A 463,568-nucleotide genomic window follows, 5' to 3' on the forward strand; every position below is an offset into this window, starting at 1 on the left:
ATAATAGAAGTATAAATATTTTGATGCATCTAGAAAGATCTACATAATAGTTGTTCTTATTCCCCAAAGAAGGCCCAGGGGCCGAAAGCTCGGACTGTATTCAACAACTGTTATGTAGATCTTTGTAGATGCATCAAAATATTTATACTTCTATTTTCAATAAGTTAAGCGTTGAATCCGAATTGAATCCCAATACCAATTTAATCCCGATTTCAGATGTCGGGTGCAGTTAGCCTCTGCAAGTCTAGGATCTTGGTTAATCGTTTTTCATGGATTTGATACAGATCATACAATATTATAAAACGTATAAGTGTGCTGTGTATGTTGGCCTGGACACACAGACGATGTTTTTTTAAATTCAAATTATGCGGTAAAAGATTTTGCATGAAATCTAAAAATCACCCTTCACTCACTGTGCACTCTCAGGCTTAATATAACGACAAGCTGCCCTCACTCTAGGGGGCTAGGAGGAGATACTCGTAGCAGAAATTACAGACGCGCGTAGGCCTACTCGTGATCACGAACGCGCGGACCGGAGGGGATAACATGACCCCGACCTTTGTCACAAAAGTGCAGGGATAAATACATAAAGCCAACCTTCTCGCACATGATCAAAATGTTAATGAGCCAAATTGCATGCCAGTTGGCTTTTATGCTAGACAGGTAAGCCATTAAATGTACATGAACACTGACACTAACTTGGCAATGGTCTGTTAAAACTTACAAAATGTACAAAATGTATTATTAATTACTCTCTCTCTCCCCCTCTCTCTCTCTCTCTCTCTCTTCTCTCTCTCTCTCTGCGTTGACATTCCCCACACCAAGCTTTTCTACTCTTTCCTTGGAACATTACCTATACGCAAGACCATTCCTTATTGTGTTCGTTTGTTCTAGTGTTAATCTTTTAAGATTTATTAAAACTGTATATAATGCTTGTGTGCGTTTTGCCTCCATTTTTCGAGAATAAGCTTTGTATAAAAAAGTTAAAACTATACGGAATTGAAAACTGTATCAATTATTCTTACATCTTCACCTCACATGTCACGTTGCTATATGTACTACATGTACAGGTATGTATTTTACCTCTTCTCAGTCACGCAACGACGATAAAACGATGCGACACGAAATAAAGCTTTTATTTTCTTACCAGTGACTGAAAACATGCAATCATGTTTTAGTCCAATTTCTTTGCCATTTTATCTATGGCAGTAAGTTGCCTCGGGGTAAAGTGATAATACAAATCAAAACAAAAGGATTGCAGGCACCGATACATTGAATGAGACGGAGTGACTGCCACGCGCGGAAGATAGGCAGGAAATCAGCCAACTACTCACAGAAAACCACTGACCCATGTCTCTGTCAATACACACGCAAACTACAAACCGTTCACGCAAATGAAAATGATTGGCAGTAAACACGGGGAAAGTCCATTCATTGATATCACCCTATGTGCGGTGATATCAGCGTGTTCTATTCAAAGTTAGGGGGATTGGGTGGGGAACATTCCCCTCACTGTTCATTGCTGTCGCTCGGCATGCTATCGTGTATATCGGCCTCATGAACAGTGCATTATTTAGTACTTACATATTATTATCAATATTATCCTAAACAATATTTAGAGTCATTAAAGACGAAGTATAACGCTTTTTTAACCTGTCTCTGATGGGTCTTTATAACCGAGGACAAACAGTGATAACAGGTGTCTTTGCTGTATGGCAAACATCACTTATATTTAATACGCCCCTTTACTTTCTCAAAAGACCAAGCTCATCCGTCCGTGTGACCATTTTGTTACGCATGTGCTTACCCGCGACAAAATGTGCGGAGTAAAATTTCATATAAGTCCCACAACCTGAGATATCTCCGTCTCATAGCCTTACCAGCTTGCGGCCATCTTTTCTGCAGCTATCCAGACACCCGGATATGTAATTCTCCAGGGTGTTGGATACACGTAGTAGACATATACTATAGAAAGACGAAAGGATGCACCATTGCTGTGTGTTTAAGGCTATATCCACCACGGTGTGCAAACCAATCACTCTTCATCCTTAGCCGGGCGTAATTAACTTATACACTGCATGGTACCAACTATGGAAAAGGAGAGAATGACCAAGCGTCCAAGCCCAATGCTGAGTGCCAACATTTTGTCGAAAATGTTGTTTTGGTATGTATGATCAGTACAGTATTTGAGACTTCAACTGAATGAACAAATATTGATAAACAATGCATTGGCATGGTATTTAACTCACAAACAGATAAATGGTGGTGGATTCAAATAGGTACCAAGGAAGAGGTTTCGGTCGAACTTTCCCCTATTAAACTACCAACCGACCCCTCTTTTCCGAACCTCCTTGCAGAGAGAGAGAGAGGGGGGGGGGAGAAAAAACAGACAGGCGATTCAATTTATTTTATTGTAAAACCAACTCGATCAAAATATGTTTTGATGTATAAATAAGAAGAAAGAGGTCAAATTTACAATACACTGCACCAGCATTATCCTTATGTTACACATACTGCGTGTTGAAACAAACGCACAAACTAGCCCTTAAGTGAACAAGAGTCTTACAATCTCCTGCAGGTAGAGGATTTCAAAAAGTTGAGGAGAAAGCAATATTTCATCGTGATATGAAGAACTGATTAATTTTCCAAAGATGAAGAGAAGCTGTGGTTGGAAAATACTGTTTGCCAGTTCCTGTTCCTCACTATGAACAGATTACCTCTGTATACATGAACGTTATTATCAATGACAGTAGTCATCTGCAGCTCCTGCATACGGGTACATCTCCCCTTTGGCAACTTGACCACTATGTCTACAGCTTTCAGACCCCTCATTATTGATATTGAATAAGTGATTCAATGTCCATTACTAAGCACTAGCGACCATTAAACAAGATAGGTATAAAATACTTGTTAGATCTGTTGTATTGAATTTTGTATCTTTTAATTTTGGATGTAATCTCATTTTAAGGCCCGGACTATGGATAGGCAATAACTCACGTGGGAGCATATCATACTAATAGCATAAGAGTAGGGGGGATTCTCCATCCATGCACCCCCCCCCCCAAAAAAAAAAAAAAAAAAAAAAAAATTCCCGGTTCCCTTATTTCAAGGTTGTATAATGTCACAATATATATATTGCAAGTCCATGCTCTATTGAGCAATTTTATTTATTCGTAGCCAATATTTTGTTTCACGATACAGGCCACCATTCTAGAGATTCTTCCTTGAAAAAAATTTGTAGATTGCTTAGAAGTATAAGATGAACCCTTCTGATTTTCATTAGTGTCATGTTTAAGGTTTATTTATAAAAAATCCTGAAGTTTTGACATATTAACATATGTTAGAGAGGCTGGAAGAGTGCCTCAGAGACAGGTGAAGTATATCAACTTTCAACAAGCTGCCACACTGGACAATAATCAAGACCCACTTTAAGGGATAACATTTCCTTTGTACTGTTTGTGTGACACAAAAGGTTGTCTGTTGTTCAAAATAGCTTCTCCTGCAATATAGTAGTCTATTCAGTCAAGGACAATCAGAATTATATTTCCTGGTTTATCTTGTGTTGATGCCTAGGTGACACACACACACACACACACACACACACACACACACACACATATATATATATATATATATATATATATATATATATATATCATGGAAATTTTAATACACCTACTATGAAGTGGTGTCAAAATCATATATTTATATATTTATAATATTCTATGGCCCGCTCTTTGAATGCGAATATATTTTGTTCCAAAAAAAAAAATAATAATAATAATAAGAAGAAGAAGAAGAAGAATTATTTTGTAGTATGAGTCCTCTTTGCTTATATAAAGCATTAATCATTATTGGCTTTTAGGTGGTTAAACCCATTGCTGACTAAAGGTAAAGAGAACAAGTTAGTAGTGGAGGACATGTTCAACATCTTGCCGGAGGATGGCAGCGCTCACTTATCCATTGCGTTAGAAAGGTGGGTACCATTATAATAGTAATAGTATACGTATGTACACCACTCGGTGAAAAGGTGTAGGCCTACTTAGCATCCATTTATCCCAGTGAAAATCTTCATGTAAGAGTTACTTTAAACACCACTGCCACCAACTGCTTGCCTAACAACGATCATGCAGTAAACGGAGACATTCTATTAACTGATGTTTGAAGAAACTATAATTATTTAGACCCAATGTCTCATTTATTAATTTATGTTCTGTCACACGTGACTTCAAAACTTTTCTGTAAGGAGTAATTTAGGTATTATCAGAGAAACCTGTCAGATTGTTTATCTCCTTTAATTTCTTCCAAGTGTGGCCTGTTGAGATACAAATATGACCCTTTGCAAAAACGTGCCTTAACATATGTATATAGACCTCTTTTTTACCAAGCTTTCCCCCTTGGGTCTTCATCTATCACAATACCGATTATTTATTCTTTGAAAAAAAAAAGCCCGAAAAAATTAATCCACATTAACTTATTAGGAAAATGGCCTTCAGTCACCAAATATTACGAAAGAGATGAAAATCTAAATGCTGCAGGGTTTCAGCTAAAAAAGTTTTCACATCAGGAGGGCCTCATACTCGAGTTGTTTTTGCGCAGCTTCTCTTAACTATCCTGCTTCATGAACGTTTTTATCCTGTTGAACGCGCACAACCTGGTGTAGATGGTAGCTTCTAAAAGGATCGTTTATACATAATATATTGAAAGAATAAAGAAAACCCAAACATCCTAACATGATTTATTAAACCCGCAATATTGTAGCCCATTTTTATGTCAAAGTGTACCCTCTGTTACATTCTAAAATCGGATATCAGCTGGGCATCGTCTTCGTCAGTCATTTTCTGGGAAAGGCTGTTTTCTGTTATCTTTGTATAATTTGCAATATCTAGGTGAATTGTAAGTCTAAAGACTTTAGATAACATTTTTGACGTAACGGACGCGTTAATAGAATGAAATATATATGAGATTGTTTGTGGAATATAGAGTGCCCGTTTGTTCATATTTTGCCTGATTTGTTCTCAACTCTTCACATTATGCCTGAGAAATCTAATGTCCAATTAATATTTGGATGCTACAAGCATTGGTAATTTCTTTCATTCCATGTGTGTTAATTCACCCAGAGCCTGGAACAAGGAACTTAAAATGGCGGAGCTTCGAGGTAGTAAACCTAGCTTCATGAAGGCACTCTTTAGGGCTTTTCCTTTATCATTCGCCACCGTGGGCTGTATAGCATTTTTGGAGGTACACTATGCGTACACTATGTGTCATTATATACAGTATATATAATAGCAAAAAAAGTGTCACCCCCTTATGCAATGCATAAAGCGATACGGAAAATCATATCAAAAGCCAATGTTTTTATTCAACCTCTAAAAGGAGCTAGGAGCTTTTTAACATAATTTTACTGATTATACAAACAAAGAATAAGATAATGCTAGCCCTCCCCCACCAAAAAATAAATTAAAGCCACATTTTAGTAATTTGTACATTATGCACCTGACGCGTCTTGAGTGGAGACTTGTCAAGAAGTTTTATGATGTTGTGAAATGATCGCGTTCCACTTCGGTGCAAAGATAACATGAGCATAGCAGTATCGTTTTCGTTTTTCCTCAGTTATCCATTACCGAAAATATTCTACAAACTCTCATTGAGGTTCTGATCTAGGGATTGAGCTGGGGGGAGGGGGGGCCTGGGACTAGTTTGCGTATAACCAGTCTACTGTTGTTAACGTTTTCGCAGTTCGCCTGCAAAAACTCCTTCCTTTGCAGCCGCTTGGTAAAATGTATCCCTGATACTTAGGAGCTGCATAATTAAGTATCATTGGTGTTGGGGCATTTTAATGGTCACGTTTGGTAGGTCAATGTTTTATTTCTCACATCCCCAATTTACACGATGATCAGTTGTCCAGTTGCTATGTATGCTATAGTAAAATTAAATCTCTAGGTGCCCTTGAAACAGTGTACATAAATGTCGTAGGGGTGACACTTTTTGCTAGAGGACTATATGTAACGGTTAGCCATGAAGTAATGTTTTGACAAGATGCTTGGGAACCATATGTGTTGGGTCCTAGGTTTTAATAATTTTTCTTTCATTTAAAAATCACTAATAGTATTGTTTGGTACATATCCTTTCTTCTTCTTGTTCCAACAGCAAGTTTCCATTGTAACTCAGACCATTTTGCTTAGAGGTCTGATCAGATACTTTTCTCCTGAATCCAATATGGCGCAATGGGAAGGCTACGTGTACGCAACTGGAGTCAGTCTTATGTACCTTTTATCGGTAGTTTTCCATCACCTATCCTTCTTTAAGGCAGGGAAACTTGGAATGCAAGTGCGGATAGCTTGCTGTTCAATGGTGTACAAAAAGGTTAGTAAAATGGGAAGGTCAAGCAAAACAAAGACAACGGGTTTTTCTTGTGGCTACTATTTCTTTTTACAACGCACGGCTCGTGTGAAATCACTGTTGTTAATTGTCTCAACAAAAAAAATCTACATTTGAAGAGTAATTAGAGTAACTTGAACGAAAATAATAATATCCGTCTATGAAATCATTGATATCCAACACCATTATCATGAGTTACAAGGTAAAATCGCTCAATACCTGCCCTGTGTAGTTGCTGGGCTGTATTTTTTGTATTAAATGTAATTGATAATTATTATATGAATTATTAGACTTTAAGGTTAAGCCAAGCAGGATTGAGTGAAACTACACCTGGCCATATTGTGAATCTGATATCAAACGACGTCAACAAATTTGACAAGGTAACATAATAAGAACCTTTCTGCTTAGATCAGTACATCACTGACATTTGTTACAACATTCTTGGTACATTGTGACATAGCCGCTTTAACCAATTTATCCATTTCAATGTAGTTGACATTAAATATGAATTTTTTTCTAAGCATTTTCTGTAAAGTTTTCCTATTCTAAAAGAAATTAGTGAGTACAAAAGATTTAACTTTATCTGGATTTCAAGTTATAAAGCAACTATTAAATGCATTGTTTGATTTAAGAGTGGCACGCCTCAATCATATCAATGTGTAGTGACAGAAACGGTCAGTATTAGATCTCCTTTTGCCTCTACCAAAGCTCCCATGCGGTAAGCCATTCCTTCTGACAGGTTTGCTGAGTTTGTACTTCTCTGAGCTAGTTCAGATAAGCCGTAGGACCAGTAGACCTTTGATTCGGCAAAAAAATTATTTCAACAGATTCTGTAAAGGATTCATATTTGGCAATCTTGAGAGGCACGGTAACTGCTCAGCTGCTTAATAGCCTCCACAAGCGCCCTGAAAGGCCGGAAACTGCCACCTGCATATTACAATTGTTTCCGATCTGCCCTATAGACAATGGGAGCAAGAGTTATCCAGATTAGTCCTGTATTTGACGTGGTTCAGGTATCCATTACTGACCACAATGGGTTTTTGGAACCCACGTAGATTTCGACCCACGCATGCACACACGATGATGCTTTTAAAACGTATATAAATTGCCTATCGTCTAATAACTCTCAACGACCAAAACCACTTCATCTCCAAACTTCAAAATCAATTTTGCAAGGCGTCGATGTGCCTCTGCCTGTGTACAGACAGTACAATATCACATAAAAAGCCTTTGCTCCATCACCGGTCATTAGATAAAGAGTTCCCGCGTAGCCCAATTCCAATTCCAATGTTGGCACAGTTCTTACTTTTATAAATCTGATAATTTTACAACACATAAGATGACCAATATCTTAATATAATTGTCTTTATACAAAAAAAGTTTGATGACTTATTTTATTTATCAAAAAGCTTAAATATGTGTGCCCCTATACTTATCTCTTACATATAAACTAGATTTAATTTTTACCCTGAAAAAAAAAAAAGTACAATCTACACTAATTATACAAACCAAGCTACGTCTACAAATTGTGAGGCTTATAAAAAACCTTATCTTTCGTTAAGATAGAACTTTTACATTTACAAATTCTTCTCTTCTAGATTTGTTCTTTCATCCCCGTATTTTGCATATCTACATTTATATGTGCCTAGATACCGAAATTACGACATTCTGTATACTATGAGCACGGTGCTAATGTTGTATCACAGTATGTTTATGTTGCATAGTATATGTATCACTTATGGGTCTATTTTAGGCTTTGCTCTATATCAACTTCGCGTGGATTTTCCCCATTGTCATCATCATTGTGTTTGTGATACTGTGGAATATCATTGGTCCATCTTGCCTTGCCGGATTCGCATTACTTCTTCTTCTGGCACCGACAAATATTGGATTGGGGACTTTATATGGAAAGCTGAGGTTTGTATGATTTTGCTGATAATGAGCCGAATTAAAGTAATAATTGAAAAGAGAGCAATTAAGGCAAAGAAAATGTGAAAGAAGTTTCTATATTGCAAGAAATATTAATTAGACACTCCTATCTTGGACATATATTTCTACAATTTAAACTCCTATGTAAATCAGTTTATCAATGCCCTAGAATTACTTACAGTAGATACTATAGTATATTGCCAATTTATATGCGAAAACAAATGAACAATCAGTTAACAACTACGTATCTCATAGTAATTTATGTCCTTTTGGGATATCACTACTGGTATATGGGTGCATGCGCCAAAGCTAAAACACTGGTTCAACATATCATAAAAACAGAACAAAAACCGCCGTGAGAACAGACAAGCGTATTCGAATCATGAGTGAGCTGATCTCCGGGATGCGAGCAGTAAAGATGTACTGCTGGGAGAAACCATTCGCTGCAATAATAAGTCAGCTAAGAAGGTTTGTTAATAAGAGATATTCTCATAGTAAACTTTGTTCAGCAGAGCCAAAATAAATATATGATCTCAGATGATACTATTGTTCTCTGCCATGTGGTCTGGTACCGGTTTCACAAACTAGCCAATAGCAGTCAAGTTAAATAAAATTGGTATTGGTCTGATCCGTGTCTTCCCAGTCTTTTAAAAAACAATCACTTTCGTTTTTACATACATTGTTTTGAGCATATTTGTTTTCAATATAAATGCATTAAGTAAGCAATCTTTTGTTGCGAAAATATTCCTTTTGACATTATATGACATAAAAAAAGATTTTTCTAAAATGTTTGGGAAGCATTGTTCACACAAATTAATGGATTAAAGCATCTTGATCACGCTGGCACTCAAATTTTAAAAAAATGATAACAATGCATAAATAATGCCTTTACTATTTTTCTCCTTATACAAATTATCACCATCTTTATGGCCTAATTATTTAATTGGTAACTTGTTATGAATTTTTACTAATTTGAACTGCTATTGATTAAGCTAGGACCAAAGTGGACTGTTAAAACAAGTTTTCGAGCTATGGCAGTTTTCTGGAACAGGTTCCAGATAAGTGTGTGTTATTCTTTAAGGCCACTCTCGTTCACAACATTAAAACTCAGGATCTTCTTGTATAAGTTGTCATATCACACTAGAATAATTGTTTGATAACGTTTTTCTACAGTAGTTTTATTTCCACCGAGACAGATAGCATAACCGTAAATAGCGCACTAATACTGGCTCTACCGGATAACGTATTCACGAAAAGTACACTGCTCTTTTTGTGAAGATGTTTGGAATTTAAAATCATTTCTACGCACACTAGAACAACGAAAAAAAAATATTCATGCCTGTATATTGTTTATAGAGAGGAAATCAAGTACATCAGATTCACAAGTTACGCACGAGGAATAAGTGCTTCGCCAACTCTTTTTACCACCAATATCATGATGCTCAGTAATATCGTTGCCTATATAATGGGTGGCAATACCCTGACACCTGAGAGCGTTTTTACCATGCTGGCTTTGTATAATTCCACGTGGTTCTTAACCAATTCTGCCCTGCCGTTAGCCATTCAACACGGGTCGGAAGCCAAAGTTATTATTAGACGAATTCAGGTAATATGTGAAAATATTACGCCGTTTTGTATCTGTATTGTATTTGTTTAGTTCACTGATGTAGCCTAAGTGACAGGACTTTGTACAAACGCACAACGTGCGCCAAGAACAATAAACGTGTTTGGGTGAATTTGCTTTGATTAACATAAATTAATTTTCTTTGAATACATCAAAAAGTTGAAAATGAAAATGTTCTCAAAGTCGACACGGCAAATTTCAGTACCTTGGAAATCGATAAATGATAGAATTTTGTACTTGTGATCATTCTAGAACTTCCTGCTGTTAGACGAGTTGGATAGAGTTGACACAGGCGCGCCAAGCTCTGCAGCTGTCGGCATACGTGTCAACAACATAACAGCTTACTGGAATATGGTTTAGTATATATTTGTTTAATGTTGGACGTAATAAAAGTGATAGCAAACTCTTATTTAAAACATTCATCAGTGATAAAACATTAGTAATTAGGTAAGCATATTGAGCTCCTTTGATTGTTTTTGATACAATTATGTGTCATTCTGACTAATGCAATCCTTTCTAGCGGTTAGGTCCAACACTCAAGGACATTAAGTTTGAATTGTTAGGAAACGAACTTGTTGCAGTCATAGGACCTGTTGGGGCCGGAAAAGTAAGTACTTCTGGATTTATAATAATAATAATAATAATAATAATAATATAAAGAGCTATGTAAAACCGAGCTCCACATTCGTCTCAGCGCTGGGTACAATGTAAAAGATTCAAAATCAGAATTATAAAATGTGTCATCTAAAATTACCGATTGCACAATCCATAATTTTGTGGACATTTTGTTGAAATAGGAAAAGTCTTTTATAGATATATTAAAATATTGAAATAGAACGATAATTCACTACATTATTTTTCCCAATAGACATTGCAACCGAAAGCTCATTAGGGGTACCAATGATTTCAAATAACAACGTCGAAAAAAAAACGGAACATAAATATAGGCCTATGCAATAAATTTATCTTTTTACTCTTTTACGTAGTCATCGTTACTTATGGCTATTCTCAAAGAGCTGCCGGTGACCAGTGGCAGGATACACATAAGTGGCTCCATTGCTTACGTACCTCAGCAGCCCTGGGTCTACTCCGCATCATTGAGACAGAATGTGCTGTTTGGGAAAGAATTCAATCAGAAGAGATATTGGGACGTCATACAGGCTTGCGCCCTGAACAAGGCATGCAATTCATAGTGTGTGTGTGTGTGTGTGTGTGTGAGAGAGAGAGAGAGAGAGAGAGAGAGAATAGTTCTGAACAGACAAAATTATACAGTATTGATTTTTATTTGCTTGCTATTTATTATTTATTGTGAAATAGTGTTCAGACAATCTTACGACTGCTGACCATTAGCATCGTTTCTTTAATTTCTAAGGATATAGAAGATCTTCCCCATGGAGACCACACTCTGGTTGGGGAGAGAGGCGTCAACCTCAGCGGAGGTCAAAAAGCAAGGGTCTGCTTGGCAAGAGCTCTTTATTTTGACGCAGATGTATACCTTTTGGACGACCCTTTAAATGCCGTCGACACTGTTGTCGGGAAACACATATTTGAAAGGTATAACGTTACGTCTAAAATCTTGACAAAACTTTTATTTGCAGACACTGTTTGCTATTGTGTCTGTATACATTCTGGTCACAGTGCCTGTCCGTGTCGTCGCCGTCACTGACCAACCCTTATAAAACTTCATTTTGTTTTACTTAAAATTCACAGACCGATTTTGTTTAAAAATTAATGTTTCTTTCAAATTCAGCATGATCAGATGCTTTTACGAAAGTCGTTGTTTTTATTTTTGTTTGTTTGTTTGTTTAATGTATTCGGCGAGGTTCACCGCATTAGTGCGCAAGCGTATTTTTGTTATACAGTGTAGGCTTACTTAAGATTTACTAAGGCTAGTTCAAAGGTTTCGGATTGTGCGTTTTATCGTCTTTTGCATGACGACCTTCCTTGAGACAGAGATGGCCTCTCTCAAGGTGATAGTTTTGTTTTGTAACCTTTTTTCACAATAATTCAAAATTTGTTCGTTCAATTTTTGCAGGTGCATTAATGGTTTTTTAAAAGGAAAACCGAGAATTCTCGTCACACATCAACTCCAGTATATACAGGCAGCAGACAAAATCCTTGTCTTGAAGAAGGTGAAAAGGAGTACCTTAAAAGAAAAAGAGTCAACTGTGTAACTGCTGAAGGATTTGGATTTGTGATGCGTTCAACTAAACGGGTCCTTAATATATGCCACAATCTGCACACGTTTTATCTTCCAATCAGTGGGACCGAGAGAAAATATAATGCACTATGGCCCTGATTGGTATCAAAATCCTTTATAGCTCTAGAAGCCATATTTCTTATGGCTCGGGTTAACTGTGTTAGTCACAACTACAAAACTGTAATAAAGCATGCCTTCCTGAAACACGACAAGTGTCAATGACAAATTCAATCAAACTGTCCAACAGAATGTTATTTGTATTTTCAGGGGGAAGCAGTTGGCTTAGGAACATATCCAGAGCTTACAGCTGCAGGGATCGACTTTGTATGGCTAGTTACTCATTATAATAAACACGCTGAGGAAGATGACACCCCTGTGCTCCCTGCACTGAATTCACCTCGTATAGAAAGTTCTCCAAAACATTTTAGAAAAAAGCCTAGTAGTGCCATGGGTAAACCAACGGGTGAAACGACTGGCCGCAGTCTGGACCTAACGGAAAAGGTCATTTTTATCTTCGACTAACTAAACTAATAGTACCCTGTAAAGTCAGTACTATTCATAAAGTTTTTAAGATGTGGGTTAATTTCCCGATTTCTGGGTCATATCTAAATTTATTGCCATAATTGTACCTGTTGCCGTCTCGCTAAGGGCACAGCACGTGCAGGTTGAAGCAGGGGTAAAGCTGTGGTCATGGTAACGCTAGTGAAAAAATATCAGGTCATAGATTAAAGGGATAATAACTCTTCGTTTTGGCCAAAAAATGAATTTTCCCGGAGCAAACAACAATTTTCCCATGCTTACCACTGGTTAATGAATCCATTTTTACATTCAAAGTTAGTCCCTGGCTTTTTTCTAAAAAGTTTGGTTATTTGTTAAAATCTCTTAAGAGATTTTAACAGAGTATAGCCATCAATGGAGGTCACGTGGTTTGAAGACAAGCTCAGATATCAGAATAATAGCTATAACTGCTATTTTTGTTGTAAAACAGAATATATTATATTTCTATGAGTTATTCACAATGTTTTTATTGTGAAATATAGACCTCATACGAAGAGTTATTATCCCTTTAAAATACTATCTGTAGATTTTACACTTACACACTATATTTTGAATAAATGAAATGAATCTTTGTTGACTGATTTCAGAAGGTAGATCAACCCGAAGAAATGAGGTCAGAAGGAACGATTGGCTGGAGAGTATACATGGCATTTTTAAGCGCATGTGGGGGGCCTCCAGCTATTATTTCAATCGCACTTTTCAATATCAGCTGTGCTGTAGTGCTTGCGTCGTCTGATTGGTGGTTGGCACACTGGTAAGCGATGCTGGGATTGCCTGTGAATATACTAAAAAGCAATATCAGAACACCTCACGTGGACTTGCTGAGATCGCCTGATCTTTTTGTGGTTGGCATACCGATGTACTGATGAATAAGGCGACATCGCATCATATATGTTGAATCTGTGCGGCATTCTGCACTGGAAATTTATATTGCACTATTGCAAAATTTGAGTTTAATAGCAAGTACAGAGGATGCTGTACAGGCGTTGGGTGATATACGGTCGGAGTACTGGTTTTAAAGATATTGGTATATTTCACATTGGCTTATAGAGATTTACTTTATCTACTTTAGATGTGGTAAGATACTAGAAATTAAGTTGCTCACATTTTTTTTTTGTTTTATGGTCAACGCTCTTGTAAATTCATGTAAATGATGCACTTTAACTTGACTGCATGTTCTATATGTTTACGTATTAATATTCCTGTTTAAGTTGTCATATTGAAGTTTTTGGCGGCAATTAATAGAAAACTAAATATTCACGGTGTATTCAAGGGTTCTTGGCGATATAAGCCAAAGCAAACATTCATTATTCAGGCATTCATTATTCGTAAAGTATTGCTACATCGTTTGAACAATTTTGTTAATGAGAGACCTACGACACAAATCTTATTAACTAATGTCTTCGGCAACAAGAAATTTAAATCACTTGATTTAGGATTCCTTTCTTTGTTTTTTTTTTTAAGGTCAAACCAAGAAGAAAAAAGAATGAATTTTATATCACAAACAGCAGTAGATGGTACAAATGAAGCTACCAAAGGCAACATAGCATCACAGAACATAAGCCATGGCATTTACATATACTGCGGGCTAGTCAGCGGACTTGTTGTCCTGAGTATTGGCCGACACATGTCTTTCTATGCCCTCTGCGTCAATGCCTCTCAGAAGCTACACGACAAGATGTTTGACAGTGTCGTTCGAGCTCCGATTTATCTGTTTGACAACAACCCTGTCGGTAATACAATAATTAACAAGCAGATGCTAGCCGTGACTTAAATAAACGTCTCAATTACGCTTTTTGGCTTTGATGTGTTTTATGTAAACACCATGAAAGCACCAAAACTCCGATCGTACTGATAATAAACAAATGTTTCATAATATTTGGACTCTATCAATAATCATTACGACATGTAGTATTTACAGTTTTGATTTGCTCATGTAAGATTTTAAAATATTTACAGTATTGATGAATTGATTTTTGTGTACAAAATGAGAATCATCCGACATAGCTCAAACCCTCGCAGGTTAGCGTAAAATCAGTTGAGATTGGATAGGTAAATATAATGGCAAACTAGCAAGTGCGGTGCAGCAACGAACAAGAGCTGACAGAGTTTACCCACTGATTTTTTTCCTAATCATTTTCCTGCAAGATCTGTAGAATAACACTCTATTACGATTTCACCTTGTTTTGGGCGTCACTTTTGTATTGCTTTCTAAGAATACATTTCCGTCGCATAGCGTTTCACCCTTCTCACCTTAGATTCTAGTCATGCAATGCCCAAAGCTTCGTTTTAGGCTCTTTTGCACGATTCCCATTATGTATAACAAATTTTATTCATTTTTATCTATTTATTCACGCCTGCACATTTATGATCACTGTTTCCTCAGGGAGGATTTTAAATCGCTTTTCAAAGGACGTAGGCCAGATAGATGATTTTCTCCCTGCAATATTTGATGACGTTTTGCGGGTATGTTATACAATTATTGACCAGCTTTGGCTGGGTTCATATTCGCCTCGGTCGATAATTCTTTTGTGAGATTTGCAAAATTATAACTATATGATAAGCATTAAATGCGTTTTATTAGAGATCTGATAAAACTCAATACATTACCAAAACATAATGAATTCCCGATGACATAATTGCTGTTTTTTACCAATCTGTGAATATTATGAATTTCAAGTAGTAGGGATAACCGAATTTTTTTTCAAAATACAAATACCCAAGTACATAATTGGTATAATCAGAATCTAACATTAAATACTATTTTACTTTTTCAGAACCTGTTCATTAAAATATTAGGAGTGATTGTCATAGTAGTTATTGTAATTCCGTGGATCCTAATCCCTACTGTACTTCTACTGGCGCTGTTTATTTACATCAACCATTTTTATCTGGCGACATCAAGGGACATAAAACGCCTTGAAGGCACAAGTCAGTAATTTTTAAGCATATGCAATGTTATGTTTTGTTCCTAAGTGTTAACTGCTTTTTTCATCAATTATTCACAGAGACTTAGTAAAAGAAAATGTTTAAAAAAAGATTTAAAATGGCTCATGCTTATTTTTCAGCTGTTTGTTGTACTGTACTTTTATAAATAGGTATTGAGGTATCTACAAAAAGCACTAAGCAAGTCTGTGCATCATTCTTCAGGTTTCTGCTGAAATTGCATTGCATCATTTCATTCTTTATCTTAACAGCCAGAAGTCCAGTAATTTCTCACCTGAGCGCAACTTTGCAAGGCCTCTCGACCGTGAGAGCGTTCAACGCCGGGGACGAGTTTTCCTCAGAATTTGACAACCACCAAGATACGCACACAAGAGCTTGGTTCCTGTTCCTTTCTCTGTCACGATGGCTTGGAACAAGATTAGATCTGATTAGTGCCGCCTTTACCATTTCGGTGTGCTTTATTTGCGTAATTGCCAAAGAAAGTAAGTTATATGCAGTTCACATAGAAATTTTGATATCTGGTATCAGGACCCCCCCCCCCCCGCCCAAAAAAAATCTGCCTGCACAATTACCCTCCAGAACTTTAACGACCAAAGTAAATATGCTTTACAGAGAGAACATTGTGATATTGAGAAAAATTATAATGTCTTTAATCATAATGTATCTCCTAGAGAGGGGGTAAAAATGGCTTTTCAACTGTTTTATCTCTGACAGCATCATTGATTGACCTGCAGTTGAATGATGGTATATGTTCTGATTATAGACCTCTCTCTCACTGCCGGGTTGGCTGGACTGGTGGTTACATATTCCATCTCCCTTTTGTTTTCATTTCAATGGGGCGTTCGACAAAGTGCGGAGCTTGAGAATCAGGTAAACTTAACTACCAAACCATCTGTATTAAACAGATTAAATGTCACTAAGAGTATGTCTGTACAATTATATTTTTGTTAGTATATTATATTTTTGTTAGTATGTATGCAATGTGTATACACTTGTGTATATTACTTCGCTCATATTCGATCGCAATTTATTAGCTGGCAGTATGAGTAGAAAAATATGTGATGGTCTAATCTTTATTATTTCTTTTTTAACATCTCAGATGACATCTGTGGAGAGAGTTATGGAATACTCACAACTAGAGCCAGAGGCAGCATTGGAAACAGACGCCAAACCACCTTCAGATTGGCCTCAGCATGGCGCCATAACCGGAAAACAAGTATCGTTCCATTACGGCGATTTTGGTCCTCTTGTCTTGAGACATCTTGATTTCGACATTAAACCAAAAGAAAAGGTTATTCAAGTTTTATTGAATCAATAAATTGCAACTAATTTATCGGGTGGAAGGGTACTCTCAGTGTCAGTCGCGTTTTTATTTATTATGTTGAAAACGGGTTCACTGTGTGCACATACAGAGTGTAGGCATCTATTTTTCAGGTTGGAATAGTTGGTAGGACTGGAGCAGGGAAAAGCTCATTTGTCAACATGTTGTTCCGAATGGTAGAACTGGGAGGAACCGTGACGATAGATGGCGTAGACATCAGTAAAATTGGGTTGCATGAACTAAGGGGAAATATTTCCATCATTCCACAGGTATTATTTAAGTTCTCAATTTATTCTATAAGTTTATCATATATGCACGATGTTCCAATTAGGTAAATGACAGACCATACAGTGTATGCAGCTGTCCGTTACATTTATTCGTTGTTTAACTTTTCATGTTATTTATTTTCAGGATCCAATTTTATTCTCTGGTCCAATCAGAAGAAACCTTGATCCATTCAATACATTCTCCGATGTTCACATTTGGGGTGCTTTGGAACAGGTGAATTAGAATTAGAATTTGCTTCAAAGTTCAAATTTCGATCCGAAAAGGTCCCCATTTCTACCAAATAACAAGGTTATATTAGTGCCCAATAAGATCTCTTAAAAAGTTGCATTATCGAAAACGAATGAGCTTTGAATATTTTGAACCCGGTTGGGATGCTTTGGAACAGGTTCTGGTAATTTACGCCACTTACAATACTTCAATATCTTGCCACGTTAGTTTTTAGGAACCTCGATGATGCATGAAGCAGTCTTCAAAAATTGAATTTTTGTGTACTGTTTCACAGGTTCAGCTGAAAACGATGATAAGTAGCCTACCTGGACAACTGCAGTATGTCCTTTCGGAAGACGGTTCAAATTTGAGTGTTGGACAACGTCAGCTACTTTGTCTTGCGAGAGCTATTTTAAAGAAAAATAAGATATTGGTTTTAGACGAGGCAACAGCCAATGTAGACACAAGGCAAGTGAACAGTGAATAAAATTTGTTACCACAACTTTCTTTTGTCGTTATCCATGTCGCTCTTCTTATGAATCCGTACAACGCTTCTGTAAGAGACCTTAGTTAGGATTAGATCATTCTACTTAAGTCATATGTTTGGGCTTCAGTATTCTTCTTCTAAATGACAAATCATCCTTTCCATAAGTCGTTCTACTGATACACTTCTTTGTTGGAAATGTTTTGTGTAGGGTGGTTTAAATAGGCTCTTTGGATGTTCTTTTTAAGAATAGTTGGATTTTTGATGTGGATTTTCACCTAAATTGTGTAGCTTCTTGGGTTTTGATGTTGTCTTGATGTTGTCTTGATCTCAAAGCAAGGCAGCACACACATTATTTTTACCATTTCTGTCCAGTCCAATCGACACAAGCATAATCCTGGTGTTTCTTACAAACATCTGTGATTTTATTTCAGGACGGACCGTTTGATTCAGCAGACGATCAGGGAGAAGTTCAAAGAGTGCACTGTTGTCACAATCGCCCATCGCCTGCACACCATCATGGATTCTGACAGGGTCATGGTAAGCGCAAGGAGGTGGTAATTTGGGTTAGTTGAGGCAGACTTTAGTCGAAGGCATATAATATACAGTTCACTGCGTTACTTTGTACGAAGTCTGACAACTGTGTCCCGGTAAAATTTGATTTGGTGTGTTGCTTGTTTGCTTCCCCCTCCCCCATGTTGCGCCCCAACGGCATCTTTGAATCAAAACTACCAACTCTATCAGTTTAAACCCGCTTAGAATAGAATGTATATGCTGCTAATTTTGGTTTCTGGTAGTTTCTGGCAGTTATGTTTAAGAGATTCATAATTGCTTTTATGTAGGTTTTTGGTGAGGGAAAAATCCAAGAATTTGACGAGCCATTTATTTTACTACAAGAAAAGAACAGTGCCTTATGCGAACTAGTGGACCAGACAGGAAGATATAATGCTGATATGTTACGTAAAATGGCACAGCAGGCTCATATGTCAAAGAAGAAATCGTGGACTCAGTTGTTGTAATGCTCCTTGTATAATGCGTATGTTTTGACAATAATTAGATCATACGAGAGAAAAGAAACGGAACGTACTCCAGTAGTCGGGAATTTGGTGTAAACTCTTTATTTCTTCTTTGTCGTTTAGATAAGCATGTAATTTATTTTACAAAAAAGTGTTCGATTTTGAATTTTGAATATTTCAATATATTTATTAGACAAAGTTGAAACTTATATCTCTTTTAATTCAGATTTAGTATATGAAAAACAGTTGGTATTTGCTACCATACCACAATCCATAAGCTACAGATTGAGGTCTTAAAGAGACGCTTAAACAGCATAGATTTGGAAAATAGGGTTCGATGCGACGCGGTGAGCTTCTGGCAAATAGGGACTATGTGTCTTGCACTACTGGCATATTTTGTTCGGGATTGGAGGACACTAGTAATGGTGACATCATTATTCCCGGGGTTACTGTTCAAAGTCATGTTTCAAAGTCATGATATATATATATATATATATATATATATATATATATATATATATGGGCCATTCCGTGGTATTTGGTCCGCAGACCTCAAAATTTGAAAAAGGAATCCTACTTATAAAACTTATAATTTCTGAAACCAGACACCATAAGACACCAGAATCCAAAAGAAATTTTAGGTTTTGATGATTAATTATGATTTTATTGACACTTTTATCTGGAAAACTTATAAAATAGTGTCACGGAAGGACATTTGTATTTTTGATATATTTTTCATAATAGAGATCATTTTAAACAATAAAGGCTTAATACATTAAATATAACTTATTTCTTACATTTAGTCATGTGCATTAGATTAAAAAATATTTGATTATAAAATAATGGATTAATTAATATCAATTTGTCCTTCCGTGACGATTTTGGTACCTATTTTTTAAGTTTTCTCAGTAACTACAAAAGCCAAAAACTTATAACTTCATATTCTCCTCAACCATGATAGGGGCCAACAAAATATTAAAACATTTTTGCTTAGAACCACTTCAATAAGAAATTAAATCCAAATATATAAGCATTAAACATGACACCTAGTACAGTGGAAGCACGTATGAGGCATTTTGATTGGACCATAACAGGTCATGTGACCAACGAGCCCTAAACCCTTATGTCTTTCAAGATAATCTTGTTCTTAAAATTCACAATTTTTATATATATAAACATTTTTAAACTGAGAAACATTTCATTTGAATGAATAATTTTGAAGTACATGTTTACCTTTGATATTATTCATCAAACTTATGCTGGTATGTATTCATAAAATATTATTATTAGCCTTATTTTGCATTTTATTTAGCAATGGACAAAACGTCCTTCCGAGACGCGTCCTTCCATGACGCCTACTTGATTTTTTTATATGCAAAATTTTCAAATTTCTTTTTTTTTCCAAAAAAAAAAATTTATACACTTAGAAAGTGAAATAATCAAATATTCTTATTTTGATTTGACTTTTAAAATATCTACACAGACAGAGCAGAATTTTAGTGTTGAAGTTGAAAGTTAAAATTCCATGTCCATTTCACGTCCTTCCGAGATGCTAACTATTTATTATAATTTTTTCGCAACTATAATTTTTTTAACCTAATTTTTTGCCTAATTATAACTTACATATAGAAGAATAAACATACAAAAAATGGACCTTGTAACTTTTTTACTTTTGAAAATATTTTCATTTGAAGTGTCAAATGTCCTTCCATAACAGCAAAAAAAAAAAGATACCACGGAATGGCCCATATATACATATATATATATATATATATATATATATATATATATATATATATATATATATATATATATATATATATATTATCCTTAAGATATAGTTGTGAAGTACAACTGATAAACCTTGATGGTCTTAAGTTAAGTAAACTATACTATACAAAATTTAAAAAAGAAAAAAAAACATGGACGGAATACACTGATTGAATGAAAGAAGCCCATGACTCGTTTCGTATAAATTTTGATGTAATTGATATGGTTTTGTTTGCCGAAGACTGAGTTGACCACCTCTATTAAAAGATGTTGTGCCTAGCAACAAGAGCACACACTTCTAGTACAGACAGAAAACAGGCGAAGTACCAACGACTCGCACTGTCCAACGGCATTGAATTAAAAGATATACGTTGAACGTGCACACTGAACGTCCTCTCTTGACCAGTGAAGTAGTAAACAGGCACATAAATTAGACCTACCTACATGTATGTTAACCTTAGACGAGCGTTGATGGGGACTGTGATAAGGAGTGTAATACACAGCTCTATATATGCACGTCAGTTTTCAATCATGAAGAGGAAATAAAACATGAAATCCACTCACGTTTTCTGTTGCAAAATATCATTTATCCTGCCAGTTAGCAAACTGACTGGGATTGTAAGTTGCTGCTGTCATTTACCATGAAATTTAGTATTGAAATACCCTAGGCTTGTGCATTTAAATGTATGACATCAAAAGTTATCAATTAGAACTGGGAAGAACAATGAAACAATCTTGTCAGGTGTAGAACGTGATAAGGTTGGCCTTTTCGCGTGATTCAGGAGTAATGACACGTATGTAATGTATTTGCAACAATTTAGAAAAAAATGTGTATTATAGCTGATTATATCTTTGTGGTCAAGGATATGGATATGTAGGTGAAGAACAATTTTACTAGAGAGAGAGAAAAAAAAAAACAGACTACCACTGAAAGATTTCAAGGAGAGAGGAAGGAAATCGATCTCCCCCCCCCCCATCCCCTTGACCATTCCTCAACCTGGCTAAACTACGTGACTAGTTGCACATATACATATATAAAGAATTGGCTGAGCACACTGTGATGGCACATATTGAGCTAACAATAACATCATTTCATTGTGCAGCAAATTGATATAACTTTCTGACAAGCGCTGCATGACAGTCCTTGTGCAAATGTGCAAATAATATTGGTGAGAAAACAAAGTCATTCACACTTACATAACAAAGTGTCTCTTTTTCATGAGTCCAGTGTACGACCTTATATGACAATGTATGTCTAACTTCAATCATAGAAAGGAAACGGAAAAAAATTATCTCACACTTCTGTAAAGAAGTATCATTTATATCACCAAGGCGGAAATCAACAGGGATTGGATAACTTGTTGTTGTCATTTAGTAGAAATCCGCCTATAGAATACATTTCAAAAATAGATGGCACTATCCTGTGACAGCCAAAGAAAAACAAAAAAAACATTGCACCACTGCTTTTTAATGATATCAAGGAAATACAATAAGAAAAATGGACTCAAAATGTTTTTCGACAAACAATTTTAGAAGTAATTAGATTTTTCAGTTATCATGAAATGCGCAACGTCCATAATGATCAAAAATCGGTGAAAAACATTGAAATGGATCGAAATGCATTACCCATGTGTATTAATATATTTTTGTTTTTCTGTTTTGTTTACTAGAACGTGAAGATGTGTAGAATTATGTGAAGAAGGTATTGGCCATTCGCGCTAGCGGATGAAGAATATAGGATAGAGAGAAATACCAGATATAATTGGCCTGGAACCTCCCCTTAATCTGTGCATGAGGCAGGACAAATTTACACAATGATCACTCAATGAAAATTTAAATTTTAAAGCTACATTTGACCATGGAAGTAGACATACTGACTAATGCCGAGTGTCGTTGTGCACAGAGTTCAGTACCCAACCTAAGAAATTAAGATTTTTATACTTCTAAGTATGAATTTTCAATTAAAACATTATAGGTCTTAAAAGAAGTTCAAATTCCGCCAAGCGTTTGTTTACAAAGATTACCTCACAATATACCATTTATCTCAACTTTGAGGAAATCAATTGTAATTGGTTAAGCCGATGCTATTATTTACAGCGAAAACTAATTTTAGGGAAAAATCATGCAGAGGTGCAGTCTAAATATAAATGACACCATCTCGTGCAAGGTCAAAAATCAAGGTTGCGTATACCTGCACTGGTATAAATATAGCGGCAAGTTTGAAATAAGGAACGTTGCAACTAATAATTCGCTGCACCTTCTAGAGTGAATAAGTCTCTGACTATGAATTTCAACGCAGTGCTGGCATTACTTCTTACTGTTGGTCCATTATGCGTCCTTGGACAGGCACTAGGTAAGTGTCATTCTATTCTAATCATTCGGTAAAAGGACAGAATGAAGTTTAAAAGCCATGCTTAATTTGGCAAGGAATTTTCATTCTGTCCAAAATTTACTTTTGAATTGAAGAGATTGCATATGCTCTTGTTCTCCCTTATTTGCAGTTCCCCTCAACAGTGGTAGAGACGCTGGAGCTTCAATTTATGACACCCTAGATGCAATATTGAGCGGATCGCAATACCATAATGTCATGTTCCTAATGGACAGCAGTGGAAGCATATCAGCCTCTGATTTCGCCGTATCAAAGGAAGCGACACAGGTTTGTTTCAAGTTACAATAAAAAGATCCTCTGTAGCAAAACAATTTTTTTTTTAATATCGTAAGACATTAAAGATTCGAATCAAGGAACTGGAGACGGACGTGTAATTGATAAAGTAATGCATTTTTTCTGGTGTTTTCATTTTATAAACTACCATATTAAGCTTTTTTCTTTGATATACCCCTCTGAATAGATGTATATTATACAAAATTATTAATTTTTACTTGCTGAACATTTTAATATAATGAATGGCAGACCTTGACTTCTTTAAAGACTGATTTATTTAATAAATGTACAAATTCCTTTTATATAAAACCATCATCCATTTTGCATTTTTACTAGCTGAAGAAAACAAACTGATGGATTAGCAACAGTACTAAGAGAATCGGTGGACAGATCACGATCATAAACTGTCTTATGACAGATTCCGATTGGAAACTGTCCTAAATGCACTGAATCGCAACCTCCCATATATATATATATATATATATATATATATATATATATATATATATATCCTTTTATGTATTTTTGTGTGTACAGGCAATTCTTAGCGTCGTTGATTTCATCCCCTCATCCAACGCTATAGCATCAGATAAACATAAGATAGGACTGGTGCGGTTCTCTTCTGATGCAAACACAAAGGTCATAATCACATTGGGGGAGCATGCTAGCTTCAGTAAGAACAACGAGGAAATTGGCAAGGTGGTAAAAGAAGGTAAATTGGAACGATCACATGAATACAGTGTGTCAGCATTTGGAACATTGGTCGAGTGTTTTTTAATGTTTCTTCGTATTGTACTAAAGGCTTGAACGGTTTCCTCTAAAATGCATGATTTTTCTTTAATTGTAACACATTTTCAAATAACCTTGGTTGATATTTAAATTAAGTCGAACCAACAGACATGTAGATCTCTGCTAAGCACCGCTGCCACTACCGTTCAAGGCTAGCGCCTTTGCAATACTTTTCTTGTGTTGGCTTCTTATTCTGTATGTAGGCCTACTTATAGCTCAGAATTGGTCTGTAAAGTTTCTGAAATCGTCACGTAAACGACATATATAACAGTTTCATAGCAAGTAAATATTGTTTGTAATAAGCAATGACAATTCTTTTGCTGAAATCAAAGCACCCACTTTAAAAATAAAATCCATACGTGTATTTACTCAACTTTTTTTTAGGCGGTTTGACTAACACCAAAAAAGGCTTACTACTCGCTCAACTAGAGTTGGGATTTCGAGGAGGATCTGCTAGAAAGCAACTTATCTGGATGTCAACTGATGGCAAGTCCAATGAAGGAGGAGATCCCATTGCTACAGCAAATAGTTTGAAGGGACGGGGTGAGTAATGTCATGCCGTTAGAAGAGTAAGCGCAACATTTCAACCGATTTGCACAGCCGATGTGTGGGTGCTCAAATTCGTAACTTAGCTGAAATGCTTTTTTCAAAATTGAATGAATCGCTGCATTGGCGTGATTGGTTCATGCATTTTCTCTTTCCCTGTGTAAAGCCACTTTTGCCAACTAATTTTAAGCCATGCTAAGAAAAAATAGCTTCATCAGATGACGAATTTGCAACATATTAACGCCAACGTTAGAAAGACAAAATTATACAATCTTCTTTTTGCAATTCCCTGTGGTTTTACGGGACACAATTTCCGATGCATGAACATGTTAAAATAATAATAATAATAATAATAATAATAATAATTATTATTATATTTAGAAACCAAGTATGGTCTTACATTTATTTAGATATGTAGCTACGTGTATTACTTTCAGTAAAACGATGCCTGAAAATTCTTTTTGAGAATTAAATTAAGGTTAAGTGAAATTTTGTTAATTGCCAATAAACTCCAATAAAATATGAAAATCACCTTTAGTTCACATATTTGCTTAAAATATTTGCAGATATATCAATATAGGTTATTCAATGAAAATTTCCTGCGATATCATGTCAGTCACCATCATGTATTTCTGTATCTTATCAACAATGAGTCTGATCTGCTTTATTTGTGAATTGATATCAGTCATGAACAGATATGCAAAACTTCGCTTTAGGTGTCACCATTTGCGTCACTGCCATTGGAAACAACGTAAACGTTCAAGAAATTTATGGTTTGGCTTCGTCTGTAGTGGTCCAAGGAGAGTCGAGGAAATGTGTCTTCCAGGTGGCCTCGTACAGTGCGTATAGTTCTGCAGCCAGAGTCGCGAGTGGCATAGCCAGTGCCAGGGGAAAATAAGCCCGTTTTGAATGCCAAAAAAGGCCCAGACCGGTCACAGTGTTTAGTGTTTCCATAATGACTGACCATCGCGGCCATTGTCAGTTTTTAAACAATTCTTATTGCTTTTCATCAAATTATTTCACTATCGATAATCTACTTACCGATGTCCAAATTACATTATGGAAATAAAAAGTTTTAGTGCAAAGTTTATATATGTGTGTGGTTTCTTAAAAAAAAAAAAAAAAAAGAAAGAAAATGTTATGGTTGTTTCTCAGGCGTTAAGGCCCCTACATTTTGTAACAGTAGTTACTGGCAATGATATCATCTTTCCTTTCAAGAACAAAAAGTATTCATGTTAAAGCAAAATATGCATGAGGGTACGGGAGTCTAAAATATACACCCGAGAGGCTTCTTATTTTCAAATGGTCTACAACCAAGGCAATATGTTAACAAAATAAGATATAAAAGATATAAAATGATACACCAGTCGCAGGTGTAAGTTATGTGAACCGACCCATGTGCCATTACAAATCGTTGGTAGGGCATGTATATTTTTATTTTTTTTCTCTAAGAGCATAAAAGCAACGCACAAAATTATAAGCCTTGCTGAGAACCATGACTCGTTGGATAGCTTTTTTCACAGGTTTTAAATCCCCACTACTGAGCGTTTAAAATCGAGAATACTTCAACAGGTAGCTATACTAGTCTGATTCAAGTTAATGAGCAAATAACTAAAATAAGCAACATGGTTAACAATTCATTCGCTCACCCCCTTCATGTGATTTAGTACACAACGTACGTATATTTATCTTGAAAAATCCTATACGTAGGCCTACTAGTACTTAACCAGTGGCTCCGAGATATGTTGCTTAGACCTTGCCTCATAAACAAATTACAGAAGAAACTATCGCCTCTTATTTCTTCAATATTGTAGGTAATAAAAGATGGTCATTCGTATATCCCTTTCAAAGAAACATTAGCTTTAAAAAAGGACCGATTACCGGTCGAGCAAAATACACTATCCATCTCCAGTAAAACATTCACTACGCCATTACAGTTAGGAACATGAAACCTTCCGAGCAGCTGATAAGCTTACCATTGAGGATATGCATAGGTTTCCGGGAATGTTGGTATGATATTTCAGGTGTGGCTATCCCGGGGGTGGTTGATTCTATTTTTCACATCGTTATTTCTGCCATCTATACCCTTAAATTCTAAGGAACATGAAACAGAGATTGATGAACCAGTCATTTTTAATGAATGTGCATGGGTCCAGTAGAATGTAGAGAACAGCAGAAACACATACAGAACTTAATGGACTTCCAGCCATATGCATAAATATAGGTCAGGGAATCCAATTAAAAACTAATTCAAGGCCCCACACACTCAGGAACCCTAGCGTTCAACTGCTGTTTTGTCTTAACACAAAACAAAAATGTTTATTACCCAAGAACAGTAATTAACATGTGTGTTTTATTTTAAAGAACAACGGGACTTGGACCCTAGGATTCCTGAGAGTATGGGGTCTTGAATGGGTTTTAATTAACTTGACCTATATTCAAGAATACGACTGAAGGTCTGTTATTAATACTGCCTGCTGCTTTCTCTGCATTTCCCCTTCCTTCCTAACTCGAAGACCGCCTTCAGATTCACACATCGTACTAGCTGGGTCGGTCCAACTCTGCGGGGAATCTGACTTTTGTGCAATCTATGGAATCAGCTTCATTGTCTGACACGTGCACATCTTTAATGGCAAGTTTAAATATCCCCAACGTCTCATGTTCCTCACTTTAATGCATAGGGGATAACTGTAACAACGATATAAAAATATATATATACCTCCCCCCCCCCCCCCCCCAAAGGACTGCAAAGTCACACTACTATATATCTACGGGTAGATAGCAGAAATTACGATGTAAAAATTACAATCAACCGCCCTATGGGACAACCACACCCCGTACTTCAAACCGTTTCAGGGACTTACAAAAAATCCTGGTTGCAAAATGCATTGCAGTTGCAAAACTCGTTTTCACGATTTTCTTTGTGTGCAAATCTGCAAAATACGTGGCAGTTGCAAAATGCGGCTCTACAACTGACTCATTATGATTGTGAAGAAGAAAAGGACAGCACACAGCACTGGACAGCTGAGTGCTTGAATGTAGGTCAAGGAATCCAATAAAAAACTGTTGTGTGCTTGGGGGAGATGACAGAAATTGTGATATATATAAAATATATTTCATCCACCACGGGTGCAGGCACCAGATTCAGCCTATTGTGTCAAGGCAACCCCGTTCTCACCCCGATTCTATCTCTACATCATTTAAAATTGTTCCGGTTACTATAAAGAAATTGGTTGCTAAATGTGTTACAGTCGCAGATTGCGTTTTCACGTATTTCTTTGGTTGCAAAATGCGGCTTTACAACTATCTTATGGAATGACTCCCCAGACTGTAGTGTGCTGTAGTTAATTTACGCCCTTATCTTTCACATTAAAACCAAGTAACAGGGTATCATTTACAAGTGCTCAGGTGAGGTGGAAGCACAAAAGAAATAAGCAATCATAAGCAATATACTTGAGACACAAGGTTTCTTTGCAACTTAACTTTTTCAGTTCAATTTATTCTGAATAAATATCAATCTACAAGCCTGTTGATCTCGCAGATCAACCACGTTAATTAGGCTGCTAAACAACAAGCCCCCCCCCCCCCCCCTCCGAACGCCTTATTAACAACAGGTTTCCAAATGCAGACTGTGCCGCAGATAATACTTTCGGGTCAAAAGAGAACCAGCCAAGGGCACACTTCAGGAACACGTTTGATCACGCCATGATGGACATTCACAGGTGTAGGACCAGAACAGAGCCTCTTGGAAACCAAGGGACAGACGTTAAGCATTATACCTACGCGTGTCTTTCCTCATGGAAAAATTAGTCTTTTCAGAGTGGGAGGCGACTTGATCAAGACGATTGTAGTGCACAATTATATACATGTACCTTCTCTGCTTCTTTTTCAACACTATTATCTATTTATTTATGTTTAATAATTGATTCCTATTTGTTTATTTAACCATCTTATAATCCAGTTACCTACGCGTAAATTATGTTTTCATAGCCTGGTTTACCTGATCCAGTAGTTTTATGTATCAAGCGGATGTGGGAAGGGAGGGCCTAGGGGGTCTGGACCCCCTTTTTCCAACGCTGACCATTATCTCCCATAATGTACTGATTTTTCAGAAATCCTGGACCCTCACCTACATGTACATATGCCTGTGTATTTTAAAATTGCTCAAAACATAGGCCTACATCCAATATCACTAAAGAAACCCTATTCATTCATACAAGTAAATTAAAACGTACAGTTTACCTATTTTGGATAATATTTACAGTAAAAAAACATTATATTTCAAAAACGTTATCTTTCATAACGTAGGACCAACAACAGGTGCTTTTTCACCATTATCCCATGAAGTCGCAGGCAATATCTTATGTGGAGATGAAGTCGCATTTTATCCTATGAAGTCGATTTGTCAGTAAATTCAGAGCATTTATCCCATGAAGTGGTAATATACCATGAAGTATCTTAACACACGTCTGTTTTCAATCACGAAGAGGAAATAAAACATGAAATCCACTCACGTTTTCTGTTGCAAAATATCATTTATCCTTAGCAAACTGACAGGGATTGTAAGTTGCTGCTGTCATTTACCATGAAATTTAGTATTAAAATACCTTAGGCTTGTGCATTTAAATGTATGACATCAAAAGTTATCAATTAGAACTGCGAAGAACAATGAAACAACCTTGTCAATTGTAGATTGCGATAAGGTTGGCCTTTTCGAGTGGTTCAGGAGTAATGACACGTTCAATGTATTTGGAACAATTTAGATAAAAATGTGTATTATAGCTGGTTATATCTGTGGCCAAGGATATGGATATGTAGGTAAAGAACAATTTTACTAGAGAGAGAAAAAAACAGACTACTACTGAAAGATTTCAAGGAGAGAGGAAAGAAATCGATCTCCCCCCCCAATCCCCTTGACCATCCCTAAACATGGCCAAGGGCGCATTCCCATAGATTTTAGATCGATCTATCCCCGTGGGGAGTCTCACTAGATTACTGTCAGATATTCCGGCTTAAATGTCCGTCCCGCCTACTACAAGCTGTAAGGGGGTAATTAACTTTCGTGCCCGCTCGGCTGACAGCTATTTAGCGCGAACCCCCAGGGAGTTAGTTCGATCTAGTTGGATCGATCTAATCTCTGGGAATGGGGTCTAAGCTACGTGACTAGTTGCACATATACATATATATAAAGAAATGGCCGAGCCCGGTGTGAAGGCACATTGAGCTAGCAATAACATCATTTCATTGTGCAGCAAATTGATATAACTTTCTGACAAGCGCTGCATGACAGTCCTTGTGCAAATGTGCAAATAATATTGGTGAGAAAACAGTCCTTCACACTTACATAACAAAGTGTCTCTCTTTCATGAGTCCAGTGTACGACCTTATATGACAATGTATGTGTAACTTCAATTATAGCAAAGAAACGGAAAAAAATTATCTCACATTTCTGTAAAGAAGTATCATTTATATCACCAATGCGGAAATCAATAGGGATTGGATAACTTGCTGTTGTCATTTAGTAGAAATCCGCCTAGAAAAAGAGACTACATTTCAAAAATAATTTCCCATGACAGCCAAAGAAAAAGAAAAACAAACAAACAAAAGAAAAAAAAAAAACATTGCACATCCATTCTTTTTAATGATATCAAAGAAATACAATAAGAAATAAGGACTCAAAATGTTATTCGACCAACAATTTTAGAAGTAATTAGATTTTTCAGTTATCATGAAATGCGCAACGTCCATAATGATCAAAAATCGGTGAAAAGCATTGAAATAGATGGGAATGCATTACTCATGTGTATTAATTTTTTTCTGTTTTGTTTACTACATTGTAGAACGTGAAGATGTGTAGAATTATGTGAAGGTATTGGCCATTCGCGCTAGCGGATGAAGAATATAGGATAGAGAGAAATACCAGATATAATTGGCCTGGAACCTCCCCTTAATCTGTGCATAGGGCAGGACAAATTTACACAATGATCACTTAATGAAAATTTAAATTTTAAAGCTACATTTGACCATGGAAGTAGACATACTGACTAATGCCGAGTGTCGTTGTGCACAGAGTTCAGTACCCAACCTAAGAAATTAATATTCTTTATATTTCTAAGTATGAATTTTCAATTAAAACATTATAGGTCTTAAAAAAGTTCAAATTCCGCCAAGCCTCTGTTACAAAGATAACCTCACAACATACCATTTACCTCAACTTTGAGGAAATCAATTGTAATTGGTTAAGCCGATGCTATTATTTAAAGCGAAAACTAATTTTAGGGAAAAATCATGCAGAGGTGCAGTCTGAATATAAATGACACCATCTCATGCAAGGTCAAAAAACAAGGTTGCGTATACCTGCACTGGTATAAATATAGCGGCAAGTCTGAAATAAGGAACACTGCAACTAATAATTCGCTGCACCTTCTAGAGAGAATAAGTCTCCGACTATGCATTTCAACGCAGTGCTGGCATTACTTCTTACTGTTGGTCCATTATGCGTCCTAGGACAGGCTCTAGGTAAGTGTCATTCTATTCTAATCATTCGGTAAAAGGACGGTATGAAGCTGTTTTAAAAGCCGTGCTCAATTTGGCAAGGAATTTTCATTCTGTCCAAAAATTCACTTTTGAATTGAAGAGATTGCATATGCTCTTGTTCTCCCTTATTTCCAGTTCCCCTCAACAGGGGTAGAGACGCTGGAGCTTCAATTTTTGACACCCTAGATGCAATATTGAGCGGATCGCAATACCATAATGTCATGTTCCTAATGGACAGCAGTGGAAGCATATCAGACTCTGAGTTCGCCGTATCAAAGGAAGCGACACAGGTTTGTTTCAAGTTACAATAAAAAGATCCTCTGTAGCAAAACCATTTTTTTAATATCGTAAGACATTTAAGATTCGGATCAAGGAACTGGAGACGGATGTGGAATTAATAACCACAGGCAGTAATTCGATTGCTTCAAAATTTTACAACGAATGATATTAGGTCACAGAGGAGATTGCGATTCGCTGCAGTCGCCGATTCACCTAAGACAGTTTCCGAATCAGAATCTGTCCAGGTGACGGTTTCCGCTTGTGATCTGTCCTAGGAGAAAGACCGATTCTCCTAGGTCAGATTGTTACTTCTGGCAGTTCTAACAAACACTGACAGTGTGCCAACTGATAAGTGTCAATCAAGTGCAATCAGTACAAGATTCTCATAAGGTATCAGTACAGCAATTCGGGTAATTGTCTGTCCTTCAAAACTGCTAGCTGCTTTCGGATAACTTCTAACAGGCTTTCGGATATAACCTATATGTTATCAAATGTCGTAAAAACTTAAGTATTTCTTTTGTATGTAACACAGCTACAAAAGATTTAGATAAGCTATGAAAAAGATGGGGTAATACCCAAATAAAACAAAAATATTTATTGATTGTACAAACAACTTTGATATATCAATATAAAATGAAATAAACTCATTTTGGTGTAAAATCAGATGATTTTAGTTTCGGTGTGAGATTAGATAATGTAAAATTTATTGTTTAAGTCGAGAAAAATAGTAATTCCTAGAGTTTTATACTAATTTGGTAGTTTTAAGCTTTTTTCTTTGATATACCTCTCTGAATAGATGTATACTATACAAAATTATTAATTTTGACTTGCTGAACATTTTGAATATAATGAATGGCAGACCTTGACTTCTTTAAAGACTGATTTATTTAATAACTGTACAAATTCCTTTTATATGAAACCATCATCCATTTTGCATTTTTACTAGCTGAAGAAAGCAAACTGATGGATTAGCAACAGTACTAAGAGAATCGGTGGACAGATCACGCTCATAAACTGTTTTATGACAGGCAATTGTACTGAATCGCAACCTCCCATATATATATATATATATATATATATATATATATATATCATCTTTTTATGTATTTTTTGTGTGTACAGGCAATTCTTAGCGTCGTTGATTTCATCCCTTCATCCAACGCTATAGCATCAGATAAACATAAGATAGGTCTGGTGCGGTTCTCTTCTGATGCAAACACAAAGGTCATAATCAAATTGGGGGAGCATGCTAGCTTCAGTAAGAACAACGAGGAAATTGGCAAGGTGGTAAAAGAAGGTAAATTGGAACGATCACATGAATACAGTGTGTCAGCATTTGGAACATTGGTCGAGTGTTTTTTAAAGTTTCTTCGTATTGTACTAAAAGGCTTGAACGGTTTCCTCTAAAATGCATGATTTTTCTTTAATTGTAACACATTTTCAAATAACCATGGTTGATATTTAAATTAAGTCGAACCAACAGACATGTAGATCTCTGCTAAGCACTGCTGCCACTACCGTTCAAGGCTAGCGCCTTTGCAATACTTTTCTTGTGTTGGCTTCTTATTCTGTATGTAGGCCTACTTATAGCTCAGAATTGGTCTGTAAAGTTTCTGAAATCGTCACGTAAACGACATATATTACAGTTTCATAGCAAGTAAATATTGTTTGTAATAAGCAAATAACCATTTTTTTTGCTGAAAAAAAACACCCACTTTAAAAATACAATTCATACGTGTATTTACACAACTTTTTTTTTTTATTTTAGGCGGTTTGACTAACACCAAAAAAGGCTTACTACTCGCTCAACTACAGTTGGGATTTCGAGGAGGATCTGCTAGAAAGCAACTTATCTGGATGTCAACTGATGGCATGTCCAATGAAGGAGGGGATCCCATTGATACAGCAAATAGTTTGAAGGGACGGGGTGAGTATTGTCATGCCGTTAGAAGAGTAAGCGCAACATTTCAACCGATTTGCACAGCCGATGTGTGGGTGCTCAGATTCGTTACTTAGCTGAAATGCTTATTTCAAAATTGAATGAATCGCTGCATTGGCTTGATTGGTTCACACATTTTCTCTTTTCCCTGTGTAAAGCCACTTTTGCCAACTAATTTTAAGCCATGCTAAGAAAAAATAGCTTCAACAGATGACGAATTAGCAACATATTAACGCCAACGTATAGAAAGACAATTATACAATCTTCTCTTTGCAATTCCCTGTGGTTTTACGGACCCAATTTTCGATGCATGAACATGTTAAAATAATAATCATCATTATTATTATTATTATATTTAGAAACCAAGTATGGTCTTACATTTATTTAGATATGTAGCTACGTGTATTACTTTCAGTAAAACGATGCCTGAAAATTCATTTTGAGAATTAAATTAAGGTTAAGTGAAATTTTGTTAATTGCATATAAACTCCAATAATATAGGAAAATCACCCTTAGTTCACATATTTGCTTAAAATATTTGCCGATACATCAATGTAGGCTATTCAATGAAAATTTCCTGCGATACCATGTCAGTCACTATCAAGTTTTTCTATCTTATCATCAATGAGTCTGATCTGCTTTATTTGTGAAATTGATATCGGTCATGAAGAGATATGCAAAATTTCGCTTTAGGTGTCACCATTTGCGTCACTGCCATTGGAAACAGCGTAAACCATGCCGAAATTTATGGTATGGCTTCGTCTGTAACGGTCCAAGGAGAGTCGAGGAAATGTGTCTTCGAGGTGGCCTCGTACAGTGCGTATGATGCTGCAGCCCAATCTGCGAGAGCCAGAGCCAGTGCCAGGGGAAAATAAGCCCGTTTTGAAGGCCAGAAAGGCCCAGACCGGTCACAGTGTTTAGTGTTTCCATTATGACAGATCAACGTGGCTGTTGTCAGTTTTTATACAATTATTTTTGCTTTTCATCAAATTATTTCACTTTCGATAATCTACTTACGAATGTCCAAATTACATTATGGAAATAAAAGGTTTTAGTGCAGTTTATATATATATGTGTGTGGTTTGTTTAAAAAAAAAAAGAAAGAACTTTTTATGGTTGTTTCTCTGGCGTTAAGGCCCCTACATGTTGTTACAGAAGTTACTGGCAATGATATCATCTTTCCTTTCAAGAACAAAAAGTATTCATGTTAAAGCAAAATATGCATGAGGGTACGGGGGTCTAAAATATACACCCGAGAAGCTTCTTATTTTCAAATGGTCTAAAACCAAGACAATATGTTAACAAAATAAGATATAAAAGACATAAAATGATACACCAGTCGCAGGTGTAAGTTATATGAACTGATCCATGTGCCATTACAAATCGTTGGTACATGTATATTTTCATTTTTTTCTCTAAGAGCATAAAAGCAGCGCACAAAATTATAAGCCTTGCTGAGAACCATGACTCGTTGGATAGCTTTTTTCACAGGTTTTAAATCCCCACTATTGATCGTTTAAAATCGAGAATACTTCAACAGGTAGCTATACTAGTCTGATTTAAAGGACAATGGTCATATAAAAATCCATTTCTCGAATTTTGAAGATTCAGCACTCAATCTATACACTAGAGGTATGTTTCAATCGATCCCCGCCATTTAAAAATTATAAAAACAATCTATTAGTAGTAAAAAAGCGTTTTAGTAAACCTCACCTCAATATGCATAAATGAAGCAACAGATCTGGGTCACGCGGTACTGTGACGACAATGAGGATAAAAGTCAATGAGACTTAACTGAGCTGCATGATGCAAACAGACAGAATAATTTTGGAAAGTTGTGTTGAACGGCGTTGAGCAATTTTCTTTATGCCTCAGTGTGTTGCCGTGGGATTCACCAAAATTGAAGCACTCCTTGACTATCTTTCTTTGTCTGTGACGGTCTTCCGTGACTAACTTACTAACTTCGGTGACAATAGTTGCCATGCTCGCGATCTCGGTCACCTCAGGTGTTTTAGATCATATCAAAAGCTGACAGTCTTTTAGATACTGTGATCAGTTGGCAAGCTTACTAATTGCTGATGCATTTTTAAATGCATTGTAGTTGACCAAGAGCTCGTTAACAATAAAACCTGTTAATTATGCACCGCTGCACTTCCCAAGCCAGGTAATAACAGGTAACAGGTATGAAACTCGTCTTGATGGGCTTTCAGATTTTTCAATATACAGTATATCATTTATTTTATGGAGTTATTTTATTGGTATTTGTAAATGACGTTAAATATCAATATTTAAACAATTAAGTTCAAATACGGTCGCGAACATTAATAAAAGAAATTGCTCTCCGGTTATCTTGAAGCATGCGTATGCCCAGGCTATACTTCCGTGGAAGAAAACGTGTTGAGGAAAAACAGGAAAAAGAGCGTTATATTATTATAAAAGAAAAAAATGGGAACTGCTGTAATAAAATGGTTCGTAATCCTAATTCGTGTACGCTTTGAGGATTTGTTTTTGAAGATTATTTCATCTGAAATATTAAATAATTTTAAAGATTAATCATTTTATAACTTGAAACGCAAATTCTGCGTCTGTACGCAAAACTTTTTGCAAATTTGTAAGCTTATAACACCGTGCTATAAAGATCTACTCAAGAAAAAAATTTGCTTGGGTAAAATTGAGTACGGAATGAACTGGAGACACTTGGCTTGTCATTAAGTTTACACGAAAATATGTCAGATAACTTTATACTGTCTTTGAAAGAGTAAAGACTGAAAGATAATTTTAGACAAACTTTGACGGGGAAATATCTACAAAGAGTAAAGGGCTATTTCGCCAACATCTTGTTGAAAATTTTATACTGCAATTCTTATTTAAATAAGCTAAGGAACTAATTGCCAAATTTAGACTCTCATCACATAACAGGGGCGTAACCAGACCTGCAAAAATTGTACGCACAGATTTAAAAAAATTACAGGCACGTACAGCAAAATGTAGACTTACGAAAAAAAACACGAAGGACAGCGTAATCACAGCAAATGTACCTCATATAGTAGCTTGATTTCCATTAATAATAAAATCATCATTTAATTAAGTCAAAAATATTCTCGCGATTTAATAAATATTCTAATTTACCCAGAACGGTATATTTATTTTAAAGGCGGCTAACTGATATATAGTTTTATGATTTGTTTGTGAAAATTGCCCATGTCACCCTGTTAGTTTGGAGGTCTAAGCTGGATTACCCTCTACCAGGGCGACTGATAGATTTTTACAGATATTCACAGATATGTCTCTAGCTAGATAGATGGTTATTTTGAGCTGAAGTCACTCTGTTGAGGAATCTCAAGGCTGATTACATGGCTGGTAATATTTTGCATAACTGCTCAGGCACTGCCACTTAGCAGGTCCAGTCTAAGTCTGCGTGACAGCAATCAAGACAGTTAATTGCTCTGACTTCACTTGCTCTTCTGTGACAGATAAAAAAGCCTTAGACTGGTTGCGTAACGAGCAGTTATCATATCATTGTGAAGCTCAGCTCATGCAGAGCAAGAGCAGAGCCTTTGGTGCGCGCGCAGAGATAATTGTTTCCACATGGGATTCCTCAACAGGGTGACTTCAGCCCAAAATGACCATCTATCATAGAGACATCTGTGAATATCTGTAAAAATCTATCAGTCGCCCTGGTAGAGGGTAAAGCTAGATCAAGTCCGTGTTAAAATTCCTATGAAGCTGTGCAAGAAAAATTCTTCCTTTCTTTCTCTAGCTCCTCGATAAACCTGGTGTTCAGATCTTATTTAGTACCCACAGGTCTACGGGAGCTGTTCTTTGAAACTAACGCACAGGTAGATTTTTACCTGAGATAACTGGAGTAAAGCTTAGAGAGTGCGTTCGATACAAGCAAGATAAATTGAATGCCAATTAACCCTCTAATTAAGAGGTAAAGTAAGTTCCAGTTAGATGGATCATTAAGATAGGACTTGTAAAGGTAACGGGCATTGTTTACCTCAGTTTAATAAAAGTATGCAAGACGGGGTGTCATCGGTTTAATAAAATAAATTGAATTTCACAAATAACATTGACCTCATATGCAATAATCAACAGTACCCTTAACTCATTCAAATGCAGTGTTTTATACAACTTGGGATAACCATAATTAAATGCTCGTTAAAGAATTGACTAGACGGGAAATGGTTTTACACAGCTTCACCAGGATTTAGACCCCTAGGGTAAGAGATTTGAATGAGTATAAACTTTTATCAGAAGCCAGAAAAGTCATCTTACAGGTAGACAATGCAGCTCAGTTTGACAGCTAAGAACGCTCTGTTCTCCGGTGGCACGATTGTCGTCATCGGACCACGTGCCCACATAGCTCATTAACTCCCAGGCCGAGCAAAAAGGACGCTTTTTAAAGGCAAAAATTTACAAAATGAGCTTTTAATTTGTGTATATGGATAAAGGTATCGTTAGTTGGGCATGTTTTCTGAAGAATATGTTCCGTTCAGGCCATTCTAACGGCATGACCATTGTCCTTTAAGTTAATGAGCAAATAATTAAAGTAAGCACATGGTTGACAATCCATTTGCTCGCCCCCTTCATGTGTTTTAGTACACAACGTACGTAGGCCCTATATTTATCTTGAAAAATCCCATACGTACTAGTACTTAACCAGTGGCGCGGAGATACTTTGTTTAGACCATGCCTCATACACAAATTACAGAAGAAACTATCGCCTCTTATTTCTTCTTCAGTATTGTAGGTAATAAAAGATGGTCATTCGCATCTCCCTTTCAAAGAAACATTTGCTTTAAAAAAGGACCGATTACCGGTCGAGCGAAATACACTATCCATCTCCAGTAAAGCATTCACTAAATGTCAAAAATCTTCTTAAAGTTCACTTGCTTTATCTGCTTAGAAAAGGAGGACCCCACTCTCACACACTTGACAAAAGACAGCAAATTTGAGTGTACAAGTATGCTGTTGTAAACAACAGTACGAACAATGAAATGGAATTTGTGAAGTTAAGGAAATAAATACTTATACTAATATCTTGATAGAACCCGAAAGATTACATGACCCACCTGGCCGTTATTGGCTACAGGTAAACAATAGCAAGTAAACAGTATGCGCAGTTCAACTTCGCGCAGACGTAGTTAATGACACCAACAAGATGGCGAAGAGAGTATTATGTTATACCTGTACGCCAAAGAACTGTACGCCTAACTGACACTTATTTTGGGGATTTATTTTGTACTGGGAATCGTCGCCAAACTTTAGTAACTATAATGGTGGCATGTAACAATAATGGTGGCGAGATGAAAGTTTTCCACAAGAGTCAGATGTTTGAAATGGGAGTAATGCAATTAGTTATAATCAGCATGTGTCTTGTCAGCATAGTTTACGTCGTGAACGGAACAGACTCGTATAAAGTTATGAAAACAAAGCTAGGTGCTGGTAAGTTAATTTAGGAAGCTAGTAGTACAGCGTAAAATAATAGAATGCTATGACTACGAAATGGTAATCGGGGTGTCCACTTTACACACGCACGCGCGCGCACACACACACACACACACACACACACAGAGAGAGGGAGGGAATAAGCCGTTTGCTGTAGTAGCTAGTTTGAGATCAACTTCATATTATCCTTAATTATCAGATTCCAGTAATCAATAAGCACATTTATTAAACCTCCCCGTGGTATAACATTTTCGCATTTGTATTTATAGGTTTATTTATTGAACTCATTCCAATTAAGTAAAAGGCGTTTAATTGTTTGCATGATAAAGTTTTCTAAAAAAAAAAAAAAAAGGCATTTGCAATGATTTTAACTATACTCTGATCAAGAATTGTTTTTTCTAGGAGAAGGCTGTATTGACATCGATGGGAATCCCCGAACACACCTGGAATACTGGAACACTACTGATACCTGTGACAAAATCATCTGCTGGAATGGAAGATTAGCCAATTTTACGATAACACAACAGTATGATCGCTCACTAAAGAGATTAAATATAATGATAAATTATTAATTAAATAAAAATTTAAAAAACTAAAAATTCGAAGTTTTCCCCGTTAAATCACTTCGATATTTTATCTTCAAGTTTTAAAATATTATGTCAAAGTACGGTGGCATGATATGAATTTGCATTCTGCCACTAAATCGAGCTTATATAAAGAATAATTGTGAGTGATCTTGTTGTGTATCTCACCAAAATTTGTTGAACTAATTTTACTACAACTGACTTTTTTCCAGATGCCACAGTTTTGATGCAGGGGAAAATCCTGACAGTACGAATTGTTTCGAAGTGGCAGACATGGCTCAGCCGTTTCCTTCCTGCTGTCCCTCGCTCGTATGCAATGCTACAGATTTTGTTGCCCCGACAGTAGCCAGTGAGTTATTGTTAATTAACTGCGTGGGATTGTCTGTTGATATTCTACTACAGTTGCATTTTAGCTCTTTAATCAAACCATGGTGTTAAAGACTAAGGAATGTTTTCTTTACTCTTGCAAAAATAATATATAGATGGAATTCCATAGCCTAGTAACCCATATACTGAGTACAACATGGATGGATCGGGGATGCGAGGAAGGAACACCTAATTCCTCTTGTCGAATATCCTTGGCTCTTTTTTTGAAACAGAAATATTATCCCGTGTGACTTCTGTATTACAACATTGATTTGTGATACAAACTGAGTAGTCATGATATTATTTTTCCAGCATGCGGCGACTTGGCTACCGCGTACTCCTGCGACCTCTGGAAGAACCACTTTAGCGCGTGCGTCTTAAGTAGTGCAACATTTTCAGAATTGTTTAACTACACGCAACAATTCTGCCAACAAACCTGCGGGTAAGGCTTTTTTATTGTTCAATTTCAAGTTACATACATCTTATTTGTATCACCGTCTTTTAATCGCCAGTACTACTGCTGTTTTAACTTATGAATATGACATGACATCGTCCTGCTTGTAGATAAAATAAAAAACTTACTTTACTTTGAAATACTTTTCTTCTCCCTTTTTTACCATATCAAAATCAATGTACCTAAAGTAAATGTAACACACACTAAGAATGTGTTAGATTATTTTTATCTTTCTTCCATTGCAGACTTTGCTAATCGATACAGTTTTATATAATGAATGCAGAAACAAGAAAGCAATACCATGTCCAGGATCCAATTAGTCATTTATGGTTTGATACCTGTGGTACACACAAACTGGTGATGATATTCCATCCAAAGAAAGAACTGTTTCATGAAGTGGCTGGCCACTCTTAGTTTTATAAATATAACTGTTATCAAAACATTGTTTAGTATTATGAATTTAACACCGACAATACAGGATTAAATACAACTGACTTTTCTTTGTTATTATACATCAATAAATATAGTATTTAACAAGGCAAAATCGTAAGTTGTAATTTTTTTTTAAATTTAGTTGATTTTGACTGTGTTAAAATCACCAATAAATAATATCATTGTATTATTGAAAACTGCAGTTTTATCATTAATCAATGCTTCCTTTTCTTTTTTGTTTTCACACCCTGCTCTTCATCATTATCAGTTTTCTTTGAATAATTCCTGTTCTTAACATTGGCATATGAATAGAAATGAACTCCAATCTTCTTCGACTTCTCTGCTCTTTCTAGTTTTCTTCTCTGAAATCAAATCGTAGTCCCATTAGCCAAATACTTCGGATGTATAAATGCACTCCTATGCCTTCCCATCCATAGACAAAAACCTTTCTATCCAAGAGGGAATGGTTTCCAAACATTAAAATTTTTCAAGATCTTTAAATTCTTAATTAAAGTCTGGTCTTTGGGTTTTCATATAATTACCTCTTTTCCTGACATTTTCACCTCCATATCCTCTTCTTCAGAATCTGCGCAGTTTATTCTCTTTCTCTTCCTCCCTGCAGTTTTACTGGTTGGCTTTGTTGCTGCAGAGGGGGTCATCTCTACGCAAGTCACAGCATCTTTTTCTGTCATGACATATTCCACAAATCCTGAACAGGAAGTGAATAAATAAAAAATTGTAAAATATGGATGGAACGAAAAATATTTTTAAAAATTAGGCCCCTCCTTCCACCCCAATTCCCCTGTTCTTTAATATCTCATGTTGATACCGAAAAGCTTGCTATTACACATTAACAAATTCCTTTCCCTGATCAACAGCATTCTAATTATTTTTTTCTGCAATATTTACCATAACCATATGGCACTTCTCAAATATAATTGCTTTAATTTGTCATCACCTCATTTCTGAACATTTTCCATGTTGGATGAACGTCACTGTTATTTGTTCATTAACATCAACTTTGACTAGCTTGGTTTAAAACAGAAAATAATCGGGTATTCTTTATAAAATTTGGTTTGATTTGCTGCTTCTAAGATTTGATTATGTATAAAAAAAGGTACCTTTTGCATTAGTAGTACTTTTCTTTTTGGAAAATCCAGAATCCTGAGGAGTTACAACAAATGTCCCACTCTTGCTCTTGTATTTAGAGGCAGTTTTCACTGAACTGCTTTTTTCCTTTATAGGGACAACTTTCTGTTCCAGTTTTATGACCTTATGTTTGACAGTACTTTTCTTTCCTCTTTTGGTCTTGGCACCCAATTTCACATTTGAATCAGTGTCTAATTCAGTCAAACTTTCCTTTAATTTATCATTCACATTCTCGATATCTTTCTTTGCCTTCTTTTCAACTGAAGCAGTATCATCAGTTTTAGACGTGGTCATCTTCTCTGATAAAACATCACTTGTACTACTTGGGAGTTCATTATGGGTCATTTCTGCATCTGATTCACTGTCATCATATTCTGTATTCTCTTCATTAAAGGTTTCATCTTGTTCTAGAGGTTGGACATCTTCTCCCTCAAACTCTGGTTCTACATTTATCTTACTGAAATCTTGCCTCACTTGAACGTGTACTTTTACTTTGGCAGGTTGTGCCATATCTTCACCATTAGGGATAGGAGCTTTAGTAGACAATGCAGCATCTTGAGCATTTGCTTCCTGTGCCTCTGTAGCTGCTTCTGGGACTTCCAATTTATCATTCATATTTCTTGGTTCCTATTTGGAAAAAAAAAATATATATATATATATTATATATTACACGTTTTCATCTACAAGCATTCTTGCTGTTCAATTTTCAGTTTAAGTAACTGTTTATTACACCATGCAAATTCACTTTCATAAGAACATCTCACAAGATAACAGACAAATGATATAAAAGAATATGGAGATGAAACTCTTTAAATCATCAGAAGAAAAAAGACTTACATCTGATTCTGGGGGTCTTACATAGTAAGGAAGTTTTCCTCTCTGCCAGTCATTCAGGACCATTTTAGCTACGGTACAATAATCTGGCTCTCCACCCTAAAAGGGAATACTTACACTATTTAACTGTTAAAAATGATTGGAGCTGCAACAATACTGACATCAACAACAAACTGGTATTTCATCAAGTTTAAAACCCAAGTAAATGTTTTTCTGGCATGAAATAACTTTTCAGATTATTGAATTATGATTTTATCTTTTTTAAAAACAACAAAGACACAAGAAAAAAAAAACAAAAAACACAGCATGAGCTATCCAAAGAAGAAATCGTTCTCACATAACAATATCTGTCTGATGAAGTCCTTCAGTGAGAATGAAAGCTCAAAAGTTATTAGAGTTTTTACGTTCAAAAATAAAAAATGGTTCATTTTTTCACATTTACAAGATATTGTGAACCACACCACATATATACTTAATTGTTTATACCAAACTTATTCACCATTACAGTTAAGTTTTCCCCCCATTTATCAAGTACCTTGAGCAGTTTGCCTGATCTTTGGGCTAATTTTTCCAGGAACTCTTCTGCAGTAGTCCAGGTGTCAATCTTGTATGTTTTAGCCACATACTCTTTTCTCACTCTTTCCAAAACTGCTGGGATGTAATCTTCTGGGCTTTTTATATTCTCTACACGAACCTAGAGGTTTGGTTTAACAATCTGGTATCACTAACTTCTCTTCGCAGTCTTAGTGGCCACTTATTACTTTATCCAATAGGAACTGATCCACAAATACTTAATGTTGGGCAGTTACATCAACCAGTAAAGTAAATTATGTAATTGACCATAAGTTATGAGCTGGATTTAGTAACTCTTTAATCTTAATTATGCTTATTGCCATTTTACATTTTATTCATATAAAGGACATTCTTAATGTCACAGATACATAGCCATACCAAATAAGGGTGGAAATTTAATCTCTTACCACTCCCTTCAGCACTATCTCTGTCTCAGTGTCCCCCTGTGGGTATACCACACCTGGGCAGTCAATGAGGAAGATCCTTCTCATCAGTGTCACATACTGCCACACCTGGAAATGTTTTGCACAACCTTGAAGCCACTTTAAAATTAAAGGCCCTTGTTCACTGTCAGTTTAATCCAGGCATTCTTTTATTTGGTTTTATAACAGGTTGGTTTATAAAACATTAAACCTCATAATTACCAACTAGCAAGAATCCCAATTTTAACTTCATTTAAATCATACTGAAACCCATTGCTGCTGTAAATAAGTATCTATTGTCTTTAATAAAACCTTGTTAAACTTTGTATCATAACTGTACACACAACTTTGTAATTCATGTGTAAACGATACTCATATTTCAAGTAATTCTGTAGGAGCAAAGTTCCACTTGTAAAAAGCAAATTATTAGAAAATCACAAAAAACACTAATAATCATTTTTTCAAATGAAAATGTTTACATTAAAAACAATTTTCTGACCTTTGTTTCTCCAGCAATGGGAGCCACATTACAAACTTTCTTGGCACGCAAGGTGTTAATGATTGAGCTCTTTCCCACATTTGGGTAGCCAATAAATCCAACACTAATCTGCTGGCGGTCACTGTGTAACTAGAAAGATATCAAATAATTTAATTGTTATTTCCTACTGAAACTATGGCATTTAAATACATTAATGAAGATTCAAATCTCAATATTCTACAACATAAAATATAATAAAGGTTACAAGTTATCAACCCTCTTCAGATAAAACGAGTAATTCAAAACTTGTCCCGACTCCGTCTACTGGTTACTTGATGGGTGTAAAAATTAACTTACTTTTCCAAACTGTCTTAGCAAATTAATCATAGCTCCTTTGCCGAATGAATTTGTGATGCTAGCATGGAAAGCTAACGTGGGGTATTCAGATGACAAAATAGCAACCCATTTTTTCTGAAGAACAAAAAATCATTATCAGTACAATTTATTTTTTAAAAAGAGCAATGTTTCAATTAAATTAAATCTGCTGACTGTAGCCTGCATATATATTGTTTCATAATTCAACAATTATCAATAACTCCCAAAAACATTACTGCAAAAATCAAAAAGAACTTCTGTACTTTTGTCAAAGATGACAAAGGGCTACCTTAAGAATATGTCATTTCAAACAATGAAATACATTTTATTAACTTTACCGTAACCCATGTTGGCACAAGATCACACTTGTTCAACACAAAAATGAGGTGTTTGTGTGGCTTCTCTTTTTTAAGGTAGGCCTCCACCTGGCGACACCTGGTGCCGAGAGGATCCCTAGCATCCAAAACCTGGAGTATCACATCAGCTGAATCTATAACCTGAAAAGTTCCATTCAAATTTTGATAATACATTAAAAGACATTTCTTGAGGTAAGGGTGAGAACATATGACATATCATTAATTAAAACCATCAGCCAGCTTTGCGCCATTACAGCAAAGTGGTCTTCAAATAATTAAAATCAAACATCAGTGGGCGATCGTTTGATGGACATAATGAACAACATATATTATGCAATTATGCCAAAAGTCAAACATCACTTTCTCACAAAAATAACTAGTAAGCAGACTTATTATACCACTACAATTGTCATTATATTCATCTCCTTACTTTGTACAGTTCACTCCAAATCCTCCTGGAAGTCCCTGCTCTGAAGACCAGTTCCTTGGCCTCTTCTTTCACACCAGTGTCCTCTACATCCAAGTCTCTGTCCTTTTCTGCATCATACTTGTCTGTGGAAGACTGGGCAGCAGCAAGGAGACTCTGAGGATGAAATGAGCCTTTTTTTAAAATCTAAAATGACTTTTTTGCAATTTTTCAATAGAAAATGGGGATAATCTTACAGAAATTTAAACAAGTAAGGCAAAATCAATGTTGCAGTGCTAGGAATATGATCACACTTTATTCAGTAAATAATGTTATCTGGCTTCATATTAATGTTTGTTAAATGTTCTGCTAATCTATCATTTAAAGTGCATCCTTAAGTAATATAAAATAAATAGAAACGACACAATGAAAGACAACTTATTCTTAGGCATACACATGTACATACCTGTACATCCACTGCTTTAATGTTAGGTTTTTTTCTCAGAGATTTTGGCCCAAATGTAGACTGAAATGGTTCTGTATCCAGGAGATGAACTCTAGCATGCTATTTTGTCAAATGAAGACATTTATATAAAATTAGACAGTACTAAATAAGTAAAATATGTAGTTATTAAAAACTGATTATTTTAGTGAAATGTTCAAAAATAAATATTCCTTTTCATTATGTTTGTCACTCTCCCTGTAGTTCAAACTGTTAAATCCAAAACCATTAGACTATCTTTGACTATCAATTTACTAGTAACAAAATATTTTATTATAATTATAATATAATAAAATATGTAAGATAAACATTTTATAATCAAGACTCGTCTTAATGGCGAACACCCTTGCTGTAGATGAAATTTGCTGTACGAATACCTTAAATTAAGCAAAAGTTTGATTGATCTTCCCCAAAGGAAGCAATTTAGTTACCTTAGCAGTTTCATTCAGGAGGGTGATGGGTAACTTAGTCTGTTTCATGACAACTTTATATGGGTCTTTCATAACTTTACCCATTTCTTCTTGAAAAGACTGTAAAGCTTTCTGAGTTATTACTCTAGTATTGCCTGCAAAGATTAATGCGAGGGTTAATTATATGTGTAAGCACAATGAATGTTTCCATTTAAAAGGCTATTACATTAACAGCACCATTGCAAACAAACAACAAATAAGAAGTACAATCTATCAACAAAGCAATAATATCTGTTATAATCATAAGACCACATACAAAAAGGAATACATAAAAATCACCAGAAATGATTGAAGATAATATTCAAATTTAAAATCTCCAAACAGAAAATTGTTTAAAGAAATAGTCAAGTTCTCACCAAACCATCTTCTATTTGGTTCAACCCTGGCCACAGTACCAGATGCAAGGGTGGATTGATATGGTGCTGGCTTGGTTATTTTTCCATGTTTGTCTCTGCAAACAATTTTCAGATAGTTTATGATATATTTCAATGACGTTTTAAATATAAAATTGCCCTTAGCATGAACTACAAAATTCATAAAGTATGTGACCTTTATGTGGAATCTTTTAAAAATGCATTACCTTTAAAAAAATTAGTTAAGAGTACACATACCTTTTGGGTTTAAAATTTCTGTACATCTGTAACCTCTTTATAGTAGCTCTGTCCCTCATGTTTTGACCTCCTGCACCTTTGGCTCGATCTATCAGAATAAAAGCAATAATGTAAATGAATTTCAGTGGCCCATGCATTTTCAAATGCACTTCCTTTGTTTGTTTTTAAAAGAGAAACAAAACCTGATCTACATGGAGACAAGATGATCAACATTACAAAATTCACAGTACTTGGTTCAGCATGATGCAGCTTGAGGAGGCAAGAAGTAAGAAAACATTTTGAGAGCTTCAATATCTGGTGGATGCTCTAGCTAGCAGTTGTCTAAGGCAATAATGTTCAGGTGTGAGTATAAATACTAAATATCAAAAATGTAAACATTAGTGCTAACACAAGGATTTTTATTCTATATAAAGTATTGTCAAAACTTCTTTGGTAAATTCATCAATAATACAGTACATGGGGCGGTTTCATTTTTTTTTTTTTTTTCATTTATAATCAAACTCATGTTCTTGAAATATCCTTACAACGTTGGCACATCCCAACATCCAAATTTAAGACACTAAAAAAGTGTTCACATAACAGCAAATTATGACAAACTACATCATATATAAGAAGCAGAACTAATGTTCTAGTGTTGTAGTAGTCCAGCTTTTAATTAAAAAATATTTAGCACGAAATTACCTGGATTCATGCTGTGGTTGGCCCTGTTTATTCCATCTCCCTTTTTGGGAGCTTTCCCTGCTTTTTTCGCTTTACCCATTTTGATGATTCTCCTATAACTATGATATAACTATGTAATTTTATGTTATTTCTATTACTTATACTATTAGTAAGTGCTTTCTGTTAGCGGAAAACGTGGAATATATGATACGGACTAACGTCCTTGGAAGTTTGCATTGGCTAAAATTTCTTGGTGCGGAATCAGTGTGACGTCAGAACCGGGGAATTCGACGAGTTTTGAAAGAAAGTTATGCATATTTCCCGCACAATTTATAATGAAACGCAAATTCCCAAGAGCCACAGTCAAATCTTTAGCAAGGAGAGGAAATAAGAAAATAAGGTTAAAAGGGAAGAAAGTAGACGTACTGGTGAGGTTCAGAATAAGTTGTTCGTTTTTTAAAATACTGGGCATTACATTTCTAGCTGGATAACATCAACAGTCATCATTCACAAAAGTGAATACAATAAATTCAGTTTCAAATCTGCTACAATTGGATTTTAACACTAGCTTTGCAGCTGTTCACTGATAGTTATAGAATAATCTAATGGTGTGTGATATCGCCTGCAATAATTTGACTAAGTTTTAAAACAAAGATTGGAAGCCGCTTTCCATTGTTTTATGATAGAAATATTATTTCATAAACATAGAAACAAGCACTTCACTTGGCCGTATAATTTGACTTTTAATGACTCTTTCTGGTAGAAGTTCCATGCTTTCTGACCAAAATAAATTTAACCATTTAAAATACTTACATAAGTTAACACAAAAAAATGCGATCCAAAAAACTGCTAGCAACTCGACCACAACAGTTAATATGTGAAAAAATAAAATACGAGTGCTCATTATTGAGATAACTTAATGACTCATGTTATCAAAGCTTGGAAGGGAAAAATTAATGGAATTTGTTTTCTTTACTGCAATAGCTCTTCTTGGACTACATGCTTTTCTTGAAGAGGCTGGCCAACAAGGCAGATGCATTGGCTCAGGAAGAAAAACAGAGGATCCTTAATGCTGGACACATCAGAGCTGTTAAATCTGTAAGCAGGTGTCATACTCTTTATGTTTATTTGGTCAGGAGTATCATGGGGTTTTGCTGCCTTCAATGATTCATTGCTTCAGTGTAAAAATTGTGTTTATATAATAATAATAATAATAATTTATTCGAGCATTAAATGTGGCAGTTACATTTGTTAGCCCTCTATACTACAAATATATAAATAAATAAATAGTTATACATCACTATGGATTACTACTAATACTAATACAGTGTTTAAGATTATTAATTACAGTGTATACGTTGTTTAAAATACTTATTACAACTGGCTCACATTCCTGTTTTGCCTTGCTTTGATAAGAATTCCCCAGTCAAAATGTAATTGATGGCATTTCATCTCACTCTTGGGACTTGGATGGCTTGACTACTGAAAGTACAGTTTAAATTGTTCAGTCTTGTTTTAAAGTCATTTGCAGAGGAGATGTTGTGATACATAAAACTCCACTTATTAATTTTTGGGGTACAAACATATCATGAATTTTTTTCATAATTAATTAAGAGGTGCATTATGGCTTATTTTTAAGTTACTTTTTTTACAGCAAGTTCTCACTGCATCAAGAGGGTGAAGGAATACATCAAGCATATGTCAGGTTGAGAAATGTTGGCCTTGGATTCGTCTAGATCAGAAGAGATCGACTTCAAATTAACTATCAGCGTTGGATTAGGATGACTTTTTCATATTATGTGGCAGTTCATTGGATACCAGACATTATTAGATAATGGAATTAAATATTCTTAGCGAATATTTCTGTAGATACTGTCAACTCAACCTGAAATGCCATTTGCAAACAAAAAGTTTTTTATTAAACAGAGCTTGGTGTAATATTAATAAAAGTAGTATATATGTGTGTGTGTATATGATACTGTACATAATTTGATTTAATATTTTAATAAATTGATTGAAAAGCTGTTCCATAGTTGGGTTTTGAGGTTATAAACAGTAAAGGTTGTTATTGAGAATGTAAGATAAAACTTTTAACTACCATCAAGCAAACAATTAGTATTCAGAAAGTTGGCATTTTGTCATACATAATATTTCTTTTGCAAATGTTATATAAATTATTAATAAAGCTGTAAGCTTGAGAAACAAATTTTGCCCCCCCCCCCCCCAAAAAAAAAAAAAAAGTTGAAGGTGGGCAGTTGCGAGTTTAATGCTACTAAGGCTTAAGCATTAAAGATGAAGACCAATCGTCACTTAGGATCAATAAAGTTTATTTTGAGTATTAAAAACCAATGTTATGGCTCTAATTTAACAAAATACATTTCTTTGAAAAAGTGATTTTCCCTCCCTCAATGTAGCGCCATAAGAAATGTGTCAGTGATCTCTAAAATTCACTCACTAAAAACATTGATGCATCAGTTTAAATGTATGAATGAAAAAACTCCATATTTCAATTTAAACTAAAATTCTTTACAATAAAAATATACCAAATGCAGACATAATTACTTGATCAAAACCTTCAGATAAAACCATACACAAGAGTGACAAGACTTAAATGCAAAATCCCACTTTAAACATCTGGCTTAAGCTTGAGGAAACTGTTATATGCAGTCCTTGCATTTTGTTATAATTTTTGGAGCACAGGTTTTAGTTTCACTCTTAAATTACCATGCTTTTGGGATACAAGAACACCATGGCTGTCTAAAAGGAAACGAAGCAACACATGCTGTCAAATGGACAACATATATATTTCATGAGAATCCAAGACAAAAAAAAAAAAAAAAATGCAAAATAGACTAAACGTGGGAAAAAAGGGGGAGAGGGCAGGCTAGCTCTAAAACATCCAATCTAGCTGATTTTCAAACTGGTGTACATAAGTTCTTTAAATCGTTTCTGTAAGTTTAACAATTATGCATTCCCCGATTTTACATTTACTTGGTATTAAGGTAAAAATTGCAAAAAGACTGGAAAACATACTAGTACTGAAGTCAAACAGTCTGATTAGGGGCAAAAATCCTGTACAACTTTTACTTTACAGATATGGATTTTATAAACATTTTTTTAAAAATCAAAATTTCACAAAAAACACTATAATGCATGCATTTGTTCCTATTTTTTAACATGAAATAAAGGTATGTTCTACACAAACAGCTGACGTTTGTTAACTTAAGACTAGTACTAAAGCTTACTATAATGGAAGTTTTCAGAAAGTCAAAGTAAAAAGGTAAACCAAATGCAAAAAAATTGTGCCAGGTGGGAATGCTTATGTCCTGTGAAATATATCCTCAAGTACCCTAATTTTAATGCACAATCCCATACCCTGAAAAAATTCTTGCTGCTTAGCCCCCCTAAATAAATAAGGTTATATATATATATATATATATATATATATATATATATATATATATATATATATATTATAGTTCTTCGTGTAAGTGTTCACCATAATCTGTAGCTTGACTTCCAACCCACAATTCATGCTGTGCAACTATTTCATCTTTTGTTACTTTGCCATCCTTATCAACATCACTTTCTGAAATCAAGTGTTCAGCCTCTCTCTGTGCAGCCTCTTCATTATCTGGGGATACCCAAGCTTTTAATTCCTCATTATCTAAAACTCCATCCTTGTTTTTGTCTAATTCAGCAAAGTTGTCTTTTTCTACTATCTCTGATTCCTTGCTGATTTCCTCTGCAAAGTAAAATAATATTGTTAATAATAATAAAGATAAATAGAAGTAATATGTACAAGGAATAAATATTTAATTGTTCTACAAATGCTCTGAAAGCTGGGAAAGTTTTTCTTCAGTATACCGATCTTGATAAAATGCTTGAAAGATCAAACTTAAGGGCGAAATTTCTGGCAATTATAATAACCTCTTCCCATTATAGTACAGTGTGGTGTGTTCTGTAGCATATATGATGTTTTTGTCTAATACATTTCATTTAAGTTATAATACTTCTTTTAAACAGAGTTTTAACATATACTCTAACTTGCATGGTAATCTACATACATACTTACCATCTCCTAAGAACTCCTGGAAAGACAGTTCCCCATTTTTGTCTTTATCCAAAGATAATAAAGTGACTGCAACCTCAGCATCTGTCATATGCTTATAGTCATAAGGGTGGAGAAATGCAGCATACTCATTCTCATCCAATAAATTGTTTTTGTCTTGATCAGCAGCAGCGAATTTTATTTCATCAATCTGTAAGCTCTGAAAAAAAACAACCACATGAAAGTTTGGTTGTTTTCTCTTGCTTAAACTGGGAAAAATTGGTACATGTATTAATAATTCATAATTCAAAGAAAAAGAGCAAACATATTTTCAAAGCAATTCTTTTTACCCTTATAACATATGGATTTCCTCATTAATTATAAAATATGAATGCCCTAAAATTACTTTATAATGACTTGAAATGACTTAAAAGGTATAGTTTAAAGATCATACAAATTTTTTTATGATACCTCTAAAATGTGTTCATTGTCTTCATTTGGATCTTTCTTTAAATCTTCAATTTCTTTTGGTGCATAATTGTATGACCCTCTTATGTATTCCTCCCAGCTAACATATTTATCCTCATTACTGTCATGTTCTAAGAATTTGCTTTCTGCATCTTCTTCATCTAAAGTTCTAGAATAAATAACATGTTAAATCCACAGATCAATCATTTACATAGGAAACTTCCATTTATTATGAGTTACACACCTCTGAGTGACCGTAAATAATTTATAATAAATAAGTAAATGTACACAGCTTGAAATGTTTTATCATCTCTCTTCAATTATACCAGAAGCAATGCTTTTCTATCATCCATATTTGCTACACTTGGCTCATAAAAATGGGATTTGGTGGATATTTTAACTAATGTCTTTTTTTTTCATCAAGATCTTACAAGCTGAGAAAAATAAGGTTTTCTAAATGTTACTTTTTTTGTTCTTCCGTTGCTCATCTCACCTAAAAGAATTTACTATCCAAAGTATAAGTTCTTCCTTAGTTACAAAACCATCTTTGTCCTGGTCCATCTTATCAACCAGCTTGCCCAGGCGTTCTTTGGCCTCTTCTGGTGGAAGCTGGTCAAACTCTTCTTCTAAATTTTTCCTTCCTGAAATATGATTATTATCAACATTAGCAATATTTATGTATAACTTCTTAAGTATATATGGTTTCTTGAATGCCAAAATGGCTGCAATAAATATTTTACGTCAAATTCATACTATTTATTGTAGTTATTAATATGTAAAATTACTAGTAAGCATCACTGCTCAAGCTACCCTATAAACATGCAGTCTGGAAACTACAGTACTTATTAATTATTCTGCTAAATTTACCAATTACTGCTTCATGGTCAAAATCTGCATTGTGTATTCCTTCTGTGTAGTGATCATCATTTGATCTAGGAAGATGCCCTCCATGCTCAGTATGCTCTCTACAAATACCCCAGTCAGACATCAAAAGCAGCAGAAAACTAAGACACATGCTTGGACTGATATCTGACTTTGCCATGTTGTACTCTGGAAAAAATATATACCCCTTGTCAATTTAAATGCTTTATTGAAAAAGAATCAGTGATGTAGGGATGCATTCAATGTAGGTTCAGAGTCAGGGTGCATCAGGGGCAGATCCAGAGATATTTTCTGATAGTCTTCCCAATTGTCTTTTTTGATCCAGCAGCAATGACAATGGGAATTCGAAGTCGCCCCTCCCCCTTCCCATCTGAAATTCTTCGTCTCATGTTAAACCCCATTATCAGTTGTAAACTAATAAGTTACTAACATCAAATTGTTTATTTACCAAAACATGGGGCTCATATAAAATAGACATATCTACACCTGTATACTAGTATTTATGAACTTGGAAATTTGAAGCAAACACTACTGTAAGTCTACACATACACAACTGCACACACCAAGTGACGCGAAAAATCATGCATTAGCACTTTTTTCATGTGTTAAAAAAGAGAGTACATATTTAGAAAATAAATAAAACCGTTAACACATAATTACAGAACATATAAAAATGTAAATAAAAGTTAAAACGTATAAATTAAGTGCTAATGTGTGGTTTTGCCTGCTACACGTACATTGTACGTTTGCTTTTTTCCGTAATCTGACATTTAGCAAACGTTTCGCACGTCTCAACACAAATCCTTTAAATGGTACCGATAACTGAGATAGGTCAAATGTAATTAAGAGGTGATGAAATGTGGATTTTATTTACCTTGCTCAACCCAAACAACAGAATCCCAGCCAACACTAGCAGTAGGCAAAGTAGACTAAAACGTACGTATAGATATTTTGAATTGTTCTGGTTATTTTTTATTTGATTTCCATAAATATTGATAATGCTGACATACAGTTGTATTTTTTATTATAAATTTGCAATAAATTAAGTTTTATTTGATTTTAATATTAACAAACGTGAAAAAAATGTTTTTTAATAATGTATATTATGCGCGCTATTACCCCTATTTGGAGCAGCCATTAGACGTTATCAGGTAAGCGATCTAATTTGTTTAATTATGTTAGTTGGGTTGTTTTAATAGTTTTATAACAGAAATTTCAAATCAAAACTTCATTAATTTAACTTAAGTTATAAAATGCTTATTTGCAATATGTAGAATTGCTGAGCGCGGACACCTGTTAATTGCGCATGCTCATTTTGAAAGGAGGGGCTGCGTTTCCGGTATGCGACCTGTTTGATATCGGTAAGTTTAGCATCACTCCTTCCTAATTTTACGTTTCTGTTTGAAATGTTGTCTGTATAACAATCAGTTAGAAGTTTTTAAACATTGAATATCTTGTTGAGATGTTTTACAGCGTTGCAAAAAGTTTGAATAAAGTAACTGAAATGCAGTCCAGTGCCAGTGGTACAGATTTGAGATTTGCATTTGGACGATTGAACATGCTTGTTGACACAACCTCAAAATTTCCTTAAAGTTTTTCTTTCATTAATTTTTTTTTCATTAGTATTGCGTGAAAAATTTCATTACCATCTTAAAGATTGATATCCACATATAGAAATGTTTTAAGATGATGGGTCCTTCACTGTATTGTTGGACATTGTAATGAGTCATGTGCAATAACATTTTCCTTATATGGAAGAAAATCACACATGGTTACTCCAGAGGCATTTTGGCAGGTTTATCGTTTTAATTGCAGAAATGTGATTGTCATTATATACTGATGCAAGATTAGACTTTAAAAGAAAATACATTTTTGTTCGCTTAACGGGGTTGGTTACAGCTCATGATATGATGATAAAATTTGTTTGGCATGAAACAATTGATACACAATATTAATTTGAGAACTATTCTCCAAATTCAGAATTTTATCAGACATGGTCTTTTGTTGGAATGGCGTATGATTTTAGCAAAATACCTATTTTGCATTGAGCATATTTGTCATTTAACATAAAATTTTATGTCGATCTGTTATATATTTGGACCTTTTATTTCATCACACACACACACACACACACACATTTTGATAAAAGGGGTATACTAGATTCCATTTTTCCCATTTATCTGTTCATCTGCATGTGCTTTCTTCCTCGTTCATTTTCACTAGTAAATATAGTTTTTAATTTTCACAAATGAACACCTGAAGATTAACAAACTTAAGAAAAATTAATTGGTACTAAAGCATTGTTTGGATATCTGGTCATCACTTATCAAATTTTTAAAATTTAAAGAAACCTAGGTCTAAAAGTCTAACCTTGCATCAGTTGCATGTATTTTAGACTTTGATTTGCTGTAGTATACCTAGGTATGTAAAATACAACAAGGGAATAAATTGAAAAGGTCTTAGTTCATCTATGTCAAAACCTAGCCAGGAACCTGTCTTGATGCGTGCTTCCACTTGCCATATCTTTGTCTTTGCATCAAGAGATCACTTTGGGGAATTTATTTTATCCCCTTTTCTCCATTTCTTCAATTGAGCAAAATACAGAGAAGTGGGATGCTGTGAGTGATAGTTAAATTTTCATTAAAAAAATCAAATATTAGTAAATACTATTCCTCTGTGTAAAAGTTTCAACAGATGTGTTTCTGCACTATTTGGTTTGAATGGCATCTGCAATGTGAGTGTTTAAGTTGTTTTGGCCAATTTATATTATTATATTCTGACTTTAGCTGCCATTACCACTTTATGTTATGAAGAGAATAATTTACCTCACAAGGATTTTAAATGTAGTCTTTGTGTTTGGGGCAATCTCAGTCTTAGATTTATAGTTATTGAATTTAATGATGCATAAAGAGACAATTTCAATTTCATTTGATGAAGCAGTCTCTACTTTGCTTCAGAATTTTTTTTCAAAGAAAAGATTTCTATTTAAAGATATAATATCAAGTAAGTCTTACTGTTTATTTGATTTAGACATTACACCTGGTAATGGATATATATATATATATATATATATATATATATATATATATATACTTCCCACAGATATGAAGAAACAAATCTGCAGGCACTGACAACTTGGATTATTCTTAGTTTTCAAACATCTCCTAGCCATGTTTTTTTACAGCCAGCTGGTGATGCATGCCCTCCAGGATTTACTTGTATTTATACATGCATGCAATATGATTTGAAAATCATTTGACAGAATAGCCCATATGTAGTTGTATTCTTTGACTGGGTGTCACATAACGTCACCCTGAGCTTCAGAGCTAACTTGACACTAACCTTTTCACTGTAGCCTATCTCCATCGTGTCAAGTAACCTCTGACCAGATTCGATTGCCTCCGCCGCCCGCCAATCAAATTTAAAAGCCCGCACTCAATGACTCATTAAACGATCTAGCCAATGAACGCGAACGAGTCAAAGCGCGCTTTGTTCAAATCCGGACCAATCAAAGATAAGGCTGAATATCAGGGTCTTGCCGTAACCTGTGGGCAGCACGCAAATAACATCGTCTCTCAGTAGATAATGATGCAGGGCATCATACTGCTCTGGTTTCAATTCCGATATACTCCATGCTTTCTTTGTGTACGGTTATGCACTCGGAACCACTCGGAACTACTCGGATGTCTCCGCACTCGACAATAACTATGTTGTTAGTATGGAGCTTGCGGAATCAGCCGAGGATTGCCGATTGACGATCAACCAATCAGCGTTTTCACCAAACTTTGGTGAAAAATTTTGAAACATGGATTCGATTGGCTTATATAAAATAGGTCAAACTATTTTCGTCAGAGGTTACTTGACACGATGGAGATAGGCTACAGTGAAAAGGTTAGTGTCAAGTTAGCTCTGAAGCTCAGGGTGCATAACGTTGGACAATTCAATGAATTTTGATAAGTGTCTGGATTTACTTATTCATACTGTCATGAATGTTAACCAAGGGGTTATGAACCCAGATCCCATTTAGAACCATACAGGTAGAAGCTGTTGACTGTATTCATAACACATTCTTGACCAAATTTACCTGTTTTCACAAACAACTTAAGACCACCTTGGCTGTTCAGTTTGGAATGAAGTTCATATTTGCTGACTGGGAGTAAGTCTGTTATTAGAAGTCAGCATGGCATGGAGTTGAGATGTTATTTAGCTAATGAATAGGTAGGTGCTGCATGAACTCTGAGAGAAATGCCAAAGTTTTGAATGATTGCATGCTTATAAACATACTTACTAATTTTCAGGGTGCAGTCAACAGGAAATTTACCTAAAGGTTATGTTTATTTTGTATGGACATAACTGCCCATGAAAAGCTTTTTAAGGAAACAATTTATAGAATCTTTTTTCTTTCAAATGAAGTAGGAAAGCCACTTTTCAGATTCAGTGATTGTAAAAGTGATCCATGTGGATATTCCCTGTTTAGAAGATTTGAATTGGTCATGCTGGTCAAATACGTCAATTATATACAGTGGTCATAGTACTTACCTCTTGTCTGTTTGCATAATTCTGTACTATATCAAAATATTTCTGCCACTGTTTACTAACCCAAAGGCACTTACAACCTTTATAATACATATTGCTCAGGCATATTTCTTTTAATGATGAGGGAAATACCTGTACTAGTGCAGTAGTCATACAGTAATAAATCATCCATTTGGCATTCCCACTTCTGTTCCAATTCTGTCTGAGCAAGCATATTTGCCTTATATTTCAGCTTTATAGAGAATAAGTTGTGATATTATAATATGAAATATATGTTAAGAAGCTGAATATGTTAGTTTTTGAGGATATTGTTAACAGTTAGTTTGCACAAATCATGTACTAGTACAGTTTGAATTTATTAACAGTGGGGTTTGCTTTAGATTTCCTTGATGGTATTTTTGAGTTAGCACATGTTTCATCATATGGTTTCCGGACTTTCTTTTTACCAACCCAAGTCAGTCTGATTCATGCAGCTAATCCCAGATGTTCAATAAATGAGATACAAACCGAGGCTGATTTGCTTAGTTATTTGAAGCATGTTAGATATATAGGCCTCAGAGTTTCTGCATATAAATCTTTTGACTGCGTACAGGAAACTGGGCATTTTTTGTCGTGTAAATAGCAGGGTGGATCAGATTCACCTGTGAATGTACATTTTTAGAGTAGGTAGTTGGCCAATGTTATCCATATGATTGGATCTATGTCAGTGAGAAGAGTGACTGAGTGGTGAATACTAATATTATTGGCCCTGGTTCTTCAGTCAGACGGCAGCGTTAGTGGCATATGCTGTACAACTAGTATTGTTCATAGAAAAAATAGGCCTAGTGATTGTTTCGAGAAGGTTGGGAGGAAGAGTTCATCAGTATGTCAAATGATACACCTTGGAAAAAACCAATACCTACTCCAGGGAAGCTCAAAATTCCTGGAAAACTGCAGAGTTTACAGGAGAAGCAGGAGAAATTGAAACCGCCCATACCAGGTACTTGAGACACTGCTCGGATGAAATTGTTTTATGCACATCATTTTGTGATCAAGGCAGCACGGGTGATGTTATTTACTTTGAATAGCTTTGTCTGTTCAGGATTATTTGACATGTGCCTGCATGTATGTGTCATATTAGAAAAAATGAAGATATAATAGCTCAGGTAGTCTCATGAATACCATTAGGTTATCAGTGGGAGTGGTTCTGTCATAGATATTTGCAGTAAGGTCATGGTGAGAGGATTAGTATGTTAATGAGATACAATCAGGAAGTGCAGTTTTCCTCTTTGTCTATATAGGTTGTGTTTCACTTCAAAAGAATTTGGAATTTGGGATAGCTCTCATATGAGGTAACAAGGTGTAATTTCAATTATTATTTTTTTTTTCATATTAAGAATTCGTATTTAATAATCTTTTATATTTATATATATATAAAGAACTTTTCTTTTTCAGTTAAAAGAAAAGAAGTTAAACCACAATCTCCATCTGCCCCAGCAAAGGAAGAGACAAATAGTACCCCAGCTAAGCCCAGTGTTGAGGCAAAGAAAGAGACTAAACTAGTATCTGCATTGAAGCAGCCAAAGCCTGTAGAGCAGAAGGCCAAAACTGCAGAAGCTGTTGTGAAGAAGGAACCTTTGGTTGAAAAGAAGGACGCTGCCGTCATAAAGAAAGAACCTTCAATCTTAAAGAAAGAATCGAAGGTTGAAAAGAAAGAACCTGCTCCTATAAAAAAGGAACCTACTGTTGCAAAGAGGGAACCTTCAGCTGTAAAGAAAGAACCGAAGGTTGGGAAAAAAGAGACTGTTGTTGAAAAAGAAGAACCAACAGTTGAGAAAAAAGAGATTGTTGCTGAAAAACAAGAGCCTCCTGTGGAGAAAAAAGAGACTGTTGTTGAAAAGAAAGAGCCTACAGTTGTAAAGGAAGAACCAATTGTTGAAAAGAAAGAAGGACCTACGCCAGTAGATTCTACGCCTTCAGAAAAAAGGAGACCTTTAAAACCCATAAAACCCAAAGAAGATAAAAAAGATACCCGAGACCTAGGCAAGATGTCATCCCGTAAGACAAAAGGAAAGACCACCAAGAAGAGGGCCCAGCGTGCCACTTCCAATGTCTTTGCTATGTTTGATCAGGCCCAGATTCAAGAATTTAAGGAGGCCTTCAATATGATCGATCAGAACAGAGATGGTTTCATTGACAAGGAGGATTTGGGTGATATGCTGGCTTCATTAGGTATGGTGCATTCTTCATAATTAGTGCATAATAACATGACTATTCATAAGTTTACAATAGGAAAGATATAAAAAATAATTTCTTTTTTGTTGTTGTTTTCTTAAAGCAATTAAAGTTTGTTTGAAAATCTTGATTAATTTGCTCAAATGAAACAATCTCAGAACCAGCCCCGTATGTTGGTCTGTTTATGTAATTCAGTTAATGAATTACTCCTTGAAATGTTCTTTATTACTTTGAAATTTCCTTTGTTTGAGAAGAAATACAAGTAGCTAGTAGAATAAATCATGCATTGTAAGACTACTGGTAACATTAGCACACATTAGGGAATGAGTAATGCGGTTAGCATATGAGTCATATATGGAGGTATGTACCTCCACAAAGACGACATGACCTAATTGTATTATTTAACATAGGAGACTGATAAACAAGACTTACTTGTAGAAATATGTTGTTATAAAAGATAACAATTATTATGCAAATCTAGGTTTTGTTTTGCTGATAACAGGAGAGGGCACACTACATCTTGCAAAATTTGCACTGGGGCTGTGTAAATAAACGGCAGCCTTTGACCATATTTTCTTAATATTGGATAGCAAAATTAATGGCACTTCATAGGTATTGCATTGTGATAACAGTATTGGCAGTAGAGATTTATATGAAAAGGCACCTTTTTATTGGTCTTGACCACTGGTCTGGCTAGAACATTGACCACCAGGTTCAGGCTGTCTACACAATGCTTAAACCAAATTACAACTAAGTAATACTGGACTTGTCAGGGATTTTTTTGCCCTGAATAAATTAACTAATGTCAGTGCTTATTGTGGAGCATCATCTTTTTTATTTCTAAACAACGTTGCTCTTAAACTATGGATAGCATCCATACTTTCTGGAACCATTTGATTTGAGTCAATGATTCTTGCATTAGCAGAGACTGGTTCAAAGCATTTCTTGCCCTGAGGATAACTTGGGGGGAAAGTCTACCTTAATGCTTTATTTAGATTATGTATGTTTACTGGTTCCTTCCTTTAGAACCTACATAATTAGTTTTAAGGACTATCAGTAAATAATGAAATGCATATATGGAACCTGTTGTATTGAATTTGGAAGGTGATATAGACATACTGATACATACTATGTATTTACATTGATTTTTTTTCTTTTTGCACCTTTACTAGGTAAGAACCCCACTGATGATTACCTTGAAGCGATGATGAATGAAGCACCAGGGCCAATTAATTTCACTATGTTTCTCACCATGTTTGGGGAGAAACTGAATGGCACAGACCCAGAAGATGTCATCAAAAATGCATTTGGTTGTTTTGATGAAGAAGGGACTGGTAAGAAATAAAATAGTGAAATTGTTTGGTAATGATGTAGATGAAAAGTTTAACTTCAGCAAATGATATCTAAGATCTCTTTTCTGAATGCCTTGATATCGTGCTGTACTGTACCATCAAGTCCTGAATGGGATATGGATTCATTTTTTTTTTAAACCTTGGGTATAAAAAAAGTCATTGTTGTGTAGACTCCACTCAAAATTTGTTCTGCAGTTTGAAAATTACATTTCATATCAGCTTGTGCTTTGCATTCCAACCTGATTTGGAGGTACATTTCAATGCGAGTGTCTGTCTTTACATATCATGATTTTTAACCAAAATATTTCAAAACTTAATTGAGATTTTTATGTACAGACACAGATGTGTCTGTACATATTGCCATCACCTGCGTCTGTCGTCGCCGTCGCCGATCATGTCGCCGTCGCCGTCGCCGTGCACTTTCAGCGTTAACACCATAAGTGGAAGACAGTTTTACTTTTTGGCTTTATATTTACAGAGCTAATGAATATTCATAAAACACAGGTCAAGTTCGAAAATCAGCATGATCGGGCCATTATTGTAGAATTTATGCTGTTTTTTTCACTTTTCAGCATATATGCAACACTGTTAACACATTTCAAGGAAAACTGATAGGCCTGTTGTCATGAAACTCACAGGAGTAATCAATCTTACTAAAACGCAGATCAAGTTCGAAAATCGGCATGATCGGGCCACTATTTTAGTAGTTATGCTGTTTTTTCACTTTTCAGCATATATGCAACACTGTTAACACATTTCAAGGAAAACCCATAGGCCTGTTGTCATGAAACTCACAGGAGTAATCAATCTTACTAAAACGCAGGTCAAGTTCGAAAATCAGCATAATCGGACCATTATTTTATAAGTTATGCTGTTTTTTCACATTTCCTCAGATTCAATTCTTAGGCATGTTAACAGTCTCATTATTTAATTAATAAGATACGTAAAAGTGTTTGTTTGACATTTCCTGCATCTTTACAACATTGTTAGTTGATTTTGTAAAAATGATGGTAAACTTGTAATCGTGTATTGTGTAATAAGGTGTCAAAAATGGAAATAAACTCATATCATTGCAGTTTGTAAGATTCAATCATTCACTATGTTCAGAAACTCAGAATGGAGGAAATTGGACATTTGACACTGTTCTATTGATATTTTTCACATCTCATCAATTTTCTTAGTTGATCATATAAAAATGGCAGTAAACTGTTAATTTTGTTTTATGTTAAAAAAGTGTTAAAAATGGAAATAAACCCATTTCAGAATAGTGCTGTCTTGTTTCACATTTCCTCAGATTCAATTTTTAGGCATGTTAACAGTTTCATTATTTAATTAATAAGATAAGTAAAAGTGTTTGTTTGACATTTCCTGCATCTTTACAACATTGTTAGTTGATTTTGTAAAAATGATGGTAAACTTGTTATCGTGTATTGTGTAATAAAGTTTCAAAAATGGAAATAAACTCATATCACTGCAGTTTGTAAGATTCAATCATTCACTATGTTCATAAACTCAGAATGGAGGAAATTGGACATTTGACACCGTTTTATTGATATTTTTCACATCTCATCAATTTTCTTAGTTGATCATATAAAAATGGCAGTAAACTGCTAATTTTGTTTTATGTTAAAAAAGTGTTAAAAATGGAAAAAAAAAAACATTTCAGAACAGTGCTGTCTTGTTTACATTTTGGCATTTTCAAGTTGTGACTTTGAAGTTCCATGGGCCTGAAGACCTTTGCTAGTCACATTTTCTGAATATCCATAATACTAATATTTTATTATTAAAAATTGATGGTCATTATGCTGTTAAACGTTATGTAATATTGCATCAAAATTTGGAAAAAAATATTTTGGGCACTGCTCCCATGATGACCATTTAAGAAAAATCATGTCACTTACTGTTCTCAAACTTACAGGAAAGAAACATGGGACTAAAATACAGCTTCAGTAGGCAATGCAGTCTGTTTGGTAATGCTTTCTGCTAGTTAAACAGTTTTTTTTTTGTGAAAATTTAATTTTTCACATATTGGCATTTTCAAGGTGTGACTTTGAAGTTCCATGGGCTTGAAGACACATGCTGGTCACATTTTCTGAAAATCCATGATACGCATATTTTATTATTAAAAATTGACGGTCATTATGCTGTTAACCACTATGTAATATTGCATCAGAATAGAAGAAAACACAATTTTGGGTGCTGCTGCCATGATGACCATTATGGGAAAACCATGTAACTGATGATTGCCAAACGTTCAGAAAAGAAATACAGGACTAAAATGCAGCCTGAGTTGGAAAAGCAGTCTAATTGGCTTCTTTTTCTGGAAGTTATACATTTTCAAAGTGTGAACTTGAACTGCCATGGGCCTGAAGCCTTATGCTTGTTACACATTTTACTTACATTGGTATTACCTGTTGAGCATAATTAAAATTTGATGTTGAATTTGCAGTTTAACATAATGTACTTTTGCATCAGAATTGACAGTAGCCTATTTTGTGCATAGTTATTTCCTGCTTTTTGTCTGTACATTTGACAGCTTTGCTGCCTTGTTCAACATATGGACCTTGAAACATTTATATTTCTCTCAGATATCATGGTCAGTAATTTGAAGCTAAATAATATTTGATGTGGATGGGAGAGATGCTTTTTATAAGCTTCTATTGTCTTCAGGTCAAATATTGACCAGTTTTTGAACATTGCGCAAATTGCATTCATTTGGGAATAAAAATGGTACCCTATGACCTCCACCATTAAATTAATGATATTTGATTTTGTATGCCAAAAGACTACTGTTCAGAAAAAAAGGACTGCCTGGAGTTTTTATTGATCAGTCTATGCTAAAATCACAAGGGAATGCTCAAAACTGCTAGACTGATCAAAACAATAGTGGTTCATCATCATGAAATTGGCAAGTGTTTCCCAAAGCTTTAGTTTTATTACTTTTAACAAATATTTTGTGCTAATGTATTATGTTCAAAAAGCTTTGCTATGAAAGGCAATATATTTAGAATTTGTCAGTTTTGTGAATTAACCCCAGTGTTTAAACAACTTGCATGCATGTGTTTTGGTTCACAGCTTACATAAAATATAAAAAGCTCATATTACATATTGGCTCCTTGCTCCTTGATTTATAGGATACTCACACAATGACTGCAATGCCTGAATCAAACAAATAATTAATTTTCTGAAAAGTTTCAACACAGTTGTCATACTCAAAACCATTGACAAAATTACAATCTGTACATCAGTTTTTGCTTTGTTTCTGATTTATTTAGCAACTTCATAGTGGATTGCTGGACTGGTTCCACAAGAGCAAAAATTAGATATTAAGAGTTCAAAAACGGGTTTATAGAATGGATTTTCTTGGCAGTTTTTGATGGTACTGGGTATATACTTTAGTGATAAAGGGAAGATTGCTAAATTAAAAAGAAATTTGCTTTGTTTAATTAAGGTCCAGTGATGTTGAAATCTAGTCTAAAAGTGATCTTACATCTTTTTGATTGTGCTCCAGGTTACATTCCAGAGGAGAGACTGAGAGAACTATTGACAACTATGGGGGACAGATTTTCTGAGGATGATGTAAGTCGTGAGAAAAAAAAAGATAGCTTTATGTATGTCACTGACAGTGATAGTGTTGGATTTGCGTATGTATGTGCAAATGCTGTTGTAGCAGATGAAACTCTTGCTCTGTTACAATATTCATGTCTGGTAGTAGTGGTAAAGGCCAGTGTGCTTGTGTGGGGCATTGAGCCGATAAGCTTTTTTTCTCATTATGACTTGTTTTAGATAAATTGATTGATGTCATGAAGAAGATTCATTAATATTTTTTAGGTTGATGAGATGTTCAGAGAAGCTCCTATCAAGAATGGTAACTTCTATTACATAGATTTCACAAAAATCCTCAAGCATGGCAAGAAGGATGAAGATGACCAGTAGACCACATGCAAATAGACTTTTACTATTTTTCTAGCTGAGAAATATTGCCATACTTATAAATACATATAATGGCTACATTGGCTGAAGTATGATTGCTATGCTGTCAATGAAACCATTTATGAGTTGCCAATATGTTAGCTTGCCCAAGTGGTGTATATTATCCTCATGGTGATTTGTAGAAGACTTCCATTATTATGATATAGTATAACTAAATTTAAACTAGTAAAGTGGGTTTTAACTTTGTAAATTTATCAGCTTGAAACTTTGAACAACTTATCATTTCCACTTCGATACTTAGAGTTTATTACTGAATGTAGAAATCTGTTTTTTTCCTCTTAATTTTTTGAAGATTTAGCATCACGTGTTGGTGTATTCAAATTGGCTTCAGTTGTTAGCTATTTTGTTTACATTATCACATCGTCTTCTGAACTACCTTACAGGTGGTGGAATTGTTGGATTGTAAATATGAAATTTAACAGGAAAGAGATTCATAGATGTTAACTTTAATATTTATGTCCTTGTTGTTTAAAAATGTTGCAGCTTCATAACATATTTAGTGACTGCATACAAGATAAGAAAAGACATTTGTTAGAAAGTGTGTGACTAAAATGAATCTGTAATGGAAAGGCAATACTCTTCTTTTATATATAGCTTAAAAGGCCAGGTTTGTGGTGACATAATAGGTAGAGATGGATGTTGCTTACAGTGTGGACTGTAGAATGTGTACCTCAAAGTATGTGATGTCATTTAGATAACAAGAAAAGAGATGATATCATTTATGATTGTTAGCCTAACATCATCAAGGCAATTGAATAATTTGAACGTGAAAGAACCAAAATCACATTTTTTTTTTCATTTGTCAAAATGTAACTACATGCAACTCCATTCAATGACTATGCAACAAAAGCAGTCTTGGGTCAGTGCTATTTCAGTATGATATAATTTGTTAACCTGTCAACTTAAAACAGCTGAACATTAAAGGTTTAAAAAAATGTTTGACTTTACTTACTGCATGGTTTTAGATATCTATGAAATTTTTAATCTACATACATTGTGTTCACAACTAAAATAATTGAATATCAGTATACGTCCTTAGAGTGTACAATTTTAATGTATGTTGTTGATGGGAACCTGCTTCCTCCACCCCTCCCGCCCCCTTTAATATTCAGAGAAGTTCAGGGTGTATCTTAAAGGCCTATTATCTGCAGTTGAAAACGTCCCAAAGTCATTTTCTATGTCTTCATATCCTTGTAAGCTTGAAATCTTTCCCTGTTCAGAGCACTAAAACAATAAAACCCCTCAAATATCCTGATGTTGATATTTCTTCATTGATGTACAGTAAGATATGGAGGTCTTACTAATGGTCAGTTATTTAGAACCAAATGATTTATAAAAAGTCTTAAAGCGTAGAATCCAAGTGCAGGGACTGTCATGCGTATAAAAAAGTCCTCTTGAAGTTTCTGTTCAAAGGGAAAATTACGAACTGGATACCTTTTACTTTTTTGTGGACCATTTTTCAAAACTAACTTTACATATTCCACACAGTTTCAAACACATAAATTTCGATAAATTGGTTCTGATTAGTTAATAATTTATTACCGACTGAAGCTACCGATTGATTATTGAAAGTTTCGAGTTGTGCTTGTCTTGATCTCCCTGCCACCTATATATCTTGTGTGTTGACAAAATGTCAGTGCGGTTTATTTTGTGCCAGCATGCGTGATCAGCATGAAGTTAGACTGGTGTGACCAGGTCAAAACGTTTAAAATGCCATAGATCTGTTTTTGCCGGTGGTTTAGATGTCCTTTGTCTGGAAGCATGGAAAAATACCAAAGAATACGAGTCGTAGGAAGAGGTGCATATGGGTAATGATATGGGATATACTCCACTTGATCATTTTCCTTTCATATTATTATGAATACTTTTCTTGGTGACATACATTTGTATCTGTCCATATACGTCTAAAGAAACCACTACTGGTGTATATACGTTTGAGAATGAGGGTTTTTTAAAACCAATCTTTTAGGTTTCTCATAATTTACTTGAAAATGAGCTTTTATAGAAGAAAATTGAATGCTTCTTACAGTTTTTATTAATCTATTGGAATACTAATACTTTGAAAACATCACTGGCAAATTAAGTTGCTGGTACATGTAATACCAATAGTTAGCGGAATTCTGCATTTTTTAATTCAATTCTGATGGTTTCTGAGATTCGTCAAGGTTAGGTGTTGGGTACCATGATAAATGTTCAGAGTTTTTTTTTTTTTTTAAACCTAGGCTCATGTCTGATAGTACTAGTGTAAAGATCACAAAAGCAGTATTTTCTAAATAATCATATGTTGTTTCACACTGCATAATTTTTAAGCTGTTGATCAGTTTTATTGTACAACATTTAAGCAAAAACTAGTCTATTTAAATTTTGACCAAGCAACACTAATTTAATGCGCTTTAATTTTGTTTCTAGTACAGTGCATCTTTGCAAAAGAATTAGCGACAGGAAATTGATCATCATCAAAGAGATCCCTGTTGAACAAATGACTAAAGATGAGCGTCAGTCTGCACTGAATGAAGTGAAAGTTCTCTCCATGCTAGACCACCCTAATATCATAGAATATTACGAGAACTTTCTGGAAGATAAGGCTTTGATGATTGTAATGGAATATGCACAAGGTAAATGAGACCGTAATAAGTTGGGTTAACAAACAACAACTAAGGGCACAGGAATTAGATTTCTTACTTACAGTACTTGTATGCTGAGCTTATCATCTCCAGACAGCTAGCCTGCTTAGGCCGCATTCACATCGAGTTGAGCCATGGCTCTACAAAGCCACGACCTAAATATGGCGGACGTACATGAAAGGAAAACCACCTAATCTTTTAATAGTCTCTCCGCCTCTCACACGCCTCCCCATGCGTCATCCCTGCGGGGGTATAGTCATTAAATCTCGGCTCCATTGGGAGCAGAGGGTAGGTCAACCCAACCTGACTATAATCATGGTTTAGGAGATATTCTCATTATAAACTGTATAGCCTGTTTTTAATTAGGGTTTTCATATTGATTATACTGAATTTTGTGATCGTGAGTCAAGTTTTTTAAATTCAGCTATCATATTCATGCTATTAATATCTTATTGAATTAGTGAAAAGTAGGAATTTAATCGTTTTAGCTGTTTATTTATCATTTTTAGGTGGGACTTTGTATGACTATTTACAACAAAAGGGGGACAATTTGCTGGAAGAGGAGGTAACTGTGAAATGAGCAAATGTGAATGAAATAGTTACCTCTATTGATTAGCTAAATGTATACCCAGGAAGCAATAAGATTCATTTACATATACTAAAAATATGGTCTTATTCTTTAGAACCATATCAATAAGACAGCATATTACTTTAGTGGTTTGTCACACCAAAATTTAATAGTTCCTGGCTTATTTTTATCTTTTCAGCAAATACTGCACTATTTTGCCCAAATGCTGCTGTCCCTACAACATGTACATTCCAAACAGATTTTACACAGGGATCTCAAGACCCAAAATATTCTGCTGGACAAAAAGAAAGAAGTGGTGAAAATTGGTGATTTTGGGATTTCAAAAGTACTAAGCAGTAAAAGTAAAGCATACAGTGTAAGTAAAGAAGGAAGCAGTAGCATGTTACACTGATTGCATTCAGTGAGAGTCCTCACATGGGTGGATCGATCTATGTAGACTGATAGTTTCAGTGGGAATGAGCCCTTAGATTTATGTCAATGATATATCAGGTTGTAAGCACATTAATAATTATTATCTTCAAACAAGCTCCATTTCATGTAGTTCTTGTTTGATACTGATAGACCTATAGCAGCACATACTGAACACTGTATGATGCACTGTAATGACCACAGAGCTAATGGTGTTATAAATAATATATTTGGAAATACTGTGCAGCTTCAAAGCACACTAACAGAAAAAAACTCAATGAAAACTTTACTGCTGGTATGTAGAATTTTAGGAGAAACATGATTTGTCTCTTTTAGAATCATGCTCCATATTTTTCAGGTGGTAGGAACACCATGTTACATATCTCCAGAGCTATGTGAAGGAAAACCATATCCTTTATAAATTACGATTTTTATATGGTTCTTACATGTTATGGAATTAAGAGTTTACCTTTCCCAGACTTTTTGATTTTTGATAATTGAAGATATTTTTAGAAAGAGGAAAAAATTTGATTTTGTTTCTCTGCATAATACAGACAGTGACTTTAACATTGATTACATACAACCAGAAGAGCGACATCTGGGCATTGGGATGTGTTCTGTATGAACTTGCCAGTCTGAAGAGAGCATTTGAAGCGCAGGTTAGACACATTGAAAAAAAATTAATTATGAAAGTGATTTCATTAATAGCAACAATTCATTGAGCACAAAAATGTTTGACATTAACAGAATTAATGACTACTGTAGTATTATACTGGTAGTATACAATGAATGCTATGCATGGTAGATAAGATCCCTTCTGAATGTTCTGGTCCATAATTTTTAGTTTAATATTTGTGAGAACTAAACTTGATGATTGTTTAGTTTGAAGATAATCAATTATGTACCCTGTTTGCATCATTGCAGTCACAATTTCATTGATGTCAAAGTGCTATATTTTACAATGACTATAAAATTTGATTTTTTGTAAAAGACATGAATTTAGTTTCTCATGTTGTTTCTATAAATGGATTATTGTTATTTTTTTCTGTTTATTATAGAACCTGCCAGCATTAATACTGAAGATAATGAGGGGAACATTTTCTCCCATATCCGATAAATACAGCAAAGAACTTCAGTCCCTGATCCTTAGTATGCTCCATTTGGATCCTAACAAAAGACCGCATATCAACCAAATAATGGTGCAGCCTATACTCATCAATTCACTGATGAACCTGTATACTGACATTGGAATGCTACCATGCACTAGGTATTATTATTTGTCCAAAGAACTTCTTTTTAGCCTGGTACATGGCATGGGTTTCACCTTATGTATGGGTGAGTTTGTGTACTTATTTTAGCAAAGTCGTGTCACTGTGTGAAAGTTTTTATTTCGACTTATATACAGTTTGGAGATTTTATGAAAGGATATTTTTAAGTGAAGAAACATAACCCAAATATGATGTCTTTAAAATGTTCTAGTAGCCAGACAGATGGCAAAACCTTATCACCACACTGACATTTTTTTAGGGTCCAAAGTCCCCTGTCCAGTCTCCCAGGTCAGGCTAGGGGAGCTACAGGAGGTGGGGGAGGTGGGAAACTCTCGCCAAGACCTGGCAGTGCTACTAGAGGTAATGTGCTATTCAAACTTGATGTATTCTGTTTGCCTTATCGTCTAGGTGAACTTTCATTAACTACAATTAACTTTTCATATAATATTGTTGTTGATAATAGTTTAGACTCTTAACGCCATATGAAGATTATATGAACACGTCAGGTTCATTTTGTGTACATGGTTATTTGGTAAACTTACTTCACCGACTCAGAGATGCTTGTAAAACAACTGATGGTTACACAAGTGAATGTTGTCAGAATCAATCTCTGTCAGATGTTTACAAAAATTTAAAAAAATAGTGTTGCCCAAGAAAATTATACTGTAGTTCAGTCCATAAAATATTCATCCTAAGTAAAAAAAAACAATTGTTTACTAACAAAATTCTCCTTGATATAATTTTTTCTCTTTCAGAATCCCTGGCCAGTCTTGTAATGGACTCCAGTGGGGGTCTTCCCAAGCCCCCAGTCCTGTGTTCAGTGTATTACTGGGGTAGTGGAATATCTTCTCCTATGTTACTCCCCCTGCCAAGCAGTGACACACAAGTGGAAGAAGTTTCTATTGGGAGAACACAAAAAGCTGCTGTGACGAAAAATGGGAGGCTGTTTGTGTGGGAGGTAAGGGAAAAGGCAATGTGCATCTAGGCATGCCAGAAGTTGAATTAAGGCTGACATGGAATTATAAGAAACATTGTCTTTTGTATTCAATAGTTTTCTGAGATTTTTTATTTGCCCTGTGTGTGCACTTTGTAATTTTCATAGCTCACTTTTAACTGATAGTGCACTATTGCCACATTTATGTCCACTTAAGGTCATTTTCTCCCTTTGCAGGCTCCCACAGTAGGCACGGACAGCATGCTGCCAGGTGCCACAGAGGGCCAGGTGCCAGCATTTGTCCCCAGGTATCTGGAGGGACAGTCAGCTGTCACAATACAGCATGTTGCATGTGGGGACCTCTTTACAGCTTGTCTCACTGGTGAGTTGTCCAGTCTGTGTCAATATAAAAAATGACTGCTAACATTTCAGTTCTCTGAATGACTTAGTGTTTTGTTTGATTCAGTATTATTTACAACAGTATATATCCCATATCAAATATAGATAGAAGAGCACATGAATTATACATAAATGTGTAGAGCTGGCTAACTTGTATAAAATTCTGTGAAATTTTAATTCCTGACTTTCAACTGGAAGAAATTTTATAAAAATTCTGTATTATTAAATGCTGCCAATAATTAAAATCTACCAATTTCAAATAACTTATATCAGGAATATTGCAGCTCTTTAGGGTATAATATGAATATCCTTGTTGAGATTTCGCACTATTCTTGACCATTTCAGATCGAGGCATTTTGATGACATTTGGAAGTGGGGCCAATGGCTGCTTGGGTCATGGCAATTTCAATGATGTATCACAGGTAAAACGTGAAAAATTTTTTTTCCAGAAAAATTTGTTATTACTGAATGCCATTAATCAGAATTTACCTTTTGCTGTCCATGAAATTAGTCGGAGTAGTTTTGTTAATTTAAGTAACAGTAATTGAATTTAATAAAAGTGGACATTGCTTTTCAATTTTACATCAATTACATTGTCTGTTTGTGTACTGTTGTGTTCATAATGTCATGAGTAATGCAGTTGGTACTCAAAATTGCAGTGTATGTTATCACCCACGTGGTCAGCACATTTAAATTTCTTTTAATTCTAACAGGCTAAAATTGTGGAGGCACTGCTTGGTTATGAGGTGGTCCAGGTATCCTGTGGGGCCTGCCACGTGTTAGCAGTGACTAATGACCACGAGGTGTTTGCCTGGGGAAGAGGAGACAATGGTGAGCAGGAATATCATGAATTAAAATTTTCTTCCTACGAGATTTTTTCTTGGTTTTTGTTAAAGAGAATTTAGAACAATTTTGAATTTCTATGCCATACTCAGAAACTGGTAAAATTCAGAGATGGTTTCCCCTTGTTTATTTTTCTATGTTTCCTTGACTGAATATTTTCAACATGAAACAAAAGCCTTAAGGTGGGAATGTAGGTCTGAGATTTTCTCTTAAAATAAAAGTCTTGGTTTTTTTATTCCTGTCACATTCACTTAATGTATCTTCAAAATATCTAATTATGCTTGGAACACAGCTCTAACTTCATCGTGTGACGTAATATTGGGATTTTGGGGACAAAAACACCATTTTTATACACCTGATTTTTTCAGGCACCTGGACAGCTATAAACTTGCTTTTGATGGCATTTTAACACTTGAACAAAGTACTACAGCATGGAGTCAGGGATCTTTCTTCAGACACTTATTGTTGATTTTATCTATAAAAACGTGAAATTACATCAAAATATTAGGGAATTTTCACTTTCAAAGTCTATAAATTAGAAAAGAGAGGATCAATCAAAATTTCTTAAAAAGCACTTTTAGTGCATACTTTTCATAATTAGCATGGTGAATTTGGTCTCCCTCAGGTGTACAGGTAGACAGTTATAGCTTGCTAAGATAACGCTATCTCGTCAATATTGAAAGCAAAGAAAACGAGCAAAAACCCTTTCAGGGAGGTTAATTGTCCAAATTAGCAAATTAAATTGTTGACAGCTTTACCTGTTATCGTTCTGACGATCGCGAAGATGGGTACTCTATTGCCGGTTGAAATTAGCTTGTTTGCATGCATTTGGATGTCAAAAAATCTTATTTTTGTATCAATCTCACCTCCTGTTAGTAACTTCAAGGGGTTACTGCTAGCACTGCCAGAATGATTGACAGGCAATCAAGTAAGCCCTAATGACTCAAGCAATCAGTGGCCACGTCAATTGCCGTCGGGGAAAGTGTTAGGGATGCGCTCTAGGATGTGCACACAATAGCAGCATCGCAGGCAGTCTTGTTCACATTCGCCAAGCGAAAAATGGTTCGAAAACAGGGTCGTGTTACAGGACGCCGATCGGACAATCAACAACAAGAAATAGACACAACCAAAAAGCTTTTGTTAGAGGAAATGTCTAAAAATGGGTGAGCCAGGAAAAATTCTGCGATAATTGTTGAAGAAAAAAGCTGGGTCAACTCCGTTTCAAAATACTTTGACGCTTTGCAGGAAAAATCCTTCCTTTGTTTCTCTAGCTCCTTATAAAACCTGGTGTCCAGATTTTATCTAGTGCCCTCAGGGTTGCGGGAGCTGCTCTTTGAAAATAACACTCGAGTAGATATTTACCTGAGCTAAATATCGCCAGCGAGGCTTCAGGAGAGTTGTGGGCCACTGAGCCCTCCAATTAAGAGGTAAAGGAAGTTCCAGTTAGATGGACGATAAAGATAAAACTTGTTAAGGTTTCAGGCAAGACCGGGGGGTGGGGGGGGGGGGGGGGGCAGAACATTTGTGCCTATACAATTGATACAAAGGATTTGTTCATACAGGTGACTTTAATAAGCAGAGGATTTCTTTATATTCCGTGAAAAATACACTAAATTTATATGAAATAATATCATGGTTGGCCAAAAATTGTACGCACAGTGCATCTGTGCGTATGCCTAGTTACGCCCATGTTAAGATTTTAAAAATCTAACAACTGCATCGAGCTGTTGTCGAAAATGGATAGAAAGTGTGACGATTGTTGTCACGGGTAGCAAGCAACGGACTTTTCTTCTTTTTTTTGCGTATCTCAAAAAGTTAACAAGAAAATCGAAAGAGCGCGTGTAACAATAAGCAATATTCAAGGGAGAACACGTATTTCGAGCAAATCCAATGTGTCGGAAAAGATTCATCTTAGCGCTGATCACAATCAAGAGTGACTATCAAAACAGCTTAAGCGGAACAATAGGCACTGCTTTGCCGATCGCTGTTTATGACAAAGGGGACATGGCGCATCCCTGTTCTATTGTTTCCCTAGACGTACTGATGCTGCTAAGGTCCGCCCACCGAGTTAACCCATGCCAACGGCCCTTGACAACGAAGGCGGGGCATAGACCAGGCCACCGGTGCCGATGTGTGCAGCATCAGAATCCTCAGAAAAAACATATTTTTTGTTCAAAATGTAAAAATTTTATTCTGTTAAACGTTAGATACACATTTAACCAATAATTAGACATAAAAAACCAAAAATGACGATTTTTAGCTATATTTGGGTACATCCGTACCTTAAGTTATATAATGTTGGAGTTAACTTTGATTGGTGATATTAGGAAGTGAATATTTAGTATCATGAAATACATTTAATATTTTTCAGTTATAAACAAGCATATGCATGCACACAAGCTGTTTTAATGGCACACATTTTTCAATTCTAAAACTTCTTTTTGTTGAAATGTGCCGAAATTGTGAACTTTCAATATGAAAAAAATTATGAATGTATAAATTTTTGCAAATGTCTACAACTCTTCTTTGTACAAGGTCGCCTTGGACTGGGTACACAAGAATCTCATTCCTTGCCTCAGCAAGTTGGCTTTGAAGAGACTGAGCAGCCCTGCTCTGTACAATGTGGGGTGGATTGTTCCATGCTGCTGACAGTGGAAAACAAGTTGTTGTGCTGTGGTAATAACAGGTATTAAAGCAGCAGCCTGATCAGGGAAAAGTTCTTAAATAAAAAAAAATCATTTTGCATGGCAAAAAGAGAGACTGGTACAAGGAATTAATAGCAGCATTATGTATATAATTGCCACTTTCAGTGAAGCAAGTACTTACAACCACTTCTGATTTTTCTCATCATCGCCACATAATATTATGTAATTCATCATGTATTCTGTTGAGATTTACGAATACAGTATTATATGACATTCTTACAAATGAGCAAAATAAGTATGTCTGGAACTTATTTCAGATATAACAAGCTAGCCTTGGACACTGCTGGCAGTGGAGGGTCACTGAGACACATAGAAGAAGTCCACACATTTACCCCAGTGTCCACACCACCTCTGGTCAATACCCCTATCAAACAGGTGGCCATGGGGACCTCACATACTATTGTCATTACAGGTAAGGAATAGAAGTCTTGCTAGATTTAGTTTGATACTGTCTGGTGTTATGTAAAAGTTTTGATAGTATTTTTTGTGTGCTTATAATGCAGCATTTGTGTAAAACAGATTTTCTCGAAATCACTGTAACTTGATCTTTTTCTTTCTTTATTACTTCTTGACTTTTAAAGCTTTGTTGGAATATAAATTATAGATTTTCATAAAAACATACATTTAATCCATCTCCATGGTCATTGTAGAACAAGGAGAGTGCTACAGCTTTGGTAGTAACCAATTTGGCCAGTTAGGATATAACAAAAGACCCACTGATGGTTATCCAGAGAAAATCCCTGCTCTTCAAGGGGTCCCAGTTACTATGGTAGCAGGCGGAGACACATTTTCAGTGGCTGTTGCAGAAGGTTTGTATAGTTTTAGAATGGCAGCCAAATGCTATTATGTACTGTATGCTTGCAACTAATTAGTTTAATAAAAACAATAGTGAATATAAAAAGAGATCACTAAAAATCTAAAAGAAATGAAAAGATATGGAATGGCAATTTCTAAGAACAAAAGCATGTGTGAAGAGCTAAGTGTCTTGCGTGTTTCCACTCATGGGATAAGGTAAATGTAACCTTTTGTCAACAGACAGGTGGTATATTTCCAGAATCTGGGTAAAAACACCATTTAAATAAACAAAAGCTACATATTTTAAATTTCCGCGTAAATTAACAATAAATGTGGGTACACAGAAACACAGCACCAGTTAAGACTCAAATATGATTATACTATGCAATGGCAGAAATGTGAGGACATCTGTGGTGGCTAAAATTCTTTAAAATATTAGAGCCCCCACTGCAGTAGGTACATGTATCAATATTGGCATATTTTTCAGGTGGTATTGTGTACTCCTGGGGCAAGGCAGCCCGTGGACGTCTGGGGAGATCTGGGGACATCACTGATATCCCACAACCCATTACTTTTACTGATCAAGACAGATTTAATGTCACATCTGTGTCATGTTGCCATGGAAATACTTTGCTAGCTACATGCCGTGAGTGATATTATAATCATCTTGATTTCAAAAGTAGCCGCACTATCTTCTGTTTGCTTGTCGCAACTCTGCTTTGTTATGAGATTACAGGGTTTGCTTTGTTTGTTGAGCTTTAAAAAAACAGTTGAAATTCAGTACAGTGAAGAAAATTTCATAAAAGTAAGATACATAATAATTCTTATGGACTCTTTTGCACACTATGATAAAATTGGTTTTCTTTACAGCTGTGCAGCAGCCTGGCACTCCCAGAGAATAATTATGTACTCAAAGCTGCCTCTTTCACTGGGAAGTTTTTTGTTGTAGAGATGCGCCAGAGCATGAAGAATCCCATGCAAGTACCACTTGGGCAATTCCACAAAAGGGTTGCTGCAGCTATTTTAGTTCCCATGCCCCAATGCCAAATAAATAATAAAACTGCCCAGCTGCTATTGTGCAGTTATCTTTATCACAGTTCATATCTCACATTGCTGTAAATTTAGAATTTTTTAGTAGAATTGTTAGAATACCAATATTTGTCATGTGTTGCACTTTTTGCAATATGGTCAGTGCAATGCTGTTAGACAATCTACAATTTCTTACATTACTAATGGATGAGAATGTATTGTTTACACTTAGTTCAGTGCTGCAAAGCAGTGCTTTGAAGTTATTAAGTATTCATTTAAGATGTTTATTTTAATTCTACATATTTAATTTTTTTTGTAATAAATTTATTTCTTTTTTGAAGTGGAGTTTTTAGAAGTCTATTTTTTTTGCAAATCATGGATTAACAAGCACTCATTATTAATACACAAGTTTTAGTCCAAGATTTCAAAGGAGACATGCTGATAGTAGATAGAGTTTGTCTGCAAGAATTGGAAGCTGTCAAAATTCTCTGCAAACATTAACCATTAAGTGCACATGTGGCATACTCCATAAACTGGGATCTCTGAGGAATGGTTAACCTTGTTGGAAATGTGCTTTCATTGCAGCAAGACTGGGTTGCCACAAGTTTACTGCCAGTGTACACAAATGATACCTTTTCTGGCCTATCATATATATATATATATATATATACACATATACACACATACACACACAGCACAGAAAACGGTGTTAAGTATGTGAAACAGTGTTAAGCATGGAGCCTAATAGCCTCGGCAAAGGAATTTAAAATTGCGCTGTACAATGGGCACGGTTTTGTGTAGATCACCGAAACTCGATATAGAGGTCAGGACAGTTATCTATACTTACAGCTGTGCACATTGGCAGAGATCAACACTGATCAGCTAATGCTACATCTTTGTTGGGCATATCGTACAAAATAATAAATTTGTTAGTCATGCATCGGCCAATATCAATCGCAGTTTTGGGCATGGGTAGAACATAGCAATACAATACATACAAGGCCCCTGGTGTATGTTTAAGGGTAGGCAATTTTAGACCCCATTCCCAGAGATTAGATCGATTCAACTAGATCGACCTAACTCCCTGGGGGTTCACGCTAAATAGCTGTCAGCCAAGCAGGCACGAAAGTTAATTACCCCCTTACAGCTTATAGTAAGCAAGACGGACATTTAAGCCGGATTATCTGACAGTAATATAGTGAGACTCCCCACGGGGATAGATCGATCTAAAATCTATGGGAATGCGCCCCAAGTTTCTGACTATGAAGAAAAACAAAAGGTTACAGTATAATGTACAAAATTAATATTTTATTCACAATATCTGCCTCTCAAACCTATTGTTACAGACAAAATCTGTTCTTTCTTTTCTATAATGCACACAGATTTAACAAGTTTAGCTTAACCAAGATGATCCAATTTTTATAACTCAATACTTGTAGCACTATTGTTCTTATCAGCCAATAACTGAAATGTATGAAAAAATGGTTAATACAGTTGTAAAGCATTAACAACCACTTAGCCAAGACCAGCATAGTGGAAATCTGTTCTTATCATGTGCAGAAGAGTATCTGATATAAATTGGACTTAATGGTAGTTCATTAACCAAGGAAAGTCAGACATAATAACATTGCTACTTAATGTAACACCACCACAAGCCATAAGGCTAGACCCAGTAGTATTCAGTTCTTATCATTTGTATTTCAATTTTTTTTTTCAAATCCAGTTGGGATGGGTTGACCTGGCGTACCTAAAGTTGGTTAAAACAGAAAAATGTTCATTAAAACCCAATTTGTATGCAGTAAAATAGCAAGCTAGAGATGCTTTAGGTCTCCACTATGTTGTAAATACTTACCTGTGGAGTTGAAATAGTGCCAGGAACATTTAATTTACTTTTTTTTTACCAAAAGCTGGCACTAATAATTTTAAATATACACATCTAAAGAAAAAATATTTAATCTACTGCATGTCAATAAATGTATAATTTTAACATAGCCGTCCAAAATTCATCTGCCATTGTTTTATGTTCAATTCTTCTTTCAATTTCCATTCATTTCTGTTTCCATTTCCTCTTCCCCAAAATCTGCAAAATAAGTTTATATGCTTATAACAAGGAATCCTAAAAATAATAAGTCATCATTTAATGTATTTCTAAAAAGCTTATGACAAACAACATTTAAAATCGTACATTTCATCAACATCAACCAGTACTATTTTAACAAACCAGACTTACCTCTCCTGAATTCTCTCCCTGGTATTTGTCCCGTTCTTAGCATTTGATTTAATCTCTCCACCTCTTCCAATGTTGAAGCTCTGGCAATGGCAGCCTGGCCAAAATTGACAAGTATTTATTTTTTAATGTCATATACTAAATAGTTACTCTAGGACACCATCAGTATGTGTGTTCTTCTGCTGGTAATATTTGTGTACTTTAGAGCCTATCTAATTGAATACAAAGCCTGACAATGCAGTACATAATGCTGTTCAGTTGCTTCTATTTTATAAAGTGCAGACATGTGAAGCAGTGATCTTGATAAAAAGAAACCAACTGTTTTATTGTACTGACCTTAATTGCATCCACGTCTTCTTTTGAAGGACCTGTGGGTTTCTTGGTCACTTCAGGTAGCTGACCACCAGGCACAAAGGTCTTGCTCCTCTTGCCAATCTCCTTGGCTAATGCCTGACCACGCTTGCCTTTGAACATGCGGCCTGCTGCTTCTCTTTCCTGAGTAAAAAAATGTACCCTACCATTATATAATTCCCCATGTGTACACAACTACGTAACTGTTCTAGAAGGGCAGTAACAATCACCCATGGTCACTTTAAAACCATACAAACTATGATTGGGTTCTACTTTTTGTGATCAACTGTATTTCTAGATAGTTTAACAGGAGAATAAAATGGAATCTGTCACAACAATAGCATAGTGTCTCCAGAAAACACATCCCTAAGTTTTACATAACATGCATACTACCATTCAGACCATTTTACATATATAACAATCTTTGATTTAATATCTCACAATTTTTTTTCATAAAATGTACTTAAAAAACTTTAAACCATAACATAACCATAACATTTTCTTTCAAATCTGTTGTGCACCTTGTTGTACCACAAAATTCTTACCCTTAGACGCACTTTCTGGAAATCTAGTAATCTGATCTGTGGTAACTTGTGAATAACATATAATCTGTAGTGTTTCTTGGTTGTTACTGGATTCCTCATGAGGCTGCAAATAAATCGGACAGTGGTGCAAATAAACCAACATCCATCAAAAATTTTTTTTCGAAAGATTTTTCTAAAATCGTTAACTTGCAGATTTTCTATCAAGACATAAATGTTTTTCTCCTTAGATAAATCTTGAAAGCAGATAAAACAAAAAAAAAAAGAAAAACTGGCCTAACTGTCACACACATTTACATAGTAGTAACAAATGTGAGTCTACTATTCAATTACCTTAGTGTCCTGAGTGTTTTAACAGATGCCAGAGTATCCAGATCACCCAGTTCCTGGATGCTATTATTGGTCAATATCAGACTTTCTAGACTGGGTAAACATTCTTCTAAATCTTCAGCTATCCTCCTACATCAAAAAGTAAACATGAAAAGTTTGCATCTATTTCTTTCAATGAAAATTAATTTTGGGAATGCAAGCAAATATCTTGACAAAGTTTTCTGTAGAGTATAGCAACTGCATAATATGTTTTGTAAAAATTGTATGGATATCAACAACATAAACATCTATTATAAATTATGAAAAACAAATGTTCAAAAATCATGCTACTCACGCCACTCTATTGTTATTCACCAAAAGAGATTTCAGTCTTTTGAGAAGTGGAAATCCATCTAGTTTGCGGATTTCATTGTCTGACAGATCTATGGTATCAAATTGATCCTGTAAGTAAAAAAAAAAAAAAAAAACATAGAAAAAGCTAATATCTTTATGTAACACTTGAAAAAATTTGACCAATCTGTTACATAGCAATAAAAGTCAGATGCCTCAGTGTTATATTTCATTTATGTTGCAAAAAAAAAAAAAAAAAAAAAAAAAAAAAAAAAAAAAAACCAGGTAAATTCTGGGCAGATGCTATTCACTTCTGGTAAGAATAGTTAGCTTAGGTACACAAATGCAAAGTAACCACTTAGCAACTAAAAATGGTCAAAACCATGGGCATTTTTAGGGTATGTACACGCAGACAGAAAACAGAAAATTGTGGAAAAGTTACTAATGAAGTCACAGGGGTAGATGACACCTTGAATGGCATTATATCCCGTATTTTTGCAATTCATTTGAAACTTAAATTTTCATATTTGCTTACCAAGGAAGCACCAAGATTTTCAATGACTGGAATTTTGTATCCTGGAAGAAAAACAGACAAAGAAAAGAGTGATAAACATGCAGATCTGTCTGACAGACTCACCTGAACAATCGAATACTACTTCATGTCTGGTGCAAACATTTAAAAGATGACAACTTAAGTACTTATTGCATGAGTTTCCTTTAAAAGCCGTTAAAATATTCTAGTCAACAGTACTGTAAAGTTAAATACCCAACCGTCATCTTTACACTGTCGAGTGTCTTAACCCCCCCCCCCCCCCCCACACACACACACACTAAATGCCTCCACTTCATGAAATAATTTATTACGTATACAAATCCATTATTGAGTAAACTATCACTTCCAATGCTTTACATGTTTCATTATTAATCACGAAAATGTTAAATGTCTACCTCTTAAATCTAGTTCTCTGTCTCTCACTGGGTTCGTGTACTGTGCTGCTTGCTCGATCAGATCTGCCGTCAATTTTACCATATTTTAGACGTGTTTGGCGTTCTTTTAGACAAAATAAAACGGCGCTACTTTTTAAGTTTGTTCAACAATTACTTAGATAGTATTAAGATAATCTAGACATTTTTAACTATAGAATTTTACCAAAGAAACAGCAAGCTACCAGCAAACAGAGCAGAGTACAAAAGCGTGGTGCGCGGTGGAAACGTCTGCACATGCGCAGTGCTTGAACCTTGTTCATTTAAAAAAACCAAAGATGGCGCTTTACAAGAAACGCCAAGATCAAATACAAAAAACCGTACATAGGCCTAGATCTCAGAGACATCCTGTCTTAAGTGATCTTACTAATACTCCTGTTCAAATATTGAATATTACATAAAGGGTACATTTGCAAGAAATAACATTCCATAGCAACGCACTCGGCTTTAGACTAGTCAAAAGGGAGGGGGGGCTAGATCAGAAATTAAAAGTCATCTCTGGGTTTGAAATATGAGAAAACCAATTGATGGTAATTTTTTATTGGTGAATTATATGGCACTAACCCCGAAATTCAGCTTATTTAATATTTAACAATAAATGTAAAAGTTTATTTTTCCTTCTCATAAGTACAGTATTTTTTTTTTTTTTTTTTTTTTTTTTTTTTTTTTTTTTTTGTACAAATATTCTTCACATAGTCCCCAAACCAGTGTACCCAAGGTAAAATAAATTGATAAAAATGGTTGTTGTTTTGATTTTTGATTATTTGTAAAAGCATACTGGAAATTTGCAGAATTGGGGGTTGTGGTTGGAAGGTGTGTTAAGCTAATATAATGCCAAAAGCATGAAAAATATAAGTAAGTGAATTTTTGTTTAAAAAACTGGTTGTAAAGTGCAACAAACACAGCTTTAGAGTGGCATCACATAGGCCTTTATGGAAATCGCCTAATATTATAATGGCTGGAGTTTTTGTATTTTAATAGTAACCAATACTTCTAATTAAATACGCGAATTTAAAGGTCTATATGCGAGTTAGCATTTGCAAATGTTAAAATGCTGTGCTCTGATCGGTAAAGCTTAATTGTTACTGGGGAACTCTACGAAAAAATGTATAATGATATGAATTATCTGAATTCAACATGTTGCGTCTCATATTCTCGACAAACAGAACAGGCTTTTTTACCCTGAGCCCCTTGTGCTTCAGAGCGGTTTTGAAATTCTAATTCAAAAAAATCTTTACTTTCGATCCCTGTTCTATATTCCTTTTTCTGGGAGAGGAAGTTACATGAGGTTAAAACCATAAAGCGTACATTACTTGAATCTTTTCTCAATCCAGTTTCGTTGAGTCCAATAGGCCTACATGGTGCACAACAGAAAGCTCAAATAATATGGTAGGTTTTAACCTAAAATAAAATATGATAGTACATTAAATTATTAATTAGGCAATTTAACCTTTTTACAAAACACCCAGGAGAAACAAATAAAAAAGAGAGAGAGAGAGAGAGAGAAATGTAAGAATTAAGTCAAGTCATATGCTTTCAACTATTAGGAAATACTATAAGTAGGCTACTTCGCAATGGCAGCAGTTTTAGCTCGATGTGGCGTGCGACATCATAACGACGCGCGTGCTTCATAAAACGTCACCTGGTCATGACTGGCGTTTCCAGGGTAAGCTTATTGCTCTATGCAAAAGCGTGCTGAATTATTCATTTGAGCTATTTTTATTGCATAGAAAGAAGTAGGCCACTCGCATATAAGTGCAACGCGTGGCATTCATCGTAAACCCAATGTCAAACTGGGGTTACTTGGTTTTCGGCCTTGTGTCTCTTCCAGCTCAGCCGTCTGTTGTCTGTTGTGCATTGAGCAAGGTCGTTTTGAGCAGGTACGTGTGCAGGCCTACATTGCTTTGCCAAGATATGCAATGTATTAAGAGCGGATCAATATTAGCGTGACATCATGTTTGGCCGTTTTTGTTAGACAAACAAAGGAGTGATATTATATTTGAGATAAGCCTTTCGTTTAGCCGTTTTGTACTTTGTGAAACATCAGTCTTACGCATAGATCCTCTGACGTGATGAATAATATCTATTCTTCGACTTCCTTCCCCGTGAGTTTCAGAGGAAAGCCAAAATAGTGGAAACCCATCTTTCTGCCATCAGCATGTCTCTGATGTCTCTTTCGGTATCGATAGCGGCATGCTGATATTGGCGAGGCGAGTTTCCACTGTCCTCAGACTTCCCGTAAATGCCACTACCCCAAAACGTGCTGTTTACATAGGCCTACCCTGAGTTGAAGTAAAAATGGGACCTACATGTAGGCTACATGTAGTCTACAAGTACAACACCAAATTTAGGCAAACAACGCCCTACCACGCACACAAGCATTTGGGTTGATTTTTCTTTTATTTTATTTTAATTCTTTTAAAAAGAATCATAACGCATGTACGTGTGTTTTAATTATGTCACGGCTGCCTTCCAACGATTCTCTCCACTGCGCATTTTCTAGGATAAACGAATGTGCTGCATATAGATAATACGACAGAAAAATGAAAGATGGGTGACGAAGAAAAGACCAATGATGCTCGTGATACAAATAGACACGGCAACTCCTGTTGTGGTAGCCACAGAACCTTTAAGACACTGTTACTTTGCTCGGCGGCTGTAGGCTTAGTAAGTATATATTAAAACCCTGAAGCTGAGAACTATATTGATTTGCTTCGAATCCCATGCAAGTGCTCCAAAATCTTTATTGGTGTGTTATCAGCAGATAATTCAAAAGTGCAAGGAATAAGCGGGGTAGTGACCTAAGACCAGACGAGCTGACTGGGTGATTTCCTGCAATTTTGTCTACTATTTTAGAGGCTCCTGATATCAGAGGGTACTTCCACAGTAATTTGTTTGAAATTTTGTAATTTGTCTTGCATGACTTCAGTGTATGGAATATGCTTTTTAACTCTAAGAGTGAGTCTTTTCCCCTTTTCACTGCCTTTTCAGGGGCCCCACATATGCTCACCGCTCGAGGGCTCTTGCGAAAATGCTGCAGGGGAGATTTTAGTATTGTCAAACATTTTTCTGTGGGTACAAGAGTGATTTTTATGCCCCAATTTGATACCTCAAACTCTACTCAGAGCTGTAAAATTTAGACACGTAGAGAGGTTGGGAAGCAAGCACCCCCTGTAATATTGTGGAGAACACAGTAAATTTTTTTTTGGACTTTGATATATGAGTATATCTTTCCCCCTTGCCTTTTAGGGATACTGAAGTGGCGAGTGTTCCGCAGTTTTGTTTGGGACTTTTGTATGGCAAACGCTTAAATCTATCTAGGCCGAACGTTTCTATACAAGGTTTTTGATGAATATTGAGGTCCACGAAGATCTATTTGTTTTACTGCTATCAGCTGTCATGAACCACACATTGAATAAACATGTATAACAGGACTCAACATAATTCAACTTCTTAAATGCAAATGATTGAACAAATATGGATGTTCAAGTAGCTCACGGTGTGATATGAATAAAAGCGTTTTATCCACAGGTGAACAGAAATCTAACCGTGTTCTAGAAAAATTATGCTGGTAAATTAGAAAGAAGACTCTGACAATGAAGGTCGGGTACAGAAAACCAGTAAAAACACAACACACACATAAGCTAGAATACCTCAAAGCGGTATTTTCAATTACAGTATGAGTGTTTTTTTCCTGCTTTTTGCCACTATCGTAAAATTAAATGGATAACAACTGTTCGTATGGGATTAATATTTCACAGTAATAAACTCAATTTTACCATTAAAAGAGCGGTTATCTGAAATCTGTGCCTGCCCCGCGGAGTTAGTTAGAACTGCGATAGTTTCATTGTGAACGCATTCTTAAACTCTTTCCTTAAATGTCATCCACTATTGACCGTCGTTTTAGGAATCTTTGAGATTTCAATATTAGGATTTTCTGGTAAAGGGCCTATTAGCGCGAAGAAGAATTTTTCATTTTACAATTTTTTTCAGTCATTGGCTCTCTGCTAGAGGCCGACTAGTTATTTTGCAAAAAAAAAAAAAAAAAAAAAAAAAAAAAAAAAAAAAAAACTTTTATCTCAATAAAGGGAGACAAGGGTGGAAATAAGATTATTGGACTCGAGCCTCCCATTTATGTAAAAAATAATTGTTTTAAAAATATTTCAATTCATTAAACTAATTATTTGATTATCATATTATTTTTAACAGGGTTTATGCGTATCTGTCCCCGGTCCAACATTAATCGACCTGAGAAAACAAGTCCATGCCTCCCTAGAAACCGTCTCCTACATCTTCAGCGGTCGTTCCGCGGGTTATCTACTTGGATCTCTAGTTGGCGGCGTACTGTTTGACCATACGAACCACCAGTTGTTCCTCGGATTGGTTATGGCTGCGGCAGGGGTTGCGACTTTGCTGATACCTTTTGCGACAGAGATATCTCTACTTGCGACATCCCTTGCTGTCCATGGAATAGCAATGGGATGCTTAGACACAGGTTGTTTAAATATGAACTTACTCAAGAGTTAAAGACTGTCAAATAAACTTGTTCCATTTATTGAAAGCAATGTATCAAAACAGCACAATTCCTTGGAATATATTCCGTTCAGTTAAATACGTCTCAACGAAAATCAATTCAATATTGCCATTATGAGCCAAAAGCTGCGCACTCGATTTATTTATTTATTTATTTATTTATTTATTTATATTTATTTATTTATTTATTTTTGTATCTGCAGTACTTCGACCAAATATTATAATGACGATCACAGACTAGTTATCATATAATCATGAACAATATTATATCATGTGTTCCACGCCTTACAAAATTTTTTAAGACTGACTGTTTATTTTTGTTTTTAGGCGGGAACGCCCTTTGCCTCAGTCTATGGGGAAAGAAGAGCGGGCCATACATGCAAAGTCTACATTTTGCATTTGGAATTGGTGCCGTTTTAGCCCCTGCTATGGTCGATCCCTTGCTATCAGGAAGAAAATCTAGTTTACCACAAAATGGAACACGCTACAATACAACGTTCATTGACGTCGTTTCTCTGGCACGGTGGCATCCTGAGGGTAATGAGACTGATACAGCCCATGTAGTACCCTATGTGTCTGGGAGGACTTATAACATTTCGTTTGATAATATGGGCGATGATGGTAATGAGGAAGACATGTGGACGGAATCCAGAATCCAGTATGCTTTCTTCGCAATAACCACGTACTTGTTCATATGCTCGATCTTCTTTTTTGTTTCGTGTTTTCAGGACAGCGATAGCTCCACGTACAAACGGCAAGATCAGAAACGGCAATCAGATTGTTCTGATACTGCTCTGAAAACACGGTCGCATTCTCTGCGCTTCAAGATTCCCTTCCTTTGTTTATTAATATTTTTTTATCTTTTAATAGCTGGGTTGGATATAGCCTTTGGAGCTTTTATCACAACTTTCGCCTTTGATGTTCTTCACTGGCCTAAAGAAAAAGCGGCCAATTTATCGACAGTTTATTGGGGCTCTCTTGCCGCTGTGCGAGGTGTGTCAATAATTGTCTCGAAATTCTTAAATTCTTCCGTAATGATTATCTCTGATCTTTTACTATTAATCACATCTCTCTTCGCTATGGTTTTTCTAATTGAAAAGTTTGAATTTGCTATGTGGATCGGTACAGCAATGTCTGGGATCGGTCTGGCATCATTATATGCTGCTGGAATATCATGGGCAGAACGGTACATACACATCTCTGGGAAAATATCTGCTCTATTTAGTATTGGTGGCGGTGCTGGTAAATTTGTCTTCCCACCCTTAATTGGACACTTTTTTCATGTTAATGGGATGTCCTTTATTTATATATGTTTAAGCTCTTCTGTCGTTAACAGTGTCCTTTATTTGGCTCTGTATTTAGCAGCGCGCTGGCGCGGCGAACGATATTTACCCGTGTCTCAGGCAGCGAAGGCGACTGTACCGGAATCTACGACGACGGCGGCGGCCTTAATATAGAGTTATGTAAAAGTATTCTCGCACGCACAAAGAAGGTCAAGAATTGTAAAGCAAAATCTCTTTTTTTTTAAACTTTAGCCTGTTGTGTCCGATTTAAGAGACAAAACTAGATAAGGTCATTCAGCAGTTCCAACAGGAGAATATGAATTGAATTTACTGACATGTACTGCAAAGTTATAACTAAGCAGCAATTATATTGAAGACTATTTATGAATTCTTTCAGTCTGTTACTGCGATTGTTAACTTATTGTTTCAAGTCATACATTGCTGCTTTTTATAACCGCAATGCAATTATTGCCAATTCTTTTACAATCGTCTCATATAGTTTGAATGAAAGACGCTTGGTAAATTTCGTAAATAGGTTCACTTTTTGCATACTTGTGCTATTTGTGTCCTTAAATGGAGAAAAAATCTTAATGACTAGTCATATTCATCGTCATCTTAAAAACAGCATCAGAAGCAAAGGAATAATCAACTCTACACTCGAGGGAATAAAAGCTTTAAACATGTATGGCAAATAATTTTTGTAGTCCAAATGTAATATTTAAAAAGATCAATTGTGACAGAGAAGAACAATCTGATCCAAACACAATGTAACTAAGAACTAACGCATTAAAAATGCTGTGTATTATCACAAATAATCAAACTTTTTCCTAATGGACAAAAAGAATAAACGGAATATAATAGTGAAACTAATGATTCTTTCGTTACTTAAAACCATGTTATCACTATTTTTACTAACGTTTTAAACCACTTCTTGTTACCCCTGCTGCTGTATTATTCACCTGGGGTATCTGTCCATTTGTGCTTTTGATTTTTTTCTTAATAAATAAAACAATAAAAGTTGATATGCAGATATCCCCGGATATAAGATCGTATTATATATGCCAAATATACATGTAAAATAATCAGTAATATTGGTAAAAGTTTAACAGAATTGGGTTTGAAGCCTAAAACTAGGATGTTTCCATTATAGGCTACCACTATTTGTGGCCTACTTCATTGTAATTTGTAATTTAAATCATTTATGTCATAGTGACAAGCCTTTAATTAATACAGTACTCTATATAATTTACACAGGTTGGCAATGGATACGAAATGAAATCTCATATGTGGGAACGCATTTTTCCAATAAAGGTAATTGATTGGAAATTTACTATATAACTATGAATGGGTGTACGGAATTGTCTACAGCGTCACCTTATTTACATCTGGTCACTAGCACCGAGTTACCTGTTCAAATATAAGGCGAGGCAATCAGAGAGAAACGAGGCGTCAAAAATTATCTAATTTGGTTGAGGATGGTTAAGAAAACTGTCCACGAATCCTTACAGGCTTAGAGCTGTTGTAATGAACTCTGCTCCCTGGCTAAGTGAAAAGGAAGGTAAGACCCACAATTTTAATGGGAAATATTCTCATTTTTGTGTAATTCAAAGACGTGGATTTTGGGCAAATCCAATAACCTATCCTGATAACTGATTTATCTGACATATCTTCAACCGCTGTGCGTATGTGAGCAGGACGCAATTTAGGATAGAAAACATCATAGTGGAAAAAGTAGGCAGGACAGATCAATGTATCGAAATTTATAATGGAATGAGGTTAAGTATTATAAAGTCAGTACAAAATCCTGATACACAATTCCAATAATTGATATTCAAAGTACACTTTCATCATATATTCACCTGATAAGTTCCAGTATTGGTTGCTCTGGCTAAGAACTCTGGCTAAGAACTGCTGGTTGTATGCTGTTAGATTTGTTAAATTGAGTTTGGAATCATTTTTTCTCAGCTCCGGGCTTTTCACACGTTAAATTACAAATAACTGTATATTATCATACCTTGATTCACATATATTGCAATTTTATTCCAGCATATGTATAGCTTGATTGAGTCGACTTACAGCTGCTGTAAATGAACTCTGCTCTGTGAGTGAAAAGGAGAGTAAGGGCTGCAATTTTAACGGAAAATGGGACTGAGTGCGTTATTGTGTAAATCAAAGACGTGGATATGGGGCATATTCATCCTGACAAGCTCCGTGCTTTATCTGACATATCTTCAAGAGCTGCGTGTAGGTGAGCAGAAAACAATTCATGAGAGAAAACATCTGAATGGAAGAAGTAAGCAATCCAAACCGATATATCGACCTGACGATACCACTCAATTTATCGACACAAAAAACCAAACAAAGATCATAACTTTATTTAATGATGAATGGGGATTTTTTGCCAAAGGAACTGACCGTTTGTTTGAAAAGCTACGCTGTCCGGTTTCAAATTGTATCCTCACTCTCGAGAGGGAGAAATTTTTCCATGGAAGTGATGCAGTTGTCTTTAACATCCCCCCTCTGGTAAGGTCCAATCAATTTCAACGATATTTGCTTGATTTGCATTCTTTAAGGCGCAACACAAAACAGCGTTGGGTATTCTACACCCACGAGAGCCCTTGTTTTAGGGGATTTGCGGAAAGATGGCAAGAGATGTATTCATTTTGGCAAATGGGATTCAACTGGACGATGACATATAGGCAGGATTCTGACATCCCGATCCAGTATGGCAGTATTATGAGGAGAGAAAAACCTATGAAAAGAGATTTTGTAGATGTTGCAAAAAGAAAAAGTAAACTTGTCGCTTGGTTTACTTCTCATTGCCAGACATTCAGTCGACGAGAAGATTATGTGAAAGAACTTCAGAAATATATACCGGTGGATATATATGGCACGTGCGGAAAATTGAAATGTAATACTGGTTTGCCAAAAACCAGTTATTATGGACCGCTAAATAGTGAATATCTGCAGATTGTAAATAACACATATAAATTTTATTTGTCATTTGAAAATGCGTTTGCAACGGATTACATCACCGAAAAATATTTTAACACTGTGCCATTGGACGTCATTGCAATAGTGAGAGGTGGTGCCAACTACAGTCGACTCGGTATTTCAGCGTTCATGTATATCGACACCCGTAATTTTAACAGCCCACAATCCCTGGCATCTTATATACTGTCATTAGACAACAACGTGACTGAATATGCAAAACTCTTGAATTGGAAGAATTATTATACTGGTACATCGTATTTACCAAGCACGAGAAAACACTGGTGTGAGCTGTGCCGCAAACTCCACGAGGACAAATCACTTAGTATGCGTAACGATATACAAAACTGGTATAATGAAGACGAATGCCGCAAACCAACAGATATAGGTTTGTGATGTCTTCCAGACAAGAATTTAGAAGAGATTGTGAACAATGAAGACTGTGAATAGTGTGTACTTTTATTCAGACAGATCATACCGTTTGCCAAGTTGAAGAATTGCTTGAAAGAAAATCTCTTGCTATCCGTCTTGTTCTACCTAAGATTGAGTACTTTTTTTTTTACTCTTTCATCATTGTTATCAAGACAATGTTTTTATTTTCCTGTTTATGTCTATGTGTGCCACCTTAGTGTCTAACTGATCTCCAAATTTCCAGCTACAGTCTTGGAGACTGGTGAATTCCACGTGTTACAGTAAAAATTAAAACTCGAGATCGCGATTTTCACGAAAACGAGTTTTCAACGCCGCATTAAGAACACCATAGAGGTAAAGGCAAAATTGTTGAAAATCAAAAGGTATACCAAAAACCCAAAGTTCAAGGATGTTAATTGCCTAATTAAAAATACGATTGATAAAAGGCAATTCTGCTTTTTTCTTTTCAAACCAGATCTCTTCCCTTATTTGAACTTCTTCATAATTTATACCCCATAAAAATTGCACCTCATCCGAACTCTTCCACGAATTGGTGCGAAGAGGATATGCGAAAATGTTTATGCGCATTTGCAAAATATAGTGGAGGAAAAAAGACTGTGGTTGCAAACCAACCAATAAATATTCATCAAAGAATGAGAAATTACATTATTCGTGTCCAAGATCCGCCTTAATCTGCCCGACGAGTGGTATTTCTTCCACAGCCAACTTTGGTTTTAAAAAACGCATAAACTTGTTGAAGTGTAAAGCATATATTTACCATCGATTATTCTTTATCTAAATTACAGACATGCTGCTCACATAGTGACCACACATGACAGCATAAATAAGCTAAACTTTGTAAATAATATAATCAAAAGAAATCACAGAAACAGCAAAAAATGACATGTTGGATGGACTTTGAGTGAATGAGGTAAAACTCAATAACAAGTAAAATTACAGCACATAGAAAAATGGATATTTGTAAGTAAATAAACTAGGAAGTTAAAACATTATAAAGTTGGTATTTCTGTTTGAAGCCTATACACGATTGCCTTTTAAGTTATAAACTGAAATAGTTCTATTCACAGAAAGTATGTATACCACAACATTAAAATGTACAAGTGTATACCATAAAGGTAGACTATACAGTGCAAACTCATCCACGTAAGCATCACAAGATTTATGTACACTGAATTCAATGTAAGAATTTCTCAAGTCACAACAATTTTCTGCCTGTACATGTATATACAAGGATAAAGTCAATATGACAAAGCCGTCCTAAACAAGATGTTCTCTTTACATTATTTGTCCCAATACATAATTCACCTTTCATAATTCATGGAGCAGACAGTCCAAATCATAAAATGTCACCCATACTCAAGTCGGCATCCTTTCAAAGTTTACCTTTTATGCCCATGCATTATTCAGGTTCATAAATTTAAATGCAAGTCCCATAAAAGTCTGCATTCTTATGAATAATTTGCTCTTAACTTGGCAAAATTTATATCAACAATTCTGACCAAAAGAACAATCACGCCCAGATAAGACAATAGACTAGTAGTAATATATTACCAGATATTTGAATGACAACAAAAGCAGCTCACACCATCAAATGTCTGGCTTAAAAATTTCCTGAACATCACTATCTGAAGCATTAATGTTTTCTCCCCATGTAAATATTCCTTTATATTTGTAAACATGCAGGATGCTACATTTTCTTCTCACTTCAATTCTCTACGGTATTTCCAATATTTTACTAGAGACAAAGAATGATTTTAGAAATCACACACTAACAGGAAAATGGAGATCCTTTGACACTGATATGTACAATTTCTTTAAATGTAAATGTAAAAAAGAAAATAAAGCACTGTAAGCACCAGGCTTTACAGTGTCCTAATATAAAGCAACTCATCAAATTTGACAAAGCTTGTTCACTTGAACCCTAATGAAAAAAATGCCATCCTAAATAAGGTAAATAAAAAAAATTGTGACAATTATTTTTTCTTATACTGGGTAGCAATACTTGTCCAAAGAAGACTAACCATACTCTTCAACAGTTAATAAATGTTTAATTCCCATTTCAAGGATTTACATGCAGCCAACATGGATATTCCATTTTTCATATGCTTATACAACCACCAATGAGTTGTTATTCTTTCTTAAATGCTATCTTAATACAGACTTTCTAAGTCAGACAAGTTACCAATTAAGGGTACATATATGTAATATCCCAATTTTACTTTGGTACAAGTCCTCTTGATGTTGGGAACATTTCTTTGGCATTCTGTGACTGGTTCCGTTTACTAGCTGTTTTAGGTCTGAAATATTTTATAACCATTTCTTAATCCTATATGAGAAATTTTGATAACTTATCATGTACTATTTTAAAACATAAAAAATGTTTTTTTAATGAGGGTCTTTTTTATATCTACTTATCATGTTTTACTAAAGAAGCACACACTATAAGATCATGCCTTCAGCAAATGCTATGAAAGGAAACATTCAAATCAGCTAATAAATATACTAATAATGTTCAAATAGACTTTTTAACTGCTCTTGCTCTTACCTGTCCTTTGCAGATTTTTCTCTTTTCTTAGCTTTGGGCTTACTCTTGCCACCAAAAATAGCATTGCTAAAAATAAAATGAAACAGGAACTAAAACAAGGTCAGGTTCAAACTTTAAGAAACAAAACCATTTCTATATAAACTTATTATATTCCAATAAAATAACCAGACTCTGTGTATTCCTATTTTTGCCTAACAAACCAAACCAAACATTTTGTTTACTATTCCCAAAGGAGAAATTAGTTGTTGGTGGATCTTATCTCTAAATATCTAATCCAACAGGTCATAATATCTCTCTCTCTCTCTCACACACACACACACGCACACACTTTTCCAGAGAAAGAGATTTTAGTCCTGAACAAGAACTTATTAACTGCATACTGCCAGCTTGTGGACTGATAAACCTCACTTGAATAACATGTATACTAACTTGCCTTATTTCACAAAAAAATGTAAATACAAGATTTCCACAGATCCCCAAAAAAATGACTGACTTACCTTCCATCAATATCAATATCCTCCTCATCCTGAAGAGCAGCATCCAGGGCAGCCTGGACACGTGGCGCCACACAGGGGCCCTCGTAATCCCGTGTTGTTCTGTTTGGCATGTCCAACTCCAAACAGAGAATATTTTCACCCTTCAAGTACACATATGAAAAAAAATTATTTCAAGCTATAGTCAAAATAGCACTTAATATCAATTTCAAATATAATTTTCAACTACATGCAAGTGGATCAATTTACAGGCTCAAGCTGGCAAGAATCATTTTTGCAATTGAAATTTCTTTCTTTTGTTTAAATGACTGAAACAAAATAGATGAATGATTTTAATGATACAGATATAATGTGTACTTCAGAAAAGTGTTTGAAGAACAGCAATTTGTTCTTACAAAATGATCCATCCTTACTGTACTTCGGAGACAAATAGAAGAATAAAATCAGAGGAAAAGTAAAGAAACAGAGACGAGGTTCCACTTTCAAAACTTAAAATTGAAGAGGGCATAGAACACAGCCAACAAGCTGTGTTAATGTCAATTAATAAACACATACCTTATATCTGAATGGGTTTCCTCCCATAGCTGCTGCCATTTTGGCATATTCTGAAATAGGCCTCCTGTTCCCAGCAGCTGAGATGGGACGTTTGGCCATTTGTGCTGGACTACAAGTACAATGTGAGTTTTTATGTCAGTATAATAAGAGACACACACAGGTTGCAAACAATGATGTACAAAAATGTGAAACTTAAGTTTTTTTAAACTAATCATTCACCCATTTGGTCTAAGATATTATACTCTTGTGTTGCATTCAAATGTGAGGCAATGTTATGTTAACTAATATTTTCTAACTCTGTCTGATTGAGTGTTGAAATACAAAACTAACATTCTTTCCATACTGCTGCATAAGTGAAGAGATGACTTACTTCATTTTGCTGTGAGGCTGCAACCTCCAACTGTCCTCTTCTTCATCATACATTGCCCTGTTAAGGATCTTGTTCTTTTCTTCAGGAGGAATGAAGTTTTCAATAATCAGCATTCTGGAGAGAGGAAAGGAATAACTTTCATTGACTTCCTGAGATCTTATTTCCAATAACAGTAAAAAAAAAAAAAAACATAATAAAAACCTAAAATAATCAACAATTTATAAATATTGTCCATTTACTGGTTTCTACATATACAATGAGAAAACAATTCATTTGAAACACATCTCTAAATACACATCCCCACACATAGGAACCCTTCAAGGAAAAAAGGAAATATCTGTTAAAACCTACTTGAGCTTCAGGTCTCTTGTAAGTTCATTTTGCGTCTGCTCCATTTCTTGCCTCTCCTGGACGTGTTCCTCCTGCAAGTCTTGGATTTCTTGCTTGGTTTGTTGTAGTTTAGCGAAAAGTTTTTTCAATTTCTTGGTTTTCACTTCCACTTCCTGCTCCAGTGAAACATACGTGTCCTGTAACTCTGTGGCTTTTTCTTCATTGGCTGCCAATGCTTGCTGCATTTCACGCTCTTTTCTCTGTTGAACAGAAGAAAAAAAGATGGACTTGAGTTCAGTTGTATTTAAACTACCTTCCATTGTATATCATAAGTGGCTGATAGGTTTAAGATTACCATCAAACTACAGATTTTCTGTTTCAATCCCTTCATTTTGATAAGAATAGACAGGAGAGAGAAAACTTAAACTATAAGAAACCAAAATCAAGTGCGATTTTAATATAAGCACCTCTATCATAATTTGTTTTTACCTTTTGTTCAGCTATCTCTTGCCTCCTCTGCTCTAGCGCCCTCTGCTGCTCGTTTGTGTGATCAACAATGTTTTTACCACCTCTCAAAAGCTTGCTTTCCATCAACTGCAGGGTAACAGAAATGCATATCAACTTCATTATCACTTAGGTAAAGATAAGATTCTAAATGAAAAGCTGGCAAAATGCATAAAAATTGTCATCATATTAATATAAAATTTGATAAATACTTCACAACTTTTCTATTTTTTTTAAATACACATCATGAACAGTTCTCAAATAACATTTAAATTCTGACTGCATGTTAAAAATTTAAACTTCTTTAAATTTATAAATATCATCTGAGCAACATATAAATAATACCTTGAGCTCCTCTGCAAGTTTGTTCTTTGCTTCCTTTTCCTTCCTTAGTGCCTCTTCTTTACCTTGAGCCTCTTTCAAAAGGCGTTCTTTTTCCTGAAAAGGATGAGAATTAAAAAAATGCTTGTAATTCAAATAAATCATAATAATTTAGAGATGCTGTGTTTATTTCTCTGCAAACATATCATGTGTATTAAGAACTAGCAAAAAAAAAAACAAAATATTTTTATAAAAAGTTTGTCCTGTTCATTAGAAAATGGCTAAGGCTTAAAAAATAACATTCAAAAAGATCAGAAGCTTTTTCATTATGAAGATGACAGTGGCTCCCCCTTTACCTCTGCAATAAGAGAAGCATTGTTGAGGATGGCATTCTTCTCCTCCTCTAGCTTACTCTGTTGCTGTTTGATATACTCCTCCTCATCAACTTCATCCCCTTCATCATCTTCTTCTGTTTCATCCTCAATTTCCTCCTCTATAGTTTCCCCTAAGAAAAGACATAAATAATAATGTAAAAAGATGTATTACAAGTGCATTAAAAGAGGATGAAAATACTGAAAGAGGTCAACAATGAATCCCAGTTTATTCATTTCTCTTTTGTTGTGACATTTAAATATCTTATGGTAAAATATCAGATGTATCACCTATGTAATTAACTGTTGTTGATGCTGCTAAATACCCCTTAAAACACCTTTCAAATTAAAGATTTGATTCTAATTTCTCTTTTTTCTTTATCATTCTCTTATTACTTTTTTCAAAATTATATAATTGGAAAAAGAAGAACAATTTTTGAAATGGAAGACTACCATCAGGACCAATCCTTTGTCTCTTCTTCTTCTTCCTCTTCTTTCTTGGACCTCCCTTACTTTGCAGCTGTTCTTTTAACCTACAAAATGTAAATCCTATTTACAACTGTTGAAATGACTTGCAGCTTTATTTGTTAAATTTTCAGTTTTCATGTGAGTTTTTGATGAAAATTGCATTTCCATCTCACCTATTTATCTTCTCCTGGAATTCTCTGAGCAATGCGTCCTTGGGATCTTCATTAATCTTGGGTTTGTTCTTGATATTCTTGGCTCTGTTAGCATATCTGAAAAAAAATCAAGAATTCTTTAGTCCAAGTAAATGAAAACAGCCCAAAAACTGTCTTATAACCTTGAAAATAAAGGTTTTACCACAATTTATTTTTGATATGTAAAAACTGATTGAGATTTTGGAGCTTTGAGGTTAAATCCCCTTTGATGAGTATAATAAGTGCATGTGCTAGGTATTTGTAATGATGTTTCCTTGCAATTACCTCAATGTGGTGATAGTTTCATCATAATTATAACTGGCAGGGCCTATATTTGCTACCATCACAGTCTTTGCGTTTCCTCCTAGGGAGTCTGCAAGAAACAACAACATCTAATATGCAATACAAAAGTCCATTTTTATTTCTAGTAGCTGTACAGATAATAGATAAACTTATATAACTAAACAAGTTGAACAAGTAGTCAGAAGTCATAAATACAGGAAAAGAAAATTCTCCAACGGTGGGAAAAAAGCACTGCATCACAAGTCCAGTGCTAGAGTCATCTTTTCCTCTTCTGTTATATCATGCTACTGAATGAATCAGAAAATATTCACTAAATATATGAAAAACATATGGCTAACATCTCAATAACTAAACACAGAAATCGGATGCTCAGTGCTGCCTACCTTGTAACAACCTTGTAAGTTTAGAGTCTCTGTAAGGAATGTGTGAACTCTTGCCATCCACCAAGGCAGAGATAACATTACCCAGTGCTGACAAAGATAAGTTAATCTTGGTGGCCTCTTTCAGGCGATCACCCTGGAATAACAAACAGATTGCAGGGAATGCCTTAAATATCTATGAGAGAGAAACAATCTTTATTTACAATATAATTGCAACTGAGATCCAGCATTTTCACTGGGGACATTTCAATGAGTCATTGTGGTAGGAAATTGTGTCAATGATCATACCAAAAAATCACACATGACACTTACAGTAGCTCCTGTCTTTGTCTGCCTCTCACTGCCAGCCAAATCCACCATGTTTAGCTTGCCTACTCTGATGTGGTTCTCTCCATCATTTGTATCCTACAATAAGGAAGACAATATGTCACCAAGACCATGCTTTGTGATGCTGTCACATTTGCAAACTATTTATATAACTATAAACAGAGACAACTGATTCATCTCTATTATCTCTTAGCTTACATGCAACATATGAGAAATAAATCTGTAACTTGCATCAATTACCTTCTCAAGTTACTGGCCTAATAGGCACTGTATTAACAATAGGGATTGACTTGCATTGCCTATTCCTATTAAAACACCCACCTCACTGCATTCTATTGTCACCACCATGATAGCATGAGACCTTGAACTGTGCTCATTCATGTTAGTAGCCCTATTTTAAAGAAACTGACATAATTAGAACAAATATCAAATACATGTTTCTCTTTCTAGAATTCAAACCAAATTATTGAAATGAAACTTCAATAGGAAAAGTCACATTCTGCATTCTTTAATACATGAAATATTAAAAATAAGAAAGGAATTAGAAAAAAAGATACTCATACATTTGCATGATTCATTAATACACGCTACACTTTAAAAGTTTATACAAATGAAAAATGTTCTTACCCAACTGCTCTGTTAGCATTCCCTGTATCCATGGCACGTTCTAATTCTTTAATACTTTTTGCCACACAAGCAGTGACTCCCTGCAATGAACCAGAAAATATAATTGAAGCATTCATTACATAAACAGAAACGATCCATAATTTCCTCAATGTTGTATAAAATAAACATAATCAAAACATTCACTCTCTCAAAATGAGAAATGAGAAAATCATCAATATACTTTCTGCTAACCTTTTACTTTACTTAAAAATTACAGATAAAAAAATTTCAATTATGGAGGAAACACGATATTCAAGTTTTTATTCGCCAAAAGAGGGCACACCTACAATCAAATTATGGACTTAAAACCCATTAGAATGTTTTTACACTATGGTATCAGCTGCAGCTATTTTTTCTTCTAAAAACACATAACTGCTACTACTAATCTAAAGAATAAAGTAAAGGTCTTTGCCATACAACATTATCAGCTTGTATCTGGCCTTGTAGACGTATGTATCTTTAGGACAGTATAGAAATATAGGAGAGCATGCTTATCATTTATCTTGGGATACCCACTTTAACATATACTCCAGTGTCTGGACTCTCCTTCAGTTCAAATTTCTTATTCTGGTCTTTATTTAAGAGATCTCGAATTTCTTCCTAAAATGGCAACAAATGTCAAAAATAAAATCAGAACTCTTCAAAACCATAAAATATTGGAAACATCCCATTTCTAGTTATTATTTGAATAAGACACAGACTCTGTATCTACTATGTTTCATTTCAATGCAAAGAGTAAACACACTTGAACCAGTCAGTGAACAAATTTTCTATAATTACAATAATCAAAAACCCTGGTTCCCTTACACAAATAGAAAAAAAAATCATCATTACTAGGAAGGTAAATACAAAAACTGACTTAAAGGTACATACGAACCGAGCATCGGTGGAGCGTGGATTCCCAGTAACACATGTAAACCACTTCTACTAGATTCTTATATGACTCAAATAAATTCGACATGCCAAGGGATAAACTGAATAGATCACTCGATCAGCCATAAAAGACCTTTAGACTGCTCCTTTCTTTAAATTTGTGGTTGTAAATTTAACCTACTTTCGTGACCTACTTTCCTGCCCCATTGACATACAGCTTAGAATGCCAGCAGAAAAATCCGTTCAAACATCATTTTCGGGTAAAATTAAACAATGCCTTTTGGTAATTCTCTTAGTTATACTACTTGAAACTATATGCTGGCATGTGGTTGGTTTTTGTGACAAAAAATAAATAAAATATTTGCTGCTTTTTTTTAAACTAGAAATGTATACAGTCAGTTAATCAGAAAAAAAATATCATAATAGACATTCAGCTACACTACAGGCATATTCACCTGATAAATTTCAATATAGGATGCTCTGACTAAGTACTGCTGGTTTTGAGCTCGGGCTATATGCTGGTAGATATGTTCAAATGAGTTTGGTATTACTCCTCTGAGATCAGGGTCTGTCTTCACACCTAAATGTACAAATAACTATATATAATCATACCCTGATTCATATATTGCAAATCCATTTCAGCATAGCTCGATTGGGTTGACCTAAACTAGGCAGTTATATCACAAGTACCAATGTTGAATGTTATGATCATTATATAAATAAATGAACAAGTGAAATATTGTAGTTGCACCAGATATAAAATTACGCCGAAGATTTCTACCTACCCTGCATTGTAAATGTCTTTCCTGTCCCAGTTTGTCCATAAGCAAAGATGGTGCCGTTGAAACCATTCAGTACAGACTCTACCAAATCTCTGAATGTCTCATCATACAAGTCACACTGTTTTGAACTGAAACAAACATCAAAGGTAATATCACCAAACAAACACACAAAAATAAAAGGATTTGAATAAAACAAATTCAATCTTATGTAATCAAATTAAAACAATCATGAAGTTGCAATGAGTATGAAGCTTAAAGCAGGAATAAATTTGATACTAATATGAAAACAATCATAATTCATTTTTAATATGTTTTTTAAAGTACCACTGTCTTCCTTAAAGAGGCCAAAAAGTTCAAACTTCATCAAGAGAAACCTTTTTTTGTAAATCTTTTCGAGAATAAGTGTTTAGTTACTATATCTAAAACTTACTCCCAATCATAGACAGAATCAAATGTGAATTTTTTGGGCAACTCTCCAGGCTTGGGGCTCTTGACTTCTACAACACCCCCTTTGACATCCATTTCCACAATCCTGAAAAAATCAGAAAAATTAATCATCCAAATTAGCTATAAAGAAATCCCATTAGCTATGATGAAATATGAAAAATGGCACATCTTATGGTCTTAGTAGTACCTTGCCAGGCATTAGGTAAAATAGCATCAATATACATTAGACATTAAGCATATGGCATACATCTACATGCAAATAATTCTGAGTTCATAATTACTTTTTAGCAAAAAAACAATATGGAAAGGGTATGTTAATTTCATTTCAGTATTTCCAATTACTGAATCAAATTCCATGGGTTAAAACAATATCAAATATTTCCTTTGGTTCTCAATATCATTTATTTTCTCCTTGGTTCTCAATATTATCTTTCACCATACCACCTGCAGTGTCACTGCTTTTACTGACAAAATACAGCAATGCGAGGACGTCAAAATAACTGTTTGCAGATAATTCAACATATAATGTACTTACAAAGTTCTACATTTAATGATGATCCAAACAGGTATATTTTGAATGTTCCTTTCAGTAAATATATGTGGCATTAAGCCACTGCTAACTGTAATCATCACTTATGAACAGCTTGGGTAATGTTGCTATCAAGTTAGTAATGTCACTGAGATTTTGATTGCAGTAAAGTATACAAACCTTTGATGTCCTTGTTCTTTTTCCTTTGAATTTAAAGGCCGGCATCTTATCACCACTTTGACACACTCTGCACCTTTGCTAGAACCTTTAGATTTCGACTGGAATTACAACGTATAAAATACAACATTAAATGTATTCTGACAATATAATAGAGATTTTTTTCTTGCAGAAAGCCACTGCAATGAAAGAAATAAACAATACTAGTAATGTCACTCATAAAGTTTGACTGGAGCCCGATACAAAATGACAGAAATTACAGATTACATTGGAATAAGTCATAGCTCCATGCAAGACCATTCATAAGACAAAAAACATCAAAACACCTTCATTAAAAAACTAAAACCTGCATTTGAGTATCTTCAACTAAGCAAATACCTGCTTTTTAAATCTCCTTGTGAGGGCACTCGAAGATCTATAACTTACTTTACTACTGGTTGCCATAGCCAACTGAGCAGATACTACTGGTTCTACACAGAGTTAACATATATGTACACCTCTCAAATTACTTCTTACAAGTTCCGACTTAATGCAATTTAGTGATCCCAGTATGGGGATGATTTGCCATCCACATTCAAACCATCCAAAGATCAAAACTGATGGTGAATTGTGGCTATAAGTAAGATCCTATTTTCTACACATGTTCAAGGCTAATAGTTTTATCATATCTTAATAGCTGCAGTATGACAAGAACACCATCCAAAAACGTGTTGACCAAATGATGCCCTTCTTCCTGCTGTGCATGTTGCATAATGAAAATATACAAAAATATCTGATCCAATATGCCTTCCTTCTGATAAAAATATTTATAGAGATGTACATGCCTCAGAAAGGTCATTTAAATGGGAAATGAAGCTGGAACAAAATTCAATGTATTAACCCTCATGTGGAGACTGCTTGACTAAAAGAAATCCATATGATGTGATGCGACCAATAACCCACCTTTATTAACTGACATAAACAATGGATATTTAATCTACGGTGTAAAGGAGGAAATAGAAATGTCCGGTAGAAAAAAGAGAATATCATCTGCACCATTATTTTATCTGATTAAACAAGTAAATTAATGAATGAGTGAATAAGTGAATAAATAAACAAATGAACAAACCAGTTTTGTCAATGTGCTGAACTTCGAAAACAAAATGACTAGATATATTGAAAATATCTTTTTCAAAATACAGTTATATAATACAAAACTTCATAAAAAGAAATGGCAGGGCTCCGGGGTGTTAAATGTGGACTAGATGGTTAATTGCTGCTCCAAACTTAAGCACTTAAAATTTAGACAATTTCCAATCATTTGGAATGGTTAAACTATTATCCTTGTTTAGATATTTACAAAGAACAGATCTACCAAATCTACAGAAACTGAATTATCCATGGGTTCTGAATTCTGAATCCTTTTTATTATTAATCATGCTTTTCATACCATGGAAGGGCCTATGAACCAGGTTTACTGATATCCAACTGCGAAGATGGCTGTAGGAGATTCAGGGATCTCATGTCCTTATGACTTTATATAAATCATGGCTTGAACTTCAACACACACACAAAAGTTTCAACCTGTACTTGGACCACTGAAAAAACAAGTCGGCAATAGCCCATATTTTTAGTCAATTCAGCCATTAGCTAAGTTGTTCCTGATACTGCAAAACAGCAATCAATACAAGGCTACTTCAGAGCAATGGTACTTGGTCTTATTATTCACACTTACCCACTATTCAAAATCAATACATTAAAATAGGAAGAGAAATGTTTGGTAGAGAAAACAAGACTTATAATATCAAAATTAAAAAGCATTATTTGGTTTCTCGTTCCATTGGGAAATAAAAACAAGGCAGCAAAGCTGTCAAATGTACAGACAAAGAACAGAAAATAAAGATGCAAATAAGTGAAAAATTAATTTTTCACAAAAAACTGTTAAATTGCCAGAAAAATTTACCAAACAGACTGCATTGCCTATTGAAGCTGTACTTTAGTGCCATGTTTCTTTCCTATAAGTTTGAGAACAGTAAGTGACATGATTTCCCTTAAATGGTCATCATAGGAGCAGTGCCCAAAATAGGGGTTTCTTCAAATTTTGATACAACATTAAATAATGTTTAACAGCATAATGATAATCAAATGTTATTAATAAAATATTAGTAACATGGACATTCAGAAAATGTGACAAGCAAGTCTTCAAGATCATGGAACTTTAAAGTCACACCTTGAAAATGCCAATATGTGAAAAATTAAATTTTCACAAAAAACTGTTTAACTGCCAAAAAAAATAAATAAATAAATAAAATTTAAAAAAAAAAAAAAAAAAATACCAAACAGACTGCATTGCCTACTGAAGCTGTATTTTAGTCCCATGTTTCTTTCCTGTAAGTTTGAGAACAGTAAGTGACATGATTTTCCTTAAATGGTCATCATGGAAGCAGTGCCCAAAATCGGGGTTTCTTCAAATTTTGATGCAATATTACATAATGTTTAACAGCTTAATGACCATCAATTTTTAATTATAAAATATTTGTATCACAGATATTCAGAAAATGTGACTAGCAAAGGTCTTCAGGCCCATGGAACTTCAAAGTCACGCCTTGAAAATGCCAAAATGTAAACAAGACAGCACTGTTCTGAAATGGGTTTATTTCCATTTTTAACACTTTTTTAACATAAAACAAAATAAACATTTTACTGCCATTTTTATATGACCAACTAAAAAAATTGATGAGATGGGAAAAGTATCAATAGAACAGTGTTAAATGTCCAATTTCCTCCATTCTGAGATTCTGAACATAGTGGATGATTGAATCTGACAAACTGCAATGATATGAGTTTATTTCCATTTTTGACACTTTATTACACAATACATGATAACAAGTTTACCATGTTTTTTACATAATCAACTAACAATGTTGTAAAGATGCAGGAAATATCAAACAAACACTTTTAGGCATCTTATTAGTTAAGTAATGAGACTGTTAACATGCTTAAGAACTGAATCTGAGGAAATGTGAAAAAAACAGTATAACTTCTAAAATAATGGCCCGATTATGCTGATTTTCGAACTTAACCTGCGTTTTAGTAAGATTGACCACTCCTGTGAGTATAATTACAATTGGCCAATCCGTTTTTCTTATATTGTGTTATCAGTGTTGCATTTATATTGAAAAAAGTGAAAAAACAGCATAAATTCCCTCAAAATAGCCCAATCATGCTGATTTTCGAACTTGACCTGCGTATTATGAATATTCATTAGTTCTGTAAGTTTCAAGTCAAAAGGTAAAATGGTTTTCCACTTATGGTGTTATCGGTGCTGCATATATGCTGAAAAAAGTGAAAAAACAGCATAAATTACCTAAAAGTGACCCGATCACGCTGATTTTCGAACTTGACCTGCGTATTATGAATATTCATCAGTTCTGTAAGTTTCAAGTCAAAAGGTAAAATGGTTTTCCACTTATTGTGTTATCGGTGCTGCATATATGCTGAAAAAAGTGAAAAAACAGCATAAATTCCCTAAAAGTGACCCGATCATGCTGATTTTCGAACTTGACCTGCGTATTATGAATATTCATCAGTTCTGTAAATTTCAAGTCAAAAGGTAAAATGGTTTTCCACTTATCGTGTTATCGGTGCTGCATATATGCTGAAAAAAGTGAAAAAACTGCATAAATTCCCTAAAAGTGACCCGATCATGCTGATTTTCGAACTTGACCTGCGTATTATGAATATTTATCAGTTCTGCAAGTTTCAAGTCAAAAGGTAAAATGGTTTTCCACTTATCGTGTTATCGGTAAAAGTGCACGGCGACGGCGACGACGGCGACGACAGACGCAGATGATGGCTATATGTACAGACACATCTGTGTCTGTACATAAAAACAGCATAACTTCTATAAAAGTGGCTCTATCATGCTGTTTTTCAAACTTGACCTGCGTATTATGAATATTCATCAGTTCTGTAAGTTTCAAGCCAAAAGGTAAAATGGTATTTCACATATCGTGTTATCGGTGCTGCATATATGCTGAGAAAAGTGAAATAAAGATGCAAATAAGTGAAAAATTAAATTTTCACAAAAAACTGTTAAATTGCCAGAAAATTTTACCAAACAGACTGCGTTGCCTATTGAAGCTGTATGTTAGACCCATGTTTCTTTCCTGTAAGTTTGAGAACAGTAAGTGACATGATTTCCCTTAAATGGTCATCATAGGAGCAGTGCCCAAAATAGGGGTTTCTTCAAATTTTGATGCAACATTACATAATGTTTAATAGCATAATGACAATCAAATGTTATTAATAAAATATTAGTAACATAGACATTCAGAAAATGTGACAAGCAAAAGTCTTCAGTATCATGGAACTTTAAAGTCACACCTTGAAAATGCCAATATGTGAAAAATTAAATTTTCACAAAAAACTGTTTAACTGCCAAAAAAAAAAAAAAAAAAAAAAAAAAAAAAAAAAAAAAAAAAAAAAAAAATACCAAACAGACTGCATTGCCTACTGAAGCTGTATTTTAGTCCCATGTTTCTATCCTGTAAGTTTGAGAACAGTAAGTGACATGATTTTCCTTAAATGGTCATCATGGAAGCAGTGCCCGAAATGGGGGTTTCTTCAAATTTTGATGCAATATTACATAATGTTTAACAGCTAAATGACCATCAATTTTTAATTATAAAATATTTGTATCACAGATATTCAGAAAATGTGACTAGCAAAGGTCTTCAGGCCCATGGAACTTCAAAGTCACGCCTTGATAATGCCAAAATGTAAACAAGACAGCACTGTTCTGAAATGGGTTTATTTCCATTTTTAACACTTTTTTAACATAAAACAAAATAAACATTTTACTGCCATTTTTATATGTCCAACTAAGAAAATTGATGAGATGGGAAAAGTATCAATAGAACAGTGTTAAATGTCCAATTTCCTCCATTCTGAGTTTCTGAACATAGTGGATGATTGAATCTGACAAACTGCAATGATATGAGTTTATTTCCATTTTTGACACTTTATTACACAATACATGATAACAAGTTTACCATGTTTTTTACATAATCAACTAACAATGTTGTAAAGATGCAGGAAATATCAAACAAACACTTTTAGGCATCTTATTAGTTAAATAATGAGACTGTTAACATGCCTAATAATTGAATCTGAGGAAATGTGAAAAAACAGTATAACTTCTTAAGTAATGGCCCGATTATGCTTATTTTCGAACTCAACCTGCGTTTTAGTAAGATTGACCACTCCTGTGAGTATAATTACAATTGGCCAATCCGTTTTTCTTATATTGTGTTATCAGTGTTGCATTTATATTGAAAATAGTGAAAAAAACAGCATAAATTACCTAAAAGTGACCCGATCATGCTGATTTTCGAACTTGACCTGCGTATTATGAATATTCATCAGTTCTGTAAGTTTCAAGTCAAAAGGTAAAATGGTTTTCCACTTATCGTGTTATCGGTGCTGCATATATGCTGAAAAAAGTGAAAAAACAGCATAAATTCCCTAAAAGTGACCCGATCATGCTGATTTTCTAACTTGACCTGCGTATTATGAATATTCATCAGTTCTGCAAGTTTCAAGTCAAAAGGTAAAATGGTTTTCCACTTATCGTGTTATCGGTAAAAGTGCACGGCGACGGCGACGACGGCGACAGCGACGACGGCGACGGCGACGACAGACGCAGATGATGGCTATATGTACAGACACATCTCTGTCTGTACATAAAAAACGATTCACCATGAGATGGCTATCATATAAAAAGAATCAGAATCTTTGTGACCTACAAAAATTTGTAAAAATTACATGAGTGAATAAAAGATGTAACACTTGACATTTTCTTTCCTGTCTCTTCATCAACTTCAAGAAGCAACCACATTTATATCAAAGATCAATAAGCTCATCAGAATGATGTGACCAACAACTATCCTCCACACAAATCAGGAATCAAATTACTTTGATCAGTTTTAGTGTTTGTAACAGTTTCAGTAAAAAATAGTTCTCTTTTTTAAGTTAAGTTCAAGAATCAATGAGTTCTGAGCAAAAGAAAAACAAAATCTTGGCAACCATGCTTATACAGTTTTACAATCACTGCATTGACCTTTACAGATTTCCATTCCATTATATGATTCCCTATCTCTCTGATATGTGTTAAGCTGTATACTAAGACTATTGGCATAATCCCAGTATTGTTGCTTGCTTTACCAGACAAGCAGCACTGTAACAAATGAGAATGAAAAGTTGTGCCATATGCTTGTGCATTTATTCCCTGGTTAATTGCCTAAACTGAAAATCCCAAAGGAAAAGAGAATATTGTAACTGCATATTTATGAATTGAACTAAACCCTATGGAAAGATGTGGAGCCAGGGTTTCTAAAGCATATTGAACTTGGAGATTGCTTTGGAACCTATTTGAAAAATAAGGACCATTTCTAAGTTGTAAAGAGGAGGGTAATATGCAGAAAGTGTGTCATGGATCCCTGACACTGAACCAGTGGCAACCCTGTAAACATTTTAAAGGAATTCCATTTGGGGCATATGCTAAGTTTTCGACTTTTAGATAACATTTTAAAACACCTTTGATCAAATGTCATACCCCAAGTTACAAATGTTCTGCAAATATTCTAACGTTTTCAATGCAAAAATAATAAGGGGGAGGGGGGCTTTTTAATAGCCTTGCATTTTTTAAAAAATATATTCTGACAGAAAGGTTCCTTTACTTTGTTTTCACCTCTATCCAACCTTTACACTTTGACACTCCCATATCTTATAACAAAAACTATACTTGCCACTATGTATATTGAATAGTAGTAATTTGCTCTGACTCACCATTTTGTATCAGTTCTGCTAGTGTTCCACTTCTTTATTTGCATGCAGTAGAAGTTCTAATTACCTTAAATCAGGTCATTATTCAGTCTGAAAAGAAAAAAATCTAACACTGTATAAAGGAGACCCTTTTCCTTTTTAGGTATAAATTTTTCAACACAGAAGATATGATGGTGCCTGTTGGCGATAGAGCAGATAATATAAAATCTGGATTTTTCTGTGTATGAACATCATCAAGGTTTTTTTAAAAATTCCCAATTCATATAAATTATTAATTTTATTGAGCAGTTAGAGTAAGAGGCACACCTATTAGGACAAGATGAAACCTATGCATGCTTCAAGCTCAATGGAGATTGATGGATGTAAGTCAACTAAACAGGAAATGTTACCATAAAGATGTATATTTTTTTCATAAATCTTATCTCAATTAGTAGCAAAATCTCCCTCTAAAACAGTCTGTAGGTTATCAAGCTAATAGGTTATGCAGAACATTACAAGTTTCTGGCCTCTGACTAACTTCACTTATTTCTTACAGGCAAGCACAACAGTGAATGTACTGTAACAAAACATGAAGACGGGGATGCTTCAGCTAAGAGACAAATTTCTGTAAGTGTGGACTTTAATTAAGTAACATTAGTATGCTGCAAATGTCATTAAGTTTGTTACATCTCACGGCAAACCCAGTAACTTTCAGGGTGTAACAACACTTCTATCAACTTTAGTAATTATAAGCATGACAAAGAATATTTTCAACCATTATTGGCATTAAACACCGATTCTATTAATTTGTACAATCTGTCAACAGCACTTGTTTTGTGTTCTTTTGTTGAAAGTACAAAATATATCGTACATTCGACAAAATAGTGCGTCGCGTAAATCTTCAAATTTAGTAAATAAACATTAAGAAATAGCATAATGACAACTGACTCAACATTTGACCGATGCTAAAAAGTCACAAAATGAATTTCAGTGTTAGAAATGATTGCGTTGCCACTGCGCTTTCGTTTTGGCAGTAAAGGTTACTAATAATCTCCAGCTATATTGTACTTTGAATCCACTTACCATTTCATTAAGGAAACGTAGAAAATATGTCGTGTATTTCCCTAGTGATATTTCAATCAGATTTTTCACCAAAAATTTCACGCATGCTCAGTTATCTCATTTACGGAAAAGGAAAGAAACTAGCATTAATATTAGCGCTTAAACTCAAGATAATCCAAATCCAAAGAATCTTCAATTTTCAATCTTCAATTTTATTAATGAATAAACATTGAGTAAGATCTTTTCAAAACTAAGGTACATATTTGCTTAAGTATCATCAAATTCAACGAAATTGATTTATGAATTAGTAACATTTTTAGCATATATACAATTAATTTCGTTCGTTCATTAACTTAATAAGACCTGTTGTGCAAGTGTGTTGTCAGTGCAACAGGTGAAACGGCAGGGCAATGTTTTTAAAAGTTCACAAGACCAATATTGCGCCCAAGGTAAGTTTGTTAACAGCCCGTTTGGCTGATATGGGCATATTTGAAAGGAAGATTAAGATTAATTCGTGGAATAAATTGATAGATATTGGTTTCTTGCAGACTTGTGTAAATCACAGAGCTGGCAAAGATCCCTTCGATTTTCAAAGTTCGTGTCCGCCTTCCTTTTCCAACTCGCTCTTCACTTCATTACTAAATTGCTTTGGTTGTTTGTATTGTATTGTTTAAATCGGGTATTCGAGGTCACTGTCACGAGGTAAAAACACGTAAAAGCAACACGACGGTGGTCAAAGTGAAGTTGTTGAAATTATATTTGAACATCACATTACTGTACATGTATGCTTGCTTTTAAGAAGTTAACCGGCATTTATAAACTTATAGACTTTATATTCATCTGAATTAGGAGTTTCTTAGTTTGAATATTTACGTCAAGACAATCGTTTTTTTTTTATAATGAAATAAAATATACATGTATAAATGTTCATTTTGGCAGAATTCAGATTTAGGACGGGGGGGGGGGGGGGAGGGGGTTGATATCTCTTTCATAGGAATCAGATGCAAGGGTAAAAATGCTGTTACTTATGCCAAAAAGTATTAAAATATTAGACATTAAATATTAAACGTAATTTGGGTTTAGATATATATCTGTAACAGCTTTCAAAGATTTGCTATGTACCCACCTGCAGTGTTGTCAAAAGACATGTTGGGTTTCATCTCTTAAGTTGTTAATTAAGAGCAGTGCTTGTTAAACCAATCATATTCTAGCCCTTCTTTTATTTTTGATTAACTATCAAATAAATAGATTCATCCCAGCGATTTAAGTTATGAGAAAGAAAAAATGTGAGAAATCCATAATTTAGATAAACAATATAACCACTTATTCTAAGCATATATAAAGCAGAAAATCAGTACAATTATATCCACTATAAGTGCAGTTCATCTAAATACTTTATTGACACACCTTAATATTAGCTTTTTATTTATCTGAAAATCATGATTATTTTAATTATTTTTAAACACAAGTTTGAACAGGGTCTGAGATCCTTGTTTTATAAAAGTTAAATATAGTTCAAATACATGTAACAGACATCGTCTTATGATAGTTGGCGTAATGTCACAAAATTAAAATTTCCATTCCAAACGCAAGCGATTTAGTCTGAAATATTAAAATATCATACCTTGGTAGGTTGAAACTCAAAGGGAAAGTTCATGACAACAGTACAAAAGTGGTTGTAAGGATGTCACTTGCAGCTTAGATCAGGATTCACTACTAGATAGTTAGATGTGCAGTTCATGCACTATTTTAGAATAGTGTTTTTTATGAGAGAACAGTTTCATTAGCTCTGTATGTATCAATTTAAATTATTGTTTTTCTTTTTATCAAGAGCTTATAAAATATGTTATTAAATAATATACCCTAGTCATTTACTCCCTGATTATGGTGACTGACAGTCACAGAAATATTGGAGGTAATACCCACATATTTTATAAGCTCTTGATAAAAAGAAAAACAATAATTTAAAGTGTTTTTTAACTTTCAATTCCAACCTTTTAAATGTCAAGTATTTTTTTTTTTTAGTTTTTTATTTTTATCTGTTGATGTGTTGTTGCATGAAATAGTGGTGAAATGGCAATTTAACTCCCCTTTCCTTTAGGATTGAATGTTTTTTTCAACACCTGGGTTCTTTTTGCATGGGGCCATACACCACACCCCCTCATTATTAAAATTTCAGCTCGTTTTCCTTTGACAGTTTAGTGGGTAATTTGTGTGACCAGGTGAGCATTGATTGATAAGTGTACAGAGTTGTCAGGTCCAGTTTATTTTTGAGAGAAAAATTGTTGGCATGTTCATTAACAGCTCTGTTAGATGGCAGCTGAATAATGTAAGAAAATACCATGTATTTACATAAAGACAGATGCTCAATGAATACAGTTTACTGTTATACTGTACCAAGTGTGTACATTTATTTGTTAATGTGACTTATCTCGATGTACTGCGAACAACTACAAACTTAGAGCAGCTGATATTGATGCAAATGATGAATAAAATATGCTTTCTGTAGGTGTGTGTATATGCCCTCATGTAATTAACTTAGACTAACTGTATTTTTAGACATAGACAGCACTTGCTAGCAATCAGGTGTTTAGAATCAGACCATATTTAACTTTAAGCTGAGGCAGAAAATCCTGTGTGTTCTTATTTTGGAAAAGCTGTCATTTAGGTAAAGTATATGTCAGAGGGAAGAGATATTAATTACCATGTAGTAGATTGTGGGTTGTTTTTATGATAGTATTTATAATCATTTACTGATTTTAAAGATATGATTGACATGTTTACAAGTAGCTAATCAGTGAACCAATCAGTATAAGTCTTAGAGGACATTCAGAACAAGTTAATCTGCGGACTAAATATGGCCCACTAATTTAAAAGCAGCACCAACTAATTCCCTGATGGCCTCTCTGCCTCCGTTAGTGCAGTTGTTGCAGGGGCCTTGCAATTAAACCTCCGAGCTTTGTAGAGGGGAAAGACCATTAGGGGATTAAGTGGTGCTGCTTTAAGTGGGGTCAGCCATGTTTTTTGACCAATCTGTAAGTATGCGAATCATCTGTTCTGAATGCGCTCTTAGGGCGTATTCCCAGAGCTTTTAGATCGATCTATCCCCGCGGGGAGTCTCACTAGATTACTGTCAGATAATCCAGTTTAAATGTCCGTCCCGCCTACTTCAAGCTTTAAGGGGGTAATAAACTTTCGTGCCCGCTCGGCTGACAGCTATTTAGCGTGAACCCCCAGGGAGTTGGGTCGATCTAAAGTAGATCGATCTAATCTCTGGGAATGGGGTCTTAATCAACACCTTAAATTAAAAAGACAATTGGGGCCAGTATATTTTTCTTTGGACCAGTGCATTTTTTAGAATGTGTGAATTGAGTGGTTCAGTATGGACATTTTTTCTCAAAGTTTTCAAAAGAGATTTTTAATTTGATTATTTCTTTCTGAAATGTAACTGTTACAAGCTGATTCTATGTTTAAAAAGCATTTGACAAAATCAAGGTCTTGCTATTATTAATATTATCTGGTCTTATTGAAATTTTATGCAGACCAATGAATCCTGATTCAAACCAGTAAATTTTAGGAAAGTTGTGGTCTGAATAGCCAGTAAGCAGAAAAACTTATGACACAGACTGTGAATTTAGAAAGAGAAGAAGAAAAACAGCTAACTAAAGAACAATTCTGGTATAAATTGAAGGCACCATCTTGGCTATTGAGTTTGATTGAAAAAAGCATTTAATATATACTAAACATATATTTATTAAAAGATCTATGTATTTGTATCCCCTACGTTTAATAATTGCTCATTTTCTTCTCTTTATACGAAGTACTAACGTGAATATTTGTAGTTGCTAGTTGATTAGAATGACATTTGATCTTTAAACAATATCCTTAAATGTTAACTGGGCTTAGTTTTACAATCTGCATTTTTTGTATTCAAGGCATGCCTGGGGTCAGACCTTCAGGGGGAAAATAAAGTAGATCTGTATGTTTTTCATTTATGCATACTAAATAAATCTGTAAAATAATGCCCATTTATATGTAGTCAGCGACTAAACTAAAAACATTTCATGCAGGTTCAGAATTTGCATTATATGCTGATAAGCTCATGTTTTTTTTTTTCAGTCTCAAAATATTTACTACTATCAAAGACTGAAAAATAAGATTGATAAATGTCCTTTTTTGACAATATATTCATTGTTTTAAACATGAACAATCAAGCATGCATGTGCCAGATGAAGTCTAAATAACCTTGTGTCTAGACTATGATATTGGAGAACAAATAATGTAAATAATGAGTATGTTGTGGAACTTTGTACATTATATTATATTATATTATATTATATTATATTATATTATATTATATTATATTATATTATATTATATTATATTATATTATATTATATTATATTATATTATATTATATTATATTATATTATATTATATTATATTATATTATATTATATTATATTATATTATATTATATTATGAACAAAAGAATATCAGCATTATCACAGATATTTTGGAGTGCCTTATGACAATGCAAATCTGTCCAGCACTGCTTTATTGCCATTGTGTTCTTCATACAGTAGTGTGTATTCAGATCAGAATGGGTAAATATGGAGGTGAATTATGCTGACAGTGTTATTGTTAAGCTGTATTTGTGTAGTAAAAAATACCTAGGCATACCATATTTGCAAGCCTGGTGTAAGAGGAGACAGACTTATTTTTGTGTCTCGGTAAGTTGAGCTTAGGGTCTTGGAGATAAAAAAAGTTGCTGGAAATACATATAATGAGGTAATTTTAAATATACTTTGTTGTCTCATAGACTGTGAAATGATGATTAATCTTTTAATCATTAGTTAACAGATATTTATTATACTGCTTGATTTTAATGTCAAATATTCATCTTGTGAACAATTCTGTGACTCTTATCTATGAGAACGCTCAAATAAACAAATAAACCCATCCTACAAGCTAGATCGATCCAACTCTGCGGGGATTCTCGCTTAAGTGTAGCCAATGTCTGACGCAATCTAAATAGAATGATAGTTTATTGGGAATGGGCCCAAGGTGTATGGGATAGGGTAATAAACTTTCCGCTAGAATTACTAACATTATGTTGAAACCTGAGATTTATGATTTATTGCTTGGGTAAGTGTCTTTTAGATCTTTTCTCATAGATCTTTGCCAGATAATATACAATCAGAAGAACATATCAGATTATGTGGATGTTATAATAAGTGCAGTGGGCAATGAAAGTGAGCTGCTTGCAAAAGATGTCGATATTTTAGTCTGTGTATGGCAATACTATATGGCCGTATTTAGTACAGTGGACTAAGTAGTCCACGGTCAAATATGGCGACCAACTAAATAGCTTGCAGTCTAATATGCTAATAAACACTGAATAGATACCCCGTGGGGAAGTATTCAAGTGGGTCAGCCATATTTGACCCTCGGACTATTTAGTCCACTGTTCTGAACATGGCCTATGTGAAGAAAAATAGCACTTTAGTCTGCTTAACATAACTTGGGACCCATTGGTAGTATACATTATTATAGTCTATAATGGATCCAAAACATAATTAAATTATATTGATGCAATTAAATTCTGAATAATTGCCACATAGTGATGAGATTTGCTCTAATTAAAGCAGGTTTTTATGAGAGAGTAATTAACAGTGTTGGTTATAATGAGTAGTTTAAGTTATTTATAACGAGTAGTAAGTCGCTCATAGAAAATAAAATTTGTGCTAAATGAAACTACACTTAACATTTAAATTACAGGCAGTAGGCAGCATGGATGGATAATTAAGTCACATGTGACAAGGTCTCATTACTCCAATGTGTTGGTCATAACAAGATGCATAATTAGTGACTTTATGGTCAGTTGACAGCTGTCTTTTCTAATGGGAATCATCCAAGAAAGTACTAAGTTTTGCTACTCGGCATAAATCAAGGGAGGTTTCATAATTAGGAGGAGAGAGGGTCAGAAATAATGGCAGACTAGCGATTGCAGTGCAGCACCCACAACAAGTAAAAGCTGAAAGAATTTATCTGTAGATATTTTTTGGTTGTTTCTCTTAAGCACTGTTGTTTTTTTTATGCAAAAGTAAATTTACTGTATATGTTTTACATGTCACTTTTCTATTGCTTTCTTTTTTATATTTTTGAAACGTTTTCACTACACCTGCATGGAACTTGTACTGGAACTTGAATGGAGCTTCCTGCAGGGCCTAAGAATAGGCACACAGGTTTTCCAAATTTTCCTCTTTTCGTATGACATCATGTTGTGCCAGATGACTGCCATCATGATGCGTCTTTTAGACAAAGATAGTATAATTAAAGGTCTGTTTGTCAAAATCCGTTGAGTAACAGCTTTGATCAGTTGGCTGTTCATAAGTGTTGATAAAATCAGTTTACGCTTCTTTTTATGCCTTCTGCATATTACTAACTACATCAGTCATGAAGACTCAAGTGACCGGGTAGGTACTTGTCGTGTGGGTAAGTGGATATTTGTGTGTATTTTAGGTGATTTAATGCTGCATATTTGGTGATAGTTCATTTGGAAGGAAAATGACTGCCACTACAACCTGGGCACAAAATACGTTTTGTACATGTGTCCATATATATATATATGCAGGTGAGATGATACATACATGCCACCTGTGCCATGCGGTGACAGAACCCCAAGGGGATATATGTGTAGTAGGTGTAAATTATAGTGCCTATGTACTAGCTAAATCTAATGTACCGTTAATTAGATCTTAGTAACTAGTTAAGACGTACTGATAATGAATTGGTGAAAAAGTCAAATATCCAGTGTAAAAATGTTAACTATTCAATTTGGCCATAAATTAATATACTTATTAGAGCTAAGAATGTGTGATTTGAACATATATCCTCGTATACCTGGTAAATACCTACAAACATGCATGTGAAAGAAAATGTTTTTAAGTTGTGACATACATTGTCATACCCCAGTTGACATGGCCATGGGGTACTACAGTATGATAGTCTTACAGTCTACCAGTACCAGTATAGTGCACTTTATTGAAATGTGTTTTATTTATTATTTACTGAAATGACAAAAAGTGTACAATGTATAGAGGCAGTTGTGACAAATGTGAGTTGTTTAAACATTCAATGTAGCATGACCCTGATAATGGGGTAAAAGTTGCCCTTAATGTCAAAGTGATGTCAATGTCAACTAGTAAATGGCTCTGCGTTTCTCAGTCTCATGGTGCAGCTGACCACATGCTGAGAGGGACGTTGTGAAGATATGCACTGTTGCATGGTGTGGCATCATTGCTATAATACATATAACACATAAAGGAGGGGTGGAATGTACACTTATCTTTTTAATGGGCTGATATACAAGAAATGTGTAAACTCACGTGATGAACAAATACTTTGGACATTAAGGAGTTAAGGGGCATTTTAATAGTCTTTTTATCAAATGTGCAAAATGTAAGATATATGTGCCTATTTGGCAATCTTATTGAAATAGATAAATGTATTCATAAGTATCATAAGTAAAATTGGCTTCCTTATTGACTACAGTTTTTGTATGGGAGAGAGAGAGAGAGAGAGAGAGAGAGAGAGAGAGAGAGAGAGAGAGATCTTTTTGTGCACTTTTTGTCCCCAGCAGTCAGTTTCATATTCTAGAACAGACAACATATAAGGTGCTCATCGGTTTGCATAAAGATATGTCTGGTACTGTCGCCAGCTCTTTGTTATAGTCAATACTGTCTGTTATGAAAATTATAACACCTTGAAGGTATTCTTAAATAAGCATGGGTTAGGTCTTTCTGTGTTAGTTATGCAATATGTTGGGAAAGTCTTCCCTGTCTGATTTAGACTGAATATATGAAGGAAGTCAGCATTGGATGTACGGGCATTGTCAAGAGGCATGTGGCGTGTCCTTTATAGCAACACGGTTGTTATGTTGTGGAAATGTTCTTTATGTTGTTTGGGGGGAAAAGTTTTTCATAGCCCAGCTTATCTTGTGGCTTAAAGAGATAACAACTGTTCATTTTGGCCAAAAAATTAATTTTCCTGGGGTAAAAAACAATTTTCCCATACTTACCAATAGTTAATGAATTCATTTCTACATTCAAAGTTAGTTCCTGGTTTTTTTCTAAAAAGGATGCTTTTTAGTAATAATCTCTTAAGAGATTATATTACAGAGTATAGCCGTGTATAGAGGTCACATGATCCGATGACAAGCACAAATGTCAGAATAATTGCTTTGACTGCCCTCTTTGTGGTAAAATAAAATATGTTATATTTCTATGAGTTGTTTACAATGTTTTTATTGTGAAATATAGATCTCATACGAAGAGTTCTTATCCCTTTATATTCATTGACCATTTACTGTATACAAGTTAATGATTCCTTCTAGACCTACCTGTGAAACAAATTTGTTTTCCAAATTGTATATATTAAGATATATTTGATTTTTAATTTTTGTTTGTTTGTTTGTTTGCTTGTTTGTTTTTCTATATTTGTGTGTGAAATATAATTCCTATATTTATGTTATTTAAACCTATGATTGTTATGTTCATCAATCTTCTATCAGTATAGCTGATACTGGTAGCTAGCAGTCTGAAGCAGAATAAATCATGCATTCAGATATTATTCTATCTGTGATATAGATAAGGCCATGAGTAAATTGATTCCAAGCATAGAATGCGGGTAGATAGTACGTAGGATTATTTTAATTTGGTTTTTCAAGAACAAGTTCTACTTCAGAAAGTTTGGTATGTACAGTACTAGAACATGTGGCTGTGGTGCACCATAGGCCAAATGATATTTGCTAGTTTTATTGATGTGCACTGCCTCTCTACCTGATACTGACAGGAAGAAGGAATAGTATGTATTTATTATCATTGGATTGAGTTACCTAGAACAACTGTTGTAAGTGGAAAACAGCAATTTGCTAATTGCTTTTACAGTAATTAGATATTCCAAGTGTTTTTATTTCTAGGAAGCATGGTCAATGGAAAAATGTTATTCTAGATTTTTTATCAATATTTCAATTATCTTCAGACATTCTGCTGGAATGCTATAAATGAGTTGATTTTATGCATTAATTTTTTATTCAGAAATATGAGGTCTGACATGTTATCAGAGTAATTTTAGAAAGGAAAGTCTGATAGTTGTCAATTTCCAGCTTGAAAACTTCAAGAGTATTTTAAGTCTTTGTTGATTTGGAACTTTGTAGCAATGCAACTGTGGCAAAATATTTCTGTATATCAATATTTACTGTCCCTGTTTATATATTCGAGTCAGTGAAATTTGTCTAGCAACATTATATCAATGCAGGTGGAACCAACCATAAAATGTGGGATTTGATTGAGTTTAGTGCATATCCAGCCTATGCATCATGCAGTATATATGTATGTATGTAATGTGAAGGACTAGATCTCAGTAGATGTGGGTGAGAGCATTTTCATCAATTTTATATGCTATATTATATGTTAGCACTAGTTATGCTTATTTCAGTTGGTATATAGTGTAATATGTGCTGCTTAGAAATGACAAGTATGCTTTAACATTTCAATCAACAAATTTAATTTGGTATATATTTTTCAACTTTTTCACTACACCTGCATGGCCTGGACTTGTACTGGAACTTGACTGGAGCTTCCTGCAGGGCCTAAGAATGAGCACAGTCAGTGTGATTAAGATCTTATTTTTAACTTGGATAATTTACATCCTCAAATTAAGTTGTCGGCTCACCCAGGTAGCTGATAAGATTGTCTGGACATACCTGTTTCACTGATTCCATGTGCTACTTCAAGAGTGTTTTGTGGGAAATTACTAGAGATTGGGGGTTTGTTGAATGAAGTCTTACATAAGGAGGTACATGTACATGGTGGATGTTTAAGTACTAGTAAGTGATTAGAAACAAAGGAAAGTACATTTTTTGAGGGATATTGCTGATCAAACAGTTAACAGATTCTTTTTCAAAGTTTGTTTCATATATTTGTGAAAGGTAATTTCTTATCTGAACTGGCTGATGCATAAGCATGTATATTTCAGGTAAAATGTATGACATATTAATGGAAGGCTAAGATTTTAAAGTGGATAGCACTGCTGTCACATTGACTGTTTTGCTGTCTTCTTTAAATGATGCTTTTATGAGGCAGGTACGAAGCAGAACTTTTGTTGTTTAACTATTTTGCAAATCAGAAAAAGAGACATCACTTTAATACTATTTAGTTTACTTAAACAGTTGCTTGATAGTTTTTATTATTGGGTTAGGTTCGTTAAGTCATATAAAATATATTCAAGTGTAACCTGATAAGATTTAGTTTGCAGCAGGTTCAAATGTAAGGAAGATAATCCAGCAGTTCAGGTAATGGTAAGGTACACTGTAGATTGGACTGACTGATACACATCAGGTATTGATATATCATGTTTTTTTATGAGAACAAATTTGGCATGACAGGTAAAGTGCACATCATACTGTTTTGTATATACATTATAAAATTATTGAATAGATGAGGAGTTTGAAAGAAACCCTCATTTTCTGTATTTGAACATATGAGAAATATGATTTTTATGTGGTAAGTATCTGAATATTTCTGTAAATAATGCTTCATTGCTACCATATGGCACTTGACTTGTTAAGCATGATAAATCACACTTAGATAAATAAATGGTCCCAAGGAATGCTCATGCTTGGACATAACATAGATATTAAAATATACTCTGTAGATCAAACAATATACAATTAAGCGCTGGTTTTCTCACATACAACAGGGAGATGTATAATGTTGCCAGCTGTGAAACAATACAAATTATCTGGTACCACCATGATTTTACCTGAGATATTATGCTTCATAGATTGCCCAATGCATCACAGTGGCATTTATGCTCTGTAGTTATTAGAACACACCTTTGACTACATTATTAAAGTATTTATATCAATAACTGAAGTAATTTCTACTTTTCATTCAGGCAGAACTTTTGCTTCCATGTGCAATAAGCAACTTAGAATGAGGAAGGCAGTTGACTTTGATCTATGGAGAATCCTCAGTTCAACTGGAATATGGGCATAGCACCCTGTTATTAAAAATGAAGCATGGAGAAATGATAACAACATAAATAAAAATCTTGCCTGCCAAAACTGTGACTCACAATAATATGTGAATAATGGCTACTACTACCAACGCACAAGAGGAGTTAGATGCTGTTAGTTCTCCTCCATCAGCCGGGGACATTCATGTCATCATGGCAGAAAAGGCACACGAGTTATTTGCTATTTGCGATAAAGAAGAAAAAGGATTTATTACTAAAAGAGACATGCAGAGGCTTCAGTCTGAACTTCCTCTCTCACCAGATCAACTGGAAGCAGTTTTTGACTCGCTAGATCAGGATGGAAATGGATTCCTGACCTTGGATGAGTTCACAGAAGGCTTTGGTAAGTGACCCATGACTGCAAAATTGATTAATTATTTTTCTTTTAAAGTTAGGTTATGTTATCAGTTTAGGTTATTTATAGTTACATTTCATAACCAATTCTCTATGGCATATATATTAAAAGATTCAGTTTTGTGAGGAGAATATATGTGAGGATGTCAAACACCCTATTCATCTTTTCTTTTTGAAATTATTTGTCATTTCAAGTGTGCTCTGATTTGCATAACAAGCCATAATAACATATTGCATCTGACTTTTTTGTCAGTGCATTATCAATTGAAATAAGGTCTACTTTGCATGAGTAGTGCACCATATCAGTTGTGGCGAGACTGGATTTCGCGACGAGAATATATGATAACCTTTAATAGCAGGAGGTAATGACTTTAGCCACTGTATGCTGGTGGATTTCACTGGATTTCACTGTAAATATCAAACCGTCTGCTGCATTTTGAGAATTTTTGTGTTAAATGTTACTGTGTCAACTCCATAATAGATTGACAGATGTTTGATGACAACTGTGTCATAATTATTTCCTTGGCTGCAGCTGTTTTTATAGAAAGTTTCTCTTATTTCTAAGAAGATCCTCAAAGGAAATGGGAGAGGAGAGGGGTAGGTGGCTTCCATAAGCATGACACACTAGGCACAATTTGACTTAATGTTTTCTATTATGTTTCGTGTCCTTCCTATTCATAGTTTTAATTTTCCTTGTATAGTAAGTACTAGTATGTGCATGTCAAAATTGCAAGTTTTTATCATGTAATTATGTGCATTTGAAGAAGTTTTCAATGTACTCTTTTTCATATCTTTTGTGTGTTTTGTTGTTTGAGAGAAATGTGCATTTCTTTGTTAAATGACATTCACACATTCCTTCAGAAGGTTTAAGCATTAGTATGCATGGCTTCAGACAGGCTGACACAGATCACTCACTGTTGCATGTAAACCCCTTTTTAAAGATTACCATTGAATAATGATATAAAATGTCCAAGTAGATTTAATATATGATTGAAGTATTTCAATATACCCTCACGGCAAAAAATGTTTTATTGTTTTTATCTATTTGTATGGGACAAGGATAAACATTATGGCTGAGTGTATTTTCCATGAATTTCTTATTACAGCTATATGGTCAAGATTTCCAACTTTAAATATCAATTCATCAAAAATTTAACAGCACTACAGACCTCTCTGCTGCACTTAAATTCATTACACTGTTTGTAAATTTATGCTCATCTGAAGACTGAAGACTGCTCATTTGAAGACTAGCTGTTCCTCTTCCTCATAAGGGTTTTACTCTGAGGCGTAGGTGCTGTCATGTGACTGGATCATGTTATGACAGGGTTGGTGGGGGGGGGGGGATTACCCTTAACTGGGTTTAGGATGCTGACGTCATTGTGATCGGGTAGCTCCTGTTCACTCTTTTTGGTATTTACTCCAACACCTGCATAGAAATTCACCTGTATGTTGACATGAATCAAATGACTCATCCTGTCACCTGTCCCAGCAATAGAGGCTAGGTGAACATCCTCTGTGATGTAATAGATAGAGAAAATTAATAAATCAGGTGATGACAGGAAACAAATGCAGTTTAAGGGACATGTTAGTACTTACTAAGTGTTTTACCACTAGAGATGACCAAGTTATTTCAGGTGACCATCATACTAACAATTAAGATACAACATTTCACACATGGGATGAAATTTGATTGTGAAGTACTCTCTAAAAGATACGTAGGTTTTGAATGTATTTTATTTACTTTTCCCCCAATGTCCAAGGTGCACTTTACCTCTTCTTTAAAATTTGTATCAAAAAATTTCTAGATAAGTTTTGATTTCTGTTTATGCTGAAAATAGTTAGTTGGCATCTTTTTTTCACCATAAGTTCCTTCGTAATTTTAAATTAAAATTTTTTTTCATTAAACTAATGCAGTCCAAATTATGTAAGTATGGGTTCATTTTCTTCTATAAAAAATATTATGCTTGTAACTTGATAAAAGATGTCTCCTCTTATTTTTTGTCTTGTTTTGTAAGGGTGATTCATTAAATGGTAACCTTTTTGGTCATGTAAATATACATTATTGTCACTTTACTGTAAGCTATTGCAATAGGGAATGCAGTTGTTAAAATTTTTTCAAACTTCATTCATGCATATGTAGACAGATATATTTAATTTACAATACACTTTATAAGAAACATGTATCAGCTATCTCTACAGATTAAAGGCACACGCCATGAAATTTACCTGCTGAGATGGATTTGCTTGGGAAAATGAGCAATTTTCTTGTACTTATGAATTATTTATCTATCCCTCTCTGCACTTGTGTTCAACCTTTGATAAAATTTATAAAGGTTGATTTTAGCTTAAAATGACTGGCCAGTTATTATAACAGTCACCACTTTCCTATAAGCATCAATGGATATTTACCAACATCAGGTATGCTTCCACCCCCCCCTCCCCCCCCAAAAAAAATACTTAAGGGGTTAAATCGTTTTAAGGTGTTGAAACTCCTTGCTATAACTTTCACATGTAATTACCTTTCACCCAACTTCCTGTTCCATGCTATCAGAGTAGTCATTTGTGATACATGGTGTACCTTATCTATATTACTTCTTATCATTATGAATTACAACTGTGTCACATATGGTTGCAGCCCATGCAAATGACTGCAAACAGTGACTGAAGTGTTCTGCATTTTACAATATTTACATCTGCTACTGGTTACACTATTATAAAAGTCCATTTAATATGTGATATCAGACAAAATAACTACTTGCCAATATTAATAATCTTTATGTTGCAAACTTCCCTCAAGTTTTCATGCATGTAATGATATATTTAACAGGTAGATTATCTGTTGTATTTAATTAAAAGTAGAAGTCTGTAAATGCATATTGTTTCCCAACTAAATTAACTCTTACCAGCATCATTAGCCTGTGTTAAAGAAATGACTCACAATTTTATGGTTTACAGTAGAATTAACACCTCTGCAAGTCCATACTCATACCTTATGCAATTCTCTTGCTGAATTGTGTTTGTCCGTCTTCTGATTCCTTTTGTGAAATTTTCAGCCTGTGATGTATTTTTAGCAAGCTCAAATGAAGACATGGTATCTGAAATAATGAAATTTTATTTTGTTTATTGTAAAATTTCTTCATTAAAAACAAGTTGTGTTTAGAATGTTTTTGCACATTTTTTTCTTTTCTTCAATATTTGTTTATTGATTTTTATGTGTATGTGTGTGTGAGAGAGAGAGATAAGAATTCTTTTTCTGAAAAAGCAGGAAGCGGTCTGTGGTTGCAGTCAAGGGCCTGCTATCCAACTCTGTGTTATGTGAGCTCCATTGTTTAGTAAGAAAACAGTCCTCATAAGTCATAACATATTGAAATTTCACTATAACATATACTATTTAATCACATACAGGTAGTTTCCTGGGTTTAGCCACCTCCATGCAACCAGAGAGTAATAGTGGGGAAGCAGTATATGGGGACGACCTTGTTGACCCTAATGAGGAGACTGAACTTTTTCTGGACATGATGAAGAATGTGGGTGCCTATGACATGTTTGAAGAGTAAGTCTTATTGAGTTACTTTCTTTGATGACTGTATTAAGTCAATGTTCAGTGAGGACCATGCTGTTGTGCTTGGATGTGTCACAACACAATCGTGTTGTCATGTCTCAACTACTGCACTTTTACTGTGAATTGAACATTATGCTTCACAGAAAAGAAAAATGATTTTTGTTGTTGTGCTTTTACAATACATTACACATAACAGTCTTGTCATGAATTACATCTCAAATTAGATGTCTTTTATGGCATTACAATGTGCTGAATTGTTAATGTTTTCAATCAAAAGTTGGTAGTTACCTCAAGTGAAGTTTTTTTTTTTTTTTTTTTAATTTTAAACTTTCTTGTGTTAAGGTTTATTTTGCTGCAGCAGTTTCTAGCATTTATTGATTTTTCAGCCAAACAACTATCAAAAACATGTGGTGTAGATTGCGTAAAGATGAGCCAGAAGTACTGTCTTCCTTTGAACAATTCCTTTCCAAAGTGTCAGGTGAAATAAAAAGATCTCAAGCAGATTTTGACACCCTTGAATCAGCATTGAAAAGGTATGTAGGCTCTTTTTTCCTTATATGATTTAGAATAGTGTAAATATTCTTTGGCAGCTGATATGATATTTAAAAGCAAGTTCAGAAAGTTCATACAATGATTTACCCATCAGGGAATTGATGTCATCACTTGGAAATTGAACTGACTGAAAATTTTAATTATCATCTCTGAAAAAGGTCATGTCAATATTTTCCCTATCAGTTGAATATGATGATAACATCATTGACAGATTGCAAATATTTTATAACAGCCATGGCATATAAAGCAAGTTATGACTGGCATGTACAAAAAACTAAAGCTGCTGCAGATACATGTTGGCTTTTTGTTAGACATCAGTTCTCTTTGCCAGAGAAATTGATGCCCTATTTCTATAAGAGATATGAGATACAAATGCTGTAGTTTACATCAGAAGTTAAATGAAACTTATTATGTCTAGGGGTAAAATTTTAACACCATTTTATATGCTGCTTTTCTTGTCACTATATAATTTTTATTTATCAATAAACCAATGATTAAATCCCTTAAATCTTTCCATAAGTATTGAAGTGCATATTCATATATATAATACTTGACTTCTTTAGAATGAAAGTCAAAAAGAGGCCATGACTTTTTTGTTGAATGTTTCATGTCTTCATCATATTCTTGCTCCTGGGTTTTTCTAAGAACCGTTTTCTTCTATGGTGGCATGTGTCTTCAAGCTGAACAAAGTATGTTGAGTATTAAGCATTTGGCTTTTCTCTTAAATGCCCCTTTAAAAGCTCAAATACCCAGAGGCATTGTAACCATAGTATGTTTAGTGACACATACAAAATCAATATTCCTCAGAGTCTGGAATGAAGTTCTCCAATGATTACTCTTTACTTGCAAACCGTCTTGATCCAGTTGATTTATTTTCACTTGGTGCTCAGTGTGGATGACTGATGAGCTAAAATGCCTTTGTTTTTGAGTTCTTTATTGATTTTGTCAACTTTTTTTAATTGAGAGGCTAGATGATTCATCATTCCTAAAAGTTGTTCATCACCGTTATTAACAATATTATGGTGAATTCCATGAATTATATGCCACACACTTTGTTCCTGAGGTCATATGATGATAAATCATTCTCATTTCACATTCATCTGATGTCAGTGAATAATGAAATAGATATCATCTACGCAAATTAAAGTATTGTATGGACCTTGACTGCATCAATTTGAAAGTGATAAGTGATTGCAACAGTGAGTTGACAGTATAACTGCATCCATGAATAAAGATGAGAAATCTGGCAAAAAATACACATATGCATATTTGTGATATTGATTTTTTTAAAAACAGAATTGTAAACTATACTCAACATTGTTGGTGGTCCAGTTGGACGGATGAATTTAGGATCGAAATGATTATGCTATGTCCTCACACGCACGATCTGTGTGCATTCATTTACTCCCTTATACCTTGTTACCTCTTATCTACTCATTGATATTGACTTTCCAATTGATGCATGCTGAAATAAGTGTCATCTGCTGCTTTTCAGCAAAAGCTCTGCGCATGATCAAGAAGTCAGAAAACTATATGAGGAGATGGAGCACCAGATTAAGCAAGAGAAAGAGCGGATACTGTCTGAGGTACACACCGGATATTTAATTATTTCATTGCATTAGGAGTGTGGAAATTAGCCTCACATCTGCTAAATTTACAGCAGGGAAATTGACTTTGGCTTCCTTCATCACTGATAATTGCCCAATTTCTTGTCTCACGCTGTCATCTGTTGTCTGTTATAATTGATATATTTGGTGGTGGAAGGAACAATGTTGCACAAAAACATTGTTTGTGAGGAGAACCTGCATGCTCTTGACGATGAATTGAGGAGACTCATTTTTGCAAGGGTGGTTTACCATTGTGTTTGGCTGGAAAGGGTAAGAGTACATATTGTATTTTTATATGTGATTGAGTTAGATTTCACTCTTACATACTTATATGTTATTGACCAATTTTATCAGCACATATATTTTGAAAGAAGGCATGCTGTTATTGTAGGGTATATTTACACATAATTGTACTTACACATAATTGATATATGTTCTGGTTTAGTATTTCAAATGCCTTTAAATGTTACAGTACATATTTGAGTGATTAACTTCTGTTTGAAAAAGGAAAAATGTCATTCTTACTTCGCTCTTTGTACGTTATGAGTCTTTCAAAATATTAGAATTCCTTAGAAATTTTGTATAAAGAAAAATATTCAAATTTATCCATGAAATGGGGAGTGTTAATCTTGCAAAAGAACTGAAGATGTAATGATATGAATTGAAATGAATAAAAAGAAGTGATAACTGTTCATACATTCCTGCAAAACAATCTTTACTTGGAAAATCCTTACTAAAGACATTCATTTTGACTAAGAAAATCTATTTTGATCAGATTACCAAGTCTGATTATGAGGCATAGAAAGCTTGTTAAGCAATGCCATTGTTGTCAGACACTCCTTAGTTTGACCTTGGATGTGGCTAAAAAGAGTCAAAGCTGCATCTTATCCAAGATATATATCCATATTTTATCAAAGGGGGATCTACCATGTCTGCTTTAGCTAAGTGAAGCCCAGCATTCCTTCAGGGTGAATGTAACAGATACAATAATGCAATAGTAAGAATACATTAGAGACTTGCTGCCATCTTGTGTTACAGTGATGAACTGGTTATATTCTGGGTTTCATTTAGTTAGCTTAATGGAAACAGTCCATTTTGGGAGGGAGGAGGATATAGCTTAAGTGCTAGCATAAATAAAGAGATGAGCAGAGGATAGTGGTCAGTGGGTCCTTTTTTATGAACTGGGTAGGTTGTGGAGATTCTGGTATTTTCTTCAGTTGTTTTATAAGGTTTGTGGTCATTTAAGTGTCAGTATTTTTATGACAATATTGGGTGATATGGAGAGATACATATATTTACATGTCCTGCTATGTGTATTTTTTTTTATGTTGCACGTTCTTGATAGCATTACTCATTAAACTTAAATTACTATTATTCAGGTAGCTTTTTCAGTATGAACTGCAATTGCTTTGGTCTATGATTTATCTCTGTCAGTAAATCTTTATTATTCCTCATGGTGCAATAAGTATGATCAAAGTACATTTGGAGTGTCATTAACTAAGTAATTGACTCTTATTTTGACTCATTCATGATTGATTGAAAAATATGATTTCCATTTAATAGTTAACAGTTGTATTTTGTTAAGATAACATTGTTCTTTATGGTATATGAACAGAGTGCAATTACTCTGGGTTTGTTAATAAGACCATTGTTGGAATGGTATTATGAATTATTTATTTGGCTCTAGGCTTGTTTTATAATACATTAAGAGTAAATATTGTTTGCTTGGTTTTAGTACCTCTTATCGATATACAAACTCACACATTGTATATATATTTTTGTCTACAATTTTTGCCTTAATTGTTGTTGGTTTGGTTTACAATTTAGTTTTTTACCTAACACAAACAAAGCAGAAAAAAATGCTGGAGTAACCCATCTAGATCTAGAATAGAGTGCAATCAGCATGAATACAAAAAATATATTAAAAAGGTGAACTGTGTGAAAATCAGAGCAGTTGTACATGTGTTTTCTGCCAACTGTATTTCTTATCTCTGTATTCCATTCCCTAATGATTCTAGATCTATATTTTCTTCAACTATTTTTTTTACAGGAAAAAGCAAAAGAGAAGCAGCTTCGTGAGGAAATGGAAAGAGAGATGAAGGAAAAGGACAGACAATTGCAAGAGCTCCTTACACGGCATGCTGAGGTACATGTAGTTACTTGTGATGTAACTATTTTTCAAACACAGCCTAGTTCATGACTACTACACATTTTGTCTAACTTGGGTGAAAAACGTTTTAAAGTGGTTTATGCAGACAGTATGTGATGAAGTCTAATGACTGTATTTGTCTGTCAAATTGCCCCCTGTTCCTTGTTCTATTAAATTAACTCTTCAAAATGGGGCAGTGATAATGAATTTACATTGTTCAGTATGCACTTCAAATTTCAAGTTTTGTTCTCATAACAATAACTGTCTTTTTTCTTATCTCAGGCAAATGTGTCTGTAAATGTGTTAAATATGGTAATAAGATAAGGTTATTTGTCCCTGAGATAGTCATCTGACGTCATGCACTGTTGCTTCCTTCAGATGGAACAGAGGCTGGCAGAATTAAATTTTTCTGAAGTCGAGACCAAGCAAGAGAATGAGAAATTACTAAAGGTAAAACTGATTAACATATCAAATGAGATCTGTACTGTACTGTACTGTCTTTAGGAAAGTGGCATATTGCTGTATGTTTGACTGTTAGCATGTAGTCATATTGACAGTGCACATGAAAAATGATATGTTTGAGTTTGAAAGATGTTGAGCCTGAAAAAGTTGCAACTGTGGAGGTGAGTGGAATACAATTTTGCACATAATGAATTTGCATTTTTTTTTTTTTTTTTTTTTTTTTTTTTGAAGCTAGGACTACTAATTTTGTTTGATGCAGAAATTGCTGCACGTGTTTTAATTTTGTTTCACCATAAGACTCTTGAGTTAAACATATTTCCTTGAGCTTAGCTTGGCTAAGCTTTTTTTTTTTTTCATGACTCAGATTTTTCATTTTTTATAAGCTTAGCTGTATCAGTCAGAACAGATTGTTTTAATTGAAAAAATATGGTAAGATCAAAATCATGCCCTTAATTATCATAGAATTTTGTGAAAACAATTTTTTTGGAAAAAACTATTTTATCTTTTCTTTAAACATTACATCAGTTTTTTGACACATCCTTTTCTCTCTAGGAGAGAGAAATGTTGCAAGAAATGTTAGATAACTCCCAACGTTCCCTGGAAGAGTCAAAAACATACATAGGACAGCTGAGACAACAGACAAAACAAGAGAGGAGGGAGAGGGCAATGTAAGTAGACTAATATTGTAAAAGATCTGAAGATTAGATATGGTAGAATGCTACGGTGTCATTCCCCATTCTCATTGTAAGTGTATTTTTCTCCATGTATTACGGATATGCCTCAATGCCATCTTACAGTAATAAGAATTGTTTGTATTGTTAGACTGTGTTAATTACATGTACCACAACAGGCCCGTAGCCAGCAATTTCAAAAGGGGGGTTCTTTTTCTGAAAAAGTGGACCTTTTCCCATAAAAACTTCATGCACCTTGTTCAAATTTTACCCAGAGTGGACCTTTTCCCAGCAAAAGGGGCGGTTCTTTCGAACCCCCCCCCCCCCCCCCCCCCCCCCGGCTATGGGCCTGCACAAGAAAGATATTAACTGTAAACCCACAGTTTGATCACCTGGCCCACAAAGGAATGTCTGTTTGAGAAACTTCAAGGGTAGTTTTCATATTGAATTTAAGCATACCAGAGTAATGCAGGTACAGTTGCTTTGTGAAACTAGAAATTATGTCACAGCTGTCAGAGAGTAATATATATGTTCATTGTTTATGGTAGGCTTGGTGTGGACTTGGATAGCACTGTAGGGATATATAATATAGAATACCTGACAGCAGTGTGCGTGTCTCTCTCACATCACAAAGATTGTGAAGATAAAAATGGACACCCTAGACTAGATGGCATAAAGCTCAAACATGTGGACTGCATAATGATGGTTTAAAATTCTTTTGATTTATTTTTGCACTGTTGCATCCATTAGAATGAATTTTGCATTATAATGAGACTGGTACCCTGAGACGCAGCTTAATCAAATGGAAAATTTAAAAACTTGAGGTGCCTTTACCTGTTAGCTACTACATATCTTAAAATCTACATTACTGTGTTTGTGGTATGTACCTGGTATGCTGTATATGGACATGCTGCATGCATCTGTGCATACTGCTATATGCTTGTTAGTACAGCAAACATTCTGATTATAAAGCAAATTAAGATAAACCATTTCTAATGTAGTTTAATGCTCTTTTAATGCTTAATTAGTTGTGAGGAAAATATATGTTATTGTCTGTATTATTTTCTCACATATACCAGTCCTGTGGTTTCCGTTCCAGTCTCTTGTAAATAAACTTAAAATTTTGGTTAATGATGAATAGGTTCAGATAACTTGTCTGGTAGTTTCATCTTCAAAAACTGCACTTATTATCAAGATTTGAGATAGACATGACAAAAATGCATAATAATAAAGGCAAATGTCTTAGAGATGTCCAAGTTCCTGATCAATAAGGGTAGTTTATCCTTTATATTTATTCATAAGTCTTTTTTATGTATTCTGGTGGGAGATCATTCAACTGATCTCTACCCTTCTTTTTTGCACATGTCATGAAAATTCATAGCTCAGTATTTTCTGCTTAAGAAGGATTTTATTCATATGCCTCGATTATATAATTAGTGCTAACAAATTGCTAGAATTATTGAGATAAGATATTATGAAAAAATGATTAGTAAGACCATTAGTATCTATCATGCCATGAAAGCACTTCCCACCATAGAATTGCTGTAATTCTTTTAGATAAATGTTAATTTTAGTGCTATGGTTAAATATTGGTATATTCCTGTCATAAAATGAGGAAAAGAAAAAAAGTCGCTGTTCAGGGTTCAAACAAGCCACATCAGTATATTATTGGGGATAAAGATAATTGGAATATGTGCATGTACTTAATGTGTATGTGTTAACAAAAATAATTTGTCATTTCAGTCTAATGTACAGATATACAACTGAATTAATCAAGAATTGATATGAAAGTTTTCATCTTCAGTTCAACTGATCTAACAAGTTACAACTTTTATGGAACATGCACCAAACACATTCATTCCAATATTGGTTGATGATTTGGTCACATGATGATTTGTAAAATGTTCTAGATTTTACCTTTCATTAAAGAAGTGGCATACAGTTGTTAAAAAAACATAACTGTCAGAAAATTTGTTTCATATGGTCATTAGCTTCTATCTGGGCATAGCCAAAGTGCAGGCATTTTGTTAAATACATGGGGGAACTGCACGTAAATGAAGTGTTTTTGTTCTGTAGGTTAAGATAACAGCTCTGTCTGTGTTGATTACTGAACAGTCATGGTTAATTCAACTCTCGGGACATTGTCGGCCATGGTGAAGACACGTGAAGATAACGTGCCAGCTCTCACTTAATGGATAGTTTTCCTTATTTGCTATATAAATAAAAATTATTTCAATACCCTTTCTGTTATTTACATGGTTGCTTCCGTTCATTATGTATCTTTCTCTCAAATACAAAGGAATTTACTTAACAATCATCCTGCTCTCTTGTTGAATCCCATGTTGTGTTTCATCAAGCAAATATAAAAATATCAAAGACTGATGTTTCTGTTATTCCTTTCAATAAAATTTTCAATATTTGTCCTTCAGTTAGCAAAAATGCTGTGTTATTGCTTCCCTTGCTTTGATCACCATTCATTTGTTAATCAAATTATATTCATGAATCCCTAATATAGTAGCTCTAAACTGACACATCAGCATTCAGAGAGTATATACAATTACATTTAGGTCTATGTGGAACAGGATGTGGGGTTACAAGATTTCAGTAATGATGTACTGATACATTGTGCCATGGTCTTGAATTATTGAATGCATAGTGTTTTTCCGTATTTTATGCTTACATCTTTATATAATTTTAAGCAAGATATTGTTGTATGTTTTGAAAAAGCATTGTCACTTCTTATTTTCTGTGAGGTAGGAAATTTTGACTTATGCTGACAGGGTGATTTTTCATCATTTCCCTAGGCACCATAGCAGCAAGAGTTTTCTTTATATATTTCATGCTTATGGCTCTCTTGTGCCTCTCCAGCTGTATGTTTTCACTAATATAGACCATACCAGTCTGTGCATTAGGCTGGCACCCATCAGGAAAACTAATTCTGTGCACAGAATGTGCGTAGGATATGATGTTTTGTGTTTTATATTGCATGACTTTACTTTGATTTGCAGGGCTGCGTTGCAGATAACAGAGGGCATAGCATTAGAAAGGGAGACTTTAGTGAAGCAATTAGATTTACTGAGGTAAGTGAATGAAAGCCTATATGTAGATATTGTAAAATATCCTTGTTGGAGAAATATGAATCTTCAAAAGCCAAGGGTTAATGACCATGACGGTGTCTCATTGTATAACCCTTGGCCAAATATATACTGTAGTATTGTTCTCTTTATTATAGACATATTGCATTTGCAAGTGGATTTCATTTTTTCTAAAATATGACCATATTAATTTTGAAGCAACCAGTCAGATGTGCATCTGCTAAAGGCATACAATTTGCAGTAGACCTTTATAGAAAATATAATTGATTTTCATGGAAATTTTAGCAATTTCCCCTTTTTCACCATTATAAACGCTATTGGATACTGTTGAGAAAGCTAAACCCTTTTCTAAATTTTTACCATTGTGGGTGAAATTTACCTATCTCTATCTTCATTAAAAGGGTAACTCAAAAATTTGAAAAAATATTAAAACTCCAAAATGGGATTTCTGTATTGGAATTTTTAAATGGTTTTGGATATGGATAACCTTGGTGGTGCAGGAAAGGTTGAAATTTCCAGGAAACTCTAAAGAGTATCACCAGAGGGTCTGGACCACTTGGCACTCATGCTTATGGTGATCTCAGTCTCTGTCCCACTCGGTTACACAGGAGGTAGTAAAGCATCAATTTGAATAGACTTATCAAGGAAAGAATATCAGTGATGTACAGGAACACTATGTATTATCAATGCTAAAGTGTTTTCCTGCTTGAGAGCCCCACTCCCCATAGGGGCTGTTTTGTGGTCTCTTAAAAAAATATTAGAGGCACACACTCAGCCAATGTTTTATCTACATGAACAAGAAATTGCACTGCATGCAATGTTGCCTAATATGCACAGTTTGCTACCAGGCTTTCAAAGGATAAAGAAACCCAAGAAGTACGGAACCTAATTCCCAGAACTCTTATGTCATGTGTTTGTTTTCTGTGGGTAATGATGATCATAACAGCTGAATGGTTTTCATTTTAGAGACATGAACAAAAAGTTGAGAGATGACAAAGATGAAGCCGAGGCCAGAAGGGTAGGTATGATAGATAATTTTCTTCTTATGTAGTCACTATCCCACTTTTATTAGAATAATGAATACTGTGCACAGTAATTATACTCCACAGAAAGTTGTAGAGAGTTAAACACATTAAAAAACAATGCCTTTTAAATTTCAGTATTTACTCTGAACTTAACATTTTTGGTGATTTAATTAGTTTCATTACTCTTTTTCCTCCAAAAAGGAGAGTAAGTAATGTTACATATAAATGTCTAAAATAGCTTTGTAAGCTACCTAAAAAAACCCTAAACTTTCTGACAGATATATGCTTCATAAACCTGACATGTATTTACATACAGATGCTGTTTGTGTCTGTGTATATTCAGCTGCCATCATCATTGGATACCTTCAGTCAACTTATAACTGCCAAATTCCTGTTTTAGTTTTTGATTAAATGGTCGTATATATCAAAATGGCTGTATATATCAAAATCCACATCAAGGGTATAAATCAGATTATTATTTTTTTACAAGAGTAGTGATAATTTTTTAGGTACTTTGCATAAATTATTGTTCTTTTTCGCATTATAATAGCCATTTTAAGTTTTTTTCTTGTTTAATGTCTGTATCTGTGTCAGCTTTGCTGTCTAGTATACTAACTAATGTATCAGTAAATTAACCCAAGTGGCTCTGGGTTCCAGTGACTAACATTTGAGATTTGATTGCCTATTTGTGATTTTCTGGAAATGTTTGGTTTGTTGGGGTGTATTGAATATGAATTTATAAATACCTCTGTAAAACAATAATACCATAAATCCAGTGTCATATTTGATAAGATATTTGCTTGAAATTTGTATGTTTTGCTGTGAATTTGAACATTTTGTCCCCTTCTTTGTGCTACACTCAGGCTGCACAAGATCCAAGTACTCTACACCAAGAACTGTCGGAGGTAGTAGACATTTGCATGGCCTTGCCTTTTATTATTACTTATTATTTTACTGTTTGGATTACTACCTGTCACCTGTTTGATGTGTATTGCAGTTTAGTGTTGTTTGATCATGCATGTTTTATTTTCCTCTTTATCTGGTTCTGATTGGTTCTGGTTTTGCTTCTTTTCTGTCAGTACTGCTAGAAAATTTTCAAAATATTTGATACTGTGAAAAATTGATCATAGAATTGTTGTTTTGATTTAGATTGTATATAATCTCTTATGAAAACTGTACAAGAAAATTGCCAGTCTAACAAAACATTAGTTATAAACAAGATATCGTTGTTCTATATGTGTGTGTGTGTGTGTCCTCATAATCTGTTTTCTGACCAGAACATTGGCAATTTAAGAAAATGTTTTATTCTGATAATTCTTCTGGTAAATGGCCTGTAAGCTAGGGCTCACCAATAAAGGATTTCCTGCCGCAGCTGTTTTCCTGATATGCAAAACATTTTGAAAATGGTTTTCCAGTTAAACCAATAAAGTTGAAACCAATACACTGAACATTGCTATAAACATCTTTTTCTTTTTCTTGTTTTTTTCATGTTATGGGTCTTTTTTTCTGTTAAAATTCACTGATAATTATGAAAAAAATATCCATAAAAGAATCCAAATTTAATGTATTGTTGCACACAGTGCTCTTTACCAATCATTACAGTAATGTTGGTTGTGGTAACTGTATGCATGCAATAATCACTTAAATGTATTATCCTCTTTTAGTTTCCCAGTATTGGTGCATGTTCTTCACTGCTGGAATTAACAGATGCCTGTAGTTGTAATATCTGTAGGTGATGGACTTGTCCAAATGGTGTAGGACATGTATATTGACTGTCTGAAATATGGATAATAACATGATTACCCACTGCATTACATTTGAAGATTGTCTAATTTAATATATGGATGAACTTCAGATGAAATACGTATTGTAAAATTTGAAATACAATTTAATATGGTGATGACTTAATTTTTTCAATGTGGAAAATTGTGAATTTTACGGATACTGTATTTTTTTTCATAAATTCATAAAATTATAACATTCCTATTGTGCTGTAAAAGCACCATGATTGCTAGATCTAAGTATAATTTTTTTGTTTATAAAATTATGTATGTAAAAGATTGATAATTTTGGCCCATTGAAAAGTCATTACCATAGATGCTTATCATTCTTTGTGAGGCAGCCAATGTACACCTTATTACACTTATAGCTTTAACATATAGTTTAGTTTATTGCTTGGTGGTTTATAATAGCTTTTCCTGTATGTTTCACTAATTGTAGTATTAATTGCAGATAGATTGCATACTAAAATTTATTTACGAACTTAACATAATAACTTTGTTTTGAATAAAGTTGCACTGTTGGGAGATTTAAAGGATTTCACAAAAGATCCCATGTAACTTTGAAAGGGAATAAAATTTATATATAAGTTTGTTATTTTTGTTTGTTTGTAAAGTGCTATAGTTTCGTTGTTGTTTGTGCTTTATGTTAACTATCCTATACCTTTTTGTTGGGTGGGTTACTCTGAGAAATAAACCTGCTGCAGTGCAAAGACTTGTGCTTACACGAAAAACTGTAAATAATAATGATTATTATAAGGAAAACATGATCATAAGTGCAGCTGTCTCTGGATCTTTAAAAGACAAATGCCAAATTGTTTATTTGTTAAATTTTGGATCTGTTGTGTATTAAGAATAAAATGGTATGACACTCATTGTTTTAATATTGCTTTATACTCTTGCATGCTGCCTGTGTTGTACTGTGTTGTACACACAAGACAGACTCTTGAAATGTCATGTAAGTCATTAAGTCTGCATTGTGGCTAGTTCTTCTCTGCACTGTATGATAGTGATTTTTGAAAAGTGTTATTGATCAAGATAAAGAGTAAAATTCAGTTTCTGTGCATTCCAGGCAGAGGCAGAAGGGGTACTTTTCAAAACAGCAAAGAAAAAGAAAATCACTAAACAAGGATCTATAATGTCAAACTATTTTCAGTCTGATAAAAGGTAATGATATGTGTTGTAAATGCAAAGTTACAACATCAATCATGAAAAAGCCATTTTATTGCTATTTAGGCTGTAGTAGTTTTGTGCTTTGTTATCCAGGCTCTCCAGAGTTGCCATTTGACCTGGTTTGTTGCCATCTGCATTTTGATTATTGATTTGGTACAGTTTCTGTTTACAGCAGTGTCTGTTGTACTTTAAGTAGTTTTGTTCAAGAATATACATTCTCCTTTTTTGTAATGGTGATATTTTCATATGATCACAGGTTAAATGAGGGTAAGGTGGAAGAAGAAGGTTATGAAGAGGAGGATGAAGAAGCAGAGGGTGATAATTTCATGGGAGAAGAAGAGGAAGAAGTTACAAGTGGCTATCATAGTAATCATCACAAACATCATTATCATCAGCATGATCCATCTCATCATCATGTGAACAGTATTCAGAACCAAGCAAATTTACATTCAGCTCTCTTACAAGAAAAATCAGACTTCGAGGCAGATGCAGAAATTTCCAGATACTCACAAAATGAACCAAATGGATTTGAAAATCTCAGATCGGAAGATTACGAGGTTGATGAAGTGAACAATGTTGTTAAAAATGGAATTTTGAAAGAAGAGTCTGAGTTGAATTTAAAAAACAATGGCACAGTAGGTCAAGAAAAATCTCCATATATAGCAGATCTTACTAGCAGTGAAAATGAGGGGAAGAAGAAGATGAAGAAAGACAGGTATGATTTTTGGTCTGTTCAAAAGTTTTTTGTTTTTGATAATAATGATTCCATTATTTATTTATTTTTTTTTTATTAATTGATTTTTGAATGATGTTCATGATACTTTTGGCATAAAATAAAACTGAAGAAAATTGGAGTCATAATTTTCATTCATGTATCTTCTTCATGAAAATTTATCGACTCCATCTATACATGTAGTTAAGAGCTGAAAAAAACTTTTTAAGAAGAGAAACCTTTTGCAACTTAACAGAAAAGTTATATCCATTTATAACTGATAACCACGAAAAAGTCTTGGTTATGTCATTCTTTAGGACTGAATGGTATTGTACATACGTACTACTTGAAATAGAGGAGATATAAAAAATTGAATAGGAGTAGCCAAGTTATGTCCATGATGTTCACAAAATATAAACACACTTCTGATAATGTTTCTTTTAGAAAGAGTAGGACATATCGCAGTCATCTCCAGCAGATAGTAGACCAACATTCCAGTGACTCCAGTGATAGGGATAAACCTATAGAGACAACAAGTAGGCGAACCAGAAAGTATAAAAGGTAAGAAATTATACATATTTTTTTGCTATATTATGAAAGGTTTGAGTAAGTTGATGATTACATGTGAACCTTACCTTTATATTTTATTCATTAAACATCTGCTTTTGCTGTACAACCTACATGTAGTTGAGTTCTAAAAACCTAGCCAGTGCTTGTAAAGTAGTTATTTTAAGTATTATTTTACTTTAAGAGTAAAACTGCATGTTCTTGTCACTAAAGAGTGTATTCCAAGGCTACAGGTGTGGGTATGTGTATGCGGGGTATCCCACTAACTTCCTCATCCAACTTCAATGAAATTTTCAAGGAAATGAATGTTTTGGTTTATACTAAGATTACAAAACAGCAGATCATTATAATTAAGCTTTAGGGTACTGGTGTGACAGTTACTTATTTTTATTATGAATAAAATGCATCATTATGAGCGTCTGGATATGCACAGGCTGGTTTTCTCTTAGGCTTATAATAATAGTAATATGTTTTCCTGTCAGTCATTCATTAGAATGTAGCTACACTGTATCTTTTGAAGAAAAACTGACAACTTTTAAAATTTAGAAAATGGAAAATGTTTTTCAAGGAACTTTTGTATACTATTTGTTGCGCTAATTTAATCATTCTCATTTTATGAATTTGTATGTATTATATCAAAAAGTGGGCATCATTGAATTGTATTGTCCGAACACAATTTTGTTGCAGGTCATAGTCTGTATATATGTCAGCATTAGCTGCTTCTTTACTAGTTACATTTTGAAACAAAGAATGTTTCCATTTGTAAAAAAAAGTGCAAACACATATCATGATTTCCTTATCAGACATGTATTTCTAATAATGCTTGTTTTCTTTGTTTTCCCTCCCCCCACCCAGCAGTTCACTGTCAGGCAGTGATATAGAGGAGGTCAATGAGAACATTGACAACATGATTGCCTCTGGAATTGAGGAGATTAATCTCACAAGGTGGTTATGTCGTGGTTGAGGGTTGAAGTAACACTCTGAATTCTTTTACCCTAGTGTCAGAGTACTTGCAGAAATACTTCAAAGCACATGATAGTGGTTCTGTACAAAGTTTATCTGTGGTATCCACTGAATAGGGGTATGGCAAATGTTAGTATGTACTCTGGCACTCTGGGTCAGCTTTTTGATCGTCTAGCAAAATTATCCTGTCATCAATTTGACAGAAAGACATGCCTTTATAATAAAATAATAAAGATAATTAAATGATTTTTCTTTAACTTATGTGCCTCTGATTGCTCTTGATCAGTGGCTATATATCACATTCAGGTTTATCAACTTGAAACTAATCATAATATCAGATGAACATATTAATATCACGCAGAGACTGATTTGCAACACCATATTGACAATTCAAATTATATGACACCAAAAATGAAATAACAACAGCACATTAAATTAATTATATTGAACTTATTGTAGTTTAAGTTGATTAACAGTGTGTTACTGTACATTCACATTAGTGTGAAGTATTGTGAACAAAATGAGATAATATTTTATAGTGCTTACATATGATACAATTAGCAATCATGTTTAGTAAATGTAGTTTGAAAGTTAGGGTCCTCTACAATTATTAAATCATATTTTTTCATATTATTGCAAGTTAGCCTGATTAACAGTATGTGCACTCACATCAATAATTCTAAAATAAAAAGAATTTTATTCAGGTTGCTTAATTTCATATGTGTAACTATATAAAGTTATATGTCTTCAGACAGGAGTGCAAAAAGCCTTCAAATTTTAGAACAATACATTCAGCTGATATTGTACTAACTAAAAAGAAATGTTGGTGGAGGTAAATTTCATCTCTCCTAATCTAACACTAACCCACATTGTAGTTCTAGAACTATGCAACGCTCTTATGCCAACATGACATTGGTCAGTGAAAAGAATCCAGAAATTCAGGATGCTAGAAGGAAATTTAGCTGGGGCATCATTGTGAAAAAGGCTCTGGAGACAGCCAATAGCCTAAAATCTGTAGATGAGGAAACTGTCGATGAGGCCCCTACAATGTAATAATGTAGATTTGATCATTTTCAGAGTCTACTTAAGGTGATGGTCTTGGATTTCATGCCATTATTATTGGGTTATTTTGCCTTTCCATCCATTTGCATGGGAACCATTCACTTTGGCAAGGACCCACTCATGTTAGTTATTCTCAATACTTACTAAGTTGACAATGTACTGATTTGGTATCAGTTTGGTTGACAGGTGTTTGGGCTAACTTACATGAAATAATGCTTGCTTGGAATGCTGACCTACGTAGTATCTGGGACTTCCCCCGGTGGCTTTCTGCTTTCAAAGCTATTTGCAGAGCTAAATGAAAGTCATTCTAACCATTCAATGTGTCATATATATTATAATAAGATTTATTCTTTATGTACCCATTTAACAAACTTACATAAAAATTGGCATCTTTAATGTTTTTTCTTCATGGCAAGGAAGGTAAGAATTAATTGATATTCTTTGCTTTATTTTATGAGTCAAATAGTCAGGTTGTAAAAGTTGAATCAGATTACATGATAAAACTGGTTGGGTTTCATTTCACTTTATGTTGTTCTTCTATTTGTAGAAATGGAGGAAGTGGTTCCTCTGAGAAGAATGGTAAGCAAAGTTTAAGGCGCTCTCCTGTCTCTGGTCATGGCCCCCTTGCTCTCAGATCTCAGCCCATTGGAGCAAGTGATGTCAGAGAAATGGGGGTTGGCGAGCAGGTAAGGACTAGGGGAATTGAAAGATGGGGATAGAAATTGTAGAAGTTTACTGTATAAGTTACAGTAAGAGTTTTTGTAGTGTAATAACAAGAGACCATCTAAAGAAATTAAAGGCTTTAGACAAAACACACTTCAAAAAGGAATAGGGCATTTGGATGTGAGAAAATATTAATGAGAAAAAAAAAGGTCAGCTGTTGAAATGATTGGATTGAAAGTGATTTTGGTTGGAATTTTAATGCATTATAGTCTCACACAAAGTAGACATTTTCTGAACATCCCAAAGAAAAAAGTTCAGAAATATTTCATTGCTTAAAGAAATTCTTCTTTGTGATGTTTTTGAATGTACTTCATTTTTCTTTTATAGGACCCTGGGCTTCCTTCCACCCCAGAACGACTGTTTAAGGTCATATTTGTTGGGGACTCTGGTGTTGGTAAAAGTAGCTTTATCCACAGGTTTTGTACCAATCAGTTCAGGCCTTCCTTTAGTGCAACTATAGGTAAGATTACTTCACTTTGTTGCATCTTATGTATGTCAAAATTCAATCTGGAAGGTTACATTTTACATGTTAAAATACATAGAGGATAAAGTATTATAATTTCACATCATAAATAATAATCATTATAATTTAAGTAAAAAAAACTTACATTCAAGAGCTTTTTGGTACTTGGAATGTAATTAGAGTCACAGCAGACTGTATGGATGAGAGAAAAACTGATGACCAGTCCCTGTAATATTTAAGGAGAGATTGAAGACAAATAAGCAGTGCTAAAAAATCAATTTTTCTTTCAGGAGTGGATTTCCAGGTGCAGACTATGCTGGTGGACAGTCAAGTCATTGCTCTGCAGCTCTGGGACACAGCAGGACAGGAAAGGTAAATAATATATGACCTTGAGATTGATGAGTCTGTGTTTGCAGGCATTTTTATTGAACCTAGCTGTGCACTTATTATGTCTTTTGTGCCTTCTCTGCATTTTAGTTATTGAAGTGCAGAGGTGCAATATGAAGGTCCTCCAGATTTTTCTTTTCTGTTATTTTCTATGATATTTTTCTATTTTATAATGTCCCTTAAGTGTCTGAAAATACCAAAAGGTTTTTTACTGAGTGGCAAGGAAAGCTTTCTTTTTTATGCTCAATTCAATTAACATTTTAATGTCATATATCACATTTGATCATGATTTTCCAGGTTCCGTAGTATTACCAAACAGTACTTCCGTAAAGCTGATGGGGTGCTGATTATGTATGATGTCACCTCAGAAAGTTCCTTTAAAAGTGTTAGAAACTGGATTGCCAGTGTACAGGTACATGCAACTCTTAAAACTGATTCTTTATCTCGATACGCGTATATAATTTTTGATGGCCAGTGATCCATGGATTGGTATTTTGTCATTTTGTTTTTTCAGACAACTGAATTTTGTAAGTTCAAATTGTCACATGTTTATATCTCATATGTTCTGCTACAATATACAAAGTACAATATTAGTTTATCAAATTGTAGTAGGAAATGTTATGGATGTTGATTTATTTAATATATACAGGAGGGAACAGATGATGGCACAGTGCTGATGCTGGTTGGTAACAAAGTGGACCTGATTGAGTGTAATTACCGCAGAGTGATCAAAACTAAGGATGGGGAACACCTGGCAGATGTAAGGGTTCCTTTTATGGAGATTTTATTTATCCTTAACCACTGTATGTAGAGTGGATTGCTATAAGTGTTTTTTTTAAACCAGTTTAAAGTTGTTGTCATCTTTTTCCAACATTAAAGGGATGTTATATCATCTCTAAAACTTGGTTCACTGCAAATCCAATATTTTTTTTTAATTGGCACTTAATAAAATTACTTTAAAAAATGAACCATTTACTAAAAAAATGAACCACTTACAATTCTGTTTTAAAATGTTAAAGCATAAATTATTAAAAACATCTTTTATTCACAATATTTTCCTTAACATATTTTCCAGGAAAATGGTGCATTATTTTATGAGGCCAGTGCTAAGTCAGGAATAAATGTTAAGGAATCACTTCAAGCAATGGCAGCGTAAGTTGCTATTTTTCTCTTTAAAATGTGCCATATTTATCATTACCTAGTTAAATAATTCCACATCTTCGAAGTGTCATTGTCCGTCATTAGTGTCAGATAAATTTCACCTGATGATTATTTCAACCATAAGACTACATGTGCCATATCATTACATTTGTTGTACCAACTTTTTCCTTTGCTACTTTGAAAGAATCAGGATTGTCTGTCAAATGTACCTTTGAAAAAAATATGAAATTAAAATAAAATTTTTAATACTAAAGTAATTGTGAGCTTTGAAATGGAGTATTTGTTCTTAAAACAGGTTTTGAACATTAATTTATAATATAACACAATTTGTTATATTTTTGATAGTGTGCTAAAAGATAAGGAAGACAAAGCCATTGAGAAATCCCTTCACTTAGAGGAGGCAAAGAAAAAGAAGATGTGCTGCTAACAAAGAAAAAGAAACTGTAAACAGGCAGATAACATTGGATTTCATCTAGAATCAGGAAAATTATTGCGATGTAAGCTTAAAGTGTTTTTAAAGGAGATGTATTTCTTCACATGATACTTCAGGATGTGTTTGTTAGGAAGTAGCTCATAATGACCAAAATTAATTTAAGAAATGGAAATAGCTGTACGCCATTAGCAGTGCAAGGGAAAAGTACCAAAACATTTTTACATAAAATGTTTTACTTTTTCAAATAAGCATGACAGGGAATTCTACTAAGAAAACTGAACAATTTATGGAGAGTATCAGACCTAAGCTTACAGACTTATGTTGATTGGGAAATAAGTCTAGTGATATAATATGACTGACATAGATTTGTAGGAAGTACAAGATTGTATATTGAAAAATGTAATTTTTAGTGGAGGGCACTTTATTTAACATGGGGGAAAAACACCTCTGAGTGCAGCATTTAAATCATTTCTATTTTGAAAAGCTCAGTTAATGCAAATCTCTGATTAAAATTAGGTATTTTAAAAATTCATTAAGAGAACCTATAGATTGTTTCTATTTTATTCTAACTTGGATCTCTATGTACATTTAAGAAGAGGAGTATGTGCAATATGTTTCTCATACCATTGATATATTTTATTCATTCTTACATTTATATCATCTAAGCATTTTTTTCATTTTTCTCGCATGTAAATTGTTAATGTACCTTACTTCTTCAAAACTGGTTGTGTAAAAGTTCCACAATTGTCTTGACATTTTAGGTATTGTGGTGAATCTCTATTTACACCAGTCTAATTTAATTCTTGTATCTCTTTTGTGGTAGGTTTTTTGACCATATGAATGTTCCTGGTCCTGGTATAAGCCTGTGGAGACAAATACCAACTACATGTTATGTTTTTGGTGCTTTATGAAAGTTTTGTTCTAAAAGAAGTCCATTAAAATGATGACATTATAAAAACAGTCAAAGGTTGAAATTATCCTTTAATTGGCTGGAAGTTGACAGTATTAGTGATTGTATAAAAGTTTGGTACTGAAATAAATTCTGTAAAAAGAATTAGATAAAAATTAAGAGATGGGATTTTTAAAGCAAAAATGCAGTTCCATTTTTGGTCTTCCATATTCCAATATGTTCAAATTTTTACCAATGTTTTTCAGTTTTTATGGGAATTATTAAAGTATTTTACACGACAGTGGTGCACTTTGGTAGTAAATCTACTTCATTTTATATTTAATATGAAAAACATTGTACAACTTGCACTGTCAAAGTTTGATAGTATGTAGAAAGTTTGTACTTAGCATGGATTGCATAAAAACTTTATTTGTTCATTACCAGATTTTATGGTGCACTGGAAGTCATTACAATATGACATAATGGATTTATGCCACAGAATGTTTTTACTGGTTTCTGGTTTGCAATTAATGGTCAAATTGGAATAACTGGTTTTTGCTTGACATGCTGTATAGTATAAAGAGTCTCATAAATAGCCTAACAACTGCCCCTTGTTTCATATTTTGTATTTATTTGGGATCTCACATGTTGATGGCTACCTGGAGTCACATCTCAAGTCTTGTCATTTTAAAAAAATATTTTTAATATTAGTTATGGCCTTGGCAAAGAATTATGAAAATTAATATAAAATCATTTAATCAACATTTAATTTTAATTGGTTATATAAGTATCAGCTCTAAAGTAGTGATATCTATGTATAAACATCTTGAATAATAGTGTAAGGGTTAAATATATCAAAACCATTGCAAAATTTTCTTTAAACCAAGAACCAATCCTTTATCAAACATTCACTGGTAAAGTACACTTACAAAAAGTACACAGTTACTGTTGTGGACATTGTAAACTCTGGAGAATACACAGGAATAAAAAAAGGAGAAAGAATTGTAATAAAATGCTTTTTGCTCATTCTTAAAAAATAATTCCTCAATTTGTATTATTTCTTAATTGAATAATGTTTCAGTTTCTAGATAAAACATCTAGATTCTACTTATTTTTATAATTTGTAAAATCTTGAAATACTTCATGTTTCAAAGCTACATATTTGCCAGCAAGTCATCAGCATCAAGATTATCAGATGAGCGATTTGAGAGTCCAGTGTTTCCTCTTTTTAGACTTGGGCGGCGACTGCTGACTGGACTGAAATGCAAACAGAAAAATATCATCTTTGTCAAATTAGTTGTTTAACAACTTAACATAATTACACCATTTTCCCCGAGAACATCACCATCAAAAATGTTCAATATAAATCCATAGTCACACTGGAAGAGAATATTTATTACAGAAACCTACGTGGTAGTTCGAGAAAAACAAATAGGTTCGGAAAGAAAAGCAAATCATAATTTATTTGCACTTATACATTTTCACATAATCAAATAGTAACATCCTCAGGGAACAGATAACCTATCAAAGCTTCATCATTACCTTTCCATTCTGCCCTGTTGATTCATAGAAGTACCCTTGGGTAGTGTGGGTTTGGCAGGGGTCTGTTTCTTCTCACCACGTCTAGGAAGTCTGTGTGATAAAAATATCTTTTAAACATAATGAACACTGGTTCTGTTTGAATGTTGATAAACTAAGTACTTTAAACAATTGGAACAGGTTTTAGTTTTATAATTCAACAGTTTTACTTTCTTAAAGCAAGAAGTTCAATTTAAATAATATAAAAAAAGGAAAAACCCATATCTCATTAAATTTAACCCCATGACAATAATACAGTTTGTTTCTGCCAGAAGTCTCTTATTTTTTCACCTACCTCTACTAGGCTAATCTAACCCCAATGTTTAAATCACTTGCCTCTTTTTTCTTCCAATAGGTTCCTTTGGAATTGTGTCTTCATCATCATCTAAGACCAGACTTTCATCAAGTTCTGCACTCGGGGAATAGATTTTCTTAGCACTTTTTCCTTTTCCCTTTCCCTTTCCTTTGTATGTTGGAGTGGAAGCTCTCTTGAAGGAGAATAAAAAATGGAATTTTGCACAGTCAGGTTAATATGTACTAAGCAGAATTCTGCAGATATAAAATAAAATAAAACATGCTCAATGCAATGCAAGCATTAACAATGTTATTAATTAACCAAAACAAACTGTATCTTTCGTGTTCCTATTGTATATTTTACTTATCTTCTTGACTTAGAAATGATCATGAACCCTTACCTCCTCATCTTTGGTCACACTTTCATCACTAAAAACCAAAAAAAAAAAAAACTTCAGTTTTATCAACCATGCTCAACTCACTCTGTTCATAATTTACAACAATTATTATATGCAAATTCTCTATAAAATTAAGGAACTACAGTTTACACAAATCCCACTTATAACTTGGAACTTTTGTCTTTCAATCACAAAATAATAAGCATGGTCAACCAACCTCTCCAACCTTGGCTGTTTGCTGTTCAGTTTTCTCTCAGGTATATCTTGATCAGAGTCATTATTATCATCAGTATCAGAATCCCTTCCCCTGCCATGATCTCCACCTAAGATACAAGCAATGAAGTTCCACACTGACTAAAATGTGCACTTTCTATCTATATTTCCAAAAGGTGTTTGTTTTTATTGTTTGATGCTTATTATGAATTAGACGTGTATTGACGTAACCATGGACTCTTCACTGTTAATACTGGTACAATATATGAATAACTGTGTGACTCATAATTTGTTATTATCATATAAATCTACCAACCTTCTAATCCATCTTGCTGGCCTGTAGCAACATTTTCCACTGCAACAACAAGGTACTTATATGTTTCTTTAAAACAAACTAAAATTGTTCTGAATACTTAAGAAAAACTGAATGTTCAGTTACTTTTTTCCAATAAAATGATAAAACAAAAACTCAAGGGGAATCACAAATTTATCAAATAACAAATTTAATAGAAAACATGAAATGTTAGTGTATCATTAATAAAGGTATTTTAACTCACATTTTTCATTAGTTTCCCTTATCTTTGCTTTCTTGCTATTCAAAATGGTTTGAAACTGAAAATGAAAGAAATTTTGTCTCCAGTATTATTTAAAAATATACAATAAAGCACCAATTAGATTATTTAACTATTCATTTTTTTACTTTAACCGTTGTTTAAAGCATTACCTTTGCATAGAGGTCTTTCTCCATTTCTTCTTTAGCAGAAACAACTTTGTCTAATCTCTAAAACATATGAATAAACAACAAATAAAGAATACATATTGAAGTAATAAGTTAGGAAGAATTTTAACTTTCATTGTAAGTCTAAAATCCTCTTACGTAAATAATATGCAAATTAACTGTACATAAAATGTGCATTTAAGAAATGAAGAACAATAAATATATGATTTATGCTATGGGTTGCACCTTTAGTGCTTGTGCTCTTTCTCCAGACAGCCTTTCATTGTCTATCTTCAAAGAAGAAATTGTATCCAGTAGTTCCACTCTGCCTTCTATACAATAATTAAATATTTCTTGTATTGCGTGGGATGGGTCTTCCTTTTCCATAAGGGCAACTTCACCTATTTGGAACTGTTTACAAGACAGAAATACAAGTTTTTTATACAAGGAGAGCATCAAATATTAAAATGATAAAAATTTATACCTCATACTGAGAAGGGCCATGATACAGTGGAAATAAACTTATTTAACTGGATTATAGGATGCATTTAAATTGACATGAATTAAAACAGGCAAATACTTTTATTAAACTTTCATGAAACAAACTGAAACCAGCTGATACACTGAAAACTTAACATGAAATTGTATGAGGATTAAAAAGTGATTCACTGCTGTCCATTTTTCAACAAAAACAAACAGAAAACACTTACTTTAATTTTTGACGAAGGTATATATTTCTTCCAAATAAAATTTATAATCCCTTCCTCTTCTTTTTTGACTTCATAGATAAAGTTAAAGGTGCCAACCTCCTCTCTTGTGAGAGCTTTCTTAGTCTGAGACACATAGTCATGGAAAGGAATTTTCTTTTCAGAACTTTGTTCATCCAGACTGTTTTCTGTTACTGTGTAGAAAAAATAGAAATAACAAACAAATTGTCTTCTGTTACTGCATGTGTAGAAAAAATAGAAAATAAAAGAAATGCAAATTGAGTTACCAACTACAGGATTCATGAATCTTGATCTGACATGCCCATACATATGAACTAAATGTTCTTCAAGATCAATGACATTGTATGACCTGACCAAAACTTGATTGAAAATAGCACAAAGTCAACTGTACATAAGGTAATTTAAGATATATATTTTTGAAAATGCTAACATGTATCTGTATGATGTACTTACACTCTCCACCCCATGCTTGCTTGCCATTTGACAGTAACAAATGATATCCCTCTTTGCCTTCATCATGAACTGTGCTCAGTAAAAAGTAAGTTTTTTTGTCAGTGGTGGTGATTTTGGTAAAAGTCTTCCTTGTTCTGGACATTGTCATTTATTGCTGGTCTGACAGTCAAGTTGTAAAAACCTTGATGATATCAGCTGTAGAAAGGCCTAGAAAGACAATTTAGTTTTGTTAAAGTTGACTTGTGTATTTGTCAAAATAGATTCATTTTGCACAAGGCAGCTGAAAAAAATCCACTTTGAAGATAATAAATAGCTCAAGACAATCTTCACTTTCAAATATTCATAAGATTAGGATTTACAAATAAAAGTGGCAAATGGTTTAGTACATGTCTATGTACCCAGTATGTGTAGCTGTAACTACAGTGTACACCCACATGTTAAACATACAGTACTAGTACAATGTTCTTTACCTTGGTACAAGGTCATACTCTGATCCTTACTAACCGCACGTAATACTCTGATCCTTACTAACCGCAGGTAAGTATGGATCGCTGGAGCACGCCATTGCATAAGCTACAGATATAAATTTTGTATTTGCTTATTAGGTTTTTTAGTTTTTAAGTCTGAGACTGAGAGAAACTAACCTGTTAGTGTTACCCATGGGTTCTTCTGTACAGTTCTAGATGCTTTTATCTGTCTTAGATTAAATCAACACTGGGTAAGATATTTCAAATGCTCGCTCAGAAAAAAAATCTGCATATCACACATAATATATTTGACGAAAAAACTGTCTGCTCTCTTTCCGCATTCATTCACTTCACTTGTGTTTATTACCAACAACCGGTACTCGGGTATTCCTTTGCCAACAACCGGTACTTGGGGTAGCAGGTAGCAGACAAGGACGATCATCGATCATGGTAGACAAAAGTTTTTAGTTATTTATTTTACATTTTGGGGAAATATTCAGTTAACATGGTGTCTTATGCGCAACTGTATAGTATAGACTGTGTAGTAACTATTTCAATATAACCGTTCCATGGATAATAAAGTCAAACGACTGCGCTAAGTAGTACTTCTCCTGTTCTAGTGACACGTTGGCAAATTGTTTCACTAACTAGGGTTTAACTTAATGTCGTATTCCAGTGCGGACTACTTTTACCTAATATTGTAATTAATGAAGAATTCTCTTAGCTAAACTCTTGATAATCTGTAACACTCTCGGTTAGTTTCACATCCATTTTGTAGTCCTGTAAGCATGATCAGACAGTATCCATCTCGTAGCATCCTAAATGTTACAGCTTGATGAGTTACAAAGCAGCTTGTTACTTGTTGATACCACGCTCGGCTGTCACCTTGAATGGATAGTAAACAGTTGTTGTAAAATCACTAAATGATATTAAAACCCGGTGCATAAACTTGAAAACCGCCTAGGACTACCTTAGACTGCCACATTAATCCAATACAATGCAAAAATAAACTATAACAAGTGGTTAAAGCCTTCAAACTGAATGTCGTAAAGCCCCCATATACCTCCATAGAGACAATTAAATAGAGTAAGCTTGTGAACGAGAATTTACAATTTTAAACAGAATAATCGAAATAAAATACTGCCGGGCATCGGAGCGGCCTAAAACTTGGCACGCTTACCGCAAATACTGCAGGCTACATCATCCCGTCGCTCGTTTGTAAATTCCGTGCATGGCATACGCACAATCAAACCGTATATCCAAATTCCACCTCTGATGTTTAAGTCGGTCCACTCCACAATCCAAATCAGGAAATGATGTAACCGCAGAGGTCGCATTGTCCAATGGCATGGCTTCTTTTTCGTAATGGGAGGTTAGAGTGGACCGACTTAAACATCAAAGGTGGAATTTGGATATACGGTTTGATTGTGCGTATGCCATGCATGGAATTTACAAACGAGCGGCGGGATGATGTAGCCTGCAGTATTTGCGGTAAGCGTGCCAAGTTTTAGGCCGCTCCGATGCCCGGCAGTATTTTATTTCGATTATTCTGTTTAAAATTGTAAATTCTTGTTTCACAAGCTTACTCTATTTTATTGTCTCTATGGAGGTATATGGGGACTTTACGACATTCGGTTTGAAGGCTTTAACCACTTGTTATAGTTTATTTTTGCATTGTATTGGATTAATGTGGCAGTCTAAGGTAGTCCTAGGCGGTTTTCAAGTTTATGCACCGGGTTTTAATATCATTTAGCGATTTTACGACAACCGTTTACTATCCAATCAAGGTGACAGCCGAGCGTGGTTGATACTACTTCCTTATTTCATTTTTAAAGTCTTCCAACCTTTTTAAATGTTACAATTCGGTAATATGTGGTTTTAAAGTCAAGTTGAAGGGCAGTTCACTTCAACATTGCTACTGCCAATGTTACCAAATAAAGAATAATCTATGGTGTTTTTTAGTTTTAATAAAAAAATTGTGATTGATTTTTTTCCAGTCGGCCCTGTTTAATTTTCAAAGTCTACTGACCGTGATTCTCCTTATGATCTGCACTTGTGCCTATGTGAGGTCAATGGCTCCCAGGCTGCTGGACAAAAACAAGGAAGGGTAAGGTTATTGGCCTTACCACTGAGCTACATGTTCAAATACTACGTCTTTAATATTGTATTGTGCACTGATTACTGTCACCTTCTGTTAGCCTAGTATATTATCATTAATTATGAAGTTGCATTTTAATGAATATAAGTTTGATTAATATACATGTATTTTAGTTAAAGCATTTTTTCAGTATCTGAACGTACATCCAAGCTATTTATGTACAGTATTGCATATAATATGTATAATTCTAATTCTTATGTTTCAGATTACTAGGTATATTTTGGAAATGTGCAAGGATTGGTAAGTAATCACAAACTTGAGTTGATGGAGATTTAACTTTTTTATTTGGAGCACATTTAACATTGCGATATATAAAAAACAGCAAGTAGAATCTGGAGTAGTTTTGGAAATGTGGAATTTTATTCAATTTTTAATACAAATATTTTTTGCACTTCATTTTAGGTGAAAGAAAGAGTCCGTGGGTAGCAGTATGCTGTGTGGCCATGGCTTTCAGCATCTTGTTCTGGTCATAATCTAACTTGAAAAGCTGGAATTTAACTCCCAGTTCCTTGTGCCAAGATGGATGCAATGAAGTACAGCAAAGCAAACATTTGAAGGATGCAGTGACAGACTTATCTGACAAAGTAGATGGGATATCTGGGCACACATGCACAGAGAGAGAGAGAAAGGAATGAAAAACTTCAGATTTGTGTTCAAGTTATTTATTAACAAACTGTATAAATATGTACAGCAATTACATTAACATTCATGAAAGAATAATAGTGTAATACTTTCTAAAAGGGAATGAAATTGGAGATATTTGCTGAAAGATGGATATTTTAGTGAAAAATCAATTTGATTATCTGCATATTGTAAAATCGAACAAAGGCGCAATCAAGAACTGTTTAGAAGAAACAAAAGAATAACAGTTACAAAAAAATATATATAACACTTTCAGCAAGAGCAAAATAAGCCAGGAGAAAAAGCTAATAAGACTCTTGCACAGTAAATCATTTTCACAATTTTTTGACATCTGTAAATTTAGTCATTACACAATTTGAAGAACTTTAACTGAACTCCATATTGACTTTATACACTAGATCATGTTTAAAAAATCAATTTTATTTTATATGAAAAATACATTTTTAAAATATCAGAGATTCTTTGTTTTTTAAGATTGTCTCAGCACTGATGTAGCTTTGTGGGTCATTAGATTGCAACATGGAAACTGTGACCAACTAATCCTTGATGATACACAAATATCAGCTCTACAATATTTAACAGTTTAGCACCGGTATCTTGGTGGAAATATTTCATATTCCAAAATCTGTCTAAAATAGACTATTTAGCAACCCTCAGAAATTACTACAATAAATATAGCAAAAAATACCAATTTAAAATATTAAACTTTCTTAATCTATCTTCATCTTTCTTCCATGCATTAATCTCATAAAAATAAGCCCCACTATTACACAAACATTATCTAAAATAAGTCTTATGTGAACCCAGTAAGGTACTCTGCGTCTTTTAGTCCAAAAGTCTATGTCACCTTCAATAAATACACTGTATAATGTTATTAGGCCTATTGTAAGGTAACAGGCATCCCTCAAGTACATCCCAGAAAACAAAGCAACACTGCATGCTCCTAACATGCCAACTATGACATACAATGCCCAGTCTCCTCCTGGCAAATGAGCTTTTAGTCCATTTTTGTCATCAGAACTGTTCAATAGCAGGTATGATATGCAGACCAAGTAGGTCCCAAGGATTGCCTCTGAAGATTTTCTAAGCTGTTTGGATGATGTTTTGTTCAGCAAGTCAGCAAAGTAAAGGTAAACCCCAACTGGACCAAGAAGACGGCTGGCAATTTTGACCTGTAAAAGATGAATTGGCCTTTTAGAGAACATACATTTAAAGATAAATTGCATAGTTCATTTACTAAGAGACTTGATGAGTGGTTTAGCAGCATTACAAACTTTGTGTGCACAAGTGGCCTCAAAATTTAGCTCTTAATTAACTTTTCTTAAATTTATAGGTCCCTGCATTTGAATATTGTTTCACTCATTATCACCCATTCTTATATGTATCATAAATAAAACACTTCTAGGATAAGGTGAGATTTTCAAATGTACATCCCTTTTAACAGTGAGAGCTACACATTCTATTAATAATTAATAACTAAAACATAGATGATCTATGATACAAAAATCCTGCACATACCCTGAGCCAATCACTATACTGAAGTTTTGGATATGTGAGTGCTACATAAGCAAGATGTAGCATCTGTCCACACAAAATCAGAGAGACTTCCTTTCTTTTCCATTTTAATTGGTATGCCATTCCACAGACCACTTGCACGATTACATGACCATATACCAGTTTAGGTGGCAACGGGGAGTCTCTGGAAAAGAATGTGCATGAAAATGATTTAAGAAAATGATTCATGCAAAAAGAAGAATCATCAATACTATTATTAACATATAGCAAATTCCCCTGGATTAAGTGTTACATTATTTGGGAGAAATGCTACAGTAGTACTAAAGCTAATGCCATGTACCTCCTGTTTAGCACAAAATTTTGTGTGTTAGCATATGTATTTCTACTAGATAATAGATGTGCACAAATAGCACATATCTGACATATCAATACGATTACCAGTACTATTATAATTATTAAGAGTGCTAACGCGTGAATCTTGGGCGGTCAATCTTGGATGCTACTCTGGCATGTACAGTGCTGTACAATCGAATCTAATCAAATTTCAAGTTCTACTGGGCCAGCTTTATCAGAATAATGAAACAAATTTGCGAATAGAATATTACACGCTATTAATCACTGTGATGTATAAATGCTGAACAGGTGTATTGGGCCGGGTGTATTTCAACTAAGGTAAGGCAACGCAGGGAGGCACACCTGTCACTTACACCGCTACAATGTACTAAACCCCTGCGTATACTGATCGATATTGTATCATATAAAAAACTTACTCCTCTCTGATTGCTGTCGCACCTATCACCATAAGCAACGTCACTGCGTTTACTAAAGGGAAACGAGAAAGGAAAAATAGGCAGGTCTTCAGCGCCCAGTCTCGCCAGTCAGCCATTCCGGATATGACGTCAAATTCAGGCACTTAGAGTTCAAGGACGGCTTTTGAGGAAGAGGAGGCAGAATGAGCTCGGGGAGATAAATATCGGAGCTTTGACTTATTTTGTGCTTTGTTTGTGGGTAGACGTTTATTTATTTTTTGCACAGTGTCATTTTGCATATATTTTACTGAGTATATATTAACATAAAATATGCTCGCTTCCTAAAAGTTGCAGTAGGCTTTGACTTCTACCAGGTATACATTTGTACTGTACAAGTACTGTACTGAGTACAGTAAGAGAATGCATAAAGTGCGAACTCCTGAATTCCTTTCCCCAGGCAATTAATATTTTTCGTTAACTTGAAGTCTCAGTGAAAAGGAATAGGTATTTGGAATGGCACATTTAAGTGCTGTATACGATTCATTTTAGCGCCATGTTACCTCCAAATTTATAACTTTTTTCTCCATGGGGAATGGCATTTTTATCCCAACACCTTAGCCTTTTTCATGTCTAGATGAGCTTATAGTAGACTACATGTCCTTGGGGGAAGTCATTTGTGCAAACTCATGCTGGTGATTTGCCTTTCTTGTACCTTAACTAGACAATACATCTTCACCTTTTGCCTTGCTGCTCAATTTAAATGTCACGGTGAATGATTCTTCTGTTATTGGAACTAGATTTTATAAATCTCCTGATTTTTAATTTTCAGTTTAAAGCTGACAAGAACAAAAATGGCCAGTCTTTTTGACCAGTATGAGCAAGCTTCATCTAAAAGCTACAGCACCTATAAGCCAGCAGAAGCTGTGTTAGAACCAGTGAGTATTCCTGAGCAAGGTTCATACTGTCTTTAGCATGTTTTGATAGGCATTAAATATTATTTTAGCATTAGGAAAAGATATTATGATAAAACTTTGAGTGATAAAATTGTCAGTAAATACAGTGTATTCAAAAATGTGTGACATACTAAACATTTCTAGAAAATTTATTTATATATTTCCTTACTTCATTTCTGAGCGTGTGTGTGAAATATTAGACTAAAATTGTTTTTTAACACCAACATTACATAAACTAAAATAATCAATGCTGTAACATTAAGAGGTGATGAGAAAAAATGCAGGATAAGACAATATTTCGTTTACAGATCCAGACATCAGGGTTTATCTCTGCAAGCCTAGATGATGAAACTCCAATCTTCAGCAAACAGAGAATTAACTTCAGGTGACATTTTGTTGATAAGCAGTGAGACAGAATAATGAACAAAATGAAAGAAAAAAAACATATTCAAAATATTTTGTAATGTTTTTCTTTTTTAAGAAGTGCTACTGAATGTTAGATATTTACTGTTACTTAAGCAATTGGTGTGATATGCATATGTTGTTGAATTTTTCTTTTTCTGTTGCAGTCCACCAGGCAGAGTAACCCACACTGTAGTATGTAACAACTTTCTGGTCATGGCATTGACTAATAATATGCTGCTAAGGATTGACTTAGAAAACCCTGGAGCACCTGATGGTAATAGCCATTTAGAAATGATACAATTATAAAACTAAAACCTCTAGTGTTTGGGTTTTTTTTTTCAAAACTATTAAGTCTCAAACCCCTGTCACTGTTGTAAAGTTAACATGATTTTCTTTTTCCTAACCCAGATGCTCCACTATTTACAAAATATCTAGGGTATCATTTCTGAGATTTTTACCCAGTATTTCAAATTGCTAGAACTATTACTGAACTAGTTTGAATTGTTTGTAAGATGATTTTCAATATTTATATTTCATATATATATATATATATATATATATATATATCCTCAGAGGTGGAAGTAACAAAACCAGGGACAGACAAAATACACGAAATCTTCTTGGATCCCACTGGCAGACATCTTTTAGTCAGCATGTCATCACAAGAGAACTACTATTTATCAAGAAATTCAAAGAAACCTAAACTGCTGGGCAGAATGAAGGTTTGTCCAGTTGCATACCCATCATTTGAATTAAGAGATATGAAAGTTCCAATGACTTCACAGTCCGATGCTGAATGCTTTGGTGCATTTTGTATGTTGGATGCATATAGTGTAGTGTCTATTCGGCTAGAAGAGTACTTGATAAATGTGGAACATTTTAACAACAGTTCAGCCTGTTCTTCGTAGTATTACTTACACTCACCTAAGCAGTTGTGCTAAATGAAGATTCACAGATGATATGTGATAGCTTGTCATCCGAGTTTATTTAGGCGAGTTATTGTTAATAGAAACAGGATTTTAGGAATACTTGATTATGAAAAGAACATTTCTTCCACATGAGAATGCAAGATGTTATGTTGGAAAGAAATTTTAAATAGACAGTACATTTTGTAGATAAGCAGTTCATTTATTCTTATAAAAATAATTTTCTAAGAAGTTTAGGAACAAAAGAAAAAAGATTAATTGATGTAATTCGAATTCATGTCTCTAGTTTCATATTTATTTTGAATAGGGTCACCAGATAGATTCAGTTGGCTGGAACCTCCAGAATACATCGGAAACCACCACTGGATCCATACTTTTGGGGACCAGCAAAGGTAAGTTTTACAATTTGTCTTCAAATTGTTAACAGTTCTTATTTACCTCCAGTGAAAAGCCCTTATATTTGCTAGCTCAGAACTATGGAATGGCTATTTATTTATTTATTTATTTATTTATTTATTTATTTATTTATTTATTTATTTACACTTTTCACTTTACCTTTTTGGCAATTGAAAGAAATATTTATCATATCTTATGTCATTTTTATACACAGTCTGACTGTTTGTCTAATGTGTTCTTCAGGTCTGATATTTGAGACTGAGATCCAGTCTGGAGAGGACAGCAGGTTCTTCCAAGCCACTCTGGAGCAGTATTGGAAACAGGTAATGAATATTGTCTGCACCCATGACAGGCTCATTATTGACTTGATGCTTTTCAAAGATAGAAGAGTGATAACAGATGGAAACTAATAATTTTTCACTTCCTTATAGACAAAATTTAATTTTACTCACTCATTTTTCATTAAAATACAAAGGATATAGTATTTATGATATTGCAGAGAAGTGAATAGTAATACAAGTCTTTTTATGCCAAACTCCAGGAGGAATTTTTTTGACAAAAATCAATGACTCTTTCTTTTATGCTTCTATAACATTTTTGCATGTTCAGGTCAGTGGAAATTCACTTTAATGACTTGAAGATTATATGGTGCATATTATGCTTAGGCAAAATATTTAGATTTGCCACTATTTCTTATCAGTTATATGCTGTTCTTTAGATAACTCATTCAGATGGTGATCAGGAGGTAATTATTATTTGATTATGGCACCTAATTTGATATGAATGGGTGAAGCTGGTGTTGTAAGTCTGTGCCATATTGTAGGATGTATTTTTTTGTAAGCCACTAGTACCCAATGTGTTACACAATGCTTAAAAAATAAAGAGAGAGAAGAAGAGCTGATCATGCTGTACCTCTGACCTTCCACATATGAAACATGCATCATACCTGTTCCTTTTAGATATATTTGTAAAAATGTAGTCTTGTTTTCTATTGTTTTGTTATTTTACTTTTTTTATGAATTGGGGATCTTGATTTGAATTGTTTTATTTAATTCTTAGTTTTGTATTTGATTTATTTGTCATATTTTTATGATTTGTAAGTATAATTGGAGCATGTGATGATGGTGGAAAGTAATTTTACTTATCTTCCACATGAAATTGAAATTACCTTTAATGTTTGAGATTTTTTCTTGTTTGATTTTATCAGATATATACATGAGTAATTCAGAATTAATTGAAGCCATGAAACACATATCAATTCATAGTACATAGTAGATTTTGTATTGATTGACAGTTAATCATTAATTCTTTAAAAAATTTAAAGCATGTTCATTTATTATGTACAAAAGAAAGGTTAGTAGCTGAGGTAGTAATAGTTTGAGGTATCAATAAAACTCATTTGGCATTAAAGGCTAAACATAAATATTAAGTTTGGTGACTGAAATGATTTAAAAAAAAACAATTATACTATTTCATTGAAGAAGATCGTATGGCTGGCATTTCATGTTCTTTCTGCCATTATGTTGATTCTTTACACATGAAAAGAATGCTATGCCTTAAAGTATTTTTTTTTTCATTCTAGTTGTTTAACCTTGGCAGGGACAGACCTGCCCATGTCACAGGTCTGGCATTTGAGAAGATTCCCAGTGGGTCTATGAATGAGTACAAATATTTTGTACTTGCAACCACACCAGGGTGTGTATTTAAAGAGGAATCATTTTCTCCATGTGACTGATTTCTAAACCTTTGTTGTGGTGTTGATGAATTACTATATTTGTCAGCTTTAGCAAAATCCATCTGGTAATTTTTAAGTATAGATTTAAACAGCTGTTATTTGCAACCTTAACACATTCATTCTGTTAAGTCTGATTTTTAATAAGAGAATATGTTATTAAGATAAGTCATTTTTTGACAGAGGCTAACTATAATTGTTTATGGAGGCTGATGGTCTTTTTTCAGACGGCTCTACCAGTTCCTAGGTAACATCCCAAGCTCCACTGAGCCTCCAATGTTTCAGCATGTATTTGAATCCTATCTTGATATGCCAGGTAGAAATGATTTACATCTCCAAGCATGTTATGTGTTATAATTACCATTTTGTGTCAGTCAGTATTTACATTCGTTATTATCATTATTTGCTGGTAAATGATTAGCTAACTTAATTTTATTAAATACAGTAAACCTTTGTTTAAAGTTGAGTTCTTTTTACTCTTATTATTTTTAGTAGTAGTTGACAGTTTTTTCAGCTTGTTTTGCCAAAATGTGTCCTTTACCATTTTGACACATTTTGTGTGGTTAATTTCAGAGAGTTTTCTGGAGTTGCCTGGCAATTTTGGCTACAGCAAACTTCAGCTGTATTACCCAAAATACAGAGGTCTTCCTACTTCATTTGCTTGGATGACAGGTGAGTTAACATTGAAGTTGCTGAGTATATACATTGCTAAAGAGATATAAGGTCATATATAGAAAAGCTTGTTACATATTGGATTTATAACATGAAAAATAGTTTGTAAATACAAGTTTCAAAACATACTTTTTAAAAAAAAAGTTCATTAGCTTACAATGTAAATCAGTGGTCAGTCATTTCCAATCTTTAAATAATGGACTATAATGTTTCTGTTTAAATATGACACAATGCTTTGCCTTCTGGTTCCAGGACCTGGTATTTACTATGGCAAGATAAACCCAAATGCAACCAAAGATTCTGTCACAACAGACACAAAGCTTATGCCGTATCCTGCATTGATGGTGATATATGCATATGAAATTAATGATGAACAGATTCAGTTGTGCTATACAAGGCATTTGCAAAGACAGCATACCTGGATAAAGTTTTTTTTTATTATATAACTATATTAGTGACTATTATATTTAAAGAAAAAATATTGTCCAACAACAAATAAGATATGTATTTAAGACTTACTGAACATTCTTTTCATTTCACTTAATTTGTCCTTAATTTCTGAAAGATATCCCAAAGATGATGAGAACAAGTCGAAACCTATTGATATTGTGCTTACAGAGTTCCATGTTCTGATACTCTTCCCAGATAGGTGAGATTAGAAAAAAATTTGTGGTTGTGACATGAATAGGTTTCTAGATATGTTGAAACATGGTTATATAATGTTGTTTATCTGATCAATTTGTTCTTTGGTTAGCCTACTGAAGGGAAATGATAATTGTTTTATTAATTGATATGCCTAGGAAAGAATTAGTGGACTGTGTGACAAGAGTACTGATATTTCTTCAAGTACCCTTTCATGCTCCTTGATATCTCTCGTGCATAATCTGTGTGTCATGATGTTTGCTTTGAGTATGAAGCCATTAATAAATATCACAGCTCTTAGATCTCAATAACAAGCATTTGATCTCTGTTTTTAGGTTAAAAGCCATCTGTGTGCTCAATGAACAGCTGATATTTGATGATGTCTATGCTGAAGTGAGTAGCACCATTAGTCATATTAGGCAGTAGTTTTATTGCTCAGACTTCTAGGACAGCGATCAATTAATAGATGGTGGATATATGCTCTATCACTGAAGTAATACAAAAAGGAAAATTGGATGTTATTCTTCTTAATTTTAATTTTTCCAAATTCATCCATAGTAATTGCAAGCATGGTTTCATGGTTAGTCTTTATTAACTTCAAACTTTAATTGTCATTCCAGAGACATGGGGTTCTTCAAGGTTTGTGCAAAGACCCTGTTCGAGGAACTATTTGGGCTTATACCGACCAGTCCATTTTCAAATACAAGATAACAAGGGAAACTAGGTTTGTACTAGTAACTATTCTAGACAAACAACTGAGGCTTATCCTTTTAACTAACATATGTTGTTAAGTTTGTAAGTTGCAAAATTAAACACTCATGGTCTTAATTTTTTCAGGGATGTTTGGCAGATGTTTCTTGACCGTGGGGAATTTGAATTGGCTATGAAGTATTGTGAGGTGAATTTAAGTTATTTAACTTATATACTATGATCACATAGGCTTAATTTGGCAAATACTGAAAATTGTAGGCTATATCCTAATACTCATACAACCTACCTGGTTTTTAGATATGAGTATGTTCTTAAAAGTCCCATATGATTTCTTTTTAGAAGACAAAGTTAGTAATAATTGCTAGAAGATGAATGATATCTCTGTTGTAGTTGTCTAGATTGGAACTTGTTATTTGATAGATGTTATTATCACTCCTTTTCCAGGATAACCCAGCTAACAAGGACAAGGTGCTGACAAGACAGGCAGAGCAGTTTTACAAAGATGGACAGTAAGTTTGCAATCATGATTTATATGCTACATGATATGAAATGGAACTTAAAATGCTATAGACACTATCACATAGTGGAGCATTTCAATAAAAAAAAGATGGAAATTTGTCTTTAATTAACAAAGCAATTTCATTAATTTGTGTAAAATTGTTAATTATTTAAATTATAATTGTATATTGCTGTCTTGCAAAATTTGCTAAATATAGATTTTTTGTTTTTAGTGAATTGAAAAAGAAATTATCCAAGTTCAATAATTTATGGAAATGGTTTATTATTATTATTATTTATTTTATTTATTTATTCATTCATTCATTCATTCATTCATTCTGCAGCTCTGTAAACCTTGGTTCACATTCCAGATATGAAAAGAGTGCCAAGCTGTTTGCTCTGACTCTCAACAACTCTTTGGAAGAAGTGGCACTTAAGTTCATTCAGACAGAACAGAAAGATGCACTCAAAGTTTATCTCATAAGAAAACTGAAAGGACTTAAGGACGAGGTACTTAGAGTTTCATATTAATATACATTGACATCTGAGGTGGAACAAAAGAGACCTTCAAGAACCAGGAAGTAGATTTCATATTCTTATCCTAGATGTTGGGGCAGAAATATCATGCTTGATGAGACATCTCATGAAAAAAAGATATTTAGTGTATGATATTGATGGTTACTGAATTTCTATATTATGAAATTGTTATTCTAAGGATACGTATATATCATATGTGTGTTTATTATCTTCAAACATCTTCAGCAGTTTAAGGACACCCTTGAGTTGATCTAATCATCATTCAACAATTCTGTTTCAGGACAAAACTCAGATCACAATGTTGGTAACATGGTTGACAGAGATTTATTTAAACCAGCTTGGTGAGCTAAAAGAGCAAGGACAAGATATGAATGAGGACTATGATGCTTTGCAAGATGAATTCAGAAAGTTTCTTGCTTTTAAGCGTGTGAAGGTACATTGTTTGGAAATGATGCTTTTTATTTCAATGAAAGGTTTAACATTGAAGCTACTTTACTTGGTCAGTTCATTATGTTATATTCTACAGAAGGCTGTATGTTTCATAAAAAAAGAGAAAAAGAAGTATCCCAAAGAATTGCTATGGTCAATCTGACATTATTTTTTCAGGATTGTGTTACACACAACCGTAATACTATCTATGACCTGATAGCTAGTCATGGGGATGTTGAGGATCTGATTTATTTTGCTACTTTAATGGAAGGTGAGGAAAAGAACACATAGGCTACTTTTTTAAAATCACTATTAAAAAAATTATTGGAAAAGATGAATTAAAAGTTAAAAAACTAAACCTAAACAATATTGTTTTTTTGCAAACTTATGTCATTGATAACATGACATATAAAATCTGCCCAGGATTTTTTATTTTATAAATGTGGGTTTGTGTTTGTCAAATTGTCAGTTTGATTTTTTTTTCTACATACCATTACATGATTATTTACTTATTCTTTGCTTGTTTGTTTTGCAGATTTTGAAAGAGTAATTACACATTATGTTCAGCATGACAACTACAGGGAAGCTTTGGAGACGCTAGCAAAACATTGCACGGTAATGTTGTGGTTTCTGTCAGTGGACAGTTATAACATTTATTTGCATTTATGAAGCAGCAATAATGTATTATTATTTATTTGGATTTATACATCATCACTGGCAACCTTAATTGACAAAATATTATGTCTTCATGTTTAAGTGATCACCCATGAACAAGTAACAGGGTAAATATATATATATTTTTTATCTTTTGCAGAATGACACAGAATTGGTCTACAAGTTTTCACCATTGCTGATGCAGCATGTTCCTAAAGAAACTGTTGATGTTTGGATTCACCTTGGCAGACAGCTAGACCCCAAGAAGTTAATACCTGCTCTGGTGCAATATGACCATGAAAAGAGAAGGGAACAGGTATGTATACAGTGCTTGCCAACTCTGCTGGCACCTAATGGTAATCAAAATGTTGTGATTTATGACTATGTTCTGCTTGCATTGGCTCTGGTAACTATGCTTCTAATAGACAATCAAGGAGTTAATGGTTATTAGAACTGTAAAATCACACGTATTCACTCAGTAATTAATTGAAAATAGACCACTATGTAACTTCATATTATATTATCAGGTGTATTGCTGACAGAAATTATAGGTTTAAATGTCCTGATTAAAGTTGTATTTGATGTAAAGATAGTACTTTCAAAAGCAAAAAATGTTGGAAAGTATTTTCAGGGTGTTGTTCTGTTTTCAGGACAATGAAGCTATCAGGTATCTAGAATTCAGCATCACAACACTGGACAATAAAGATGAGGCGATTCATAACTATCTCCTGTCACTCTATGCCAAGTTGCAACCTGATAAACTCATGGCATATCTTAAACTAGAAGGAGAAGTGAGTTCCTGTTTCTTTTATCTCTCTTAGCCCTAGTCGTTTGCTTTCAAATCATCAAAAATATGTTAAAATACTGAAGTTTGATGTTTTATGCATGAGATAAATAGAAATAGTTCTCAGGCTAATCTGTACATTATTGCTATTGGCTTTCTTCTTCTTCTGTTGTTAGGACCAGGAAGAAGTGAGCTATGATGTGAAGTATGCACTGCGGCTGTGTGCTGAGCATGATCAGAAGAGAGCCTGTGTCCACATCTACAGCACTATGGGCTTGTATGAGGAGGCAGTGGATTTAGCACTACAGGTCAGCAGTATTTCAAAGCATGTCAGATTGTGTGTGTGTGCTTAATTAATTATTTTAGTAATTTTATCACAAACCCACATGCACTATAACAAGAAATTGCTAATGGAACTCTTCAATTTTTCCTCTTAGGTGGATGTGGATTTGGCCAAGCACAATGCAGACAAGCCAGAGGATGATTTGGAGTTGAAGAAAAAGTTATGGTTGAGAATAGGTACTTTGCATGCCCGTAGTTTTTGTATGTGGTAAAGATTAAGCTTGACTTTTGAAAACATACAAGCATTTATATAAGCACAGATATGTATCACAAACTATGTGCAATGTTGAATATGTTCTGCAGATAATGATAGTGGAATGAAAACTGGTTCTGCTTGGTTTTAAAAAAAGAAACCTTTCTTTAACTTTTTCACTTTAGCTCGACATGTTGTAGAAGAAGAGAAAGACATTAAAAGAGCCATGGCATTCCTCCATGAATGTGATTTGTTGAAGATAGAAGATATTCTACCTTTCTTTCCGGATTTTGTAACAATTGATCATTTCAAGGTATGACTGGGATAATCATACTAATTAAGTGGAAAATGAGACTGCAAACCAAAAATTTGAAAGTTTGCCCTTTGTACTTATTATATATTTGAAGTTATCATATTTAAATGCAAAATGCTGTTAAATGTTGAACAGTTGACTTGACTTTTGGGAGCGGTGAAATAAAGGTCCAAGCTACATGCCCAAGAATATAAACAAGATTAAAGTGACCTACGTTATACTTTGACTACATACTTTATGTTGTAGGATGCCATTTGCACCTCCCTGCAGGAATACAATCAGCACATTGAGAAACTGAAGGAGGAGATGGAAGAGGCCACACAAAGTGCCAAGGACATCAGAGGAGACATACAGAGCTTCAGAAACAAGTAAGGATTTATTTAAGTAAACATAATGTATAATAAATGTCTGTGAATTGTTTGCAGGTGTGATTTCCTTGTATAATGGGGCCATTGTAAATTGTTTAAATCTAAAAAAAATATAATTGAAGACAATTTTTCATTACAGATTTGCATTTGTAAAGGGCCAGGATAAGTGTTCTTCCTGTGGGTTTCCACTGATGACCAGAACATTCCATGTGTTTCCTTGCATGCATAAGTTCCACACAGATTGTCTTACTACTGAGGTAACGTACCAGGCGTGTCATACTATTACTGGAGTTGTTTTCTCTAAAAGTATTTGCATTCCAGTGACTTGAACACTGTACTTGAGTTTACTGTGCTTACTACAGTTATGCTAGATCATTGAATAAAGGCTTTCCTTCTAATTTGAAGCATTGGAGTTGTGATGGAAACACATAATTTACTTAATTTTTTAAAACTCCATTTTAATTTGTTTTGTCATTCTTTCAATTCCATTAAATGAATGAGTGAATTAAAACATTAATCCTGGGGAAACTTTTCAATGTTATGCAGCAATATTGAAGACATTTTATCTACAAGAACGGCATTGTCCTCCTTGAAATACTTAACATGTTATCAAATTCAAAGTACTTCTTCTAAATTACACTTGTGTATGTAAAACAGAACTGGCCTTTTAGAAGAAAGTGTTGTATATTTTCTTACAGTTAAACATTTTAAAGTGAGTCGTAGCAATAAATTCTTAAAACCAAAGTTGTTTTTGTTATGACATTCAGGTATTGCCCCATCTGAGTACTACTAAAAGAACACAAGTTGAAGACTTGCAGAGAAAGTTGGCATCTTCCAAAGAAGATCCCACCATGGCCATTCCAGAGTTAAAACAAAATTTAACAGGTACACAGGCAGATCTTAGGGTGAGTGCAAAATTGCCTTTTATTAATTTTTTTAAAAACAAAATCGAAGATTCACAATTTCTTATCTGAATTGGAAATAATCTGTATGGCGTGGAATGAAGAGGTTGGTATTAGAATAAAGAGTGGGAATGGTGATATACCCACTTAACTTAATGGCAAGAGCACTTTAGGTTGAGTAACACTTCATTATAAGAAGGCTGGTAAGCATAATTTTGTCATGCAAGCAGCTCTTAATTGGATTATTATTGCTAGTGACAGTTATGTAAATACAATACAAATATGAAAACACTCCACACTGCAACTGTGTATTGTATAAAAGTTTTTGTATTATGTTAATGTGCCTGTATTGGTCTTCTGCCAAAAAAGAAAAGAGTAACCGTCTTGCGATTTCTTAGTGGTTTGGATGACAAATTTCTAATATCACCTAGCATTGTTGATTAATAATTTACATGTGTATGATTTTTTTTTATTAAGTTGTTCTTTTCAGTCTGTGAGAAGACCATGTTTGTTTCATACGCATACCAAGTTAACAATTAAGCACAGTGATATATTTTATGTCCACCTTTTTTCCAAAAAAAAAAGTCGGCCACTAAAGATTGCTTAAACTTTTCCGTAGCTTAGTTGCAGACTGTATTGTCAGATAGCTTCCATATCTATGTAGTCTTACCTCTGACCTTCGCAATACAATATGAGCATCCATAAATAAACCAATTGGTGTCATAGCTATAAGGCAATCCACTTGTTTTCCACATTTTTTACACAAACTCTTTCAGTCATGTATATATGTATGGATTATCTTTAATTTTTAAACTTTGTCTTCATACTATTTAATTATTAATGACTAATGATTAATAATTAAAATAATACAGCACTCTACTTTTCTAAATTGTGCCATATAGATTATACTTTTTTCAATTTCCCATAAGACAACAGAAAATGTGCTAAAATAAGAAGTTTCTTTTAAACACCTAGAGTTAACTGATTGTGAACTAAAGCTTATTAAGGCTAGGCATATGTATTTGCATTTTGTGTGGACTTTTAGACTGTTGATTTTTGGCTATGTTACACAACATGTATAGAAGATGCCTAACTAGAAGATAGAGTGAACAAGTGCATTTAGCTCATTGTCTTAAATGTAAACCACTTGAAGTCAGGGGATCAAAGCAGAGTAGTTTAAAAGATTGTCTGCAGCAATGTGAAACTTAGGGTACAGCGAAAAACTTGAATATGGTGGTCTTGAAATTTTTTAACAGAAGATGATTTTCTGCGTATGTCAATTTTTTTTCATATTGGAAAATTTGTCACAGTTCAAAATAGGCTTGTGTCAGATTTGACAATTTTGTTGTCATGCAATATCTCGTTGCACTCCAAATTCAAAGTTGGTATACAAGTGGATAAGAGATTACTCTAATACATATGTGAGGTATACCTAATACAGTAAAATAACATAAGTAAGTATTAGTCATAATTATGTCAAGAACACAGTGCATTGCATTAAATATGCCTGCTATCATGATAGATGGGTAATTAATATTGCTGTTCATGAATTATTTATGGCTGGCTTTATTGATCATACAGTGTTGACTGCTCTTTATTTCTCATGCTAGGCATCCCTGGATGAAATAGTGGCGACAGAGTGTGTATTTTGTGGTGAATACATGATCAAGTAAGTAGTCTCTTTTAATTGTCTCATCATGCAAATAGACATCACACATTTATTGACCAAAAAATTAATATTTTGGAAATAAATGTTTCCTAATCTAGATGCAGGCTATCGAGATGTGGAAATATTTGATCCACATTTTTGTGATAATATGCTATCCTCCATTCTTAAGAAAAAAGAGAAAGAAAGAAAAAATAGAAAGAAAATGAAAAGTTTTTTTTTTCATTATGCACTCACTTACCAAAAAAATATATATATTTTGAAAAAAGAGGTTTTCTGTTTCTGGTCTAAACTATATCATGTGAATGTGCTTTAACATCAGTATACATACTAAAAATGATTCAGGCCATCCTTAAAAATATTTAATCCATATTTTTGCGGTAATAAAATAAAAGGAAGAAAGAAAAGAAAAAATATAGAAATTTAAACTTTTTTAATCTTGCAGTTTAAGGCATTTTAAAATAAATTATGAGTCTTGTTTGCATGTTTGCTCCCTTTGGAGAATGGATGAAAGTTTGAATTCTGTGAAATAGCTCTGTGTCTCAAAGTATTGCTTAATGAAAACAATCGAAATTAAAATTAGAATAACAATTATCTTTTTGAAGGGTATTTCCTCTCCTCACCCCGACCCTCCCTTTCTTGTGACCTATACTGAATATTAATGAAAAGAGGCTAGTGAGTGCTATGAATGTCCTAGAAAGAGAGCCCTATTAAATATGCTTTTCAGTTGCAGTCGCTACCATTCATACTTGCATGGACTTGCAAATATGTCACTGGCTTGTGATTTTAATCTTATGTCTTAAACCAGAATTTTCCATTTGAATTTGTCTACATACAGGTATCATGATTCTTCCTATTTGAAATTTTGATTTAATTTAAAAGCTCTCCCTTCTGAAATTATTATAGATGTCACATATGAATGAGAAGTAAAATTGTTTTATTTTGTTCATTTTGTCTTTGTAGGAGCATAGACTTGCCTTTCATCAAAACAGAGGAGTATGATGATGTCATGAAGACATGGTTATAGCTTATAGGACAGAAGATTATTTATATTTAGAGATGGATGGACTGAATAATGCTGATACGATTTGTGAAATGAAAATAAACATTGTACTTTAAGATTAAGATTAAAGAGACAAATAGAACCTAAGATTTGAAAATAGGACTCATGTGGACTTTAAATTTTAATTTATATTTCATATTGCCATAAAATTACTGACAAAAAATGAATTCTTCCAGTTATATGTGACAGCTGCTATTATAATAGTCAAAGACTAATTTAGACCAGTGCGCTTATCAGCATACTTTTTATTGTTGCATGGTAGCCAATTATCATTGTTGACAGATTTGGTGCAAGTCATTTCAAATAGAACTTTATTACTGTATTTGTTTGACTTTTACAATAAGCCAACCTTCTAGCCGGTAAAGATAACACGAGAACCTCATAAATAATAGTTTGCCTAATTTATTCCATGCACAGAGAAAAAAAGAAAGTGAATGGACTCCTGTTATCTCTGACTGTCCATTTGTCAATGGGCGTTATCTTCTTTTTGCAACGCTTGCAGCATTCTGTCAATTGCAACATCCCCCTAAGTGAATATGTTTGCTACACAATCTCCTTTCTTCCATTTATTATTATTTTTTTATTTATTTATTTTTGTGAACTGTTTAAAAATTAATAATCAAACATTTCCTGGCTGTACCCTTTCTATCAAATTCAAATTAACCTTTAGCAGGTGAAGACCTCAAAACTGTAGATCTACAGCTTTATTTGCAATTATTGAAACGATCGTTTTTTTTTTAATAAATCAAGTTGAGAAGGGTGAATAAAATTATTTGATAATGATTGTTTTCGGAAGTCGTTTTACCTTTTCAAAATTTGATTATTTTAAATCCTTTTTGCTCCGCTACTTCTGCGCACGAAGTGTCCAGTGTAAGTGCTGAGAAGTCGCTTTTGTATTAAGAAATGTAAAAAAATAATCAAAATTTAACGCACTAATCCATGGAGTCAAAATGTGTCCAGTCCTTTTAAGAACAAAGAACTTAATTCTTGATGAGAAAGACATTCGTATTTATAATTTTTATCGTTTGTTAACTTTATATTGATGCTTCAAAGAGGGTCTAAGTGCATTCAACGCTGCAAAAAAAATAAAATCCTCTTTTACTGGCGTTCAAACAGAAACTACTTTAATTTTATTTTAAAAAAATGTTGCCCACTCGATTCCTCGCAATCACGCGTAACTGTTTTGTTCATGTAACACCATGACGTTCAACGTACAGATACGCGTGCATTTCAGTAATAACTACGTCAGACGTTCTTGACGCTGCTCGCGCACATTCCCTTGGACGTGCCAGCAAATATAGTCTGCCAGATCTACGTTCAAGATGGCGACAACCAACTTCACAACGAAATCTGAACTGCCACCTCAGCCTAAAAAGACATCTTTCCAAACGGTAACTTGGTTATGCTTATTCGATTCTTTGCGTTACTGATCTATCCAAAATAGAATCTGTTTAGCTACAGTGGTAGACCACATCAACTAACGTTTGTGAATCTAGCTATAATCTTAGTGATTCCATAAGACTAAGAGTTGTGAATTTATGCAGTTTACATTTCAAGCAATGATTGATATATATATGGCGTGCATAAAAATTCTTGATTCTCTTTCAATAAAGGCTGCGAATAAATTCCGGTTGCTTAGTCGTCTTGGTAAATCAGATGGAACTAAGAATCAAAATGAAGACGAGTAAGTTAACTTCGGTATTCCCCATCGAACTTCTTATTCTATTTTTTCATCATTAAACGTAGGCCTATATTGATTATAAATAATGTAGAGTTTGCTTATTCCAAATCAGATTTTACGTAACTGTCCCATAATCATTGAGACTTAAAATATATTCACTTATGTCTTTTTTTAATCGAAGTCCTCCCAAATGATGTTTTTATCATATCTACAGAGTCCAAGATGTGCAGAGAAGATTTCTTTTCGACGATGCAGCAGTAAGTCTCTTAATAGTCCAGTTTGAGCAAAATTTGCCACTTTGGGCGTTTTTTTTTTTTTTTTTTTTTTTTTTTTTTTTTTTTTTTTTTTTTTGTTTCACTGTTTAAAATACGTCTAGAATAAGGCACATTTAATGTCAAATCATGCAGCGTCACAATAAAAGGGAGAGAAAAAAATTGACAGCTGAGAAAATGCATTTACTACTAGGCCTACCACTACTTATACTCTCCCTTAAGCATAACAGTGGAACGACTTACTCGAGCGTGTCCGTTTTTTTTTTTTTTTCTCAAATAGTATCGTGTACGATTCTTAAGCAAATTTCAGATATTTCTGCTCAAGTAGAATACATCAGTAATGTATGACAATCATTCAAAATTTTCAAATGTTTTGCACTTACTTACACAGTTACGACCAGGTGCATCCATCAAAGAACTGTTCAAGTCCGAGGAACCTCCAGAGATTGACTTTAATGATATTGTTGACCTAGATGATGGCACTGTAGAAAACTTTGTCTCCACTCAACTTGTTGGTACAATGTTGGAAAGTTTTGCCTTCCGTATGATGATATTTGGTTTAATTGTAGTCAATTCGGCACTTATTGGAATCCAAACTGACGAAGTTCTGGTAAGAGCCTTGTATTGAAGCCTATATTGAAAACGTTTATAAGCAACTGGTTTGGTTTCATAATTTGCTGTTCCAGAACTCTAAGACAAACATGAAATATTTAAGATTTTCAGAAAGTTGCAAACTTTCGAAGTTTTAAGTCAAAAATACACATTTATTAACTATCAGTACATGCTCATTTGTTTAGTGCGTGTTTATACAATTTCTTGCAGTCTGAAAGATACACATTTCTGTTCTCCATCTTCGACCAAGTGGTGCTTACAATTTTTGCAATGGAGATCCTACTTAAATGGTACAACGGGTTTTGGATATTTTGGAGGGCTGGCTGGAACCTGCTGGATTTCACTATCATATTGGCTTTGTTACTCGGTCCGAGTAAGTGAATATACTTCTATACTACTATATATTAACAGCTAATCCATACAGTAGTCTTAGTTTGTTTAAGATATAACTTTTTGGCCATTATTTGATGTCATTATCTTAAATCAAGAGGATACGAAAAAATCTATCACACCTGTCTTTATATTTTATTTAAAACAAACCGAAAAACGTAATACGCGTATTTAAATTCATTAATATATCTCATTAAGCTTTGACGTTCCTAAGTAGCAGTCGAATTCTTCGGATACTGAGGGTGTTGAGGGCCTTTAGGAGCTTACGAAGTGTGAGCGCCCTATCTGGCTTGTCTCTGGTGGTCCAAACTATTCTGCAGTCCATACCAGGTAACGACATATGCCTATGAACATGTATGGTTGAAATAAAAATACCTGGTCTCTTTTTAAAATTTTATAATGGGTATCTTCGCTTTTATGCAATTTCGAAATTCAAATACATTTGTCATTATCTTTATTCCTGTTATATTTCAAAACCTACAGTCATCAAAATCTATCCATAAGTGGCCAACAGGAGTCTTCATTTAGTAACATAAAATCATTTATTCATTTTATCACAGACATGATGAACATAGTCCTACTCCTTTGCATATTGTTGACCATGCTCGGTGTCGCAGGGGTGATGTTATTTGGGAAGACGTTTCCTGAATATTTTGGCGACTTACCTTCAGGTAAATACCATCTGTGGTGCGATGCACTTGCTTCAGAACGCTGTTTCCTTGTAGAAATAGTTATAATTTTATAAGTGTTGCAATAGTTTCTGTCATCGCTCACTCGTGTACAAACATTTATAAAGGCATGTCGTATGTTATTATGTATTTACCCGTTCTATTATTTTACTAATTGAAATACATGGACCTTTTTCCAGCTATATTTACTCTCTTCATCTGCGTAACTCAAGACGGTTGGGTGGGGATCTTTGAAAAATTCAAGGTGAGAATGGAATGTCGATTTCTATTTCAATTTCAATTTCATTTTTCAATTACAATGAATGCATTAAAACAATTTTCGTTGTACTTTTTTTGCTTTAATTTTTGAAATCTAGAAAACTTAAGAATGTCAAGAACAAAAACTAGGCAAATGTTTTTCTTTAATATTTAAGCAAATGGGAGGAAGTGTGCACATCGGTGGTGCAATCTACTTCTTTGTGTCTATTATGGTGGGCGCCTTCGTGTTCGCCAACTTGGTCGTTGCCGTGGTTGTGACAAATCTGGTAGGTATTATTTACTTAGTATTTTTTCACGTTTTAGGTTAATGTGACAAAACGCAAGTATTCCCGGAAACAATTTTGATACAGATTTGCAACAGATAAAGAACAAAAAATTGTAGAATTGCTTAGACTGAAATAGTATTTTTTTGCTTTGCAAGAAGCAAGTGAGCGACAAAGAAGGGGAGGGGCGCTTATTCACAAAACAGACTTACATAGACATGGCTCTACTCTTTGTGAATAAAACATGTTCCCTGCTTTCAGGAAATGGCCATGCGTGAGTTTCGCGAAGAGTTTGCCGCCATGGAGGACACATTGGCTTCGAGTGTTTATTCCGATGATGACCGTAAATGAATGTTTTTTTTACTTTCCTTTAAGAAACAACACTTTGCTATTTGTGGCAAAATTTTGCCTTTAAATCTTCACCAATATCTTCGACACAAGTGTACGTTATCTATGCTACATTTTTCGTTTTTCTCTAATTTAGAGGCCTCTGAAGAAGTACCGTTGGTGCGTGTGGAAGAAGCACACAGGAAAATGAATTTGTCATCACAAAGGCCTCTCCTAGTATCAGTGAGTATCCAACTGTTAGTTTTTAATTTCTCATATTTTTTTACTGCTCATATGATCAGTCAGTTGAGAAGTAGGCATAATTTGTATTTCAATATCAACACTCAGAATTTCTTAAGCTCATCTTGTCACGAATTAGCATATACGTAAAATACCGTGATACATGTACTGATTTTTCACAATCTCGACATTTATCATTGTTATTTTAAAGACGATGCCAGGTTTGTACAACAAAAGAATGGAGCAATACATAATGGTTTTGATGGCGCTAGAGAAGAACTTAGTGGAATATAAACAACTCCGTGAAAAAATAGACGAGGTTGGTATCACTGAAGTATAAACTTGTGGTATGACAATCAGCTATCGCTCTCTCTCTCTGAAATACACGCTTACATATTTTATTAATTACTCAGTGGAAAACACACTTGGTTACTCTGATTTAATTTCTATTGTAATTCTACATGTACCGATCATTTACATCTGTCGTAGATGTATCACAAATAAAAAAAATCTCACCAACATGAAAATCTGTCCTGCCTAGATTTGATAAAACTGCATCTTTATTTATTGGTCGATATTTTTTTTAGCTATTTTCATTGTTTTGCTACTTTTTGTATATTCAAAGCTTTGTATAGAGAATGCATCCACGTACCTGTGAGTGTTATTACATACATTACATCGTCTGTTGTCACTAGATATTCGATGAAGTTTGCGAGGTCAATTCTCGTGACGAAATTTTAGACAACCCTGACCTGCACCACACAGCCCCTATAGACCTAAGAGTTGTCGGAGTAGGTATAACTCCATTTCTCAAGTGTCAAATCAAAAACAAGACCTAAGTAGCAATCGCATCTTCCCTGCGAATGTTACGCATGCCATGGCTACATCATTGACATGAGAAGATATGTAGTTCTCTGTTATTAGGTCTAGTTAGGTACTAGTGTTTTTATTCTCAGACACCAGTTTTAATGTTAAGATAAGACGTCAAATTTTAAACCAATTCAATACATAAAATGACCCATTTTGTGGCATTTATAAAATGTAATTGTAATTTCATAATGGACAGCAATCTAATAAGCATATTTTTATATTGTAGACAAAAGGTGACATCTTGTCCAATATTATGTCCCTGGATAAAGGCCCTGCCAGTAAAGCGGGACAAACAATTCATGATGTGATACGACAGACGGCCTTAACGATTGTCGGGACGGACAACGCACACCTACGTGCTCCCAGTATAAACACTATGCTGACCGCTAGAGGAAAGCATCATGATTCAGTCGATAAAAAGAACGCCTGAAAGCCTACACGTACACAGACGATACAATATGGCATAATAAAGATAAAACGGTGACATATATTTTTATTCTGCAGTTAATATGAGTATCAGGTACCAAAATTAAAGAGACCCCCCCCCAAAAAAAAAAAAAAAAAAAAAAAAAATGACGAGAAAGAGACTGCTCTTTTCACTGCTGATTACTGTGTGTACGTTGTGTTAACCATAGCGAGGTCTTCTCGGCATTATAAGCATTTGGTTGGATATTATTCTGTATTAGTAATATGTTTCCAAGATTACTATATCCAGGTTAGAAAGCAGACATGATATTTATTTTATGCACCTACCCAGAAAAATTATGCATCATAACTGGACCACTAATACTTTGCACAGTGTAGTTTCCTTTGATTGACAGATTTATGTGTATTATGTTTTACGTCAGCTTTTTCGTTGACGTTAAAGAGTTGCAAGTGATGTGAAAAAAGTCCACTGAAGGGGTATGCACTGTGCGGAAAGAGTTGATTATTGTTACATACAGATATTGTTCACATCCCAGTATCAGAAATTCTGTCTCTGTAATAAACGGTTTGATTTATTTCAAAATGTCGTACAAAATGCAAAACTTTTTAATAAATCTCTCATTAATAAAATGTTACGTTTAAATATCTCCTAGTATTTCTATTTAGTTTCTTTTTAAGAACTGTTTAGAATTAGCCGATCTCTTCATCTTCTCTAAAAATAACACACACCTTTTCACATACTTTGGATATTTTATAGTGATGGAGTGCAGTGTGTTAATTAATCGCATAATGATAGCAATTATCATGACAAACGCCCACTTGAAATTTTTGGATTCATAGCAATACAAAGTCAACTATTAGAATCTCGTTTCGAAACGGTATTATATGAACTTGTGTGGATTAACTCATTTTCTTTGTATGTGCGTGTGTTTGTGTCTTCTTTTCGATCCGTGGAAAGAGTTGCACGGATTGTAGTTTCTCTAAAAGAAGGGAATCTTTTTTGGACAGATGAAAATGAAACCACGGAGTCTATATAAGTTTTATTTAAGTGTGGTACGCTGAAAAGGATGAATTGGCGAATGGTGAGTACTTAAATTCGAGACCATTCAACTCAGATGCACATTGAACGCGGCCATTATGGTCCGGATGAATAATTTTCCAAAAGCTTCGAGTTTATTTTCGAATAATATTTTTATTCAATTTTTTTCTTCTTAGGGGTACATTAAAACCAAAGTTTGAGAAGAAAATACTTAGAAAATGCTATTTTCTACATTTCTTTGTCATGAAATTATCCGTCAACATTCTAAAGTTGCAGTTGAACGGGGGAGAGGGGTTTTCTTATCTTTTTTATCCTTGTGAGATATGTATTATATTGATATAATTGTGATAATTAAAAGATTCTAGGCTCCAGGGTATTTGGCAGATTTCAAGTTCTGGGGCACCATACCGCAACATGTTATATTGTCATGTTCAGTGTTTTCGAATTCTGTTACCACACTTGGTTTTAAAGTAGTTTGATTATAAATGTCAGTTACTAGAGCTGTGGTAGTAGAATTCTAGGCTCTGTGATTTTAATTAAAATCAGTTACAAAGTCTTGTTCAAATACTGATTGTCATTGAAGATGCCCATTTCTAGATGTACATATCAAAGTTATCTCACTGTGAATATATTTTCAACACATTTGATAAAATTTTATTAGATATTTTTAATTGTTAAAATGGCTGAATACATGACCAATGTCATGTAGGTTTGCCATAAAAAAACGCAGTTTAATCAGCAAAACCGAAAATTGTCTTTCCGTCATACAATGTACCTTGGCGGGCAATTGGTGAAAATTAATATAAATACGGCACAGTCCCGAGTAAATATAGGACCCACTGAAAGGAAATAGAACCAATCAACACCGTGAAACAAGAACTAGTATTGTTATTAACTGGATGCAAAATGTCCATTGCCGCTCAGGATAAATATATCCAATGCAGTTCAATATGTTCAAGTTATTCTTTTTATTCGGGATAAAACTTTTGAAAACTTTCTGGTTCTTTCTTTTTCCCTAGTGCTTATCTCATCACCAACTAATGTATCACCATTTTTAAAATTGAAATATATATTTTTTCAAATTATCCTTAAAATTGCCTGCACTAATATATCTGATCAGATTGACGTCGGTGTACTGCAAACATGCCTTAATGTAATGATATTACACATGAAGCAATTGCGAAAATACATTACCTGAATAATACCTGAGTAATTTTTTTATTTAGTTTTATAGATTAAACCTTTCTGGAATTAGATTCATGCTTTCATTCTTCAGTGTTTAAAGTTTCAACCCCCAGTTAACTTTTAATAAGTGCATATATATATATATATATATATATATATATATATATATATATATATATATATATATATATATATATAAGAACAATTTTGTTCTCTTAATACCTATTGCAAAAAGGGTGTATAGTATGTGTGAACACACACGCTGACTGCAAATAATAAAGCAAACCCCCCCCCCCCCAAAAAAAAAAAAAATAGACATAGAAATTTAATAAAGTGTTATATAATCTAAAAATCAATTGGATGGAATGGCCTCATCGATTTTATCACATTCAATTATAATTTATTCATTACTTCCTATGCGGTATAGACATTCGTAAAACATATTTTGGATAACTGTCTTAACTTTATCCCAAGGCGTCAAGGCGTTTGATTTAGCATTCCTCTTCATTGATTACCCCAAGTGCTTTTGAATGGATTAACCTGCTCTCGTCACTGCGGTCATTTTAGCACCTTGGAAACCGTTTGTTCTGACCGACCGCAACATTCAATACGTTATTGTAATTTACATGTAAATTATTCAAGTAAGATTATCGTTCTTGAATTCTGGATGGATTTATGTAGAAATGAATGGATCACTTCACTTTATAGTCAATTTTAACTGTACATGAAGGCAGGAACTAACAATTACAGCTTTTCAGAAACACCACTTAATGAATAATCTAATGGGCCGTTTGTCTGACTGTTCACCTGTTTTCATGCTCTACAATATGTTTCTACCTCACCAACTCACATGTGCAAATGAATTTTCGAAGTATTTGAATGCCTTATTATCGAACTCTTGTTTCTTACTGTAATCACTAATATGTGTTAAAGACACAGGTTTTAATGAAAATTTTGTGATAAGCAATGATAAGTTACCATCAGACCTAAATACGTTTAAAACATTTAAATTACATATGTTTATAATATGTAAACTAAATTATTTATAAAAACAGCATCGATATTCAAGATCAAGTACAAGGGTCAGATTGGTGAGATTCTCTGTAACTAATTAATTCTCAAAAAAAAAAAAAAAAAAAAAAAAAAACGAAATACTTTTGCATACAGCCTATTGCATTATGAATAAACTGAGGTTAACGCGATCAAAATCCGTTCCATTGAGTATTTGGCACCAAAACTTGCCTCCTATGGCTTCAAGGGATATTGTTTTCCTTATTTCAGTTATTTGGCATTGAAATAAGTGGCGTTTCAACCAACTGCACTATAAACTAATGCTTTATGTACGTACACTGTAGGCCATAACTTAAACGTTGGTCATTAGTTATGTAAATCATTTTGTAAGGGCCATGTCAGAAGTACTCTTGTCATTTTTCTTAGCGCGCACTTAAATTTGGAGTCATATCATCGCCCTACCACCATATGTTAAATGACATCAGGGTCTTCTGTTATGGCTGCAGGGCTGTAGAGATGCGATTTTCTTACTTATTCATGAGGCCACGCTCATCCAGCACATCACTGCGGCCAGCTGATAATCTTCAAAGTGTATAGTATGAAGTACTTTAATGTTAAGAAAATATGAAGTTTTGAGATGCCCCTCCCCCTGGTAGAGAATGAATGAACAACTACTTCTGTACTTGGTGTTAAGGGTTCCATTTCCTGCTCTTGCAAAAATTAATACATGTCTTATGTTGTCTATAGCATCGATGATTTATTCACTCGCTGACACTATTAACAGAAATTATTATATGTAATTTATCCTGAAAGAGAACTGAGTTAGGTGCTTCTACTCTGTGTCCTTATACTACTTCATCCATTCATATTTTCACTTTGTAAAATATTCAAATGAGCTCGAAACGAAACCTTAAAAAGCGTGCTACTTTCGAAATTACACATCACTAAGGCACCTTTAGAGAGAGAGAGAGAGAGAGAGAGAGAGAGAGAAATCATTTCATTTATCAGTTCTATACATTCCAGGCGATGTTGAAAGCACTCATCTTCTGCATCGTTCTAATAGCTCTGGCAGCTGGAGGACCAGCCAGGCCTGCCAAGACTCGTGCCGGTCGTTTTCGGGGATTGGGACGTGCACGCAAAAATTTTAAAGAAGCTATTCTCAACACTAGAAGAAAAATTTTCAATTGGAGAACATTAGAAAATCCACAGCTAGATCTGACACAAGATGTCAATTGTTCAGAGTGCATCTTTGGAATGTGCAGAAGTGATCCTGCCTTGCAAGAACGCGAGCTTGACACAATTTATCCCGGAACATTCATGAGAATTGAAGATATCCATGAACGCTCATTGATAACCTACGGTTACCCCTTACCACTTGTGTTCAGTGACACAATAGGTCAAGAAGGAATAATAACTAGCGCTACAGTGGGGAATTATTCAAAGAATAGTTCAGCTACATCTTTACCTCCTGTTGTGTTTCTTAGCGATGCAATTGCTTCCAGTGGGTTATGTGATAACATCAATAACATTGCGACACCCGATGGAGATTTATGTTGTCCAACGTAAGTAATGAATGTTATATAAAATACAAAATCCTTCGTTTCTGCATATTCCAAAATATGGATGAAAATTTAGAGATAGAATCACGCGTGAGCACAATTTCAGGATGTTGACTTTAAATCTTGACCAAAGTTTTACTGTTTCTCAGAATATATCGTATTTTCGTGGGAACAATTCTGTGCATAACAATTATAACGGTTTGATTTTCTATTGGGTATTTTAAATCTTGCACAAGATCTTATGTGCGTGTCATTGGACGCTTTTAAACACATTAATGTGACAAAATGCATTTGAATAATTTTTGCATTTGTATGCATTTAGGTTGCAATAATTACATGCATATACAAACATGGCACTTAAGGTTATTGAAAAATTTTGCAACACGTATATAACAGCATGTTCTTCCACGTATTATGTTTCACATATAAATTTGATTTTGTTATTATTTCAGAAATTTATATTCCTATATACCCGACACCCTTGTAGATATTGATAACGTCACACATAAAATCCCCCATCTGGTGTCGGAGGAGAAATACCAAGTGCTTCAGATTGGCTGTTGTGGGTCAGTGTTCATTATAATTGATTGTACTTTTTGTATTTTTTCGGAGATGACAGTATAGAAGTTCGTAATTTAATGAATGTACGGATATGGTTGTTTTTGTGAAAGACAAATTGGACAAAGTGTGTGCCAAAAATATTCCCTAAAACCGATTTTAGTCGTGTATCCGTTGAATTTCTACTTATAAAATGCTTGTATATTTGGGCGTACATTCAAAGCATTATTCATTAACACGGTTTTTTAGATTTACAGTTGGTTAAAACATGGAATTTTACAAACATGTAAGAATAAATCATTATATTACACTTGGTTTACCAGGTGTAACTTAAATGTTTTGTTGATCATGTTTAAGCATGACGAATGACGTCCTTTTTTTGCAAGGCTCAAACGCTTGTCAATCAATATGACAGTACCATGAAACTTTTTTGTTAATTCGATGAATTATTTTCTGTTCCAGAACAGCAGGATCTTGCACTGGTGTGTGCAAGGTACAAAATACACTGCACACACTGTTTGTGTGGACTAATACCACTGAAGGGGTTGTTCCAGACTTCAAAACGTTTTTAACTCCAGGATACTGTTCATGTAGGAGCATAACCCGTTAGCAGCGCCAGGGAAACGAGGATATTTATATGTATGCAGCGAGTATTTATGGGTGTATTCATGAGAGCAAGGGAAATTATTCGGCGTCGCCCTGTTTTTCAGACCATATAGTAACCAAGGGGATGTTCAACACAATATGTCAGATAGGGGATTCACAAAAAAATATGGTTGGAGGCTTAGGAGGGGGTGAGGTTCCACAGCAAGCAGGGTCGTATTCCCTCACTCACTTCCGCCTGATTACTTTACGACCAGTGTAAAATGAGAATTCCGTATCCAAGAACACTCAGTGGTAGGGGGCATTGTCCAAGATAGTGTCACAGTTCTCAGTTTGAAGAATAGAATGGAGTAGTAGAACGGTGCCTTCTTTTATTTACCAGCATACATACACTGTCCCCAACCCCTTTCATTCAACAGTAATCTATAAATAGACAATTCCCAGTGTAGTTCTATAACTCTTACCCTCATTACATTTTGTCTATAAATCTAACGGTGTATAATGCTGTATGAATCACACTAGAAAGAGGACATAAACAATGCACCGGTATTGAGGAATAAAATAGGTTTTTGTGTCTGTCATGTTGCTGAAGATGAAAATTGTTATTTATGAAAACAGGCATCACTAACAAAATTTTTAAAAAGAGTTATGGTAATGCCGTTGATGTTCAGGTGAATTTTCTTATTGAAATTCCATGACGTACTATGGTATATTGTCAGGTGTAGGCCTAAATACAGTATATGTATCTTAAATTGTACATCGAGATGAAAGGTTCAGTTCATTTTTAACGGCAGGGCACATACAGGGAACGTATTAAATCGTCGTATTTGACTAAAACCAAGTTTTCGGGGTTTCTTTTGAATGAAAAAGGACACTGGGGAATATAGTCAGTAGGGTGATAGATAATAAATAATGAAAAACTGATGTAGTCCCCAAGCACAGTGATTTTTATACACAATGTTAAATAGTGTGTTTACATGGATCTAACGATGTCGCTACTTAAATTCGTTCATGATTTAACTGTATTAATTTTTATTATAGCTATTAGTTAACTGTCTGATTTACAGAAAGCTAGAAAAGCAATAGAAATTTATAATTTCAAAAACACGACCATTCTAATACGTTTCTTACCGTTTGAGGGGAATTTTAGGGGACAACCTAAACAGCAAACGCATATTTATTCTTTTCAATAGGAAAGACGAAGGAGAAAAGGTCTCGAATTTTAAATTTTAATGAGTGAGTGAACGAAAATTGAATTGTCGTCATCTTTAAAATAATGTGAAAATACATGAGGTTATGGGGGGTTTATCGGATATCCTGTCTTCCGGGTGATTTAATTTATTTTAAGCAAATCTAAGATACGTAGTTAAGGAAATCGAATCGTTAATATGAGCTGTCAAAATTATGTACACGCCCATTTCCTTTATCTTTTCGTCTGATGGGGGCGTATTTCGACAGCCTACGCCTGAATTAACGAAGTACATTCGCTCTACAAAGTTTAGATTAAGGTAAATGATTTTAATCTAGTTATGACTAGAGGTTACGCCTGTTATAATTACTATCATTATTATTTCAATATGTACTGTCTTTGATATTGATAATATTGAATGTCTCAATTCAGTGTTACATAATTATATGCACAGTTTAGCCAGTTTTTTAAAGTTTTGCTTACACAGTATATAAAGAAAAATAAGAACTAAAAGAAATTTGGTTAAAAAGCAAATGTTTTCTAAAGAGGCCTGGCGGTTTTTTAACCTACAAAACATCACGTGTCGATCTTTTATCAAAGGGCCTTGGTCACAAAACTAACTTGTCGATGTAATCTCCGTAAGTTGATTCTCTTTATAATAGACTTACTTTAAACCGTCATTGTTAAAACCAAAAAACTATTTCGCCACATTTGAGATCTGTTCACTTAATGTGCATTTATTCATATAACATGAAGTATTTCACCTTTTATGTAGCCAGCTGTAAGTAGCCTACCTCGTCTTGGTTTTTCAAACTTTCGGAAAGCCAAGCTTTAAAATACCTCGATAATGCCAACACGTTATTTAGGTAGGCCTATGTTATCAATTCTAGTATAATAAATTATCTTTGTGAATCTGTTTTGTTTTTGCCTTGTTATAAAAGATCTGCACTCTGGGTAGGCCTACAGCTAAAGGTAGGCCTATGAAAGAGATAAACCAATAGGCCTACTTCTCGACGTTTACATTTTTAACCATTACACTGTATTTGAAAAAGGGATAATCATTGAATTGCTCGACTTTTAGACCTTTCCACTATCAGTAGGCCTATGGGTTTTTCCTGCTGCATAGCCTTGGTATCGTTATCCCATTTACTGCATTCCCTTAAACCGTGCACCACTGGTTTAAGATTAAATTTTTGTATTATATATGGAAAAAAATACATATTCATGTTTAGTAGAACATTATTGTTTACACAATATCATGTGTGGATAAAATTCGTTCATTTGTACTTTTAACGACAAGCAACGTACCCATTTACGATAGAAAGCATGGCTTCGGAAGAAAGCGAAGTAGACAGTGTGGACTCAGATACAGAGGTAAAACTGAATAGTGTTATGCTATGAAATCGATTTTTTGTCGTGTATTATTATGACCACTGTGCTGCCTATCGGTATATGAAATTTAAGACGCTCAATCGCTTAGGAAAATCCAAATACAAATTGAAAACTAGAGTGTTATGAACTCCTTTGGCAATCCTTGCAAAGTTGCAATGCAAAGTTGAATGTTGTACTTGTGGTTTGTCTTGTAAGGTTCATCTGTGATATAAAGCTTAAATTTAGGCAGTGGCATTCCCATCGTCGAACCAGAGTTTTTTATGAATTATGGAGTGTATAAAAGCAGTGATTGAAAGACTCCTCACAATCTGCTTACAACAAAGGGGTAATATGTAATTTGTACTGGTAATTTTATTGCACTTGATTAATTGAGCTCAATTTGCAACAGATTCTGTCTTGGATGAAATACCACATTATGCCACCAGTTCTTTTTCTAGCTCCAAGAAGCTTTCCGGAGAGGGGAATTGAAACCAGGCTTAAATATAGAAGCAAGAGCACCCAAGGTGCATATAAATAATGTGGTAAGTACTGAATGGGCATTATTCTTAGCAAAATAGCATAACATCTTTGCAATATAACCTGCAGCACTCCTGTTAACATTTAGATATATCTGCCATGTGTTAATCATACTGGAAACGGTGAAAAAGTGGTCTGAAAATTCGACAAGCATGTGTTTTAGAATAAGGCATGTAGGCTATATTCTCCAAAGATATATATGTACAGGCTATTATTTTGGTAGTTGTACAAGTATGTCTGTTTTACAGGCTGGAATGAAATCAAAACTTCAAGAGATATCTCAGGCTATCCCATGGGTCGAGAGACTGGACAGCACCTGTGACCCTGCTGCAGATGTATTGGGAACAGAAAAGGAATCTGGGGAAGATGTTGTACATGATGACTTCAAAAGGGAGATGAGATTGTAAGTATTGTTATGACTATAAATAGGAAGAACCAGAATATAACAGAGAAGAATGGACAGTTTAAGAGCAGAAAAAATGGGGTGGGTTGGACCAATAAAAATAATTGATTCCTTGCTTTATATTTTCCCTGCTAACTAATGGGTACCTATTTCAAATTATACAGAATTATACAGAATTTCCTCTTCTTAAATATTTGAAACCAATTCTTAATGATTGTTTGGAAGCATGCGTATTAGAAGAAGAAAATCCTAATGTGATACATATTTCCTTCGCCACCCACTGCATATCATTCTATAAAACCAAAAAGATAAAAGTTCTTAATAATGCATTAAGTATGTCACATAAAGTAGGAGATTGTTTCTTATTTTGGAATGTTATTTATAGTTATAGACAAGCACAAGCCACAGTTTTAGAATCAATTCCAAGGTTACATTCACTTGGTATTCCCACAAGTAGACCTGAAGACTATTTTGCACAGATGGCCAAAGCAGATGAACATATGACAAAAGTGAGTACTATGCAAAACCCTAGACGTTTTTACCATTAGGTTTGTCCAACTTTTGCATAAATTATTATGTTTATTTTGCTGTTTAAGAGACCAAGTACATATAAAGGAACAGTGCCAGGGTTTTGGCCCCAAAGTTGCTGGTGAATTTTCCTGACCATCGCTGTATAAAGTTTTGAATTTGAATATTTTCATAAATACAAATCCTTTCCTTTCAGGTTAGAGAGAAACTCCTTGCTAAACAAGTGTCAATGGATAGATCTGAAAAAGCAAAGAAACTGAGAGAACTTAGAAAGTTTGGAAAAAAGGTAACAAGCAGTTACATCTTATTTGTTTAAAGTCATTTCTTTGTAGTCTGATGTAAGGTTTTTAAACTCAGTAGATTTTATATTTCTTAAACAAAAATATTTATCTAAAGCAAATGATTCATGTAAAATGTGTTCACGTTTTTTGTCTAGGTTCAACATGAGGTGCTTCAGAAAAGACAAAAAGAGAAACGTGAAATGCTTGATGCTGTAAAAAAATACAGAAAAGGTCAGTTATGGTTGTAAGTTGTTTGATATGAAATAAATAAATGTGATGTCATTAAGAAGTGATGGGTATTGTTGTGATTGATTATCAGATATAGTAGCATTGCATGCACGCACCCACACTGAGGTGAATTCTAAGTGACTATTTGTCACATTTTTTTTTTCTTAAAAAAAAAAAAATGTATCATTTATATTTTTAGGACAAGATAATAAACTGGATTTTTTGGAATCTGGCAAACAAAAGATGGATGGGAACAAAAAGCAAATTCATCAGTAAGTAATTAGTGGAATTATCGCTTCCTTTTAACATGTTAAGTGATTTTTGACTGGTTAAAATATCTGACAGTTTAAGATGTTTGTTTGAATTCCATATTGATTTTGAATTAATTTTGAATTAAAAATTACTATTTTTAAAAGCACCTTATATAATATTATGTTTCAGTGTTATGTAATCTCTATCAAATCCTGAAATGTTTTATTTTATTGATAAAGCTACTAAAAGCAATATTGATTTTTCAGACCAGGGAAAAAGAGGCAATTTAAAAATAAGAAATTTGGGTTTGGTGGACAAAAGAAAAGGTCTAAATATAACACATCCAAGAGTGCTAAAGATATGTCAGACTTCAGTGTCAAGAAACATGCCACAAGACCAGGAGGTGTCAAGAAGGCTAAGGTACAACCATTATATTTCAACATCCTTATTCAAGAACACAATTTAATTGGAGACAAAAGTTATATTTGAAATTTGATTTCAGGAAAAGGGTTGGTTTTGCAAATTGTTGTTACATTGCCCTTGTGGCTCTGTCACTTTAAAACGATTAATTTTTAATGTATTAGTCACCTCACTATTATCAGCCATGTATATCCCATATGTCAAAGCTTAAAACGTTAGATGTATTGTAGAAAATGAGGTCTTGTTTTATTGTAAACTTTTATGTTATCATATAGATAACAGTATATAAGTTTTGGCTAATGCCTTTCAGGCTGCAAGTAAAAACAGACCAGGGAAAAGAAGAAGACAGAAAGCAAAAAACAAATAACTAGGCCACTGAGAAGAAGGACATATGTAACTTTACAAGTACAAATTTGGTCCAAAAAATGTTCAGTTGGAGGTTATTTCTGCAAAAATGTAGTAATTCAGAGAAAACAAGTTCTTTAAACTGTGTTGGTACATTGTGGACCATGGGTACTATGGAAATGCCTCTTAATATCTAGTATATCTCTTAAAGAGAAATGAAGCTGACATTCTTAACATAACTGGGCATGTGAAGGACTTCATATAAATTTGGGTTTCATTCTCTTCACCTTGAATGATTGTATTTATATTTACAAAGAAAGGATACCATGAAAGATTGTAGTAAGGAGAAAAATTAACATTAATGAGGGTTTTTGTACATATATAATTAAACAAATGAAAATAAAATAAAATAATATATTTATGTCACTATGCCTTCAGTTCACAATCAACAGTGGTTTATTAATTTAAACATACAGTATAAATAAAAGCAATGCTGTTTTAGCATTGTATTGCTTGGTTGTATCATGCTTTCCTTTTTCAACATAATCCCAATCTTACAAGGAGTACCACTAGACACCACAGGATTTATCAGGCTGTATCTAAAACTTCCAAGTTATTCCTTGTACAGAGGGTCAATACACTCCAGGGTTACAAAATGAATCATTAAGTTTTTCGGAGTGCCATTTAATCCTGGATATCCCATAGTGGAAGAAGTTGTTACCTGGGAGGTAACCATAAATTTGTCTTATTTAACTGTTTTGATACATGTTCAGTCTCTTGTGCATCAGTCCAAATGATTGTCCTTTATGCATTTCAGTTCAGATTTTCTGTTTGTTCTTTGTACCTCCAAAGAGCGTCCATATATTTTGTTATTTCAGAATTTTGTCTTGGAAAATATAGTCTCCTATCGCTTCTGTCTGTGTCGATCTGAAGAAAATGCATAGAAAATTTGGTTAGGTTTTTTTTCTGATTGCACTGAACCAAGGACATTTTTTGCAAGGTTATATATTTATTAAGTGAATTGTAAACTACCCTGGTGTCATCAATCACATTGTGATGAATTGTGTACTTCCCATGCTATTAAAAAAGAAAGAAAAAAGACCTGCAGGGTTATTTTGTACAGAGCATATTACCTACCATAGGTTTTGTTATCCATCCTATTTCTTCTGCTTCTGTTTGTGGGAATGTATTTTTTCTAACTGGCTCCATATGTGCTCTTTTTATGACTTTAAGAAAATGTTCTGTAAAACAAATTTCCGTGTAAGTCAATTATGTGATTGGTCCAAGTGAAAGTAAAACTATAACTGTATAAAACATAAATTGAATGAAGTAAACAAACATTTTGTGGTTTGACAATATTGTATTTAAATTTATCCAGATTGTCTGCATTTTCTAAGTAATGGCAAGTTCACTCAACAGATTTCGGTGCAGTTTAACATCATGCACACAGCTTCATAATTTCTGCTAATAGCTTAGACTAGATTAATATTGTGGGGTTATTTGGATTTATAATTATGTACTGATGACACTCACCGTCTTCTTCTCCCTCGTCTGTGTCATGCATGGAATTTGGTTTTCCAGTAATTGCATGCACTGCAAAAATTAATGTTCCAATTATTAAATGACCAATGAACCCTTTTGTTTTGAATGAATGTCTACAAAGATAATATAGTATACATGAATAAATAAGAAATACGAGGAAGATCTATATCAATATAGTGTATCTCAAATTACCTATGTAGGATAATTTGAAATAATATAACAAATGATATTAACGTAAGTCCAGATGATTCAGTCTAACTTACTTTTGTTGTATGGATTGATGCTGTAATTTGTATATAATTTCTGGTGCTTTGTTTCCTTTAAAATTGTCTCTCTGTGAATAGCATTCTGGTGCACAAAATTGGTTGGATCCTTTTGAGGTGGTGCTTTCGACATCTTTCTTCTTCTGTGTATCCAAGTAAATTATCAAAGTGCTTCCTACTCAAATGTATGCTCAATGGTGTACCAGCTTTGTATATATATAGACTATGCCAAGCAGGTGCCAAATGTTTACAAGGCTCGTTGTCAAGACTGTTGCTATGCAGAAAAATCCTCCTTTACGAAAGATTTTGTAAAAAAAAAAATTAAGACATTATTTCTTTTTTAATTTAGATAAGTTAATTTATTTTCTCTTAGTAATGTTTGTCAAGTATTTGGCAAAAAGTGCGATTATTTGAATTACAACAAAAAGATTATAAATATCCCATCATGCCTAGCGTGACGCATTTCCTTCCCAAGATGCGCCCCATCGGTAGCTGATTTTAAAATTTGTCAGAAATGTTGTTATTGTTGTGCGGTTTTAAGGTAAGCATTTCGCTTTTAGACCAAACTTAAGTAACTTCGATTATTTAGTGGAAGTTTGTTTGATGTTTATATCTTTAATAGGAACCCAAAACGAAGATACGGAGGTAGATAACCTTAATTAACGTTAATCTTAATCTGTGTCATTATGTGGAAACAAACATAAAAATATGTCACCCTGCTGTTATTCCACGTATTTCGTTTAATGCTAAGTTCAAGTGTTTCTGGGACCTATGTTTTAAAGGCGCGACACTGAAGCTTATATAAACTAGCGATTGCAGGCATTGTAAAGCAGCAAATTGCCCTTGTCTACCCAGGAAGTGTGGTTGTCACTCATTTGTCAGTCTTAATTTTCATAATTAGAAGAGAGTGAAGACGTTCATTTTACACGTTTTTTTTTTTTTTTTTTGCACTTATATTGCATATTTGGCCAATCTTTACACTAGCAAACAAATGGCAAATACTGGGACTTATGTGCAGTATGGCCCCAAACTTGTATACTGTATGTATAAGTTTCCAATGTTTTTGTGGTTCACTTATATGATGACCTTTGATCTATGTTTCTGCTACTCATATAAATTACTTTTACAATTTAAGCACTGATTTTGTATTGTCCAGTGACATTGCTGTCATTTTATTTAAATGGATTAGAAGTTTCTTGTAAAAACATTTAAAAAACCCAAATCAAGTGTGAAACTGATTTATTTGAATAGCATTGATTAAATACATTACGTAAAGGTATGAACTGAATTTAGAAAAACATTGAACAGCAAAGACTTGAATTTTCTTTTTTGGGGGCGCATTGCATAAGTGTCTAGATATTTAACTGGTGGTTAGTCTCATCCATCAATCACAGCATTTTTGCTCAGCTAAAAGTAACAACTGCAGTACACAAGTTTAGATAAAATATATCAAGCTTTGGCTCTAGTTTCAGTAAACTGTCTCAAACTCCACTAATTTACATATATATACTCACTCTTATACAGGCACATAGAACTTTCTAAAACCATTGGATGTATGTGCTACAATATGAAGCTTAGAATACATTGCTCTTTAGGCCTGCTATGGTTTGGTTTACTTTCAGGTCTGTGTAAAATAATAAAATGTTCATATTGGGGTGAGAAATAGGTGGATTGTATATTAAGAAACACTTCAGGTATAATTATTTCATGTTTTGAATTAATGTTCTCTCTGTTTTGAAACTCTTTTAAAGAATTGAGGAAACACCCAAGTATTTGACTGTTATCTGGCTCTGAAGCTGATGCTGACCCATGTCAGAAGTTGGATTTTACTATAGCAGATATGGATCCTGATTATGAAAAGAGATTATTTAGGCAACAAAATGGACAATCACCATATGGATCTGTGAGTACTTAAAATCTGGAGACACTGCTGCTTGTCATCTCATTGAGGCTTATCTCATTGTTGTAATTGAATATAATTGACCTACATAGAGGTATGCATATCATTAAGTGTTAGTGATAAGCTGGCATCAATTCATGCATAAGCTTATGTGTTATTATTTTCTTCAATTCTAAATTTTTAATTTACTTTTTCTTATGGTATAGCATTGAGATGCCTTTGAATTGAATGGTACATTACTCATTTTTCTAGCCCATGCAAAGTCCTGTTGCTTCCCCAGTAAAAGATAAATATGGGGACCGTTTTATCCCAAGCAGAGCAGGTGCGAACTGGCACATTTCATTCAATATGCCACAGGTAAGTTGAGATAAAATGGAAATGGAACCTATTATACATGCACCATCATGTAGCAGACTATTTGAATATATTTCAACCTCATTGGTGCCATGGTGGTAAGGAAGTAATGATTACTCTAGAAGTATATGTCAACTTATTCCTGATTTTTGAATTACAATAGACTACCCCTTATGGCAAATGAAGAAATCAAGCATCTAAGATTTTTTGATAACTATTGAAATGAGAATTGTATAGGTATGATTTGTAAAAAGTATTTTTGAGAAATTTTCTGCAACATCTTGTTTCCATCGTAAAAGTTTTAAAAAAATCTTTGTCTCATGAAAGAGTGAAAAAAAAATTGTCTTGACTCTCATGAACTTAAAATGGTAGGAACAGATTAAATATAAATATTATGTATTGCTCACTGAAAAATTGACCCATTCAGCTGATTGTTGACATAAGATGTTCATGTATTGTTTATTGTGTAGGACACAGGAAAGACACAGTCACCGGGACAGACCAGGAAAGCCAAGGAAGCAAATGATAATCAAAAGGACATGACGTATAGTTGCTTGCTCAGAAACGAACTTTTGGGTGCTGGAATAGAAGATTTGAAGGTTAGCACTGTTTTCCAGGTAAAATCAGTGCTAAACTTATTTTGACAAACTAGAAACTGGTGTTTTTGAAGCGGCAAGTTAAACTACAGGGCATAGGTGATGGAAATGGGAGTTTATGAAGAATGTGTGGATTTTGAATTGAACCATTTTTTAAGTCTAAATGATCATTGAAGAACACATTTATATACAAGTGGGTGTTAATGACTACTAACAGGCTATTCCTTGTTTTATTATTTTAAGTGTTCTCCTATCAATGCATGAAATATAAGTTTATTGTCATTTTCTTTAGGAACAGCAACCTGATGAAAGGAAAATACTTGCACCAAAAGATACCAAAAATTTATTCCAAGTAAGACAGCATTAAATTACAAGAATACCAGTAATACTGCCTGCATATTTAACATATAAAACTCAACAAAATCTGAATAATTGTTTTCCTATAGAAATAAGTTATTTTTTAACTGGATGTGTATTCCTTGGACAATGATGACATTGTTTTCTATATAAGCAAAATTATAAGAAAAAAAAGTAAAGATCCAAAATGTACATGTTATTGCAATACAGTTTTATTTTTCATGTTTTTTTCCTAGTATCGAGTGTCTAGAAAAGATGTAGATAGCAGTGACTCCTCTCCATATTCCTTATCTCCAGTGGGAACAAAAAGTCAAAAACTACTAAGATCACCAAGAAAGGTATGCTTATGTTTTAAGTCAACAAGAGATAGGGAAGGTTGGAATATGATTCAATAGCATAATTATCAGAGATAACATTATACAATTTTAAGATGTTGTGGGAAATATGTTCTATTGTCATATATATATATATATATATATATATATATATATATATATATATATATATATATATATATATATATTTTTTTTTTTTTTTTGAAAGCTGGAATAATGTAAATTGATATATTTTTTTCATATTTGTAATTTCTCTCTTTTCAGACAGTAAGAAAAATCTCAAAAATTCCGTTCAAAGTTCTTGATGCGCCTGAACTTCAAGATGACTTTTACCTGAACCTGGTGGACTGGTCGTCCACTAATATCCTCAGTGTAGGGCTTGGGACATGTGTATACCTCTGGAGTGCATGTACTAGTCAGGTAAGGGATTCTGTATTGTTGCATTCATGTTTTTCTCATAACGAATCCAGGGTAACTTTTTCTGGTCGGTTCATGAACATATGCTATTTAATGATGATTCTTGTACCAATTTTGATTGTTTGCAGAAACTATTAAAATGCACATTGTCATAAACTCTGTCTATCAGATCTGATCTATTGTCTATCAGATCTGTTCTATTTATATCATTAAGAAGCCATTAATTGATTCTTAATACTCTTTCATACAAGACTCTGCATTTGTTTTTTGTGCACCGTGAACATATTAAGGAAATTTAAAATGAATGGTAAAAATGAAACATCTTTCAGGTGACCAGGCTGTGTGACTTAGCAGTAGATCAGGATTCAGTAACGTCTGTAGCTTGGTCAGAAAGGGTATGTTATAAGTCTGTCTCTTAGATCTCATTTAAATTTGATCTGTAGTTTATTGGTCTTAATCGCACTGTATTCACTCCATCCTCTATGGACTATGATGTTTTGGCAAGGGGTCATACTCCCAGTTTAGAGCAAGTCTCCCCTCATCTTTACTTGTTGACCCACTTTAGGTATGACAGCACAACCCTTAGTCCATCATTCACATCTTTGTCTTCAGAATCAAAATTTATGCACCGTTCTTATTCAGATTTTATTGCAAAGTATTGTTTTTATAGGGGAACTCTGTAGCCGTTGGTACACATAAAGGTTTTGTGCAGATCTGGGATGTCTCTGCTAACAAAAAAATTTCAACACTAGAAGGTCATTCAGCAAGAGTAGGTGAGTCATTACAAACATAAAACTTCACAACATTCATCCAGATCTTTGCATTAAACGAAGACCTTAGTAGGTAAAGAAAGAGGGAATTTCTTATAAGTCACATTAAACTTCATTGTTGAAAAAACTACAAAGTAAAACTAATAGCAGTAAAGAAGAAAATGTCAGAATGCGTCTATTCAAATATTTTTATCATTGATTAACTTCTTGTTTCATCAAAATGATAGCCTGAATTATAATAGTTCTATTTTACAAATATCCAATATATCATCATATAACAGAAACAAGCATTAAAAAAGGTTTTCTTCTTCAAGCCATTGTGTTTAACCTTTTCCTATGCCATATTCCAGGTGCTTTAGCATGGAATGCTGACATGCTGTCTTCAGGAAGTCGGGACAGGCTTATTTTACAACGAGACGTCAGGACACCTCCAAGTATAACAGAAAGAAGATTGGCAGGGCACAGGCAAGAGGTGAGACATGTGAACTGTTTAGAGATATTTAACTGCTACTTGCATGGTAAAAAAGGTAATTTATAGATGATAATTCATTGAGTAAAGATACTATCAATTTAAAACTTAAACTTGTGTTCATATATTTTACTCAGGAAATGGAGTAGTTTTTCTTTTTATTGGTGAGTTTGTTTTTCCATTGTTACCGTTTTATGTGTCAAATAACAATAAAAATTATTTTCCACAATCTTATTGTAAATGAATATTAAGACGAAACTGGCCATCATGATTTCAGGTGTGTGGCCTAAAGTGGTCACCAGATCACCAGCACTTGGCCTCGGGAGGCAACGACAATAAACTGTTTGTGTGGAACATGAACAGCACATCCCCAGTACAGACTTACACTGAACATCTGGCCGCAGTAAAGGCCATAGCCTGGTCTCCACACCAGCACGGCCTGCTGGCCAGTGGCGGAGGGACGGCTGACAGGTGTATCAGGTTCTGGAATACTCTCACAGGACAGCCACTGCAGTGTGTGGACACGGGATCACAAGTTTGTAACTTGGCGTGGTCCAAGCATGCTAATGAACTGGTGAGTTAGCATCAGAGTAATTTGACTGTTCTCACATTAGTTTTTAAGTGGGGCTAGATTTTGTTGTTATGGGAAGTTTCATGTGGTATCTCCAATTTTTAATTGAAGTATTAAATCAAATTAGATTTTAAAAACAAACAAAAAAAAAACGTCATTATTTTGATATATATTATTCATTTATGTCTTTGTGTTCTAGGTCAGCACTCACGGTTATTCTCAAAACCAGATCTTAGTGTGGAAGTATCCCTCTCTGGTGCAGATAGCCAAGTTGACAGGACACACTTATAGAGTGCTGTACTTGGTAAGCCATTCATTCCATATGTACCAACTGCTGATAAGAATATTTACCTGTAGTTTTATAAGAAAATATCTTCTAGTTAATTTAAATTAGATTTTGAATTAAAAGAGAGTAAATCAGTTGTATGATTGACACCTGGTGAATGCTTTTGCTAAAGTGTTAAATGTTATTTGAGAAAAAGTTGCATTTTGCTGCAAGGATATTGTTGCTGTTACTGACTGATTCTCTTCTTGATCAGTTAATTTATGTATGAATAAGTAGAAATAAACAGAAATGCCTCCTTTCATATCTTTTTAACATATTTATTGACAATCTTTATTATAAACCATTATTTCAGGCCATCTCACCAGACGGAGAGGCTATCGTCACTGGAGCAGGTGATGAGACTCTACGGTTTTGGAATGTATTCAGCAAGACGCGGTCACCAAAGGAATCCAAATCTGAACTTAATTTATTTACCAAAATTAGATAAACTTATGTAGAGCCATACTAGACAAGAGATATTTATTTTGGTGATTCAAGTTGAATGGCCAACCATAAAACCTTTGTCAGACACAGTTTTAAAGAGGATTGCTGTCTAATATCTTTTTTTTACTTGAACATATTCTTAACTTTCAACCAGAAAAAATGAAAAACGCGAATTCTTTTACTTTTAGTTGATCATAGGTTTTCAGGTTCGTTTTGGCCATTTTAAGATCTGCACCAACTTTTACTTTCTGTTTTCATGTTTGTTTCTTAACTTGATTAGTGTTTCTGACCTATATCACATACCGCCATTGCTCATGTCGTAGCAATAATTTGCGGATTTATCTTAATGTTTAACGCGGCTTCCCAATGTTGTGGCTGACTCAAGAAGTGCAATGTGTAAAATTTAGTTTTAGTAAAATGGACTTTGTACATATAGATCATAGTGTGAAATTTATGCTGGTTGCATATAAGTCAGATCTACGGTGCATTATGTTGCGTTTGATATGATAAGTGTATGCATGTACAGTGCTATGGTATAGTAAAAACAATAAAATGTATCATATTTAGGAATAGTGTAATAATCTGGTTATTATTTATGCAGTATCAACAAAATAAATAAAGAAATACAACTATAATTGATGTAAGCTTGGAATGTAGAACAAAACCTTTATAGAGAGAAGCGCAAAGAAGAACATCGAATAAACCCTAACTTTGAAACACCTTATTTGTGCCTTATTGAATTTTAATACATTTTTGTTGCTTTAACTTTGGTCGAGTAAGAGTTTTCGTGCATTTTTTACCATTTCGTCTTTTGTAAAAATGCAGCATGCGCCGAGAGATTGTAATTCATTCTAAAGAGGTACATATGTACAGGTTGCCTGAAACAAGTGAGTACGTACAAAAACGCCACTGGCGGTCCTTAAAAATCTGAAGTTATGGAGAAATTAAAACAAAAATGTGCATGTACTACTGTAAGACCACGAGTATGGACCTTTGGCATTCACGTTTAACGTTATGTCAGAAACGCTGACAGAATTTATATGCTGTTGCTGAAGTATGCGCGCTTAAGTTAAATCCATCTTTTCTGGTAGGGTTGTACGGTGCTCCCCGTGCTCCCCCCCCCCTTCCACCCCTCAAAAGGTTTCTTTAATTCTGTCATACAAGCCGTCCAGTATCGTATTTATTCATGTCATCCCATTTTTGCAGCGGTGAAGAGATGGAGTCTGGCTCCCAATAAACACATTATTTTGTTCAAACGCCACAGAGAGTAAATATGATCTCCACGGAAGTAGGAATATCAGAATTTCTTCAAGCGTTTCAATAAAATAAATAAATAAAAACAATATAACAACAGATAGGTAAAAACAATACAAATGAATAATTAGACCATCGAAAGAAATTTATATGCCACTAATATTCGTCGCACAACCTTAATCAATACTTTTAATAAGCATGCATTTTATGTTAATCTGTGCGTAAGAATAAATGGAATAAAATATTTTTCATTGTTAAACCCGTTTTAATTCACACCATTCATATTTTGTTAGAACATTCCTTCATTTTCAGCAACAGTGTTATGGTTTTGATGTCAATCGACAAACTAGTATAGAACCAGTTAACGGATCATGCATTTTATCCTGCATATTCTATGGTGTTTTTCTCTTGCAATTTTGCATACTTTATATTTACTAATTATATCAACCGATTTTTTTTATTAAGGATAAATATAAAAATAGTAATATGAAAAAATAATATATCGCACGTACACAAAAAGCCTTATTTTTGAGGTGTAAATCTTATTGGAAAGGAAATGTTGTTAAAAATAAGAAAAAAAAATCATCAATAGGGCGTTTTGAGGTGGAATCGATCATTCTGAAAGATAAAATACGTTTGACCAAGTAGATGTATTAAGTGTATGCGAAATGCGGAAAGTGTGTAGAAAGAAGGTTTAGTTAAGTTTTCAGCATCATCAAATTGGATAATCAAGATGTAATTTTAATAAGCACCTCTTTGATATGACCTTCCTTGTGAAAACTGATGAATGAAATGAATTGAGTGTTTTTTTATTAGGCTACGCTTCTAAAGTACTAAATACCTGACTTATTTTCTGAGAATACAAAATTCAATAGTTGCCTTCTTTTCTAGTACTGTTTCTATCTACGCAACTGGCATCGAAGAACTGCAAACTGTAAATTGTAATGGACACAACAAAGCTATTCCAGTAAATTTGCCTTGAAACAATATAGGAAAAAAAAAATAGATGAAAACACCACACATTACTACACGTACCTACTTGGATGGTAATCTACCTCGATATCTCTCTATAGATTGATCTACTAACTTAAATAATTAATTAATTTCTCTCTTAAATTGAAAATTTGCACCTCATTTCACCTTCAATTTCTAAGGTAAATTCACGACAGCAATACTTGGGCTGTTGGGTTAAACTGTAATGATCTGGGAATCAAATGAAGGTCTGTTTCCTCACGCGAAAAAGAAAGTTGATTGTTTTTTCCGCACTGTATGTCCGATTTTGATTGTTGTCAGTCTTTCAAAGATTGCGCTACATCCATTTCTTTGATGTTAGGCCGGGGGCAAGTTTATTTGGTTATTTTTTACATTATTCTTCTCACTTTCCCTATTAACTTCTAACACTACAGAACTGGATTCTGTCTCCCTTGTTAGAGGTATAGTTACATGGCGCTCTCTGGAGCTAGTTGCCAGCTTGTTTACACTGGTATTCAACTTCGGTAAATTACAAACGATATCTTTCGTTCTTCGTTTATTTGAATTTTAACTTAAAGAATTTTAAGTAACAACCCTACACTGGTGCGGAATGTATCAACATGTATGCGTTAGCAATTTATTAATCAATTTGGTAGCAATTAATTAATTACTGTCTTGTTTTAATTAAACATTTTATTCGGGCAAGGTTGACTTCAGTTTATGGTCTTAAGAACAACATAAAGCTACTTGTCTTATACTTGATTTATTATAGCAGCAGGTTTAGCTACTGTCTGCCTGTAACTTAATGCTGCCCCGAACTGTAATGTTGCCCGTATTATGCTTTCACTTCTCATTAATGCGAACCTCCTCGCAAGTAGGCGGTTAATGGTGCGTCTAGCAGCGCCTCGTGTATTCTTACCCGATGAATGATGTTGCACGCGCTCCCAACACTTTTAATGAAGTGCTTGAGGCTCGAGAAGAGATATAAAATGATCATTAATTAAATCTTTAAACAGATACATCGGAAAGAGAAAAGGAAGTGTCAAATTAAGAAATGAGCGTAAGTCAAACTGAATTGGATTTCTTGTCAGAAATTGATTCAGGAAGAATAACCAAGGAATTCAACACATAATATCTAAATTACGATCAATTTTCTTTTGAACGCTCAATCAATTATCTAGAGTATATCAAATGGATATACTTTGAATTCCTGACCTGTGGTTAAAGCACAATATTGTGTGGGAATCTTTGAAGTTCCCCATAACAGATTTCCATGTGATTATTGGCCTGGGAACAGAAACAAACGCTTTCCACCTATTGACAATTTATTGATTAACGTCGGAACATCACAAGTGTTGGAAAGAGATAACAGAAAGTTAATAGATTTCCCTCTCACATCAGGGACACGATTCAATAGAACGCCCTGTGATTACTACTGCTCAAATCCTGAAATGTAGCAATAGTCTTACTTCCCAGTCCTTAGTTGGTTTTGTGCTCAAGCCAATATGATTTTCTGATCTAGTCACGCTATCAATTTAACGCACGCCGGCAATTTTAGTGCTTTCAAAAGCAAAGGTTTTCCCTTCAAGGCTTGAAGAGGAGGGGGGGGGGGGGGGGGTTTGACCGAACGAGCCTTCATCCCCCTGATGTGTGCTCCTGATTGTACGGTATATCATATGTGTTTATTGACTCAGCTAATTCAGCGTGAGTCTTTTCATTTCGCTTTTGTTCAGTATGGCGATAGTGAATGGTGCATTTCAGATTTTAATATAAAAATGAAATATCTCATCAACTATATAATTGCCTTTCAATACATTTGATGACGGCAATAAAACGCTTCTTTATCCGTGGAGAAATGACACATTTTATCTGTAGAGAAATGACCTCGGAACGTAGCTCCCTCATTTACGTGTTAAAATAATTACGATAAACAAAAGCAACATGGTTTGGTGGGGTCTTTTCCTTCAGGATGTGTCTGAAACATATTCTAAATGCGTCTTTATTTTTTTCTTTTAAAATAGAGGCCTCATTTTTTTTTAAATTCTCATTTCTTCAAAGGCTGTAGTCCTAGCAAACTTTGAAGAAGGAAAAAACAGCTGCAAGATCTTTATCTGGACGTCTTGGTCCTTATCCAACACGGAGTGTCACGTCTTTTCAACTAAAACAAAAGGTTTCAGATGTCGATTTGTACAATTAGGAAGGACGTAGGAAACGTGCGGGGACAGATAAGGTTTCGTCCCTAAGTTTTCTTCTTGCTCTCCGGCATTGTAATGCCCGTTATACTTATCAACGGGCAACATTCAAAACATGTGGTGGATGGATATGGATATCCTTTAACACGAATTTTAGCAAACCTGATCGGGGCACAAGTCAGTACATATGCAGGACCTGGTGGTGACAAGGGACCAAAACCCCGGTTTTCAGAATTTTCAGGGTCCGAGTGTCGTTTTTGCAGGGAGCAAAACCAGGGGTTACGTGCCACGCTACTGACATATGCCAGAAGTGTGGGGTTTATTTGATGCGCGTGCGGCTACTTTGTTTTTCACAAAACAAAGCTTAGAAATACAGCATTTTTTTCTTAACCGTCATTTCTTGTTATCTGGAGTGAGGCAGATATGTCGTCTGAGGTAGTTTACTTCTTCCAACTGGGATTGTTCTTGTTAATCGTGGCGAATTAAAACTAACAACGTTGTTTTCAGTGTTCTTCAATTGAAACCACTTTTATTTAGAAACTTAACAGAAACGATTCAAATTAAGTGGGTCTTTAGAATGCCTGTTGAAGATCTTGTCTTGAGATGATCAATACAACCGAAACATAAACAAGCTTATCAAATTAAGAGAATCTAATTTCGAAACGCCCTCGGAGTATAGTTCTTTTTCTCATTGGATAGAAAAATCTAAGATTTCAATTTATATTCGCCATAACAGCCCGGCATAACAGGCGCCAACGTTATATGCCACGTAAACGTTGTTGATTCTTTAAACTCCTTATAATCTCTATTACACCAAAAAGGATTAAAAGAAATCTGCTACTGAGACTAACTGCACTGAATAGGAAACAGTTATAGTTGAGTCATCAAGTCACTACTTCCCACATGACTGTAGTTGGCTATGTATATAGTCTATGTGTCATAGGAGCAATCACGAGGACTCACTTTGTACACAAGAATATAAATCAAATATACCCTAATTAAACCATAAAATGAAATTAATAAATGAAAATATAACAATATAAAAACATCCCAGCAGTTAAACCCACCGATCAAAGCACAAATTACACTATTATTCGTTAGTTTTTTATCACTGGTTAAATTAGATTCCGCTTTAGAAGATATTTAATTTAAGTGTTATAGACTCTTTGGGTGCCACTTGATGGATGCATATTGCATACACAATGATAACCCCAGAAAATATGATGACAATATCATTAAACAAAACATTACTAGAATAATACCTCAAAAATCGTTTAGAAAGACTTTTTTCTAGTGCCACGAGGAAGGATACATATCTTGAAATTGACGTTACAATCGCAGTTATTGAAATTCTTTGATTCATATAGACATATCATTAATCACCGAGGCAACCGACCAATCAGATGCAATGAAAAGCTTCTTTAGTCATGTGACGTCTAAATCCTAAGAAGTAAAATACTTAAACCATGCAAACGTCCGATGATTTGAGTTAGACGCATTTTCGACACAAGAGACCTACGATTCGGTAGCTTATGCGCCCAATTTCTTGGAAATTACCTTTGTCTTTTTCTCGGTTGTGACAGATATTGGACGAACCGGTCATTATAAGCACTACAATAATGCCGTGATCATCACTACTGACATACTGCTGCAGTTATATGTTGTTGGGTCTGAAGAAGCAATTCTACGTGCAATTTACAAAGATACATCAAAACAAGAGGCAACACTGGAAGCAGAGGCATATCAGATAAGTTTGATAGTTGCATTTGAACCCAAGACCAAAACAAACTTTGAATTGAACCAGGAATTTAAAGAAAGGCGAGGTTCAGCTTCGGTGACATGAGAAATGGGTACTCGTCTATAAAATTTCCAAAAAGACAAATAGATTTTCAAGAGGATTTCAAGTAACCATTTTCTGTGAATTACATGGAAAAACAAAGATTGTATCTGCCACTTTGATTATCCCTGGATCTGCCTGCCACCGACCTCTGGATTCACGTGTTCCTGATATAAAATTCTTCACAATTTTGTATCGACTGAACCACCTCACCGTGACTGACAAGATAAACCAATATTTCATCTACAGAAATAACGGATTTAAGATCAATTCGTTAATTTCACAGGCTATCAAACAACACTCTTTAAAGACAAGGCCGTTGAATTTTTGCAGGGCTTAATCGTGACTGACCATGGAAACTCTACGCCCTTTACACGACGAAAAAGAAAATCGTCACGTCACCTCTGCCCCAGCTGAGAATGACATGGAAGTGGAGAGATGCGAAAACGGAAAAGTCGCATATGGAAACAACAATGATTCTCAATATTTAGACAGGTCACAAACGTCTGAATTTATCAGAATGTCGGATGGAGAGTCAGAGAGTAATTTCAAGCTCGGTGGCGACGCTGCTAGACCACTTGTACAGAAAGCTGTTGGTCCAGGCAATGTACCGTACATAACACTTCAACACAGACCATTCCTTCCGCCTTTACGGCCACCTTGTCTGTATAATTTCAAACCAACTTTCCTACCCCTTTCTCACCCAGACATGCTTTCTGGGAGGCGATATTATAGGCGGCGGTCTAATGGGGGAGATGCAGCTCAACCGCCGGTACGAAAGCTTGTCCGCCGCATTTTCACCAACACACGCGAACGCTGGCGGCAGCAGAACGTCAACGGAGCTTTTGCAGAATTAAGAAAATTAGTCCCTACCTACCCACCGGACAAAAAACTCAGTAAAAACGAAATCCTAAGATTAGCTATTAAGTACATCAACCTACTGGGAAACGTGGTTCGGTTTCAGAAGCAGCAGAACGGAGAGGATGTCTCGGAAGATCACGTTGTTAATCCCCAGGATTCGGAGAGCAGCAGGCAAGACCAGGATTATGAAGACCAGCCGTCTCCTTCAACCACGGCCTCTCAACTGGACTCTCCGCTGTCGTGTTATTACGACGACAGTAGCGACATTGACGAAAGTGAGATAGGAATTTATGAAGAACAACGATAAAGCCAGATTTCTTTTGAAAATTCTAATCATGATTGAAATGTCATGAAGCTATTTAATATTCAAAATCTACGATTGAAAACGCACCGGAGCACTGTCGAGGAATAGTAACACCCCGCCGTGCGAGTGTTTATTAATGTTTGTGGCTCTTTTGCTACCTGGGTTTTAGTGCTGAGGGATTTGTTTAGGCAGACAGGTCCAGTGGTTTTCTGCTCCGCAAACGAAAAAATAAGAAAGGACACGCAAACGACTAAAGATTCTGCAAAGCAAACAGCCGCGGGAAATTTTGATTTGACAGACATGGATACGACTGAATGCAATGGGTTATTTTTACGATTTAACGGCCGCGGACATTTTATCTGTTGAAAGATATTTCGAAGAATCAAATAATGAAAATAAGCACGCTATCGGAAATTTCTCTGTAAGTAACTCTGTGACAAAGCATAATCTTTTGACATCAATACTTTTATTTTTTATTACAAACTATTTACAGTCTATTCAGTTTTCACATTAATTACAATGTACATAATATAATGCGCACCTTGTTGTAGACCTGTTACCCAATAGATTTTTTTCTTTAAAATGCTTATGTTAAAATGTACAACTTTTGTAACACATGGAATATTTCCTTGTAAGAGAAATATAACACATACATTCATAATTTAACAGATTGTAATATAGTATATAAGTTATCTTAATACATTCCTTTATTGCATCGAAAATACATTAAATTGGTATTTTATTAGAAAGAACACACATTCAAAACATTTGTAAATGGTCCTCCCGAAATATCTGCCGCAGATAACTAGTGCTTTTAAAATGATAAACATCTTTTCAAACAAAAAAATCCCATCAATTCCTTTCATCAACAAAGCTGCCTTAAGGACAAACGACGCGTGCTCATACTAGACTTCTTTCCCTCTTATTTTACTTGGAGAAAGGGGCACTCTTTGGGTATTTGAAGGGTAATATTTTGTCGTTTCTGTATAAATCAGACCTCTGTCGCGTCTCGGCGAAAAAAAGAGTAGAGGTCCCGGGTAATAATAATAATAAGCATTAACAAAAGAATTCTGTAGGCCTACATTAAAATAACCAATATTGTCATGATCTCAATTGTTACCAGTTCTACTGGTATCATTAATACTGATTACTTTCACACATGATCATGTAAAAGATACAATAATTCCCCCCATTTCCAAAAAGAGTCGTATTTCTTTTTCATACAGAACCTCATCATCAGAAAGTATTATGTTATACAAAAGTGCGTCTCTCATTGAAATGCTATTAGAAATACATGCAATATAAATAGTATAAGATTTCCCATTGCTAAAACATCCTTAATGGATGAACTCCGAATTTTAAGTAAATAATTGTGAAATGTAAACTATCCCATACATGAACAGAGGTCACATCTCTCCATCTCTTAGAACACACATTTTAGTTACTCTACTGGACTTGCTCCAGCATACAATCTTTCATAATGTTTGAGAGAAAATTACTCTTATATCGACCATAAGAAAAATACCAACAAGACGATAATAATAATAATAACAACTATAGAAGGACTCATAGCTTAGACCTCTGCAAAGGCAGCTCAATTCTGGTTCTCATCATTAATTAATTATTTATTGGATCACCAACAAATACTAATCAATTTTAGAACTTAGTCCATTTTTGACCTGAATTATTTTTTTTAAAAATCCATCCATAGCTTTTTGAGTCTGATAACTAATAAACCAACAAAGCAAAAACGTAACCTTTTTTTGCAGGTGTATTAAATATGAAAAATAAAAATTGCAAGTAATAATATATTGAATTTTCATGTGAGTAACAAAAAAAAAAAAAAAAAAAAAAAAAAGAGATAATAATAATTATAATAAAAAAATGAATCAGCAAATTAAAAAAAAAAAATAAGACAGCAGACTGTTCTTATTACTATATCCACTTTTCCCAGAAAAAAAGAACACATGCATTTCCTGAGAAAATAACGTGCTCCCAAACCCTTATTGTAACTAACTGCAGTAAGCATTTTGTTTACATATATTGAAAATCATTCCAAGCCAAAAATGACTGAAATGAATAACAAATTAAAACAACAGGAAAACTGTTAAGGGTCTAAATAGCTGAATTATATCCAATAAGAGTCTGTTAAAGCTGCCCCAATAATTTAAACAAAAAATTCTTCACCTCAGCTGAAACAGAGACTGTCCTTAACTTAATAAGTCAAATGTCATAAAACATTCATAGAATGCTTAACAATTTAGTCCAATAAGTATTCTAAAAGTCCACTTCATCAAGACTATCCATTTTACTTTGAGAGTTTGAATCTTGCTCGCGAGTTTCTTCATTGTTTAGAGTGTTTGTATCCATCTCAGACTCCTGAGCCTCCAGTTCTGTAAGTAGTGCAGTGGCCTCTGCTAATGTATCCTGAAAAATAAAATAAAAAGTTGACAAGAAAAAATAAACACATCTGTAACATTCAACTGGGTTCACAAACTATCACAGTACAGCCTATATGTAGAGGCCTTCCACTACTTTCCCCACTGCATGTTTTTTCCCCGACCCTCTATTCATGCAGTCCTCACGACTGATGTGCTGCCAGCCAATTAAACCAAATTAAATTCATTCTCAGCATAAAGATGAGATGAACAAGGTCACACCCAAAAACAAGTGTGCATTGGCAAACATCAGTTACCTGGGCACTCATGGTTCTTTGGAAAGTTTTGCTGTCCGAGTCTTCGTTAGATGAAGTAGTTATTGTAGACGTGGAGCTCCAAGTGAACTCAGAGGGTTGCATCTAAAACAAACAAAAGAGGGCAAGGTCAGGAAGCGCCAATCCCACATCCCTACTTATCTGAATCCATCTAGTGAAGTTTCATATTCAACTAATTTAAATATTCCATAACTCCACATTTTTTATAATAAAGATGTATGATACACAAAAGATGTTAGTTATGAGACAAGTAAATGAAATTTCTATGCATCAAATATATTCTAACTGATGGGTATATTTGAGAAAGTTGTCCACACATGTATGTTGACTATATATTTCAATAATCAGAGAACCACAACATTTCAAATGTATCAAGAAAAGTTAATCTCAGGAAGTTACATCTCCCTTACTATTACTTAGTTTTCAACCAATTCCTCTCTTCATCTCATACACAAAGCCTTCTGCAAACAAGACACTTATTTTTTTGTTCTTCAAAATAAGAAGAGAGAAGGCCACTACAGCCCAGCTTACCTTTCTCTTCAGCCAGTTGACAGCCCACTGCCACTTAGAGGGTGTCTGCACCAGGTAATCTCTGGCCAGGGGACACTTGTTGGCCAGGTTGACCAGGAACTTGATACACTGGTATGAACGTCTGCTGTCACTGGCATGGTTGCATTTGATTACACCTTGAATGAAATAAAACTCTTGATTTTATTTCAAACAGTACATGATATCAGAGTATAAACTAAATATAAAAAAATGTATTCATTAAGGATGGATTTTTGCTGACATTATTTCATATCATTCACTTTGACACTCATAAGCAAATGTGCACAGGATTCAGATCTTGTAATAACACAACTTCAATAGTTTTCTATTAACCAAAATATTTGAACTAAACATATGCACATTTACACCCACAAAAACAGTCTTGCAGCATATCTGACACATGTGAACTTAAAAAAGAACTTAGAATCTGGCAAGAAAGATATATACCATATAATTAAATGCTTTGTCAGCCAAAATAATATTATTAAAAGGTAAAGAATATTACAAATAGTTTAACAGGAATGACAATCATAAAAATATATATATTCACAAAAATGCAGTAGAATCACAAAGATGGAATCCCAGATTACATCTTATCAATCTCTAATTGGCAGTGTCACTGTTTTCTATTCACAATGACCCCAAGAGAGAGCCAAATCTAGGGTTTCAGTTGCCTTGGAACACTTAACACATATACATGACTGGGCAAGTGCCAAAAACCACAATGAAACTCTAGAAATAAGGAGTGGAGTTTTTCTTTTTTTTTCAGTCAAAGCAAAGGTTAACTTTGGTGGTATCCAAGCTATGTAATCTCTGTGTGCATGTAAATGTGGTTGAGGGAGTAAACACTGCTGGTTTATCTGGTCAAATAAAATAACATTAATTTGCATCCTGTTTTTTATTATTTACTCTCAGATATTCTAAGAGTTAACATCCTGGATCTCACATAAAAAAACAGAATAGATTTTTCTTAATTTTTAGTAAATTTTGTTTGTATATACTTGTATATCTGACTTTCTGAGAGGGAAATGAGAATCTAGTTACTTATTCATAATTACTGAAAATTTTCCTTTCAATCTGACAATTTAATCTAATATTACATACCCATTATGATGACAGAAACCATTTCTTACCTAACATTCCTTCAAAGCTGCAGTTCTCCTCGTCAATGTAGCCATCAATAGTACACTGAATTCTCTTCAACTGCAATGGGTCTTCTAAAGTCTGGAACACATTAAGCAACTGGTGAGCTACCAGTGTAGGAAAGTGTGAAGTAAAAGCCACAGCATAACTGTGCTGCTTCTAAAGGGAGATATCTATGTTTATTTATATATATCTTGTGATTAGCATTATGCTTGGTGTGAATGAGTTTTATGACCAACAATAAAAGAAAATTTGCTGACTTTGCCAGCCAGACTGTTTTGACTCGACTGAGTCAAGAATATTATCAAACAAACCCAAATAAATGTTTTCCCATTTAATAACAATAAAACTGTTCCATTAACAAAAAGACGATTGTCATCTTTACTTACCAGTAACTGCATGAGTAAAACAAATAAACTTTTCAGTTCACTGGAAGGAGCAGATGCATACTGCGACTGAAAATGTAAAAATAAAATAAATAAATTATAATAAATCTGGTAGTGATCATTTACATATAACAAGTGACATATAAAAAAGTGCACCGCACATACATGAAGAGTGTGGTGACTGTTTATGTTAGGAATAAAAATTGTATAAGTCTTTAATACAGAGACAACCAAGTCATACTCAAGATGCTCTGCATTTTTAACAAAACCATCAAAAATAAAATATATTATTGCAACACATTTGCATAACAAATTTGGGGTAAAATCTTATGTGCAGGTTGACAAAGTAAAATTAAGTAGCCTTCAAAGAGTGCAACCTAAATATAGTAAATTGTTTTAGATTTCATAAATGCAATTCTCACCATAATATTCTTAAGAAGAGTCATGCTAAATGTGGCATTGCAGAAGCTACAGTATGTGCACATATCCAAGATGTGAGCAATGCTGCCCCCTATCTCACGAACTGCCATGACAACTTCTCGCAGATAGCGACCAGCTTCTTTCCCAAAGACAAATTCTTGTACTTCAGGTAGCATGTCCAGTAGTTTGTCTGGCTGAACTAGCTTAGTCTGGTATGCAGGGTGGTTACCCACTTCTGAAATTTGTTCAACAGAGATGTATTCTTTGTATTTATATATTTGTATTGCACTTATGTGAAAAAATGTTGGCATTATTATCTAGTATTATGAAGTTGACAGTTTAAAGAAAATGTAGTTTTCCTACTGTGTATGGAATGAACTATAATCAGTTTCCTCTTTGTGCTGTATGCAACACAAAAAACTGGAGGAAAAAAATAATTAGATACTGTTATAAATCAATCTTTGACTGAATTACTGATAACATTTTTGTTATGAAAATGTGTCTTTTTAAGCAAACACACAGGATAAGGCAATCTCTCAGTTACGTGTATCAAACAAAATATCCAGACTTACCTTCAGTTCTGAATGAAGCAATATCACAGTTAGTAATGAGTATGGCAAGAGTGGTGTGAAGAGGACCAAAGTCCCGAGACTGCATAGAGGACCACTTCCTGGGGATGGATTCCTGCTGGAATGGGGAAGGAAAAACAGAATTTAACAAAACAATCTGTTTATATACATGATTAAACTGCAAATTGGAATGAAGTTCTTCATCAACCTTGGTTTCTTCCATCAAGAGAAAATAAAGCAAAAAATATCAAAGTTAGTTTCTTTTTTATTTCTCTTCAAATGCTAGTTACTTATCAATCCATTCACTTTTTCTTTATAAAAAGCATGACATCTCCATTTGGTCTCTAAATTTTGGCCACAAATCCTTACTTGCACATTAGCAGCAGGGGCTGGTCCCAGTAAGAAATGAATCATTCTTTGGAAGGCATTCCTGCTGAAGAGATGCTGACAGGCCATTGTTCCCTGAAACATACACCAACAATGAAACATGTATTCCAACCAAGAAAATGGCTAGGTGTGAATAAGAGACAGTAATTTAAATACTTGTTTAGGCACTGATATAAGCCATTCCAACAATCCCAAAAGAGATGGAAACAGTGAATAATAAAATAAAAACAAAAACTTCAATATCATTCAATGTTATTTCCCCCGACTTTTAAATAACATACAAAAAACCAGCAACTCTCTAAATTTTCTTTTCCACATGAAAGAAAATACACCAAGGAGAAAATTATAATCTCTTAAAATCAGCATTTTGTACAAGGCAAAAAATAGCTGCAGCATGTATTATGAAGAAGTATAAATTATAATATAAATAAGTAAATCAATTAATTAAAAAAAAATTTATTCATGGTTTGAAACATATGCCATCCTTTGGACATATCAAAACAAACATAGAAAATAACACTTTTAGCAATAAATCTGAAAATAAGAACCTACCATTTGTGCGTAATTGCTCAAGACCCGGAAGTACTGAGTGCACTGTTTACAGTTCTCAGGGACATCTCTGCCCAGCAAAAGTAGCAAGTTTTCAATCAATTCATTGAAACAAATGTGGTCCTGAAAATGATTTTAAGAGACATCTTAAAATAATTGCATTTATTTTCTTCAGCACAAATCTGTATATAGTGCAAATATTGATATGTCCTTGTAAACAGAAATCTGGATGTGTTAAGCATAATTTGTTTGGTGGTCTCATGTATCCCAACTAACACAATGTGGAATAAAAGGCAACTTATGAGAGAGAGAGAGAGAGAGAGAGAGAGAGAGAGAGAGAGAGAGAGAGAGAGAGGAGGGGGTGTCTTACTGTGGTTCCTCCATGTTCAAAATAGCACCTCATGGTTCTTTCTAAGATCCGTCCAAATGCTATCCTAATTTCTCTGGTTGGGCACTTCAATAGGAAATGGCTGCAATAAAATCAGTCTTGTATAAACATTAAACCTACCGAACTACACACCACAAGAGCATATATTCATTTTAAAGATTAATCTGCCACTAAAACTTTGTAAATAGCATTTAAACTAAACTAACTCCATCCTTATTTCTGTTAGTACATCTCTACCTAGTTATTCATTCTTATGATTGTATTCCACTAAACAAACTTTTCTCCAGAGTAAATATGGTTAAAAAAAAAACCTTACCACACATATGCCGCTCCTTCTTCACTAGCCAAGTACTCTATCAGCCAATCACAAGCTGACTTACATCCGTGGACCAAAGTTTCAATGCAGGCAATCCACTCATCCATGTCACACCTAAATAAGTCAAATATAGATAAGCAAATAGTACCATATGGGAATGTAGCGAATGAATTTTACATTTTGAAATAATTTTGTTTAGCATAGGGTTCACAGGGTCAGATATTAATTAACATACAAAGTACAGAATGTTAATGCATAATCTATTCCAAAACAGATATTTATTAACAATTAAAAAAAAAAAAAAAAAAAAACTCGACAAATGTACAAATGTACATTCTTGATTCTTGACAAATGTACAAATAAGTCATTTGGTTTAGAAATATTGTGAATTGATACATCGCTTTTCTCCGTAGAGAAAAAACACTTCAAAACCAGAAATCTATGTTTTTTTTTTCTTTTTTGGGGGTATCTTTTCAACTGGTCCTTCAAGTGATGCAATTTCTTGATAATGTTTTTTAGGTCAGTCTAGACTACTATCACAGCATGCATACAAACTTGCCTGAGCTGTTTCTTAGTTCTGAGGTAGGTGTGTATTAAGAACTGTACCCCCAGTTGTAAGGACTCTAGAGACATCATTGGAAAACATGGATGTTCTGTGTGGTACTGGAACATAGGACAATATAGTTTATTATATAATATTTATAAAAACAACTAAAACATCTTATGAAATGCTCCTTGTATATATCAGAATTTGCCTATTACAACTGCTAAATAATGACTCTAATGACCAATGGGCAAAATATTTTTTTCAATATTAATTTTGTCTACAAAACATAACAAAGCTACAATGTATAAGACTAAAATGAGTCTGACACATGTCACATATAAACTTACTGAATTTTTCATGACTAATTCTCTAATGAATCTGAAGTACTCTGGGCTATAGACATCTCTGTTCTTCATGAACCTCAGGTTTTCTTCTTTCACTTGCTGTTGTATCCTGGCTGGCATCTTATCAGTGAAGATGCCCTGGTGGTCCCCCCTACAGACCAGCTCTGTCAGCTCCACAAAGCTATCTCTGTCAGAACTGAAAAATATGGATATCGAGAAAAGAAAGAACAGCCTTTTTAAGGTCATTATTGCATTCATCTTGATAGAGAAATAGTACTTAGTTAAAATATAATTAAAGAGATTCACATGGATAGTTATACTTGAATATTGCTCTTTTTTTCAAAGAATCAAGAACTTTTCTTACTCACCTGAGCCCTTGCAGACTTTTCCTCATCTTGGACACCCGGCTCTTCTTGGCTGACACCGGAGTTCTCATCATCTCCTCTATACGCTCATAGAACAGTAGGTACCCACTCCAGTAGCGCAGCCTCTCTTCAGGATAAGAATTAGCTGGATAAGAATAAACAGATCCGATTCTAAAAATTTTAGTCCGTAATATTTATGTCATATATTTTTTAAATAATGAATTTTTCAGTTGGGTGGAATTTAAATTTGGTAACTTTTGTATAAGCCAATTACTGACTTTTATGAAGCCTTATCAAATAAAACAGATAAAAATGTGATATTTCTTAAGAACCATCTTAAGCTACATGCTGTCATTAAAAAAAACATTGCAGCAGAAGCTTGTAGAACATTGTATTCCTCAGATAACGTTACACACAACAATGCGTTACCTAGACACAACTTTCAACTTACACTGATCATAGACCTTAGCCTTGTATGTTCCTCCAAAGCATTCTGCTTCCAGTGCAGCATCTGTCATCTCAAACTCTTCTACCACTGTGTCATTAAACTTAAACCATTTCCCTCTATTTGGGTTGCTCATCACATTGCCCCTACAATAACATGTCAAATGTTTTCAATTCCTTTTCTATAACAAATAAAATCTAGTCTTGATTCAGTGAAATTCAAGGCAGGTAGATTGGATTGAATAAATTGCCTCCAATGTTAGGTAACTCATCTTTTTTAGATTATACCAGTCAGTTATTCAGGTACAAAAGAAATTAATAAAATGTGAAAGATTGATCATGTACATAAAAACTAATTATTTTTATTATACTTTTTTCAGAAAAAGGAAACACTTTATATATTCTCTCATAAAACTAAGGTAATATGTATCAAACTTTCAGCATCAGCGGTTACCTTACATAGGCTGTTATTTAGCTAAGTGACATAAAGATCAAATCAAAACATACAAATAAGTGAATAAGCCCATACAAAAGATGCATATTACTTGAGTTTTAAAAAGTTAGAAAAGAAAGTTTGAAGATAAGCACAAGACAAGCAAAAAATTCTGAATAATCACATATGTAATAATCATTTATACAGAGTTCAAGAAAGAAATAACAAAAGAAAGATTAAAATGCCAGACAAGAGAAAAAATCAAGAATAATCAAATAATTATCATTTTAAGTTGTACAGAGTTTAAGATCACCATTACAGGAGTCACTGGACTCTGAATCTAACCTAGTTCTGCTACCTATGCCTGACCATTTCTATCTGATATAAAACAGTAATGGCAGGGTACAGCAGTGTAGAGGTGAATCATCATCTATTACTTCAAACTCAGGGTGTGGAAAATTGAAGAATTTAAACCTTCATTCTTGTCTATGGGGGTACACAGAGTTGGAGATATATTACCTTAACCTGTGCAAGTAATAATGAAAGACTTATTTCTTCTGATTATTAAAAAACAGCAGTTTGGTGTCCTAATCTAGAGTATGATAACTTCTGAGAAGTGAATGTTTTATTACTAAAATTGAATGAATTTGTGTCCCATATGGCATAAAACCTGTACTGTTATCATGAAATGTATACTGGCAAAGAAATTTAATAACCTGAAAAGTACTCAGTCTCAGGCTAAATTGGAACTTATCAAATACAGTGAAAGAAAAATGAAATACCAATTTCAACAATTATAGCATGAGGAATTTCACTCATGAGATATTCAACCAGGAAAAATACTTTTTATTTTTTGAAATTAAGTAAATCAGACAGGTCCATTTTACCCTTAAATAAACCATTAACTATAATAGGAACAATCAACAATCTTCCTCATCCTTCTCCTTTTCTTTGTATGCAAATTTCCTATCAACATTCAAAAGGTTTAACTCATTTAAATATGCATATGAGGATCACTGCTCAAGGGGCAATCAGCCTAATCAACTAGTCAGCGATTTCTTCTCAAGATTAAGTCATTTATGTAAGCCACTTAAATAATCTCAGGACAGACAAGAAGATAGAAATATCTACTGTGTGGTCATTATCTCAATATCAGAGCATTTATACAAGATGTGGTGAGTAGCATTAAATAACTGGAAAGATAAGAAGAAAATTAGAGGTTCTACAGAGAGAGAGAGATGCATATTTCTCGTCAGCATATATTTCCTGACTTGATATTCAAAATCCCAGCTACTAGGTCAATTAAAATTTATCTCTTGCATATTGACCTAAAAGGTTCATACCATTTTGTACCCACATTTCTATCTTGGCACAGAATGGCCAGGTATCTTACATACAATCTTTTTTTGACTAATGTCTCAAGTAGACATCACCTGATATTTAATTACTGTTATTACTCACTTTCACAAGAAAAGCATCAATCTTAAGACTGCCATAAACAAATATCATATATGAAATTCACAAATAAAATTGTCCATTTTTTTTACAATCCCAACACAAAACAGAAAATTTGTATCATTTAACTTTGTTCAAAATTTGCTAAATTTTATACTGATAGGAGTTTTAACAATCTGTTTTATGTAAGTTTTTCTTCATACTAATTTTTTTCTTTTTCAAAGATGCACCCACCTCCTGTCCTTAATAAATGAGTAGTAATGTCCAGCATTGGCTTGACCACTGTGGACAATCACCCCGACCAGTTCGTAGTTGATTGCTTTTGTGGCCAAAGGAGAGGCTGGCAGCTCTATGGGCTGGTCACTATCTTCCCCAGGGACCTCGGCCATCAGGTCCACCACTGACTCACGTTTGGACATTCCCTGTTCTGTGTAGGGTTCCATGTCTAACACCCAGGGAAACTACCAGCAAAAGAAAAACTTAGTCAATTATTTTATATATTAATGTAATTTGATGCATTTTCTTTTTAACCATAAGTGTGGACTTTTTTTCTTTTTTTACAAGCAGAGGGTGATTTACAAAGAGAAGTTATTAATAAAGGAAGGTTTTATGTGCCTAATAAAATGCTTATGTATTCTAATATACTTAAATGTGTGGAATGTTAGATATTTAATAAATATCATGACATGCAATGTAAATTGATAAAATACCATGCAGAAAAAGTCAGTGAAAATGAAAACTTTTGGACAAGTGGTTCAATGGCACTGATAAAGCCATTACCTTAACACAGCACAATACTGATGCAAGTTGATAACAATCAGACAAAGAAAGTTGTGAAACACCACTGATGACTTAATGCAGCAGGCCCTCACCCTGCAGCTTTGATCAGGATGGGAGATAAGTCACCGCTATAAAACTCAGGTGTCTGATAATCATTAGCCTTTTACTAGTGAGAGCCAGGTGTGCTGGATACACAGACCCAACTAGGACACCTGACAGAGGATGGAATAATAGTATATAGCATAGAGCACAGAGCATATTACAGCACAGCACAGAGATAGACATAACTGAATCAAAAATTAGGTAAGTGAAAGATTTGTATTTTTTGGGTTATTAGTTTCTGATTATATTTCACATTTTTGGTTCAGAGTGTGAAAATGGCTGTTTTTGGACTTCAGATGTCAGATGGCAATAGTCATTATAGCAGAACAATATCTATTAAAAAAAAAAACGATTAAGCTTAAAAATTTGCTATTGTGCATTACTTGGTTAAGGGTATACTACTTGCATTTAAAAAAAATTCCAAATTCACATTTTAAGTTTTCTTATCCTGCTAGTATGCTTATCTTTCCCAATTAAGAACTTAAAAAATGAAACCCCTTGTATTTAAGTATCTGGTGTACATATTTCCTTAAATGTACAGGGACAAAGTAGACTAAATGTCTGATCAGAACTTAATTATTTAATAAGAAAATTATTAAAAAACACTGTGTTCAAGTGCTGGGCTGAGCATTGTTTTGTTTAGGAGAAAATGAATTTTTTTTCTAAAATAAATTTAATTTGGCACAAAAATTGCAGACAGGGATTATTATAAATAAATACAAATATAAAAAATGATTTTATGGATTCATTACTAATAGTGACATTATGTAAAAAGTTTAGATTCTTACAAAACTGGCCATGGTCAAGCTTTTTTTTTTAATTTTCACAAGGGGCTTTAATTTTTGTGAAAAAAACTTTGTTTTTCTACTTTTATCAAAAGACAAGATTTAAGTCAATTTGAAAATTATAATTTTTCCACCCAAAAAGATTTCTGTACATAAGAGGTGTTATTTCTATCAGGAAGACAACAACTCAGCAGACTTGTTAATAACTTTCTCACAAGATATCTCCAAACTGATAACCAAATAGTACAATATTATCAAACAACTTGGATAAAAATCAAAACTTCAGCACCACAATTGCAACTTTCATCAGGTATATCTTGGTATCATTGCAATGAAGCTTCTCTATCAGTGAGATCTCATCTGGACACTGATAATAAAAACAAAGACATCATCTGCATAAGAATTAGTTGTTTCCTCTGTTTAATGTCTCCTTTAATATCACGCTGGCTGACAGGAATCCTGTTGTCGTGTCTCAATCAGTTTATTTCTTGATTTCTTATCTGTCAACAGGTTTTTTCTTCATTGTATAGAATTTTGTGCAGAATATTCAAGTGAAACTGGTTGTTTTCTGCTTCTACTTAAATGGATGGATATCTAAAGAAAATACCTAGCATGTGCGCTTTTGAATTATGACACAATCCCAAATAGTTTTCATTTTATTTTCTGTATATAACCTTAAAATGTCAGGGTTTTTGTTATAGTTTGCATGAAGACTCAGGAGTATAATACCTCTTGTTAATCATCTGTTAATCATCTGATGAGCAGACACTGTGTGAGCAGGAGCAGTCATTTCAGGTGCCACACATGAATGCAAGCTCTTATGTCTGTGTGACCAAATCAATTTAAAACAAAGTTAAATCTGAATTATTTATAATTTTATTAACCTAACATTATTTTAACTGCCATAAGGTCAGGTCATCAGCAGTTACCCCTTACACAAGCTAGGGCCTCAAGCACTCATTTCCCTCTCTGATAGTACATCAAATCCTTCCAGGTCACTTTCTAAATACAGGCAGGGATGACACCAATTTCCCCCTATTTCACCCATGAATCTCCACTAAATCTTAAAAGAATTCCTTCCTCAACCCATCTCTTGTATGACTATGATGAATAAGACAAATATCAGTAGACTTCATTTACATAATCACTTAAATGATAGGGGCTGCAATTTTGTCGTGATAAAATTTTCACAGTTAAGAATTAATATTCATGCGGGGAAATTAGTAGGACTGGAGGCAGTGGAGAGGAACTAGAGATTCTTTGTAGAGATAAGATGATTGCCCACTTCTCTGATAAAGTCATCATCAAGAGAGTTAGTCTGACTGCTGCCTGAATCACAATAGCTTACGGTAGTTCTCTGGTGGGCTACCTGTATGAGGGACAGTCTATAAGACTTTATTTCTCAGTCACAGAAGGGTTTGCAAGGTAGGTGTTTCAATTCAAAGTTAAGATATTACTAGTAGAAAAAAAACAAGTTCAAAATAAGAGATGATATAGGAGCAGATTGAAAAATGTGACAGGTGAGTGAGTCGAGACATCTGATTGGTACACTTGATATGGCAGTTGGTTCTTTTGGAGATTTGTTAGAGCAGATTTTCTGATATTATGAACTTGGTCAACTTGAAAAAATGTTTTAACAATTTTACACTGACATGTAGAATGTGAACTAGGCCATTCACAATTTCTTTTTTTATTTGTCTTTATTTTTGAAATGTATAAATATTTATTGACTTTGCAAAGCTTGTGAGGGTTTAAACAAATGACTTTTCTCCCTTAAAGCTTAAATTGTTTCATGAAAAAGTTCAGCAGTGGGTTTCACTAAGAAAATTGCAAATTCATACTTTAACAGCATAACTGATTACATCTCTATTGGGTGGGTGTAAGATGCCAGGATTATGGACGTAAAGGTCAACCTCTTTTTTTTAAGTGTAAGTTTGTCTATGGATGATTATCAATCCACAATCTTAGGTACATGCCCAACGTGTTTAATACAACTTGTCTCTGATGTGAAAGATAAAGCTAGAATAAACCAAGGAAGAGAAATACTTTTTTGTCCTTTCAAGCACTATATCAGGAAGCATTATGCAATTTTTAAAATGATTTCACATAAAATAGAAAGCAGTCTATTCAGTACAGTTTGCAAAAATGGTTGTACACACACACACACACACACACACACACACACACACACACACACACACACACACACACACACACACACACACACACACACTAGAAGAGTGCAGACCAGGACACCTCTATTCTAAATATCTGATATTTAAAGTTAGGTCATCTTTGATCTATCCTGCAAATTCTGTATAAGTCCATTCTTCTTGTTCTTTTTTTTAAAGTAAGGCCACTAATTAACATACCAACAAAAAATAACTTACTGTTATAATTTCTAATATTATTAAAGCTTAGGAAAGCACTGAAGAATTGAGTAAGATACTGTAGTAATAGGCTTTTTTGCATTAAAACTTTGTAACCAAAAGCCACATATTTATTCAAGCGTTATATGCATTACAAATCTTTTTGTAAAATTGACAAAATCTATATTGTGATATTTTGCATTACTCTTCCCAAATCAACATCTTCCATCTTCTTTAATCATTTTGACTTGGCCCAAGTGTTTACTTGCATAGTGCCACACTAGTTAATTATCTAGTTATATATCTATATATAAATATATAATTTCAGAATACTCCTCACAGTAATTCAGAGAATGCAGAGTGCCATACCTTCAGGCTGTGTGTTACACAGACTGATATTCTTTACCACACTAGTGTTGTCTGCCACCGGTCAGTTTGGAGGTCCAGTCCGACAACAACAGCCACCCCCTGGACCCCCTCCACTACAGCAATGTCCATTTGCCTCGGCCTGTGACTGCCGCGTGGGGCCCCCCAGCAACATGGGGCGTGTGTGGGAAGTGGTGTGTGGAGAAAGAAACATCGGACCGAACGTTCCAGAGTTTACAGAGGACCCGGAGTTGATTCCAGACGCCAAGCAGGTGAACCTGACTTACAACAGTATAGCTGTGATTCAGAACAATGCTTTCAGCAAACTGGTAAGCAACGGGGCAACATGGTTCCTCCAGGTATTTTTAGAATATAACCAAATTGATAAAATTGAAGATGATGCATTTGCTGGGGCAGAAAGTTCCATAACTGTTCTTAGCTTAGCACATAACCGACTAACAACCATTCCTCCTGCCATCACTAAACTTAAAGGCTTGATCACACTTAACCTGCAAGATAATATGATTACTTCTGTCCCTGCTTTTTCATTCAGTGGCTTTGAAAGGTTGTCTTATTTATGGCTAGACAGAAATCAAATTAATTCCCTTGCTGCCAACGCCTTCTCTGGTCTCACTGGTGAACAGGTCACTCTGGGTCAAAATCAATTGTCAGCTGAAGGTATCAACCCTAGTGCCTTCACTGGTGCAGTCAGAGTCACTTTTCTTTCTTTTGGAGAAAACAAACTCAGCACCATCCCTACACCTATTTTCAAAGATACTCCAGGATTAGTGTACCTCAACTTGTCTGGAAATGCCCTGGCTACTATCCCTCCTCAGTCTTTTCAACAGCTGGCTGCTCTGCAATACCTGTACTTATCTGATAACCAGTTGTCCTCCCTCAGCAAGGAGTCTTTCTTTGGTCCACAGCAAACTCTAGGCTGGGTCACCCTCCAAGGTAACCAGTTGACTGAAATTCCCCAAGAAGCTCTGAGTTCCCTCCCAAACTTAAAGACTATCACTCTAGACAACAACAAAATTACCAAGGTGGACTTTTCAACACCATTTGCAAGCAGAGGCCTTGAAGTGGTTTCACTGTCTGATAATAATTTGCAAACAATCCCTGAAAATGCTTTCAATGGTCTACAGGGTGTACAAAATTTGATGTGGGTTTACTTGAATAATGCCAGCCTGACTAACATCCATCCCAATGCATTTGGTCCTATCAAACCTTTGGTTGCTAGGCTCTACATTTCAGAGAACCAACTGACAGAAGCTGCCCTCCCAGCCTTCTTCAACTTTCCCAATTTGGTCTTTATGGATATTGCAAATAACAGTATCAGTCAAATCCCCCAAGGAACTTTCCAGAATATCAGAACTTTAGAATGGCTGTCTCTGGCTAACAACAAGCTGTCTTCCCTATCCCCTGACGCATTTGTAGGTCTGGAACAGACTCTCCTTTTCCTTCATGTGAGTGGTAATCAACTGAGTACTATTGATGGTAGAATGCTATGGAATTTCCGTAATTTGAGGGTGTTCAACTACAACAACAACCCCTTGGTGTGTAATTGCTCCCTGCTGTGGATGAGAGAGGTACCTTTTGGATCCGAGCCTGCTTTCTGTGCTGAGCCTGCTGATTATAGGGGTACAGCAGTGGTGGCTTTCCCAGCTGATTCAGCCAGCTGCCTCCAACAGCAGCAGCCCACACAACCAGTCCAGGGGGGTCTCCCTGTAGAGCAAGGTGATGGCAACCAGTTCCCCACTGGGCAACAACCCCCAGCCGAACAGCCACCCCCTCAGCAACAACTCTGCCCCTTCCAAGAAAAATGTAACTGCGCCTATTTACAAGTGGGTCAAGGTTTCTGGTCTGTACAGTGTGTGAATGCTGAATTTGGTACCAATCAGGTTCCTCAGTTTAACCCTGTTGATATGCTGGGTAAAGAGGTGGTCCTGGATAACAATGGGATCGAAGTGGTTCAGGATGCTGCTTTTGTGAATCTTGCTGGAACAACAATTTTGTCTATCAGAGGTAATAATGTGAAGTCAGTTGGAGCAAAAGCCTTTGTTGGGTTAGAGCCTACCTTGCGGGTACTACACATAATGTATGGTGGCCTAACAACTTTCCCTATGAATGCTATAAAAAATCTGACAGGTTTGGCTGATTTAAGTTTGGCTTATAACAATATCACATCTATACCTTCACTTGCTTTCCAAAATTTTCCAAATTTGATTTCTCTTGACCTTTCCTTTAATGACATAACAACTATTGATCAGTTTACCTTCACCCAATTTGGTGTCCCTGCCCCAGCTCCACAAAGAGGAGCACCCCCTCCAATTCCAAATGTGATCAGACTTTCTGGAAACAAAATTAAGACCATAAGTCCCGAGGCCTTCCAAAATGTAAAATCCACACTCGTTGAGGTCCACCTTGATTCCAACAATCTAACCCAAGTCCCCACGCAAGCCCTCCGTTATTTGCCAGGTATGGTTCTACTTAACTTGGGTGGCAATGAGATCACATCCATTCCCTCTGGTGCTTTCCAACCTCTTCAGAATCTGAGAACTCTTGTTTTAAGCGGGAATAACATTGCCAGAATTGATGCCCCTGATGCTTTCATGGGTCCCCACCTTGCTCTGTCTGAGCTCAGAATGGACAACATGGGGTTGACGTCCATCCCTGCCCAGGCACTCTCCACTCTGGCTTCCATCAGGGCTCTTTCTATGGATAGAAATAAAATTGTAGAGGTTGCTTTCCCAGCTCGTATGGAATCTCCAACTGTTCAGTTTCTGTCCCTTGCTTCAAATGAAATTTCCTCTATTCCAACCAATGCTTTCCAAGGTCTTGCTAATAATCAAGCCCCAATCGAGCTGGTTTTGACCAATAATAAAATTCAGAATATTGGTGCCGATGCTTTCCAGAGCATCCGTCTGCAGTTGGTGTCCTTGTCTCTTGCTGTCAATGAGTTGACAGATCAATCACTGGGTTCTTTGAATGGTTTAGAAAATCTTATGGCTTTGGTGTTGACCAATAACAGTTTGACTGAAATTCCAGCTGATTCGTTTAAAACAAACAGCAAAATGAGAATCCTAAGACTGACTGGTAACAAACTCAGGTCTCTCTCTCCTCAGGCTTTTAATGGGCTCCAATTTTCTCTGGAAGAGCTGCACTTTGACTATAATGAACTGACCACCCTGGATTACTGCACCTTCAGGTCCCTGCCTGAACTTAAGGCAGTATCTTACAATAACAACCCCTGGAAGTGTGACTGTGCCATGGCTTGGGTGAGGAACACCCGTTATCAAATCACTGCCCCGGCCACTTGTCTCCAGCCGGTCAGCATGAGAACATCAACAATATGGGACTATCCTATTGACCAGTGTCCAGAGACCCTCCCTGATTGTGACAGCACTGATACAGTGGTCATGCCCACCTCCCCTCCTCAGCCCCAGTGTCCATTTACTGACCAATGTAACTGTCAGTTCCAGAATCCACTGTGGACTATTTTGTGTGTTGACAAACCTCTAGGTGAGACAGTGTTGCAATTTAATCAGGTAGATAATTATGGGAAAGTCTTGTATCTTATCAACAGTGGTACCACAACCCTCCAGAACAATGCCTTTGTCAGCCTTGTTGGAATGAGAGGTCTGTTAATTGATCGTAACAACATTAAGTCCATTGAAACCTATGCATTTAGAGGTTTGGAGCAGACTTTGGGAGATCTGAGAATAATGAATTCTAGTTTGGAAGAAATTCCTTTGAGGGCCATGGAAAATCTCACCTTGCTCTTCAACATTGATTTTAGATTCAACAAAATTGGTGCTATCCCTCCCTATGCCTTTGCACGTTTCCCCTTCCTGAGAACCTTAGATCTGACTGGCAACTCCATCCATGTTATTGGGCCCCTGGCTTTTGCTAGGTTTGGTAACCCAGAGGGAATGGTGACCACAGAGATCAAGCTGATTGATAATCAAATGTACAAAATGGAAGAAAATGCATTCACAGAGGCTGTCAGTGGCTCCTTCACTCTTAATCTGGAAAGAAACAATTTCACAGAAGTCCCCTCCTCTGTTTTCAAGGACGCCCGAGGTCTTACCCTTTTGAATCTTGCTGGGAATCGTATCAAGGCAATTGGTCCTAGAGCATTTTTAAATCTTGTGAAATTAGATTCTCTCTTGCTGTCAGGGAATGGTATTGGTAGTATTGATGATGAGGCATTCTTGGGCATTGATCACTCATTAAGAGTCCTTGTTATAGATGGTAATAACCTGGATAAAATGCCAACTAAGGCAATTGCTTCACTTCAGAATATTCAGGCTTTAGACCTTCAAAACAACAGGATTACTGAAGTAGATTTCTCAGAGCCTATGCTTGGCAACCTCCTAAGCTTTGTTGCACTGTCTCTAAATCCTATCAGAAGTATTAATCAGAATGCTTTCATTGGTCTGTCAAATGTGCAATCTCAATTCCTGGAAATTCACTTAGCTAACAGTCAACTTTATCAAATCCACAGAGATGCCTTTGCTCCTATCAAAACTGTTCTCACAAAACTGAACCTGATCATGAACCAATTGACTGACAGCAGTCTTGGATTTCTGCATGATTTGCCAAAGCTATTCTCTCTCCATATGTCCAATAACTCCCTTCATGACATCCCACCAGCAACATTTGCTGGAACACCAAACATAATGGAGCTTGTGCTGGAAAACAATCACATTAAAGAGGTGACTCAGGGTATGCTGTATGGTCTGGGTGAGCCTCTGGGAGCACTTCTACTTGCTGGTAATGAGATAGAGTCCATAGAACAGTGTGCGTTGGACCACCTGCCAAACCTTGCTACCCTAACCCTCCACAGTAATCCCTGGAAGTGTGACTGCAGTGTAGCCTGGATGAGAGTTCGTGGTTTTGAGCCTCTGCTGATTCCAGCATTCTGTGCCACCCCAGCCCAATTTGAAAACACTACTCTTTTGACCTTCCCCATTAATAACTGTGGCCTGACTCAGCCCCTCCCAGCCTGCCCTGACATGACCTCCCCAGTGACCTCAGCTACCACCCCTGGGTATGTGGGACCCACCACCACCCTCCTCATCCCCCCTGGGGCCTGTCTTTACAACCCTGGCTGTGACTGCCCCGCTCCTGAAGGCAGTGGTGCCTGGGCCATTACCTGTCCAATATCCATAGACATGAGGGTGCCTCATTTCAACTTTGTAGATGAGAAGGTGAAATACATTCATCTTGAGTCATCAGAACTCAGTGAAATTCAAGACTTTGCCTTCACCAATACCCCCAATATTTTCCTCCTCAATGTTACTGGTGCTGATATTCATAACATAGGTAGATATGCTTTCTCTGGCATGGAGCAATCTCTTCAATGGCTGTACATTACAGAAAGTAGCTTAGAGGCTATCCCCATTGAACCCTTGGAAAACCTCACTTCTCTGACTTACATGATTTTGAAAAAGAACAAGATCAGCTACATCCCACCCAATGCATTCATACGTCTGGGCTCTCTCTCAGTCCTCGACTTGTCTGAAAACAAAATCACCACCATTGGACCTTATGCCTTCTCTGGATTTGGAAATATGGTCGTTAATCCAAACTATAACTTCCATGCCATCAATCTCACCAGTAACCTGATCAGCAGTTTTGATAAGACTTCACTGACCGATGTCCGAGGTAGCTCTCTGTGGCTTTATTTGGATCACAATGAACTGTACACTTTCCCTACTCTGGCTCTCAGCATGCTTAAAAATAACATCAGTGGTCTTTTCATGAATCATAACAAACTAACCTCAGTGCCTGCAGGTGCTGTCCAATCTCTCAGCAATCTCTACAGTCTTGGACTTACTGGAAACCAGATCAGTTCAGTTCACCCCGAGGCTCTTGCAGGACCCTCCTCTACACTATTTTATGTTGGTCTAGATCAGAATGAATTGACTGAAATGCCACTGGAATCTCTCCAATCTCTCTCTAATCTTGGCCAGTTCACTTTTGCTGATAACAAACTAACATCTCCCAAGATCACCACCAAACTGAACTCTGATAAACTAACATCTATTGACTTGTCTGGTAATGACTTTGAGACTATCCCAGCAAATGCATTTGAAGGTTTAAATCCTAATGTACAAATGAAGGAACTCCGACTTTCAAATTCTAACATCAGAACTATTGAAGAAAATGCCTTCAGTCCTTTAGAAAGCAAAATTGATGCAGTTTATCTAGATAGTAATAACCTGGATGAAAAATCCCTTGTTGCCATTGGTGCTTTAAGCAGTCTGAAAAAACTGAATCTCAGTGAGAACAACATTGAAACCATCCCTGCTGGCAGTTTTGAGAACACCCCCATGCTGGACGAGCTTCTCCTCAGCAGCAACAACATTGAGTCTCTCCCTGTAGGAGCTCTGGAAGGACTGGAAGAGTCGCTGACACACCTGGCCATTGATGGGAATAACATGGGAACCTTAAGTGAGTGTATACTTAAAGATTTTGACATGCTCAGCTCAGAGGAAGCTGTTCTGACTGCCCACAACAACCCCTGGGTATGTGACTGTGACATGGCCTGGTTCAGAAGGTCAAAGTTCATCACTCCTGAGATGCCAGACTGCAGCCTGCCTGCAGTATACAGAGATAATACCATTGGTGATTTCCCTATTGATTCCTGTCCTAACACTCCCATAGACTGTACCAGTACAACCACTACTTCTACAACAGCTTCTACAACAAAGTCCACAACAGAATCAAGTACACTGTCCACTACCACAGAGTCCACTACAGTGACCACAACAGAGGCTACTACTGTAACTACTACTACTAAGACCACAGTACCTTCCAGTACAGTATCCAGCACTGAGGCCAAGACCAGTACAACCTCCAGTACTGCTACACAGGCCAAATCAACCATGGCAAGCACCAGCAGCAGCGACATGGCTGCAACTAAAAAACCAGCCACTACAACTTCTAGTACAACTTCAGAGAAGACCACCTCTAAAACCAGTGCCCCTCAGACTACCACATCTTTGTCTGGGGAAGCTGGAAATATTGGCAAACAAGAAGGTAATGAAGGAGGACTCTCGCAAGATACATTACTCATCATCATTGCTGCATCAGTAGTGGTTGTTGTTCTTATTGTCATTATCATCATAGTTGTGGTTTGTGTGAAGAAGAAAAAGGAAGGTGCCCCCAAGCCAGAGGCCAGTAATGGACATACAAATGGTGGCTATGTCAATGGTAACGGACACACGGGAACAGAAATGGCAGACATGTAGACATAATGAACTTTATGTGAAACAAAACCCCCAAATGTGTAGACTATACAACATGAAATGTTGCCTAAAATATAGACATGAATAAGACAATAGAATGGCTTCTGCATTCATAAAAAAGTCTATATTGTAATTTAATGTTTAGCACTACATAATACATGAGACTCAATGTCCATGTCTTAATCCAATAAGCTTTATATTATTTTCAAGCTTTAAAAAGATATTTTAAATAAGTATTTTTTGTTCCCCAGGAAGGACATGCATTGTCAAGTTGTCTTTATCATTTATAATAAATAGACACTACTCTGACATGTTATAGAACCATTAAGATTAAATTTGATGGAAAAAAGACACACAAATTAACATAATTGTGCAATCAACAGGTTTCCCACAGGAAATCTCTCCATACATATTTATGTGTTCTAATGTCTATCTTATGTAAATAATAATTAGTACAGTTTATCAAGGATAGTTTCTGCACTTATAATAATGTAAATATATGCACTTCATTTGATACATGACTCACATGATGATGTAATTCAATGTATATAGATCGTAAGACCACACTCAAATGTCATATATTGTGAATACTGTAGAGTAGAGAAATAGTTACTTTATGGTAGTAAGTCAAATTATTAATCATCAAAATAAAAAAATGCCAAAATGCCTACTAAGTGCAATTTAAAACTTCTCTCTCTAATACAGAGTTGATGAAGTACTCAGAACAAGGTTGTAAACATGAGTATCACTCAGTTAAATTTATGAATTTAAATAATTGTGATTATATATTTTTTCTTAAATAAAAAAAACTGTCAATAAAGTTATATGGACTTGTTTTTTCATGAAAATAAGAAATGGAAGAAAGAATGAAGGTGGGGGAAGGAAAGGGGGAGGGATAAAGACAAAATTTCATAAAAAAAGATGGGGAAAATATAAGAAAAAAAAAAAACTTCAAAATTTCCACTTGGGAAAATGGTTCATAACAGATGAAAGAAATAAGAGAAACAAGATCAAATGCGAATCATACAGGGAAACATAGCCCTCACTTATAATGAGATAGTACTCCATTTGAAAATGCCATGATTTACTGCTATCAATACTTAATCTATTTAACATTATATTTACTGCAAGGAGGAAGGGAGGATGGAGATGTCACTGGTGATAGGATTGGCTGTAATATGAGCTTGTGCTGTCAACCATATAAAGCCAAGATAGGACAGTAATAATAAGTAGGGTCTTCAATTATGGTTATAACACTTATTCAAATGATACAGACTGTGGCACCACAGGTCGCTTGGTTATAAAATGAAATAATGAAGTTCTCCACTCTATTTCTATGAAATGAACGATAAAATAAATATCACAAACAAAAATAGATTTTCAAAAATAAAATGATTGGGTGAAAAAATTGATAGGGTCCACATCTAGAATATCTCTCATACAAAACATTTGCTGCTTTCATAGATAATCTAATATTTGTTTTAATCTTTAAAGATCAAAGGAATTCCTACCTGAAAATAATCATCAAACTTGAGTGCCCTATTTGCCTCCCAGTCATATCCAAACCTCTTCAACTGAATGCAGAGCAGTGGGGGTAATGCTTTGATGCACAATCTCTTCACTGTGTCTCTCTATACAAAATTTAAGTCATAAAATTTTAACAATCTCATAAAACTTTATATGGCCAGACCATACACATGTTATGCATGAATTGTTCTATAGTGTCATTTCAATTTCATACAATATCTTGATCTCCAATCAAGAAAAAAAAAAAAAAAAAAGAAAATTTGATGAAACAGGGGTTAACATTTATCAAAGATGAGTAACTCTCAATTATATAATTATACAAATTTGTAATGCATAAAACATTCATAACTTATCATTATATCAAAATGAAAGCTTATTAATACCCATAAATAGCATATCCATTCACTGACAAACCTTTTCCCCACATTTTTCACAAAAGTAAGCATTTTCTCCTTCCAACAACTCTCCTTTCACAAACTGGTCTAAAGAATCCTGAAGGGTTGTATTTTTCACAGTCAAATTCAGAGCATAGAAAGCCTCTTCTCTTTCATACCTGAAATGAAGTGTATGCTACATTTTTTCAAACAGTTCAGCTTGGATAAAAAAATTTCTGTCATTTATTGAAGTGTTTTGCTTCATATAAATCAGCTCTACAAAGTCTTAGGCTTAGGGTAAACATATTTTGTCTTACCGGTGAGGACAATCCCTGCAAATTTTCTGATCAGAAAAGATACCCTGGAATCTTCTTTTGAAAACAGTTTCTCGCCCAATTTTCTGCAAAAAGAATTTAAACATGATAACTGATTTACAGAAAATAAAAACACAAATCGACCCAGTCTCCTGATTTTCATTGTAAGAAATGCAATAAAACTATCAATATGCCTCTTCTAATCCATTTGTTTAACTTGTTGGAAATCGATTACACATAGCTTGCACTAAAAACAAATTTAGTTATTTGATTTATCACAATCATAGTAATTCTATCACCTTTAAGTGTTCATCTAGCTGGTCTATCAATGCTGTGAAGAAGTCAAATGCATCCTGCTGTTCCCTGATGTTGACAGTCTGACCCCAGAGCTTGAACACTTTCCAGAATTTCTCTGGTTCATTGTACTGAAGTTTGCTTTCCATAAGATTGCCAAATACATGCTGGATCTGGTAGAACACACTGAAAGGTTGATTAACACGTTAAAAATGTTAATTCAATGTTAAAGAGTAAAATAATTTTTTCAATCTAGAAATAACCAAATGTAGTTAAAATGGCAAAATCACATTCAACAAAAAAAAAGACAAAAATATATTTAAAACATTATACTAAACAAGGCAGCAAAGCTGTCAAATGTACAGACAAAAAGCAGGAAATAACTATGCACAAAATAGGCTACTGTCAATTCTGATGCAAAAGTACATTATGTTAAACTGCAAATTCAACATCAAATTTTAATTATGCTCAACAGGTAATACCAATGTAAGTAAAATGTGTAACAAGCATAAGGCTTCAGGCCCATGGCAGTTCAAGTTCACACTTTGAAAATGTATAACTTCCAGAAAAAGAAGCCAATTAGACTGCTTTTCCAACTCAGGCTGCATTTTAGTCCTGTATTTCTTTTCTGAACGTTTGGCAATCATCAGTAACATGGTTTTCCCATAATGGTCATCATGGCAGCAGCACCCAAAATTGTGTTTTCTTCTATTCTGATGCAATATTACATAGTGGTTAACAGCATAATGACCGTCAATTTTTAATAATAAAATATGCGTATCATGGATTTTCAGAAAATGTGACTAGCATGTGTCTTCAAGCCCATGGAACTTCAAAGTCACACCTTGAAAATGCCAATATGTGAAAAATTAAATTTTCACAAAAAAAAACTGTTTAACTAGCAGAAAGAATTACCAAACAGACTGCATTGCCTACTGAAGCTGTATTTTAGTCCCATGTTTCTTTCCTGTAAGTTTGAGAACAGTAAGTGACATGATTTTTCTTAAATGGTCATCATGGGAGCAGTGCCCAAAATATTTTTTTCCAAATTTTGATGCAATATTACATAACGTTTAACAGCATAATGACCATCAATTTTTAATAATAAAATATTAGTATTATGGATATTCAGAAAATGTGACTAGCAAAGGTCTTCAGGCCCATGGAACTTCAAAGTCACAACTTGAAAATGCCAAAATGTAAATAAGACAGCACTGTTCTGAAATGTTTTTTTTTTTTTCCATTTTTAACACTTTTTTAACATAAAACAAAATTAACAGTTTACTGCCATTTTTATATGTCCAACTAAGAAAATTGATGAGATGTGAAAAATATCAATAAAACGGTGTCAAATGTCCAATTTCCTCCATTCTGAGTTTCTGAACATAGTGAATGATTGAATCTTACAAAATGCAGTGTATGAGTTTATTTCCATTTTTGAAACTTTATTACACAATACACGATAACAAGTTTACCATCATTTTTACAAAATCAACTAACAATGTTGTAAAGATGCAGGAAATGTCAAACAAACACTTTTACTTATCTTATTAATTAAATAATGAAACTGTTAACATGCCTAAAAATTGAATCTGAGGAAATGTGAAACAAGACAGCACTATTCTGAAATGGGTTTATTTCCATTTTTAACACTTTTTTAACATAAAACAAAATTAACAGTTTACTGCCATTTTTATATAATCAACTAAGAAAATTGATGAGATGTGAAAAATATCAAAGAACAGTGTCAAATGTCCAATTTCCTCCATTCTGAGTTTCTGAACATAGTGAATGATTGAATCTTACAAACTGCAATGATATGAGTTTATTTCCATTTTTGACACCTTATTACACAATACACGATTACAAGTTTACCATCATTTTTATGTAATCAACTAACAATGTTGTAAAGATGCAGGAAATGTCAAACAAACACTTTTACGTATCTTATTAATTAAATAATGAGACTGTTAACATGCCTAAGAATTGAATCTGAGGAAAAGTGAAAAAACAGCATAACTTATAAAATAATGGTCCGATTATGCTGATTTTCGAACTTGACCTGTGTTTTAGTAAGATTGATTACTCCTGTGAGTTTCATGACAACAGGCCTATCAGTTTTCCTTGAAATGTGTTAACAGTGTTGCATATATGCTGAAAAGTGAAAAAACAGCATAACTACTAAAATAGTGGCCCGATCATGCCGATTTTCGAACTTGATCTGCGTTTTAGTAAGATTGATTACTCCTGTGAGTTTCATGACAACAGGCCTATCAGTTTTCCTTGAAATGTGTTAACAGTGTTGCATGTATGCTGAAAAGTGAAAAAACAGCATAAATTCTACAATAATGGCCCGATCATGCTGATTTTCGAACTTGACCTGTGTTTTATGAATATTCATCAGCTCTTTAAATATAAAGCCAAAAAGTAAAACTGTCTTCCACTTATGGTGTTAACGCTGAAAGTGCACGGCGACGGCGACATGATCGGCGACGGCGACGGCGACGACAGACGCAGGTGATGGCAATATGTACAGACACATCTGTGTCTGTACATAAAAAGTCTTAAGTGTCCAATTTCCTATATTCTGAGATTCTGAACATAATGAATGATTGAATCTGACGAAGAGCAATGATATGAGTTTATTTCCTTTTTTGAAACTTTATTACACAATACATGATAACAAGTTTACCATCATTTTTACATAATCAACTAACTATGTTGTTAAGATGCAGAAAATGTCAAACAAACACTTTTACGTATCTTATAAGTTAAATAATGAGACTGTTAACATGCCTAAGAATTGAATATGAGGAAATGTGAAAAAACAGCATAACTTCTAAAATTATGGCCCGATTATGCTGATTTTTGAACTCAACCTGCATTTTAGTAAGATTGACCACTCCTGTGAGTTTTATGACAATTGGCCTATCTGTTTTTCTTATATTGTGTTAACAGTGTTACATATATGCTGAAAAGTGAAAAAACAGCATAACTTCTACAATAATGGCCAGATCATGCTGATTTTCGAACTTGAGCTGCGTTTTATGAATATTCATCAGCTCTGTAAATATTAAGCCAAAAAGTAAAACTGTCTTCCACTTATGGTGTTAACACTGAAAGTGCACGGCGATGGCGACATGGACGGCGACGACAGACGCAGGTGATGGCAAAATGTACAGACGCATCTGTGTCTGTACATAAAAATGTGCCTAGCAAAGGTCTTCAGGAACTTCAAAGTCACACATTGAAAATGCCAAAATGTAGATCAGCCAGCACTGTCCTGAAATGTGTTTTTTTCCATTTTTAACAATTTTTTAACACATAACAAAATTAACAATTTACTGCCATTTTTATATGATCAACTAAAAAAATTGATGAGATGGGAAAAATATCAATAGAACAGTGTTTAATGTCCAATTTCCTCCATTCTGAGTTTCTGAACATAGTGAATGAATGAATCTGACAAACTGCAATGATATAAGTTTATTTCCATTATTGAAACTCTATTATACAATACATGATACCAAGTTTACCATCATTTTTACATAATCAACTAACAATGTTGTAAAGATGCAGGAAATGTCAAACAAACACTTTTACGAATCTTTTTAGTTAAATAATGAGACTGTTAACATGCTTAAGAATTGAATCTGAGGAAATGTGAAAAAACAGCATAACTTATAAAATAATGGCCCGATTATGCTGATTTTCGAACTTGACCTGCGCTTTAGTAAGATTGATTACTCCTGTGAGTTTCATGACAACATGTCTATCGGTTTTCCTTGAAATGTGTTAACAGTGTTGCATATATGCTGAAAAGTGACAAAACAGCATAACTACTAAAATAGTGGCCCGATCATGCCGATTTTCGAACTTGATCTGCGTTTTAGTAAGATTGATTAGTCCTGTGAGTTTCATGACAACAGGCCTATCGGTTTTCCTTGAAATGTGTTAACAGTGTTGCATATATGCTAAAAAGTGAAAAAACAGCATAAATTCTACAATAATGGCCCGATCATGCTGATTTTCGAACTTGACCTGCGTTTTATGAATATTAGTCAGCTCTGTAAATATAAAGCCAAAAAGTAAAACTGTCTTCCACTTATGATGTTAACGCTGAAAGTGCACGGCGACATGATCGGCGACGGCGACGGCGACGACAGACGCAGGTGATGGCAATATGTACAGACACATCTGTGTCTGTACATAAAAATATCATACAATTGGGCACAAACAAAATGAAGAAAGAATCCCCAAAAAACATACTGAAGTTTATACAAAACAAAATTCAAATTTCATAAGAATGTTTTTTTTTTTAGATATTAAGATAGCTGTTCTCACCTCTCTTCGTCTAAATTTTCATCATCTATGCCCAAAATATACTCTGGTATTCCTGGGACCATATATAGTAACTGGATCACAGAATTCATGTAACATGTAGCACCACCATTTTTCAGTCCAACAAAACCACAGCTCGCTCTACTTTCCACTGGAGGAAGGAACTAAAATAAAGCAGATGATTTTTCTCATTGTTAGAAGAAATAAATCAAATATGTCAAAATAATACATGAAGTGATGCAGCACTGCAGTTAATCATTATTACTACTTATTCATTAAAAAATGCTATGAAATTCAATATCCCTTCACAAAAATTATACCAAAAATTTTAATGTAAACATAATCTTTTGCAAATTGAATAAACAAAATCACAAAATTATAGAAAAAATTCTTGATCTTGGTTTTTACAGATTAGTTCTCAATTATTCTGCCTTGTCAAAACAAAAGTGATCCCCAGGGGTTATCATGTTGCCCACCTCCCACTCCTGTGCAGTGTCAGGGTTATGTCTGTGGTGCATGTTCAGCAGCTGTCTACAGATATCCTGCAGGTTCTCAGCACACTCATTAGCAAGTTCTACCAACAACTGGTAAGCTGCCACTCTGGACTCTGGACTGCCACATCTGAAGGGTTAATTATCATTAGTCTTTATGGAAATTAGACAATAATACACCACTGAGCATCACGCACATGTCAGTTTGCATTTTAACATCCCTATCAACTGAAAGAGATTTAAACACTGAATAAAATCTATACCAGAATACATGTCAATAAAGGTTAATTAAAATTGCCATGCATAAATTTTTTAAAATTCCCCTTTGCACTATCAATGCAATACAGTAACAATACATTTTAACAATATGCAGTACATCTTAAATACCAATGACTATATTTTGTATCAAGATTTTCAGAAAAAACTTTGGCCAATTTAGCAAATTAAAATTATCAATATTAAAACCCCAGTGTGACTGCCCTCCCCCCTGCTGACCTTGAACTACTGTTCCACTGATTGTTGTTGGTGTTTGTGGGCCCAGGTTCATCTATGATGTGCTTAGAAGATGGAAACAGAAAATCATTCAGCAAGTCTTTCAAGAGATCCTTGCCTGAAATAAGAAAACAGCTAATGCATCTAAAGCAGTTATGTTTGTTCATTATTATTCATTTTTGCAAAAAGTATCTTTGCATTTCTTTTCAACATCTTATTTTGTTACTCAAACTTCCTACACACTTTAACTTGTCAATTTAAAAACCATCCATCTCTTTAATAAAATCAGTATTAATTTGAATCTTAATAAGGTATTTTCCTCTCCAAAGCTAAGCTGTGTAAACCAAGTAAAAAGGAAAGTAAAAAACAAAACAGACAACAAGAAGGTTCCTCCATACCCCAGGACCTTTTCTCCACTCCATCACATGTAAAGAGAGTCCTTATCAGATTAAGGTGTCCTTCTAAGAGAATATTGTCAGTATCCATCATGCCATTCTGTTCTGATGGATTAAAGTTTCCCAGCCAAGCTATTTCATCTTCTAGCATCTGGGTTGGATTTATTTGTAGCTTCTTTTGTGCGTCAACTGAAGAAAAATATAATAAAATACCACAATGTATGTGAAATCTACAATATTAAGGAAACAACATCGAGTTGCAACATTTACCTTTTCTTTACTCTTAGATAAAAATCTTACCATCTCTTCAAGATACTCAATTTGTTCACTTTACAAACTGTAAATTTATAAACTTGCTTTATCTTTGGTAGCATAAATCATTCACAGTCAACATTAGCATGATTTTATATGCTCTGGTACTTATAATGAAATACAAAATGCAACAAAACAAAAGCTTCATCTACAGCATTTATTATGATAAATATGAGATGTACAAAACAAAGATTTACCTCTTGACCCAAAATCAAGTAAATTCAGGTTGTTCCCTACAGTATATCTATATTGGTGTATTATGGCCTAAACTTACCACTCAACATTTCTAAGAGAGAACATCTCAACTCAAAGTACTGGGTACACTGGCTTAGCAACCTGTATATTCAGAAAAACAATAAATAAAATTTAGTCAGAAAAATGAAATATTTCACAGCAATTCCTTAATCTTAAATAATATTTGCAATTACCATTTTACTATCAAATTAACTGTCAAAATTTTTTGCCATAAGTGTTTCAAAAATCCTCACAAAATAAATTAATAAGTAAACTAATAAAAAAGGAGGGGGGGTTAAACTGAGAAATGAAATTTATTCATTTCATTAAAACACAATAAAAAATCATTTCTGTAAGTTACCTCTGACTAGATCCTCGGATACTACTGGAAGGCACCCAGAATGGCAGCCTGGCCTTCAGCAGGACCTGGAGTAAGAAATGGTGTGGTGTCTGCTGCCCCTCCTGCTGGGGAACTACTGATGTCTTGCTCAGTTTGTAAAACTGGTCCCTGGCACATTTCCTGAGCTCTAAATCAGGACAGCCGACCAAAACATCAATTATGAAGTCTCCTATGCACGGTAAGTTGTAAAAAGATGCTGGAAAAGAAAATCATATAAATGGTTGAAGGAACATTGCAAAGCACTGGGATTTAGTTGATGATTGAGATGACTTGTTAAAATGTATTTTCACTAGAATTTTATAGCTATGCAATAATCTTTATAGTCTATTCGAAAAGCTAATGCTTCAATATTAACATATTTCTTCCAAAGTGGGCATTCTTGAAAAAAAAATTAAATACATATCAACAGCCTCTACAATTTTACCTATTAACTGACTGCGTAGCTGCAAGCAGGTGACCAGAAGTTCTAGAGCTTCTTTAGCTATTGTGACATCTTTGTTAGATATACTAGTTTGATGGGCACAGACTCCAGCATACAGGGACTGACTGTCATCACTACTGTTACTAGCTGTGCTGCCTGCATAAAGAATAGGAAATGAACAAAATAAAAAAAAATAAAGAAAAAATAAATAAATTGACTGTCATGTCTATCTTTATAAAATGTTTTTTTTAAATACTGTTATCTAAGTTCTCTTGTTGCATTCATACTTTTCTATGAGAGCAAAAAGGAGAAAAGTTTGATGTAAGAAATGGCTGGAAACAGATTGAAGTGATCTTCAGTCAATTTCAAACTGACATAATGGAAGAGAAATTACAACAGTTATAAAACAGTACTGAAAAAAAAACTTATTTATTGGTACCCAAACAGAATTTTATATCAAACATAAGACATGAAGAAACCTGCTAAATGTCACAACTTGCCTGTACTACTTTGTCTGCTGCGTCTGCCACTGCTGGACTCTCTGATTGGCTGTACTGCACTGGCAAGATGGAGTCTTCCTGCAGCTGCTGCCCAGGTTACACGCATAAAACATGAGACCGTCTCTGTGAAGTCAGTGTTGCTCATTGTCTAAGGAGAGATTAAAGTTCTAGTATAGTGATCATCAATCAATCAAAAATAAAAAAATAAGCAAACAAACAGATAAAATACTGCTGCATTATGCAAACCATATATTTTTTAGTCATAATAGCCAAAACATATTACTCTATCATGAATGCTGTAAAAATTATAACAATCATGCTTGCATATATCTGATGTGTGACACTTGCCCAGCAATGTATATGGTTATCAATGTAGAGCACCCACCTGTATTGCTATGGCAGCTGTCTTGGAAGATGAAGTGGACTTGACAGGAGATGACCTGGCTGCTGCTGCAGCAGAGAGGCTAGCACCAGTGCTACTGTGACGTCTGCGTAATGTCAGGATTTTACTGTCTCCTGTTGCTGTTTGTCCACATAATAAGTATCTGGAAAAAGGTACTTTTTTTTAAAATTAAGATTCTGAAAGCACAATTTCCATGTTTTCTTTTACTGCTTAGCAGATAAGTTTCTCATGACAAAATATTTTTTCTGAAAATATCAGGAATTAAAAAAAAAAAAATAAATGGCTATTTTCACATTCTCAATAACAGATTTTAAAAACAAAATTTCATGACATAGCGCAACCCTCAACAAATTTCCTCTGCACTGAACCCATTCAATGCAAATATTTTACAAAGGGGTTATGTACAACATAACTCTGACCAACATTTCACTAGATGGCAGTTTTTCTTAGAAAATGAATGTTGATCGCTATCACACCACTAGACTGAGTGATGAAAACTAAAACTTGGAAAGAGAAAAAACTTGATGTGAAATTCACAACTAATCTCACCTTAGCAGCCTAAGGCCTATGGCATAACAGCCTTGTCTGGTTTTATAATCTACATCTGGCGTAATGGCTTCCTTCTGAAGCAGATTGACCACCAAGTTTAATCCTCCACCGTTGAGGAAATCGTCACAGAAGTGTTTGGCACTTTCTAAGGTCCCTGATTCTTCACAGGTAGGCATGAGTTTGCTGCTTAATACCTGAAGCATTAAAATACAACAGTTACTGTGTAAGAATATGTAATTATTTAGGTTACTTTTACTATGTATCCTTACTAACTAAAATGAACACTAAAAATAATACTTGTTCTGACTGCACTTTTCTCTTTTAGACTTGGTGATAGTAACGATGCACTTATCATATTTGGTGACATAGACAGATAACTGTAGAGCAGTCAGACACAAAGCTCTAAAAGGTCAGCATTACATATATTTAACAACAGGACAGCTGGCAATATGTCCAGACACAACAACAAAGTGTCTGTCCATAAAAAGCCTCAGATTTCTCTACCTCAAGGTTATAGAGCACCCTAAAAGGATTCATATCTGGTGACGAGGCATCAAACAACCCCCTGAGAACATCTTTTGGTGTAGATTTAGGACTGGTGAGTGGCGCTGGCATCACGGCAGCTTTCCTGGGACTGTTCTTAGGACTGGCTGCAGGGCTGGGACTGGCCTCTGGAGAAGGCTGTCTGAGAGGCTGAAACACAGATGACATGAATGCTATTCTTTAATACACCCATCTCCTGCTCCATTATTTATAGACGACTGACTTTACATAAACAGTCATATTTTTAATCAAAAACTATTTTAATTATCTATGTTAAACTAATATTAACATAAAGACTGTAATCCTTAAATTAAAGTACTCCTGCTCACCCTCTGCCCAATGGAGTCCAAGGCATCACTGACTGAGGGGTCTGTGGGGATGAGTTTCAGTAAATTTCTCACACAAATCATGATCCTGAAAAAGATAATAGTGATTCTTTTAAAGAATGCATTATGTGCCAAAAAGAAAATATCTACTAAACTAGGTTGTAAAATGCAGCAATCTTTACCTGCTCACATAATGATTGTAAGAAGAAGAAAAAGAACAACAATAATATGTAAGCTGGTTAAGCAAAATAAGACTCTGTATATCACACTCACTTTGGTTCTTCTAACTCTGCCATTTGATATAACATATCAAACACCTGGCCACCTGACGCCATGACAACACCAGGTAATGTTTTTTCCTGAATAAACAAACAAACAAAAACACATATTTAAGGCATGATATTCAACATAGAGAATTCTGAATTTTGGCACAGAAGTAATGATTCAGCTAATTAAAAAACAAACAAACAAATGATGCTCTGGTCAGTAAAGTTTAGGAGGAATTGCTCTTTAATGGTGCATTTTGTTTATTTAAAAATTCTACTAACAAATTCCTAGATTGGTATATATTTACAAATGTGCAATGCAACATACCTGTTCTAGATCAAATGTGGACCTGTATGATGGAGGTGGCTGAAATAAAATGTGAAATATTTCAAAATCTTTTACTAAAGATACATTTAGATTGTATGCTTTCTGCTCATATCAAATATATCAAGCTCATTGAGAGCACAATATATTATATCTTATAATATAAATAATGATATCTAAGGATGATAAATACATCTAAATCTATTTTCTCCAAGCAACTTAATCAGTGTTTTTTTTTACATCAAATAAGTCTGACTTTCATAAGTAACTGATACAGGCCTACCCAACTACCAGACTCGGCACCTAAGGATCCTGAATTAACCGGTATATCGGACCACGCTACCCGTTTTCAAGGTGTGTGTAAGATCGCATTTCGGAGTATCATCCCCCAGAACAAATTTTGTAGCACGACTGCGGGCTCATCCACGCTCGGCTGAACAACCTTAAACTGTACTCTTACTTTAGAGTACTCTATTTTATTGTCTCTATGGGGATATATGGGGACTTTATGACATTCGGTTTGAATGTTTTAACCATTTTGATAGGGCTTTTTTGCATTGTATTAGATTAATGTGGCAGTCTAAGGTTCATCTAGGTGGCTTTCAAAATTGAATTGGCAATATAGCGATTTTACGACAATAGTTTACTATCCAATCAAGGTGACAGCCGAGCATGTCAGGGCTCATCCTGTCGGTGTTCTGGCTGATACTCCGAAATGCGATCTGACACACACCTTGAAAACGGGTAGTGTGGTCCGATATACCGGTTAATTCAGGATCCTTAGGTGCCGAGTCTGGTAGTTTGGTAGGCCTGTGATATAAAATGTGAAATTACAGTGAACATGTCTCACCTCTTTAACAGCAGCACTTCCAGACCCTGATGTCCCAATGCCAGTTAGCGTCCGCACACAAACTGTCTGCTGGTCCTCAATATTCAACTGATGCATCAGCTTTTGGTCCTTCATTTGTGTCAACTGAAATGTAGACTGTATCAATCAATTTATGACCCAAACTAAAGATATTATTCTGATTTATTTAAATATAAAGTCTACAAAGACTACAATAAATAATGTTTGAAAGGTATTTCACAGACTGATTTCTACAAGCTTAGCTTGAACAATATTTTGCGTGTTAAAAAAAATAATTAGATATATTATGACAGCATTTAATAAAATCATTCAATTAAATCTGTGATTACCATTTTGTCATTGGCCACTATCTGAACTTGCTCTGGTGAACACTTCAACTCCATAGCTATCTTCTGCCTCACAGATACTAGTCTTTCATTGCTGTGTGTCTATATTGAAAATGAAAAATAATTATAGATAATAAAATGGAGGAATGAAATGTTTCAAACCTTGGAAGTGTTTTCACTATACAATATTTTTTCATTTATCTAGCAAATTCTATCTGATACTGCCAGAAAACCATCATATACCACATCATAGATTAAATTAACATTTAACTAGAAAGGTAAAAAAAGGGAAACTTCAAAGAAGAAAAGTTTTTTAAACTGTTAAATGGTATACTTCAAATTCATAAGAACACCATAAATCATACACTGAAATGCTTAAATTTCTAACAACCTTTCACAAATAATAATACCCAAATGTGAAAACTACAATTATCCATCTATCAAAAATATCCAAATGAACTTACTGTGACTGTGAACTCCTGTTTAGGTGACTCTGAACTGACGTACAGGTTGAGGGGATGTCCCTGGAAAGATGCACCATGAGGGAGGATGGTTCTAGGACCCATATGTAGCTCTTCCACTGTCAGGATGTACCTCTCTGCTATGGACAGGAGTCTCTCTATGTTCAGTAACTTGGCAGACCTGGAGCAAAATATTTGTGTTACAGATTAAAGCTTGATACACTATATACAAGTTGAATGCTGCAAATGTAATGCATGCTTTCCGCAACAGTGTACGTGCAAAAATAAATAAATAAATAAATAAATAAATAAATAAATAAATAAATAAATAAATAAATAAACTTTCATATCAATATAAATCACGACTGTTATAAATTTTCAAATATTAATACTAAGCCATGTATTACCTGCTAGGTGAGGGGACAGAAGCCACCTCTGGGACCACTGCTGCTGTCAGGGTCTTGGTTGCAGTGGAGAAAGCCTGGAAAATGGCTGAGCCTCCTATTGTTATCATTGCACCCTGATAATATGGATAAGACTGCCTTAAAAACCACGCAAACATATTCCTTGTATAATTTTCATTAAAGAAAAACACAAAGATGAAGATGAATTTATAAAATTTAAAAAATAAAATATAAGAACTAGAATATTACAAAATGTCAATAATATATTCCTTTGTAATAAAATATGAAAAGACAGGTTTTCTATGCAAATGAAATTTTCTACTTTTTTAGAAACAACAAAATTTACCTCAAGTCTTCCATAACATTCCTCGATAAACTTTCTGTGCAGTGGAACAGGATCCTGTGACAGGTAGAAATAAATTTATAAATTCAATGTTACTTTATTAACTAATGTTTAAACCAAAAACAGTACTTCTTAGCCAAGGCATCTGTCCTTACTGGGATGAACTTAATACCTTCAACTTGACTTGGAACAAGGTCACCTGATAATGTCTTCTTGATTCTTCCATTTAACATAAAATAAATCATCTGACATCAGAAAGAATCATTGCAATCCACTAATCTAGGATTAAACAATGTATTTTTTCACATGTAAGTTTATTACGAGACCCACCTTTTTCAGTTTTGGTACCAGACTGATGTAGGACATGTGAAGTAGGACATCTATGGCTTCCTGAGCAATGTCTTCATCTGTGATATTGAGACATGTCTCCCACAGATAGTCTAGACCAATGAGATCACTTTTCTCAACAACCTAAAGAGAATATATACCACTGTGTAAAAACATGTTGAAGACCATATAATGAAAATATCCAGCTTCATAAATAGGCATGAGTACACTGTAGTAACTATAACAATTGTATCATTAAATTTGCTTTAATTTTAACAAATGGCATAATCTGTGAAACTTCATGAACTTACCAAGAGAGTACCTTGCTTCTTTAGTTTATTCTGATACATGTTGACACTTTCAAAAAAGAATTTCCAGCACCTGAATCCTACAGAAACATAAAGGAAAGTGTAATTAAACCAGAGATTCACCCACATTTTGACCTTTATTAGAAAAGATACTTCACATCTAAGTCTATTCAACATTAGAACTTTAAACCTTAGAGCTAAAAGTATTGTTTCAATGCTCAAACTTACCCTTTTCAGTCATTTTACATGGATCAAGCTTCAGCAGCTCTTTCTGGAACAGCGATTCTTGTGTTTCGGCTTCCAGGTCAGATATCCCTTTTGTAAACCACTCAAAACACACCTTAACAAAAGTTAAACTTTTATAAGATTTGAAAGAAAAAAAAGCTAGACTGTATAATAGATAGATGTTCAACACATTCTACCCCAAACCCAAACAGCTTGCTTTGTTTACCAAGAACAAAATGTTTTTGTACTTGTTAATTAGTACATTAAAAACTTGTAATTCCCTACAGCATGTTAGTAACCTAGAAGTTGTTTCACTAATGACCAACAGCTGATACTTGAGCAAAAAAATAAAAATGATTCGCTCTACAAAAAATTGGGATAAGCCACAGCCTGTATAACCTCTTGTCTGTGGAGTTTTGATTTATAGTCAGTGGACACCGCTAGACTGGAAAACTTCAATAAATAAATTGATCTACATGTGATCAAAGTACCCACCTCCTTGTCCCAGTTGCAGGCCTCAGGGTTGGCCACCAGGGTGTCCCATATGTCCCTGGCCCTGTGCCAGGATAAGTACAGTGCCCCTTCTTGTAATGTGAACTGGAGGAATTCTAAATGGACACTAACATACTGAAAAAGAGTTAAAAGATGTGATCGAGCTGAGAATTTACTTTTCCAACCCATAACTGCCACTGAAAGTAATTATAGGACAATATGGAAAAGAGAAAAAAAAAACTTAAGATGTGTAATTTAAATATTACAAAGTATAAGCCCCTCTCACATTATTCATTTGAGGCAATTCATTTCTAAATTATAAATGTTTCATTACTGAATTTGTGCACAGAATTATGGTTCAAAATCTAAAGATTCTTACATCTTCATGAGTATATCTGCCATCCACAACTGTGTCTGGTTGCAGAGGTTCTTCTTTTGCCTTTGCTGCATCAACACCCAGTTTATGGCACTTGACTAAACTATTGGTTACTAACTTAACTGTATCACAGGTTTTGTTGAGGTCATATAAGATACCCTAAGAAAATAGATAAATATTCATCATTTATAAATTATTGTCCACAGATAATTTTGCTCATAATTTCACTGATCCAAATAGTCATTTAAAATTCAAAATTAATCTTTTCATTAAGTGCTTCAGAAAAAAATACTTACCCTGTCAGCTTTTGAGAATGTTTGCTTTGCTATATTTTTGGATATATGTAAGAGTTGTTTCAAAGCAGGTAGCACCCACACTCCCTAAAAGTTAAGTACAGAAATAACAAAAATAAAAGATCAATCTATTCAGAGTTAAAATTCTAACATAAGGTAATCCTTCTGCTGTAAGATGTTACACACTTAAGATGTTTAGAATGAGCTTTTAAGCAGTATCAACAATGAATGTACATAAAACATAAAATAACAGACTTCAGTCACTGAAACAAGTTCAATCTATTCTGCACTTACCTTCTTTATGTCTTCCACACATTTAGTCAAGTAATTCTTCTTCACCTGCTCTCGCACACTATAGGCATCACTGAGAATGACCAGATGCTCTCCCAGGGCCTGCTCTATTAAGTTGGTGGTCAGTGACGGGACATGTGCCAGGTCCCACAGCAGTTCCAGCACTCGGGTGGTGGTCTTAGGAACCCTGGCGTCCTTCCCTATACGCCCTATCAGACTCAGCAGCCTTTCTTTCATTTTGTCATTCTCAACTTGCCAGCTCTGGAGAAGTGTTCATTTATTATTTTTGTGGTGTGCATGTTAGAGGATAAGTAGATTATAAAAGCATTTTCTATCTAACGTATAAACTGATCAGATAAATGAAAATCTTTAGATGGGACCTTAAGATCGTAATATAATATACAGCAAACATATAGTTGGAATTTTATATGAACAGATTTTTTATAATATTCATTATATTCCTGGATTCTAATAGCTACACGCGTACGGCAACAGAAATATAAATTGTATTAAAAACAATGACCACTATTAAACTCACTTTCTGTACAAGAATAACAAAGTTATCAAGTTGCTGAGGATTAAACTTCACTGCTGCAGCTGCCATGATGGTGTGAATATTGTCCACAACATGGTTACTTCTGCCATGCTGAATATGTACAAAGAGAACATACATGCACTACAAAGGTTTAAAGCATCCAGAACCCTGCTTTATTAAGTTGATTGATTGAATATTACAGTCACTCTTACTTAAACTAGACATTAAGCACCGAGTCTCTATTGAAATCAGGGTATATTGGCAATGTTGATGACAGTAAACATTAGAATTGTCTGTTAATATTTACCTCCTTCATATATAAATTACTAATAATCACAGTTCACCCACTTAGTTTACAATGTGATGCAGGCATACTGGTGAGCAATTAACTACTAGGCATTTGACATAGTGCTTTACCTGGATTTTCCAGATTTGTTCTATTTCATCTAAAGAAAGTCTAGTTCCTAGAAAATCTACTATGCCTTTGATTTTTTCACAATATTGGTCTTGGTCTATGTTTCCTGAAAATGTAAACTGAACCTTTAGAGAATTTCTCTTGTTAAATATATTGAAATGTAATTCAAACAGCTTAACTTAAATGCATTGCATAGCATTAATAACCCAATCACCTAGTATAGAGATGGTAAAACTGTTAAATGTTTGTCTTACAGATTTCTTGAAAAACAGCTGCATTCAAGAATAAACTAAAAGGGATAATAACTCTTTGTTTTGGCCAAAAATGAGTTTTCCTGGAGTAAACAATAATTTTCCCATACTAAGCAATGGTTAATGAATCCATTTTTACATTCAAAGTTAGTCCCTGTTTTTTTCTAAAAAGTTTTTTTTTGTTATAATCTCTTAAGAGATTACAACAGAGTATAGCCATCAATGGAGGTCACGTGGTCTAAAGACAAGCTCAGATAGCAGAATAATAGCTATAACTGTCGTTTTTGTGGTAAAACAGAATATATTATATTTCTATGAGTTGTTCACAATGTTTTCATTGTGAAATATAGATCTCATACATAGAGTTATTATCCCTTTAAAGACGAAAATAGAATGGGGACTAATTTTCGAACCAAACCTTCTAGTGCCAATGACAACACATTTTTCTCTTCCAGCCAATCTTGTACTTTGTCAGCATGTATGGCAATTTTTGACATCTTGGTTGCTGTAGCATCTTCAATTAGTCTGGAGACCTATCAAAAGCCAATAAATTCTTTCATGTATATATGAAACTCATTAAACTGATGTAATAAAATGACAACTGCTCAAGTAAATCACCACTTCTGAAATGAAATAAAAAATTTCCAGTAAGCAATATATAAATAAAATCTATTTTTTGTTTAATGCAAATCTCTTTAAAATATCATGTTACAGGAAAGTTAAGTACTTAAACAAGGCCAGACAGATTATTCTTATTGTACCTCTTTTAAAGCATTCATCCTTGCATTGAAGTTGGGTGATTTAATCATCCTGAGCACTATTTCTAGTCTGAGTTCATCCACAGAAGAGACATCAGTCTTCCACATCTCCAGGCAGATCAATTTAACTGTAGCCAGCAAATCACAAACACTCCCAACTCTCTGAAACATCAGAATATCAGATCAACTATATTTACACTTTTGACCTCAGAAGTATTTTCAACATTTTCCTTCATTTTCTGAATCAACTATTAAAAGCATATTCTAAAACAGTTATCTGCAAATCCCATTTAGACAATGCACTGCTATTTCATTTTTTTTTATTAAATTTAATTTCAATTGTTAGACAAGATAATTTGCATAACTGTTAAAGGCTGATTTAATATTACAATCTTCCCTTCAGTGTACAGTGCTAACAATGAAGTAAAATGACTTTTTCTTTCACATGTTCAAACCACTGCAAATCACTGCCTTTCCCAAGTAATGCACAAACCTTATCTTTGAGATCATTCTCACTCAGTCCTTGAACAAACTGAATGACCCTCTCCAGCCCATTGGCCAGTAATGGCTTGACCACATCTTCATTGAGGAACTCTGCACACTGACCAAATGGGTGAAACAATGCAGCCATTGCCTGCAATTGGGAAAAAATCATTAATACCTAACAGTAAGAGTTCACTTACTTTTTTCAAAATTAATAAGGTCATAAGATGAATGTTCTGAGATAAAAATTACTATGAATGTCAATTTAGAAATGACATGATTGATTAAGCCAATATTGAATAGAATAGTAAGAAATACTTGTCTGTAATGCTCTGAACATGTTTCCTGATAGGATGATGTAACTCATACTTACAGGGGCATCTAAATCCTCCTTCTTCATACTTTTTTCAATGCAATGGAATCCACCTTTAAAGGCAAACTGAAACACAAAATGCATTTTGCTTCAAAACTAATACATCAATAGAAAATAAATTAGCTGATAATATATATTCTTATATGTTAAATATGATTACTTATTTCTACAAAAAAAAAAAAAAAAAAAAAAAAAAAAAAAACTTCCAAATGCTGAATGAAGTTAATTATCAGATGTAATCAATTTGATTTGACCCTGTTGAGGTTAGTGGTGCAGCCTCTGCCTGGATATACTGAACTTATCCAATTAACTTTCACTGTAGTAACAGAATGGAACAATTGCATCTCATAAATAATATCACACAATCAGATTATTAACAGAAAAAAGTATATAAGTAATTTAGTACTTACAGAAAACAAGGTATACAATATAAAGAGTGAGCTGCTACTTACCCTGTTGATTAAATTAGTGAGCCACCCATAAGGTTCCTGAAAAAAGTTATAATTTGTTTATTGTTGTGTGAAAAGCCTCCTATGATATAAAGATTCCCTTCCTGCAGTGAATATCGCTACTGTTTATCACCTAATTTATTTACTCATTTTGTCGCTCTACTAGTTTATTTTTCATCTAAGTATTCTTTAAGAAGAGAATAAATGTAAATGTATTTAAAATAGTACGATTAAAAGAGTAGACTAAAATTCAACAGCATTGACAGTTACAAGTGGCATTAAAATACACATCATTTATATTATATTCACCAAGACTCCTCAGCATTATTAAACATATAAATATATTATATATTTATATGTTTAATAATGCTGAGGAGTCTTGGTGAAAAAAATACCTTAAATGCCCCCTGAGGACTGATAGCGCTGAGTCCTTTTTCTCCTAGCTTCTCCTCCCAGTACATTTTGTCAGCTTTCCGGTTTCTGTTCTTCATATGATATTCGGTTTCTGGATTGAGCACCTGTAAAATATCAATGAATATATTATTATTTCTCTGAAATAAAGAGAAAAACTACAGTTTTATAATGCCTTAGGTATGTAAATTCTTTATTTACAGTACACAATACTAACATAATTTTTTTTAATTTCATTACGACAATAAAACATACAAAAACATGATGGCAATTTTAATTGAACACTGAGTTTATAATTGGTATAATTTTAAATAGTTATTTAGCAGCATTAAGGAAAACATGCAGAATTTTTGCTCAAAAAAACATTAAACAACCAAACAAACAACCATTTTCTGGGACTTGCAGACTAACCAGAGCAATATACACATATTATCACTTTATCTTGTTCTAAAGTCAAAAAGATCCATTAAATATTCCTGAAACCACTTGTTTTTTTACTTGGATTGAGGTAAATGAATGGTTAAATGCAACCACTGGATTTTTGATTTGCAAAAAAAAAGGTGGTCAATTTCCCCCTTATAAATTAAGAGAGATTGGCAAAAATAAATATTTTTCTCTTTTTGCCAAAGAAAACCTCACAAGACACTAGCAGCAACTAGCAAGAACATGATTTATTCTTAAACAAGTATCATGTGTAGCCATGGGCTAAAAAAGGATTAGTTTACGGAAAATGAGAAAATATAGAAGAGAAAAAATGCCAGCCAAAAGCTCAAACTTACCACACTGAGGACAGCCAGTAAGTCAACTGGCACAGGGTCATGTTGTAATCTTGCAACGACCAAGTCAATCAGCAGTTGCATCATGTTGTAGATCCCTTCCTGGATCTCTGTTCCCCAACGATGTACTGCACCAGATGTAAGCAGCTAGATTATAAGATACAAAATATACAAAAGCCTGCTTAAAATGTTGTTAAAACAGTCATTTTCCTTCTACTAATTTCATTTGAAGATATATCTATAATTCCCATCCAATCCAAAACAGATCAAAAATTGAAAGTTTTTTGGCAGCTGAATTACTAGTATGTAAAAACATCATATGCACATACCTTTTGAAAACATTCTGGCATACATCTGTTTAAAAAACGTTTGCAGTGTTCATCACTTTCTATCATATCTGCAAGAAAAAAGCAACATAACATAGTATATTTTCCTTAAGACTGATGTTCAAAAACACTCAACTTCTTTTTCTGTCATAACACTTAAATAAAAACAGAGCATATTTATAAAAATAAATAAATAAATCAAACAGAGAATTCATTTTAAAATAAAAAACAGTATATGGCATGTTCTTTACATAACAGAGTTAAGGTCAGAAAATTTACATACCATTTGCTGCAAACCTTGTTGCAGCAATGAGGCATTTGCCCAAAGATTCTTCTCTTTTGTATGGAATAGACCAGTTATCTGTAAATACTCTGCCTTCAAGTTCATAGAGGTTTGTTACTGGAAACTCATTTGATTCTTCAGAGTTTTCTTCAGCTCCATCTTCTGGTTTAGAAACTTCCTTCTGAAATACAAAAATTCACAAATCAACATTTGCCAATAACAAACATGCAAAAAAAAAAAAAAAGCATTTATAAACTGGAGGGCCTTGTGGTCAGAGTGTCAGCCTCCAAAGCAGGAGGATGTGGGTTCGACCCGGTTCGCAGACATGCCAGTCTGTCATAAAAGGCTACCTGCTGTCTCCACGCATGACACTCAGCACTTAGAAGTTGAACCGGGGGTTTAGTTTGTGGTCTGGCAGTGAATGCCATGCTGGTTAGCTAGCTTCCAGTGCTTGGCTGTATCCCCCCCTCTCCCAGCGAGGCGAGAGTACCAACACCCAGTTTGCATCAGGGCCAAAAATGACCAGGCGTCCATTGTAGTTCACTCTGAGACACATGTAGTGCAGCATATAAGAGCATTACTTTATTTTACTTTACTTTTAGTTTATAAAACATTGAATCTATATCCTATTTCTTCTCAATATCCAATTTAAATACATAAATGTACATGTATGCAGAGGTCTACTAAAAACATCTTTTGGATGAAGGGGACAGATACATTTGCTATAAACTTAGAGCATAGCAGGACATTCATCTGGAGTTTATAAACCACAGTTATTCTTATACATATATCCAAGAATGCTTATAAATATAGGTGCTGTCAAGGCAGCATTAACAAGGCATTATGATATAAAGGGCATTTATGAATGCATGCAATTGTTAACAAGATAATTTTGTAGATATAGATATTGTTTGTGCTGGATATGCATTAACAGATAACAATGATTTTAATGTGAGAATGTCATATAAAGAATTGGATGTTATCACCTGGCTTGTAACCAAATTAATGGTTATAAATTGCCATATTTTCCTACTGATATAAAAGATACTAAAATAAATAATTCATCTACATTTTAACAAATGTCTATGAGCTCCATTAAATTATATATTGATATTTTTAATTTTTTTATTTGAAATTTAACACCCTCATTTTATTTTGTAAATTTTCTTTACCTCTACAGGTCCCCCCCCCCTCCCCAAGAAAATGGGAATGATCTCTGTTTAACTTTTTACATTTTCAATAATATCCTTCTGACATCTTGCATATTTATTGTAATCTGAATGAGTTAGTACCATAAATGCACAGATGACTAGCAAAAGTACTGAAAACCCTCCGAACTTATTTCCTAGAATAACTAATATTTCGATCCCACTATGCCTTGTTTTTCTTGATTGTGAAAAAAATTGTAGTCTGAAAATCACATGCAGGTGATGTTTACATCGTTGTCCGCTGTTTTGGACTGTGGTTCTTCTTGGCAATATTATATGCTAGGGGACGAGCCGACATAAACAAATCATACCAATTTAAGTTGCATCAATTATCTTAATTAATTACCTAGTAATATATTTAGCTTTTATATCACCCTATTTTATTGGAAACTTCCATTTCCTGGGTTTCCTTGTGACAAGACTCCTTTATTCCAGTGCATTGCCCTGTGTTGCACGTCGCGGTGTACTGAGCATTATTTTTCGGGAGACCCCCAGGCCAGTAACGTAGTAGTAGTAGTACCCCTGTAGTAGCCGTAGCAGAGTCAACTTTAAATGATGGACAAAGCCACAACTGCCGAAAGAGTGGATATATGTAAATTCACTTCTTAACCAAGTGAATTTATTTTATTTTATTCTCCCTTTCTCTCTCTTTAACAAGCAGGACAATGTGTAACGTGGTGCTGCAGAGCTTGTTGCCACACCTACCTGCTCATGATCAACGACCTCATCATAACTTGGGGGAGGAGCGGGTCCATAAACAGGCGATGTAGTCGCCTGCTTATTTGCCTGATCATCTTTCATTTCGACATCCAACTCTTCTAACGTGTCAAAACTTGAACCCGGTGCCTCGTTGGTCAAAAATGCTACAGCTTCATTCAAATCGTTTTTGCCCAGTCGAAGTGCCCGCCTTACTTCACTCTCGCTGGGAAACCCCATGCTCAAAAGCGTGGAGACGTGTTCCTCATTTACTTCCATGTCTAGCGAACCACTAGCATAATGCCTTAATTCAGCACATAAGGCAAATGAGCAAAATATCTTTTAAAAATGCAATCACAATGTTGCGGAAAACATTCTGGATCAAAAATAGGTCAACTTAGTTTGTCCGCCATGATGAAAACCTTCATAATCTCGAACCGCAATCAAAGGTTTACATTTCATAGATTCATATATTCAAACATAGTTTTGTGTATCTCTATATTTCTCTCTAATATGCATTAAAATTATATGCTCGAAAGAAGAAAAGATAGTCCATACTATCGTTTACAGTTTTAGAGGTTATGAAGCCAATGTGACCTCGTTTAATGTCATACTCCAAATTGCAGTCTCGTTCTTCGTATCATGTCATGACAAAAAGGTACATTTTAAACGAGGCCGAAGTATGAAAATGTTCCTGGCGAATGATTAACGATACTAGTTTTCGGCATTTTAACTTGGATTATTTTCCACTACTTTTTGGGTCTACTGAGGGTATATATTTAAATATACTCCATAAAACCTACTCTCTGTCCTAAACCAAAAAACAAGGTTAGGATTTTTTCAGTTATATTCACAAATTGCCGTTTAGACAGGTTTAATTTACAATAAATCGATGGTGGACACCTCATGGTTTTTCTACATTTTATGAGATTTTACTTTTTCCTATGAGTCCTCTATATGTCAGTGTAAACCTGCAAGGAATACAAAGATGAACAATATACATTCATAAAACATTTTATTGACATCATTAAAAAGTAATACATGAATATTACCGTAAATACGGCAACTAACTGTAATTAATCAGAACAATATTGACAGAATATACAATTAACATCACTGAGTGAGCACACATCAAATAGCCCTTTTATACTAAAAACTTTCCTCATATATGTCGTCACTCCTTATGATTAGAAAAAAGACTGCACAAATGTAGTGGCATTATGGTTGCCACCACTGCAAAGCAAGCTTTTTCTTAAATACGCTTTTGAAAAACATTATCTATAGCTCAATTGGCAAGAGAAATTATCAACGAACATTTTGGCTACTGATAAAAAGAACCATACTGTTGTTCAAAATGTTCTCCACATACATGTGCCTAGAAGCCTTGTATGTTCTATTACAACAGTGGTATAACCTTTGGCTTGGAGGAAAAAAACTGGGACCTGACAAAAATGAATGAAAGTATTACAACATAGTTAAAGCAATAAAATATACATTTGAACCTTACTGATGGTTTTACACCATTTTTTTTTTCAAACTACGGTATTTACAAAGCTGACAACTAATTTTTTTTCAAAAGACCAAGCATAAAAATCGAGACTAGATAACATGCACAACCAATAATTTCTAACCATTTTACTTTGGTCATCTTATATAAACTTTTTTCCTGCTGTTGGTAAGTCGCAGAGGTCTCCTTGGATGAAGGAGAACAATTTAGGCACCAGTTGATTAGACTACTACTATGTCTATTACTAATTCACATTTAAGTAAATAATATCTATCTTGTATGGTGTATAAAACTAAACTGTTATCATTTTCTTCTTTGAAAACTGAATTATTCATTTTTCATTCTAAAATAATAATGTGAACATAAGAGATTGTACTTAACTTATAACAATATGTAAGACTTATAGCTCCATGTATACAACTTATCAATCAAAAATTTTATTAACATTTAATCGAATGTCTAGACTATTTATTGGATTCATCTGCCTAGAATTTACCAAAACTTTGTCTTGGGTGTCATATTCACATTATACAAGAAGGGAAAAATGACATTGATTCAATAAGATGAGTGGTCTATTATTTGGCTTGAACACTAGGTTTATATATTATGACTGTATACATATATATTTCTTGAAAATGTGCAAATGCCTTTTAAAGACAGATTCTCACCTGAGGTATTCTTGAATACTAGATATTTCCGATTTATTTTTAGACAGAAATGATTTTACATCTAATTGCTTAGGGGAGAAGGAAATTTCTCACTGATATTAGCAGCAAGGCTACTGTAAATGGTGTAAATTGTAACAGCTCACATGCACATCTGGACAGAAATTTCAGCAGAAATCAACAACAACCTACCACCTCTATCTTTCACATTTAGGCCGCCTTTCTGTAAAATTTATCAGGGAACATTCCAGATCAAATTACTCTGAAGAAAATATTGCACCTTCGTAGAGAAAGTCAATAACTGGTGCATCACCATCAGGTCATCACAATAATGCCAGGTGACAGTCAGTGTAAGGTGCATGACAAGAAAGATACTACAATCTGTAATTTTTTCCCATCAAATTAATTGTCTAAAAGTCTGCAAACTCCTTTGCACATTTCTCCGTCGAAGAAATCCTAAGTGGTTCCTCCTCATAATCATCAAAATTACTAGCATCCCCTGGACCTTTGCACTTGGGAATGAAAGGTGCTTCAACCTAAAAAGAAAATCAAAATGTGTTTTCATACAAAAAATGATACTGAATACTTTCAAATTATCTTCATTGTTTGGTTAAAACGTATAGAGGAAAAACAAAGTCAAGTTCAATGATGTCAGACAGATGACATTTCTTCTTAAAAAAAAAAAAAAAAGAGCCAACGTTGAGTCAGCATATTAAGAATAAAAACATAGAATAGAAAGCTAGGGATAATTTCAGCAATCAAGAATGTTAGTGTGCAAGAGATTTGATATTGCTTGAAAGCTCTGAAGACCCCATATTTATTAGCACCTGTGATTTATATTTATTTCAGTAAAAAAAGGCAAAAACCAAGTTGATGAAGAAGAAATGCAACCATGCACCAGATAAATCTCCTGTAAAATTTATGAGCAACAGAATTCATTATCAACAGCTGCAGCAAGAAGAAAATCATTCCACTTGAACAAAAAATATCATACTTAGATCACAGAATGATGGAAATTGAAAATTAAGCAGAATTTTTTTTTTATTATTTGCTTTTGCATTTTTGCAAATTTTTTGGAACAGGAAAATTTTGATTTTGTGATTCAAATAATTAAATGCCAACAATTTAGCAGTGCTTGAAGATTGGGGATGGGGGTAAGTTAAACTTGAAACCTTTCTAGAAATCCTCAAACACTTCAGGATAATTTTCTTCGACTGCTATCTTGAAAAGTTTACGGTCTTCCTCATAATCATCAAAATTCTTTGCCACAAGCTCCTTTGGACCTTCCAAATTTACTCTTTCAGGTTTATAAGGAACTTTTTCCTGATTTGTGAAAGAGAACACACATACATAAGGTCAGAAAAATAGTTGCTAAGACCATGCAAACTTCATCCTGCCAAATTTTTATGCCCATAAGCCCACAGAAAATAACATAGTGACTTAGAGAAAATATTTGTACTGTGAAAAGTTTCCTGTCAATATACTGGCCAACAGACATTACCAAATTAGTGATGAAATCATTCACTGTATTCAAGTGGGAATCCAATTTCAGCTCATGGCTGCCAGGTCATCATTTCAGTGTTATGTTTTTAAATTTAACAATGGACATTATTTGTGGTTCCGAGTCTATCAATTTACCAAGAAAGCTGCAAACAAACAGCAAACATACTAAATTAAGGAATGGACAGCCAGGTTTTGTATAGCCATGTTGAGAGCATTAAGATCCCAATTACTTCCAGAAGACAGGACACTTCTCTTTTGAAAAGTTGTATCAGCTAGTTAAGCCTGCTATATCAGTATTGGAGGGTTAGACCTCAATAGTATCACAGTATCTCAGATATTATCCTACAAATTTGTTGTGAGTGAACAAAATGTTACAAAAGTATTTGATACAATGACTCAATGCAAAATGCTTAATATCTAAGCTCATAATCATATTCTACAACTGTTCATATTCACTTTACAAGCACCAATTCAAAAATACTAAGAATCAATAACATGAAGGGCACTTTCAGACTTTGCTCTCTTTACTTTAAGAGACAAATGAGGTCAATGTTTGCTTGATTAGATAGTAACTACATCATATAGGTTAATCAAACACTTCACTATTTGCCAACTAGATAACCAAAACAGAATTCTAATGTCACTACCTTCTTTTGATAAATGGCAATCCAGTCTGTTGTGGCAAACCATTTGTGGTTCTTGATATCATTTACACCATTCTTCAGATTTCCATAGCGCTTGGTCAAGTCAACTTGAAGTAAATTCCGCAGTAGATCTTTCAAATCTGAACTGAAGTGGGATGGGAACCTCACCTGGAGAGGGGGAAAGAAACAAACTTGTGATTAAAAAAATAAAATAAAATAAAAAACACAGACACGAATAAAGCAACAAACCATATTATATTTTGATCAGGAATTAAAACAGAAGTTTTCAAAATACATTTATATATTGCTTGTAATATTTATAACAATAGAAGAAGTAAAAATGGAATTGTGTCAAAAGGGCATAGACTATATGCATGGATAAAGATGGCAACGGTGTCTCGTTTGCCACAGCAATTTAGAAAACCTTCAAAATGATGATGAAAGAAATAACATCTTAATTTTTTTAAAAAGTATATTTACAAAAATATGTGCTACTAGCCAACATTGATCTTACCTTGCCTGACACAATTTTCTCATAGATTTGGATAGGTTGGTCTGCAAAGAAAGGTGGGTAACCTGCTGCCATTTCATAGACTAGAACTCCTAGGGCCCACCAGTCAACTGCTTTGTTGTAGCCCTAAATTAAAAGTTAAACATATACTTCTTAATCACAAATAGTTTTTCTTATTTTGGCAGAGGTATGTATGTACACTTAAGGGCACACGAACTCAAGATACTGTTAAAGTGATAATAACTCTTCGTTTCGGCCCAAAAATGAATTTTCCTGGAGTAAACAACAATTTTCCCATACTTACCAATGGTTAATGAATCCATTTTTACATTCAAAGTTAGTCCCTGTTTTTTTTCTAAAAAGTTTGGTTTTTTGTTAAAATCTCTTAAGAGATTTTAACAGAGTATAGCCATCAATGGAGGTCACGTGGTCTAAAGACAAGCTCAGATATCAGAATAATAGCTATAACAGCCGTTTTTGTGGGAAAACAGAATATATTATATTTTTATGAGTCACTCACAATGTTTTTATTGTGAAATGCAGATTTCATACGAAGAGTTATTATCCCTTTAAATCCCCACAAATATTCAAAAGGTTACAGGCCAATATTCATTGACAAGTGGGCCAATATCTTATGAGGCATCAATATGGAAATTCTCCCTTGCCATAAAAAGCAATGTAAACAGCAGTCCAGTATATTGACAGTTTAAATACCAATAGTAAACTGACACTGCCCACAGCATTAATGAGTTGATTCATCTAGCAACTAGAGTAGTAGACAGATAGCAGAGGGATCAATAAATGATACATATGCATTACTCTGTTGGGACTATTGGGATTTCTACAGTCAAAGGCAGCTAACATGTGCACCCAAATTACACCAGTGATATCATATTGAACTCTTGAGATGTGATCCCAACAGATGCAAGGATATAACAAGTATCAATAGACATGGAAGTCCTATATATCTTCCTAATAAACACCTTCAGCTGTCAGTTGTTAATATTCACATGACAAACATATTCCATGCATCATTTATAAAAAAGCTTTTAAGAAAAAAAACATGGACTAACTTTGAATGTTGGGATGGATTCAATAACTATTGGTAAGCATGGGAAAATCGTCATTTGTTTTTTTCACTATAACAAACAGTTGTTCTCCCCTTAAGTAACAAAGATCAGTTCATTAAAATAAATCTTTTTACCTTGCTTAGAATAATTTCTGGTGCTAGATACTCTGGTGTTCCACAAAGGGTCCATGTTCTGCCTTTCACCCTCTTGGCGAATCCAAAATCTGTTACCTTTTGTGAGGAGGCAATTCATCATAACCATTACAAAAATAACATAAGTCTTCAATACATTAGACATCCACATTTAAACATAAGTACATCTAACTATCACAACAATTTTACACTCTTTACTTCTCAGTTCTCAAGTATCACTATTTAAAAAATTAATAATTCCATTAGAACAACAGTTTATCAAAGTTGAATATTTTAAGTTACTCAGCACATTAATTTATATATTTTAAATAGCAAATCCAACAAGTGCACAGATACAATAGAAATTCCTTGGAAATAAGTGAGAGTGTTGGAAAGTTTTGCCAATATGTCACACAAGCACCAGAGGACACCCCTTACGATCCTTCACACAGACAAGTAGATGATGAGAAAATGTATTGGTAAGTTATACCTGTACAGAGTAAATAATAATGAAAATGTCCTGAAAACAATATTTCACTGCAACAATGTAAGAAATTCAAACCTGAAAGGCAGATGTTGGAAAGTTGAAACAGACATAAGACATAACAAGTACAGACATTTACATTTGAGCAGGGATCACAGCACTGGAACGAACAGGATCACTTAAGTCAAGGCATCTTTATGTTCATGCTTCTACTATATTGCCCAGAAAGTGAACAAGTACACTCATGTTAAAATGGTAAAAGAAGGATCAAAACTTAATGACGTTTTTTTTTTTTTTTTTGGTCAAGTCTTTCCCAGTGCTGCATAAAACATTGTTAAAGATATACATCACTATACCATTGACAGCTATAACAACAACATTAAATCTTGACACTACAACATATTTCTCAGAGAAACAACCACTCCTGTATGCCCGCAATGACAACAGGGCTGTCAATAATACTCTCAGCTGATATAATGTTTAGGTTGAAGGCTTGATGACCATTTAGTCCAAATAATTCAGCCCAAACGTATAGATTTTTCATTCACCATTTGGAAAATAGTGGCTTTCCGTGGCATAAAGATAAGGACATATGACAAGAAGCTATTCCTGTAATCATTTGGTTGTCTCTCTGATCTATATGCATTATTCAAAATAGCAAAGACTCCCCAGGGCAAAAGATGATAAAAGATATCAGGAGTGGATGTTGGGGAAGAGGGAAATATTTTACGGGATTGTGAGGACTAGGGATGTACATTTATTACCACATCATTAGTAAGGCTTGAAAAGATGCTAAAACCTCACTGCTGCAAATGCCTCAGCTTTTAGTAAGTGCACTCTAAGCAACATAATCAATATTTCAACCAACTTTACTGTTCAGAGTAAAATGAATATTTCTGGTAAACCAAATTCCCATATCAACCAAGAACACGGGCCAAGTTTGTGTCACTGCAACAATGTAGAGTTTAAGTATATATGCAGGCATTTTCATTCTGGATAAATCCATCACCACATAACGATACATATAGTTTCATGCTCTACATGCATTAAGTACATTTTAAAACATTAAAACCACCACAAACAACATCTATGTTGACAACAGTGACACAAATTCAAGTAAATACAGGAGGAATGGGAAGGGAGAAAACGCCACAGGGGATCATGCATACACATCACAGTGTACTGTTTATATATCTATATGTATATATTTATATAACAGTACTTCACACTTTTCAGCAGACCCCTTACCAGAATACAGTTAGCTGTACACCGAGATGCATTATTTTAGGCTCCACTAGTAAAACCAACAGCAGAAACAAAAAGAGAGGGAGAGTACAGAGGCACAAATAAAAAGACTGTGGTATCAGCACATCCCACATTTAATGACTGACATCATACCTTTAGGTACCCCGTTGAATCAATGAGCAAGTTCTCGGGTTTTAAATCTCGGTACATTATATCCAAATGATGCAAGTATTCCAAGACCAACACAATTTGTGCAGCATAAAACCTGGAATGGGGTTCGCTGTGGAGGAAAGGAAAACACATAATATATGGTGATGTTCATTAGGGTTACCATTAAACAACACGACAAAAGGTGCTCAAACAGTCCACAATCATGGTCATGGTGGTGGTAGTAGTAGAACTGTCAGTGGAGGTGGTGGCAGCGTGCACATTTACTTACTTTGATGTACCCCATTGAATCAATAAGTAAATTCTCTGGTTTGAGATCTCGATAAACAAGATCTAGATAATGGAGGTATTCAAAGGCCAATACGATTTGTGCAGCATAAAACCTTGCATGTGGTTCGCTATAGCAAAGAAAAGAAATATTTATACAGGTTAGTAACATAAAGGACAAACAGGAAATGGACAGCACAGGACAAACACAAGGTCTTCACAGACCCCGTTAATGCTCCAACATTGGTTATAACCCTACTTACTTTTAGCCAGCCGGATGAGTCAATAAGTATATTTTCTGGCTTAAGGTCTCTGTATACAAGATCTAGGGCGTGCAGATATTCAAAGGCCAGCACTATTTGTGAAGCGTAGAACCTTGAGTGAGACTCACTGAGCAAAAATAGATTAAAAGTCCACATATAAACATAATACACACAGGCAGAAAAGAGCATACAAAAACTACGGAGGTTACATCAATTCTAGACAGATAATGTTAAGAATTTTACAAAAGCATGCACAGAATGAGAAAAACCTCAGCCCCAAAAGCAAGGTCTACAAAAGCGATTATTTTACTACATATACTACACATTCAATATGGGTACATCTTTGAATTTGAAACAATAAGCAAATTCAAAACCATGTTAAACTGACCAAAATCAACTCCTACTGCTATAAAGGCTATGTTAAATAGTTATAGATATTGTGCAAAATTTTCTTCAACAGCAAACTTTGAAATATGGACATATTTATGTCCATACTGTTTAATGGTTTTGGATTATTTGCAAATTACCTCTAAACAAATTTCTTTCTTAATTTTGCTCTCCTATTGCTAATCCCAATAGGCACCAATTTTGCAGAATCACTTATTTCAAGGTTCAAGGTGTTATTAATTGCGCACCACCATCACAGTTTTCTCATATCACACAAAATATATTACATTTTATGTTACTACCCCTTTCTTATTTTTGTACATTGTTTCACTTAATTCTCCATGAATGATCCCGACTGAAAAGGATAACTAACATATGCATCAACCAACAAGGATATGCCCACTGTCAATTTTTAAAATTACTCAATGATACTAATGCAATCAAATATGCTACCTCACAACATCATGGTTGGATTCAACCTTAAGTAAGAACAAACAAAATGCATACAAACAGGGCCACTTCTGATACTACTGCTACATTAGTTAAAACATTCAAAGACTGATTGATATATAATTTTTCTTCTTTTGCTACAGAAACATCTAAATCAAATAAATAAATAAATAAATAATAAAATTTCCCTAGCATTTACTACTTTAGGAGTTTTCTACAGCATGCATTCTCGAAAAATCAGCATGATATAATTTACAAATTTGGGTATACAATTTGATGATTGAACCTCTTATCATACATTCATTACATTGTTATCATACAATATTAGGATCTTTTCTCTTCACAGTATGATCTGATATAAATTTCAGAAGACAACACTATGTAAAATTATAATGTGCTCCAAATAAAAGAACCAGACAGCAAAACTGGCAAATATACAGACACTTAACAGAAAAACGCCACTGCTGTACTTTAATATTTATTATTTAAGAACAGGCACATTTCAGTAAACAACTTTTCATTTAAAGAAAAGAGAAGTTTGGCTGTTACAGAATGAACAATGAACATGTTGGATGGCAACAGAGACGGCACGTACAGACACAGAGCAGAATATATATACAGACACACACAGTGTCTGCAAATAAATATTTATGTACCCCTCCCTTCCTCACTTGCAAAAAGATATAGACAATATAAAATAATTTTAAAAACCCACACACAATATTATTGTATATAATATTGCAATTAATGCTTTTCTCAAAAGCAATATGCAAAATCATTTTTTACAAAAATAAAACTAAAAAAAGAATGCTTTTTTAAAATAAATTTCCCAAACAAAATTTATAAGTAGCAGCAGCAAAACTTTCACTTCATAACTGTAAATCATTTAAAGCTTCCATACTGTTAAATGCCACAATAATTGCAAAAGAGAAAAATATAACTTCTTGAGCCAGTAAGGCATCTGCACTAGTTCAAGGACAGAATGCATACACATACAGGGGTTTTAACAAGAAATAATTTCACTAGTTTAACCAATGGTCTCCCTTGGATTGTGTTACATAATACAAATGCTTATTGGGGGTATTTATCCACTAAATAATAAACAATTTATTGGCTGATAAATGACCAATTTTTCACTTAAAATTTTGATATATCTTAATAGTTGATAAATGAAATAAAAAATAAAAAAATTATAGAAAAAAAGCTTTTTTTAAATACTTGTTACCTACCTAAATCTCCCAATTCTTCTTAGATGTGAAAACATTTCCCCGCCAGTTACAAATTCCAAAACCATGTACAAATTGGAGTTATCCTGTGATAAAAAAAATACTTTAGAAGATTCTACTACCAAATTAATCTATTTCAAATGTGTTTCACTCATATTTATCCCCTATTAATCCTGACTATAAATTACAGTTTCTGTTACAGGAACATAAACTGTAGCTCCCAAATCTTCATCCCTACTACATATTACAAATTGCTTTAATATATACATCTTGCGTTTCATCCTGTGTGATAAACATTCAAAAATGGTAGCCTACATTTCATAGCATGGTGGCCACAAGAGTTAAGAAATATGTAACTTGGCAATGGAATCCAGTCTCTAGAGATTCTTTGATCTGCTCTCAATCTATGCCATAAGATGGTTCACATTATAGCATTTCAGTAATATGATAATATGCCTGAGAGATGCACAGGGAGTCAACAGTAATTTCTGTGCAATATCATTCATAATGAGTTGTAATTATACAGTGTTGTTGGATTACCATAGTGTTGGTCTTTGCCACACTTCTGTTCTAAATGAAAGTCTATTTTCTACATACTTTCAATAATTTGCCTATTGTTACAATTTTTAAAAGCACAATTCAAGGGAATCATTTCCTAGTGTTTATGGAACAACTGATCAATAACATACTTACTAAAAATATTAATTCTTATTTTGGCTTCAATAGAAACTGCTTTAACTGTTTCTCAGTCTGAAGATATTTTTTCCCTCAGGTATATCGTTTACTGTGCAAAACCTATTACCATTACCAGATAACAGCCTTCTGAGATCCTACACATTTTTGCAATTTTAAACCTGGAGCTTTAAACCCCTTTCCAAGAACAGGCAACAGAACAGATAACAAATGAAATTTCTGGAAATGACCTAGTTTCTGCAATCAGTCTTCAAAAACAAAGCACTATCAGTGAACAGACAATATAGTAAAAAAAAGCTGAACCTATGCAGTTTACAAACATCGATAAAATATCTTCAGCACATTACCCTGGTCACTCAAGTTTATTTATAAAGCAAGACTATGTAGAGTTCTGTGCTGAATCTAAAATTAGAGCATGTATGTAAGGTGGCAATGAAGATAATGGATCCCGAAAAATCAATAAAACTCATTGTGAAAAGGCTGTTATTAGACTCCACATTAAACAGAGCTATCACTTGGTACAGGTTCAAAGTAACAGACTGAGGTAATATAATTTTCAATAAAGCTGTAATAAATTCATCTTACAGTTTATGTATATGTTATGACATGGTGCCCGTACAAATATTGTGAAAATATTGACACTCACCTTGAAATGATATTCTAAACTGACAAGAAATGGAAAAGAAACGGCTTGTAATATCCTTTTTTCATTAAGGGTATGTTCCACTTGTTTTAACTTGACAACCTGAAAAGTTGATTGAAAAGGAGAAATATTACCACAAGTCCAGAAACAATGCCATTTCAGACTCTGGAAGACCAAATATAACAAATGTCTTTAGTAATTACAAATTATCGGAATTAAATACCATATTCTATACAGAGAATAAAGTTACATTTTCACAGATATTTTCTAATATGTAGACTACCAGAGGAAAAAAAACATATAACATTTTCAAAATTAAATAACTTTCAATTAATAACTCGCCTTCTGTTTGTCCAATATTTTCATAGCATAATACTGCTTTGACTGTTTGTGTTGGACTAGCATAACACGTCCAAAGGACCCTGTGCCCAGTGTTTTGATTCTTTCAAAATCATCAAGACCTGCTGTATTCTACAAAATGAATAAGAAATTCATGAATCTTATGTTACATGCCTTAAAAATAAACTCATAAACACAGACTCAATAATCACCCTAGTGTGTTTATGAAATGTCATATCATTTGCAAGACAAGTTCAAAGAAATATACTCTTTCACTATGTACTGTTTTACAAAGGTTGTCCAGAATTGAGGAGAGATTTGAAATTGATATGAAAGTTCCATTTTGGCATTTCAAAAAAGCGTCCATGGACTACTAAGAGTAAAACACAGAACTTTCAAAACATAAAAAAAAGCATTTTAGTAATTCAGTCTTCTAATTATGTTCATGGATATCCAGACAGTTCCATCAGCAAGGTAAAACATGTTCAAGAATAAGAACTTGGTAACTTACCTGTGAAGGTTTCTCCCATTTGTCACTGAATTCAGCTTTGGCCTGAGCCAAAAAGGCCTTGACTGTAAAATAAGGAGAAAAACAGTCAATTAGCAGTCTTGTACACTTTTCCTATAATGCCTCCAATAATCAAACATAATATGTGACATAGAAAACTAGGTGTACTGTGATTTAATATATAAGAAATAGCCTCCTTTAATCAATCTTTCTTGGCATATGATATGTTAGACAGGAGTGTTTTTAAATGTAACTGATTATGTACACTTCCTTGTTTATAAAGTGGAATGATATTTTTCTGTGCAATTTTCTGTTTAGTAAACAACAGCCATTTTTGGGTGCTGGCTGCACAGCATAAGTATGCTACATAAATCTACTGGTCCACCACTGAAGTATACACAGATGGTTTTATTTACTCAGCTATAAATAGAACTGAATGAATCATTGAATTTCTAATTTTGGCCTTGACTACTTACAAATTTCAGCTTCCCATGTAAAGAAGCTCTTTCGCACCTTTCTATATTACATATACACAAATGCAATTTTCTAATATCTAAGTATAAATCAATAATTTCATTATGATAAAATCTGTACTCAAATATAGGATATCATTAAAATATTATGTTGGGATCGCTAAAATGCTGGTATTTATTCAGGGTTAATGATGGATTAAACTGGTGCAATAGATTGTATTCAATAGTTCTGGTGCATGAAAAATCTCTTAACAGCTACATGTGAATCATAACACACATTTGTACATCTGCAGAACAATGAAATATTGAGTAATTGCCCCTTGCTCATTATCTGTACAAAAATGAAGAGTGATGAAAAAAGACTAAAAACAAATGTACAACACCATCTGGACGTATGTATGTACATATCAGGAGTTGGGTATAGTGAGTCAAATAAGATCTCCTATACATCAACAACAAATATCATGCAAATTTACCTAAATATATTCAACTTAAATATGCTCTTGATGAGTAACATTTAAGAAATAGCCAATAACATTTTGAATACATCAAAGTTGAAAAATTAAATCATCAACTCACAAAAATGAATATTTGTTAACCATCAATGATATACATTTTGAATACCTAACATCACATAATTCAATCTGATTCAGATTAAAAAGGACAATAAAGGAATGCTGCAAGTTACATCTATGATAAAATGTTTGTTTTGGATAGTTTTCAAAAAAGTACACAGAAACCTTAAGGAATCTTTCTGGTTCATCAATCTCATTAACAACAGGCAATTATTATCCAGATACATTTATTCCATAAAGCGGCTTTAGTTATGAAATAATGCAGATAAAAGCAACACAAGGAACATACCCTTCACAGAATTTCAATCAGTTTTGGAGCTACATGTTCTTGATGATCATGTTATGCCACATTTAAAGCTACACGCTACAGAAGTTTTCTTTTCCCCTTTTTTCTACCCCTGCTTGCAGAAGTTAGCTCCTTGTAAATGCTACACCAGAATATTATTTATGTACATGTTTGATGCATTAAACAGAACAGACTGTCTTATCCATCGGAACTTGGGTTTGAATTTACACTACTTCAGTATCATGACCGACGACACATTCAATCCACATGATAATAATATGGATATGCACCTTTACAATTGATTAACAAATTATTTTTATACATTTCACGACACACTGTCCGAGGTATGTAGTAATCTACTAAATGTGAACTATAAATTTTGATTTAGTTGTCTTTCGGTTCAATACAAAAGATTGTGGAAAAAAACATACACCGACGGTATTGAGATATTAACAGGAGTAGTAGTACTTGTGGTACTGATGCACTGTCAATGACAGCAAATAAGACTGCGACTGCATTGCTTATCCCTAAGACGATCATAAATGTAAAGTAATCGACCGATCGAAACTTACCATTTTCTGCTGGATCTAGTTTCTTGGCTGTCTGAGCATTACCCATAGTATAATCAACAAGAAACGCCCAGTTATTTATCTATCTAGACCCAAACTGCAGAAAATTTGTCTTCATGTAACATAGGCAAACAACCTTTCAACACAGCATATACACATGCGCCGAACACTTTTCTCTTTTTTTCAAGATCATTTTCATTATGTTGATATATTTTAACATTTATTCAAACGGTTACGGTCATTTATCTCTGCATGTCATATATTGACTAATATCAGCGTAAAGTCACATTTTCTTATAGGACTATTTTGTTTTGACAAAATGGCGGAGTAAACTATTATGGGATGGGAATGTTCACATCAACCACAATCGTCGCAGAGAAATGCAATCATACCAGCTCAACTATCAGATAAATCTATCGATTTCGCTGGGTTTTTGGTGCCCCATCAGACACGAAAAATCAACACTGGACTGCATTAAAACAGTATTTTGCTCGAATATCATTGACAATAGTCGAGACACGGGGTAGTTAACCTTAATCCTACGTTTGTAGTTTTGTCCCACTGCTAAAATTTTTAGTCGTAGCAAACCCATCATAGTAAAAAATTATAGGCCTAATGATAGGCCTAATAATAAAACAAAAATAAAATAAAAATAGCCCTAAATTTCGGATCCCTTTTTAATGGCAATATTGCCCTAAATTCAAAAGTCTGTCAGGCTAGAAATCATTGGCGGATTTAGGGGGGTGTCGTGGGGGTGTCGTCGACCCCCCCCCTTTCATTTCTGAAATAATCACGCTAACGGTCCCCTCTTGTAATTAGAATCTTGACTAGCTGAATCAGCGTTCGCCTTCTAAAATTCCAAATTTTCGGGGCCCTTCAGGCTTCGCATCCACCCCCCCCCCCCCTTCAAATAGGCCTAATCCTGGATCAGCCCCTGTAGAAATTATTGGTAGCACCATGAAATCAATTTTAGTTGCAAAAGGGTAGGCCTAAATGCGCTGGGATGAAAAGGAGCGCGCCTCAAAATACTTTTCGCGTAGCCTATTTTGAAGGCCTAGACCTAATGCGAATTAAGACATGCGCCAATTAAAGCCTCTTATTAGCTTTAGGCCATATTTAGACGCGATTAGGTAGGCCTAAATCATAAGGCTAAATCTCAAGTAGGCCTATAGTTTCATAGTTATATATAGTTTGAGATAAATACAAAGTAACACTTCAATATGTTTCATAAGGCCCTTGTAGGCCTATCTGTAATTTCCATTGAGCAAAACTTTATAGGCCCTACTTGATAGGTAAAATAGGGCCTATTCACATTTTTTGTGTTTCTTTTTATCTAAAGGTCTATTTGTTTTAGGTTATAGCACATGTCATTATCTTGTCATCCTTATTTCTCGAACTAAAATTTTAGGCTTAGGCCTACTACTTAGGCCCTATTAGGAGCGGAAATTTGTTTCCCAAACAAGCACAGGCGCACAAGTTCTCTTGTTTAGGCCTAGGCCTACATTATCGGAATCTGAATGTCAAATAAAAGAAATTAGCACAGGGTATAGGCCTACTTATCCACTAAATCCAACAAAATTAGATTTTTAAAAATATTAATATATATAATCTGTGTTGTATTTCAGGCAACCTTACTTTGAACTGATTTTAAGACGTAGGTCCCTATCTATTACAAATTTTGGAACACTTTTCAGCCACACGTAGGCCTACTATGAGCAAGGTTATGCACCGCGAGTCCGCCAAATGTTATTGAGAAAAGAATATGCCTATTTACCTTCATTTACATCACATGAATCTAAGGCCCACCTATGAATATACGGTGTGAAAACACCTCATATTCAACACCACCGATTTATGCAAATATTAGTTTAGCGATTGCCATTTTGCATTTGCTTTTATGAATTCCTTTGGTAAACAAATAAGGCAGACTCAAGGCTAACTTTTTTACCAGGAGAAATTAACATGGGAATAAGCGCGTAGTATAGTGCGTCAATCTCAACCCATTGTCAAACATGAACTTAAGTAATGTTGTGTTGTGTTTTAGTATTTATTCTTCATCCATTATTATATTAAATTATTTACAATTATGGGCTGATCAGAATGATGGGAATCGTATTATAATTGAATTTGTTTATTACTGAGAGCTACAGGCCTATTAGTCTGACCTATACCAAGCATCTTATTATAGCATAGCGTCAATAATTATCTAACTATTTGTGTATTAATTGTTGTTTTATTAATTGCCAGTATATATCAAGGTGTACAGTCAAATAAAAAATCCAAATGATTAACAACGCTGATTACAGCGTGTTAAAATACAAATCAAATATCGTCTTGTATAGATGCTGATTGACATCTACATATAAGGGCAGCGTAGAGTTCTTAAAACTGAAGCTCCTAAACATCTTTTTAACATTTAACCAAGAAAAGATTAATGCACCAGCCTGGATACAACAACGTTTCAAATACCAATGCTAAGCGATAGACCTACACTAACATAACTCTCACAGGACCTTTCATAGGCCTTATTAAATTTGCAAACCCGCCGTATCTAAAGACTTTCAGGTTTACGTCTTTGTAGACAAAGTGCAAAATAGGCTTAACTTTTCATGTGAACAGAAATCAATTACGACTGAAGAGGCCCGATTAAAGTCCAGTCAAACAGTGATATGTAAGCCTTATCTCCATAAAACATACAGTTTTATCGCGATAGTGTTGTGCGTCCATATACATGTAGCATGTCTCATGGCAATAAAAACCGCTATCGTCCCATCACAAGCGTGTATGCTAAATTTGGATATAAAAACGCTGTGGGTTAATACAAGTACATATATTGAGCAGACATTAATTATGGACGACCAAGGCAACAGATCGCTTTTGATATGCATGGGTTACCATATATCCACCTAGATATGGCGGTTCACTATACATACTGTATATACAGTGTGCATATGATGTTAATATAAATGAATGCAATGGTAAAGAGAATATAACGAAAAAAGTTATAATAGCAACAGCTATGATAGATGATAGGTGCCTGTTAACAAGGCTAATGGCATTCTAATCCACCGATTTTCTCTACGTACGTAAACCTTTAAATGAGGTTCGCTGTCAGGTATGTTGTGTAGACTAAATTGGAAGACCTTCACCGACTTTTTCGTTCCAGTCTTATCAACATCTTTTTTCCAAAGAATTAACCAATTATGACGAAGTAATATGGGATCGATTTTTTGGCGTTTTGACATTGAAACACTGTCGGAAGAACCGACTTTGGTTCTGAGGAAATGTAAAAGAAATTAAGATCCTCTAAACCATTTTTGTATACACAATAGAGTCTGGGTGCTATTAAATCACGCCGCTCAAATAAACATTCACTGAAAGCAAGCAGCAAAACGGCCAGAGAATAAAGTAACAAAGGGCAACCACAATACACCAACTTATGAAACTTATGAATTATCAATGCTGATCGGTAAATAATTTCAATATGCATATTATGTAACCAAATGGGTATATGTGAAATAATCCGTTTGGTGACTGTTTCATATATACATGTATGTACTATACTTACAAAACTCTGCTGGCTCCTTTTCTTCCTTCTTTTTGCTTCCAAGTTTAAACATGGTAGATGTACGTTATATTTCTCTAATCAACACAACTTGTAAGACCTGCTTGCTGCTGTAGCAACCTTGATACATATAAATCACGTTGATATTCAATGTCCTAACAATGGATGTATATTCTTAATCGTCCACAAATCATTACCAACTTAGCATTGCCCAAACCGCAGTTATAGAAACCCAAGCAACAACTTAAAAGTGTCGTCCGCCTTGTCTGTTAATTGCCTTTACTTTAATTCTCTTCAGTGTGACATCCTCTCTAACCCAAGTGAACTTCACGCTGATAAGGGCAGCAGTTATCTCGCGAAACTGAGTCGATGTCGTTGAGAGGTATAAAAATACGTGTCACCGGGTAGGACCCTTGAAGCAAAATCACAGAGAGGCACCTTTACGACCTGCGTCTATACGCAAACACCTTCGTTCGGTCGATAAGTTCCTCCTCACTTGTTAGGCAAGGGCAAAAGTTTGCACTATTATGCTTTTACCCCAAGGTCGGCAGTTACTTTATGCTGAATGGGTAAACTTGTAAACCCACAGCGATAAAATAGTGAAAGGAAATGAATGAGCGTGTCCACAAATAAACCCGCGACTGAGAAAACACCTTTGAAAAGTAAGTTGTTTGCGATTCTAAGCACAGGCCCGTCTGAATACTGGGATAGCGTGTGCATATCGACAAGAGCACTGCATTAGTCAGCATGATTACATGTTATGCAAAACTAAAATGTTAACTATTAAAAGTGCAGGGCACTTTAGGCGTGGCGATTTTTATTTTGATAAGTGATAGGGGATTTCGCTGATGAAAACATTAGGCCAATGTAAATAAAGATACCAGTGTCGACTAAACGTTTTCTTCCGTTCATTATGAATAACATCAATTTCATCTTCTTACGTCAAAATCAGTCAAAAGTTTTAAGGTTCAGACAAAGTTTTTACGAAAACGAGACAATTTTGTCTTTGTGAAAGAGTCCATAATTTATATAACTTACTCTGAATTAAGTGTACTATCATCTATTAGACGACGACAGAAAAATTAAAAATCTCGTCTAAATGCTCTACATGTTTAATAGAACTTCTTGTGGATTAGAAAACACCGATGAATTAATTATTTTATAATGTAATTTCTATCCGTTCCCCTATTGCCCTGCCCCCCATCCAACCCAATATATATATATATATATATATATATATATATATATATATATATATATATATATATATATTAGATAAATGTAATTTTTCAATCGCTTTTTTTTAAATTCACGGCACGAACGTATTTTAAAGTTTGTCTGAAGGAATCTTTTCCATTCCATCGTATTCGCACAAATGCGTTAGGTGAGACTGAATGCTTGGCTGTGCAACAGCAGGCAACACACCACTACCGAGTTCCGAGTCTTGTACTGGAAGTGTCATTGGCGGTTTGTCCTAGTTCTACTATTCTTTGAAGGGCATAGTAATTAGTGAAAAATATCAATCTTTCAGATATCTTTTGTATCATTTAGTTCAAAGAACCCAGTCTATTACTGCTGTTTTATGCAAAATGATTACCATAAATCAATTCTTTCAATATATAGAGGGTTCTGTGGCTGATTTGCCTTAGACATAAACTTAAATATGCCACCGAAGCACTGACCCTCCTTGTAAAAAAAAAATAAATAAAATAAAATCGAAATGCATGTCGGCACATAATGACGAAAAACAACAATGATATATTTTTCGACTAAAAGTTAATTCAGAAAATTGATCTGGAAAACATGAACACGTCTGGTAACAATGCCTTGACGACAAATTTTAAAAAGGCGAAATTGTCATGGTACAATAAAGGGACACATAAGGGTTTTCTTATTATAAATATTCTTAATTTTTTTAAAGATATGTTATAGACATGTTTTGGAAAATAAATGAAATTGCTAGTTCTATTCAAAAAGTGAATTTCTGTGTGAAAATGCACGGAAAGCATGTAGCAGTCCACTCGGTTTCTATAGATAGCTTAATAATCAAAAATTAAAAAAAAAAGGACGGGATGGGTCGTTTTTAATTTAAAAATTGCCGTTTTTAGGCAATACTGACTATATAAACGTTGCATATAGCACTGCGTCTTGTATGGGAAGTATGCTAATGTTGGCGTCCATCAAGACGAGGAAACACACAACGTTGAAACTAACGTATAAAAGAACCCGACATATTTTCAGCATACGCAAATTTTTGTTATGAGTTCCCAGACGTCTATTCTACAAATTAACTAGTTTCAAGTTTGGAGCAACGTCGACATTACTATGCTCACCATAGCTTGAGTGTTTTGCTTTTAAGTACGGACCTCGTTGAATTAGTTTATACTAGTAGTGTGCAGGGTGCCTGACCCTAAACTAACCGTACGTGTATAACATTTCCTTGTACACATATCCTTTTGGATCCATACTGAGAAGATGACGTCAAACTCTCCAACTTTTATATAGGTCCCAAATTACCCGCCTTATCATATCTCGGTTAAAACGTACATGTACACCGACGTAAGACGCCAGCGAACGCAACAGTAAAAATCTCTCTTACAGTTCAAAACAATCAAGAATTAATATGGCTTCTTAAGTACCCAACTCTACACAACTTGTTTGGAAATGTCCATCACTGACATAGTAAGAAATTTCAATTTCGGATTCACAGAGGTCTCTTATAGAAAAGCCTTCTAAAAGAAAAATACAAAAATAAAACCAATTTTTAATCGGTTTGAATTCGAAGCCGTTTGAGGATAAACTTACATTGTATCGATGCAATATATATATATATATATATATATATATATATATATATATATATATATATATATATATATCACTTTGAATTCCTTAAGGGCTCAATCTATATGTGTACCAGCGTAAAGCCAAAAATATATAGATTTTGAAAGCATATCAAATTGAAAAGTAAAATTAGTTTCGCTTTCGGTTCCTATCGGTCACAAATCGCCTAGTGAATATGAGCCTATATAAAACAAAAAACTCAAGTCAATAACTGGAAGATTTACAAAAAATTTGACAAGCTAGTGATCAATCTGTTGACTCACACGTTTTGCCTGGCCTAAAGATACACCCAAGCAACACTCTGGCATAAATACATGTGTAATTCCGTTGAAGCCTTCGTCATATTTTCGTGCACGTGATAAGGATATTACTGATTATCTTGCACAAGTTGCAACTGCTAATGAGATACAATTACTTTTTTATAGCGACGAGGCGCACACAATCTCGCTAACGACCATACAGCCGCCAGTTTTCGTCGTCAATAGCACCAACTAATAGGTCCTGGGGAATTAATTGCATGCATTTACAGTGTAAATCTGGAGTGGCATTGGCTACAGAGATGATCATTATGACGTTAAAACAATGTCATAATTAGTCTGTTCCTCTTAATTGCTGTGGTAAAACTTACTCTATGGTGAAGCCAAACTTTTCTATTTTCCAAACTACATTATTATATTTGGTGCCTAACAAACTTTGATAGATTAAAGGATGCATTCTATCGCACTGTATTTAACAGAAATGTATTTCCCGAAATACTTCAACACGAAGCATATTAATTTAGCATGATACGCACCGACACAATTCATACATGTACTCACAAAAATCATTCCACAGGCGGACTCTCTCTCCGAGAACTGCGTACTTTTCTGAAGTACTCGGGCTATTCTTTGGAGATCCAAAAAAGTTCCGAAATATATCGGTCACTTTCTTGGGTTGTCCTCCACCGTGGTCCGCGGCCATGGCCATGTGGAGGTGGCTACTGGGGCTTTCCTGGAATTATAAATTCGTACAACGTCTCATTTGAAATAATCCAAGCTTGTGTTTTCTACTCTTATCTAGATCCTGACAGGACTACTGGCGGATGTGATTTTCTTCCATGACGTCTGTCTGGTCTGGTAGTGTAAGTTTGTTAAAATGCAAACACGGCGAGCTCTGTACTATATTCAAAACATGTCAAACAACATTGGCTGAAGGCAGAGGCCCAATGACGTGATTGGACAAGCTGCATATGTGAGCTCGTCTGGAGGGAAACATTTGATTAAAAGAGTATGGAGAACTATCTGACATCAGTTCATAAATCTAATTAAGAAACATCCACAAAACCCATTTTCTTCGTAAAATGGATGATGCCCAGTGATGGTCAGTTTATAAACGTACTTCACAACGCACGGACCACTAACTGGGGAACTGGAGTTGAAATCATTTATACATGTATAAGTTTGTATGACGCAGAAAAATGTCATTCTTTGATGTTGGTCTATCTTTATCAAAACTTTTATAAGAGTGATAATGCACCAAACACTGACAAAATGAAAATTCTTCCTTCTCTACAAGAACACACTATATCTCACAATAGGCGATAGGTCTTGGGCAATATCCTTTTATATTTGGCTGTTTTTGGTTTAATTTTCAAAGGGAATGCTCGGGATGGTAACGTAAATATTTGTACTATACATCTTCACAGTGTTTAGCGTCTTACGTGTGATATGCACGATGCATTACGCGGGCTGTGAACCAAATGGTAACTGCAGATCTGTATACAAAGTAATTGGATACTTGGTAGAAATGTTGAAAAACACCGCAGTCATTGCTGTACCAGAGAGGTTAACATAGCGTGCGCGTTACTCGTGCAAGCGAGTAAGCACTTTATCAGCAGTTTCGTGAGATTTTCTGTTCAACATCGAGTGTAGAAGATCACTCAGGATTACAAAGGTTACCTCATCGTTTTTAGACGAATATCATACAGATAGTATTAAGATACATGTGCTGAGGCACGTTGTTTTTCTCCACTTAAACTAGAACGGGCTGTGTACTGTGGATACCATATGATCTGTTTCTTGTTACAGAGAGGAAATAAAGGTGCTAAGTAGAAGTCGAAGACATGTATATAAACTGGATCTTTAGACGTTTTTATGGTCTCAACTTACATTAAAAAAGGTTTATACTATCCATGAAATCTTTATGAAAACAGATTATCGAACGCGGTAGGCTGAAAGGGGGCAGGTAGGAAGAAAGAGTCCGATCTCTAAGAGTATGAATTTACAAATTTTCAGAATGTATACCAAAACACTTCTGCAAGTTTCCCATTGCCTCTAAGAACGTTCACCAAAACTTATCACCAAGTGCAATACACATCCTCGGACGCTCACAAAATTCAGTTTGGATAAAAGGGTCCGGATTAAATACCACAGTAAAAAACGGCACACTTACCCTTATACTACGCCCAAAAGAAAGACTTTCACCAAATATCATATGGGCACAAAACCCATAAAATTACTGGAAGAGGAGCCCGGATATGTGGCATATGGACCGCATATTAAATCGTGCAATCTAGGACACACTTATTAATTAGGCCTAGAAGCGAAATCTAGCGTTTATACTTAGAACTATCTATACATATTGGAGGGCAAGCCTCTTGGTAAAGATGAACAACATTAGTTCCCATTTATATGAACCATCCCTACATCTTAGTAAGAAAGCTACCTGACATTTTCATACATACCTAGTGAAAAGTTGAAGGTCCAGCTGAAAGTGGGTTCCTTTATGCGGGGTATCTTTCACACTCTTGTGTTCTATTTCGGTGCATAGGTGCGGAACACGGGAGAGCGACACTTTAATTTAGAAGTAGGGCAACGGTATGCCTCAGCCTCCAGCTGTCTACCCTCTTCAACAGCTCAAAGCTGACATCAAAATTCATCTGTAGCAATTTTTTGACGCAGATATGTTGCATTTCAGTTTATTCAAAAAGCAAATGTAAAACTTAACAATTCAGGAAATTGATTTTGAAACCATTGGAGATATAACGTCAACAGACAGCACGTCAACAATGACGAAGTCCGTCTTATCCGTTTGGTGTGCGGTGAGGTTGTTTGTCACGGTTTGTACCCCGAGGCTTGTACGTCAACCTTGATATAGATAGGACATTTAATCATCCTCTTTTATTTACCAGGTTACATGGGTCATGTCCAGTGTCCCTTAGACTTTAATAAAACTTTGCTGCTAAAAACACAAGGAATGTGGAAAGTTCGGCAAACCAATATCACATATATAAACAAGTGAGAGGACTAGCCTACGCTAATTGGTACTATAACAGACAAAAACAGACAGCTGGCGATGTAAATTCCGTAAATTTAACAAACATACGGGTTGATCTCCTTTATACATGTGCACTTGTCCATAATTCGTTTGTGAAACTAAGATGTAAAAAATGGAAATCTGAAACTATACAAAACACCTACCACCGGGTCACGATATCAGCTTAGAAAAGACCATGAAAGTACAACTGTTGTACTTCCATGGTAAATTCCTAATAAAACGGCTTTCGCTCAATTGTTTTAATGTAAAGTTACAGCTTACGAACTACACAACAAATGATAAACCTTTTTAACGTAATTAAGTCTATCGTTTACGTGCTTTTAAAGTACATTTGTGTGTAAGAGACGTTTAAACTGGCGCGTCTGGCAGTGATACCAGTGTATTAGTTTTGATCAGTAACCCGAGTCAATCGGTTACTTTCTACAAACTGTAGTTTCAAATGTACTTTATTTGTTTGGATCTCATAATGGGATGGGATATTACTTAAAAGCAATTTATCTTTTAAAACGATCTTTTGATTACCGCAAATGCATCTGTAATTTTTCAGAATTTTCTAAAAGTACGTTGGTTTTTCAGTTCGGTTTATTTTGTTATTCATATTGACGTGCGATTCAGAACATAATCACACTCAGTGTCTTGCACCCCATTCTCATAGATTAGATCGACCTACATTGGATCGACCTAACTCCCTGGGGGTTCACGCTAAATAGCTGTCAGCCGGGCGGACACGAAAGTTAATTACCCCTTAAAGCTTGTAGTAGGCGGGGACGGACACTTAAGGGGGATTATCTGACAGTAATCTAGTGAGACTCCCCGCGGTGATAGATCGATCTAAAAGTTGTGAGAACAGAGCCATAGTTTACTGGCAACCTAGCTGCATTATCAATTTGCCTAGCTGTGCCGTTTCCAGAAGGGAATGATCCGCACACCAAAGAGTCCGCCATACCTCCCCCATTAGATACGTACTGGTTTGGGTTCGAGTGGCGTTAACAGGTCAAATTCTAGAAACGAAAATGTTGGGGGGGGGGGGGGGGGGGAATAAGGGCCAACACCATAGTGACTTAACATGGTCAAAATTATTAGATAATTATAGGTCAGCTAAAATTATTAGATAATTTTGTTCATGATTTGGCCAAATTGTTCAGTGGATCCTAGCTCTGTATAGGAAACCAAAGATGGTCAGCTAAAAATTACAGAAGTTAGAGACTGGTTGCCAAGCAAATGTGTAGGCTATGTGCCGCTCTGGGCGCATATATGATGTTAGAATGATGCACGCAGCAAAGGGTGTTTTTTAAGCAATATAAATCACGACATCATTTTTTGCGATCAGATATTTGTTTGCAATCCTTTTTCCTGAGTTTATATTTTACTGCCATTTTCCAGATTAGTTGCCCACTCAGAGACTAAAATTACTGAATTTACTCAAAAGACAGTATCGCTGGCCCATAGAGTGGCTAGAAGATGGACAACGGGGACGACACCTTGTGCATTGATGAACGGTAATGGATCATTCAGTAAAGTAACTTTAAAAAGTAAAAGCCTTCGTCTATAAATGTAAACACTTCAAATTATTTCCTTAGTTTGAGAATTATGTCACATTAGTTGGGCGTACTTGTAACTGTGATTCTTCTTACTAGAGTTGTGAAATACTGTGCGGAATGTGAACAGGGAGAACATGAGAAGTTTACACCGCAGTCCACGCTGAAGGATAATTAGCTCAAGGGCATATGTTTCTTCAACCAAAAAAAAGAATGTATATTTTTATCTTATCAGCCTGGGGGAAATATGACTAAAAGCGTAAATTCTTACGCTTATACAGGAGACAATTGATTATAACTGTACAAAAATATTTACACCAATATGCGCACAAACCCCCAGTCTAGGGTTCATATGTGACTTTGGGCAGATGTACAGTATTTGATGTATGCGTTTCCTAAAAAAAGTCTCTTTTGAGATTTGCTACATTCCATCAGTGTCATCCTATTTCCATAGATTTCATTTAAGGACACAGGCATTTGTCATCTAATCCTCATTTTTTTCTTCCAAATACTCACTTGGGATCTTGGAAGAAATTTTACTGTTTTTATCTATTCAGTTGTCTTGTAGTAGCATAGCCGTTATTACCAACAAGTTGCTAAGTGTGCACTGTAGGCTTTTTAATGTTTTCTTGTTGCTATACATCATAATATACATCATTAATCCAAAGAATCATCTATATTAACAATAACATCTAGTACTAACAATCTTCCTGTTAAAGGCAGAATGTGCTGGGAGGTATTGAAGATGATATATCAGTGCTATATGAAACTGTTGTATATTCCATTACCACATTTTAGGAAAAGTTTCATGTGCTAGCCTAGGATTGTATTGAAATAACTTTGTATTCTGGGACAAATCATTCATTTATTTTGGCGGGTTTAGAGGGGGGGGGGGGTCAGGGCAGTCCTGACCCCCCTTCTGTTTCTGAAAAAAATAATTACACCAAAAACATCTTTCTTGTAACCTTGAAATTGGAATTTTGACTAGCTGAATCACAGTTCTAAAGCATACCAAATGACACCGTTTGCCCTCCAAAACACCAAAGGGGCAAGGGTTGGCTTCACATCCGAGACCTGTCATTCCTAAAAAACGCCCCCCCCCCCCACCCTTCAACTAATCCTGGATCCGCCCCTGCCAACACTAGCTTGGGACTTCTGTGAAAAATTGTATTGATATCTGCTCTGGTTACCTTAAGCCATGTAAACCAAAATACGTATCAGTATGCATTTTAACCTAAATTTGTTGCATTTAGTGCACCTTCAGTGAGATTGTTCTTCGTATGATGTTAAATCTGAAAATCTTGTTAAGTCAGTTTTTATTAAGTATAGTATTACATAACACTGTGTGACATAGGTTGTGACATTGTGATCTTCAGCTCTTTGAAATCAGCCCCTGTAATAATTTGGCAAACGATGATGCTTCATGAATACTTTCCTTTCTGTTATAACCTCAGTAATTGATATGGACATAGAAACTGCCGATGGTGACAACAGCGTCCCTTCCTTGATTGCATTTTGTTCTGACCAGTAAAATGTTCTTTACTACTACTGCTGCATAAGCATCAGCAATTTTTCAATATTGATATTGATAAATGATTCTGTATAGATTCTACATGTTAAAAGTTAATCTATGCATCCTCCAAGGATTGCACAACACAACGAGACAACAGCTGCTCATTAATTTACACTGAACCATCACGTGGTTAATGATGTGTCCAAGTTTCACTTGACACAAGTCTCTTTGCATAGTCAGTATGTCTATTTTATATACAGACACTTACAGCGTTTGACTGTTCACCTATAGCTGTCAAACCATATTTATGCTTCTTTTTTCAAATTCATTATGTGGCTTCTCTTGATTAAATGTTGCCATGGTTATGTAATATTACAGTGTATGAATAAATGAAGATGAGATACATACCACATGTTGATATCTGCTGTGAAGCACGTCACACATTGTACGTCTCCTGTTTACAAGTCGTATGGCATCTACATACAATATACAGTTAGTATATGACACCCTTACTTGTGTTGTATAGACCACTTTCTTCACATATCAATTCAGTTTTACATTGGATTTCACATTTATCTTTAAACTTGGTTAACATATACAATGAAAACTTTCCATTATTGGAAATTATATGGTGAATTATTGGAAAATAAAGAAAACTATATTTAGAGAGAGTTGGGATAATTTTGAAATAAGTAAAAAGCTTGAATAAGTCTCATGAAATTTAGTTCTTTATTCTTTCCAATATATGACTGGAAGCTATAATTTCAATACAAGAGGTCACTGTATTTCGCAATTAAAAATAAAAAACAACAACAACACTTCACTCTTCTGTAAAGAAAACTTGGATTCTCTCTGTAATGCAGTCTTTTGCCAACTTCATGTCTTAGTAAACAAGTGAACAGAAATGCCTGCCATACTTGTTTTTTCCTGTTGTCAAACAAAAGAAAAAAAATCAAAAGTTAATTTTCTATCAATTACAGTTATATCAATATTGAATACTGTATTTTAGTATATGTTAACAATGGCATGAAGTACATATAGAATGTTGCATGATGCAAAATAAATACTTCCTGATCTGATGGATCATGTCATGGATATTGCTGTGAAAATATTGCACTACTGTTACTTAGAATGTATGACAACATGCAGCACTGGAATAACATGGGTACATAAAATGACACCCATTCAACAAGAAGTCAGGACTTTTCAAATGCCATTTTGTATGAAAATTTTATCGAACATAAATTCTAGAGCTTTTGCACACAATGGGTGGAATGCCTTTTATACATTCTTAAATAAATTATGTCCAATTATATGGTGAATATTAACAGTTTTACATCCAAAGATATACAGTGCAACAAATCACGTAATATATACACACAAATGTACATATGTATCATATGTATATATTCTCAATAGCCGCATTAAACATTCATCTCAGCACTTGTTATATAAAACTGAACAATTCAAATGACACAAGTCCGAAAAATATATATATATTCTCATATGACCTTTATGATATAGAATGTTGTGACACCCTGATAAAAAAATATAATCATAAACTGGATAGACACTGCAGTCAAGAAAGAGGTCATCATTCAAAAGCCTTGATTCTGGCACAGTGTGTTTAATTTGGATCATCATTTTTCAACCAAAAGCTACACGTAGATCCTGTTGTTATGGAGTCAAAACTTCTGTGGCAATATTATGCTGTAGGACTTGGTGACATTATGGAGCTATGTATCCATTTAAATACATTGCAGTTCCCAATACTAGATTTTGAGAGGTTAAAAATTCTAAGTTCAGTATTCTTTTTTATCCTACTGACACAGGCACACCTACCCTAAATAAATAAGGCAATAAGGGCAGTTGAAATAAACAGGCAAAAACTAAAACTTTGCTTCACTTGCATGTGTTTACTTATAAAGATCCATTACTCTTCTCTGTAATGTGCTGTATTGCACATATAGCTAAAACTGATAAGAAAATTAAAAAATACACCACAGGACAAAAAGTTATGACTTTTATCAATTCCATCTTAATATGTATAATATTAGATTTTAACATAACATTAATAAACAAGGCAACAACTGTTAAATTTACGGTAGACACCATTTTACAAAAACCAAAAATCTGTACAAAAGAATTATTGAATAATTAATAAGATAATCATTTGATTCAAGTGGCCAACAGCACTTGGCTTTGATTAAAAACAACTCCACAGGAACTTGAATTGTTCTGAAATGGCTTGGTTCTCTAAATCTATCAACCAAAGAACAAATTCATTATTATAAATTACCTTGGATGTATTCATTAATGCAGAAGATTCTGAATACTTTTGTCCAATTTCTTATATGATTCCATATCAACATCTTTTCTGTTTGACTGTTTCTGATGTTCCTTTCTCCTGTCTGAAGACAAATCTATAGTTTCAAGTTTGGTACCATGATCTTGTTCTGTTACATTAAGTGCTCTTTGTTGCTTTTTCTTTTTGTGTTTTTTATGCTTGTGATAGCCATCCTGAGGACCTGTCCCCCATTCCTTGGGCTTGAAGCCATCAATAGCAAGGCTGAAAAAGGGTGAATAACATGCTCTGTTAATAACAGGGGCGGATCCAGAGCTATTTTCTGACAGTCTTCCAAATTATCTTTGTTGATCAATCCTCCAATTTTGACCGTCTTCCAACAGAAAAAATTACATACCTATCTATGTAAACCTGAAAATCTGACCGTCTTCTGGAAGGCCCAGAAGACGGCCTAAATCCGCCCCTGAATAAGGCCAAATCATGCCCCTTAGTTCTGCCACCTATGACTCTAAAGTTAGAAAGATGACTTGCCTGACATATATATTCACAAGACATAAAGGTCACTGGTTCAAGCTATACAAAATTACGAAAAAAATGTATATAATTTCTCAAACAAGAATAATGACACTGGCTGCATTTGCTGTGACATCCAATACTAGCACCAAAATGTCACATCCAACACAACTTATCCTAATAATGTCACATGCAATGCACCAAACACAATGAACAATAATATGTTACCTAGATTCTGGCATACTCTTAGATTTAATATGCCTGTTTTGTGGTTTCAAATTGTTATCCCAGGATGGTGGCGTTGGTGGTCTTCCTAAACCAGCTTCATGACTCAGGGATGCTACCCTATTATTCATGTTTGGAGGAGGGTAGGAGGCCCCTGTGTTTAAACAAAATATCTTCCAAATCTATATTAACAAAGCTCGGTTTTAACTTATACACAACAGAAAGAATCCTGTAATTTAATAAAGTTTTCATAAAAAAAGGGACATCAGTTAATTTTATGTAAATGATCAATCTATTATAATACATCAATCATAACGGCTTCTTTTTGCAAATTAAGCATTTTCCATATATATATATTTTTTTTTGTATGTCAAAATGATAACCTGAAATACAGACTATCACCCACAAAGCATTCCAATACTGTGAACAGTAAATTAACTGCTCTGAAATTATTTTTTTTGTAAAGGAATATGCTACACAGAGTCATGCACTTACCAAGTTTAGGTTTAGCTCCTTTAATAGGTGCCAACTGGTATTCCCTGCTGGGAGGTAGAGAGGGGACAGGTGACAGAGCATACTGACCTGGAGTGCGTAATGGTAGTAATGCTCCATCGGAGACTGAACTCTGAAAGAGACCAATATTAATGCTGCATATAATGGAACAAGATGACACATGACACATAAAAGCACTGAGGCAAAGTGACATAAACATTTTCCCTTCTGAAGTCCAGAATAAGACCGTCAACAAAACTTTTTGTTAATCTTAGTTTTTTCTTACTGATGAACTGATCACTTTTAAATTATCAAAAAGGTAAAGTAAAGGTTTATGGCCTATTCTTAATAAATAAGATCAGCGAACTTAACAATTTACAATTTTGCCTGGTCTTTACAGATTAGTAAATGGATTTCTTTGACCCTCCCTGAGCTTCTGAGGTACCCTCTTCTCCCCTTTCTCCATCCCAACAATATAATCAGTAAAACAAGACAAAACCAAGAAAGTTTTCCACCCCTGTGCCCAGCATATCATAGCAAAATAGTCCTGTCTACTTCATATTTACCAAATAAAGCAAGGGAAATTTTTTTATCCTTGCCCCCCCCCCGTCCTCCAATCTCCCAATTTAACAATTTCAGGTGATCTCAAGATATCCATTCCAGGTACAACAAGTTTAAAAATAACACTGAAAATAACATACTAACCATCTGACTCTTAGGTGTGTCTGACCGGGCAGAGAGGTTTGTATAGCCGAGTTGTAACCCCAGTATGAATTCTGCATCAGCTGGCATCTGCTGAGTATGGTGATGACGGAGTAAAGGCACAGGTAATGACTGTCTGTCACTGTTAACAATTTTGCCCTTTGAGTTTTTCTCTCTTTTTGGAACTTGGCCATTATCACTATTATTTTGATTATATGCATTCTCTGACACACTTGCAGGTCCACTATCCTTATTTGATTTAAGGGATGTTCCTCCATAGTCATTCTGCTTTTGAAAATCTCCTGACTCAAGTGTACTTGTTCCACTTCCTTCACTTTCATCAAAATCTGGAGAATTAGCCACTGTACTCACTCTCTCTGATGAAATATCTTGCTCCTCTTTTGATGAACTTTTACTTTTGAAAAAATCCACTATAAATCCAAATGGATTTTTGGAATGTCCACTCTTATTGGCTACATTCAATTTTTGTTCGCTCGATGTCTTTTGTTCCTTTCCTGTGCTTTTCATTTTCTTCTTATCACTTGCTATAACTCTGTATTCCAGTAAACGTACACATTCTGAATTGGCAAAATCAGTATTTTTAAAATACTTATTTGGCTGTCAGAATCAGTTGATAGATGCATATTTTCAATACCTCTTAAAATCCTTTTACATTTTAATCATCAAAATATTAGCATTTGCGGCCTTGACACAATAATGTGATTTTCTTTACTGTAAAGATACAGTCAAATTTAACCTCAGAAAATTAAACCAGTCTTTCTTATACAGAAATAAGGGTTGTTTTACCTTCATGTCCACACTGTCTAGCATATTCTAGAGGTGTTGCTCCATCACAATCATGGACATTGGCATTTACACCAAGCTTGAGTAAAGTGGCCACACATTTGGATTGTCCAGTGGCTGCTGCCCAGTGAATTGGAGTTCTATATGAAATATATTTCATAACAATTTTACTTTTTGAAAAATTAAATAGGTCTTTTGAAGCAATGTGATTAATTTTCAGTGATATATACGACCTGTGCCATGAGTAACATGAAATGTTGCAATGACATCAAACTCTGCACTGCCTTCAAATATAGAATTAGCATTTTTAAAGACTTTAACTGAACCAATCAGACACAGTGACAGATTCAGGGGAGGAGGGCAAGGATATATACTTATTTTATTTTATTCATTCTTCAGCTCCTGAACCCACTCCTGCTTAATACGTTTTTTATAAAATAGAGCATTTGTAGTGGTAAGAAAACCAAAGTACATGCATCCCCCAATCATTCTGCAGCCCACTGAATTCCATCTGAAGTCAAAATCACCCCACCTCTCATCAGGATCCAAAGTCTCCAGCTGACACCCTGCTGTCCCTGCCAGTTCACGGATGACTTTATAGTGTCCAGCAGCAGCCGCAAAGTGGACAGCGGTCTTCCCCGACCCGTCCACCATGTTGATCAGTTTGTTAGCATTCTGTGACCTAAGCAGAGCAGTTATGCAAGACACACTGCCATTCTGGTAAGAAAGAAAAAAATTGATTTAATAACAACTTAAATTGGGATCCTCAGAAGACTGTCAACAGTAAATTGCCAGGTATTCAACATTTGTAGTAAATGCTGTATTATATTTTCTCCACATTGTACTCTTTAAACTCTTTTACTTCAGATTGAAATAATTTGTTAAACAAGTACATTTTTGTCTAAATTTCTAATGTCTGGCAAACTGCATATAGAGGTTGGGGAGGGTCCATGGCATACAATGAATTTAATTCAAAACCAAATCTATCCTCATTCATGGTAGACATTTTCACAAGGAGAAGTTCAATCTATGAAAAAATGGCAATTGCCATTTCCTTTCCCCTAAGTACTAGTACATATACCTGTGCAGCCCAGTGCAGTGCAGTTTTGCCATCCATGTCCTTTGCAAACACATCAGCACCTTTCAAGACAAGTAATTGCACATGGTCTGGACGGTTGTGAAAGGCAGCCCAGTGGAGTGCTGACATTCCCTGGAATACATCAGGAAGTTTGTTCAGTACATATTTTTCAAAGCATTGGAAGTGCTAATGTATGTGACAATTTTTTCTAGGCACACTATTGACAATTAATACTTTTTTCTAGACATACATGTGGTAACAAAGTAGTATAATGAAGTAGTATAATGTCAAGCATAGACATATTTTTGTTTTTGTAACTCAGATAATTTGTTTCCAGACAAAACCTTCACTTTCTCTTTTTCGCTCAAAGTTGATTAAAAAAAAACATTTAAGCAAAAGCAAAAGAATCTCCTCATCTGCCACTGCGATACCTTGAAAAGCTCACCTCATTGTCCTTTTGATTGATCTCAGCTTTACTTAGGTTCTGAAGTAGTAGTCCCATTGTTCTGAAAAAGATGCAGAAGAAACAGTCTTTGTACATTATTGAAAATTCATGGAAAACAGAAAACAGTTGCCTAGTGTTAAAATCTATTGGATATACCCACAAGTATGACAAACTGGTAGTTTTACAATATATTTTTAACTGCATAATATCATATTATACTCTTATAAAAATACATTTTACTTGATAAAATTATAAATAACACCCCAATTGAAATAAATAAATAAATAAATAAAGAGTAATTTAAATCTTCAGAATATGCACAAAAGTGAAAGTGTAAAATGCATGCAGTCCTTCTGTCAAAAAATGTGATGGAAAATGCATATATCTGTGAAAATAAATATGAAGATAAATAAATGACAACAAAATCATCACTAAAAATCTAATATCCCACACCTTTTACCTTAATCCATTCTTGCTACAATGGCACCAAAAATATTTCATCATTTCAATATGCAACAAATTTGGACTTTATTTTGATACACAGCTTGGGTTGTGCTACATTTATTATCTTGTACATTTTTTTCAAATAGTCTGCCCATAAGTTTCATAAGCATTTTGAATGGTCAGCAGAATAAAAGTAGTAATGCAACGTTAAATAGGTTAACCTTAAATTAAGTACATTTATTAATTGTTGATTTCTAAACAGCATTTTGAAAGCTTCCACTCAATTTATAAAAAACCTTTGGTCATTATGTCAAGGTTTCCACACAAAACTTTACTCCACAAACTTCAGGGGATGAAGGTTTAAAAAAATTCTGCACACCTAGTTTCAGAATCATATGTTGATGCATGTAATGGGCTTCTCCCAGACTTGTCAAATATGTTCTGCTTGGCTCCATGGTGAAGTAGGAAACGAACACCATCATACCAGCCCTTAAAAAAACAGTGAGTAAATAAGATAAGCCTTTACTGATAGAATGACCAACAATTACCCATATTTAAGGATAAGTTGTATAATATAATTACAAAAGCAAACTTTTTTTAAATCACATACCTAGCTTTATGCTTTGTATAATAGTTTGCTGAATAAGTTTTGTGCCATGTAAATATACAACTTGTGTCAACAGGTGGCATTATAAAATAAACTCCATTTGTAAACATCATCTTAAAATGTATATAATCTTACCACATCTGAATGTAACAGGCATACCTGATATGCTGCCATGGCCAGGCATGTCCTTCCTACATTATCTACCACATTAATGGAGGTACCCATCTTCACCAGAATTTTTACTGTCTGGAGTTGGTTGCTAAGGACAGCATGGGCCAAAGGGGTAAGACCTGGATATATGGATACACCAAATTATATACTCAAAAACCATTCACACTGAGGATTTAAGATTTATTTCTCCTAAGATTAAAAAAATTAATAAAAAACGACCAACCCTATTATTTAGCTGCTATGCCTGTTCAACATCATAAGTTCACTGCTCATTAACCAACTTATCAATTTTGTCTGGCCAAATGTCAGTACTTTTTGCACAATATCTGGATCTTAGAAATAAAATCTACCCAAAGACCTTCGAAAGGGTTTAAACATGGTAGATATGCATATCTCCGATATCTGACACTTGAAATGTCATCCTATCTGGGTACTTGGCATAATGATAATGATTATTTCTAAAATCAATTTTTTCTTTTTAAACAATTTGTGTACTTTGTTTGCACTGAAACCAACAGGCAATGGTTAGATTTGTGAAGAATCTAATTGATTTCTTTTTTAAACTACACATGTAGCCCTGGTGACTACAAAAATCAATAAAAAAAGCTTCAGTACCCTAGGCATTCCAGATGAATTAATTCTTTTAATTGTTCCAAATATGTACCAAATCAATAAGGAACTTGTTAAGCATGCTCTTCTGAATGTGAAAGAGCCAACTGTGGAGTTTACCTTGTCTCTGATATCTAGTCAACCTGTAAAAGGGTACACGGGCCTCCCACCCACTTACACTGACAAAAATATACTAAGTTTTGACCAAAATAATGGGAAAAATTCATGGTCTAAACAAAGGAACAATGTTATAGGAATTTTAATGCAACGGGGGTAGGGCTGTCCCTGGGGGTAGTGATAATATTTTTCATTGATACTTGGTAACATTAAGGGAAAATTTAAGGGATGGGGTGAGGTTATATTACCCATACTTATAATTTTTAATGAGTTAATTACTTCTATTGGCATGCTTTTTTCTGCTTCTCATCTTACCATCAGCATCTTGTTGTTCCAGCAGGCTGGGATCTTGCTGTATGGCATACACCAATGTGTTCACATCCCCCTGGGCAGCAGCCACATGGGCACTGGGACTGTTCCTATCTACATCAGCATCATCTGAAAATATGACCAGTATCATAAACTGACAATGTACCAACTCACTGTATCTAATTCAGTCACATAGTATACTATATAAACATATTTCTTTATATCCTTTTAAATCTGTAATATCATTGCCCGTATTTACCATATTTACTTGAAGTTCAATTCTATTAATTATTTGCTGTCCTAGTAGGCCAGAAAGGGGATGGGGTACAGGGAGTTTGAAAGAATGACCCTTTTGGCTGGAAAATGTCTGCTCTGCATCCATTTTTGACCTAGGTTCTACAATATATTCCTTAACCTGGGTCAACTAAGGGTGTTAACAGGTCCACTTTTTCAGAAAAAAGTCCTCCCACTCCTTTGATACTATTGGCTACAGGCCTGCCTAGTGCAGACTTAATATATTTTTTCTGACCACAACAACAATCTTATTGGTCTAAGTACAAACAGTCATAATCAAAGAATGCTTATCAAGAGTTTTTCTTTTTTTTATATAGAATGAATTTCACTACCTTTAACTATTTGCATTGTGTGAAAGAAAGGCTTCAATCCAGCCAGCACTGCTCAAAGTTGAAGATGAAGTGGCAGATTTAGAGGGGGGTCAAGGGGGTCCTGACCCCCCCCCCCTTCGCTTTCTGGTCCCCTCTTGAAATCAGAATTTTAACTATAGCTGAATCATAGTTCTAAACCATACCAAATGACATTGTTCGCCCTCTAAAATACCAAAATTTTTCAGGGCCCTTCAGCGGGCCCCAAACCCCATACCAAGTGGTGGTGGTGTGGGGGGAGAGGGTTGGTTTCGCATTTGCAGACCCCCTTCAAATAATCATGAATCCACCCCTGAGATGGATGTAACTGTAACATCAGGTGGGCATATTTATGTATTCTGACATGGGGGGAAAACCAAATAACAAAATTCATAGCACAGAAAGAAATGACCCCGAGCCAATATTAAAACAAAAACTGAATGAATACATCTTGTTAGATCACAGGAACCCTATTTAATATGGTACGTCATGTATATTAATTTTTTCCATAACAAATTTACCATCAACAACAGGAAGTTATTAATGTTACAGTAGCATGGTGTTAATCTTATGAGCACAAGTAAATGCGTTAGCTTAAGTATGGGATTTGTGAGCTGGATACCTGGCTCCCTGCCATTCAAACATGTTGCCAAACATTCAAGACAGGGTTAGAATGTCTTTTCCATATTGCACACAATTTTTGATAGTTGAAAACTTTTGTATGCCACTGACCATAATGAAGTGATTTAATTAAAGCCCTTCTCAAATGACAACATCTTTAACCTAACATTTTACCCTACTATTTAACTTTAGACAAATAAATATAAATATATATATATATATATCCAAGTCAAGTACTAAAATAAATCAAGCATAGGTTTAATATTATTCCAGAGCATATATTTTTACCATTGTGTTCTACTGCATGCCAAAGACATCATTTCAATGCTTCCATTAGTAGAGTCAATAATTAGGAAGGCTTTGGAAAACATCACAAGTCATTGTGCTGGTTTATTGATGGTTTTAGGTAATGTTTACTTTTTTGGTTTCCCAGGCCATAGCTTGCATATAACAACCTCAAATGCCCAAGACAGGACAGTTTCACATTCAATAGCTGTCATCTTTATCAGAGCATGTACATTTATGAAGTGATATTTAATAACCTGAGTATGTCTTTCAAATTGATATTATAAATCATGACTGTCATGAAAGTCCTTATTCAAAAAAATGAAATATGATATACTAATTGTTTTTTCATGAACTGCACTTTACAACTGCCTTAAAAGATGTACTTGTTAAGGTTTTAAGATTTTTTTTTGTTTTCTTGTTCATGTGTACACCTGTTTATATATACTTATTAGAGAATATGGCTCATTAGATTATTATTGGAATGAAAGAATATTCAAACCAACCACCCCATCATCAAATCAAGTAATTGATTTATACACCTTGATCATAATAGTGTCTGAGCACAATTTTTGTGTGCTAGTACATAAACCTATTGTTATTTTTATGTTACAGTTTTAGCACATGTAGCAAATATATATTGTTAGGTTTTAGTATGTCATTGTAAAAAAATGTTTTTTTACTGAAATAAATGCCATGGTAACAAAAATGAGTGTTTGTGTGAAGTTGATTCATGTTTATTAGCTTAAAGAGTAACTATAGTAATGCCAAATGTCATACCAATATTGCAGTGGCTATATTTAGCTGACAATTAAATGCTTTTCAGTCTATTTTTATGTGACTGTCTTGTTCTTCCAGGAATGCATGTGCAAGTTAGGTTACCTAATTGGCAGGTATTATAAGAGTGTACGGTGAGTGTGTGTGTGTGTGATTAAAAATAGCACTCTCACATAATATAACTTTGTTCATCCTGTTGGTATGATCAAGTATGTCTTATTTTGGACTTAAATCACTTGTAGAAAAGTACATTCCTAAATGTTAAATGCAGCAGATACAGTTTTCATATGATCAATGGTAGGATAGAGGAAGTGAATATATAAATAATTAAAAACCTTTTTAAATATGATTTTCGGTATTATCATGCCTTCATCAGAGGAAAATTTCTACCTAACATATCTCTACTCAAGATATTGTGTATATGATATGTGTGTCAAGCCTAATATCTTATTACTGTGTAATAATTTTATTGAATATGTTTTGCAAAATACATGTCAGACCTGGCAGAAGCATCCAAAGTCTTTTATCTAGTCTAGCTGTCTTTAACAGCATTAATTCTATGTGAGTGCATTTTGTTATGATTATTCCTTACCTCCATATTTGAACAAGAGAGTTTGCATGCATGACAAGAAGCACTTAAAATAGTCTAGGAGAGTCAGTTTTTAGGCATGTACATGTGAATATACTTATGTAAATTTATTTGAACCTGCACTTTTATTAATCTATTATTATAATAAGATACATGCACTGCATAAAACAGACTGGATTCAACATTTGTACAATTTTCCCTGTTGGTACTAGTACAGGCAGACTATCTACAATGATTCAATGCCAAACTCCATTCACACATCTCATATCACAGGTTTTCAAAGTGTACAAAACACAAGGTATCGGGTTGAATCTTAAGCTTGGAGAGCAATATCTTAATTAACACTGACACTGACATCTATCTTTATGACAATGACTCTGATAGCCATAGATCATTGACCTACCAGTACATGATCATGATCAAAACCACTGTAGAGAAAAACAAGACAGTACTCACCCATGACACAATACCTTCCTGCTTGCTGTTACCAGGCAGAAATCAATGTCATCTGCATGAGGACTTACAATGTCAAGGCATCAAATACTCAGAGCTTAGGGTTCTCATCATATCCAATTTCTCCTTCTGTAGATTCTAGTGACACTTCACATCCTGCAACCTCTTCAGTAACGTATATCATATATCTTTTACCGAAGGAACGTACATATTGGTGACCTATGAGTACTATAAATTATGTTTTGCAATGCCCACTCTCCTTTGGTTCAATCTAAATGAATGTTTCAGCTTGTTGATTTAGTTGACTTGCCTCAGAATCACCTGTTGGGTGTGGAACTGCCACACATGTGATGCATTACAGCATTATAATTTAGGCACTAAATTTTAAGGGCTACCATGAGCTGTCTGCATGAATACCAATTGTCTGATCCAGTAGTAGCTCGTTTTTTTACTCCTACTGTATATCTGTAGGAAGGCTGATGGTGCTTCACCAGTTCACTGTGGTATCTGTCTTGAAAAGCAATGTCAGCAATCATTCTGGGCACAGTACATCATTCCCAACATGACAATCTAGGTAGCTGTGCCTGATATTTGATATCTTTGTAATCTCCAGAAGCTTACACTTTGAAGAATACCTTCAGCTCATATTGAGACTGATAGTGCTCAACAATTTCAACACTTTCCACCAAAAAAAGGTTCAGCATTGCCTCAGCCCAGCATTGTACTTTAATTAATAACCTTCTGGGCAGTCTTGGTCGCTGTAAAGTCCACCATTTATGAAGATGTCAGCTATAGAATTTTGCTCACCTGAAAGAATATTTAGACAGTGTATTATAATCGCAGTACAACAATATGCTTAATGTAAGCTCAAATACAAATATTTTCCCTGTGCTTCAAAGCACAGTTCACTAGTTGCTTTAACCAAGAGCAACAGAACAAACAGTCTATACATGGCACAGCACTGAATATTTTGATCTATCTTTAGGTCTATATTTCAGACAAAGGAACATTTCTGTTATGAAAATAAACATTCATTGGCAAAGTGGGACAACAGCTAAAACAGGTGCATTTCTACATAAAAGTGAGGTTAAGCTTATACAATTGCATACAAACAAATTAGACTGTATTATGTGTCATGTTATTTCACCACTTTCGCATTACAAAAAATTACACATAAAAAGTAGGATGTCTTGGTGCAAATGTACTATTACCTAAGACAGTGTAGGTACTGTACGTAATACATAAAGTAAATGCTAATCAGTTTATTGAAAGTTACAACTAAATCAAAAGGATGTGCTTTACTTAGTTTTTATGAGACAAAAGAAATTCTACCTTGCAAAACTGTTTTCAAAAAAAAATCACTGAGAAAATTTTATAAACTGACGAAATTTTGCAATGTATCCTTTTACTTTAACAGGACAAATACATTTTAATATCAACTTTTATTTTGTTCTGATACCTTGCAAAAATTCAACCCTCTAATTTCTTTCAACTATAAAAATATCCATGATAATTATTGATTCATATTCAAGACTTAAAAATGTAACTCTCCTATTGGCAATAACCATTTCATTTCTCATAAGGCGTGAAAAGTTAACATGAGGCATTTCATCCATTTGCACAAAATAAATAAAATAAATGTACTCATGTCTTTCAACATCAATTTTATGCCAAGTGTGGGCAACTACTAAGTTTTGAAATCCAAGCCCATAAAGAGAATCAATATCTTGACAATAATTGCTCCAGTGTCCTGCCAATGATTTTCATTTCCTGGGCATTGGGTTGTAAGGCAAATTTAGGTGGATTTATTTTCTCAGTCATATATCACTTTGATTTAATAGCATACAATTTGTCAATCCAGAGCTTACCAAACTGGTGAAAAAGAACAGCAACTACAGGCAATTTAAACAATTTTTTGTCAGTTTCTCAGTATGTTTTTTATCCTGTCTTGAACTATTGTAATGATAATAGAAATGTTACAAAAACTACCCACAACCTTGGTGAAATTGATTATTCAAAACAATATTAAAATAAAAAGCTTGCAAGGGGTAATAAGGCTATACATGCACTTCGTACAGATTACACAAAAAGTATTCTCCTATGGAATTAGCTAAAATTACACATCAAAATAGTCAAAACACCACTGAATCTTTCATTATAGTACAAATGAGAATGGATAAATAATACAAATAGCATTATACTGCTGCAAATCTCATTTCCATTAGTTCTACACTGTTGACAGACCTTAAGTATTTGATGTCTACATTTTGGACTTTAAATGTACAAGGCAGCATTCAATAAAATAGCTATTCATACAACAAAAACACAAAAATGAGATAAATTTATACTGCTGAGAAAACAAAGCATCAACAAAGCAGCTTAAACAATATAGTTGACTTATAATATTTTTTCAACAGCAGCTTTCTCTTACGATGGTTTGGTTTCCCAGCTACAACTCTGGGTCCTTACAAACTAATGAACAGAAAGAGCAGTTCAGTTTTCCACTCATAAAATTGGCCACATAAAAAATATGATAACAATAAAGGGATAGAAAAGTTATAAAGATTATAATGAGATGGACCCCTCAGGTCTTATAAACAAAGAAAATGGCAGTGTGCAACATACATGCACACAGGGTGCATATAATAATAAAGGACTAGTACGTGCAAATTGCCTGTTTACAGTCCTTGCTATGGTACGTTTTGCAGTTATTGAAGGTTTATTTTCAATATTCCTTTTTTAGTGTAAAAACAAGTAATATGGCACATTTATAGATAATGGTATGGGTTGATAATTGAAGACCAACAGCCATGTAGTTTTATAAAACTTGAATCATAACATTTCAGCATCTGTAGTATATTCTTTCTTCTACAACATACATATGCTCTGCCAATGCCCCATATAGTCAAGTAAGAACATTCTGTTCAAGTTATGATGCATGGCAATAATCTTTTTTTTTTTTTATTTTGTGGATTTAGGTATAAGTGTGCATAGTAAGTTGTTTTTTTTTGGGGGGGGGGGGGGGGGGGAGAGTGTGTTTTTACATATATATAACATTTTTTGAAAATTTGGACTGGAGCATCACCATGAGTTTATATGGCATCCATCAGCCTAAAGTTGCCATGAAGTTTTGTAATAAATTCATATTTCATTCTTAGTATAGACAGCAGCCTTGGCAGTGTTTCAAAACCAGGAGCCATTTGTTTTTCTCTCTTCCGCAATTCACAGTATATTTGTTCCATAGTCACTTCACCAGATTAAGGATCATGAGCACACAATATGAAATGTGCCAACAGCGAAATCAATAAAGAAACCTGTCTTTGCCAAGCAACAACCTATCTATAATGTACACGTTATAAGGACAACATAGTGCACTGCTCTCGTACAGGCAGAATGATGATTATATCAAAGAGAATGAATAAGCTATAATATGGGCCAAATGTGTCATTAAACCTGGGTATGATAGGTTAGGTTCATTCATCAATCCATCATCTTCCTTCAAAATGCACAATTCAGCAAATGTCCTGGGTATTAAGCAATGTGCATATGCCAACAGCAACATAAATACACACATATATTTGAGAAATAATATCAATGATTTTAATTAAAAACATTGATTTTAAAATTCAGACCTCCGTGAATGTAGCCATTATCATGTACCCGTATGTCTACATTGTCTACCCGTAAATAGTGGCTGCTTTGTAGCTAAAAGGCTAATATATTGGATCTATAATTAAGAAGAAATTGATTGTTTACATAGTCAAATCAATACATGCCAGTGTGATTACTGATTAATGATGACAACCAATATCAAATAAAGACAAATGATCATCAGGATGACATGATGGAAATAATTAAAGAAGTTTCTGACTACATGTAGGTCTGAATCAAAGGTATATGACAGAAATATACAATGTCTTGATGTTTTGAAACTGATTCAAGAGAACCCATAGTTACAGGTGCAGCTGCATCATACATGTACAATGCAACAATTACCTTTCGTTGTTTTGTTTAATGATAATCTAATGAAATCATCTAGGTCTTTATGAAAAGCAGACACTTTTACTGGTGCGCCCAGGATATCAAGTGGCATTTTTTCATTCATGTAGATCAAAATCTGTGAAACATGCTTCATCAGTCATAAATTCTTAAAACTAAAACACTATAACTATTGAGTGGTACCACCAAAACTGAAAATGCAGGCTACCTTATAGTTCTTTTCTATAAAGTAAAATCACTGCAAATGCTAAAGAGAAATATATTTTAATGATTCCAAAATAATGTATTGGAAATATTCATAATTTTTCCCCACTGAAAAGATATTTCTGTAATCCCAGTATGTGAGTTGAAAGAAAATGCAACAGTTCTGTACTTGCTCACTTACAAGAGAAGTGAATGGAATAGAAAATGTACAGTAAGAGTGCTAAACACATGAAAAAAACGAACTTATGCAAAATTTGATCTAGGATCCTTTTTCAAAAAAAGTACGTGCCCACCCCCTTTGAAATCTCCTTCAACTCCTGTCCAGCGATGTGGACACAGACAGGGGATAGCAATATGTACATAATACAGACACACGTACAAAAAAGTTTTACTTATTACATCACCTAAATATCGCATTGCTGGGCGATAAGTGCATTAAAAGAGGGTACATATCATGATACGTAAGAGGTGTACATGTATAGTGCGGAAGATAAAACGAAATATGTTGTGAACTAATTGGCATAAAAAGTTCATTGTGGCATGCCATTAGGCATTATCTTCAAGTTTACATCTCTACCGGTAGTCAAGTCAATGTTTACGTTAAAAAGTGAAAAGAGATCCTCGTTTATAGTAATACCAACGTTAAGATACGAAAATTATTCGCCGGCAAGAGAAAACGCATAATTACCTCTGCTGTCGCAAAAACACGCCTGGAGACAAAGCAACAATCACCCTGCGTTGAGCAAGCATTAGGCGTAATGTAAGTGTCGAGTCAATAACTCGCTTACATCAATATTAATTGACATCCGCTGTGTATTTCAGCACTTTCTACTTTCTGTGATTTTTCCAAACCTGAAAAAAAGATTTCTGTGCAAATAGTACACAGAACGCTTTGTCTTTGAAATAAGAATTTTTTTAAACCCCTATAGTGAAACATTATAACTGAGCAGTCAATCTAAATTAACGTATACCGCGAGTCAATTATAAAAAAAATAATTGGTGCATGTAGAAGTTTCCCGATTCGTAAACGGTTCTGAAGAAAACAGGGGGGGAGATTAACATGTAGACAACACAACTAATGTAGATCTAATGAACAGCAAATTTATATGGACACAATTTGATTTTTTTCTTATATCTTTTATTCACGGTAGAATTGATGTCAAGAATATCGGTGCATTGCTACAATTATGTACAATAAATAATCGATTTGGAAGACTGCACGGAAAGACCGCATAGCCTGAAGTAAGCCTTCGAAGATGTGATAGGTGTTCCCATTGTGCTCAGATACCCCTACTAAATTGCGTTTTGGAAAATGCACAGCCTTTAAACATAACTTCTAGGGCTAAAATAAAATGTACCAATGCACTCTGAGTTAAGTAACACTAACCTCCTTAAACAAATCATTTTGTATTTAATTAAACACCATTTCATGGTTTTTAAAATTAAAATTATGCTGCTTTTGGCCTCCAAAGACCAATTAAAGCACTTCAAGCACGGCAGTTGCGTTGTGCATATATATCTGGAGGTTGGGCAGCCCTGTGGAAATCTGGTTTACAACTAATCTGACCTCTGTCGCCTTCAAATATTTTTATTGTGTTTAATTTATCGATTTTACTCTTTTTAGTGCTTACCTAGAAGAGCTTTTGGAAAGCATTTTTCATTGTTTTGTACAGGTTACACTACTCCCACATTGCAGCCAAGGTAGTCCCTACTGCCTGCTCACCCTAGCCTGTACCAATCAGAGGGGTTTCTGGCTTGTATTCATAGGTCTACTATTCCTGTCACGCCTGCATTATTGTTTAGATGTGTTAGAGGGATTTATTATAAAAGCGGAGACAAATTTACCTTATGTTAGCACAAAGATCAAAGCAATAGTAGTTTTATCTACTTTAAATTTTCTGAATTGGATATTCACACTACATCATATACATGTTTAATATGTGAATTTTTATCAAATATTTTTGAATTTATTAAAATCTATTTTGATGTGACTTTTACAAATCCACCCCATTATTTGTAAAAATTTGAATTCTCCAGGAGCTTTAGAATTGACATTTTTGTTTCTTAAAGTGAAAAAAAAAAAAAAAAAGACTCAAGGTAAACCTCATTCAAATAGGTTTAAGCAGTTGTTTTACACCTCTGCAATAGTAAGGAGTTCCATACATCTTTGTAAAAATGACTATGCTTACGAATAAATACTTTTTGGTGATGTAACTACTGTGCCTATGGTTATGGGTGAGAAAGATGGTCAAAAACAAGCTAACAGGGATGAGAATAAAATCCTGTAAGGAGCATTTCCAGTGCACTGTAAAATTTTTGCTATTGATTTCATATTCCTATTTTGTATATCATTTTAATCTGGACTTTTATCGTTTGGTGATAAAAGTGATAAAAAAGGAAATTGATGCATTAAGGCAAAAGAAATATTTATTCTTGTCTCATTTACATAGTGTAAGTTAATCTGACCAAAGGAAACATATCATTAATATATATTTTTTTCAAATAGTAATGCCATTAAAAAGCAACAAAGCACTTTCTTTTTGATTTTGTGCATGTTCTTTGGCACATAAAAAGAGAAAAATACTTTCTTGGAAGACATAAGTAATACCCTTCCCGTGTTAAACTAAGCCATTTTTTCTTGATGTTTACAAAAAGTGGTCAATATTCTTAAAATTGCATTTGTGAAAATACTTGTAAAACAAAGCTCTGACATAATTCAATCTTCTGGTATTTCATCTTTGACATAATACTGAAAATTTCAAGTAAATCACTTCACTGTTATTTATAAATGGATGTTTACGAATTACAATGTTTATTTATATGAAAGGAACATAAACTTAACTTTATAAAAATAATATCACATCTGTCCCATGAAGGCTTATGTAAGTCATTATTCAAAAATAAATTGATCACTAACGTAATGCTCATTGTTCTAGTTACAAAATAATCCTGTAATCTGTAATCTGTGACCAAATTCAGTAAATGCAAAAAATACAATATTTGCATATATTAAGTAAAGAATTGGTTAACACACAAATCTGCACAAAGATAAAAAAAGGACTCAATTTCCCCTGGCCTCCACCTGTGTTAACAGCTCACTGACTATTTCTTAGCATGTGATCAAGTTTATGAAAGACCAGACTAGTCTGTCTGGCATGTACCATCCAACTTCCTATTGATGTGCCATTTTTGGTCATCATTTCTACATGTCGCTGCTCTTTCAAGGACATAGGCCTACAAACTACTCCAAGTTCCTTTAATGCTTTCAAGACTTGATTGGATTTAAAGTTGGGGAAGAACTTCTTATGGAATCTTTGGAGAGTTATGTACTGTTCATTACCACGTTCCACACATGGGAATGGGACATTCAATATTTTGACAATCAATTTTCTTTCTGGCAAATTTGAATAGTCTTCCACTTTTTTTCTTGAAGTAACACTGGATGCAATGTAATTATGCACTGTGTTGTTTCTTGAAACAGAAGCTACTTCAGTCCTGAAAGGGCTAGCACCAGTTTTCACAGTTGTTTTAGAAATAGGTCTGGTCGAAGATGTAGATGATCCAGACACCATCTCTTTCTCTGCATGCCCTTCTTTTACTGTATTGATGCCAGTGGAAATTGATTTGCTGTGTTGAGAAGTGTGAGTAGAGGCTGATGAGTCAACAGGTACAACTTTGCTCTGTTGTGGGAGCCTAGTTGCCCCTTTAAAGGTTCTTTTATCCAAATTTAGTTCACCTGGTGGCATTTCAGTAGAGGTAACAGATGGGTGCTGTGCCAAGTTTTTATCCAAAGCAGCTGTGCCAACAGGAGCAGGATGGGAGTTATATTCAGAGTCACTTGTGAAGACTGCTGGGGAGACTTCGGGTTGTTCACAAATTCCAGCTTGGTCAATTTGGGAGTGAACAGGGTCCCTTGTTGAAATTGAGGAAGCATTTGGAGAAGCTATAGAATCATTACCTAAGTTACTGGTCAATTCAGGTTTCTCTACAGCATTGTGACGTTGAACATCGTGGCTATGGGAAGAACCTATCAAAGCCGCTGTGCCAATATGTTCAGAATCTTGGGCTGGAACTGAAGAGGCATTTGTCAAGGCAGATACTGAGCAAGTAGGAGGGACAGTGTGATTCTGGCTGAAGGTCTTTTCCAAGGAAGGTACTGGAAACTGAAGAGAACCATCTGAATGAATCTCTTTGGGTGTATGTTCCACGCCCTCCATTCTCGAAGATGGCAATAAGTGAGAATCTGGAGTTGTCTTTGGTGAAACACATGTCTGTTCCATTTGTGCAGAAGATTCATCTCTAGATATATCTTGAACTTCCACTCCTTGCTCTTTGGTTTTCTTACTATGGACTTGAGATTTAAATCCTTCTTCAATAATAGTTCTAGACCTTTCTTTTAGTGATTTCACTCCAGCTGCAATGGTTTTGTAATGGTGTTGCACAAAATTCAGGCTTACAGCGGTTGGGTCAAGATCCAGTTTTGCACCCTTAAGGTCTTCAGTATACTTTGCCATTAAATATTCTGAACTTGCCAAGTTTTGCATAGGAGCTCCTAACAGCATGCACACTTCCTTCAATTGTTCTAATGTGCATTTAAAATGATTGACTAGTCCACTTAGCAGTGTTATTCCATTATACATATCTTTAAAAACTAAAACATCTAGCCTGCCATCCAATCTTTGAAGCCAGGCTCCTGCACAGACATCAGAATGGGAATCTCTGAAATATTTTTCCTTCCATATATATAACTTGCCATCTGTTCTTTTCACCAAAAGAAGTTTTGGGCTACATCTAGAAATTTGCAGATAATTGGTGGCCTTGGCAGGCTGCGTAGTTTCATCAATCACCCTGCTGGATGCACTGATGTGCTCTGAAGATGTCTCAGCAGCTTCTTGATAATCGAGGCTGATATCTGATATTGGTCCATTGTCTAATAGCATCTTCTTCCTAGGAGAGATACCACCATTATCTTGCTTATCATCATGTTTTCGTTTAATCTCCGTGACATAGGTCTCCTGGTTGATTACCTTGTGAAAACTAGGAACCACAGGTTGTGGTGTTTCTACGTTTTCCAAACTAGCCGCCTGGTGACTTCCTTTTGGTAAGGGCATGTCATTTGATGGAATATTTAATGTATCTATATCAATGTATTCAGGCTCACTGTCCACTTCTGAGATATCCATAGTATGGATTTCATGGGGAAAGACATCAGAAGGATCCTTTGCATTGTTACTCACATCTACTTCTTCCACTTCATCATCACTGATATCAATGACAATAATTGGAGGGGTTGTTTGTGCATTTCCAACATTGGATGGTGATATTGAAGTTGCTGATGGTGCTGCATGTTCCTTGTCACCCCTGATGTTTTCTACCACCAAAGACTGGACACTTGAAGATTCAGATGAATTGCCCTCAACTTTAAGGTTTTTGATATCTAATGGTTTAACATTTTCTTCTTGGTGGAGATGAGGGTCAGTCGGAGAAACAAATGGTATACTAACTTCCTTCTTATGGTCTGTCTTTTCAATGCCCAAGAAGCTAGTTTTGACTGAAGTACAAGGCACTATCTCAGTTTCCTTACTTTGAGTGTCATCTACATCAGTGTTTGCCCTGGGAGTACTTTCCACTTTTTCAGAGAAGTCTTGTTCCTCTTCATCACTAAAATCAACAATCTCTCTTGAAATCAATATCAGGTTGTTCGACTTTGGTGGGACAGTAACTTTGACATTATACACTTCTGAAACATAATCAGTGTCAGTGTTCAACAAACGACTGGCACCTGTGTCAGCATTGTCTGTGGATGGACTATTTACTCCAGAACTACAAGCTTTATCCTGTGGTGTGTCTGGTATCACATCATTTACATCAGAAATGTGTCTAACATCACTTATGGTAATTTGATGTAAGCAATCCGTGGTATCAGCATTTGGGGTTTCAACAGCTGGGCCTTTGTTGGTGGAAGAACTTGAGTCATTTTTGTCAGTTATAGAGGATGATCCTTCCTTCCAGTCTGACGCAAGGACAGAACATGCATTCTGCAGGCCATTTTGAGTTTCTACGTTACTCAGTGTATTGGTGTTTCTTCTATCAACATCCTGTATAGGCTTCACATCTCTTACAGCTTTGTCACTGGAAGCACAAGAGGAGATGCTATTGTTTGAGATAGCAGAACACGGAGTTATGGCTTTATCCTTTAAAAAGCTACCTGAAATTGCTGTTATCGATGTGCTGATATTCAATGTGTCAGAAGAGGAAGCATGCTTTGGACCACTTTTGAATACAGCAGGCCTTGGACTTTCTGCATCTATGCAACCATAAAGGACTGTGCTGTCTAGGTCTATTCGAGGTGAAGAGGTTGGTTCTTGAGAATTATTTTCTTCTCTCCCTGATATAGCCAATGCTGTTGAACTGCAGCTTGGTTTATTTTCAACTTTTACCATGAAATCATTTTCAACTGCAGAAGGCAGATTGGCCACAGATGAGTTAAATTGTCTGCCAAAGTCAGCAAGAGAAACAGCCCCTTCGGTCTTGTCAATGCCTAAAGAATCAAATGGTCCTGACTGAATATGTCTTATATCTGGTTTTGTTCTTGGAGAACTTGCAACTTTGTTTGATACTCCAGCACAGGGCACCTCTGAGTTATATTCAGACTTGATATGTACAGTTTGAGTGCTACATGACGACACTGTTCTTGCAGCCGAAACGGATCTTGTTTGGTCATTTGTAACTGTAGAATCATGTTGGTTCTGCTGGGCATCTCTGGATAAGGGCACTAAATGTTCAGCAGTAGATGAAGATTGTACGTCAACAGGGGAAACTGCTTCTGGCTGCCGCCAAGCCTCATGAGATGATGAAGACTGTGCAGGGAGTGTTTGTATCCTGGATGCAGTATTCTCAACCACTGATCCCCGAGTTTCTAAATTTGTGGATGAAGGTAATAAATATTGACCTGTAGATGCAGATTGTACCTCAACAGGTGAAACTGCTACCCGTTGCTGCCAAGCTTCAGGAGGTGAAGAAAACTGTAATGGGGGTGTAAATGACCTGGATATAGCATTCTCTACTACTGATCCCAGAGTTTGTAAATTACCCGAGGTATTTCTAGGCGCATCATTGCTATTTCTTTGGCTTCCTACAATCATGTCTGCACTTAGCAGACTCCCCTGAGAACTTCTTTGGATTGAACCAGGGTTTGGTTGACCTGGAGGATACTGTTGTGGCAAAAGTGTTTGTTGTTGTTGTTGTCTATTAGAAGACCTACAATCAATGATTGGTCCCGAAATACTATTGCTCTGTTCTGTACTACTTGTCCAGTTAGATCTGGGTTGATTGTAAACCCATGAAGTAGAATTTGGCAGTGCTGTTGGCTGCTGATATGTCATTTGTTGATTAGAGTGCATATACCCAGGCATTACATTTTGGGTTTGCTGGAGTGGTTCATTTGCATTCCACCTGTTCACAGCTGATTTTGCTTGGGAGTGTCCATTTCTCATCTCAGTCTGGGTTCTTAGCAATTGTTGTGCATATCCGTGCCTGTTTGTATCATAGATGTGATTGGATGAAGGACCTGACCATGCATTTGGGCCTTGATTTTGTCCAGGCATTTGTCCTTGAGCAATATGCAAGTTTGTTGATTTTGAATACTGATACTGTGAGAGTGCCACACCAGTTGTATTGTGGTAGTTTCTTGCTGGCCATATATGCTGCTGTGACTGCTGAAATTGTTGTGGCTGCTGATATGTGCTAAGTACTGGTGGTATAACTGATGAATTAGGCATAATATGAACTCCACCTTCTTTGTGCTTTTCCTGAGTGTTTTCTTTCAGCGGTGGATAATATGGCACAGTTTGATTACCCTGCAATTGTGGCAACCCCTGTTGATGCACATTATCATTTGGTCCTTTCAAACTCCTGACTTCAATTTTATCTTTAATCAAATGTTCTACACCATTGATCCATTCATACTGTAACTTAGCCACCTTTGATCGTTCCTGTGCAACAGTATGTAATGCCTTCAGTGTTTCCAAAGGTACCCTGTCCATTGTGGAAATATATTGCTGCATTCTATTGGGGTCAGGCCATGGACGGTTTGAAGCTGGGAGCAAAGAATTGTTGGTGGTAGTCCCATTCTGATAATGACTTGGTGTGGTAATATGTCTAACACTGCCAGATTTGTCTGATGACCACATATCTTTACTTCTTTGCAAATTCACCGGGTTTGTATTCTTGATAGGGGGAGTGACCTTCTCACTGTAGCTGTACTGTCTATTAAAAAAAAATGTTGTAGCATTAGTTCAAATTAATGTCATCTTAAAAAAGCAATACAAAAGTGATGCACAAAAAATGGTGAATCGAAACCGTGATTAAATTTCTATCAGCATATATTCATTGCTGCACTGCACTCTAGTGCCATTACTTCTGACCTCATTCTCATCCAATTCCCATGACATCTTACTTGATGTTAAGTTGCCAGATTGGGCTATATTGGACAATTCCCGACATCATAAGACACCCTCTCTTCAACTATAAGACAAGATGTTTTACATTCCTTTCCAGGCATAAATGAATGGTTGAAGGGTTAAATTTGTAAAATCATGGTATGTGAATGTTTTTCATCTGTCAAAAATTTTATCTTTTAGAAAAACTGCATGTACTTTTACTGTATGTTCAGCTGTGCTATGTTAAGATGTTTAAACATTTTAAGGTCAGTTTCATGATAAAAATGGCAAAATAGGAGTGTCATGCATGGTATGTTTCAGTTTTGACAATTCACTAAAGCGTCTGTTGACATTTAATTCTAAAAACATTGTACTTTACCACATTAAGAAAAAAAACTTCTTGAAATGCCTCTCCTAAAGCAACAGTGGTCAGAAATTGACATTTCAGAAGGCCCATTTTTCAATTTTACAAGTATTTGCTGTGGGCCATGGGTTATGGCACTTTAGAGACCAAGACTGGGTTCCCATCCCTAGATCAATCTAATAGGATTGGTCCATCTCCACTGGGTCCCTCGCTGAATGCCATCATCTGGGATGCCCACTAAAGCTGCTAAATGGTAGTTTATTAAGCCGCCCAAGTTAATGGCAATTAAGCAAGAATCCACTCCGAGATATTTCAATCCAAAGTTGGTACGATAGGGTATGGGAATGGTCTCTACCCCCAGACTTGCTACATCTAAAAAAAGGAACTACCTGCAGATCTTCTAGCACTAACCACCTAACCCACAAATTAACCAGCACTACTGGATGAATGTTAGTGCTAGATATCGCTTTGTTGGTGCTAAATAATTGTATGGTGTGTTGGTTAATTTGTGGGTTATGCAGTAAATATGGGTATTAGTGCTAAAAGATCTGCGGGTAATGCTAGTAAATGGCTAATCTCTTTAGGAGGCCTGTAGTTCAGATCGAGCAATGAATAGTTATAAGCATTTTTGAACTTACCTATTTGGTGACCAATTACTGTTTCCTTCCCAAGAATTCATGTTTACATTACTATCATCAAATGCATTCCACCAGTCACCAACTATGTCACTCCCTTCAGGCTGCCTAAAACACAATTATTAAAATAATGTTAAAAAATCAAACAAAAAATGACAGAAATACATCTGACAAATGTAATCTCATGGTTATCTCCTTGAAATGTTTGAATGTACTTGGAGAAAAGTTGTATAGCAATTAGTACCCACAGGCACTACAACACACACCTGAAATACAGCAAAGATAGCTTCCATGTCTATAAATCTGATACCTGTAACCTGATGCAACTACATGATATTCTTTTTTGTCTTGAAACAAAACAACAGCGAGTGAAACATGATATCCCACCTTCTTAAGAGTAAGAAAACTTATGTAAGGCACCAATCATACTTCAATGATCCAAGTATTGTGACATTCTCTGGTTCTCAGGCATCTATTTATAACTGTGAGAAGAAATAGTTTCTGAAACACCAGCAGATCTGCAGTAAAGTTCACTTTCTGATCCTGAATTTTCACAGGCCCAGATACACTTTTGTTTCTACACTTAATCAATTTAGATGTCACTGTATTTGTGGTTTCTTTCCAGTCAGCTGGGAGCCCCCTGATAAGTTTTCCTGATTGTTTACAGTTTGAGCCTTTTTAACAGGTGGCCTGCATTCCTTTGCAATGTGCCCATATCTGTGACAACTCCACATTTGCTTTTCAGTTTCTTAACTGATGTGGTGGATTTCTTTGGCTTTTCACTTTATTGGATTTTATTATATTCTTCAGTCCATCTAATTTTTTATCAACTTTCTTTTCAAATTGCTGTAACTGGCTTTAAGTCACAACAGCATCTGGTTTAATTGCTCTCACACTAGGTCTTTTTAATGTCTCCTCCCTGAGGTTGCTACACATTTCAAGGGCCTCTCTTGCCTCATCTAAATTACTTAATCATCTAAATGCCCACTGCCACTGTAGCTAAGGGGTCCAGCAAACCTTAAATAAAATGAAGAAAGGCAATTCTCTGGGTGCAAAGCTATATTCCAGAGGTCTATAAAACTGAGAAAAACAACATTTTTAAAATTAATTAAAATTATTTGATTCACCTTCCAACTAACGCCGTCTTCTTAGCTGTAGTTGACACATTTTTGTGATTCACACATCTTTTTACAACCACCATACTCTGGAAAGACTGAAATATTCACTAATTTTTGTCAAGGTTATTCCTTTGATCCCATTGACTGAGCTTTGACAGGGATGCATCAAAGGTATTTCAGGGGTGTAACCATTACAATGATAACTTCAAACACATACCATTGTTGTGTAATACACTTTATATGGCTTATGTTGCAGATATTCATTATAAGTGTGTCTTCCCAGAGGTGTTGAGAACCTTATAAATTGTATCAGTGTTCTATATATATATATATATTTTTGTACTGACATCACAACTGGAAAGATAACAATACATGTTAATATTTCCCTGTGTGAAAACAGTTTTTGTTGATAAAATAATGCTGCTTAAAATCTTATGCATAACATTTTTCTACTCTAGAAGGAATGAAAACATGAACGTGAAGGCTTGTTCTTTTGAGATCCTTCCTGGTAAGTTAAAATACTGCCAAAGGTGCCTTAAAGTTACCTCAATCGTAACAAGTCCACAGCAAATAAACCTGTTCTTAAGTCTGAACAATACACTTATGCTCAACCAATTAGTCAAAATAAGAGCTTCTTTGGCCAACCTTTCAGTCAAGTTTTCCCTTACAAATGTGCCTATGAAATCCTACCAGGACTTAAATTACTGTATAAACATAACATCAAGAAAAAATAGCTTCACCTTTATAGTAGGTTACATAATCAACTGTAAAATAAATACTGTGGAATCCATAATCAAAGGAAACCCTGCCCAAATAAACATTACAACTTCACGAAAATGAAGCAACATACCCAATAATCTTGCCAACTGTGAGGTCTCTTATGTGACCAATTCTCAATCAGTTTTTCCAAAGTGTGGACTGAATACTGCCCACCAGAGGTCAGCTGGGTGATTACATAATTTCTGTGCACCCCAGGAATCTGTACACATAATTAGACAGAAAAATATCTGTGAATAGCTAGTCTCTAGCCCTGAATGGCATAGGGTATGGGTTGATACTCCTTCATCACCTCTTACTTGTTAGATTGTCACACCTTTTACCTGCATCAAAGCTCGGTTCAACAATATTAGAGTACTTGTTCAAAATCTTCCGTCTCCATCAAAAGGGACAATTGAACCCTTTCTTTGATGTGGAGACAGACTGGGTGACTGAATCAGATATAAGAGATAACATAGCTGAAAGGTGAAGACTGCACTTAGTTATATAATAGTAGTAAGTGGTCTAGACTTGAGTCTCTCATCCAGCATGACTTATTAAACCAAAGACCTTGCCAAATTATTTTACTATTAAAGTTAGGGGGCATTAAGCCATATACCACCTTGCCATCTTGTTATTTGAAAGATCTGTACTACATTCATGCAATACCTGGTAAGAGTGAACATTTACATAGCAAATGACCACATAGATTCCCCACTATGTACAATGACCTTTACCATGCAGTGAACTGTACCAGGTTCAACCTGAACACCCTTATCTCACCAGAAAGTAGTATCATGTCAGTACTAGCAATTGAGCATTATCAAGTAAAATCCCTTTACACATTGCATGTCACATTATGATAAAATGGTCTTAAACTTGAAAGTTAATATGATAGGTGTTGAGACAGTGAGAAAAGGGAAACCTTAATCAAGCAGGAAAATTGATGGTTACTCAGTAGACAGGAAGCATCACAGGTGAAAAGATTACATAAAAGTTTTGAAGGTCACACCATGAGTATGTTATCTTATTTCATTAACTTACGGAGTTGCAGAATAAGTGTTTTTATTAAATTTTCAATTTTTTTTGAGAAAAATCTCTTTAAAGAGAACACAAAGGTTCCATCAGTCAACAATTTGTAGAACCTGTCTTCACTCCATGAGGTTAAGGCCAAATTTTCTCATAAATTAGTAGAGTAATTTATAGCGCTATCTGGCTGTTGGCAACAAAATCAGATCAATTTTCAGTAGTGTGAAACTTGTGAGGGTGAAGGGGTACTTGTTGACCAGCTTCAAGTCTTGTGAAATGAATGATTGATTAAAGGGTTTGCTTCATGCCGTCAGAATGGCCTGAACGGAACATATTCTTCAGAAAACATGCCCAACTAACGATATCTTTATCTAAATACACAAATTAAAAGCTCATTTTGTAAATTTTTGGCTTTAAAAAACGTCCTATTTGCTCGGCCTGGGAGTTAATGAGCTACGTGGTCACGTGGTCCAATGACGACAATCGAGCCACTGGAGAACAGAGCGTGCTTAGCTGTCAAACTGAGCTGTATTGTCTACCTGTAAGATGACTTCTCTGGCTTCTGATAAAAGTTTATACTCATTCAAATCTCTTACCCGAGGGGTCTAAATCCTCGTGAAGCTGTGTAAAACCATTTCCCGTCTAGTCATTTCTTTAACAAGCATTTCATTATGGTTATCCCAAGTTGTATAAAACACTGCAATCGAATGAGTTAAGGGAAATGTTGATTATTGCATATGAGGTCCATGTTATTTGTGAAATTCAATTTATTTTATTAAACCGCTGACACTCCGTCTTGCATACTTTTATTAAACTGAGGTAAACAATGCCCGTTACCTTTACAAGTCCTATCTTAATCATCCATCTAACTGGAACTTCCTTTACCTCTTAATTAGAGGGTTAAATGGCATTCAATTTGTCTTGCTTGTATCGAACGCACTCTCTATCTAAGCTTTACTCCAGTTATCTCAGGTAAAAATCTACCTGTGCGTTAGTTACAAAGCGCAGCTCCCGTAGACCTGGGGGTACTAGATAAAATCTGAACACCAGGTTTATCGAGGAGCTAGAGAAAGAAAGGAAGAATTTTTCCTGCACAACTTCATAGGAATTTTAACACGGACTTGATCCAGCTTAGACCTCCAAACTAACAGGGTGACATGGGCAATTTTCACAAACAAATCATAAAACTATATTTCAGTTAACCGCCTTTAAAATAAATATACCGTTCTGGGTAAATTAAAATGGTTATTAAATCGCAAGAATATTTTTGACTTAAATGATGATTTTATTATAAATGGAAATTAAGCTACTATATGAGGTACATTTGCTGTGATTACGCTGTCCTTCATGTTTTGCGTAAGTCTACATTTTGCTGTATGTGCTTGTAATCTTTTTAAATATGTGCGTACAATTTTTGCAGGTCTGGTTACCCCCCTGTTATGTGATGAGAGTATTAATTTGGCAATTAGTTCCTTAGCTTATTTGAATAGAATTGCAGTGTAAAATTTTCAACAAGATGTTGGCGAAATAGCCCATTACTCTTTGTAGGTATTTCCCCCGTCAAAGTTTGTCTAAAATTATCTTTCAATCTTTACTCTTTCAAAGACAGTATAAAGTTACCTGACATATTTTCGTGTAAACTTAATGACAAGCCAAGTGTCTCCAGTTCATTCCGTACTCAATTTTACCCAAGCAAATTTTTTTCTTGAGTAGATCTTTATAGCACGGTGTTATAAGCTTACAAATTTGCAAAAAAAAAAAATTGCGTACTGACGCAGAATTTGCGTTTCAAGTTATAAAATAATCAATCTTTTAAATTATTTAATATTTCAGATGAAATAATCTTCAGAAACAAATCTCAAAGCATAAACGAATTAGGATAACGAACCATTTTATTATAGCAGTTCCCATTTTTTCTTTAATATAACGCTCTTTTTCCTGTTTTTCCTCAACACGTTTTCTTCCACGGAAGCTTCAAGATACCCTGAGAGCAATTTCTTTTATTAATGTTCGCGACCGTGTTTGAACTTAATTGTTTAAGTATTGATATTTAACGTCATTTACAAATACCAATAAAACTAGAGGATCAGAGAGGCGATACCGCCTCCGAATATTGTACCACCAGCTGGAGCAAGAGCATTCGTATAGACCCCCACATACACAAAATAAGGGACACAGCCACCAGTTTTGTGCTTGACAAGCTGTAAAAATGCAATCAACAAGAATTTTTAAACTATTGCAAAAAATATATATGGTACAATCAAATTTAAGTTCTTCGTAAGGTAGGTCAAGGGTCAATTTCAAGGTCACAGTAAATTGCCAGTATATGACTTCCTATTCAAGTTCAAGAGTAACTATGGACCTATCTCTGTCAAGTTTGAAGTTAAAAGAGAAAGAAATTAGCAGAGTTCAGTTCATGATAAAAAAGTAGGTCAAAGGTAAATTTCAAGGTCACATTTAGATTGCCAGTATATGACTTTCTATTCAAGTTCAATAGTAACTATGGACCTATCTCTGCCAGTTTTGGAGATAAAAGGGAAGCAAAATTTGCAAAGTTCAGTTTATGGTGAAAAGTAGGACAAAGGTCAATTTTAATGTCACATTTATAATGCCAGTATATGACTTCCTATTCAAGTTCAATAGTAACTATGGACCTATCTCAGCCAGTTTTGGAGATAAAAGGAAAGCAAAATTTGCAAAATTCAGTTTATGGTGTAAAGTAGGTCAAAGGTCAATTTTAAGGTCACATTTAGATTGCCAGTATATGACTTCCTTTTCAAGTTCAATAGTAACTATGGACCTATCTCTGCCAGTTTTGGAGATAAAAAGGAAAGCAAAATTTGCAAAGTTCAGTTCATGGTGAAAAGTAGGTCAAAGGTCAATTTCAAGGTCACATTTAGATTGCCAGTATATGACTTCCTATTCAAGTTCAATAGTAACTATAGACCTATCTCAGCCAGTTTTGGAGATAAAAGGGAAGCAAAATTTGCAAAATTCAGTTCATGGTGAAAAGTAGGTCAAAGGTCAATTTCAAGGTCACATTTAGATTGCCAGTATATGACTTCCTATTCAAGTTCAATAGTAACTTTGGACCTATCTCTGCCAGTTTTGGAGATAAAAGGGAAGCAAAATTTGCAAAGTTCAGTTTATGGTGAAAAGTAGGTCAAAGGTCAATTTTGAGGTCACATTTAGATTGCCAGTATATGACTTCCTATTCAAGTTCAATAGTAACTACGGACCTATCTCAGCCAGTTTTGGAGATAAAAGGAAAGCAAAATTTGCAAAATTCAGTTCATGGTGAAAAGTAGGTCAAAGGTCAATTTTAAGGTCACATTTAGATTGCCAGTATATGACTTCCTATTCAAGTTCAATAGTAACTATGGACCTATCTCAGCCAGTTTTGGAGATAAAAGGAAAGCAAAATTTGCAAAATTCAGTTCATGGTGTAAAGTAGGTCAAAGGTCAATTTTAAGGTCACATTTAGATTGCCAGTATATGACTTCCTATTCAAGTTCAATAGTAACTATGGACCTATCTCTGCCAGTTTTGGAGATAAAAGGGAAGCAAATTTTGCAAAGTTCAGTTTATGGTGAAAAGTAGGTCAAAGGTCAATTTTAAGGTCACATTTAGATTGCCAGTATATGACTTCCTACTCAAGTTCAATAGTAACTATGGACCTATCTCTGCCAGTTTTGGAGATAAAAGGGAAGAAAAATTTGCAAAGTTCAGTTCATGGTGAAAAGTAGGTCAAATGTCACTTTCAAGGTCATAGTAAGATTGCCAGTATATGACTTCCTATTCAACTTCAATAGTAACTATGGACCTATCTCTGCCAGTTTTGGAGATAAAAGGGAAGAAAAGTTTGCAAAGTTCAGTTCATGGTGAAAAGTAGGTCAAAGGTTACTTTCAAGGTCATAGTAAGATTGCCAGTATATGACTTCCTATTCAACTTCAATAGTAACTATGGACCTATCTCTGCCAGTTTTGGAGATATAAGGGACTAAATGTTATAATTTTGGAGTTACCATAATGTGCCTTAAATTTCGTACAGAAAAAATTAATTAAAATAAAGAAAATGTCATTTTGGTCAAAATTCTTGAAATAGGAGGTGCTCTGAAGTTTCAGAAGTTCAAATTTGATGAAATAATGTCATTTTTGAACATAAGTTGTCTGCTTTGCCAAGCCTTATGTTTTATTTTTCCAGAGTTCAAAATTTATTATCCATTACCGTACTGCACATTTTGCTTTTACCACCAATATGTACTTTTTGATACAGCGTAACTCGAAAACCGTATGGAATACAAAAAAACCGAGACCACCTCCAGTGTTGGGCTTTACATGCTCTACAAAATGCAAAAAAGAATGTGTCTCTAGCATTAACGGTTCCCGAATTAGAGACAGTTTTCAGTTTCGGTATCTTATGGCCGCTACTCCTGTGAAAATGCACCGATTGACCCCAAATTCATGGAGATGAAAGATGACCTGAAGGGTAACACCTTCCAATAATATTATTGGTTAAGTCTGTGTGGTGTCTGAATAACAGGGCAAAAAAAATTTTTTTCGTAAAAAATTTAATTTTTTTGAAAATTTTGGCCCATTTGACCTTGAAGTAAAGGTCAAAGGTTAAATCCAAGGGTATATTTGAAATCTACACATATGACTTTTGGAAAGCCGTCTATAGAAATTTTTCCCATAACTCCTTCCGTAGGGTAGATAATTAGCATTTAATTTTGCCATTTTTAGACAAGGGTGCATTGCAATGAGTGCCACACCCAGACCTCAATACCGACAAAGCCCAAATTTTACGTGGAACGAGTTGAGATTATAGGTGACCTAAATCCATGAGATGGGTACGGGGGCCCTTACCGTCTAGGAGGAGAAGCGGTAACGGTAGCCGTCCGGCGGAGCCAACGGAGCCGGCGGAACGATCCGGACGGGACCGAAACCATGTGTACCGCCAGCGCTAACGCTGGTGGTACAATAACCCCATGAAATAAATGAGATATATTGAAAAATATGAAAGCCCACCAAGACGAGCTTCATACCTGTTATTACCTGGCTTGGGAATTGCAGCGGTGCATAATTAACAGGTTTGTTGTAAACGAGCTTTTGGTCAACTACAATGCATTTAAAATGCATCAGCAATCAGTAAGTTTGCCAACTGATGACAGTTAATCTGAAAGACTACCAGCTCTTGATATGATCTAAACCACCTGAGGTGACCATGATCTAGAGCATCGCAACTATTGTCACCGAAGTTAGTAAGTAAGTCACGGAAGACCGTCACAGACAAAGAAAGATTGTCAACGAGAGCTGCAATTTTGGTGAATCCCACGGCAACACACCTAGGCATAACGAAAATTCCTCAACTCCGTTCAACACAACTTTCCTTAACTTCTCCGTCTGTATGCACTATGCAGTTCAGTTGAGTCTCATAGACCTTTATCGTGATTGTCGTCACAGTACCACGTGACCCAGATCTGTTGCTTCATTTTTGCATATTGAGGTGAGGTTTACTAAAACGCTTTTTTTTCTACTAATAGATTGTTTTTATAATTTTTAAATGGCGGGGATCGATTAAAACATACCTCTAGTGTATAGATTGAGTGCTGTATCTTCAAAATTCAAGAAATGGATTTTTACATGAACATTGTCCTTTAATTACATGCAGCAAGTGACTAGCACTGAAGTAAATAAAAAAAGTAAATAAAGTGCTAGTGCTACCAATATTCTGACAATCATGGTAAATGCGACTCTTGACACCAGCAAAAGTATTCAAAAAGTTCAGACAATCAATATATACTTCCATTGTCTTAGTTCAAATTAGGCCACCATGAGCTTACTACAAAATGTCACAAGGCAGATTGCTGACTCATTCCAATCACCTATGCTTCTAATGTTCTGCTTCCACTAGAAATCTGTTTTCCACAAGAATTCTTGTACTAAAATCTCATAAAAAAATTAAGACTTACCACTGCTGTGGCCTTCTGAAATAATTAGCCTCCATAGAGACAATGGCTTAGAACGCAAAAAGTTTCATCATTTCAGGGGAACATCTACACTGTAGCACAAATCAAGGAGTTATACGTGCACTACTTTGTTTGCACTAACACTCCCCTGCATGTAGAATTCCTTTCAGCTTGATTATGTAACAGCCTACCCCCTTAATAGTAAGCAATTCCCACAGACTGAAGGGATTCCTGCTATTAATACAACTGGACCCATCAGCTAAGAAGGATTAAAGGTTCCTTCCATTAGGAAGTTTAATTTATGTATTAAAGGACTTATTTGACATTTCAAAGCCTTTATATAGTTTTCAATTACTCATTTCTATTAAGTACACTTGTTAAAAATCAAAATTTTATTGAAGCCCATGTAAAAATGCCTATAGCTCTTGGTGTTTAGCTAACTTAGGCTGTATTCCCAGAGATTTTAGATCGATCTAGATTACTGTTAGATAATCCGGCTTAAATGTCCGTCCCGCCTACTACAAGCTGTAAGGGGGTAATTAACTTTCGTGTCCGCCCAGCTAACAGCTATTTAGCATGAACCCCCAGGGAGTTAGGTCAATCTAAAGTAGATCGATCTAATCTCTGGAAATGGGATCTTACACATGGACTGGTCAGTCCATCTACTGGTGATCTAAAGAGATCATTCTACACCACCCATGACACCAAGATATATTAGCTGACAGAGGTCCTGAAATTTAGTGGACCTCCCAAACAGCTAAAGATCAGTCTAAGCTTGGTTTTTTTTTTTTTTTTTTTTTTTTTTTTTGACTCATGTACAAGATTTTTTTAGCTGTAAATTTAAATATTAGAAAACCAAATATTTAAATTAATCGGGAAAATAATGAATATTATAATGATGATACTGGATTTCTGACAAAAAACAGATAACTATAGAGAATAAATACTTATAATGTTACCTTGAATTTCAAGGTGCAATCTACTATGGAAAACTTAACCTTTTCATAGTATATTTTGGGATATCAAACCTTGAAGATAATAGAATATCAGATTTCAATAGGTTCCTGGTTGACCTGGTCAGTTCAAAGGGAGGCATTCTGGCTCATTGGGGTGTGTTCATACTTTGTAATGCACAGGTAACCACACTTCCTGCTTCTGATACCTTCCTGACAACCTCTAAGGGATACACTGAGAGTTCAACTGTCTCAATCATTAATAAGATAACCCAGAATGCCAACTATTCGCATTGTCCCACCCATAGAAATTTGCTTATAAATATAAATAGACATAGCCTGCTAGTGATCATTAAGGCCTGGATACAACTGCAATGAATCATTTTTGTTTTTAGACCCTAAATGTATGATCTTTGATAACAAAGCAGTATTTCACATGATATGTCACAAACAATTTAAAAATCAGTCTAAGACCGCATTCTCAACGAATTGAGCCAGGCTTTACAAATCCTGAGAACTAAAAATGGCGGATGTACATGAAAGAAAAACTGCCTAATCTTTTAATAGTCTCTCCGCCTCTCACACACCTCCCCACACGTCGTCCCTGTGGGGCACAGTAATTAAATCTCGGCTCTGTTCGCCATGCGGAAGCTACCTGAGAAATATTAAGTGCGCATGCTCATCAGTTAAACTCGTGGTGAAGAAAGCATGGCGGCTGAAGGCGATCGAAGGAAAAAAGCTCTTCTGTTCTATTATCTTTCAAAACAGAGACGAAAAAGGAATGAATTGGCCCGTAGAGCAGCAATGAATCGACTATCTACGGAGATAATATCACCAGAGATATTCACGGAGAAATTCATGTTCATACCTAGATCAATCTAACAGGATCGATCCATCTCTGAGGGGTTTCACGCTAAATTGCTTTCAGCTTAGATATCTGGCACACCTACTGAAGCTGCTAAATGATAATTAATTACCCCCTAGCAGTTTGAGTAGGTGTGACAGACATCTAAGCCACTTAAGTTGATTGCAATTTAGCGAGAATCCTCTTGGAGATAGATCAATCCACAGTTAGTACGAGAGGGACTGGGAATGGTCCCAAAGGTTTGGTATTCTGAAGGTTCGCTATAACAAATAATTGTGAAAAATTCCTCTAAAACTGACTGCTATGCCAACTGACAAGTTTCAGTATTCCGAAGGGTTGGTTATGACAAAATTCAGTATTCCCAAAAAGGTTATTATGGAACTAATGCAATAGCTGCATTAGTTCCATAATTGGTGCGAGCACTGACCTCCGTGTCAAAGAAACAAAATAAAGTTCTTTGATATTAGAATTTTTTGCAGATTTTTTTTTGCAGATTCTTTGTCATATAGAAGCACACCTGGAAAGATAAACTTATTCATTTTATAACATCACCAATTTTTTTTTGTGTTTTCATGTATGTGCAAGTGTCATAGAGTGTCTAGAACAATGCAAAAACAAGAAAGGTTTAATTATCCAAGGCTTCAAAAACATGCAACCAAATCAACCAAATTTCAGTGTGGATAATGCACTTCCAGATTCACAGTCTCAAACTTTACTTTGGTTGTAAAAGGTTTGAATAAATTACTGGTATGGCTTCATATCCTCTATTACTACCCCCAGTAGTAAGTTAAAATTGGCTTCAAAATCTGTCACTAAAGGAATGGTGTGATGAATAAAAATAAAAGTTTGTATTGCCAAAAAGAGTTTGGTCAAGCTCAGTGATGGACGGATTTCTTGGGTCAGCTCTATGTTTCAAGGGGTTAGTTTTATTATTGGAAGAAAAATGGAGTTGAGCCTTAATTTGGACAAATGAAATGTTTGAGTCCTGAATTTATTAGGGCAATCATACAACTTTTGGTCAAGATATGATTAGGGCAATCATAAATCTTTTGACTTTCATGAATTCCAATTCAAAAGCCAAAAGATAAGACAGGCTGTTAATTATGGGTTACACAAGACTGAATAGGTCACTTATCAGCCTTGGAGTTTTGCAGCTAGACAAGTCATGAGGGCCCTTGACTGTGCCTAATAAAATGTCTTCTGTCAATCCTTTCATCATATACACACCTCACTGTAAAGCATCCTTGTTCTAAAACACTATGCAACATTTTCTGTAATCTAGAAAACCACACAAATTAGTCATTCAAGTGTGCGTTGTTAAAATCATTAAGAAGTATCATTTCTTTTTTGGCCAAATTAAAACTTTTGGTAATTTTTATTCATCAGCCCTTTTGGACAAGTACAGGATTCAGGCACTAATTAGAAAATCATTTAGCTGATAAATGATAACTGACCTCCAATCAATCATGACAGTAATGAGAGGATGGCACAGAAATAAACATTTAAGTGACATAACCTGGTCTTCTCCTCCCAGTGTCTGGGGCTTGGACGAGGGTCTAATCTTAGTTCATTTGTCACATAAATAGCTTTTCGTGACAATGGTAGATTATTAGTAGTTTTTAATTACTATTTCACTTGTATATAAAGATGGGATTTTCCCCAGTCAGTATTTTATTTTGTGTATTGTATTCTATTCATCAATTTTTTTCTGAAAAATGTTTTAGCGATTTTTTATTTTTCATAAAATGCTGCCACCAGTGTGGGTTACTCTCATCTGGTTACTTACACATGAATTTTTTTTTTGTTTTGTTTTATTTTCTTTGAACACTTTCCTATACAAGTCACATCTTCTCTGTATGTGGAGCCACTACTTGAGATTCACTCTTCTCTGTACACTGTATACAACTCTAGCTGACTGCTAATTATGGTTACTGATTATGGCACGGACTCGCATCTAACACTGCAAGCTCTCAAATTCTTAGTCTTACTCTACATATACCTTACCAGTCTACGACGTTAAGCACTAGCCCGAGGCAATTGCCCACCTAAAGGGGCACCGGGCTAGTAAAAAAGTTGAAATTTTATAAAGCACTAGCCCGAACGGGCTAGTTGTAATTTTGAACCTATTTTAACACTCAGTAAGATTTCAAAAATATAAGTCGCCAGTCTTCTTTGTCCCTGCCTCTAATTTGACGTTTCTAGATAGTATGATATGCCTCTCAGTTGAAAAAAACTCACAGCTAGCTCTAACTACTGAATATTGATTAGTTGCTATAAATAACTTCACTGTAGTTATTTATAGCAGCAGTCTGTCTGCCCAGCATGTCCGCATCTTTTTATTTGACCAGTTTGTTGTCATGACTACAAATTGCTGTCAATCAAGAAACTGGATCAGACCGGAATTCCTTGGTGCTAGCAACAGGTTATTTGTCAAAACAACTCTCCGAAGCAAGTGTTATGTATGCGTTATCTCATAGAACATTTGGGTTAGGACCACTTAGCAGACCGATGGGTACTTCCTTTTTTGTTTATATATTTATTTATTATTTTAATATCCATGAGTAAATACATTTTCCTTTGCTTATTGCCTTTTAAAAACAATAACACCCTGGCAGTTACATAAATACCCTATGAACTATTCTTGACAATGTGGGATAGTTCGGTTTATGCCTTGGCTACCCCTCCACACTTTGTCCTGGTAAAGTCCTTGAAAAGTTGTTTTTACAAATATATAACCAAAAGAATTCTAACCAAAAAATTGTAAGACGTTTGTTTAATTACCCTTACAGCACCTATGTATTTTAAATAAGAAGTGGCATTATATACCAATGTAATTGGAAATAAATTGTCAGAAAAGAGCCATTGTCAATAAAAAGAATAGGAATTTAAAAAAAGATTTTGATTGCATATAAAAAATGGAAAAAAAAGGCATTATATGAAAAGTAAGGGTAACTATATTCAGTATTACAAATTAAAAAAATTTTTTTTTCAATTTTAAAAGAATTAAATATATTTTTAATTAATTTTACCACCCCATCAACTAGAAATTAACCTGATTGACTTTGTTATTCACTTGCTCTACTTCTATAATAAGGTTTATAAGAAAGTACAGTATGGTACCACAACTCTTTAAAACATCTGCTTAAACTTTTTAAATGAATTATTTAATTTGGGCTAGTGTTTTTTGGTTCGGGCTAGTAAAGTTTGAGAGTCTGCTAGCCCGTAGGGCTAGTAGTCTAAAAAGTTTTTGGCACAGACTGCCTTACTGTACTTACATACTTGTTTTGGGATATGAATCTGTGAACCTGCCTCAGACTTTATTTACACTTTCTCAAAAGTGGACCACCCTGAATGGCTCACTGCAATGCTTGGTTGCCATTTAATGACAGCAGGGAAAGTGGATGGGTCACTTCAAAACCCTCTGTTAGGTGAATTTGATAGCCCTACCAGCCATTCCAATGCATTATAAGTCATGCATTCAGCAGCTACTAACAATACACCAGCTGAATACAAACAAAATGCTAATTTTAACCATGTATTTAAAACTGCAAAAACCAGTACAATATTGGCTTGACCATCATGATCAGTCACCATGCCAAAGTTCCTAACCCTACCTGGAAATTATTTCTGAACTTTTCTAGAGAAGTTCCTAGTTTTATGAAGCTGACCAGTTCTAGATTATATATATATATATCCGAGTCGCATCATACAATTTTATCACTGTTACTTTTTATAAACCACTTGTACACAAGACTGTTTTCAGGTGTTCTTGAACATTACATCATTGAATAGGCAATTAGTGCTACAAAGCAAATTCTTGTAATGCCACAAATGTATTAAGGTCTTCACAACAGGTGCACAGGAGTATTATGTTTCTGCATTATATTTGATATTACATTTAACTAAGGTATTTCCCCCTGATTATCTGTGTAGTATCTCATCTTCCCTTTGTGTCTCTGATTGAATAGTATCATAATAAACTTAATTTTTCACTTCCATGAAAGTTTTGATTTACCTAGAATTATATTTTGGTTTTCATAAATACTATGACCTTTTTCTAAATTTCTTTTTGACTGTTCAGGGTTCCAAGATTTTAAATCTAGTATTCATATACTGTATTGGTTTTGAAAAATGACCATTTACTTAGAAACATAATAATATAAGAAACAGCTATATTAACCCAGATAGCAAAGAGTGGTCGCGCCAACGTCGGCCCGACGACTTTGCCTCCGTCGGGCCAACGTTGCACCGACGCTGGGCCGACGTCATTATGGATAAACGGCAGTCAGCCGCTGTCATGCCGACAATTTGCCAACTTCGTGCCAACGTCGGGCCAACGTCGTTATGAGCTATTACTATCGGCGGTTAGCCGCTGTTATGCCGACCTTTTGCTGACGTCGCGCCAACGTTATTATCGATAACCGGCGGTCAGCCACTATAATGCCGACCTTTTGCCGACGTCGCGCCAACGTTGGGCCAATGTCGTTATGAGCTATTACTATCGGCGGTTAGCCGCTGTTATGCCAACGGTGCCACCTTCTTGCCAACTTTCTCGTTAACCATCATTTTACCACCGTTATGCAAATAATGCCGTTCTTTAATTAGCCAATGTTATTATGGACTCTCCATGGTCAGCCAGCTATGACTCAATTGGCGAACGTTGGCAATAGGGTAGCAGCGGCGTTTCTTCGTAATAACCCTCTCACTGAAGTGAAAAAGTCCCGTTGGCCTAAAAGATAATAATAATAACAACGTGAATCATGTTTTGTGAAGAACCATCTTTATAAATCTGAGTGAGTTAATAACGATAATTCAATTAGTTATTGAAAATAAATATTATTACTGATGCATCTCTAAAGATCTACTTTACAGATGTCATATATAATCCAAGCTTTCGGTCCCTAGGCCTTCTTCAGAGACATTAAAAAATGGTGAAGAAAAACTCCTGGGGTATGTGGCGTCGATGATGTGTTAAAGGCACGCGATGCTGCAAAAGCGTCCTAAACGCTAAACCTAACATATAAAAAATCAATATTCATTTAAGAAACTGTTGTCCCTACTGAGTCCATTATTCAAGGTGTCTAGTGTTCTAATACATTTCTGTACGACGATCCGTCTTTGCCTAGTGTCGTTCCTTTTAAGACGGTGACGGTGATGTCTTTAGCTGAGTGTTGTGTTGTCCCACAGGCATGAAGAGGTTTTTGTTGTTTATAGGGCAGCGGTGGTGTCTAATTCTGTCTTTTAATTTCTGCCTCGTTTCCCCGACGTACATTTGATGGCATTGTTAACATCATATCAAATAGATGACGCTCTGTGAGTCGCAAGATTTGCAGCATATCTTTGACTACGACACTACGCTGGAAAGAAGTGACTGTGGCCTTAATTCCCACACGGGACGAAGAGGAATGATGATGATGACTAAGATTCATCTGAGGAACTCTGCTGCGGCGCCTGGGCTGCTTCTTTCTCTGTGAAGAGAATAGAAAAAATATAAAAACTCACACTTAATCTAATAAAACATACAAAATTCACCGTTAATATCATATGTTATTTCACTGATATGCAAAATAAAAAACAGCTAAGAAGACAACTGAAACCAAGCTTAAGGAATCTAGCATGATACTGATCCACGTTTCTCTAACTATTATTTTTTCTATTTGCGATGTGAAATGTTCTAAACTTTATGAGGTCAGGGACAGACAGGTTAGTTTTGTACGCTCGATTTTGGCCGCAACGAATCAACAATCCATGTTTCTCTATCGTATTATTGAACCGTTGGTTTCAGTTGTCTTCTAATGACTTATTTCCTAGTTCGCATCCAATCCACCCGCGCTTATTCGTAATGTTGCATATTGAAATGAAGTTGTTAATGTATACTTTGAAATGTAGACGAAATAATGTAATTATTTTCCAGGGAAGTGGTTACTCTGCTAAATATATTACCCTTCTTCTTCTCCAGCCTCCTCCTCCTACCCCCATCCCTGTCACTTACATATATTTTAAGAAGAATAATGTACTAAATTCCAGAAGAGAGTCGCAGGCAAGAAGTAGGCTAAATTAATTTCTTAGTTGTTTACTACTTAATCCATTGATAGGGATGATATAAGTTAAACTACTGCATCATACCATGGCAATGACACACTGAAGCACTTTAACTATATACACACACATACCTTTCAAGTGTATTTTCTTGTGAGGATTGACTGCTCAACACCGGCGACAAATAGGTAGTAATGCATGATGGAAGACTATAAGAGAAATATGAGATACATATTAAGTGTGGCTTTGTAATGTGCACAAAATGCCTTGTCTAATTATGAGCCTAAACCAAAAAAGAAACATTATTATATCATACCCTGTGGGTATTTGACTAAACATCTAGAAAAAAATTCAATTTAAACTTGCCCCCCCCCCCCTCCCTAAAAGAACCACCTCTGGATATTTTAGGTTAGCCTACTGAGGTCCATTGTTGAACAGAAAACCTGTAAAAATCTGAGTGGACATTATACCCCTTAATGCTTAACTCAGTTTGGAATGTATGCCATAAGGTTTATCCAGTGTTAAACCCATGCTGACATTATAAGTTTACATGTTAGTATCATGCAGCCTTGCTATATACCCCTATTATATAAGCATTTCAAATTCAACTAGAGAAAATATAAACAATATATACTCCTAAGTACAAAAAAAAGTACTAGAACGTTGCTCATTCACATTTATAAATTGTCTGTACATGAAATGTGGTAATTGAAATGTCTTTCAAAGCATAAAAGAATTTGAGCGGGAAAATCTTTTTGGCCGCCGTTGGTTCAAAGGTGGCATGCAGCGCGCCAACTGCCTGCAGCTACGACTAACAAATTATTGACAGATTTGCTTGTTTTCGTTAATTCATCTACAACAAATAAACCTCCACCTATAGTACGAAAAACATAAACACTTTATAGTAAATACTTACCTAACAATTTGGTGCAAAATACGGAAAATATGAAATAACCGTCAAGTGCACTTGCAACGATCTATGGCCGCTTAGTGTGGGTGACCTCGATTTGAAATTGGCCGCTTAGTGCAAATCGAGCACAGCTGGTGAGCCACTGTTATACCGACGTCGGGCCGACGGCGTAAAGCAGTCGTCGGCCCGACGTCGGGTCACCAGTAGTGGCCCGACGCACAGCTGATGAGCCACCGTTATACCGACGTCGGGCCAACGGCGTAAAGCAGTCGTCGGCCCGACGTCGGGTCACTAGTAGTGGCCCGACGTCGGCCCGACAACGACTGCCGACCGCGACCGTGCCGACCAATGCCGACGTCGGCCCGACCGCTCATTGCTATCTGGGAAACTTTTGTCACAAGTGCATCACCAGTTTAAATACCCACAGGAGAGGTGTCTGCTGTTCTGAAAACTAAGGGGGCCTTAATTTGAAATCCACCAATATTCTGTAGGTCTGCTATTCCCAAGGTTTGAGGGTCCACTATCCCAAAGCTTCGATATTCCAAAAATGTTTATTTATTGCCCTCTATATATCTGTACAGAATAGCAGACCCTTCAGAAAAGCAGACCCTCTGAATATAGAAGTGCATCCCCCACAGGTTCAACGTTGCTGGGCCGGACCGTGTTAGGAATTGGCTGACCTGTGAACTTTTCTCACTCAGGAAAGCGATCTTTACTTTTGTTCTCAAAATATTACTCATATGACATTTAAAATGCTTTGGGAAACAACCAAAAGTTGCAGTGATTGCTTTGGGATATGAAAATGTTTTGATTTGATTAAGATGAGGCTTACCAATACTTGTTCTGCAGGACACCAGTAATACATGTAATTACAGTTTGCTTTAAATGAAAGCTCCATGTTTACTTGACTCGTTCTTGTAAAGCTGACCCCTTTCCCTCGGAATATTACCCAACCTGGCAAGATATTCCAACAATTATAACAACCTGCAAGTCATCTTATTCCATTTTAAAAATAGAAAGATGTTATTTTCTTGTTATGAACTCTATTCATGGTGAAGGTATGGAGTTGCTTATCCTCTTATATATATATATGCACCAAAGAGTAAAAAATATGTACATGTGTGTTTTGATACCCCCCCCCCCCCCAAAAAAAAAAAAGCATTTACCATACGACAAGCTGTACAAAATACAAAAAACAAAACATCTGTGTTTTTACAGTCCCACTTTTGGCATCTAATGGCTGCTTCTCTTGTGAAAATGCACTGACTGACCTCAAACTCACATAGATATAAAGAGACCCCAAGTGTAAATTCTCACCATCATATAAAATCCTAAGTCAAGTCAATACAGTTTCTGAAAATCAGCACAAACAAATATTCTAACACATAAAATTAGCCTTCACAATCTTTGTTAAGATACTCTATCAACCGATCGAGTTTATTGTATGTGTGCGTGGGGGTCTATTTCCCGTTATTAGTCTCTCTATCCCGGTGATAATCAAGGAAGGACAAGTCGCTGATTTTCCCGTAAAGTATTTATTTCGTGAATGAAACAATTGGTAAATACACTCCAATCTAGTAGCAACTGCCTAGTATGTAGCTATTTGAAATAAGCAGCCTGCAGAGCACTGTAGCCGACACTACATTAAATCCCACGAAGAACTGTAGCGAATAAGTAAATAGTAAGCGAGTAAGTAAGTAGGTGTTAAAAGAGAGCCAGTGGTCTCTTTTTATACCCTTTTGACTACCACGCCCAAACGATAGCCAAACCCCAACTTTCACGTGATGTATCTTATGTATACTCTATTTCCAAATTTCCTTTTAAAGGTGCCAAATATATAACTTCAAGCAGCTTACTCTCTGTACCTCTAGGAGTTGCCTCTTTCTAGCTTTCTTTGGTGCGTATAGTAAACTGATCTATTTCTACTGTTATATAACACTGATCAAATGATTTCCATTGCAGGATCCACCACAGCAATACCCTGGTTTGTATGAAAGATCAGATGATAACCTGATACTTAAATCCCAAGCTATATCCATAAACTATATCACCCACACACCTGAGAAATCAATCATGTTAAATTCTCCATCAGAAAGGTATACAGGTTGATAAATAAAACCTTTACTGTTTGTTTTTGTTTTCTGTAAGTATTGACATTACATTCTTTTAAAACTCACACGCATAAATAAAATCAGTATAATAACTCTAGTACTGTGTGAAACTGCAAGTGAGATAATGCAAGCTTTTAGTAGGACCAAAAATCACTTCTACTCCATCAGGCACAGACCCCCAGCACTGAATTGTCCCGCACCTGACTTTACACTTACCAGATACAATATGTCTCTTGGTACCCCAATTTAACTAGAATCACATTACATAGCAGAGTGTGGATGTGAAATTGCCACCACTGGGAAATAGTGTGTGTCTGGTGAGAAACTTGTTCTACCTAATCATCCTAAATCTGACACGGATCTTTTATACAATTTTCTAACAGCTAGAGTAGACCTCTGGTAGAGGATAAGTATATACTGTTATCTTACTTTTTTTGTAGAATTGTCATAAGTAATTAACTTATAATACATGTACCATGCTCACTACAGACCCACATTGCATGTTAGATAACACTTACTTTTAAGTTAACACCTTTAAGATAACACTTACTTAAAAGATTGTAACTCAGATATACTGACTGTATGAATTAAAGAAGGATTACTTAAGATAGTACCTCAAGATATACTGACCGTATGAATAACTGTAACTAACCTCATTGTCTGAAACTAATCAAGAAGAATGCTCAAGTTATTAGGGAAGATATCACTGTCAGCATGAAATACTTCTACTGGATAGTTGCCTCCCTTTCACTGTCATCAATAACATGTTGTATTTCATTTGTCAAAAAATAAGGACTGGTACGTGCCTTAGCCAACAATTAAATTTACGTTATCTTGATTAATTTTAGCATTAAGCATTTAGACCAAGTGAGATACAAACAAGTGATTACAATAACTTGTAATTAGTCAGTAACATGCTTTTCAAGTTTGCTTGTCAGACCTTTCCTTGGTAAAACATTTACAGTATTTATGATAATCAGCAGCCAAGATATGTGATATAAACCCCATTCACACGAGACACTTTCAATCGCGATTAGTGCCAAATCGCGATTCTATCGATGTAAAGCTTCTAGTGTGAACGCAGTAGAGACGCCAAATCGCGATTCAAATTAATCCTACTCGAGAGGTGGATTCTATCGATGTAAACTTAAATCGCGATATAAAATTTCCTAGTGAGAACGGGATCGATGTTAACACCGGAAGTTGAGGACTTATGTCGAATGCACAGTTTCTATCGAAAGTACAATACAATACAGTACAATAAATTTTATTTCATCTCGGGTATAAATTGAAACGAAAAATTAGCTAAATACAGCTATTCGCCGACTGGAAAGTGAAAGAAAACAAATTGTCCACACAATTTGAAGTTTCTTCGCAGTCAGCAAAATGGCCAAGAGGACGTACTGGTCTGAAAACTCAGTGACAGCATAACTAAATATTTGGGCCGATGAGAGTATAAGGCTTCGTTCACATGCAATGTCTATTTTCTAATTTCTATTTTCTATTTGCGCTATCTTATGATCATGGTCTGTGCCCTGAATATCCCGCCGCGTAATTACTGGCAGCGCGAGCCAGTTACTTATAGTAACTTATAGTAACTGGCTCGCGCTGCCAGTAATTACGCCGCGGGATATTCAGGCCACAGACCGTGATCATAAGACATACCGCAAATAGAAAATAGAATTTAGAAAATAGACATTGCATGTGAACGAAGCCTTAAACAGAAAAGAACACCGTACACACCGAAAGCATGGTCTTGAAGGCAGCTACTGCGCATGATCAACAGGATATACCGTGACTCCCCTAGCGAGCACAGTTGCAATTACCAGATCTAGCAAGGTAAATCGCGATTTCGTTTTTACATGTGTGAACGCAAAAAAGTGAATTTAGCTAAGCGCGTTAGAATTGCGATTCCCTTAATCTCGATTAACCATGTAGGTGTGAATGGGGCTTAAGTTGGCCTCTCTGAGACAAAAAAAATGCAAGAATCCATGAAAAGTTGCATTAAAATTTAACAGATAGGAAGGAAACTGCATTGAGAATTTTGTCAAAGGTGACACATCAGTCAATTCTCCCATTTTCAGGTTGAACCTAGCCAATAGGTGTCCTCAGCCAAAATCAATAATTAAATATAATAAAATGGTGCTTTTGTGCAGCTGTAGTTAATTTGGTAAGACAAGAAGACAAAAATGTCATTTGATGCTGCATGATAATTGCCAGTTTCTGAGATGCTTTCCATGATGGCATTCACAAAAACAAAACAGTAACACAGATCCCTCAGGGCACAACTCCATTGTTTCCACTGTAAAAATCTGGACCATCTTCACACACAGGGCCTTGATACTGGTGGGTCTGAACCAAGATTAAAACTAATCAAAATAAGTTGAATTATTATGTAAAATTTTAATAAATGCCAATAATTGCAAAGAATCCTATACAATGAAGTTACTGGGCCCTCATGATCACTTCTGATTGGGAAACAATCCCTGCTGATTTCTTGCATTCGACAGTCAGTCCATGGCAGTTTTTAACAGGTGAGTGATTTAACAGCGGGCATAATGTGGAGACGGTCTGAAAAATCTTACCAAATTCAATATCCCTAAGCTGCAGGCCTCATAAATCATAATTGTTGTATACTACCATGAACCATAGATTTGTGAGCAAGAATGCCCAAATTAAGGACTCTAGCCATGTAAAAAGTACCCCAATGTAAAATGAGTAGACAAGAACACAGCATCAGGGTGGTTCATGTATCGAAACGCTGTGCTCATAGCTGCTTATTTTACATTCTGGTACTTAATTCATGGCTGGCGCTGTTATTTTGGGCATTCTTGCTCACAAATATGAGGATTGAGTTCTCGAATGCCTAATCTCTTTATAAGAGCTGGTTGGCAACTTCAACAGGTGAGAGGTAAGCACAGTAAGTGTCAAATGCTTTTCAACACGCAGACCATATGGGGCACCAGCTAGGGTCTAAGAATCTACTTGTCTAAACCAAAATTCACTGGCCCAAGTCCAATTTTCAAAAATTAATCAATAAATAAATAAATAATAATCATGATAACTTAAATTATCACACTGAAAATAAACAAGCCTCCTATTACAATTAAAAAAGAGCAAAAACACAGGATGCTTAAAAGGTTATTTAAAAAAATATATTTAGGCTGAGCATACATAAACTGTACTGGAGTACATGTTACAGCTGAAAAAATCCACTGTCCGGGTCAGGCCAGTAACTGGCTGTTTTTCAGAAATTTTTCTCACCAGATGCAATTTTAATTGGCATTGGCAGTGGGGCCAGTGGTGCAGACTGAAACCAAAAGATTTGAGAGATGCAGCACTGCAGTGGATGTGCTAGCTGTCACCATTTAACAACTATGTGCACCTGTATGGCACCTTTCACGAGTTACATGTAGCACCAATTTTGCATACATGTGCATTGTTTAACTTATAAAAAAACATAAAATAGGAGTGCCAACACAGGAAACAATGTTTTATATACTAGTATATGGTGAAGGCCTAAAAGTCAAAAAGCTTGGGCATCTCTTAATTTATTCGTTCATTTAACTTACTTTTCTATAAGTTGAACGATACAGATGCCAGCAGTGCTTTAACATATGATGTTAAATCTTAAGTCTGTACACACGGCTGGATTAAGACCCAAGTAGACGTGCACGGTAAAATATGCTACAAAATGTAACCATATACAGTATACTGCACTTTGTACAGCGGGTCTGAAAAAAAACTTATAAAATGATGGGACGTAAATAATGATGCAAAGTGATCACCCACACTTATATTATATGAACATTCAGCACTGTACGGTACATGATCTGTACATACCCTCCATGTGATTCATCACATTCCGATTCGAGCTTTCTAAAATTCAAATAAAATTTGTATATGAGAGCAAGCCGAAGTTTTCAACAACCGTTATTTCAATTTTTAACATAAATAGAGCATATCATGAAGTTCAATGCTAGGTATTCAAGGTGAAAAAAATTAAAGTTGAAACCTTACCCGCCAAATTACGAAAAAGGTGTCAGCACGCGTATCTTTGTCTTCTTGACCTATTTCATTAGTTGCACTCATCTGCGCGTAAAATTCTAATCCTTTGTGACGGAAAAGCAAGACAATCATGGTAAAATAAGGTAATAATCCTAATAATAAAACTATATGCCAGACTGAGGATTATTTATCATCACATATTGTCAACACTGGCTTCAGAAGAAACTTATGGTGTTATTTGCAATCAATGTCTAAACGCGCGCGATAGCTGTAATCGATGTTATCAAAATAACAGAGGGTGCATAAGGCCTACCGGTACATGTCCTGCTTTATGGGTAAACACTGTTTAGTTCTTAAAATGCTAAACCAAAATGCTCAGCAAATACAGAATTTTAATCAATATCAGTGTTAAAAACGATTTAAAGGATATTCTCTTACGTTTTCCTTTCAGCATTTCCGAAGAATAAAAGCATTTTTAGAATATATGGTATATGGACAAAAAGGAGGAAACTCTCCTCCACAATGAAGCTCATTTCGTGAAATGTTAGAAAGCAAGAGCATTATGCACAACATTAATAAAGGAAAGTAGACTCAAAGAAATATTTTTTCAGTGGTTTTTTCTGCAATTAATATTATAAATGTGCGTTCAACTGTGGCAAGGAGGGTGTTTCCACTGAAATCCGTTACTGTCATATTACAATACCTGTACCAAGAACATCTGGTGTAGACCGTTTCAGTGACTGGATCCCTTCTTTATAAGTGAATATTTCATACTTACAATACTTCATTGATGAATGCTGGCTTGGCATGGAACAAATTATATTAGAAATCCAGCAAAGTATATTTTCTTTTCTGGATTTACTCACATATTATTACGTACCAGTCTAGTCACGTAGGAGTGCTCAGTTCAAAATTTGTTATCTTTTAAAATCATTTTTACGTTGTCTTAAAATTGACATATGATAATTGCAACAATGGGCCTTTCATGAAAAAGAAATCACCATTAAAAGATATTATAAATGTTTATTCATACAAATTTTCAAAATTCACTACATAATGGTTATAACATGATATCTATTAAACTGTATAGTCTGAATTCATAATAACATTTCTATATATCTATCTATACATATATAATACTGACCAGACCTACCGCAAAAATGACCTGTTTAATACAATTATTTGATAATCTACTGAATACTTTAGAGAAAATGATTTCAACATTTTAAGCCCAAAGTTGGCAGAGGAAAGTAAACATAAGGGCATCATGATCAGAGTGACCATTGTACCTAGCACACCATATATATATAGAAACCCCAATTAAAGTTAAAAAGCTTGAAAGTTGTTACCAATTTAAAATAATCATATTTGCACTTAAAACGAGCAAAATGGTTGCTTATATTTTACCTATCAGTATTGTATTTGCCCTATACACAAATGGCATGTGATGAATAAGAACTTAACGATGCTTTATAGAAGCATGTTAGGATTATCTGTCGTATCAAGAATATATTCCATATTTGCTGGCTCTCTCTCCCAATGTAACATTTGATTAACTGATACACATGTATAACATGGCACTAAGACCATATAACACACAACTACATAATTACACAGTAGATGAAAAAATCTCTACACATAACATTTATATAATCTACAATTTTGAATTGAATTTGTGCTTGCATTACTTTTTACTTATAATAAACATTTACAACCCTCAGGTACTGACAGTTTTAATATTGTTGTCTTACCAAACCTGATGATAAAACAATGTTTCAAGTAAAAGTTATCAGAAAATCAGGCCGCAGTAAATCAGCTCCATGATATCATGGAGAGGCACCAATCAAAATTAAAGACAGAATCAGATTTTAAGGGAATGGCTACCAAGAAAAGGTGTCAAAATCCCTTGAACTTACTTTGCAAAAATTAAAAATTGGCTATTGAAGGGATTATTTAATATTCTGAGTATTCATTTCAAAAGTGCACATATTTTGTAGGCAGCAGAGTTATTTGATCAGCTCTCAGATTAAATTCCTCATTGAAAATTGTCTGTAACTGTTACATCCAAATACAGTGAAATTGTAAAACTTTATTTGCAAATGCTACCATAACAATGTAACGTTTGATAACCAAAATTAAAGCTGTTTGCAACATAACTATCAATTCTACACTTAAAAACTAGAATTTCAAAAATTTGAAGACAATCTTATCAACAGACAGGTAACTATTAAAACTGACTTTTGTTTCAATACAATTTACAGATCTGTTCACAAAATTAATCCTGCCATCCAGATTCCAGGGCCCATACATAGGATATGGCATACCTGGCAGGTTAATTGCCAATGCGCTATAAATACATCAATGCAAATTTAACCTCCCTAGAGTCACTATGTTAGTCTAATTAAGACTGATCTCCTAAAGGCTAAAGATACTTTTTTTGTATACACAAAATACAATAAACTGCTTGAATAAAATATTTTAATATATGATCTGCAATCTTCAAAGAAATCTGAAGTAAAATTCAAATAGAATTAAGAAAAAATACGGATAATTAACCCCACAACTTCAAACACCTTTTTGTGTTTTCGCAAGGAAGCAAATGGGGCACTAGTAGTTGGCATTTAAATGTTTCATTGAAAATATAACATAGAGAGTTCCTAATTCATTTGCCTTCCAAATAATCAGCTAACAGCCATGATAAACAATATGATTGTCAAAAATTAAAGGATGGCAAAAAGTTGATGGATAAGTATCTATTTGGTCCAGTTTGAGACCAGAGTTTGCATAACCAGGCAAATAAATACAAATGTTAAAATTACAGCAGTGGCTAGCATGAAACAGAGGGTCTGGACATATTACTGCAACATTTTAAGACCATGAGGTGAGCAAGAGGATTTAGAGTACAAAACTAGATAGTACAACTTAAATATGGTGAAAATATATTAAACGAAAAAAAAAATCAATTTGTGGAAGGACATTTTCTTTCATTTATTGGGGCTTGCAAAACTGCTGTGACTGTACCCCAGAAAATGTGACAATCGATATGATCAAAAAAAAAAAAAAAAAAAAAAAAAATGCATGCAAGCTTTTCCAACATAAATAAATACAATTATACAAGAAGTACAACATTCATTATATTATTTATTAACAAATCTTTTTTCCTACATATCTTTATGTTGTAAGGATGTATATTTAGAGCAGGTTTCCCATGGTTGATGATGCTGTTTCTCTTTCAGAACAATCTATTAGGTATGCTGCAATTGGGTGACATAAAATGGTCTAATAATTGCATTCAACTAATCTGAAAGTGACCTTAAATTGCATTGAATTGATCTGAAAGTGGTTATATCAAATGTATCAAATATTATTTAAAGGAAATACATGTTAAATTCAACAGGATACTCAAAGAAAATCTGTTTGTCCTGTATGAATATAAGATGGAGCATGCAGCAGTTTTGGGTCACAATCAAAATACCAGTAAATAATTTTGAACAAACTCGAGTTCTTTTGTACAACTATACATAAAATATTTCTAAATAATAACAGGGAAGGGGAAATAGGGAAGAAACTATAAACAAGACAGTGTTCCTTCACACAACATTTGGTAGCAACAACTAATTTGATCCTGGCTTTGTGTCCCCTGCACTACTGGCAGGAGTCTGTGGAGATTTCTTCATGGCACCCTGACCCCAGGGGCTGTGCTGCATCCCCGGGGAGTTCTGAAACTGTTGCTGCTGGCTGGATTGCTGTGACTGCTGCTGTTCTGTGTTTTCTTCACCACTATTTGGTTCAAACTGCTGATTTTCAAGACGGGTGATCAGCCTTTCATCCTCATCTCCAAATTCACCTCCCATCAGTGTAGGCTCACCCACAACCATCACATCCTAAAATTAAAGAAAGATAATCCATGGTTCTGCCAGCTTTAATAAAATTAATTTCCAGGAGTTTTCCAGGAGTTTTCAAGGACATAATTTTTTTTCCAGGAGTATGTTACACTGGACAATTATTATTTGTAAACCATCCAATATGAATATGTAAAAATATAACCAAGAATATTTGGCACAGCTAGAATTTATTAGTCTTATGAATCAATATATCATGCATTAAAGAGTCTAAATGTTCATGATGTATATTGCACTGTTGAAAAATAACAGTTTAATCTGTTATGAAAATGTAGTTAAACAGTCTGTTTTGCTTCTTGAATTGCTGAACTAAGTTTATAATTTTTCCACTGAAGAAGCCAAGGCTTTTTCAATATCAGTAATTTCTTTCTTTTTCTCCTCAGCTGTCTTGCGAAGGGAGTTTGCTTGGGTAACAAAGGAAATTTTCCTAGTTTTTTCAGCTTTTAAGAACAGACTGTCTGCAGCCTTGGTTAAATTGTCAATATCTTCCTGGATTCTTTTTTTCTTCTTTTTCAAATCATCAATCTCATCCAAGATGCACTTTCTCTTTTTCTGTAATTCTTCACTGTTTTTCTTCTCCCTTTCTGTTTGAAGAAACAGTTCATATTTCTGCCTTGATTGCTTGGCATACAGTATCAAGTCTTTGTTGATATTGACCTCAAATATTCCTCCAACCTTCGCCACATGGTCACAGACAATCCTTTGTGCAACCAGGGTTTGAGCTCTCATGTTCTCTACCTCCACGTCTTTGTTGACACTAAAACCCCTCTCCACTGAGGCTTGGCCATGAGACAATACTAAAAGATGTGTTACTAGCTTCAACAAATCTTTGAATCTGCCATCTGGGGTGGACATTGTTCTGTGAATCAATTCATCAATTCCATTTTGGCAGGCATGCTGTGAATCATACTGCTTGAATTCAGCAGATCCTATGACAGGGATTTCATCTAGAAACAAGAAGTATTGTTGTTGAAGTCTGTCACACTCATTCTCTTTCACAAGTTTATGGTTTAATAGAATTGACAGAGCTTTTTTGAAGCTGGAAATACACTTCTCCTTGTCTGCATCGGATGACATTTTGACAGGATTGAGGCAGGACAAATACCTTACCAAACTGTAACTCACAGGACATTTTTTGAGCAATTTTTCAACAACAGTAACTAGGAACATCTTGCACTCCATTCTGAACTCCATTAAACCTCTTTCACTGACTGCTCCTTTCTTAATCTTGCTTAGAGATCGATCCGTTGAAAATCCCAAATCCACTTTATTATAATCCAGGTGGATCTTGTTGTCAGTTACATCAATTCTGACTAGTTTTTCCTGATTTCTTGCTGTTTGCATCACGTCATCTTTGATGAATCTCTTCATTAGCAATCTTAGGATAGAACAGAGATCATCACTCAAATAGGGTATCATAGGTTTGTCTGTCTGATACCTAGTTAGAAATGGCTCTAGCTGCAAAGCGACAGATTTAAAAAAATTCATCTTCGCAAGAAACAGCTCATCCTTTGTACATTCGCTAACAACTTTGTACGAGATGTTTGTTGGCATCTTGAGATTTTTAGATTCGATTGCTTCGACATACTGTACTATGTTGTTCCATATCAGTAAAGCTCTGTCGCATACTGGAATATTCTCAAGCCATCTGTGTTTTACAAACTTCAGTGGCATGATGTTACTTGCAGTCACTCTGACATAGTCCTCAGCCCTAGCTGGCGAATCTTTGAACAGGTAGTACAGGGCTGAAAGACATGATGCTACATTCCAATCTGTGGACTCTGCTCCTGCTTTAAAACTGTTGTGGACTATATGTAAACCACATGACCCGATGTTGATGAGAGAGGATCCATAGTCATTTGCTACTTTCCTCGATATTGTGTCATAGAATTTCCAATTCACATTTGGTCCATCCATGCTAATCTGCAACATGTTCTTGATTGGTAGACCACTATTGAGAACACATTGACTAAAATGTGAGACCATGTCAACTGATGTAGCATGTCCTGAAAAAATAAAATAAAATATATAAGCTGTTTATTCAGAAATGATTAAATATGACTAAATAATTAAATCTTGTTATAATTATGAAATCATATATATATATATATATATATATATATATATATATATGCCCCATGTTTTTAATAAATTTTCACTGAAATACATCATTACGGCAAGTTAACCTTATGACAATAAAGTCTAGCATCTAATATATATATATATATATATACACACTATTATCATTATTATTGTATTAAGAGTGGAAAAGTTTAATTTCAAATGACACTTACCTAGAAATTCAGATGTGAAGTATCTTGTCACGACTCTATGGCACTCCTCACTCCAAAATCTCACATGTATATCCATCTGTTTCTTCTGCATCTTCTTATTCAGACTTTCATCAAACAAAATAACAAATGGCCCAGTTACACTTTCTTTCAGGAGTCTAGCGAAATATTCCCCCAATCCAAACACGCACAAGTAAGCAGATTTCTTTTCGCCACAAGTGAATTGTTGTGCAACCTTGCTGTTAGGGTCCATCCTCCTTAATAATTCACCAATGTTTTGTGAAGACCTGTACGACTGATGATCTGTGATTAATTTCAATGTCCACAGAATCTCTGCTTTGACAACATCGTCTTTTGAAACGAACGTGTCCAACGTAGCGTACTTGCTTGATGCCGACATTGTGGTACATGAAGACTTGCTTGATGCTGACGTAGTGGTACATGTAGGCGTGAGTGTAGTACAACTATTTCCAGGTGATTTCATAGTATTTCCCCATAACGAACTCAGCGATAACTGTCCACAGGAATTCAAGTTTGTCAATCTCATATTTTCGCGGTGTTTCATACCTCTAGCATGAGATTTCAGTGAAGAAACACCCATGTTCGATATATCAAATGTAGAGAAGCAAACTGAACAGCTAGCTCTTTTCTTGTCATTCGGCACACGTTTCACCCACTGTTTGAATTCCGGGTCGTGTTCCCACGCAAGGTTAAATACACAAATACCTTTTGTTGTTGACATGCTTGGTTAATCATTCACAGAGCCACTCGTCTCGCACCGTGCGCATGCTGGGCCACACGTGTTCGATGCCGAACAGTCGATGTTAAATCAACAGTGATTGGCTAAAACGACTCTATCACTGCTTCGCGGAAACAGCCGAATTGCTCGATGCTCAACAAACACAATAACACGAAATACTACTCTGCGTCTTTCACGTAAACCAACTAGAAAACTACCGAATAGACGTAATAATTTTCAAATTTCAAGGATTTCTCCAGGACTACTTTAAAGATTTAAGGACTATTCAAGGAGCACAAGCAAATTCCAGGATATTCCAGGATTTTATCTAAATTCCAGGATTTTCCAGATTTGTGCGAACCATGTAATCACAAGTATGTGTAGGAAAGAGCTGTCCAATCCCTGTACAAAGGGACAGTAGTAGTTAAGTTAAATGCACTTGCACATAGGTATGGAAGGGAGACAAGATTCATTTCAAAACCCAATGACCATTAATGCAGTAGACAAGTAACTGATGATCTTAAATTTTTAATTAACACATTTAGGATATTAGAAATTTCCTAACCGTTGCTCCCATATTAAATCCTTGTGGAGCTGGTGAACGGTTCTTCTTGCTGGCTGGAGGCGTAGTGCTTTGGGGATTGTTTCCACTATTTACAGAAGAATTGGTACTGGCAGAACCTTTCCTTTTTCTTCGTTTTTGTGTCTGTCGATTGGTGTCTGAAAAATATTGTATTGCAGTAGCAGCATATTTTCAGCAAATGTGTTGAATATTAAGAAGGTCTCCTTATGATCACTCAGTGAATACTGCATACAACTTAAGAACAAAAACAAAACAGTGCTTCAGTACTTGAAACATTTAAAACATCAAATGGCAGCCATTCTGAATCTTTAGGCAAGAGTTGCTCTTGCTAATGGTGCACATCTAGCTTTGTATAGCCAAGTTCATTTTCAGAAAGTTGACAGTCTTGGAGATGTATACCATTTTAATAAAATAAACTTAAACAGATTGGGCTATTACCCTCATAAAAATCTTATTTGAGATGGTTTTGCCTTATCATTTTATGAACTCCCCAACTAAATCAGTTTCTAGATTATTTGTAAAAGCCAAGGGTAAATTCTAATACATGAAACTATGAGGACAAATTGAACAGGGGATCGATTTTTGACACCATTCCTTTTATCAAAAGAACTGACCCAAGCATAAGAAAATAGTCCCAATTTTTCCATTTCTGCCAATCTGCACTAAAATGGTATATAAAAACTGACAACTTGCGTAAAAGTAAATAAATCATACTCACCACCAAATTTTGCAGATCTTTTACCACCTACATTGTCTACAAAAAGCATTAAGTATTTTGTCACAATCATATTAAAATCCCAAAGATTTACAGGTTGTTAGTTGAAAATCATTGTAAATGATATACACTGTAGCACAATGTAGACCTTTTACCATTTTATTAGTAAGGAAAGTAAGGGTTATTGGAACAGGTGATTGTATTTTCAAGCCTGCAGCAGCTACTAAAAGGACACATCATCTTGTTTCCCAGGTCGGTCTTTTCATCTGAGAAAGTGCTTTCAAGTTCATTTTGACATACACTAATTAAAACAAATGATGTGTCCAATTATGCAAATCTATGTGCAGTATGTAATACAACTAATGTTAAGTATGCAAATTCAGATAAGAGATCATGAAGAGACCCTTCCAAAGCTAAAACACAACATCAAATCCTGTCAATTAAGACATCAAATATTTTTATCACAATATTTAGGTCTTTAATTTTCTGGCATAAATTAACAATTACTTGTTGCACATTTCTGATGACAAACTTTTCAATGCTTGCGGCATTTCACATAATTCATAAAACATCCAAATAATAACAATCTTTAACAAATCCAACACATATTGTAGAACCTAAAAGCAGATGAAGAAAGATGAAGACAACCATACAACTATTCAAGAATCTAAAGCAGAGAGTCACACACCGACATTGAAGCTGACTTACTTGTGTTGCCTGGAGGGGCCACCATTCGCTGCCACTTCTGAAACAGCGTCGTTTTGAGACAGTCTCTTGGATTTAATCCATAGGCCTTGTGTCTGGACATCAGCTCCTGCATTGGTTCTAGAATCACACACAGCTACAAAAAAAAAAAAGAACATTTACATTTGCAAATTTGGTTTAATGGTGCAAAAAATATGAAATGAACTTATATCATGGATAAAACAAAACAATGACAATCATAAGATTGCAGAGGCAAGTGTCAAGTTTGGCAAATTGTCTTTATTTTTGACTTCAAATTTAGGTAAAAAGAAACCTTTTAAATGAAATTTTTGCTAAGTGATCAGAATAATAAGTCAAAACAAACTCTAAGTATGGGCTACTTTGTTTCCTCTGTAATAAAGTTAAATGCTGACACGTGATGTTGAAAGAAACAGACAAAAATAGTTAAATGGCTATTTGACGTCTTCTGGTCCCAAGATAATATAGGGCACCAATGAACATAGAATAATATGTCAATCCAGTTAAACTACTCATGGTTTTACTGTGTCCAATTGTGAATTCAACCACTGAATTTAATTACAAAGAAAATGAGTGCTTTTAACCAAAATATGCTCTGAACATTTTTACCCTGAGGAAGTTTAGAGTGTAGTTAGTGAGTCCCTGCCGAGTGATGTTCTTTGACAACTGCTCTACCATAGCTGGATCTTGCTATAAAATTAAATGATAACATTCCATTTACATTTTCTTTCATTTTGTATATCTGATTAATCACACAGAATTTCTGATTCATAGTTAGGTATACTTTGCCACCAAAACACTGCAATAAGTCATTTCATTACACTACATGGTCCCATACAAATAATGCAAAGATCACTAGCATAAGCATACATCAACAACAAAGTTAGTTCTCAGTATTCTCCCTGCTATTAATTCTGCGTACCTGCATAGCAATCACACTGCGAGGTATCAGCTCCCTGTGCTGCCTTATTTGAAAGTGCCATGAGCGGATTCTCATCATGTCATCAAATGTGAACTCAAGAATTAAGCGACCTTCTGTTATCACCTGAAGAAATAAACAACAGTGTAGTCAGTGCTATTAAAAGATGAAAAATAACTGGTTAGAGAAAAACAGTGGTATGGACGATCAAAATAACAAGAAGTGTCACTTTTAATATAACATGATACATTTATCCCTTATTTACCCATTTTTTCTCCAATGGTGAGTAATTCTGCAGGTCAACATCCTGTAAGATGGTATTCAATACCAGTAATCTAATTATCTCCTAACTGGGCCAAACATGCTGGTGAATAAAGCAAAAAATATCACCAACTGTAAACAGTCAAGATACTCTTAACCATAAACCTCAACAGCTCTTACCTTTGTAAACATAGGCTTTCCATGGTGTGTGACCATCATAGCCTGATCACAATCCAGAGTTATAGATGTGTTATGGAATGATTCTTTAGAATGCTTGAGGATAAAGTACAGATCTGTCACACCACCTTCAAATATGCTGCGGAAGTACCGAGGGATGAGCACTCTTCCTATTGCTACAATATTATGTAACATAAATATATCAGAACATGATGACTTTTCAGTGTACTTTTATATAGCGAGTAAATACTAGGATGTCAGACTTTTCATGTTTGGCTAAACAAAACACAACCTGTTTTGTTTGCTAGTTTGCTTACAGGACTCTAAATACGATTTGGCTGATATTACTTTCACAGGTATTTGGCACAAACAATAGTCATTCTGGACTTGGATCAGTTCAACATTTCATTCACAGTGATGAAGATGGATTTTTGGCACATTTTCAACATCTATTGCATAATGCTCAACTAAACTTCACTTTTTTCATTCATAAAAAAATGATCTATATTAACCTATGCACTATTCTATATTCTTTTTTCCAAAATTTCTGTCTAAAATAAAATATATAATTGCAATCTATCACCATTATAAGCCTGTTTAAAATAATCACAGATTTGGATGTACACTTTACATGAAATGCAGTTTGCATGTTGTTACTATGGTATCTACAAGCTGAAGTTTTCATCAATCACAACACTCTCTTTGTTGTGATAGTAAATTCTCCTTAGTCTTAAATATCCAGTGTTAAAAAAATGTAAAACCTAAAATAATGTGTTATATAGTGGGGAACAGAAGCATAGAGGGGGATTACTTTTAAGTGCCATCAAAATCCATTTTAAGATTGTATTTAAGGCCAATAATTAACCCAAACCAGTTTGCTCTAAGGCATAAAACCTTCTAAAAAGCAAGATTTTAAAAATATGTGGGTCAAATTCAACTGCGCAATGAAGAACCCCATTCTTTCTTCTGGTTTAAGCCTTTTAATTAATCCTGGGAAACAATAGGTCCACTTTGTGAATGCAGACTTCAATATGAAGCTTGCACAACCTTAGTTTGCTCCCATTGATTTATTGATCCTTGGAATCTAAACTCTGACATTCACCAGGAGGCCATGCTCCTTCAAATCCAGCTTGCTAGTTTATAACATTGTGGCACAGTTATATAGTTGAGATGGAAAAGTGAACTGAATAACTTAACTCATAAAAACAACAATGTGCATACTATTTTAACAGATCTGCAATGGTATTCATTTTGCCTTTCATTCCCCAAAAAGACCTAAGAATTGTACAAGAATCTTGTGTTCCAAACTGAAATGACTTTTTTATGAATCATTTAAGATTTTTAAACATAGAATAAAACAAGCAGGTAGATGAACATTGCAATGGGAAATCTGTTGTTTTTTTAAATAATAATTAAAATGGGGGAGGGGGGGGGGGGAGGGACGTCAATTTTTCTTACTATAGATCTAAGGAATTATATTACATCATTTATCTCAAAACAGAGCCAGCAGAGCCATAATGAACACGCAAGTGTTAGTACACACGCTGCAGTGCATATGAGGCCAGGAGATTTAGCAACTTAGGAAGCACGGCATTATATTCTATATCTTCTGGTAATACACATAATTTAATTGGCTCTAAATCCAATGCTGAAAGTAAATACCCCCATGTTTTACTTTAAAAAAAAGCTTCTTTAGATCAAAAACAACGAGACTGCAAATTATAGAGTTTTGAAGTAATCAGTATTTCCTTTTAACACTTACTGTATCTCTTTGGTCCATCTTCCAAACAAAAAGATAATGTGAGAGTTGCATCATCTTCAAAAAATTCTGTAGCAAATGCATCCCACCACAAGTTTTCACTTTCCTGAAAAAAGAAATACCAAAATATAATTGATATGAAACTTATTTTCACAGATGACAAGGATACATAAATATTGCACAAATCATTCTCCAAGTTCAGTGAATAGGACTGAAAATTTATATTCAACTCATAAGTTGCCCTACCTTTAAACCATATTTTTAAATAGTTCAAACAAACAAACAAGATAAATAAATAATAACATTTAATAATAAAAAAAAATTAGGGAATTTTTTTAAATGTACAGATAAAACATATCACTAAAAGGACTGCATAAACAGATAACAAAGTAATTTTAGACCCCATTCCCATACCTAGATTAATCTAGCAGGATCGGCCCATCTCTGAAGGGATTCTCGCCAAATTGCATTCAGCTTAAGCACCTTAGATGTCTGGCATGCCAACTGAAGCTGTTAGGGGCTAATTAACTGATGTTTAGCAGCTTCAGTAGGCATGCCAGACATCTAAGCCGCTTAAGCTGAATGCAATTCTCGGAGATGGGTCAATCCTGCTAGATCGATCTAGGTGTGGGAATGGGGTCTTAGATACCACATGCTGGCAACTAAACCATTACAATGTTAGCACCATTTATTTCCATCTTGTTCTCACAGGGGAAAATTATAACAAATTTTTATGAAGAAAATCTCTCCCTCTATAAAATAAGTATAGGTGGTTATAAATAAGTTCTAAAGGTGACCCTACTCCACCCTCCATACAGGTGATCTGCATTAACTCTACTCAGCAGCCTTGTTACCTCTGGAAACCTTCCAGTTGGCTCTTGGCTTGATACCTTGCCATATTCATTTGATTTGTTAATGCACATATACTAGTGTAGGAAGTTTATTGAAGTGGTCAGACAGTTCCCTCCTTCAACCTTATTTGTAATCTTTTATTGTTATATTGCATGTAATGACCAAATGTCAATAAATAAATAAAAGAATGTAGTTCCATCTAAATTTTCAGCCAACTGAAAACAATATTGTTTGTCACAGGCATTTTTATGATGTTTTTAAAGAAAGTCATGCATCAAAAAGCACTAGACAGTAAGCCATAATTCCATTCATATAATAGTCATTCAAAAGTTAAAAAAAAAAAGAGATATGACCTGAATCCGATGAAAGTTGATACATATTTAAAACATGCTAGTTTATCAGTCCCATGTCAAATCATCCTTTAACACAATCTTGAAAACTGAACAAGACCAGTTGCAAATGTATTGTGGATTGACTGTATTTGACACTTTTGCAACTTGAAAAATTCTCTTTTTTCGCCATTCAATATATATATATATATATATATATATATATATATATATATATATATATATATATATATATATATATATGCAGGTTTCTTTATTTGAAAAACAATGATTTGAGCAGGCTGCTAATAATGCACATGAACAAAAAAAGGTTTAAAAAATACACAATATCATAACTTGTGTTTCTCTACCCCTATACTGTATGTGAAACAGTTTAATGGATAAAGCTACCAGTGGAATGAATAATATCATCAACACAGTTCCTCATCTTGGAGGGGTTTACTCAAGGAGATACTTCTTAAATAACTGTCAAATTTTAATATTTAACTGAATCTAAAATTTATAATTTCATTAAAATTCCACATCCATGACCTCAGTGCTGATTAAAAATAAAGACCGAGTTTTTAATCAAAATTTTCATAAAATCATATCCAACTAAAAAGGGAATAAGGTTAATTTTGATTTTGAGAAGGCCCCAGGAATACAAAGTCAAAAATCAATACACAGGCTTGACGGCATTCTACCACTTTTTCACCATTCAGTGGTCAAGGAATAAAGTTTATGTTTACTGAGGTTCTAACTAGGACTCAAGATGATAAAACCATGGAAATTTTATTTTCATATAAAAATAATCAAAATCTTTCCTTTTTCTGGTTTCTACTTGTCTGTCACAGTGATAGCTTACTGATCAATATAGTTGTTAACATAAACTTAACTCTACAGAGGTTGGAAACAACATGCAAGGTAAATCAGTTTAAAAGAATTCTCGCTAACGTTTGAGGACTTTATATAGTTTACTCAACATAAAGTCAAGAAACTGATTAAATCAAGCAGGAGATCTAGTAAGTTTTGAACCCGAGGATGATCTGAACAAAAACCCAAAAGGTAAAGGTAATTTTTTGTCACTGTGCATGAAAACAAGCCCATTTCTCTTGTTAGCATGTTTAGCAAATGATATATACCTTATTATGGAAACCCATGACTAATAAACTGCAGCAAAGCTCACCTCTGTTCTCATCTGTAATCTCTTATTAAGTTCATAGATTCTGTACTCTGGCTGGCCCATGTACGGTGTGTGCCTCCTAGAAAACAGAAAAGTTGCAATTTCAAATGAGAAATTATACCACCATGTACAAACCTGTAACAGGCATCACTTCTTCACATAAATCTCCAAATTTCCAGGTAACCATTGGTTTCAATATCCATTCAATATCTTCAGCTTTATATTAGTTGAATTTGTTGTTCAAGCCTGAATGAAACTGCATTTCATTTTTATCTTTTTTTCTACTTCTGCGTATATACCAAACCCACTCTTGTTTCACGTTACACCATGATCTTGTACAAAAAGAAGGCTACCCTGTCCTCCTTTTCTTGTTTTACAAATACAAACAGCAGTGCCATCTTGCAGAAATAGGCAGTTGTAAGAGCTCAAAGAAAACACCGAAAGGTTTCTGACAAGGTGCTGGGGGCCCTCAACAGGAAGATTGCCCTTTATGGTTAAGGACCTGAAAAGTTGCTTTAAATGTCATACCAAGAATTGAGGGCCTACAACAGCCTAATGTTCAATAAGCTGACACCAAGTAACATTTGAATGAAAACAGAGCAAACACACTTTTGACCGGGTGGCAGATTAGACATGGTAACTGAAAACCTTGAAATTTCAACTGGTTCAAGAGAATTTAAGATGAAATCATCAAAAAATATCAAATGGAAGATGGGTATTTTAAAAATATTTGAAAATGCAACAATAATATTCAGCACTTTACGCCAGCCTTATAAATCAAGTTAGGATAAGGAAAATTACCTTTTATGTTTTAAGTACAAATATAGAAATATATACTAGTAATAAAGTAGGCAACTTCTTAAACATGTGCTTCCTTTTAAACAGAATCATAAGTAATGTATCTTAATTAAACAGCTGAGTTCAGCAAAAACTATGTCTGTGTTGAACTCAGCTGTTATTTAGTATGTTTTTTTTTTTGCTTTAGACAAATAGAAAATTTTTAATATCTTTATCACTCTACATACCCACTAAATAATTTTTAGATGTTGGCAAAAAAAAATGCATGTTTGTTTGAGTCTGCAATAATATAATAAAACACTGACACACCTTCAGGTCTGCATTCACTTAATTATGAACACACACACACACACACACACACACACACACACACTCTCTCTGAACGGCTGTGACAGGGCTTCAGACATTCAGCTTTCCTAAATTTAAGAAGGCATCCAGCATCATAGATTTACCTGTAATATGCAGATATTGGGGACGAATAGAAAGGGTCAGAATTCATAGCATGGTGGTTCATCATATTATTAGGAACATTGTTCATAATGTTATTGGGAACACTGTTCATCAGCATGCTGCCTCCACTCCCAAGGAATGTAGACTGAGGAGGAGGGTGAGGTGGGGGAGGATTAGGCTCCTTGTACATATCTGTCCTATACAGAGGTCCGTTCAATGGTGGCCCATTCATGTTATATGCCATTACTAGAAATTTTGTGAAATATCTTCAATACACAGCATCTCGCATCTTAGCTGCAGTATTCCTTGTCCCCAGACAGAATCTCAATTCCAGACACATACAAATAAATATAAAAATGACCCAGTTCCTGAAATCCTCAGCAGACGCACACTGTCACCTTTCTTAGTACTGACTGCACTGAAGGCTTTCAGGTGGTATGCAGTACCTGCATGGGAATTGCAACACAAACTAGTAAAGCACTAGATACACTGATGTCAATAATGTATGGCCAGAGGTGTCCATGGGTTGTGGTTAACCTGTCCCTTTTCAGAACTGGTATAACTATTTGGTAGCACACTCGATGTCTGTTGTATCATACTTATACCACTGCCTATAGTCAGTCACTAAGCTGTCCCCCTCCTTACACACTATCCTCTTGAATATGGGAATCAACATGTGTAGCTTGACTAGCAGTAGCTCTGGTGGCCAGCAGCAATGTGAATCAGTATCAGTCATCATTTCCAGAAGGCAAAATTAGCATACAGTCTGCCATTATGCAGGACCTACATTGCAGATATTTTAACCTGCCTGCTGAATATTTCAATGTCCCAGATTTCAGCTTGCCAGTTTTCAACCTAGACTCCCAGACTCTAGTAAACTGCACAGCTCTCTCATTATGTTGGCTACAGTACGGCACTGGCTGTGGAAAGACAAACTATCTATAATTCTATTGATTACAGAATAAAGGTCTAACCAGTGACTTGGACAGTAAAATCAGGTATATGACAAAAGATCAAATTCTCTGTAGACTGTTTTCAGCAGAACCACATAAATCAAATTATACAAATCCAATAAGAGAAACTTTCCGTCCTTGAAAAAAGGTTCAGTCGACATTTCAGAGGAATTACCTTAACCTGGCCTGTATGCATGTGCACTAGTAGATGCAGCACCTATTTTTAGATTGCAATATGATCCATCAAGTGAAATGACATAAATTATTCAATATGGGACCAGAGGGAACGTTCCAATGAACACATATTTGTTTAAAACCACAGTTTGGTAGTTCACTGTCTCTGCAACCAACCAGACTTGTATTTGGTAGTTATTTGTGGTGAAGTTAACCAATATTGACAACTGTAGCTAATGCAAGCCACATTCCTGTACCCACAAACATGTTCTAGCATATTATTTAAGCTCCATGAAAGTTTCCCTCTTAAGAAAATAACTTAAAAAGAAAAAAAAAAGCAAAACATTGTTCACATCACCTTTGATCCATTTTGTACATTGAGATAGTTAATTATTTTTAAATTAAGTCTTCATGAACTAAAAGGTTCACAATGGCACATCTGAGTTAAATATGAATGCTCAGCAGTTCGTTCAAGTTTCTTATATCAGATGCCTGATGTTGTTTTTCAAGATGTCAAAAATTTGCACATCAGAATAGTATTTGAAGAGTGAAATGCTTGTCACTGAACGTTTAAGGGGAACATGAACTGCAAAAAAGGTGTCATATTGTTGGTAGTCATTTTTATTTGGTCATTTCTACCGATGCATGTTTGCCACTGAATTTGAAATAATCTTATTTATTTGGATTTTTTTAAAGATGTGAAAGTGGTATTCTTGTTACAATTTCCACAGCTATAAAATTCCATGTTTGCTTCTAAAAGGTAATAAAAAAGAAGATTCCACTGATTTATTCTTTAATGTACGTATCAATTAATCTATCCAGTTTCACTAAACTTTTTAAAAATCAATCCTGTCCCTCATAATTCAAGGACCTGATTTCCAAGAAATAAAATGCACCTGCAGAAAGTTAATCAAATAAAAAATCTGAGTGAGAAATAAGACACCCATAATATTAAGATGGTTGCATACAGCAGCATAATGTTATACCTTGTCGTAAAAAGACATGGTGCATGTCAGTCTAGTTATAATATGAATTCCAGCTTTTTTAAGCATACTATTAAGTAACTGCATCTGGTGAATTATACAGGACCTAGAACTTTGACAGAAAATAGGAAGGGCAGACCTTCACCAAGGAAAAAAGAAAGGCAAATTGTTTAAAAAATATTAGGTGACCCAAGATTCAGCTGGAATTTTCCTTTTTGAACAACTGGCTAACATTAAATATTGCAAATAAATATTATTATTATTATTATCAATGAAAATTACATTGGAATTATCGCGAGATATCTTTTCCACTAACAGGAACACAGTCCAACCTAGGGCAAACCAAGGACATAGAAAACATAACTTCCTTCACTGGAAAAGGAAACACCAGGGAATGAGTAATGAACATATCCCATTACATGATCTTCTTCTAAGTGCTTAAGTACTGATATTATGTTTAAATCCAGAAATGCTGAAAATAAAATAAGAATAAAGATGATAATAATAATGAAGTAAATATATTTAAATATACATATTATGTATGATTGCATTAACAATGCATATGGAGGATTGAAAAACAATCAGTGAAAAGATGTAAAATAACCATTAGCCCTGCTCACATTCAAATCTTATTGACAGTTAAGATGATGATGTCACCATTTCACATTCTATTTCAAAAATAAATACATGATCTTCTATTGGTAGAAACAACATAAAACTTTCAAAATTATCTGTGTACAATACCAATTAATCCTTCAAGGCTTGGATGTAGAAATCAGAATGTATTTGAATAAACTAGCTCCATGTGAAAATAATTAATATCAGTGCAAAAAATTTCAAATTTTAGGAGACATAAAAACTCACATTTACATACAGAACACCTTTTCTAGTCCTTTTTTATTACACATTCTATAAAATAACTATAACTTGATTTCAATTGTACACAATTATATACGAGTTACTCATTGTACAATTAAAAAAATTAAAAGGAATTATTTTCATCAACAATCAAGCTTTCTTATCTTGTAAGTCTACCATCTGAAGAAATACAATTCTCTTACCTAAAGCGCTCAATATTATAATCGAGTTCGACTGTCATCCGATCCTCAGACGTCATTGAGACAGGCATACAGGTTTAGACTTCCAACTAAACAGTGCTTCTACTTATATACCTGTATTTCTAATTAACAACAGGAAACCTTCGTAGGTGTAGTTAAAACATTACCCTACCAATTCGTAATTGTAACAAGAAAAAACACAATCAAACAAAAAATCCTTCTAAGGCAATAAAAGTCCAGTCTTGGTCACAGACATTCTATTCTTATGGACTGCAAATGTTCATACTACTTTGAAAAATATAAACTTTGAAATGGCACTCAAAGATGATAACACAGCCTTCTGCATTACCTGAGAAATCTTTATTTCCTTTTGTATTCAACTTGTTCAAACAAAGAGCAAATCTCAAATATAAGGGGAGAAGCTGCTTTACAATCTTGCAAGAGCAAAGTAATACAGATCTGCAAACATGTTAAACAGTCAATAGTGAGGAAGATGGGGAGACCAGAATCAGTAATTTTTAATTGTTAAAAGTTGCCTACAATTTGGGCAAAATTCACCCAGTTCTTAATGCCTATTCCCCTTTAAGTGTAACAAAAGTAACTGACATTATTACCCTCCATCAAACCAACCACAGATCAGACATGGTGGAGATATTGATTAAATCTAGGTTGCTATGACAACTACTTGACCAAGCTATTGAAACAATAAACCAACAGATGGCTTTGCAAGTATCTAGAAAAGCTTTTGTAATATAAAGCCTACATGGATATCACATTGAAAGTTTAGGTATATTTTCATCTTGGATGTCACCCATTCTAAATTAAATAAATCTGCAATTCTGCACATTTACCAATACATATGAGTACATATGTATATATGCTAGTAATCAAGTAATTGTACTGTCTATTTACACAGAGTCAAAGCATATATAGAACTGTTTATTTATGCCATGTTTCACATTCATCATCACTAAAATGAAATCTTACAGTATTTCATGCTCAAACTGTCTTTTCTCTTTAAAAAAATTATTTTACATGCTGCAATGCAGTGAACAGAATACGCAAAGAACACCCAAAGGCTCTTAATTTTAGGTCAACATTCCATCAGTGGAATGCCAACTTGTGTGTAACTGTTCAAGAATACTCCAAATGACATGTCTTTGTTTTCAATGTTTTTTAAAATTATACTCAAATACTATCTGTTGGCTTTCAAAATCCTGGGAGTTAGAGACATACCATGGCCCATAGGAGCCTAGACATGCATCTTTTAGACGCCCCTTAACATACGAAAACAACATGCACCGTGTCTATTTCGTATGTTATCAAGCCCTATAGCAGCGGAACTGATGTGGCCTATGCCGTATCCGTCTTTTACTACAGAGCTTCGAGACCCAAAAATGATATGACTGAGTCTGTTTCACCACATACTGAACTGCATAGATGCGAGATTCACACAACCCATGTCGCAGTTGTCTCTTTGAGCTTGAAATGGCTATATTATAAAATTTGAAATACACATGGTCATGTCTTGTTCATCATTCACTGAGACCCATAGATGCGAAATTGACCAGACCCACGCTGCATTTGTCTTATATTGTGCACCTTGTAAAACACGTAACTGACCTAAAGTCATGCTTATTTTGCTGGCTCCCTTAAATGCAAGATTGAATTTTATAACATAGCCATTTGAAGCTCAAAGATCCACAGTAAGAGACGAACGCGACATGGGTCGTGTCAATCTCGCATCTATGGAGTTCAGTAAGTGGCGAAACAGACTCAGTCATGTCATTTTTGGGGCTCAAAGCTCTGTAGAAAAAGACGAATGTGGTATGGGCCTTGTTAATTCCGCTGCTATAGGGCTTAATAACATACGAAATAGACACGGATTATGTCGTTTTCGCATGTAAAGGGGAGTCTAAAAGACGCACGCGTAGGCTCCTATGGGCCATGATATTTCACTTTCATCAAGGTTCAAGCACCTACAATACTCTAACCACCGGATTATGATAATCTGTCTTCAGACAGAGACCTACATTCATATACACTGCATAGTTCTCATGTCCACACACATTTTGTTAATGAATGAAGAATGTGTCATCTTGTCATCAACCAAATTTTAGCATTCAATGAAAACATAGTGTCTCTCCCAAAATAATGGAGTTTGTGACATGAGAGCATCAACATGCAGTACTATCATTTTGTGAAACCAGACCATGCTGTATAAAGTACAAAAAAGTTGAGCTCACTCCAGAATATAACATCTTCTATTACAGTCTACAATAATGAATAAATTGATTGTACACCTGTAATTATGCTGAAAGTATTTGGCCTTATTTGGGGTACAGAAGTCCAAAATGTGAATCCGTAATTTGGTCATCGTTTTATAGCGAGTCCAACCCAAGCTGGCCCAACCAACAAACCATCAATTCCCCAAAAAATTGTAAGCCATCCAGCTGTCTTTGAAAATATAAGCTGTCTTTTGAGGCTAGTGGCAGTCCAAATGCAGGCTCTCAGAGAAAAGCTTTGCTTATCAGAGAGCATCCTGAATCTTAAGGGATATTGAGTTACGGTTATGGAGATCTTGAAGAAAGGATATAACCCAAATATGAGATATCATAATGAAATATAATTATGGATGACACACACACACACACACACACACACGCGCACATACACACACACACACATACACGCACATACACACACTCACACCCTGCATGATTATGCATGCACTCCAGTACATAACCAAGAAGCTGGAAAACTTCAGTTTTAATTCATATTTACAGGTTATGTGCCTCCCCCCAACACACCCACACACACACACACACACACACACACACACAATTTTTTTTTTCTTTTTTTGCATTTCTTTCTAGTCACACAAGTGTGATCATCAACTGGCTAATATTTACTATGATACAAAATACAGAGACAATATTATAGATGGGTAACACGCGATGCATTTTTCCAAAATGTCATTGCTTTTTCCTCACTTATACAGGGATGATTGTCAATTTTACTCAATTTTTGGGCAAATACTAAATCAAGATACCAGTCCAGCAAAATGTTCACACCTTGTCTGGTTTTATTTTTATACCATCTCCTGTCATTGATTACTGACCATTCTCAAGTATTTATGTCTGTTCAGGAGATCCAATATTATTATTAAAAAAAAAAAAAAAAACAATCAGGGACACATTTATTCTGTAAGTGGACCATATTCAAACACAATCTGTGCACTTACACAAGGCCAGGGTTCCCATGGTCCATGGGCGGTGGGCCTGGCATGACTTGTGAGGGCATCCTGGGCCCAGGGAAGTAGTTGTCCAGTCTGATGATTGCAGGTGTGGTGGACTGCAGCAGGGAAGGAAGCAGCAAGGATCTAAAATTCAAAGGAGAAAAAATTATTTTTTTTCTTTCTTAAGAAAGTTTGACTGAATTCCCTGAGCTCTCTTCAGTGGGTAAAAGAGCACCATTTTCAATGAAAGCGAAGTATTGCACAGAAGAAAGAGAAAGTTGCTGAAAATTATTGTATACTGTTATCATCATGAAAAAGAAAATTAAACCATTGGCAGAAAGGTCCTTTTAAATAGCAAATATAAGATTTTTGATTTTTTTTAATGCAAAGTGCTATAATATTTATAAGGAGAGACTGAGCATACCTTATGAATTTTATAGCATGTGCTGCCACCTTTAGCCAGCACCAGAATCCATGAGCATTAGAGCCATTACAACATCTCCATGTTAACTTAGTAAAGTATCAGTTGTTTCATAAATAAATAATATATATACAAGTCATATGAAGAAAATGCTTTTTGAATGCTTTTCATTAAATGATTTACTGAAAAAGTCTGTTACAAATCCAGAAAGTTGCATCAGCAGATCTGAATTATTTGTAATCTTATTTTCAGTAAAATGATTTTTATTTGAATTTACAATGAACTCACATGTACACATAATGCATTCATTTCTGCTGACATTAAAACTTTACCCTACATACAAATCACTCCTGCCGCTCAATAAATATTCCATAATACTTTAAAGAAAACAACCATATAATCATCTCTTTTTATGTCAAATTCAGAGACAGGGACATGTCTGTAATTAATAATTTAAAACATGATCACCTGGCACATGAATCATACTCTACAATTTAAGATGCTGTTCATCTATTTTTGAGAATTTTATGTATTTATCGTTACAAATGTTTTTCAGATAAACAGCTTTGTCTGTACGGTAAATGTTTTAGGTTTACTAGTACTTTAATGTGGTTAGTTAAATCTAAATTATCTCAAATCTTCATCAACAGGCAACTTTTTTTTTTTGGATAATAACTACAGTATGTGTAATGGAGCTGAGAGCAAAATACAAAGATCATCATCATGTTTTAAAAGGAATCCAGATGCTGTGCAAATGTTGATTAAATGTATATTTTAGTCCCATTCTAACTAATCAACTACTAAAATGTAATATATTTTCTGATATGTACTATAAGAGCTAATGGATGAAAGATATATATATATATATATATATATATATATATATATATATATATATATATATATATAATGACAGCCAGCTAGCGACTCAGCTATGTGTCAAGGGCTTTCATATCTTTTGCTTACCTCTCACTTCTTCAAGTTGCAGTGAAGATATACATTGCTAAAATACCACTGAGTTTTTCCAAAGCACTGCTATGGTGCTGTGAAATCAACCTTAGTTGAAGACTGCTGCCAAGGGCTTGAACAGCGGAAATGGTGCCCACCTTCATCTTTTATGCATTAGCACATATAGTACATACGATGAGTAAGAAACTAAGCACATACAGTACATTTCAGAAATGTAAAAAGGAGTGTTTATGCATGAATTTTCATGTTAGCCTGACAAAAGAGGGAGGTTGAATAGTAGAATAGGCAGACTGAATCTATGCTTTGAAATTGCTAATACTCAGAATATGGAAGGATATCATGTCCAAGTTATCATATTGACAGTTTATACCTTCAGTTTTTCAATATGCAGAGCAAAACTTTTTTACTAGTAAGTGAACAGTTCTGGATACAATATAAGACTCAGGCATAGTCTGAACGATGTGTTTTATTTAGCATCATATAGACTAATTCAACGTCCATATTCATTTTCTGTTGTTTGACTCTATTTATCGTAAAACTAATGAAGCCAGGGCCGAAGAATTAAGTTTGTTCTGCACACACGTTGAGAAAACCGACTGGGCCCAGGGAGAAAAACGACTGGGCCCAGGGACAGGGCATCGTTGTATGACAGCAATCACTACAAATACATCTGCAAGCTACATATGAACCCCAGTATTTCACAGTACCTACCGATGCTCTGTCTCTGTTTATTTTGGCAGATTCGAAGCTGAATGAGGGTTCATAGGGATTATTGTGCAATATTACTGTGATCGTTTAATGCTTTATTGACTTTGTAAGATTCGTGCATATAAAGTAATTAGTTCAGTATTTAACACTTACCTTAGATCAGAATTAGCCTATACAGATCTGTGTCTGAAATAGAATATACTTCAACAAAGACAAATTGACATAGGAACTCTATTTGCCACCAAGAAGCCTTCGACGCATGATGGGATATACGGAGCTCATCTACTCTTATTACGAATGTTTCGAAAACAAATATCACGTTTTGATAAATAACTGGATCCAAGGTATTAATCAATTTCTGATATACACAAATTATTTATGGATAAATAGTAGTTACATTTGACAAATGATAAAATTAAAGAGATTTTCAGCATTTACTTATTGGAAACTAATCCCCTCCACAAATTCACACTGGCGCGAAATCGCAAGTGATGGACGTGTTTATTGTAGTGGTCAACGTGTTTTTATCAGCATTTAATTGTTTTATCCATATCAAGTGGCTGTCTTGTCCTGTAATATGAGAAGATTAAAAGTTCTGCATTAAAAGGAGAGTTTGTAAGAGCCTCAGAGCTTGTGTGTTCCATACATTTTCAGTTGCACATCATTCGTACGCGTTCAAGAGTAGCCATCCTTGGTAGAAAATATTTAATATGCAGTTACTAGTGTAAGTTTTAGTGTTAGAATGATACATGCCTCTCTTTTGTAATTCTTTTTCGTAAGAAGAATTTCGTTGGTCTTAACTGAGATCCGGTTGCGCGCGCAGGTCACTTTAGGTTGCACGCTAGTTGAAGCAAGGAGTCTTGGTGCAATACTCCTTGGTTGAAGGGCGAATTTGTCTAGTGGCGCTGATCTTTTTCACCGAAACGTGGTTTTGGGTGATTTTTATTGTGCACGTGGTGCATGCTATATCGTTATAGACAGTGGTCTTGCCGTTTGCAACGGTATTTGGCGCAATTTCAGTCAGGTTTCGTCGTCTGCTTCTGAACACGTGGTGTCATGGCGGACGAAACTACATGTAGTACCATTACTAAAAATGGACCTGAACACGTGAGTGATGGCAGGAAGGGTAAAGGGAAGTCGGCTTCCAAAAACCCTAAGTCTGTGGAGAAATCCTCGTCAGAGGATAATATTATGTCATTACTTGTATCTTTAAAAGCCTCTGTGGACGCTCAGGACGGCAGGTTAGAGAACATCGTCAGCCGTATTGATAACATGGAGGCGCAATATTCTCAGTATGACGACGAAGTTTACGTCGATAATGAATGTGTTGAGCCGGAGGAGGCAGGCACAACGGGTGAAAAAAGGAAGTTGGACTCGTATCTTCCCGACACGGAAGACAACCTGTTTAAGCACATGGCCAAGAAGTTTAACATGTCGGAGGAAATGGCCGACAACGTGGATGATGTGCTGGCCAAAACTGTGAACGATCTTTTTATGAATGGCCTGGACGAACAACATTTAAACGAGTTGATTAAACAGAACCACAGGCCAGGTAACTGTGATTACCTGCAAGTCGTGAAAACCAACCAGTTGATATGGGACCAGGTCCCAGGTTGGACCAAAGCAAACGATAGGAAAATGCAAAACATAGCACATACTTTGGTTAAAGGTGCAAACATTTTAGTTAAAACTGTAAACCAGATGGCCTTATACGAAAGGAATCCAGAAAAGGACACGAGTGATCATATTGGCAGCATGATCGAAAACTGCAACGATGTCCTAGCACTCATGGGACATATGAACAGGCAGATAAATATGACAAGGAAAGATTTTTTGAAACCGCAATTGAGCGGAGAATATGCTCACCTCTGCAGTCATGAGCTGACTTACAGCCAAAAATTTTTATTTGGAGACGATCTTCCCAAAATGGCAAGGGATATAGAGGATTGCTCAAAAATCAAACATAAATTGTTTGACAGATCTCTCAGAGGACGTAGAGGACGTGGTGTCAGAGGCCGTGGATCTGTGTACAGAGGTGTTAATCGACCTACTGGAGGGGGAAGACCCAGAGTGTGGCAGGATGATCCTGGAGCAGGGCCTTCTTTTGCAAAAAACTATGTACGCAGGGGACAGAGGAATCTGCCCAAGCAATAAATGAGGTAAATAATTGTTTTGAAGCAGGTAGATTGGCTGACTTTATTGATCAATGGAAACTGATTACAAGTGACCTATTTATTCTTGACATTGTAAAGCATTGTCATATTAATCTAGATTTCAACCGTGGGATTCCCGCCATTGTGAAATCAAATTGCAAGTTTAATAGGTTAGAAATGTCCATTATTGACATAGAAATTAAAAAATTATTGGACATGAAAGTGATTATTCCTGTGAATAGTGAAGCAGGCCAAATTTTATCACCGATTTTTTTGAGACAAAAAGAAAATGGTGAATACAGATTAATTCTGAATCTAAAGGAATTAAATCGGTTCATTCCATATCAGCATTTTAAGATGGAAACCTTTGAGAAAACCCTACCATTGATAACCAAAAATGTAAAAATGGGGTCTGTCGATATCCGTCATGCTTATTATTCAATTAAACTTGCAGATGAACAGCAAAAATTTTTTAGATTCCAGTGGAGGGATAAAATCTACCAATATACCTGCTTACCCAATGGGGTCAGTGAAGGCCCGCGATTGTTTACAAAACTTCTTAAACCAGTTTTTGGGAAACTGAGAAGTTTAGGTTATGTTAGTTCAGGGTACATTGATGACAGTTTAATAATTGGCAGTGATGATTTAGAATGTACGGAGAACTTAAATGCAACAGTTACACTTCTGTCCAAATTGGGTTTCATCATAAATGAAGACAAATCAGTTTTGAGACCAACAAGCAAGTTAAAATTTTTGGGAAATGTTATTGATTCTGACAAAATGATAGTAACACTGCCACTTGACAGGCAGGAGAAAATAATTTCTGCATGCGAAGAGTTGTATAATGTTTCAAAGGCACCTATTAGACAAGTGGCGAGAGTCATTGGGTTGTTAGTAGCAAGTTTTTCAGCTGTGGATTATGGCAAACTGTACTATAGGAAGTTAGAAAGAGCAAAGATTAAGGCTTTACAAGAATCGAAGGGTAACTATGATGCACCCATGATAATATCAAACAGTATGAGGTCAGATTTAATTTGGTGGATTGTCAACTTGAAATCCCAGCATAGGGTTATTGCTAGACCAAACCCCTCAGAGACTTTACATACAGACGCATCCACTTTAGGTTGGGGTGCAAGTTATAAAAACAATAATTTTGGAGGTAGATGGACGGATGTAGAGGGTAAATTGCCTATTAATGTATTAGAATTAATGGCCATTTTGAATGCACTCAAGTCCCTCAAACGTGATCTTAAGTCAAAGCATATTAAGGTGATGTCAGATAACACTACGGCAGTGTCATACATTAACAACATGGGAGGCACAGTTTCTGAAAACTGTAATAAAGTAGCATGTGACATATGGATTTGGTGTATATCACATGATGTCTGGTTAACATGTACACATATAGCTGGCAAAAATAATGAGGCAGCAGATAAGGCTTCCAGAGAATTCAAGGATGATCTTGAATGGAAATTAGACAGCAAGATTTTTCATAAGATATGTAATTTTTGGGGAATCCCAGATATAGACTGCTTTGCATCTAGAATAAATGCTCAAGTAGAAACATATTGTTCATGGAAGCCTGATCCAAACTGCTCTTTTGTTGATGCTTTTACCATTGACTGGGAAACTTTTAACTCAGTTTATTTGTTTCCACCTTTTAGCTTACTGGGAAACTGTGTGCAGAAAGTCAGACAGGACAGAGCCAAGGGAATCATTGTAGCACCAATGTGGCCCACACAATCATGGTTTCCGAGACTGATGGAATTGTTGGTGGAGAAACCAGTCATAATACAGAAAAAGAAGAATCTTTTAAGACTTCCTCACCTGCAGTTGAAACACCCTTTGGAAGGGAAATTAAGACTGATTGCTTGCAAAGTGTCAGGAATAGTTTCAGAGAACGAGGATTTTCAGAGGACTCTACCAAAATACTTATGTTGTCTTGGAAAACAGGGACACAAAAACAATATAACACACACATTAACAGGTGGTTTCAGTACTGTAGTAAAAGGACGATTACTCCACTTTCGCCAACTTTGGAAGCAGTAATCGAGTTTTTAACTGAACAATTTAATAAAGGTTTGGGTTATGAGAGTTTGAACACTGCACGTGGAGCTCTCTCAGCTTTAGGAATAAACTTTGATGGATTCAGAATTGGAAATCACCCATTAATTATCAGATACATGAAGGGTGTGTTTGCAGCCAGACCATCACAACCCAGATACACAGAGGTGTGGGATGTTGAAAGAGTATTGACATATTTGAGGAAACTTTCTCCTGTTAAGCATATAACTCTCAAAGATTTGACATTAAAGCTAGTGATGCTCATGGCTCTGACTCAAGCTGCACGTACACAAACTTTGCAGTTGTTAAGTTTTCAAGGTTATAAAAAATTGAGAACTGAGTTTTTGTTCAAGTTAGATGGTTCTTTAAAACAAAACAGGCCAGGTTATAATGTTGTTTCAGTATCTTTTAAGGCCTACCCTCCAGACAGGAGGCTTTGTGTGTATACTGTATTGAAGGAATATTTGTTTCGCACGAAAGTCATGAGAAATGACAAGAACTGTGCACGTTTGTTAATAAGTTACATGAAACCACATCATAATGTCGCAAGAGACACAGTAGCAAGATGGATAAAAACTGTTATGAGTAGAGCTGGTATAGACACTTATACATTTAGCTCTCACAGTGTTAGAGCTGCAGCTACCTCTAAGGCAAAAGCCTCTGCAGTACCTATATCAGTCATTATTGACAAAGCTGGTTGGTCTAAGAAAAGTACTTTTGCGAAGTTCTATGACAAGCGCATTGTAAGTAATCAAGACAGATTCCAGGATGGAGTTCTGGGTAAATAAAGAATCTTTTGAAATGAATGAAATGTTTGTCACATCAAGCTTTAAAGTCTCAGTTAAGACCAACGAAATTCTTCTTACGAAAAAGAATTTAAAAAATTAAACGAGACTTACCTTGGTTAAGTCGAAGTTTGATTTCAATTCTTTGAGTAAAGAATTGAGGGAGGGCTTAACTGCCACCCTCCCACCCAACTTTGGGTTACAGCTCATTGCTTGTATTATAGAGGAAGAGAGCTGTGGGGAATTAATGTAATTAATTCCATGTGGTTAATGTGACAAACACTTTGAAAAGTGCCCTGCGCGCGCAACCGGATCTCAGTTAAGCCCTCCCTCAATTCTTTACTCAAAGAATTGAAATCAAACTTCGACTTAACCAAGGTAAGTCTCGTTTAATTTTTTAAATTATACGTAAATGTTTGCCCAACAGTTTAAAGAAATACCTCTTGTCGTTTAACTCTGATTTACAACAGCAAGGTCCAAGGCGGTTGCGAAAATTTGTAAACTTTTATAGGGTGGTATATTAATTGACTTTTTTATCAATTTTTTTTTTAGTTTCCGCATTGCATCTGCTTTTAAAAATGATTTTTGGGAGAGTGTTAGGAGAGGCAGTTCAGAGGTTGGTTAATTGGAGCAAGAATTTCTATGGAATTCTATCTTGTACCTCCTCGGTCAGAGAAGAGAATCATTTACCTCAAGAAATTTTTCTTCAGACCAGTAGATTTTAGGAAACTGGTGGTCTGAATGGCCGGGGCCGTAGCGATAGTCCGAAGGTTCAATAGTCCGAAGGATCATTGGTCCGAAAGTTCACTATAGAACCTTCGGACCAATGAACCCTTGATTAAAAAATCGATGAAAATGTTACCACTTTTCGGACCAATGAACCTTCGGACCAATGAACCTTCGGACTATCGAGACGCCCCCGAATGGCCAGTAAGCAGAAAAGTTTATGGCACAGACTGAATAAATAATTTAAGGCTTCATGTTATTACTTCTGCACACCATTACATTGATGAACCTTCCTTTTGGGTTAATGTAGGGTAATTGGGTTAAAATCTACAGTAGGATGAGGCTTACCTGTGCAAATCTGAGAACCAATTCTGTATCACAGGGGATACTGATACATGACCCCCAACTGCAATATGGCAGGGGAGGGGGGGGGGGCGGCTCCCTTATTTTCTCTGATCAGTGTGTCGTACAGTACCCCTGCTTCTCCCTTCAAAAGCACAGTATGAGCAAAACCAAGCAAATTTTTTTGCTCCACATGCTAAACATCTTGTACATGTTAAAATTTCTTCATCTACTAATAAATTCTGGATGTAAGTTATTAATTGATATTCAAATTTTTTTTCTTAAAAAGATACTGGTAGACAACTTGAAAGGATGGCAACAAAACTAAATTATAAACAGCATTGCACATCCATTATTTTCTACAATTCTTATCACAACATAAATTATTTTACTTTTTAGAAGAAACAATGTAGTTTAAAACAGTATTTATCCATTCGTTCCCTTTCAAACTAAACAATTTTTGATCCACATTTATTTCATGTATAATGTTACTTTGTTTTTAAAAATTAAATTATAGTTGGAACAAGGCAGCAAAGCTGTCAAATGTACAGACAAAAAGCAGGAAATAACTGCACAAAATAGGCTACTGTCAATTCTGATGCAAAAGTACATTATGTTAAACTGCAAATTCAACATCAAATTTTAATTATGCTCAACAGGTAATACCAATGTAAGTAAAACGTGTAACAAGCATAAGGCTTCAGGCCCATGGGAGTTCAAGTTCACACTTTGAAAATGTATAACTTCCAGAAAAAGAAGCCAATTAGACTACTTTTCCAACCCAGGCTGCATTTTAGTCCTGCATTTCTTTTTTGAACATTTGGCAATCATAAGTAACATGGTTTTCCCATAATGGTCATCATGGCAGCAGCACCCATAATTGTTTTCTTCTATTCTGATGCAATATTACATATTGGTTAACAGCATAATGACCGTCAATTTTTAATAATAAAATATACGTATCATGGATTTTCAGAAAATGTGACTAGCATGGGTCTTCAAGCATGTAGAACTTCAAAGTCACACCTTGAAAATGCCAATGTGTGAAATATGCTGAAAAGTGAAAAAAAAGCATAACTTCTACAATAATGGCCCGATCATGCTGGTTTTCGAACTTGACCTGCGTTTTATGAATATTCATCAGCTCTGTAAATATAAAGCCCAAAAGTAAAACTGCCTTCCACTTATTGTGTTTACAATGAAAGTGCAAGGTGCCGGTGACGGCGGTGATGGCGAAGACAGACGCAGGTGATGGCAATATGTACAGACACATTTTTGACACATCTGTACATATTTACTGTACTGTTTGAGAACAGTAAGTGACATGGTTTTTCTTAAATGGTCATCATGGGAGCAGTGCCCAATGTAGGTTTTTTTCAAATTTTGATGCAATATTACATAATGTTTAACAGCATAATGACCATCAAATTTTAATAATAAAATATTAGTATCATGGATATTCAGAAAATGTGACTAGCAAAGGTCTTCAGGCCCATGGAACTTCAAAGTCACAACTTGAAAATGCCAAAACGTAAACAAGACAGCACTGTTCTGAAATGTTTTTTTTTTCCATTTTTAACAATTTTTAACATAAAACAAAATTAACAGCTTACTGCCATTTTTATATGATCAACTAATAAAATTGATGAGATGGGAAAAATATCAATAGAGCAGTGTTAAATGTCCAATTTCTTCCATTCTGAGATTCTGAACATAGTGAATGATTGAATCTGACAAACTGCAATGATATGAGTTTATTTCCACTTTTGAAACTTTATTACACAATACACGATAACAAATTAACCATCATTTTTACAAAATCAACTAACAATGTTATAAAGATGCAGGAAATGTCAAACAAACACTTTTAATATCTTATTAATTAAATAATGAAACTGTTAACATGCCTAAGAATTGAATCTGAGGAAATGTGTAAAAACAACATAACTTCTAAAATAATGGCCCGATTATGCTGATTTTTTAACTCAACCTGCATTTTAGCAGGAATGACCACTCCTGTGAGTTTAATGACAATTGGCCTATCTGTTTTTCGTATATTGTGTTTACAGTGTTGCATATGTGCTGAAAAGTGAAAAAAAAAGCATAACTACTAAAATAGTAACCTGATCATGCTGACTTTCGAACTTGACCTGCGTTTTAGTAAGATAGATTACTCCTGTGAGTTTCATGACAACAGGCCTATCGCTTTTCCTTGGAATGTGTTTACAGTGTTGCATATATGCTGAAAAGTGAAAAAAAAGCATAACTTCTACAATAATGGCCCGATCATGCTGATTTTCGAACTTGACCTGCGTTTTATGAATATTCATCAGCTCTGTAAATATAAAGCCTAAAAGTAAAACTGCCTTCCACTTATCGTGTTTACAATGAAAGTGCAAGGTGCCGGTGACGGCGGTGATGGCGAAGACAGACGCAGGTGATGGCAATATGTACAGACACATTTTTGACACATCTGTACATATTTACTGTACTGTTTGAGAACAGTAAGTGACATGGTTTTTCTTAAATGGTCATCATGGGAGCAGTGCCCAAAGTAGGTTTTTTTCAAATTTTGATGCAATATTACATAATGTTTAACAGCATAATGACCATCAATTTTTAATAATAAAATATTAGTATCATGGATATTCAGAAAATGTGACTAGCAAAGGTCTTCAGGCCCATGGAACTTCAAAGTCACAACTTGAAAATGCCAAAACGTAAACAAGACAGCACTGTTCTGAAATGTTTTTTTTTTCCATTTTTAACAATTTTTAACATAAAACAAAATTAACAGCTTACTGCCATTTTTATATGATCAACTAATAAAATTGATGAGATGGGAAAAATATCAATAGAGCAGTGTTAAATGTCCAATTTCTTCCATTCTGAGATTCTGAACATAGTGAATGATTGAATCTGACAAACTGCAATGATATGAGTTTATTTCCACTTTTGAAACTTTATTACACAATACACGATAACAAATTAACCATCATTTTTACAAAATCAACTAACAATGTTATAAAGATGCAGGAAATGTCAAACAAACACTTTTAATATCTTATTAATTAAATAATGAAACTGTTAACATGCCTAAGAATTGAATCTGAGGAAATGTGTAAAAACAACATAACTTCTAAAATAATGGCCCGATTATGCTGATTTTTTAACTCAACCTGCATTTTAGCAGGAATGACCACTCCTGTGAGTTTAATGACAATTGGCCTATCTGTTTTTCGTATATTGTGTTTACAGTGTTGCATATATGCTGAAAAGTGAAAAAAAAAGCATAACTACTAAAATAGTAATCTGATCATGCTGACTTTCGAACTTGACCTGCGTTTTAGTAAGATAGATTACTCCTGTGAGTTTCATGACAACAGGCCTATCGCTTTTCCTTGGAATGTGTTTACAGTGTTGCATATATGCTGAAAAGTGAAAAAAAAGCATAACTTCTACAATAATGGCCCGATCATGCTGATTTTCGAACTTGACCTGCGTTTTATGAATATTTATCAGCTCTGTAAATATAAAGCCAAAAAGTAAAACTGCCTTCCACTTATCGTGTTTACAATGAAAGTGCACGGCGCCGGCGCCGGCGATGACGGCGACGACAGACGCAGGTGATGGCATTATGTACAGACACATCTATATATATATTTACTGTACTGTTTGAGAACAGTAAGTGACATGGTTTTTCTTAAATGGTCATCATGGGAGCAGTGCCCAAAATAGGTTTTTTTTCAAATTTTGATGCAATATTACATAATGTTTAACAGCATAATGACCATCAATTTTTAATAATAAAATATTAGTATCATGGATATTCAGAAAATGTGACTAGCAAAGGTCTTCAGGCCCATGGAACTTCAAAGTCACAACTTGAAAATGCCAAAATGTAAATAAGACAGCACTGTTCTGAAATGTTTTTTTTCCCCATTTTTAACAATTTTTAACATAAAACAAAATTAACAGTTTACTGCCATTTTTATATGATCAACTTAGAAAATTGATGAGATGGGAAAAATATCAATAAAGCAGTGTTAAATGTCCAATTTCTTCCATTCTGAGATTCTGAACATAGTGAATGATTGAATCTGACAAACTGCAATGATATGAGTTTATTTCCATTTTTGAAACTTTATTACACAATACACACTAACAAGTTTGCCATCATTTTTACAAAATGTTGTAAAGATGCAGGAAATGTCAAACAAAAACTTTTACGTATCTTATTAGTTTAATAATGAGACTGTTAACATGCCTAAGAATTGAATCTGAGGAAATGTGAAAAATATGCTGAAAAGTGAAAAAACAGCATAACTTCTACAATAATGGCCCGATCATGCTGATTTTCGAACTTGACCTGCGTTTTATGAATATTCACCAGCTCTGTAAATATAAAGCCAAAAAGTAAAACTGCCCTCCACTTATCGTGTTTACAAGGAAAGTGCACGGCGACGGCATCGGCATCGGCATCAGCGACGACAGACGCAGGTGATGGCAATATGTACAGACACATCTGTGTCTGTACATAAAAATTGGCATTAAGTTTCACATTTATGAGTCAGTGTATTTTATGTACTGGTATACTCTCTTAATTGGATGGGAAAAATGATATAATTTTTATTATCATTATCACTATTATCATAAGATATATGTAGCTAGAAAAAAATCTTGCAATTGTGTTAAACTCAGATTAATTATTGCAACAAAAAAGCAGCAGTTCAATACCAACAGTGAACTTACACTATTTTTACTTGCATTTATAAATTCCAAGCACATTACAAAACCCAGAAAAAGGTAGCATTAAAAAACTTTTTGCCTAAAGATTCATTTGTCTGAAAATGAAAAGTTTACTAAGCTTTGGAAAAAAGTTTATTGAGAATCACCCTTGAGATGCATCATAAAAATAACATTATAAATCCAAAAGATGCACACAAACACACATATGGATTAACAATTTGAACACCATTAGTACAACTTTCAGATCAAACAGTTTTGTTGAAAGAGAGGATTAATTGGATAAGAAATATTCTGTTATGGAGAAAAAGGTATCCTGGATGTAACAATGAAAATATATAAGTTCCACTTATTAACCTAGCTGTGATTTCCTTCTGTGTAATAAATATACATCTCTAAAGAGTAACAATTAATGTACTTGTTTAGATTTTCAAATCAAAACACTATTTTTCCAATGCTCAATACACACATATATATTTATATATAATCAATATAATAATAATATTGTCCTGCTTTGTTTTTATAATTGTTTTAAAGATAATTTCAATTCTCGTGAGATTACCTGATATATATATTTATATTTACAGAACCTTCACTGAAGATGTTGTATGTCAACTTTCTCCAAATCTTTTTTTACAAATTCACTACCTGCAAATTAGTGAACAAGCATTTTTGTCTCTGATATACAGAAGGTGTATATTTCAAAGGAATACTCAAATCTCAAATAATAAAAAAAATTATTAGTGGTTAATATTCTGCAAGATTCTATATTAAATTATCAAGATAAATATGAACCTTTTCCCTTTTCCAAAACACTGAAGCTTAAAAATAATATCTTAGATGATAATGCACATATCCCTTTTTATTTATTTATTATATTTTTTTGCAGATTAATTAATTTCATTAGATATGTTAAACGGTAAATCAAACCCTGGGTTCCCTTATGAATCAATATTATTTGAACAATTCCAAAAAAAAAAAAAACATAAAAAACTCAGACATGGAAACTATCGTCATGCTCCCTTGACATCAGACACACAATCCCTCAGCGTTTGGAGTAACATTTCACGTTGAACCTGCCCTGACACAAATCTCATTAATTCTCCAATCAGTTCACTTCCTACAAGCTCTTGAACTTTAGCAACAATCTTCTTCTTCTCCTCATCTGTCATGTTCTTCAAAACTTTAATCATAGAACTGTATTCATCGGACATCATGTAGCCAGCAACTGCTCCTAAAATGTGTGCAATGTGAGAGTTGAAAATGACTTTGCCTTTTTTACCCTATTGTTTCTTTTGTTGCTGTTCTCACAGGTGTGTGTGTGTGTTTTTATTATCTAAAAAAAAAAGAGTTTGTTTCAAAACAGTTTGTAATACATGTAATTGCCAAATTTGTAACAGCATAAATTTCAACAACTTTGCAATAAATCATACATTATGACAAAGCAAACTTGGTGTTCAAATTTACAAGTCCTGTAAAAAAAGACATGTTCTTACCTACACATGTCCCAACAAGGGCACCAGCTGGACCTCCAACTATACCCCCCACTGCAGCTCCACCTGCAGCTGTAGCCATCTGTTTGAATATACCTTGAAGTTTGAAATGAATATATAGAAGTATGGTTATTATAAATTATTGGTCTTAAAAGTTGATCAATGCCCCTGCACAAAATTTTCCCTGTATTAAATTTATTAAAGTCTAGGCATCCTAAATACTGATTGCAGTAAATACCTACTGGGTGAATCAACATGCATAATAAAGACTTGAATCAGGTTAACAGATGTATTCAATGAATAGATGCAAGTTATAGTTATTTGAATTGTATACAATGCTAGTTGAATTCTTAACTTCGGCATTGTTACTATTTTTTCTTTTATTACTTGCTACAAAGAAAAAATACCCTTTGCTGTTTTCTTCATATCTTCATTGGTTTCCAAAATCTGCATCAGCTGATTATAATATGGAATGAAAGCAGACCCAACACAGACACTTGCCATTCTACAATGAAACAGAAACCAAGATTATAGTCATGTATGTGTCATGCCAAAATCAGCACACCTGGTAAAATAGACACATCTGGTGATTAACAAGAATGAAAAAACAGCAATTTTTGAGTTGCATGTACACATGTATTACATGAAGTTTTATTTCAAAACATATTTAGATAATATAAACAGATTTAGAAATAACCAACAAAGGTGTGGCATGAAAATTATCTTAATGCTACACTTGTTTAACATGTTGTTGTGCACAAGCTGGTTCCATTGTATACTTACAGTTTATCTTTCAATTTTGTATTTTGAACTTTATACATGTACTAGTACTAGCTGGTATGTACAGTGTAGTACATGGGTAGCCCAGTAATTATTTTGTTGTGCCTATCGATTCTGATAATGATTTTGAACATAGTTTCATTTTATTTGGCAATCATCATTTGAATACATATCAAAGAAGTGACCTATTTTTGGCAACCTACAGTACATATCATAACAGGACACAATTAAGTACAGTACATGTACATGTACATGTACATCACGGAACCACTTTTCTTAATCCTTACAAAACTCTTGGGTTAGATGAGTTGTTTTAACACATTTCCTAACTTAATAAAAGCGGAACTTAACTATGGCTATACTGTTTCATATATTGAAATCAACGAAATTCATATAATTGTTGCACTTGAAAATGAAAGTACCTGTATATATTATATGATTACGCATTGCGCTTTTCTCATATTATTGGTAGAAATAAAATAACCATTTTAAAAATACCCACCTGGAATAGAAAGAGTTCCCGTTCTATGTTAACTCAAATATGTAGAGTTTCAGGGACTTTTTTTGCCTATCTTTGTTCAGGTATACACGACCCTTTGATGACAAAGCTGACGGGGTGACTGTTTTGTTTATTACATCGGTGGGAATTCCCCACAAGATAAGATTGGCAGTGGCATGGTACAACGCATGCTCCCCTTCTGGCACAGCTGGGTGTGGGATACAGTCTGATTTACCTTATTCAGTCCACAAACATAACTTGTCTTACTTCTGCTTAGCACATTATAATTGTAAGCAGCTAAAAGAAATCGGAGATTTCTCAAGAGACATTCCCCCAAGACAAGCCCTGTCCAAGTGTGGCTAAGGCATTGTGGGTAATTTGCTATACTTCCGGTTGTGAAAGAACTCGCACGATGCGACTGGAAAAATGTTACTTTTGTTCGTCTACAGTATATCCTGGACATGGGATCCAGTTTGTACGGAATGATTGCAAGGTAAAATACTTACAAATTATATATCATCAAAAAATGTTAAAAGGCCTTTAGAAACACACAAACCACACCACACATTCCAACATCTACACTTCAGTCAGACCGTTTCACGTATGGGCTCATTCTTAATATAAATATCGTTCTATGGGCCATTCCGTGGTATTTGGTCTGCAGACCTCAAAATTTAAAAAAGGCTCCTACTTATAAAACTTATAATTTCTGAAACCAGACGCCATAAGACCCCAGCCTTTATTTAGTCTTTATTGTTTAAAATGATCACTATATTAAGAAAAATATATCAAAAATAAAAATGTCCTTCCGTAACACTATTTTATAAGTTTTCCAGATAAAAGTGTCAATAAAATAATAATTAATCATCAAAACCTAAAATTTCTTTTGGATTCTGGGGTCTTATGGTATCTGGTTTCAGAAATTTTAAGTTTTATAAGTAGGATTCTTTTTTTAAATTTTGAGGTCTGCAGACCAAATACCACAGAATGGCCCTCCTGTAAGATTGATCTAGGGATGGTAACCCAGGCAAAGAGTTTCTATGAGCCGAGTGGGTAAGATAGATAATTACTAGTACCCCTTTCTAACCAACAATTACTTTGCTCAGATTTTCAGATTTTGCAGATCCAAATGTCATAAGGCTTTTAAAAAGAAGAGAAATCCTAGGAAGACTCGATGGACCAAAGCATTTCGTAAAGCAGCTGGAAAAGACCTTGCAGTGGATCCATCATTTGAATTTGAAAAAAGAAGACACGTCCCAATTAAATATGACAGGGAATTGTGGACAAACACAGGTTTGTTGTAACCTTTATGTAGGATTTGATTTTGGATTGGGAAAGTCGCAATTGGTACAGCGTGAATAATTTTTCTGTTTTAAAAATCATTTTATATAGGGTTGCTTGCTCATGTAAAGTAATTTATATTTCATCTAGAAGATACACATGTTAAAGGATTGTTAAGGGTATGCTACTGTTTGATGTATTATAGTGAATTGATTACTTGGTATTTGGGACAACAGAAATAAAAAATGAAAAATAAAAATGAAATGTTCAGTTAATGTAACCTTTTTTTTTCATTCCAACATTATCTGAATTACAAAAAATAACTGGTTATTGTGTTTATGTAAGTTTGATATAACCCCCAACTTTTGGCTGATATTAGCTGATATAACTCCATCAGACTTAACTCCATCAAGTAAAGTTTTAAATTCAGAAATACCCATCAGATAACATTCTAAGACTACTTACCCTTTACTTGGCTTAAACCCTAGTGAGCAGTTTGCTTTTTTTTTTTTTTTTTTTTTTTTTGCCTGAAATTGTTATAATTGGGCAGGTGCAGGGGTATTAATTGTGAAATTTTAACGAGACCGAACACGCCTTGGTACTGAAGCACTGGCTCTCTATAGTTTAAATAGATAATTAAAGGACAACTAAAAATCAGTGGCTTCAGCTCTTGTATTGCTATGAGTTTTTAGGTTAACTTATAAGATTTTAAAAAGTCAGTAACATGTAAACCTTTAACACTGGACATTTTTCATGTTAAACAGCACTCATGCTTGAGTTTTCATTCGCCTTGTAACAGGTGTAACAGATACTTTAAAGAAAAAATAAACATAAAATGAAGTATATGACATAGTTTACAGGGGAAGTAACTTAATTTTCAAGGAAAAAATGACGAAATAATTTGCTATAAATCTTTTGATTTCAGTCAAAGCAATGAAAAGAATAGAAGAAATTAAGACTAAACGACAGAATCAGTTTATACTAAACAGGTAAGCACTACACCTTTATGAACATTCTTATTTGTTATGCATAATTGTCACCAAAGTTGTCAATACTGTTTACAACATTGTTTGTTTGCAAGATTTTGAGGCATAGATTTATACACCTATACCTGTCACATTTCAGATTAAAGAAAGGAAAAGAATTAAGAAAAGCAGAGGATGTGAAGGAAGTGGAGAAGAATATTCACCTTATCAAATCTCCAGCTATTGGCAGTAAGTTGAACGTTCTGAAGTTTGATATTTTGGTGGTATCTACGGGGGCGTCTCGATAGTCCGAAGGTTCATTGGTCCGAAGGTTCATTGGTCCGAAAAGTGGTAACATTTTTATCGATTTTCTAATCAAGGGTTCATTGGTCCGAAGGTTCTATAGTGAACATTCGGACCAATGAACCTTCGGACTATTGAACCTTCGGACTATCGCTACGGCCCCGTATCTACTTGTAGAAGATTTAGTTTTAATTTCTAACATATTTTATATTCTTCAATAAAGATTTTGATATGTAAAAAAATTGTTCCTCAAACAAATATTAGCTTTTTTTTGTAATATGTGGTATGTCCACCTGAGGGTTTTTTTTCTTCTTTCAGAAAAAGTACCAAGATTAGAGCAAAAGCTGGTTATCGAAGAATCAGATGAAGAAATGGAAAATGCATAGGAATAAGATTTGAGACAGAGACTCATCTGTTTCAGTGAATTGCTTCAGAAGCCGTTGGCATGAGTTACTGTGTTTATACCCCATAAACATAGACTCATATTTTAAAATGAAGACACAGTATACAGCAGAATGATGTTCATACCATGTAATGTTTTATTTGACTAGATATAGGAGTAGGTGCTATTATTATTGCATCATTGCCATTAAAGTATGGCATACAAGTGACATGAACTGGTGCAAGAAAGTACATGATGTTAAGTAAGAATAACTAAAGTAACATTTGAAATTAAAAAGTTTAATAAGAACTACTTGTTTCATTGAAATCGCCCTTTTTTTATTTTGTTCTACATTATGAACATGTCTGAATACAGGACCTATTCTCAAAAATTTGTTTAGTCAAGTGCCTGAAACTGAATATCCAAGTAAAAACATGCATTGGCAACGGGACATCTTGGCATTTTTTTTCCAAAAAAAAGTATAGTGAACTCATTCAAAGTAAACCTGCAAGTGTAGATACATATATATTGAAAGAAGCATGAGTACATGGCTTGAATTAACCAATTGTTTGCCAGTGCATAGCCCAACAAGATTAACTGGAGCTGGAAATGTTATGCTGCATAAACAGTTACCTTCTTTGATGATTTTCTTCTATGTTAGAAGATACTGATAAAAATGCTACAGATTATCTTTGTCAAAGATATCGAAAAAACGCATCTATAATAACAGCAACATCGATACTTTTCATGCTAAGATATAGTTTCATGAACTCTAGCTAATATCAACAGATTGGCCAGGGAGAACAGCTTTGACCAAGTGGCATAACCACAAAATACTTTAGCATAAAATGGGTAAGGTGTAAGGAAAAACACGCAAATGCATTTTCCTAAACTTAAAGGTTAGTTTTCTAAAGGAAAGTAATCAGCAGTGATATATATATATATATATATATATATATATCGTTTGCTTACATTCTTGCTTTTCTCTTGATTATTGATTTTTTACAATACTGCGTGTGCACGCTACAAATAACTAGAGGATCAGAGAGGCGATACCGCCTCCGAATATTGTACCACCAGCTGGAGCAAGCGCATTCGTATAGACCCCCACATATACAAAATAAGGAACACAGCCACCAGTCTTGTGCTTGACAAGCTGTAAAAATGCAATCAACAAGAATTTTCAAAATATGCAAAAAATATATATATTACTAAAAATGGTACAATCAAAGTTAAGTTCATCGTAAGGTAGGTCAAAGGTCAATTCCAAGGTCACAGTAAATTGCCAGTATATGACTTCCTATTCAACTTCAATAGTAACTATGGGCCTATCTCTGCCAGGTTTGGAGTTAAAAGAGAAAGAAATTAGCAGAGTTCAGTTCATGATAATAAGTAGGTCAAAGGTCAATTTCAAGGTCACACTTAGATTGCCAGTATAAGACTTCCTATTCACGTTCAATAGTAACTATGGACCTATCTCTGCCAGTTTTGGAGATAAAGGGGAAGCAAAATATGCAAAGTTCAGTTCATGGTGAAAAGTAGGTCAAAGGTCAATTTTAAGGTCACTTTTAGATTGCCAGTATATGTCTTCCTATTCAACTTCAATAGAGACTATGGACCTATCTCTGCCAGTTTTGGAGATAAAAGGGAATCAAATTTTGCAAAGTTCAGTTCATGGTGAAAAGTAGGTCAAAGGTCAATTTTAAGGTCACATGTAGATTGCCAGTATATGACTTCCTATTCAACTTCAATAGAGACTATGGACCTATCTCTGCCAGTTTTGGAGATAAAAGGGAAGCAAAATTTGCAAAGTTCAGTTCATGGTGAAAAGTAGGTCAAAGGTCAATTTTAAGGTCACATTTAGATTGCCAGTATATGTCTTCCTATTCAACTTCAATAGTAACTATGGACCTATCTCTGCCAGTTTTGGAGATATAAGGGACTAAATGTTATAATTTTGGAGTTACCATAATGTGCCATAAATTTCCTACAGAAAAAATTAATTAAAATAAAGAAAAGGTCATTTTGGTCAAAATTCTTGAAATGGGAGGTGCTCTGAAGTTCCAGATGTTCAAATTTGATGAAATAATGTCATTTTTGACCACAAGTTGTCTGCTTTGCCAAGCCTTATGTTTTATTTTTCCGGAGTTCAAAATTTATTATCCATTACCGTACTGCACATTTTGCTTTCACCACCAATATGTACTTTTTGATACAGCGTAACTCGAAAACCGTATGGAATACAAAAAAACGGAGACCACCTCCAGTGTTCTGCTTTACATGCTCTACAAAATGCAAAAAAGAATGGGTGTCTGGCATTAACGGTTCCCGATTTAGAGACAGTTTTCAGTTTCGATATCTTATGGCCGCTAATTCCGTGAAAATGCACCGATTGACCCCAAATTCACGGAGATGAAAGATGACCTGAAGGGTAACACTTTCCATTAATATTATTAGTTAAGTCTGTGTGGTGTCTGAATAAGACCGCAAATAATTTTTTTTTCGGCAAAAATTTTGTTTTTTTGAAAATTTTGGCCCGTTTGACCTTGAAATAAAGGTCAAAGGTCAAATCCAAGGGCATATTTGAAATCTACACATATGACTTTTGGAAAGCTGTCTGTAGAAATTTTTCCCATAATTCCTTCCGTAGGGGAGATAATTAGCATTTAATTTTGCCATTTTTGGACAAGGGTGCATTGCAATGAGTGCCACACCTAGACCCCAATACCGACAAAGCCCAAATTTTACGTGGAACGAGTTGAGATTATAGGTGACCTAAATCCAAGAGATGGGTATGGAGGCCATTACCGTCTAGGAGGAGAAGCGGTAACGGTGACTTGGCGGCGGAGCCGCAGGAGCCGCAGGAGCCGGCGGAACATACGGGTCGGGACTAAAACCATGTGTACCGCCAGCGCCTACGCTGGTGGTACAATAATTAGAACAATTCAAAACAAGAAAGAAAAACGCCTCAAGTTCAGTTTTGTGGTTGTCAACCAGTCCTTGCTAAGACTGTCACCTAGCCCAAACAAGCTGTATTTCGCTTTAAATATGTAGAATCTACACGCTGAACGCAACTGCAACAATTATGGATACGACCAAGAAGATCAAGAACAAAAGCCTGTCGAGAACGGCGACGAAAGCATACCACTCCCCAGCTATTGCGTCGGTCACCTTGGGGACAGCCAACACCGCAGCTGTGTCCGTGGTCTCCATGGTCTGGGTGTCTTTACCGTAATCACCATCATTAGATTTGGCGCTGTGAGCCACGTTGTAAGCACCGCGATCTACACATAAAGCTTTCCCCAGGATGTCAAGGAAGATCTGTCGTGAAAGAAAATCGGTGGTGTTTTATGTAGAAATATAATTAATAGAAATGCAATTAATCATGAGAAAATAAAGGAGAAAATCAGTATAAAGAAGAGTAACAAAATGAAAACAGCTATTTACAGTGTAGCGCCACGTTTGCAATACGTATCCATAATGACTTGACATGCTTTCCTTCTAATAATTCTTTCAGTCCGAAGGCAATTACCATCTCTCACGACTGTAATCTCTTAAGTCTAATCAGGGAATTATATCGGATATAATTCCCTGGTCTAATGTTCTACTCATGATGATGTTCAACACGCCTTTAGGACAAAAGTTTCGGTGAGAATAACTAAACGTATCTTACCAGTCTCAAGACAGAGTGCATTTCACGTTTTGTCGTAATGTTTGTCCACATACCAGAGGTGACAGTAGACAGTATGATGCTGATCGCAACCAACACCATGGAAGACACCATGAAAACAGCTGCAATTTTGCAATAAGTATATTTTTAGTTAAGAACCTAACGCAATACACTATTCATATTTGGACGCCAAGGGCAATTTGTTACAGTTGTACGGCTACGCCTTACCTTTAAATAGAAGGCGAGCAAGAAAATCTCTGCTTACGGAGGATGAAAGTGTGGGGGTATTCTAAACTTTGTCATTGGTCGGTAAAACGTAAACAGTGATGGTAAACCAGATAAAGACGAAGTGTTGTTAAATAAATGATTTTTTAACACATTATTATTAAGAAAAAGTATTTTGGCATGCGATCTTACCACGGTATTATTTTATTTAGAGATATCATAAGAATATTCAAGATTCTTACCTATGATCGGAGGTTTTGCAAATGCCGCAGGCAAAGTTTGCAGTAACATTAACAGGAGCACTGTCAGACATACAAAAATTCCAATACCTGGGGAAATAAAGACTTAAGATTTCAAGGACCCTGACAGTAACCGACAAATAAAAAGAACGTTACTTTAATCTATCAAAAAAAAAAAAAAAAAAAAAGCTTGCTTCCTTTTCCTTAGGTTTTTAACGTTTCTGTAACAATAATTTGTAACAATAATAATATTAAGTGTCTTCATAAGAAGTATGACAAAGTCAACATTTAAATGTCACGGGTATTATATACAGTTAACCTTACAGGGCCGTAGCCTGAGCAAAATGCCAGGGGGGGCAGTAAGCGGACACGAGGGGGCGAAGCCCCCGAGGGGGGAGGGGGTGTCCCCCTACCAGTGTGGAAAATTCTAAATCCCAGGGGGGGCAGCTGCCCCCCCTGCCCCCCCGGAGGCTACGGCCCTGCCTTAAATTGTTAGTTTTGGATTGTTCAACAGCTGTAACTTTACTCATTTTTGATATCAGAGCATAGGAATACAGTAGGCGTAAGAATATGGTCTGTGATGCTGTTTTTTTTATTTTTATTTTATTTTTTTTTTTGCATTTTCACCCAAATCAGACAATGCAGCAGTTGAACAATTCAAAACCTACTGTTAAACATTTTTTGTTTTTGATTAGAATCCCGCCTGTGTGTCTGGGTTTAAATGTGCCTAGGCGAGATTCGAATGCATGGGTATTTCAACTAAGTGGATTGCCAATCTGATCAGATTTGGATAACATATATAACATTGAACATTGAATATCATATATCTCAAAACCGTACTTAATTCACAACCACTAGTACCAATAAATTAAAATGGACAAAATTCAAAAACTAATATTCAAAACAGATTAATGAATACATGAATTGTCATACTTCATACATACCTAGTTGGATCTTTTGCTTACTTTCTTGAGGAAGCAAGAAAATGAAAGGAACGAGGAATGTTAACAGGACACAGGGTGTTACAAATATATATGTGTGAGCAGTTGACAGCCGTTTCAGACGAATCCAGTACACCATGGAAGGAAAAGGTTCAGGACAACATGGATAATATTTAACTGAGACAGATTCGTTAACTTTGCTGACGTCCCATTCATAGTGACCGCGGTACTGCTGCAGGAAAAAAGAGTTTGACTGGTTTACGTCTAACTGACTTTGGAGAACCAAGTTAACCTGCAGAAAACGAAACATAAAACATATTACTATTAATGTAAATATTAATACTTTTCAGAAAAAAAAGATGATTTTGGTGAGTATTAATTACAAGACGTTTTAAATTGTCAGTTGAATACAAGAGAGGCTGCAGTTGGATTGATATCATACTAGATAAGGGAGATATTGTGGATCAGATACACGTACATTTAATGATAACTTCACAAAAGAAGCGCAAAATTTATCTTAACGTAGTCATGACCCAATATGTCTATTTTGATCCAAGATAAATCAGTAATTCTGAAAGGTCATATTTAACAAGTATATATATAATTAACTTCAAGTGTACCTCGTGTCCATTGTAAGTCCAAGATCCAAATTGGAGAGAACAATACTGAGTGTCATAGGGAAACTTGCTGAGGTCGTAATTGCACAGAGCTATGTAGCGGACATGGGGGATCCAGAAGCATGTGCCATCATGAAACACTGCCACAAGAGAGCTTTCTTTGTATTGGCTTCCATAACTGAAATGATATGTTTCGGTTTGGTTTTAGCCATTTCAACATAAGAAACGGTTTCGTTACATGATCACGAATTTTGACGCTTACCGATTAGTCGAGAGGTAGTCACTTTGTCACTTTGCGTCAATTATCCTAGTGACCTGACCTCCTAGGTAGTTAACCCACTCCGCTATTTAGGATCTCTATTGGTCATTGCATGAGCTGGATATGTCACCAATAAATTTTCAATGAGTGTCGCGCGCGCGCACACACACACACACACACGGAGACACACCCACACATAACTTATGAACGACTTTGAAAGTAGCGTAACACTTAAGCCACAACGCTTTTTTCATTACTAACCAAGGAACGACACAACCCGCAGACGATTGAGTGATTTGTTTTTTAAGACTTGCTAAATTAAGTAAAGAAAGATTACCAATAAACAACAGTGAACAGTATGATTCAAACGTGACTTTATCCCATAGTGAAGTAAAATGTTAACAGGATGGAGATAATTTTCTTTTCCAAAGGCCGTATTTAGTAGACTTGACAGGTTCTGAAAACTATCTTTAGGTAGGGGGGGGTGTATGGGGGGGGGGGGGGGGCAGTTGCTTAGTGATATTTTCCCATCAGACAGATTTCTTACTTGTTATAAAGAGTAATGTCCGGATACCAAATGTTGTACGGATTCATTCTTATTGTATTAACACCGTCGTATTCGGCTGGATCCCACGTCAAACGGAAGTCATGCCAAACCTAAAACCAACAATTAATATGATAATTCTAAACACAATGAAAAAGAACAATCTTCACTTTCACTTGTGACAACAAAGCAAACATATCCATCCAACTGAACATTCTAAGAGAGGCGCCGTATGAAGGCAAAGAGATGAAAAAGTTTCGATCAAAAGTATAGAAAACGATTCCTTAAAACTGTTGTTGCTGCAAGTACCTTTCTCTATTTTTTATTTATGATACTCAGAGATAGTTCAGTTAACATCCTGACCAAATGTGCAATTACAAATGAGCACATACATGTACATGTACGTTAAATTTCAGAAAATATTTCACCAAACGGCTGCATTCGGTTTGAAATTTAATGTTTTAACGACAATAAGTGAATAAACTGGTAAATACTAGAACTCGTAATATTGATGTTACAGTGGCTTTCAGCCATTTTGGTAAAACAGTGACGATGGAGTTATCTCAATTTTTTCATTTACCTGCATCAACCAAAAATTGGCGGATAAAGTCTGCCACTGAAAGTCCTGGAAAATGTTATAAGGAAAGGTTATCTATTTCATGAGAAATCGCAAACAGACAATTTTAAATCAAACAATTATGCATCCGGACTATTTTATTTACTGTGATTAAAAATAGAAATAAGGTTTTAAATAGGGAAGATGAAAACTTTCTTTAACGGCTACGATCTGTATCAGTGCCTTCTCAAAACAGTTGGATTACCTGGCAAAGAAAAACATTCAATGTCGGAGTTCTCTAAACAGGGGAATACTTACCACACTTCCTAAGTTAGTCAACTGGAGACCCAAGTTTACCGTCACTGATTCATTAAAGCTTTCAACGGGTCGTGCATAACGATAATATCCTTTCAACAAATCTCGATGTAGCTGGGACTCAGCATTATCAAATTCACGTGATTTATTACCTAAAGAGAAACTCAGAGGATAATTAAAACACTGTGTGGCGACACTGATTTTTTTATCAAAATTTAGATTAAAATGCTACACTTTTCTTTAACGGGTAAAGATTTTATTTCACTTTAACCAGCTTTATCTTTCGCAACAATCTAATCATCGGAATCATACGAATTTTTTTTTTAAAAAAGCGTCAGATCAGTGTCAAAAGCAAGCAGCCCTACAAGATATACCATTCTTCACTGCAAACCTACTGCCAGGATAATGCTTTTAAACAAGTGGCAAGAAACATTATTGAAACAGTTCAAAGTTCACATGCGCGTCTGGGGGCGTTTCCAGAATCAACAGAAAAAGTTACATATTGAAAAGCTTTCTCTGAAACGTCGTCTATTTAAGGTGTGCATATACGTATCTTGTTTACGAATCACAGAGATAGGGTTTGCAGACGTTTGAATGTTTGACTTTCTAACCCTCGACTCGAAAGATTAAAACATGTTTTCAATATAACTCATTGCTCTGGTTTTGCCACTACTCCATTGCTACCGACCTGACTGACTTGCAAGGTCCTGTCGACCTTAACTTCAGTCCTTCTACGAAGTATATAAAAGGATAAATAACCGTACCCATAAAACCACGTCCTCTCTTCCATGGTCTTCCTTGCGCTAGGATAACATCAGCCACAAAGCACAATAGGACGAATTCAAGCACTATAAAACATGCAACTTTAGCCATGTTCTTCCCACAGTGCCCTCACTTCGTAATCTTGTAATCTGCACGCTTTAACTAGGTCATCGAGATGGCATTTTTACCGCTTCTCTAAATAATGTTGGGTCGTATTGGAACGCGCGGGAAAATATTTCCTATTGTTTTTCCTGTATGTTCTATAGTCGAACCAGATGGTTGTGGGTGCACACTAAATTTGAAAAGACAGGTTTTGCACTTAAGCTGAAAAGCCCTAGCCATGGTTTTGACTTTTTTCAAAGCAGTTATTTGTGATAAGTAGATGCCACAATAAGAGTGTAATACTTCAAATTTAAAATATCAAAACAGAAATAAGAAAAAACAGGATGTTGAAGAAAATGGCGTACTTTAAATCAATAGATACTAGACTTATGAAGTCAAAAAGGTACAGTCGACCAATTAAGATCAATCAATATCGAACCTGGTAAATATTTTACCTTTACGTCAATTATGGTATTAAAATATGAATCTATACTTTTATTAAATTCCAAGGGCTTTTGTCCAAGCTGACTATTCTTTTATTATCTTAAGTAAATTATATGAGTATTTCTTACCTGTGTCACCCAAAAATTGGTTGACAGGATTTAACATTTCAAGTGCTGTGGGGACAAAAACTGGCAACCGTTAGTAGGGGGCGATTTATGTTATTAAAATACATCTATGTACACACTTTCTTCAGTAATTTAAGTTGAACCCATTTGTGATGTGTTTTTATTTTAAATTAGCCACGTCGTCCAATTTGTTTGGCAAACGCGCAGACTTTATGCTCTTCTCCAATCTGACAGGAATGATATTTTCATATCTACTGAAAATGCTGAATGCCTCGCCGAAAATTGTTGCGTTGTTTCATTTTTATTAACCAACAAAAGAAAACACTTACGTAATCACCGCACCTTTATTGAGCTTTAAATGTATTCTACATGAGAATCTAGTACGGTATGGCAAGCATATCAATATTCAACAACAGGGAATATTGCGGATGCAAAATAGGCCAAATGTATGTAAAACAATCCTTGTATACATATTAAATAAGTACTTCTACTTATCCTCTTTCTTAGATGTGTCTCGTAGCCTACGTGTATATGTGCAATCGTATTTATTATTTTAAGCTAATCTATTTCTTTGAAATGCATTGAGTTAAATTTCATGGTTTTCATATTTTCATTGGTCTTTCAAAAATTTCATGGCCTATTTAGTCAATTATGTTAATTATGTTCAATGCTTTATCCAAGACATTCAGATTTAGTGCTCTACACACACACACACACACACACACACACAGGCCTACTACAATAAGCTGTGAAATGTACAGATAAAAATACTCAGTAGATAAAAATGTAAAGAATTAGGCAGAGACATATCTGTGAATATCGAGTGAAAAAATCAACCTGTGGCCCTGGTAGAAGGTTGGCATTCAGTGAGCTTTTGACCTGGCTTGTTTTCGTACCGTTTCCCATCCGACTCGTCAACATGGAGAGTCCTTTTCCGCTAAATTTTTACGACAAATGCTTACGAAGCCATGGGGGTGACGCCACGCTCAGTCATAACAATTTTTTCCGTGTATCAATAAAGATTTCACTAGAGCACTATTGTAAGAACCAAATTCACGACCAAGAACACCACAAAAAGTAAGCGATCTACGGTCACTGCTAGTGCCCTCCAATCAGCACTAATTACGTCATGAACTCGAGGCACTGTCAATACATTGTATCTATCATTGACGTCAAAGGCACCATTTTCCAGTTCCTGTACCGGATCGTGCATCTGGAGTTGCGACATTTGCTGTATGGTGGAGACATCTGGTTGGTGAGGGGTGTATGAATCTCTATTGACGCACAAAACTCGCGCAAGCCAACCCAGAAAGACCTGTGAAATAAATATGAAATTTCATTTTTTTTTTTCATGTAACTGAATCATATAACAAGGCAGTAAAGCTGTCAAAAAGCAGCCAATAAGGACGCACTAAATAGGTGATTTTGTTAATTTTCATGCATTAATACAATATGCTTACAGGGATAAAAACTGACCTTTTCAGCCAAATAAATGGACTTTCCTGGTAGAAATTAGATATGTATTTTAGTTCTAGGAATCATTTCTGTAAATTTCATAATCTTAAATATCATGGTTCTTTTTCAATGGTTATTATGGCAACAGTGCCCAAAATATTACATCATAAAATTATGCTTAACAGCATTATCAACACCAATTTTAATAATATAACATAAGTATCAAAGATATTCAGAAATAGTGACTAGCAGTGGTCTTCAAGACCACGGAATTTCAATGTTACACCATGAAAATGCCAATATGTGAAAAGTGAACATTTTACAAAAAATGCGTAACTTCAAGGAAAACAATTCGATCAGTTTGTTTTTCGAACTCGTCCTGTATTTTAGAAATACTGATCGCTCTTGTAAGTTTGAAGACAACTGGCTTTCACTTAGAAATGTGTTATCTGTATTGCATATATGCATATATGAAAGGGGAAAAGGGATAACTTTTGAAAAAGATGGTCCGATAAAGCTGATTTCCAAACTCGATCTATATATTATGAATCTTCATCAGTACGGTAAGTTTGATGACAAAAGGTAAAACGGTTTTCCACCTATCTGTTATCTCTGAAAGTGCACGGCGCAGGTGTAGACGCAGGTGACGGCTATATATATGTACAGACACATCTGTGTCTCTATATAAAAACAGACATATATGTGCAAAATTACATAAGGAAAATGTTTTTCTATATGTGCAAAACTAAAGCTTAACCAAGATATCAGAAAACAAAATTGACCTAAAATCAACATAAATGTGTACTAGCCGTTTTTAAAAGAGGGGGCATTTCTCTCTTTGCCCTAGGTGCATATTCCCAGCAACATGTCGTCAGAACACCAATCCCCAATGATATCGTTACTAAAATCATGCCAGTGACGTAGACCATAGCTACAAAATAAAATGAGAAATCAACACATATTAGAAATACGATATTGTCAGTGTATGGAACTTGGAAGTAAGAAATGATAGCTTAAAAGATTATAATACCCAATCGATGTAGGAAAATTCGATTTTTTTTACTTTCAGGCTTTGATTTTAAAACATATATATATATATATATATATATATATATATATATATATATATATATATATATATATAACACGTCATAACGTGTTTGAATCTTTACCTATCAATGGTACATACGAAAAGGCCGATGGAAGTGTCATCTCCAGCATTAGCAACAAGATTGAATATCCTATGAAAATGCCGATACCTATAAAAGAACAATAGGTTAATTTTTTTGCCGTATTATGTACATGATGTAACAAAACGACTGATGAATCTCTAAGAAAATCACTGCTAAAGTATTTACTATTATTTTCAAACGTTCACAGTTAAGTTAGATTCAACAAAAGACATTAAGCAAGTCAGTTTTTTACTCACTATTTCATGATACTACAGTCTACAAGCAGAGCATCAGCCAATACCGTTTGTCCACTGTACAACACGGTTTAATTTATACATGTATATTACCTAAAGTTGTTTTCTGTCTGGTTTCTGGGGGTAATAGAAACATCAATGGCAGGAGAAGGTTCAATAACATACATGGTGTAACATACACGTATGTATAGTACGTAGTTAAACGTTTCATAGTCAATGTGAATGTCAAATGGGCGAACCCATGTGCACAGCATGGATACTTGATGACGTCACGTCGGCCGCTTGCCATGGTTACATTCCATTCATGGTGTTCTCGAAATGAGGCAAGGCTCACGTAGTTTTCAGAACTGTTCCCATTCAGTTGGATGTCAAGCTGCCATAAATAAACAAATTAAACAAGCAATTAACGGTTATGTAAGCTCATAATGAGTCGATATAAGCTTCCCTTTTTTTTAATAGGTGTCATTTTTGTTTGTGTGTGTGTGTGTGTGTGTGTGTGTGCGTGTGTGTGTGTGAAGTAAGATAATACGCCCACCAACACTGTACCATTGATTCATCGTAAACCCAAGATCCAAACAGCAGCGTGCACTCTTGCGTGTCGTATGGAAACCTGGTCAGGTCATAAGAGCAGTAGGATTTAAGGCGCATATAAGGAACGTAGTACACAACTCCAGTATTCAGGACGACCGCATTTGCTTCTTGAGTGTATGTATCCCCAAAACTGCAATATAATAATCAAGACCGTTAAACCTCCGACCTCTTACTAGTTCTCAAATTAATTTTCTCAGAGATGTCTGTATCGGTTGCCTTTATATCTATAGATATTTGAAAAAGGCAAGTGATTACATTTATTTGCATCGTGGGGAAAGGAAAAGGCTATACTACAATTTTTTTCCTGTAGCTTCCCCTTTCTCAAATAGTTTTATGTCTTGTTTCTCAACCACAAGATATGAATAATGTAGGCGAATATTATACTTTCAGTAGGCGTTTGAATATCTTTCAAAATGTGCAGATTTGCTTGTTGCAAATTACAGTAATAACACTTAATGTACAAGCCACTATACCACCACACTTTATGACCAATTATCTTCACCCAAAACACATTTTCAGTGGCATTCGAAATCAGCCTATAATAGTATCAAATTAGAGGAAACTAATTTCTGCGATCAAGTCCTTCACATTATCCTGTTACGTTTAAACACAAGTTAAACCTACTTGTTATACAGTGTTATGTCCGGTTTCCATAATGAGGCGGCTGGTATTTGCAAAGATTTCACTCCACCATAAAGGTTGGGATCCCAAGAGAGCTGAGGCTCGTTCCATACCTTGACATTTATAAGAATGTAAAGTTGGAGATCGTGTGTTAAAGATAAGCAGGTTTGTAAAGTCATTCATTAAATGCTTTCAAAAGAACTTAAACCTTCTGTGAAATCAATTAATTGGACATTGAACTTGAAAGAAACATATAAAGAATATTGCATCAATAATGTACGTCAGGATAAAGTAAAGATTAAATAGGCCTACACTTACCTCATCAGCCCAAACGTTTAATGAAAGTGTATGCGTCTTTAAATCCTTAAAAAGAGCAAAATCTTTCACTAAAGTGGTATTTTCAACAAAGCATAATTTATGGCAGTAGTTTGCATTTGACATGAAAATGGAATTTTAGTCGAATTACTGACTTTTCCCTAGCCAAAACGTGTAATGCCAGGCTATCACATTATACGTTTAAAATCCAAGAAAAATAACAATGACGAAGCCGGTTTGAAATTTAAGATGCTATTAATAAAACATAACGGTTACGCAGTTGTACAGAAAAGATACTAAACTTCACAGTGTCACACAATTCTTAGATATCAAATCCAATATTTGCTCTCATTTATCCACAGTCATGCAAAACATCTCAAATACGAGTGGCTGCAATGGGATTTCCGGTAACATCATTTTCATCATATTTCTTGCCATTTTTTGCATTTCATCTAGCACATATCAAAACCATTTAAGTGCTGCATTTGCAGAAATAACAAAATGTGGAGAATGTACAAACCACATCGGCTATGTTGAGGATGGACAGTCCAAACCGAACCGTAACGTTATCACTTGCGTTCCTGGCAGGTCTGATGGATTTTACGTAGTTTTTCATCAGGTCTTTATACAGCCGCCTTTCTTGAGTTATGAAACTGCTATTGTCTAAAACAAATGTATACAAATAAATGGACATTTTATGTTTTCTGACCAGAGTGTCAAATGAAGGGGTCCGCTATTCCGAAGGTCCGCTATTATGAAGGTCCGCTATTACATGTACGAAAGTACAGATAGAGCGCAAACAGAACAACACAAAGGTAGCAAATTCTCGCAGTGCAGATTGAAAATAGCGCAAGAGCGTACGTATATGCATACAAGAGCACACTAAACGCAAATGAATAGAAATGCATAGAAACTGACTATGGGCTATGGTAGGAATTTCTAACTTTACATACAACATAAATGTGTTGCCGTTAAAAATGTGTTGTTGTAACAAATGTTTTGTTAAAATTATTTTTAAAAGCAGATTCCTACATAGACATCGACTTGAATAACGATGCTTCCAATAAATATGAAAGCGAGATAACGGAGCATGAAATCCATATACAAAAGACACCAGTGTGAGCACTGGGTTCGAAAACTTAAAGGATTGATGGTTAAATGCGCTTCTTAAACACAGAGTTCAGTGCCCTGATTACACAACTAATACAACTCGTTTAAGCGCAGCTAGCACAACAATAATTTTTTAGAATAGTGGAGCTTCGGAACATGCCCTCAAACTTTCCGAATAGTGGACTTTCGGAATAGCGGTCGATTTCAGATCAAGACTCCTCAAGTTTTCAAAATAGGGGATCCTCGCAATAGCGGACCCTTGGAAGATAGAGCTGCCCCTGAAATGAAGGTAATATCAGTGGCATAATGTTATACACTTACTAGGGGAGACCGGGGCTAGTTTGACCCCGGGGTAAGTTGGCCCCCCCATCTAGTCTCTTTAATAAAGTTACTTTAAGATGCTAAATTATTTCATTTGGACTCACTGCCGACGCTTTCTTAACACTATTGAATACGGTCACTTTACAAAATGATGTGATCAATTCTTTTACCCCATAGTTACTTTGTCATAAATTTATGGGGGGGGGGGGAGGGGCAACTTACCCCGGGGTCCAACTAACCCCGGTCTCCCCTATTGACCAACGAACATTCCGGTGGGTGTTATATAAAGAGGTTGGGATGATCCCTCCCTTCAATGAAAGGATATTACTAGGAAAGCTTGGAGTGGACCGAACAGCCGAAAACACATTAATTTAAAAACCTAACAGGCACACCAAAGCAAACCTGGTTAACGATATCCCTTTATAGACCTTTTTTGTATGTGTGATAGAAACCACATTTAGTTCTGGACTTACTCGTGCCACGATTAGACTAGCTAGATGTACAATATTCAGAGTACTGAGATACACACAAGCCATTATCCATGCCACCTGTTTGGTATATAACCGATATGAAGATAGCGTTAATATTGTATGGGTAGACGACGTCGGTTGACAGCATTAATATCATGTACGAGTACTTACCACCCATATATATATATACATCACCGTTACTTTTTCTTTGACGCCCATTTTCTAAATTTGTGGCATTTAAACGTGCAGTGTAGCACATTCAGGGTGCTGTTGTCTCAACACACTTGTCCTTTTCCTCTCATTTAACCAGTACAGCTTACCTGCGCAAAACACCTGACCTATGACTAGCAAAATGACAGCCTCTAACAACATTGGTATATGCCAAAATTCTTTGCTTCTGTTGGAAGCAGCCATCGCTTCGAGGTTATCTTGTACCAAGACAATTTCTCATTGATTTCTTTAACACCCAGTTGAAGTTCGAAATGACCTGGACCTCTTAATCAACTGTTGCTTATACAGCTCATACGGCTATATACATATACAAGTATCAGTGTGTGTTGCTATCAAGGTGACCCAGTTTTAACGTGAAACCGTGCATTTAACACGATGGTTATAATTCGCCATCCGGCTTGATTTCCCATCTCGCGATGATCGGGAGTCTTGTACAATGTACACTGTATGTATTCGTTGTATGACACCAAAGACCGGGAGTTGGCACCTTATGCACGTTCTTTCTTTTAACACCCAAAGCAACTGGAATTCAAGTAGGCGTAAAAAGTGGGTGGATTTAGGTAGAGAGGCTACCCCCAGAGCTTCTCAGTCTGGATAATCGTTATTGCTGGCGGCGTGTAAATTGTGTCGGCAGCAGGATTAAAGTAAGGACATTAGGGGCGTGCAACAATGTGCTTATACCTTTTTTCTCAGTATTTTATTTATTTATTCATTTTTTTTTTAGCTTTGGAACTTATCTATTGATATTTAAATCAGAAGCGAGAAAACTTTAATACATACAATATGTAGCTCGTAAAAATTTTAAAATCGATGATGTATTTTTACAAATGTATTAAACGGTTTTTATATACATGTATAATATATATATTATACATATATATATATATATATATATATATATATATATATTGACTGCATAGCAGGTGTTTTTCCCTTGTTACGTGCACCCTATACCATCTTATCATTGTAAAGTTACAGTGGAGGCATGATAAAACTTTATTTCTCAATGACCTATTGGAAGGACAGGTACTTCCTATGTTATTTTGAAAATAAATGGAAAAAATGTAGACAGATTCGTAAATAAGGAAGATTGCAGCATTAAGTAGACGAATCTGATTGGTTGGAATTCAGGTAGATGGTTGCTGTATCTACAACAGGTTGTTCGTTTTGCAGGGACGTAGTTACATGTAGATCTAAATTTCACACCACACCTGTAATAAGAGAATATAAGCCTTCCGCCGGAAATTACAGTGGTCTAACCACGGCTATTACTTATGAGTATGCCCATAGCACATTATTGGCTCAGCATCAGAACACTTCTGTGTGAATTAGAGTTGCCAAAGATTAACAATATCCTGTAATTAACAATACACGTAAATTTGATATGAAAAGTTACACCAGTTACATCAGGCGCCTAAGCATGGATGAAACGGTAATCAAAACATATGAACACAGGCAAGGAAAAATGATTTTAATTTGTGTGAATTTTTCAAATGATTTTCTATATTTTCTATAATTTAATTGTGCATTTCAATTTTTAAGGTAAAGAGTGCAAACACACACAAATTGATTAAAGCAATAACAATAATGATGAAGATGAAGATGAAATAAATAAGTGAATGAATAGAAGGATAAATAAAGAAAACATAATAAAAATAAAAAGTAAAAACAGCTTTAGATATTCAGCATCTTTCTCTTTTCCATTTGTGAACACACATATCGCAAGTAAACAAAAGATGTCATGACATTCAGCAGCAGAAATGTTGACATAATACAAGAAATATATTATCTTTTTCAATAAAAAATACACTTGCGAACCTCTTTTATTTCGTACAGTGCGAGCAGAATGGCCGATTTTGAGTGTTCCGTTTCTCGGCTGCTACTTGCAGGTGTCTTTCAAAGGCAAATTTTTATGTTAGATGAGATATTTTTGCAAAAAGCACAATATGTAATGTTAGGCAACCTTTGGCAAAGCGTAAATATAACCTATTAAATTTACTTTAATAGTATTTAAGATAGCAGAAATAAAAGTGAAGCATTATTATGAAAAAAATATTGAGAATGATATTGATTCTCATTCTTGGGTGCATAGATAAAGGTGTTAGCTACACTGTGAAGTATCTGGCCTCAAGGCTGTTTTAGGTGATATTATCACGAATGCAAAGCCCTTCTTTCTTATTTTCACTTACTAGTAATTATCCTAGATTTTGCTTCCTATGCCGATTGCATAACACGTACCACGTTTCTTAATTTATTAACATTTTGGTATTACTGAAGACCTTTACCCAGTAGAGTGGGTATATTTCGGGAAAAAAAGTAAAATGCTAAGCACGCGATCACACTAAATTTGAACTGTTGTACATTGGCCATTGTGTTTGTTTTTTTTTTCTAATCACTGAAGCGTGTGAAGTTTCTGTCAACACTGTGGCCCCTCTATATCTGGTGTGAGCACGTCGGCAATTGCTGGATAACAATTTGCTGAAGGAGGTTCTTAACTTTCCAGACGACCAAATGTAGAAGATTAGATTCAATGCTGAATGGAAATACATCAGTGATGTCACAAGCAGAACAAGAGAACAAGATAACCAATGCTGTTAGTAAAACCGAGAAAAATCGAAGGGATGTAATTTGAGAAGAACATCGTTGTCAGAATCAGTGCTATTTTTAAAGTCAAAATGTCTGCTTTTTGTATTGCGACCGAAGCCGTAAGGACAGTGGTCGTGTTATGGGCTGCCCCAGCAACGCCTTGGTTTGTCTCACTGTTGTTCGTGTCAGTTGGCGCTATACCTATAGATCTACGGGAGCGCAGAGAGCAAAATATCACTGTATAGAATGTAATGCTGACCAAAAAACTGATAACTGCAGCAATAAAGACTATAAGTCAAGTTTTTCTATCTTCTTTCTCCCTAAGTTCTTTGTAAAACATATGATAAAACGTGTAAATGGTGTCTTTTTTTCTTCAAAAGGTATGTCATTTGACAGGGAAACATCACGCCGTGGTTGTCGCACTTTTGTTCGTGTCAGTTGGCACTATAACTATAGATCTACGGGAGCGCAAAGAGCAAAATATCACTTTGTAGAATGTCATGCTGACCACAAAACTGATGACGGCAGCAATGAAGACTAAAAGCCACGTTTTCTCATTTTCTGTCTCCCTAAATTCCTAGTGTTTTTGTTCTTCAAAAGGTATGCCGTATGGCAGGGCAGACTTGCTTTCTAACCTTTATATGGAGCTTTCTATTTTCAAATTATCGGCCATATTAGAAATTAGGAAGGCAATAAAGTTAAAAGATTTTACTATTTATGCGTGGTTTTTATGGCTCTGTTCATTCCAGAAAAAAAATTCCTCTCCCGCCCTGTGGCCTGACGTACCAACTACCACATCTGTGGGAGCGGGCCCTAGGAGACATCCTGCGCAGACTGTCATCACGTGACACCGTTACAACTCAAAATTGCTTTGCCTGAAGAAGGTCTAGTTATTCATGTATTCACCTGGGCCCCTTATCTCGAAAGCATTGCGCATTGCGACCAAGTTCAAGCGTCTCGATTCCATAACTCGCTCATACTCGCCCCATATAATAGCCTCGAAATAAAAGGTGATATCGCTATTCGCAATTCACGATGCTTTCGAGTTACGAGCCCTGGATAGCCTCATTCCCTGAGGAAGATGTTCTGTCAGACAACAAAATATTGGACGTAAATCTATTTAAATATTAAGCTGTTGAGTGAAGAAAAATTAATTCATTCTTATAACATAACACAGCGGATGAAATTCTTTTCGGACTTGTATTTCGTTCTTTTGGTTGATAACCACATCTTTGACGCAAATTTCTTCTCATAACATTTGAATATCGGGGGGTGATAATTGAACATCAATAATTATATATACAAGGAATACAAGCAATATCACGGTGATAATCCTGCTTGAATTAGAGTTGCCAAGGATTATCAATAATCTCTAATAAACAGCACACGTACATTGTACACTAGATATGAAAAATTACACCTGCTTACAGGTGCCCAAGCTTAGATTACATACTCATGAAACTTTTTCATGTGATTTTTCTTTGTTTCCCCTTATTTATGTGCCTTTCAGTTTTTTAAAGTAAAAGTGTCCAAACACACACACACACACACAAATTGATAAAAGAAATATCAACAATATGATACAGATAAAAGATGGACATGAATAAGTGAATGAATAGATTGATAATAAAAAAAGATAATTCATAAAAATGAAACATATAACAGCTTTATTTTAGATATTTAACAACTTTCTTCTTCCCATTTATGACCAAACATATCACATATAACCAAAATGTAGGTTTAAAGCACCAATGTTGGCATACATCATCTTAATATAATCTTTTTGAATAAATATAAATTTACAAACCTCTTCTATTTCCTAGGAGCAAGAAGAATGGTCATTCTTGAATATATTCCGCTCCTCGTACTGGCAGGTGTCTTTTAAATGCAAACATTTTATGTTAAATGAGTAATTCTTGCAAAGAAGACACTATGTAATGTTAGGCAATGTTTGCCAAAGTATAAATATAACCTATCAGTTTTAATGGCATATCAAACAAAAGGAGTAAATGTCAAGATAATTATGAAATAATTAAAGAGAATTCTATTATTCTCATTCTAGGAGCTGAAATGGAGCTGTTTGTTCCACTGTAAAGTACCTGACCTCAAGGTGGATTCAGGTGACGTTACCGCGAATACATAGGCTATTTTTAGAATTCTCATTTAATTATTGTAGATTTTTTCTTGCTTTAACTATGCCTTATATACAAAAATACAAGTACAAAATACACGACGTTTCTTATTTATTAAAAATTTATGAGTCAAAGTTTTGGCATTACTGCAGACTTTTAGCCAGTAGGCCTAGTTGTGGGAGGTATTTCTAAAACTTTTAAGTAAACACGTGATTACCTTACAGTAAGTCTGAACATCGGTCATTGGGTTTTTCTTTGTTATCAGTGAAGCGTGTGATGGTTCTGTCAACGCTATGGTCCTTCTATCCGTTGTGGGGAAATATTATTTTGGACCTCCATATTTTCCAAATTATTGTCTGTAAAGGAGTTACACGCTCCACAAAGTCCAATTTGGTCCAGTTTTGTTGTAGGTCATGTAGGCCATTGATTTGGCGAGTATTGGCCTACCCACATATTGTCTATGTGGTTCAAATATGGTGATTTTGATGACCAAGGTAGCTGCTCATTCCCTTGGTTCTGTAAGTAATCTGCTATTAAAAGTGCTCTATAAGAACCGGCAATCTCACCGTGCAACCTAAAATTGTTCCTATGTTGCCCCCTATCAAATGATAGCCAAATGGTTCCCAGATTATTTCTTTATTTCATCTGGTTCAGGTTTTCGTCGATGACTACCATTGGTGTTTTGGCACCAATGTGATTTCCATTCCAAATACTGACGTTGTTAATGACCTAAGTCACTTTAGATGCGGCACACGCTTCGTCGTTGGCCTCTTCTGGATGTAAACTGTAAACTCTGTTTTGACTGTTGAGCGGAACAGGTGGAATCTTACCTCAATACAGAAAGCCACGAGATTTCAGTGTTCAACCCAGAAACAGTCAAGGTCCCCAATTCATTAAAGAAACAAACAACGATGTTTTGCTGTTTACAGTGGGTTCCTTGGAGGTCGTCTGGTATTCTAACCTACTAAAACCAGTTTGGTGTTCTCTAAGGGCCTTGAAAAGTGCATTTTGGTGGCAATTTACCTCTCATTCTGAACGGACTGGGTGGCTTTTGTTTAGTTGCAACTGCATATCCCGAAAGACAGTGGGTCCTTTGCCCTGGTGGTGGCAATACATTGGGTGTGGCCTCTGTGTAGGTACATCAGTCTGGGCATTACTCTATAAAATTGTGCGGACCGTTTCGTTTGGCACAATTATCTGTCTGGCAATGCCTGTCTTTTTCGCGCCATTCTGCCACAGATTAACAAATTTGTAAAGCACTGCATAGCTCATTTTACACACAGCAAACCAGACCACTTGCATCCAAATTTTAAATTATTCTATGCAGTAGTTGCCGACATATGGATACTTTTTTGAAAGAACCATGCTTTGCCAAACCCAAGCTTTGACCAGCCCAAAGGAGCACTACCCAATTAAATCACTGCATATTACATAATGCAGCAGCGCAACAAACCTGGTATTCAGTTAATTGGTAGCGAGACACCTGACTACACACTTCTCCAATCACATATCTTATATGAGATCGGAGTTTGTGAAAAAAAGAATGCATTTTCACCTAGGCATACCTTCGAAACCGAAATATTCCATATTAAATGTCAAGTCTGTACATAATGGCAGTAGGAGTGACTTTTTATTATTATTATTATTATTATTATTATTATTATTATATAATATATATATCAGTCTGGACCAACAGCAAATGTAGCCCTGTGAGGTCTCATTTGTAAGATTTCCTTCTAATGTAAGACACTTATTCACCCAACCTCTTCATCCCATGAGCCACTGTCCCCTGTCTCTTGCTTAAAAACCTGCACCTCGCCTCACGAGAGACCCACTCCAGACAGTTCGTTCACCACTGTTCTGCTACAGGTTTTACCCGTGCCCACAATTTTTGCCTATTTCATTTTAATCTGTTATTAAGGATATTGTTAGCCATTGACAAAACTACCTTATTTACTACTTACATAATTTTTTTTTATTAACAGATAAATCTTCAGTGTTCAGTGACTACATTAAACATTTACACACGTGTCATCTTACGGGTGGTAAGCATAAAAAAGTTAAAAGATTTATCAGTTATTTGTTATCAGTTTGTTAAGTTAATCAGTTTCTTATCCATTCATTTATCCATTTTAAGGAAATTCTAATGGCTTTAATTTTAGATCCTTACCAACCCAATGAATCAAAATGTTTCTTTTTTTCACACCTTAAACTGTTTATAGCGTCATATAAGATTGCTTCGCTTCAGCAGTTTGTGTATTAGTGAACTAAAAAAGAATCCTAACATATTTAATTGCCATTATTTCACGTAGTATAAGTTTTAAAATCTCTCGTGGTACAAGACAGTGTAGTATTTTATCTCTAATTCTTTTTTACATATTCATTAACGATTTGCTAAGGGAATTATCCGCTATGAACTCTGGAGTTTCATTCGGAAAGAACACGTTTAATAATATTACTTATGCAGATGACATTACAATTTTCTCTACTACTGTGCCTTCGCTCCAGTTGTTAGTTAATGCTTGCCATGACTTCTCCCTGTGTTGGAGATAGAAACTCAGCCTTAAGAAATCTAAATGTATGAAAGCCTTATTGAAATCACACCCAACATGGGCTTTTAGGACAGAATCTCATGGAAAATGCAGATTTTTTAGATATTTTAGGTGTGACATTTAATAACGTGTGTAATGCTGATGATCATATAACAAACAGAGTGAATTCTGCCAATAGGGAATTTCATAAAATAATGTCACAGGGTGTCAATTTTCCAGGTTTAGATACAAAACCCAAGGCCTACTTGTGGCAATCTACTGTAGCTCCATTGATGTTTTATGGTCTTTATGCCCTATGCACTACGTCCAAGGATTTAAAAATTATCGATAAAACTGCAAAACAAACACATAACAGTTCTATGTTCCTTTGCCCTAGGTCTCATACCCCACATCTTTTAAAAGCTTTAGATATTTATAAATGCTTTTTACTTTTAATGTTTACCCTGTTAGTATTCGTACTCTACACACTCCGTCCTCAGGTCTAACAGACAGTATCAGATTTTTAATAAACCGGGCAGGATATAATGCGGGTGCATTTAAATATACTGTAGCATGGTTCAACTTTTAACAAAAGCTTTAAAAAATTTATTCATTTTTTTTTTACTCCTTTATCCTATATTTTCACCTGAACATATTCTAGAAGGATTTTATTACTTATATTAGAACGATTGTATAATGTGATTTTATTATGGGAATTGACCGTTCCCGATGACTTTTTACAGTTAAGGCCACACTTTTTTATTTTTATGGATGACATCAAATTCATTTCTAGGATTACTTTCAAATTACACGCCAATTAATTATACATAGCCATAAAGAGAACGGGGCCGTCGTTTTGGATTGTTATGCCATTGATATTGGGCATGGAGATATCACCTTTTTACAATTATGCATTCTGTCCAAAACAGCATAGATCTATACTAGGTTTTTTGTAGCGAAAAAAGGGTCGACAAGGGCGTCGAGGTATTTGGTGAGCTGAAGGTCGGTCAGGCCACCCGACAGTTTGGCTGCTTCGTGTGAATCGAAGTAGACCAAATGGCATCGACCGAAATGACCTTTTATAGATTTGGTACTATTAAGCATATCTTTGCATCATTTTTTAACATTTCTGTGAAGTGTTCATAATGCTTGATATTCTGAGAGTTCAAATAAAGACAAACTGTATATTTGTTTTATTGATTGCTATACCAACAAAATGCATGAAATAACCTTAAATAGATTTGGTAATATGCAGCATATCTATTCATGACTTTTGTTTTACCTTTCTACGAAGTATTCACAATGCTTTAATATTTTGAGAGCATGGATAAAGACATATTGTTAGTTTGATACGTGTTTCTGTGGTAAAGTTGTGTTTCCAGCTTTGTACTGACAGCATTCCTTTACTTAAGCAGTATTTTTTTTTTGGACTGTTTTTTTTTTCACCCTCTCGCACCGATTTAGGGGTCCCCAGAGGATGTCATCCATAAAAATAAAAAAAGTGTGGCCTAAGTTACCCACTGACTATTCTGACTAACCCAAATCTGTACCAATCATATGGCCACCATTCCTGTCACATCGAAGTGGGTGTGTAAGAATCAGGGAAGGGCGAAGGATTATAAAGTAAGAAGATTAATAAAATGGAAATCACCCGAGGTAGCCTAATAATGAAACTGTTGGCTCTGCACGACATCATACAACCCTAGAAAATGTGCGAGAAACAGCGTAAGGTGTCGTTAACCTTTCAGCAATGTGTGGAATTTTATGTAGTCCTAGAAAACAATAAGAGAGTAACACGCAGAACAAAATTAACACCTACTGTTGTTCAAAACAGCCAGAAGAACATCCATGGATGAGTTCTGTCAGCTTATTTTCGTTGCCACCCCACATTCGCTAGTCTGCCACACTGCCTCCCAATCCCGCTAATTCTCGGAAGACTTTAGAGGAACTAGGATGATTCCCATTCCCAATTTAAAAAAATTAAATGCGATACGTTGGTTACAGGTCACAGTATTGGTCAGTTTATCCTGGATTATCATGATGTAGTGCACGTCTCTAAGGAACACTATGAGCTACATGTATATGGTATTTCAAGGGGCAGATGTTTCCACGGTTTCTTGACACCTCTCAGAATGTTTTTTTTTTTTTCAAACATAAAAATCCAAATATAACCCACAATTTTTCACGTACATATATATGGCTCCAATACCAACCCAATACCAACTACCACATCTGTGGGACTGGGCCCTGGGAGACATCCCGCGCAGACTGTCACCACGTGACACCGTTACAACTCAAAATTGCTTTGCCTGAAGAAGACCTTGTGGTAAGGTCGAAACGTTGTGATATTCATTTCAACGTAAGAATACATTAGGGTGAAGTAAATTTTTCACTTATCATGTAATTTTACTTTTTCACTTATCATGTTATTTACCCAAAATGTAACAGCTTACAAATTACAAGAACATCGAATATTCCGTCCGACGTAAGCAATTTTGTAAATCACTACATCTTTTGATTTTGAATATGTGATGAAAAGGTTAGACAACTTGTGTTTTCATAAGATACAGTCATTATGATTGTAAAGATAAACGATATGCCAACAAAATTGGCACTTTTGTTGAATGAATTCGCATTTCGTTGTTTTGATTCATAACAGTTTTTGCAAAATTAAACCCATAAAATGTGAATACAAGGGTGATAATTGAGCATTTATTCAGTTTATATGTACAAGGAATACAAGTAGTATCACGGTGATAATTCCGAATGATTAGTTGCCAAGGAGTAACAACAGTCTGACTGAACAACATACACACATTTAAGATGAAAAGTTACACCTGCTAACAGGAGCCTAAGCTTAGTTTACATACTCATTCAACTTTTTCATGAGATTTTCTTTATTTCCCTTAATTTATGTGTGCCTTTCTGTTTTTATCATAAAAGGGTCCAAACACAAACACACAAATTAATAAAGGAAATACCAACAATAATGACACAAATTAAATATGGATAAGTGTATGAATTGATGGATAAATAAAATTATAAATTAATAAAAATGACACATAAGACAGTTTTATTACAGAAATTCAAAAACTTTCCCATTCATGACCAAACATATCACAAATATACAAAAAAGGATGTCTAGAAGCACCAATGCTGGCATACAACATCTACATGTATATATAATATTTTTCAATAAAGACACATTAACAAAATAAACCTCTTCTATTTTCCTCAGTGCAAGAAGAATGCCTGGTCTTAAATATGTGCAGTTCCTCGTACTGGCAGGTGTCTTTTCAATGAATTTTTACGTTAAATGAGTAATTCTTGCAAAAAAAGCAAACTACATAAAACTAGGCAACGTTTGCCAAAGTGCGAATATAACCTATTAATTTTAATGACATATCAAACAAAAGAAGTAATCATTGTGAAAAATTATATAGAATTCTATGATTCTCATTTTGGGAGCTTAGATGAAGGTGTTTGTTACACTGTAAAATATCTGGCCTCAAGTAGGTGGATTAATGTAATATTATCATGAATGCAGAGGCCATTTTTAGAATTCTCACTTATTTATTCTAAATTCTTCTTGCTATATCCATGTCTTATACATTACAATACAAGTACAAAATACACGTTTCTTTCTTTTTTAATGTATTATCAACATGTCAACATTTTTGTATTACTGCAGACTTTCACCCAGTAGTTGTGGGAGATATTTCAAAAACTTTTAAGTAAACACGTGATTACCTTACAGTAAGTCTGATCTGTCATTGGGTATTTCTTTATTATCAGTGAAGCGTGTGATGGTTCTGTCAACGCTATGGTCCCTCTATCCGTTGTGGGGATGTCGGCATTTGTTGGACAACAGTTTGCTGAAGGAGGTTCTAAACTTTCCAGACGACCAAAAGTAAATAATTGGATTCATCGCGGAATGAAAATACATCAGTGCCGTCGCAAAAGGATAAAGATATCCTGTGTTGGTAGTAAAACCGAGAAAAAAAGAAGGGATGTAATTTATAAAGAACATCGTTGTCAGAATCAGTGCTGTTTTTAAAGTCAAAATGTCCGCTTTTTGTATTGCAGCTGACGCCGTAAGGACAGTGGTCGTGTTATGGGCTGCCCCAGCAACGCCTTGGTTAGTCTCACTGTTGTTCGTGTCAGTTGGCGCTATAACGATAGATCTACGGGAGCGCAGAGAGCAAAATATCACTGTGTAGAATGTAATGCTGACCAAAAAACTCATGACTGCAGCAATAAAGACTAAAAGAAAAGTTTTCCCATTTTCAGTCTTTTTAAGTTCCTTGTGGAATAGAAGGTAAAAGGTGTAAATGGTGCCACTCTTCTTCAAAAGGTATGCCGTATGACAGGGAAACATCACGTAGTGGTTATTTAAAACCAGGCCGGTCGCAACAGAACTCACGATCGTTTGAATAAAGATGGCTAGATAAACAATCCACGCTCTTAATCGCTTGAAAGGCTTGACGACACTTTGGAGCCTTATTGAAGCTATCACAACCATCGATAACAGCGAATACATAACGGAGAAAGCTGCCGCACCACCTTTTATCTTGCACCATGCCATGTGCGTTGGACCCGTAGACATCGTTTCACCAAGGTGGATCGGAGCCGCAATAAGCGCGATGAGACAGTCAGCAAGCGACAAGGCCACCACGTAACAGTTGAATATAGTTCTCAGTGTTTTGTCTTTGTAGATGCAGATGATGACAACAATGTGTCCTACAGCGGAAAGGATGATGATTATCAATAGCATCACCGTGACGAAATGCAGTAAACGCAGAACAGTATCTGACGGAGCGACAAACTCATTGAATTCTGTGAAGTTGTCAGAGCTCATATTTGGCCAGGCAGGCAATGCTGTTTCCGTGCTGTTGTACATTATAAGATTTATATGATTTTTTCAGTTGATCCTGGAGTTTCTGACTTGTGCTTTCAGTAAATACCAAATGCCAATTTGGTCTAACTTTAGAGGCCTCCCATTTTATATATGCGGGTTTGAGCAATTAACCTTAAGCGGACTTAACGTTTTTCCGCCAATCAACGGTCTTGAAAAGATAGCGTTTTGACCAATGATAACGCTGTTTTTTTCAATTCAGATATTGTCAATAGGAGCACATGCAATGTGTCAGTTCATTGGAAACCGTTTAATGCATTGGTTGCGGATGATAATTTAGGGGCGGTGCATTCATTGATAAATATTAAACTACATAAATGAATTACGATGAATATTATTAAAGTTTAAATGGATATCAAATAAGAGATAAAAAAAGTAAATATATTCTTCTGAGGCCGTGGAGTTCGTAAAGGTAGGAAAGGTTCGTAGAGGAAAGGTTTCAATGAAAAGGTGCAAGTCTGCCTTGCGCGTCGCAGGGGCCACGTGAGTTTGTTTTGCTTCCTGCACACTGGCACGCACTCACCACTTACCAAGAGAATGCAACGCACGGCGAAAGTAATTCGATTTTGCGTCACTTCTGCTTCACACTTGCATCACACGCTTGTGATGACGTACTGACGGCGTACGTCAGTTTTTGCCTCCTCCTCTCCCCTTCTTTCTTTTCCTCTTTCCTTCTTTTCTGCTCTCTAAGCTTCTTCCTCTTGCCTTTGGAGGCATATTAGAAGCTGAATTGAGCAAAATTTGAAAATTTTGAAAATTGTTGTATACATTGCACAATCGACGTTCATTGTCGAGACACGAGCGTGCGTCGCGGGCACGCCTTTTATACTCCAGGCGTGGGGGTGACGCACGTGCGACGTATTCCAGGTGTACTTTCGACTTTGTTCGTTAGTTGTGAGGGCGTGTGCCGTACTCAACACTCAAAGGGCACTTGCTCCTTCATTGCTTGCGACGTGCGTCTTGCACAACGCGCGTCTCTCTTGCACTTGCTCCTTCATTGTTTACGACGTGCGTCTTGGTCCACTTGCGAACTCCTTGCGAGGGGAGCAAGTAAAGCTTGCGGCCTCGCTGTTCGCAGATTATTCGTAGAATCTTTTGGACATGTCCAATATCCTACGTATGTGCTTACGGGTTGTCTGCGGACTCGAAATTTCGTAAGAAGGACTTGCATGGGACGTGAGATTCTGCGCAAATTTTACACGCAAACAGCCTGTAAGAGCCCGTAAGGTCGGTTGTGACCGAGGCTTAAAATAAAATGAATGGTTATAATTTACATCTTGCGAAAAAGCCCAAATATGATGTCTCCATTTAAGGGTACTGTAAGGGTCCAAATCATCCAGATACCGAAAATGTTTTTTCTTGTATCATATTATTCAATAATGCATGTACCTTTGCGCTGATCAAAAACAATAAATATCGGCGTTTATACTTTTGGTTGCTAAGCATAAGCACTGTGCAATTTGTGAAGAATTTTATTAAGCAATATAATACAACAATTATTACCAAAGGCAACACTTTGATTGGGATCTAATTGACTATTGGTTAAGCAAAATGAGTTTTGATGAAGTCACTGTGGTTGAGGTCACTGTATAAGTAAAACAGTGAGACCCATGACATTTGCTGATATATTAAGACATAAATACTTAGGAACAAGTCAACAACCTACCACAAACAATGATGTGACGAAACTTTTGTACTTGAGTGCCATGATATTACGGAAAGCCACATGAAGTTGCCGAGGATATAGGAAAAATAATCTCAATCTCTGTATGTAATAAGTTATTTTACCTCGGATGGCACACGGCGGCTAATCACTCGGAAATAACGTTACACGCCTGCTGGGTAATATCTATTTCAAAAATAACTTGGACAAATTAATATCCTTTAACCCTATGGTTGACGTATGTTTCAGGCAATAAAGTTTAAAAAAATGTATTTAAAGCAATACAACACTTGGAAGACAATACATGCCTCCGATTACTTTGCTTCGATGATGCTCTATCAGACTTGAAATTTTACTTGGAAAAGATTAAGCTGGAGGGTAAATAAAAAATTTAAAAAGAAATAAAGCTACTGAATATTTGGTAATCACTCTGTTTTTCCACTGCAAATAAACCAATCGTGAGTTTCCGAGCATTTGCGGTGGCTCTCCCCTTTGTATTTTACACAGACTGTAAAAGAGTAAAGACATCCTGGTATCTGGAGGATCAGCGTGTATCCATACCATTTGTCTTCAAATGCAATATATCTTTTTAGTCATTAGGGGAATCGAACGAAAGTCTGATTTTCTCAAAATAAATGGGTATTTCGACCAAGAGTGAGGGTCTCGCCAATTGATTACTTTGCGGCATTTTCTCATTTTCATACAGTCAAAAGATTTGTACTACACTTTGTAAAAAATAACATTACATGTTTATTGGGGAATCACCGAAAAGAAGAAATATGTATAGTAAAATTCGACTTGACCCAAACATTCACTATTATCGTACGTTTACATTGATATCCACTTCGGATGTTTGAAACGATGATAACAAGTGACAAATTTACTTCAATTTGGACTTTTTCTATTTATTTATTTATTTATTTATTTATTTTGTAGTTAAAAGGAAAATAGAAGAAAATGTGAGTCATACCGCTCATGGGGGTAGGCCAAAGTACAACACAGTTCTGTCTCTACCCCCTGCCGAACATTAACAAACTGATTTGACATCAATTCTTTTACAAAGCGAGTTGCTGATAAAAAGATAATATAATTGGCATCATTTTACACGACTGTTGGCAAAGATAATAATTGCACTTGTGGGAAATTGTTAGATACTTAATTTTGGTGAGGATAATTTTTTTCTTTTTTCTTTTTTTTTTTTTTTTTTTTTTGTGGAAGAGCCGTCCCTTATTCTTAGAAACATATTTCAACATTGAATAAATTTCAGGTGGGCTCTGTGATTCACGAACTGGTTCATATCGTAGGTCTTCACCATGAGCACTCACGGAAAGAGCGAAATAAGCTAGTACATTATAGTCAATTTCAAAAACGTTAGGGAGAACGCAATGCTCAATTTCATGATGACGGAGGCAGTTGAGACGTTAGAGTATGATGTTGGTTCTGTTATGCATTACGGCATTTACATGTATGTATTTAGATGCATTTAGATTACCAAATGCAGGTTTATCATGCACTTAGACAGTCGTAGAAGTATTTACATTTATATAATGATGAAAAAATATTGACACCGGTGTGTGCTGATCCTTCCCCTCTAAATAACTCAAGACATCTACATGGCCGTTATAATGATAATCATGGACCAAATATTGTTACAGCTGTTGAATTTTTAAATATCGAATTATTTAAAAGGTATTGAAATTCCAAAGGATTATTTCTATTTAGATGTGAATTAATCACCTAAGCTATCTAATTTCAAAGGACTTCAGTCAAAACTGTAAACCAACAATTGAAATCAGAAATCAAGCGTTATCGTTTTTGGCGATATATTTACCGGTAATTTAGACGCTAGTTTTGCTTCCTTCTTTTGAGTGTCTCAGGACAGTGCCAACATCGATTATCGTATGAAAAAAATGGGGACTTCCTGCAATCTTTGAAAGGCAACACTGATTTTTCTGTAAATGCCCAAACGGCCTGTTTGTTAATGTATCTCTGGTTACCGGTCCCTCCAAAAGGTCCTAAATCAGCTCGTCCAATAGTTTCCCGGACTTCTTACAGCTCAGTATAGAGCATTCCAACAGTGCCCAATGGGATGCAACTCAGGATCGAGGATAAACAGGCCAGTCCAGTGCTCGACTGCGAACTCCAGAAGATGGTTGTGATGGCCTGTCATGATAAGGTGGTGTATGGCCATGTTGGAACAGAGAGTTACGGCCATATAAGGCTATTTCATGTAGAACAATTTGTTTACTCATGATTTCCTTTAGAACCAGGTTTGTTTGGCACCATACGTGAAGTGAACAGTCACTCGGAAATAGGCTAAATGGCTGTCTTCATCAGCAACAGTTACCATCAGTCTTCAGCAAGCACGAACATGACAATGTGCACATTTATTTATTTATCATTCATTTATTTATCATTTTACCATTGGTCATTTAAATATGACTTTAAAAGGGTATAGAGAAGTCATAAAAAATTACATTTCTTTGAAAATATAGATATCTGATGATGTACTTTCGTTGTTTTGGTCCTTTTTCGAGATTCACCTTGATATATTTACTGTACATTACTCTGACCTCTAATGGCTTCCAAACTCTTCAAATGAAAGGTCATACATTTTTTTCATTAGAAACGATACCTGTTACAAGTTTCTAATTATCTACTTTAAATGATAAGCCTTTTAAATACCATCCCTTATGCCTTGGTGCTTTTATGCAAAGTGACCAAGATAACTTATTGAAACCTTGGGGAATGATCACTCACATAAAAATAATAATAATATTTATTTCTTATAAAGCGCATTACATTTCAATGCACTTTACAAATAATTAAAAAAAGTCTAAAAATAACAATACTAAAATACTTTAACATTTACTGATAAAATTAATTAAAGAAAGCAGAGAAAATTTATTGATATAACTTTAAAATACTACTAAAATTAACCCAATCTCACTCTTAATAAATGATAAACAAGAAGGTTTAAAGGAACACTAACCATAAAATTCTTTAAAAAGATGAGTTTTAAGACAGGCTTTAAAAGTATTATAGTCACTTTCAGCTCTGATACTAAAAGGCAATTTGTTCCACAATTTTGGAGCATAAACAGTAAACGCCCGGTCTCCATAGAATTTGTTGCATTTTCTGTCTATTTCACAGTGATTGAGTATAAAATTGTTTTCAAAAGAGTTTCTTGTTAACCTGCGTGGTTCAGATGACTGAATAAGATGTGCAATATAACCAGGTGTGTTTTCTTTAAAAGCTCTAAAAATTATGCACAACACTTTGAATAAAATTCTTTGTTTGATTGGCAGCCAATGCAATTCCTTTAACACTGGAGTGATATGATCCAAGCTCTGGTTCCTTATCTTTTTAACTAATCTGGCCGCTGAATTTTGAATCAATTGTATTTTTTTCAATTTGCTGTCACTCACCCCAAAAAGAATACTGTTGCAATAATCTAGTTTTGATGTAATAAAAGCATGAACTAATTTTGTAGTTGTTTCTATATTTAGTAAATTCCGAATCTTCCCTATTCTCCACAGTGAAAAAGATGCCGACTTACAAACATTGTCTATATGCTTGTCAAAGATCCCAGCTGAATCAAAAAACACACCTAAATTTCTCGCACTGACAGATGCTTTCACAGACACATTGCCAATGCGAACATTAGTGTTAGTAGCACAGTCCTTTCTATCTTTAAATTTAGATGAGAACCAGATTATTTCGTTTTAGTGTCATTTAGAGCCAGCTTATTTGAAAGCATCCACACCCGGATCTCATCAATACATTTCTCTATGTCTGACACTACAGAATAATCACACCGACTATCACAAGTTACATAAATCTGAGTATCATCAGCAAAAATTGTGGTCTGAAGATTGTGCTTAGAAATGATCTCCTCAAGAGGCACAATATAGAGTGAAAAAAGTAGTGGGCCTAACACCGATCCCTGCGGAACACCATATTTCAGGGTTTCAGGGGCAGAAAGAAGGGAATTAATTCCCACTTTTTGTGTTCTTCCCTTTAAGTAAGAGCTCAACCAATCAGTCGCCATTCCTGTAATGCCAAACCTGCACTGCAAACGTTGTAGTAAAATATCATGGTCAATCGTGTCGAAAGCAGCAGAAAGATCCAAGAGGACCAAGATGACATCACAGTGATTGTTTAATGAGAGCATGATATCATTTTGAACCTTTAGCATATTGAAGTGTAAGCCCTCTGTAGGATTTAAAAAAAAAAATTATGGGTTCTGTTTTTTTTGGGAGTCACCCTGTAAAATGCCGTATGCGCTCGGTGCATAATTAATGCAAGTAACGGGTATAATGAGGTTGTTAGGAGGCTCGTTTTCGTTTGTTTGGCAACTGATCAAATGCCTTTAAAGTATTTTTCTTCGTGGATGATGCTCATCTCTCGTCGCTTTCGGTGTCATCAAGACGAAAAACAAAAGGTCAGCCAAGTACTATAATTTTCGTGGGGTGATACTGCCGGCAGAAATTGCTGACATTTTATTTCAGCTCATTATATGCATACAAAATATGCTGAGAATCGCTTCACACGCTCAATAAAAAGACATCAGCATGTATCGTGTCTTTACCTCAACTTTATATGTTTGTATCGTCTGGTGTACTGTGTTGCAATGTTATATACGAAATGGTATTGCTAACCTTGGAAAAGAAGGAGTAAACCTCAAAATTAGTGCTACTGGACAACTGGTGAGTCGAGATATACATTCAATCTCTTTTTCTTCTATCCCAACATGGAAACGTAATGCACATGTACCGCCGTGCTGTAACAGTGGGTAATCGTGAACAGAACTGCCTACATGTATCTATGGTTTATGTTATTTTCCTTCGGCTATATGTTTAACTGGGTGATAAATCGTTCAAAAGTCCTACTTTTGTTTTATTTGCTGTTAATACTACGTGTACAGTGAATACTTAAGCAGAACTTTGTTTTTTTTGCTAAGGTGGAAGTAAAAAGTAGACAAAGGAGAAGACTCGCAGGACTTGGAGACAAGTGGCCTAATGCTACTATACCATGGGTGTTTGTTAACTCTTCGGAAGGGAGTATAACATCTTTAAGTAACTATAATGCTCTAATGATCTTCATTCTTAAATTTTTCATTTTTTTTTCCATTTACTCCTTTGCTCTCTGCTTTTTCCTTCTCTGTGTAGTCAAGAGGGTAAGCATGAAAAAAGTTAAGATCATAATCTGTATCTGTATCTGTCCATATACGTCTAAAGAAACCACTACTGGTGTATGATAATGTTATTAATTTTATCAGTTGGTTTATGCAGTCGAAGGTTTCAATTGCTTAAGATTGTAAATCAACAGCAGATAACCAATTGAGTAAAAAATGTTCATTTTTTCACAATGTTCACAAAATATGGGTCTACCGCCCTAAAACAATGCTTGGGGAATTTGATTTTTCATTAAATGGCATGTATTGGCCTGTTTTTCACCCTAAAAATTGATTTTTACCTGCTGTAGAAACACTACGTCTGCATATAATTATATTTCTTAATTTTTTCCTTTCTTGTTTAAACATAGAAATTGACAAAAAATCGTGCGCTTTTAGAGCGACTTTGTTTATATATTAGGATATACGAACTTAGTTATCAAGAACAAGTCAACAACATACCACTTATAATGATGTGACGGATCTTTACTACTTGATTGCCATTATATGACAGAAAGCCACATATCGTTGCCGAGGATTAGGAAAAATAATCAAAATCTCAGTATGCAGATTGGTCTTTTCCTTCTCGGCTGGTACTCGGCGGCTAATCACTCCCAAATAACGTTACACGCCTGCTGGGTTATATTTATTTCTGAAATGACTTGGACGAATGCAAATCCTTTAATCCTATGGTTGACGTATGTTTCAGGCAATAAGTTAAAGCAAACAACCCCAGGTAGTGAGTTTATCTGGTCCTGGGTGTCAAGATGTAAGTTTAATCTCTTATCAAAAGCTTTTCCTTTATTTTCATTTTGTAGTTATAGGGGTAAATGGAAGAAAATGTGAGTCATACCGCTTATGGAAGAAAGTACAACTTGTACTTCCATGCCCCTATTGATGTGTATTTTCAAGAAAACGATTTAGAAAGGGGTTATACAAGTTAATCAATACACCTCGTACTGGGATGAAAAGAAACAACGCAGTTCTGTCTCTATCCCCTACCGAACATTAACAAACTGATATTGACATCCATTCTTTTATAAAGTGAAGTGCTGGTAAAAAGATAATTATTGGCATCATTTTACACGACTGTTGGCAAAGGTAATAATTGCACAAGTGTAATTACACTTCTGGGGAATTGTTAGATACTATATTTTGGTGAGGGTAGGTTTTTTATTAAAGTCAATTTCAAAAACGTTAGGGAGAAAACAATGCTCAATTTCATGATGATGGAGGGGGTTGAGATGTTAGAGTATGATGTTGGTTCTATCATGCATAATGGCATTTATGTAAGTATTTAGATTACCAAATGCAGGTTTATCATGCACTAAGAAAGTCGTAGAAGTATTTACATTTATATAATGATGATAAAAATATTGACACCGGTGTGCTGATCTTTATTTAAATAACCCAAGACATCTACATGACCGTTATAATGATAACAATTGACCAAATATTGTAACAGCTGTTGGATTTTTTATAATCAAAAAAGGATTATTTCTATTTAGATGTGATTTAATCACCTACGCTTTCTAATTTCAAAGGATGTTTCAGTCGAAACTCTAAACCAACAATGGAAGTCAGAAATCAAGCGTTTTTGGCCTGGAATCGGCATGGATCAAGCTATTATGACATAAAATCCTTGAGCAAAGCGTACCGATTGACATAGGTAATTGACGTAGGTAATTGACATAGGTACCGTGCTTTGTTGGACATAATCATCAAACTCTTAGAATGTATATTAATTCAAATAATGCACGTCGTAATTATTGGCCTGTTTTTCACTCTAAAAAAAAAATTTTTTTACCTGCTCTAGAAACACTAGTTCTGCAAAAACGATCGATGTCAAGAAACCTATTTTTGATTGCGTTTAATATCAGATATATTTAATTATTTATATTTACCGGTTATTTAAACGCTAGTTTTGCTTCCTTCTTTTGTCTGTCTCAGGACAGTGCCCACATCGTTTATCGTATGAAAAAAATGGGGACTTCCTGCAATCTTTGAAAGGCAACACTGATTGTTTCTGTAAATACCCAGACGGTCTGTTTGTTAATGTATCTTTGGTTACGATCAACCGGTCCCTCCAAAAGGTCCTAAATCAGTAGTTTCCTGGACTTCTTGACTTCTAACAGCTCAGTATAGAGCATCCCAACAGTGCCAAATGGGATGCAACTAAGGATCGAGAATAAACAGACCAGTCCAGTGCTACACTGCGTACTCCAGAAAAATGGTTGTGATGGCCTGGCATGATAAGGTGGGGCATGGCCATATTGGAACAGAGAGTAACGGCCATATAAGGCTATTTCATGTAGAACCATTTGTTTACTCATGATTTCCTTTAGAACCAGGTTTGTTTGACACCATACGTGAAGTGAACAGTCACTCGGAAATAGGCTAAATGGCTGTCTTCATCAGCAACAGTTACCATCAGTCTTCAGCAAGCACGAACATGACAATGTGAGTCATTTATATATCATTTTACCTTTGGACATTTAAATATGAACAGCTCTCAAAATAAGCTAGATAAGTCATAAAAGTTACATTTCTTTGAAAATATGGAAATCTGATATTGCATTTTAAGTTGTTTTGGTCCTTTTTCGAGATTCACCTTGATACATATGAATGACTCTGGCCTCTTCTGACCTCCAAACTCTTTTCAAATTAAAGGTCATACTTTGCTCATTAGAAATGATACCTGTTACAAGTTTCTAAGTTACCTACTTTAAATGATAAGCTTTTGAAATACCTTCCATTATGCCTTGGCGCTTTTATGCAAAGCGACCAAGATAACTTAAACTTTGGGGAATGATCATGCATATATTGAAGTTTCAGTCCGTAGGATATAATAAAAATTAATGATTTCTGCTTTTTGGGAGTCACCCTGTATAATGCCATATGCGCTCGGTGCATAATTAATGCAAGTAACGGGTATAATGAGGTTGTTAGGAGGCTCGTTTTCGTTTGTTTGGCAACTGATCAAATGCCTTTAAAATATTTTTCTTCGTGGATGATGCTCATCTCTCGTCGCTTTCGGTGTTATCAAGACGAAAAACAAAAGGTCAGCCAAGTACTATAATTTTCGTGGGGTGATACTGCCGACAGAAATTGCTGACATTTTATTTCAGCTCATTATATGCATACAAAATATGCTGAGAATCGCTTCACACGCTCTATAAAAGACATCAGCATGTATCGTGTCTTTACCTCAACTTTATATGTTTGTATCATCTGGTGTACTGTGTTGCAATGTTATATACGAATTGGTATTGCTAATCTCGGAAAAGAAGGAGTAAACCTCAAAATTAGTGCTACTGGACAACTGGTGAGTCGAGATATACATTCCATCTCTTTTTCTTCTATCCCGACATGGAAACGTTATGCAAATGTACCGCCGTGCTGTGGGTAATCGTGAACAGAACCGCCTACATGTATGTTAGGTTTATGTTTTTTTCTTCGGCTATATGTTTGACTGGGTGATAAATCCATCAAAAGTCTTACTTTTGTTTCATTTGTTGTTAATACTACGTGTACAGTGAATACTTAAGCAGAACTTTGTTTTTTTTGGCTAAGGTGGAAGTAAAAAGTAGACAAAGGAGAAGACTCGCAGGACTTGGAGACAAGTGGCCTAATGCTACTATACCATGGGTGTTTGTTAACTCTTCGGAAGGGAGTATAACATCTTTAAGTAACTATAATGCTCTAATGATCTTCATCCTTAAATTTTTCTTTTTTTTTCATTTACTCCTTTGCTCCCTGCTTTTGTTTTTTTCTCCGTTTGCTTCTATCTTTTTCTTTCTCTTTGTTGTCAAGAGGGTAAGCATGAAAAAAAGCAAAGATCATAATCTTATTAATTTTGTCATCAATTACCTAAGATTGTAAATCAACAGCAGATAAGCAATTGAGTAAAAATATTCATTTTTTCGCATCGTTCGTAAAATATGGGCCTACCGCCCTATAACAATGCTTGAGCAATTTGATTTTTCATTAAATGGCATGTATTGGCCTGTTTATCACCCTGAAAAAATGATTTTCACCTGCTGTAGAAACACTAGTTCTGCGCATAAATATATTTCTTAATTTTTCCTTTCTTGTTAAAGTGTAGAAATTGACAAAAAAAAAAATCGTGCGCTTTTAGAGCGACTTTGTTTATATATTAAAATATTAAAGTACTCAAGAACAAGTCACCAACATGTCACTTAGACCCCATTCCCAGAGATTAGATCGATCCAACTAGATCGACCTAACTCCCTGGGGGTTCACGCTAAATAGCTGTCAGCCGAGCGGGCACGAAAGTTAATCTTCCCCTTATAGCTTGTAGTAGGCGGGACGGACATTTAAGCCGGATTATCTGACAGTAATCTAGTGAGACTCCTCACGGGGATAGATCGATCTGAAATCTATGGGAATGCGCCCTTATAATGATGCGACGAAACTTTAGTACTTGGTTGCCATTAGATGAAAGAAAGCCACATGAAGTTGCCGAGGATTAGGAAAAATAATCAAAATCTCAGTATGCAGATTGGTCTTTTCCTTCTTGGCTGTTACTCGGCGGCTAATCACTCCCAAATAACATTTCACGCCTGCTGGGTTACATCTATTTCAGAAATGATTTGGACAAATACATATCCTTTAATCCTATGGTTGACGTATGTTTCAGGCAATAAAGTTAAAGAAAATGTATTAAAAGCAATACAACACCTGGAAGACAATACATGTCTCCGATTCCTTCGCTTCGATGATGCTCTACCAGACTTGAAATTTTACTTGAGAATTGGAAAAGATTCAGCTGGAGGGTAAATAAAAAGTTAAAAATAAAGCTACTTTATATTTGGCAATCACTCTATTTTTCCACTGCAAATAAACCTATCGTGAGTTTCCGAGCATTTGCGGTGACTCTCCCCTTTGTATTTTACACAGACTGTAAAAGAGTAAAGACATCCTGGTATCTGGAGGATCAGCGTGTATCCCTGCCATTTGTTTTCGAATACTTGATATCCTTTCAGTCATTAGGGGAATCGAACGAAGGTTTAATTAAACGAAGGATAAAAAAAACTACATGTTCATTGGTGAATGCATCGAAAAGAAGAAATATGCATAGTAAGCCTCGACTTGACCCACACATTCACTACTGTCGTACGTTTACACCGATATCCACCTCGGATGCTTGAACCGATGATAACAAGTGACAGATTTAATTCAATTTGGACATTTTTTTTCAGTTGCTATGCTAACATTGGACGAATGAGAGAATCTAAACAACCTCAGGTAGTGAGTTTATCTGGTCCTGGGTGTGAAGACGTAAGTTTAATGTCTTATCAAAAGTTTTTTTTATTTATTTTTATTTTGTAGTTATAGGAAAAAGAGAAGAAAATGTGAGTCATTCCGCTTATGGAAGTATGTACAGCTTGTACTTCTATGCTCCAATTGATGCGTATTTTCATTAAAAGAAAATCGATTTGGGAGAAAAAAGGTGATACAAGTATATCAATGCACCCACGCAGTTCTGTCACTACTCCCTTTGTGTACCCCCCCTCATCCACTGTGATCAGGCATTACGAAGTACGTTAAGTTGATTGATAACCCTGATATTTTGACATTTTTTCTTTCATACATAGTGCACTTTTAAAAAATAAAATGTGCAACTTTCTTCGTCCCAAATGTGTCCATGTAATAAAGCCCAGGTGCCGAGCCTACTCATGTTTCGAATCGGCCGATTTTAGTGTGCATGGAATCTTATTGTGAGTAAGAATCGCCCAAAATGAAACTTCTTTTCTACTGTAAGTGTCATCATCTGTATTTTAACATTTTCAACATTAACAAACTGATATTGATATCCACTCTTTTACAAAGTGAGGTGCTGATAAAAAGATAATAGAATTGGCATCATTTTACACGACTGTAGGCAAAGGTAATAACTGCACAGGTGCACTTGGGGGGAATAATAAGATAATACAGTCTATATTGGTGAGGGTAAGTTTTTTATTTATTTATTTATTTATTTATTTATTTATTTATTTATTTATTTTATTTTATTTATTTATTTATTTATTTTTTTTGTGGACAAGCCGTCCCTTATTCTAAGAAACATATTGCAACATTGAATAAATTTCAGGTGGGCTCTGTGATACACGAACTGGGTCATATCGTAGGTCTTCACCATGAGCACTCACGGAAAGACCGAAATAAGTACATTAAAGTCAATTTCAAAAACGTTAGGGAGAACGCAATGCTCAATTTCATGATGATGGAGGGGGTTGAGACGTTAGCTGAGTATGATGTTGGTTCTATCATGCATTATGGAACTTACGTAAGTATTTAGATTACCAAATGATGCGTTTATCATGCACTATGGCAGTTGTATAAGTATTTTCATTTATATTATGATGAAAAAAATATTGACACCCGTGTGCTGGTCCTTATTTAAATAGCCCAAAACATGTACATGACCGTTATTATGATCACCATTGACCAAATATAGTTCCAGCTGTTGAATTTTTTTAATATCTTTTAATTATTTAAAAAGGTATTGAAATTCAAAAGGATTACTTCTATTTAGATGTGAATTAATCAATTAAGCTGTCTAATTTCAAAGGATTTCAGTCGAAACTCTGAACCAACAATTGAAGTCAGAGATCAAGCATTATCGTTTTTGGCTGGGAATCGCCGTGGATTAAGCTATTATGACATAAAATCCTTGAGCAAAGCGTACCGATGCACAGGTAATTGACATAGGTACAGTGCTGCTGTTGGACATGATCATCAAACTATCAGAATGTATATAAATTCTAATAATGCAAGTCGTAATTATTTGCATGTAAAATACACCAACTACATTAGGTTATAGATAAACGATCGATGTCACGAAACCTATTTTTGATTGCGTTTAATATTAAATATATTTAATTATCTATATTTAAAGTGATAATAACTCTTCATTTTGGCCAAAAAATGAATTTTCCTGGAGTGAACAACAATTTTCTCATACTTACCAATGGTTAATGAATCCATTTTTACATTCAAAGTTAGTCCCTGGATTTTTCTAAAAAGTTTGGTTTTTTGTTAAAATCTCTTAAGAGATTTTAACAGAGTATAGCCATCAATGGAGGTCACGTGGTCTAAAGACAAGCTCAGATATCAGAATAATAGCTATAACTGCCGTTTTTGTGGTTAAACAGAATATATTATATTTCTATGAGTTATTCACAATGTTTTTATTGTGAAATATAGATCTCATATGAAGAGTTATTATCCCTTTAACGGTTATTTACACGCTAGTTTTGCTTCCTTCTTTTCTCTGTCTCAGTTCAGTGCCCATATCGTTTATCGTGTGAAAATGGCGGTTTCCTGCATTCTCTGAAAGGCAACACTGATTGCTTCTGTAAATGCCCAGACGGTTTGGCCGGAAACACGTGCAACCGCATTGATCCAAGGGCCATGTCTGGTAATATCTGTCGTGTCTTTTGTTAAACTTTCATAAAGGGCAATATAAAGCCAATGGAATAAAATTTCTGTAGTATATTTGAAATGGGTTGAGAATACTCACTATCAAAGGCCCCTTCTAGCTGTTACAAAATTTGTTGAAGGACGGCCAATTTTAAGAGCTGGAAGGGCCTCTGGCAACAGCAGGTGGGGAATATATGTCAATCTGCATGAGAAGTCAAAAGCAGAAGCAAAATGTCCTATGAGGATAACGTTATAATGAAAATAAATGCCACTGTTGCTAATTATGCACTAAAACACGACGTATTAAAATATTAAAACATAACAAAAATGACTACTCAATCAAAGTTTTTAATTTTAAAATTACCTGTTATCTGGCGTGTCCGTTGTTGAATATTTTCCAAATTTTATTTATAAGGACCCCACGGCTTCTGTGGAGGAGTAATCTCCCTAAGTCTGTCTTGGTTTGACAGGGCATTCATCCACTCGCCAAGATTTCCCTTCAATTACCCACGCAGACAGAAATGTTTGTGGCTCTTGAAGGTACATGTATTATTAGAACGCATCAAAGCTAAAGATTTGAGCAAGCCAGAAATCTGTGTTATGGCCAGTGGTTTTAGTCAACAAAGGACAACATTTTTATGAGTTAAATGTACAGACATTGTTGTCTACAAAGTTGCATTTGTTTGATATACAGAGAAGACTTACAATGCAATGTGTCAAGGCGATAATAATATAATGAGTGCGTACATCTGCAAGAGTTTTCATCTTTTCGTGATGTTTTATTGCAGGGTCCAACAGGCTCGGTGATAAAACTCAGCTTCATATATTTTGACATAAAAGCTGATTCTAACAAGTGTATCCATTGGCTGGAAGTGAGATCCAATCTGGTTGGTCAGCCTGGCCCCAGGTAAGCAGTGTCTGGAATGCATGAAGCTAGTCGAACGGACATTCCAAACATTTTCTGCAGCAAACTCACTTCAAAAATATATTTAAAGATTTTTCGAGTTTGTTTGCATTTCTGTGAAGAAGGTCTTTAAACCCCACTTGTATTTTCACCATAGGAAATGCCATATTAGGACATTTGAAGAATACATTTTGTCAGAAATGATTTTTTCCACGAACGGAAAAAATTTTGCATTATTCTAGTAGAATAAATGCCATATAATAGGGGTTGTATGCAGTCAAACTCGTTCTTGTTGGGTAATTGGATCCAACAGAATTCTAATGTGTTCTTTGCTGTAATAGGTACTGCGGTAGATGGAATGGCGGAATTATAGTGTCCAAAGATCAACACAACAACATGATGGTGGTGAAGTTCGATAGCACTGAACATGTTGGTTATGCCACTACGGGATTTGCTGCCATTGCATCGGCGATCGTAACACCAGACACGTTTTAGCTGCAGCCACTCGATCACTTCATCAAAATACCTGTTATTATATACATTAAAGGCTGTCATTACACACCACATGGGTTGTTTTCTTTATGCTTGTCCAAGGAAAATCCTTTACGAACCCTTTGTCGTGACTTCGTTTGAGTGTATGGTTTTGCCAAACAGAAATGTCGATTTTTAAACAAGATGTTTTATTTTCGTCGGTGAACTAGCCCGGATACTGTCAGATGTGCACGATGTATTAAATCTTTTATTACGCTTCGTGGAATGTGCAAACTGAAAAGGATACCTTGATTTTTAATCCAAAGAGAAACTTAAACGATACACTTTTGCTTTGTTCAATAATTGGGATAATGTTACGAAAGGGAGCCATCTAAATGTCAGCAGAATGGTGCCGCGTGAGGTAGTTTTGATTAGTATGAAAACCACAAAAATTCGTTTACCGTAGTATAATTATTTAAAATAAGGCCTATTTAGCAACTGACGGGATTATGGTTAGGGGGGAATTTAAGAATAACTGAACACTGAATAAGGCACAGCAAATATAAAACATTTGTTTTTTTACCCTTATATGTAGTTCACAGGGGTTATTCTATAGAGGAAGACGAGGTATCTTTTAAACTTAAAAAGAGCCACGTGGTCCAACCAAATATGATGTTGATCTTGCGTTATGTTATTACTTGTGTACAGCATTGTTTCTTGAAAGGGGTTATAAATATCGGTGCCGGTAGTGGTCTTTATTTCTCATTTGGTTTATCTCTCAGTTTGTGTAATATGAAGATCACGTCTGTCTTATATAATAGTATAACAGACAACTCTCTCTCTCTCTCTCTCTCATATCTTTTAAAATTCAATCTAGTTTGCCCTTTGTTTGAACCATGGCACCTGCATGGACAACAACCGACCTTCATTTCGGTGTGTGTGTGCTGACAAATGAACTTCTTTGGTCCTGAATGTGACATTTTGAAGAGCGAGTTGATACTACTTACTGAAGATGAAAGCAGGCTTTAAAAAGTATCTGTGATGTCACAATTACTCGGAAGCCCAACAGTTTGGAGTTAAATGGAAGTCATCCGAGTCTCCTGTCTAAGCGTGCAATCGAGCGGAAATACTGGCAGTCTAGCGTGAGCTTGCGGTAACGAATTAAAGTAAACAGCATCTATGCACGAATATTTTTCTGGTTGTTTTCTCTTAAGTTTTGTCTAATTACAGTTTACTGCACAACAACAACACGAATTAACCATGTCTTGGGTTTCAAAATTAGGCATTTCGCTAAAAATTTAGTTTCATTCGGCATAGAAATATTTAGAATAGTAATGATATATTGTACATAGTAAATGGTCTAGATTCCTAATTGCTGGCAGGTTGAAATATTTACACAGTGAATTTTTTATAATAAAATAATAAAATTAAAAATGATATTTGGGTTAGGTTTAGGGTTAGGGTTTAGGGCTTAAGGTTAGGGCTAAGGTTAGTATTTGGGTTTGGGTTTAGGTTTTAGGGTTAGGGTTAGTGTTAGAAGTCAATTTCATTATGAAATATTGACTCCGGGAGTCAGATTTTCATGCAACACCCGTATCATTTTGCATTTTATAGTGCGCATGCCACATATTACCAGTCGCTTTAATGTTCTATTGTTGAGAAGGACATATTATCCCCCCCTCCTCACCCCAATTCTTTAAAGGGGTATTTTTTAATCTAGGCATGAGTCTAGGAATATCTGTATATTTTGCAACATAGTGTCCATTGTATACTTGTAGTTCTTAATCAAACAGTCAAGTTACTTTATACAGAGCTGGAGAGGTGTTAATCCTACTGTGTGTTGAGTTGGATCGAGGTGTCTCTGTGAAAGATTATGCCTATACATATGTTCTTTTCTCTCCTTTCTATATAACATTTATTGATTACAGTTTTTTGATTGAATATTTTCAGCACGGCCTGTCTACAGTCAAATTGTCCCCGTATAAGACAGAAAGTGCACAGATATACTGGATATTAGTTAGTTATGAAGTTATGAAAAAAGAAAGATAGGAAGACTGGGTAGGTAAAAAATAAACACGTGAATAAAGATAAATAACCTATATTTTGCCATTGCTGTTTCTTCACAGACATGAATGTTAGAATACTACATCCAAATACATTTATTTCAATAAAATACACCTGCAAACCTCGTCTATTTTGGACGGTGCGAGAATGACCAATCCAGGGTGTGTTCCGTTTCTCACTTCCTGCTGGCAGGTGTCTTTTGAAGGCAAACTTTTTATGTTAAATAAGTTATTCTTGCAAAACAAAAAGCACATTGTTTAATGGAAGTCGATACATCTGACAGATTGAATATCACCTTGCAACTTATAAAGAAAGTAGTGGAGAATTCAGTGAATTTTATTCTGGGGGTTTAAAAGAAGGCTTTTGCTACACTGCAGAGTATCTGGCCTCCAGGTTGGTTTAGGTGATGTTACCTCGAAAACATAGACTTTCTCTCTCTCTATTTTAGATTTTGATTTTCTTCCTTGTCTGTAAAATACTGTAAAGGTTTTTTTTTCAGGTACACGCTGCGTATCATTTCTGTATCACATATTTGGGTCTGTTATGAGTACACTAAATCTGACAATTAAACCTGTTGGTCAAGCACTGGCCACTTCTCTGTGGTCCGTCGGGAATGATACTGAGGTTAACCGATGGCACCAAGTTAATGCAACTGTCGGCGATGAGACTTTATATTGGGTACATTCATATTTACCAGATATTTCAAACTGTATTAATATGCAAATATACAATTCGATAATAAAGAGGACTTTAAATAGTAGGTAAAGAAATAGATAAAATGGTAAAACGCGGTTTCTTTGCAGTATGTTAAAATTGATATATACATTGTTATTTGTGTGTGTGTGTGTTTTTATTTTTTAATTTAAGGTGGTGCTTGAGGGCACTGTTAACGCCGTGGCTCATCTGTCTGGTGTGGCAGTATCGACTTTAAGGATTCTTACTGGCCCTTGTGGAGACTAAGTTGACAGGAGTGTCACTTATTAACTGGGCGCGTGAGCCGAAATTAATTCAATATTAATTGAGCTCTGATCGCTAAACCGTAATCGATATACTTCGTCCGTATTTAAAAATGAAACCTTTTGTGCTGGCGAAACATACCCATCAACACATTTTTGTGACAACATCATTTGAAGTAGTGATATAGACAGTATAAACATTGATGTAAGAAAAAAAGTGATATGACAACTGAACATAGAGACAATCAGCTGCTACTTTATTAAACGATTGATTGTGGATATAAGCAGTTTTAAGCCCAGTAAACTCTTTGATTACCGCTCAGTTCTGATGCATGTCCGTTTCAATATATGCATAAAGGTTCAGGTTAAGGAGCATGTTTTTTTGTTTTTTTTTAATTTTCCTATTTACTAGTTTAGCCAATAATGACGCCACGAGTTTCTCTCTTCGCACAAGAAAACCGGCCAGCCACTGATAAAACATAAAAAGAGAAATTAATTAAGTACCCTGGAAAATTAACGCTTGATATTTTAGGATAAAATAGAAATGCGCTTGGGGTCAGCAAGGTCTCTTTCCAAGAATAAATGAATTTTACTTCATTTCTATTCCATTCATTCGGATACATGTTATACACTTTCAGTTGATGTGAGTACTATCCTTATTAGTACTTACGAGTATTTTCTCACGATGTCAAAACACGATATCATTTTTTTCATTATTTGAGAGCAAGGTATTCATTTACATGTTTTGTACAATTACCTAAACTATCAATGCACTTTGTAATACGACAAGAGCAAATATTAAAACAAATAAAACAACAACAACAAGTATATTGCTACATTATAATCATTCGTTCGTAAATGTTAATTATTAGGGGAGACCGGGGCTAGTTGGACCCCGGGGTAAGTTAGCCCCCCATCAATTTATGACAAAGTAACTATGGGGTAAAAGAACTGATCACATCTTTTTTAAAGTGACAGTATCCAATAGTGCTAAGAAAGCGTCGGCAGTGAGTCCAAATTAAATGATTTAGCATCTTAAAGTAACTTTATTAAAGACACTTGATGGGGGTCAACTTACGCCGGGGTCCAACTAGCCCCGGTCTCCCTTACTTGAAGTCGTAGTAATTGTATATATTGCTGTGTGTCTTACGGAATGTGTGTATGTTACGTTATCGCTTGGCATATATGGCACACCGAAACGAATTACGACACGGCTTCAACAGGCGGGTTTCCATTTCTAGACATCAGTTTTCTGAAGGAGGCTTTAAACTTACTAGAAGTCCACATATAGATTATTGGATTCAGTATGCAATGTAAATACATCAGCGATGTTACAAGCGGATAAAGATACCCTGCTCCAAAACTAGAGCCAAGAAATATAAAACCGACAACGAACGATGGAATGTAACTTACAAAGAACATCATTGTCAAAATCAGTGCTGTTTTTAAAGTCAAAATGTCTGCTTTTTGTAATGTGACAGATGCCGTTACGCCAGTTGTCGTGGTTGGGACCGCCTCAGCAACGCCTTGGTTTGTCTCACTGTTGTTCGTGTCAGTTGGCGCTGTTCCTATAGATCTACGGGAGCGCAGAGAGCAAAATATCACTGTGTAGAATGCAATGCTGACCACAAAACTGACGACAGCTGCGATCGGGACCAAAAGCCAAGTATTCCGCACTGATATTTTCCTAAACTCTAGCCCGAATAAGTGATAAAACATCTGAACAGTTTCTTTACTTTTTGCAAGGTATGTCATTTGACACGGGAACATCAGGGAAGGGGTACCAAAGGTAAGGCCGTTTGCAATGGAACTCAGGATAGTTTGAATAAAGATGGCCAGATGAACAACCCACCTTTTATAGCGCTTGAAAGGCCTGACGACGCTGTGGAGCCTAATTGCAGCTATTACAGCCATCGAGGACAGCGAATACATAATGGAGAAAGTTGCCGCTGTGGTTTTTATCTTGCACCATGCCTCGTGCGTCGGACCCTTAGCCATCATTTGGCCAAGGTGGATAGGAGCCGCAATAAGCGAGATGAGACAGTCTGCCAGCGACAAGGCCACCACGTAACAGTTGAATATAGTTCTCAGTGTTTTGTCTTTGTAGATGCAGATGATGACAACAATGTGTCCCCCAGCGGAAAGGATGATGATTATCAATAGCATCACCGTGACGAAATCCAGTAAACGAAGTACATTATCGGACGGGAACACCATGTTGGATTCTGTGTAATTCTGCCCAACGTCAGTACTCGTATTTGGCCAGTCGACTGATACAGTTGCTATGCTGGAGTTAGCTTTGAGCATCATGAAGGCCCATGCAGGTGATTCTGGAAATTTCTAATTCGTGCTTTCAGATTTCAACTAATGTCAACTAGGAGGGTGTGACTAGTTATTCTTTTCTCCGTTTTTCTTTGATCCAATCGCATGTTATATTCCTGTGCCACAAGTTTGAGTGACATGCACGCATATGAATATCTTTTGGACGTGTTGCTGTGCACTGAGATAACGTCGCGTTCGTAAAATGCTAAGTATATAGTAATGACGTCTACCAGTCATTTTAATTAAATCACATATTAGGGAAATTTGTGGGAGTCAATCGAAGTAACATTTAAGCCGTAAAATCTACAATGATCAACCCATGTATGCATTAACACAAAGTGAGTGAGTAGATACAATTTATTTGTCGTATAAAATATGTATAAATATTACACCATAGTTAACAAATCTGTAAAGTGTAATGCGTCTGTCATTAACACTTTCAGAATAATCACCATATTCTTGGTGATAATGCGACCCTTAAATGTTCAATGAACCAAGAAATGAATGAAAAATGAATGAAAACTGACAAAAGAATATGCTCGAGCTAAAGAAAATTGCCATCCCAGCTTCTCAATGTCACGAATCATTCTTAGCAACAAACCAAACTTCGTTGTGTCTGTTGATAATTTTTGATGGACCATCATAACCGGCTGTAAACCAAAAGTCGCTGTAGAACAAACTGTTGTCATTAATCGCTTGGGCCAACTTTTGTGCTTCACTCGTCCAGATTTCTTCTTTTGGGAATCCACCAAAAGCTCTGGAATAAATTTGGAAATGTAGCTCTAACTTTTTGTATAAAAGGCGTGTTTATGTAGAAACCACCCGTCTTTGATGCATGTTCATCATGTAGGGATGAAATCACAAGTAAACTCTGAATTTGAATTAGGTGGTATTTCTTAAAGCAAATTCCCCATTCCTTGCCATCACTCAAAATCCATTCGGCTGTACTGGTTATTTTACCCTGGCACCATTCATTATCGATAATATAATAATAGAGATCCTTACCTGACGTATACTTTCATAGATTTCAAGGTGCTGAGAGACACTTTGGGATCAGTGGGTTGAGGAGGGTTGGTCTCTGTAGCAGGGATAAAAAAGTGCATGGTAAAGTTGCTCTCGCAGGCTGGACCCTGGCCTGGGACGATCTTAGTTAAAACAGGGGCAGTCATGGCTACTTTGGTCTCTAAAACGAAAAAAAAATCAATGGGGATGATCAACCTCCGTACAATCAATAAGCGAAATTTTTATATTACGATGACAATATATTATGTAAAAGGCGAGTTGAAAAGCAAATCTCGGAAACTTTCACCCACGCCATAGCTTCAGAGCTTTAGAAATCATTGGCATTTTTTCTGCGAAGTTTGCGTTTGTATAAATCGGAACGCAACAAACGTAATGACTCGAGAAATTACTTACTGCGACAAGGTCATACGCATAGTTGTGCGGTTTGGTTTGTTGTTAAAAAAATTAATTCAAAAGAAATCTTATCTATAACCAATTAAACAGATCTGCGGTATTTCGTTCTCTCATTATGAATGCTGTTCAAATAAAAGTGCACGCACTTGGTTGGTTTTGTCCTGAGATATATCTGAACAGCCTCCAGAACATCGTTGTTGTCGAGTTAGACCAGTCCATGGAGTATTCGGAAGTGCCGACCCATTTCGATACATCGTATTGACGGATGCTATATTCCTAAGAAAGAAATCAGATGAAAATTGATGAATTTTATATCTCATTGTCACGTATTGAAATGAATAGTTCTATGTGAATTGTGTTTTGCAGGATGGTGCAATTCAATGCACAGCAGGTGCCTGTTGACAAGACTTCGACTTTCAGAGTACCCACCTCTATACCTGCAATTTAAAAACTTATTACCTAAACGGCTATACAACTACTGAGAAAATGAATATCTATATTATGATGCTAAAGAATAGTGGAGGAAGGCGCACTGAGGAATTTAGCGATATACATACTTGTAACTGTGTTTGTGCACACAGAACTACGAATGATGAATGAAATATGAGCACACATAACAAGTTGCAGCTTCAATTTTCCTAAGAGCCCTTTAGGGTAGGGCGAAAACATGAAATGATTGGCTTCGGGTTATACGAATTTTCAGAGCACCTGTCAAGTGACACGGTGAAGTATGACTCACAAACTACTCCTTAAAAGCGTAATTCCAAACCTGAAACCAACCTTTTTTCAATGGCTCTCTAGGGGAGGACATGATTGCACAAAGAATCAAAAATGTTACCGATCTGATTTTACAGACTGACGTCGGGAACACAAGATCCAGGCGTATTGTTATTTGCGTTTGTGTCTGGTGTGCAAGAAGCCACCATGTCTGTACCTTTTGTTCTCGACATCCGCCGTGGTACATGTATAATGTTCTTGAAACCGGTGTGAAAATGATGTGAACATGTGAACATGTGATGATATAACCAGCTTATCATGATCAGACACTTGGCAGCTCAGGAAAGCAGTTTGCCTGCTAGAATGCTAGCATAAATATTCAATAATTTTTATTAATAATTTTTATAATAACTTTTATTAATTTTTGGGCGAAAGTAGAGATTTTTTTAAATCGTGAAACATTCAAGGGTTTGATGCTGATTAGCAATCTCACGTCTTTTCCAAGCAATAAAAGGTTTCATTACCGACAAAAACCTCAGGGTATCAGAGGTTGAGAGGGGAAAACATGAAAACCGTATGTCTTAATGGTGTTCAGAATGCTAAAGAGTGATAGGCAGAGGTACCAAACTTGAGATTCAAACCCAGGTAGATTTTCAATTTCTTTAGGTGAGATGCCAAGCGGATTTTTCTCCTAAACTAGTAAGTTTAAATTAAGGTAATATTAAGCTTGAGAGATTCATAACCAAGTGTAAAAAAAACCCTACTGTCTAAGTGTGAAGAACAAACACTGACAGTTGACTTTTTTTGAACATAAAAGAAATGCTATAACATAACAAACCATCTAATTATCATCATCCTAGTAGTTTTAAACAAACATGAGACCCATTACAAATTTGTAATGTAAAACAAACAGATAGATTAACGTCATAAACAAAATAATCAACATAATATTTTTTTGCTGTCACCGATCGAGTTTCCATTTCAACTGTATTAAAATAAATACTGGCAAATAAAGTCTGCTTATTCAGATATCTTTTTGCTACATTCTGAGAGGAGTACGTATCTATGCTTTTACATTATAAACAAATCAGTGATCTGTAACTCACAATTCTAGAATGTAGATGTGTTGCTTATGTGGATTTAAATCTCTCATATGCAGATTGTGGATTGAAATCTTTCAAATACAGATTGCTAGAATGGTTAATTTCGACTTCGATATAGTCAAGCCGTGTCATTTATGAACAGAAAAATGTTGCATACAGAATTTCTCATATTTTTAGGCTTAATACTCGAGTAGTAATTTATCATTGTTTTATTGATTATTTCACTAGACCTGCACAAGCGTCAAATGTCCGCACATGGGCCGCAGTGCTCAGCGCCTTGATAGGCTCGTTCCCATTGAAACTATCGGTCTACGTTGATCGATCCAACTCCGTGGGAACTCTCGCTGAATGACTTATGCATAATTTGAGACAAATAACATATACGTATATGGTTATATTTTCGAATTCTACAGAGATGGTAGGAAGTGGCATCGAAACCATTTGCAATATCGGGAAGTGCAGGGATGTGCAGTTTATTATTTTTTTACCTGGTTTTGACCGCCAGTATAATTTCTGGCGAACAAAGCAATATGTTTTCATAATTGGTGTTATTGGTGCACGAAACGCGACACTTACAAGGGGCAAAGTTATCGGCCTTCAATTATCACATTCATGAAATTCAGAAAAAGATTATTGACAACGAAAAAGATGAAAACACACAATTAAAGAACATCGGGGTTTATTAAACACCTCAACATGACATTGTGTCAAAAATTAACAGCCTCCAAACCACCAAATGACGTTGTCGAAACCTAGTTTAGTAGGCGCAGTAACTAAAAGTAACCTTGTTTAGCAACGATTTTCTCTGCCCTCAGTAGAGAGGTCTTATTTTTCCACATTACATAGATTATCTAAGACCCCATTCCCATAGATTTTAGATCGATCTATCCCTGTGGGGAGTCTCACTAGATTACTGTCAGCTTAGCCGGCTTAAGCGTCTGTCTCGCCTACTAAAAGCTGTAAGGGGGTAATTAACTATGGTGCGCGCTCGGCTGACTGCAATTTAGCGTGAACTCCGAAGGGAGTTAGGTCGATCTGAATCTAAATCTCTGGATCGATCTAAATCTCTGGGAATGCACCCTAAAACACCAGTGAAATGTGGAAGAAAATAAGAAAGAAATAAAAAATCTCCTGTATTCCAGGCTATTAAAGAAAAAGGTTTGGCCATATTAGACCCCAGCCTACCTTTGTGGTTTTCAGGACGGTGAATGTTGGGCAATCAAGTCCATTGCAAAAGTCTGGGGATTTGGATTCAGTGGTCCCTTGTTGAACCTTCAGTTGCGCAGCACTGGCACCGGCCACAGCCAGCACCATGAGGGTAAAGGCGAGCTTCATCATCTTCGAGTGTTGTCGGAACTTTCGGACAGAGCGTTTATGCGTCTCCAAATTAACTCACTTGGTGGGAAGAAACTGCCCCATTATATACAACAGGTTTGACCGTGACCTACCGAAATCTTGCGTAAATTTTATGTAAAGTTGGTATGTAATACTGATAAGGGGCTAGTTATATACTGACCCATCCTTTATTTGCTTCTCTCCCCAGGTCACCCGAAATGAACGGTGGCCGTAATTTCAAGCTCTTACATTATTTATTTAAATCAAGTTCTATAAGTGATTGACTTCCTCTATTCAAAACTTCAAGACTTGACTTAAAAAATATCACATATTGTGTGAGACAGGTATTTAATACCTCTTGCAGCTCTAAAAGAGTTGATAAGGGTCTGACCAAACATACTGATTAGACACTACACATGTCACGTTGAAGAACACGTTTGTTAGATCAACTCGTGTCCATACACATCACGTTTTACCTCGTGTAACACTTATCTCTCGTTTTATAACCTAAACCATAATGTGTCATTTGGTGAACTTAAAGTCTCATCTCTCCAATAATCATTTTATCCTGGATATACAGGCATCATATTAATCGCTTCACTTGCTCACTGGACATTTTTATTCCGCAAAAGTTCGTGCCATCATGAAACATAAGGCAGACCAAACCACACTAAATAATATGATAAATATATAGTTTTAAAATAATTATAAAAGGGAAGCATCTGAAACAGTTTTGTAGCGCTAATTCATCTTAAGTAAACCGACATTTGGAAGCTTCAACTACAGGTAACCAAGTATACACAAATAGTGTTGTTGGTACAGGAGCCTAAGCCAACGTATCTCGTCCCGATTGTGAGAACACGTGTACTAATCAGTTGGTCGAATACAATGGACTAGTTGCAGAAAACACTTTTCGATATATAAGTCAACCGATTAGTACCCTTATTCGACAGTAAGTCCATGTGTGGGGTTGGGGTATACGGTGGACATGTGACTATAGTGAAAGTGTTTGTTGCGTAGTCACTAGTGTTAAACACAGTGTTGAACATCGATCGCGTTAGCTCAATTGAACTGATATCACGTTTTTGCGAATGCAGACCTTGTAGAGCAGCATTTTTGCTAATTGCAAAATACGTATCGTTGCAAAATGCGGCTCGGCAACCTGCTTGGTAATTATTGTAATCCACCACGGCTAAGCGAGTGCGGCACCATATGAAAGCTGACAGACTTATGAAGAAATCCCTTTACCCATCATGTCTGTTGTTTTGTCAGTACTTAGTATACCATATCTGCGTATCGCCTTAGTATCCCTCTCTTAGAAGAAACCCCTGGCCTATAAACAACCTTGTCGTTAAATTTTTCCTGTATAAGATACTTATGAGAACATGCAGATGTTTGTCTTGTTAACGTCTCGGAATTTTTGGGTGGGGCTGTAAACTCTGGGGGTGTAAACTAATTTTACATTGGTGCAAGAGCCCTCCACCTTTTATGGTTAATTATTGGAATGTACAATTTACAATGTACATAACAGAGGACAAACATTAATCTGAGAAGTGATCGTGTAATTCGACTACTTGAGTCATTAATTCAGCCTGAAAAACATCTACGCAGTGCAATATTGAGTTGAATAATAGAATGGATTTAATCCATGATTGGAAGTGACTCCAAAGTCCGCAGAATCCAATTAACCATGAAACAGAGCAAAAAGTGCAAAAAGTTCTTTAATCATTGTTTCCGAGAGAAAATCTGAAGCTGGTTCTCGCCATTATTATTATTAAAAACGTATCACGCAGTGTATTCAGTTGCAGTTGAGGCTGTATCAGACACTCCTTATCCCTATTAAAGTCCAAAGAACAAAAGAGACGTTATGTTAATATTTTACTTGTATGTATTCTGTAAGTAATGCAGATTGCAATATTGTTTTCGAATGTATAGCATGAAAAAGGAGAACGTCTCAACGAGATCAAAGTTTGTTTGTATGGGGTCCCCAAAATAATCCTCCCCATCCCCAGGTCCATCCCACCCCATAGTCACATAGTTCAAAATAACATCTTAAAAGTTATCTCTGGTGCAATATCATTAGGTTTTGATCCATATCTTTCTTTGTGGTAATCTTATTGATTAACGTATTTTAATATAGTTTTCGGAACAACGATGTCTTGACCATTCTTATTTGTGAATGACAGATGGCAGAAGTATTTTCTTTGATTTTATATGCTTAACCATTTTATATTTATTTATCTCATGCGTCATGTTTATGGAGGGGCTGGGATAGGCTCCAAAATCCCTTACTCTTCATCCTTATCCTTTCACTTCCTGTACCTATACCTTGTTGATCACAATAAAAAAGAGATCTGCCACTGCAATCTTGCCCACGGAGACCTAAATTACAAAACCCCTGAAGAAATGTCAGCACATAGGATAGAGATTATATATGCTCCCAATGAAATACGTAACCAGAAGAGGACTGTGAGAAACTGAGAGTTTACAGAGGTTATCAATATATATGAAAGAGGAGAGTGATAACGAGGGGAACTGAAGAGAGAGAGAGAGAGAGAGAGAGAGAGAGAGAGCAAGTAGAAGCATGAGATGTGAAGTGAGGAAAGAGAACAACATCTTGTTCATCGTGGCTGAAGATGTGTTTTATAATAGTTAACGGATGCATTTTGATTGCATGTTTCTTTCGAGAGCACGTCTAATTTTACTGTCACGCAAATACTACCTAAAGTTCACCTTCATCATTAGTACACTGCAAACTGTTTTTTCTCTTCATTTGTTCAGACATTTGCGTATTTTTAGCCCACATGTAGTATTAATGATTCATAAGCAACTCGCAAAAATCAACATTCTTTTTAAAAGTTATTTTTCATACGATTTACTTATTTGGAGTAGTGTATTTGAAACTTGAATTTGCAACTCAAGTTTGTGATGATCGTCGCGTTACTACGTTATGAAAGCATAGAAAATGATCACAACTCATTCATTAAGTACATGTATGTTGATATCATATACAATATGTATAGGATATTAATATTAGATGTCTTTTCAAATCCAAGTCAGCTCGAATTACCCTTAACCTAAGTGTTTGTGATTTACTGGAATCTTTTAATAAAACTGCAGTTATCGACAGCTTTTCAGCGAAATCAATAATGTCAATTAAGTCATATTCTTTTCCACCAACCTAAATTAGTGTTCCTCCGACTTCTTTGTGCTTCTGATATCTGTAGACCGAGTCAAGTGGAATCTCCAACAGGCATTTATCTGCATGACTTAACGTCTACTCTAGCTTCATATTTTCTTATTGGGTTGACTGCTTGGTTTTGGGTGTTATTGTACAGTGTGACATTTACAGACAAAAGTATTGCACCATTTTGCAAAAGGTACACAACACCTGGGTTTGAAGGTTTTTCAATTAGTATTTTATTGAAGACTGGTTATGTCAAGTTAGTATCTTTACTAAAGGTTTTTGAACCAGTGATTTTGCCCTTCCATAACACAGGTTATTATATCAGTATTAATATTGCGTGGGATTTCCACGTGATCTCAATATGGCCACCATCCTTCTGGGCATAGCCTGATATCGGTTCACTAATCTTCTTTGCTATGTTGGCTCAGGCTGTTAAGAAACTATAGGTTAGAGTGTTTCTTACATAGGGGCGATCCTTTGCCACTTGATATCCAGTCTCATTCAACAATTTTTCAATGAAGTTTGCGTTTTGTGATTGGGCAGGTCAGTCCATCCCCTTGATGCAATGCTGGTAGAGGCACACTTGTGCAGCCCTGGTACTGTGGGGTGTAGCGTTATAATCTAGGGAAATGGAAAATGAAAAGACGACCCCTGTCCCAAAAGATGTCTTCTTCTGGTGAAAGTTGCTGGTTTAAAATTTTAATGTAACGCTCGTGGTTTCAGTTTTCCATGCATCAATCTCAGTTCCCCAATGCCTTAGAAACCAATGCACCCCAAACTATTATGGAAGTGGACTGCCTATTTTCTGGCAGATAAAAAGTGGATGACGTTCTCCATACTCTCACTTGTCCACTCACGATGTTATATAACCCTATATACAGGCTGACCAGACACACCATAACTGGCTTCCATCTGAGGGACATTTACATCCTCCCTCAAACAAACAAACAAACTAACAAATTCTTTTCTTCCTTCATTTGGATGAAAATTCGTCACTGGTTAGACGAGCAATAAACCCCGAATCACTTTTTTTCGAACGGACTCCCATCTCACATAGCGTAGTAGTCACACAGATGGTGCATTACTGTCGTCACCCCTCTGTAGTTCTGCCCCGTGCCTTAAATCATATAGTGCAACAACTCTAAAATGCGTTTTGTCAGGAAAAGTTCACATCTATCACAATTTTTCCTGAGGTATCAAATCTCAACAACCGCAGTCATCTGAACAGACCCAAGATAAATAATAAATAAGCTCTTAATTCCTTTACATGTTTATCAAATTGACGTTGTTGAGAAAAAAACTATATCTGATCATAATTTAAGATATAGAAGTATTCAGTAATGACATAAGGTTCTGCTCAGTATTCAACAGCTGCAGAGATAAGAGAGGTTCTGTTAACATCAGAATTTACAAGTAGAAACTCGACAGTGTATTTCCTGTCAAACATTTAAAACTAACGAAAAAATCCTAATGTCTTTGAAATCATGGGCGATGGCACGTGATAGACCTTTGGTTACGTTGTTTGTTTAAATTAAACTTTAAAGGCTTACGGGCGAATTATTAGCGTGAAATAATCCATGGGAGTGGAATTTGGACACGTTTTCGACGTTCCCCCCTTAATGCCTTTTTTACCTTATTCATGCAGAGCACTCCATCCTAACTGGTTTTCTATGTCTCTTTATTATCGTCCTGAGCGAGCACAATTTTATTGCCATCTTTCGCTTGACATAATGAACCTCCGTGCTTGATCCCGAATTTTGAGGTTTTCTGCTTGGCATTGAAGTCAATCAATTGATATTTTCATTCCCACGTAGGCCTACATGTAACTTCTGCCGTCAAATAGGACACCGGCGGCAAAGGCAGGCGCCAACACAAATTGCTTAAGCTTGTCGTGCTTTTTAAGCATCTCTTAAATTTAAATTTTCTTTTTGTATTCAATCTGAACAACACACGAGTCTTTTTTTTAACAAATCAAAATTCCTACACTAGTTTTTTTAGTTATTTGAAAAATATTTAAAGCAAGCTTTTTCGTATCTATGAATTTAATGTCATTACTTGAATAACACACTGTAAGTAACTATTTTTCTCACAGATACTAAAGAGTGTTATCATTAGTCTGCTTATAAATACCAAGGGTTTCCATAACATCGTGAACCAGATTGCTACGAGTGACCTCTGGCATACTTTCCCAGTGTCTCGCAGAGGCGAAAAACAACCTCAACCCATTCAAAGTTTTATTTTTCAGCAGCTGTATCATCGTCTCCAGCAGAAAGGGGAGACGGCGCGGTGTCACCACCTGCATGCATAACGTTTTGCGGAATCTGACTTGCCGACCCCCCCTTAACTTCTCTCCACTGAGAACGTGACCCATGATTGTGCTGCGCACAAAACGCATTGTTGATTGTGTTTGCAGATACAACAATCACGGGGCTACTTTGGAAGGGAAAGTAAAAACTTCGGTTATTCAATCATTCACGGTTTATTTAATATTTTTAATCTCGGGTGGTCGAAATAGTATCTTTCTCTTTCATGACGTCTTTCAGGGGCTTGGGATAATGTTTAGTTTTGGATGAGTAAATAGCCCAGGTTGACTTGGAGAGAAGTTCTCGTCGCCCAACTTTATTAGGTTTCGATTACATCTCTCGTTTTCCCAGGAGTACAAGTTACACCTCTTGCGAGTAATTCCTTAGTACCACTTTTTATACATTTCTGTTGGTAAGCACTTGTAGAATTCACGAAAAAAATTAGTGTAAAAGTGACAGGTGCGCATAATTGGCTAGCTGACAGTTGCAAAACATGAATGTACACGTGTTTTTTTTCTCACATGAGCATTTGATTGAATGCTACCCCCTGGAGAGATTTTAGCATTGAACTGTATGCGAAAAGGACTATTTGCAATAAATAAATTGAATAAACAAGTTCAACTATAAGCTTTGTACGTATTTTCAATTCAACAAGAAATTTTGTGTTATTATTATTCCTTTTTTCCACCGCATTTTTTTTTACTCTGGATTGATACTGATGAATGAATACTCGCATGTTACTTTTTATTAATCGCTTGATGTTAATTTGACGTTAGAATTACGGTAATATCAAAAGGCTTTATAATAAAAATATGTATTTAGTAAGTCGAATAATTTAACTTTACCATTGCAATACTAAAACATTATCAAAATGTTTGTATGATGTATGTGAAAAGTTTTCCCTTTTTTGATATTTCCTTATATTCTTTATATTAGCTGCAACTTTGTCAGCAGCCAAAAATGTACTGATTCACTCGGTGTCAACTTAATGCATGATTTAAATCTGTGGGGCACGGAGCATTTTTGTCCAGAACTTTACCTTTTCAAAGCCACAACAACGAAGAATGACCAAAGAAAATATTGAATTTTCAAATCAAAGAGCTTAAGTAAATAATTTTCTCATTAGGCTCACCCTTGGGGTAATGAAGTTCGTGTTTCTACTATTATTTCTGTCCCGTTTGTCAAGATTGGCTGACCGATGTAACGTGAGAGGCGTCAGCCGTGGACAATGACCAAGCGGTCACAGGATACAATTCAACCAATACTCGGGGAGGGGATCACATAATGCTACCCTTGTTAAATTTGCTACCCTGTGAAAAGCCCACTTAAAAACGTTATTACTTCATTCAATTGCCAACCAATATTGACCGATCGCGATTCTTCCATTACATGGCCTTCTCCTCCCGGGAGATTGTTAATGCGTTCTGACCGTGAGGGCACCTTTTCCGAGCCACTACCCCGGAATATTAGATATAGAAATATTTTTAATCCGTTTTGTTAAAGCAGGCCGATCTGCATTCAGCAACCTCGCCCTTTCAACGCATAATAAGTTTATATAACTTTAACCTTTCACATTCTGGATATTCATTACTTTTTAGGTTGCATGTGAAATTTTACCAGTTAGGATACTCAGCGATGGACAATCATTTTCGCACGCCATACTTTCAATTGCACATGGCAAGACGTGTTTATAGATACACTCTTTAAAATATTCTATAGAAAAAAAAAACATTTGTCATCTTGGGGATGTCTTTATCCTTCAATGTTTGTTAAGATTTGGTCATTTGACATACCAGTGACCCAACTCTTTAATAGCATTCACCGGAAAAAAAAGGTGGACAAGAAAATTTTCAATTATATCTATGATATTATTGAACTTGACGAGACGAAAAATCGGCAAGTATTTGATGTTACCGAAAACGGGGCTATCCTTTGGTCATTAGTTGTTAACTGAGAGCACACATTAACTTAACTTCTCTTTACTGGACTCGCAAAAATATTGCCGGGCGATTTGCTTCAAGCGTAATCTGTTGAATCTCTAAAATGGGTGCGTATTAACCCGTATCAGATACTCCACCATTATCAATTATCAGTAAAGAACATGAAGAAGACTCGGTCATTGAGGATCAGATTTCGAGTGAGATCACCACGTTAACTCTTCATACCATGAAGGCAACATTTGATCCCGCTGCGCGTTTTGATCATTATCCTACAAAAATTGTAAAGAACTTGGAAGACCGTAACAGATCCCCGGCTACTCGGTGCAGTAGGGGGCTTGGGTTGCAAAGTTCAGGCGGTGCGCCGAGCCGAGATTTCAAAAGCATCGACGGACTGAAGTAAAATTTTTATTTGGAGATCTTGTCCGAAGAAACCGACAGGACTGGACCGCCAGAGCACGTAATTATCCACATATGGTAGTGACGAGAATCAAAATATTTACACCTGCAAAGAAAAGGCGTTTTAAGTTCCGATTCAACGCGACATCTTCGTAAGTGCTCGATTGTTGAATCTAGTGATTCTATTGCCATGTAGCGCTTTCTGTTGCCCAATTCACTGTTATATCATACTTAGTGAGGAATATGAAAACAACGATTTGGCCTATTATGGCTGCAGGCAGGAAATCTGTTAGAAGAATAGATACAAGTTTAATTAATGGAGTCCTTTGAATCCGAGCCATTAATTCACTTTCCGAGTTAATGGCTCCAAGAAAAATAACAGCTATTAATGATTTTGTCAAACAAGAAAATTTACAGACGGGATTCATGGAAAGTATTACTGTCGCTATATCCACAAAGATGAATTGTAACAACTGTTTCAATAGATACATGTTCTTGTTTATGTAGTGAAACCTAAGCCGCCAATATATTGATTTAGAATATATGGAAAACAGGGAAAATATTTCCATGAGGGAGGAAGTCCGTGACAATATCTTTCGCGAAGGTCCCATGTTTTATAAACTTAGGGTCACGAAAAAGTCGCCAATATTTTTCGAGATTGCAGAAATATTTTACAGCTCATCTTGAAACATTTTAAATTGACTGGTAAACATTTTGAGAAGTGCTGTTTTTATTTTTATTGAATAAACCTTGTGTGCTTGGTAAAGGTTAAGGACCAATGTCAAGAAACGAGATAAACCTATTTTTTCAGAGACGTGTCATATTCCGGTCTTCTTATAAACAATAAAAGCATAAACTCACTGCAAGAAAATATTTTCATACTTTTTAAAATATAATTTTGATTCTAATTATTAATCTTACCAAAAGAAAGAAAAACATCGAAACTCCTCTGTTTCTACTTCATTTGTTGTATAGGTAAAGTGCAATAAGCTACTCATTATTACTTTAAGAATATATTGTATTAAAACACAAGTGCATTAAGATGGCGAAAGTGTGAAAAACATCATTTACTCAGAAAATATTTCTTCTTCAGTTTTGTTTTGGTTTCCACTTCCTAATTCGATGACAAAATAGTAGTAAAATAGTATTCAAGAAGTAAGCGACGTTTGACAAACGGATTTGAGACAAACCTACGACTCACTAAACTAACTAATGACGAACGAACAATTTAAATAGAAATCTTGATTAGTGACTAATCATCTCGATTTTCAGCCCAGCCACTTACGTGAAAGGTCTATTTACCTACTTATAGCTAGCCAATAAACCTTTGGCGAAGAAAAATATCAACAAAATGCTACTATAAATAAGGAACAGAATTATATGGTTTTGGAATAATTTGCATAGTCATTTAAAGCTGTATGATTAAAACTGCACAGTAATTTTATGTCCTGTAATTATTACTGAAATTAAAAACCTTAAATATGAATTTGATTCTTTTCAAAAATGAATAAAATGTTTTGTTTATGTATTTTTTTCTCATATTGGATTGTTCGTGAACTGCAAACCTCAATATATCATAAAGCTACTTTAAACAGAAACGTTCTTAGTCTAAATCTTTACCATTTTGTGCACATGCATTACAATTTTTCTCAAAACGTGATTTTATAATGCTTTTTAGTAAAGATAGCTGCAGTCAGGTTCTTATCTGACAAACTGAAAATTTTTTCACATTACTTTTTTCTTTTTTCTTTCTTTCTTTCTTTTTTATTCATTTATTTATTTATTTATTTATTTTATTTTTTTTTTGCTACTTGTATAGTCACAATTTCATCCGATTTCGAAACTGAAATTCTCAGTGGTGAGACTGTTTTTTTTTTCAGAAATAACACTGAATAAGATAATGAGTATGAAGTGCCTTTATTGCACAGATATAGTAACGATCTTAAAAGGACTAGGAGAAAAACAATTGCTATCAAAACATATAGGATTGCAACATGTGATTACAACAATTAATGATGTTTCGATTGACACAAATACGTACAGCAAATTCTCGTTTTGATCAAAAAACATATTGCAAACTTCTTTCGATGAGACCTTGTTCTTCATTAAATGATTTAATAGATCTAAAAAAGTCTACTTTAACGAATGATTTCAATCGCCCCTCTCTTATAGCATAAAGAAATAATGTAATTATACGCGCTTTTTTGCCTTGACAAAAATTATTAAAAACAATATAGATAAACGGAATGGAATGTATACAGATGTTCTCAGAACACGAATTGATAATTTGATTTACAAAACAACACTTAAAAAAGTCCAATAACAAAATACTACCGTGACTACCATGTTCTAGGAACAATACTCAGAGACAAAACTGGTGGTGAAAAATAAACTCGTAATGCGCGTAATAAAAAAATTAATGACAAAATTAAATTTTTAAAAAATGAGAAAAATTAAATTACAATAATAATAAAAAAACGAAGGCATCGCGCGCTATTAATTGACTTTGGCATAAGAAGAATATTCACAACATTCAGAAATTAATCTCCCATGTGTACTATGTAGGGCTGATCCGTTTGCAATTATCTATTTATAACCACTAAAAAGAGAATACACGTTAATTATCTTCGTGAAATACTGAGATTCTTTGGTTTTTATCACATATCTTACATTCTTCACTCTATCTTCTCTGCAGTTTGATTTAGAAGCTTTGTTGAAAATCTTAAACAGATATAAATTAAATGTTCGGTCCGCTTTGTTGAAAAGGTCTAAACTGTTTGCCCAGCCTGGAAGTGCCTTAGCTGGTTGGAATATTGCGAAGACGCCGAGTAAGCTGACTGATGTTGGAGAGAAGCTGCGTAGCTTGGCAAGGGGGCGTTAGCAGACGCTACGTTGGTCATTCCGCCAAAATATGGAGAACTGTTCATATTCATATTCACGTTCATGTTGGCTGCTGAGGGATAGTATGGGGACGTGTACCCGGGGGTGGATGTATTTGGGCTCCATGCCTCTGGTTTCGTTCCTAGGCCGTACTGTGGCTGGGCCAGTCCCTGTGGAAATGACGGCAGAGCAGCGGTCAGAGGATTCAGGGACGGGTATGGTGATTTGTATGCGCTTGGTGCGGTTCCGTACAGGCTGAAGTGACCGTACGAATTAACGTGCTGGATCTGAGCTTCGTTCGGCCTGAAAGACTTGGGAAGCTTAAATCTCTTCGCGCGGCGTAGAAAACTTCCATTGCTGAACATGTCTCCGGCTGCCGGGTGCAGCGCCCAGTAGTTCCCTTTCCCTGGGCGCCCTGGTGCGCGCGGGATCTTTACAAAACAATCGTTCAGAGATAAATTGTGCCTGATAGAATTTTGCCATCTTTGCTGGTTTTCCCTGAAGTAGGGGAATCTGTTCATGATGAAGGCGTAGATCTCATTCAAAGTCATCATGCCCGCACTGGAGCTCTCCAAGGCCATAGTGATCAAAGCGATGTACGAATACGGGGGCTTCACGTCTGCGAAACGGCGCTTCTGCTGCGACAGAGTGGACCCGCCGCCGTAACCGCTCATGGCATCTAGCTCGGTGCTGTGGCTACTCATATCAATGTCGTCTGGGCTCTTGGTGGAGTCGTGACAGTCGTCTGAGTAGGACGGGGACGGGTGGTTGTCCGTGCTGAGGGCGGTCATCCCTGGAATCCCGCCGCCGTTCTCCATCATGCAGGAAGACTTCTCTGGCGGAATGCCGCCTCCATTCGTGTTCGTGTACTTGGTTGGATCTGTCTGAACAAGATTGCTTGGGACTGTTTCCATGATCATCTTGGCGAATATTACAAAAACGCGTGTTTAAATTCGGTATTGCGTTTTATCAGTCTTGATTTTTTTCTTTTAAAACGTGCCTGTATTGTTCAAATTTTTCCGATCGCTTAAATCACAGCTTGTCCAATTTTTCAGCTTTCGTTAAATTACTTCTCAAGATGCACAATATTTTTCAGACTACTTTCTCTGCGGTTTTAAAAGTTCAGTCCTCTACGAAGAAATGCGTAACACCAACTGAGCAATGGTTTGTGTTTTGACACTTTTAAAGTAAATATTGGGGTAGCTTGCGCATGCGTATCACCGCCCCCTTTCACCTGTCTTCCCACGGGCGAGGGGCACTCAGGTGCGCTAGAGAGTTTGAATGAAAGTCTTAACTAGCAAATAGCAAGGGATTAACTTTCAGCTTATTAGGCTTCAAAGTGAAGAGCATTAAAATACAAAAACCTACGTCCAGGGTACATTTCAACACAAAAGTACCGAAAGTTACGGGAGTGTAAAGAAGAGGGTTAAGGAAGCTCTGCCTGGACACATTTCCAAATTAGTGACCAATACGTTCGCAGGGGGTGCCAGGCAGATTATAGACCAATTTGTAGGGGGAAAAGCTCTACAAATACAATTTGTCCACTTGATGATATTAACCCCTGGAAAACACTTTGATCTCTCCCACAGGTGGTTTGACCACCCAGTTTTCAGTGCAATGGACGGTCAGCAATTCCATATATTTATCCAACCGGCTAAATTTTCAGTTGTTTTTTTTTTTAATGATAAAGTCATAAATCCCGGTTGAATTAAGAGTACGTCGTATTTTTTCATTCTATTCAGATTCGTAACTCAAACGATTTTAATATAATCTTTATTGAGCACTAAAATGCATACATATTACATTTTACAGGCTCTCTACACTAGTCTTAACAACTTAGCAACAATTATACAAAGCTATACAATACTTATTGAATGATTACTGGGAAGCAGCACAGAATAAAACGACTATTGCTATTGGTGGGTGTGTCGTTTTTTCAAACTTTCAGTTATATATAGATATAATGTTCTCAAACACGATTCACTTTTTGGACTGAGCAGCCACTGAATTTTATCATGATCTGTTTTCTGCTCAGGAGGTATCATTAATCTAATTCTTCTGTCACTATGTTCTTCACATTTCAGTAAAAAGTGGATCTCCGTTTCAATTTCATTACAGTGGGGGCACTTGCGATTTTCAGTAGGGGTTTTTAGTGGTGAAAAGGAATTATTTATTTTATAATTTCCATGGATAATAAGAATGTGGGAAATCATTATTGAATCAGAGCAACATAATTGCATAAACGGAAAATAGCATCTACAAACTTCAGAAGTATCACTATATTACGTAATATGCACGAGACCACGCGTCAAATTTCTTGAAAATTTCTCACATTTGCACGCACTGCCCCTCAGCTCTAGAGGAACGTGCGCGCCATGTAGTTACAGGAATTAATATTCGATTAATTAATGTACTTCACGTAATGATCTTTTAGCGGTGCATTAATAGGATTGAGCGCTGGCTAGACGCCCCGGGGACCAGAAGTGGCCACGATGCCGCGGACAGCGGCCACTGTTTGCCTTGCTATTGCTACTTTTCATCTTCGGGGGTCGTATAAACAGTAATGCCAGCTCACATTGACTGTCTTTTCTAGTTCCACGAGCACGTTTAATCCACGTACAATACTGTAGAAAAGCGTGTTTTAGTGGTATTAGGACAGGTTGTATAACTGACTGCGCTAAACGCAGCATGGCCACTGTGTTCACTTCATGTCAAATCTATCGCTTCCAAAAAGGGCATTCTTTAACGTAACAGCTCTTAGATTAATTACCGTGCAGCCAGGTAATTGAGAGGCTGAACATTCACAGCCCAAGGTGTCAGGCTGTTTAAGATCCTGTCAAGTACAAATTGTCCAAGTTGTTCCCAACTACCAAATTATCTACCTTTTCTTGTGACTGGTAATTGTTCGCACACGTGCGCTGTCAAAGTGAAAGTTTTGCTCTTAAGTGAACAAGTTAATTATGCCCCGTAAGCTAATTACAGGTTGGCAGTGAGTGTCACCAGAGATATAAATCAGCGCATCTTTCTGAAATGCTTAATTGTCATCCGTTGGAGAATTTTATTTCCTGGTTACTTTGCTGAGGGTATTATCAAACTATCAAACAAATTATTTCTTACTTTTTCGAAATAATGCCACTGCTTTTAAGATTTATTAACACGATCAAAGAGATGTAGGTACTTGAGCTTGATCATACCAAAATAATTCTGATTATTTACATTTTTACATTTTTTATATCACGTAGGTCACTTTGTGTCTGTTCAAATTGAATTGTACCCAGCATTATTTTTTTTTCAAAATTTGCCAGAAGAATCAGAATTTTTTGATTATGTTAATGCAAAATCTTATACCCACAACGTTAAATCAATACAACACAATAAGCAAAACTACTTATTGACTCTTTCACGAAAACTCACATGAAGAAAAAATATATAGATTGACTAATGAATTGTTTGTTGAAATTTTCAAAACCATTGACTGAAAATGGGGATTTCAAGTCCTTCAGACTGCGTCTACCTTGATATTGTCCCCACACCTTTAGATGAAGATGAAAGGAGCAGTTCATGCAAAACGCGTGATGATTCACGTAATCCAAATGATGATTACAGAAAGCCGAAACGCTGTGGTCAGACTCATGAAATCTGATCAACGCTTGATAAAGTGGTCATTTTTCAGGTGTCAAAAGTACCCCGTATCGATGACAGCTTCATCAGAACTTATTGATTTATTTATCCGGTAAAAACAAAAGACGCATTAAAACGGGTAATACTCTTCGTTTCTGGGGGCATTTTTGTCCATTAGTTTTACCAAATCTTGTGACTCATTATTTGCCTACAAAATGCAAATAAGAAAATTTTTCATAAACATTGCACCTCATTTTACAGATTTTGAATTTAATACTGCTTATCATTGACTTAAGTAAGTTTACTAAGACTTAAATTACTGAGAATGTAAGAGGATATGGGCAAAAATACAATCCGTAGATTTAGGACTACTCTTCAGATCGATCGTCACACCGCTCGCTAGGATAGTGCACCTTATTGACGCGTTATTTCAATCACCTCACTCGCTTTAGCGTTCATCGGGTAAAATGATTAAATCTGAAGGATTGTAGCCGCGAATGTGTTTATTGGCCAGCTTAGTATTTGAAACACAATATGGGTCAGAAGCTACCTGACTCGTGCTCTGGGTCCCCCCAATTTACAGGGGGAGGGGGAGGCTTGAGAGGCGCGAAAACGGTGAGAGTTTTGTGGTTTCACGTAATAGAGTATAATCAATTGCGTTTTTAGACTCACATGGGAAAGAAGCGTCTAAAATACACCCTTAATGTATTATTGTGGCAACCTGATTATAAGATAGAACAATGAACCATTTTTAAAGAAGAATTATTTTTCTTCTCCCCAAATCATTTGCCAATTTGCCCGACGGTGGGGACTTTTCGGTGCATCTTTCTTGTGCCCCAGGCATAGCAAAAGTGGGTAGAAAGGAACAAAAAGGGGCGATTTGTAATGGAATTACTCTTTTGTATGGCACATTGATGACCACTAAAGCGACCAGAAAGGATTAGATGGAAAATATTTACTCAGTTATAAATTTCAATTTCAAACAAATGCACTTTGCTTCTGTATAAAAGGTGTAGCTCCTTGTCACTAAGCTTGCGAGAGTGTTACGTAAATTTTCTTTGCCATGCCATTACAGGTGCATTGCTCGACAAATTCGGCAATTTCACGCATTTCGAGAAATCAGCAATTGAAAATATGCGGTCATCCTGTTCTTTTCCTCCTATCATATTTGTTCTCATCTTTAGATTGTTTGCGACTTTCATTTGGAGTAGCCCTCGAGTCAAACGATAGGCTTAATCTAGTTCAATATTAGCGAAACAAATATGATCACTAGGTCAGAAAACACGAACTGATACTTCACAAAAAGGGGCGTAAAGGGAATACAATAGCGACCGGTCCATGATAATCGACTTATGTGCAGCCCGAAAAAATATTTAAAGGCAGCAAGATTCTGACTGTATTTTCTTTTGTCCTTTGGCACAGTAAAGGACAAATATGTGTACTCGTTGACACAAAGGTAGGAGAGAGGGTCCTCAAACAACTCACCTTAATTAAGTTGTTCACGACAACAGGTTTAGTACAAATTGATGAAGCTGATAGTGGCTAGGAAATTCTATACTGATTGCGGTGTGCTAACCGCGAACCGACGGCCGGAACGTTGTCTTTAATAGATTTTTTTGGTAATTGAAAAAAGAAAGAGTAAAAAAAAAAAAAAAGAAAGAGTTAAAAAAAGAAAAGTAAAAAGGTTGCTTCAATTAATAAGATGAAAAATCTATAAATCTATAAACAAAAATCTTAGTAATGGAACAAAATACACATTGCAAATTTATGATTATTTTATATGCATATGAACTACAAATTATTCTAATAATAATAATACTATTTTTTTCATTCATTTAATATTGTTTTAATTTGTTTGGAACAATTCATTTTTGTCCCAAAAGCAATTCATGCAATATTAACATTTAAAGAGATTTAAAGCCCACCCTCACAACCCGAACATTATTTTCATGTTTTTCACTCTCCATTTGAAACTACATCTCTTTTTGTTTCTTTTCTTCCACATAATATTTCAACGTACTTAATGGGACAACCGCTAATTTCCCCCTCCCATTTATTCGATAAATTCTCAATCAAAGAAGATGTTTAGTCTTACAGGGTAGCGAGTGCTTCCCCGGTTTGAAGCGCTCGCGGTGTATACACAGATGCTAACAAAGGTAGATACAGGTGATAGGATAAACATGAACTGTCGCCGAAGTCCTGAAAACGAAAAGAACAGAAACTGGCTGTGCTATTGTCACAGGTCCTCCGCAAGTTATTTTCTCTGGTTTCACTTGTGATGCACCCGTAAGTGGACATCGTACCCACCAAGCTTCCGTCTGTCTACCAAATAAAGTATAATGTATTATCTACGAAATATTTTCTTTAAAATTACATTTAAGCTTTATGACATCGTTATAAAGAGGAAGATATGATGTAGAAATTTCACATTTTAACTTCAGATCAATTAAAACGACATCGATACGAGGAGGATCGTATAACATGCATTTTATTCTACATGTACATGTACTTATCATTTAAATTAATAATAAGAAAAATATTTCAAGATGCTGGAACAGAAAAGGTTTTTCCCGGCGTCATTCTCAACGAAAAGGAAAACTCAAGATCCAACGTAGTGATCTAATTGATTTTCATGCCATTAACGAAAACCACGTAGCAATAGAAATACCACACACCTGTCTACTCAAATCCTCCACAACAAGGGACTTTTATTGTAGGTTTTGTTCCAGTCCGCGAAATCACGGGTAAGTGACGGATTTAACCATCTCTCTCACCTGGATGCGAAGAGGTGGTAAAATCCCTTCTCAATACACGCATTTAGCAACAATATTTTCAGTGAAAACAGCATAACTGGAGGCCACTAAGCTTATTATGTCTCTACTGATATCTTCTGAAATAGAAAGCACTTTTGTTACATCAATTTCTTATCTGCAGTGGCCACCACTGCCCTTTCTCCAAGGACAGATTAAGCGGCAGAGAAACGGGCTTAGCATGGCCTGCGTATGTTGGACGATAGGCTTTGTAAGTATTGGAACAACGCTTGGCGTTTCTTTAGTGGTAGCAAGGGTATTGCAAAGTTGTAAAGGCATGAGGTTTCGGCCCTTTACTCTCAGCTAATCTTCAACTTTTGATACCATACACCCCTTCAGGCCGTCGATTAAGAGAGGGAAGCCGCAAACACGCACTACAGACACTTCAAAGTGGATGATACTGCACCTTTAGAAGAATCGACCGCTTACTACACCATTGTAAGTGTCGAGAAGGGATTAACTCACAAGCATTACGCGACTCGCCACTACGTACATTTATAAGGATTAATCTGTTCTATGATTTTAGTAATTTCACTCCAACATGGATACATTTACCTCCACCTGCTTTGGCCTTAATATTAAGATTGAGTAAAATCAAAGGTGGGCTTGCATTGCCTTTTAATGGTTTATTTTAAACGTCATTTCTCTCTTTTTGAACCATCACAGAATACACCGTGAATTGTAATGTAATCCAAAACCTTTTTTCCTATCAAAACGACTCTAAACTTTGTTTATTAATGTCCTTTAAATATATTTCATATAATTGTTAATTTCGTTTATGTGCTGATATTGGAAATTTCTATAAAAAGTGACACATTCAGAATCAGAATGAAAGTACAAGTCAATCTCGATGGAATAGGACTAACAATACCTTAACTGCTAATCGATAAAATAATGTTTCTGGACGAGTTTGAAGATGTTTTGAGACACGATCGCACGTAAATATGAACAAACATTGTGAGTCATTTTTTTTCTGTCGGTTACAGCTGCAGCTGGTCCCAAATATGAGAACAACAAGAAATGTTACATTCCTAAGTGTCCTACATGCCATATCAAATCACGCTGTCGTCAACCAAAACAGTTGTAACTCCTTCCTTTCCTTGTTCTCTTCAGTCTTTCTCAGGCCATCTATTATTTCATATATATTTATATTTGATTCTCGACAAAAGCCTCTGCATACCTGTATGTTAAGAGGTGGCTAACTGCATGTGGGGCCGAGCAGAAAAAATATTTGTCAAATTATGAGCCCTGTTTACCCGTTTAACTCCATCAAGCCTGAAAAATGGGCTGGCAACTGAAAATGTTATTTTTACACTTTGACCTAGTGTTATGTATTTCAATTGGGCCCACTGTGACACCACAATAATTAATTGTAAGTGTGCTGTATTCTAGTCGATAGTTGTGTACGTGGTTGTTATTTTGGTAACAATTCCCAGACCTGCCATTGCTCCTCCCACAATCAGAAGAAAAAGTAAGCAGAGAGAATACACGGCTGATTGCACTATGAAAACCCACCTTTCTTCCTCAATGTTGATGAACATGGGGAAGAATAGACCGGCTTTATTTTTTGTATCAACAAAACACGGATTTGACAGGGACTCGCATTTCGCTGATTAAACCATATGAAAAGTGAAGAATTTGACTCCTTTGCAAAATCCGTCAATCAGAAACGATTGGTCATCGTCGCAACGGATGAAATATCAGGAAAACCACAGACCGAGGGCGTGCGATACACAAACGATTAGATGTCAGAGCTCACGTAATTCCCCCTAGAGCTGAACTCACTATACACAAGCTCGATGACATCGTTTTTAGACAAACAAAGATCAATTTGCTTACAGTTTTAAATAACATCGCGGAATAAAAGAAGGTAAACATGTTACGAAATAACGTTTCTGCAGTGACTTCTCGCATATCTTTAGGTTTCTTTCACACGGGCAGAATCTTAACCGAATAGTTTCGGTTCTACATTTTTATTTGTTGAAATTATACTTTTATTGTCACTGTAAATAATTTTGATTGTTACCTCAATTATGCATTTTTTTATCAAAATAAAGCTATTGTACATTAAGAAGAAGTCTCAAGGGTCACCTATCGTTTAGAGAATTCAAATTGTCACTGCAAAATGTTGAATTGATGCGTTAATTTTTTTGCTAAGAGAAGCCCTACTAAAATAAAGAGGAAAGGGTGATAAAAAATGAAAATAAACGTTTTGTCTTGAAAAACCAAGTCTTACAAACACGAAATGTGAAAAGATCTGCAGAATAGTGCCATCTTGGCGGGAAACAGTTCTGTTACCTTTTTTGATACGTTTTTATTATTGTATTTAAAAAAGCAACTATTATTGCAAATTTCCAATTCATTTTGTTTTCTGGAGGATTTGGTGCTTCCAGACCCTTAATTCTACCTGAATTCTGATCTACCGAGTATAGTCTTGTAGTTTTATCGAAACCAGCAAAATTATGAAATAAAGGAAGGAACCGCCTTCGAATAAATTTTTGAATGAATGAAGAAGATGAACTAGACATTCGGGTATTAAAGGAAATATTATAAAATGTGATGAAAAACATTCTAAACGGGGGAATTTTGCGCTGAATTGTTCACTTCCTATGCAAGTATAATTTGCAGTGTTAATCAATCAGAAAAAGCTCATTTAAGAACAATTACCATTTTGCTTTTATTATCATTAGAACGATTTAAGTAAATATAAGTGACAACATACATTGTAATACTGATTAAATTATACAAAGCAAAATATATCCAGTAGGCCTATGAATTCCTTCGTATAGTGGTTACGTTTTTATGTACATCTATGAATGTAAAAGGCAAAGCATTTATTTATTTATTTTTAGGCACAACTTTTTTAAGTAAGTTAAAAAGAGAATATATGAACATGTTGAATTCATTTCACAGACACTGACAAACTGTTTATTTGACTTCCTGGACGTTTTGCATGTCAGGTGTAACAGGAATGGAAGTGCGGGCTCCCATATGACTAGTAGGCCTACAAGTTAGGATTAGTTGGAGTACATGTATTAGGGCTAGTATATGGGATGAATGTCACCTGTACAAAGTAATGGGAAGCGGACTACGGTTCCTGGCGGATTTCCATTCCTGTTACACCGGTACACCTTGATTGTGGTAGATGCGCAGAACCAGGCGGAAGACGCATATAGTTCTCCTATCACAATGATGGTTCTTTTTAACTTACAAAAAATGTAGATCAACCACAGGCGGAAGTTAGGAGAAAAATAATAGACGTATGTCAGTAAACCCGAGAAAACAGTTTAAACTTTGCCTTTTTTCCCTGCAGTAAAGGATAACTTATTGCATATGGGTAAAAAAGAGTCTACAGAAGATCATCATGATTTTTTCCCTTTTCTTCACAAAACGTGTTTGCTATCATGCACTGCGTCTGACTCACTGTGTGCAGTTTGTGTGTCAGTGTTTCTTATGGCAATGTGTTCTTTTTCGTTCTTTGTCCACATTTGCAGCAATCAGCCTATTGGTGCCATAAATTAATTTAGATAATGATAATTAGAATTTAAACATCAGCATCTATTAGCAAGATAATGCCCATTTCTTTCTTTTTGTTATTTTCTATTACTTTTTCTGAAAGCTCTATGAATGCAAAAGAAGTAGATCTAAAGCTTATAACCACCTTTATCACTCTAGTGAGAGAGACCTAATGTTTACTTTATATATTATATCAAAAGTATCTTCAACTGCAAGCAGATGGCATTTTGTTGATGACGTTACGTGGTTTGCGTCATTTGTCCCATGATGCTTTGCAAATTTACGGACAAAGATATGGCAGCCATGTTTTTCTTGCATCGCATTCATGAGCAGCAGCATTGTTTGATCTTTTGTTGCTCTCTGGACTCATATTAATGCAAATTTTTGCTGCATATCGCGTTTTTGACTTGAGCTGCACTGAAAAATGCAGTATTTGGAAGTTATAATGTCTGTCACTGGAAGATTACGTGTTCAAACTGACCGATTTTTTGGACTTGGAACGATCCATTGAGAAGAGAAAATTGCCAGATTTTTGTTGGACATTTGGAGCAATACCATCTCGTAACTAGGTGCTGAAGTGAAATCGAAAGTAGGGACAGGATTGGGAAACCTTCTTTAAAGTGAAAAAACTGCACGAGGGACGTGACCAGCGAGATATTTAGCGGTTATTTACCACGTGATTGCAGTATGAGTCCTACCTGAAAATGACCACCAAGGTTAGCTTACTTTTGTTTACGTTTTTCTTGTTGTTTACAGGTGACAGTATGGTGCAATTATATTTCAAGAACCGTCGTTCACTTTTCTTAACAGTTTTGGAGTCTCCATATGTCTGCAATCCATTAGAAACGAATTTGCGAAGGATTTTAAAAGGGCTTATTGTGACTGATTTTGAAGATATTTGGGAGATATGGAATTCTCTCTTGCATTTCTACCATTGTTTTCGGCCTTTTTCTTTGTACATTTAGTTAAGTATTGTCTTCATTTGTGTTTCATGTACATTTGCACAAAATAGAGATGCCACGCCCTTGGTGAGGAGTGCATTTTCACTTTGTTTTCACAGAGATAAATTTGGCTGAAATTTTTCATACTTTCAGAGTAGCAGTTTTGTTTATACATGCTTGGTATTTCCAAGAACTTTTTCTTACTGTTATAGAAGGTGAACACGTCTGAATTTTGGATATTTGTCTGATTAAACCAATGACTTTCAGGTGACCTTGAAATTTTCAGAATCTGAAGGGGACCCTTTTTTGCTACAGACCCCTTCTTTTGAGAGGTATTGCTTTTCCAGAACTGCTTGCAGTGTCTTAGACTTGTGATAATATATTTTTACAAATCTTTGGCTGTTTTTTAGGCCCATTTCCCAATTAATGTACATTTATGTTAGCTGAATTCTGTACATTAAATATAAAAAGAACATAAACTTGTATTTTAATCAAGTTTGGTAGTTTGTGTAAATTTGCCCTTTTACAATTGTTTTAAGGGTAGGTTTAGGTGTAATTTTTGACCATTTAACGTGTCTTACACATTTTATATAACTGCTTATAGTATGTTAAGATTGTGCTCTCTATTCTTGGCATTTGTTAAGTGTCAGAAAACCAAGGAACAAGGAAAATATTCTATATTTTATTATTTTCTGGTGTGTGTAATGTAAAAGGGAGCTCACTGATACTTTGTCCAATTTGACCACATAATAGGTTGTGAACACATCTTGTGTTTTGTTGATGATATTCTGATAGCACTAGCTTCTTATTTGTTCTTGAAATTTTAGAAAATAAGAGGGACCCATTTTTGCTTTATATGTGATAAGATTTTGTCACTCAATGAATCAAGGAAGCCATATTGGATTGTATAAACTTTGTTAATTTTTTGACAGTATATAATTACATGTAATTTTGCTCGTGTAGGCATTGCTGTATTTTATTTTATGCAATCCTAGTCTGCTTTTATTGAAGTTGTTTAAGCAACTATTAGGAATAAATATTTGGACATATAGTTTGACTTAATTTCTAGATTTTAGATACTTTAGAGTTATTTGTTAATTTATTATTGTTTTTCATGTTAGAAAACTAGTGATGAAGGATAATTTAAAAATACTGTCAATCACATAAAAAGCTTTTTATCAACATATATAATACATTTTGATCATTTTAATGCAAATTTAAAGTCATGGTAATGTGGCCTTGCCATATCCCTTGTTTCATGCAAAACTTAGTGCCATTTGGTAAAACTTAAGTTTTTCCCCTTTGACAATTACATTGCAAGGTAAGCAAATTAATCAGCTATATATTTATTTGTTGAATGATCCTTATAAAGTGCTAGAAAACAGTTATAAACCTGAAGGTACTCTTTGACTTTGCAAGAATATTACTGTGCTAAACATATACTGTAATTCACTCACTTAGAAGAGATAAACTGAACTTTCATTTGAATTTAAGAGATAATTTTTGAAAACCACAGCAAATCGTTAAATGGCATATTGATCAGTTGCCAGAAGTTAAGTAATTGCTTCAGTAAAGATGATAATTTAAGTTGACCTTCAGTATTTGTGTACTTCAATATATATGTCATATCTGTATGTCTATTCATTTGGCAGTAGGTCAGTAAATATTATCTTAATTCACCTTATAATTGATGGTGAACATTCAAGATGTACAAGTATGTTATGTTTCAATGCTATGTAGTACTAAAGAACTAAAAAATTTAAGATTTTAAGGGGGACCCATTTTTGCTAGGAACCCTATTTTTTAAGGGGTATATACATTTTGGAAAGTTTTCAAGGCAGCCATATTGAATGGGTTGAATAACATTGCCTTTGTAGTAAAGAATTTGTTTAAATTAAGTTAAATTATTTTATGGTTATGATCAAGATTTTTTTGCCAAAATATTTATCATATCATTTACCAAAGTGTTACACAGATTAGGAATTTTATATTTAATATTTTCATTTTTATATTATGTGTTGTATTATTAAAAATATATGTGTGTGTATATATATATATATATACTTATTCCCATGAAATATTTTAGATACATCTTTGAGTTCATATTTCATGAAATGTTTATTGGGAAAAAAACATTCCTTTTCATTATATCCATGTCGTAATTGGATTTTTCAGGAAAGACAATGGGTGTAATATCTTGTCAGTTAAGATATTTAAATATATATATTTATATATTGATAGTGTGTTTCTTTGCCAACTTTATAATTGTTATTAATTCCGTACAGTATTTGATCAAGAGAAAGAACAGTAATTGTTAACATATACTTTTAATATATTAAATAGCCAATGGCGATGATGTATTTGGATGTGTGTACATTAAGTCATTTTGTTTAGCATTTTTGATGACTTAGTGCATTTTACATTTATGCACTCTAAAAACTTAGGTAAGAGTCCATCTCATTGGAACCATCCTGATTTCTGGAAAGCATTTGACAGTGTTAAAGGCATATGGTATTCAAAATGAATAAATGATTTTAAGAAGGCATTTGATCTGTTAAACAAAAATGAACATTTATTTTTATGATATTTATTGTTACCTTGTATTCCATTTCTATTGAATGAAAGAATGCATGGTAAGTGCATTGTTTTATTCATTCTTTTTTTTTTTTTTTTCATTCTTTTAGTTTGACCTTCCTGGGCTTGCTGATTTGAAAACTGGTCTGTTTGCACCTGTGCCAAAGGAAGAAAAGAAGAGTGAAGACAAAAAAACTACAGATGACTTACCAGTAACAGACTACAGTGTAGATGAAAACTACAAAGTTAACAATGTAGATTCTAAGAAGGAAAAGGGGGGAAAGGGCAGTGCTTCAGAATCCGAATCTGAATCTGCAAGTGGCTCAAGGTCAGTTAAAGGTCTATCAGGATCGTGCTGTAATTTGCCATAGACTATTTTTTAAAGTTTACTATCATTTTACTATTTAAGTAATGTGAAACTTGGTTATAGTAACATTTTTTTTTTTCACAGGATTTTATGAATTATTGCTGTGATATTTAATAAGAAATTAAGAAGTTTCGGAAAAAAATTATTTTTGTTTTTTACATAATTATGCCTATTCCAGCTCTGAATCGGAATCCGAATCTGGATCAGGAAGCTCATCAAAGTCCGAAACTGGATCAGGATCTGGATCAGGATCAGAATCTTGTAGCCAATCTGATGATGATGACGAAGATGATGATGACAACGACTCTAAGAATCAGAAAACACAGCAGAAATCGCCAAGGAACTCTGCAAGAGAAGTCAAATGTGAAACTGAGGACTCTTTCTTAGATGTAGAAGAGAATTCCATCAGTGAAGCAGTTAAGTCACACTTACCTAAGAAAGTGAGAATAAAAGAAATCAAGGAGGTAAATACTCCTTTTTCAAATTTACTAGAATTTGACATGCATATAATTTCTATTCATGGGAATTAAACTCAATGTTGTTAAATTTTTATTTACATTGACTTTATTATTATATTTTTGAAGTGGAATATTGATATATCTTCACTGAAATGCCAATCACTTTTTTCATGCTTATGACAAGAGATTTTTAACTTCTGAGAAATTCGAAATGGTTAAAACTATTTATTCAGAAATTTGTCAGAAGTTGTTTATAAATTAATTGCATACAGTATTTAATCAAGTGAGTTAAGTTTAGTTTTAATGCTTATTACTTGTGTTACAACAATATTCCTTTTACATTTTTGGTAGTCATGGGAAGTGCAACCAGATCTGTATGGAGTTAGAAGGTCAGGAAGGCAGAGAAAGGAGCCCACCAGACTGAATGTGGGAGGTGTAAGTTAACTGCTTGCTAATTTTCTTTTAAAATGCAAACTGATGTGCGTAGATGAAACTAAAATGCAATATGTTTCTTGTTTGGTGTTTAGCTGACTTGAAATAGAGATATCAGTCACTATAGACTGGTTTTCACAAAGTCAAATTTATTTACAGGGCAGTGATAGTGATGATTTCAAGCCAAAGAGAAAAGGTGGTAGAAAAAGGAGAGAGTAAGTCTGTACTCGGTCATTTTAAGCTTGTGTGTAGATTAAAATATTTCTTTAACTAATTATTGCAGATTGGTTAGTTTAAAAAACTTGATGTTACAAGTAGTATTGTAAGTCATAAAATGTTTGGTTTATTGAACTAAGATTGTGCAACACAACTCATATTATTATTATTATTATTATTATTATTATTATTATTATTATGGTTTTACAGCTCTGAGGACTGGCGCAGCAGTCTTGGTGGAAGTAGTGATGATGACAGTGATAGTGATGAAAGTTCTAGAATCCAACCACGACGGAAAGCCACCACGAGGTACAATTCCAGACTGTCACATAAGAAAGGCTTGAATGATTGATTATTGTTGTATCACTCAGCTTGAAAGCTAGTGATGTTCTGCACTATAAGTTGAGTTTTGAGTAATGGTATAATTACACAAAGAGTTATATTTATAAAGAATTGATGCTTTATTTTCAGAACTCAAGCCAGAAGTAGGCCGAATGCCAGATTCAGTAACAATAAGTCAGTCAGAAATCGTCCTCCTGCAAGACGAAGAAAACAGTCTTCCAGTGAAGAGAGTGATAGTGATATAGATGGAAAGGAACGATTTTCATCAAGAAGCACCAATAAAAAAGTCAAGTAAGTAATCGATTTCTAGGTACTTACCAACTTTTTTTTTTTTTTGGGGGGGGGGTCATTCTTGCATAAATTTGGTCATACTTACAATAAAAGATCAGTGAATTCAAAATTTCTGTAGCAAAACTTAAGTGATTAATAAATTAGTTTAAGGCAGATAGTTAACATTTCTTTTGAAGTTTCAGTCCTGCTCAGTTGTTACCAGGTATCGGTTTTATACCTCTTTGCATACTGTAGATTGATACTTTTATGAACAGCACAGTAAAGTTTGAAGTTGGGGTGGGGGGATTTACTGAAATTGGGCTGCCCAACTATCAGTTTGTAGACAATCAATCTTGTCTTTGGGGGGTGGGGGTTAATAATTTTCATTGAAACTTTAAACACACAGAGACCTTAACCTTAAATTGCACCCTTGGGTATCCTCTTTGATTTTTCCTAATAAAAGGATATAACTAGTTTGGATTCTTTGGAAGTTTTCAATTTTTCAGTGACTACCTAAGCATCTGAAAACTGAAACATTTTGGTTAAGACGTGAGCTCATGCTTCGGAGCAGGTGAAAAGGGCCTGTTCTTTGTATTATTAATTTATGACCATTATCATTTATAAAAAGGAATGAGCTAGTGCAAATTAACTTGGAGCTAATTGGGCAACTTGATAAGTGTATGATTTATCTTGGTCTTTTTTTAAGGGCATAGATGTCCGAAGAACCTTTTGAACTCAATAGTTAACTTGATCGAGAGTTAAAAAAAAACAGAAGTACAAGTTTGCCCAACAAATTTTGATGTGTCCATTAGTAGGTCATAGTAGAAACTGTTAACAATTTCCCTTTGATAAGTAGGTATGGTTGGGAGGGAAGGTTATTAATTAGATTCAAATTCAGTTACAGTTTCAGTTAATGGTCATTTTTGATCTTCCTTAGGGGTGGTAGGGGTCGCCCATCACGAAGGAAAGTTGTAAAAAAGATTAGGTAAGACCCCTGTGCCCAACTATGCCATTCCTGCACGCCTGCTTTCCTGCAACATATTCATGGATGAAAGTGTTTTATGTTGTGATGGTTTTGTCTATTTCCACTGAGACAGCTCCCACATCTCTTAGTTTTCAGTGAATAATATTACTTTTTTCACTTTCACCCATGTATATTGTACATTTGCTTACTTTGTTGAGGGTTACAAAGAATTTTTAGAACCTTCTACTCAACAAAAGCGTGATGGGGATAATTGCCTGTTATCACAAGAATTACTGTTATTTCAGTGTCCTCCTTCAGAGCTTTAGACATGAAGTGGCATCTTTTCAGTTTTTAGTATTTTGCCTGTGCAACATGCATGTATTAAATACATTCATGATTGATTATCATTGGGAGTAAACTATATCAGATTTGTGCTTATAATTTCTTTGGTCTTTCAGGCATTCTTTTTTCTTCCTTTGTGCTTGACACATTATTGCACTTGGGCTTATTGGATACTTCATAGTGCATGGATCTGGTCTCTGGCAATCTTTCTGATGTGCATGCCAAAAATGTCATTTTGTCATTGTCTGGTGCATGCCTGCACTCTTTTCAGTCTTACTTTCTCGTCAATCTGTATTGGCTCTTTGGTTGTTGGACACAGTGTTTCCCATGTAATACGTATGTCTTTATTTGATGGGCAAGAAATGGTTTTTGTCCAATGTTTTGTAGTCAGTTTTTAGCATCCCTATCAAAATGAGTGGTGATCTTTGGAGCAGGTATAAGGACAGAAGGTGATGGTTGTAATATTTCTTATGGATTGCTTTTCAGAAAAAAGAACATCTGCTGTCAGTTGAATAAGGAAAGTGAGCTTCAAGTTATAATATTTTTAGTGTCTAATATATACTTTTACAGCTACAGAGAAGAATCTGAAAGCCAGACAGATTCTGATGATTTGGTGGAGGTGACAAACACACAGGTAGAAGATGTCAATGATAATGCAGAGACTATAGAGAGGGTGTTGGATACAAGAAAAGGAAAGAAAGAAGGTAAGTAAGCTGAAGCCTTTGTACAGAAACTTGGTGTCAGACATGCAGTGTGATCATTACAGAAAGTTATTTCGTGGTGGAGGCATGCCTAAAAATATCAGTGCAGCAACTCTTGATATTTAACAACCAGTTTTGGGGAGTTTTGAATACTGACCCAAGTCAAATTTTCATGCAGACATAAATTAAGAGAAATTATAAATAAGAAAGAAAGAAAACATATAAATTAATGAAGATGCAGATTGATATATCATCAGCTTCAGCAGTGAGGGAAAATATATTTTAGCAATAGGCAGCAAAACCACAATATACAATGTAGAAGACAATGGAGATCCCAATGATGGAGTAAACCCAGACACAGATGATGTTGTTGAACAGTACTTAATCAAATGGAAAGGCTGGTCTCACATTCACAATACATGGGAGAGTGAAGAATCCCTGCTTGAACAGAAAGTTAATGGAATGAAGAAGGTGGAGAATTTCAAGAAGAGAGAGGAAGAAATCAAAGAATGGTATGTGATAAGTGAACCTACTTCTGTGCAAGTGGTTTGTGGTGGTTTAGTAGAAAACTTTTTTTTTTTGTGATACTGTATGAAAGAAAAAAGTATCCTCCGAGTGATTAGTCAGGTAGCACAAGATTTGAACAAATAATCTATTTGACAATTGATTAGATCCATATGAAGGTATGCATTCTACACATTGAAAATCTGGCAGATTTGTTCAACAGGATTTTTGAAGAAAGATTCATGGATTCTGTCAGTGCCTGAATAAAAAGAAAGTTAGGAGGTGGGCGGGGGGTGAATTTGGCCTGCTTGCTGATAAGAGTGATGTTATATGACAATGAGACCCATCAGTACTGTTATGTAAGACTCGCATGTTGTCTAAAATGAAAGTTGTTATATTTCAGGACATCCAACAGCAGCCCAGAAGATATAGAATATTTCCAGTGCCAAGTAGAGATGTCTCTAGAGCTTTTAGAACAGAACAGAATCGTGGAGAGGATTATAGGTGAGTTTTTTAACTTGGCAATGGCAGCCCTTGGTGAAAGCAAGCCAAAGTGCATGAATTAGTCTACTTACTGAGTATAAAATTTTTAAAAAGTGAGGACCACATTAACAGATGGGATCAATTTGATTTATTTCTTGATTGCTCTCCTGAATTGGACAGAAGTAACTGTTTTAACTGCCCTTTCATGCTCCAGCTCATAGTAATGTGAAAGGCGTCAGTGGCCAGCCTGATTATTTATGCAAGTGGCAGGGACTGCCATACTGTGATTGTACATGGGAGGATGGGGGACTCATCAGCAGAAAGTTTCCTAAGGAAGTGGAGAGCTATGAAGCACGTTACAAGTCACAGAAAATTCCCAGCAAACTCTGTCGAGTGAGTGTGATTTTAGTTAGACTTGGTATATATATTTTTAAGTACAGTATATGCAACTTGGTTGAAAGTTTAAGAAAACTTATTTATAAATAGGGAACATGAAAAAGGGAACATGAAAAAAAGGTAAACTATGCCGAAAAAGTTTATTCTTAATATTAGCTGTGTGGATGAGGTGCTATGATGGAGATGTATATTATGAACCTCTTGGTAATATTCTTTAGATGCTTCAGATTTTTTGTTTATATTGTATCAGTATGTCTGGATACTTTTTGCCACATTTTCTGTGGTCGTTAACAACAATGTGATATTTCAGGCCTTGAAGTACCGTCCCAAGTTTGTTCCTTTGAAAACCCAACCAAGCTCTATAGGTGGCCCTGAACAGTTGACTTTGAGAGATTATCAGTTAGATGGGCTGAATTGGTTATTATCCACATGGTGCAAGTAAGGATTGCCTTTGTACAGTTTGTAAAGATTTAGATCCAGTTACCTTTTTAGTTATCTTGAAATACTACATTCAAAAGGAAATTGAAATTGAAAATAATATTGAAAATGAGAAGTACCAGCCCTTTTAATCAAGTTTGGAAAAAACTGTCACTTAAATATTTTGATTATAAATTTATTTATTTATTAAAACTAGAAAATGTACTACTAATATTTTCCAGGGATAACAGTGTGATCCTTGCTGATGAGATGGGTTTAGGGAAAACCATACAAACAATAGCATTCCAGTCTTATTTAAGCCACACCCATCAGTTGTATGGTCCTTTCCTTCTGGTTGTGCCTTTGTCTACAGTGGTTGCCTGGCAGCGAGAATTTGCACAGTGGGCTCCTGATATGAATGTTGTAGTCTATTTGGGAGACATCAACAGCAGGAATAAGGTACATGCTTGCTTAAATGTATTATTTGGATGTGAAAAAGCATATGCATTTTGGAAATATTAATCAGTGAAAACAAACACTTTTATACCATTCTGACCATTAGGACTTTAAGCTGTTTAAAAGGGCATGTGCTATGCAGGTTAATTAAAAAAAGTTTTTTTCAGATAAGAGAATTTGAATGGTGCCACCTGGGAAACAAGAGATTAAAGTTCAATGTGTTGATAACCACATATGAAATCCTGCTAAAAGACAAGGTACATTTTAAAAATGCTTGTAACATTGTTTCATTTTCTTTTGTCAGAAATAAGCTGTGCAAATTTTTAAAAACCAAATGAGCAGTAATATTATCTATGTTATGACATGTAGTATGACATGTAGTATACAGTAGTTCTCTTCCATTGATATTTTGTACTTAAGTTAAAAGCAGCAGTGGTACTTGAATCAGCTTCATTTCAGAGAGTTATTTCATATTTTCCAGTCTTTCTTGGGGAGTGTGGCCTGGGCATCCTTGGCAGTGGATGAGGCTCACCGTCTGAAAAATGATGACTCCCTTTTGTACAAGTCCTTATTTGAGTTTGACACAAACCATAGACTGCTTATAACGGGTACTCCTCTGCAAAACTCTCTTAAGGAGTTGTGGTCACTTCTTCACTTCATTATGCCAAATAAGTAAGTAGAATTTTGTCCTGATATTTATATTTTTTGCTCTCAAGACTGCAAATAAGTGACTGGTGTTTTTAAGACAAGTACTGTGTCTGGTCTACCATTGCAAATACATATATTATTACTAGTTTTTGTTTTGAAATATGGTAAGCGTATAACTGATATTTCCCCATCTTCATGTTGCAGGTTTGACTCTTGGGAGGATTTTGAAGAGCGCCATTCATCAGCTGACAAGACTGGCTTTTCTGCCCTTCACAAAGAACTAGAACCATTTCTGTTGAGGAGAGTGAAAAAGGATGTGGAAAAATCTCTTCCAGCCAAAGTATGTTGTTTAAATACTTGAAAAGGTGTTGTAGTTAACATATTGTAAACAAAAACACTTTAGACTAAATAAATTTGATTTGATCTTATTTTTACCTTTAAGTAAATTAGAGATCATTGATTGAAAATTATCCATTAAAAGATTTGTTTCAGTGAATTGAAGGTTTCATTTTTCAGGTTGAACAAATCTTGAGGGTGGAAATGAGCAAGATTCAGAAGCAGTATTACAGGTGGATCCTTACAAAGAACTACAAAGCTCTGAGTAAAGGTGTCAAGGGCAGCATATCTGGTTTCATCAATCTGGTGATGGAGCTGAAGAAATGTTGTAATCACTCCCACCTAGTGAGAGGCCCAGATCCAGAAGAGGAGCAGCAACAGGACAGACTATCAGTAAGCAGTTTGAGCGCTTTTGGGAGTAATACTTGTTTAAACAAGTCTAGTTTAACACACTAATGTACACACTAATATATCTATAAAAGGAGTGAGATTTTTCCGACTATTGGTGGATTTCTGACTTTTTGGAAACCAAAATTTTTTTGGCCTAGGCAGCTATCTCGACCCCACTCCATCTAATCTCAATTTAAGACTTAACAGAAAAACTTATGAATCCGTAAGTGGGAGTAAAGAGATGCTACCTCTCCACCGTTTCTGCATGTGAGCATAATGTCAGCACTTCATCTCCTTTTCACCTATTTGAATAGTGTTCTATACATGTGTGACACTTCACTTACCATGGCTTTTACTCTCCAGAATCTGATTCGGTGCAGTGGGAAGTTAATACTCCTGGACAAACTGCTGTTGCGTCTCAGGGAAACGGGCCACAGAGTACTAATATTTTCACAGATGGTGCGAATGCTGGACATTCTTGCAGAATATCTGCAGTTAAGACATTTTCCATTCCAAGTAAGTGAATCCTTACTTATCTGTTAATGATATAGTGGCAATAAGTGGGCAATAAAATTGTGTAGTTGAAATTCTGGTTGTATGAAGTCTACTTTTTTATTTTATTTACTTAATTATATATCTGCTTAGATTTTATAGAAGAATTAAAAAAGAAAGACACATGATAAGAAAATGTATTTCATTATTAACCATCCTGTAACTTTTTGGTTTGACTCGTTTTTAGAGGTTAGATGGGTCTATACGAGGTGAGTTGAGGAAACAGGCCTTGGACCATTTCAATGCAGAGGGATCCCAGGTATGTGATCTATATATGTATGTTGAGTACTCCATAAATATATACCTGACTGTGTATGCTGTATAGAGTTACATGTGTATAGTGTGGATTCTAATTTATTTACTTGAGGCTTGATGTTTGAGAATGGACTTGTTACTCATAGGACCAGTATTTATTTTAAACTGTCAGTTTGCTTCATCTTTTGTTAAAGGATCAGCTAGCAGTTTGTGGCATGGTAATCATGCTACTTAAAATATTGGGCACTTTTTGATTGACTTAACAAGCTACTCAATGACATATATGCATTTTCAATTTCCAGGACTTCTGTTTCCTGCTCTCCACACGTGCTGGAGGGCTTGGTGTGAATCTTGCTACAGCAGACACTGTGATCATCTTTGATAGTGACTGGAATCCTCAGAATGACCTGCAGGCTCAGGCCAGAGCTCACAGAATAGGGCAGAAGAACCAAGTACTTATTTTATTGCATCTTAAATGAGACTTACTGCATCTGATAATACCAGATTTTTACAGACTAACTCTCAAGATGTCAGGTTTAGTCTGCTTCTAGTCCTAGTTGGCTGTAATGTTAACACAGCAGATGGTTACTTTTTTCCTCCCTTAGCATAAATTATTGACTTTTTGAAAGTCTTCAGATTTTCATTTTTTTTTTTTTCTTTTCTATAGGTTAGTGTGTATCGTCTTGTGATAAAAAATAGTGTAGAAGAAGACATCATTGAACGTGCCAAAAGAAAGATGGTTTTAGATCATCTCATCATCCAACGAATGGACACTACAGGCAGAACGGTGCTCAACAGAGGGTCAATGCCCGGAGCTAGGTAAGAGGTGTTCAGTTTTTGGATGTTAACTGAATTTAGCTTGCTAATTCATAAGTGGATGGAAAAGCTGTCAAAGGTACACATTCAGCCAGTCAGAAGTAAAATTTTGTTATCTTATTCATAATTGCACTATTTCTTTTGTTCTCAGTAGAATCTACATAACTTTGATTTTAATTCAGAGCTTTCATTAAACATTTTTTCATTTTTTTTCTTTTAGCTCTAGTACTCCATTCAACAAGGAGGAATTGACTGCAATTTTAAAATTTGGTGCTGAAGATCTCTTTAAGGAAAATGAGGGCGAGGAGGAAGAACCTCATGTGGACATAGATGACATCCTGAGTAGGGCAGAGACACGGGAAACAGAGGATAACCACAGTGTTGGGGAGGAATTGTTGTCTGCTTTCAAAGTCGTCAGTTTTGACAATATGGAAGATGAGGAGATTGAAAATATTCATAGGGAAGAGGCAGAAAAGGGTGATTATTTGGATATTTATTTTATTATTATTATTGTTTACACAAACTTACATGCACACAATGATGTTCAGATTGTGGTTGGTGTGGCAGTTTTTTCAGGATCTTTATTTTTATGTTGTGATGCAATTTTTTTTTTCTTGTCATAGCAAAATCCTGGGAAGAAATCATACCAGAAAATGAAAGGCAGAAGGTTGAAGAAGAGGAAAGGCAGCAACAGCTACTAAACCTACACTTACCCCCTAGGAGTAGAAAAACCCTACAGCAGGTGAATAACCACTAATTTTTTAGTGTGAAAGGCTTAAGTTAGAGTAATTGATCATCAAAAAATGATTAGCCTGGTGTGTAAAAGAAACTTAAGAATTTCAAGCCTTTATAAACTGTCATTGTTAATGTTACTTCAGCTGGACCCTGACTATGAACAGTCTGATGCTGATGGTGGAAAAAAGAAAAAGAAAGGCAGAAAACAGGAGGAGGAGGAAGACGAAAGTAGTGACAGTGATTCTGGAGATGATGATAAGCCCAAGAAACGAGGCCGTCCACGGACTGTGGCTAGAGACACCATCAAGGGTTTCACAGACGCCGAGGTTCGCAGGTTCATCAGAAGTTTCAAGAGATTTGGAAATCCTCTCAGCAGGTGAATAAGCAAACTTGATTAATAACATGAAGTTAAACTTCATTATTATAATGGTACATGATACAGTATTAAACTTTGCCAGTCGTATAAAGTAATAATTTCTCCTAATGATAGCACCCATGTCAAAGTATCAGTTTGCCTTACTTCTGTTGATATTCCAGACTGGATGCCATAGCCTGTGATGCTGAGCTGTCTGAGAAGTCCCAGGCTGACCTGAAGAGATTAGCTGAGCTGCTACACAGGGAGTGTGAGCAGGCCATGGCCGAGTATAAAACCAAGCTAGAGGAGGATCCAAACTTTGAAGGTATGTTCAAATATGGTGCATGAAGTTGAGTCATTGTTTTCATGCCACTGAAACTAAAAATTTTCAAGACAGCTCCCACAGAGATGGAGAGAAAGCTGAGAAAAGAACACCATAACTGACTGTATTGCTGCTGTAATTATTTTTATTAAAAATGCAAGTAAGATCAGTTAAATGAAAGTTCTGTTATACTAGTAAACATAATATAAAAAGTCTAATACTTGTGATTTCTGAAGCAGGCAAGAAGACCCACCGTGGTCCAGTGATCAAGTTGTCTAGTGTGACAGTGAATGCCAAGTCAGTATTAAGTGCCATGGAGGAGCTGGAGCCTCTCACCAAAACCATTCCAGCAGAAAAGGAAGAGAGGAAAAAGTATGTATATTGTTTAGTATTAAATATTTAATTTCCGAAATTTTGTCCTTTTGACAATGCCCAGATGCCGTTTCATGTTTTATGTTTGAATTATAGAAAAAAATTGGTATTTTATTTTGAATGTGTAGGGATAGGCATGATGGACTTTGTTTCACTCTGATTAATTGGTACCTTTACCCTTTACAGTTTTTGGTCATGACCAAAAATTAATTTTTACCAGAGACGGTCAAAATGTATTCAGATTGAGAAAGGTGGATGATGGTAAGTGCACCTATAGCTAATGTGAACGTGTGGATGTTTCAGGTACACACTCACAGCTAGGGTGAAGTCTGCTAACTGGGACTGTCCCTGGGGGGAGGAGGAGGACACCAGCCTTCTCAAAGGTGTCTACGAATATGGAGTGGGAAGCTGGGAAGCCATCAAGATGGACCCAGACCTAAATTTACATGACAAGATCTTGCCTGATGGTGATCTCAAACCTCAAGCCAAGCACTTGCAAACCCGTGTTGACTATTTGCTCAAGATTCTTAGAAAACAGATGGAACCCAATAAAGGAGAGGTGGGTGTGAGGTTTTTGGGGTCAGTTGAAATCATGTGTAATGCATTACTTATTAAGTGTTGACTTATTACTTCAGTTGAACATTAACAAAACGTGTTACAGTTGTATGCTTTCCTCTCAATAGGATGAAAAAACAAAACCCAAGAAGCAAAACAGGAGGAAAAAGAAAGCTAGTGAATCTGAGAAAAAGGAAAACATCAGTTTAGATGAGTCAACGATGGATGTTGGAGATAGTAAGCTGGAAAGTCCAAAGAAGAGGAAAGGGAAGAACAAGAAGGATGGTGAGGAGAAGGGAAAAGACAAGGCAGCAGAGGAGAAGAAAATCAGGAAAAAGGAGAAGAAAGAGAAAAAGGTAACAGGGCTCATTTGTAAAGTAGATGAGGGTAAAAGTACGACTTAAACAACCCCCAAAATATTATAATACATTTGATGAGAGATATGAAAAGGTGGTATGAAATCTTTAGATATATGCATTTATATTTATTTTTTTGTACTGTAGAAGAGTAAGAAGAAGGCAGCTGGTCCAATGCATTTTACTGCCAACTCTGAACCAGTATCTGTAGCAGTTGAAGATTTGGAACCCTCCACATTTAACGAGGTTAGTCAAATTCTTCTTTTTAAATTGCCAAGTTGCTTTTATAACATTTAAAGAAAGTTGAACAGTTAAAAGAACAAAACTTGGGTTAAAAAATTTTGTTTTCATTTCAGTAGGTTTACCACATCATTAAAAAAAATCTTTGGCCTGGAAATTATTTCTTTACCTGAGTATGCCTTTATGACTATTTTTCCAAGAAATTCATCAGCATTTACTGTAATCTCTCCCAGTGCAAAGAGAAAATGAGACCCGTGAAGAAGGCTCTCAAACAGCTGGGCAACCCTGATGAGGGTTTGTCTGAGAAGGAGGTGCTCACACATATGAGGACATGTTTACTCAAGATAGGAGACCATATCAATGAGTGCCTGGGGGAATTCAATGATCCAGATAAGATTAAAGAATGGCGAAGGTATTTATATATATATATAAACACACGTATGAATATGTAAATGTATTTGCATAGAGAGATACAGTGAAAGATGGGTTCATTTATGTTGCAGTGTAGATGCCCAGGTTACTCTAACAGTCTCTTCTTGTTTTGTTTTAGCTAAATATTTGATTTTTCACCAAGTTGATATTTAAAAAAAGGCAAAATACTACTCTTTCCAAGCTAAATTCCTCTGTTTTAGGCATATGGCTATTTTGGCAAGAGCATTAGATAAAGAGACTCATCAAAATTTAAAGAAAGTGTTTTCATGGGAAAAAAGTGCTATGCAGTCATATATGTCTATGTTTGAATATGTTTTTATCAATAATTGTAAAAAGGCTGTTTAATCTATGTTTTTTAGCAATCTGTGGATCTTTGTCTCCAAGTTTACCGAGTTTGATGCAAGGAAGCTTCACAAGCTGTACAAACATGCTTGCAAGAAACGTGAAGAAGAAAGGGACAGAACAGAGGTCAGTACAGATCTTCAGGTTCAAACGTTGTCTTAAAACTACTCGGGGCAGGAATTTTAATCATTTGAATTTGTTTTCATATATAATTTAAGTGTAGTTAGGTGGAGTTTTGCAGTGAAAGGTTACTTTTCTTTTTCAGGCATTGAACCCAGAAAGCAGTCAGGGGGAAACTGTTAATCAACAAAGTAGGAGAGGCAAGAAAAGACCTCTAGAAGAAAGTAAGCAGAGGAAATTAAAGAGGCAAGCTGAAGGAGAAAGGAGTAGAGATAGGTTGGTATAGCTATTTAACACAATATAAATGAACTGTCTTATCTTCTGGGCAAGGGAGAGCAGTGAGTATAGACTTGAACTGTATGTATATTGTCCAGTGAGCATGCGTAATAGGGCTTGCCATGGCAGACTTGTTTGCTTTGTAGTCCTACTGGCGCCTTGGTCACGTTTCCTTACAGGCCCTGCATGCTAGTATGGGGAAAAAACTGGGTTGTGTTCCCTCATGTTCGTGTAAACAAACTTTTTTTACCAAATTTGACAAAAGAATTAAGAAATGAGGAAATGAAACTCGTGTCACTAAGCAGTTCTTGATGTTTGGTTTATGGGACTGTGAAATTTTGCTTGTATAAGAATTGCCTATAATTATAGGAAATGTGAACTCCTCAAAGTTTTGTCCACCTGTAATATTTTGCCTACCATCATCACTTGAGAATTTTATATTATAAGAAGAACATTCATATCTGCAACAAATACTGGTATGTGTTCTCACCAGTGTGCTCCATATGTGTAAGAAGGGCGGGCTTGAGGGTAATTAAAAAAATTTTTTTTACAAGCAGTTCTAGGAACCAGAAGATGTTTTTGTTATCTACTGTATTTGCCATTTTGTGATATTTGGAAAAGAGCCCAGGCCCTTTGCAAGGTTGTGTACATGAATAAGAAATTCCCCAGCATTTGATGCAGACAGGAATGCATCATGGGGTCTTGTAAAAGTGACCACACTTTTTCTGAAGGGGGCAAATTGCTTTTTATTGAGGAGTTCAGTTATCACTTGATTGTGCCATTTTGTTGGCTGCTTTTATATGCATGTGCATAAGACACTATGAATGAATTGAACCAGCCTTCGACTTTTTATTTCTATATTTATTTTCCACTGCAGTACTACCACTTCCAGTGTAAGCAATGGGCAGCGTGCCAACACCAGCACCTCCTATAATAACCACCCACCGTCTTTCCGTAATGTGCTTGCTAGTGGGTGGGAAGGCAGTACGAATAGTCCTCTCAGTAGGTGGCAGCACGCTAGCCCTCTTTCCAGCATTGACGAGCAGCAGAGAAATCGGTGAGTACAAACTGTAACTGGTGGGATCTTCACAAGCATAAAGTTTGCTTTTCATTTATATATAGCCAGGATGATGTATTTTGTAGTTCTCAGATGAAAATTTATTTGTCAGCATGGGCTAAAAATTGCATGTTGGCTTTCATCCTCGTTTGTTATATTGTGTTGTTTTTAAATGCTTGCTGGAATAAGTGTTTTGTTAAAGCTTTTGTCTTTGTGTATAGAAGTTAATTGACATAGTTGAGATTTATGGTTTAGGTTATTTTAAATGATAAAACTGGTTGTAATTTATCTTCCAGTCACTCTGAAAATTCCTATAACCGTCCTCCTCCTAATGAGGGCCAGCGTAGCTTCCATCCTGGTGCACATGATGTACCTCCACGGTGAGTGGTCAGCATGGCTGAATGACTCTGGACTGATTGTGTCATTTGAATTTGTAGAATGCTGGGGGATATGTTTTTTTTTTTTTTTTTTTTTTTTTTTAGATCTGATTCAATAAAAATTATTGTTAAGTGATTTTATTTAATAATTATTTAAAAAAACATTGAAGGACTACTGTTACTACGCGGTTCTGGATCAAGTCATGAAAGACCTCTGGAGTCTTCTTTGTATTTAGTCATTCTTAGCTGATGACTGTCATAACAATGGTATTTCCTCCCAATTCCATGGGCTGGATAAAAAAGCCAATAAATGGCAAGAGGTTGTCAGCTGAGAGGGACACAATGAAACTAGACCTTGCTAGCTGATCTATAATTCAGCTTGTCAAGCAATTGGTTAAATGTTCTCCTTCTAATCTCAGGGAAAACATGTGGAATCATTTTTGGTACTTCATTAAAACTTTGTAGCAAGGCAATTGTCCTGTGGTCTCAATATGATGTGCTTCACTGTGCTTACTCCCATAAAAACTATATTTTTCGTGTCTTTCTTAGGGAACACAAGCGGCAAGACTACTACCATCGTGACAACTACCATCGCTATGACAGAGAGTATGGGAGAGAGTACAGTCGGGAGCACAACAGGAATAGGGAACACAAACAAGGGGAGCACAGGTCAGACTTCCATCACAGGGGAGAGCGCCCTGACAGACCTGACTACAGGGCAGGAGGAGACCAGGGAGCACACAGGCATGAGGACAGGTAGGACTGGGGAAGAGATATTCATTGCTTTAACTGTCAGAACTTGAAAATTAATTTTTTTTAAAAAGATGATAGTACAGTTTTTAGATTTTAATTTATTGATGACATCCACACTTAAACAAATTTGACTTTTTTCAAAAGGTAAATATAGTAGACTAAGTTTGCAGTAAATGACTATCATGTTCATATAAGATTGAGAGTGTACACAGTTGAAAAACATTCAGGAAAGGGTAAGTTGCATATTTCGTCTTTTTTTTTTAGATATCGTGGAGAGCGAGATAGAGACAGAAAGAGAAAATCGGATTACTATGACAGAGACAGAGGCCGAGACAGAGAAAGATCAAATAAAGATCCCAGAACTGAATACAGAAGTCCTTCGTCCAAGGATGGACTGCATCAAAAACAAAGCCAAAAATCCCATAGGCCTTCCCCTAAAGACCACAAACCAAATGCAAATATATCATCTCCAACTGAACAGTATCACAGGAGTTTACTGGAAGACACTAACTCTGGAGATTCCTTCAATAAACCGTCTCTGAAGTATGGACACTCTACGCCAGACACAAGCCAAAGTGTATTATCACCGTCAGATTCTATGACACATTAGCATTTTCACACTGAACTGCCTTTCAGCACCATTGCCCAGCATTCCCTTCAGATCAGTACTTGCCAAACAGATGCTGTGCCTTGATTTGAAGATGGGTGGGAACATTTAATATGGGCAGTGGACCATTCATATTTTAGTTGTCTGGTAATAAACAGTGTTTTTTCCCCTTAAATTGCTTGCAGAGCAGGGTACATTTCCTATGTATTTTATCCCAGGCATATGTGTCACAGCTGGTCACAGAGCTTTCTAGATGTCCATGATAAACATCTAGGCAGAGTGCAGCTGACGTGTATGGGCTGATTGATATTGGTCTATTTTCTTTAAAATCCATTGCCATTGTTTTACATTTATTTATTCCTGCAATTATTGGTATTTTCATTATTTTTCTGCATTAGTTGTGAAAACTGACTTACATGCATTGAGACCTGTCTTTTGAGTCAATTTTGTCTTTAGAATTGACCACAATAGAATCGTGATTAAATTATTATTGTTAACTGTTTACAGAGAGTTACAATTGAGGATGCAAGTGATATTGCGGAAAAGCTCCAGGTGTCAGTTGTATTGGTGCAATATTAAGAACCCAGTTCGTTAAGTTATTTGTCAGCATTTAGCTTGGTACTTATTTTTATCACAGTTGATATGCAATATTTCAAGAAATTTTCAAGGGTGTCACATGGACAGTGATTTGATATCGATATGTGTGGGGAGCTATTTGCTGAGCGCTTCGATGATATTCACTAAGTGAACAACATGTGCCCTATGGGAAGTTCTTTGGAAGTTTTGCTCCCGTAGCCTTACGCGCCAAGGAGCTTACCGTAGTGGAGCAAAGAGGCGTGGCTATATATATTTGAGATGTGTTCTTATGCTCGGTATCCAATGTTCCATCGAAAAAAGAACAACATGCATGTCTGTTGACGTATTCAAGCCACAACTGGACGAACTAAAGACTAACTGGAAATTTTCCCAAATATTTCCTGTACATGCGAATTGTATTGTTGTACATTTCATTTGTATTTCATAAGTTTTGTACAGATCCTATTGTACATAAAATTCTACGAATAAAATGCAGTATAAATTTATGAGTTACCATGCTTCTCCATTTACGATAAATATGTCTGACTCTTCATTTTCTCGGATTTCAATACCAAACGCCTCAAACATTTACTATTTATTAAAAGTGGAGTTCATTGTGTATTGAAGCATAAAAATTACTAGATGGGAATCCTAAACTGATAATAAATTGATTCGATTTTAACGGCAATTTAGTAGGAAGCACTTCTGCTGAATAAAAAAAAACGTGAATTATAACTATTTCTGTTGAATTGAGCCTGGTGATAAACGGAATTGAAAAAATAAAATTTGCTGATGTTGGGGAAGGCGGAGAGCTGTGACAAATTAGTTTTATCACAATGACAAATGTGAAGGTATGGGCCATCGGAAATGTCAAGAATTGTGAGGTGTGGTTGATGACCAAATTCTTTTAACAAAGAAATGCATGTGGGTCACAAAACAAACGGTTTGTCAAACGAGGGTGGTTGTTAAATAATGGATTACATAAATATCACATGAAATGTCGACATAAACCTCACAGAATATGCCATGCAAGGAGAACTCGTATTCTTCTTGGGGATTGTGGATCAAAAAATGCCCTGCCAATTATCTTATAATTAACTGCCACTCCTGCTTGCTGCACGGCCCGCAAAGCGACTCCCTGCTCTTCCCGCTGCAATAATCATGGTAATTATGTGCTCGGAACAACAAACACATTTGGCCTGCGTGGTTACCAGCAGTGTGCCCATGGGAGGACGAGTGTGTCGAGAATTGTTTAGAAAACAAGAACTCTCCCGATAATAGAGTCATACGATCCTATCCAAATAATACGGACTGACCAGCACCCGTCTTTTATTTCGTTTTCAGGAAATTCATCGCCTTCTGGCGAAAGATTAATTGACCTCCCAGACTTGAAAAAACACGGTCATATATGACTAGTTATGGAGGTTTAAACTGGTGTGGATTAAGTGCATATTTCTGGAATGAAATCGCCTACTCTAGTGCTGTGAGATCTGTCAAAGTTAATTAAGAGAATAAAATCTCCATTTCAATATCATGCAAATTATGCAACTAAAACCGAAAATTGTCCATATACTGGAATATTTGCGTGCATTGTGATTCTGGAACCATTGCTGCAAAGATCGTCAAGTCAGAACGAATGTAGGCATATTGCTAAGTGAGGAATGTTTATCATTTTCGGCAGCAAGCTTGCAGCCAGAAAAGTATCTCTTTAATTAATTCTTCCCTTTTGTCCGTGTCAATCAGCCATCTTGATGTGTGAAGTCTGTCTGCTTTATTTCAGAAAGCGCGGCGAGCAGCAACATTTTCCGTTCGGGCTAATGTTTCTTCTGTCGATCATCGCTGCGAGGGCAGAGCATCTCAGACATGTTAATCATTTCTTTTGTACGATGCGGGCTATGCTTTGTACCTGCCAACTTATACATTTTTGTCTTCTTCTCTCTGCATCCTGCCCATTCCAGAACTCGGCGAGAGGTGATCCGTAAAACCTGACGAAAAAAATGAGTCCTGGAAAAACAAAAAAGGGTGTTGTCCGGCGCATATACCTCTCTGCTGATTGATCTTCCATACAGCGAAGGGTATCCTTAAACACGCAAAGCGTTTGTTAAAGAGATTGGACGCGTCCTATTTTACTTCAGTTCACAAGATTGGGGGTTAAGTTATTACAGTAATGAAAGTGTTGATACGTTAAACGTATGTCGATTCGTGCCAAAAGCAGCTGCAAAGTTCATCAATCTGGCTCAATGGTATTTTGTTATATTACTGTTGGCACTTTTTCCCAGCGCCGGTTTGGCTTAAAAACAAGGCGAAAAGGGCGCTTCAGCTTGATGAATGCATTCAAATAGAACGACCCATGAATTTTGGTCGCAATTCTTTTGCTTACTAAAAAAAAAAAGACGGGATAGTACTGCAGTGTTGATTATCAAATATCAGACATGTTTTGAGCTGCTTTTGCTTGTTTTTACTATCAAGAATAGAAATAAACAAAAGACAGCGTGCTTTCAAGCAGTTGGTTGACAATATTACTCTAATCGACGATACCCTGTCAAAATAAAATAAGTAAATGAAATGAAGAAATTAATGACTGAAAAAAATTAATAAAAGGCAAAATGGACATTTGTTTCAAAAAGCTTAACCAGTGATAGCAATATTTTATCCAGTTTATTTTTCTTAATTTCAAAAGGATCATTGTACGACCAGAACGAGTGGTATCTACATGTTTATTGAGGTTGCACAGGCCGGTTGTCACAGGTGCAGACTGCTAACCAGAAAACGTACTCAGATTTCTTAACACACACCTGCAGTTCGCTCGCTCTTTTTTTTTCATAAAGCTAATCGATCTTTTTTTCTATCATTTCATGACACTTATTTCTGATATATGTTTTCTTCAAGTTATTATTCCCACGGTTTTAGAGGGAAGAACAACCAGATGTTGCTATGTGGACCACGTCGCTATTTCCCGTCTTACTTGAAGCCTCGCGCTGGGTTGTCATTCAAAAGCAGCCGTGTGGTATTTAAAAATCTCAGTTTAGGCGACAGATTTTTTTCCTTTTCACAATACTTCATACGAGACTTTACTCCCCTTTTTATACCAATATTATATATAAAATTTGGCTGAAGTCAACTGAAAGTTTTCCGTTTCATTACATAAACTCAAATGTTGAGTCTTCCTTTTTTTGATTCACCAGTAATCAGAAAAAAGTTCCTAGCAGCTAAATGTCTTACAGTTACACTGGCTGCTAACTGAGACTTTTGATAATCTAAATGATTACACAACTGATGAAGCATTTCACTTAACGGTAGATAACGCATTGGTTATATTAAAAATATCAACCTCCACAATACGACCTTAAACGTGCAAGATCCAGGTATTCTACGTTTATACATTAATTTGTTTGAAAATACACCGTAAAAATAGAAACGCTTTTGCTACAAGTAGGTTCTACATGTAGTCACTGAATATAAACACATTAATCCCTCCTATCTATTCGTTCACACGCTTGTGAACAGAAATTAGCCAAA

At 35.1% G+C, this 463,568-nt stretch overlaps 39 protein-coding genes and 2 long non-coding RNA genes across 90 annotated transcripts; 23 read left to right on the plus strand and 18 right to left on the minus strand.

Moving 5' to 3' along the window:
• The first annotated feature begins 541 nt into the window (after nucleotides 1-541).
• Nucleotides 542-19,152, plus strand: LOC106151549 (ATP-binding cassette sub-family C member 4). 4 transcript variants are annotated; one of them, XM_087000008.1, is made up of 26 exons: nucleotides 542-663; nucleotides 3,866-3,976; nucleotides 5,121-5,241; nucleotides 6,151-6,366; nucleotides 6,672-6,761; nucleotides 8,135-8,298; nucleotides 8,653-8,778; nucleotides 9,667-9,916; nucleotides 10,187-10,288; nucleotides 10,455-10,541; nucleotides 10,921-11,112; nucleotides 11,307-11,488; nucleotides 11,970-12,066; nucleotides 12,402-12,635; nucleotides 13,280-13,446; nucleotides 14,157-14,425; nucleotides 15,079-15,158; nucleotides 15,470-15,623; nucleotides 15,890-16,120; nucleotides 16,402-16,508; nucleotides 16,738-16,929; nucleotides 17,073-17,228; nucleotides 17,371-17,460; nucleotides 17,750-17,922; nucleotides 18,373-18,478; nucleotides 18,781-19,152. In XM_087000008.1, exons 1-26 carry the CDS (start codon nucleotides 608-610, stop codon nucleotides 18,955-18,957), a joined length of 3,930 nt encoding a protein of 1,309 aa, XP_086856134.1. In that variant the 5' UTR covers nucleotides 542-607; the 3' UTR covers nucleotides 18,958-19,152. The 4 variants fall into 4 exon arrangements, with proteins under 4 accessions (XP_086856134.1, XP_086856135.1, XP_086856133.1 ...); XM_087000007.1 differs by lacking the exon at nucleotides 542-663 and adding an exon at nucleotides 1,556-2,164; XM_087000009.1 differs by lacking the exons at nucleotides 542-663; nucleotides 17,073-17,228 and adding an exon at nucleotides 1,552-2,164.
• A 3,774-nt stretch (nucleotides 19,153-22,926) lies between these two features.
• Nucleotides 22,927-25,811, plus strand: LOC106180644 (sushi, von Willebrand factor type A, EGF and pentraxin domain-containing protein 1-like). Its single transcript, XM_013564675.3, has 5 exons — nucleotides 22,927-23,077; nucleotides 23,226-23,380; nucleotides 23,924-24,098; nucleotides 24,560-24,718; nucleotides 25,438-25,811. The coding sequence occupies exons 1-5, from the start codon at nucleotides 23,008-23,010 to the stop codon at nucleotides 25,617-25,619; spliced, it is 741 nt and encodes a 246-aa protein (XP_013420129.2). The 5' UTR covers nucleotides 22,927-23,007; the 3' UTR covers nucleotides 25,620-25,811.
• Nucleotides 25,812-31,079: 5,268 nt separating this feature from the next.
• Nucleotides 31,080-34,540, plus strand: LOC106180641 (uncharacterized). The gene is made up of 5 exons (XM_013564672.3): nucleotides 31,080-31,240; nucleotides 31,394-31,548; nucleotides 32,660-32,834; nucleotides 33,306-33,464; nucleotides 34,170-34,540. Exons 1-5 carry the CDS (start codon nucleotides 31,171-31,173, stop codon nucleotides 34,349-34,351), a joined length of 741 nt encoding a protein of 246 aa, XP_013420126.1. The 5' UTR covers nucleotides 31,080-31,170; the 3' UTR covers nucleotides 34,352-34,540.
• Nucleotides 34,541-38,532: 3,992 nt separating this feature from the next.
• On the plus strand, nucleotides 38,533-40,875 carry LOC106151545 (uncharacterized). Its single transcript, XM_013524868.3, has 5 exons — nucleotides 38,533-38,924; nucleotides 39,330-39,453; nucleotides 39,724-39,860; nucleotides 40,190-40,319; nucleotides 40,577-40,875. The coding sequence occupies exons 1-5, from the start codon at nucleotides 38,627-38,629 to the stop codon at nucleotides 40,584-40,586; spliced, it is 699 nt and encodes a 232-aa protein (XP_013380322.2). The 5' UTR covers nucleotides 38,533-38,626; the 3' UTR covers nucleotides 40,587-40,875.
• On the minus strand, nucleotides 40,300-47,815 carry LOC106180653 (uncharacterized). The gene is made up of 15 exons (XM_013564689.3): nucleotides 47,621-47,815; nucleotides 46,940-47,027; nucleotides 46,685-46,779; nucleotides 46,290-46,423; nucleotides 45,823-45,921; nucleotides 45,381-45,533; nucleotides 44,933-45,091; nucleotides 44,577-44,690; nucleotides 44,241-44,369; nucleotides 43,727-43,831; nucleotides 43,282-43,440; nucleotides 42,750-42,845; nucleotides 41,885-42,539; nucleotides 41,306-41,472; nucleotides 40,300-41,125 (listed from the first exon to the last, which is right to left on the minus strand). Exons 1-15 carry the CDS (start codon nucleotides 47,697-47,699, stop codon nucleotides 40,979-40,981), a joined length of 2,379 nt encoding a protein of 792 aa, XP_013420143.2. The 5' UTR covers nucleotides 47,700-47,815; the 3' UTR covers nucleotides 40,300-40,978.
• Nucleotides 47,816-47,835: 20 nt separating this feature from the next.
• LOC147764376 (centromere protein W-like) lies at nucleotides 47,836-49,624 on the plus strand. The gene is made up of 3 exons (XM_087001925.1): nucleotides 47,836-48,027; nucleotides 48,584-48,697; nucleotides 49,254-49,624. The coding sequence occupies exons 1-3, from the start codon at nucleotides 47,935-47,937 to the stop codon at nucleotides 49,278-49,280; spliced, it is 234 nt and encodes a 77-aa protein (XP_086858051.1). The 5' UTR covers nucleotides 47,836-47,934; the 3' UTR covers nucleotides 49,281-49,624.
• Nucleotides 49,625-49,905: 281 nt separating this feature from the next.
• LOC106151548 (calumenin-B-like) lies at nucleotides 49,906-54,030 on the minus strand. The gene is made up of 6 exons (XM_024074462.2): nucleotides 53,875-54,030; nucleotides 52,986-53,168; nucleotides 52,612-52,759; nucleotides 52,122-52,287; nucleotides 51,675-51,870; nucleotides 49,906-51,344 (listed from the first exon to the last, which is right to left on the minus strand). Exons 2-6 carry the CDS (start codon nucleotides 53,158-53,160, stop codon nucleotides 51,073-51,075), a joined length of 957 nt encoding a protein of 318 aa, XP_023930230.2. The 5' UTR covers nucleotides 53,161-53,168; nucleotides 53,875-54,030; the 3' UTR covers nucleotides 49,906-51,072.
• A 244-nt stretch (nucleotides 54,031-54,274) lies between these two features.
• Nucleotides 54,275-66,042, plus strand: LOC106151560 (uncharacterized). 2 transcript variants are annotated; one of them, XM_013524892.3, is made up of 5 exons: nucleotides 54,275-54,361; nucleotides 58,971-59,747; nucleotides 60,923-61,084; nucleotides 64,614-64,681; nucleotides 64,934-66,042. In XM_013524892.3, exons 1-5 carry the CDS (start codon nucleotides 54,307-54,309, stop codon nucleotides 65,036-65,038), a joined length of 1,167 nt encoding a protein of 388 aa, XP_013380346.2. In that variant the 5' UTR covers nucleotides 54,275-54,306; the 3' UTR covers nucleotides 65,039-66,042. The 2 variants fall into 2 exon arrangements, with proteins under 2 accessions (XP_013380346.2, XP_013380345.2); XM_013524891.3 differs by lacking the exon at nucleotides 54,275-54,361 and adding an exon at nucleotides 58,226-58,515.
• A 463-nt stretch (nucleotides 66,043-66,505) lies between these two features.
• Nucleotides 66,506-77,029, plus strand: LOC106151546 (serine/threonine-protein kinase Nek8). 3 transcript variants are annotated; one of them, XM_087001921.1, is made up of 17 exons: nucleotides 66,510-66,893; nucleotides 67,505-67,710; nucleotides 68,229-68,284; nucleotides 68,487-68,663; nucleotides 69,075-69,123; nucleotides 69,293-69,375; nucleotides 69,775-69,983; nucleotides 70,244-70,344; nucleotides 70,740-70,942; nucleotides 71,156-71,300; nucleotides 71,663-71,739; nucleotides 72,031-72,148; nucleotides 74,696-74,846; nucleotides 75,123-75,277; nucleotides 75,516-75,674; nucleotides 76,148-76,306; nucleotides 76,531-77,029. In XM_087001921.1, exons 1-17 carry the CDS (start codon nucleotides 66,838-66,840, stop codon nucleotides 76,560-76,562), a joined length of 2,136 nt encoding a protein of 711 aa, XP_086858047.1. In that variant the 5' UTR covers nucleotides 66,510-66,837; the 3' UTR covers nucleotides 76,563-77,029. The 3 variants fall into 3 exon arrangements, with proteins under 3 accessions (XP_086858049.1, XP_086858047.1, XP_086858048.1); XM_087001922.1 differs by having other exon boundaries at nucleotides 66,515-66,903; XM_087001923.1 differs by lacking the exon at nucleotides 69,075-69,123 and having other exon boundaries at nucleotides 66,506-66,893; nucleotides 69,271-69,375.
• Nucleotides 77,030-77,977: 948 nt separating this feature from the next.
• LOC106151563 (U2 small nuclear ribonucleoprotein A') lies at nucleotides 77,978-81,690 on the minus strand. The gene is made up of 8 exons (XM_013524896.3): nucleotides 81,418-81,690; nucleotides 81,005-81,045; nucleotides 80,474-80,580; nucleotides 80,143-80,268; nucleotides 79,813-79,915; nucleotides 79,253-79,411; nucleotides 78,920-79,013; nucleotides 77,978-78,769 (listed from the first exon to the last, which is right to left on the minus strand). Exons 1-8 carry the CDS (start codon nucleotides 81,497-81,499, stop codon nucleotides 78,726-78,728), a joined length of 756 nt encoding a protein of 251 aa, XP_013380350.1. The 5' UTR covers nucleotides 81,500-81,690; the 3' UTR covers nucleotides 77,978-78,725.
• Nucleotides 81,691-83,194: 1,504 nt separating this feature from the next.
• Nucleotides 83,195-87,952, plus strand: LOC106151552 (sodium-dependent glucose transporter 1A-like). The gene is made up of 4 exons (XM_013524883.2): nucleotides 83,195-83,333; nucleotides 83,957-84,120; nucleotides 85,663-85,948; nucleotides 86,314-87,952. The coding sequence occupies exons 2-4, from the start codon at nucleotides 84,004-84,006 to the stop codon at nucleotides 87,441-87,443; spliced, it is 1,533 nt and encodes a 510-aa protein (XP_013380337.2). The 5' UTR covers nucleotides 83,195-83,333; nucleotides 83,957-84,003; the 3' UTR covers nucleotides 87,444-87,952.
• A 2,755-nt stretch (nucleotides 87,953-90,707) lies between these two features.
• Nucleotides 90,708-109,337, minus strand: LOC106151561 (kinesin-like protein KIF3B). 2 transcript variants are annotated; one of them, XM_087001920.1, is made up of 24 exons: nucleotides 109,213-109,337; nucleotides 108,154-108,240; nucleotides 102,755-102,902; nucleotides 101,329-101,426; nucleotides 100,603-100,704; nucleotides 100,176-100,300; nucleotides 99,846-99,970; nucleotides 99,034-99,117; nucleotides 98,479-98,558; nucleotides 98,173-98,242; nucleotides 97,837-97,929; nucleotides 97,528-97,660; nucleotides 97,127-97,214; nucleotides 96,824-96,919; nucleotides 96,636-96,715; nucleotides 96,168-96,316; nucleotides 95,836-95,928; nucleotides 95,476-95,580; nucleotides 95,008-95,246; nucleotides 94,657-94,770; nucleotides 94,287-94,395; nucleotides 93,735-93,874; nucleotides 93,238-93,303; nucleotides 90,708-92,989 (listed from the first exon to the last, which is right to left on the minus strand). In XM_087001920.1, the coding sequence occupies exons 3-24, from the start codon at nucleotides 102,755-102,757 to the stop codon at nucleotides 92,908-92,910; spliced, it is 2,274 nt and encodes a 757-aa protein (XP_086858046.1). In that variant the 5' UTR covers nucleotides 102,758-102,902; nucleotides 108,154-108,240; nucleotides 109,213-109,337; the 3' UTR covers nucleotides 90,708-92,907. The 2 variants fall into 2 exon arrangements, with proteins under 2 accessions (XP_086858046.1, XP_013380347.1); XM_013524893.2 differs by lacking the exon at nucleotides 102,755-102,902.
• A 205-nt stretch (nucleotides 109,338-109,542) lies between these two features.
• On the plus strand, nucleotides 109,543-145,101 carry LOC106151558 (EF-hand calcium-binding domain-containing protein 4B). Of its 15 annotated transcripts, none has more exons than XM_024074468.2 (23): nucleotides 109,543-109,640; nucleotides 120,154-120,616; nucleotides 124,033-124,180; nucleotides 124,576-124,722; nucleotides 126,237-126,327; nucleotides 128,399-128,494; nucleotides 128,876-128,947; nucleotides 129,512-129,627; nucleotides 132,639-132,710; nucleotides 133,692-133,743; nucleotides 134,614-134,655; nucleotides 136,601-136,695; nucleotides 136,958-137,416; nucleotides 137,858-137,974; nucleotides 138,836-138,925; nucleotides 139,819-139,992; nucleotides 140,553-140,691; nucleotides 141,056-141,188; nucleotides 141,482-141,563; nucleotides 141,876-141,990; nucleotides 142,228-142,338; nucleotides 142,654-142,730; nucleotides 143,085-145,101. In XM_024074468.2, the coding sequence occupies exons 2-23, from the start codon at nucleotides 120,349-120,351 to the stop codon at nucleotides 143,164-143,166; spliced, it is 2,778 nt and encodes a 925-aa protein (XP_023930236.2). In that variant the 5' UTR covers nucleotides 109,543-109,640; nucleotides 120,154-120,348; the 3' UTR covers nucleotides 143,167-145,101. The 15 variants fall into 15 exon arrangements, with proteins under 15 accessions (XP_023930236.2, XP_086854864.1, XP_086854875.1 ...); XM_086998738.1 differs by having other exon boundaries at nucleotides 138,839-138,925; XM_024074473.2 differs by lacking the exon at nucleotides 109,543-109,640 and adding an exon at nucleotides 111,838-111,859.
• LOC106151554 (uncharacterized) lies at nucleotides 144,673-149,273 on the minus strand. Of its 2 annotated transcripts, none has more exons than XM_024074485.2 (12): nucleotides 149,101-149,273; nucleotides 148,444-148,650; nucleotides 147,973-148,163; nucleotides 147,509-147,673; nucleotides 147,269-147,325; nucleotides 147,102-147,156; nucleotides 146,861-146,899; nucleotides 146,549-146,654; nucleotides 146,335-146,362; nucleotides 145,976-146,127; nucleotides 145,604-145,693; nucleotides 144,673-145,318 (listed from the first exon to the last, which is right to left on the minus strand). In XM_024074485.2, exons 2-12 carry the CDS (start codon nucleotides 148,589-148,591, stop codon nucleotides 145,216-145,218), a joined length of 1,134 nt encoding a protein of 377 aa, XP_023930253.2. In that variant the 5' UTR covers nucleotides 148,592-148,650; nucleotides 149,101-149,273; the 3' UTR covers nucleotides 144,673-145,215. The 2 variants fall into 2 exon arrangements, with proteins under 2 accessions (XP_023930253.2, XP_086854905.1); XM_086998779.1 differs by having other exon boundaries at nucleotides 149,088-149,259.
• LOC147764377 (protein kish-A) lies at nucleotides 149,252-152,164 on the plus strand. The gene is made up of 4 exons (XM_086998797.1): nucleotides 149,252-149,360; nucleotides 150,908-151,017; nucleotides 151,274-151,308; nucleotides 151,471-152,164. The coding sequence occupies exons 1-4, from the start codon at nucleotides 149,358-149,360 to the stop codon at nucleotides 151,539-151,541; spliced, it is 219 nt and encodes a 72-aa protein (XP_086854923.1). The 5' UTR covers nucleotides 149,252-149,357; the 3' UTR covers nucleotides 151,542-152,164.
• On the minus strand, nucleotides 152,110-154,147 carry LOC106151557 (transmembrane protein 101). Its single transcript, XM_013524889.3, has 3 exons — nucleotides 153,996-154,147; nucleotides 153,229-153,409; nucleotides 152,110-152,882 (listed from the first exon to the last, which is right to left on the minus strand). The coding sequence occupies exons 1-3, from the start codon at nucleotides 154,109-154,111 to the stop codon at nucleotides 152,421-152,423; spliced, it is 759 nt and encodes a 252-aa protein (XP_013380343.2). The 5' UTR covers nucleotides 154,112-154,147; the 3' UTR covers nucleotides 152,110-152,420.
• On the plus strand, nucleotides 154,078-168,595 carry LOC106151553 (vacuolar protein sorting-associated protein 18 homolog). The gene is made up of 30 exons (XM_086998483.1): nucleotides 154,078-154,229; nucleotides 154,804-154,909; nucleotides 155,236-155,312; nucleotides 155,497-155,606; nucleotides 155,906-156,054; nucleotides 156,566-156,650; nucleotides 156,898-156,977; nucleotides 158,237-158,349; nucleotides 158,614-158,702; nucleotides 158,960-159,058; nucleotides 159,311-159,386; nucleotides 159,624-159,707; nucleotides 160,036-160,093; nucleotides 160,321-160,424; nucleotides 160,538-160,598; nucleotides 160,856-160,920; nucleotides 161,281-161,419; nucleotides 161,727-161,879; nucleotides 162,053-162,146; nucleotides 162,411-162,490; nucleotides 162,690-162,845; nucleotides 163,180-163,320; nucleotides 163,490-163,621; nucleotides 163,751-163,832; nucleotides 164,034-164,161; nucleotides 164,408-164,529; nucleotides 164,669-164,786; nucleotides 165,297-165,434; nucleotides 167,042-167,100; nucleotides 168,061-168,595. Exons 2-30 carry the CDS (start codon nucleotides 154,826-154,828, stop codon nucleotides 168,122-168,124), a joined length of 2,940 nt encoding a protein of 979 aa, XP_086854609.1. The 5' UTR covers nucleotides 154,078-154,229; nucleotides 154,804-154,825; the 3' UTR covers nucleotides 168,125-168,595.
• Nucleotides 168,596-169,408: 813 nt separating this feature from the next.
• On the plus strand, nucleotides 169,409-174,298 carry LOC147764378 (cation channel sperm-associated protein 4-like). Its single transcript, XM_087002256.1, has 14 exons — nucleotides 169,409-169,551; nucleotides 169,774-169,844; nucleotides 170,056-170,098; nucleotides 170,505-170,723; nucleotides 170,936-171,098; nucleotides 171,314-171,445; nucleotides 171,676-171,786; nucleotides 171,984-172,048; nucleotides 172,218-172,328; nucleotides 172,587-172,668; nucleotides 172,810-172,895; nucleotides 173,104-173,211; nucleotides 173,588-173,683; nucleotides 173,989-174,298. Exons 1-14 carry the CDS (start codon nucleotides 169,483-169,485, stop codon nucleotides 174,190-174,192), a joined length of 1,560 nt encoding a protein of 519 aa, XP_086858382.1. The 5' UTR covers nucleotides 169,409-169,482; the 3' UTR covers nucleotides 174,193-174,298.
• Nucleotides 174,299-174,988: 690 nt separating this feature from the next.
• On the plus strand, nucleotides 174,989-182,236 carry LOC106173012 (uncharacterized). The gene is made up of 4 exons (XM_013553974.3): nucleotides 174,989-175,270; nucleotides 178,447-178,985; nucleotides 179,435-179,548; nucleotides 180,003-182,236. The coding sequence occupies exons 1-4, from the start codon at nucleotides 175,256-175,258 to the stop codon at nucleotides 180,148-180,150; spliced, it is 816 nt and encodes a 271-aa protein (XP_013409428.2). The 5' UTR covers nucleotides 174,989-175,255; the 3' UTR covers nucleotides 180,151-182,236.
• A 292-nt stretch (nucleotides 182,237-182,528) lies between these two features.
• LOC106173005 (putative rRNA-processing protein EBP2) lies at nucleotides 182,529-186,123 on the plus strand. 2 transcript variants are annotated; one of them, XM_013553965.3, is made up of 9 exons: nucleotides 182,529-182,706; nucleotides 183,162-183,245; nucleotides 183,489-183,643; nucleotides 184,029-184,152; nucleotides 184,368-184,457; nucleotides 184,608-184,683; nucleotides 184,880-184,952; nucleotides 185,199-185,352; nucleotides 185,663-186,123. In XM_013553965.3, the coding sequence occupies exons 1-9, from the start codon at nucleotides 182,659-182,661 to the stop codon at nucleotides 185,717-185,719; spliced, it is 861 nt and encodes a 286-aa protein (XP_013409419.2). In that variant the 5' UTR covers nucleotides 182,529-182,658; the 3' UTR covers nucleotides 185,720-186,123. The 2 variants fall into 2 exon arrangements, with proteins under 2 accessions (XP_013409419.2, XP_023930259.2); XM_024074491.2 differs by having other exon boundaries at nucleotides 182,660-182,706; nucleotides 183,150-183,245.
• On the minus strand, nucleotides 186,098-187,774 carry LOC106173006 (cilia- and flagella-associated protein 144-like). The gene is made up of 4 exons (XM_013553966.3): nucleotides 187,503-187,774; nucleotides 187,231-187,290; nucleotides 186,835-186,938; nucleotides 186,098-186,624 (listed from the first exon to the last, which is right to left on the minus strand). Exons 1-4 carry the CDS (start codon nucleotides 187,633-187,635, stop codon nucleotides 186,511-186,513), a joined length of 411 nt encoding a protein of 136 aa, XP_013409420.1. The 5' UTR covers nucleotides 187,636-187,774; the 3' UTR covers nucleotides 186,098-186,510.
• A 152-nt stretch (nucleotides 187,775-187,926) lies between these two features.
• LOC106173024 (fizzy-related protein homolog) lies at nucleotides 187,927-194,764 on the plus strand. Of its 2 annotated transcripts, none has more exons than XM_013554000.3 (13): nucleotides 187,927-188,043; nucleotides 189,254-189,405; nucleotides 189,655-189,759; nucleotides 190,227-190,373; nucleotides 190,645-190,704; nucleotides 190,946-191,047; nucleotides 191,309-191,464; nucleotides 191,791-191,856; nucleotides 192,132-192,234; nucleotides 192,582-192,703; nucleotides 192,978-193,274; nucleotides 193,471-193,575; nucleotides 193,910-194,764. In XM_013554000.3, exons 2-13 carry the CDS (start codon nucleotides 189,343-189,345, stop codon nucleotides 194,042-194,044), a joined length of 1,461 nt encoding a protein of 486 aa, XP_013409454.1. In that variant the 5' UTR covers nucleotides 187,927-188,043; nucleotides 189,254-189,342; the 3' UTR covers nucleotides 194,045-194,764. The 2 variants fall into 2 exon arrangements, with proteins under 2 accessions (XP_013409454.1, XP_013409455.1); XM_013554001.3 differs by having other exon boundaries at nucleotides 190,227-190,355.
• Nucleotides 194,765-199,921: 5,157 nt separating this feature from the next.
• LOC106173007 (uncharacterized) lies at nucleotides 199,922-205,611 on the plus strand. Its single transcript, XM_013553967.2, has one exon. The coding sequence runs from the start codon at nucleotides 200,648-200,650 to the stop codon at nucleotides 201,461-201,463; it is 816 nt and encodes a 271-aa protein (XP_013409421.2). The 5' UTR covers nucleotides 199,922-200,647; the 3' UTR covers nucleotides 201,464-205,611.
• LOC106173016 (ubiquitin carboxyl-terminal hydrolase 24) lies at nucleotides 201,907-248,741 on the minus strand. 2 transcript variants are annotated; one of them, XM_087002567.1, is made up of 58 exons: nucleotides 248,321-248,741; nucleotides 246,408-246,588; nucleotides 246,128-246,195; nucleotides 245,802-245,945; nucleotides 245,007-245,129; nucleotides 244,615-244,650; nucleotides 244,163-244,228; nucleotides 243,800-243,940; nucleotides 243,310-243,468; nucleotides 242,967-243,081; nucleotides 242,300-242,403; nucleotides 241,886-241,993; nucleotides 241,351-241,608; nucleotides 241,060-241,143; nucleotides 240,767-240,922; nucleotides 240,391-240,522; nucleotides 239,899-240,010; nucleotides 239,674-239,750; nucleotides 239,366-239,506; nucleotides 239,039-239,092; nucleotides 238,696-238,808; nucleotides 238,292-238,469; nucleotides 237,831-237,929; nucleotides 237,484-237,606; nucleotides 236,637-236,675; nucleotides 236,316-236,401; nucleotides 236,046-236,130; nucleotides 235,678-235,866; nucleotides 235,174-235,367; nucleotides 234,607-234,766; nucleotides 234,218-234,369; nucleotides 233,725-233,873; nucleotides 233,262-233,496; nucleotides 232,941-233,002; nucleotides 232,358-232,543; nucleotides 231,963-232,077; nucleotides 231,453-231,597; nucleotides 230,980-231,140; nucleotides 226,641-226,821; nucleotides 226,345-226,427; nucleotides 226,068-226,206; nucleotides 225,638-225,757; nucleotides 212,703-212,929; nucleotides 210,588-210,727; nucleotides 210,140-210,281; nucleotides 209,775-209,967; nucleotides 209,440-209,543; nucleotides 208,881-208,994; nucleotides 208,547-208,646; nucleotides 208,180-208,299; nucleotides 207,610-207,702; nucleotides 207,244-207,355; nucleotides 206,674-206,906; nucleotides 206,255-206,320; nucleotides 205,856-205,946; nucleotides 204,705-204,859; nucleotides 204,156-204,257; nucleotides 201,907-203,887 (listed from the first exon to the last, which is right to left on the minus strand). In XM_087002567.1, exons 1-58 carry the CDS (start codon nucleotides 248,588-248,590, stop codon nucleotides 203,738-203,740), a joined length of 7,665 nt encoding a protein of 2,554 aa, XP_086858693.1. In that variant the 5' UTR covers nucleotides 248,591-248,741; the 3' UTR covers nucleotides 201,907-203,737. The 2 variants fall into 2 exon arrangements, with proteins under 2 accessions (XP_086858693.1, XP_086858692.1); XM_087002566.1 differs by having other exon boundaries at nucleotides 207,244-207,358.
• LOC147764379 (uncharacterized) lies at nucleotides 215,633-224,950 on the plus strand. The gene is made up of 2 exons (XM_087002568.1): nucleotides 215,633-215,655; nucleotides 216,833-224,950. The coding sequence occupies exon 2, from the start codon at nucleotides 216,858-216,860 to the stop codon at nucleotides 224,127-224,129; it is 7,272 nt and encodes a 2,423-aa protein (XP_086858694.1). The 5' UTR covers nucleotides 215,633-215,655; nucleotides 216,833-216,857; the 3' UTR covers nucleotides 224,130-224,950.
• Nucleotides 248,742-249,309: 568 nt separating the features above from the next.
• Nucleotides 249,310-272,211, minus strand: LOC106173017 (cAMP-dependent protein kinase catalytic subunit 1). 13 transcript variants are annotated; one of them, XM_024074460.2, is made up of 12 exons: nucleotides 272,050-272,211; nucleotides 270,146-270,317; nucleotides 261,019-261,080; nucleotides 260,511-260,639; nucleotides 260,172-260,270; nucleotides 258,836-258,918; nucleotides 256,225-256,351; nucleotides 254,346-254,441; nucleotides 253,145-253,267; nucleotides 252,634-252,798; nucleotides 251,656-251,806; nucleotides 249,310-251,019 (listed from the first exon to the last, which is right to left on the minus strand). In XM_024074460.2, exons 2-11 carry the CDS (start codon nucleotides 270,291-270,293, stop codon nucleotides 251,660-251,662), a joined length of 1,179 nt encoding a protein of 392 aa, XP_023930228.1. In that variant the 5' UTR covers nucleotides 270,294-270,317; nucleotides 272,050-272,211; the 3' UTR covers nucleotides 249,310-251,019; nucleotides 251,656-251,659. The 13 variants fall into 13 exon arrangements, with proteins under 13 accessions (XP_023930228.1, XP_023930224.2, XP_023930225.2 ...); XM_024074456.2 differs by lacking the exons at nucleotides 256,225-256,351; nucleotides 272,050-272,211 and adding exons at nucleotides 256,770-256,896; nucleotides 271,758-271,879; XM_024074457.2 differs by lacking the exons at nucleotides 256,225-256,351; nucleotides 272,050-272,211 and adding exons at nucleotides 256,511-256,637; nucleotides 271,758-271,875.
• Nucleotides 272,212-276,408: 4,197 nt separating this feature from the next.
• Nucleotides 276,409-292,948, minus strand: LOC106173026 (uncharacterized). 4 transcript variants are annotated; one of them, XM_013554007.2, is made up of 14 exons: nucleotides 292,772-292,948; nucleotides 287,884-288,687; nucleotides 284,521-284,643; nucleotides 283,468-283,598; nucleotides 283,081-283,190; nucleotides 282,258-282,318; nucleotides 281,816-281,944; nucleotides 281,267-281,451; nucleotides 280,738-280,874; nucleotides 279,934-280,508; nucleotides 279,232-279,361; nucleotides 278,740-278,890; nucleotides 277,993-278,262; nucleotides 276,409-276,620 (listed from the first exon to the last, which is right to left on the minus strand). In XM_013554007.2, the coding sequence occupies exons 2-13, from the start codon at nucleotides 287,885-287,887 to the stop codon at nucleotides 278,007-278,009; spliced, it is 1,992 nt and encodes a 663-aa protein (XP_013409461.2). In that variant the 5' UTR covers nucleotides 287,888-288,687; nucleotides 292,772-292,948; the 3' UTR covers nucleotides 276,409-276,620; nucleotides 277,993-278,006. The 4 variants fall into 4 exon arrangements, with proteins under 4 accessions (XP_013409461.2, XP_013409459.2, XP_086856373.1 ...); XM_013554005.2 differs by having other exon boundaries at nucleotides 276,409-278,262; XM_087000247.1 differs by lacking the exons at nucleotides 283,081-283,190; nucleotides 283,468-283,598; nucleotides 287,884-288,687; nucleotides 292,772-292,948 and having other exon boundaries at nucleotides 276,409-278,262.
• Nucleotides 292,949-295,042: 2,094 nt separating this feature from the next.
• Nucleotides 295,043-303,632, minus strand: LOC106173019 (uncharacterized). Its single transcript, XM_087015096.1, has 4 exons — nucleotides 303,492-303,632; nucleotides 302,651-302,736; nucleotides 301,527-301,631; nucleotides 295,043-300,351 (listed from the first exon to the last, which is right to left on the minus strand). Exons 2-4 carry the CDS (start codon nucleotides 302,722-302,724, stop codon nucleotides 295,179-295,181), a joined length of 5,352 nt encoding a protein of 1,783 aa, XP_086871222.1. The 5' UTR covers nucleotides 302,725-302,736; nucleotides 303,492-303,632; the 3' UTR covers nucleotides 295,043-295,178.
• A 12,929-nt stretch (nucleotides 303,633-316,561) lies between these two features.
• On the minus strand, nucleotides 316,562-319,320 carry LOC147764380 (uncharacterized). The gene is made up of 3 exons (XR_015334988.1): nucleotides 319,169-319,320; nucleotides 318,387-318,461; nucleotides 316,562-317,681 (listed from the first exon to the last, which is right to left on the minus strand). It is a non-coding gene; the product is annotated as an uncharacterized LOC147764380 (long non-coding RNA).
• A 6,964-nt stretch (nucleotides 319,321-326,284) lies between these two features.
• LOC106173025 (LIM domain-binding protein 2) lies at nucleotides 326,285-349,766 on the minus strand. Of its 3 annotated transcripts, XM_013554004.2 has the most exons (11): nucleotides 349,620-349,766; nucleotides 347,375-347,512; nucleotides 339,718-339,793; nucleotides 337,354-337,456; nucleotides 335,595-335,767; nucleotides 335,157-335,279; nucleotides 334,844-334,924; nucleotides 334,220-334,352; nucleotides 333,515-333,550; nucleotides 332,779-332,933; nucleotides 326,285-329,165 (listed from the first exon to the last, which is right to left on the minus strand). In XM_013554004.2, the coding sequence occupies exons 2-11, from the start codon at nucleotides 347,431-347,433 to the stop codon at nucleotides 328,896-328,898; spliced, it is 1,209 nt and encodes a 402-aa protein (XP_013409458.1). In that variant the 5' UTR covers nucleotides 347,434-347,512; nucleotides 349,620-349,766; the 3' UTR covers nucleotides 326,285-328,895. The 3 variants fall into 3 exon arrangements, with proteins under 3 accessions (XP_013409458.1, XP_013409456.1, XP_013409457.1); XM_013554002.2 differs by lacking the exons at nucleotides 347,375-347,512; nucleotides 349,620-349,766 and adding an exon at nucleotides 340,965-341,826; XM_013554003.2 differs by lacking the exons at nucleotides 333,515-333,550; nucleotides 347,375-347,512; nucleotides 349,620-349,766 and adding an exon at nucleotides 340,965-341,836.
• Nucleotides 349,767-350,238: 472 nt separating this feature from the next.
• On the plus strand, nucleotides 350,239-354,419 carry LOC147764381 (uncharacterized). Its single transcript, XM_087012290.1, has 2 exons — nucleotides 350,239-351,625; nucleotides 353,284-354,419. Exon 1 carries the CDS (start codon nucleotides 350,523-350,525, stop codon nucleotides 351,618-351,620), a length of 1,098 nt encoding a protein of 365 aa, XP_086868416.1. The 5' UTR covers nucleotides 350,239-350,522; the 3' UTR covers nucleotides 351,621-351,625; nucleotides 353,284-354,419.
• Nucleotides 354,420-360,403: 5,984 nt separating this feature from the next.
• Nucleotides 360,404-363,331, minus strand: LOC106173023 (uncharacterized). Its single transcript, XM_013553998.2, has 4 exons — nucleotides 363,058-363,331; nucleotides 362,183-362,280; nucleotides 361,779-361,871; nucleotides 360,404-361,516 (listed from the first exon to the last, which is right to left on the minus strand). The coding sequence occupies exons 2-4, from the start codon at nucleotides 362,277-362,279 to the stop codon at nucleotides 361,296-361,298; spliced, it is 411 nt and encodes a 136-aa protein (XP_013409452.1). The 5' UTR covers nucleotide 362,280; nucleotides 363,058-363,331; the 3' UTR covers nucleotides 360,404-361,295.
• Nucleotides 363,332-363,382: 51 nt separating this feature from the next.
• LOC106173022 (putative ribosome biogenesis protein RLP24) lies at nucleotides 363,383-366,294 on the plus strand. Its single transcript, XM_013553997.2, has 5 exons — nucleotides 363,383-363,547; nucleotides 364,161-364,347; nucleotides 365,261-365,324; nucleotides 365,461-365,549; nucleotides 365,922-366,294. Exons 1-5 carry the CDS (start codon nucleotides 363,467-363,469, stop codon nucleotides 365,987-365,989), a joined length of 489 nt encoding a protein of 162 aa, XP_013409451.2. The 5' UTR covers nucleotides 363,383-363,466; the 3' UTR covers nucleotides 365,990-366,294.
• A 2,006-nt stretch (nucleotides 366,295-368,300) lies between these two features.
• LOC106173021 (neuronal acetylcholine receptor subunit alpha-5) lies at nucleotides 368,301-374,311 on the minus strand. Its single transcript, XM_013553996.2, has 9 exons — nucleotides 374,116-374,311; nucleotides 373,355-373,503; nucleotides 373,061-373,105; nucleotides 372,484-372,593; nucleotides 371,681-371,855; nucleotides 371,064-371,352; nucleotides 370,123-370,209; nucleotides 369,659-369,777; nucleotides 368,301-369,306 (listed from the first exon to the last, which is right to left on the minus strand). The coding sequence occupies exons 1-9, from the start codon at nucleotides 374,222-374,224 to the stop codon at nucleotides 369,043-369,045; spliced, it is 1,347 nt and encodes a 448-aa protein (XP_013409450.2). The 5' UTR covers nucleotides 374,225-374,311; the 3' UTR covers nucleotides 368,301-369,042.
• A 798-nt stretch (nucleotides 374,312-375,109) lies between these two features.
• Nucleotides 375,110-381,672, minus strand: LOC106173008 (neuronal acetylcholine receptor subunit alpha-2). The gene is made up of 9 exons (XM_013553970.3): nucleotides 381,414-381,672; nucleotides 379,713-379,855; nucleotides 379,196-379,240; nucleotides 378,881-378,990; nucleotides 378,212-378,386; nucleotides 377,759-378,038; nucleotides 377,412-377,498; nucleotides 377,049-377,170; nucleotides 375,110-376,099 (listed from the first exon to the last, which is right to left on the minus strand). The coding sequence occupies exons 1-9, from the start codon at nucleotides 381,505-381,507 to the stop codon at nucleotides 375,812-375,814; spliced, it is 1,344 nt and encodes a 447-aa protein (XP_013409424.2). The 5' UTR covers nucleotides 381,508-381,672; the 3' UTR covers nucleotides 375,110-375,811.
• LOC147764382 (uncharacterized) lies at nucleotides 381,666-393,607 on the plus strand. 2 transcript variants are annotated; one of them, XR_015331716.1, is made up of 3 exons: nucleotides 381,666-381,968; nucleotides 385,973-386,030; nucleotides 392,660-393,607. It is a non-coding gene; the product is annotated as an uncharacterized LOC147764382 (long non-coding RNA). The 2 variants fall into 2 exon arrangements; XR_015331715.1 differs by lacking the exons at nucleotides 385,973-386,030; nucleotides 392,660-393,607 and adding an exon at nucleotides 383,828-384,209.
• An 11,020-nt stretch (nucleotides 393,608-404,627) lies between these two features.
• Nucleotides 404,628-407,057, plus strand: LOC106158065 (astacin-like metalloprotease toxin 5). The gene is made up of 4 exons (XM_013533907.2): nucleotides 404,628-405,123; nucleotides 405,550-405,628; nucleotides 406,443-406,637; nucleotides 406,923-407,057. Exons 1-4 carry the CDS (start codon nucleotides 404,786-404,788, stop codon nucleotides 407,055-407,057), a joined length of 747 nt encoding a protein of 248 aa, XP_013389361.2. The 5' UTR covers nucleotides 404,628-404,785.
• Nucleotides 407,058-407,638: 581 nt separating this feature from the next.
• LOC147764383 (CUB domain-containing protein 2-like) lies at nucleotides 407,639-409,728 on the plus strand. The gene is made up of 4 exons (XM_013533908.2): nucleotides 407,639-407,771; nucleotides 408,189-408,313; nucleotides 408,562-408,680; nucleotides 409,019-409,728. Exons 1-4 carry the CDS (start codon nucleotides 407,765-407,767, stop codon nucleotides 409,170-409,172), a joined length of 405 nt encoding a protein of 134 aa, XP_013389362.2. The 5' UTR covers nucleotides 407,639-407,764; the 3' UTR covers nucleotides 409,173-409,728.
• Nucleotides 409,729-414,833: 5,105 nt separating this feature from the next.
• On the minus strand, nucleotides 414,834-419,201 carry LOC106158055 (heme-binding protein 2-like). The gene is made up of 4 exons (XM_013533897.2): nucleotides 418,912-419,201; nucleotides 416,053-416,182; nucleotides 415,496-415,673; nucleotides 414,834-415,247 (listed from the first exon to the last, which is right to left on the minus strand). The coding sequence occupies exons 1-4, from the start codon at nucleotides 419,062-419,064 to the stop codon at nucleotides 415,067-415,069; spliced, it is 642 nt and encodes a 213-aa protein (XP_013389351.1). The 5' UTR covers nucleotides 419,065-419,201; the 3' UTR covers nucleotides 414,834-415,066.
• A 9,586-nt stretch (nucleotides 419,202-428,787) lies between these two features.
• On the minus strand, nucleotides 428,788-430,928 carry LOC106158052 (uncharacterized). Its single transcript, XM_013533889.2, has one exon. It carries the CDS (start codon nucleotides 430,685-430,687, stop codon nucleotides 429,656-429,658), a length of 1,032 nt encoding a protein of 343 aa, XP_013389343.1. The 5' UTR covers nucleotides 430,688-430,928; the 3' UTR covers nucleotides 428,788-429,655.
• A 9,060-nt stretch (nucleotides 430,929-439,988) lies between these two features.
• LOC106158076 (ATP-dependent chromatin remodeler CHD1) lies at nucleotides 439,989-460,555 on the plus strand. Of its 7 annotated transcripts, none has more exons than XM_013533926.2 (37): nucleotides 439,989-440,430; nucleotides 443,340-443,557; nucleotides 443,775-444,060; nucleotides 444,406-444,489; nucleotides 444,646-444,701; nucleotides 444,913-445,011; nucleotides 445,174-445,335; nucleotides 446,252-446,299; nucleotides 447,191-447,324; nucleotides 447,608-447,833; nucleotides 448,229-448,329; nucleotides 448,523-448,701; nucleotides 449,015-449,142; nucleotides 449,364-449,580; nucleotides 449,745-449,834; nucleotides 450,059-450,249; nucleotides 450,430-450,565; nucleotides 450,742-450,954; nucleotides 451,315-451,467; nucleotides 451,691-451,762; nucleotides 452,061-452,210; nucleotides 452,426-452,577; nucleotides 452,795-453,051; nucleotides 453,198-453,316; nucleotides 453,453-453,685; nucleotides 453,847-453,989; nucleotides 454,223-454,358; nucleotides 454,662-454,917; nucleotides 455,042-455,269; nucleotides 455,417-455,515; nucleotides 455,743-455,921; nucleotides 456,301-456,409; nucleotides 456,549-456,679; nucleotides 457,557-457,736; nucleotides 458,033-458,116; nucleotides 458,663-458,869; nucleotides 459,131-460,555. In XM_013533926.2, exons 1-37 carry the CDS (start codon nucleotides 440,419-440,421, stop codon nucleotides 459,474-459,476), a joined length of 5,814 nt encoding a protein of 1,937 aa, XP_013389380.1. In that variant the 5' UTR covers nucleotides 439,989-440,418; the 3' UTR covers nucleotides 459,477-460,555. The 7 variants fall into 7 exon arrangements, with proteins under 7 accessions (XP_013389380.1, XP_013389381.1, XP_086855332.1 ...); XM_013533927.2 differs by having other exon boundaries at nucleotides 454,226-454,358; XM_086999206.1 differs by having other exon boundaries at nucleotides 443,775-444,036.
• Nucleotides 460,556-463,568: the final 3,013 nt, after the last annotated feature.

Source organism: Lingula anatina, chromosome 1 (genome assembly GCF_051362555.1).
Source record: "Lingula anatina isolate TDL-2025a chromosome 1, LinAna3.0, whole genome shotgun sequence".
Classification (NCBI taxonomy): domain Eukaryota; kingdom Metazoa; phylum Brachiopoda; class Lingulata; order Lingulida; family Lingulidae; genus Lingula; species Lingula anatina.

What these genes read in the sequence shown, in the direction of transcription:
- LOC106173025 (XM_013554002.2), bottom strand. Translation starts at nt 341,206, where the DNA reads ATGGCATATAACATGAATGGGCCACCATTGAACGGACCTCTGTATAGG. An exon ending in ACACTCTAAACTTCCTCAGG is followed by an intron (nt 334,353 to 334,843) that starts GTAAAAATGTTC and finishes TTTTTTTTGTAG; the next exon opens with CTGTGTGTGATTCTAGAACC. An exon ending in GGCCCCTCCAGGCAACACAA is followed by an intron (nt 333,551 to 334,219) that starts GTAAGTCAGCTT and finishes TGCTTTTTGTAG; the next exon opens with ACAATGTAGGTGGTAAAAGA.
- LOC106151563 (XM_013524896.3), bottom strand. Translation starts at nt 81,499, where the DNA reads ATGGTAAAATTGACGGCAGATCTGATCGAGCAAGCAGCACAGTACACG. An exon ending in CAGAGAACTAGATTTAAGAG is followed by an intron (nt 81,046 to 81,417) that starts GTAGACATTTAA and finishes TTTTTCTTCCAG; the next exon opens with GATACAAAATTCCAGTCATT. An exon ending in AGGGAGAGAATTCAGGAGAG is followed by an intron (nt 78,770 to 78,919) that starts GTAAGTCTGGTT and finishes CTTATTTTGCAG; the next exon opens with ATTTTGGGGAAGAGGAAATG.
- LOC106173005 (XM_013553965.3), top strand. Translation starts at nt 182,659, where the DNA reads ATGGCTTCGGAAGAAAGCGAAGTAGACAGTGTGGACTCAGATACAGAG. An exon ending in TGTAAAAAAATACAGAAAAG is followed by an intron (nt 184,684 to 184,879) that starts GTCAGTTATGGT and finishes TTATATTTTTAG; the next exon opens with GACAAGATAATAAACTGGAT. An exon ending in GAGGTGTCAAGAAGGCTAAG is followed by an intron (nt 185,353 to 185,662) that starts GTACAACCATTA and finishes AATGCCTTTCAG; the next exon opens with GCTGCAAGTAAAAACAGACC.
- LOC106151558 (XM_024074468.2), top strand. Translation starts at nt 120,349, where the DNA reads ATGGCTACTACTACCAACGCACAAGAGGAGTTAGATGCTGTTAGTTCT. An exon ending in GTCGATGAGGCCCCTACAAT is followed by an intron (nt 139,993 to 140,552) that starts GTAATAATGTAG and finishes TTCTATTTGTAG; the next exon opens with AAATGGAGGAAGTGGTTCCT. An exon ending in ACTGGATTGCCAGTGTACAG is followed by an intron (nt 141,991 to 142,227) that starts GTACATGCAACT and finishes TAATATATACAG; the next exon opens with GAGGGAACAGATGATGGCAC.
- LOC106173017 (XM_024074456.2), bottom strand. Translation starts at nt 271,799, where the DNA reads ATGATATTTGGTGAAAGTCTTTCTTTTGGGCGTAGTATAAGG. An exon ending in GTTTAGAATATCATTTCAAG is followed by an intron (nt 258,919 to 260,171) that starts GTGAGTGTCAAT and finishes TTTTTATCACAG; the next exon opens with GATAACTCCAATTTGTACAT. An exon ending in AGAAGAATTGGGAGATTTAG is followed by an intron (nt 256,897 to 258,835) that starts GTAGGTAACAAG and finishes ATTTTTGCTCAG; the next exon opens with TGAGTCTCACTCAAGGTTCT.
- LOC106180653 (XM_013564689.3), bottom strand. Translation starts at nt 47,699, where the DNA reads ATGGGTAAAGCGAAAAAAGCAGGGAAAGCTCCCAAAAAGGGAGATGGA. An exon ending in ACCAAATAGAAGATGGTTTG is followed by an intron (nt 46,424 to 46,684) that starts GTGAGAACTTGA and finishes TAATCTTTGCAG; the next exon opens with GCAATACTAGAGTAATAACT. An exon ending in TGCTAAGACAGTTTGGAAAA is followed by an intron (nt 44,370 to 44,576) that starts GTAAGTTAATTT and finishes ATATCTTTCTAG; the next exon opens with TTACACAGTGACCGCCAGCA.
- LOC106151546 (XM_087001921.1), top strand. Translation starts at nt 66,838, where the DNA reads ATGTCCTTTGTCTGGAAGCATGGAAAAATACCAAAGAATACGAGTCGT. An exon ending in ATTTCAATGATGTATCACAG is followed by an intron (nt 71,740 to 72,030) that starts GTAAAACGTGAA and finishes TAATTCTAACAG; the next exon opens with GCTAAAATTGTGGAGGCACT. An exon ending in ACATACTATTGTCATTACAG is followed by an intron (nt 75,278 to 75,515) that starts GTAAGGAATAGA and finishes TGGTCATTGTAG; the next exon opens with AACAAGGAGAGTGCTACAGC.
- LOC106151549 (XM_087000007.1), top strand. Translation starts at nt 2,079, where the DNA reads ATGGTACCAACTATGGAAAAGGAGAGAATGACCAAGCGTCCAAGCCCA. An exon ending in GCTGTATAGCATTTTTGGAG is followed by an intron (nt 5,242 to 6,150) that starts GTACACTATGCG and finishes TTGTTCCAACAG; the next exon opens with CAAGTTTCCATTGTAACTCA. An exon ending in AGGCTTGCGCCCTGAACAAG is followed by an intron (nt 11,113 to 11,306) that starts GCATGCAATTCA and finishes TTAATTTCTAAG; the next exon opens with GATATAGAAGATCTTCCCCA.
- LOC147764379 (XM_087002568.1), top strand. Translation starts at nt 216,858, where the DNA reads ATGCAGAGTGCCATACCTTCAGGCTGTGTGTTACACAGACTGATATTC.
- LOC147764377 (XM_086998797.1), top strand. An exon ending in CTGGACAAAAACAAGGAAGG is followed by an intron (nt 151,018 to 151,273) that starts GTAAGGTTATTG and finishes CTTATGTTTCAG; the next exon opens with ATTACTAGGTATATTTTGGA. An exon ending in TTGGAAATGTGCAAGGATTG is followed by an intron (nt 151,309 to 151,470) that starts GTAAGTAATCAC and finishes ACTTCATTTTAG; the next exon opens with GTGAAAGAAAGAGTCCGTGG.
- LOC106173019 (XM_087015096.1), bottom strand. Translation starts at nt 302,724, where the DNA reads ATGGTGGTTGTAAAAAGATGTGTGAATCACAAAAATGTGTCAACTACA. An exon ending in AAGACGGCGTTAGTTGGAAG is followed by an intron (nt 301,632 to 302,650) that starts GTGAATCAAATA and finishes ATTGTGTTTTAG; the next exon opens with GCAGCCTGAAGGGAGTGACA. An exon ending in AGTAATTGGTCACCAAATAG is followed by an intron (nt 300,352 to 301,526) that starts GTAAGTTCAAAA and finishes TTTTTTTAATAG; the next exon opens with ACAGTACAGCTACAGTGAGA.
- LOC147764376 (XM_087001925.1), top strand. Translation starts at nt 47,935, where the DNA reads ATGAAACGCAAATTCCCAAGAGCCACAGTCAAATCTTTAGCAAGGAGA. An exon ending in GGAAGAAAGTAGACGTACTG is followed by an intron (nt 48,028 to 48,583) that starts GTGAGGTTCAGA and finishes TTACTGCAATAG; the next exon opens with CTCTTCTTGGACTACATGCT. An exon ending in ACATCAGAGCTGTTAAATCT is followed by an intron (nt 48,698 to 49,253) that starts GTAAGCAGGTGT and finishes CTTTTTTTACAG; the next exon opens with CAAGTTCTCACTGCATCAAG.
- LOC106173024 (XM_013554000.3), top strand. Translation starts at nt 189,343, where the DNA reads ATGGATCCTGATTATGAAAAGAGATTATTTAGGCAACAAAATGGACAA. An exon ending in CCAAGCATGCTAATGAACTG is followed by an intron (nt 193,275 to 193,470) that starts GTGAGTTAGCAT and finishes TTTGTGTTCTAG; the next exon opens with GTCAGCACTCACGGTTATTC. An exon ending in CTTATAGAGTGCTGTACTTG is followed by an intron (nt 193,576 to 193,909) that starts GTAAGCCATTCA and finishes CCATTATTTCAG; the next exon opens with GCCATCTCACCAGACGGAGA.
- LOC106173006 (XM_013553966.3), bottom strand. Translation starts at nt 187,635, where the DNA reads ATGTCGAAAGCACCACCTCAAAAGGATCCAACCAATTTTGTGCACCAG. An exon ending in AGACGAGGGAGAAGAAGACG is followed by an intron (nt 186,939 to 187,230) that starts GTGAGTGTCATC and finishes TTTGTTTTACAG; the next exon opens with AACATTTTCTTAAAGTCATA. An exon ending in GATGGATAACAAAACCTATG is followed by an intron (nt 186,625 to 186,834) that starts GTAGGTAATATG and finishes CATTTTCTTCAG; the next exon opens with ATCGACACAGACAGAAGCGA.
- LOC106151554 (XM_024074485.2), bottom strand. Translation starts at nt 148,591, where the DNA reads ATGACAATGTCCAGAACAAGGAAGACTTTTACCAAAATCACCACCACT. An exon ending in TACCTTCGTCAAAAATTAAA is followed by an intron (nt 147,674 to 147,972) that starts GTAAGTGTTTTC and finishes TCTTGTAAACAG; the next exon opens with TTCCAAATAGGTGAAGTTGC. An exon ending in GTGTGACCAAAGATGAGGAG is followed by an intron (nt 146,128 to 146,334) that starts GTAAGGGTTCAT and finishes TTCTCCTTCAAG; the next exon opens with AGAGCTTCCACTCCAACATA.
- LOC147764381 (XM_087012290.1), top strand. Translation starts at nt 350,523, where the DNA reads ATGGCGGACGAAACTACATGTAGTACCATTACTAAAAATGGACCTGAA.
- LOC106173022 (XM_013553997.2), top strand. Translation starts at nt 363,467, where the DNA reads ATGCGACTGGAAAAATGTTACTTTTGTTCGTCTACAGTATATCCTGGA. An exon ending in TTGTACGGAATGATTGCAAG is followed by an intron (nt 363,548 to 364,160) that starts GTAAAATACTTA and finishes TACTTTGCTCAG; the next exon opens with ATTTTCAGATTTTGCAGATC. An exon ending in AATCAGTTTATACTAAACAG is followed by an intron (nt 365,325 to 365,460) that starts GTAAGCACTACA and finishes GTCACATTTCAG; the next exon opens with ATTAAAGAAAGGAAAAGAAT.
- LOC106173012 (XM_013553974.3), top strand. An exon ending in GGAGATTTATGTTGTCCAAC is followed by an intron (nt 178,986 to 179,434) that starts GTAAGTAATGAA and finishes TTATTATTTCAG; the next exon opens with AAATTTATATTCCTATATAC. An exon ending in CTTCAGATTGGCTGTTGTGG is followed by an intron (nt 179,549 to 180,002) that starts GTCAGTGTTCAT and finishes TTTCTGTTCCAG; the next exon opens with AACAGCAGGATCTTGCACTG.
- LOC106158052 (XM_013533889.2), bottom strand. Translation starts at nt 430,687, where the DNA reads ATGATCATGGAAACAGTCCCAAGCAATCTTGTTCAGACAGATCCAACC.
- LOC106173021 (XM_013553996.2), bottom strand. Translation starts at nt 374,224, where the DNA reads ATGGCTAAAGTTGCATGTTTTATAGTGCTTGAATTCGTCCTATTGTGC. An exon ending in CCAATTTTTGGTTGATGCAG is followed by an intron (nt 372,594 to 373,060) that starts GTAAATGAAAAA and finishes TGTTGGTTTTAG; the next exon opens with GTTTGGCATGACTTCCGTTT. An exon ending in GGACTTACAATGGACACGAG is followed by an intron (nt 371,353 to 371,680) that starts GTACACTTGAAG and finishes CGTTTTCTGCAG; the next exon opens with GTTAACTTGGTTCTCCAAAG.
- LOC106151545 (XM_013524868.3), top strand. Translation starts at nt 38,627, where the DNA reads ATGACACCAACAAGATGGCGAAGAGAGTATTATGTTATACCTGTACGC. An exon ending in GAAAACAAAGCTAGGTGCTG is followed by an intron (nt 38,925 to 39,329) that starts GTAAGTTAATTT and finishes TGTTTTTTCTAG; the next exon opens with GAGAAGGCTGTATTGACATC. An exon ending in AATTTTACGATAACACAACA is followed by an intron (nt 39,454 to 39,723) that starts GTATGATCGCTC and finishes ACTTTTTTCCAG; the next exon opens with ATGCCACAGTTTTGATGCAG.
- LOC106173008 (XM_013553970.3), bottom strand. Translation starts at nt 381,507, where the DNA reads ATGGCTGCTTCCAACAGAAGCAAAGAATTTTGGCATATACCAATGTTG. An exon ending in TCCTCAACATAGCCGATGTG is followed by an intron (nt 379,241 to 379,712) that starts GTTTGTACATTC and finishes GCTCTTTTTAAG; the next exon opens with GATTTAAAGACGCATACACT. An exon ending in GACATAACACTGTATAACAA is followed by an intron (nt 378,387 to 378,880) that starts GTAGGTTTAACT and finishes ATTATATTGCAG; the next exon opens with TTTTGGGGATACATACACTC.
- LOC106180644 (XM_013564675.3), top strand. Translation starts at nt 23,008, where the DNA reads ATGAATTTCAACGCAGTGCTGGCATTACTTCTTACTGTTGGTCCATTA. An exon ending in CGTCCTTGGACAGGCACTAG is followed by an intron (nt 23,078 to 23,225) that starts GTAAGTGTCATT and finishes CCTTATTTGCAG; the next exon opens with TTCCCCTCAACAGTGGTAGA. An exon ending in AAATAGTTTGAAGGGACGGG is followed by an intron (nt 24,719 to 25,437) that starts GTGAGTAATGTC and finishes ACTTCGCTTTAG; the next exon opens with GTGTCACCATTTGCGTCACT.
- LOC106151548 (XM_024074462.2), bottom strand. Translation starts at nt 53,160, where the DNA reads ATGGCAAAGTCAGATATCAGTCCAAGCATGTGTCTTAGTTTTCTGCTG. An exon ending in TGGATAGTAAATTCTTTTAG is followed by an intron (nt 52,288 to 52,611) that starts GTGAGATGAGCA and finishes TATTTATTCTAG; the next exon opens with AACTTTAGATGAAGAAGATG. An exon ending in ACAATGAACACATTTTAGAG is followed by an intron (nt 51,871 to 52,121) that starts GTATCATAAAAA and finishes GTTTTTTTTCAG; the next exon opens with AGCTTACAGATTGATGAAAT.
- LOC106151553 (XM_086998483.1), top strand. Translation starts at nt 154,826, where the DNA reads ATGGCCAGTCTTTTTGACCAGTATGAGCAAGCTTCATCTAAAAGCTAC. An exon ending in TTGATGATGTCTATGCTGAA is followed by an intron (nt 160,094 to 160,320) that starts GTGAGTAGCACC and finishes TTGTCATTCCAG; the next exon opens with AGACATGGGGTTCTTCAAGG. An exon ending in CAGATTGTCTTACTACTGAG is followed by an intron (nt 164,787 to 165,296) that starts GTAACGTACCAG and finishes TATGACATTCAG; the next exon opens with GTATTGCCCCATCTGAGTAC.
- LOC106158065 (XM_013533907.2), top strand. Translation starts at nt 404,786, where the DNA reads ATGAAAGAAAGCCACATGAAGTTGCCGAGGATTAGGAAAAATAATCAA. An exon ending in GGAAAAGATTCAGCTGGAGG is followed by an intron (nt 405,124 to 405,549) that starts GTAAATAAAAAG and finishes ATTTTTTTTCAG; the next exon opens with TTGCTATGCTAACATTGGAC. An exon ending in CTGGTCCTGGGTGTGAAGAC is followed by an intron (nt 405,629 to 406,442) that starts GTAAGTTTAATG and finishes AATAAATTTCAG; the next exon opens with GTGGGCTCTGTGATACACGA.
- LOC106173026 (XM_013554007.2), bottom strand. An exon ending in ACATATGATTCTGAAACTAG is followed by an intron (nt 282,319 to 283,080) that starts GTGTGCAGAATT and finishes CATCTTTTTCAG; the next exon opens with AACAATGGGACTACTACTTC. An exon ending in ACTTTGGATCCTGATGAGAG is followed by an intron (nt 280,875 to 281,266) that starts GTGGGGTGATTT and finishes TATTTCATATAG; the next exon opens with AACTCCAATTCACTGGGCAG.
- LOC106173007 (XM_013553967.2), top strand. Translation starts at nt 200,648, where the DNA reads ATGGAAACTCTACGCCCTTTACACGACGAAAAAGAAAATCGTCACGTC.
- LOC106151560 (XM_013524891.3), top strand. Translation starts at nt 58,401, where the DNA reads ATGTCAAATGATACACCTTGGAAAAAACCAATACCTACTCCAGGGAAG. An exon ending in ATTGAAACCGCCCATACCAG is followed by an intron (nt 58,516 to 58,970) that starts GTACTTGAGACA and finishes TTTCTTTTTCAG; the next exon opens with TTAAAAGAAAAGAAGTTAAA. An exon ending in TTTTGATGAAGAAGGGACTG is followed by an intron (nt 61,085 to 64,613) that starts GTAAGAAATAAA and finishes ATTGTGCTCCAG; the next exon opens with GTTACATTCCAGAGGAGAGA.
- LOC106180641 (XM_013564672.3), top strand. Translation starts at nt 31,171, where the DNA reads ATGCATTTCAACGCAGTGCTGGCATTACTTCTTACTGTTGGTCCATTA. An exon ending in TATCAAAGGAAGCGACACAG is followed by an intron (nt 31,549 to 32,659) that starts GTTTGTTTCAAG and finishes TTGTGTGTACAG; the next exon opens with GCAATTCTTAGCGTCGTTGA. An exon ending in AAATAGTTTGAAGGGACGGG is followed by an intron (nt 33,465 to 34,169) that starts GTGAGTATTGTC and finishes ATTTCGCTTTAG; the next exon opens with GTGTCACCATTTGCGTCACT.
- LOC106173016 (XM_087002566.1), bottom strand. Translation starts at nt 248,590, where the DNA reads ATGGAAGTAAATGAGGAACACGTCTCCACGCTTTTGAGCATGGGGTTT. An exon ending in AATGTTATGGAAGACTTGAG is followed by an intron (nt 238,809 to 239,038) that starts GTAAATTTTGTT and finishes CCATATTATCAG; the next exon opens with GGTGCAATGATAACAATAGG. An exon ending in TGCTTCATTCAGAACTGAAG is followed by an intron (nt 206,907 to 207,243) that starts GTAAGTCTGGAT and finishes AACAAATTTCAG; the next exon opens with AAGTGGGTAACCACCCTGCA.
- LOC106173023 (XM_013553998.2), bottom strand. Translation starts at nt 362,279, where the DNA reads ATGGCAAGTGTCTGTGTTGGGTCTGCTTTCATTCCATATTATAATCAG. An exon ending in TATGAAGAAAACAGCAAAGG is followed by an intron (nt 361,872 to 362,182) that starts GTATTTTTTCTT and finishes TCAAACTTCAAG; the next exon opens with GTATATTCAAACAGATGGCT. An exon ending in CCTTGTTGGGACATGTGTAG is followed by an intron (nt 361,517 to 361,778) that starts GTAAGAACATGT and finishes CACACATTTTAG; the next exon opens with GAGCAGTTGCTGGCTACATG.
- LOC106151552 (XM_013524883.2), top strand. Translation starts at nt 84,004, where the DNA reads ATGGGTGACGAAGAAAAGACCAATGATGCTCGTGATACAAATAGACAC. An exon ending in GCTCGGCGGCTGTAGGCTTA is followed by an intron (nt 84,121 to 85,662) that starts GTAAGTATATAT and finishes TATTTTTAACAG; the next exon opens with GGTTTATGCGTATCTGTCCC. An exon ending in AATGGGATGCTTAGACACAG is followed by an intron (nt 85,949 to 86,313) that starts GTTGTTTAAATA and finishes TTTTGTTTTTAG; the next exon opens with GCGGGAACGCCCTTTGCCTC.
- LOC147764378 (XM_087002256.1), top strand. Translation starts at nt 169,483, where the DNA reads ATGGCGACAACCAACTTCACAACGAAATCTGAACTGCCACCTCAGCCT. An exon ending in TATTCTGCAGTCCATACCAG is followed by an intron (nt 171,446 to 171,675) that starts GTAACGACATAT and finishes ATTTTATCACAG; the next exon opens with ACATGATGAACATAGTCCTA. An exon ending in TGTTTATTCCGATGATGACC is followed by an intron (nt 172,669 to 172,809) that starts GTAAATGAATGT and finishes TCTCTAATTTAG; the next exon opens with AGGCCTCTGAAGAAGTACCG.
- LOC106151557 (XM_013524889.3), bottom strand. Translation starts at nt 154,111, where the DNA reads ATGGCTGACTGGCGAGACTGGGCGCTGAAGACCTGCCTATTTTTCCTT. An exon ending in GCGACAGCAATCAGAGAGGA is followed by an intron (nt 153,410 to 153,995) that starts GTAAGTTTTTTA and finishes ATTCTTTTCCAG; the next exon opens with AGACTCCCCGTTGCCACCTA. An exon ending in AGTATAGTGATTGGCTCAGG is followed by an intron (nt 152,883 to 153,228) that starts GTATGTGCAGGA and finishes CATCTTTTACAG; the next exon opens with GTCAAAATTGCCAGCCGTCT.
- LOC106158055 (XM_013533897.2), bottom strand. Translation starts at nt 419,064, where the DNA reads ATGATGAAGCTCGCCTTTACCCTCATGGTGCTGGCTGTGGCCGGTGCC. An exon ending in CTCAGGACAAAACCAACCAA is followed by an intron (nt 415,674 to 416,052) that starts GTGCGTGCACTT and finishes TTTTCGTTTTAG; the next exon opens with AGACCAAAGTAGCCATGACT. An exon ending in TCTATGAAAGTATACGTCAG is followed by an intron (nt 415,248 to 415,495) that starts GTAAGGATCTCT and finishes AATTTATTCCAG; the next exon opens with AGCTTTTGGTGGATTCCCAA.
- LOC106158076 (XM_013533926.2), top strand. An exon ending in AATCGTGGAGAGGATTATAG is followed by an intron (nt 448,330 to 448,522) that starts GTGAGTTTTTTA and finishes TTCATGCTCCAG; the next exon opens with CTCATAGTAATGTGAAAGGC. An exon ending in TCAATGCAGAGGGATCCCAG is followed by an intron (nt 451,763 to 452,060) that starts GTATGTGATCTA and finishes TTCAATTTCCAG; the next exon opens with GACTTCTGTTTCCTGCTCTC.
- LOC106151561 (XM_013524893.2), bottom strand. An exon ending in CCTATATTGAAATTTATCAG is followed by an intron (nt 99,118 to 99,845) that starts GTGAATATGCCT and finishes TTGCCATTTTAG; the next exon opens with GAAGAAATTCGAGATCTCTT. An exon ending in AACTTGCAGAGGAGCTCAAG is followed by an intron (nt 95,581 to 95,835) that starts GTATTATTTATA and finishes GTTACCCTGCAG; the next exon opens with TTGATGGAAAGCAAGCTTTT.
- LOC147764383 (XM_013533908.2), top strand. An exon ending in AATGTTTGTGGCTCTTGAAG is followed by an intron (nt 408,314 to 408,561) that starts GTACATGTATTA and finishes GTTTTATTGCAG; the next exon opens with GGTCCAACAGGCTCGGTGAT. An exon ending in GTTGGTCAGCCTGGCCCCAG is followed by an intron (nt 408,681 to 409,018) that starts GTAAGCAGTGTC and finishes TTGCTGTAATAG; the next exon opens with GTACTGCGGTAGATGGAATG.